We start from the raw sequence: 546060 nt of genomic DNA on the forward strand, positions 1-546060 counted from the left end.
GAAATGCCTGCAGTGGACCATCTGCACGCTACGATTACACAAAGCTTTAAGGAAGCAACTACACATTTAAAACAAGCGAAAGAAAAATACAAGAAAGATGCTGATCGGCATAGAAGTGATACTCCACAATACCAGGTAGGGGACCAAGTATGGTTAGCCACAAAACATATACCTCTAAAGGGAACACGGACCTTTAACCCCAGATATTTGGAACCTTACTCTATTAAGGCCATTATCAACCCGGTGGCTGTCAAGTTGGACTTACCTTCTAATATGCGAATTCACCCTGTATTTCATGTGTCACTTTTGAAGCCAGTGCAACCAGGGACAAGACTAACCAAGCCACCAGACCCTATCCTTGTAGACGGAGAACCTGAATTTGAAGTTAAGAACATCCTGGACTCCATACTGATAAAGTCAAAACTCTTTTATTTAATCGACTGGAAAGGTTACGGACCACAGGAAAGGTCATTCGAACCAAGTCACCATGTTCATGCACCCCGATTGGTGAAAAAATTCCACCAAAATTTCCCAGACAAACCGAAACCACAGGGAAGAACGACTTTAGGGGGGGCCTTTGGGGGGGAGTGCTGTCCTGATGCTTACCCCCAGGGACCCAGACCACGTCCAGCAACCCCGGAAGCAGGCATCAAGTTATCCTAAGCAAGCCCCTGCTAGGGGCTATTTGGGTCCAGTCCTGGCGCCAATGGTGCCAGGCTCATATGGAGAGTCAGTCCTGGTGCCATAGGGGCCAGGCACATAGATTAAAACTTACCTGATGCAGACCATGCTGCAAATTTACCTGATGCAGACCATGCTGCAAGAGCTCCAAGACAAAAGAGGCTTGGAAGGGACTACTTTACTTAGGGACTATTTTTTACTCGGGCAGGGCTGGGGAGGAATACTTACCTGGGACTACTTTGGAGGCTATTTAAACCACGCCCGAAGAGCAGCACACGCTTCGCGTTATTCTGCATCCAGCAGTAACGCTCACCGTGCCTGCAAGTCTGCATCCAGAAAAGGTTAGAACAAGAGCAATACCTTTAATCCTTACCTGAATTCCCGTTCCATCGCGCCTTCGAGCTGGAAGAAAGAAGTTATTTTATGCGCGTCGCCTCGCCTGCTGCAGCGCCGCGCTGAACTCACCGGCCTTTGCAGCATCTTCACATTCCACCGCATCCTCCTGCATGTTCCCGCCGCACTCCGGCACATAAGGAGAAGACAAGAACAGCAAGGTGATCCAAGGGAATACACAGAGGAATATTAGTTACCCCCCCATAGACTTAGCTGATTTTACCGCCGGGGGTACTATTCCTCTTCACGAGTCGGCGCAGCTTGCACTGCATCTTCGCCGAACCCCGGCCCCTAAGGGGAAACAAAAGGACATCATGGTGAAACAAAGGGACTAACAAGGGGAACCCTCCTCACCACAATAGACTTACCTGATTTTACCGCCGGAGGTATTATTCCCCAAGACTTCATACTTTCTCTCAGCGCCTGAATAAGGGAAAAAGCAAAAGGTTACATATTGACATTATTTTATTGAACTGTGTTGGAAAATACAAATCCTTACCAGAATACTACCGGTTACCACGAGGAACTCTTCATTAGGGTCAAGCTGCAACCTGCAAGGAATCGGACAAGAGTGAAAGTCAGGCATTTGAACTCTTACGAACTTTATACTTACGGCGTCTTGCCGGGAATCTCGGAGTCAATATTGTTCTGGAACTCACCAATTCCTTTGAGCCAGTGAAGCAACTGGTTATCAACGCGCCCCTGCGCTCAATGCAGGATGGAGAGCTCATCTTTTCAAACCATCAGGTGAGACTATAAGAAGGGACATCAAAGGTGATCTGTGGAGTGAACAGCGGGGGTGGGGCGATTTACGCTCAACTCCATGGGTGGTTAATTCCCTTTCTCCATTTGCAGAAGAATATTCCTACGGGCCAAGCAAACGAAGCTAGGTGGGCCAGTCCAGTCCGTCATCTCGGCCCTACGCGTCACATTGGTGGAGACCGCAGCTGTCCAGTTCTGATCGACGCCTCTGTGGGAGCCAGGTGAGCGTAACAGTAACGAGTGCAAAAGGCCGTTTTCCACTCTTCACCCTTTCGCACACGTACTAGATTATACGCACTCCTGAGGTCCAACTTCGTGTACACTGAAGCATGCGTGAGGCGATCTAATAGGGGCATGATGAGAGGTATAGGATACCTATCCTTTTTGGTGATGACATTCAGGCGTCGATAGCCAACACATGGGCGGAGGTCTCCCTCCTTCTTCGGGACGAAGAAGATGGGACTGGCCGCTGGGGATGATGACGGGCGTATGTGACCTTTGCGTAGGGATTCTTGAATGTAAGCCTTCAAAGTCTGTTCTGCAGTGGGGGATAGTGAGTAGATACAACCCTTTGGGACAACAGAACCTAGTAGTAACTCAATAGGACAATCGTACATCCTATGAGGTGGAAGGATTTCCGATGAGCCCTTATCAAAGACGTCCAGGTAGTCCCGATAGGGCTCCGGAATTGTCTCTGTTACAAGACCAACAATATGTGTGTCCGCCAAGGGAACGGATGAGGGTTCCAAAGAGAGTTGTGAAACAGTACTGAGGAGTTGGGCTGGGGTGCTCCCAGTAGAGGGTATAGTGAGGCAAAACTCTTGGCAAACTTCTGACTCAAAAAGCACAGTACCTGTCTTCCAATTGATCAATGGGTTGTACAGGTGCAACCAAGGAATGCCCAGAATGAGGCCGTATTGTGGCATGGATATCAGGTCAAAACTAATGGTTTCTTTGTGGGTAGTTTGTATGACCAGAGTGAGAGGTGCTGTCTGCTGTTTAACTGGGCCAGAAACTAACGAACTCCCGTCTATAGTCTGCACGGGTTCTGGTCAGGTCTTAGTGATGAGAGGGAGATTGAGTGTGTGGGCCATAGTGATATCTATATAATTACCAGTGGCGCCAGAATCAATGATGACGGTGACTGGATGTGAGACCTCAGTACTGGGTTGTAATACAATACATGTACCATAACGGGTCTGATGGTGCCAAACGCAGGTACCTGGTCCGGGGAATGACATATAGCGCTCAAACCCGCCCCCGGGTCTATGGTCCAACCAAAGTGACCAACCAACCCACAATAATAGCAAGCATTGTCCACCCTCCTGCGTTCCCTTTCTGTGGAAGTCAAGGGGCTAAGTAGGCCTCCAACCTGCATAGGTTCCGAAGCAGACTCAGAATGGGTGGATACTGTAGAAGGGAAAGAACCAGAAAACCCAGCTTCAGCTCTCCGTTCTGAGCGTCTGGCGTCCACCTGGAGAGCCAGATCCACTAAATCGGGGAACGATGTGGGCAAGGAGGGAACTACTGATAGTGCATCTTTCATAGTGTTGTTCAGACCCTTGTAGAACACAACGGCCCTCTTGCTCTCGGGCCATGAAGTCTCAGCTGACAGTTGATTGAATTTTGTGATATATTCAATGAGTGTTCCCCTGCCTTGATGTAATTCTAGCAGTTCGAGATCCCTGGATTGTGCTTTGTGGCGGGTGTCAAAGACACGTGACATTTCGGTCACCAGGAGGTCAAAGTCGTATAATGCCGGGCTATCGTTCTCAAGAAGCGGGTTGGCCCAGGCAGCGGCTGTACCAGATAAATGAGACAACAGAAAGGCAGCCTTAGCAGTAGGATCGGGGAAGGAGGTAGGTCGACACAAAAAGTGTAACTTGCACTGATTGATAAATGTGCGGTACTTGTTGGGATCCCCCTGGAATCTTTCAGGTGCAGCCAATGGGAAAGGAGTGGGTAGAACCACGGGAGTAGGAGTGGCTGGGCTTGGAGCCTAGGGCACTGGAGCTGCTGGTGCCACGTCCCTGAACTCTGCTTCTGCAGGTAAAGGGTTGCGGGTACTCTGAATAGCATCCAAGCGCTGGTGAAGGGCTGTGGTGGCTGCAGCCATGCCTGCTCTTAGTACTGTGATCGCTTGAACCATAGCTGCCATAGGATCATCCGTGGTACCCTGCATACTCTGCATGACAAAGAATGGCTTCACAGTCGGTCAGGTTGCTTGATTGTCGTGAAGAGTATGATACCTCCGTCCCCAAGTACCACAGAGAGAGAATACACGATTACTCCCTATGCGATCATTGAGGCCACAGGTGGGTAGTTCTTGAAGCCCGGAACCACGGAATGTCGAACCCCAAGGCAGCTGCAAAGGAAAACCTTTATTAGCAATCAAATGAGTACAGTACAAGAAAACAAGCAGGATAAAGAGCAGTGCTTACCTAAGCTGATGGGTGATGGGGCCCTGAATCCTATACTGGGTGATAATTCCTTGGAGGGGCACGTGAGCTGGTTTCCCCGATGGCAATAGGGAGAGGAACAGAAGACTGGGTATAGACCCAACTCCAAAGTACTTGGTAACGTAATGCAGTAAAGAGGAAAAATGCCAAGTCCATTCACGGTAATCCGAGGCAGTCCAAAAAGCGTTCCGAGTTCGATTGATCCAGCAAAACAGAGCCAAAGGACGTGATCAAAACAAATCCGTGAAGCAGTCCAAGAGTCGAGAGCCGTGAAACACAAAGTATTCGAACGCCATACAGAGTCCTCCGAAGAACAGCTGTGAAGCGCGGAATTGCGGAAGTTCAGCGCTTAAGTAGTGGGTGCTTCCGCGTCACATGATCCGCGAGTGAGACGGATGATCGCGTCACGTGATCCGCAAGCGCGACACGTGAGCGCTGTTTAGATCTCAATGATCTCAATGATCGCAGAAATGACTTTCTGCGCGCACTGTCCTGCAGCCGGCGTCTGCGAGCTCCTTCCTGCAGACGCCATGGCAGACGCCAGTGAAGGAACGGGGAACCCCTGAGTCGGCGTATGTGGCCCTTGGGGTAAACCCGCTCACGTGACACCCGTCCACTGTGAGTGACAGGAAATGGGAAAATGTCTGGGGTAACTGAGGCATTGTGAGTGTTACCTGTCCTAGATGCAGTGTGAGTGTTGCCTGTACTAGATGCTTGTGAAATAGTGACGGAATGAGAGGATAGCGTGACACTTTTGATCCCGAAATCAAAATACGCAAAAGCCAATATCGTAAAGAAAGAAGGATAATTTTGGCTACGAATCCGACCAACTCTTTCCAAGCACTAAGAACAGCTAAATGCAAATATTTAAACTAAATACGTAGCTGTCGTTCTTTGTTCTATCAACATGATAGTGAAGAAATGCTAAAAACTTTGGGTTCCAAAAACTCTGCTGAAATCTGGAGACTCCTCAACCATCGTACAGACAAGAACCAAGCATATGCACAAACGAGTGCTGTACTGGAAGAGGCCTGGGTTGATCACTATACAACCTTGTACAAGGATCCTGATTTCAGACCAAAGGAGTATAAAAGACAATCAACATCGAAATGGGACTTCCAATGCTCGCCTGTACTTCTGGAAGAACTAATAAAAAAACTGAGCTCTTCTAAGGCCGCAGGTACTTGGCTCAATATGCTCTATTCAAAGAAGACCCGAGCTACTGGGCCAACATTCTTTATGCAATCTTTAATGAAGTTATGGCAAGATGCATGTTACCAGTGTTTTGGACAACATCAATTATCGTCCCCATATATAAAAAAGGCAATCATACCAACCCGAAAAATTATCGCCCAATTGCGTTATTGGACGCCCCTGGCAAACTTTTTGCTAAACTCATTCTAGGGGAATTCAACGCTTGGACTGATTCAATTGGTTTAAGGGATCCACAACAAACTGGATTTGTGGCAGGACTAGGGACAAATGTTAATATTCTGTCATTAAATGCCATAAAAGCGCACTGCCATGCCTCTAAACAATCTGTATTCTTCACCTTTGTGGTTCTACATGCAGCATTCAAATCGGTTTCCCGTGTGCTCCTCATGGCCAAGTTGAAAAGAGATGGTTGCCCCCCAGTCCTACAGGATATTATCCATGCTTTTCATGCAAAAACATCCATCCATATAAGACTCAATTTAGAAGGATTATTATCGGACCCCATTCTGACTGCTCGTGGTCTTAAACAAGGCTGTCTATTAGCATCGGCAATTTTTAACTACTTTATACAAGATCTTCGTTACTCCTTTTTGCATATAATTTCTGACTCTCCGATTCTTAATGGTGTGAAAATCACATAGTCATCATTTCCAAAACCCCCAGTAGGATTACAGAATTTACTTTGTGCATTTAGCTCATATTTGGAATCGAATCAACTAGTCATTAATACTAACAAAACACAAATAGTGACATATGTGGCTAATAGTAACAAAAAAAGTACATATAGGTGGACCATAAATCAATCTATTCTGGAGGTTGTTAATAAATATACCTACTTGGGTATGGTTTTTGAAGGCATGGTAAAGCCAGAAGGCCAAATGGAAAGCATGGAGGCGAAGTTGAACACAGCCATATCGCAGGTGAAAATTGTACTGCACCGATATGGCAAATTTACAATCAAACCAGCCATTACCTTTTGGAATATGAAAGCCATCCCGACCATCTTATATGGTTTGGAAACCTTACCAAGTTGGCAAATAACAAAATTGGAAAAAATGGAAGCCAAATTTTGGAGGTCGGTGCTTCGCTTACCCCAATGAGTACCAGGAGCGTGCCTGCACTATGAACTGGGCCTGATTTCTTTAAATGCTTTCCATCTGTGGCGACTTTGTTCTTTGTTTCGAAAATGCTTGATTGTACATAATACTTCAAACATGCTTCAGGTATTTGCCAAATACATGTTCTCCTCAAACAGCAAATTTGCGAAAAGTTTGGTTGAAAAATCACTTTCTTGTTTAGCTGACACAAATGTTTCTATTGACATGCTGGTGACAAATCCGGACAAAGCAAAAACCTTAATCTATCATTTTGACTGGATTACCACGAGAAGTCTGTGTCTAAAGTACCGCCAGATCTGTAAGCACAGATTCTGGCCAAAAAAAATCAAAACTACAGAATTTTATCTATTGAAATCTCCATCTGTGGTGTTTAGAACAGCATTCTTGAGAGTGCATTTTGATTTATGGGCCACCCGACAAGTACAAATTAGAAGACAGCAGAGACCCGATAATACAGAGTTTTGTAGATTTTGTCGTGTACTGGACACAGTGGAATCATTGGAACATTTAGTATGTCAGTGTCGTGCATTGAATGAGGCAAGAATAACACACTTTGTAAATGCAACTCCAATTTTAAATTTGGTGGAAGAGGATTTACACTGGTCTTTTTTGCTTTGTTCTGATAAAAGCACAGTACAGATAGCGTTGATACATTTTTTGGAATCGTTGAATTTACAAAATCCCACCATCACTGGCCAGAAAATAAACCAAACATAAAACAAAAGATAAGTGTGGCATAAAAGCCATCTGCAAAAGCAAACTTTAGTCTTCTGCATGTGCAGTTAACATTGCACAAGTTAAGTATGCATATGTCCTAATCTAAAAGGTGTATAGGCTGTCAACAATGATTTGTCCTTATATATGGATAACAATTTCATGGAATGGAATGTTAATATACTAAAATGCATAAATGTGCTCTTGAAGTAATGAATGTCAAATGCATATGAATGCTCCTTTCATTTCTTGGCAATTCTATTAATTGTATTTTTTAGTTCATTAATTGGTTTTATCAAATGTGTTTTAAATTATTGTTTGTTTGTTTTTAGGATCCCTGTTCTCACTTTGTTGATGAATTTTGTATACTTTGAATTTTGTATATTGAAAAGCTAATTAATTTTAGCTAAATACAATAAAAAAGAAAATAAAAAAATAAAAAAAGAAGAACTCATAGGCCATGGGGACTCAGAAGTGTGAGTATCCAAAGGTGCAGTGTAGTGATTAGCAATTAGAGCACCTGAGCAGGATATTTAAAGCACAGGATAAGAACCAGCTGCAGAGGTCGTGGTCGTGTTGTGATGAAGTTGTAGCAGAAGAAGAAGCAGTTTGGATCCATGTGGGAGGCATAGCAGAGGAATCTCAGGCCATCCACGGTGCTGGTGCAGCCAAGGAGAGAAGCCCACTGTAAAGTAGTGAGCCAGAGACAAGAAGGTAAGTTAACCAATAGTATTTTATTCTTACAGCTCACCAAGGGTTAAATGGTTGGGTGCAACCGGTCTTCTCCTTAGCCAATTAACTTCACTTAAAGTTCATATCGGAAAAAACAAAATAAAGGGTCTTCCAGGTTGCTCAAAAAGACAAATTCAAGGATTGCAATATTGCTTGTCCACAAATGAATGCAGTTCAAAACATGGAACACAGGAATGGCAGCCTTTCTTTGTTCGAAACAGCAACATTCAGACTTGAACGTTTTTACTCGGCACTCCTGAATGGTTCAGAGCCTTCTTGTTCAAGCTCTGCTGCAGGTTCTCGGAGCCAGCCGTCCCACACTGGCCTCTGTCTGGAATTCAGTAAATAAACAAACTTTCCTTTTTACGCCATTGGGACTCAGGCGTCTTCATCTGCTGTGAAGTCGGATTTGACTACAGGTCCGGTAAGGTACACTCCTGTGAGATTTCCTTTTCCCTCTAATACGCCCACCGATATGGGGCACTGTCCTCGTACCATTCCGAGTCCACTCTGTCAGCCTCCTTCCACTCCTGCAAAACGAGAGACAAGTTGAGCTGTTTTCTGATGCTTTTAACCCCGGTGAGTCTCCTCCCCAGCAATTAGCGTTGGGCGTTCCCAGCCCTGGGCTATATACACCTGAGGCTAATTCACCTCCTCCCAGCTTCAACTTCACGGAGTTAGCCTTGCATTTAACCCCCACCTGCCCCGAACCCCCATTATATGGAAACGTGGTTTTTGGTCTTCCTTGTCTGATTTCTATTCCCATTTTCTGGCTTTTATTTTGATTATTTATCCGTTGGAGCATTCTGGGATATGTAGTTTGTGTCTTTTCTCTTGTGTCTCTTAAATTTGTATTGTTCGGTGTGATAGTTGATTGGTGGGGCATTCTGGGACATGTAGTCTGGGTTTTTACTTGTTCCCGCGTGTCTCTTAAACTTGTCATTATATGGTCCGGTGTGATAATAGACTCATTCCCCTCCCTTCTGTTTTGTTCCGTATTGGCCGCTATTGGTTCCCCATCACATACTCCCCCCAAAGACTCATGCCGTTCGAGCATGTCAATGGCTCTGGATAGGTAGTCCGCCACCAATTGATACCTTCCAGGTTTGTGAACTGTTATGAAGTGGTATTGTTGTTAAGTCAAAAACCACCGTAGGACTCTATGGTTGGAGTATTTCTGTGTTGCCAACCACTTCAGTGGAGCATGATCAGTAAAGAGGGTGAACCTCCTTCCCAGTAGGTAATACATTAGTGTCTCTACTGCCCACTTAATTGCTAGGCATTCCTTTTCCAGAGTAGAGTACGGGATCTCATGTGGAAGTAGTTTCCAGCTGATGAAAGCTATAGGACATAGGTCTTGTTCGGTACCCTGTGAGAGTACTGCTCCCAATCCACATCCTGAGGCATCTGTTTGGAAATAGAACTCTTTGGCGAAGTTAGGACAATGTAGAACGGGTTTGGAGGAAATCATTTGTATTAACGTTTGAAAAGCCTGTTTTGCCTCAGTGGAGATTTGTAGGGGACGGTTTGTTTTCAGAGCGTCCATAAGGGGGGCTGCTATGGTTGAGAAATGAGGCAGGAACCTCCTGTGGTACCCCACGAACCCTAGAAAGGCTTGAATTTCTTTTCCTGTTTCCGGCATTCTCAACTTTTGGATAGCTTGAATTTTGTCTATCAATGGGGTTACGATACCACCTCCAACCTCATACCCCAGATAGTTGGTGGTTTGGGTAGCCAGTTTTGATTTTTTTGGGTTAATATGTAAACCGGCCTCTTTTAACGCCTGTATTACTTGGGTTAAATGTAACAAATGTTTGTTCCACGTTTTACTGAAAATTATAATGTTGTCTAAATATGCAGCTGCATATCGTTCATGTGGTATCAGTATTCTATCCATTAGTGCCTGGAAAGTAGCTGGAGCCCCATGTAGCCCAAAGGGCAAAACCGTGAATTGGAATAGGCCCTGGGGTGTGGCAAACGCTGTTTTCTCCTGGTCAGCAGGTTCGAGGGGAATCTGCCAATAACCTTTCGTCAAGTTTAGGGTACTCAGGTTTGTGGCCGAACCAAGTCTTTCTATGAGCTCATCAATTCTGGGCATATGCTTCATACCTCGAAATGGCATTCAGCTGCCTAAAGTCCATACAGAACCTGGTGGAGCCGTCTGGTTTTGGTACTAAGACAACTGGAGAACACCAGGCGCTTTTTGAGGATACAATGGTTCCTAGAGTCAGCATCTCTTCTATTTCTTTGGCAATCTCCCCTCGTTTTGCCTCCGGAATTCGGTACGGTCTAAGGCGTACCGTTTTCCCTTCCTCCGTGGGTATGGCATGTGTTGCCGAATGTGTTCGCCCTGGTATACCAGAAAAGGTTTCGGCAACTGGGTTCAATGTAGCAAACAATTCTGTTCTTTGGTTCTCATTCAATTGTTCCCCCAATTGCACATCCGGGTTTGCCACTAGTTTGGTTGGGGAACAATTGTTCTCGGACGGACATATCTGATAAGATTGAACAGAGCACACTTGGGATTCCTTATTTCCACAGCTTGAGTAGGTTGATGTGGTAATTTTGATATTTGTTTTTCCGTTTGGGTTGTTCCACCTCATAGTTTACTGGTCCCAGGATTTTGGTTACCTGATAAGGCCCGTGCCATTGGGCCAGCATTTTGTTAGTGTGGGTAGGCAGTAGTACCAGTACCTTGTCACCTATCTTCAAGGATCTGGGTCTGCTTCCTTAGTCATAATACTTTTCTTGCCTTTCTTGGGCTCTACCCAGGTTTTCTTGAGCGTAGTCCCTCAGTTTCCCGAATTGCTCCCTCAAGTCGTGAACATAGTCCGTGAGGGATGTTTCTTCTTGTTCTTCCCAATTGTCCTTTAGTACTCCCAGCACCGACTTGGGTTGTCTTCCAAATAACAGCTCAAAAGGGGAATACCCTGTGGACAATTGGGGTGTATCCCTTAGAACCATTAGCACCCATGGTAAAACCCGTTCCCACCCAGTCTGTTAGGACTGGTGGCTCTCTTTATCATCTGTTTAATGGTCTTATTATATCTTTCCACCAAACCATCTGTCTGTGGGTGGTACACTGAGGTTTTTAGGTGATGTATACCTAGGGTTTTGCACACTTCCTTCATTACAACTGACATGAAATTGCTCCCTTGGTCTGTCACGATCTCAAGGGGTATTCCCACCCTAGCAAAGAAGGGTAATAGTACATCGCACACCTGTTTAGCTGAGGTTCCTCTTAAGGGGAATGCCTCAGGGTATCTGGTGGCGTAATCCACTATTACTAGGAGGAACCTAAATCCTCGACTAGAGGGTTCTAATGGCCCTACTATGTCCATTCCTATCCTCTGGAATGGCTCCTCGATCAGGGGCATTCATTGCATGGCTACTCGGGCTGGTGTGTGGTTGCTCATTTTCTGACATATGACACACTCCTGGCAATATTTAGCTATATCTGCGTATATCCCAGGCCAGTAGAAGTTCAGTAACACCCGTTTCCCCGTCATGTTTTCTGCTAAGTGACCTCCTGTGGAATGATCATGTGCTAGCTGAATCAGCGTCTTCCTATATGACTGGGGAACCAACAGTTGTTCCTTTTCTTCGTTATTTGTTCCTCGGGTCACCCTATAATATAGCCCTTGTTTCTCCTTGAAGTATGGAGTTGTAGCTGGGTTTTCCCCTTTGTTTAGGGCTTGTTCCCGGGCTCGTTTTAGGGTTTCGTCTAGACCTGATTCAGTCCGGAAGGATGGCAGATGATCCCCCACTCTCCAGTCTATGAGGGCAATATCCTCTTCTTTTCCCCCATTCTGTTTATTCTTCTTTTTCTGGTTCTTGGTGAGTTTTCCCCTTATGTCCCTTCCTCTTATCTCGGTTTGTGAAAAAGGGGCTTCCTTTAACCATTGATCAAACTCAGGAATGTCTGTTCCTATTAGGTCGGGAGCGGGTAGGGTAGGGATAATGGCCACTTTAACCGGTAGTTCCTTCCCCTTTAACCCTAACACCACTTCTTTTGTTGGGTACCCTTTAATATACCCATGTACACATTTAATGTCAATAGATCTCACCTGTCCTGGATCAGGTTCGCTCAAATGTGGTTGTATGGCTGTTTGTCGACTTCCGCTATCCATCATAGCTTGTTGTGGATGTCCATCCACTGTTACCTCTATCACATAGGGCAGCTTCTTCCTATTTCTATGCTGTTGTAAGGTTCTATTTCCATGGATTCGGTCTTGTTTCTCTTGGCACAAAACCGGGCAATGTGCCCCCATTCCCCACATTCAAAGCATTGGGGCGTCTGTCCTTTCATTAGGTTGGAGCCGTTATTAGTTTTCAGTTCAGGTCTTGTTCTCGGCTCCGGGGCGCCTCCTTGGTTGTTACCGCGCAAGGAAGGAAGATCCTGGTGGTGCCTTGCTGGTATCGTTGTAACACTGCGAGGGATTCCAGCTTTTTGGTAGGGCGTGGCTACATCAATAGCTTCCGACAGGGTCAAGTGGTGATGTTGCTTAACCCACCTCTGGATGAGCCCTGGTAAGGCTTCAATGAACTGCTCAAGCATTATCTTCTTTTTTATTTGCCCCATTGTGGCTGTATTGGTCTGTAACTATTTCTCCGTTAGGTCTTGTACTCGGTAAAACAGCTGCCTTGGGCTTTCGCCGTTTTTTAGTCGGGTTTCACGGAATTGAAGCCTATATGATTCATCGTCCATTCCTAGCCTCTCCAGTACGGACTTCTTGATGTCGGCATATTGGGTGTCCCCATTAGGATTGGCCGCCTGATAGGCTCCTTGCATCACTCCCGTCAGAAGGAGCGCCAGAAAGAAAGACCATCGGTCCTGGGGCCATTTTGCTGCTCGAGCTATTCTTTCCAAATTTACAAAGAAGAAACTGGGATCATCTCCAGCCTGGTATTTTTGAAGCACAGTAGGCGGTATGGCTGGATGTGACCTCTGTGCCGCTACAGATTCCCCCAGAATCCTCAGGGCTTCCCTGCCCTGCTCTTGGGCTGCAGTTTCTACCTGTAGAGCCTGTTGCAGGGCTTGCCGGTCTGCTTGGGCCTGATGACCTTGCACCTGCACTAGTTGTAACTGTTGTTGCCCCTCAGCCAATGCCTTTATGACTGCCTCCATGGTAGACGTGTCTCTGTGAATCCCACCGCTGCCACCACTGTAAAGTAGTGAGCCAGAGACAAGAAGGTAAGTTAACCAATAGTATTTTATTCTTACAGCTCACCAGGGATTAAATGGTTGGGTGCAACTGGGCTTCTCCTTAGCCAATTAACTTCACTTAAAGTTCATTTCGGAAAAACCAAAATAAAGGGTCTTCCAGGTTGCTCAAAAAGACAAACTCAAGGATTGCAATATTGCTTGTCCACAAATGAATGCAGTTCAAAACATGGAACACAGGAATGGCAGCCTTTCTTTGTTCGAAACCGCAATATTCAGACTCGATCGTTTTTACTCAGCACTCCTGAATGGTTCAGAGCCTTCTTGTTCAAGCTCTGCTGCAGTTTCTCGGAGCCAGCCGTTCCACACTGGCCTCTGTCTGGAATTCAGTAAATAAACAAACTTTCCTTTTTACGCCGTTGGGACTCAGGGGTCTTCATCTGCTGTGAAGTCGGATATGACTACAGGTCCGGTAAGGTACACTCCTGTGAGATTTCCTTTTCCCTCTAATACGCCCACCGATATGGGGTACTGTCCTCGTACCATTCCGAGTCCACTCTGTCAGCCTCCTTCCACTCCTGCAAAACGAGAGACAAGTTGAGCTGTTTTCTGATGCTTTTAACCCCGGTGAGTCTCCTCCCCAGCAATTAGCGTTGGGCATTCCCAGTCCTGGGCTACATAAACCTGAGGCTAATTCACCTCCTCCAAGCTTCACCTTCACGGAGTTAGCCTTGCATTTAACCCCCACCTGCCCCGAAACCTCCATTATATGGAAATGTTGTTTTTCGTCTTCCTTGTCTGATTTCTATTCCCATTTTCTGGCTTTTGTTTTGATTATGTATCCGTTGGGGCATTCTGGGATTTGTAGTTTGTGTCTTTTCTCTTGTGTCTCTTAAATTTGTATTGTTCGGTGTGATAGTTGATTGGAGGGGCATTCTGGGACATGTAGTCTGGGTTTTTACTTGTTCCCGCGTGTCTCTTAAACTTGTCATTATATGGTCCGGTGTGATAATAGACTCATCCCCCTCCCTCCTGTTTTGTTCCGTATTGGCCGCTATTGGTTCCCCATCACACCCACCAGCAGAATTCACTGCAACGTGTGAACATCTGAGAAACTGCAGAGTATGCCCAGCGAAAGACGGCGTACTAAAGAGCAGTCCAGCTGCATGGAAGTTGCATTACTGAAGCAACGTGAAGCAAACTGGGGAAGTCAGTAAGATCAACAGAGCTTGTATTGCTCCCGGAGACCGCTGCACCACTTACATGAAGCTCACAAAGGCGGGAGACGGGACAGAGTGATGTCTGGAGCATCCCTGCGATACCTGACAACTGAAGGGAGCTGCTGAAAAGAACTGGTGAGTATACAGCGAGTGAGTACTGACACAGGGTACTCCATGAAAGAAAGTTGCCACAATTCAATGATTTTGAATACCGAACATTTAATGAATCCAAGCAGAACCTATTAAATGAAAATCAATTTATGAAATTAATCATAGATAAGTGGCAAAGAAGACAATCTTTGGAAATACCAGAGAGAAAAGATTGGAACCAGTGTTGCTAACAGCCAGAAGGCTATTACAAGACTTTGTGCAGACCCCAAGAAGGGAAAAGTTGGAACCAGTATTGCCAACAGCCAGAAGGCTGTAATGAGACTTTGGGCAAAGTACCAGAGAGGGAAGTTTCTAACCACCATTGCCTAACACCAAGAAACTACAGATCTAACAAATGAAGACTACCGCTGAGAAATGTTCATTCCCAGCACTACCAACAGCCAAGAGGTTCTGAGAGATGCTTAATAAAACAACAAGGCATAAGTTCCCTTCTAAGAGATATAGGGCCTCATCACGGGTTGGGTGGAGCGGCAGAAATGCAGCATTAATGCTATTACCGCTGCATTACCGATCTGCTCAACCCTGAGTTTGGGAGGAAAGTGGGAGGTTTATCTCCAGTTTTTTGCTGCAGGTAAAATTCTCTCCTTTCTGCCCATTTGTGGTGCTATTACCACAGCGCTAATACCACCCGCGGTAACAGCACTGTTAGTTCCCCATAGAGTCCTATGGACTCTACAGAAAATGGGGAGCAACAGCCTTACCACAACTCAAGATCTGGAGCTAATAACACTGGACCGAGTTGTGGTAACGCTATTTACGTTGGTGGTATCCTGGCGCATTTACCGCCGGGATACCGCCAAGGGCAAGGCCCATATTTCTGGAAAAGCTTGTATCTGACATTGCCAGCAGTCAAGAAATTGTGAAACCTCATCAGAGGACTGGTGTGGGGAATACTGGATTCAAACCATCAAGTTGGAAGTTAGTAGTGGCAGTTTTCTTCATAGCAGGGGAGTATACCAGGAAAGGGCTTATAGTAGTTAGTCCTGGCAAGTGAGTGGACCAGGAAAGAAGTTGGTAACTTGATAACTTTGTGGCAGAAAGAGTTGCAGAAAGAACTTTTGTTGAATGAAAATAACTCATGTGCTTTATTCAATATTGACAAATCAATTAATCAAGTTGTAGTTTTGTATCCTGACAAAGGAATGTTATTTTGACAAGAAGAAGTTTTCTATGATAACAGAAGAATTGCCTTTAAGTTTTGAAAGTTGTGTGTTGGAAGAAAATCAAGCCTCTTTGAACTTGTATGTTGGAAGAAAGTCAATCATCCTTGAAAGGGGATATTGTGGAAGTCATTGTGTTGTTTGAACTATTAGCTAGTTGTGAAAAAGGATATTTGTTATTTCTTCAAGAAAGACACTCTGGTTGGAAAATACTTTTCTATTTCTCTGAACAGAACTTTATTGAAACAGAATTTGAGTATTCCTGAATTGATCCAGGGGAAGGGAATACAACCATGGTAACAAGGCTGGCCTCCAAGCCATATTTGAGTTGAATTTTTTGTTGAACCAAAAGTCTGCCATATTTTCCTTGTATCATTTGATTGTATGTGTAAGGGTGAGGAGAAGAATTTTGGACACTAGGTCGGGTTTCACTACTTTTAGTTTGTTAGGCAGGGACCTTTCTGTTAGGTTAGGGAAAGTGAGGTGTTTATCAGAACCATTTTTACTTTGATTAAATGGCAAACTTTGAGAAAACATTACGCATTTCTGACCCCTCACACCTGCCAAAGGTAGAACGTTCATTAATCAACAGTAATTTTTTTAATGTTTTTTTTTCTGATATATATATTTTCTTTAAATCATTGAGAAACCTAGGGGGTTGTGGGGACGGGTATATAAGGGGTGGGGGCTTATGGAATAGTGTTAAATTAATAGGGGTGGGGGCAACACCCCAAAAAGAAAAAACGAATTTCAATGAGTTTTCTGAAAAAAGACAAGCTGCAAATACCCATCTAAAAAATGACTGTCAAACCCTCCCACATGGAGTATTACAGCCCTACTGGGAGGGAGAAGAGCTGGGATGTTTCTTCCTTAACTTTGAAAGGTCGGCCCATCAGTTTAAGTGGAGTGAGGACCTTAAGATATGTTACCTACCTCCCCTGTTAAAGGGAGAACTACAGGCCTCCTATCAAATCCTCAATCCCCTAGGGAGGACAACTGTTGAAAATATTAAGAAGGGGTTATTACACCAGGTTGGTCAAATGTAAACCTTTACCGTAAAACATTTTGGGACATAAAATTAAACCTGAATGAGTCTCCAGTAGAGTTGGGAGCACGCATCCAAAATACGCTAGCACTTTGGCTAGGGAAGAAAGTCCTTCCAGAACAGATGGAAGCCCTCTCTCTCTCTAGAACAATTAGTTAATAGTATCTCCCCTCCTTACATATGGCAGTTCCACAACTAAATAAGCCTTCCTTTTCTGATGCTGCGGATGCCGCTCAAGTCCATGCGGAAGTACCAAAACACCCAAGAAACCTCCACCGAGGAGAGGAGGGAAAGAAGACAGCAAAGACCACTACCCAACTGCCCTCTAAAGACCATAAGGTAGTGGCCCTCATTACAACACCGGCGCTAAACCATGGCGCTATTAGCACCATGGTTGGTGCCGGTGTTGTAACGGGTCCGCCATGGTTCAATGGGGAATTACCACCCCATTCCAAGGTTGGCGGGGTGGTAATTCCCCATTGAACCATGGCCCTTCCCCGTTCCCATTTTCGCCCCATAGGGCTCTATGGGAATGGGGAAGGCGCTAAGTACGGTATCGCAAATTGCGGTACTGTACTTAGCACCAAGGTCCCTTTGCGGGTCCCTACTTTAACGGCTGGTGTAGACCAGCCGTTAAGGTCGGGTCCCGCAAAGGGACCTCGTAGTAAGGCGCAAAGTGTTTAACGGCGCCGCAGCCTTTTACAGCGCCGTTAAACACTTAGCGCCAGGGTCATAATGAGGCCCAGTGTGTAGAGAAGCCCTCGGGGGAAGATATAAAACTGTGGAAAAGGGAAACCTGAAAGTGAGTGGATTGAAAGAAGAACAAAGAAACACCTCAGTTGGGGAGAAAGTTAGACTCATACCTATTGAAAGAAAAGAACTGACTGTTCCCATAGTATCTTATTTCTCCTGTGGAGAAAGGGGTCGAATGGCTAGGACCTGCCACAAGAACCAGAGAGAAGAACCCATGGAGGCGGGCTGGATGTTAGGGGAAGAGTATGACATTCTCCCTAATGATGAAGAAGAAATATAGACCATAGGTAATTCCTTCTGTGTATCAAGCCCTTTTCAAACACATGAGATGGTTAGAATAAATGGTAGCCTGGCAACTGCTCTGGTTGATTCAGGCAGTAAACAAACAGCCATAGGAGCTGACTTTATAGTGACAGAAGACATGGGAAAGGGCAAACCGGTTAGAGTGACATGCGTGCATGGAGACCAAGAAATATATATCAAGAAACAAATATGAACATTGTACTTCAAAGCTGGAATAGCCGACCAGGCTATTAATGTGATGGTTTAGGTGCCTGATTTCCCTTTTCTCCCCCTTCTGTCCAGCTCTCCTCACCTGAACTGCCGGAATTACTGCTGGGATCCTGTAGCCGCCGTCGAGTAAGATAGTCCTTCTCCTTTTTTCGATGTGCCTGCTTGTCACGGAGGGAGGCCACCTTGACTGCTGCTGGGAACAGCTGGCCGGGGACCTCCCTTCCGGGACTAAGCCGAAAATAGGGGAAAAAACCCCTGATGGGGAAAAAACCCTGGGACTCCTCAGGTTGTCAGCAAGGTAGTATTGTACGTGGCCGTGCAGGTGAGCAGGAGAAAGTAATAAGCAGGATCCGTGTTGGTTGCAGGAACAGCAAAGCAGCAGGGGGGGTCCTACTGAGTGGAAGAATCCCCGAAATCCCTGCCAGCCAAGCAACTAGCGGGGCGAGGACCAGGAATGGGAGGAGGTCAGGAAAAAAGCACCGGCAAGGCACCGGCAAGGCAGTCCAGAGAGAAAGCAGAGGAACGAAGGAAAAAAGGGGCGGAGCCTATCCGCGAGGACGGAACCGCAGAGAACTGAAACAAAAGTCGCCGAGGCACGGTGACTACAGGGAAAACTGGAGGAGAGAGAGGTAAGAGAAAAAACGTACGCCGTGAAGGGGCGCGAGAGCAGAGCAGAGCAGAGCAGAGTAGACGGAAGCTGAACGGGGTAGGAGCGAAGAACCAGGAAGCAACGAGGGCTTCCACTGGACAGTTGCAACGCAGGGACCGCTGGGCCGGGAAGGTAATTATACTCCCAGCGGCCCCGCGTCGTGAGGAAGAAGCGTGATGGACACAAAGGAGGGACTAGTGCCCTGCATACCTGTGTCCTAATTTCCAACGCGGGAGAAGCCGCCAAGCGGAACGCCTGCGGGTGACAGTATGCCCCCTTCCAGACCGTATCACCCCCGGCTTCCCTGGGTGCAGGCGGTGAAATCTAGCGAGCAAGCGAGGCGCATGCACCTGAGAAGCAGGTTCCCAAGAGTCCTCCGACTCCGGATAACCCTTCCAGGACAAAAGGTATTCCAACCTGCCTCGATAGTACCTAGAGTCCCTAATGTTGGAGACTTCATATTCTGCTTGAGTGGGGGTCTGTGATGGAGCAAGTCTGGGCACTGGTCTGTGATGGGAATCGAAATAGAAGTCTTTAAGGAGAGAGGAATGAAAGACTGGGTGAATGCGACTTGGAGAAGGCGGCAGCCGAAGACGGTAAGCCACAGGATTGACTTTGAGAAGAATGGGAAAAGGACCCAGATAACGAGGGGACAGTTTAGAGGGTCTTGTCCATTTGGGTAGAAACCGGGTGGACAGCCACACCTTGTCGCCTGGCTTCCAGTCCGGACATTCTTTGCGATGTTTATCCACTCCCATCTTAGATCGTCTCCTGCTGTTCTCCAAACTCTGTAATGCTGTGTCATGGGCATCCTTGATCTGATCTAACACCTCTTCGGCCGTCGGGGAATTGGTGAAACTGGGAATTTCAGGGAGAAAGGACTTAGGGTGAACCCCATAGGTACAAAAGAAAGGTGAAAGACCTATGGCAGAGTGTTTGGCATTGTTATACGAGAATTCTGCAGTAGGGAGTAGGGAAACCCAATTCTCCTGGTGTTGAGTGACGTAACATCTCAGATATAGTTCGAGAGTGGCATTAAGTCGTTCCGTCATCCCGTTGGACTGGGGATGAAAACCCGAAGAGAGTGCTCTCTCAATTCCTAAAACGGGTACACAGGGCTGTCCAGAATCTCGAAGTGTACTGGCTTCCCCGGTCCGAGATGATCTTGTCGGGTAGACCGTGTAGCCTGAAAATGTCTCGTGCAAACACTTCAGCCATCTTGGTGGCTGTGGGAACCCCAGAAAGAGGGGAGAAGTGTGCCATCTTGGAGAATGCATCTACCGTGACCATGATGCAGGTACATGATCCAGATTCCGGGAGGTCTACAATGAAATCCGTAGAAACCAACCCCCAAGGGCGAGTAGGCATTTCAACTTGGGTAAGTAATCCCAACGGTTTCCCCGTCGGATATTTTGATCGGGCACAAATAGGACAGGTCTTCACAAAGTCTAGGGTGTCTCTCCTCACGGTGGGCCAGGAAAAGGTTCTCGAGATGAGCTCCAGAGTGTTGATTCCCCCGCGATGACCCGCAAGGCGGGATGTGTGACACCAATCCAGAATCTTCTTCCGCAGCGGGCCTTCCGGAATGTATAGACGTTTCTTGAAGAACAGCCAGCCGTCTTTTTCTTGATAAGGAGAAGCGGGGTGCAACGCAATTCGAGGAAGCTCTTGACTCACGGCGGTCTTAACCCCTTGTAGGAAAGTACTGACCTGGGCCAATATCCGATTGTGATGAAACATGGGTTCAGTGTCTAGTGAAGCCCTTTCCTTGCTGGAGTCCTTGCGAGATAGAGCGTCTGCCAGACGGTTAAGCGAACCGGGAATGTAAGAGATCTGAAAATCATATTGTGAGAAAAGATAGGCCCAACGAGCTTGCCTGGAATTTGAGCACTCCATTTCTTGGAGGGCTTTCAGGTTTTTGTGGTCAGTCCTGATGAGGAATGGATGCCTGGCCCCCATGAGTAAATGGCGCCATTCGTCACAAGCCAATTTCATAGCCAACAACTCCTTTTCTAGGACCGAATAATTCAATTGGCTAGGTGAGAGAGTCTTGGATAAGTAGGCTACTGGATGCTCCACACCGTTGACAGTCTGAAGTAGAACCGCTCCAATCGCGATTGCAGAAGCGTCAGTCTCCAGGATGAAGGGCAAAGTCTGATCTGGGTGGTGGAGGATCGGAGCCGAGCAGAAAAGATGTTTGAGTAGTCTGAAACTGTTTTCGGTATCGGGCGACCAGTAGAACGGAGAGGCCTCTTTCTTGAGTAGGCGAGTGATGGGATATACTACTTCAGAGAAGTTGGGGATGAATCTTCTGTAATAATTGGAAAGTCCCAGAAACCTTTGCACCTCCCGGACAGATGTGGGTGCGGGCCATTCGAGGATGGCCTGAACCTTCCTCTGATCCATATCTATACCCTCTTCGGACAGCTGATAGCCCAGATACTGCACGGAAGGGACCGCGAATTTACACTTCTCAGCCTTCACTAACAGCTCGTTCTTTTGTAGACGTTCCAGGACTTGAGTGACATGCCCGATATGTTCTTGTAGGTTGGGGGAGTAGATAAGGATATCATCCAAATAGATGATGACGGAAGTAGAGAGCATGTCAGAAAACATTCTGTCCATAAATCTTTGGAACACAGCCGGGGCGTTAACTAGCCCGAATGGCATCACCTTATACTCATATAGGCCGAATGGAGTGCGGAATGCCGTCTTCCATTCGTCACCCTGGGAGATTCTGAGCAGATGATAAGCGTTTCTGAGGTCAAGTTTTGTAAATATTCTGGCCCCTTGTACCGCCTCGATGATGTCGGAGATAAGTGGCATAGGATAACAATCACGGATCGTCACCTTGTTGAGACCTCTGTAATCGATACAGGGTCTCAGATCAGTAGAGTCTCTTTTTTTTATGAAAAACAGAGGAGCCCCTGCTGGGGATTTTGAAGGCTGAATCAACCCGTTCTTCATATTAGTGTCCAGATAGTGTCGTAACACAAGTTTCTCGGCCAGAGTAAGGGAGAACATTCTGCCAAAGGGAACTAGGGCATTGGGTACCAGATCTATGGTACAGTCTTCGGGCCGGTGAGGTGGCAGTATGGAGTGAAGGTTCTCCCGGAACACCTCAGAGTATTCTGAACAATAGTTGGGCAATGCAAACACTCTCACACAGTCCGAGGTATAGGCCGTAACGGATTCAGGGCCCTTCTGGCTCTTCGGAGGAAGACAATGTTCGGTGCAGTATGAAGAACCAAAGCTCAGCTGGTTCTTAGTCCAATCGATCTGGGGATTGTGTTTGCGAAGCCATGTGATTCCCAGTATGATTGGGAAATGTGCAGCCCGGATAATGTCGAATCTTACCACTTCTGAATGATGAAAAACTGTTAAGGACAAATCTTCAGTGGTATGGGTGATGAGTCCGGATGATAAGGGAGAGCCGTCGACTCCTTCTATCTTCTGTCCTTCCTTCCGGGGTATCCTGCGTAGACCGACCTGGTCTGCCCACAGGGTATCAACAAAGTTGCCGGCTGCTCCGCAGTCCAGTAACGCGAGAGTCTCCACCTTCTCGCCTTTTACCGTAAGAGCGGCAGTAACTACCATGAGTCTGGTATCTTCCTTGGGTTCAGAAGAAGAAACTGTAAGCGAAACATAGGGACGAGTAGAGAGAACTGGAAACCATTTGTCTAAGGAGGGCGTTCTCCGCCTTGACTCCCTGGAGTTCTTGAGACATAGCTTGGATCGCCTTCCAAAGCTCTTGCACTTGTCCCTCAGCGGACATCGTGTCTTTACTAGGCGTTGCAATCTGTGATGGTTTAGGTGCCTGATTTCCCTTTTCTCCCCCTTCTGTCCAGCTCTCCTCACCTGAACTGCCGGAATTACTGCTGGGATCCTGTAGCCGCCGTCGAGTAAGATAGTCCTTCTCCTTTTTTTGATGTGCCTGCTTGTCACGGAGGGAGGCCACCTTGACTGCTGCTGGGAACAGCTGGCCGGGGACCTCCCTTCCGGGACTAAGCCGAAAATAGGGGAAAAAACCCCTGATGGGGAAAAAACCCTGGGACTCCTCAGGTTGTCAGCAAGGTAGTATTGTACGTGGCCGTGCAGGTGAGCAGGAGAAAGTAATAAGCAGGATCCGTGTTGGTTGCAGGAACAGCAAAGCAGCAGGGGGGGTCCTACTGAGTGGAAGAATCCCCGAAATCCCTGCCAGCCAAGCAACTAGCGGGGCGAGGACCAGGAATGGGAGGAGGTCAGGAAAAAAGCACCGGCAAGGCACCGGCAAGGCAGTCCAGAGAGAAAGCAGAGGAACGAAGGAAAAAAGGGGCGGAGCCTATCCGCGAGGACGGAACCGCAGAGAACTGAAACAAAAGTCGCCGAGGCACGGTGACTACAGGGAAAACTGGAGGAGAGAGAGGTAAGAGAAAAAACGTACGCCGTGAAGGGGCGCGAGAGCAGAGCAGAGCAGAGCAGAGTAGACGGAAGCTGAACGGGGTAGGAGCGAAGAACCAGGAAGCAACGAGGGCTTCCACTGGACAGTTGCAACGCAGGGACCGCTGGGCCGGGAAGGTAATTATACTCCCAGCGGCCCCGCGTCGTGAGGAAGAAGCGTGATGGACACAAAGGAGGGACTAGTGCCCTGCATACCTGTGTCCTAATTTCCAACGCGGGAGAAGCCGCCAAGCGGAACGCCTGCGGGTGACAATTAAAGACAGACAGATATACGTCCTACGGGGAAGAATGTGAAAATAGGATCAATGCTCTGCAACGAGACTAGCCAAGTGTATGAGGCTTCGGGAATCGGTAAAATACCTGAGCAAGCAGACCCCCTCCCAGAGAATCACTGGACTGTGGTGAAGTCTCAGTGTCACTAAGGTGAGAGACAGAGTCTTGTCAAGTAATCCTGAAGGGAGTTGGACACTTGAAATAGAACCTGAGAAAAGGACGAGAAGAAACAGTTTTCTTAATAAACAGGGGAGAGTGAAATCCATAAAAAGGATAATTATAATTTCTACCAAGAGACTCTATCTGAAGATTGTGGAACCTATAACATTTAATAAAGGAACTTTGAGACTGTGAGCAAGTCTACTCCAATTTGGGTTAGGCCGACACCGAGGCTATTGTACAAGCCTCCACTTTTCCCTTTTTGTTAGGTGTTTTTTTAAGTGATAGGGCCAGTTATTGATTAGGATTAGGACTGAAGATTTGTTTTATTTGGGCTTAATGTGCACATAGTTTTGGTTTCGCTGGGCAGGGAACTTTGCTGATAGAATTAGGGCTAGTTAGGCGTTTTTGCTTTTGATTTAAATAAATCTCTTAGCGATGACCCAACGTAGTATGAGTCCTTCTTCTGATTCACCACAGATAGTTTCAAGGGTTTTATTGGAATAATCAATCAGAGGAAAGCAGGATAAGAAAAGGCTGGAAGAAGACAGAGCTCCACTCTGTCTCCGAGGCCCTGAGAACTCCCATATCTGTTCCCAAGCAGAGTTCTGATGCACAAAAAGTCAGTGCTTCAGAAGACCTGACACAGGTACTTGAATGCAGAAACAGCCGAACCCTCACATACTGTACAAATTGGTACATATGTCATAAAATTTGCAGACATATTTTGTTTTGGTGAGTATTGTGTCCAATAAAAATAAAAGAGCAGAGTTCAATTTGAATTAAATGCTGAAAAGTGTTTCTTACTGAATCACTATCATAGAAGCCATTTCACATTTAAAAATGTGGGCATTTTTATGCTCCCTTTGCTTTTATTCAAATTCCCGAGGCTTCAGTTCCATGAAGAGATGTGCCCTGGTCTGCGGCCACTCCCTTTGGTCCCGCACCCTCCTCCATTCCCCCCACACTTCAAGGAGGAGCAGGATCCCAGAGTACATTTTGCCATTTCAAGCACTCGTTAAAAGAGTATACTTTGTTTTAGAAATGCAGACTTCCTTTACCCGTTGTTTTCACAGATCTCCACAAACGGGAAGATTCCAGCCTCTTGGCGGAAGAGTAATTTGGTACCAATTTACAATAACAGTGTGGAACCAACCTGGCAAATTAAAGGCCAATTGCGTTAATGGATTCTACCAGCAAAATCTTTGTGCTCTTGTTGTTGAATGACTTAGCCAATTGTGTTACCGCTATTAATAAATTATCCTTGTACAAGACGGGCTTCCCCAAAGGAGTAGGGACTACTGTGAATGGGCTAGTGTCAGGAACAATCACTCACCAGACTCTCAGGAAACATGCAGCTTACACATGCAAGGGGATCTACAGAAAACAAGACTCTGATATTGAAGACACACTAGAATCCCTTTTCCCAAGATCCTGTCTGCCTGTAAATGAAACTTCTTGGACACCTCGCAAGATAAGGTCAGGTCTTCTTATGTCAGGGTGAAGAAGCGAGGGAAAGGTACTAATAATGGGAGCAAGCTTCTTCTTTTTCAATACAGCACCCCCAAGAAATAAACATACCTGGTTTGGATTGTTAATCCAATCAAACAGAACACTCCAATGTTTGTTGTATTCACAATCCCTGGGAATAAGGAACATGTGCTGAGGATTTGTTGTGTTTAGTGGCATAGATTGGATATTAAATTGGCGTTCTAGTTATCTGGACTAAGCCCTGCAGCAGGTAAGAGCAGAGAAACGAAGCAGACATCTATGTTCTGTCTGCTTGGGGATCTTGAATAAGGCAGTCAATGTGAGCCCATAAACAATGAGTTAATGTTATAGAATGCGAAGGGTGGCATTGACAAAGCTTCCGTCGGATTCGTAAAGCTGAACCAGAGTTCACTGGAAATTAGGGAAACAGAACTTGTGTTCTTGGAAGTGCGGCTGTGGCGGTTCTGGGTCTCTTCTTTAGGCAAGATGGTCTCCGTAGATGAATCGTAGTTGTTGGTTTGCAAGACGCGTGGTGATGGCCGACGCATAATTAAATAGTCCTTTTGGTTTTACGTACCACAGTCACATGGTCTGCTAGAAAAGGGGAAATGAACACAACTGCTACACTGGCCATCTTGGAATGTTTCTGTTACACCCAGGACTGGATGCATTGCATTTAATAGGGACCATATCTCCTGGTCCATCGTGGTTGCCAGATACGTCCTGGCAGTAGTCTAGTGTTTTGGAATGTCCGCTTGGTATCAGGAACCCTATTCCTGACAGCTAGTGTTAAAACTTCTTAAGGATCAACATACTATCAAAGGTGAATTGCCTTTATTTGCTGCTTTTATTGGTCTAAGCAACACCTTTAATTTAATAGACAGAAATATGCTATGGAATAAGCTCTATGAATGGGCTATCCCACTTGGGATACTTAAAATGCTCATTCTAACACATACATAATCATAATTATACAGAGACAGAAATAGCCGTTCGTCTCAATCCCAGTCGGGCTCATACAGGGTTAATCACTACCAAAATAGGCCTAAAAGAAGGAGGCACCCTGGCCCGGCACTTGTTTAATCTTTACATTTCGGACCTGCCTGAAATTATTGCCCCCAATTGTGCCTTTCTTCCTGCCTGAAATTATTGCCCCCAATTGTGCCTTTCTTCCGAGGGAAGGCAACCTCCACATTAAAGGACTGATCTTTGCTGATTATATCGTTAAATTCGATCAGATGCAGGTGTAACTACAATGTGCATGTGATCATTTAACCCTGTATGTGAAGGAAAATAGCCTAGTTATCAACGCAAGCAGAACTGAAGTGCTACACTTCTTGCATGGGCACAGCACATAGAGGTACAATTGGTACATTGAGCAGAGCAAGCTGATCATTACACGTCATCTTGTATATATCGGTTTTCCTATATACTCTAATATTCAGGCAATGTCAAATCTAGTAAGATTAAAGATACACGCTACAACTATGATAGTACAACTGAAGAAATTAAAGTCTAAATATTGTACCTTCTCTTTGGTCCCTCTCCTCAACTACTACAACCTGAAGATAGTACCTTGTGATGGGTTGGAGGTCTTGGATGAATTAATTGAATAGGACTTGGCTTGTCTAGAAAGACATATTTGGAAAAAAGTGCTTAATCTCCCCACTTACCTCCCTATCACCCTCCATAGGCTGGAACATTGCCTCCAATCATTGTCCTCTATTTCAAATGATAAAAAATGTGTCTTGTATAAGATTTTAAATCCTGCAAGAAACACATTGTTGTTGCCTTACATTTGATTTTGATTAATGGAAATTCTTCAGTCCTTAATAAATTTGTCACAAACAATATACATTTTTCTGGAAAAGATGGCAATGAGCATTTACAGAGAGTTTCTGCAGTTTATGTAAATCTCTTGTAACATTATAAACCCTTAAACATCTGGTTAGTGTATGTGAAACTACTTTACCAAATCGGGAAATTATTTTTTACAAATGTGCATACGAGACAAAGGATTTTAACTCTCCCACCTTTTGACATAGGACATTAAATTCATATTTTTAACACATTTGTTCCAGAAAGTCATAATTCTATTAAAGACACACAGGCTTCTCTTTGCATTTTACTACTTCAGAAGCAAAGTACAACCAATAATATATACAATAACAAAGCTTGAAAAAACTACAATAACCATTGAAATATAGTCTTTGGTATTTCTGATATCATTGGTCCTCAAACGACCATGTGACAAACTTAATGAATCAGTATAGTCCTTGTCTATGACCACACTGTCCCTTCTCATCCACTTCCTCTTTCTTTGCTTGGTCGAAATTGCATCCAGTGATCTTCACAATCCCGTCGAGTATGCGAAACAACCTTCATTAATTCCCTGTCTGTTTGCTATCCACCACCAAACCTATTAGAAAAACAAATATATCCGGTGCCTGCAATCTGAAAGAGGGTGGCACAATCGTAAAATCTACAACAGTTTCCATTTGCTATAACTTTATGCATATAAAAAGACACGTAAAACTTTAATATATTCATCATCAAATCCACTTGAACAATGATAAGCTCTAAAATCAGTTCACTACATATTCATTAAAAAGTTGATTCATTCGACCAATCTGCTGACCTCATATTGTCTTCCACTCCGGCTCCTATGTTAAAAGCCTTGGTAGCTATCGCTCCCCTCGCTGAGTGAGCCCCATACTTTACTATGTCAATGCCTACCTGCTCCATTGCCCATCTAAGCCATCTGGCTAAGGTCGCCGGTGTAACAACCTTGAAAGGTTTACAGATCGCTATTAATAGTTGTGATACTCCTGGTGGTCTCACTTCCCTTGTCATCTCCTCATATGCTGATAAACATCTGACCGGGCATAATTTCGGTTGACCCTGAAAAGATTCATATGATATGGATGACAAACCTGTCTTAGTCGTCCTTGTTAAGGAAGGACCCTTCATTTGGTGAAACTGTCTTCCTATTGATCTCCAGCGCTCTAATGTCTGATGACCTTTTACAAGACAGTTGACATAGGAGCATGGATAGTTTGCATGAAATGGCCTTGCTGGATAAATTCTGGTTATCCGGCCATGCCAGAAAAAGTTTCAATACTGTGTCCACATCCCATAATTGAGTATATTTCTCTCTAGGAGGTCCAGACATCTTTACTTCCCTTATTAGTATACAAATCAGGGGGTGTTCTCCTATCGCGACTCCTATCCTGGGGTGCCCTGCTGATATCGCGGACCTGGCCATGTTGATAGTTCTGTATGCTCTCTCTTGGGCTGCCATCTGTGCTAAGAACCACAAGAACTACATCTGTTCTATCGGGATACATGTCCCTCTCCAAACACCGGCTACTCCAGCTAGCCCATGCAGACTTGTAAGCTCTGTGCGATCCTGGGGCCGAGGATTCATTAATGATGATTTCAGCCTCATTCGATAATCCTGGCCTAACCCAAGATCTCCTGAAATTGCCCATGCGATTAGATTGAGTTTGCCTAACCTCACTAAAGGATGGCTGAGGCATCTGGGGTCTCGTAAATTGTACTTGTATCTGGGTAGAGCTACTGGGCTGTGGTGTGATAATTCTAGCAGACTGGGGAACCACACCTGTCCCCTCCAGTCCGGCGTAACTATAACTAGAGATGCTTTCTGCCACCTCACCTGGGCTAGCGTCCTCGCTATCATGGAGAATGGAGGGAATGCGTAATTTGTTTGTTGACCCCATGATCAAAGGAAGGCATCTTTCGCTTCCGCCTCTGGGTCCGGTCTCCAGCTGAAGAACCAAGGTAGTTTCTTGTTCAATCTCGATGCAAATAGGTCGACCTGGCATGGCCCCCATCGAGTTATCAGTTCTTGGAATACCTCCTTGTCTAGCTTTTAATCGCTGGCGTCCCTAAGGTATCTGGAGTTCCAGTCGGTCACCTCGTTCTGATGGCCCGGTAAGTACTCTGCCGTCACTCATACTTTCCTCTGAAGACAGAGTTCCCAGAAATCTTTCACCAGTTCTGCCAATAATTTGGATCTCATCCCTCCCAGTCTGTTTATGTAGCTGACTGCTGAGACGTTGTCCATCTTGAGTAAGACACAACATTGTGCCTTCTCTTGAGTCCAGCATTTCACTGCGAAAGACCCTGCTAGTAATTCTAGACAGTTGATGTGGAGAGTTGTCTCCTGGTCCGACCAACTGCCCTCTGTCGACAGGGTCCTGCATCAGGCTCCCTAGCCTGATCTGCTGGCATCGGATTCGATGATCCGGTTCGGGGATGAGCCAAATATGGCTGCTTTGTCCTGCAGCCTGCCTTAGAGTCGCATACATTACCTGCCACTGTAAAAAGCAGTAGGATCTGCCACCCAAATCTGTAGGCGGTAGGACTGCTTAAAAAGCAGTAGCATACTGCTCAAATATGTAAGATTGGCAAGTATGGGGTAATAAGGTGACAGAGTCAACTGTAAGCCGAAACTATTGCTTTTGAGTACAGATAGGGAAAATGGCATATGAGGAGGGACACAAAGCTTGAAGGTGTTTGGTCATTTGCCCACACGTTGACTGCCCATGGCCGTGCTAATCCCTATGGCCATTCCCACACATTTCCTGCCCTTGTCCGCCCAACACATCTCCTGATGGGAACTCTTTCAGCTTGCTTTAAGCAGGCCTTCCCATCAGGCTTTGCATTGGATGTGCCGACAAGTCTCATGAGAGTTAATGACTAAATTGGAGCAGTAAACACGCTACTTATGTAATACAACTGTCTAAAACATTATGCATCACTGAAGTCCTATTAAAACAGACATTTGCAAAGTTTTTGCTTGTGTATAAGAAGGCCTACAGAAAAACCCAAACTGTTGGTATTGCTTATGCTTGTTTAGATTATCGGCCACGGGCCACCTCATTGGCACAGTATAGTAACATAGTTATTCAGGTTTACTCATGGATCTTTGACTTAAAATTAACTGTGTAGATCTACTGCAGACTGTGATTTGATTTTCTATATTTTGTTGCCGACTGCACTTCACACCGTAATGTTTATATCTGTTTTTTTTTCTTTCAAATTATGATACTTTTCCGCCTTTTATTTCATTGAACCTGCTCCATGGTCAGAAGTCGAAACCTGCGTGGAAGCGCAGGTTCAATTTGACAGCTTCTTTGAGTGGCCAAAGTAAAGCGCCTGCGCTCTTTGCTTGTCCTCCTTGAGAGTGACGTCAGTGTTGGAGTGCGCTTGCGTACGGAGAGTTTTCGAGGCATGATGGCGGCTACCGGTGCCCGCTGGTTGCGCTCTGTGAGCCGCCAGGCTGCTGCTTTGGGACTCAGAACACACTCTGGGTCCGAACTGTTGAAGATAAGCGGCGTGCGCGCTGGTGAGTGATAGACGGAAAAATAGAAATTCTCGGACTCTTGAGAAGCTTCTGGCATTGGAAGGGTCACCTTCAGCGATGGCAGAAGGGGAGTTAGTACGTGCTATGCAGTCTCCAATACTTTGAAGTTAGGTTCATTCGAGTTGAAGCACAAATACCCCCGCTCGAAATGTGTGCATTTTAACGTCCTCCTTCCGGTTCAACTTTACAAGTTCACTTGGGTAGCTATGCTTGTGAAAACGAATGCATGGGTCTGCACTCTCATTATGATGCTTAACATTGCGTTTTGATAGATTCGAATTTAAATAAAACGGCCAACCAATTAATATCGCAGCCTGACATGTATGTCTTTTTAATGTAACATTCGAAATCGCCTTTTCTGAAATTCCAGAGACAACTGAGATTGAACCCCATTGCAAACCGATAGCAACGCTCATTTGCCCTCACGCCCAACCCCCCCCCCCCCCCGCTCCTTCACGTCAGCTTTGCATCCTGGGGTAGCCAACTGAGCAGGTCGCATGAAAGATGCTCTGTTGCAATAACTTTCTATTTTAACGTGTGCAAGATTTGACAATATGACTTCATGACACCTTAATTTTTTTGTTTTTGAGATATAACTTTTGGGTTGGGAAATTAGCAGAGCTACGTTCATCACAAGAGTTCCATGCCCTGTTAAAGACTGAAGAGAAGCCGACCTCAGTAATGCTACTATCAGTAGAAGAAGGGTGTAGTGGCTTGCAAAGATCACAGGAGCCTGCGTGATAGAAAGGGGTATTTGAGGCCAGGAGTGAGGATGGGGCAGTACTCAAAGTTAAGTTCTGGTGCCCAGAAACCAATTGCAAACGGTTACCGAATTTTTGCACATTTTAAGCCATTATTTAAAAACAAATTCTCTTGCTGGGAAGCACCGGCCCCACCCCACAACCCATCTTAATTTGTTTCTGGCTCCCTCGCTATGCCCCGTCCAACTGACATATTTGGAGTCATATTTATGACCCTCCAATTAAAATATTCACCGGCCGCCACTGCGGAGTACAACCAGAATCTGAAAACGGAACAATTTTCCTGCAACCGTTGTTAAAGAACCAAAGTAGCGGTAGCCTCCTTTGCCCCTGTACTTGGCGCCTTCATGTGATATTTCATCTGTTAAACAGACTGTCCTTGACTATCATTTGAAACTGAGATATGATGGAATCACTAAAGTTAAATCAACTGTTTTTGACCGGCTATTATTTAAAGCTAACCGGAAAGTGATATCTCTTCTGCTAAACACACCTCAAACTACTCATTACTTGAAGCTGTGCTGGGAGTGATGTGTCCTTGAAGTAAAAGAATGCAGTCTCTTGCTGACTGCAAGGGCATTTTTGCAACTGCTGAACATGATTTAACTTTTTAAGATGTATATTAACTTGATGCAAAACTTTTATTGCATTAAACTTACTCTGAACATGCTAATGACACTTTTTTTTTAACCAGATTGGTAAAATATAGGTATATCTAAAACAGTTTGGCCTGTTGACACTTATTTGGTGTGCCACCACCCCGCCCCATCATGTTCTATTTTTGCCCCCTCTATTTACCCCCTCCTAATACTGATTTCTAGTGCCTCCACTGCATAACCCTCGTAGGGCGTTAGACCCTGCGCATCAAGAAACCAGAACAAGAGAACTTATAACATCGGAATGCCAGAAGTAACCAAACTAGATTGCTCCGCCCTGGTGGCATGCTAAGTCAGAAGCAACAGCCCTCAGCATTATGCACCACCTCCACCCTAGCGGAGGGAGAGGAAGGATAGCTGCCAACTGACGTGTAAATTGACAGTTTGATCTGCAATAAAACACCAAACCACTGTGGCCGCAAAGGTGTCGGGGAAACCCACTGGCAGGGCAGGCTGAGAAGCAAGGCCATCACGTACATAAAGTGATGATCCTTTTAGATGCAGAGAAGCCCTGTGTGAGGACTCGTCACGCAAGATCTTGTTTACAGCGAGATCACGCGCGCCGAGCGCGCATGACAGGTTCATGCCAGAAGTGGTAAGGGGAAGATAGTTGTGCCTCGGCGCTCCTCTGCAATTTGGAAATCCAGCTCTCCTGTTGAGCTTGATATAGCTACAGACCCCTGAAAATTGGAGCGTAATACCAGGGCCAAGGACAGCCTCCTGGGAGCTCCAGGTACGTTAAAGGCACAGCACAAGTACCATGCAGTGAAGCCAACTGCTCTGGGCACTACCCAATCCTCACCCCTGGATTCAAATACCCCTTTGTTACTCTTTATGTACCAGGTGTCAAATAAACACCCCTTTCTTTCACGCAAGTGTCCTGTGATGTTTGAAAGCCACTACATAATTGGCGACGAGGACCAGAATTCACCCGCGCAGGAACCATGCAGGGTGCCACAGCCCCCCGTCGTCCTCCAATCCCCTGGCACGTTGGCAATTCCATAGCAGCAATGGGAACCACTGTTCTCCACGTATCTGCAAGTACTGGGAGGTACAGTTTATTCCCTGGCCAGAAAGGCAGCCATGCTACTTAATGCCATGGGAGGGGGTGGAAGGGCAACACATTTTTGCAGGATTGAAGGCCGTGCCCACCACGAACGAAGGCGATGACGTCTACAAAGACTCACTTCGATGAATAATCAAAAGGTTCTCCAAAAAAGAAAACGTGGTCCTCCACAGGCTCAAATTTTATATGAGGAAACCGGAGGGTAACAGACCTGTTGATGACTACATCACCAGGATAAGAGAATTGGCGGCTTTGTGTGGATTCGGGGACAATGTGGAACAAGTCATCTGCAACATGCTAGTGGTCCACACTAATTCCAGGATAAGTTCATAGAAGAGAAAGAACTGGACCTAGATAAAGCCATACAAATTGTGAGGGCTGAAGAAGAGACCTCAAGTAGGTGCAGAAAAGTGGGGCGTCGCCCACACCCGGAATGGCTGTGATGCAATGGGCAATGGAAGGGCCGCAGAGAGAGACAACCGCGAGACGCCGCCAGAGAGAAAGGACCAAAGTGGAGAGCAGCACCCAAGTGCTACATATGCGCTAGCACTAAGCACCTGGCGAACGATCGAGATTGTCCTGCAAGGAACAAAGAGTGCTCCAAATGCAGACGATTTGGCCACGCTGACGTAGCCTGCACGTGGCGGGAGAAGAATGTCACCCACATTGACGGAGACAGAGGAACGAGCAATGAAGAAGATTCGTATGACAAGCCAATGGTAATCATGGTTAACACACCTTGAGCTGGGAGGGAGAAACCCCATTGCATCGTGAGAGTGGATGGAAAGGAAACGCGAGTCATGGCTGATTCGGGGTCTGAACTGACCATCCTTCCCATTCAGACATACAAAGACATGATGGGATGTGATCAGGTCGAGATCAGAAGCACCAAACAAAGGTAGAAGCACCAAGCAAAGGCCCACAGTCTTCGGGGGAGCCACCGTTTACCTATTGGGCTACATCAAAGCCAAGCTCGAATTCAAGGATGGGTGCACCACAACAAAAAGTTTACTTTTTGTCCGAGGTTCCAGCTACACTGCGATGGGACGACCAGCATAGAGTGAGCATCCGGTTAGACCCCAGCACTACTGAGCAAGTGCTGCTGGTCTCCTCGGGAGGAGGGCCGATTCTCAAAAGTGCATTCCCCATGCTGTTCTCCGAAGCATGCGGGAAAATACAAAATTACGCATACAAAATATGCATAAAACCCAACACAGTACCGGTCAAGCACAAGGTTGGGCCCATTCCAGCGACCGCAAGAGCGGTACTTGAATCTCCGCTTCAGAAGATGGTCAATAAAGGGACGTTTGAGACGGTTGAGTCCTCCGAATGGCTCGGCCCAGTGGTCCTCATTAAGAAGTCCTCCAACGAGTTCAGTGTGCATGGATCTACGCAGCCTCAACCTGGAAGTGGTTACAGACAGTTTTCCCCCTGCCCAACATCAACAAAATCCTATTGATGATGGAGGCAACAATATTTTCAAAACCTGATATGCGTGATGCCTACCATCAGATTGATCTACACAGGGCCTCGCGCCCACTGACAGCATTCATCACGCCATTCGGCACATTCCAATATACACAAATGCCTTTTGGTTTGTCATCCGCAGCCTCAGCTTTTCAAAGAATGATCTCGCTGCTGCAGGGCATCAACGTGTCGTATTTCCAAGACATCCTGGTATACGCCAAGAACACTGAAACCCATGACCAAGTGCTAGAAGTACTTGGCAAACTACAAAGCGCAGGAGTCCACCTGCATCACGAGAAGTGCATTTTTGGAGCGGGCAAAGTAGAATACCTGGGTTACCGCATCTCTAACGATGGAGTAAGCCCCAAGAAAAACCTCTGCAAGCGATAGTTGATGCCCCAGCCCTGACTTCTAAAGATGAACTTCGGTCGTTCCTGGGTCTTTTGCAGAGTATTACGCAAAGTTCGTTCCCAGGTTCTCTGAAACCACATTGCCTTTGAAAGAGTGCCTGAAGAAAGGCGCGGAGTACACGTGGGAATCGCCACAAGACTTTCGCCGAAATCCAGAAAAGAATCCTGCACACACCATGTCTGAAGCCGTTCAATCCCAAATGGGAAACCTACATTACGACAGACGCTAGCGCTTACGGATTGGGCGCCACCCTCACCCAAAAGAAGGGAGACACCGAAAATATTGTCACCTTTGCATCGAAAGCACTGTCCACCTCCAGAAAAAAACTACTCGACTGTCGAAAAAGAGATGCTGGTGTGCACCTGGGTGTGCAGTATTTCAGGACGTACGTTTTGGGGAACCAGATTCCGCCCAGTCACCGACCACATGTGCTGGTGCACATTTTGAACCCTGATGGCACCAAAACGCAAAACCACGACTAGCAAGAATCGCAGCCAAGCTATGAGATCACCCACATTGCAGGCTGGAGGAAACGCCCAACTGGACTGCATGTCCAGATTAATGGATCAAAGTGCCCCGGGCACCACATTCCTCAAAGACTAATGCATTGTGTCATCCATAGGAGATCTAAGGAACAAAGACTTTATGGAGATGAGCGAGGAAGAAATGAAAAGGGATGACGCCCTGGGCCGAGTAGTAGAATGGACCCAGAAAGGGTGGTCCAACGAGAGAGCAGTCACAGTAATGCGACGCAATCGCAGAAATGGATGGTCTAATAATGGGAGGCAACCAAGTGATCCCTCCAAGTGGCATCCGAAAGGTGATATTGTGCACAGCACATGCAAGTAATCTAGGTAGCGATATGGAACTATGCAGTGTGCACGATGTATATTGGTGGCCTGGCATGGACCAAGATGTCAGGGCAATGATCGAAAGATGCCACAAGTGCACAAACGGCAACAAAAGATTAAAAGTGAGGCAAGCACCCATGGTACCCACAGAAATCCCACAGGGCGTCTGGCACAAAATAGGACTGGATTTCATTGGCCAGTTGGACAGCATGTTGAGCAACAACAGGTGCGGGGTGGTCATAGTGGACAATCTCTCCAAGTGGGTCGAAGTTGAATTTGTGCCGGACTTCCCCACGAGCACAGTCATAGAAGTACTCGGCTCGGTCTTTCAAAGACTAGGGCTTACCAAAGAGATCGTAACGGACAATGGCATGCAACTAGTTTCCAAGGAGATGGAAACGTTTTCTGAAGCACAGGCTTGCTCTCAACTGGCGGATATTGTATCACCCACAAGCCAACGGGCTAGTAGAAAGAGCAAACCGTTACATCAAAGGAGCATTACAACTGGCATGCACATCAGGCATGAATCAATGCCAAATAGTCAAGCCGTAGCAGCACATAGCTTGACGCCGTATGCCATCCCAGGAGTATCTCCATTTCAACTGTTGAGATGGAGAAGGGGTGCATCCAAGCTGGTAACACCGTGGCTACACAAAGTCAGAGAGGACAAGGGCATTGACATGAGAGACTGTCTTCAGATTGCAAAAGAACAGAGATCATGAAATCTCAGAGCGACAAACGCAGAGCAGCATATCGGACATAAGTCAATGAAGGAGACTTGGTGAAAATACACCTCCCACAAAAAAAGACACCGCAACATTCTCAAAATATAGCAAGGCCATAGAAGTCCCACGGAAAGGAACCAACTCTGTCCACACCAGTGATGGTAGAAAGTGGAACCTGGAAAGGGTGGCCGTGTACAAGAAAAGGGTGTCCATCACCTGCCCCTCCTTGGGAGTAGGAGACGACCTTGAGCCATGGACGTTTGGGGAAAAAGAAACTCAAAATGAACCTGTACACATGAGCTCTACACCGTGGTCGCAGGAACCATACCGGGAAGCAACCCTAGCGGAACAAGCCCCCTGTGACACTTCTCGCATAACCACCCAATCCCCCCCAAAGCAACCACTGACTGGAACCGGCCCAACAGGAAACGGGGAAGCCAACCAGATTTACAGACTTTGACATGAACTAGGAACCAGCTTTTCCCACGAAAGGCGGTGTGTGGGGACTCGTCACGCAAGATCTCATTTACAGCGACATCTGGCAAGAGTTTTCGCGCTGAGTGCAAAATGACACAGATTCTCACCAGAAGTGGTGAGAAGCTGAGGAAGATAGTTGTGCCTCAGCGCTCCTCTGCAATGAAGGAATCCAGCCCTCCTGTGGATCCTGATAAAGCTACAGACCCGAGAACTGGGGCATAATACCAGGGCTGAGGACAGCCACCTGGGAGCTCCAGTTAGCATGGTACATTAAAGGCCCAGCACGCTTACCATGCAGTGAAGCCCCTATTTAGTTCTATATGCCCTTTGGGTCTTCCCAGATTGCAGGGCTCCCCCTTGGGTTAACTATCCTTCCAGTGCTCCAGCTTCCACATAGCATGAACAGGAAGCAGAAAGCAAAGGGCGCTTCCTGGCTCGTGCGCGCAAGAACTGGAGCACTGGGCTGATTTCCTTGGCTCCTCCCCGCCCATTATTGAGAAGCCGCCACTGGTACACCCTCAATCTATGCGCAGGGTCAGTCTAGCTGGAGATTAAATACTTTTGACTTAAGTCATGTACATGAACTGCACTGTTAATGCAGCGGTTTTTAACACATTAAGGGATCCACAGACACTGCAGTAGAAGGCTAGCAGGGTAGCTTAGCAGGTTGAGTTTTCTGTTGCTAAGATGTTATCGATTTTAAAACTGGCTGTAAATCTTTTTGCAATTCCTTTTTAAAAAAATGGCGCTATAAAATGTTATCCACCAGTAGATGGATTGGGGTGGTAGTTTGCTTATATTCAGGGTGAGGGAATTTCTGCCACCATAGTGAAGATCAAAAGCTGGCACTCATGAACCCACAGTTTAATTTTCTAATTGCTGTAAGCACAATAGAAGCATTTATTTGTGATTAAGCAGTTTGACGAGCATATAACGGCTTTAGAAATATATCCTGTGATAAAACACAAAGCAAGGGGCACACAAATCACAGGTTATTTGTGTGGTAGTCCGACAAAAAAAAATAAACTAATTTGAAAGAAAACTAGTGAATATAGGTTTAAGAGCATGTTTCAGTTTGGAAAAGTCTATTTTTTTTTTCTAGACAGTGTTAGATGCACATTTGGGAAACAATATTGTGCCCAGCAGGGTCAGACTGTGCATTAATATTGTCTCGGGCACCAATAAAAAATATGGCCCACAGTTGCAAATGGCAATTCATTCCTTTTGTGAGACTTTGAATAGTACCGAAGGGGTAGTTTTTTTTGTTGATAAAATGTGATGCAAATTGAGCATTTTGAAGAATATTCATTCAGCAACAATGGTCAAAACTATTAGCCGCATAGTGAAGTAACTCATCAAACTGGCCTACAAAGTGGCCCACGTTGGCCAAAAAAAAAAACTGCTCAGCATGTAGGTAGCCTGCTTTTAACAGTGATGCCCACACCCCAGTGATATTCATGGCCCATTGATTCTCGTGGTGTTCAGTTCAGGCAAGAAGAAAAATTCAGGCGAAGCAAATAACGCCTTCAAACGCGCGAATGACGGCTGAGCGAAGGAGCACCTTTTAAAGTGCCTGGAAAAAGTAATTTGCTGGAGGGCGGTTGAAGGCCACCAATTGGGAGGGTAAAGCAGCCAATGAGTTGGGTCAATTGCCCCTCTATGCCCGCCTCTAGGGACGCCTATGGGGTTATTGTGTTGCCCTGAGCTATCAAGGTGGTGCACTTTTTCGTCTGCACTTTGTCTGTTTTTGGTGCTCGCTTTCTGGTATACATCAACTCTAAGCATGTTAAAAACCATTCCTCCTACTATGGCAGTGGTGGTGTTGAACATGTAGAGGACTTCAGTGGCACTGCTGTACTTTGAAGATGTGTTGGTCCTTGTCCTTCTGTGACAAGTCCTATTTTGACTTGTTGTCAAATACAAATGATTTTTCTCACTGTTTGTCCATGTAAGGCGCCTCTGTTGGGCAGTTTGGATTGCTGGATTATGTCTTGCTGCACTGCATTCTTTTATTTCTCTGTAGAGAATGCCCGACCACTTCCAGCATAGAGATGTAATTCGTGCATTTGTGCTTGGGCAATGTCTTCGGGCCACATTATTTCATTCTGACTTATTATTGTGGCATAAAATGGGCAGAGTGACCAGATACATAAAAAATAGGACAGGCCATAGACATAGAAGTAAGGCTACAGTAAAATACAAACAGGACTCAGATAAAACTGCAGTCGCACTTCTATGTCACTGGCCTGTTGCGACTGTGGTGTTTCTGGGGTCTTACCAATGATTGGCAAAGGACTAAGTGCAGATCCTGGTGTATTATAGGATTGTTAAATCTGAGTCAAAACTGTGAAAATGCTGATTGATTCAGGCGCTCATTTGATACCATGATTGACAACCTGTGGAAGCTGTGCTGTGGCATCCCTCCCAAGATCATATGAAGGTGAAGCTCAGCTCGGGCAGCATGTCCAAGATCACGTAACAGTGAATATCTGATCATTGCAACCATCTCAAACTGATCAGACGTCACTGTAAGCGCTGATCTCACTCCTTGACCTTGCATGGAAAGCTGGGCTGAAAGCCTCTAATACCGCTGTGCTCCCAGAAGAGTCCTTGCTGCTTACCCTGCACAGCCTTGTATACTGACGCTGGAGCACTGGATGACAGAAGGCAAATGACAGATAAACCCAGAGGACTACTGTTCCCACCTTGAAACTACAACCTCAAAGAACTATGGGATTGTAAGGAGCCGCAGGATGTCTGATCTATGATGTTCGGTCACAATTTATATTGTCTTTGTAATAGACATCGGGTGTCGGATACCGAAGAGTGGCATCTTGCTGCAGCATCAGATCATCTTTGTCTTAAACCTATTTACTTTTAAAAATCCCTGCCTGTGGGGGATTGTTGCTTTTCTTCAGTGGAATCGGTAATTGCTTAACTGCAGAGAGCTTTTGACAGCAGGGACCTTTGACTTTCTTTTGACTGATCTCGGCTGCTTTCCTACAACTGTGAGCCGGTGCGTATTGCCATTACACTACTGCTCTGTGTTCCATGTGAGAGGCAAAAACCGGGACTACAGCCGCCCGCCCATCCAATCCCGGTACTGGGTTAATTACATTTAAAAAGTCTTGCTACTCTGGGACGGAGGGAGATTTCCTCGGACTGTCCAGGGAAAACCGGGACGTCTGGTCACCCTAATAATGGGGGTGCTAAAGTTTCCAGGTTGACATTCACCCACTTAACAGCACGTCTAGCTTGGCCATGTACCACCACGTCAACTGCCTTAGCAGACACTTCAACCGATTGAAAAATTACATTCCTTGATTGAAGCATAATGGGTCTATGATCGTTTTCCATACGCTCAAGCACCTCAAATCCTTCCACTTGATGCCAGTCCGAGCCAGACACCAGAGCATAATCTATCTTTGAAGAGACGTTCTGCCCATAGTAAGTTCTGCGGCTGGCCATTAGTAAACCGACCATTACAACACCTTAGACCTTTGTTCTGCAGCCTTCTTAATCCCAAGGGCCTCAGGGTGAACTCTCCCTGGAGCGTTAACCAATACATCAGCGATAGTCAAGACCTCATCCTGGTCACCCCAAAGGTCTTCCAGCACTCTAGGTAATTCTAGTTGACTTTTGAAGTCTCCCAGGGCAATAACAGTTTTTCCCCTTTTTGGTCATCTCCCTTTGGTCGACATCGCAAAGAGCTGTCACAGCATTATTGATTGACTTATCGTTGAGCCTGTTATAGACATTGAACAGCAAAACCTCTCCCATATTTGGGATAGTTCTCTCTACTGAAAGCAAGTCCATTGACCAGGTGTTTATCTGCTGTACTTCCCAGTTGAGTGCTGTCTTCATCCCCGCAACCAGTCTGCCAGATGGTCTCCCTCTTGGTAGCTGTTTTGGCTTAGTTTCAATGACCTCATATCCCTGGATCACCACATCGTCCATGGCCCAAGTCTCTTGGAAGATGACAACATATGGCTGCAATGAACCAACTCACTCGCTGTCGTTAAGATCTTTAGTAATCCCTGCTATGTCCCAAAGCCGTAGTTTTAATGGGTGCCGCTTTGTGACACAATGACCTATGTTAATCAACACTTTCTACATTGAAATCCCTTTACAAGGCACAACCCAGGTATCTCCAAACAATGGGCCCTGATGGTGCCTTAGTCCCCTTGCTCCCCAGGATGCATCTCTTCTAAAACCACTGGCCCTGGTCTATCATAATGGGTTCCAGGAACTGGGTTCTGGGAATTGTAGCTTTCATTAATATATTGCACCCCACTGGTGGATGGGTTCTAATTTCAATGCCAAGTAATCCCATTCCTCCCTTAGGAAAACCTAAATGCAGTGTTTGCCTGTTCTGGATAATCTGATTATTTTGCAATATGTGATGTCATCACGTATCACTGTGGTTCACCCCCTAGTGGAGCACTCCCCGTTGAATAATATTTATTAACAAGCGCTTCTTGGGTCTCAATACTCCCCTCTACTTACTTCGGAACATTAACCAGGACCACAAAATGCATATTTTGGGCAGAGTTGGCGATATTCTTATAAGCAGTGCCTGGAGGTGCCCACTTCATATTTTTTTCCATAGGAGCCATAGTGTGTTTTGGAGCCAGAGAGATCGCCTGAGATTTTCTTGGCCCAGACACAGGGAGGGGGTGGGGGTTAGGGCCCCAAGATTACCACTGGTTCGGAGAACTCCCCCCAATCCCCCCCCACCCGTTGTCCACTTGATTTTGTATGACCTCCTAATAGTGGTTTCACACAGCTGCCCTCTAACATGTCCGTGTGCAGGACCATGTAATCTGTCATGGGTGGGAAAGGGAGATATTCTTAGGTTGAGCATCCATCACATTAATGGGGATGCAACACAATCTCTGAACCTCAAGGGCCCGATCCTTGATTCTGTGGCCCAGTGCAATAAATGCACCCCTGGTCAAGGAGGTAGTACAGTCTACCCAATTCAGTCCCTGTTCTGGCCATCACCTCTTTCATTGTTACCACTGCCTGCTTGTGTTTCAACAGTCTTTTATCCCATCAGGGGCGAATCCTATATTCCCCCTCTGTTTACTCTGCGCCCCTTTAGTCCCCGTTGTCCCCGTCTTGTTAGTTGGTTTATGTAAAAATTCCCTCACAGCGCGAAACTCCCATGGTAGCCCTGGAAGGGAATTTAGACCTTTTTGGTCCTAATCTCTACATAGTTTTTATGGGATTGGGGGGGGGGGGTCCACTTACTTTATGAACGGGCAGCCATGCCTCCTTCCGTCTATCGAGGCCCCCTACCCACTTCACACCCATTCTCTACTTTGCTAACATAGCCATTTAGTGTGATCTTATCCTCGACGGCCAAAGGAGAAAACATGTTAGTTATGGTTAGACGGCACAGCTCCACCTCCTCCTCGTAACACTAACCCCTTCTCCTAAATGGCTCTCTGGAATTTTCTCCTGCGTGGGTTGTTCTTCCAGAGGGCAAACTATTGTTACTTCACCATTTGCTTCTAGCATCCCATGTTGTAATGATGTGGATAGTAGCCTGATTACACAGAGTGTGACTCTCCTTTCGGAGTCTGGCTTCCCTGTCGTGAATCTATGTTTTGCCCTCCTGCTGCCCAGCTTTTTTTCTACAATAAACTCATCAAGAGTTTCTCCCTGCTCCCATTCTTGCTCCTTGTCAATTACTTAATGGAATGGGAGAGTCGGCACCAATCTCTAAGATGTCATTCTCCCGCTCACCAATCACGCAATTTTGATTTAACCTTCATATGAGCGGGTCCGCCCTCAATGTCATACAAGTCCTCCATTTCCGTGATTAAAACTCACATCCTGTATTGGCTTAAAAATCTTACAATTCTACCCCCCTCCTTGAGATATTTCAGGGGTGGCCTTTATTTTTGACATAATAAAACAATCAGCCCATAATGCTTTACAAAGTGCTCAGGTTGCTTAAAATGACTTGAGCCACCAGAGGTCCGTGCGATGTGATTAACACAACAACTTGTTGCACAATTAAAAACAGTTTTAGCTGCAGTAAGGAACACTGCAGAGCGAGGCACACCCAACAACTAAAGGGGCCGCCTTAGTCAGTCTCCCCCGCCTTGCTCCCTGAGCCCACTGAGGTGCCGATCTGTGCTCAGCATTGAGCCTGTATCTCGGGCCTCGGTGGTCAAATCGTGATTACTATTAGGTAGGAAGTCAGCAGGTTGCCTGCACGTTCACATGTCAAATCAGCTGTGCATGACCTACCAGAGCCTTGTACGCCGAAGCACCTTTTCCTCGTTATCTAAACACTCTGTTCTTCCTTCGAGGGACCCAAGGATGTCCTGCAGCTTTTACGATGAAAATAACATACCAGAAGACAGCAGGGTGAGAATGCAAGCTTCCACACGGAGAGTCAGTAAACAAGTTACTTGAACAGCCACGGCAGCTAACAGCCTCCCTTACGCCAGCCGGGCTTTCGCTGCTCCAGGGCTCTGTCCCAGCTTTTATGATGGTGGGTGGGACTCCAGCATGTAAGCAGGCAATCAAGGGAGGCTCACAGGTCAGCCACGGCAGTGAACAGCCGCACTTATGCCAGTCAGGCTTTCCACTCATGTCTCCCTCACAATTGCCAGCACATGGGAGACTGAATCTCATGCTGCAGCAGCATCCATTATAAACAAGGGAATGGATACCAGCACTACATCAAACAAATGCACGTTTTTTCCCAAACGACCCCCCCCAATGGAATCACTCTTAATATCTAATATCTAACATTAACTGTTTGACACAGGAGGTTGCCCAATTGGGTGAAGGGGAAACTCCCCAACCTGAGACGGGGGAACGAACCAGAAACTCCTTCTCAGCGAGCAACGCACACAGGCTGAAGTGGGATCCAGGATGGTGGCTTTCACATTTAGACTTCCCCTGTGAAATCTGGGCTACAAAGCTTTCATTCCATGGAGCATGGCCACAGTGGACATGTGACCCATCTGCCTGAGAGGCTGGAAGCTAGTCAGTCCAAGCACCTTTAAAGGGCCTGCTCCCCTGTCCAGAGTGGAGGGGAGTTTTTTTGATACAGAGAAGGTGAGTTGTGGTGTTAAAGAGGAAGACGATTGCTGGAGCTGAGAGGAAGGTTGCTTGTCTGGCTGTGAAAGACCAGCCTGTAACACCCAGTTGGGAGGGGAAGACTACTGGGTTGGCTGTGATCTGGAGTGGAAGAGCGGATTGCAAGACCCAAGGAGGAGGGGGAAGATTCCTAGTATTATTTGGAGTGGTGCATTTTAACTCCTGAGAAGAGGCTGATTGTAAAACCTGAAGACTAGAGTAAACGGAGCTGGAGAACAGAAATGAAGAAAATTAAGCAGATTTGAGTAGATAGTAAAAGGCAGGTGAATGGAAACCTGACCACAGACTGAGTCGGGAAAAGGGCAGGGGAGACAACGTTGGAATCCTTTGAGGGCTAGACGAGGAAGTTGAAGGCTCTGACCATTTGGAAGGCAGAGTAGGAAGTCTGAGAAAGTGACGACGGAGGTTTAGACCAACGGCAAGGCAGAGCAGGAAAGGACACAGCTTGACTGTTCAGCAGTTGACAATTACGCAATTCTGTTTTTGCACTTGTAAATGTGATGTTTTGCTTGGAGAGTTCTTGCACCACCTCAGTTTTTTCAAATAACTGCACATGATCTGAAGCGTCAGTCATGCTAAAATGCTGTGGCAGAATAGTTGTCACAATGGTTGTTTAATTTTTGTGCCAACCCCATCCTTTTAGCTGCAAGACCAGCGTACCACTTTCTTAGTTTACCAATACAGATCAAACCTGCCAACTTGACTTTAAAGCTCCATGCATCTTTTATTCACTCCTCTCACACCCACCAAAGTAGTGAAGCAATAATGAAACCACCTAATATCCTCTAACCGCCCAAAAAATTATATATATCCACTACCAAAAAAAACTTGTGACGTTATGGTTAAGTTGCACCACTACAAAAACTATGAAATTCAATGGAAAAACGTTGATACAGGGACGTTATGGTTACAGATACAACCTAAAACCCCAGAAATTCGCAAGTTATGATATGCTACGCAACCATGACTCGCGCTACCACTGTGCACTGCAAGGACTAACACCCATGTGATGGCATCACAAGTCTGGCACCTTTTTTTTTTTAGTTTAGTGAGATATGTACACTTGGTGATTTTCTTGACTAGCAGTGAGGAATTGCAAAGTGAGAAGGTACTACATTTCTACACCTTACCGTTCTCATATGTTCTTGCACTGCTTTCTTTAGGGTTCAGTGACATCATATGAGATATATACACATACGAAGAAGGAAGGCTCAAATACAGCACTTATTACTGTGCATTAAAATAACCGGGTCATGAACACTTTGTGGTAGTACTGCTACGTTTTTGCTTACTTTACTTTCTTTGTATATGTCGCTATTGGTATGTATTGTGCTGTCTTTCAGTTTTGTGTGCAGTAGTGTATTTATATAGTAACTGAGGGATTGGTAGCTACTTATCATATGTTTAACAGTCCACAAACGTCTAACGGCTAAGCATGCATTATTTCACTACGAAACATGGGAAAAATGTGGATATTGCACCTGTATTATGTATGCTGCACACACTGCTTATGTTTGTACATGAGTTCGGTCTTGTAATGGAAAGAAATGGGTACTACAATACTGTTTATAGCAATGCCTTGTGTAATTACCTATTTCTGTAATGGTAGTTCTCCCCATGATCTCTGATAGTTTTATGGCAACATAACAAAGACAATCCCTTCTGGAGGCTTTTCATGACATCTACATATACATGTGGTGTCATCAATGACATTTGTGACGTCATATTTGATGTCATGGGTGTTAGTCCTTGCAGTGCACAGTGGTAGCGCGAGTTATGGTTGCGTAGCGTACCATAACTTGCGAATTTCTGGGGTTTTTAGGTTTTACCTGTAACCATAACGTCCCAAGTTTTTCCATTGAATTTCATAGCTTTTGTAGTGGTGCAATTTAACCATAACGTCCCTTTTTAACAAGGTTTTTTGTTAGTGATTTCATAGGTTTTTAGTAGGGCACTTTAAGCATAACGTTGTTTAAGGATAGTTTTTTCAGTAAAAGGGAACTTTTTTACGAACATATCTAGACTTCACCTGTTTGGCGTATGTGCAATTACACAGCAAGTATCCATAGCACTCCATTAGTGGCCGCATTTCCGCATCTTCAAATGCACTTTTAAGTAGTTGTGGAAGCGCACATGTTTACGTTCCACACCTAGACCCATGCATAGGTCATGCACAGTATGCTGATAATGCTGCCCCTGTCGCCAGCCCTATGTATTCATGCAGTAAGCTACCGCATTTAAAGTATTGCTGTCCACTTAGTGGGTGGCTCTGCAAACTTAGCAATGCGTGGTTTAAATACTCCTAACTGTCTAACGGCCACTGGTAAACAAAGAATAGCAACCTGCACTGTGATGTGGGTATGTTAAATGTGGCATTACTTTGATTTATCTGCTGCTTCCTGTTCCATGACCTGTTAAACAGATACTTTGTGAGTGCACTCAGCAGTGTGATGGTAAGTATGAACGGGTCGCATGCCGGTTATACAGTGAAGAAAACATGTAACTGCAAGTGGTATAGTAAGGCTGCAAATTTGCAAAGCTGGTGCATCTTCATCACACAAATACCAGTGCATGTTAAGGCAAGTAAGGAAACTGCAGAAAATGCAGAGCGCAAACAATCTTACTGGTGGTTAGAAAAGCGCTGTATGTGCATGGGTTGCACAGAATAAATGGCTTTGTGGTATATGTAAATTGGCTGTGGTTGGCGTAGATCTAAACATTCTTGTATTCCACAGTGTATGTATATCCATGAATGGTACCAGCCACAGTAGTGGTGTAGCATAAAATGTTTGTACTGCATGTCACGACAACTCAAATTAAAGGACAAAGGAGCTGTGGGCTGGCTACTGCCTTTTCGAAGAATGGCATTGGGTACTTTCATGTACAGAATTTGCCACATCTGCTGCGGGCAGCAAGAGGGGCACTGCTGTAGGGCAGCAGAGCTGTAAAACAACTTTCCCGAAGCATATGCTGCGCTACAGACCCTTGACCGGCAAAGGGCATTGTATTGTTCATGTAGTGCAATGCGCTAGCGTACACAGGGAAGGTACTTGAAAGTGCATTGCAACGGTTGTTACAGGAGCTTTACAATGAGTGCCGCGTATATAGATGAGGGCCACCCAATAATTCTGTCTGCTGGTACGTCCCCTATAGTATGAAGGCAGGTGTTGCCCCTTCTGTACCAGACCTTTCCTGGCTTGCCTTCTGTGGTATGTGTGAGAACACGATAATAAATAAAAATGCACTGGGGAATGAAAAAAGGTTAAAAAAAGAAAGCACTTTTCACAGATGAACAATGGAATTTCCAATGCACGCATGGAGGGCGGGAGGCGTGGCATTGTGGAGAACACTGTAGTTCGGTCAGTTAGAAAGGAGCGCGCTGTTTCTTTATGTGTTGTAGGGCGTTTTGAAGAGAGTCACACCGAAGTACTTACTACAAGAAAATATCACTACTTGCAATAAAGGCACCAAGCCAATTTAGATGGGGTGTGCAGAAATCGAGATAGCTGTCACAGTAAGAGTAAGATGAAGGTTATAGTTGGGGGGAAAAGTATTTGCGCTGTGAAACGTCATAATGCCATGGGCGAAGTATGCCATTGGCACATGACAAAGAAATGCACAAATGCACTTCTTTGCAATGTACCGCGCTGTCTCCGTTGACGGACCAAATAGAAAATGACACTGCCACATCGGTAGCTGCATACTGTGATAGAAAGTTATGCAAGAGATCGGAAAGAAATGCATGAACTGGGCAAGCGCCTCCTTCATCGCACGGCACTGAAGCTTGTGTAACATGCTGTGCAATGTTTCCTGCACAATGAACAATATCATCATGATTGCCTATCCCCCACACAAACCAAAATCGAGCACTTCATTGTACCTACTTCATAGCACTACACCTGCACATCATAGATTAGTAAATGAGTAGCGAGTGCACAGTGTTTTCCATTCACTTGCACTGAATGTACGTGGGCATACCCTAAAATCCGCACGCTGTGCCTCGTAAAACACAAAGCCATAACAGCACCATCGCATTTCTGTGAACAAATGCACAGTGTAGCACCGTCTGTCTGTACACACCACACCCACAAACTTTATTGCCCTATCCCGTAACCTCTGCGACCCATTTCCATGGGCATCCTCTGCAAAAGGGGCATATCTACCACATGCCACCCTGCAACTATCTTGATATTTGCAGACTTTTACTGCTGGGCGCGCGCGGGAGTGGGGGAGTAACTTTCTACCAGGGTAGGGCAAGTTGTTGGTTGTGGTGGCTCTTAAAAGAACCTTATTTTTATTTGTTTTTTTAAAGGTGCTTCCCTAGAAACTCTTGGGGTTTTCATATGTGAATGTGTTTTCAACTTCAGCTCATATTCTTACAGTAGGGTCTTCAGTGCGGTCTGTAGATTGTGAATGAACATTTCATTGCCACTTGGCGACAAAGACCTGCCATTTCCAAGGTTTATCTATCGCAAACCAATGTTCATTCTCACAGGAGAACATCCCAGCAGCACTCAAGGAGTCCCACATGCTTCTGTTGATGAGACCCCTTCTGACCTCTGGCTGGCGACATGAAGCATTGGAATGATGCCACAGGATTCTCTGCAGTATACATGAGAAAAGCACCTTGGCAGTAGAAAAAATATGCTGCACTGCTTTCATCAAAATCTTCAGTTGACTGAATACACAGGAACAAGGCATGTAACCCAAAAAAAAGCCTCCAAGTGCACGATCACAACATGTACAGTTGCTGAAGAGGCCATGCGTCGACATTCTAGAAGCAGTCCGCCGAAACAGCACAATTCCATACCACTCCACAAGACGTCCACTCCCTCCAAACCGAAATTGCTAGCCAAGTCTTTTTGGAGGGCATACACGCACAGATCCTCCACAAAGTAATCACCCACGATGAAAACTGTGTCTTGCCATGTTTGCCAGCTGCAGTACAGAGTTATGGAAAAGTGACTGCCTCCCTTTCCTGTGACGCACACCCAGAGCGCCTGATTGGCAAACGCCCATAGTCCCATTTCCATTGGCCAACATGGTGAGAAGGGCAAAATGTGGCACGTACCTTTCCCAAATCACCGCGAGGGACAGCAGGACCCCTCCTTCTCCCTACTGGTGCTCTTTTCTGTAACATACTCCCTGACCACCTGATTGGCCAACGGCCAAAGTCCCATTTCCATTGGCCAACATGGTGAGAAGGGCAAAATGTGGCACGTGCCTTTATCCAAGTACCGCCAGGGCCGTGCCCCAGTGAAGCAGGAGTCCTTCCTTTTGGCGCACACCCTGAGCAGCACATGATAGGACAATCGCTACAGTCCCATTTTCATAGGCCAGCATGGTGAGGAGCGTTGAATGTGGCACGTGCAGGTCCCCAAGTACGTCGAGGGCCGGTCCCTAGTGCAGCAGGAGTCCCTCTTCCTCTTGCCGCACATCCTGAGAAACTCATTGGATAATCCCCACAGTTCCTTTTTCGTTGCCGCCACCAGCAAAATCCCTGCACGTGACTTTTGTGCTGCGTGCAGGCGTGCAGGAATAACTTGCAACCGGGGCAGGGGGAGTTCGTAGAAAGGGGCGACTCTTAGTCTGTCTTTTTTTAATTCTTTTATTTTTGTTTTTTGGTGTAGACCCTTCTACAAAAACACCTTTTCGGTTTGTTTTTAGTAGCATTTTGTGTTTTCTTCTGTGCACATTATTTCAGTAAACTCTTCATCGCATCCTGTAGACAAGCAAACAAAACTGCATTGCCAATGAATGACAACAAAATGGTAAGGTCATTGTTGCCGAAGAACATTCCACGAGTGGACAAAAGTGTACATGCTTCTGTTGATGAGACACCTTCCTTTGTCTGGCTAAGTACAACATCCATGAGCAGTAGGCCATACGCTTTCGGTATTATGGATGAGAAAAGCACCTTGGCAGTGGGAAAAAGCGTCCTCACGACATCCAGCAACCTCCTCAGTCAACGGAACGAATGTAAGCAAGGCAGGTAACCCATATGTATGCCGCCGTATGAATTACGATAACCTCTACTAAGGAAAACGTGGTGAGGTCTATGCAAAGTGCATGCATATTGAAGAAATGGCACTCATACACAGCGGTCCATAATGCGTTCACTCCCTCCAAACCAAAATTGCTGTCAGTTTCTTTGCAGCGCATAGTTGTGCAGATCTATTACAAAGGCATCACGTACAGTCAGCACAATACGTTTTGCCATGTCAGCCACCCTCAGTACGCAGAGTATAATGAGCAACCGTTTCACCTCCCCTTCCTGTTAACCACACCCACACTATCTGATTGGCTAATTGTAAAACTGGAACAGTCCTTCTTCCCTTTGCACTATCTTCTCTGCAGCTCTACTTCATTGGGTTACTTGTAAATGGGCACACCTGCATCCACTAATCGCATTAAAGCCGCCATCATCGAACACTGGCACTGCTGTAGGACACTTGAAATGTACCGTTACACAGTACAAATGTTGTGCCATTCCAAAGCACGTCCACTACAAAGTTCAATGAAAGTATGCACAATTTCTCCATCCGCATACATCCACATAGCCAGCCAGGATGTGGCACATGCAATCATGAAATTACAGCATAATCTACTACCTTTTCATGATAGTGAAGGTTGCGGGTGGGTGGTGGTGGGCGATAAACAATATGAAACTGGGCAGTGGATTCAGTCTTCCAGCGTATATGTATAAAGTGTAATTTCATTTGTATTTTCTCTTTATATGCGTTTCTGGTTGCCTGTCCTCTCATTTTTACAACGTTCTGGTCCATGCTTCTTGCACAATGTAAAAGAAAACGGCATTGCCAATGGCGCTCAAATAAATGCCATTTCTATGGAACCACTGCATATTTTGAGACCTCATGAGATCATAGTGGGTGGAGAACATGCCAGCAGTCTGCATAAACGGACGCATACATTTGTTTATAACACACCTTCCGACCGCTGGCGGGGGCAAATTATGTCATGGACCCACACTGCTCTTGGTGTTATGCATGAGTAAACCACCTTGGCAGTAGGAAAAATATGCATCACTGCTTCAGGAGACGGATTAATCGGACACACGACATGTAACCCAAATGTACACTTCCATAGTCCACGTTCGTGACAGACGCCACATGTCTGCTAAGGCGACCAACCCGCAGAAACTGCCGTCACCCTGACAGGCCCCGAAAGGGTCCACTCCTTCCAACCCGAAATTACCAGCAACACCAGCAGATGGCGCACAAAGTTATCACCGACGAAGAGCACTGTGCGTCTCTCCATGTCAACCACCCTTACGACACAGTATTGACATAATGGTACCGCCCCTTCCTATGAACCACGCCCTAAACTCCCATTTGCCTATTTCCCACAATTCCATTTCCACCATGCTCATAATGGGAGGATGTGCACATGCGCTTTCCAATCTACAGTGAGCGCCACTGCGCAGTAAAACTCTGACAATACTTCTTCCTTTTGCACGTTTACTTTTTGCAGCACTTCACCAATTGGGTGCTGTCACATTTCAAAACACGCATGCACCAATCACATCCAAAACCTCTGCATTGCACACTGTAGTTTCTATACACCACTCCTTACTTACCGTTAAACACTCTCAGTACACGTTAAGTTTGATTGCAAAGCCCCTCCACCAGAAACGTCTGCTAAAGAATGCACTATTGCAGCATCCACAAACATTCTAACACGCCCCCGGCACACCTTTGGCTATGCACACAACATTGCAACCCTTTCCACACCCACCACAACACTGTACATCCAAGCAAGCGACCATGTGGGCACTCAACATTATGCACCAACTTTACATACGTAGCGGCAGTTCTACCTATCACCCCAAACCCATCTCCCCAAACCATAAAACGCCCATTCACGAACACGTGTCACACTTGGCAGAAGCCACAAACATAGCGCAGCCTGCACCACCCCTACGCTCTACCATGTAAATTCAATTTTGTCACTGCCAACCTATGCACACCACCTGCAACATTGGGCCTACTTCAATAAACCTACACACAGCAGAGTAACCAACCACATATAAGCTGCCCTTCAACCATACCCACTTTCATACTCGCATTACGTACGCATTGCACCCTGTGGCCACACTACCCAACTTCTCACTGCACCATCTCCTGCCGCACACCAAATACTGTAGCATGTTCAACCACAATCATAGAATGAACAGTACACGCTTTGTAACTCACTTGTGCTGCTGTAGCACGTCGACAATGTGCTTCACACGCATTCTCCAAAGATCACCACCCTGTGCCTCATACGCTGCCAAACGTGCATTGCTTCAGTGGGTCTGCTCCTTGCACACATTTCCCCCACCGTAATTCAACAATACATTTCAGCATATCACTAACTACCACTATGCACATATGCAGCACTGCCACCAGCACTCCTAAACAACCTCGACACGGCAGTGGACATGCACATCATTACATACAACTGTTACCACAATATATAAACATCACACTGTCTCTAGCACCCCTACGCTCTTTCATTCACATACTATTGTCTTAACACATTTCGACTCATGAAGGATTGTTTCACTGGCAACGTAAACACAACATGTTTACAACATTGCCCATACTGCAAGCATTGTGCACACAGCACACTATCCAAGCACATATAAGCTGCCCTTCAACCATACCCTGCAACATACTGACCGTATACAAGCATTGTACCCAGTGCCCACACAGCATGACTTTTCATTGCAGCATCTCTAACCATAGGGCACCGCCATGGAGCTATGCAGTAACAAATTTCAACAGTTACCATAATGTAACAACAAGACACTCTCTCCGGCATCCCTGTGCACTTTCAACTTACTATGGCCGTACCCAATACCATGCACAAAATATTGTTCCTCTGCCAACCTACCCACAATCTGTTTGCAACAATGGACTATAACGGCTTAAATGTGCTCCACACCCATGCCTTACATGGCACCACCCTCTAACTCATGCACATTGAAAAATGCATTACTGCTGTGTGTGTCCTCAAAGCCTAGGCTCTTGAATGCATGGCCTATGGCCATGCATCCAATAGTCTAGGCCTTGAACGCACTCACAGCAAGGTAATGCCACCATGCATGTGTCCATATCAGCAACTGCGACAATCCACAGACACACCACTGCCACCAACACTCCTACCCAACCTGTACACCGCCATGGTGTTACGCTGCAACAAATGGCAACAGTTAACATATTGGCCATGTGGGCAGCTACCATTGTGCACAAACGCGCCACATGTAGGTAGCAGCACTTCACGCCAACTCCCCCACACCATAAAACTCACAAACACAGGTCACACTTATCAAAATGCACAAACGTACCACATCCTCCACCACCTCCACTCACAGCAATTCCAGTATTGTCACTAACAACAACATTTTTGCAACATTCAGCCTACTTCAACAATTCTGCACACAGCATAGGCCTTGAACACACCTACAGCAACGTAATGCCACCATGCATTTCACCAACTAAAACAATCGACATGTGCACCACTGCCACCAGCAGTCCTACCCAACCTGCGCACCACCATGTAGCTATGCAGCAACAAATTGCAACAGTTCACACAATGTGGAAAGAAAACACTATCCAAGCACATATAAGCTGCCCTTCAACCATACCCTGCAACATACTGACCGTATACAAGCATTGTACCCAGTGCCCACACAGCATGACTTTTCATTGCAGCATCTCTAACCATAGGGCACCGCCATGGAGCTATGCAGTAACAAATTTCAACAGTTACCATAATGTAACAACAAGACACTCTCTCCGGCATCCCTGTGCACTTTCAACTTACTATGGCCGTACCCAATACCATGCACAAAATATTGTTCCTCTGCCAACCTACCCACAATCTGTTTGCAACAATGGACTATAACGGCTTAAATGTGCTCCACACCCATGCCTTACATGGCACCACCCTCTAACTCATGCACATTGAAAAATGCATTACTGCTGTGTGTGTCCTCAAAGCCTAGGCTCTTGAATGCATGGCCTATGGCCATGCATCCAATAGTCTAGGCCTTGAACGCACTCACAGCAAGGTAATGCCACCATGCATGTGTCCATATCAGCAACTGCGACAATCCACAGACACACCACTGCCACCAACACTCCTACCCAACCTGTACACCGCCATGGTGTTACGCTGCAACAAATGGCAACAGTTAACATATTGGCCATGTGGGCAGCTACCATTGTGCACAAACGCGCCACATGTAGGTAGCAGCACTTCACGCCAACTCCCCCACACCATAAAACTCACAAACACAGGTCACACTTATCAAAATGCACAAACGTACCACATCCTCCACCACCTCCACTCACAGCAATTCCAGTATTGTCACTAACAACAACATTTTTGCAACATTCAGCCTACTTCAACAATTCTGCACACAGCATAGGCCTTGAACACACCTACAGCAACGTAATGCCACCATGCATTTCACCAACTAAAACAATCGACATGTGCACCACTGCCACCAGCAGTCCTACCCAACCTGCGCACCACCATGTAGCTATGCAGCAACAAATTGCAACAGTTCACACAATGTGGAAAGAAAACACTATCTCTTGCACTCCTATACACCTTCATTCACATACTGTAGGCGTACCCACTCCCATTCACAAAGTACTATGTTACTGCCAACCTACCCACATTCAGTTTGCAGCACTAACGCTACTGCAACCAATCGGCACACACTGAACTATACAAGCACCACCCTCTACCAGATCCAGAATCAAACATGCATTGCTGCGGTGTCTGTTACAGCCCTATGCTCCTCAGTGCATGCCCTACAGCCCACAGGCTAGGGCTTTTGGCCATGCACCCAATAGTGTAATCCTTCCACAGACCCACCCCACCTTCATTCATGCCTCTATGTGCCCAACTACCGCATTCCATCTACATCGCCACCCGCGCTGCCACCCAACCTATGTCTTATGCAATACTCCGCATCTGCAAATGAACTGCCACCACTCACCACGAAAACAGTTAGCCGCAAACAGGTTGCAACAGAAGCTAAGGGACCGTTATGACAGCTGCTTCCAATCGCCACAGAAAATACTAGCCTACGTATGTCACATGAACCACTTCACTTCTTCCAACCATTCCCTCCCTTATTGCCGCCAGCGCAATGCGAACAGTACATTTTCCAGACTCTTCCGCTGCCGCAGTGTCCTCCGATACACCATGGTGGATTTCCCAAAAAATGTTGACGCACAGCATGCTTCCCTCCAGCCAACTACCGGGCGGTCCAAACTTCTCCGTCACCATGCCGTACCGCGATCCAAAGACACGTCTGTCCGTGGTGCGAACAGGGAAATGGGTCCGTGGAGCGGACCCATATATCACACATTTTTTTGCGATGTACATTGAGATCGCCACACAACAGGGCCCGACTGTCGAAAGACGGCAAAGGTGTTGATTGTAAAACTCCCTCCTAAGGTCGATTTTCCATGGACGAAGCCTCGCCAGACCCGCATCTGAAAATCAAGGGGTAGGCCCCAAGAAGCCGGTCGAACACACCTCTGGGCCCTGGGGTGGGGTACATCACTAGAAATCCTCTAAAACACCTCATTGGGACACAAACCCTCTTAGGGATAAAACCCATCAAAAGGAAACACCTAGAGAATCCAGGCCCATAGAGAAACCCAGAGAATCTAGACCTATATCTTACAAGGAAAAATCTAAGGTAGTACCTCCCACAGATGAGGATTTAGGACTTTCCCCTCAACCTGTGGTTATCCCAAGTTCCAACAAATGGTCTTCTCAAGACAGAGTGATGAGAAGAATTACCTTTATGGGCAATTTTTCACGAGAAAAACCTTGATTACTTTAAGTTTCCACTCCACTCGTCCCACCTCGGCTCCCTCTGGTTCAAAAGCCTCTGCTCTACCTACTCAACCCCCTTCTAAGAGGTCCCGTACTAATGTTCCATTACAGAGTACAGTCATAGATCTTTATGACCCAGAATCCGACCACAAAGATCTCTTTTGTAGAGACAACTGACCCTCCGTTTGGTGATGAGGTTACAGCAGACCCTTATTATGGGGATGACGAGGACCCAAGAAGCCAATATGTACTCTATAGACTCCCCTCGTAACCAAGACACTCCAGTTGTCGCTTCTCCTATTGATGATCAACCTCTCCTCAATGAGGTACTAGCCAAGGCGGCTGAGCACTTAGATTGACACCCAGGAGGTACAGGAGGATAAGGACTTTGCAGAACAAATCCTTGGGGACAAAAAGACAGTGGTCCAGTTTATCACGCTACTGAAGTCAGTGCAGCACAGAATACAACCATCTTTAGAAGCCCCTAATCTCACACGGGCTGTAAACCCATGCGTAGAGAAATTTAGACCCGCACCTTCAGACCCGTTACATATTAGAGGGCAACTGAAGCCAGACTCATTAGTTGTGACTACAACTAGAAAAAGAGCAGGCACACCCCTTGCTTCCTGTCAGAAAGGTTGCATCCTCTGCGGCTTATCAAACAAGAATGGGGAACAATGCAACACTTTTGGCCAGTTAGAACTGCCACAAGTGGGAAGAAATGTCGGTTTACCTTTGTCTGCCCCAGAGCTAATGAATTACCAGCTAGCACAGGTGGCTGCAGATGGGAGGGCAGTGTCTAGCTGTTTTCTTAAGCGCAACTTTGACGTGGCGGCCAATGCCGGAAGAGTCATTGCGCAGGGGACTGTTAATAATAAAAGGCATGCTGCGCCAGTCAGGTTTTAGACCAGAAACGCAGTGCACCCTAATAAACATGCCTGTTGAACCTAACATGCTCTTCCGTAAGGCCGTCGAAGACGCCCTTAAAACAGCAATGGACGAGTATGACGCACTTAAATCTTTGGGTCAACTCGCCAACAAGCCTTCCGGACAGAGGGGTAGTGTCAATTTTTGCCATTTTCAAGGCCAAAACTGTTAACGAGGATCCAGCTACAGTCCAGGTCAGGGTTCCTCCTGGAGAAATAAGCAAGGCCAGTCCTCCCAGGGCTATGCTAGAGGACAACGCAGAGGTCGTGGTCAGGGCAGATGCCCTCCTCGAGGTGGCACACCACCTCAGAAGCAGTGACATTCTGCTTTAGGTGCCCTCCCATGCTTCTCCAGTAGGACGCATTTCCAGCTTCACCCACGCATGGCACGGGGGCGGGGGGGATCACCTCAGACATATGGGTGCTGTCCACAGTAGCAGGTGGATACTGTATAGAACTTATCCAATGTCCCCACGACCAACCCCCACGACTGAAAATGCACTCAGAAGAACATCAGCGTATCCTTCTCGAAGAGATGGCATCCTTTAATAGAAGTGTGGCTATCAAAGTCCTTCCGGCCAACCAGGTAAACTGGGGTATTTATTCAACTTACTTCCTTGTGCCAAAGAAAGATATAACAATGCGCCCAGTATTAGATTTGCGCCCTGCAAAAAAGTATATCAAGCCACAAAAGTTCTGCATGACTGCGCTACAAGAGGTATGAAAGATGCCTATTTTCATATTTCAATGTTCCCAGCGCACAGAAGATTCTTGCGTTTCAATATAGCGAACCAACACTACCAATTCAAGGTGCTGCCCTTCAGAATAGCCTAGGCTCCAAGAGTATTCACAAAGGTACTGGCGGTGGTGGCAGCGCACCTGCACAGGGAGGCAATGTCATGATGCCTACCTCTAAGGAGCCAGGCCGGGCCCAGCAACCCCAGAGGCAGACATCATTTTCCCCAGGGAAGTCTCAGCGGGCCCAAGTCGGGGCCCTTTGGACTCAGTCCTGGCGCCTTAGGCGCCAGGCTCATAGCGGACCCCAGTCCTGGCGCCTTAGGCGCCAGGCTCATAAAAGAGGATATGTGTTTAAGTGCTTGGGTGCACACTTACCTGATGCAGACCTTGCTGCTTCATCCAGGCCCTCTTGAGGCCTGAATGGGACTACTTAACCTGTAGGACTACTTCACCACCCGGGTGTGGTCGGGGAAGGATACATACCAGGAACTTCTTCCAAGGCTATTTAAACCCCACCCGAACAGCCACACATGCTTCGCGTTGTTCTGCACCTAGCAGCTGGACGCTCACCGTGTCAGCTCCTGCATCCTGACTTCAGCCACGCCTGCCAGCACCCTGGAACACCTGCAAGGGGAGAAGGGAAGAGAATAGGAGAAGAAAAGCCCTTACCTGCTAAATCTGCATCCCGGAGTCATTTCTCCAACGGCCCTGAAAAGGTTGACATCATTTTAAAGGCATTTCGTTTCAATCGCTGCAGCGCTGCATTTTACTCACCTTTGCAAGGCGCTTCCATCTTCAGCAGCGATCTTCCGGATTCAGCTACGCCCCGGCGCCTAGAGGAAAAAAAGACAAGAACAAAGGTGAGAAGGAGAAAAGGAATAAGGAAAGCTCAGTTTCCTTTTAAGTCTTACCTGTTGGATTATTCCCACTGCATTTTGGGTCCTGCCGCTTCCTGGCATCTCCGGACCCCGGCCCCTATGGGGAAAAAAGACAAAGACATTGAATGAGCGAATGCAAAGACATTACCTGAGCGCTCATCCAGAACTGTTTCACTTCGGGTCGGCGCCATATCTCCGGCACTCCGAACCCCGGCCCCTAAGGGGAAAAAGACATAAGCATTAGCGCTTTCTGCAATTAGACAACGAACATTATTATTAAGCTTGAACTTTTGAACAGAACTTTTACAGCGCCTTACCTGAACAGTCAAGCTTACCTGAACTCCCATCAATCCTCAATCCAGTGAAGTAACTGGGTTTCAACGCGCCCCTGCATCAGAAGCAGGATGGAGAGCTCATCCTTCCAAACCCTAAGGTGAGGCTTCACGGGGAATCGTGGAGGGTTGGAAGGGAGTGGGAGGCTTGAGCATTGTTCCACAGTTGGTAATACTCCCTTTTCACGCACAGGAGGGTATCCAACGAGCCAGGGAAGCCAGAAAAGAGGGGCCCTTCCTGTCCATCTTCAGAGTTCTGCGCCTTCGACGCCGCGCCTCCGTGGGAACCAGGTGAGCGTTACAGGCAACCCCAGAGTACCCTTACCTGGATGACTGGCTCATTACAGGGGAATCCCCCCTGATTTATAGACAAAACATTCAGAGAACAAACAACCTCCTCTTTCAGTTGGGCTTCTCCATCAACGAGAAAAAGTAAAGTCTAGTGCCAAGCACTTCAAAACAGCAATCAAAGTGAATCAAACAACCACTTACTCAAGGTTTCTTGGTAAACGAATATACATTTATTTACACAACATTCCACTAGTAAGAGCAGCTCAATATCACAATCTAATATACTACAATACAGAACCAGTCAGTTTCTGAAAAAGTTCAGCTCCCCTGAAGTAGGAGCAAAGTGGCACTTCATTTACTTTAAAAAGGAGTGAAAAGACAAGGTTAAAAAGAATCAAAGCACACATACTTTTAGAGGTAGGGCAAATAGTTTCAGTTCACTACAACCAACAATTCAATTCAATAGGCCTAGGCCAAAGTCAATGGTTCAGAGTCTTGTATATCTTAAATGAAGAAGAGCTGTAGCTGAGGCAGTTGTTCCTGGCAGATCTCGCTGTTCCTGAGCTTCAGTCGTGGGGACAAGGAGGACGTCTTGATGTTCCTGCACTGCCCAGGGAAGAGGCCACAAGCTTGGCAAAACATCAGTTTAAGGTGTGAGTGCCTTAAAGACCACAAACTGGTATCCTTCCCACTGGCCATCTGGTTTTCAACAGCACTCTGAAGAAAATTCGACCAGTATAGGGACGGTGTCCAGGTGACTAGTGAGTTGGTTGTTCCCACCAAACTCAAGGCAAGAAGTTAACCTTGAAGGGCTTCTCTGTCGATGGGGTTTCAGGCAATTTGGACCTGCAGCAGGGCTTCAGCGGTGGACCAGGAGTTGCAGCAGTCGTCTTTCTTCAGCTCGTCTTCGGTTCTTTCGTTCCAGTGGTCGACTCTGCTTTCCAAGTCCCTGAGACCTGTTTGTCACTCGCACAGCAGGGTGGCTGTCTTGCTGGACAGCCAGCCGGCCAATCCCGCCAGAGTGCATTAGGAGACTAAGCACAGGGAGTTTCGGGCACCTCCCTCACGTCCCTGTCCACTCCAGACACTCAGATGCCAGAGGAGGGCTTCAGCACTGAAGCCCACCAAAGGCCAACAAACAAAGGGACCCGACCTGGTTTGGCGCGGAGAGTTAAACACAAGAAGGACCTTTCCTAAAAGAAATGGGGGGGGGAAAAAGTCGACCAGAGTCTGTTTTTACAGATAGGTCTTGGGCGCCATATTGGAAAACATGGCTGACCCGATTTTTAGCTTCTGGTGTTCATGGTAGTTTGTTAAAAACCACTGCCACCAGCCATTTCAACTAGAAAAGGGTAACATTTGACTGTTACATGAGTGTTTAGACTCTGGGGATGCCAGGCAACCCCTCCAGCACTCTATAGGAAGATAGTGTGTGCTGGGTCTGTAAATTTAAAGAGACTAGTAAAGTCAATTTTAACTTTACTGTCTCCCTGAGCATGTAGTCAGTCCCAGAGAAGGTATTTAAACCTTGGGAAGTCTGAAAGACGCACCTGTGAGACGCACCTGTGCCACTGCACTGAAGCTGCTGTGTGACGCACAAGAAAAAGATGATGCCTATGGAGTTGTTTTAAAACACCATATCCATAGAACACAAAAGTAAAGCTCACATCAAAATACATGAGTGGGGAAAAAAATTAAAATCCTAGATATCTAGCAAAGTTGCTGGGGGTCTCAAAAGGTAAGGGAAATTGCACCAGGAACAAGTTACACTAATCCTGATGGCACTAATGTGGGCTCGTCAACCATGGTTCTCACATCTCATGAGAATGCCACTTTGCCCTCCTGGAACTGTCTTGCCCCTACAACATGCTGTTCCAGGATCGGATCAGGGAACTAAACTGCGCCCATGCACTCACTCTCAACTTGGCATCATGGCTGCTGAAGTCCTAGAATTTGGGCATCTCCAACTGCCTCAAAGATGGATGTACATTCTTAAAGAGGCACAGAAACCAAATACTGGACACTGTTATTCCAGTAAATGGAAACGTTTTGTCATTTGGTGTGGTACTTGTAACATCAACCCTATCGACTGTTCACCCGCATATTGTCCTTTATCTAACTCACCCCTTCGCCTCCTGACTAGTTTTAAACTCCCTGACCGTCAACCTTGCTGCCTGTTAGGGAGATCTATCATTTGTATGCTTCATCCTCACTTCTAGGGAGACCCTCGGCACTTTTTTCTGGGCTTCTGGACCTTTTTCTTGCAATCCTGAATGAGTGGAGCCTTTTTCCACTCGATCATCCTTGTGAGCTCTGTCTTTTGCAACTCTATTCTTTGTATTCTACCTATACTGTGGAGTCTGTCTGCTCCATAGCTCTCAAAAGTATCTGTTAACTACTGCAGCACACAACTCCTTATGGGCAGTGTTGTTGGGGACTCTTAGGGCCCTCCTTTAAGATTATTTTTCTACATCCTCAAATAAGTACAGTTCTTATTATCTCTCCCAAAACTCTATAGTTTGAGAGATTGGCACACACCACCTTCAGTGGAGTGGCAAAGGGATACCTAGTATCCCCCTCCTCTCTACACCTGTCACTTTTTATTCACATAGACAATCTAGTAGTTATGGCTGGTGGCAGTGCACGTGTTGTACCAAGTATTGTGTAATTTCTATACCGCAGGTTATGTCCCTAGCCTCTGTAGTGCACAATGGGGGCATCCAAGTACCAACTTGGGGCGTCCCTTCATCTCCAGCATGGGGTCTGGCATGGATTCACATGCTCATGAATATTCCCCGTCGTCAGGCTGGGAATCCTCGGTAAAGAAAAAACTCAGTATCAGTTTCGTTTCTGATCTGTCTTTCCTAGTAGTAACCAATCACTGATCTCTGCATCATACTGACCACAGCCAATGACTGCCCTCTACCTAAGCCCCGCCTCTGGCAGCCATCTTCAGATTTTTACCGCACGTTCAAGTGTTGGGATCCTCGTGCTATTGCTCTCAAGCGTTAGTGCTTTTTTCACGTTTTTTCTCAGGAAAATTTCTCTTTTTTCAGTCAAAAGAGCCTCAAGCTCCACCGTTTCTTCATCCGATTAACGGGGACCCGTGTCGGATTCGTCTACGCCCCTCAAGGGTGAAGATTTCGTCGAGCCACGCTTTTGGAGGACTCCAGAAGTTTCTCAGGCCCATCTCGGACATGGCCCAGGAGAAGGGAAGCTCGACGCCCGGAAAGCTGTTCAGGGTCTGCCCTGGATGCCAGCTTCAGAATGTCTTTAAGGAGGACGAACACTCCCTTTGCCTTTACTGCCTACATGAGGACAAGACGTACGTGGAGAAGGACAGTGCGTTTTGCGGCAATATGTCGGAGCGGACCATGAAGGACCGCCATCAACGTCTCGCCAACTGGCTGGAAGGAAAGAGCCCGTCGGGCGAGAAGAAGAAGTCCGAGCGGTCTTCTAAGACCTTTGAGGGCGCCCCGGCGACGGGGGTCCAACAGAAGACCAAGCACCGCGAGTCAGCTGGCACCGGGAGCGCTGAACGGTCTGGCTCTACGGGCGCCAGGCAGGGCGCATCCTCCCCGGCGCCATCAACCACGAGCCAACGCTCTGGCTCGGGTAAGAGGAAGGCCGAGCACCCGGCGAAGCTCCTGGAGAGACCCCGGTCGAGCTCGAAGGCCCCATCGGAGGGGGAGCGAGGCGGTGACCCTCCCCCCAAGGAGAAGGCGGTGAGCGCACCTAAGGTGGTGAAAGCCTTAATCCACCCGGCCAAGGCCTCTATCGAGACAGTCGCGGCGGCCCTGGCTCAGCCTGTGGAGGCTACACCAGTGGTGGCGACCTCGGGGCCCAGAATCTCCCTGCCACCGCGGAGGGAGTCCTCTTTCATGCCCATCGACAGGACCCCTGTGAAACCTCCGACGGAGAAGAAAAAGGGGGGGCAGGAGGTCGTCGTGGATTCGGCCTCAACCTCTGAGGAGGAGCTGATCGAAGTCTTAAGCCACGGCGTTGGCGTGGAAGAAGACCAGCCCGTCGGGAGGGACCCCGACGTAGGAGACGACAAGAACGTCGAGGGCGCCGACGGGGCTCATGACCGCCCGTCGGACTCCCCTCAACCAGTGCCTCAAGACAACTCGGCGGCCATTTTGTTGGCTATACAGTCCTTATGCTCGGAGATAAGGACGAGACTGCCGTTACCACCAACGGAGGAACCGCTCCCGACGGGGGACCCGGAGCCAGGCCCTTCTGGGTGCCCTCCCCCTAAGAGAAGAAGGATTCATCCTCCACCTCATTTTCAGCCATCGCGCCCTGTTCAGCCCTCCTCCCTGTCCACGACACGTGGGGATGATACGGGGACTGACACGGCCACGACGGGTACAGACGACGAGGTTTACGACGAGGATCTCCCGTCGTCACCTCCCACCCGGGCTTCCCCGCCCGACGAGATTGGATCGTTTCACTCCATGATCGCCAGGGCATCCGAGCTTTTCCAGCTCTGCCCGGAAGAGAAGAAGGAAGGTTTCCTTTATCAACGGTGCGGGACCAAGAGGAAGACGGTCCTCGCTGTACCTCTACTAGACGATATTTGGGATGAGGGCCTCGCCCTCCTCAAGAACCCATCCACGACGCCGGCTAGAAGGGATCGGTACGAGAAGAAGTACCGGGTCCCGGACGCGGCCCCCTTGTGCCTTCGGGCACAGCCGACCCCGGACTCGGTCCTCTCCGCGGCGGCCAGGAAGAAAGCGGGGGGGGGCGCGGCCTCTACGTCGACCTCCCCGCCGGACGGCGAGGGGAAGAAATTAGACACAATGGGATGCAGAGTCATCTCGGCGGCATCGACGACGATTAAGGCGGCCAACGCCTTGGCTATCGTAGCCCGCTACGACAGGGAGTTGTGGTGCAAACTGGCCCCCCTGCTGGACTTCCTTCCAGACGACAAGAGGGCGGAAGCCCTAGAGATCTTGCAGGAAGGAGAGGTGGCGTCGGACCACGCCATTACGATTGCGACGGACATCGCTGACACTGGATTTCGCCAGTTGGGCAACGGCGTGTGCATTAGGCGGCGTGGATGGCTCAAGGCTACTGACTTCCGTCAGGATGTGCAGACCAGAGTCTTGGACATGCCGTTCGACGGAAACGACCTGTTTGGGAAAACAGTGGACGATTCCCTTCAAGCCATCAAGGCGGACACGGAGACGGCCCGGGCTCTTGGGGTTCTCCAGCAACGGCGGCCGCCCTTTCGGAGCGGCGGAGGCAAACAGGGTGCCTCCAAAGCTTCCAGCGGCGGATTTTCCACCTACCGTCAAGCGGCCCGTTCGTCATCACAGGAAGCTTACAGGGGACGAGGCAAGTCAGGCGGACCCCGCCGTCGTCGCCAAGGAGGACAAGGCGGCAAAGCCTCGTCGAAGCAGGACTGAACCGGCCGTGCGGTCGGGCCCCCACCGAAGCACCCCAGTGGGAGGCCGGCTAACGAGCTTCGTCAGCGTGTGGGAGTCCATCTCCACCGACCGTTGGGTGCTGGACGCCCTAGCTCAGGGTCACGCGCTCGAGTTTCTAAAGAGGTGCCTGCGCGTCCCCCCTGTGGCCAGGAAAGAACATCACGTCCCTCAACTTCTCTTGGAGGTAAAGGCGATGCTCAAGAAGGGCGCCATCGAGCTCGTCCCAAAGAGGCTTCGGGGCTCCGGAGTCTACTCAAGATACTTCCTCGTGAAGAAGAAGACGACGGGAGGATGGCGTCCCATCCTGGACCTACGACGACTGAACAAATTCATCAAGGCACAGAAGTTCCAGATGGTCACCCTCCAACACGTCCTGGGTCAACTGGAGGAGGGCGATTTCCTGTCGTCGTTGGATTTGGAGGATGCCTACTTCCATATTCCCATCCTAAAGGGACACCGAAAGTTTCTCAGGTTCGTGGTCCAAGGGCGTCACTACCAGTTCAAAGCCCTTCCCTTCGGATTGAGGTTGGCACCCAGGGTGTTCACCAAGTGCCTCGCACCGGTGCCGGCGCAGCTGCGCCGAGAGGGGATCCACGTCTACCCCTACCTGGACGACTGGCTCATCCGAGCAAAGATGAAGGAGCTTGCCGTGAAGCACACGGCAAGGACCGTCCAACTACTTACGGACCTGGGATTCTCCATAAACTACGCCAAGTCCCACCTGGTGCCCGCGCAAGACGCACTGTTTCTGGGAGCGAAGCTCGACACAGTGTCGCTTCTGGCCTCTCCGTCGGAGGAAAGGACGAGTGCCATCTTGGGCAAGGTGCAGCGGATGCTGGCTGCGGACGCGGCCAGGGTGAGGTCCATCAAGTCCCTCCTCGGAATGATGTCTTCTTGCATCTACCTCATTCCCATGTGCAGGCTCCGGATGCGCCCGTTGCAGGAGTTCCTGGACGCGTGTTGGATCCAGACGACGGGCAGCTTCGAGGAGAGGATCACACTCGACGAGAGTTTCCGACGAGCGATCCGGTGGTGGGGCACCTGCGTGCATCTGACGGCGGGCATGGACTTCCAGACCCCCGGCCACCAGGAGACCGCGACCACGGATGCCTCCCTGGAAGGGTGGGGAGCGCACACCGAAAATCTGCACGCGAGAGGCCTTTGGCTTCCGACGGAGAAGTTCTTCCATATCAACATCCTGGAGCTCCATGTAGTGTTTTGCGCCCTCAGGTCCTTTCTTCCGTCCCTCAAGGGCAAGGTGGTGAGGATCTTCACCGACAACACCACCACCATGTTCTACATCAGGAAGCAGGGCGGTACCAGATCCCCAGCCCTGTCCAAGGAGGCGCAGGATCTGTGGCATTGGGCCGTCGCCCAAGGGATGTTTCTGGTGCCGTTTCATCTAGCAGGGATAAAAAACACCATCGCCGACTCGCTCAGCAGAGAGCTGCGCTCGTGCCACGAGTGGGAACTACGACAGGATCTAGTGGACCGCCTCTTCCGACGGTGGGGCACATCCCAGATCGATCTGTTCGCGACGGCGACGAACTCCAAGTGCCGGAGGTTCGCCAGCAGGTTTCCCCAGCCGAGGAGCATGGGCGATGCTTTCTCGTTCCCCTGGGAGGGCCTGTTTCTATACGCGTTCCCTCCATTGCCATTGCTGATCCAGCTCATCAACCAGCTCAAGAGGTCACGGTGCAGGATGATCCTCGTCGCACCTGCGTGGCCGAGGCAGATATGGTTCCCGGACCTTCTGGACTTGTCAGCGTCCCCGTCAATCAAGCTGCCAGTAGACACGGATCTTCTCTCCAGGGAAGGAGGTGCCATCCTCCATCACGACCCGAAGTCGCTGAACTTGCAGGCCTGGCTCCTGCAGCGTTAGGGTTTGGAGGATACGACATACCGGCCGACTGCAGAGAGGTTCTTGCAAAGGCCAGGGCGTCCTCAACTCTTAAATGCTAGGGACACAAATGGAAGAGGTTCTCTGTCTGGTGCCACGCACAGAAGATTAACCCTCTACGGATTACGGCTCCCCAGGTACTGCCGTACCTTCTGACGCTGGCCAAGGCTGGACTGGCGCACGCGTCCATCAAGATTCATCTTGCTGCGATCTCCCGATACACCAGAACCACGGGACAGACGTCTTTGTGGTCTCATCGTCTGGTGAAAGAAATAATGAAGGGACTGTTCAGATCGTTCCCGCCGGTGAAGGCTCCGGCCCCGGCGTGGGAGCTCAACGTGGTGCTGACCAAGCTCATGGGACCTCCGTTTGAGCCTCTGCACTCTGCTCCGTTGAAGTTCTTGTCGTGGAAAACAGCGTTTCTTGTGGCCATCACCTCCGCACGAAGGGTGGGAGAGATCCAGGCCCTTTCCTGCAAGCCCCCGTACTTGACTTTTCACGACACAAGGGTAGTGCTCAGGACGCACCCCTCCTTCATGCCCAAGGTGCCGTCGGACTTCCACCTCAACGAACCCTTGGTGTTGCCTGTTTTCTTCCCGTCGCCTTCGTCGCCGGCCGAAAGGACTTTGCACTCGCTGGATGTGGCTAGAGCGCTGAAGTTTTACGTGGACCGCACAAAGTGTTTTCGGAAGACGTCACAACTTTTTGTGAACTTTGGACCTGTCAATCAGGGGAAGGCTCTCTCAAAGGCCTCCATTTCCAGATGGCTCTCCGGCTGTATCATGTACTGTCATCGGTTGGCAAACCGACCGCTGCCTGGCCGTCCGAGAGCCCATTCCACCAGAGCGATCGCAGCTATCACGGCGTTCCTATCTGGTGTGCCCTTGCTGGACATCTGCAGGGCTGCTACGTGGAGGTCGACGCACACCTTCACGAAATTCTACTGCGTCGATTGGGATTCCAGGGAGGAGTCCAGGGTCGGCCAAGCAGTGCTGCGCAACCTGTTCGCCTAAGGTGAGCCGGGTGAGGAGGTAAGAATTGCTTAATGTTGAGTTTGATGTAATGCTTAATGTTGAGCCTTTGCCACCTCCCGTGGTTGTGCATGTGTTTACTGCTATGTGTTCTTTATTCATGAGCATGTGAATCCATGCCAGACCCCATGCTGGAGAAGGAACAAGTTACTTACCTGTAACTGTTGTTCTCCAGCATGGGTCTGGCATGGATTCACATGCGAACCCTCCCGCCTACCCCTCTGCGGCTCTTCACTTGGTCATACTGCCACTTCACGTGCTACCAAATCTGAAGATGGCTGCCAGAGGCGGGGCTTAGGTGGAGGGCAGTCATTGGCTGTGGTCAGTATGACGCAGAGATCAGTGATTGGTTACTACTACGAAAGACAGATCAGAAACGAAACTGATACTGATTTTTTCTTTACCGAGGATTCCTAGCCTGACGACGGGGAATATTCATGAGCATGTGAATCCATGCCAGACCCATGCTGGAGAACAACAGTTACAGGTAAGTAACTTGTTCCTTTTTTCGCCATTACTAGCGTGGCTGTCGTTTTGTTAGCTCTACTTGTACCATTCTGGGAGCGAGAGGTGGGTGTGGTGTCTGGGCAGGCAGGAAGTGGGGGAAGAGTCTTCTACCCCCCTTTCCTTTGTCTGCCAGAGTGCCTGAATAGGACTAGCTCTCACGACTGGAAAGCCAAATGCCCCTTTCTGCAAAATGCTGAGAGGGATTGCAGAGGAGTGTGTGCTGGAACTGTATAAAAGGTGAGGCTTCTGGAGTGAAAAGCAAGTGGACAACTGGAATCTGAAGTAACCGAAGAAGACCAGAGATGGCTGCAGACCCTTTGCAACACCGTGAAGTGACCACTGCTGTCCTGTCCCAGTTTTCTGTGCAACAGAGAAGCTCCAAAGAGGACGACTCCTTCCCTTTGGCTGTTGGGAACAACCAGTCATATGACTAACTTTGAATTGAGCCACCTTCCCAGCTCCTAGGAGCTACCAGAGCTAGTCCAATACCAGGAGACCTGCTGCCCATTTTTAGTACACCATTGTGGAAAAGTCAAATTCGTCAACTTTTTTGCTGGATCCGTAAGGACACGCCAGAGATCTGACCCTAGTCGCCCAGACAACCTCATCAGAGTTTGGGACCACATGAAGCGAAGAAGATTGACCAAGCAATCTGTGTCCTTTTTGTTGGTGCTGCAGAAAAGGTGCCAAAACTGCAGAGTGAACTAAGAAGTTGCTGAAAGTCGTGCCCCAGGTCCTCCCGTGAGACTGCTACCGAGAGATCCTGTCCCATGTCCTGCCTTCAGTCATCAGACCAAAGAATACAGAGTTCGGGTCTAGAGCTGCAACATTGCAGAACATCCAGCACAAACATTTTCTTCTAACCTAAGGTACTGTGTGGGAAAAGGTATTGCTTACCTGATTCCAAGAAGTCGCTCCATAGCGTTGGAGTGCACCTACAGGTATCCAGGGTCACCCCCTCATACCTCTGACTCAAGCCGCTGCTTGTATCCCTTCATGGAGTCCTTTTACTGGTCTCCCTTGTTAGTTGTTAACTTGCTGCTTCGATAATACTAGAGACTGGAAAAAGTCCTCTGGAACTCTTCATATTCTGCTGCTTGTCAAGACTGAGCCCTTTCCGAACTGCCTTTAGCTAGGGTTGCGTTTTTGGACTTAAAGACTTGCTGTGCGTAGAAACCCTCTCTAGAACCTTGAACCAAGCTAATGTTACAATAACAATTTTCTTCCCTTAAAGTGTCTGCAGAGTAAATGTGTTTGCAGAGTAAATGTTACCGTATGAACTGTTAGAAACCGCAGGTGCGCGTAATAACCAATAATACAATAACATTCTTATCCTTTTCTAATGTTGCTACAAATGTAACCACCAAACACAAAAGTGAAGTGTCCTTTTGAAGTGTAGTCCCAAGTATTTCTGAAGTGTTCTAGTGTAAATGTTTAAGTATTTAAAGTGATTCCGGTGTGTGTGTATGTGTGTATGTGTGTATGTATGTATGTATGTATGTATGTATGTATATATATATATATATATATATATATAAATAATTTTTTTTTATAAGAGTTTTGTTGGTTTGCATGTCTGTCTACAGCTCACATTTTCCTCTTAAGATAAGCCTGACTGATCTGCCACTCAACCAAGGCCCGGAGTTAGTACAGACTGACACTAAGAGTTGGAGATCTACAAACCACTGGGGTATCTACCTGAAGTCTTATTACCAGTACGACTTTAGGACCCTAACACTGTCCCCTCTGCTTAAACCACCTCTCAAAGCAAGATTTCCTGGTCAAAAGTCCCAGTAATTGAGGCTTTCGTGGAAGGGGTGAAAAGATTTCACCCACCTATTTCTAATTAAACTCCCGGATTGGACTTGAATATTTTCCTTACTAAATTTATGGGGCCTCATTTTGAGCCAATGGCTAGTCCTCAGGCTCTCACCTATGACTGATTTTATGGTGGCTATTACTTCCATTAGGAGAGCTAGTGAATTGCAGGCTCTCTCAGTTCAAGACCCATTTGTTCGTTTTCGAAAAGACGGTGGTTTTGCGCACACACCCACGCTTTGCACCTAAATTCCTTTCCAAGTTCCATGTAAACCAGTCCACTGAACTTTCAGAATACCACTAAGCGAGCTGAAAGAAGCCTCCATACGCTAGATGTTCGGTGAATACTGTACCTTTTTTTTTTTTCTTATTTTTTTTTTTATATATATATATAAAACAAATCCACTTCACAGATCAATTTTGTTTCTGTTGCCGCTGGGCTAGAGAAGGGGACCCTGTCTCTTTATCGACAAATGGATTGTTAAATGTATCCTAAAGTGTCTGTCCAGGAGAGATTTACCCTTTATGCCTGGGGCACATTCTACTCGAGACACAGAATCTAGAGGATCATTTGCAATAAAATCAAAAGTAGCTCCCATTTGCAAAGCAGCTACCTTAAATTCTGTTAACACCTTTACACAACATTACTGCTTAAATACACATTCTAAGAATTATTCTTAAAGGGGGTTCGGGCAGTGTTAAGCTATCTCTTCACTGCAGTTCCTTCTCACCCCCTCTACCCCCATCATCTCCTGGTACTGCTCACTAGTCTATGCACAGCATGTGATTCTAAGCAGATTCACAAGCATCAGAAGACATACATACCATAATCGTATTTCTGGTGCTTGAATCTGCTTGGATTCCCCATGCGCCCTCCCTTCCTCCCCTCTTGGAAGTTGAAGGAACATAGACATCTTACACCTTCCTTTTCTACTCACTCACATTTTCTTCAGGGTGCCTCGTGCGAGAACAAAAACAACCGTGGGGACCTCAACGCGTGAGGGATCATGGGTACACAACAAGTCACACTAGGGATAGTGTTATAAACGCGCCCAGTTTGACGTACCTTTTCGATGTTACAAAAAAAGATGAGACTGCAATTACCACTAGATGTCAGACTACATGCACAGCATGTGAATCTAAGCAGAAACAAGCACCAGAAATACGATTACGGTGAGTAATGTATGTAATACAATCCTTAAATGTATACACATTCTTTCATATTTCACATTTCATAATCTAATCAATTTTAACATTCTTGAAATGTTCACAACGGCTACCGTCCGAGTAATGGTTCTCCCAATTAATTCAGAGTTCAAAGAAATGTATTTGAGGTCAACTAACGACATGACCACCAGGGTTGATATAATTATAGGCTCCCTGAACGCGAGTGGATGAACTCGCCAACCAAGAGTTCCCTGCTGCTGAGGGAGTTCTGGAGGGCACAGTTGGATTTCCCAATGGTACAGGAAACGCAGTGGATGCTGGGAAAAGACATCTGGGGGGTGTGGGTAGTGGGTGGAATATCTAGGGGCTCGGCTAATAAAAAAAAAAAAAAAGAGGGGTGGCAATCCTGCTGTCGAGTCACTTGAATTTTTACAGTGGAGGTGGTGATGGTGGACTGCGAAGGTAGATTTGTGTTTTATGAAAGGGAAAATTGCAGGGAAACCCGCTGAATGGGTCTACTCCCCCAAAGTGGGCCAACTGCCATTCTGGTAAGGGGTGAGGAACAAATTGAAGAGCTTTGTTGAGGGCCCTCTTATAGTTGGAGGGGATTTTAATATGGTTCTGGACCCTGCCGAAGACCACAAGAGAATGGGGAGTACCCAGACTCCCCAGGTCAGAGATGATACCTCCACATGATTCGGATGGTGTACAAGGAGCTTCGGATCTCGGATTCTTTGATCAAACCGGTGGTTGGGTGTGATAAAGCTATTAGGCAAGGGGACCCTAGCAGTAACAGACTATCCAGCAGTGGGACAGGTTGAGCTATTAGAGCAGTACTTGGAGAAATTGATTGACAACCTCTTATACCAATAGGATAGAGTTGAAGGACCAGGGACCTTTATTCTAATCTGATCCATGTGTTCTGTTTGTTGCCAGGAGACAGGAGAGGACGAGAGCAAAGTGTCCGTTACGAGTGGGCATATTGAAACACGACAAGAAAGAAGAGATATTTCTGAGTTAAAATATAACTTTGCGCATGAGGAAGAGTGTAGACTTGTTTGAGTCGTTTGATTTGTTTATCAGGCACAGCCGAAGAGAAGACTGATGCGTCTTTCAGGAGCGGCCTCTTACACAACGGCTCTGAGGGGGTATGTGTTATTCCCTGCGGTGTGGAAAACAACTTCTGTCAGCTGGGAAGCAGCTGATCCATATGTGGTCCAATCGGGACATAGTCGACGCCCAGGAGGGGCAGGGTGAGGATCATAACCGGATTTTGGACGAGTCCTGATAAGCCAATCGTAATCAGGCCAACGCCTACAAAGGGAGGAACTGTGAGTGCAGACACGGCCTCCTCGGAGTCTACGGCACTAAACACAAATGGTGCAATGACTGAAGCTCTTACTGGGGAACCCATACATTAGCAAGGTATGTGTGACACCTTCCTTGCCAATGCGCTGCATCTGGAATAAACAGCTGTGCTGCCCAACCCAGAATCTGAGTTAAGGAGACGGGTGTGTTAGAAAGTTATACTATGGAAATTGATGCAAATCTGCAGACAAAGTAACGTTCCTTAAGAGCAGGTTACACTCTCATTGCTTTTGAAATACCTGAGAATGAAACGTATAGGAGGGAGATGACGAATTAAACAGGAGAGTGTACAGAAAGGTCAAGACTCAGTTAATAGAACATCCTAATAAGAAAGGAAGAGTTTAAGAAGAATGGACTATGCCATAAAAGAGGAGGAAAAGGAGTAAGAAGGGAAAACTGTAAACACAAACTCAGAGTGATACTTACCAAAGCAGAGTAGACACTCCTGGATTCCTGAGACCACTCCAATGACACGTATCCTTTTAAAAAGAAAAGCGAGAAAACCAACTTTAATAAAGGTTATTTGTTGATGACTAACTTCCGTGTCTGTGTCTTACTCTTATCCTACACAACTGAGTCTCTGACAGGGGGGCAGACACTTAACCTACTATGCTCCGATTTATAACTCTTACTCGAGATTCGACATATTGGTCAACGACACATTGAAGGGACAGGTCAGGAGTTCCCAGGTTGACGGTCACATGATCGGACCACAATTTAGCGAGGATAGTGGTAGGGAGCTGGGCGTCCCGGAAACCAGAGTGGGAGATGGATGTGCAATGATCGCCTCCTTAAAGACCGAGATACAGGGCAAGCCCGCAAGCCCAGCTTAGTGAGATTAAAGAATACTTTGAGCATAACGACAATGGTGAAGTGGAGGTCTAATCCTTATGGGAGGGATTCAAAGCCACTATAAGAGGATCCCTCATTAGACTAGGCTCCCAGGAAAAAAAGTGAGGTTGTGACAGGAGGAGTTATTGCGGGATAAGATAATGGGAATCCAGTCGGTGAGCCAGACGGGTTCCTTTCTCTCCCTCAGAAAAGCTAGCAAACTTAGAAGGTATAAAGCGCAGCTTAAGACGCTATTGTCCAGGACACCAAGGAAAAAGTTACTGTTTCTTAAGCAGAAATATTATTAAAAGGGGGATAAAGCCGACAAAAGAGGCTGAGGGGGGGTGGGGGGGAAGAGGTTCCGTGGTGTACGATATAGGATTGGGGAGGAATTTAGGAGCTTCTTTGGACACCTCTACACTGGAGTGTTCGGGAGATGGCTCCCACATTTCGGAGTACTTGGACCGATTGCTAATCCTGAATCTCAGTGGAGGTGGCTGCAAACCTGAAGGACCAATAGAAGTGGAAGAGGGAGAGAGACAATTAAAGGGATGAAGGAGGGGGAGGGCACAACCCCAGGGAGTGATGGCTTCTCAGTGCAGTTCTATAAACAGTACAGATCTATTCTGGCGCTGTACCTGGTTAAGGTGTTTAATACGGTCTTGGTGAAATTATTGGTAAATAGAATGGAAGGTGTCCTACCAACGTTATTTAATGGGAACCAGGTGGGGTTCATAAGGCAGGGCACAGACAACATCAGGGAGACCATAGACCTGATGCACTGTGTCAGAGAAGAAGATATGGAGGCAAGCCTGGTAACAATAGACTCAGAGAAAACCTGGTAGAATAGCTGTACATGATGAAGGTCTTGGAGAAGATGGGATTTGGGGACAACTTTAGGAAGTGGGTTGCATCTTTGTATAGATCCCCACCGGCATGTATGCAGGTGAATGGAATGCTAACTAAACCACTGCATCGCTCAAGGGGGACCCGTCAGGGATGCCCCCTTTCCCCATTGTTGTATGTCCTACAAATGGAATAGTTGGCATTATCAGCTTGAACCCAAGACTAAAAGGGATTGTGTGTGGGCGGATGGACTTTAAGCTCTCGCTATTTGCGAACAGCATTTTGGCATTTTTGACCGATTTACGGACCTACTGCCCGGAACTGGTTCTGTAGATTTCTCAGTTTGGGTCATTCTCGAGTCTTAAAATTAGTGCAGATCAATCCTGGGTGATGCCGATGAGGATGGGACGGTAATTTCTTGACTCTGAAGTAAAGTGTGGTATCAAATACCTTTGGGTTTGCATTACAATGAACTGGTGAATTTAGTGAAGGCAACCTTTGGTCCGATGCTGGAAAGAATTGGATCAGATCTGAGAAGGTGGGAGCCGGCGGTACTGTCTTGGTATGGCTGGATGACCTGCGTAAAAAGGAATATCCTGTCCTGTCGTCTTTACCTTTTCAGTGATCCTCCCAGAGTTTTTTTAGTGAATGGATTGCAATGGTGTCCAGATTCATCGGGTAGAGCAAAAGGCAGAGGCTTAAGAAATCAACCCTAAACCTGCCAATGGAATTTGGAGGATGCGCCCACCCGGATTTCCAGGGCTCTTATCAAACTGCGCAGTTGAGGGTTATGGTGGAGCACATGGGGGAGGATCTCTGCATGTATTGGACTTATTTGGAAGATCTGGAGGCGCGCCCTAGAAAGGTGCGGGACTCCCCTATATGGGCCGCACTGAAAGAAATTCCCCCTATCCTGAAGTCATCCGGGAGTGGGGGTATTGTGGGCAACATGGAGGCAGAAAAAAGAGAATAACAATCTGTCCTCCTAGCCATCGCCCCTGACCTCTGTGTGGGGTCCTTAGATCGATTTTGCTAGGCACAATTTTAGGTATTCACAACAATGGTCAGACATGGGGTTAGAGAGAGCCGGTCAACTGTTCCGTCATTTCTTAATGCTCGGAGTTGAGTGAAGAGATGTAATAGGTCAAAATCCCAGTCTTTGACTAAGGCTAAAATACATATTCTTGGCCTAGAAATGGGAGGAATGCTTTTCAATGGATCTCACGCCGTTTGAGATGATGCTCAACTCGATGGTGAATAGGAAGGGAATGGTATCACAGTTGTATAAGGCTCTCATTATGGCGGATATCACCAAGTGGCAAAAAATGTAAGGGCTTCTGGGAGGATTTAGCCCAGTGGGAAATATCGGAGGCAGAATGGGACAGGATATATAATATAACATTCCATGGGAACTTGTTTACTGCTACTATGGAACATAACTTTAAGGTTCGCCAGGGGTGATACAGGGATCCTCTCAGACTCTTAAAGATGTATCCAGGAGCTTCTCCCATGTACCCAGGGCATGTGGTCAGGTAGGGTCCTTGGCTCACATGTGGTGGCGATGGCCAAAGGTGTGATTGTTTGCGAGGAAATCTTAAGCTGGATCAAAGAAGCTACTGGGGAGCCATTGAAGCTAGACCCTCTTCAGATGATGTTGGGATTTCCGGCAAGAGATGGGACAGTGTACAGGTTACCTAGAATGTTGGAGGCCATGTTGAGAGCAGACAGGATAGCCATTGCCCAGAGATGGAAAGATAAGTCTCCCGACGAAAACAAAATGGGGCGTTGGGGGTGGGGGGGGGACACTCCAGGATACAATGTTAATGGAGAAATCGACTACCTTGGAACGTACCACAATGAATGGGGTTCCTTAATTGCAGAATGAGAGGAGGCATGGAGACGGATATGAGGAGCTGGGGTAGCGGTGCCGATTACCGGAACCTAACCCAAAAAGAAAATGAAGGGGATGGGGGATAAGGGTGGAAGAGCTTTGTTGCTGAGGGATGCAGCAGGGGCGAGTCCTGGGTGTGGGACACTATTGGGGCCTGGAGACTGAGAGGTGTGATGGGACAGCCTGAGTAGCACGGTTGTTTGGGGAAGCCTAAGGTGAACTGGAAAGTTCGGAACTTGGGCAGTTTCGCCCGGTGAGTGGACCACAATGGACTTGCAGTGCAACCCCTATGGACATATGTAAAGGGCAAGTGCATATTTCAGACACTGAAACAAGCCGTTTTGCGGGCAAAGGAGGTAAAGATTACTGTTACGACATATATTTGTGAAGTGGTATGTGCAAATAAAAATGCCAATAAAAACGTAGTTTAAAAAAATGTATTTGCTTTAGAGCAAAAACATTGCAACATTTTATTTGAATAAACTATATTCCCGTTCATAAACATAGCATTATGCAAATAATATTATAAAATATAATATAAAACAATCTCTGATCATTACATATAGGATTAAGTACCCCCTACTACTGATGACAAAGATACTGCCAGTCGTGGAACTTTGTTGCAGCATCCTTTCTACCTGTAGCATGGGATATTTTATTACTTGTAATACATGCTTATACATCTTCAATACTTGGCCTCATGTGCAGAATGTTTCAAAATATCTTCCACATGTTCATATGTACAATAAATGTAAAATCTGTGTCACAGAGCTTCCCCACCGCCATTAAAACAGTTTGGCCTGTGTTGCAAACAGATATTGTAAGAGCGATGTAATAAAATGCTCTTAAAAAATATATGCATGTAGTCCCTGCTTCCCAGTTCTCTTTAAACCACTTTCCCACCTGAGTTTGAAGGTTACAGGGACTGCACATGCTAGAATGAGCTTTTATGAGCAAGAACAGATTGTCTGGTAAGGCTGGTCTTGGCACCTTACCTGCCATTAAACCTTTGAAAGCTGTGCTTGGCGTTGATCTTTATTTCTGGGTTCTCTTTTGATCTCTCACTAATTGGACCACAAGGACTCAAAACCAGTAAGTGGCTCCTTTGTATTGTTCTGCCTTTTTCTTTATCAAAGATAGTATGTTTGAAACATAGACTAGTTTTATTTATGTATAAGGATGTTTTTACTTTTTTTGCAAGTGTGAATCCACTGCCAATGTGTCTGAAGAATGTACCGCATTGTTTTCTTATTGTTTTCCACCTGTTCTTTAGCATCTGGGACTTCTAAAGATATGCTGCCCGGTCCTTATCCGAAGACCCCAGAAGAAAGGGCTGCTGCAGCCAAAAAGTACAACATGAGGGTGGAGGATTATGAGCCTTACCCAGATGATGGGATGGGGTAAGATTTTTCTATATTTCACAAGGTGGTTTGTATTGCAAATGTTTGTTTGCAAAAGCCAAAATAAACATAGTTTGCTTTTATGAGCTTTATGCTCATTGGACGTAACAGATTGGATATAAGAAAACGATAAACGTTTGCTGCATTAACACATGGATAATTAAAACGACACAAATCCGAGAGCAATTTCAAGTGCACTGCATTTTCATTAAGGTAGTCCTGTGTTTCTTCCGTTTCTCATCGGGAATAGTTATACGCATAGTGGCCTCAAATGGTTCATAATTGCACACTAACGAGCTTTTTTTCAACGTCCGTACCCTGGGACTGAATCATCTATTTTTTTGTGTGCATTTAGCACACAAGAAGAAACTTAACTGAAAACCGGAGCAGAATGTTTTTTTTTTCATGACCGATCTTAGAATGCATGGATTTGCATTTGGGGCTCCAGATTGGATTTTTGAAGCGGTAGTATTCGACTCACATTTTTTTTTTTTTTTTAAATGTTGGGAGTAAAATGTTTTCTCAGAAGTAATAAAGTAACTTAAATGTAGATTTTTCTTTGAGTAAAAAATTGATTTTTCTAATTCATATTATTATGCCTCTGGTAATTCATGCAAATGAATAGATGTTTGCCTTTAAAAGACCTCTTAAGGTCATACCCATCCAAACTTATACATCGAGCTGCATGAGTGAAATTAGGGTTGGGACTGTTTACTCTTTTTGTGACTAAACTTTAGGGAGATAAGTGGCTGGTACACTGCTTATCTGTAGGACTGCTTGCAAGTATTGGAGACTTCCTTTCTCTGTTGAAGGTCTCTGTATCGTGTACTGTTTGATCGTGTATGTCAGCACAGAAGCCTTTGTGGCTGTTGGCTTGGTATTTTATTTGCACCCGCATTGTTAGTCATGTGGATATTTCTAATATAGTTTTCCTGACTAAAGTGAAAAAGGGAAAATAGGTTGAGATGAAATCCATGCCAAAAAACACACCTCTAAAACAAGCCAACATACCAATTTCTATCGTCTGCAATGAGTGGTGCTCATTAGGTGTTCCACACGGATGCTTCTGATGGAAAATGTTGCATGAAACGTGGGAAGCAGGAGACTGCTAGAGGGTGCTGGTTCAATATCGCTGCTTGAAGAATTGGCTCCTCAAAGCCCCACAGCCTCCCCCGAAAATGGAATTATGCAGTGATTGTTTATTTCTAGAAGAGGTGCACCCGACCCCCAGGAATCCCATTGGTGCGCCAGTGTAGTTGTAGGATTTTTGCAGCTCTGTTGTGAAGAATGGAGACTGGCAGTGAGATTTTGCGGAATTAGGCTTTTCAAGAGTGATACTATGCGGGCAAGGAGGCCTTCAATGGGTGGAGGATCGGCTGGTGACTTAGCTTGACCACAGAGTGAGTTTGAGCACCCACGGTTTGGTAGTAAAGCTGGAGGAGAGACATATAGAGGAACCATGCAGCGTTCAAGGGTCCAGTGCAGACATGAAGCATAGTTCCAACAGTATAGGCCCTGGTCCAACATACCAAGGAGCCTGCCCGCCTGCTTCCCACACGACCCAGAGGCTAGTCCTGCACATTATTGGAGTGGGGACTACCCAGCAATCGTGATTAGAGACCGGCGGGGAAGGTATGTGAAATAAGCAGCAGTACTTGGGTGCATGCACCCAGAACTGCACTGGAAATGCATAAAGATGATTAAAGTTAATTGGCCCAGTTTACACGTGGCTTTTTGGGGTTGCTGGAAGGCCCTGGTATGCTGTGATTATCCCTGAAAGGTGGCTAGGCAAATATTCCTATGTAGAGAATCGGTTATTGGGACCTATTTAAAGGATACGAGTACTGCAGGCAACCACTTAAGCAGGTAACTGAGGAAATCTTTGATATGGATCCTGCCCAGTAATGGAATCTGGCAGGAGACTCAACTGTAGCCGGTAGACTGGCTGTGGATCATTTCATTCCCCTTCATCCAATAATTCAGGAGAGCCGGGGAGGCACTATGATGGAAACATATCAAACGCCCTAACCTTATAGCGTTGAAAGTACCTGAAATGGCGACTAAGTTACATTATGATTATTCTGCCTGAAATAAAAGCGTTAAGTGAAATTCAGGTGTCCCTGTCAAAGTTGAAAGGTAGGCATCCCATGGACCTAACATATGAGCCCAGATTAAAAGATTTAGAAGTTACGGAAACTAGTTATTGGAGATTGATGACCTGGAAAATTATGACAGATTTAATCTGTGCATAATGGAAGTACTGGAAAAGGAATGTGGATTCAAGGAGCTGTTTAAGGAAGAAGGTGGTAAGGAGATTGCAATGGAAGGAGATCATAGAGCAGATGGCCCACCAAAGGCCCTAGGTCCATAGTAACAAAGTGTCACTAGTCTAAGGTAAAGGCAGTTGCTCAGAATAAGGCTCGCACAATGGGGACTAATGACTGCGTTTGGGTCTGAAGGCCGTAAAGATGGAAGCCCGATGCCCAAATGTTCATGTACAGAAGCGTGACCTGCTGTATGGGGTTCTTCCATCTTCGTGGCCTGCAGATTAACGCGGCAGACCGCTGCCGCCAGCAGCAGGTAAGTGGAGCGGAGCGGAATACTGTGCGGTGGGGGGAGCATCCCCAAAAAGGCCCTATAGAGGGTGTCTATAACAAACGACAGACTTTGCGGGAGCAGCTTTCACAGGCTGGATTCAGGAAAGTCTGCTTTTGTGGCATCTAGTCAATTCATCTAAAACCGTTCCATCGAAATGTTTCCATCTAAAAAATGTCCATCTAATGCATGTTTTTGGGGTAAAGGATTAATTTTAGATCAGATGTATTTTAAAGGGTAAAAAACGGGGATTTGAGGGGGGCCCCGACCCAAAAAAAATAAATAAATAATGCATTAGATGGACATTTTTTAGAGGGAAACATTTCGATGGAATGGCATTAGATGAAATTGCCATAAACTGTTTTTGTACCCGGCATTCAGACTCCGATCCGTTGACAGAGGGTGCAAATGTATGTCTTTACCAGGGCCTTTATTCCATAACTTTACTCAAGAGATGCAAATGTAGGGCTCTAATGTCGTGGTTGATGGAACATAACATCCGAGTTTTAGAATGTAATGTTGTAAGTCCTCACAATATATTTCAAGGTCTAGACCAATGGAGAAGAATGTTTGGCTTGAAATGTTATGAAACTCAATACGCCCTTCCCAGTAATTGCAGGTGGACTATTCAGATGTGATGATAGCTTCCAAACTGCCCATCCCAGAACTATGCCGTAGTCTAATAAACCCTGTGCATTTGTGTGGGGAGGGGGGCATGTTATGCGACAGTAATAGTTATTGATGTGAAATTTGGGCAGGGTCTTGGGCAGTATATATTATTTTGTAGACTGTTATCTAATTTTTAAGGGGGTGAGGCGATTGTTGGCCCTATACGGCCCAATTTATAGTCTGTCATCTTGAGAATATAGTAGGCAGGACTTCCAAATCTTTGCTGTGCAGCCTCCACCAATTTTCCCAAGTAAGGACGTTCTTAGATCTGTCGGACCAGTACAGAACAATGTAATATGTTTCAAGGTTTACTTTACCACCGGTATCTTTCAGAAGCGGCAGTCGGGAATCAACTAGTTTATAGATCTGTCTGATCTTGTTTGTTGGGAAGAGATTTAACCTGAAGTGCAGAAATTGTTTCCTGTACCAGGTGTTGGGAAATTTGATCAGGTATTTTGGCAGGGTGCCCAGGGATTTACTTTCGGACCTCATTGCTGTTGGAATCTTGTAGGAGATCATATTGTGTTGGGTCTTGACCCAGTCCTCGTGCCAGAGCTTCCATTTTACCTTTGGAGGGTTATTAATAAGTTCTTCTAGTACAGCTTTAAAGTGGCTTTGACAAGCGCTCCTCCATTGCACTAGTATCCGGTTGCTATCATTCTTCAGATTTTCTCCCAACACTCGATATGGCTTAGCCGGACAGGGCAGCATGCATTCCCTGTACAATGCCAGTGATTTCCATATCGACCTTGCAAGTAGCAAAATGAAGCCCAGTTGTATCTAATAATGGAGGTAGGTATTAAATTAGGAAGCCTGATTATTTTCCTCCAAAAGCTCCCTTCCAGCGAGGGCCGAATTTCCCAGAGGGTACATTGGAACCCTTCTGCACCATACAATAAAGTTGGTGACTGACTTTATAGAATATCAGAATTGGGTGTATTGAGATTTTTCCGAATTTCTTGTGGAGCAGACGAACCTGACCTACTAAAGATACGTTTTGTCCTCGACGCCCTTTGGCGACAGAGGTCCACCTTACTGTTATTAATCAGAGCTCCTAGATAGTTCACCTCCTTGACCTGAACCACGGGCTGTTTTTCAGCATACCATTTGTACTGAGTTCTTCTTTGCTGAGCCTGAGGACCAAATACCATGGGGTTGGTTTTGGCTTTATTCAAAGCAAGCCCATTATTGGATAAATAATCATACAGGCTATCCAGAGAGCCTTTGTAGGCCAATAGGCATCGTATTAATTAGGACAAGGTTGTCCGCATAAGGAAGTCTTGGAAGATGTTTCCCCCTATCTTTGGGGGGGGGGGGTACTTGTGTCTTACTCATATGAGCCCTTATCTGCCAGAAATAAATTAAACGCGGTTAGGGCCAATTGTCTGCCTTGCTTTAGGCCCCCAGACATATTGATACAGGAGGTTAGGACCCCTTGAGCATTGAGGCGTATCTGCACGTTGGTTGATTGATAAAATGATTTAATCGCCACCAAGAAGTCTGGCGGACAATTCCACGCCTCCATTTTGGACCACAACAATTGTCGGTCGATACTATCAAAGGCATTTCTTGAATCAATAAAGGCCAAGTAGATCTTGGTGCTGTCATTGTGGGCTTTGCCTTTTGAGAAGATTCAGCAGAAACATATTCAAGTTTGTTCCGATGCCTTTCAAAAAGCCTGTTTGGGGCAGATAATCTTGTTACTTTCTGGCAATCCATGTCTACAATTAGTGCTGGTGGAAGGCTGCAAACAGTTTTCCCAATTAATCCAAAAAGTCAATCGGTCGAAAAGTTTGTCGGGTCATCCCTACTTCCTTTTGTAGATGGGTACAATTACAGCTGATCTCCAAGAACTCGGGATCCCTCTCGTCTTGAGAATTTGTTTAAAGTGCTCCAAAATAAACGGCACCCGTGTTTCCAGGGATTCCGTGATCATGGAGTTAGAGATACCATCCGGACCCGGAGCTCTAGAATGATTAGCCTTTTTAATTGAGAACTCTGCGTCCAGAATGTCGAGCGAAAAACACCATGCAGACATTGAGGTCATCGGAGAACGACAGAAAGTTGTTACTTTTGCTTCAAATAACTTCCGCTAGAACGACGTCCAGGTATCTTCGAAAATGACATTTACCAAGGCAGCTGAGCGTAAAGATCAGGATCTGTTGATCTGCCATATTGTTCTCCCATCTTTTTTTATCAAGTGTCGGGAGTATGCATTCTGCTTCGTTTTGCGTGGCCTCTACTTTGTAATGAGCCAACCAGTTCTTGTATTTTTGCTTTTTTTTGTTCAGCAGCAATTGTTGTGTACTACTCGAACGCAATCCATTTATCTGTCTAAGGTATTTCTGTAGCTGTTTCTTTTCTAGCATAAGAATAACTGAGACAGAGACCTAGACAAAGGTTTTTGAGCTTGGGGTTTGAATTCAAGGAGTAGAGGTAGATGGTTCACATCCCCTCCTATAGCCAGCTGCCTTGAGAAATTTTGTGAAAAAGACTGGGTATCTTGTTGTCTTAGCCGTATGTGATTTAGACCTTGAGTTTGGTTTATGTCCGATGCCCATTTGTCTTGCTTAGGATTGGATTCAGCGGACTGGGTGTACTTGAGTAGAGCATGATCACTCGCTGTTTTGTGATGACCTCCAGTAATGTTGTATCCTGTATTAATGAGCTAGAAATCAACACATAGTCCAGGTTACTAGAGGAGGTGCCACTAGACGAGGTGGGTTTAGGGAGACGGTTGCCGTAGGTTTGGCCATTTAAAATATGAAGGTCTCTATCTTGCATCATGTCCATCCATTGCGCGGCTTTTTTTTTTGAATGACACACAGTCGATCCTTTATCAATACACAGGCAATTAAGATCGCCACTGATTATAATAAAATGGGTGTCAAATTTTAAAGGCCATTTGTCCAATTGAGGCATTGGCCGAGTTTATAAAGTCGTTATTACAGAGAGCTGTCGAGTTCCAATATACATTCAGAAAGAGGCGGTGCTGAGGGTCACCACTTTTCGATGCCTTGAAAACTAAACCAATCGCCAGTATGAACAGATTTGGGTTCTCAAGATCCTCCACCATCAAAACCGTTCAGTTTTTGGTCATGGTTAGTAAACAAGAGGCAGGACGACCTTTTATACCTCTGTATGCAGGATTACGTAGCAAGGTGTGTCCGTCCAAAGCTGGAGGATTTACTGAAGGCAGATTATGTCCCAGTCTCCCGACGATACACCAGTATCATTAGGCAAGTGTGAATGTCACCTGGTGTTCCAGAAGGCCATTGTCCATGCAGCTGTTCGTTGTTAATTGTTCTTTTGGACTAGTGGTTTAACGCCTCTGTTGGAACATCAGGTGAAGAGTCTTTATCAAGTTCTCGGCCTACTGTGATGCCCCTAGTTGATATCTTATTCGTGCATGTGATGGTTCCAATAAATCAGTATGGCTTGGGAGGGCCAGCGTCTTGCTATCCAATTTCGGGCACACCTTATGCCCACCCCAGAAAGGCTATCCGATGTTGATTTGTTTTTTGTTATATTTTAAGTCTGCTGTCTTGCTCTGTCTTGGGACAGGCCTGCTGTCGTGAAGCCCAGATTGCGTCTTTCTGGAAAAGTCTGTAAATTCAAATCCCTTTGGTAACGGGAGGTGTGCCATTTCCAGGAGTGAGGACTTGAAGCAGTTGGTTATCAGAAGATGGAAAAGCCACAATCTATTGTTACTAACTTAGGTAGGTCTCTTTTGCAGTGCCCTCCTTGTGCAATTCACCTGCCTTTTGGTCACCTTTTAAACTCAAACCCCCCCTTCTCTCACTACCTGTAGGTGCTCGCCATACTCTTAAGCAACATAGTCTTTTAAAGATTCCAAAGTCCTGATGACAGTTTGGTGCCATAAGCAGCAGGGCTCCACCCACACATCCCCTGCATTCCTCTCAACAATTCACCGAACCAGGAACACCTGAACCTTGTGTGTCGACAATGTTTGCGTATTGCTATATTTTGAGCAATACATGAAATAAGTCACCTACTATTCACTAACCCACTTATATGCATATTTATTTTGGATTTTTTCTTATGCATACCCTTCGTGCCTAATAAGGCACATGATTTCTTTTAAAAAACTGTGTTCTATGTATGAAATTAAATCCTTGTTTTTGTTTGGAAACATTTCTATTTCTTGGTGATCTTTTCAAGAGCTAGTATATATGTTGAACTAGCCTCACTGCTAACAGAAGGCGACCACCTGTGCGTCAATGGCAAGGGTAGTATTTGACTCCTTTTCTCTTTCTATAATCCTGTTTAACCCTCGAGTCGGGCTCCCACACAAAAAAGAGGATCTTTGCCCCTATCTCACACGGTCGAATAGTTTCAACTTTTATCCTCCTTCAAATTCCAAGTTTTTGTTGCCATCATATACAGCCTCCTCTGAGTATTGTGGTTGAACCATTAAAGGCGAAGGCTTCATAGGCCTTAGTGGACCTGGGATAGAACAATTGAATGTGGGGCATGATCGCCGCACAGCGTTGGCAGATTTCTAATAAACGCCCGATCCTGGTTGGATTTTCTATTTTTGGGCCTAGGCTGATCTTCGATTTCGAAGGTTAGTGTTCAAGTCCTCGCGTCGTCCTAGGCAACACTGACCACACTCCCTGCACTCATTACCAAGGATGCACACAAGTTGCAGCGAATAACCGCTAGGGAAGGGCTTCTGTGAAGGGGAAGGGAGGCCGCCTTGCACCGGGGACTAGACTGGGTGCAGTCTGGACTCACTGCTTTGCTCACCTCTAGATCCTCCCCTCCTAACGCTTGGTTTTCTTTTTTGTTTTACAAACTTTATTTTTGTATTTACAGCGAAAGAGCATAGGTTGCATAGGTATTAAAACCAGTATAGTGATTTAAACATTCTCCATACATTCAGTTTTCATGTCATTCTTGAGTAGGCCTCTTGAGTGTAACAGTTAAACCTGCTCAATTCGCAAACTTTAAATCAACAAAGCAGGATGAATAACAATGTCACTGAAAGTGAATGGTTCAATCACTATTCGGAACTAATGAACCTGGAGTCACACGATAGTACGAGCGCGCGAAGTGGATTTTTCCATGATTCTCGATGAATTAGATATCGAAATGGCAATCCAAAAACTTAAGAACTCATGGGCGGCAGGCCCTGGTGGACTGACAAATGTAGAACTGAAAAAAGATCCTAAAGTATGGTCAAAATGTATTCTGGGACTCTTTGAGCAAATAGAAATCTATCTATTACAGAAATCTATCTATTACAGCCCAATAACTTTATTGGATTTAATTGGTAAAATCTATGCCACAGTATTGCAAAAGAAACTGACTGAATGGGCAACTTCAAAAAACATTGACCCAAGACAAACAGGATTTACAAAGGGTACAGGAACAGACCTCAATTTGTTCATTCTATCTCTGATGAAATTGAACACAATAAAGGCCCAAGAAAAACTTTACCTTGCCTTCATAGACCTGAGGCAAGCGTTTGATGGAGTCAACCGCAACAAGCTTTGGGGAAAACTTAAAAAATGGCAGTGCCCAGACTCAATACTACAACCAATAATGGCGCTACACAAGAATACTACAACAAGAGTAAGATTAAACACCCAAGTGTTACACTTCAGGCTTCCCCGCGGGCCTCCTTGCAGAGTACGACTTCTTTACAAGCTCCTCTATGGACCAGATACAGGCCACCATGGCGTCTGTACAAACTTCGACGGACTCCGGGTCAGCTGACACATCTTGTACGTGGAAGACGTACGGCAAGACACGCCCCTCTTACGACTATAAAACCACCGTCTTCCAAGGGGCTCGCTGCTAATTAGCGTTACAAGCTACACACGGTTTCGTCCGTTACTACTTCGTGTCTTCCTACACGATTCCTCATCTGAACTCCTGGTTTTGACCTTTGCCTGACTACTGGATTGCCTCGTCTCCTCCTTTATTCCTGTCGTGCTCGTCTGGTTGTTTGACTCGGAACGTTACTGGATCCGGCTCCCTTCTGTCTCTTGCGGTACTTCATTCCCGGTTGCCGCTTCTGCACTCGGAACCAAATTGCTGTCGACTATCTGGAACTTTTCTACAGCTACTCTGGATACATGTGTGCTCATGTACATACTTAATTGGCTATCCCCATCTCTGCTACTATTTATCTCCACTACTTGTTTGGATATTTGTCTTCTGTTGGATTCTGGGACATTGAGTGACTTTCCTGTGAGATTGTCCTTAAGTGCATATAAATGCTTTCCTGAAAACTGCACCAACCCGGCACTAGTGCGACCCTCGTGCCGTCCGGGGCTACTTCCCTATACTAACATCCCTGTTTGTTATTTTCTCCTGTCGTTGTCTTCGGTTTACTGGATTCCTTTCCTCAATATATCCTTATTAAGGTTAGTTATCAATTAGATATATCGTTGGGACCAATATTGAATTAGACCATTTCCACTCATTTTGTGTTATTCCTTGTAGATCCACCCCGGGGAAGCTCCACTCCAATACATATCTAGGTAGTTGCCCATTTAATTCAACTGTTCTAATCCCTTGCATTAACCTCAACACTGTCTAATATCTTTGTATTCCTTTGCAGCATTGGTATTGGCGGTGTGTGTTCTCCCCGCTCTTTTATTCAATTGACACCTCTGTCTGTCCCAACTGAAACAGCAGACCGGTACATTGTGGAAAAGAGCCCCTCTTTGAGGAAGCCTGAGTCTTGTACTCAGGGGAGCTGGGATGGAAGGCTGAATATCGATTCTTGTACCACCATCATCTCCAAGGTCACTTCTCTGCATCTTCGGCCTATTTCGGAGTGGTGAGTAACACCAAGGAGCCCCGTCGAAAGAAATAAAAACTAATAGGAGTCAAGCAGGGATGCCCATTGGCGACAACGCTCTTCAAACTATACATTGCTGACCTCGCAGAAGAACTGAAACGGATAAATCATAACCCTCCCCGCCCCCCGTCCCCAAGTCTAAATAACACGGAGGTTCCAATAATATGTTATGCTGATGATGTGGTTCTTCTAAACCAAACAGAAATAGGGTTACAACATCTACTAGCCGGTTTACAAACATACATGGTGAACAATGACTTAATAATTAACACTAAAAAATCCAAAATCATAAAAATTGGAGGGAATAGGAGAGTTACAACAAAAGACTTCAAATGGAGAATAGGTTCCCAGACACTGGAAACTGTGAAAGAAATGTTACCTGGATATACTGTTAAACGCATCGATCTCGGAAGAAAACTGGAAAAGAGATCTTAAGACAAAGGTACAAATGCTGTGTTCACAAGCCAGAATCATAAATGCCCGCTTTGGGAAATCCTAGTTGATACCAGCAAGGATGTTTTACATCCAAAAAGTCATGCCAATATTAACCTACAGTGGAGAAGCTGGACTGAACGTAAACTGGAATATATGGGAGTCACTAGAAAGCACATTTTGGAAATCATTACTAAATCTTCCAAGAAGTTTGCCAATTTCAGTAATAAGAGCGGAATTGGGTCTCCAATCACTGCATTCGATCATCTGTTGGAAATCATTCTTATTACTGAGAAAGATCCTGGTAAAAGATGGGGTGATCGGTTACAAACTTCTGACAAGAAATGGTATAGGTAAAAGTAGGGAACTATTGAGCAAATGGAAGGAAACTTGGAGTGCGTATTTAGACAATATTAACTCAAATACAACTGAACTAATAGAAAACTCTGAAAGAGTAAAAAGAAAATTAAAAGATTCCGACTGGATAAAAACAAGAGAAATCAAAATATCATATGAATCAACTAAAAACGTGGAGAATTCCAGTCGGAAAAGAGATACCTTGCCAGAATATCTGATACTTACCAAGTAAATTTCACAGATATAAACTTCGCCACAGTCAAATGGACGTGTTGCCAACGAATGGCTACCTACATAGTAGAGGAAAGCGCGGAGTGAACAATTGAGACTGCTGTTTTTGTAATGAAAGACACGCGTCAGTAAAACATCTTCTCCTAGAATGTGAGGCGGTATCAACAGAAAGAGACAATATTATCCAAACAGACTTTTTAAAGCAAGATCGATAGAGGATTGGTGGAAAGAATTCCTGCATGGAAATAACATAAGTATGTGCAGGAATAAACTTTATCGAGAAAATATTGGGAGATCTTGACCAATACGAAAACACAAAGGACTGGACTCAAGGACTCATTGGATAATAACAAAAGGAGAAATTAACGTGTTTTTATTTTTATCCTTATGAAAAAGGAGAGGAGTGGAAGTATTTTGTGTAAAAAGTTTTAATGATCAAAACTAATTCACAATTAACAATTCCCCCCTTCGTTTCCATTATTCTAAGTAACGTTCGGTTGAAGTAACACTAGAAAGTTTTACATATGCAGTTCGGTGCAGTACAGGGTAGGACTGTCTTTGTCAGTCTTGCTTGGTCACAGAATAGAGACTTTCCGGAGGACTCTGCGTTTAAAGTACATTTGTTCTCTCTCCTTTTTGTAAACTCATGGAGAGGTTTCCATGTGTTCAAGTATTTGGGGTATGAGCCGTAAGCCAATGCTGTCACCTTTTCCATGGCCATGACTCCCCACAGCCTTACCCACCACATGGCCACGAATGGCCCCTGCTTATTTTTTCACATGTGTGCTAAATTGATTCTGGCTGTGCTCAACATGTGGGTTATAAGCGTGGCTCTGTTCCCCGTATTTGTGGAAGTGCCTTCCACCGCCACTCCCAGCAGCACTACTGTTGGGTCCATAGGGAGCTGCACCCCCACTACTTCTTTAATGTGATTTCATTCCAGTATGCCTGTGCCCGCAGATAAGCCCACCACATATGGTTCAGGTCCCCCTTGTCCCCACAGCCTCGCCAGCGTAGTGAGGGGTAGCTCGCATTCATAGTGTATACGTTGTGGCGTCATGTACCACCTTAGGCATAGTTTAAAGTCTGCCTCTTTAATCGAAACACATTTAGAGCTTTTCGCTGGCTGCCTGTCGCCATATTTGCCCCCACGTCTCTAAGGGTGTCGGTTTGCCCACATCCTCCTCCCATTTCCTCATGTATGGAAAAGTTTCTTCCGGGTCTGCCCCACATAGTAATCGGTATAATCGCGATACACCTTTCCCCGCTGCCCCTTCCCTTATTTTGAGTTCCAGCCCTGTTGGATCCCGGGATGCTCTCTTTAACTTTTGTGTTTGTGATCCAATGCCTAATTTGGGTGTAATGATATTGTTCATTCTCCGGGATCTGGAATTTGTCTTTGCACCTTTCAAACGTCAGGGGTACCCCTTCTGAGTAAAATGTCTTTGTCAGGGTTTGCCCTACCTCCCATTGGGACCAAAAGTGGGATTTTGTGCCTGGTGTAAAGTCTGGGTTGGGCCATTGGCGTGAGCAGGCCTCCACCTATCTGTGTTCTTACCCCGTAGTGCTTTATCACAGTACCACAAGGTGGCCTTGGTAGTTTCCAACAATATCCCCTCTCTCCCTCTGTCTCGCATACAAGAACCCCAAACACTCGAATGGGATCCCTGTTACCTCCCTCTCCAAGGTTACCCATCGTTCTGGTTCTCCGGAAGAGCCCATTGTTGCATCGATGTCACCTGTGCTGCCCACAGGTATCTGCGGAATTCTGGTACCCCCAAACTCCCAATTGCATGTATCCGGAATAGAACCTTCCTGGAGACCCTGGGCTTCTTCCCTTTCCAAATAAAGAACATGGCCTTCTTTTGTACGTTCTTAATCGCTGGATTCGGGGTCCATAGCGGGAGAGCACCCATTACGTATAGGAACCTGAGGAGGAGGGACACCTTGACCGCAGCTATCCGAGCTGACCAGGATAGTTCCTGCATGTCCCATCTTTTGAGATCTTCTTTAATAAAACACTATTGTTTAGCTTTGAATCTGTTGTCTGTCACAATTAGTGCAACTAAGCAGAAAATAGGCTGTACTTAAATCTTAGTGTATGGTCAGATATTGGATAGTACCTGGCACGGCTATCCAAAGGACCCAACAAGTGCAAGGGAACACAACCCTGTGCCGAGACATAGACCCTCAGTCTCACACATTAGGCCCCTGCAAAAGATCCTTAATCTACAATTCAAAAGTGTTGGGGAAGACCATGCTCACCTCAACTACTTCAGGGCACCATCCGGACTCAAAACTCTCCCATCAAAAGTTAAGCGGACCTGATTATTGCCAGACGATAAAAACAGGATTGTACAACTATCATTAATGCCTAGGCTAGACCCGTGTTACTAACGCTCCTTTTGAGTCAGGAAAAAGTTTTCGACAGGAGGCAATAGAAATGTCTCTATTTTCTTCCCTTTAATTAATATTGCACTTGATGCCTAAGAAAGTACTCGGCGCCATCGCTCTCAACCAAAAATGAAGCTGTTGCTAGTGCTACCTACGTCATAAGCAAGCACACACCGACATTGCAATTATTCGTGCTATCTCCCCTAATACTGGTACCATCTTGGAAGGGATGACTGCATGTTTATTCTAAACCAACCTTCGTGGTACTGTGATGCTGCATCATTTGGCCAAAACTGATCCTTAGATTAAGGTGCTGAGGTGGCTCCCATATCTAAATACAAAAGTAAACGAGTGAACAGGTAAAAAAGTCAGCACCTCAATACTCAAATGACCTATAATCTCTGGACCCTGCTTCCTATATACACATTTTTAACGCAAATTAGAGGACAAAAACATCTGTGGACACACTATACCCGGACCTAGCCAATAGCGAGCAGATGCCCAATAGGAGATTTAATGACCAATTTAGAACATGAAACTCCAAGGAGATAAGTGTAAAATGCGTCCTTTGCACAAAAATAGTCGTATCCAAGGACAATCGTCCTGAGTCCACTAAACCACTCAGCATCCTACCAGAGCAGCGCTTCAGCAAAAGATTGAATTCTTAACAGTTGCCCAGCATAACTCCTTAATTAACCAGTGTTCATGGGTTATCAACCGAAAAATCCAAGTCTGCTCTAGTTCGAAAAGCTGTGCTGTCACATAGAAATTGAAACTGTTGGGCCTAACCTGATAAATGATGAACCAACTGAAATCGTCTGCTCCATTTTTCATCTATTGAAATTGCTGACCAATTGGGTGGAAAGTGTCCCATCACAGAGGAAAGTTGTGGGGTGAACTAATCTGTTGTGCAGGTTTCTTCCCCTCCACAATGTGAAGAGAGGCTTATGTGAGGGGTCAGAAATGGTGAGACGTACACAAGGTAAATGCTTCTCAAAGTTTGCATTTAAAGCAGAAAGGGGTTTTGAAAAACCTTTAACTTTCCCTAACCTAACAGAGGGCCCTGCCTAGCAAACTAAAACTAACAAAACTGATCTAGTGTCCAAAATATCTCTGGCCCTCACACTAGTACACACTACATTATACAAGGAAAATATGGCTCAATTCTCTAATTCAAATTGAAAGGTCCTTGAAAGCAATCCTTGCGATTAGGGTTGGACTGCCTTCCCCTTGATCAAGTCGGGACCATTTGGATTACAGTTCTGATTCAACAAAGTTCTGTTCAAGGTGATATAAACGCCTTTGTCAACCACTGTCTGTCTTTAGGACACAACAAATGTCTCTTCCAAAATGCTTGGTTCTTAATCCACATTGGCCTTCTTTCACAAACACAAGTTCAAACCAATGTTGTTCAGTTACCATGTGGCACCTTCTGCAAAGGGACTAATTCTTGTCAAGATGGCAATCTTTCTCAATACTTCTTCTTGAAATGCAACACTTCTGTCAGTAGAGCAAAACTCAGCTTGTCTTGGTGATGCCACTGTGTTTCAAACAAATAATAAAGTGTATGGATTCTCTTGGTTCAACAAAGGTTCTTTCAACACCTCTTATGCCACAAAGCTATTATATCAAATCGCCTTTTTGACGCGCCGAAAACCTGAAGGGCATCAGGGCATAAAAAAAGACCACACATGAACAAAGGCACGGGACAACCCAGGATAGGTGATTATACAAATAGGGTAGTTTTTAGTTGTTTGCGGAAAGACGGCTGATCTTCTTGTTGCAATGCTCGAGGAAGTGCGTTCCAAGCTGTGGCTGCAAGGAAGGGGAAAGATCTTCCATTTCCCCAGACACAGTTAGGCTTGGGGTACTCCAATAGCTGACTGTTGCTTCATCTAAGCAGTGTCTGTGGGTGGTCGTTTAGTAGTTTCTTTTTCAGGTAGGAGTAGGCTTTACCTTGGACACACTTGTGTACCAGGGTAAGGATCTTTAAGCATAAGCCAATTAAGTTTTTTCCTATGCTCACAAATGTGTTCACCATGGCTCACATATTATATAATGAGGATCTCGTTCTGGACTTTCTGAGGTTTGATCGTATTACCTTTTTAGTTGAGCCCCCTAAGAGCGCATTATAGTAATCTAGTCCGGAGAGGATCATTGCTCTGGCCATGGTTTCACAATTTTTCTCAGAGATCAACAGTTTTCATTGGCTGACCAGTTTCAGATGGTAGTGTGGTCTTCACTAGGTTGTGAACCATCTTCGTTCCTGGTCCACTGGCCTGCCAGGACTAACAATAAGCCCTTTCCTGGTATACTTGCCTGCCAGGAAGAAAACTCCTACAACTGCTTTCAGACTTGATGGCAATATTGACTCCAGTATTCTCTGCTCCAATCTCTCTTGGAAGGAGGATTGAACAATAACTGCCTTAGTCTCTTGACTTACTTGTGTGCACGTTTTCCCTAACCTGAGAACAAATTATAGAATAATTATTCTCAAAGGGTTTCTCGATCTTCAAGACAGCCTCTTGACTGATAGCAGTTTGGGTTGCAAGCTTCCTCTAGCTGAAATCCCAAGAGTTGTGCCCTTGTCGCCTTGGTATGGTTTCCCAGTCTCTTGGCTGATGGCTATATGAGATGAGCTTTCCCAAAATTGTATCTTTGACAAGGAGGTTTGTGTCTTGGCTGCTTTGAGGTTTTCTCACAACTTCTTGGCTGATGGTAATGCTGGTTATAAGCGCTTCCCAGTGACTGGGGCCAGCATTCACACTTGACAAACTCACTGGTTCTCTGCGCCGGCTCCCACTTGCTGGTTGAACGCTCAACGACCGCTTACTTTCCCGCTTCTGCAAGCCTCGGGTAAGTTGCGTGTCTGTCTTCGGGAGCAATGACGGCTCCTTTTGTTCTTCTGCAACTTCACTGGCCTGCCATGCGCTGTACTGGAAACGCTTCTCCTCAGCTGGGCTTCTTCTTCGTACGCTGCTTTCCGCTGCACATACTCTGCAATTCTGCTTCTGCTCAATTTCACCCTTCGTGGTGACTTCGGCTGGCAGGCTTCTTTCCGTGGCGACTCCCGCGCCCCACATAGCTTCAGCGTCCCAAGCTACACTCCCTCACTGCCTTCCAATGCTCCTTGCACTTCTTCCTCTGCATTCCCTAGCTGTGCCTCATCTTGGGTTTTAAATATCCCTGTTGGGCAATTAAGTGGCAGCAACTAGACCGCACCTTTAAATATTTACGATTCTGAATCCTTATTGCCTCCATGCTCTTCTTCCTCGTCCCAGTACTTTTAGCATTATGGGATGGGAAATTAAGTCCATTGGGGAATATGTGACATTAGGTTGTTCCCCGTTACTTTCAGTTAATCCATGCTGCTCTATGAACTGAGAGTTGTTCTCATTAAGGCAGAATTATGACGATTAAGGTTCTCACCTTAATTCCTGAACCTTTGAGGCACCAACTTTGCTCTGTTTAAATTACTTTTTATGACTGGTTCTTTGGGTATTGATATTGAAGGGACTGGTACACCTTTGGCATGCCATTTGGTATCTGGGAATTATTTCACTTTCATCCTTGGAAGATGATGAATACTGTGACTCTTCTAGCTGAGTCACCACTTCCACCAGATCGCTCCCCCTCATCTCCCCATGTGATCCTTCCCCCTGATGCCACCTCCAGGGTTGGGATCAGGTAGCAGCTACCTTTCCCTGGCCACATGGAAGGAGTCTGGGGTTTGGTGATGACTCTGCAGTCATCTTTGCAGTTGAATTGCTGGACACAAACAATAGTATGGTCTCATTATGATATGTTGGTCTCAAGACTACATGTGGATGGTCTGATAGCAAGAGGTAAGCAATGGAAAGTTAATGACATCTTGTTTAAGGATGCGATCATTAGGGATACGATACAAGAGGAAATTCTTTTTGTTTTTGTTTTGCACAACAATACAGGTGAAAACCTTTTAAAGTGTTTTGATTACTGAGGGGGCATCACACAAAAAGGAGCAGAAAAGCCCTGTTGGAATCTCACCTCGAAAAGGAAATTAGGTTGATGGAAGACAAAATACAGATGGGATCAGCTGATAAGGAAGACCTCTCTGAAATTACAGGTGAAGCATCAGGAATTAAAAGCAATACTAAATGATGAAACATTGCATAAATCAAGATCACCCCGCCATCCATTTTATGAAAATGGATATGAGGTACCCTGTTAAATAGAGGTGTAGGCAAGTTGCAAAGCATAAAAGTGATGCAACACATCCGGAAGAGATGGTTCACTTATCTGGTCAGTATTCTAGAATGCTCTGTGCATCCGACAGACATGCACCAAGGGATCAGAAGAGAATACTTGACGTTGGACCTTCCCAAGCTGACAAGAGTTTTACCTCATCTCACAGAATAGGAATTGCACACCTCTGTTAAATAAATGAAACCTGTAAAGGATCCGGGTCAGAGGGGTTTTACAATAGCTTTTTATCAGCGATTTGCAGGGGTGCATGCCACATCTATCCTCTCTGTAACGGTCCGTTATTTCTCCTGCTGCGCACACAAAAGGAACAGATGTTTGGGGGGGGCGGGATCTCTCAGAATGTGCGTGTTCAGAGGAGCGAGGCACATGGCTATTGCTCCTATGTGGTTTACCTGGTCTGTGGGCCTCTTCATGGGCTCGAACAATCAGCTGTTGCCCAGTGGCAGGCCCACTGTATTACTCAAAGTGGACCTGAAGGTGGGCTAAGCGGATGGGAAGAAGCAATGCCATACATGTATCCCGTTGCTTCAACTTTCCCTCTCCCCTTTTTCTCTTCACTCCCTCTCCACCCTTCCTATAGCTGCAGCAAGGTAGTTCACATGCCCATGGAAGTGCCAGAATCCTCCTCCTCATTTCCCACAACCGGCTCTATTTTGATGGATAATGTGCTGGCATTCAGCGTCTCATACTGCGGAATCAAAGGATCCAGATGTTCCTTGGGTGAATCGTGAGATCTGTCTCCCCCCTCAAAGTCCAAGTATGCCTGTTTATTAATCTGAGGTGGTTTACACTGAGACAGGGTTCTTCCGTTTTGATGGCATATCGTACCTTTTAATACTTCACTACTTCATGCAAAATCCCTACCGAACATATAGTTGCACCGCAATATGGCTGTTCCCTTCCTATGGACAGTTCGTGGCCTCTCATGGGTACTGTTTCCCCAGCTAGGAGGAGCTATGGCCGACTTGTGTGTATGATCAGTATTATTTGTGTCACACACACCCCTCCAGATGCAGATCAGGCAATTTTACGCACAGAAATCTTGTCAATACAGCCCTTTTTAATTCTTCCTTGCATACAGCTTACACAGGCTATTTATAGCAGCACCTCCATAAATCTTGGAGGTCACTGCTGACAGGCTGGCCAGCAGCAGCTTGCAAACCTACTCTTTACTTTAGCAATCCACACAGTTCCCTGAAAGGGGCAACTGGGATGAGTCCTGGTCCATTTTATTTCAACACTTTGTTACTAATTATAACAAGATAATACTTTCTGAGTAATGTAGAAGGGAATTTGTTTTGTTCACTTTGTTCATCTGCCTGCATTTTGTAGGTTAGTGTTTTGAAGCATTTTTGAACCATGGTCATGCTTTTCACATTGCTTTAGGACATGTGTAGTATTGTGTAAAATGAAAATTGTCTTAAACTAGCGCTGCATTTCTACTTCATCGTCGTCTGTTTTTATCAGCTTTAATAGAGGCAGGGCATTTGCAGCATCATGGGCGTTACATACTTTGTTTTCTTTTCATCACAGAAGCACATCATTTGCGTTTGATTTCTTGAAGTTTTAGAAGAGTCTCCCAGCAAGCAGTTGTTTGGCATTTGTGAGGAGGAAAAGCTTATGGTGTTCTATATTTGATGTGTTTTTTGTAGTCTTAAGATTGTGTCCATGTGCATGCATGAAAGGGAACTGTACTTAGTTTGTTGTCTTCGAGAGCAAGGAATAGCTGGGCATGTAGTCTGAACTTTCCTTTAACTACCTTTCTGACCACCCGCCCTTCGCAAGCGGGTATAATGGATGCAGGTAGAAGCAGTGCTGTATATTTCTTCAGTGGCACACATTGAGCAGGTACCTCTGAACAGGACTGCTATATGTTCAGGCAGAGTAGCCTAATTGATCAGCAGAGCTGCTAAACGCATTCAATGGCACAATGCCAATTATTCACAGCAGGGCTGATTGCATCATGCCCACATTTTTTAGCAGGACTGCTGTTTTGGGACAGTACCTGAATTTCTTAAAAAAGCTGCTGTAATGATTAAGCACGGACATGTGTTGCCATTTTCTGCAGCGAGCTAAAGTACTGAGCAAGAACAGTGTCTGAGCTCTTCCCACTGGTTTCACTACAAAATTCCTGAATCCCATTACCACGATGTAGAAAACCTTGCATGGAAAACAAAAATGTCGCCCAAAGAATAGATGGGGATGGCCGTTGGGTAGAGTTATTTAATAAATTGGGTGGATGTGGAGGGGGTGTGCTGTGAGCGGTCTCCCCCTGCATTAAAAATACAGAAAATGTGTTTTACATGCAGGATTTTTGACCTCACAGTAAAAAATGTGTTATTCACGTAGATCCTTCCCGTCACTCTCCTGAGCTGGTGTGATGCACACTGTCGGACAGAGTGAGAAGATGGCAATGTTGTCATACTCCAATATTTCCTACTGTGCCTTGCACTTTTCAAAACTTCTGCTTCTCCCATGTCACATTAGAGTCCCACTACCAAAAATCGACCACATTTCAAAGCCTCATGAGTCTACGGACTCATGTAGGATAGTCCAAACAGGCTGAGAAATATTGATAAGCCAGTTATGCCAGTGCCCTATACCTATGTGCCTTTACAAGTCAACAGCCTGTTGGGGAAGGTAGCTCAGTGGGTCAGTAACCCTGCTGCAGAGATCATTGTGTAACCTGTTAGTTCAAATCCTGTTGGTAGGTGAGTTACTGGGTCTTCATCAGAGGTATGTGCTTAAAATGCAGGTAGCACTCCATTGTAACAGAGCTGACTTAGCCTTCGACTTATCAAAAGGACTACTAAATGTTCAGTGATTCAGAACACACACACCTCCCATCGGGATCATGCAATTACTGCACTTATTTTACAGCGACCACTGAAAATGTTTTATTTCGACCGCATATATATGTGGGGGGGTGTGTACAGTATATAATGAATGTAGGCGGTAGGAGGATCTGGGGGGGTCTCCGCCTGCATATATATGGGGCAAAAAGGGTGTTTATTCTATCAGCATTTTCGGTGGGCGCAGTAAAAACAGCACCCTGATCGTATATATCCCCTCATCAGGCCTGCTATACCTATAATGGCTCGGAACACACACATCCCATCAGGGCTGCTATACCTGTTATGGCTCAGAAGAAGCACATCCTGTGAGGGCTGCTAAACTTGTAATGGCTCAGACCACACACATCTCATCTGGGCTCTTATACTTGTAATGGCATACAGTGCTGGTAAAGCATCTGTATTCAAGCAAGTACTGCATCTGGTGAGACACATCTCTAACTCTATAATACCCAGCCTAATGGCCAAAAGAAGGTTTGCACACATCTAAAAAGGAGCACCCAATGGTAAATCTGCATTGGATTTGTAAATTGAAAAGACATTTTCAGCTTTTTAAATATTTATTGGTGCTATGTCAAAAGATAAAAAGGAGAGAATGACCATCTCTGAACCTAAGCAGTACGGGGGAGAGGCTGCGAGAATAAAGAATGCATTAGACAATCCAAAACAGGAATTAGAGCAACCGGAAAAGGAAGACCAATGAGCTACATAAGAGAGCAACAAAGTGAGAAGGGAAACGGAGGTAAATAATAGCACACACACAATAGGAGTGAGGAATATAGAAACAGAGCAAAAGAGACGTATAGAGACAGTAAAATAAGAAAACACAGATCAACCGATCTGGAAATAGAAAATCCAGATTAGAGGAAGTCTGGCCAATAAGCAAGCGGCAGTGCAAGAAAGATAATCAAACGGAGTAGCAAATATAACAGGAAAAAATGAAAAAAAACAGTTATAGCCAGAGTAATGACATGAGAGAGGAAGAGGAGTTGTATCAACCGATAAAGCACAATGTTGGAGGGAAACAGCAATAATAGAATGCAGAGATGGGAGAGGAAGAGTGACAGAGCAACAGACCTCAAAATGTGGCATAGCAACACTTTAGAGTGAGAGGCAGAACATCAGAAAGTGTGAGACGGGGGAAACAGAGTAGCAAAGGGAAGGAGAGATGGAGCAAAAACATGGAGTGGCTGTCAAGCAGGTAGTGCCACGCAGCAACAGTAGACCTGAGACGCAGAGAAGTGATGCTGGTAGAGTGAGGGACTTGATTTATGATGTAACTAGCTGGCATCTGTAGTAGTTCTTAACAGAGTTTTGGTGTCCAAGTATAATGAAGATGAAGCTGGGTAGTAAGCATCAACAAGTTCTTTGTCACTAATATTTTCTAACAGTTTTAATTTTACACACAAATTGGATAGTTGTCTGACACTCTTGCGAAGGAAGAAACTAATTTTTACTCACTTGAAATTAGATTTACTCTCCAATTCTAAACTGAGTAAAATACTCTCACGTCAAAATCCTATCTGGAGCACTGGTCACACATGAGCAATTTTCCTTTTTATAGCTTAGCAGGTCTCACAATGTTTACGTCTCTGCCGCATACACAGCACTTGTCGTCCGGTGTGGGACGTATATTTGCCCGGTCTTCTGTTATAGTGGGTGGTTCCTATCCCCAGGGAATCGGGTACCAGCAACTCACCGGCTCAAGTCTCCACACGTGGGCGTTCCCTCACGGCACCTCTCCACTCAATGCCTCAGAACCTCGCTGTGGTGATACACCGTGCTGGCCACTCTGGACACTCCGCAGGTCAGCTCCTCCTCGAGGGATCACCTCCCCACAGCAGGACCGTCGAGTGAACGCGGGACACTGGCCCTCTTGGGCTCATGCCGCTCCAACAGTGCAATATTCCTCAAGCGTTCGCTAGCACAAAGTCGTTTGAGGTACGGCTTCCCAGTTGCCAACTCCCTGGCTTTGGTGGGAATCAGCTCCAGCCCCCCTTCCAGAGGCCGCTGGCGGTTTCACAGTTGCAAAGGCTCCTTGCCTATCTTCAGAGATCTATATCTTCGGTGTTGCTGGTCAAAGGATCTCGTTGTTGGACCACGGGTGCTCAGTCACATCTCCTTTCCGAGGTAACTGAGCCGGTGGAGCTACATCAGGTGTCACAGAGGCAACCAGGATTAAGAGGGGCTTCGCCTTGGTGGGTCATGGTAGAAAAGACAGTGCTGGAGGCATCTCTCCGACACTAGAACCTCTGGGAAATGTGTCCATCACCGGAATCTGTGATTGGGAGACCAACGGTGCTGAAGATGGTCTTGATGTTTTGAGAGATCTTTGCCAACGTGGGCTTGATGGTAGGGACGGTAGTTGTTGACGAGGTAATCGTCGACTGGCTAGCCATTGGCGAGGGCGGGGGTAGCTTATTTCCCTGGTTTGTGAGCCGTCAACTATGTTTTTGCCGTTGACTATGACTTTGGCCTGTGGCTGGTAGACTGAGTAGGTGTGGACATGGAATGCTGTTTCTCCGCTGAGTGTGTCAAAGACTGAGGTTTAGCTGCTACCGTCAATGCAGTAGCTTTAGGCGTAGACAATGTCATTGATGGGGTCGCCAATGAGGTTGTCGACAGAGGGACAGCAGTGTGTCAATTGTCTTTTAATTTCATTCCCAGACAAGATGCCCCATGTGACCTCTTGGAAGAGGGAGTACGTGCCACAGGTCTGCCAGTCCTGGCAGAGGTATGACTGCAGGTCGAGTCAAAGGCCCTGACATCCTCCTCCAACGATATCACTAACCTGCGATGACAGTTTTTGTGTGTTTTAGATGAAAAGGATTGGCAGACGGAGCTGTTCTTCATGTTGTGGTCCGGATGCAAGCAGTATAAGCACCTCTCATGGTTGTCCTCCAAGTACACATTCTTTAGGTGACATTATGCACAAGCCTAAAGACTTTTCTTCTTAGTGCCCACCATCACAATGGTAGAGGAAGGCTTCAAACCTGTAGAAGACGACTTACACGGTTTGGTGGATCTGTCGATGTTCACGTATCTTCACTGGCAACTGGTCAGTAGCTGGCAGTCACCGGATTGACCTAACTTGAAGAAATAATGGAAAAAAGTTTCCAAAAAATAGAACAAAACGTTGATTTCGAAGCACAAAAAAACAGACACCCAACACTTGAAAGTACATTAAAAATCTGAATATGGCCACCAGGGGTGGAGCTAGGGAGGACTATTGTCATTGGCTGGGGCTTTATGACCCAAAGTGACAGCAATAGGCTATAAAAGTGCCAAGTTGTTTTTAGCTTAAGCAAAACTGCTTTAATATTATGGAGGATTCTAGCCTAACAACGGGAAATATTCAATCAGCATGTGAATCCATGAAAGATCCAATGTTGGAGAATTGAGCCGTCGCACGTCTCCCCTGGCTAACATCAGATATATTATAAGGACCCAGCTGGTGTCCCAAACCAAAAGCGCAGGGCGCTGTCCATTTGCTACCCTGCTTCGAGAGGAGGGCGTTTGTCACAGATGGGGCTTTCCAGGCGCTCTGATCTTCACGCATGAGGGAAAACTGCAGGAAGTCAAATCGCCTCAGGAGGCTGAAGAACTGCTTTTCCTGTGGTCATCTGGCCCTCAAATGCAGGAGCACTCAACTGCTACGCCTAAACAAAGCGCATCCCCAAATGAAGATATGGTTCAAGACTGGCAAGGCGAGCAAACCCAGAGGACTTTCAGTGTCAAGTGGGGAGTAAGTCTGTCATGTCTCTTCAAACCTTCCGTAGGAGCTGCTGGACCCCACAGTTCCTCAACAGCTGTTCAGTGCCCCACCAACTAATCACAGTGGAGATCAGCCCAGCTAAAGGGGAAAGGGGGAATGGGACAAAATTACAAACGACACTGGAGCTCTTCTTGCTTCTCTGCTTGCTCCCTGTGACTCCTCCGCCAATTGCCTGGAGGGAAAGTTCATTAGGCTGGTTCAACAATTGCTGTTCAAATTACTATGTATATATTTCTATTCACTGTTTTAGCCACACTCTTTCTACTTCCTTCCAACGTGAATGTTTATTGAAAAATTAGGATTTTTACATTCCAAAGTCATTTTCAGATTTCAAAACCTGCCCACATGACCTTACATTGATGTCATCAATTGCACTGTTCACCAAATCCTATTATTGCTTCCAGTTTTCACTTTATCAACAGCATTTCATGCAAACGTATTTATAATGTCTGTTGATTTTTACACGGCCTATAACTTTCTTGCTTAAGCTAAATACCTATAACTCGTAACACTTAACTATTACTACAATTCCCAGAACGCTAAGCACTGTCTCATTCACTTGCACGCATGCGCATGCTCACCTGCCGAGCGAAGAAAACATTTACCTTAAAGCCGATCCCAGCTTGTGGATTTGCAGCGTTTTCCTAACGTGCAGCGTGTTTGGGGTAAGTGTTTGATTTGTCCTCTACCTGTGTTTCATAGTTAATGGTGATGTTCCTTTTGATTCACTGCCGCTTGCTGTCCGGCGGGGGAACTGCGTAATGCAGCTACGCATTCTCTCCCTCGCGCTAAACGAAAGAAACGGAGCGCGACAGGGGAAAGTCTTTCACAAAACCAATCACACACAGAATGATGAACAAGGCTTTAACTCGCTCACAACGCGCTGCCAAGTTTGATTTTCAATGGCTTGACAAATTATTACGTGACCTGCTAACGCTAGCGCTTCCATCCAAGTTCAAAGCGTTAAAGATTAGACAGTTTTGATTTACAATATTTTCCTTTTACTACTGTTACCAATTACCGCTGCGCAGCAAAATCTACACTAATTTAGTTCAAGACTTGACTATTTTTAACTTCTTAGAGCTTATCTAAGTGTTGAGCTCCCAACAGATTGGTTAATTGAAGTTCACTCCCACTCTTTCTGCATCTTCAGACTTGTTAGATTTCAAAATGTTGTAGGCCTTAAGGGAACTAAAGAAAGTTGACTAATCAAAGATCCACCATTTTGTCCTGGGACCAAGCCCAATCCTCCATTTTGAGCACTGAGCTCAGCAGATTTCTGAGAGAATAGATTAAGGAAAATAGACAACCTTTTTCCTCTTCTCTCCAAGTCACCACCCACATGTACAACCAGCACAATGAGCTCTAGTTCTAGGTCTAACCTTAGCCACTTGGCCCCTGATGTCCCCGACAGTCTCGGATTTAACTATTGCGACCTAGAACTTGTATTGCACACTGACGAGAATGTCTTCACTTATCCCCTTGACACCCAGACCCTGCTGCTTGTTGAGATTCTAGGCATGGCGTGCACCTGGAAGCCGCATTACATGGTCAGTTAATACTCTTCACTATACACTCTGGCCTGGTGGCTTCTGTCGTTCGGCCAGAGCTACGGTGGTGATTGCTCTCTTCTGTTATATTCTTTTTGATTAGTTTTTTCTTTACTACTACTGGGGAGTGTAGTTGTTGAAAGTTGTGTTAAAAGTGGACGCAGAGCCAATAGAGCTTTGTTGGCTGGTGGATTCTGGCATCTGTTGATTCTATGACAAGACCGGAGGCGATCATTATGCTTAATCTTCTTTAATACTGCTTAACACAGCTTTTCAAATCATGTTCATTCAAAACCTTTTTTTTTTAAAACGAGAAATGTAAAAATCAACTCAAAATTTATCAACATGTATCCTTCTAACTGGATCACGGCCTGTCTTTACTACAAGTCCCTTGAGGCTCTAGGTAGCCTGTAGTCCCAGCCTCCATGTGAACCACCGATAGGAAACCACTCCCTAGTATAAATCCTCCTCTGCCTAGGTCCTTTCCTCTTCTTTTTGCTGCTCACACAGCTAAGTACTTTTCTTCAGCCTTTCAGTGCTTTATTTTCTGTACTTGTAAATTTATTGTATTAGCAGCGCATATATGATTTGTTAATATAATATGACAAGCAGCGTTGTAATTCGAGCGCGCGCTCGGTAGTAATGAAGGAAAACGAACGCGATATTTCTTCGCGATAATAGCACAGGTCGGAGGAGGGCGGCTCCCCGCGAGCGTCATCGCCCGCACTAGGGGCCCGCCCGCCCGCCTCCTCAGCACATTATCGGCAATCTCCTCAGGCCGCGGGAGCCCGGCTCTCAACGCGGCAGTGGCGCCGGTAATGCGCACAAGGGAGTTTGATTCAGTTAACGGTCGAATCTCCCTGTGCGAGCGTCGGAGGCATTTCCCCAGTGCAGGAGTCTCGTTTTGTCACCGGAACTAGTGCTGCTACATTCCGCGGCCGCTACCCAGAGGCAGCATTATAAAAAAAAAAAAGTGGATATACTTTTCGAATCTTGCGGCTTCATTTACCTGGAGGAAAGCTCCTCCTGTGTGGCTCCCTTGGATATTGAAGGAGACTCTCATAACCCAGTCACAACAAGCTTTGGAAGATCAGCCTTTCAAGCAAGTAATATGGCATGTGATATGGGAGATGAATACTGGGAAGAGGAATATGAGCATGAAGGGGAAATGCATGAGGAGGAGAGAGACCTCTCTCTCAGCTTCAAGAGAGTTCTAGGAGACTCTCTGACTAGAGCAGTAGCTCAAGGTGTTCAACCACTACAAGATAGACTCCAGATACTGGAGTGTTTACTGGGCACTAAAGCTGGCGTTCAAGAAGACCCAGGGGAAGGGACCTCCACAAGACCTCTGGAGAAAGATAATAGGGGGCGTAAAGCGGCCCGGAAGAGAAAGCACTCTTCTAACCCCCCCCCCCGGGCTCTATCAGGGGACAAGATGAACAGCCCCAGGAGGCAGCTGACGCTTTCTTTTAGGCTTAAAAAAGCTTTTTTGGCGAGATCAGCAGTGCCAAGCCTCGTACCCCCATCCCCAGGGGCGGATAATGTGGGGAAGGAGGGTTCCTCGTCGGATAGTGAAGATGAAGTGGAAGACGACGAGAGCAACCCGAGCACAGAGAAAACTCTGATACAACCCAGTGCAGGAAATAGTACATTCTGCAAGTTGGAGGCCACCCCTGATGAGGACATATCAGATATGTTCGAGCCGGATGCTATTAGGCACCCGCGCTCTACGGAATGGACCCCTTCTCCAAGGGTAGCCATTTATATGGCTCAAAAAATACGCAAACCGCTTGAAAAAGAAACGAGATTTCGGCTCAGGTCAGAATGCCCGAGGCCAGATTTGAACGGGAAAGTGGCCGAAACTCCCGAGTTAGACGCAAAAATGCTCACATTCGTGACCAAAGCGAATAAAGACGTAAGGAAGGGCATGGACCGGGCCTGGCGTTCCTGCCAAGATAAGGTACTGGACCTTACAGGGCCCATTGCGAAGATTATGGATCTCGCGGAGAGAGCTAAGGACACTGGAGAGCCAGTAGATCCGTACATACTAGCTAATTGGGCTCAGCGAGCCGTATGCCTTTTAGGCCATGCTAATGCAGCGCTTTCAGCAGAAAGACTATCTACGCTGCTCAAAATAGATAGCAAACTAAGTGACTTAGCTTCATACGAAGCGGGAGAAAGCGCTCAAGGTCTGCTCTTTGGGGATGCCTTCGTAAAAGAAATGAGCAGGTTCGTGGGCACATACACGGCCCTCGAGAAAGCTCAGACAGCTATTAAGAAGGTTTTTCCCGGGCGCGTTTTTGCCGGGGCCGGTCGATTCAGAGGCCGCTCAACCGGCCGGTTAAATTCCAACAGAAGGTCACAGGGACCGAGAGCACAGTATTGGGAATCGCGACAGTAGGACGCCTTTTTCCCCAAATAGAGGCAGAAGTGGTAGAGGAAGACGCGGAAGAGGCTACTCCAGGCATCAGTCTAACAACTCAGGTGAGAGTACGCGAAGCAGTATACCCACCGGTAGGGGGCAGGACAGCGCTTTTTATGCACAACTGTCGAGAGCTTTCAGCAGATGCTTGGGTTCTCCAGACCGCACAAGGCTACAGGCTAGACTTTGTAAATTACCCCTGCCAGAAGAGAATCCCACCGCGCTTGCTTTGCTCAGCAGCAGAGGCGACATTACTAGACAGGGAATTGCGAGAACTAGCTCAGAAACAAGCCATAGAGAAAGCACAGCCTCATTCGACAGGTTTCTTGAGCAACAGGTTTTTAGTCCACAGGAAGGGCAAAGTCCGACCCGTGATAAATCTGAAAGAGCTGAACAGCTGGCTAATCTACAAACATTTAAAGATGGAAGGAGTCCATCTGCTTGCAGATCTGCTCAGGACAGGGGACTGGTTAGCACGGTTAGACCTGAAGGACGCATATCTAACAGTTCCCGTGGCCCCCCAGGACCGCAAGTTTCTCCAGTTTACTTGGAGGAAGCAGAGTTGGCAGTTCAAGACATTGCCGTTCGGCCTAGCATCAGCCCCTCGGGCTTTTACGAAGCTAATGAGACCTCTGGCAGCGGCCCTCAGAGACGAAGGTATTCGGATGATCATCTATCTAGACGACATCCTTTTCATGTCCGAGAACAGAGAAAGGCTAGTCAGCCAGGTTCAATGGGCAAGCAAGCGCATTGCAGAATTAGGTTTCCTCATCAATATAGAAAAGTCGGATTTAATACCCAGCAGAAGGATAGAGCTCCTGGGTTTTGTGATGGGCACAAGGAAGGCTTCCCTGGAACTTCCCGTAGCCAAGATCAGAGCGATAAAGAAAGATCTAAGGACAGCTCTGAAGAAGCCGGTTATATCGCTTCGCAATCTAGCCAGGATAGTGGGTCTCCTAGCAGCATCTATACAAGCGATATTTCCGGGCCCCTTGCATTATCGAGCCCTTCAGAGGCTCAAGATACGATTCCTTCTGAAAGGTTGGAGGTATCACCGCTTAGTCCCGCGAAGTGCAGACAGCAAAGCGGAGATTCAATGGTGGCTCAGCAATATGGAAGTCTGGAACGGCAGAGCAATTTTCGGAGACACTCCAGAGATGGTCATAGAGTCGGATGCCAGTAGATCCGGCTGGGGAGCGAGATGCGGTCTCATCGAGACCGGAGGAAAATGGTCAAAAGGAGAGTTAGACATGCAAATAAACTGCCTAGAGCTGTTGGCAAGCTCATTCGCAGTAAAAGCTTTTACCAAAGATCGAGCGAGAAGCTGCATCCTCCTGCGCATGGACAATATATCTGCAGTGAGGTACATCAACAAACTAGAGGGCACGAAATCCAAGATGCTAGCCGAGTTAGCAAAGGATTTCTGGCATGCTTGCTTGGAAAAGGAGATAGCAGTGAAAGCAGAGTATCTTCCGGGAGCAAAGAATACAGTCACGGACTGGAACTCCCGATATCTAACAGATTCCAGCGATTGGAAACTGCATGAATGTCTTCAAAAAATTGCAACAGAGATGGGGTCCCTTAGGTATAGATCTGTTTGCTTTGAGACTGAATGCCCAACTGCCGAAGTTTTTCAGCTGGAGACTGGATCCAGAGGCATTCGGGACGGATGCGTTCATGCACGACTGGAGGGGACAAGTTCTTTATGCTTTTCCCCCCTTCGTGATGCTGGCGAGGGTCCTAGCGAAGACGCGCAGAGAAGGAGCGGAGCTAGTGACACCAGAATGGAAATCGCAAGCATGGTTTCCAGTTCTGATGGAACTTTCTATGGATTTCCCGCTGAGGATTTCCCACAGGACAGATCTCCTAGTCAATCCGAAGGGCGAATATCATCCGCTGATTCAGAACAAGACGCTGCATCTCCTAGCGTGCAGAATTTCAGGCGCAGGTGGTGCTTGCCCGGCCTTTCAGAGCAAGCTACAGAGCTTATCAAGGTTTCATGGGCCCCTTCCACGATCAGGAGCTATGATTCCGCTTGGCAAACCTTGGCCGGATGGTGCAGGGGGAGGAGTATTTCTCCCATTTCAGCTCCTATAGAACATGTTTTGAACTTCCTAGCAGCTTTTGACAACCAGCGGTAGAGCTTTCAGGACAGTGGGAGTGTACAGGTCAGCCATTTCGGCCGGACACGATCACATAGACTGGAATCCAGTAGGGGAACACCCAGCGATAACTAGACTCCTTAAAGGAGTGAAACTTACTAAACCTCCTTTACCTAAATATGCAGCACTTTGGGACGTTAAGGTCCTACAATTGTTCGAACTGTGGCCCCAGAACGACCTTTTATCGAGCAAACAGCTATCAGGCAAGTTAGCCACTTTACTTTGCTTAGTATGCTGCAGGAGAGTATCAGACGTGAAGGCCCTAGAGGTAGATAGAAAGATCTTTTATCCAGAGGGCATAGCGTTTAACTTGGCGCAGCGTACCAAGACAAATTCTAAAGTAATTAATTACCCATATTTTCCAGGCAATAGCAAGCTTTGCGTAGCGCGATGCATTAAGTGCTATGAAGCAGCGACAGCAGCGCTTAGACCTCATGCCGTCACTCAGCTGCTTATTGCGCGAAGAAAGCCCTTTAAGGCAGTAGCAGCGTCGACTATCGCCAGATGGGTGAGAGAGATTATGGATCTAGCTGGCATAGACATTTCTGTCTTCGGGGCTCATTCGACCAGGGGATCAATGGCTTTGAGAGCTTTTTGCAGCCGAAGTTCCGCTGCAGGAGATCCTCAAGGCGGCGGACTGGTCGAGTGATTCAGTTTTCAGAACTTTCTATTTCAAGCCTCTAGAGAACATGGCATCAGCAGTGATTGAAAGCTTTGAACAAGCATAATGATCGCGTCCGGTCTTGTCATAGAATAAAGATTGCCAAAGCGCTTAGCGCAGGAAGTCTTGATTCTATTAAAGACACGGAGGCGATCATTATCCCTCCCTAAAGGAATGTCGCACTATATAAATTGGACAGTTGTTTCATTAACCTGATGTTTCTCCTTAAAAAATAGGAAGCGAATTCCCCACCCTAACATATCCTTTTGGTTTTTATTTAAGGGGAAGAGATAAAAAAACTCAAGAGTGATGCAATATTATTTTTTAGAGAGAGGAATTCACCGCTCCAAACAGGCAGGAAGGAAGACGCCGTTTCAGGAGAGTAAGACTTTTAAAGACAAGTGCAGGAAGAGCATCAGAAAAGAAGAGGAAAGGACCTAGGCAGAGGAGGACTTATACTAGGGAGTGGTTTCCTATTGGTGGTTCACATGGAGAATGGGACTACAGGCTACCTAGAGCCTCATGGGACATGATTTGAAAAGCTGTGTTAAGCAGTATTAAAGAAGATTAAGCATAATGATCGCCTCTGTGTCTTTAATAGAATCAAGACTTCCTGCGCTAAGCGCTTTGGCAATCTTTATTGTACGCCATAATCCAATGATCACTCCGTCATGAGTGTGGCAGACATTTCCCAGCCCCTCGAGCATCAGAGACTTACCTTCAATGTACATGGACTAAATTCCTCTAATAAATGCAAATGAATTCTTCAAAGGCTTTTGGACAAAAACTGCTTTATTGACCTTTTATTGGAGACTCAACTCTGTCCTCTTGACATATGTAGGCTGTGAAATAGACAGTTCCCATGTCAATAAGTGGTATCGAGTGATGCCAAAAATAGTTACGGTGGTTTTATTTGCTCAGGAGATTGCCTTTGTTGAATTGGAGGTTACATATGATCCTGGGGGTACATTTTGCAGGTGTCGAGGGTTTATTATTTGGGCATCTATTTACACTGATTTCTCTTTCCCCCGAAAGAAAAACCAGGATGCATTCCTGGCCAATTCAGTTGCAGAAATTATTCCATTTGCTGAAGGTCAGTTGATTGTGGGAGGCTATTTATTTAAACCTTGTGCCTGAACCTAAGCTTGACAAATCTCCTCCGCCCTTGCAGCATTGACCATAAATATGCTTTTTCCTTCCTGAAACAGATAGGTCAATTGGTGACTTCTACAAGGCAATGAACTCAACTGTACAAATGTCTCAAACATGCATAGTACCTTTTTGATGGTTGATTTGATGCATGACTCAACATCTTTGGTCCAATATGATCCATGGGTGTAAATCGCAACATGTATCCTAGCAGATCATGCCACTGTGGAACTTGACACATTGGTAAATACTGTCACCTTCCCATGAACCGCAATGAAAACTTTGACCTTACCCTTGAGTTTTTGGCCTTATGACACGCAATTGCTAAGCCTCTAGTCAACTATTTTCACAGAAGTGCTGATAGCACCGCCTCAGACGCCATATTATGGGATGCTATGAAGGCTGTTGTTAGTAGGATAAACATTGCACATACTGTTACATATGCTAAAAGACATAGAACACTTGGGTAAAGCCTACTGTGTCAAGGGTTATAAGACAAATTAAGTTTTTGGTGTGAAAACTAAAATATATGCACAAGAGGAATACTATTACAGGGTTGACAGATGCTGAAGGCACAATTCAGTACACTGAACCGGAGAAGATGGAGATTACCGAGGGATATTTTACTAAAGAAATGGCTGTGGATCTCACTGCTCCCTTATCTAGGCAAGCCTGTAATCCATTCTCAAATCTCCCTAAACTCTCAGCTGAGGTTCGGGATGTTTTGGACTGCCCTATTGCTGAAGACGCAGTTGCTGCCGCAATCACTTTCCTTAAAAAGTGAACCCCCAGGCCTGAATGATTCTACTCCTTTTTACAAAATATTCCAGGCATAATTGATCAAACCCCTTCCCAAATTATTTAGCTTTTTCCAAGCATCTAGGAAAGTTACTCCCTCAATGGAAGTATACCACAGTCTTAATACTAAAGTTCGGAAAGTCTGTGCAGGAATGTGAGGTGTTCAGACATATTAAACATTGATGCCAAGCTGTACTTCAAGATACTGGCCACTAGGTTGGCCACCATACTACCTCTGTTAGTTGACCCGGATCTAGCTGGGGTTCTCCCAGAGCACAGCGCACACTCTAATATCGGGCAAGTGCTGAACTTAACGGAATAGTGCCCTCAGAAATATTATTGTCCCGAGGGTTCGGGCATGTGTTTTTAAGCATACTTTGATCGATCGTGCAAACATTTCCTATGCACCTTAACGTAGGTTTCCTCTTTTGTACACAAGCGAAATCAGGCAGCAGGGCGCGGCCATCTTGTGATAATCTTATCCGTTGCCGCATCGCCCAAGCTGGACTGCCCTGGTGGCACTAAATCCTATCCCCCGCCCCTGAGGCTGACCTCACCAAACCCAGTGATATTCTCTGCCTATCTCCATGACATTACTGGGCAGCGTAGCCACACGTGCCCAGTCATCACCGACATGATGCAGAACCCGGAAATCAACAAACATCTCAACACAGCGCGTCACAATTCGGAATATAAAACTATTCTTTAAAATGAAATGGCAAGAGTGTACAATTTGTAAAGTACTTTTATTTCACAATAAACGCTCCGAGAACATCCGGCGATTGCCATATTAAATCAAATGGGTAATTTTCTTCTTTTGTCTCAATCCGCAAATGTTTATAAGTCACGCGGTGTTCCTTTTGGGTAAAAGAAGTGCTTTGGACGCACCGTGAATCGCAAGGCTTGTGCATCAGCTTGGCGCTAGGCCACAGTAAACCATGCTAAGTTGCTCCTAATTGCTGGAACTGCGTAAGGGCATATAGGCCCGCGGCGATCGGCCCAAAAAAAAGTCATTGATATCCAGCTGTTAATGTGTATCTGCAGCTGCCGGTTGAAAAACCAGTCAGTTGGTATCTGGAATCGATTCGCAGAAAGGCAGGATGTAGCTGTTTTGAAAACATAACAGAAATGTGTCTCAGTAGCCGATCTTTATTACAATTTATCATTTTACCCATTAATTCGGCCCCGTGTTAAAACTAACGATGAACACAGACGTGAAACAATGGAAACGCAGAGAAAACAACGTGGAAAGTAGTCTACAATTTGCTTCAGAAGTTAGTGCTATGGAGTATGTTCAGCTCGAAATTGGATGCGGAAGCTGACGCTACAATTCGAGGAACACATAGACTGCATTTTTATTAAATATTAGCGTTGAACCTGGGGAACCAAGTGGTGGTTTACATGCATCTCGATGCTGGACTGCCCATGTGCCCGGCAGAAAGACCAGTACACACAAAGGTTGTACTTGCGTTTTATTGCAATTTGACACACAGAACAAACGAGTACAATGTATCCCAGCAATAACAGTCGACTAATGATGAGTTGACACGTTGGTCTATAAAATCGTCAAAAGTCAAACTTACATTATATTCGGCATTTCCATTCTCTTGGCGTAACGCAGACTCCGTTCAGATCAACGATTTTTCATAAATTGAAATTACATTTTCCTTTGTCCAATTTTGGAATGGTGAACCTTATCCTATCTGACTTTATTACACTACTCCCCTAATTCACTTCCTCTCGGAATGGTCCCTTTCTCTCAAGGTCGAAAAACAATTGAACCTTATACTGTGTGCGATGCGTGGGCTTACTCGGCTCGCAAGCAAAAATTCAACGCTGGTGACCTTCACTGAAAATGAAGATACATTCTTAGTTTGCAACATCTTGTCTCGGCGCATCCATCAGAAAGGGACTTGTGAGGCACAGGAGGAAAAATGTGGGGGCGGTCAGTGCTGCTCGTTCGTGGCGCTGCTGAGGCTTAGGGGAAACTTTGCAATGGCCTAATGCGGCCTAGTCCAAAGTTGGAGTCGAGGGTACACAAAATGGAGTCCGTGTGTCTAGCAATAGCCCCACCTCTGCTTATGTCATGGCCTTCTTCCCTTGGCAGCAGAAGGGCAAAGGAGGCCCACTCCTTTCTTAAATTAGCAATGACCCTCAACACATGCCCCCATGAATATATGGGTCAGAGTGCAGCTATTTCTCACAAACAGCCCACTTTGATGCACTGTTGTGCTCACAGTCAGTACTTGCGTGCCGAGTATCTTATCTAGCTTAGGTCTCAACCCTTTTGTGGGACGAGTAGTTATTCAGCTATTTGGGCAACTGTTTGACAAGGCAACTGCAGAACCACAAAGTTGCTTTCATACTGTAATCCATCTGGCCCCCCACCATCAGTGAAGGTCCCACAGTAGCTCAACGAAACTGTGAAGTGTGAAAGCGCAGCATTGCATTGTATGGCATTCGTAAAAATGGTACTAGTTGAAAAAAAAAATTGACAAAGAGGATAGATTTCAAAAGACAAATTGGATTCTTTATTTGGACACTTCTTAAAACCATTGTTGATCAAAAAATCAGATGGTAATCATTTGTACCGGGAAGCGAACTGTACCACAAGCTCTGCTTTAGGTGGACAGGGCACTTTGGCAATGTATGTGTCTTTGGAACAAAATTGCACACGATTCCGTGAGTATGTATTTCCAAGACAGTCATAATAAGATCTTTCACAAAATCTAATTCCATTTCCTCATATATTGGCTTGACCACCCATTTTTTGCTTCTCTTTGTAAAGTCCATTGTGTAGCGAAGCGTCCCAAAGTTTCCCACAGTCCTCGATTGTTCACGCTCTCCATTCTCGTTATGCGCCAAAACCGCTAGTAATGTCCTATATTGCATCCCGTCTATGCCGAAATGCAATTTCTTTGGCCTGTACTTTAGGCACATACTGTGGAACACCTCCAAATCTCCCGTGTGACAGAATTCTGTGTGTCCCTTCAGATCTCTTGATAGTTTTATCAAACACAATCTTCTCAATGGCTTTGTGTGGAGGTGAAGATGGAATCAACCACATAGTCTTCTATTCCTGCTCCGGCGACAAAGGGCCGTGTGCACATTGGTGGAAATGTAGGTTTTCTGTCCAAGAGTGAATGTTGGAACAGTGGTGCATTAGTGAATGCCATTTTTCTAGTCGTATTTCCACAGACCCATCACAAGTTTTAGATCTCCACCAAAGATGGTTGATGGACCACTGTAAAATATTTTCAGAACCTTTTTTTTTTCTGCAGCTGAGATTCTTTTATTGATGTATTTGGCAATGTGCCATACATCAAATTGATGGCGAATATTTGGAAATTGCGCTCTCATTGTCTTGGCTATTGAAACGTGTCTGTCCGTGGCTATGAGGTCGATTTGCATTCCCCTCGATTGGAGATCTTCCAGTGATTTTTATAAAACCAGGTTTCTCCATGGCCATTGAGGATTTACATTCAGACACCTGCACGACCACGGACTTCGCAATTTATTTTTTTAGTTTCCATGTCCTGAAAGTGGTATGTGCAGTACTTTGCTGAAGATTTGGGGCTGTCGCACTGTCCATCACCAGCTAGCTTGAACCGTTTTTTTTTTCGGAGAATGTCCTTTGAATAGACATTTGTTCAATTTTCCAAGCTTTACTAATGGCACTGAATAGATATTGACGTTGATATTTGTAGTACTGTGTTTTAGAAATGAAAACCCACAAATTGACAGAAACTGGACAACTTAATAAATTTAGAGCCACTGAAAAGTAAAGCAGCTGCACACAGTAGATTCCCAGCTGGCAGTTTCCCCAGCATCGGTTGAGCGGACCATGAACATTTTTCATGGAGCATTTCACAGGTGGCATGTATTTTGAGGTTACTGCCCTGTGATAGACGAGTCACATTCACCAATGGCTTCCCACATACTTCCCCTCTCACTGAATGCACACATTTCAGCATCATTATAATCTCCATCAAGCTGCTGTCGAATACTATGTATTTGGGCTCCTTTATTAGACTATCATCCTGCATTAATGTTTCTGACTGAACTGTGGTTGACATATCAGCCAAACTAGACATACTGTAGTCGAGATATTTGTCTAGTTCCTCAGTCAATTGTGTTGATGTTTTAGTCTGTCATTTCAGCTTCTGTTACTTGAACATGAATCGGAGAAAACATCAATGTCGATTGGTTTTTGGGTGGCCTTTTTTTGGAGGGTGTCGATTGTGTCAAGTGGTCTGCGACTAATTCCAAAGCATCTTCATTCCATTCAGTTTGATCATCTGGTGGAGCAGTCGCATTGTAGCAATGGTCCAACAGTTTGCTGGCTTCGCCGGTCACAATAAATTCATTTTCTGGCCATTGGGCAAAGCACCTGGAGTCTTATTGATTTGAATATGCTGCGCCTCAAATAGTTGCTCCATGGTGAAATCAGTTTGGCAAGCAGCATCTCTGATTTCTGTAGCTGTCTGTGTCTGCATAGTTCGTACACCGTCGGGCAACTAGAAGACCGGTTGGAAAAACATGTTCAATGTAAATCCAAGTATTGGACAATTTACATTAAAAAAAAAAAGCATGTCATGAAGGCACCAGCACAAAACACTATTTAAAAATGAAATTGTTTTTAAATGACCATACATTTCTTGCTTTTCTGTGAAACCACCTTTACTGTAACGACAGCACCAGCAAGCTGGTCAAACCGACTCTGATCCATGTGCTCCCTCTTCACTATCACAATCTTGTATACATCCCTGGAAAAGAGTATCTATTAAAAATAAGTCATTTGTATTTGAAATCAAATTATTCCATCGCACACATGGCTTACACAGATACTCGTACACGTGTGTGTCATTTAGTCAAAATATACATTTCAAATTTCACCTGATTAATGACTGGTTTACTCGATCAAAGATGACTGTGCGAAACACAATTATTTAAATGTTGCAAACAAGCAATTTTCAAAAACTGCTAGTTTATAATAATGTCACTGTCTAATAGTATGAGATCTAGGACCGACTTTCTTTCATTCGAGGGAAACTGTCAGTACGCATAGCACTGGCTCTGGATCAACTACGAGGGATGATGTAATTGTAGTTGAAGCTTCAGCATCTCCCTGTAACACAGTACTTGTTTTAGTATGGATTAAAAAAAATTGCACACACAATGTGTTGCAGACAGTGGTACATATCAATAAAAAACCATGAATGAAACTGTGTGAACGACACGATACGTAAATATGATCATATTATCTCAAATTCCATGCATGAAACAGTTCCGGAACGGAATAGCTAAATAAGACTACCCAATACGCGCTCGAAGTTGTTGTTGACTTCAAGCAAAACATGGCTGCAGATTCTTGCTCCTTCATATTCAGTGCATAGTCATGGAGTTGTAAAGGGAGAATTTGATTTGATTTTGAAATGCTAATCTTAGAAATTGGCATGTAGAGACAGATTACGAAAAGATTATGCTTATTTCAAAGGGCTCTATAGCATGGTTATCTGTGCCCATAAATCATTTTCTATGATGCTCCTAAAACCAAAGACAGATGTTTAGCAAAATGGGGTTTAGTTATAAAGCAATACAATCTTGTAAATGTGAAAAGTATTATAAGGGACATTTACACCTAAAACATCAGTCCGTCCATGTAGTTACCTGCTCACTACCCCAAGGCCTACAGCTAAATCAGGAACCGTGACTCACCTTAGGCGGCCTGTGCATAATTGGAGTCGGAATTGCATTTGGAAGTAATTTATGAGACGTTCTGAGTCGATTCTTCGTGGTCATATATGTTTGTGGCAAAGTGCATGCTGCAGATGCAGAATCGACCACCCCTAGAGTCCACCAAGACTTCACGGGCTCTACTTTCAAGCTCTTCCAGCGCAAATCCGCAATATCTGACCCATTCTCTTATTAAATCTATATTCCTCGGGAATACATGCATTGTAGTGCCTTTATATTTGTTATGGGTCTTAGAACGGCAACCGAAAACCGTACATGCGGGCATTGTTGAAAATTCTGTTAAAAAATAAATCAACATTATTCAAAAATTACTTTGCATGAAAGCGTGAAAAAGATGGAATTACACCATACATTTCTTCTATGCAAGCTATGTTTTGGTCACCGAAGCAAAACCAGTGTAGCGTAGTTGGCTGTATTATAGAATAATTTTCATAAACAATTAATTGATGAGAAATCGTAAATGTTACTCGTCCCCTGAATGCACTATCGTGCATCAAAAGGAAACATGGTTATAGACCGGGTCCGCGAAGGATGGAATTTGACCCCAATTCACACTGATGACAATTGCTATATACCGATAACATAACAAATTAAAAAAATCAAGTCAATGGCAATGAGATGAATGAACATAACACTACTGGGTACGTTTGTTCGAAATAGATAGACATGTACAGATCAAGGAGATATGATTAGGTGACCTGTCCTTACCTTGACCAACAAACAGATTCAGCAAGCAAGGTAGTTAGTGGCAGGAGAGCAGGGAGATATTGACGGGTAGCACGACGATGAGCTGACTCGCAGTGGTCACAGAAGTTCTCAGGTAGCACGTTCACAAGTTGACTTGCAGTGCTCAAAGATGTTCTAATGATAAATATCAAGTGGTTTTATAAATAATTAGAAATGATGGTGTGTATGTGAATGAATGACATGTATATGGCGTGGTCTAATGTGGATAGCAGGGGCGCAGCCTGCTTTCAGGGGATCCTGTCTGGAGACACAGGGTCTGAATAGGGCATGTGAACATTGACCCCTGCGCGTAAGATACCTTTGAAGTGTACATGGTGTTTGGCACCTTGGCCCTTCCCAGCCCTGCCAGCACTTTTTGGCAGCGCACATCCACTGGTGCCAACTGCCTTTGATAATGAAGGGTGGATGGAGGGGCCTGAGGCATGCAGCCAAGGCCCGGAACAGCGCTGAAGGGAGAGACCCTTTATTCACAGAAAAACTGAAACAACCATTGATAAAAGTTCCATTATGTTTTATTTTGTTGCTGATTGTGATGGCACACATGTACTATTCATTAAAAACTTCTGGTTGCAGCACTGTGTGGGAAAATCCCCTGTACTGACCGCTGTCACTGGGGAAAGTTTCTCTAATGGCACCAACGACAAAGGTGGGTATTACTTGTCGAACGCAGTGTTGAAGCCTCCCATGAAGCATCCATATAAACGAATGATGGTCCACCAGCCTGTACTACCTGTGAAAGAGAAAGATGCAAACTGTTTTTAAATTAACAAGATAAGTGTATTAAAACCTTGGTTGCCAATGACAATTTTTGTATCCGATGGCATTGTTGCCAGTACAAATGTTACCTAGACACTGTACATTATTGAACAACTATGCATTCCATTACATTTTGCACACCAAGAAATATTGCTTCATGGATGTACATGAAATAAACATAAGGAGATCACTATGATTTCCTCAAATTGCGAGTGATGTATAGAATTGCAAGACTACATTCTTTTGGCATTGATAGATCAAAGTTACGACAATATCGGAGACAACACTGAAATGGTAGTGGCCTAAGTGACATCACAACTAGAGTACACTTACTCGTTACTCGGAATGCAAGGGCAAACTGTTGCTCGAAGTTCGTGCTTAAGCACCATCATAATCCTCAACACGGTCCGTGTGAGGCAGGCTGCCCTGAAGTCTGGGAACGCATTGCGGCCGTGTCTCGCCTTCCGATATGTAGGCCATCCATCCAGAGTTTTCTCGGCAGCAGCAGTTGTCCTCGATTGGCATTAGCGCGCACTGATTGTAGGTACACCAGGTGGAAACGCCGTCCATGCGACTAGGCTCAGGCTCTTGATCTGTTGAATCGTCCTCCCAAATGTCCTAAGCCCCATCGCTTGCGCATCCTTCTCTTTCGAGTAATTCCGCCTCGGAATACTCTGGCTCGTACTGGTAGGGCTGTATTCTTGCCATTATGGGGCAGAAAAAATTATAATTATAGTAATGGTACTGGTACCTGTTCGCACGGGCTACAAGCAACTAAGGTAGCTGACCAGATCACAGAAACGAGGCACAGAATACTCAAAAAAAGACAGTGAAAGGAATGGAAAAGCAAATCTGATGTCTGTTTAGAAGCGGTCTGTTTATACTTATTGAGGAAAGAGGCGTCCTGCCATTTCCATGGAGAGACGTCATTTGCTGATGCACAGAGAATGTTGACACAAGACGTGCATTGGAGTTGTGAAATGGGCGGTATGCGTCTAGTGATCTCAGGGGCGGGGGGGGATATGATTGAGTGCGGACGGGGCAGTCCAACTTGGGCGATAAGGCAACGGATAAGATTATCACAAGATGGCCGCAACCTGCTGCCTGATTTCGCTTGTGTACAAAAGAGGAAAACTACGGTAAGGTGCAGAGTAAATGTTTGCACGCTCAATCAATGTATGCTTAAAAATACATGCCCGAAAACTCTGGACAATAATATTTCTAAGCGCACTATTCCTTTAAGTGATCTTGCCTGGAGAGACTGCAGAGATCTAGCATCCTCGCATCAGACACTACAGAGGCCTTTGTTGGAGTACATTGGCCCTACTTATGTGAGGAATACTAATCCATGGGCTTTGGGCTGATGTTCCTGTCGATGGTCCTGGCTAATTGCCCTTGTCCAACTATTAGAATACGGGTTAACCAGGGTTCTACTGCTTCCATTGATATTTCACGATGAATCAGACAGGATGGCCTACTGTCCTCCTTAATATTTGTGCTCATTATTAGGACATTTGCACAAAAAAGGATCAAGGACAACCCAGAGATGCATTAGTTAGTTGTCAGCAGGGACCCATAGAAAATCCATCTACGCTGACTAAGTCATGCTTACGTTGACCAACCTTCTAACCTCGCTTGGCATCGCCATGTCTGAGCTAAGTTTTGTGGCAGTGTGGGGATGCTAGGTAAATTAACAGAAGTCATCAGTACTGAGCGTCCAGGTATCACGCAAACTCTTATCCGAGTCGCAAGACATTTGCCAATTACACTGGGAATCTTTGTCTATTGACTATTTAGGAGTGTGGATACACATTTCCCAACAAGCCCTGCGATTACCAACTCTCACAAACCCCCCCGCACCAAACGAACTACCGCGCTAACTTCTCTGGACTGTTTAGAGACCTGGCAATGACCTTCAACACTAGAATAAGGCGATCACCTCATGAACAGGATGGATTACTGCTGTTAAAATGAACCCTAGTACCATGATTCCTTTATTTCTGCCAAGCCTTCCAGATAGGATTCCCACTCCCGCATTACTGAAGCTGCAAAGCAAAATTCAGCACTTTTATTGGGTGAACTAGAAACCTACAATCCTGAGGGCAGTCGTGTTGAGTGATGTCAGACGGGAAGGCGTGGGAGCACCTGATCTCATTGGGTATAACCTAGGCACACAGGGCTTCTACGCCCTTCCTAGACAAAACTAAGGTAAGTTGGGAGGCAGGGTGGGGCTTGCACCCAAGCTATCATCAATGTCAAAAAGTAAAAGGGGGTAGAGCACTAATCTGGGACAGCGCCCGACTTGAAACAAGTAGCAGTCGCAGGGTGCAAAATCAAAAACTACCCACAATGTGTTAAATCAAATCAGATGCTCCTATGCACCATATAGTCCAATCCAGTCTCTACCTCCTGGACCCAAGCTTTTTAATAACCACTTGAGGCCCATCATTGAGGTATTTGACTCGCATGCGGCCCGGTACTCCCACAAACCTGGCCAACAAAATTGTGAAAAGACCATGGGAGGACCGCAGCCGGGGAGTTAGCCCAAATTCGTAGGGATTCCACAACTGAGTCAGGGCCACACATTTGTGGTTATGCACAATGTTCCGAGATTACCGATGGTCTCCTATGAACGTCGAGCATCTGATAAATGCATACATTGGTTTATGAGTGTAAAAGGGTGTGCTTCTATAATCTGGGAAGACCTAGGCTGGTGTGTACCTAAGCGAGGTCTGGATGGCTCCCTTCATTCTATTCAGATATTTTTTTCAAACTGCCACCTGGCCGAAGGACTACTGTCTATTGACAATAGAATCCTCCCACCAAGGGGCTCCATTTGTTTAGGGCATATTTACCAGGTTGTGGCGAAGTAGGAGATACTCAGGATGGGGATAAACATGGAGGTGGAAGAGGGGTCCCTGCTAAGCCAACTATATCAAAAGGGAATAGTGCCAGACAGAGTGTGGCCTGGCTGTCTTCCCTCTAATTATAATTAGAGGGAAGACAGCCGTCCCACAGATGGCGTTGGTCTTGAGGGCGTTGATTGACATACAATGGGTAATATGAAGAAGGACCAACCGCAACCCATAAATATGCTCTCCCGGAACATAGCAGGCCTCAAAACATTTGTCCTCACCGACCTGGGCCAGTTTAAACAGACAGTTCCAGTTAATATTCCTCCGTGAAACCTAGGCTGTGGATGTAGTGGAACTGCAAGACTTCCAGGTCTTCCACTCTCCTGCCCAAAAAGGCCCTGCAGGACGCCCTACTGGCGAGTTACTCATATGGATTGATATGGTCCTTAATTGGAAGATGGAACCCTGCACTACTAACAACTTGGAGTTATAGCATGTCCTAGTTACAACTACAGATCGACAGTGCATTTAATTGTTTAATGTGTATAATAAACCGAATTCCATCTCAGTAATCTGGGAAATACACAATTTGTGTTAGCTGGGGAAAACCACAAATTGAATAATCCATTGACGATAGTTGCTGGGGGACTTTAATATGCAATTGGAACCCCTCCAGGAGCTTAAGGGTAAAAGGGAAGGTCAAGACGAGGCCTGCAAGGTCTCGTTTCTAGTAGCCTCTCGCCCCAAGAAAATGCATATACTATCAATTCACAAGATCGGGATCTTTTATGTATTCAAGTTAAGAGCGTGCAATGGGTGCTTTGCAAGTGACCAACCGGCGGTTAACACATTTATGGGACATAAGGGCTCATCACTGATTGATTACATTTTTGTATCAACGGGTGTCTGGGAGAAAGTTAAGTTTGAGATTGTTCGAAGGTACGAAAGTGACCAAAGGCCCCTGACACTTGCTTTTGCGATTGGTCCTCCACCCAGATGGACTCGAGCTCATATAGCCCCAAATCGGGCTTTACCCATCACTGGTCACTCCCGCAGTGGTATCAGATGAGCAGAATTGGACCAGAGCGGCTTCAGACCCTGCCTCTGAGGCATATTATGAACATCTGTGCAGAAAGAGCCCAAGCCAGGGAGTTCATCCAAGAATATCTGAGAACATCACCCCTTTACCTCCTACCCGAGCAACCGTGTCAAGCATAGAGTATTGACTAAGGCGAGTGGTACAACAAAGAATGTATTGGTGCAAAACAAGCACTGGTGGATGTATTGGAACAGGATCCTGTAGTCGATGGGGACCTACTTCGTACAAGGAGGACCCAATACAAGAGCATGATAAAACTAAATAAAGTCACCTTAAGCATAAATGGGAGTGCCTTGCAGCAGCACTGGATAGCTGGGATAGTGTGTCCTTTTGGAAGTTGGTGTCCGGCTATGAGGTTAAAGGGGATGTTGGTATGCAATGTAGCATTACAGCCAGGGCTTGACTAGACCATTTCTCTGCCCTATATGGAGGAGGTCAGGACCCAGAACCTGAGGGATTAACACACCTACTACCTCAGGACACAGAGTGGGCCATTGTTCAGCATTGTAGATGTGGAACTGGCTATTAAAGCGTAAAGGGCTAGCTAGGCGGCCGGACCCGATATAGTACCGATTGACTCCTGTAAAGAAGAACCACGGGTCTGGGCATTGGTCCTTTGGAGACTCTTTAAAGCATGTGTCAAAGCCAACACAGTCCCAGATTCATGGTGTCTAACAGAGATGGTACCCATCTATAAAAAGGGTGGAACGGAGCACCCATTAAATTACCGCCCTATATCTATGTTGGACGGCTCAGAACATTTTTTTTGATTCTGGAGCACATACAGACCTGGGTCAGGAAAAACTATCATTAGCACCCTGCAGGTGGGTTTTCAGACCGGCAAACGCACAACTCATCAGAGTTTTTGCCTTTTCATCCTTTATACAGAAGTATGTTGTCCTAAATAACATGAAATTGTATGTTGCGTTTGTGGACTTGAGGACAGCATTTGACTGTGTTCCATGAGATGTTCTCTGGTAGGTATTTATTGGAAGATATATGCCAACAAGCATGGTTGGCATTATCCCGTCCTTATACTGGAACAATAAGGGAGTTGTTAGAGTTGGCCTGGAAGGGGAGGTGACTTCATAGTTTGACGTAGCCAAAGGAGTCCACCAAAGGTGTGTTTTGGCCCCTATCCTGTTCTGTATTTATATAGAGGAGGTTATTAATACTCTACTTGCGGAAGGCAGAGATCCCCCAAAACTGGCCCAAAAAAGATGACCTGCTCTCTTTTTCGTGGATGACGCTGGGATTCTGTCTACTGCACTGATGGGGCTGAGACACTCTCTGGCGTCCTTCGCCAGGAAGTGTGGTGAGATCTTAGCTTGAACATTGAAAAGACTAATGCTCTGGTTCTTAAGCTATTTTTGGGAAGCATCCAAAACTGAAGTCAGGGTAGAGGGAATTGTCCTGGAGCAAGTTGTAATGTATGATTACCTTGGGCTACGCTTCCATGAAAATGGTCATTGGACCAGTCAGGTGGGAAAGTCCTGAGCCATATTGGGGAAATATAGTGGCAGGATCCGGTCCTTTTTTAATAGACCAGGTAGAGGGGCAATAAAACATGCTCTCGATTTATTTATGAAACAGGCCAAAGCAGTTGCCCTTTTTTGGGCTTAACTTTGGGGGTTTGCAAAACTAAACATGTAAGCCATTGTGGAAAATACATTTTTAAGTCACTCCTTTTTGGTTCCAAAGGGCATGCCTAATGCTTTATTACATCTAGAACTAAACCTGTGCCCTATTAACGTAATTCATCAACAGTCATCTTATATTGTGTGCAGGAATGATTTTAATACATTTCTTGAGCCTGTAAGGAAGTATGAATCTGCCATGGATTGCTCATGTTAAAGACCTGAGTGACTTGAATGAGCAGGGGCTGTGGTCATGTCTTGCCCAGATCAAAACTAAGCTTACTAGAATTAAGTTCTGCATGGACAAGTATAGAGAGAACCTTATAAGCTGCAGTACATTGAAATCGGCCCCTAGTTACTTAAACAAAAGCAAATTTGTTTTTTAGAAATATTTTGATGTTTTCAATGTGCCGTATGCTCGTAAACGGTTTATCAACTTTTGGCTGGGCACATTGAAGGTAGCTATTTATTTATTTTTTAACGCCTTCCACTGCCCTTTGTGTGTTGAGCATGTGCGTCTCTTCTGGGGGGGGGTGTAATTCGTATGCCCAAATAACTGATGTTTTGTTCCCATTTCAGGCCCCATTCCGGCAGGTCAACCCCGTTTATTCCATGTAGCCCCGCTAGGGGGAAAAGGCACGACTTCTGCTTATTTAAGGAGATTCCGGATAGTTTGGCAAATCTAGCACATCTAATATTATGGGCAAGTTATGCTGTGGTTGGCACAGATATAATACATCATTCGCGTACAGGGAGATCAAATGTGTGGTGCCCTAGTTTTTTTTTTTCCTGCCGCCGAATACTCTTGTCACAAATATACCACTTATATCTCCAGTGCTAATATATAAAGCATTGGTGAGAACGGGCACCCTTTTCGCGGCCCCCTCTGTTTGGCCCATTGTCCCAATATTTGCCAACCAGTTCTTACCCTAGCTATGGTAGAGGTATACAATATTTTAACCCAGCGTATTAAGTTAGCTCCGAACCCAAATCCATGCAATGCTGCATTAATCCACTCCCAGAGTTGAAAGCCTTGACAGCGTCTAGGGATTCCTCAACATATTGTTCGGTACGGGTGTTTGTTTGATCAATAACGTGTTGAAATCTATGCAAGTTCAAGGTGGTGTTACGACTAGGTACATATCCGCTCTGGTCAGAGTCTTATCAGTGCAGCAATGCACTGGCAAAGCTTTGTGGAAGGCATGGTAGTGAGTAGCTTTACATCATAGTTTAGCAAGGCCAGAGGGCGGTATGAATTGCATATTTCAGCAGGCTTCCTGGGTTTAAGGATAGGGACCACCAATGTTTCTCGCATTGTGCTCGGGAGTGTGCCAGTGTCGAAAGCTTCCTCAAACTTTTAAAAGTATCGGAGCCAGGGTGAATTGGTATGTTTTGTAAAATTCCGCTGGGAGGCCATTGCCTCCTGGCGTCTTGCTTAAAGCGAATGAGGTTGCTTCCACCCAGCTCCTGTAGCGTGATAGTCGGATCCAGGTGGTCCCGCTGGCCAGTAGTGAGCTTCGGGAGTTTAATCATTGTGAAGGCCTCTGCAATTTCTTCAGGAGGTATTTGTGTGTTGTGGCTGTACAGCTTGGCATAGTAACTAGCAAATACCTCATGGATTACTGTCTGTGCTCGCCATGGTGCCCTGCATTCATCATGTCATAGGGTGATTGGTGCTTTAGGGTGTTCTTTTTGACATATCCAAGCTAATTATTTCCCAGACTTGTCCCCCTCAGTGTGTGTTTGTGCCGCCTTAGTAACATAATCAAACTTTGTCAATTTCTCCAATGCAGTTCGGCATTTAGATATGATCTCCCAAAGGCCTTGCAGAGAATGGCACACCGGGATGCAACTTCTCTAGTTCCTTCACTCTAGCTTCAAGGGTCTCGAGTTCCCCTATCAGCGTCTTTTGGATGCCTCCAGCACCAGCAATGATCTCGTCCCTGGTAACGACTTTTAAGGTTTCCCAAATAATTACCCAGCTATTCACACTGCCAAAGTTAGCTTTCAGGAAAGAGATTAGCATAACGAAAACTTGTTCCGTAAAGGCAAGATCTGATAACGCGTCAGTGGGCATGCTCCACATCGGGATGTGGGTTCTAGTTGTTCCTTGGTCCCATAAGACTATCAGTGGGGAGTGATCAGATATGGTACAACCCATGTATTCAGCACCTACGAATTCAGGTAGTTGGCCAGAGCCTCCAAAGACAGTCTATCCTGGTATACAATGTATGTGGAGATGAATTTAAAGGAGTATTACCTTATCCTGGGATGAAGCTCCCTCCAGACGTTTACTAAATCTAGATCAGTGTCCACAGTGCAGTTGTAGCTGGGGACTGGCTGCTCCTAGATAGTGTGGACCTGTTGTGTCTTGTACACAGTTGAAGTCTCCATGGGGTAATATGTGTGCATAGAGTCTGTATATATGCGAATATTGCATGGTTCGGGAAGTAGGAATTCACTATGGATGGTTCTTTATTGCCAAGGTAGCCCCGCAGAATTATGTGCGAAGGTAGCCCCACAGAATTATGTATCGGCCTCCCGCCTCCTTATCAAGGGCCAGTAACCGAAATGGAAGCTAGTCTGCAATCCTTATGAGCACCCCTCTGGGGAACTTGAGTATGGGGACCAGTGCATAGTATCACCCCAGCATTTTGCCACTTCTTCTTGCTCTTCAGCTGTCAGGTGGGTTCCCTTTAGGAGGGTTATTGATATCTTTTCACGCCGGAGATATGATTTTACACAGTTTCTGTGAATGTATGTGCTGAGGCCCCTCACATTCCATGTCAGAATTTTAATCTATGCCATGAACTATTAGTGTTGTCATTTTGTGGCCGTAGTCTATGGCAACCCAAGCACTTTCTGTGTATGGTAGTGTGCATGACCATTTCAATTCTATGGTTAGTACATATAGTGACGCCGAGTTTATTATGCAGTAGGAGATTTCATTTGACCCATGTCTCAGTGTGAGTTGTGAGGTACAAGGCAGGCAACCTATTCTCCCCTTAAATGGTATAATGGGGTACACCTTTACCGGGTCAAACCACTGCATTTTTGCAGCTGTTTTGTTTTGTTTTGTGTTTTTGTTGTTGTAAAGGCGACATTTTTGCCGCAATTTTATTACTGCATACCTATTAAACAGAACATGAACAAGCCCCTGACCATTTGGTGCAAACATGCCCAACAGGTCTATCCCCTTTGGGCAAACCGGTGCCCATTGGCGGTAGCATATGGGCTCGTTATCTATGCATCTCAAGCCGGCTATTCCAGGGAGCACCGCATATCTTTAGGATGACATAAATGGAATCGTTGGATATTCGTAGAAGACCATGTTAGTGGGGCATGCTGACTGTGAGATATTTTGCTTAATGCCAGTTTTCTCTTTGCAATGTAGCTGGTTAACAGTCAATGCCATCTTTTTTTCTCTGTGTACTGTTTAAAAGTCTTTGGCCTTTGATCATACCATTTATATTCTCGTGACGATTTTTGTTAGTTTAAGGCGAGGTAGGTCCTTCCTCTCTTGGTTCTCTCCCACTAGGGCTAATCACCTTGAGCATGCTTGTAGCACGCCACACCAGGATAAGGGATATTGATATCTGGGTATCTGTCCTTTTCACCCCGTCATCTTTTTTGAAACCCAGTATCACACCCAGTTGGTGCCTTGGATCACATTTGGAGAGTCTGTATTCTGAATTTCACCTGTAAAATGCCTGTATAGAAAATGTTGGCATTAAGAACTCCCGAGTCCTGACAGGCTTGTAGGAAAGATAACTCTTGACTATTGATATGTATGCTTACATATACTCTGTAAGTTTGTATTTGGTGTTCCCTTGCTGTTTAATTTGCTCTTGAAGACCCTGAAACGCGTCGAGCTAAAGTGGGATGGTCTGGTCTCCAGAAGACATTTAAGCCAATAAAAATCTTCATCATTTTTATCCTTTGGATATAGAAGGTTTGTCTAAATTTTCTTCATATTTGATTGACTTATGTCCTAAATATTTGGATGTTTTACAGTTTTGAAAGTGTCCAGGGGTACGGGAGGGTCCATAGATTGGACCTCGTTCTTCCATTTTGCCCATTGGCGGCAGTGCCATTCACTGGCATCGGTTCAATAGGTCGTCGGCAAAGCTGTGCCGATGATCCGTATGGATTGGGGTGGTCCAGTTGTCACCCAGTGGACTTAGTCGCCCGCTCCAACCAAATAGCGACAATTCCCACCGTGTGTAGCAAAAACGGTTGCAGGTGCACTCTTTAACTTTGAACTGCTGGTCTATCTTCTAGTTATTTCATTCAGACATCATTGTGAGCAGCATACAACAGAGCAGATCTGCTCTTAATCTCTTTCAGCAGTCATAGAATGGTAGCATGGTTCATTGTTTGTTGACATACATCTTTAGGAGGGCGCAGGCCCTTCCGTCCTGATTCGGGGTGTCCTCTTGTGTATCTAGGTTGTGTTCCATCCACATGGACACTGCCTCTGGGCTCTCATGTAACTTTCCTTCGTGCAGCACCTTCACTCTGGCTATATAAGCATATATTTGATCCCTTTCTGTCGTCGTCTCGCCTTGACTGAAATAAATCTGTTCCTTTGCTGCTGTACTAGAGGGGTATAATACGGGTGGATGTTATGTTTGAATTATTTCTTAGTATCTTTCCCCCTTCTCTGCAGAATTGTAGGAGCACCTCCCGATCCCTGAAGTTCAGGATTTCGTCAATTACTGGTTGAGGATGTGATTGGGCAGAGGTCTCTTTTGTAGGGATCGATGGGCCCGCTCGACAGCGATACCCTGCAGCAGCTTGCCAGTGTCAACCTCTTGTAGAAACAGATTCTGAACATAGGTCGTTGGGTCTCTGCCCTCAATCCCTTCTGGAATTTCTAGGACCCTAACGTTGTTTCTGCAGGAGCGGCCCTCTGCGTCTTTGTCTTTGTTCCAGTATGCGGTTTCTGGACTCTAAGGATTTCATTCGAGTAATCAGGTCGTCAGTTGTAGTGACTGTGTCTTTTAAGAGTTTCCGTGGTCATCACCTGTTCTGCAAGAGATTGCACGTCTTGGCGGAGTAGTTGAACATCTACATTCACCTCCTCTATTCTGTGTTCCAGGGAGGACCATAAGGCAGCTATGGCTGCAAGCACTTTGTCTTCGTTTGGGTCTGGTTTGGGCACATGGGCTTCCGCCTGCGCCACTCCCGCTAATGAGTCCAGCGTCAATGATTTTCCAAGGCCTGCAAAAGAGTCCATGATGGTGCCCTTGTGCTTGTTCTTAGTTGCAGACATAGCTCGCAATGTTGACCAAGGGTCGTCGTGTATTCGGATGGCGTTGATGAAGTGCCCAGTCGAGACTGTTCAGGCAGTGTTCAAATCATGTACCAGGTACAGGTCCTACACCTGCAGTGCTTAACTTGGCTGCCAGTGTCTAGAAGCGTGGTTCAATCTAGGCCCGTCTCTGCCAGTGCATCCAGACCAAGACTAGGGTCTCGGCCCCTTACCAATGATCTGCTATGGATAGTGAGCTAGTTACTCGGTAGACCGCTTATAGAAAAGCCCAGTGTTTCTCACGTTGTTTGCTGCGCAGTCTAGGGCATCTCTGGAGCTTGATTATCAAGTGAAGTGTTTGTTGTTTTAACTTATGGGCAGGCGCTTTAGCAGCAAGAGATGTGGCTCATGCAATCTTATTGTAGTTGTCTCCTGCAGCATTGCGGCATCTGTCCGCACTTGTCACTTCAAATGTCTCACAATGGTGTAGTTGAGGTGGGAGCAAGAGTCTCAGCTCTCAACCAGTTCTCAAGTATAAGTCATAGGTTGGTAGCTTAGTGGTCCGCTAATACAACAGCCGTTGTTGCTCACACCGCGTGGCCTCGCCATCTAGGACCCACCAGGTGTCTGTTCAATGAGCGCTCGTGTTGTTGAAGGCAGTGTTTGGGGGTTGGGAGTTGATATGTGCGCTCTGGCCATGGGGGAACCACTGCATGCAGTTGCCGTATTATGATCTAGCCCAGCTGCTGTGTGGGTAGCAGTTCAGACCCGCTGCTGCGGGTGTCCCTCTGAGGAGTTGTTGGGGCCAGAGGAAGCACAAAGAGAAGCCGGTACGTAGTGATGCCTGTGGGGAGATAACGACGACTTTTGCGTGTCTAGTGTTGCGGAGTTCCATGGGTGAGGGTATCAGTCACCTGCTTTCTCTCCCAATGTGCCCCTCACAGCCCGCTTACCTTGTCGGCCCTGCGTGTCGCAGGGGGACAGGCGCAGGCATGCTTGTGGTGTCTCTGCTGCAGTAAATCTCAGTAAGGGCAGCCTCTTGTTCCCTGCTGCTACCATAGTGCCATCGGCTGCCAGACAACTCCACAAGATGTTGAGCGGTCACCGGTCTGGGTGTTCCGCTGCCCGACAAGTGGCCCCCATCGCGGTTGCACTGTTCGCCGGCATCACCAAGCTCCCTGGTTCCTCCGGGTCTGGTGGAATGTGCTGGCCGCCATTTTGGGTGGCTTCACCCGTGTTGTGATGTTTCTGCGACTTCCTGCGGTTGTTTTCTCCCAGTAAGTCGAGCCAGCTACGCACTAACACTGTGATTTAGGCGAAGTTTTATGGATGCGTGCTGAAATTAACAAACACTGTTCAGGATCTGTGGTAGGATGTTCCGTCGGAGCTCAAACGAAACGCTGTATGAGCACCAGGCCACTCCCCTTTAAGGTAGCTATATTTACAATGTCGTTGGGAGGAGGTAGCTGAGGGCTGTGCCCACACTGTAGTACTTGCGACGAGAATTGCTCACTTCGTTTTTATGTGCAGCAACCAGAGAATTGAGAACATTGTATCTCAAACCACTCTTAAGAAGCGCAGCCATGCCTACTATAACTGAAGCCTTGGACCTGCATAAAAGATCGAATGACATGAACATAGGGCCTGATTCACAGAGCATTTTCCAATGGTATTGCATTATTATAAAGGTCTGTGAATCAGGCCCATAGTTTTTAGGGTCTAAGTACATCCATCGAGCTTAGTTGGTAAGGTCAAAGATAATGTATACAAATAGTCCATTCTAAACTGCAAGGTATCTCCTAGAGAACTCAGCCGCAGGGATTGCGGTTGTCTTCTGTCTCTTAGTTGAAGTAAAAAGGAACATCCATGGCCCAATTATGGATATCAGCCAAGCGCCTTGTCTGTGAATCCGACCTCTGAATGTAAAACTTAGATCCATTGTCGGGGGCGGCAAGCGTATAATCTCCCTCATCCTCTCTCTTCAGGATATAGGTTCTGACATTTTATAAAGTAAAGGTGCCACATTTAAATTGTGATGGGGATGTATTTGTAAAATTTGAAACCCTGTACTTTTATTGTGAATTTAGTATCTCCTATGTGTTATGATCAATTTGTATTTTTATTTTGTTTGTGCTAGACCTTTATGGTCTGCTGAATAAAAGTGATGATAAAAAGTAAGCTCTGTCGCGCTTCCACTCTCGTGTACACCACGCAGGTATCACTCTTACTGGCGTACAGCACTAAGGAAGGTCTGGCTGGCACAAGGCATAGCCCTTTTGCCCCAGTTTACGGTAATCCAGAGTTTTTGCCTGGAAACAGTTTTTCACACTGGATTAATGGGTCTCAAGCATCTATTCCCAGTTATACTAGGATGAACCCCTTTTATTTCTTGATTGTAAATCTAAATGTTCCCTTGGTGAGAACGTACGGTTTAGATGCATCCAAATCCGGCAATGTTCATCCCACTGTACAGTGAAAAATAGAGCAATAAGAAAACCGGTGTGTCTGGCGCTTACCTTGATCGAAGGTATTGATGGTGGTAGCATCTCAGGACTCTACAAATTGCTGGGTGTTGATTTATTAATAGCTAGAACATCCAGTGTTTATAGTTGGCAATTTGGCTTGTCCCTTAGATAATATCTGTGAAAAAATTTGGGCTACAAATAAAACTAATTCTAAATGTGTTAATAATGACGAATGTATGAATACATTGTGCTATATATGGTATTTGCCTCCTCTAACATTACAAACCATGAACCCAACCCTGCATCTTGCCTGCTGGTCTTCGAGGGAGTTAGTTCCACATTTGGTGGTCCTGCCCTGTGGTTCACACTTTCTGGGAGACTCTTGTCCTTAATTAAGGTAATATTTAGAGTGGACCGATCGGCTGATCTATTAGTTGTCCTCTTGGAAAACTCGGTGAAAGACGTTAATACTTGAAAAAAAAATAATGCTTGGTAGCCACCAGTGGGGGCGGACATGAGCTAAGCTCTTGTGTCGTACTCCGCGACTGAGGCTGACAAAAAGGGACATAGCCCCCCCCCTAACAGCGTTTGAACTTCGGATCCGACCCCCTCCCCCCCCGCCATCTCCCACGAATGAGCTAAACTCTTGGGAGGGGGGGGGCCCTGCATGTGCAAGAAAGAAGCCTGAGGACACTGGGGTTCCGGAGTTGCACCATGCGACCCAAACGGCGTATCGCAGGCCAAGTGTACGTGGACGTCCACCTCCACCAGACACCGGCCCCAAGCCGCATGGTGCTGCTCTACAAGCAACGTAGGAGGCCCTAGGAACCTTGGCAGACCTGCGCCCGAAAGGATCCTCCAGCCAGAACTGACTACCCGGACAAAGGCACACAGGAGAAAAATCTGAGGCAACCCCCAAGGATGCACGGCCCCCATCCCAGAGTTGAGAGGCGGCCAGGCCCGCGCTTACAGGGTAACTGCAGCAACAGTGAGCCGCTCCGCCCTGGAGCAACCGACAACCTTCCCCAGACTCTGAGATACAAGCCGGCTCTCCGGTGAGGCGGTGACTGCCTCTAGTTCCCACCCAGGGCGCCCACTACTGCACAAGACTGCGGACCCTCCGGTGAGTGGGAGTGCCTCCCTGAACAGCGCCGTGGCCACGCAAAGGAAAGGAATTCAAGGCAGCACCCGCTGGATGTGTCTCGCCCAATCCCCGCGACTCGGGCGAGGAGCCGAGCACACACCCATACCATGCCAACACTGACGAGACATAGTCTCCCGGGAGGTGCCGGCAGCTCTTCCCCCGGCTCCATAATACCACATGACTACACATAATAGCTGGGAGGTGGTAAGAAAACACTGACACCTTGATACCAGAAGCCCCATAGGCCCCCCATTGAACAAGGGAACCTTACCTCCTGGTGCTGCGGAGTATCTGCTCCTGAACCCGGAATACCCCAGCGGGGAATTACCTCTCCCCCCTCCCTTCCCGAGAGAAGTACAGAAACCTCCCCATGAGCTGCAGGTGCTGGGCATCCCTCGCCATCCGAAAACACCAGGAGAACAGGCCAGAAGCAGCGCCCCCAAGTGGGCACGATGCAAATCTCCATAACAGGCCTGCGCTGGACACAGAGCAAGTGATAGATTGGCCTCGCACTGGGGGTAACTGCCCTGCACCATACCCGCACCAGGGAGCACCCACTGTTGATCAGACCCTAAATTTCTCCGGAGACCCGCAATATCGACGCTACCAAATCGGGTGGTGACCCATCCAGCTCCCACCAACACTAGGGGTCGGGAAGAACCCGGGGACTACCCTCCTGGGATTAACGAACACCCACTACACATCTCACACCCCACACCCAAGAAACAACTTGAACTCTGAGAAGAACAGCTACCCAGGTGGGCCCATGACCTGGACTGACACTCCAGCATTATCGGCATTACCAGCCTCTGCCAGGATCCAACCAACTTTACCAGCCATTTCATCAGCGGAAACAGAGGAGGAGCAAACGATGAACAAGGCCATGGCAGCCCTACTAGAAGAAGTAGGGCTTCAGAGCAGATATTGGGAAGAACCTTGAGGGCCTAGACCAAAATATTGACAGCATGGATGATTGTATCCAGGGCCTTGAGGCTAATCTAACATCAGTGGACCTCGTGGAGACGCAAATTGGCATGAGACTTGCTGAACTCGAAAGGAAGGAAGAGAAGTGCGCCTTCAAGATGGACGACCTGGAAAATCAAGAGCGTTGCAATAATCGGAGGTTTGTCAGCTTTCCGGAATGAGACGAGACCCAGGCAGACACCTTGAAGGCCATTAACGCAGTGATCGCTAAACGCTTCAATGAAGGTAACGCCAGCGAGCCCGCGATTGACAGGGCCCATAGAGCGGGAGCAAGCACTAGATGGCCGAGATCGTTGCTGGTAAGGTTCCACTACTTTACAGAGAAGACAAAGATTCTGGACCTTGCGCGAAAGAGGGGCACAATAGAATGGGGAAGACGCCAAGATAACCATCTTTCAGGATCTCTCAGCATTCACCCTGAACAGGCGAAGACCGTGTGGCCCCCTAACAAAGTAGCTCCAAATCGAAAGGCGCCCGTTGCAGATGGGATTTCCCTTTTCACGCTTTCGAATAAGATGGGTACAAATATGCCCTAGTTACAGAAGATGACATACAAACGTGTAACGCATGAACTCCTAGGGGACTCCGACCAGGACAATAGCAACTCCGAGGCATGGAAGGGAATTAACAGAGTACCAGAAGGCGAATGGCCTCGTTGAGAGAAGCAGGACGACTAAGGCAAACTCCCAAGGATCATTCAGAGTATGTGCACTACAATCCCGCAGGAGTCCTGTCTATTCAATCATTTCACTTCGGGCTTCAAGACGGGACAGGCCCACTGCCATTTCCACTGGCACTATGGCCCAGAACCAGATCCTTGGCCCTGGCAAAGAAACTCTGCTCCTGGGAGCTGTTTGGTGCTCAATAGATGGCGACAATGTGGTATTTTGTTTGAGTTATTGGGTGGGGCATGGCGGAGGGGTTCAAGTTCTCTATCGTTGAAGGGCTTACTGAGGGGGAGCTCAGGGGGGGCCTCGGTGGTGATATTTGGATACATGACGGGTCCAATGTGGTAGAGGCTGGTGGCCTGGCCCAGCAGCAATTTCTTCGTCGCGGATAGTCCAGGTGCTCTGGAGGGGGCCGGGGGATGGGTGGAGGGGCGGGTTGTTGTTACTTCAGTTCCTTACTTTTTAGAAGCTACCAGGCTTTGCTTCAGCTCATAGAGAGGCAGACAAAAGTCCCATGACTGTGTGCCTCCCAAATACTAATGGAGACATACAGCCCAAGACTAACATACTTGCGGAGACCATGGCCCTTTTTCAATGGATGACATACAGCATATACTGGCGTTGGCTTCTCTCAATGTTAGGGGTCTAAACCCCTCCCTCCCTCCCCCACCCACAAAAGATCCTTAGTGGTGAGGGAATTCAATTTGCTAAAACTACACTTCATGTTTTTACAAGAGATCCATTGGGTACGGGGGTAGAGAGCAGTCACTGAGAGCCAGAACAATACAAGAGGTCTTCCATGCGTCCGGCCCTAAAAAAAAAGGGGGGGGTGGCCCTGGTGGTATCCAGCAAAGCACACTTTATGCGTTTGTCTTTTTTGTTTTTGTCGCAGCGCAAAGACCCAGAAGGGCGCTGCCTGATGGTTAAGGGGGGGAAATTAGGGGAGCGGTGGTCACGGTGATCTCGATCTACTGCCTGAATGAGGTTCTGGATCAGTACTGGGAAGGGGTGCGAGCCAAAATAATGCCGTTTGCGGAGGGTACCCTGATCGTGGGATGAGACTTTAATATCCTACACCCAGAGAGCGATAGGAAGAGCAAGGGCACCTACCTAGACGCACCTGTACGACAACTGGCGGCCAGCTTTCGGAACACCGAGGAGCTGGGACTATCCGAAACACGACAAAACAGGGTTGCACCCCCCTACTTATATTTTTTTTTTCCAAAGTCCACTCTACATTCTCAACTATATGCTGGTAGACTCTTCTTTGCGGGTGCGAATACTCGAACGGTAGAGACAATCCAGTGGTAGGATCACAACCTAGTGAGAGTCCCGATAGGTGCCCTCCCAAGGCAAAACAAGATGGTTGTGCAATTACCTATTGCTACAGGACAAGACCCTAGCCCAGTCCATCCTCGCCACGATTAAAGAATACTTTGAAATTAACGACAACTTTGAGGTGAGTGTAGCAGGAGTCTAGGAAGCATTGAAGGCCACGATAAGGGGGACACTTATTGGAATGGGTGCCAGGAGAAAAAAAGAGGGGGAGAAAGAGGAGAGACGCCTTAGAGAGAAGATGGAGGCCATTCAGGCGGGGGGCAAACTGGAATCCCAAATGTTCCCGGGTAGGTGGGCCGAACTCCAGCACTTTATATTAAAATCCCTCATGATTAGCCAGACAAAGCGTAAACTGGCCTTCTTGAAGCAGAGGTACATGTAAAAGGGAGAAAAGTCTGACAAGATCCTGGAATAGAAGTTAAGGGAGCTCAGGAGCAGCCGTAGAGTAGATGCCCCGGCCTCAGCTGAGGGTCAGAAGCTCCTGGAAGATGACCAGATAGCGGAGGAATTATGCCACTTTTATGCTGGGCTGTATACATCAGAATATAGAAGAGACGGTCTGACGCCGACAGTTTCCTTGACCCGCCCCCACCACCCGCCTACCCCAGGAGAAGGCGGATCCTATGGAAGCACCGATCACTCCCCAGGAAATAGACACCATCAGTGGAATGAAAGGAGGCACCACCGCCAGAGACGAATGCTTTACAGTGGCATTTTATAAGACCTTCTGCTCTACGCTGGCACCCTTTATGGCCAAGCTGTTAAAAACATTTTTTGGAGATGGGCTTCCTACCTCAGTCCAGGTCAGCGGCCCTAATCGTAGTCATACCCAAGGAAGGGAAAGAACCGGCCCAATGTTCCTCGTACAGGCCCATCTCACTCCTAAACACTGATATGAAAATCCTCCCTAAACTCCTTGCCAATAGGCTGGCCCAGCACCTCCCCTTGTTGGTCCTTGGTGAACAGGTAGGGTTCATTCTGGGTAGACAGGGGGCAGATAACATAAGAAAGACCATAGCCTTGATGCAGGAGGCGGCACAGAGAACTAGACTCCCACCTCCTATCTATAGACTCGGAAAAAACATTTGACCGTGTTGAATGGCAGTATGAGAAGTCCTGAAGAGAATGGGGCTAGGTGAAAAATGTCGAGTATGGATTGCAGAGCTATATAACGCCCCTGTGGCGGTTAATGGTGGTGTCTCTCGCCCCCACCGCCCCAGCTCACTAGAGGGACTAGGCAGGGTTGTCCCCTTCTCCCCCTTGCTCTACGCTCTGGCCATAGAGCCCCTCGCTATTGCCATCAGAATGGAAAAAGGGATTGCGGGAATCGGAAGTGGAGAACGAGCGTTTAAACTCTTGTTGTTTGTGGATGACGTCCTTTGCTACCTGACTAATCTCCCAAAGTCTCTCCCACGCTTCCTAGATACGCATGTTTGATGGATTCTCAGGCCTGAAAATAAACCTCTCAAAGTCAAGTGTTATGTCCATGGGAGGGCAAGACCGGGACACAGTGGGTAGAGAAACGATTGTGGGACTAAGAGTCGAGAAAAAAATCCTCCCTGTACCTGGGGGTGCTTCTCCTGAGGGACCCGAGATCCTTATTGAACCTTAATTATTCCCCAATCCTGGAGCAAATTAAAGCAGACCTGCTACGCTGGGACCCTTTTACTCTCTCCTGGTTTGGCCGGGTGGTCTCAGTCAAGATGAACATTCTTCCCTGTCTCTTGTATCCTTTTACAGCACTCGCCATCCCCCTACCAGTCTGCTTCTTTTCGGGCTCCAAGGGCGGTTCAACGCTTTATCTGGAAAGGGAAAAAGCCGAGAATTAAATATACGACTTTGACACTCCCTAAAGACCTTTGGGGCTTTGCCTTGCCAGGCATTAAACTATACTAGCTGCATAACTCCTGGTAATGATGGAACACTTGAGGGATGATGCAGAGACTCGATGGACATATATGGAAAAGACCTACACTCACCCCAAGAAAGTGAGAGACCTCCTGTGGTCGGCCCCAGGAGAATCCCCATGCATGTTAAGACTCGCCCCACGTTGGCGGTTTTCTGGGAACTATGGGGGTGCAACAAAGCAAATTTACTAATTTCCTCCTGGCTCTCGCCCTTGACCTCACTGTGGGGCCCCACCATTGACCTGGGTAACATAGGTCTACGCAACACGCAGCTCTGCCTGGACGGGGGTCTTGTATGGGCAACCCATCTATTTAAGGAGAATGCCTTTGAGTACGAGGCCCTGGTTGGACCCTCAGGCTCATCCCGGTTGTCAGTCTTTGAGTACCTCTGCGTAAAGGGCATCCAGACGGGACCCCAAATGGGTCAAGAACCTCTCATGGCCCCTTACCTCCTTTGAGAAGATAATCACTGAATCCCCCAATAGGAAAGAGTGCTCTCCAGAATCTTGAGGGGAGGCAGAATTTTAAAACTTTCTGGGCAGAAAAGGTGGGTGTAGAGTTCGATGATGCAGCCTGGAGTTCTCTGTAAAGCAATGCTAGCGGGGTCGCTCTACATGGTGGCAATGGAATACAACTTTCAAATCCTACATACTTGCCACCCCTTTCCTCCAGACTGTCCAAGATGTTTGTGGGAACCTCGCCACTTTGCCTGAGGGAATGTGGACAACGGGGAACATGGTATCATATGTGGTGGGAGTGCCCGTCCATTCAAATGTACTGGGCTGTGCTCCTGAGCTGGATTAAGGACATGGTGGGGGTCTCCCAGGAATTGCGAAAAACGGTATGGGAATAATTTGGTGTTGAATGATCAACAATGTTAAGTTCCATAAATAAATGCACAATAAAAATAAATGTGGAAAACAAAAAAACCTTTTTATTTTCATAATTGCATAAAACAAACCAAAGAATCCACCAACCGCTTCCCTACCCCATGTGAGCATGGTGCATCCAAACAGAAAACATGTGCAATCAAATCCTAATGTCCACCATGTGATAAATTAACCCATACCCCCGCCTACCAGACCCAAGCTGGGCAGTTTACCAACTAGGGCACAAATAATATAAGGAAATTACACCCCTCTGACCCCACCCCATTCACCCAACTACCTCCCAGTGCTCACGGTACCCTCCCTCTGCCCCTCCATACCCTTCTAGCAGCCCAGTGTGGCCAAGTACGAAAGACGTTAATCCTAAATGGATGGCTCCCATTTGTGGATTATTGTCTGAACTTCCTGTCCCTAACATTTAAACCATCCCTTTTACTGAACTACCCCTTACTGTGAATCGAGCTGGGTTTAAAGATAGTATTTCATATAGAGTTGTCAGTCCAGAAAACACCAAACACCCCTTGAGGGTCCGGAAATGGATGATAATTGGTTGGCCGAAGACCAACCGCCTCATTTACAGTGTAAGAATATATATTCATTAGTCATTAGTTATTACGTAGCTATTAGTTCAACTAGAGTGAAGCCATTTTAAGATAACCAGAATCGCCATTTTGTTTTCTCTCTGCTCTCTCTAATGTTGCCACTTTGCCTCATGTAAAACTGCTTTGCTGTAGATATTATTTCGCTTCAATGGTCCAAGGCTAAGAAACATGTTGAAACATTACACTGGAGAGCCAGACAGACATGCCCGATTCCCTCCCTCACGTATCCTTGAATGCAGGGAGCAAGGCATTTAATCAGTACACGAATGCCAGCGAGTCTCCTGAAAGAATAGCAATGTACGAAACTAGCATTCAAAGAGTTGAATTATGATCTTCTTTACGGCCCCCCTTTCTGAGCCCAGTGAGGCCCCGGAGAGCGGGCTAACTTCTAGAGCGAGAATCGAAACTTAGAGATAGTGAGGCCTGGTATGTGCCAGTCTCCTACGCGCAGCTTGCCCATGAAAAACAGAAACGCTGTGTTCTCGCAAACAAAGAATGGTGTCTGTAAAACTGGAGATAGCAAACTGTTAATAAATATGGTGGTCTAAGGTGTCATATTTGTCACGATGGTCAATCATCGCCTCTAATTCAAAGGGAAATGAATTGAGGGTGCCATCGAATGTGTCATTGCTGATTGTAAGGTGCTCCGTTTGTATATATGTAACTGATATACGTCTCGCACGCTCTTGCGTCCCCCGAGGTCTGTTAGACGCACGTCGCGGGGCGTGGGACCACTTGGCCAACTGGGACTCTTTTGTATTGCAATAAACCTACATTTTGGGAACAGAACCTCCTGTTTGGCATATCTATTCGTGTGTGGTGACTGTGCCTTGTTTCCACATCCGAGGGTCCCTTAGGGGCCTCTTCAGTGTGTCTCCTCCCACGTATTCCTCGTATGTGATATTCGCTATCCGGCTTCAGCTGCTTCAGAATTTCTTTTTCGGCGGAGGCCGCTGTGCGTCAATGGCGTTGACTTGATATCCCTTGAGGGCCTCCATCTCGAGGATGATGTCATTGAATGCATATATAGCACGCACAGCGGCGCTGGGTTCAGTTTTTCCACAATAGCTTTAGCTTTGAGAAATACGGCACGCTGCTTCACTTTTGTGACGACTGTTATTTCAAAAGAAAATCGAAGAAAATGTTCAAATGTCTCGTAATTGTGGGTCGAAAATGTCATTGACCGATCCTCATCGTATGTTGGTGACATGGTGACCTCAGACTGCTCCAAGTGCCAGTCGATGACCGGAAAAGCCTTGAAGGAACGAAAGGAGAAATCGAAGGTAGGTCGAGTCCCTAAATCTCCTACCCTGGCCAAGAAACCTTGAACCGAGTCGAGAGGCGGCTCTCCTCTGAGGAAGGTGGTTAGGCGGTAGAGTAGCTCGCACCATTCCTCATCGTCCTCGGAAGAAGTCTAGGAGAAGGCACCATAGGTCGCTGCCTTCAACTTCATCGGACGTTTCCCAGAGAGAGGGTATCTTGCCCAACTAAAATATCCACTCAGGCCGAGTGGGAGGAATCGGAGCAGAGATGCTCAAAATATTTGAAAAACAGAAGCCTGCAAGCCATGTTCCTACCACGCCTTCAAAAAAAGCCAGGAAGGAAAGTGCACAACCTAAATCCTGCACGACTTCTAGCCCGGGACCTTCATCCGTTGATAGAACATCGAAGGATCACTTGAGCCAAAAGCATAGGTCAAGGTTGTCGACATAATCGACGCCTTCGCCGGTGGCACTTCAACACCAGCCAAGCCCTTGACTTCGCTGAAGGCATCGACTCCAGCTGTGCCATCATTGCCAGCTGCGCACTCGACTCCGAGCGCTCCACTAAACAGACCCTCCAGGCTATTGCGGCATGAAATGGCAAATTTTGCAGCATGAAATCATTTATTGTGGCATTTTTACGGGCCATTTTTTATTGACTGGCGGGTGTAAGATTGGCACATTGCAAGAAAGAGGCAGTGTCAAAGTCTACAAGAGAGCCAGGGTGTCATCCTGTTCACCTTTTGTATCAATTTAAAAGGAAGAGTCCAGATAGCTCTGGCTTGGCAGAAAAGTGTTTGTTTTGGCTATGTTTTTGGCTTAATGTGCATGCCTATTTAATCTTATTGACAGCATTGATAGTTATCAGTTGTAATGCTGAAAATATCCCTGTTCTATGTTCTCCAAACACAATCCCCTGACCTCTCTCTCTCCAACACACCTCACACGTCCCACCAATTCCCCATCACAACTTAGGTTCCCGAACATCTCACTCTGGCATAGACATGCTTTTGTGCTTTGTCACACTGTCAAGTCACAATTTGCTCTCCCCGGCCCCTGCTACATTCCAAATCATAATCGCACCTTGTGCTCCCCAATTCCTCCCACGTGTACAGTGCTTCATTCTTTTATGCTTCTGCATCTTGCATTCTTTCTCACATTCTGTCACTCTTCCCTCATCCTTACTCTCAATCTGCAGCTCACTGTCTCTTTCCGGCCAACTGCTTCCTCTGCTTTTTGGCCCATTGTTCTCCCTGAGCCCAAGCTCACCTCTAGTTTCTGTATCGTTACTCCCTCTCTGATTTCTGGGCCGCTGCTCATTCTCTGATGTCTGGCTCACCGCCCCATTGCTTCTCTGCTCTCTTGCCCACAGCTTCCCCCTCTGACCCAGTGCTCCTCTCTACTTTCTTGCTTACCACTCAACATCACACCCATCACCCCCCACCCCCTGTCTCTCTTGTCCCTCTCATATTTTGACTATTTTTACGTTTTTTTAAATGTAGATTTAGGCCCATATCCTCAAAAAATGGGGCATCCAAAAAAAAGCAGAGGATAAGCTATGTTTAGATGACCCATTTTTTGAGACATTAGCAGGTCACCTGCTCATTTCCACATGGCTGAGCTGTGGCACAAATGATGTACTGGCCGCTGGACACCCACCTTTTGTGTTGGAAGTGCTCTCCCGACAATGTCTTACAGGCTCCCAGCACGTTTCTCTGTGACGGCCCTTTTAAGGTGCCTACCCCTGTAAAATGCGACCCCAAGAAACACATTTCTATCCTATTTGAGGAACAGAAATGCAAATGAGATAACGGCGGGTAATAACTGCTGTCATAAAAAAAAATAAGTGACTGTCAGGAAGACCCTATCATGCAGTGGCACCCACTGTGTGCCTATTCGAACTAGACGCATAGGGATCCCTACAGTTTCTGCACATTTAAAAGCATGTCTTATTTGTAAATTTGGGATGCGCTTTTAAATGTGCAGAAACAGACCCTGATTCGCACAAAGGATGAAATGGGCCATCTGAATGGGTGCATATAAGATGCGCCCATTGGTCTTTTTCATAGTGCCATAGCGCATTGGGCTACCTTTCTTTGGGCGTAAGTGATTAGATATGCTTGCGCATTTCATTTCTTGCGTCAAATTAATTTTGGAGACCCTTACCCTGTGTCTTTTTTTTTTTTTTTTAAATGGTTGTTTTTGCAATAAGAGCCATTTTTAGGAGTTTGCCCTTTTTTAAAGCTAACAGCCTTTATTGCAGCATTTTGCAGGATCGCAAAATCGCTATAAGCTAGAGGGTCTGACTAAAGCCTATGGCGCCAATGAAAACTTTTTTGACGCCTCCTCGTTTTGAAACCAGTGTTTAGAAAACATCATACTTAAAACCTCTCATACCTGATCAGACCTATGTACCTCTACCAACTTTAAGTCTCTTCTATATATGAGGAGAATGAACTCTGATGACTAGGCTCAATTTGGCCTCCAATTTGGTACGTCAAATGTACCAGAGAGTTTTATAGCAGAGGAGTCGAGGTTAAGAGACCTCTGATAACCTACAGACAGCTAGTGGGGTGGACACTTCATTCGAGTTGGTGTTTGGGAGACCAGAGGCTGGTGAGCATGCTGATGCATCATACAGACAACTCATGTTCAAGCTAGTGACTACATGGAGTGGAGTAGGCCTCTTTTGCCATTCGGACAGGAAGATCTAACAGACATCCTAGATAAGGGTCCTCAGTCAGATCCTATATTTCGAGGGGATTGGGTCCTCCGACGTATTCCATATCTATGACATGTAATCACCACAGCTGTGCTGCTTCGGAAACTTTTTTCTGCGTCCTGCGTCGATGACGTCGATGCGCCGTCGTCGAGGGCCTCCTCCGACGTCATCCGATGTGATAAGTAGGACGCACGACGCCCGTAGCCTCAGTTCCGTTTTTTCCGCGAACGTGTTGCTTCGTGATTCTCGGTTCACGCCTCGACTCTTTGGAGTTCTGTTCTTCTCGGTTCTTCGAACCTGTTCGTTTTGTGCAAATCCTTCGTGTGAAGATGTCTTCTACTTCGTCTTCGACCCCGCGTCCGGGTTTCAAGAAGTGCGGGGAGTGTGGGTCCAAGATGTCGGTGACTGACTCGCACGACGCCTGCCTCTGGTGCCTCGGGGAGGCCCACGACACGGATGACTGTATCGACTGCCAGTCGCTCACGTCCAAAGCCTTACGCGAACGTAAGAAGAAGTTGTCGGTAGGTCGGGTGTCCAAGCCCAGGAAGTCGAAGTCTGCGGGGCTTTCGACGGATGATTCGAGGGGTGACTCTCCGCGTCATCGTCGGAAGTCTCGTGGGTCTCCTTCTAGGAGTCGGTCTCGCCACTCCTCAGCCTCTTCGAGGCGTTCTCGGAAGCGCCGACACCGGTCGTCTTCCAGGTCCTCCTCGGAGGACTCTGCCCGGCACGTTGCTTACCCCATCAGCCGTGCGACGCCGGAGGAATGGGCTTCCTTCGGGAAGACAATGCTGGCGATTCTTGAGTCGCAGGGTACTAAGCCGTCCGCACCCCCGAGTGGGGTTGGTCGTGAGAGGTCGAGAGACACCGCTCGCATGAGTTGTCGGCACGAGTCACGGGAGAGGTCCCGTTCGGACAAGGAGACTCGTTCTCGCCGTACCCGTTCCAGGTCCCGGTCCTCGACGCGTTCGAGACCGTGCGCACCTGTGAGGTCTTCGAGGAAGACATCGACGTCTGAGGCGTCGAGGGCGTCGACAGGCTTTCTCGAGGCTCCGGCTTCGAGGAAGTCGTCGAGGCCGTCGACGCTCGGGTCGTCGAGGGACATGCTCGGGGCTCCGGCCTCGAGGGCTGTGTCAACGCCGCCGATGCTGGAGGCGCTGCTTCTGACGTCGACGCCGATTTCCTCGGCGCCGATCCTCTCGACGCCGGTGCCGATTCGCTCGACGCCATCGACGCCTTTCGTGTCGGAGGTACCCCGTGGCACGGGAGAACCCCCTAGGAAGGCTCTGGTTAAGAGCAAGCACTCTCGGGTGCCTTCTTTTCGCCACCTGGACTATATTTCAGAGGCGGATGAGGATTCTGATGGCCTGGTTCCTAGTCAGGTTCCAGATGAAATTGTCTCGGGCCATAGTCAGTTTGACGATTTGAGACAGTCACTGCATGATGCCAGTGGACTGGACACCTCTCTGTAGGCCTGAGCCTGGCTCTCATGCCGATTCCTCGTACCGGCGCCTTATGGCTAGGGTTTCTGAGTACTTGGGATGGTCTGCTCCCCCAGGGGAGTTTGTGCAGGATGATCTGACGGACATCCTTGATGTTGGTCCCCCAACTGACCCGGTACTGCCGTTCCATATGGCTTTACAGAGAAGGGTGGGGGCGGCTTGGACTGCTCCGGAGAGTCTCCCGGCGGTGGGCAGATCCTTGTCGTGAAAATACCGTCCAGCCAGTAGCGACCCCTGCTACTTGACCAGGCACCCCACTCCGGAGAGTTTGGTGGTGCAGGCGGCCCCGGCAAAGCAGGCGTCGTACCCTACCATACCTCCTGATGGGGACGACAAACGTTTTGATGGCTGGGCGAAGAAAGTGTTTTCTTCTGGTGGTATGGCGCTTCAGGCGGCCTACTCCATTTGTGCCTTGTCTCGTTTCACACACACTCTGTGGAACTGTGTTGCGTTGGCGGCTGAACATATTCCCGAAGGGGACGAACGGGATGGTTTCCTTGCTATGGTCCAGGATGGTAAGGATGCCATGTGAGAGTCCGTTCAGTCGGGTTTGGATTTAGCTGAATGCGTCAGTAGGTCCATGGCGGCGAGCACCGTGATACGCAGGTTTGCGTGGTTGCGGAAGTCGGGGTTTGCTCCTGATGTGCAGTCCCGGCTCCTCAACATGCCCTTTGATGGTGAACGCCTTTTTGGCAGCAAGGCTGACGAGAGCCTTGAGAGGTTGCAGACCTCAAAAGCTGCAGCGAAGTCGTTGGGTGCTGCAGTTCGCCAACCTCCGCCTTTTCGTCCTAGGGGACAGCAGTGGAGGGGTGGTTCCTTTCGCTATTACTCATCCTTCAGTAAAGCGAGAGGAGCTGGCAGTCAGAGGCCAACGCAGGGGTACCAGAGGTGGACGACGGTACCCGTGGTGCCAAGGCCGCTCGGGCAGTTGCCTCTTTGCCCTCAGGTAACGCCGCAGCCGCTCCCGCTCAGTCGTGAGGCCATGTCCCATGGTTCGCCGGTTGGGGGAAGGCTGGCGCAGCATCTTGTAGAGTGGCAAGCCGTTACTTCAGATGTGTGGGTTCTGGAGATCATAACCCACTGCTACTGTCTTCCCTTTCGGCACAGGCCTCGCGACAATCCACCGGGGAACCTCTCTTTGCAGAGTCCGGATCCGCTCCTTGCGCAGGAAATTCAAGCCCTGCTGGAGAAAGGCGCCATAGAACTGGTGCCTGTAGCGGAGAGGAACAAGGGATGGTATTCCCCTTATTTTTTTGATTTCGAAGAAAGACGGGGGATTGAGACCCATCATGGACTTGCGCGGTTTGAACAAACTCCTCAGGAAGGACAAGTTCAAGATGGTTACTCTCTCTCAAGTCCTCCAGGCCCTTCAGCTTCAGGACTGGTTGGTGTCACTCGACCTCAAGGATGCTTACTTCCATGTGCCGATCCATCCCAAGCACAAGAAGTACCTGAGGTTCGCGGTTGGCGACTCGCACTTTCAGTTTCGGGTCCTGCCGCTCGGATTGACCTCCGCCCCGAGGGTTTTCACCAAGCTCATGGTGGTGGTGGCAGCGCATCTCAGGCAAGGGGGGATTCACGTCTACCCCTACCTGGACGATTGGTTGATCAGGGGGAGCTCTCCCGAGCAAGTCCTGGATCATCTGTCCGTCACCTGCCGCTCCCTTCACAGGCTGGGCTTCTCCCTCAATTTAAAGAAGTCCCATTTGACGCCAACACAGCGGCTCCAGTACATCGGAGCAGTGCTCGACACTTCCCTGGTGCAGTGTTTTCCTCCCCAGGTGAGGGCTCTTCACATTCAGCAGATGGTGCACAAGTTTCAGCATGCCCAGACGCTCCCTGCGTTCGAGTTCTTGAGGTTGCTCGGCCTCATGGCATCCTGCATTCTTCTGGTGCCAGAGGCTCGCCTGCGGATGAGATCTTTGCAGTGGGCACTCAAGACGCAATGGTCGCAGTCCTCCGGCAGGATGTCGGACCCAGTTCAGGTGCTGCCCTCGGTCGCCCGGGATCTTCTGTGGTGGGCCGTCGAAGGCAACTTGATGAAGGGGGCTCCATTTTGGCTTCCCTGGCCGGAGGTGACGATCGTGATGGATGCATCCCTCACGGGATGGGGAGCTCATGCCAACGGGCTGACAGTCAGCGGTCGTTGGTCTCCGTCGGAGTCCAGACTCCATATCAATCTTTTGGAGCTGAGGGCCATCAGGCTAGCCCTGAAGGCTTTTCTGCCGACTGTGCGAGGAAAGAGTGTCCTGATCCTGACGGACAATACAGTGGCCATGCACTACCTCAACAAAAAGGGGGGGGCAGGGTCACTTCCTCTGTGCAGGGAGGCGATGCAGCTCGAGTTCTGGGCCATCCAGCAGGAAGTTTCGATCTCGGCAGTTCATCTGGCCGGAGACGAGAACGTGACGGCGGACGCTCTGAGCAGGCAGAGAGCAATCTCTCACGAGTGGGAGGTGGCTCAGGAGATTCTCCTGGAGATCTTCGCCCTTTGGGGGACCCCTCAAGTGGATCTCTTCGCCTCCAGTGTCAACCGGAAGTGCGAAAGGTTTTGCTTGCGGGAATTTCCTCCAAAAGGAGCCTTAGGAGACGCGTTTGTGGTGGAGTGGTCATTCCCGCTGCTGTACGCGTTTCCTCCAGTCCCCGTCATCCCGCAAGTGCTGCGGAGGTTACGGAAGTTCGGTTCCCGGATGATCCTCATTGCCCCGGCGTGGGCTCGGAGGACGTGGTACCCGGACCTTCTCGACTTATCCATCTGCCCTCCACGTCGTCTTCCCTACCGAGACGATCTGCTCTCACGGGAGGGAGGTCAGGTTCTCCATCCAGAGGTCAGATACCTCAACCTTCACGCTTGGCTTCTGAAAGGTTGAGGTATAAGGATTGGGACCTCCCTGAGGACGTGATAGAGGTGTTGCTTTCGACCCGAAGGCCAGCAACAAAGTCGCTGTACCGTTGCCGTTGGCGTAAGTTCTGCGACTGGTGCAGAGTTCAGAATGTGGATCCTTTTGCATGTGACATCCCCATGGTTCTGTCCTTTTTACTTTCTTTGGCCCACAGGGGCTTGCAAGTGGGTACCGTTAAAGGTTACCTGGCGGCGCTGTCCATCTTTAAGCGCTCGTCTGAAGAGTGTTCTTACTTTAAAATCCCTTTGATTTCACAGTTTCTGAAAGGGCTCACTAATGTGTTCCCTCCGTCACCTTTCCTGGTGCCCGGTTGGGATTTAAACCTTGTTCTTAAGTTTCTTATGGGTGCTCCGTTTGAGCCTTTGCATTCTTGCCCTTTGAGGCTGTTAACTCTGAAAACTGTGTTTTTAGTTGCGGTTACTTCCGCTCGCAGAGTGAGTGAGTTACAGGCACTTTCAGGTAAGCCTCCCTTCACTGTATTTCACAAGGACAGGGTTGTCCTTCTAGTTCGTCCTTCTTTTCTTCCGAAGGTAGTGACGGAATTTCATTTGGCCCAGAAGGTTGTTCTTCCGGCATTCTATCCTCCTCCGCATCCTGGTAAGGAAGAGGAGAGGCTCCATAGGCTTGATCCTAGGAGAGCTTTAAGCTTTTATGTTTCACGCATGTCCCGGGTCAGAGTGGACGATCAACTCTTTATTGGTTTCGTTGGAAAGCGTTTGGGGGCAAGCTGTGACGAAACAGACTTTGTCTCGCTGGATTATTTTGGCCATCTCGGAGTGCTACCGCTTGGCGGGTAAGGACCCACCGGCTGGCTTGCAGGCCCATTCTACCAGGGGTATGGCTGCGTCTACTGCCCTGCAGAGGGGTGTTCCTATTCGCAACATCTGTGATGCAGCCACCTGGGCTTCAGTACATACATTTGTACGTCACTATTCCCTCGATTCCATCCGAGCACAGGATCTGGCCTTTGGCAAGGCGGTCCTTTGCTCTGCTATTTGATTGGCTATTCTAAATTTTGATTCTAAATTCTTTCCCTCCTCCTTGCTCTGGTACTGCTTTGGGAGTCTGTCATAGATATGGAATACGTCGGAGGACCCAATCCCCTCGAAGAACAAGTTACTTTCTTACCTGGTAACATTCTTTCGATGGGATGGTCCGACGACGTATTCCATATCGCTCCCGCCCTGCCTTCCCCGCTGCAGAATTTCTTTTGCGATTGCAGCTTACGTTCCGCAAGGCTTTGTGTCTGACTGGCAGTTGACTAGTGTCACACGTTCTGGGGGAAAAAACTACAACTGAGGCTACGGGCGTCGTGCGTCCTACTTATCACATCGGATGACGTCGGACGTCGGAGGAGGCCCTCGACGACGGCGCATCGACGTCATCGACGCAGGACGCAGACGCCGAAAAAAGTTTCCGAAGCAGCACAGCTGTGGTGATTACATGTCATAGATATGCAATACGTCGTCGGACCATCCCATCGAAAGAACGTTACCAGGTAAGAAAGTAACTTGTTCTACCGTTTCATCTTGCCTTGCAAAAAGGGTGGCGACGAATTGGGAACACCGGAAACCAATCCGGCTGTGAAGAAAAACTTGACCAAAAAGTACCGCCCTTCTAGTAGTGACCCCGACTACCTGTCAAAACACCCCGTGGTTCAGGCAGCTACTGCAACATTTAAGCAAGCAGCTTAACCTACCATCCCTCCAGATAGGGTCGACAAAAGAGTAGATGGATGGGCAAGAACGTTATTTTCTGCAAGGAGTATGACCCTCAAATCTGCAAACTCCACATGTGTCCTTGCAAAATTTACGTTCACTCTATGGGACTGCAGTTCTATGGCGGTAGAGCACATTTCCGAAGGGAATGAAAGCGACTGGTTCTTAGCCATAGACTGCAAAGAAGCCATGTGTGTCTCTTCAGTCGGGGCTGGATTCTGCTGACTGCATCAGCATACCCTTGGCTACAAGCACCGTTATGCGCAGGTTTGCCTGGTTGCTGAAGTTTGGTTTTGCACCGGATGTGCAATCCAGACTTCTCAACATGCCCTTTGATGGGTCTCACCTTTTTGGGAACAAGGCTGACGAGAGTCTTCAGAAGTTGCAGACCTTGAAGGCGGCAGCCAAATCTTTAGGTGCCGCTATTAGGCAACCTCAGCCTTTTTGACCTAGTGGACAACCTTTGAGGGGTAGATCTTTTTGCTTCTACTCCTCAGTTGGGAAGGCGAGAGGAATGGCTGGTCAAAGGGGCCAAAGAAGATTTCCTCGTAGTGGACGAGGAAGAGGCGCAAAGCTAGCTGGGGCAGGGGAATCCTTATCTGCCACTGCATCAGCCGCCTCAAAACCTCTGAGGTCTTGAGTCACAGTTCACCAGTGGGAGGCAGACTGTCTCTGCATCTAGAAGAATGGCAAGACATTAATTTGGATGCTTGGGCTTTGGTAACTGTAGCCCACGGTTACTGCTTTCCTTTTATACAGAGACTTCGGCGCCTGTAGCGGAGAGGAACAAGGATTGGTATTCCCCTGATTTCCTAAATCCAGAAAGGACAGAGGACTGAGACCCATCTTGGACTTGAGATACTTGAACAAGTTCCTCAGGAAGGACAAGTTCAAGTTGGTCACACTTTCTCAGATCCTTCAGGCCCTCCGCTCAAGGATTGAATGGTGTCATTGGACCTTCGGGATGCTTATTTTCATGTGCCAATCCATCTCCAGCACAGAAAATACCTGAGGTTGGCGGTACTCATTATCAATTTTGAGTTCTGCCATTTGGGCTGACCGCCGCCGCAAGGGTTTTCACCAAACTGATGGCGGTAGTGGTGGCAAGTCTCGGGAGAAGGGATTAAAGTCTACCTCTACTTGGACGATTGGCTGATCAGGGCGTGTTCTCCCAAACAAGTTGTGAATCATCTCAACGTCGCTTGCCACTCTTGTCACAGACTGGGCTTCTCCCTCAATTACAAGAAGTCCCATATGATAACTTCTCAAACTCTAATTCATCTGAGCTGTTCTGGATACATCCTTGGGAAAGAGCTTGCCACCCGAGGTGAGGGCTCAAGACATTCTATAGATGGTCACCAAATTTCAAAGTGCCCAGTGTCTTCCGGCCTTAATCATTTTTTTTTATTATTTTTTTTTTTATTTTTATCGGTTTATTACAAACCTTTAAAATGTTTACAAACAAACACTGGACTTCATCAAGAGAAAAATGTCCGTTAACAATCCCTTAACAATCCCTTAGCAATCGCTTAGCAATACCCCTCCCAAGCTCGCAGACAACTATACAAGCCATTGTCATCCTTGAACGTCAACCGACAGTGAGTTCAGTCGATTTTCAATTAACATCAGAAATCGGGTTAATGGTAATATCAGCTTCCTGTCACATCCTTGAAACATAGAAGCCCACCAATCATCCGCACAACGGGAGGGGTAATTTGCTCCCCAAGGCCCCAGATGAATTGTCCTTTCAGAGCGAAGTTTAGTGCAAAATAGCACCAAGTGCTTTAGGGTTTCCTTGTCTTTAGTGCATATTCTACACTTCAAGGATGCAACTTTATTTGCTCGCCAAGACACCAGCCGTTCACTAGTTTTAAATGCATTCAGCCGCATCAGCATGAACGCTCTTCGTGCCTGTGGGCCTGGAAATAATTCAATGTAACGTTGTAAGATGTTAAAAGGCCTTGTCTCGAGCGGGGCGTCCTTCATCATGGAAGCTGTAGTGCGTTGAGTACAAGTTTGTTCCCAGTCCGCACGCCAGATTTTTAATTTAGCAGCGTTCGGGTCGTTCTGCAGCTGATCCATGCTGATTCCGTGAATACTTAAGATATCTTCGCATCTTTTCGACCATAATGATAACATGCTGTTATTTGCCGATGATGGGTCGTGAAAGATGTCAAATTGTGAAATGTGCTCACGCTGGCGTGATTTTCGAAATAAGCTTATTAGGGCCCAGCAGACCCTTGCGTGTAACGAGATAAGCGAAAGTTCGTACCTCACACAAGCTGTTGCAATACCCCTAGGCAACGCCAGTACCTTCGACCAAAAGCAATGCTCCAGCGAAGACCATGTGTCATAACTGCAACCCAAGGCGTTTTCCGCGCCATATAGTAACACTGGGATTACCTTCTGATGGTAAAAGGCAAGAACAGGTTTTAGTGAAAATTTCCCATATTTGTTCTGTATGATGACTGCTTGACTAGCCAATTGTTTACATTTCCTTTTATTTTCAGTTATCCATGGGCCTTCGTTGACTGATGAATTTAGTAACATTCCAAGATATTTTACATTCAGAGATGTCTGAATGGTGTCACTACCCAAATACCATCTTGGTTGACTTTTCTTGTTTTGTCTTCCGCTGTTAAGATTTTTTAACACCATAATTTCACACTTTTTTGTGTTTATTACCAAGTGGTTTAATGCAACATATTCTGCGTTCAGTTTCCTCTGCAAGCCTACGGGAGTTAGATCCATAAGAACAAGATCGTCGGCATATAACAGCCAACTTAAGCAGGTCTTTCCAATCTTCGGCGGAAAGGATCTTACGGCGTTGATTGCCAATCCAATATCGGAGATAAATAGACTGAATATTGCAGCTGCTAAGGGACAACCTTGCTTTACCCCTTTATAGGTATTAATTGGGGTTGTTACGTTTCCAGATTGATCCAACCGGATTTTTATGGAGGTTTCAGAGTGCAATTCGCGAATTGCTGCCATTAAGTCGACTGGACATCCCCAACTTTGCAGTTTTGACCACAAGCGGGACCTGTCAATGGTGTCGAAGGCACAAGAGAAGTCGATAAAGGCCAAGTAGACCTTAGATTTAGATTTTAATGCTTCCATTTTCATCAAATTTAGGACTAACAAATTTAGAGAGCAGCCCACTTGCTTTACGAAACCTGATTGTCTTTTATCTACGTGATTAGACTCATTTGCCATTTACTCATAACATTTACTCATAACACCAGTTTGTGTTGTAATATTGTGGCATAGATTTTCCCCAAACTGTCAAGTAAAGCCACAGGACGATAATTCTTTGGGCAAGATCTGTCTCCTTTCTTAAATATTGGGACAATAACCGCAGATTTCCAGGATTTCTGAGTTTTTTGGGATTTACAAATCCTATCAAATAGAGTTACGCATATGGACGCCCATGGCTCAGGCTGTTTGATCGTGAAATTGGAGAGCCCATCCGGTCCAGGAGCTCTTGATTTTTTTGCTTTGTTAATAATAGACACTATCTCTTCTCTTGGAAACGTCAAATTCCATGGATTCGCGGTTAATCCCAAGGTGGTAATCTCAGGGATTTTATCTTTATATAAGGTTTCAAAATGATTAATCCAGGTTTCTTCTGAAACCATGCTGGACTGTAGTGCCAATTGAGGAGCCTGAAAGTTGTTAATGAGTCTCCAAAAATCACTCGTGTTTTTGTTTTTTAGAGTATTTAACATCTGTTCTGCGTCGTTTTGCACTTGTGTGTATTTGTGCATTTTCAACCAATTTTTGTATTTTTGCTTTGCCGCCTTTATTTCTAGTTTACGAGAGACCCTGTCGAGAGCCTTAGCTCTCCTTATGGCTGTGCGCATCGTTCGTTTTTTCGTCAATATCTCAATATCAAAGTGGTGGGCACGGACCATGTTGGGGTTTTTGGAACCCACTTTTACCGTTTTGAATTGTGTCAAAAGATGTTCATATTCAAGGTCAGCACTCAGATGACAATACTGGAGCATCACCCCCTTAACTTCGCTCTCCTCTAGTCTTAAGCGAACCCTGTTAGATTCAACCTCGAGCTTATGAGTCCATTTTGTTCTTTGAATGGTGCTGATTGATACAAATTCCATGAGCAGCATGTTGTGGTCGCTATGATCTTTTTCACAAATCCTCAACGATTGAATCCTCGGATGTAAAGCTTCGGATGCGAACATATAGTCGATTGTTGAGGATGAATCCATACGGTGCCATGTTTGCCTAGATGGTAGGTCGCCGCGAGTGTTGCCATTCAGCATCTGAAAGTTACGTAGCTTCATTTGTTATCCAAGCCTGTGCCAGTGAGTTTTGGGCTGACTGTGGATCCTTACATAGATCGATGTTTAAGTCGCCGCACAGAAGAATCTTTGGAGAGTCTGAATGTTCCATCAGATGATCAATAACGCCGGTTATTTGGTCAATGAACTCCATTTTACCGGCACGTAGGTGGTTCCAATATACGTTCAATATTATAATCATGTCCTTCTGCAAGTCCCGTCTCCCTAAATTTTCAATGGTGGTTTCCTGAATATATGGAGAGTGATTAACGGAATTTGTGACGCGCCAGCCAGAATTCCTTCTGACCATCGTTAAAAGCCCTGACATAGGGCGACCCAACTTAGCTTTTATGGCCGGATTTATTACAGACTCGAAGTCCGCTATGAGTGGTAATTCACTTAGCCATGTTTCCTGTAGACACACAATTTGAAGATTTTCTAACCAAGGTTTGTTAAACAGGTGAAAAAACCCTCGAGTGTTCCAGGAGGCAACAGAGCAAACCGTAAGTGCTTTAGAGTCCTGGCGTTATTGGCTCTTTTTGACATTTAACGCCCCAGCAAGCCAATTCCATTCTTGATTTTCAGCTGCAGGTGTTATGAAATGCTGACACTCATTGAGAGTTCCGTTGAACGAATCCTTTCTTTTAATTGTAATTCTTATTTGAGCATTGGAGCCATCGCATTTAGCAGTAACCTCGCTAGATGGCAATTGAGGAGTCCTTGGCCGGCACGGTGATTGGTTGAAGCTTTGAATACGGGTGTTTGTCAAGTGAAATGACCCTTCCAGAGTCCTTATTGGCACATCTTTCGACAGCGTTGGTACTGCAACAGCAATCGAAGGTGCATCCTTTCCATTATTGAGCACTCCACTGGAGTATTGTGGTGGCACATCAGAGTCGTTCAGATTGTAGACATCGAAGCCTAATGAAAACAATGCTACGTTTTCTTCTAATATTGAGTTAATCAGAAGGTTCGATGTAAAGTGAAGCAACACCTTGTCATTCGTGCCTTCAGCTGGAAACTCCACGACTTTTATGTCGTTCGAGGAAATTGCACGTAGACTTGGTACGAGATGAAGTAACTGAAGAACCGTTCTTCGATTCAAGATCAGATTCTCAATTGGTTCCAGGCTCTCGATTGCCAGCTTATATATGCGGACTTTATTCAGCGCTGATTTTAGAACCTTATCGTGTAAAGTTTGAGGACGTCTATCAACCACCAATTCTTTTAATCTTCTTCGATTGGTTCCAAGGTGATCGTCCTCAACACATTCCAGCAGAGTCCTTACGGGCTCCTTATTTTTATCTGTTTTGATCGAAGGGCATGACAATGCCAAGGGTCCCCCTGGTCTGCTGATTTGAGCCTGAGCTATGCAAAAATTCCGCTTATCGGCCATGGTCATAAACACAGGACTGACTGTTGGCAGACGCATAGAGTTCGAATTATCACAAGCTTCAATCAGTTCACAGTGTCTTTCGTAGGACTTGTGTTTGAATGTAGAATTGTTACCAGTAACCTCCTTAGTACAAGGCTGATTTGTTATTACAGTATTAGAAGCAACTTTGTCCAATGATGGTACAGGTTTCTCCAAACATTGAATCGGATCAACTTTAGGTAATGGCACAGTGATTAGGGGCACATCAAAGCTTGTGGGTGAGACAGGTTCTAACTCTACAAATTCTGGGTCATCGTAAGTTGAGAAGTCCAGGATTTCAGTTAGGTCGTCCTCAGACGGCTTAGTATTCTTTAATTAAGATTGTTTGGCCGAAATCGAATGAGCACTTTTTTGTGATATTATGGCGTTACTCGTAGCTGGAGCTTGAGCCGTTAAAGTTTTGACCGAGTCAATAGAAACGGCCTGTACCATTTTTATGTTGCGTAAGAATTTTTGAGATCCATTTGAGACATTTTTCTTTGTCTTTTGGTTCTTCGGTTTCTTACTGGTTACAGCGAGTTTTGAGTTTAAAGAAGAAGTCGCCAGATTCCCTGTACCATTAGAGGATCCTGTAAAAACGGAAAAGACCTTGGGTAAACTTACATTTGCGGGGATAATCGCAACTTCTGCAGTTGCTTCAGTTGCAGAACCAATGCCCGAAGGAGAAGCCGTTTGGGGGTCAACGGAAGCCTTATTGTCAGCGCATCTGGCTTGCTCAAATGCTGTGTTAAATGACAAATTGACACTGTTTGGTACAAACGGAATGACCGATGAGCAAGGCCCAGTGATTGAAGTAGGTGAAACAATCATGAGCCCTGTGTCGTGAGGGACTCCAAGGGCCTTTACAGGTGCCAGAACAAGATCCACTCCCACTAAGGAGTTATGCGTCGATTGTGACGACTGAGAGCGAAGAGGATCTTGGTTTGGAGCAGCATCAATTGATGAATGCTGTTGTTTTGATGCCCTAGTAAGGTCTTGGTCAACCTGAGGTTTATCTTTCATGCTAGTGAACTTGCCACATGGGCACTCTTCAGACAACCGCCTACCTACATTTTTGATGTCATGTTTAAATAGGGCAAGGGTCTCTCGCGCCACTTCGGCGAACAGTCTTTTGTCAGAGGAGTCGGTTCTCTTGCACTCGTTTAACAAGACAAACGCTCCTTCCAGTCTTTTAAGGCACTCATGTTGCTCGACATACGAGCGGTCGCAAGTTTTTTCTATCTGAGTTAATTTGGAACTCATCATTGCGACCACCGTTGTTAAGTCCTTAGTGGCTTCATGTATATTTTCGTACAGTTTCATAAACGGGGCCAATGAAATCGACAAAGAGGCCATGAAAAGGGCTTGTATTTCCGTTGCAGAAGACATCGTCGGCAGAGTTGTACAAGATGAATTGGGTTGAGACTCAGCAGGTCTAGTCACATGTGGCTCCTTGTCACGACGGATTTTCGGAAATGGGCGTTCCATTAATGAAGAATCCATAGAATCGTTATGTGAAGAATATTCGTTGCCATCAGATTCATCGATGGCTCCATAGGACTTCCATTTAGAGGTGGCAAGTCTTTTTTGGGAAGTCAAATGTAATTCAGATGTCTCGTGCCTCGAGTCGGCCTTTAAGGATTGATCGGTTGATTTTAACCGTTTGTAACACGAGTCAGGCCATATGTCAGAGGTTGCCCCCAACAGCTGGCTGTTATTGCGTTTCACTGCAGATTTTGCTTTCGTTTCGGCTGAAAGGTTCGGCTCTTTAGATGCCTTACTGGCGCACATTTTGTTCAAGAGCGATAAGTTCTGAAGAACGTTGTTCACTACCCCAAGGGAGTCTCTTCTTGCGAGCATTGAATTGCGTGCCTCTGGCTCGCCCCTTGTACCGTGCTCCAAGTTAAGAACGCAGTTACGATCACAGTCGTGCAAACTTGAGTTGAAAATGCTATGTTGATTGCTAAGGTCATTCGCATTAATATATACGATTTCTTCATGCGAACCCACTGTGGTCAGTCTCGTGGTTACACTCACTGGAGGACTCGCAGTGATCATTGTACTAGAGTCATTTAGAATGAGCCCCACATCGTCGCAGGGTAAGATAGGAAGAGAATAAGTGGCCGGCCATGGCCCAGTGGTCTGATTTTCGGCAGAATTCGGTTCCTTCACTTGATCATTATCCTGCTCTGCAGCGAGCTCACTGCTAGAGGGAGCTGCTCCATCTTCTCCGAGGCCTCGAGCCGTGACGGAGTGTAGGCTGCCTCGGCCGCGCGAGTTCAAAGACTCACGCGCTCCGAGTCTCGCCCCCACAGCGTTATCGCTCCCGGGAGCGGCGGCCAAGCAAACACACCCCGCGTCAGGTGCCGGGATGAGAGAACCGCCACAGCAGTGTCCAGACGGTTCGCCACTGGCGCTAACGCCGCCTCGAGTCGGCGGGGCTCCAAGAACCCCGCAACCTCCAGGCCCCACGCTCACATGCAGGGGCTCACCGACGTCCGGCGCGCGGCATTCATTTGTCGCCCCGCGCCACCCGTGAGTAATGTCGTGACCTGTAATAACATCATGCGTGAAACATGCAGTGTCGAACACATTGTCACAGAGAGGGGGTAGATTAGATATGTTGATTGCTGCATTTTCGGGGGCCTGTGCCTCATGTGCTTGGATAAGACCTTCGTTGTGCTCAACAGTTTCAGAGGTGCACGAGTGATAGCCACTTACTTTCTGTGGGCGTGAAGGTCGTCGAGTAGCCATTATCTCATCAGAAGCTACCGCACCATCACGCCGCCTCTGTGCCGGGTCCTTAGCACAGGGGACTGGGTAGACGCCATTATTCGCCGCTCGCCAAACAGCTTTGCTTCCGCAGCCATTTCCACCTCAGGGCTTCACTTAAAATGTTTTTAAATTTAATTTTTTAGGTTGCTCAGCTTCATGGCATCCTGCCTTTTTCTGGTGCCAGAGACCCGTCTGAGAATGAGATCCCTTACATGGGCTCTCAGAACTCAATGGTCCCAGTTCTCAGGAAAGATGTCGGACCTACTTCAGGTTCCAAGCAGGGTCTCACTGGATCTTCTGTGGTGGGCCTGCAAGGACAACATTGTGAAGGGAGGACCTTTTTGGCAACCATGACTGGAGTGAACAGTAGTGACGGACGCCTCACTCACGGGGTGGGGAGTCCACACCAACAATTTGATAGTCAGCGGTCGTTGGTCTCCATCGGAGTCCAAACTACATATCAATCTTTTGGAGCTGAGGCCAATCAGACTAGCGCTGAAGGCCTTTCTGCCCTATGTACGGGAAAGATTGTCCTGATAATGATTGCCAACACAGTGGCCATGTACTACCTCAACAAGAGAGGTGTAGGGTCACTACCACTGTGCAGAGAGGCAATGCAGCTCTGGTAAAGGGCATTTCAAGAAGGAATCTCCCTATCGGCACCTAGCTGGAGAGAACACAGCGGCAGATGCTCTGAGCAGGCAGAGCAGTCTCCAATGAGTGGGAACTAGCTCAGGAAGTCCTTCAATAGATCTTCACCCTTTGGGGATCCCCGCAAGTGGATCTGTTTGGGACTGGTGTCAAACGGAAGTGCAAACTGTATTGCTGCAGGGAATTTCCACAAAGAGGACCTCAAGGAGACTTGTTTGTGGTGGACTGGGAATTTCCACTCCTGTATGAGTTTCCTCCAGTCCGTCATTCCTCACGTGATCAGGAGTTTGAGAAACAGATGATCCTAATTGCCCCGGATTGGGTCAGGAGGATGTTTTACCCGGACCCTCTTACATTTCCATCTGTCCTCCAATACGTCTTCCACAAAGAGAGGACCTCTCGCGAGAGGAGGATCGGGTTCTCCATACAGACGTCAAAACACTCAACCATCATGTTTGGTTTCTGAAAGGCTGAGCTACAAGGATTGGGACCTCCCGGATGACGTAATGGAGATTTTGCTTTCGGCTAGAAGGCCAGCAACAATCTTTGTATCGTTGCCGTTGGAATACATTCTGCAACTAGTGCAGAGAAAATAATGTAGATCCTTTTCTATGTAAAACATTGGATGTTTTATCTTTTCTGCTATCTTTAGCCAATCTGGAGCTCCAGATTGGTGCTATTAAAGGCTATTTGGTGGCACTGTCCATATTTAAGCGCTCATCAGGAATATTAATACTTCAAAATCCCACTAGTGATACAATTTCTAAAGTGGGTTACCAATGTGTTCCCTCCATCTCTGTTCCAGTTTGGGACCTTAATTTGGTTCTAAAATGTCCAATGTGTGCACCTTTTGAACCTTTACCCTCATGTCCTTAAGGTTTTTAACCTTTAAAACCATTCTATTGGTAGCTCTAACATTAGCCCGTAGAGTGAGCGAGTTGCAGGTACTTTTGTCCAAGTCACCCTTTACTATCTTTCATAAGGATAGGGTTGTTCTAAGGGTTAAACCTTCATTTTTACCCAAAATCATTTCTGATTTCCACATAGAACAAAACATTTTTTGCCCCCCTCGACCCCTCATCCTGGTAAGGAGGAGGAGAGGTTACATAGGTGGACCCTCATAGAGCTTTAAGCTTTTATAGATCTACACTGTCAAAACTCTGTATTGATGATTAACTTTTCATTGGCTATACGAGCCACAAACTGGGTCCAGCTGTTACATAACAGACCTTATGCAGATGGGTCATTCTGGCAATTTCAGAATGTTACAGGCTGTCAGAGAAGGATCCTCCTAAAGGTTTACGGGCCCATTCCACCAGGGGAATGGCTAACTCTACAGCCCTGCAAAGGGGCGTACCAATAAAAAGTATTTGTGAAGCAGCAATGTGGTCTACTATACACACACGTTCACAAAGCATTACTGCCTGGAATCTTCCCTCGGTCAGGATGATAGTTTTGAAAAGCAGTCCTGCACTCGGTTCATGAAACCATTAAAATCTAATTCTACTCGCTCCACCAAATCAAATACTGCTCTATCAAAGATGAGGAATACGTGGGAGGACACAATCGATTCGAAGAACAAGTCTCCCCTGGTAACATTCTTTCGACTGGATGTTCCTCTCACGTATTCCTCATCGCCCACCCAATCTAATCCACAGTAGAATTTCCCATGCTATTACAGCGTTCGTTCCTTCAAGGCTAGTACAGACATTCCTGTGGTTATGCAGATATTTCTGCTGTAAGGGGAAAAAAACTGAAGCCAATGGGCTCTGCACGTGCTAAATAGGCCTTCGATGAAATCATCCTCGAGGCCCTTGAGGGAAATCAAATTGATGCCATTGATGCACAGCGCCCTCTGCCGAAACGTTTTGCCGAAGCTGGATATCGACTATTAAAGAACAGTAGAAATGACGTTATCAGGGGTAAGCTAAGCACCTTGTTCTTCTGTTCTTGTCTTTTGCTGATGGGGTTGGATAACTTGCTCTGATGAAGTCTGTTGCTACATTGTTACCGTGGCTGTTCTACTGCTGCTGACAACTTGTAGGCATCGCATCCTTATTTAAATTAACGTTTTCAAGAAAAACTGGAAGATGTTTAGGCCAATCTTGGTGGCTGACCAGAAATTGGAGTGCATCTGGGCATTGGATTCAATTATGAGCTGACTTGGGTCCAGTGCAACAGTAAATAATCTTGTATAATCGTCCAAATGAATGTAGTCATCTCTAGATTCTCTAGCGTTACAGTGGAGCATTTGGCAACTGTATTTAAATCCAAAGTTAATCTGAGGGTTTATATGGAGCATGCTTTTGGGGACGGGATAATGCTTAAAGCCTTCCTAGAGTGCAGAAGCATTTTGTTAGAAAGAAGTGGTTCTCAGACCAGCTGCTATGTCGAGATCGGAGGTGAGCATTATGCCTTAACTTCCTTTATTCCACTCTTCAGCAGATTTAAAACGTAATTTTTCAAAATGAAATTTATTTTTTTGAAAACTGAACTACATTTCCCAATAAGAACTGTGCCTTTAGTAGTCCATGAGTCCATATCCTGTCCTTGGGCCCTGCATGTCACTTTCTGTCCCAGATCCTTTCTGCTTCCTTTTCTGCTCTTGGAAAGATCAGTTCCCTGTACAGATGTGTTTTCTTTTATTGCAGTTTGTGTGTTTTTCACGTATGACCGTGTGTTCAGAATACTTTATGTATAGAATATTGCAGTGATTATAAATGGTTTCAGCGCTAGCACATAATGCATGCAGCTTTACATATGTTTGCCTTGGTTCTAGGGCGTTTCCTATTTGCCGTGTTAAGCCACTGGAGCGCAGCTGGACCCTTAAGACTTAAGCTCAAGTTGGGGCCCCCAGCTGTGCTCTGATTAACCTACACGGGCTGGCCAAAAGGAACGAGTATTTCGGACCCACCTTGGCCGCTCCCAGTGTCGCACCAGTCGTCTGCGATGTGGTTCAACGCCCATGCATGCGTGCACGACAAGATCCCTTAGGAACAAACCTCTTACCCACGTGGAGCGGTTTTCAAGCATTTCACAGCAAGAGTTGTAAAATAACGACATGCAGATCTTACAAAGCAAAGCACCAACACCTATAGCAGTAATTGGAAAGCTCCACAACGTGGATCACGCGATTTGCACCCCGGAGCACCGGCACATGATCAGGTGTCTTTGATAAAGGGGCGTGTAACACCAGGCACCAGTCTCCTCACTTACAGGTGCGTTGTTATCCCAGACATCGGTGCCAGCCCGAGCTCTGTCTAGAACACCAGACACTGTCTTCTCTGTCCCTACCACCCACCCCTTCGCAGCTGTAGAGGATGTCCCATTCAGCTTGCCCTGTTCAGGCAATAGACACTTTTATTGGTGTGTTTGAGACTCTCCAGATGGAGTCAGCTAGGGGAGCCCAGACCACATATTGTTGGATGATGACACGGAAGAGGATACTGACTTGACCCTGTTTTAGGAGGGTACTGGGAGTTTCCCTAATCACGGAGTGGCTCAAGGAGTCCGTCCACTCAAGGGAAGACTGGAAGCACTAAAGTGCTTGATTGGAGATGGCCTTAAAGTAGAGGCACAAAAACTGATGATAGCACGTCCTCTATGCAGCCTCTTCAGAAAGAGGTGATGAAGGGGCGAGACCAGACCTATAAGAAAAAAGCCTCTCCGACTCCCCCGGGTCCTGTGAAGAAGGGGAAAACAAAACCTCCTGAGGCTGACGCCTTTGAATAGCTCAGAAGAGCTTTTGTGCAGAGGTCGACTGTGCAGAGCCTCCTTCCCCCTTCCCCAGGGGCACAAAATAATGGGGAGGATGACTCCTCACCAGTGTCTGACTCTGAATCCTCCCTTAAACCGAAAAGCAGAAAGATGAAGTCATAGGTAAAGCACCCGGAGGAGCCCAGAGAAGAGCTGGCAGACCTGTTTGACCCAGGTTAGATTGTACACCCCAAGTCTAATGACTGTCTACCATCCCAGAGGGTAGCCTCTCATGACACAGAGACTGTGCAAGCCAATTGAGAAGGAAGTGAAGCTGAGAATGAGGTTGGAGTGCCTCTAACCATAGATGGCAGGGAAAGTGGCGGAACACCGTAGGTAGATCCCAGGATGATCACATTCATATCGAAAGCCTCAGACCTCAGAAAAGGCATGTACGAGATGCCAGGAGAAGGTGCTGGACCTCACAGGCCCCGTTGTCAAGATAAAGTACCTGGCGTAGAAGGCTACAGATACTGGGGCACCTGTTGACCCTCAGACGCTGGAGAGCTGGGCGCAAAGTGCTGTGTGACTTCTTGGCAATGCAAACTGCACTCTGTCATCCAAAAGGAGGAGACGCCTATTGTTGAAGATAGATTCAAAGCTGGGTTTTGTGGGCATGTATACGGCCCTGGAGAAAGTGCAAACCTCCATCAAAAAGATTATCCCCTGGAGAGATTTTGCGGGGACCAGCCGCAGCAGAGGTTGTGAAGCTGGTTGCTTCCAATCTCAAAGAAGAACTCACAACCCCCAGGTCGCAATACTGGGAGTCGCGTCAACAAGATTCCTTGCTTCCGGCTAGAAATCGCAGTAAGGACGCGGAGGTAGAGGTTACTATCGACAGGTTACTATCGACAGCAAGGAGCCCAAACAGGTGAGTCATTACCCTCCGGTAGGTGGCCGAACATGTTTATATTTGAAACATTGGCAAAAGCTTTCCAGCAATGCATGGCTGCTACAGACCATAGTGGGTTTCAGACTAGAATTAACTGCAGAGCTAGTTCAGACAGCCAGGCCCAGGCAGTTAGAGTTGGTGCTGAGGGGAGGGGGGCGCTCCTAGAGAGAACGTTATCACTACATATTATCTCCACTCAAGATATCACCATATATATGGTCTGGAAAGGCCATAGGTGATATTTATGGGGGGGGGGGATAAGTTGTGAGGTATTTAGGACCGGGGGTATCCCCCCGCTCCTTTAAAAATAATGCAGGGATTGCAGGGGTATCCCCCTACAGGTTGCAAGCCTTAATATCGCCGCAATAATATGGTGATATTTTTGTATGGCGATATTTTTGCGGGGATATTAACACATGGAACAAGAGAACTGAGGGAATTAGCTGAAAAAGGTGCGGAGTACGGCAACAGCACATTTCATCAGCACAATGTTTCTGGTGCACAGAAAGGAAACAAGTGAGGCCAGTTATCAACCTGAATGAACTCAATGGGTGGTTGGTCTACAGGCACTTCAAAATGGAGGGGATCCACCTCCTCAGAGGCATTCTCCAGAGTGAAGACAGGCTAGTGCGGTTGAATTTGAAGGACGCCTATCTGACAATTCCAGTGGCGGGGACCACTGCAAATATCGAGTTTCTTGTGGGATGGGGAAGTGTGACCGTTCAAATGCCTCCCGTTCGGGCACGCCTTAGCGCCCTGGACATTCACGAAAATTAGCAGCGGTCATGAGGCAGAAGCATGTGGATGATGGTGTACCTAGATGATACTTTCATGCTAGCAGACTGCAAGCAGACGCTGCTTAAGCAAGTTCAATGTGCGTCCCAGCGCCTCGCCCTCCTTGATTAACCAAGATGGTCCCCAGGCAACGCATGAAGTTGCTAAGGTTCATAGTAGACCATGTAAGAAGTTGCCAAAGCTCAGAATTTGAGCAATAGAGACCTTGCTACGATTTTAGTGAGAATCGTAGGCCTCGTAGCTTCCATCCGGGTGATCTTTCCAGGCCCTCTGCACTCCAGTGCACTTCCGAGGCTGAAAATCTGACCCCGTCCGATATGTGCTGAGCCATCACCAGATAGTACCTATGAATCAGGAAGCAAGAGCGGAACTGGAGTGGTGGCTCCAGAACATGGAAGCCTGGACTGGGCGAGCTTTCTGCAGGCACGTTCCTGAGTGAGTAATAGACGCCAGTAGAGCTGGCTGATGCGCAAGGTGTGGCCAGATGGAGACTGGCAGGAAGTGGTTTCAGGAGGAGGTGGACCTGCACTTCAACTGCCTGGAATTGCTGGCCGGTTCCCTTGCCGTGAAGGCATTTGCAAGAGACAAAGCAGTGCTGCTGCAACCTCAGGATGGACATCTCTGCTGTACGGTATATCAACCACCTGGGACGGACCAGGATGAAAATGTTAGAGCTGACAAAGGACTTCTGGCCCTATTGTCTCAGCAGGAAGATCTTGGTTATGGCGGTTTACCTCTGGGTCGTTACTCTTGCTACTGAAGGGACTCCAGCGACTGGCTACTACACGGAGACGTTTTTTCCCCATTTAGCAGACCTTTGGGGTCCACTTGACACAGACCTCTTCGTGTCCATGTTGAGTAGACAGTTGGTCCAGTTCTTAAGCAGTTGGCTGCTCCCAGAATCCCTGGGGGGCGGACACGTTTCCACCGTCTTGGGCGGGGGCACTTTGTTGTGCCTTTCTGCCCTTCATGATGTTGGCCAGAGCTCTAGCGGTGGTCTGACTGGAGAGGGCAGAGATGGTCATAGTAGCGCCGAACTTGAAGTCGAAAGCATGGTTTCCAGTTCTGATGGAACATTCTAAGGATTTCCTGCAAGTGATAACACCCGGGCTGGATATCCTTACGGATCTGTCAGGGAATCTGCATCCTCTGACGGAGGTGGTGCAGCTGCCTCTCTTGGCATGCATGGTTTTGGGGGCAGGTGGAGCCTGCCGGGCATTTTGGGATCGGCTGCTGAATTCATCAAGCAGTCGTGGGCCCCCCTCTACCCTCAAGAGCTATGGACACAGCTTGGAGGAGATGGAGCATATAGAGCAACCGGTGCAGTATTAATCCCATTTCTTCCTCTGTAGTTCAGGTGTTCAATTGTCTAGCTTCGCTCGCGAGGCAGGGCAGAGCCTTTCGAACCGTGGGAGTTTACAGGTCAGCCATTTCAGCAGGCCACGAGTTAGTGGAGGGGGCCCCGGTGAGAGAACACCTAGCAGTGGTGCGCCTGCTGCGGGGCAACGGAGGAGCACAGAATCTCATGCCCAAGTACACCCACCTGTGGGACGTCCATGCGGTTTAACAACTTTTAAAGAATTGGCCAGGGAATATAGACCTGTCAAATTAGCACTTGTCAGGGAAGCTGCTATGCCTCATGTCATGTAGAAGGGTGACTGACGTGAGAGCACTTGAAGTGGACCGGAAAATGTTTTGCCCCGCGCGTTGGGGGGGTTGTCTTTTTCTATAGCAAAGCGTACTAAGTGCCATTCTTAAAATATCTTCTACCTTCAGCCCTACAGATAAGGGGTATATCAGCCACTTTTACTCTCTAAAAATAGACAAATACTCAAAGAAAAGAAATAATAAATGGGCAGTAAAAATACTCTCAACAAAAGACACGTAGGATTGGGGGGTCTCCTGCTTTCACCCACACAGCTCCATGGAAATGTTTGGACTAGTAGTGCACATAGTACCACAGTAAGAAATTACTATGATTACTGCCTGATTGGAAGAATTAAACCTGTACATGAATAACTAGGTGCAAATCAATAATTATTAAAAAAAAACATTTGTTTTCCAGTAAAAACATTTTAGTCGCTTATAAAATACTCCCATTGGGGAATTTTACTCCATTAAAAAATGGTTTTACTCCCAACTATAAAACAGAGTAAAATACTCCTGCTTCAAAATCTTATTTGAGGCACTGCCTACCCTTATTTCCCAGAGCAGCCTCAGCTATGAATTGCTACTTGTATTAAGGTGTATGAAGTTAGGACGAGCACAGTGAGACCACACAGTCTCGCAGTTGCTTGTGTGCAGGAAGCCGTTTAAAGAAGTTGCGTCGGCCCCCATCGCCAGATGTGTGAGAGAGATCATGACCCTGGCTGGCATTGATGTATCTCTTTTTGGGGCCCACTAGGCAAGGGGGTGCCATGGCATCCAAATCTTTGTGTCCGGGTAAGCCTACAGGATATCTTGAAAGCATCTGACTGGTGTGGCGATTATTTTAAGGCCATTTCGAATGTAGCAGTGCAGCTAGTGCAGAGCTTTGAACCAGCATAATGCCCGCCTCCGGTCTTGACGTAGAATGAAGATTACCTATGCTTACAGCACAGGGAGTCTTGATTTTATTGAAGACAGAGGCGAGCATTCTCCAACCCAAGTGCGCAAATAGTAAGCCTGTGATGCTATGGGATGGAGGAACAGCTGTTTGACTTTGTGCTCTGTTCTCCACCCTAATTGGTTTGCCTTTGCTTGTTTGGCAGCGGATGACCAGAAGGATGGCTGAGCAGCAGGCGCTGGCGGAACACTAGTCTCTTGTAAGAGTTCTGGTTTTATTGCAGCAGTTTGGCGGCGGAGTGCGTTCCTTGCGCAGTTTATCGGATGTCTGTTTAAGAGCATCAAAGGAAGAGGAAAGGACATGGGCAGGAAGTGACATGCAGGGCCCAGGGACAGGATATGGACTAGTAGAAGGACTGTTCTTGCTGGCATATGTAGCTCAGTTCTGTTTTGTTGTGATTTAAAAAAATATATATCGTTTTGAAAGTAAGATTTAAATCTGGCATAATGTTTGCCTCCCTGTCTTTAATAGAATCAGGACTGCCTGCGCTGTAAACATAGGGAATCTTAGTTTATTTCTAATTTAGAATAGAATGCTGCATAACCCATATAGACTTTGCAGCTAGCTCTTGCGCCGTATCCGTTCTGAGGTTAATTTGGGGCATCCATTGTGCAGAGTTGGCATAAGTTTTGTTGAGGGATTTAATGATCAAGTTTTAGATTGACCTCATCCCTTGGCAGGAGTTTAAATACATTATCAGCCTTGGGAATGTTCCATTTGTTTGAATACTCTAATTAGCTACCTGTTGGCGCCAAGTCTTGCATCGGAACTATTCTTGCAGACTAGATTGGTGGATAGGGAATCCTGAATGTGCTGGAAAAAATCAGTTATTCTCTGCCGATCGCAGCACCTATAGGGCCTGAAAGTTATTTAGACTGTGTTCCAGAAAGAAGTTGCAGAGGGTGCACCTCACTTTAGATTGGGTCTGTTGCCACTGAAAACCTTGCAACCAGGTTGGAGAAATGTTAACATGGTTCTCAGATGCCCAGGTGTTAGTGGTTATTGGTAAACTCAGATAATAGTCTACTGCTTAGGTTGTGTTTTAACAAAGTTATTTTGAATTCAAAATCTTGAAGTTTCGTACACACTACTTTGAGATCCATTGATGTGTGATGCATTAACCCCTTATTTTAATAACTGCACTTAGTATTGTGGGAGTTTTTTTTAAGCAGTATAAACTTTTACAATAGTATTGGGATTTGTGAACTTTTTTAATTCATTGGTTTTGTGTCTGGTTCATGGTCTTAATGATTTTAAAAAGTTGTAATTTTGTCACTGACCGATGGATTTTATTATTGTATTTATGTTTCTCTTTTGTAGAATGTTTGTTTATTCTGAAATGAACCATATTTCTTCTTCTTGCAGGTATGGGGACTATCCTAAACTACCAGATAAATCTCAGCAGGAGTGTGACCCTTGGTATAGTTGGGATCATCCAGACCTTCGGAGGAACTGGGGCGAGCCGGTACGGGGCCACATACTTTACTGCTAAATGATTATGAACACAAAGTATGCTCTTTTACCACTAATGTATTGTTGTATTACGAAGTCTTGAATGGTAGAATTGAAGCAGTTGTTCCACCTCCCAATCGCCATCCTTTGTGTTGGTAATTGTTCATAATGTCTTGTTAGCTTGTATTTAATGAAGTGGTGATTTACATGATTAGATGGCCTATTTCAATATTTTTATTAATCTGAAGAAGGAATATGTAACAAGCAAACATGGATACATTACATCAACAAGGCATGTAACAGAACCTGCCCCCAAACCATAAACTGCAGTCCAATCCTTAATACTGATAAAAGTGCAGCAAATAATAGTCCCTGTCATGAAACATCCCCTAAAACTTGGCATCAAATTAGTGAAAAGACAACATTCACACAGACCAGCATATATATATTTATTTCAGAGGCTTGTGAATCTGTTTAGATCACATGCTATGTATAGGCCAACATCAAAGTGATAGTCGCGTATTGCATGACATGTGGTCAAAATTTGGAAAGGGGGCGTCTAACTGGGCGTGGTTGTAATACTATCCCTTGTCTGTCTACTGTGCCCATGGTCCTTCACGTGTCGAGGTCCTTCTGATTGTTTTTTTCCGCTACCATATTTGGTTGCGTGTTGCAGAGATTCCCCGCTATACGCCATTATTACTAAGTTTGTTAAAATAACCGTTGCATCACTATTCAACCAACATTCTGTGACTTTCAACGTACAGCTGCAGTAACCATCATCGACGGCAGATCGGCTCTCGGCGAACGCTGACCTCGGCCTGCATGGGCTCTGGCCCATCACAGTAGGGAGAGTGGGGGAAAGGACATTTACACTAATTCTCAGAGAATGTCTATTACTTTCACACCACTTCCATTTGTTCGCTTTGCTGCCTTTCATATTAAATATGTAAAATACTCCATTTAAATTGTGCCCTTCCTGCAACCGCAAATAACCCTGGAAGGACTTGCACCGGGTCAGCAATCACGGTCTTCCTCACGGCCACGCAGAAAAACACTGCAAGTCTTGCAAACTCTTCAAACGTAAAACCTTAAAAGATCGCTGCACGAAGCGTTGGGCCGCTCACGCCATGCATGCCGAAACGTCCATCGACGTAGCAGGCGCCTAATAGTCTGACGAAGGCTGCTATGGCGCACACAGTGAATCTGAAGACAATCCAGTTTTCATGGGTCCCTATGTGCTAGCCCCGGGAAGCAGGCCGGTGGTGCTGTAATGGGGCATACACCCAGCGGAAAAAGGGCCCTTAGCCATCACCACACCAAGCACACAACCCCAAGCCATATGCAGACCACATTGTCTGAGGAACACAGCCATGCGGTTTTGAATGAGAGATATAAGACCACGCATCTAATATTCTCTTGGACCTCGCGATCACCACAAGACAAACTCCCAAACAGGTGCTGAGTAGGCCTGTTACTGACATTACTCTTAAAAAGACCCTTTTTCGCATACCCAAGATCAAACGTCGAAACCTAAACCTTCAAAGCACAGTTCAGGCGCATTGAAAATGCAGCTATCGAGATTAAAATGCCTCCCAAAAAACACGTCTAAACGGCAAAACGTCTAAATCTTTAGGTATTTCAAGATCCGAAGAGGACAGGTCACAGGAGAAACATTACACACCCTCCGAAAACACATTAACAGAGGTATTACAGCATGGTAAACATGCCTCTCACCCAGAACCCTCTCCCTTAGGGTCACACCCATTTCCAAAATCCACTGAGTGGACCACAGAAAGGTGAGGAATTCCTACACCCACAGGGTAGTGGAGAAACTAGTGAGGAACCACTCACTAAAGTACAGAGGCTAGACAGCTTGCAACCAGGTACTTCCATAAGTCAACATTTTGTTAGTCACAGTCAAGACACTTCAGATGACCTTATCTTCCCCACAAAACAGGGTGACCAGTTCTCACAAGATGATATATATATACGCAACAGCACGTGCATGCAATTCTTCACAGCGATGCAAATTATCCAATGGCGAAACACTTCTCTGATTGTCACCAAAACAACATAGACAGTTTTAGATTCTTTGAGATACATAAAATAGAAATGGGCTCGAGGAGAGGAAACGAGGAGAAAATGTTAAGACAAAAAGAAACCTGTTGAATTCTTGACTTTGAAAGCAAACAAGCAAATGGACATAATATCGACGAACAGTTATATAATTTTTTTGGGGAGTTAAAAAACTCCTATGGTCCCCTTAAGATGGTTAATTGTGAGGAAAAATCGGCTAAGAACAATTAGGGTCCCTATTCAAGCATTGGAAGAGAAGTCTCCCCATTGTATGTCGTATGCTTTCCAGTACCCCGATAAAACGGTTGCACATAAAATATGTGACTATGGTCAATCGTAACAGCACGAATGCCATCAATGTTTTAAGATTTTAAGTGGTTTTTTAGATGATTGTTTCTATTGCACTTGTGTCTATGAAGATAATTGAACTAAATATTGATGAAGGAGAAGGTGAATAAGGTTTTACAAAAGGTGTTTGCAATTCCCATGCATCTTTGATTGGGGATTATGTTGACTAGTGCTGAGATCATGCGAGTACGAAATTGATCAATTGGGTTGCACATAAGAGATGTGTTGCCTGAGTAACAACCATGATCTGCACTATGCACTTTATTGGTATCCTGAAATCTAATATGCTGCTATAAAAGTTGGCACTTTGTACCAATTGTAATATGCTGCTAGAGCATGAAGCATTTTTAGGACAAACTTAATGAAACTACTTGTGATGGTATAAAGATGACCAAATTAATCATGTTTTCGCACTATGCACTTTATGTCCCATCTAAAATGCCGGAAATTTTATCAGGCACCTGATGGGACGTATCCAAGTATGTTATTTAACTCTAGCATTGAAGATAGGCTGAGATGACAAATGTCAATGTTTTGTTGCACTATATTCCTCTGCGAATACGTTGCTACTGCACCTGGCACTTTAGATTTAACTAAGCATGTAGCCATAACACACAGCACCCTTACTTAGGACCTCCATGTGTAATGCGTTTAAATTACTAAGACATTCAAAGCATCTCATGGGCACATGCCCCAATGCCACTTTCCAACAAGGCGCTCTGACATTTGCATAGAATATGCCAGATCATTAGTTAAATGGTTAGATAATGCTAGGGCCATGTGGTATTCAAATGCAATTTTAATCATGAAATTATGCATTTCTTGAAAGCACACCACTTGCTGGGCAGTATAATTTGCCTCGCAGTCAGACATCTGATACATAGATGGGTAATATATTACATGTTACCTTGATGTCTTGAACCAAATCACCGACACTTCAAACAATAAAACACACTAGGCTAAGATGGCCGAAATGCAATTCTGGTTTTGCAGCAATTTAGGAAAACTAGTGCTTTTACTGTGTTTGCACCGAAACTTTCTCCCCCTGCCTTTCCTTCATGTTTTTAAATGGGTGTTTGACAATGAGGCAGATCGTTGTGAACAAGCGGCGAGTTAGCCGTGGAACGCGTGAACGTCTCGGCAAGTTAATTGAAACACTTGGGAGGACCCATGTATTTTGTTCTTTTTGAATTTTGAATGGATTTCCATGTTTTGTAAATTTTACCATTTTCCCTGGTTTGAAAAATAAAGGAAGATATATTTTGACAAGTGGTGTGGACCTGGCAGCATTTTTTTCCAAATTGGATTGGTTTGCCTAATTCCTGTGGAGTGCAGCTCGAATCCCCTGCACGCAAGGCAGAATTGTGAACATATATATATATATATATATATATATCAATCATCTCCAAAAATGAGAACTCCCATCAAAGTAGATAAGAGTAAGATTTATTGGTATATAAAAAACAGCTAAGGATAGCAACAAAGAAAACAGAGGCAGGATGCCATGGGGCACATCCTACGAAATATAGTTAAAGATCCCTGCCAAAATGAATAGGAGGGGAGGTACTATGGAGGCCTGCTAGTAATGGTCAGGACTTCCCTACCCTGCAGGGTGGAGGTGGTCGAGACCAAATTAGACTATTTACAATTCCTGAAGTTCAAACCCCCAGGTACCGAGAGGTTTGATGTTTTAAACTTGTACAATATCCCCAACCAGGTAGGGGGGGATACATGGCCAGAAATAAAGTTTTGGACAAACGTGGGGCTGGTGTAGGGTCCACCCAGCACAGACTAATTTAGGAGGTGGGGGGAAGGAGTTCAATGTCGGAAATGGATATGGCCTGCCAATAGATCTGTATGAACCATTGGAGGACAAAATCTTCAAGGTATTGGATCCCCAAATGGAGGACACCAGGGTCTGTTCAAGGGGCCTCCAATTAAGTGCTTGGCTCATTGAATGGGGCATGCGAACAGTGAATGGGCGTATTAACCCCGACATCCCTGGGAAATGTACGTTTAACAACCATTTGGATACTTCGACCATTCACTATTTTTGCTTATCCTTGGACATATGGAATCTCATTGAGTTTTGAAGTACCCAGAGCAGGGATTAGTGATCATTACCCCTTGGTTCGAACACTAAGAGACCTGGTTAAGGGGGTTGGGCAAATGTTCAGCATACCGTGCCAACTGGATAGTGACGCAGTGTCTCGCAGAAGAACCACATGGGGGTGGGGGGAGAATTCATGGCTCTGGCCTGCACTTGAAAATATTGGCATGCAGAAAAGGAAGCTAGTGGGAATTCTGGAGTACTCCACTGGTCCCAGGGAAGTGGTATGGGGGTATGCTTCTTTACGGCTATCCTGGCAGCACCTACAGGGAGCAGGGGTCTTTCATGACCGTCCCCAAACGACAGGGAAGTGATGGGAAGAAGAGTTGGTTCGACCAAGCTAGCAGGACTGCCAAATTAGCACTTTTAGATGTCTTAAAACGTCCAGCGATGGACAGACTGAGCAGTGTTAAATCCCGTTCTGAATATCGCACGGCGATCGAGGAAAGGAAATTGGAGTTGGAAGTTATGGCCTGGGAAGAATTCTTGGAGGCGATTAGGTTGAATGGTGCCAAGGTGCCAAGGGTTTTTGGGAGTTTAAGGGTGGGCCCTTCGATAAGGGAAAACGGGATCTGCAGGGTACACATGTGGGGGCGGCGGACTGGGTCTCTCACTTTGGGACACTGTTTGATGATGGTTTCTCTCGAAAAGAGAAGGTGTCTGGGGGTACCAGTTTAAGTTTCACCTTGGAGGAGGTGGTGAAATCAATTGGGGCCCAGTCATGAAACAGAGCTCCTCGCCCAGATGATTTATGGGCTCCCGTGTTGACCCTGGCTTTTAATGCCTGCATGAGTTTGGGGCACTATCCACCTTCTTGGAAGACAGCGACTAGCTTTCCCATTTTTAAAAAGGGAGACGTAACTTTGCCCTCATCCTATCACCCGATTTGTCTCCTGGATACCTCTTCATTTTTGGTCATGCATAGAGTTGGCTTACAGAGGCCACGATCCTTACGGACATCCAATTTGGTTTTCGCCCCGGTTTGGGTACAATCGAGCAAGTGCTGAATTAGTACCTATTGGTGTCCCAATTTTGTGTTTTCCAGGGTCAAAGTGGTCTCTCACCTTTATGGACTTAAGCACAGCCTTCAAAAAGGTTGACGGATCAAAGTTGTAGGCTGTGCTTGAGTCCATTGGTTGCACTGAGGAAATCCTTGGAGTATTACAGGAGATTCATGCGGACAACAGTGCCAATGTTCAATTTGGACCTGGGGGGGGCGGTGGCAGGAGTGTACAGTATGTTTTCGTATAGGGTTGGGGGTTCGGCAGGGGTGCGTGTTCGCCCCCATACTCTTCACTTTGTACATTAATGGACTATTGCAGGCCCTGCTGAGTACCGGGATGAACCTTCTGAAATTGGGGGGGGGGGTAGGTCCTTTACAGTCTTAGCGTATGCAGACGATACGGTGCTTATGGCCAGATGCTTATTGGTTGATGGTTATGCCTTGTTTATGACCAGCCTGGGAATGAAGATCAACACTGTCAAATTGGCAGTGATGGTCTGTAGTGGAGGTAGGACGCTTATAAAGATGTGTTGCATACTGTGCAATGGGGAAGTTATTCCCAGGGTGGTAGAATATGATGACTGGGCGTCAGATTTTCCGAGACTTTGACGGGTAGTGCTCATGTTAAAAAACAGTCATTGAAGATGTGGCAATGCTTGGGGGGGGGGGGGGGGCCTTATCTCATTTCTCATCAAAATGTGAGGGTCAGCATCTGCAGTCAACCCCTACGGTCTATTCAATGCAAGTTAAGGCAGCTAAGCAATACAGAGCGGCCCTGTGGGGCTATTGTAAGTCTGGCGACTTGCAGGACAAGGAAAACCGGTACTTTAAAAACTTATTGGGGTGCCCTGGTTTTTCTTCTTGCGGCTCGGCTCATAGGGAATTGGGGCGCACCTATTGGGAGGATGACCGGTTAGCTGCCCCGAGTACTTTCTAGCTGAGAATATGGGGAACCAAAAATGCTTCTGTCACTTCATCATAAGATCTACGCTGAACAGGCACTTGTGGGCCAAAATATCCTGGCTGAGGTCGGTAAAGGAGATTTTCTGTCAGTCCAATGTTCCCCATGTGCCCCCTTCAGCAGTAAAATTTTTGCCGCAGGAAGTAAGAGCATATAAGGAGGCAGAGACCCAGGCGATTGTGGTCAAACGTGCTCTTGCAGCACGGATGACACAATCGGACGGTGTTCACAAGCTTATAAGCAGGACTTCAACTCTACAGCCGTATCTTGTCTGGGCCAGGACAAACCTCATAGCTGGCTCATTACCAGGGCAAGATTTGATTGTTTATGGCTGAGGGGTTTATGCAGTGGAATGGAATGGTTATTCAGACGACCCCAGCTGCCCTGTGTGTGGCGCCCTGAAAGAACCTTTGAGTCACTTCATACTGTTTTGTCCAGGTTATGGGAAGATCAGAAAACGGACAATTCTTCTGTCCTAAGACGCACGGATCTGCGTCAGTACAGGCTGGCCATGATCTTTTCACTGACTGCAGAGACTCAATTGATGGCATGGGCTCTGCTTTCTTATCTGAAGACTATGTACAGAAGAAAGGGGGTTTTATGAGGTTAGGATGCTGCACATTAAGAATTTGAAAATGCATGGTTTTAATGTCTGTTTGATATGTTTGTTCTTGATATGTCTTGTTTGATTGTTTGGATGTTTTTATCCGAAGAAACATACCTACAACAATATATATATTTCTGAGGCTTGTGGAATCTGCTTAGATCACATGCTGTGCATAGGCCGACATCTAGTGGAAGCTGCGGAGTATTAGTTTGTTTTTCGAAACTCGAAAATGGGCGTCGACACAGGGCGTGCCAGTAATACTATCCCTAGTGTGACGTCCACTGTACCCAAGATCCCTCACGCGTCTAGGATCCTCAGATTGTTTTTTTCCGCCATACTGGTCGGAAGCATTTTGCGGAGTCCCCTGGCCTTAGCCATACTTTTGCTAAAAATTTAAAAGATTAATCTATTCACATCCTTCCCCACCCCAACGTCTAACTTCGACACTCGACGCCGGCTGGAGAAGAAATCGACCGTCGCCTGCTGCACGACGGATCTGGGCCTCGGAAGGCCGCTGGCCTCGGCCCGGGCCTTGGAAGGCCTCTGCCCTGCAAGTAGGGAGAGTGGGGGGGGGGGTACATACTCTACACTCTTGGTATATAGGTACACCTTATACATTTCCCACACTTAACTGCCCGCTGCCTCAAGGTGCGTATGGAGGGTACCCCTTTTCAATTCTGCCCCAAGTGCAATCGCAAATACCCTTGGGTCGACAGGCACGTCACGTGCAATCTCTGCTTGCCGAGGGACCACCCCGAAGCGAACTGCAGAGCGTGTAGTAGGTTTAAACCTAAGACACTTAAGGACCGTTCGACGAAGCGTTGGGCCCACCACGCCAGGCAGGCGGCCATGGCAGCAGAGGGCGCCTTCAGCGATGGCAGCGATGCCGTACTTTCGGACGGCGAGGGCATTACGGCGTCGAAAGACAGCCGAGCGCAGGTCCCAGACCTCGGAAGGTCATCCGGCAGGGCGGCTATGGGGAAGACCCCCGGCGACACAAGCGCTTCACATACTACACACACTAAGTTCAACCGAGACTCGATGATGTCGAGTTCTCGGAAAGAGGCACAAACAGAACGGTCCGATTCGGTGTCCTCTGGGCGCTCTCGATCAAGATCGCCGCATGACTCCAGGCAATCATCCACTCTTGCCAAGAGTGCCTCGCTCCCTAGGCTAACCGAAGTTCGATCGTCGGAAGACGAAGACGACTTCCATCCCCAGGCCGCGCTCCAGGAGTCGGAGCCCGCAGTTAAAGCCAGCGAGGCCCCACGCTCGAAGTACAGGGACACCTCTCCCGATCCTCGACGCCAGGCGTCGAAAAACTCCGGAGCCACTAAGGGACAGGGAAAACATTTTTCAACGCACGGAGAGGGGGGAAAACAGCAGAAGAAACTACCTGTGCATTCTTCCACACCTGTGAAACACTCCATTCCCCCTAAAAAGACAGACAAAACCAGGTCTGCTGATAGGTCTACAACCAGCAAGGCTACTCAAGATAAAGCCCATAGACTTGCCGAGAGAGTCATTCCCAGTTCCAAAAAATGGTCCAGTGAAGACATAGATAGAGTCATCTCAAGAATGTCTTCTTCGGCTGATTTTTATGATAAAAATCCAGAACATTTCCTCTCGTATGATCCACAAGGGGCCACACCCTCAGGCTGTATTGATCCTATCCCCCTGAGTAAAAAGGCCCGGTTTGAAACTCCGATGAGGTCACAACCCTTCGAGGTACAACCTTACGCAAGACCATACTCACGGTATCAAGGAGAGGCTTCCTTTTGTGAGGACCAAGAATTTGGTATGATAGAAGAGCAAACCGGGACGGGCTACTATGGGGATGATGAGGACCAGGAAGAAGAGGATGACCCGGAAACATACAGAGTAGATTCCCCGGTAGAGAACAAAGCCCCGGTTACCGACTCCCTGGTTGATAACCAACCCCTCCTAAACGAGGTTCTCGCTCGCGCAGCAGAACATATCCACATTGACGCCCACGGTGTCCAGGAGGAAAGGGACTTCGCAGAAGAGTTAGTGGGAGAAAGGAGGCCTGTTGCCCAGACCATCCCTATCCTTAAATCCATTCAGCGGAGAATAGATCCGTCCCTGGTGAACCCGAACCTCACCAGAGCAGTCAATCCTAGGGTTGAAAAACTTTTCAGGGCGGCCCAGTCTGACCCTCTCTATATAAGAGGACATCTGAAGCCAGACTCCCTTGTTGTCACCAACACTCGTAAGAGGGCTGGGACACCCTTGTCATCGTCAGAAGCTCCTCCCGACAAGGAGAGCAAAAAACTATACGGTTTCGGCAGGAAGGTAGCCTCAACGTCCGCCTATCAAGCAAGGATTGCTAACTCCACCACCCTGTTGGCCAGCTACAACTGCCATCAGTGGGAAGAAGTCGCTGCACTCATAGCCTCTGCTCCTGAACCTTTAAAGGGCCAGTTAGCTCGAATTTCCGCAGAGGGTAGAGCCGTGTCTGGTTGCATTTTGAAAGCAACCTTCGCCGCTGCGGACAACGCAGGCAAATTGATAGCGGAGGGCACTGTTATCAAAAGACATGCGTGGTTACGACAGTCTGGTTTTAAAGCAGTGTTCCCAGCGCACTGAAGATTCTTGTTTCAAAATAAACAACCAGCACTACCAGTTAAAGGTGCTGCCCTTCGGTATAGCCTCGGCTCCAAAGGTATTCACCAAGGTACTGGCGGCGCACCTACGCAGGGAGGCAATCCCAGTGTACCCTTACCTGGACGACTGGCTCATCACAAGGGAAACCCCCTTAATTTGCAGACTAAATATTCGAAGAACAATCAACCTCTTCCAATTGGGCTTCTCAATCAACGAGAACAAATCAAGCCCATTGCTAAGCACCTCAAAACAGTTCCTAGGAGCTGTCCTAAACACTCAAGAGGGGTTGGCCTTTCCATTCCGAGGGTAGAATTCGGAACCTTTTGCTGCAAATTCCTCCATCACTCCGCTCGCCAAATAAGGGTGCGCAAAGCAATGCGTTGCTAGGAATGATCGTATCTTGCATTTACCTGGTTCCCCACGCGCGCCTGCGCATGCGACTCATGCAGGAATGGTTTGGCGAAACAGTGGTCTCAAGCAAGTGGTCAGTGGTACGATCTAGTGTAGTTTCGCCAACACTAGTACAGAGTCTTCGCTGGTGGACAAGAGAGAATCTTACGAAGGGGAAACCCTTCTACGATCCAGAGATACAGGCCGTTGTCGCAACAAACGCCTCTCTAGCAGGGTGGGGAGCCCACTACCTGCACCATACAGCGCAGGGTCTCTGGTCTTACACAGTGGCTCGCTATACACCTATTTGCCATAAGCGAAACAGACAATGCCCAGACTTTGCATCCACGTTCCCCCAGCCAGGCTCCAAGGGGAACACCCTGTGGATGAATTGGTCAAGGATGTTTGCCTACGCTTTTCACCAACATCTCTAATGAGGAAGGTGGTGAACAAGATCCACGGGTAACTGATGACGCTCATCCTAGTTGCTCCTATGTGGGGAGAGACAACCGGGGTACCCACACCTACGCAAATTGGCGGTGTGCGACCCTCTCAAACTCCTGTGCCGGTACAACCTACTATCCTAGCACGAGGGCCTAACAGTGCATCCTCAGCCCAACTCAATGAACTTGGCAGCATGGCTCCTGAAGTCGTAAAGTTCAGACATCTCAATTTACCCCAGAGATGTATGGATATCTTGAAAGAATCAAGAAAACCTAACACAAGGCACAGTTACTATGACAAAAAGAAACAATTAGTTATTTGGTGCCAGAATAAACAAATCAACCCAGTTGATTGTACTCCTTCAAATGTCGTCACCTATATACTCCACCTATTGGATGCAGGGTTAGTGTTTAACTCAGTTAAAGTGCACCTGGCAGCTTTGTCAGCCTACACCACTTCCTATAACAAGGTGTCATGGTGGAAAGTGCCAGTTGTCAAAGCATTTATGGAAGGGTTGAAGAGACTCCACCCTCCATTGTCTAACCCACCACCAGGTTGGGACCTTAATGTGGTACTTGCTAAGCTCATGGGCCCCCCTTTGAGCCCAGGCACAAATCTAGTCTTAAACACTTGACTTCTAAAACTGCCTTCTTAGTAGCCATCTCATCCATAAGAAGGGTCAGTGAAATTCAAGCTGTCAGTGCAGGATCCTTTCTTTACTGTTCATAAGGATAAACTGGTTTTACGCACTCGCCCTAGGTTCTCACCTACATTCATTTCCAAATTCCATGTTAACCAGTCTATTGAGCTACCGGCCTTCTTCCAGGTACCCAAAAGCTCTGCTGAGGTGAAACTACACACACTAGATGTGAGGGGGCAGCCCTATGTAGACAAAACCAGGCCGCTAAGGAGGACAAATCAACTGTTCGTCTCCATAGCTCCAGGCAGAGAGGGAGATCACGTCTCTAAGAATGCCATCTCTAGGTGGATAGTCAGATGTATCCAACTGTGCTATTCCCTTTCAGATAAAACTCTGCCTTTTACGCTGAGGGCCCACTCTACAAGAGGTACTGGAGCCACTCTGGCTTTCATTGCAAATGTACCCCTTGACACCATTTGCAAAGCAGCTACATGGAGCTCTATTCACACCTTTACTCAGCACTACTGCATTGGCGCTCATTCCAAGACAGATAGTCAAGTGGGACAAGCGGTTCTAAGACATTTGTTCGCTCATGACCCTTCTCACATCCCACCTCCTTCTAACACTGCTCACTAATCTATGCACAACATGTGATCTAAGCAGATTCCACAACCCTCAGAAGGGATACATTACTCATGGTAATCGTATGTCTGATGCTTGTATCTGCTTAGATTCACATGGGCCCGCCCTTCTTCCCCTCTGAGAGAAGGCGCATGGATGCTTGTAGTCTTATCTATCTTATCTGCTTGGATACTTTGTACTCACGCTACTCCTCATGCTACTTCATATCAGAAAAAATACAATCTGAGGGTCCTACACGTGTGAGGGACCATGGGTATCGTGGACGTCACACTAGGGATAGCATTACTGGCACGCCCTAGTTCGATGTCCCTTTTCGAGTTTCGAAAAACAAACTGTAATACTCTGCAGCTTCCACTAGATGTCGGCCTATGCACAGCATGTGAATTTAAGCAGATACAAGCATCAGAAATACGATTACCATGAGTAATGTATCCCATATTTTATTTGAGGCTTGTGGAATCTGCTTAGATCACATACTGTGCATAGGCCGACATCTAGTGGAAGCTGCAGAGTATTAGAGTTGTTATTTTCGCAACTCGAAAAGGGACGTCGACAGCGCGTGCCAGTAATACTATCCCTAGTGACGTCCACTGTACCCATGATCCCTCCCGCGTGGAGGTCCCTGAGATTGTTTTTTTCACCATGCTAGACGGACACGTAAAGCGGAGTTCCTTTCGGCGATAAGCCATTGACTTTATATATTTACGATAGTTTTTCTTTCTATCCTTTCATCGACTGCCTTAACACCACGCCGAGGAAAGAGAAAGAAAACTGCCTTCGGAGACCATCGCAACGGACCATATGGCCTTGGAAGGCTGCCCCGGGCTTCAGCTCAGACACTAGGGAGAGGGGGGAGGCCATTTTTAGAGGCCATTTTATTGCCTATTGCATATTCTCCCCTTCCTACACTTTGTTCGCCCAGCTGCCATTTCCATAACCCATAATTGAGGCAAATGCACCATTTAAGTTTTGCCCGAAGTGTAATCACAAATACCTGTGGGTCGACAAACATTTCGTTTGCAATTTGTGTCTCCAGAGAGACCACGTCGAAGAGCGTTCAAGCTCTTCAAGCCTAAGACGTTGAAGGACCATTCCACTAAGCGCTGGGTCCACTACGCCAGGCAACTCTAGGCCATGGAAGTAGAGGGAGCCTTCAACGATGGCAGCTACGCCGTACTTTCGGACGACGAGGGCATAGGAGTAACTTCAGCTACTCAAGCGCAGGCCCCCGACCCCGTAGGAAAGGCCGGCGGCCATGTTGTGGGGACTACACCTGGCAGCAGAAGCGCTACAAAAGCACACACCACCAAACACATAAGCCCCAGTCGCCATTCGACAGACAAGTCGAATACTCGACAACGTTCAACACCCTGTGAATGGTCCACAGAGTCCCGGTCCTCTAGGCAATCTCGTTCAAGATCGCCACACGACAGGGTTCAGACGTCGAAAGACGGCAAGGGTGTCGCACGAATAACATCTTCCTAAGGCTGTTCGTCCGCGGACGAAGCCTCGGCCCCCACACTCGAAGTTCTTCATCTGATAAGACGTCAGGCCCCAAAAAGTCTGTTACACTACCCTCTGGGCCCCAGGGTGGGGGGGAAAAACACCATCAAAAATCCTCTAAGACCCCCCAATGGGGCATTAGTCCTGCTAGGGACAGGTCTTCACAAAAGGGAATGTTGTCCAAACCATAGAGAAACCTAAGGATTCTAGGCCAAAGGTTATACCTCCTACTAATGAAGATATGGGTATTCCCACCATTGTAATCCCAAGTTCAAAGGAATGCTCTTCGCAAGATATCGATGGGGTTATGCGAAGAATGACCTTTATGGTGAATTTCTTTGAAAAAAATCCAGATTACCTTCAAAGTTTTCAATCCACTCCTCCCACCTCAGCCCCTTCCGGCTCTCAAGCCTCTGCCTCTCTACCCCCTGCTAAGAGGTCTCGCTCTATCCCCGTACAAGGCAGAGTTATAGTTCTCTTTGACCCTGAGATATATCCAGAAGAACAAGATCTTTAATTTGTGGAAACATCTGACCCTCAGCTTGTTGGGGAGGATACAGATGAACTTTATTATGGGAATGATGAGGGCCCAGACACAGAACAGGAGGCGAACATGTACTCCTTAGATTCGCCTATTAATCAGGAACCTCCAGTGGTAGATTCCCTCGTCGACAATCAACCCCTCCTTAATGAAGTCTTGGCCGAAGCGGTGGTACACTTCTGTATTGACACGCAGGAGGTACAGGAAGAAAAACTTCGCTGAACAGCTATTGGGGAACAAAAGGACAGTAGGCCAGTTTATCCCACTGCTAAAATCGGTGCAACGCAGAATTCAACCTTCCTTAGAAGCACCCGGTGTCCAGTCATAATGTCGAACCAATAATGTCGAATTACAAAAATGTCGAATCCAAAGTCGAAAACAAAAATGTCGAATTTTTATTTTTTTATTTATATATTTTTTTTGGGCTCCGGGGGTAAAAAAAAAGGGGTAAAACAAAAAAAAATTTAAAAAAGGGGGGTTGGGGGGGGAGCCCCCATTTCGAAAAAAAGCAACCAAAAAAAAAATTCGACCTTTTTGTTTTCGACTTTTTGACTTTCGACTTTTTGACTTTCGACTTTTTGACTTTCGACTTTTTGACTTTCGACTTTTTGACTTTCGACTTTTTGACTTTCGACATTATTGGATTCGACTTTTTGACTTTCGACCGAAGCACCCATTCTCACACAGGCCATTAACCCGCATGTGGAAAAACTGTTCAGGCCTGGACCTTCAGACCCCTTATAAATAAGAGGCCAATTAAAACCAGATTCATTGGTTACCACCACAAGGAAAAGAGCAGGCACACCCCTTGCTTCCTCCGAGGCACCACCGGATAAGGAAAGCAAGGAGATATATGCAATGGGTAGAAAGGTCACCTCTTCAGCAGCCTGTCAGATGAAAATAGCCGCCAACGCTAACCTTTTGGCAAGTTACAACTGCCATAAGTGGGAGGAGGTTTCTGCGTTACTTTCATCCGCCCCATAGCCACTTAAATCACAACTAGCTCAAGTGGCTGCAGACGGAAGGGCTGTGTCTACTTGTCTCCTCAAATCAAATTTCTATGCAGCTGACAATGCCGGGAGGATCATTGCCGAGGGGAATATCATAAAAAGACATGCATGGCTTTGCCAGTCAGACTTTAGGCCAGAAACACAAGACAATCTGATTAATAGGCCAGTGGAACCTAATGTGCTTTTCGGCAAGGCTGTAGAAGAGGCACTCAAGACAGCAAAGGAGGAGTATGACACTCTAAAATCTTTAGTTCAGCTCACAAACAAACCTACTGGTCAAAGGGGTAACTGTGAATTTTGCCAATTTTGGGGCCAAAATTCCGAGGATCCGGCTACAGTCAAGGCCAAGGTTCCTATGGCAACAATCAAGGGCAAGCCTTCCAATGCTATCCACGAGGACAACGCAGAGGTCGTGGTAATCTGGGCAGACGCCCAGCTCGAGGTGGCACCCCACGTAAGAGCAAGTGACATTCCGCTTCAGGTACCCTCCCATGCATCTTCATTAGGAGGACGCATTTCCAACTTCACCCACGCATGGGAGGGTATCACCTCGGACAGATGGGTGCTGTCCACGGTTGCAGGGGGCTACTGTTTAGAACTACTTCAACGTCCTCACGACCACCGCCCACGACAGAAGGTCCACTCGGAGGAACATCAGCGGATCCATCTGGAATAAATAACAGCGCTTCTATTAAAGGGCGCCATAGAAGTGGTCCCAATCAACCAGGTAAACGGCTATTTATTCAATTTATTTCCTTGTGCCAAAAAAAAAATCTAACAATACACCTGGTATCCGATTTGCACCCTGCAAACAAGTATGTCAAGCCACAAAGGATCTGCATGACTACGCTACAAGAGGTAATCCCCCTACTGAAAAAGGGAGATTACATGGAAACACTGGATATGAAAGATGCCTATTTTCATATTCCAATGTTCCCAGTGCACAGAAGATTCTTGCGTTTCAAGATAGCAAACGAGCACTACCAATTCAAGGTGCTGCCCTTTGGAATAGCCTCGGCTCCAAGGGTATTCACAAAGGTACTGGCGGTAGTGGCAGTGCACCTTTGCAGGGGAGCAATCCCAGTATACCCTTACTTGGACGACTGGCTCATAACAGGGGAATCACCTCTGATTTGCAGACAAAACATCCAAACAATCAACGTCCTCTTTCAATTGGGCTTCTCAATCAACAAGAAAAAATCAAGCCTAGTCCAAGCACTTCCAAACAGTTCCATGGGGCTATCCTAAACACAGAGCAAAGATTGGTCTTTCCCTCAGAGGAAAGAGGAAAAAGTTTGTTGCTGCAAATACCTCATTATCAGGCCGTCCGCCAGAAAAGGGTGTGCAAAGCAATGCATTTAATTGGCATGATGGCATCTTGCATATACCTGGTTCTTCACACACGCCTACGTCCCATACAGGAGTGGTTGGCAGAACAATGGTCTCGGGCAAGCGGTCAGTGGGACGATCTAGTGGTTGTTTCGCCAACACTGGTACAAAATCTTTGCTGGTGGACGAGAGAAAATCTGACTAAGGGGAAACCCTTCTACGACCCACAGATACAGGCAATGGTCACAACGGACGCCTCACTGGCAGGGTGGGGGGCTCACTACCTTCACCACACAGCTCGGGGTCTGTGGTCTCACACTGCAGCTCAGAACCACATCAATGTGCTGGAACTTCTGGCAGTATTGAAAGCACTCCAGGCATTCGAAACCCATTTAACGAACCTGACGGACAGCACCACAGCGATGTTTTATATCAACAAACGAGGGGACACGCTTTCCAAATCTATCCAGACTTGCACAGAAAATCTGTAAATAGGCACTCGGATGGAAAATGTTCCTGTCATCACATGTTCCAGGGTAACTCCACGCTCTAGCAGACTCATTGAGCAGAGATCCCCTACCAGAGGAACACGAGTGGAGTCTACACAAAGTCGTCGTAGAACACCTCTCCTCTCAATGGGGTTTCCCAACTATAGATTTATTTGTCACAAGCGAAAATAGTCAATGCCCAGACTGGTTCCCCCAGCCAGACTCCAAGGGGAACGCCCTATGGATGAACTGGTCAGGGAAGTTTGATTACGCTAACCCACCCCTCCCCCCCCCACCCTTCCGGACTCCTCTCATGAGGAAGGTGGTGAACAAGTTACAGAAGGAACCGATGATGCTGATCCTTGATGCTCCTATGTGGGCAAGACAACTGTGGTATCCACATGTGCATAGACTGGCGATGTGCGATCCCATCAAACTCCTGTGCCAGTAGAACCTATTCACCCAGCACGGAGGACTAACAGTGCACCCACAGCTACACTCTATGAACTTGGCAGCATGGGTCGTGAAGTCAGAGTTTGGACATCTCAGTCTACCACAGAGATGTATGGATATCTTGAAGGAATCAAGAAAACCGAACACTAGGCACTGTTACTATGATAAATGGAAACAATGCATAATTTGGTGCCAGAATAAGCAGATCAACCCCATTGTACTCCTAACATTCTAGCCTATATCCTCCACTTATTAGATGCAGGGTTAGTGTTTAACTCCCTAAAAGTACACCTGGCGGCTTTGTCAGGCTGCACCACTTCCCCATAACAAGGTGTCATGGTGGAAGGTACCAGTCATCAAAGCATTTATGGAAGGGGTAAAGAGACTCCACCCTCCAATCTCTAACCCACCGCCAGGTTGGGACCTTAATGTGGTACTCGCTAAGCTCATGGGACACCCTTTTGAGCCTATGCGCAAGTCTAGTCTCAAACACCTGACTTGGAAAACTGCCTTCTTATTAGCCATCACTTCCATAAGAAGGATCAGTGAAATCCAAGCTCTGTCAGTGCAGGATCCTTTCTTTACTATACATAAGGACAAACTGGTTTTACGCACTCACCCTAGGTTCTCACCTAAATTAATCTCCAAAAACCAGTCTATTGAGCTACCGGCTTTCTTCCAGGAACCCAAAAGCTCTGCTGAGGTAATACTCCACCCACTAGATGGGAGTAGAGCGGTCCTCTACTACATGGAAAAAGACCAGACCGCTAAGAAAGACAGATCAACTGTTTGTCTCCATAGCGCCAGGCAGAGAAGGCGACTGCATCTCTAAAAATGCCATCTCTAGGTGGATAGTCGGATGTATCCAACTTTGCTATTCCCTATCTAATTAATAAAACACTGCCTTTTACGCCAAGGGCCCACTCCAAGAGAGGTACTGCAGCCACTCTGGCTTTCATTCCAAATGTATCCTTAGACAGCATTTGCAAAGCAGCTACATGGAGCTCAATACATAGTTTCACTCAGCACTACTACATTGATACTCGTTCCAAGACAGATACACAAGTGGGACAAGCGGTTCTAAGACATTTATTCGCTCATGAACATTCTCACATCCCATCTCCTCCTCCTTCCTCCACTGCTTGCTTATCCATGCACAGCATGTGATCTAAGCAGATTCCACAAGCCTCAGAAGGGATACATTACTCACTGTAATCGTATTTAGATTCACATGTGACCCACCCTTCTTCCCCTCAGAGAGAAGGCGCATGGATGCTTATGAGCTTGTCTGATATGTATCTGCTTGGATACAACTGTCCTCGCGCTACACCTCATGCTACCTCATGTCAGAAAAATAACAATCTGAGGGACCTCGACGCGTGAGGGATCATGGGTACAGTGGATGTCACTCTAGGGATAGTATTACTGGCACGCCCTGTCGTCCCTTTTCGAGTTTCTAAAACAACTGTAATACTCTGCAGCTTCCACTAGATGTCGGACTATGCACAGCATGTGAATCTAAGCAGATGCAAGCATCAGAAATACGATTACAATGAGTAGTGTGTGTGTATATATGTATATATATATATATATATATATATATGTATATATATATATATATATATATCTCACAGAAAAGTGATGTAGTTTAATAGTTTTTATTGAACAACCTGAGGGTTAAAAGAACGCCTATCTTGCCTTGTATCTAAAGATGGGTGCAAGCTCGACCACCAAATAATAAATAACGCAGTCCTAGTAGTGTCTGGCAAATAAAAATGGCCTAAACTAACAAAACCTATTACCTACCCCTCCCCCTGTTTTCAACATGGGACAAGGTGGCACACTCGGGCTTTGGAACACACTCCGGCTTCTGCAGCATGGGGATGCAGTGCGGAACACAAGCCAGGGCCTTCTGCGATAGTCTCTTTTCCATTCAAAAAGACTCACTCGTAGAATGCCTTGGGTTCACACAAAACAAAGTTCCTTCTCTTTAGGAGTTTGACGTTCCTACGTTTTCGGGTTCACTGTTTACCATGGGTCGCCCTCTGTCGTGCTCAGAGTTCTCAGTAAATCACAATTCAACAAAAAGTTCACGTAGGTCTCCCTCTGTCGGGCTCGGACCTCATTCAACTAAAGTACCTAATAACGTAAGTCTCCCTCAGCAGAGCTCGGATGCCACAATCGCAGCACTTGTAGGGGTTCCCTTCACCAAGCTTCAAATCTCATTAATTCACAGGTCTCCCTCTGTCGAGCTTGGATCTTTCAAACTTCCCCACTGCCTTGCAGCTTCACAACCTTTCTCAGACTTTCCATTGGGCATAAGTCTTCTGCTGGACAATTCTAATACTTAGCATTCGTGATTTAGAGTTCACAACAATGGGCTCTTTCTTGCACGTCTTATCTTGCATGTAACCTTCACTTCTTGGTAGCTGTTGCAAGAACTCCAACACACAGACCAGACATTCATTGTGCTCTCTTGACTCACTGGCGTGTCAGGAGGCTCCTTGCCGTTGTGTCTTTTGATGTGGAAATCAAGGTTATCAGTCTCGTTGCATCCGCGCCTACCCACCTCTGCTGTTTACCCGGGAGGTTGGCTTGCAGCTTTGTAGCACTTCACACACTCTTTCTCTCCAGCTTAGTTCGCCTGTGTGGTCCTTGCGGCTTCTGAGATGCAACGGTTTCTCGCAAAAAGGGATCTCTGGCCTGTAGACCCTTGGCCCTAGCCCTCTGGCCTGTTGCTCTTCTCTGCCTGGCTTGCCACTGCTCTAGAAGAGCTGCTCCTTCTCATGCACCACCTTATTTTCTTATCAAAAATAATTGTCTCTGGACTTCAGGTGCCAGAATGCAAGCCTTTTTTGCTCCCACTTCGCTAGCTCCCCTTTTTGGCACTCTGGCGATTTTGGGAGTTGCTGTGGGCCTTAATGAGATGTCCATTGGGTCTGGGTCTTGCCACCTGCTCCTCAAAGGCCTAGGCTGTAGTTCAGTGCCCAGGGGAGGAGCTCTGGCTCGGGTGCTGCCAGGGAGTCTCCAGCTGCCCCAGGTTTGGCTTCCTGGAGTCACAGCTTCCTCACCATACTGCAGCCTTCCCTGTACTCGCAGGCCAAGCAAGTAGGCAATCCTCCTTCCTCCAGGCGTTCCAGGATCTCTCCAACTTTAATTCTCTCCTCTTGGCCTCTGTGCACCATTCAGCATCCCCAGCTCACTGAGTGTGCCTGTGTGCTTTGCCCTTTATATTGACTGGTCAGTTTAACAGATTACAGGTGGGAATGATTGTAAAGGGAGGCCTGAACTTGCCTGGCCTTATTAACGGGACAAAATGGAGACAGCCCATAGAAACTCATGGTACATTGGTTCCTATGGGTAATCTTTGTGGCTATGGTTTGCCTCTTCCTGGTCCCAGTGGTTTTAGGAAAAACCAGTGTTGAGGGATTATGGGAGTTGCAGTTTTTTTTGATGGATTGTGGAAAAATCTTGTGGGTTTTTATCAGGGTGAAGGGGGCAAGTGTATGATGGTGGGTAAATGTAGTGTTGTGGAGTAATGAGTTTTTGGCAATAATATCCCATAATGACAGAGGGGATGTCTGGTAAGGATTTACTGGAACAGGGGCAATACCGTGTTTCGCCTGGGGGCTTTCCTCCCACAGTCTCCAAGTCTCCTCTTCCCAGGTGATCCTCCCTCGCTTGTCCGCCCCCAGGAATGGGATCCAAGAGTGATGTCCCTTCCCTGGCCACCTGAGTCGTGGATCCCCAGAATAGCATGGGAGAAACGCCTGCGCTTTCAGTCATATATATATTTGCTATCTTCCTCTCCATCTGTGGTGTTCCCTGGGGTCTAACATCTCGCCCTGGCTTTTCAACCAATACCTGGCAACTCTCGCCCACTGCATCGCCATTTTCTGCTCAAACTTCAAGTACTACGTGGACGACACTCAACTAATTTTCAGGCTGCCCTTGGCCACCTCCTCTACCTCTACCTCTCTCATCTCCGATTGCCTAACTGCCATTCAAGATTGGTGTGCCGCCAACAATCTTTGTCTGAATAGCTGCAAGACGGAGATCCTCCTCATCGGCTCACCATCCTTTCTCCTCACTCTCTGGCCGGCCTCCCTTGGCCGCCCTCCTATCCCCACCTGCGAGGCTAAGAACTTCAGGGTCACCTTTTGATTTCACACTTTCCTTCTACGCCCACATGGCTGATGTCTCTAAAAAGTCAAACTTCCTACTGCACCTCCTTGGAGGAACTCTGCCCTTCCTCTCCTTCCCCCAGAAGCTCACCATCTCCCAAACTCTGGTTCTCTCTTGGTAGGACTATTGCAACAGCCTCTTTCTAAATCTTCCTGCCTCTATTCTCCACCCTTTGCAACTTATCCCGAACAGTACTGCAAGACTTTTCCTTGGCCTCAAGCCCTGCGATCGTATCTCTCAAGCTCTGAAACCTCTCCATTGGCTCCCAGTGGATGCAGGAATACATTTAAAACCCTCTGCATTGTCCACACGGCTTTCTGGGGCCTGGGTCCAACGTATCTTCAGCTATCCCTCTGCAAATACCTCCCCTCTCGAGCTCTCCGCTCCTCTACCTCGAACTCCCTCAGGGTCAGTCGTTTTTCAAAGAAACAAGCTGGGGGTAGATCTGTGTTCGGCTGGAGTCTCCCTCTGGAACAGCCTCCCCGCCACTCTAAAACTTGAGGAGAACCATCTCCGGTTCCGGAAGCACCTCAAGACCTTCCTCTTTGCATCTGCCTTGGCACCCCCTCTCCCTGGCTGATGCTGTTTTCTCTCGGCACCGTGCACCAGACCATCGCCCTCTGGGTCCAGGTACCTTCTCACCCTGCCACCCTCCCGCACTGCCTCCGGGCCACCACTTGTACCTGGGTCTGTATCTGTACCCATACAGTCCCCACCCTCTTTTTTTTCTTCCTGCACTTAACAGACCTACCCAGTCTACTGCCTTAAACCCAGCACTTGCCACTTGCTGGCTGCACTACCATGGTTTGTTGCCTTTATTATTTATCATTATTTATCTGTTTCTCCTTGCTCCACACTCTCATTTTCTCCCCCCCCTTCCATGCACTTCCCCCCTCCCCCTCGGCCTTGCTCCTGCGCATTCTCAGTGTCACTGGGCCTAGTAAGATGGTTGTTTTGTTCTCCCCTGTTCCCCTTCCCTTGTTGCGCTCTGAAACACTTGTGTATGAGCGCGATAGAAATAAAATAGCTATATCAATGTCGTCTGCTTGTTAATCTGCTTAGAATCACATGCTGTGCATATGGTCCGACATCCAGTGGTAATCGCAGAGTATTGCATCTTGTCTTTCGGGGACCGAAAGGGGACGCCGGCATAGGGGCGTCTGTAACACTATCCCCATCGTGACATGTAGTGTACCCAAAATCCTTCACACGCCGAGGTTCCTCAGATTGTTTTTTTCCGCCCAGATAACTGGTCGCCCTATAGCAGAGACATTGTTTATCTTTAGACCGACTTTGTCAGTTATTTCCCCCTAAAGTCACTTTGACGGCAAGAAAGAACTTCGACGAAAACTCCAGGGTGTCTCTATGGCGGTGGATTTTGGCGCCTAAGATCGGGCAGCTGAGGCATCCACGTGGCTGGGCCTTCTGGCCAGCCTACAAAGTAGGGAGAGTGGGGTCGGTGTGGCCATATCTTTCTTTCCTCGTTCCCCCTCTTTGCCCTCTTGGTCTGGTCATCTTCTTTTACACCTTTCACTATGAAAAGGACTCCATTTAGGTTCTGCAATAAGTGTAGGGTCAGATACCCATGGAAAGACTAGCACAGAACGTGTAATTCTTGTCTCCCCTTAGATCACGACAAGAAGCGGCGTGCGGCTTGTAAGTTCCTTCGGCCAAAGACTCTTAAGGAGCGTTGTGTAAAGTGCTGGGCCGCATACGGTATGTCGCGCGCGGAGCCCTCTTGTTCCACCGCCACACCCGCCGAAAGTGACAGGGGCACATCCGATGACCAAACATCCATAGAAAATGTTATAGACCTTGAGGCGGACACTTCTAGGTCTGCCACGCTCGTCCCCGTCCCTTCAAGGCCTGATGCAAGTCTCACTTCAGGGACAACACCCGGCGACAGGGGTGTACAAAGACCATATCACACTAAGCACACAACCCCACCACCGATTTCGACGGGTAGGTCGAAAAAGGTGAAGGCGCCAACAGGGCTGTTGAAAATTTCGGCGGATTCCTCTGATCATGCAGATCAACAGGCTTCCCCACATCCGCAGCAGCGTCTTGCGACTGGGCATTCCAAAAAGAAGGGTGCTACACCTAAATTGGGTTTACACATCGAAGCGCCGGCATTTGATGCTCCTACGGTCCATGAAGGCCCGGTAGGCCCAAAACCTACTACTAGGCCCTCCAGGTGAAACATCTATAGCTAGGACCTCTAACACCGCGGTAGGCAGTAAATCTACCGGTAGACCTTTGGACCCGTTAACTCACGCCGATTTCGCACAGATTGAAGACAGTATCGCAACAATTACTTTGGCAGTTGGGCTGGTACCTACCCAGTCAAACGCATGGGGCAGGCCGCGGACAAGTGTAAAGATGCGCCATGGTGCCTCGATTCTCACGAAACCTACGAGGACAGTCGAGAGCCTCTTTCCAACACCCTTGGAGAGAAAGGGTGGAAGACAGTGGTTTTCCACCCGTAGGCCCTTCTGGTTCCTCTAAGTGGACGAGGGAGAAATTTGAAGGGTGCATGGATCGTCTTGAAAAAATTCTTTCTGAACATCCTTCCCCTAAGAGATCTCGTGGAGAACATATTTTTAAATCAGCTTCCCGTATCCAAGAAAATTTTGACTCTCAGCCCTCGGTACCAGTCTATCATGAAGACGTCGTCCAGATGGATACTTTCAGGACATCTACAGCGAAGAAGACCTTTCCTTCCTGCAGGACTACAATGAGGACCATGCGGATGCCATGGACAACTGGGAGGAAACCCAGCAAGTGGAAACGGAGCCATGGACGCTCCCCACGCAAGATCAGGACACTGATGCTCTATGCCTGGGTTCTCCCCCATCCACCCCGGCTCGCCAGGCCTCGCCTGTAGACGACCAAATGGCCTTCACTGCCATTTTAAGGAAGGCAGCAGATCACTTTGAGATCACTACTCAAGAGGCGGTACCGGAGCAAGACTGTGGAGGACTTGCTCCAGGAGAAAACTCCCTCAAGCCAAGCCATTCCCTTCCTAAATTCTGTTAAGACGGTTGGCCTTCTCCCTGGTGTCGCCAGCTCAAACCAGGGCAGTGAACCCAAGAGTGGAAAAGCTATTTCAGCCAGCCCCTTTGGACCCTCAATATATTAAAGGGCACGCCACCCCTGACTCCTTAGTAGTGACTACGACCCAGAACCTGGCAGGAGTACCCCTTGCTACAACGGAGGTACCTCCGGATAAGGAATCCAAGAGGTTGCATGCCCTAGATAAGCGTGTTACCCCGGCATCTGCATACACTACATGCATGGCGAATAACACCACGCTGCTGGCGAGTTATGCAGACGCTCAATAGAACCTGGTACAGGAAGGTCTCCAGGAGGTTCCTAAACCCGTTGGGTCCAGGCTTCTCACCATTGTGGCCGAAGGTAGGCAGGTAAACCAGAATATCAAGAACACTCTGCACACTGCTGAAACTGCAGGTAGGTCTCTGACCCAGAGCACTTTACTCAAGCGGTACGCTTGGCTGCGTAACTCGGGGTTCAAGCCTGAAACCCAGGCCGCGCTTAACAAACCCATCGAAGAGACCAATCTCTTCGGGAAAGCGGTCGACGATGCGCTGGAGACGGCCAAGAAAGAGCATGAGACTCTTAAGTCATTGCAACAGATAACTCAAAAACCTCCCCCCCCCCCCCCAAAGGAGAGATGGTTCTCGTCGGTCCTTTCGAGGGTGGTCCTGTGCAAATCAGAACTACAGCACGGGAAACTATAACTCTGAACAAACTTCAGGAAGCCTTGCCTACCACCCACCAAGGGGTCAGCGACATGGCAGAGGTAGAGGCCCCAATCACAGAGGAGCTGCAGCCTCTGGTCAGAAATGACCATCAGATCCAGGTCCCCTCCCATGTCAGCCCGGTCGGGGGGCGTTTAACATCTTTCCTCATGGCATGGGATGGGATAACTTCAGACCAGTGGGTTATAAAGCCGGTCGCCCACGGGTACTGCATGGAATTCACCCACCCACCACAGTCCAGACCACCACGCTCACGGCGCTCTCACCGGACCATCTGCAGATCCTGAATCAAGAGGTGGAAGCGCTTCTGGGAAAGGACTCCATAGAGGTATTTATTCATTGTACTTCCTTTTACCCCCAAATGAACCTCACCCTGCGTCCTGTTCTAGACCTCCGCCCAGCAAACAAATTTATAAAACCTCAAAGGTTTCGTATGGTAACGCTACAGGAGGTGATCCCACTGTTGAAACAGGGGGACCACATGGCACATTGGACATGAAAGATGCATACTTTCATATTTCAATGTTGCCAGCGCACAGGAAATATCTAATGTTCATGATAGAGGACAGGCATTACCAGTTCAAAGTGCTCCCCTTCGGCATCGCCTCGGCGCCAAGGGTGTTTACAAAGGTCCTGGCAGTAGCGACAGCACACCTGCGCAGACTGTCCTTCCCGGTTTACCCTTACATCGACGACTGGCTCTTAACAGGGGACTCTTAAGACACATGCTTTTTGAACACCCAGAATACTGTAGACCTTCTGTTCAGTCTGGGATTCTCCACCAAGGAAAAAATCCAGTCTAGTCCCCAGTCAAGTAAAACAATTTCTGTGGGCTCTAATCTGGATGAAGGACGGCCTTGTCTTCCCCTCCAATGCGAGGGTTCAGAACATGCTTTTTGAAGGGATTGGTTCCTCCAACGGATTCCACATCTATGACAGGTAATCACCACAGCTGTGCTGCTTGGCAAAATTTTCGGTGTCTGCGTCGATAACGTCGATGCGCTGTCCTCGAGGGCCCCCGTCAAGCCGAGGTCACCGGATGTTATAAGTAGGACGCCCGTAGCCTCAGTTCTGTTTTTTCCGCGACCTTGTTAGCTTTGGAGATCTCGGCATGCCTTGGTGCTTCTCATTATATCGATTCTTCGAACTTGGTTTGTGAAATTATCGTGTCGTCTTCTTCTTTTACCCCGTGGTCGGGATTCAAGAATTGTCGGCACTGCGGTTCCAAGATGTCACTTACGGACCCACACGTCGTCTACCTCTGGTGCCTCGGAAAGGACCACGCCACAGATGACTGTGACGAATGCCAGTCTTTGATGTCAAAGGCCCTGCAGGACGAAAGAAGCTGCTGTCGGTTGGTAGGGTTTCCAAGCCCCGAAAGTCGAAATCCGCTGGGCTGTCGACCGATGATTCGAGGGGTGACTCTCCGCATCGTCAGCTTAAGTCCAGGGGGTCTCGGGCCCGGAGTGGTTCCCGCCATTCCTCTGCCTCTTCGAGGCACTCGTGGAAGCGCCGTCACCAGTCGCCTTCCTCGTCCGAGGACTCCGCCAGACGGCGGGTAGCTTGTCCTACTAAGCATTCCTCTCCTGCGGAATGGGATGCATTTCGTGAGGAAATGTTGGCGATTTTGGAGTCGCGGGGCTCCGTTCCGTCTGCGCCTTCGAGAGAAGCCGGCAAGGAAAGCACTAGGGCCACCGTTTGCACGCCTTTGGGCTCGGGTGGTCGTCGCGATCACCGGGAACCTTCGAGGTCCCGGTCGGACAAGGTGGATCGCTCTAGCCATGCCCGCTCCAGGTCCTTGCCCTCGAGACCGGTAGAGCCTTTGAGGTCTGCAAAGAAGACGTTGACGCCATCAGCGCCATGTCCGTCAAGGGACTCTCTCTCGAGGCTCTGCCTCTGAGGAAGTCCTCGACGCGGCTCGGGGGACCGCCCTCGAGGTCTGTGTCGAAGCCATCGGTGCCACGGTCGACGACAATGCCGATTTTGTCGGCGCCCTCAGCCTTTTTTGGAGGCTTTACCGGAAGTACCCCGTGCATCGGTGGAAACTCCGAGGAAGGCCCTGAAGAAGTCGGTAAGGCCTGTATTTGAGCCTTTTTCTGTGCCCTCAACCAGGGGTTTATTACAGCCTCTGGATTACATCTCTGAGGTGGATGAAGGGTCTGAAGAAGGTTTGGTTCCTGATGAGGTTCCTGATGACCTGTTATCTGGTCAAAGCCAATTGGAAGACCTGCGTCAGTCTTTGCACGACGCCAGTGGTCTTGATACCTCCCCCGAGGTTGAGTTTGGCAGGCCTGAGCCTGGTACGCATGCTGACTCTTCGTACAGGCGACTCATGTCGAGGATGACTGAGTACTTGGGGTGGTCTGCGCCACCAGTGGATTTTCTGCAGGATGACCTGACAGATATCCTTGACCAAGGTCCACCCATTGACCCGGTGCTGCCATTTCATATGGCTTTACAGAGAAGAGTGGCGGTGGCTTGGACTGCTCCGGAGAGTCTCACAGCTGTAAGCAAGTCGTTGCCGAAAAAATACCGTCCAGCCCATAGCGACCCCTGCTACTTGACTACGCACCCCACTCCGGAGAGTTTCCTGGTGCAGGTGGCTACGGCCTCAGCAAAACGGTCATCATACCAAACCATCTCTCCTGATAGGGACGAAAAATGTTTTGATGGCTTGGAGAAGAAAGTGTTTTCTTCAGGGGATATGGCTTTACAGGCAGCCAACTGTGTGGCATAGCACGTTTCACTCACACTCTGTGAATTGTGTGTCTTTGGAGGCTCAACATATTCCCAAAGGGGAGGAACGGGATGGTTTTCTTGCCCTCGTTCAGGATGGCAAGAATGCCATGTGTGAATCCGTTCAGTCGGGTCTGGACATGGCACTGTGTCAGCCGGTCCATGGCAGCGAGCACCGTGATGCGCAGATTTGCGTGGTTGCGGAAGTCGGGGTTTGCTCCTGACGTACAAGCCCAGCTTCTCAACATGCCCTCTGATGGTGAACATCTTTTTGGCAGCAAGGCTGACGAGAGCCTTGAGAGGTTGCAGACCTCCAAAGCTGCAGCAAAGTCGTGGAACGCTACTGTTCGCCAACCTCTGCCTTTTCGTCCTAGGACAGCATTGGAGGGGAGGTTCCTTTCGATAATATTCTTCCTTTGGTAAATCGAGGGGAGCTGCAAGTCAAAGGGTACACGGTAGGAGTACCAGAGGTGGAAAACAAGGTACTCGAGGTGCCAAGGCCGCTCGTGGCAGTTGCCTCTTTGCCCTCAGGCACTGCCGCAGCCGCTTCAGCTCAGTCATGAGGCCATGTCCCATGGCTCGCCAGTTGGGGGAAGGCTGGCTCAGCATCTTGTAGAATGGCGTGCCATTACTTCAGATGTGTGGGTTTTGGAGATCATAGCTCATGCCTACTGTCTTCCTTTCCGGCAGAGGCCTCGCGACAATCCACCAGGGAATCTCTCTTTGAAGAGTCTGGACCCACTCCTTGCACAGGAAACCAAATCCTTGCTGGAGAAAGGCGCCATAGAAATGGTGCCTGTAGTGGAGAGGAACAAGGGATGGTATTCACCATATTTTTTGATCCCGAAAAAAGACTGCGGATTGAGACCCATCATGGACTTGCGTGGTTTGAACAAGCTCCTCAGGAAGGACAAGTTCAAGATGGATGGTTACTCTCTCTCAAGTCCTCCAGGCCCTTAAAATTCAGGACTGGTTGGTGTCTCTAGACCTCAAGGACGCTTACTTTCATGTGCTGATTCATCCCAAGCACAAGAAGTACCTGAGGTTCGCGGTTGGCGACTCGCATTTTCAGTTTCGGGTCCTGCCGTTCGGATTGACCTCCGCCCCGAGGGTCTTCACCAAGCTCGTGGTGGTGGCTGCGTATCTCAGGAAAGGGGGATTCAAGTCTACCCCTACCTGGACAATTGGTTGATCAGGGCGTGCGCTCTCCCAAGCAAGTCCTGGATCATCTGTCAGTTACCTGCCACTCCCTTGACAGGCTGGGCTTCTCCCTCAACTTAAGGAAGTCCCACTTGACACCTACCCAGCGGCTCCAGTACATCGGAGCAGTGCTCGACACATCCCTGGGGCTGTTTTTTCCTCCCCAGGTGAGGGCTCATCACATTCAGCAGATGGTGAAAAAGTTTCAACATGCCCAGAGTCTCCCGGCGTTAGAGTTCTTGAGGTCGCTCAGCCTCGTGGCATCCTGCATTCTCCTGGTGCCATAGGCCAGGCTGCGGATGAGATCTCTGCAGCGGGCTCTCAAGATGCAGTGGTCACAGTCCTCCAGCAGGATGTTGGATCCCATTCAGGTGCCGCCCTCGGTCGCCCAGGATCTTCTGTGGTGGGCTGTCGAAGGCAATCTGATGAAGGGGGCTCCATTTTGGCTACCCTGGCCGGAGGTGTCGATCATAACGGACGCATCCCTCACGGGATGGGGAGCTCATGCCAACGAGTTGAGTCAACGGTCGTTGGTCTCCGTCGGAGTCCAGACTCCATATCAATCTGTTGGAGCTTAGGGCAGTCGGGCTAGCCCTGAAGGCTTTTCTGCTGTCTGTGCGGGGGAAGAATGTCCTGATTCTGACGGACAATAAAGTGGCCATGCACTACCTCAACAAAAAGGAAGGGGCAGGGTCTCTCCCTCTGTGCAGAGAGGCGATGCAGCTCTGGTTATGGGCCATCCAGCAGGAAATTTCGATCTCAGCAGTTCATCTGGCCGGAAACTAAAACGTGGCGGCGGACGCACTGAGCAGGCAGAGCACGGTCTCTCACGAGTGTGAGCTGGCTCAGGAGATTCTCCTTGAGGTCTTCGCCCTTTGGGGGACTCCACAAGTGGATCTCTTCACCAACACTGTCAACCGGAAGTGCGAAAGATTCTGCTCGCAGGATTTTCCTCCAAAAGGAGCCTAAGGGGACGCGTTTGTGGTGAAGTGGTCCTACCCACTGCTGTACGCATTTCCTCCAGTCCCCGTCAGTCCGCAAGTACTACGGAGGTTCGTTTCCTGAATGATCCTCATTGCTCCGGCATGGGCCAGGAGGACGTGGTACCCGGACCTTCTCGACATGTCCATCTGCCCTCCACGCTGTCTTCCCTACCGAGATGATATGCTCTCATGGGAGGGGGGGGTTAGGTTCTCCATCCAGAGGTCAAGTCCCTCAACCTTCATTCTTGGCTTCTGAAAGGTTGAGGTATAAGGATGGTCCTCCCTGAAGACGTGATGGAAGTGTTGCTTTCGGCCAGAAGGCCTGCAACGAAGTCCCTGTGCCGTTGGAGAAAGTTCTGCGACTGGTGCAGGGTTAAGAATGTGGATCCTTTTTTCATGTGATATTCCTGTGGTTCTGTCTTTTTTGCTTTTGTTAGCCCACAAGGGCCTGCAAGTGGGTACCATTAAAGGTTACTTGGCGGCGATCGTCTGAGTGGTCTTATTTTAAAATACTGTTTGATTTCTCAGTTTCTGAAAGGGCTCACTAATGTTTTCCCACCGTCTCCTTTCCAGGTGCCCGGTTGGGATTTGAACCTGGTTCTAAAATTCCTCATGGGAGCTCCGTTTGAGCCTTTACGTTCTTGCCCTTTGAGCCTGTTGACCTTAAACTGTATTTTTAGTTGCGGTTACTTCCGCTTGCAGAGTGAGTTGCAGGCACTTTCCGTTAAGCCACCCTTCAGTGTTCCATAAGGACAGGGTTGTCCTTAGGGTTTGGCCTTTTCTTCCGAAAGTTGTCGTAATTTCATTTAAGCCAGAAGGTCATTCCTCCAGCGTTCTATCCTCCTCCGCATCCTGGCAAGGAAGAGGAGAGGCTCCATAGGTTGGATCCTAGGAGCGCTTTGTTTCTACATCTTACGCATGTCCTGGGTCAGAGTGGACGATCTGCTCTTTGTAGGATACGCTGGAAGGCGTTTGGGCCAAGCTGTTACTAAACAGACTTTGTCTAGATGGATTATCTTCACAATTTCTGAATGTTACTGCTTGGCAGGTAAAGACCCTCCGGTAGGATTACAGGCCCATTCTACCAGGGCTGTGGCTGCCTCTACTGCCTTGCAGAGGGGTGTTCCCATTCGTAACATTTGTGAAGCAGCCACATGGGCCTCTGTCCATACTTTTGTAAAACACTACTTCCTGGATTCTATCCATGGGCAAGATTTGGCCTTTGGCAAGGCGGTCCTTTATTCTGCAATTTAATTGGGCATTCTAAAATTCTAAATTCTTTTCCCACCTCCTTACGTTGGTACTGTTACGCTCACCTGGTATCCACAGGGACGCCACCCAGCTGGGTTACACGCTGGTATGCTTCTCAGCTTTACCCTGATGTGGTCTGCGGGGAAGGTTCTGCCTTGTGGTAGAATTAGGTGTGCTCTCCGTCCTGCCTTCTTTGCAGGGGTGCGTTGTCTTTCATGGGCGAGTGCGGTCCAGTTACTTCACGGACACCGGCCCGTTTGCTATTGTTCAGGTAGGTCTTATTGCTGTTCTTTAGTTTTGTTGCTAACCTGCATGCTTTTCTTTATTTTTCCTCCCTTAGGTATGCAGAGCTTCAGCGCAGCGAACTGGCTTGTTCAGCCCCACTGGTAAATGATGGCGCATTAAGAGCGCTATGATGCGGTAAGTAAGCGCTATGCGCAGCGCTGCGAAGTCTTGCCTTTGCTAACCTGTGTTTTCCTTCCTTGTAGGTCGCAGTGTTTTTCAGCGTGAGTGGAATGTTCGGAGTGGTGCCAGCCGAGAGGCGACCAGCCAGGTAAGCCTTTTGAGCAGTTCGTAATTTGTAAATGTCTCTTGCCTCTATCTTCCTCTTTCAGGTCGTTCTGTCCGGGAGGCGTGCATATTCGAGGAAGCTGTTCTCAGTAGCTGCGAGTGTTTAAAGATGAAGACTGCAGGTAAGATGCTGCTGCTGCTGCTGCTAATGATGTTCCTTTTGTCGCCTTGCAGGTTCTGCTTCTCCGAGGTTTGAGGGAATAGCTGGACACGCTGAGCATCACGTTGCAAGCTGCAAAGTAACACGAAGCATGTTCTGCAGTCAGGGTGTGGTTTATATAGCCCAGGGAAAGTAGTTCCAGGCCTGCCACACCCAAAACACTAGACCGCATAGCTTGGTTCTTAGGAACCAAGCTATGTGGATGCCTCCATGTTGGCTGACAATACAATAAAGTAGTTCCCAAGCACATTGTTGTTCATGGTGTACGAGCCTGGCGCCATAGGCGCCAGGACTGGCCCCATGAGGGCTTTTGAAGAGGATGCCAGGCTCTAGAGGCCCGAGTCCTGACTCCACCTGGCCAATGGGTTTGCCAGAGGGGGTTTTGGGCGAGGGTTGTGACAGGTACTGCTTTGGGAGTCTGTCATAGATGTGGAATACGTCAGAGGAACCAATCCCTTCGAAGAACAAGTTACTTTCTTACCTGGTAACATTCTTTCGATGGGATGTTCCGGCGACGTATTCCACATCGCTCCCTCCCTACCTGCCCCTCTACAGAATTTCTTATGCGATTGTAGCTTTGGTTTCCGCAAGGCTTTCTGTAGTCATTCTGGCAGAAGATTGGTGCCACACGTTCTGGGGGGAAAAAAACTACAACTGAGGCTACGGGTGTCGTGCGTCCTACTTATAACATCCGGTGACGTCAGGTCGATGGGGGCCCTCGAGGACAGCGCATCGTTGACGCAGACGCCAAATATTTTCCGAAGCAGCACAGCTGTGGTGATTACCTGTCATAGATGTGGAATATGTCATCGGAACATCTCATCGAAAGAACGTTACCAGGTAAGAAAGTAACTTGTTCTTTCAGATCCCTCAATATGTAGCCATTCGGGAGGTGACGGTACGCATAGCCATGCGTTTGCTAGGGATGATGGCGTCATGCATATACTTGGTTCCCAATGCGCGGCTGCGCATGCGTCCCATGCAAGAGTGGCTCAACAGCCAGTGGTGTCAGGCCAGCGGACAATGGGAAGATCTGATAGTTGTCTCGCCAGCCCTTGTTCTCTCTCTGCAGTGGTGGTCGAGGGAAAGCCTCTTGAAGGGGGAAAACCTTCACCACCCCTGCATTGGAAACCACTCTAACGACATATCTCTCACGTGGTGGGGGACTCGCCTGATTCAGCAGCCAGCGCATGCAGTGTGGTCCCCACAAGTAGCATTCAACCATATAAATCTCCTGGAGCTATTAGCTGTGTTCAAGGCATTGAAAGCCTTTCAAACGCAACTACAAGGGAAGACCGTGCTGGTTCTAACAGACAGCACCACAGCCATGTATTACCTGAACAAACAAGGGGGCACACACTCACCAGGGCTATCCAAGCTGTCCCAGAACATTTGGATGTGGGCTCTCAAACACAAGATGTTCCTAGTGTGTCAACACGTTCCAGGAGAACTCTAGCGGACGTGCTCAGCAGAGATTTCCCACTGCCCGTAGAATAAGAATGGCGTCTTCATGAAGACATCGTGTACAACATCTTCGCAGAATGGGGCTTCCCAGAGACCTGTTCGCTACTCGGAGAACGCCCATTGCCAAGACTACGCCTCCAGGTACCCCCAGACCCGCTCCAAGGGGAATGGTCTCTGGATAACATGGTCAGGGAAATGTTTACGCTTCCCCCCCACCTGTGACTCCCCTACTCAACAAGATAGTGCACAAGATGCACCAGGAACCAGTCACCATGATATTGGTTGCCCCCATGTGGGTCCACCAACCCTGGTTTGCTCATCTAATGGAAATGTCCCTCTCCCCACCAGTGAACTACCCTGCCCGTATAACATGTCTCAGGACAGGGGGGAGATCCTACACCCATGCCCACAAACTCTGAATTTAGCGTCCTGGCTCCTGAGGTCATAGAGTTTGGAAACCTTCAGCTCCTTCATAGATGCATGGATATTCTCAGGGAAACAAGAAAACCGAACACCCATTTGTTAGACACAGGGTTGGTCTTCAATTCCCTAAAAGTTCATCTGGCTGCTCTTTCACCATACACCACGTCACAACAAAAGGTGTTGTGGTGGAAAATACCGGCGATTAAAGCTTTTATGGAAGGAGTTAAGAGGATTTATCCTCCCATTTCTCACCCTGCTCCTGGATGGGATCTAAATGTGGTTTTAACCAGACTCCTGGGATCTCCCTTTGAGCCAATGCATAAAGCAACTCTAAAAGATCTTACTTACAAGACGGCCTTCCTAGTGGCTATCACTTCTATTAGAAGGGTTAGTGAACTACTGGCCCTTTTGGTTCTAGACCCCTTTGTGACAGTCCACAGGGATAAGATATTTCTTCGCACTCACCCCAGATGTGCACCTAAATTCATCTCGAAGTTCCATGTGAACCACTCGATAGAACTACCAAACTTTTTCCAGAACCCCACTAGCATAGCCGAAAGAAGCCTACACACACTAGATGTGCGCTGGGCAGACATGTTCTACCTGGAAAGAACTAATCCACTGAGGAAAACAACCCCAATTTTCATTTCAGTGGCAGCTGGTAGAGAAGGGGATACTGTCTCTAAATCGGCTATCTCAAGGTAGATTTTCAAATGCATCACACTGTTAAGCTCTTGCTAAGAGAGAACTGCCCTTCAAGCCTAGAGCACACTCTACTCGGGGCACTGGGGCTTCCATAGCATTCATTGCAAATGTTCCCTTAGAGTCCATTTGCTAAGCAGCAACCTGGAGTTCTGTACACACCTTTACAAAACACTATTGCCTAGACACTAATTCTAGGTCTGATTCTCAGGTGGGACGAGCAGTACTAAGACATCTTTTCTCTACTGTTCCTTCTCACAACCCACCTCCAACTCGGGGTACTGCTCGCTAGTCTATGCACAGCATGTGATTCTAAGCAGATTAACAAGCATCAGAAGACATGCATTACTCACCGTAATAGCATTTCTGATGATTGTATCTGCTTAGATTCACATGCGCCCTCCCAACTCCCCGCTCGGGGTTGAAGGAATATTGACGTCTTACTACTTTCTCTTAATGTACTCCCTCACAATAGCCTTGGGCTCCCTGATGGCACAAAAATACAATCGGAGGGTCCTCGGCGCGTTAGGGATTTTGGGTACACTACACGTCACGATAGGGATAGTGTTACAGACACGCCTATGCTGATGTCTCCTTTCGGTCCCTGAAAAACCAGATGCAATACTCTGCGGTTACCACTGGATGTCGGACCATATGCACAGCATGTGAATCTAAGCAGATACAATCATCAGAAATGCTATTACGGTGAGTAATGCATGTCATATCAACTGAATGACAATAATCACCCGTAGACAAAGGTCAGTCCTGCAAAAAATGGTCCCATAATATAATTCAACCAATCACACATACGTTTATTGAAGGAACCAAAGGCCACTCTGAGATACTCGATAAGCATAGCACCGAACTGTTTATACATATGTAGTGGAACTGTATTCATGTGCAAAGGTTTTGGGAGAAAGGTTAGATGTGGGGGCACGCATTTCAGGTACCTAATTCAAGGGGTGTGGGGTATAGAGACAAACCACAGAGTGGGCCAAGAAAGGCGGAGCCGCACAGCAGGGAGAATGAGACAAGTCCCATGGTGGGGAGTAAGAAGAAACAGTCCTAGAGTGAGCAAAGGAGGAAAAAAAACTCATAGTGGGGATTGAGAACTGGAGCCCCACAGTGGGGAGGGAGGGAGGAAGAGCAAAAAAGATGCTGGACCAAGAACTTCATTTATATAAGATATCCAGCATCCAGCACCCTTTTACTTGTTGCTTTGTTTAGAGTAGGGGTTAGTGTTCGGGTAAGGTTAGGCCTTTTTAAGTTGAAGAAAGAATACAGAGAACATGTCTCCCTGTCCGTCGCCTAATTCTGATCTAAAACACAGAGCACAATGATATATCCAAGTGGTCCCCAACCTCTTCAAACTTGCTAATGAGGTACATAAGGGACTCTGTCATGCGAGTGAAGATAAGTGGGGACAGTGGGCACTCCTGACTGGGGCCTCGACCCGCTGCCCAACTGGAAGAAATAACCCTATTGGTTTTGGCACTAGCCACTGGATTTCTATAGAGCAGGTCTATCCACTGCAAACAAATTTCACCAAACCCAAACATCTTCAACATTCCTGAAAAATGAAATCGATTAACACTGTTAAAGTCCTGTGAGCATATAAACTAGTGATCGTCCACCGCACACCAGTTCGGCCCATTCTCTCCATCGCTGAGAAAATTCTCTGAATGCTTGATGTATTGTTTCATTGAAGCATATTCTGATTGGTCATTTGAAACAGTTTTGCCAATAACACCGGAACGGCAGCTTCATCCAGTAACTCATTTAAGGGGCAACCCTAATTTGTTGGGAATAAATCTGCACATAATATGAAGTGTACATCTGGTTGATCCTATCGTGATCCTGTATCAGTATTCCTTTTATAATTTTGTTATCTGAAGAATTGGATTCCTCTATCCCTGTTGACAAGCCAAAGAAGGGTGTTTAACCATCCTGTTAACATCTGTGTGTTGGCTAGTCAAGTAGGCCCTACAAGCATGTTTAACCATTGTCTCATAAGTGTTATATAGCTCTGCCTTCCTTGGCATCAACTGCTACCCCATTTCAGCTCTTTCCAATAATTCCATCTTATTTTCCAAATCCATTTTTTATGTAGGTTCTGCTAGATTGCGTAGGTAGGAGTTTGGAATGCAAATCCCACGTTTAGTCTTTTTAATGATTCCCATAGATTGAATTGCTCATCCACTGTAACCTCATTGTTTGCAAGATATGGAATCCTATCTCCTGATCATCTCTGCATAAACAGTGTCCGATAAAGCACCATGGAAAGTTTCCAAGTGGGTAGAGGATGGACATGGCGGAGTGTGATCAGACGGCGATTGATCCAAACATATGACTTCAGAAAATCAAGTCACTCATCCATGTGAAGATAAATTCATCATTCTTATAGTAGAATTGATTATCAATGAAGCGAAAAGCCTCTACCCCCCCACCCTCCCTCCCCGGTGCTGAAACTGGCATACTTTACCCAACCATACATCCATGTTTTGCAATAAGGACTGAGAGGCTCCTCCAAAATCCATGCCCCACCCATATCTAAATGACCATCTAAAATGCAATTGAAATTCCGTCCCCAAAGCAGCATATGAACTGGGTACCGTCTGATTTTATCCACCAGTGACTCAAATAAGACAATCATGTATGGTTGGGTGCAAAAGAACAAAGCAATACTATTAATTTAGCATTTATCTGGCGCACCACATTCGCATAGTGACTCTCCAGGTCAGTGAGAATCTTTCATGGCATTAACCCGTCCCCCACCAAAGATGTGAATGAAGAACTAAATAATTGGCCACCCCATTTTTAAAACCTAATTGCTGATGCTCTCTCAGAAATGTTTCATGCAACATGACTATTGAAGAGCTTCTGCACTCGGCATTAGATAAAATTCACACACTTTGCCACACCATTGATTTCCCTGTAACATTTCATGAAATTATGAAGCTCATGGGCCCTAATGATAAAACACATACTAACCTGGACAATTAAGTCTGACATCCTAAAAAAACACAACAAAGGTATCTAATGTTGCAGTTTTATTGTATCCATAAAAACACCCAAAGGAAAAACCCCTCATTATCCACCCATGTAAACCCATAACCCAAGCATTGGGTGCAACAAATTCAGTAACTGCTCCCAATGTACCCAACCCCTTCTGCCGAACTAAAGCGGGGAACCACAACTTTATCTCGCCTCCAAAGAGGAGACCAGTAAAAAGTTGGTGATCCACTTCACCAACTTCTCTATCCTCGCCCGGGCCCTTTGGGATGGGCTGTTCGGGGCCCCCATGGCCGGTGCAAGCGTTCACCCCTCCTGTTTCGCAACCCTGCTGTGCTTTCTTGCATCTTCTCGCGAGCTGCTAATGTACAGTCTTCTACGTTACCCCCAGTTCCTCCTACTTTTACCTTGCGCTAGCCCACGGTTGCCTACGACTAAACACATTGTCCCTTACTCATTGCTCCTATCTCTGCTCCTGTGAGTTTCACCTGTTCTATAAAACACTTGTTGCTTTCCGGAGCAAGGTTTGCGCTCAATAAATACCCTAAAATGATAATGAAGGCCTTGTCAATTTTTTTCTTCCAAATGTTTCGGAGGTTTTAGAATGGCAGCTGTGTGTGGGTTACACTTTTTTTGGTGTTTTTCTTTTTGTTCATTTTCTTCTATACCTTCTCTGAAAGGGATCACATAGGTGTCCTCTATTTGTCTCTTTGTCTATGCTAACTATCACTATTTAGGACACTTTCACAGTCTCTACATATGTGATCGGTTTAAATGGCTCATCAAAGGACTTGCTTAATATGATTTCTCACACAATAAACTGTTAGCAGGAGATCTTTCATGAAAAGGGATTAGGCTAGGATGTTTTAGAGATTTTTCCCCTTGCAATATTTTGTGACCTCAAAAGGAGTTAAAAAGCTGAATGGTTATATTTTTTAGGGATTTCCCGTCACAATAAAAGATCAATTTCCAGATATAATGGAGAGGTTCGTGGTTCTAAATGGTTCTTTGCAACATGCTTTAAGCTTTCTTACCCCCTCTGCAAGTCTAAGGGCCCATTATGCTTACAGGCGATTTTAACATGGTCTTCAGGCCAGGCATTGATGACGATTCTACTTCCTTTCAAACAGATGGCTTTTGGTGATACTTGTAGTGAGTCTAACCCTTGGCAGTGGGAGTATTTGTTTTTTGGGGTGGGGTAAAGGGGGTTTCCAAGCTTTCTGTAATTTTTCACATTAAATCACAGCATATGTCTCGTTCAACTATTACTCAACGAGTTAACTGTTTCAATCATGAACAATTACAAGAAAAGTATTTTTTTTAAAAAAATGCCACCGGTATCTCTGCGGACAGTACCTTGCTATATCACAGCAGTTTTAGTGCTGAAGAACCTGCGGTTTGTGGGTACAATGTTCCTTTGAGCCCAGATATTGTATATTGGGAAGTCAAGCCACGTGAAAGTTCTGGTATGAGTCTGTGAGGATCGCAGTGATCTTTTCCAAAGCGACTAATATCCGGAGTATTTGTGTTTTTGTTTCTCGTTCTCAGGAGCTCGTCTCTCATTGACTATGCTGGGTAATAGAATATGTACCATAGGAAAGGGGACAAACAACTATCACATACTGCTTCTGAATATTGCGAGCTGAGCGGGCGATGGGCAGAAAAACCAAAACCTATGATCTCTGGAAACTCTTGCTTGCTATATTTGGTTTATGGGGAGGAGCTGGTCAATGTCATTCCCGAGGTTGTTCTCAGTCAACAGTCGATTGGTGGAAGAATGCACTCTTTGGGATGCACACAAAGCCGTTCTGAGATCAGCTCACTGAGAAGGCAAGTAGGCTTAAAAAGCCAACGGTTCGAGAGGAAGCACATTTATGTGATGAGATTGAGAAATTGGAGCAACTTCATAGAGATGGGTAGCAGAAAGTGTTCAGAATTGCAATTGGCTCGAAAGCAACTACGCACAATCCAAATGAATTAACTGCATTTCTAGTAACGTGAAGGAGCCAAAAGTGTTGATGCTTAACAATCCAATAGACTGTGCAGGACTTCAAAGTTAAAGCCAGCTACTGGCTTAATAGGAAGGGACAAGTGCAAACGTGGTTCCTGGTTTTCAAAGTGAAAGCCAAACTTGAGATGCTCAGGAGGTTGTATTGATCGGTCTACTGCTAGCCGGCTGCTGTGACAATTAAGGTGGGGTGATAGGAGGGCCCTTTAAGGAAGTGATTATGGCCATTTAAGCAGAACTTACTTCTCTAATGCAGGCAAATGGAAATATGTTTTTATGGTTTTTTCCTTTCTAGGAGTACCCACCAGGGATGCCCCATTGCCTCAATTTGTGCATTTGACGGAACCCCTGGCCCAAGCAATCCACAAACCATGATGTAGGTGGCATAAAGTAAGGATGTAAGATGATGGTCTGTGCTTTTTGCAGATGATAACCTGCTCTCATTTTCAGCCTTTGAAACCTTTATTCCGCCATTAATGACAATATTACAAGATTTTAGGAAGGTGTACATTTAAAATGTAATTTCAATCTTCAGAAATTACTGGGCCTTATGTTGCGATCAACCCAAATGGCCTCCCTTTGATTGGTGTGCATTTCAGATTTTTTCTTAATCACCACTATCTCAGGGTAAACATCACACATAGGACTGCAAGTTTATATGCCAGTTTTTGGTGGGCAGAATCAAGAGGCTTGGCTGAAGACAAAACCTACTGTTAAAAACAAGAAAGAGGATCTGTCTCTTTAAAAGGAGACCTTCATTTAACTGAGATGAGGCTACAAAGAGGCAGCAGTGTTGGCGATTCGTAAAGAGGGTGGCTCGACAGCAGAGCGCCAGAGAACATGAGAACAAAAATAACTGGAGAAACCAAAGAGATCCCGAGCAAACAGAGGCCCTGTATACATGTACTTGCAGATTCCAAGGTAACTGGGTAAACGAGAGTCCCAGGAGGCCACCTGAGAATCATTATGCAACAAGACAAACTCGTCCCACTAAATAGATGAGAGTAAATTTGGTGAAGTGAACTGTCATTTTCTAAGAAAGAAAGTCCTGATAAAATTTGGAAAAGAGCCTATTGAGTGGGACATATCTCCCGTGAAGAGGAGAAACAAACACAAATGTTAAAACCGGAAGAGTGGGTAAAAACCGAGAGAGAACTCTATGAAGTGACAAGTGTGAAGCAAAGTATAAGAGAGGGAGTTCAAAATGAATCCTGGAAGAACATTTCTAAAGAGGCGGGAAAACCCAAATAGCTGGTGAAAAAGCCAGAAGAACTGATGCACATTTTGACAAGAGACTATTTAAAGGTAGCCTATTAATACTTTTGAAGAAAAGGAGAAACCTTGCAAGAAAGACAAAACCGGGAAAAAGGAGGCATTCTCTTGTCCTTATATTTGTGGAATAGTGTTAGGGTCCGTCAGAATTCGTTTCTGGGCAGCTCTTTTTTTTTTTTGACTTCCTAATGACGCACAAGCACATTAGTTATTTAGATAGGCAGGGAACACCCAAATAACAATGGGGAACTTTGGGCCTTTTTTCCGATTATTTAATACATGAGTGATAAGGTCAAACAAGTGGCTGTGTCCTTCTGACCCGTCACATAGCCCAACAAAAATGGGAAACTAAGCACATACAGGAGCCTAGCCCCTGTTTTGTTTTTCCCCCCAAGCTCCATTGATCTTTTTGAATAAATGACCAGAAGAGTAGTATCATAGGAAGGAGCTCTTATGATACTGTTTGATCACAAGATTAATTTTAAAGGGATTGAACATCTTTTAACAAGCATAAAGTATTCCTATTGACAAAGATGATTACTTTTTTTTTACCCCCTGTAAAATTATTTGATTCAAAGTAAGGTGTAAAATCCTATCGTAGCCCTGCGTCTAACCCTGATTTAGGAAGTGAAATGGCAGGGCACATAATACAGCCTATAGTTCATGGGTCTCCAACCTACGTCCCTCCAGATTTATGGACTACAACTCCCATGCTCCCTCACCAATAGCAATGCTGGTTTGGGGGTGATGAGAGTTCTAGTTCAAAACATCTAGAAAGCCAAACGTTGCAGATCCTGCTTTAGTTTTATCCACCCTTCCTCGCCACAGCGTAGACAAAATTCAATGAGTGCTTTAGCAAGCTTTCTTATGGAGCTCTGGTGAATAAAGTCGCATACCTTTGCATTTTAATAGTAGCAATGCTCTGAGGTACAACAGATTGAGTTCCCTCTTCTGTAGTTCTGTAACTAGAGACCCGTCTTCTGCAATTCCCTGTTACCAGTTAAATAAGATGCATGGGTACTTTTAGGGCCACCAAACAAATTAAATGTGATTATTACAAAGCCCTCCGCTACTGAACATCAAACGAAACGGAAGGTGCAATTTCCTAGACTCGCTATCCTTAGACAGTGACGTATCGCAGGAGTATCACTTCTTCCGAGGGCGGATTCTTTCCTTGTGAGACTAGGGGGGGTAAACCCCGCTATGCAGTACTCTCTCAGGGCTAGAGGTAAGCGTGACTTCACCGGGGGAAGACTCTTCTCTTGGGGTCAAGGACTCCCATTCTAGAGAGGAACGCCCTAAGTTACTTACTGTCGGACAACCAATACCATCAAGGCTTCAGAAGGGCCAAAGTGATAAAGCCACTGTTACTGTGAAATAAGACCCAAGATGCAACCTGAAGAAATGCATTGAAATAATACTGTGAAGAAGAGTGAAGATCACTCAACTGTCAGAATGGCAATACTGTGAAGAAGAATGAGCAAGTGATGGAGAGCGCTCACCTGAAAGAGAGGACTATAATTCTCCGCTGGGGAGGATCGGGCCAGGTTTGCTAAAAATATAAGAGGCAACGTTCTCAGAGTAGAAATCTGGAAGTCCTGAGGGCTGATGAGGCAGCCATCCGCCATGTGATGGAAGCACCAAGAGAGCTGGAACCAAGAGGGAACAGGGCGAGGAAACCCTGGAGAAGAGAGCCAGTCGTGGGTGCTGGCGTGACCAAGGTGTAGTGGACTGTGCAATCTGGTAACTACGCTATGACAGCTACGACGTTGGCACTTAGCAGCAGATGGTGAGAATCTGAGAGAAGGCAGGAGCCTTCCTGACCAGAGGAGAAATCCCTGTCATGCAATCGGGCCTGGTGACATCAAGGCCCAGCAGAGATGGTAACTGGAACAGTGGGAGACCTGGGAGGGAGCACAACTATAATGAATGCCAGAAGCTTAATCGGCCAAGTAATATTATTGTAAGAAAGTAAAGTGCAGATAATTACTAGCACACTCAAAATTGTCCCAGTAATAATGAGAACTAAGTGAATCACTACTGCACAGTTATACTCGTCCCAGTAATGATATCAGAATGTCAAGCGGGGATGGTCGCTGGCATAATCCTGTTTGTATCAGTAAGAGAAGCAACTTTGATGAATATTGTGACTAAACTCACGAGAGTGCTAGAAACCAATATAACTATTTGTCTGCACATCCTACTCGTCCCAGTAAGAGAGTGAAAAGTCAAGAGACTGAATCATTAGTGGGGCATCCTACCCGTCCCAGTAAGGGACCAGGAGAGTGAAAATTACTGTTGGGTTGGGGGGATCAAGTAAACAAGAGACGTGGGTCTGATTTACAAAAATGTTTAACATGGGGAAAGTTCCTTTGAAAACACTTTTTTAAACCATGCCCTGAGAGTTATTACCTAGATCATCCTATTACTACCTGTAAGTGGCCAAATAACCAGAGGAAGACAGAGCGGGAGCAATAAAAAGATTGAATCTATTTCTCAGAAGATGAGGTTGATGCTAGAAATTTCAAAGATTTTGAAGAAAGGTAAAGTGGCAGAAACTCAAAGGCAACAAACGCCAGAAAAGAGAACACCAGGCAAAAGGGCAGCCAGGAAGTAGGAAAAGACCCCCAAGTGATGACTTAATGCAACAGCCAACAACTATCTGAAGATTCCATATTAAGGCTGAGGAAGCCGTTCCAGGAGAAGGTTGTCATTCTCCAGCATGGGGTCTGGCATGGATTCACATGCTCATGAATATTCCCCGTCGTCAGGCTGGGAATCCTCGGTAAAGAAAAAACCAGTATCAGTTTCGTTTCTGATCTGTCTTTCGTAGTAATAACCAATCACTGGTCTCTGCGTCATACTGACCACAGCCAATGACTGCCCTCTACCTAAGCACCGCCTCTGGCAGCCATCTTCAGATTTTTACCGCACGTTCATGTGTTGGGATCCTCGTGCTATTGCTCTCGAGCGTTAGTGTTATTTTTTCACGTTTTTTCTCAAAAACTTCGTTTTTTCGGTCAAAAGAGTCTCAAGCTCCACCGACTCTCCATCCGATCAACGGGGACCCGTGTCGGATTCATCTGCGCCCCTCAAGGGTGAAGATTTCGTCGAGCTACGCTTTTGGAGGACTCCAGAAGCTTCTCAGGCCCGGACATGGCCCAGGAGAAGGGAAGCTCGACGCCCGGAAAGCTGTTCAGGATCTGCCATGGATGCCAGCTGCAGAACGTCTTTAAGGAGGACGAACACTCCTTTTGTCTCTACTGCTTACATGAGGACAAGACTCACGTGGAGAAGGACTGTGCGTTTTGCGGCAATATGTCGGAGCGGACCATGAAGGACCGCCATCAACGTCTCGCCAACTGGCTGGAAGGGAAGAGCCCGTCAGGCGAGAAGAAGAGGAAGAAATCCGAGCGGTCTTCTAAGACCTTTGAGGACGCCCCGGCGACGGGGGTCCAACACAAGGCCAAGCACCGCGAGTCCGCTGGCACCGGGAGCGCCGAACGGTCGGGCTCTACGGGCGCCAGGCAGGGCGCACCCTCCCCAGCACCTTCAGCCACGAGCCAACGCTCTGGGTCGGGTAAAAGGAAGGGCGAGCACCCGGCGAAGCTCCTGGAGAGGCCCCGGTCGAGCTCGAAGGCCCCATCGGAGGGGGAGCAAGGCAGTGTCCCCCCCAAGGATAAGGCGGTGAGCGCACCTAAGGTGGTGAAGGCCTTAATCCATCCGGCCAAGTCCTCTATCGATACTGTCGCGGCGGCCCTGGCTCAGCCTGTGGAGGCTACACCAGTGGTGGCGACCTTGGGGCTCAGAGTCTCCCTGCCACCTCGGAGGGAGTCCTCTTTTGTGCCCATCGATAGGACCCCCGTGAAATCCCCGGCGGGGAAGAAAAAGGGGGGGCAGGGCGTCGTCGTAGATTCGGCCTCAACCTCGGAGGAGGAGCTGATCGAGGTCTTAAGCCACGGCCTTGGCGTGGAAGAAGACCGGCCCGTCGGGATGGATCCCGACGCAGGTGACGACGACATCGTCGAGGGTGCCGACGGGGCCCCTTATCGCCCGTCGGATTCCCCTCTGCCAGCGCCGCAAGACATCTCGGCGGCCATTTTGTTGGCTATACAGTCCTTATGCTCAGAGATAAGGACGAGACTACCGTTGCCGACGGAGGAACCTCTCCCGTCGGGGGATCCTGAAACGGGACCTTCTGGTGTTCCCCCGCCCAAGAAGAGAAGGATTCACCCTCCACCTCCTTTTCAGCCGTCGCGCCCCGTCCAGCCCTCCTCCCCGTCCACCCGAGGGGATGATACGGGGACTGACACGGCAGCGACGGGTACGGACGACGAGGTATACGACGAGGATCTACCGTCGTCACCTCCCACCAGGGCTTCTCCGCCCGACGAGATTGGATCGTTCCACTCCATGATCGCCAGGGCATCCGAGCTTTTCCAACTCTGCCCTGAGGAGAAGAAAAAGGAAGGATTCCTTTATCAACGGTGCGAGGCCAAGAGGAAGACGGTCCTCGCGGTGCCTCTACTGGACGACATTTGGGATGAGGGCCTCGCCCTCCTCAAGAACCCTTCCACGACGCCAGCTAGAAGAGACCGGTATGAGAAGAAGTACCGGGTCCCGGACACGGCCCCCCTGTGCCTCCGGGCGCAGCCTACCCCGGACTCCGTCGTCTCCGCGGCGGCCAGGAAGAAAGCGGGGGGGGGGTGCGGCCTCCACATCGACTTCCCCACCGGACGGCGAGGGAAAGAAGTTGGACGCTATGGGACGCAGGGTCATCTCATCTGCAGCGACGACGATTAAAGCAGCCAACGCCTTGGCTATCGTGGCCCGCTACGACAGGGAGCTATGGTACAAACTGGCTCCCCTGCTGGACTTCCTACCGGACGACAAGAGGGCGGATGCCCTGGAGATCCTACAGGAAGGTGAGGTGGCGTCGGACCACGCCATCACTATTGCGACGGACATCGCCGACACTGGGTTTCGCCAGTTGGGCAACGGCGTGTGCCTTAGGCGGCGTGGATGGCTCAAGGCTACGGACTTCCGTCAAGACGTACAGACCAGAGTCCTGGACATGCCGTTCGATGGGAACAACCTGTTTGGGAAAACAGTGGACGATTCCCTTCAGGCCATTAAAGCGGACACCGAGACGGCCCGGGCCCTTGGGGTTCTGCAGCAACGACGGACGCCCTTTCGGAGCAGCGGAGGCAAGGGCGCCTCCAAAGGTTCCGGCGGCGGTTTCTCCACCTACCGTCAAGCGGCCCGCTCGTCGTCTCAGGAGGCCTACAGAGGACGAGGCAAGTCTGGCGGACCCCGCCGTTGTCGCCAAGGAGGTCAAGGCGGCAAAGCCTCGTCGAAACAGGATTGAACCGGCCGTGGGGTCGGGCCCCCACCGAAGCACCCCGGTGGGAGGCCGGCTGGCGAGCTTCGTCAGCGTGTGGGAGTCCATCTCCACCGACCGTTGGGTGCTGGACGCCTTAGCCCGGGGCCACGCGCTCGAGTTTCAAAGAAGGTGCCCGCGCGTCCCCCCCATGGCCAGGAAAGAGCTTCACGTCCCTCAGCTTCTCCTGGAGGTAAAGGCGATGCTCAGGAAGGGCGCCATCGAACTCGTCCCAAAGAGGCTTCGGGGCTCCGGAGTTTACTCGAGATACTTCCTCGTGAAGAAGAAGACGGGAGGATGGCGCCCCATCCTAGACCTGCGACGTCTGAACAAGTTCATCAAGGCGCAGAAGTTCCGGATGGTCACCCTCCAGCACGTCCTGGGTCAGCTGGAGGAAGGAGACTTCCTGTCGTCGTTGTATTTGGAGGATGCCTACTTCCATATTCCCATCCTAAAGGGGCACCGAAAATTCCTCAGGTTTGTGGTCCAAGGGCGTCACTACCAGTTCAAAGCCCTCCCCTTCGGACTACGGTCGGCACCCAGGGTGTTCACCAAGTGCCTTGCACCGGTGGCGGCGCAGCTGCGCCGCGAGGGGATCCACGTCTACCCCTACCTGGACGACTGGCTCATCCGAGCCAAGACGAGGGAGCTCGCCGTGGAGCACACGGCAAGGACCGTCCAACTTCTCACGGACCTGGGATTCTCCGTGAACTACGCCAAGTCCCACCTGGTACCCGCGCAAAACGCACTGTTTCTGGGAGCGAAGCTCGACAGTGTCCCTTCTGGCCTCCCCGTCGGAGGAAAGGACCAGGTCCATCCTGGGCAAGGTACAGCGGATGTTGGGTTCCGACGCGGCCAAGGTGAGGTCCATCAAGTCCCTCCTCGGAATGATGTCTTCTTGCATCTACCTCATTCCCATGTGCAGGCTCCGGATGCGCCCGTTGCAGGAGTTCCTGGACGCGCGCTGGATCCAAACGACGGGCGGCTTCGAGGAGAGGATCACACTCGACGAGAGTTTCCGCCGAGCGGTCCGGTGGTGGGGCAACCACGCGCATCTGACGGCGGGCATGGACTTCCAGACCCCAGACCACCAGGAGACAGTGACCACGGATGCCTCCCTGGAAGGGTGGGGAGCGCACACCGAAAATCTGCACGCGAGAGGCCTTTGGCTCCCGACGGAGAAGACCCTCCATATCAACGTCCTGGAGCTCCGTGCAGTGTTCTGGGCCCTCAGGTCCTTCCTTCCGTCCCTCAAGGGCAAGGTGGTGAGGATCTTCACCGACAACACCACCACCATGTTTTACATCAGGAAACGGGGCGGAACCAGGTCCCCAGCGCTGTCCAAGGAGGCGCAGGACTTGTGGCATTGGGCCGTCGCCCAAAGGATGTGTCTGGTGCCGTTTCATCTGGCAGGGATAAAGAACACCATCGCCGACTCACTCAGCAGGGAGCTGCGCTCGTGCCACGAGTGCGAACTACGGCAGGATCTTGTGGATCGCCTCTTCCGACGGTGGGGCACACCCCAGATCGACCTGTTCGCGACGGCGACGAACTCCAAGTGCCGGAGGTTCGCCAGCAGGTTTCCCCAGGCGAGGAGCATGGGCGATGCTTTCTCGTTCCCCTGGGAGGGCATGTTCCTCTACGCGTTCCCTCCTTTGCCACTGCTAATCCGGCTCGTCAACCAGCTCAAGAGGTCACGGTGCAGGATGATCCTCGTCGCACCTGCGTGGCCGAGGCAGATATGGTTCCCGGACCTTCTGGACTTGTCAGCGTCCCCGCCAATCAAGCTGCCGGTGGACGCGGATCTACTCTCCAGGGAAGGAGGCGCCATCCTCCACCACGACCCGAAATCGCTGAACTTGCAGGCCTGGCTCCTGCAGCGCTAGAGCTTGGAGGATACGACATACCGGCCGACTGCAGAGAGGTTCTTGCAAAGGCCAGGGCGTCCTCGACTCTTAAATGCTACGGACACAAATGGAAGAGGTTCTCTGTCTGGTGCCACGCACAGAAGATTAACCCTCTACGGATTACGGCTCCCCAGGTACTGCCGTACCTGCTGACGCTGGCCAAAGCTGGACTGGCACACGCGTCCATCAAGATTCATCTTGCCGCGATCTCCCGATACACCAGAACCACGGGCCGGACGTCCTTGTGGTCTCATCGTCTGGTGAAAGAGTTCATGAAGGGACTGTTCAGATCGTTCCCGCCGGTGAAGGCTCCGGCCCCGGCGTGGGAGCTCAACGTGGTGCTGACCAAGCTCATGGGACCTCCGTTCGAGCCTCTGCACTCGGCCCCGTTGAAGTTTGTCGTGGAAAACAGCGTTTCTTGTGGCCATCACCTCCGCACGACGGGTGGGAGAGATCCAGGCCCTTTCCTGCAAGGCCCCGTACTTGACTTTTCACGACACGAGGGTAGTGCTCAGGACGCACCCCTCCTTCATGCCCAAGGTACCGTCGGACTTCCATCTCAACGAACCCTTGGTGTTGCCTGTGTTCTTCCCGTCGCCTTCGTCGCCGGCTGAGAGGACTTTGCACTCGCTGGATGTGGCTAGAGCGCTGAAGTTCTATGTGGACCGCACGAAGTGTTTTCGGAAGACGTCACAACTCTTTGTGAACTTTGGACCTGTCAATCAGGGGAAGGCTCTCTCGAAGGCTTCCATTTCCAGATGGCTCTCCGGCTGTATCATGTACTGTCATTGGTTGGCAAACCGACCGCTGCCTGGCCGTCCGAGAGCCCATTCCACCAGAGCGATCGCAGCTACCACGGCGTTCCTTTCTGGTGTGCCCCTGCTGGACATATGCAGGGCTGCTACGTGGAGGTCGACGCACACCTTCACGAAATTCTACTGCGTCGATCGGGATTCCAGGGAGGAGTCCAGGGTCGGCCAAGCAGTGCTGCGCAACCTGTTCGCCTGAGGTGAGCCTGGTGAGGAGGTAAGATGCTTAATGTTGAGCCTTTGCCACCTCCCGTGGTTGTGCATGTGTGTACTGCTATGTATTCTTTATTCATGAGCATGTGAATCCATGCCAGACCCCATGCTGGAGAAGGAACAAGTTACTTACCTGTAACTGTTGTTCTCCAGCATGGGTCTGGCATGGATTCACATGCGAACCCTCCCGCCTACCCCTCTGCGGCTCTTCACTTGGTCATACTGCCACTTCACGTGCTTCCAAATCTGAAGATGGCTGCCAGAGGCGGTGCTTAGGTAGAGGGCAGTCATTGGCTGTGGTCATTATGACGCAGAGACCAGTGATTGGTTATTACTACGAAAGACAGATCAGAAACAAAACTGATACTGGTTTTTTCTTTACCGAGGATTCCCAGCCTGACGACGGGGAATATTCATGAGCATGTGAATCCATGCCAGACCCATGCTGGAGAACAACAGTTACAGGTAAGTAACTTGTTCCTTCTCCTGGGCTTTAGTTTTGTCTTAGTGGTAGGGTCAGCATAGTTTAGTTTTGGACTGAGGACACTTTACTTTTGGACATCACACATTGACGACTGTTGGGGAGAATTCTCATAAATGTGCTAATTCCGTTTCACCTTAGAGACCCCCAGCAACTTTGCTGGATTTTGAGGTCTTGATTTTTTTTTTTTTTACCTGGAAAGAGTGTGAACGTTTTTTCCCAATCTTTCATGTATTTTGATGTTTTATATTTGTGTTCTTTGATTATGGAGTTTTAGATAACTCCATAGGTGTCATCTTTTCATGTGTGTTACACACCACCTTCAGTACAGTGACACAAGGGTGTCTTTTAGACTTCTCACAGGTTTAAATACCTTCTCTGGGATAAACTACCGTTTCTCCAGGACTGGAAGGTAGTCGACCACTGGAACGAAAGAACCGAAGACAAGCTGGAAGAGGTTGGCTGCTGAACTCCTGGACCGTTGGTTTGCCCAGTGAAGCCCTGCTGCAGGTCGGAATTGCCAAACTCCATTCGACAGAGAAGCTCCTTCAAGGACGGCTTCTTCCTTTGAGTTGGTTGGACCAATCAACTCATAAGACACCTGCATACCATTCTCAAGGCTGGTTAGGATTAACCAGGGAGAGGAACACCAGTTTGTGTTCTGGAATTTACAGCTACTGGAACTGAAGTGACTCCATCCTGTTTGCTTTCTTCAACGATCCTGTGCAGTGCAGGAGTCCCCCGACGTCCTTCCTCTTGTCCCCACGACTGAGGCTCAGGAACAGAGATCTGCAGGACCTGCCATGAAACACAGCTTCAGCAGCATTTGTTTCTTCATTCAAAACAGTGCCAACTCGATTGAGAGAACGCCACTCTTGTGGTGAAAGTTTGTGAAACTTTCCCAACTTGCAGGACTAATCAGCTTGTGACCCGACATATGATTCTTTTTCGCCTAAACTACTTCTAAGAACTTTCGCAAAGACTTTACCGTTTGATACAGAAATGCTCTTTCCTATCCAGAACACTAGCAAATTGACTTTGGCCTGGCCTATTGATTTGAATTGAACTCCTTTGGTGAACTGAAACTATTTGCACTACCTAGAAAGTATGTCATCGATTCTACCTACTTTTGTCATTTTTGCTCACTGCTAAGTAACTGAACTGCCATTTGGCTCTTATTTCAGGCGAGCTCAAACTGTCTCAAAAGCTTAGTTTTGTATTGAAGTGTATGGGTATATAATAAGTTGCCTTCTGCTAGTGAAATGTTTTCTAAATGATTGAGTAATATATCACTAAGTGTTTTTACCAAGAAACCTTGAGTATAAGAGTTTACTTGAATTACTGTGATTGGAAGTCCTTTGAGTCACTACTTGTACTGCCCACATTTACTCTTGAAATAAGCCTGGCTGCTCAGCTTGCTACCAAAAACTGTTGTACACACTTATACCAAAGTTTGGTTTGGCTAACACCTGTAGTCCTAATTGTGTGTAGTGGTCCCAGAAGTTACTGCATGCAATTCTGCCTAAAGACGACGAGCACCGTAGTTAGTTTTGTTAGGCAGGGAAATCCACAGATTAGGGATGGTGAGGCCTTTTACTTACTATTTAAATAAAGTATCAGTAAAAATGCAAGATCAGGCATAGTCGATACACATTATCCCTTACAGGACAAGTAAATGATGCAAGTGTGTGGGACCCCTTTCTACTGTGAACGAACATGCGTCAAATACCCTGTTCGATGGAATTTCATCCACTTAGGAGGGTCTAAAACCACGTCTTTGCTCACTACATCCTTGACGGAGGAGAAATGACCATTGGCATAGTAGTGTGGTACCACCCACCACGGCAATGCGGCACCGTAATGCTAGGCAACTCTCCTCTGAACAGTAGTACCATCAGCAACCCCAGACATGTGGTTCAGCCTTGTTGGGCCTCCTCAGTGAGTTGAAGCGGAGCCTCTAAGGCACAGTGAGTAAGGGTCCATGTCTGGATTATGCAGTGTTACAAATCTGGTCAATTTTTCCCTTTTCCCCACAGGGGAGCCACCCCCTGTGAGGCTAGGAAGGTGAGCCTGCTTCGCAAAATCCTCCTTAGGGGTTTTAGCAAGTGGGACATCACTAGGAGCGACTCCCCTTTGTGGGACAAGGACTCCCAGTCTGAGAAGGACTTCCAGACCAAAGCACCTTGTCTGCTTATATGGATGCATAGAAGACTAGCTTTACTAATGTCTTCATGTCATGCCACCGAACCATGACACTTCGTTAATTTCTCTATCTTGTGATGCTGAATTAAACGAGGAACACCCATCCTTTTGCTGTGAGGAAGTACTTCAACACAGGGAAGACTGCGTACGGGAAAGAATCGCCTACGCCACGAGTCTGCCGCAGAGATGCTCCTCTGAAGAAGGGATGTCCTGGAGGAACAGAGCCAAGTCTAAATGAGCAGCTGACGGTGAGGTGGGAAGCAAGCCATAGTCTAGCCGGACGCTAGAACACTGGCATCCCATCCGACAGAACAGTCTGAGGTAGAGGTGGCAACAGGGAAGCCCTCGTTTCGTCTCTGGAGGCGTGACAGGAACAAAGTAGCAGTAGCCCGTGGGCCTAACAGATTGCGAGACCTGACCGGTGGGGAAGGAACGAATTCCCAAACTCCATGGACATTAGCTGTTGAGGAACGCTGTGTCAGGGAAGCGAACACTTCCACAGAGAAAGCACTATTGAGGGGAACTGATATTGGATATTACTTTTTGGAGATCCTACGAGGCCACGGGAGCCTGCCTGCCTGTCTGACCGAACAAGCACTCTGTAAAGCTGGGGAAAAAAGCCATAAACGCTTTGAAGAAAGAGAGCATGTGAAGTACGAGGTCCCGAACAAGCAAAACCTTGATATGAAGCTGGAGAAATAAAGTTGGAACACTTTGATATAACAAAGTATGATGTCACGGGTGTCTGAGATTCCCGGACAATCAAAGTCCAGGCATGAGTCTGGGGAAGCAAAGAAAGAATACTGCAAGCTGAAAAAAACAAGGTTAAGGAAGCCTGAAAGGTAAACGTAGCAAGCGCTCCATCCCAATCAGAAGAGAAGGAATAAAAGTTTGTTGGTTTTACCTTGGAAGAACCTCCAAGGTTAAGGGGCCTGACGAAAGAGTCACAAGTGCCTTGATAAATCTGAAAGACTACCGCATATCTCCTCTATACCATTTGAGGGAAATCCACGAGTATGAGAGTTGCAGACACTTGGCGTGGATTCATGCACCCGTTACATCTTCTCCAGCCTATCCAGTTTAGCTGGAGCTGTGCAAGGGTTCTTCAAGAGGGCCAGACCCTCCTCCCACACGTCGTCCAGAAGGGGCACCGCCATAATGGTCTTCCTCGTGCCTCTGGTACAGGAAACCCTCCTTCTTGGTTTCCTCTGGCACAAGCTGGAAGAGCTCGGAGGCTTTGGTGACCATGGCATGGAACGACCCCACCTCATCCAGTGATCTGGTGAGGACACCATCGGCTGTGGAGATCTGCGGCCCGTGGTGACGAGATTGTCTTCATCAGTCGTCGCCATGTCCGGATCTGTCCCTGTGTCCCCTGGGGGTGGGCAGTTGTGGGCGGGTGCCCATCTTGGATATGGAGGCTGAAACTGGGGCGCCAGAGGGTGCTTCCTCTTCTTTGAGGCTGATCATGGGCCGGTGGGGGCCATAGGAACCGGGCGCTGTGGCATCCTCTCCTGCATCTTGACACCAAGTGTGTAGGGTCGACGGGATGTCTGGAGATGCATCCCTCGGCTGAGCTGGTGTGATCGGAACTCTAGGCCCTGCACCGTAATCCTCCTCCACGTCCTTGTGGACCGTGAGTAAGGAATAGAGGTCCTCGTCTGTGAAAAAACTTCCATGGCTTGGGACACGGCCTGGGGCTAGTCTGGGACTTCTCTGCCCCCTTTTTTCCGCCCTGAGGGGTCGGAGCAGGCCCAGAGATGGCATCCGCTTTTCTGGCGTGCAAGCAGACTTTGATAAACTTACTGCGGTGGCTTCTCGCCTCAGATGCAGGGACACATTTGGTGCTGTAGGGGTTACCCTTTACGGGGTCGGCCCCTTTCGCCTTTGTGGGAACAGCCGCCACCAGCTCTATCGTCGACTAAGACTTCTCCTGAGCTGCCTCAGGTTGGCTGTCTTCTCCTTCTCAGGCTTCTCCCGCTGCTTAGCCGGGTTCTTTTTAGAGACGGAGCTCAATCGCTTGCTGGCGATGGGAGCGGATGGTGATGTTGTGCACTGCCTATCATGGGACCCGCTTGCACGGTGACCACGATGGAGCCGGACTTGCGGTGCATGGCCTTGTCTTGGGCCCCCACGGATGAGGCATCTAAAGGACTTAGAAGCTGCTCCTCGGACCGGCCAGTCCTGGGTGAGACATGACCCTGCTCGGAGCATGGGACAGAGGTCTTGCCGTTCAGCCACGCCGCCAGTCTACTGGGCCGATCCTTCATAGTCTTGTTAGAGAAGCCGAGGCAGAATGCGCACTGTACTTCCTTGCGCTCGGGATGAAGATAGTGGAGGTGTTGGTCCTCTACAAAGAAGTTCCGTCGCCCACACATGATGCAGGCACTGAAGAGGGATCGATCGTCCTTCTTCTCTGTCCTGGCTGGAAGGTGTGAAATAGGCCCAATGGCTTTTTGGAAACTTTGATGCTCTTCGACCCTTGTGGGGCTCTGAAATTCTGCGACAAAGAATCCCCACTGGCGGCAGTTGGAGATAAGAGCACACAGGCTCTTTTTAGAAGAAAAATAGCTCAAGGACTCCCAATACTGAAGCGTGCAGTAAAAATCTGAAGATGGCTGCCAGAGAAGGAGTTTGGGGCGAGGACTGTCATTTGATGTGGCAGCATGACCCAAAGGACAATGATCAAGGAAACATGCAGCTTGTAAGTGAAAGTGAAACTGTTTTTTCTTTTACTGAGGATTCCCAGCCTGATAGGGAATTCTCGTTATTCACGAGCATGTGAATCAATGCCAGACCCACGCTGGAGAAGAACAGTTACAGGTAAGTAATTTGTTCATAAGTGGCTGAGGGAGCTGATTTACCTCAGCTCTCGTTGGATGACAGTATGGCGCTCAAGCAGCCCATATCTAATGCAGAAATTGGCTGCGCAATAAAGAATCTAGGTCTGGGTTAAACATTGTAGGGGAGGTGGTGGGCTGCAGGTGCAATGTTTTATAGGTACTCTAAAGATGTACTGGCTTTTAAGTCAAACTCCAAAATGTGCACACTATTGGCCAGTAATAATTCACTCTTGGTGAGTAAGAAATTGAGTGCGCTGTGGGTGTTTACGATGAATGCCATTCGTGCTTGTGGACAAGTGGGTTCTTTTTTGCCTGACTAGTCGCTTGCACCTTGACATTTTTCAACCTGTTATATATTAGTGGCATATAACTGTGCACTAGGGAGGGGTTCTGGGAGAAGTGGTGCTAGTGCTCCTGTGAAACTGACAGGAAGAATGTGCGTATGGTTAATATTACAAATTCGAGGTGTGAGCGGGAACTGCTATACGTAGTTTCATTTTTCTCAGCTTATTGGTTATTTTTCATTAATGTCCAAAGTGAGAGGTGCATACACTTTGGAAAATGCTTCTGCACGGGGCATTCAAGATAATGGCGGAACTGTGGACTTTGGCTAATGAAAACTAGCAGTGTGGGTGGCATACGCTTACTCTAGCTAAAGAACCTGAGGAATATAGGATAATGATGTTGGTGATCTTGTATTTGTAGGTTGAAAAAAGTACATAGCTACAGATTTTTGTTGAGACAAAACAATGTTGTATTCAATGTGTTGACCACTATACTGTTTCCAATGCCAAAAAGCCGCAAATCTTATGCATTCCGAACCAGTGGTCCATTGTTTATGCATATAGCTGCCCATGTCTAAGTGTCATTAGGAAAGCCACTGGGACCCCAAACAATTAGTGGAGCGTGGGCCCAATGGCTTTCTTAATGACATGCACAGCTAATACGCCCTGACAATGGACCACTGGTCCGAAATGCATAGGCTTTGTAGCGTTTTAGGATTGGCCGCAATATACTGGTCAACACATTGAATACAACATTGTTTTGTCTCAACAAAAATCTGTAGTTATGTACTTTTTTTAACTTACGAATACAAGAGCACTGACACCGTTAACGTACATTGCTCTGGCTCTTTAGCTGGACTAAAGGTGTGTAACCCACACCACTGGCTTTCACTAGCCAATGTCCTCAGTTCTGCCAGTATGGGTAAGATTGTCACAGGCCCTTCGTGAAAGTGGCCATGGGATCTTAAGCGAGATATGGGCATTACAAACTCCAACATATCCACCAATAATTACCAGGTGTGGGTCATTACCCAATTTTTAGAATGACAGCATTTAACCTAAGGCTGCACTTTCTGCTACTTATCAGGGAACCAATGCAAATTGCTCAAGTAGATGGCCTTAAAGCCTTCATATTGACTGACCCTACGTGCAGATATTATTGGCAAATTTCAAATGAAGGGTTAGGCACCTGGGATGGGTGGACTTGCTGCATGAGAATCCTTATTGCTATGGTTGACTTAACATCCAGTCCAGCAGGGTTCTGAACAAGTGGCCCCCATCTTGCCACTGATATTTATGTTGACAATGGAGTCACTGGGAGGGGAGATGTGTTCCTCAAGTGGTATGAAGAAGGCAAACTTCAGAATGAATAAGGTAGATTAATGCAGACTGTGCATTGCTAGAAGTTAACAATCTTTCCGTTTTTTTCAAGCATGGTTGAGACCATCAAAGAATTTTATTTGAAACCTAGTGTGGAAATTAACTGGGTTGAATCAGTCCTCTGACCTCTAATGTGGTTTGACGTGGTGAACCTGGATGTAGTCGCCAGGAGTAATCTGAGAAGACTTTAAGCACCTTGGCATGTGCCAACTGGGCTAAGGTGTACCAATTAGCGTTCCGCAAAGCTCAATAATGGTTTGGTGTAGGTTCCCCCTATTACTAATGGGTAAAGGGTCAGCCGCCTAGACATAAATGGTCCCATGGCTCTTTTAGTAAGTACATTCCAGTGATTCCTACGATTAGCCCGAAGACCCTTCTCCTTAATAAAAAAAATAAAAAAATTTAGAAACAATTTGCTTCTTTTTATGTTTTTTTTACTATGGGGTTGTGGAATTCCTAACGTATTACTAGTTACCATGAAAATGCTAGATTCATTGAGTGGGTTTGGAGTTTTGGAAATAACAGAACATGGCACTCCCAACAACTGTTCTGGAGGTAGTGCTGCTGGTTGGAGGTTTGAATACGGATCTCCTGCTGGCCATGGTGATGAACCATTTGGTCTGGAATCGGATGCTGAACACTGAGGGATACATCGATTTTTCTTTTCCAGGGATCCCGGTAATTAAGGCAAGAATGGGAAGCAGCATTAGTCGGAAGCAGCACACCGGTGAGAGATGATTAGGAGCACATTCCAACTCTATAGCCGGGACAGATTCTTGACAAGAATTTAGCAATCTCAGGAAATATAGTGACTTGCTTGTAGAATACCAGGATTGTAGCAGAGTTTCTTTGGGTATGCCAAAGTGCAGTCGAGTCCTGCAAAGGTCCATGCAGCTTCAAGTAAATGTCATCCTTTGAGTTGGAAGCACAGTGTGATGAATCCTGCGGAGACATCGCTGAACCGCAGCCTAAAATATCCTGTCTTGTGGCAGGGGAAGGCAGCCGCTACCTGATTCTGACCTTGGGGCATGGAATAATGAGGGAGGATCACATGGGAGGAGATGGCTGTTTCAGGGAGTGGTGACTCATTTGGGAGAGACACAGTATTCATCTTGTGAGGATGGGAACTCTATATCAGATCTAATGGCATGCAGTCACTGCATGTCAGGAATCGTTAGGAATCGAGGAGCTATGTGAATCGTAAAGCTCAACATCCCGTATCTACTCCTCTGCCTTCTCCTGTCTATCAATCTCCAGGTTTATTACGAAAATGGGTGCCTAACAGACATACATGCAGTCATCCCATACATTACTATTCTTTCAGGCAGTGCTGGGGATTTCCCTGGAAACGCAGTCACTCTGCGTACCAGGGGTCACGTGTTTTTGCACGTTGATCCTTGTTGCTATCACGTGACCGGCCACGTACTCTTATTCATGCCCTGCCTACCTGTTTCACCTTGCTTCTGAAATTGTTTTCCTCAGCTGTATGAACTTTGCATTTCCTTGGAAGTTTTGACCCGGCACTTGTTCCTGATGGTCACCCTTTGACACATGCTGGGACAACTGGAAGAAGGGGATTTCCTATTGTCGCTGGATCTAGAGGATGCCTGTTTCCACAACCCCGTTCACAAATGACACCAAGTTTCTGCGCTTTGTGGTCCAAGGGCAGCATTACCAATTCAAGGCCAGTCACTTCGGATTGAAGTCGGCACCAAGGGTTTTCACCAAGTGTCTGGCGCCAGTGGTGGCGCGGTTGCGCCTGCAGGGATCCACGTCTACCCCTACCTAGGCGATTGGCTCATCCGAGCAAAGTCGATGGAGATCGCTGTCGAACACACAGCGGGGACTGTCCAGCTACTCACGGAACTGGGGTTCTCGATAAACTTTGCAAACTCCTGCTTGGTGCCATCGCAAGATGCGCTGTTTCTGGGGTCCCGGCTCAACAGTGTCGTGTCTGGCATCCCCGTCGGAGGAGAGAATAACGGCCATCCTGGGCAAGGTACAATGGCTGTTGACCCTGAAGATCGCAAGGGTGAGGTCCATCCAGTCCCTCCTTGGCATGTCGTTGTGCATTTACCTCGTGCACCTGTGCAGGCTGCGGATGCAACCTCTGCAGGAGTTCCTAGACACCCGTTGGATCCAGGTATCGGGAAGCTTCGAGGACAAGATCACCTTGGACGAGAGTTTCTGTCAAGCGATTCATTGGTGGGGTGTCCGAATCTGTCGGCGGGTGCGGATTTCTAGACCCCCCCCCCCAACCAGGAGACAGTCACGACAGGCGCATCCCTGGAGGGATGGGATGCACACACCGTTCGTCTCCACACAAGAGGCCTGTGGCTACCGGAGAAGTTGTTGCATATCGATGTTCTGGAGCTACGGGCAGTGTTTTGGGCCCTCAAGTCTTTCCTTCCATCCCTCAAGGGCAAGGTGGTGCGGATTTTCACAAACACCACCACAATGTTTAAATCCAGAAGCAGGAGGGCACCTGATTCCCGGCGCTCTCCAAAGAAGCGCAGGACTTTGGTCGATGGGCCGTCGCTCAGGGGATGTTCCTCGTCCCATTTCATCTGGCAGGAGTGAAGAACACCGTGGCCGACTCTCTCAACAGGGAACTGCTCTCGTGCCACGAGTGTGAGCTTCGGCGGGACCAAGTGGATCTTCTATTCCGACGATAGGTCAATCCCCAGATCGATCTGTTTGCGACTGCTCCGAACACCAAGTGCCGGAGGTTCGCCAGCAAGTTTCCCTAGCCGGGGAGCATGGGGGGATGCATTCCCCTTCCCCTGAGACGACCTGTTCCTCTCTGCGTTCCCCCGTTGCCTTTGCTGCTGCGACTTATCAACTCAGATGGTCCCGTGCTGGATGATCCTCGTTGCACCCGCGTGGCCGACGCAGATATGGTACCCAAACCTTCTGGACATGACAGCGTCCACTCCAGTCAAGCTTCCGGCGGACGCAGATCTTCTCGCCAGGGAAGGAGGTGCGACTCTGCACCACGACCCATGGTTGCTGAACTTGCAGGACTGGCTCCTGCAGGGCTGGAGTTTGGTGGATACGATCTCCCGGCGGACCGCAAGGAAGCGCTTGCCAAGGCCAGGGCTTCATCTACACTGAAATGCTATGGCCATACGTGGAAGAGGTTCACGGTCTGGTGCCGTGCACAGAAACTCGACCCTCTACGCAGGTGCTGCCGTGTTTACTGTCGCTGACCAAGGCAGGGTTGGCCCATGCTTCCATCAAAGCTCACCTAGCGGCTATCTCCCGCTACACCAGAACTCTGGTGCGGTCCTTGTTATGGTCACACCGCTTGGTCAAGGAATTCATAAAAGGACTTTTTTCGAAGGGATTGTGGCCTCCGACGTATTCCTTATCTTAGATAATTCGTCTCCAGCTTGCTGGCCTCGGAAATTTTTTCTCTGTAGAGGGTGCTGCGCATCGACGTCCGCCGAGTTGGTGTCCCTCGACAGCCACCGTATCGGCGCCGACGTCACCATGCCCATAAATAGCCACGCGCGGCGTCCGTTGCTCAGTTCTGTTTTTCCGCGCTTCGTGGGGCCTCGGAATATCGTTGCTCAGTTCAGTCAGATGAACCTCTTATATTTCCTCGATAAAACCAACTCGTACTCGATGGCTTCTTCATACGAACCGACGACTCTGCGGTCCGGCTTCAAAAAATGTCAAGACTGCGGAAGGAAAATGTCGATAACGGATCCTCACAGGATCTGTTTGTGGTGCTTGGGAGTCGAGCACCATTGTTCGGAGTGTGAGGACTGCATGTCCATGACGGCGAAAGCCTTGGAGCGCAAGGGGAAGCTCGAGAGAGGTAAGTCAGTCAAAACCTCCTCGAAAGTTTCTTCGGTCGAAGCATTCGTCTCCTCGCCGTCAAAAGCATTCCCATTCTATGTCTCGAAGTAGGTCCCAACACTCGTCGAGATCTAGACACTCAAAAAAGACATTGAAAATCCCCTTCCTCGTCATCTTCTGTTTCCCCAGAAAGGGTCTCCTGCCCCACAAAACACAGCTCTAAGGCTGAGTGGGAGGAATTCAGGAAAAAAATGCTAAGCATCTTTGAGAAAGGGGCCTCGACCCCCTCGAAGACAGCCGAGGGTGATACCCTGGGTGAAAAACCCAAAAAATCGAAACGCAGAGAGTCGTTGCACCCGGCAAAAGAGTCCACCCGAGAGCACCATGGGCCATCGGGTAGGAAGGCACTATCTTCGCCGTCGTCGAAGATCCCTTCGACTCATGGATCGGCACCATCAACGCCTTTGTCTAAGGGTTCTTCGACGCGTCGATCGAATCGACGCCGACATTGACGCCGATGAAAGAAAAAACCACGGCTACTTCACAGCCAACGGTTATACCCAGAGCCTCCAGCACGACGCTGAGAACGTCGTTGACATCCTCGAGTAGGATCCAGATCCTCTCGAGTTCCTCGAGGCCTCTTCCAGTTTTCTCGATGCCTTTCTCGGCGCCTTCAAAGCCTTTTACTTCAGCGTTGACGACATCAACGTTTTCTAGGCCAATAATGACAAGTTTGGCTCCTTCTGCTTTAGAAATGGGTTTTACACCATTTCCGAGGTCAGAGTACCCCATATTATCTTCAATCTATGAAGAAGGGGAGGATTCTGACCAAGAAAGACCCTTTGGGCTGCAGAGAACCACACCACCTGTTTCAGAGGATTTTACCTCTGAGGAAAGAAGCTTGAAAGACCTACAGGAATCCCTACATGAGGCAAGTGGATTGGACACTTCCCCAGAAGTGGAATGTGTCAAACCAGACCCTGGGGAACATGCCAAAACCCCCTATAGAACCCTGATGGCAAGAATTATTGAATTCATGGGTTGGTCTGCGCCTTCACCTGTTTTTCCAACAGGATGACCTTACAGACATACTAGATAAAGGTCCACAGGAGGATCCTCTGGTCCCTTTCCATACAGCTTTACAAAGGAAAATGTCATCAAATTGGAAACTCCTGAGGTTATCCCTGCAGTCAATATAAAATTATCAGCCAAGTATAGGGTGGCTGCGGCTGACCCTGAATATTTATCAAAACACCCGACTCCAGAGAGCCTGGTGGTTCAAGCGGCAACTTCATCAAGCAGCAGATGCGCTTATCCTACTGTTCCACAGGACAGGGATGACAAAAGGTACGATTCTATGGCAAAAAGTATTTTCTGCTTGTAGTATGGCGTTGAAATCCATCAACGCCACTTGTACGCTCGCCAGGTTCAGTCACACACTGTGGGAGTGTGCTTCATCAGCGGCTGACTGCCTGCCGGAAGGAGATGAAAGGGAAGCCTTCCTTGCCATCATTAAAGATGGCAAAGATGCCATGTGCGAATCTCTTGAAACTGGCATTGATTCTGCTGACAGTATCAGCGGGGCCATGGCGGCAAGTACTACAATCAGCAGGCATGCGTGGTTACGAAAGTCTGGCTTTGCTCCAGATGTACAGGCCAGACTTTTGAATATGCCCTTTGACAGCTCTTCTTTATTCGGTAAAAAGGCTGATGACAGTCTGGAAAAGTTGCAAACATCTAAAGCAGCAGCAAAATCTTTAGGAGCTGCAATCCGCCAAACTCCTTTTCGCCCTTCAGGAACCTCTGGGAGAGGAAAGTCATTTCGCTATTCCGCATTCGGGAAAGGCAGAGGACAGCCGGCTCAAAAAGGCCAAAGTAGATCCACCCGAGGTGGACGGGTCAAAAGTACTAAGGCCACAGCAGCAGCAGGTGCCTCGTTACCCTCGGCATCTGCATCAGCCGCCCCCAAACCACTCTGAGGTCTTTCCACACAAAACACCTGTAGGGGGCAGGTTAACTCACCATCTGACGGAATGGCAGGCTATTACGTCAGATGCTTGGGCATTGGAGACAGTTGCCCAAGGTTACTGCCTACCCTTTCTAAGCATCCCTCAGAGTCATCCACCGGGGCACAACTCTCTAAAAGTTCCAGAGCCGCTCCTCTTGCAGGAAATTGTAGACCTGCTAGAGAAAGGTGCCATAGAATCGGTACCTGTAGCGGAGAGGAACAAGGGCTGGCACTCCCCCTACTTTCTCATACCGAAGGACTGAGACCTATCTTGGACTTACGAGAATTGAACAAGTTCCTCAGGAAGGACACATTCAAGATGGTAACTCTCTCTCAGACATCCAGAACGGGCTGGTATCTCTGGACCTCCAGGATGCTTATTTCTATGTGCCAATCCATCTCAAACGCAGGAAATACCTGAGGTTCGCAATTGGCGGCTCTCATTATCAATTTCGAGTTCTGCCATTTGGGCTGACCTCCGCCCTGAGGGTCTTCACCAAGCTAATGTCGGTAGTGGCTGCAAGTCTAAGGAGGGAAGGGATCCACGTCTACCCCTACCTGGACGATTGGCTGATCAGAGCTGTATCTTCGAAACAGGCCCAGGTCCAGCTAGATTATGTCTGCCACTTCCTTCACAAACGGGGCTTCTCCCTCAATTTAAAGAAGTCACAGATGATACCATCACAGAGACTCCAGTTCATCGGAGCGGTCCTGGACACTTCCCTGGGAAAAGCCTCGCCACCAGAGGTGAGGGCTCAAGATATTCTGCAGATGGTCACCAAGTTTCAAAATGCACAACATCTCCCAGCCTTCGACTTTTTGAGATTGCTAGGCCCCATGGCATCCTGCATCTTCCTTGTGCCAGAGGCTCGCCTGAGAATGAGATCTCTCCAGTGGGCACAATACTCAGGAAGAATGACAGATCTCCTCCGGATTCCGGACAAGGTAGCCCATGACCTTCAATGGTGGGCTTATCCAGAGAACATCTTGAAAGGAGAACTGTTTTGGCAACCATGGCCGGAGATAACCGTAGTCGCAGACGTCTCTTAAGGGGTGGGGGGAGCCCATGCCAACGACTTGACCATCAGCGGTCGTTGGTCTCCATCGGAGTCCAGACTACACATCAACTTATTGGAGCGGAGAGCGATCAGACTAGCGCTGAAAGCTTTCCTGCCATCAGTACAGGGGAGAAATGTCCTGATAATGACTGACAACACGGTGGCCATGCACTACCTCAACAAAAGAGGAGGCTTGGGTCACTGCCACTGTGCAGAGGGGCAATACAGCTCTGGTTTTTGGCAATTCAGGAAGGAATCTCTCTATCGGCAGTTCACCTAGCCGTAGAGAAGAACTTGACAGCGGACGCTCTTTGCAGGCAGAGCAGTCTCCCACGAGTGGGAGCTAGCTCAGGAAGTCCTTCAAGAGATCTTCGACGTTTGGGGAACCCCTCAGTTGGATCTGTTCGCCACCAGTACCAACAGGAAGTGCAATCTGTTCTGTTCAAGGGAATTTCCCCCGAGAGGAGCTCTAGGGGACGCGTTCGTGGTGGACTGGGAGTTTCCACTCCTTTACGCGTTTCCACCAGTCCCTGTTATTCCTCAAATGATCAGGAGGTTGAGAAGATTCCAGAAAACCATGATCCTAATTGCCCCGGACTGGGCCAGAAGAACGTGGTACCCGGACCTTCTGGATATGTCCATCTGATCTCCAATCCGTCTTCCACTCAAAGAGAATCTTCTCTCGCAGAAGGGAGGTCCGGTTCTCCATCCAGACATAAGAACCCTCAACCTTCACGCTTGGCTTCTGAAAGGTTGAGGTACAAGGATTGGGACCTACCTGATGACGTCATGGAGGTGTTGCTTTCGGCCAGAAGGCCAGCAACAAAGTCTTTATACCGCTGTCGTTGGAACAAATTTTGCAGCTGGTGTAGAGAGAACAATATCTACCCTTTTTCATGCGGTACACCAACGGTGTTATCGTTTCTACTCTACTTGGCAAACTCGGGCCTTCAAGTCGGCACTGTAAAAGGCTGTCTCGCGGCGCTATCCATCTTCAAGCGCACTGCGGAGGAACCATCGTATTTCAAACTACCCTTAGTAATACAATTTCTCAAGGGATTAACTAATGTCTATCCCCCAAGACCATTCCAAGTTCCCTTATGGGACTTAAATTTAGTCTTAAATTTCCTAATGGGTACTCCCTTCGAAGCACTCCACTCTTGTTCGCTGTGATTTCTCACTCTTAAAACTGTCCTATTAGTAGCACTAACATCTGCTAGGAGGGTGAGCGAATTACAAGCTCTATCTTGTAAACCCCCCCATACTATTTTCCATAAGGACAAATTTGTCCTACAGGTGAAGCCTAATTTCCTCCCAAAGGTGGTTTCTGAATTTCACATCACTCGGAAAATTACCTTACCTTCGTTCTACCCTCCTCCCCATCCGGGGAAAGAGGAAGAAAGGCTACATAGGCTGGACCAAGGTGAGCTCTAAGCTTTTACATCAGCAGACTGGCTAGGATTAGGCAAGCAGACCAACTGTTTGTAGACTACTCAGGTTACAAGTTGGGACTACCCATAACAAAACAGACCATTTCCAGGTGGATTATTTTGGCCATTCTGGAATGTTACAAACTGGCAGGGAAAGAGCCCCCTCAGAATCTTAGGGCTCATTCAACCAGGGCTATCGCAGCCTCTTCGGCCCTCCAAAGAGGGGTACCGGTCCGAGACATATGTGCGGCTGCCAGATGGTCGTCCGCAAATACATTCACAAGATTTTACAACCTGGATTCCTCCGCTAGTCAAGAGACCAGATTCGGCAAAGCCGTATTACATTCGGTCAATTCCTAAAAGGGATACATGACATTCTTATTCCCACCTCCAATTACATGCCACTGCTATGGGAGTCTATCTAAGATAAGGAATACGTCGGAGGACACAATCCCTTCGAAGAACAAGTTACTTCTTACCTGTTAACGTTCTTTCGATGGGATGTTCCTCTGACATATTCCTCATCGCCCCTCCCATCCATCCCCGCAGTAATACTTCCCTTGTGGTTGCAGCTCACGCTCCTTCAAGGTCAATAGCCAATTCATGCAAGACTTATCTTATGCTACAAAACGGAACTGAGCAATGGACGCCGCGCGTGGCTATTTATGCGCATGGTGACGTCGGCGCCGATAGGGTGGCTGTCAAGGGACACCAACTCGGCGGACGTCGACGCGCAGCGCCCTCTACAGAGAACATTTCTGAGGCCAGCAAGCTGGAGACGAATCATCTAAGATAAGGAATACGTCGGAGGAACATCCCATCGAAAGAACGTTACCAGGTAAGAAGTAACTTGTTCTTCCGTTCGTTCCCGCTGTTGGAGGCTCCGGCGTGGGAGCTCAATGTGGTGCCGACTACTCTCATAGGTTCCCCATTCGAGCCTATGCATTCAGCGCGGCTGAAGTTTTTGTCGTTGAAGACAGCGTTTCTTATGGCCATCACCTCTGCACAACGAGTGAGAGAGATCCAGGCCCTCTCTTGTAAACCACCTTAATTGACATTCCACGAGCCGAGGATAGTGCTACGGATGCACCCCTCTTTCATGCCCAAGGTGCCGTTGGACCTCCATCTCAACGAGCCCTTGGTGTTACCGGTTTTCTTCCTGTCGCCGGCTGAGAGGACTTTGCACTTGCTGGATGTGGCTAGAGCACTGAAGTTCTACGTGGACCCAACAGAGTGTTTTTGGAAGACATCACAGCTGTTTGTGAACTTTGGCCCTGTGAACCAAGGGAAGGCCCTCTCAAGGGCTTCCATTTCCAGGTGACTCGCCGGCTGCATCACCCATTGTCACCGGTTGGCAAACCGACCATTGCCTGGCTGTCCGAGAGCCCATGTGACCAGAGCGATCGCTGCAACTACTGCGTTCCTGTCTGGTGTGCCCCTGCTGGACATCTGCAGGGCTGCTACTTGGAGGTCGACGCACACCTTCACGAATTTCTACTGCGTCGACCGGGATTTCAGGGAGGAGTGCAGAGTCGGCCAAGCAGTCCTGCGAAACCAGTTCGTTTGAAGGTGAGCCTGGTGAGGAGGTAAGAGATGCTTAATGTTGAGATTTTGAAATGCTTAATGTTGAACCTTGCCACTTCCCGTGGTTGTGCATGTGTACTGCTATGTATTATTTATTCATGAGCATGTGAATCCATGCCAGACCCCATGCTGGAGAAGGAACAAGTTACTTACCTGTAACTGTTGTTCTCCAGCATGGGTCTGGCATGGATTCACATGCAAACCCTCCAGCCTACCCCTCTGCTTCTCTTCTTGGTCCTACTGCCACTTTACGTGATACCAAATCTGAAGATGGCTGCCAGAGGAGGGGCTTAAGTGGGGACAGTCATTGGCTGGGGGCAGCCTGACCCAGAGACCAGTGATTGGTTGTTAGGAGAAAGACAGTTTGGAAATGAAACTGATTTTTTTCTTTACTGAGGATTCCCAGCCTGACGACTGGGAATATTCACGAGCATGTGAATCCATGCCAGACACATGCTAGAGAACAACAGTTACAGGTAAGTAGCTTGTTCCTCCTTAACTTTTAGTTAGCTAGATAGGGACATCCTCGTTAGGATAGAGACGGATGGCATTTATCTCTCCCCTCTTTACTTTTAATAAAATTTCAAACATTGAGAACACCACAAATGTGTCCAGCTCGCCTTTCTGACCCCTCAGAACGGGGGCTGGAAAGTTTCCCCATTAAACAATGCACTACTACAGAGACCTGCAGTGCCACAGGCTAAAGTACTAACAAATGGGAAAGGGATTTGAGTTTATTAATAGGTTCAAAATGTGGAAGAACATACAAACCTAAAATGAAGGCCTTTAGCAGAAGTGGATTTCAATTATTAGTTTATAGCACCCCAGTTGTTTTGCCTAAAATGTGAAGGATGTTAGCTCCTGACTTGCTGTAAGTGGGGAGGGAGGGCGGAGGGGAGGTGCCAGTTGATTTCTCAGTTATATGATCCAACATGGCAGAGACTTGTCCCAAGTACACCATTTGGCATAGGGTGGTGGATGAAATAGATGAACGCCATGGTGACTTGTATAGCAAATGCTATCAGGTGGTGCGTAGATACTGCATAAACCAGCAATATTAACTTGCATATATATATATATATATATATGTATATATGTATATATGTACAGGTAACAATAGATGCAATGCCACGTGGGATAAAACAAGACTGGATTTGTTGGTAAGTCTACTACATGCACTTTAAAGTTGTCTATACCCAATGCTTTCAATTTTTCTTTATTGTAATGGCAAATGCAGTTGTTGGAATTCATGAATTAAAGGTACACGTTTCCTGTTTTCATGAAGAATATTCAATTACCTGTTTATAAAGTGCTAAGCGGTTGCATTATGGTATTGAGTGTCGGTCAAGTGGCATTATCGCTTTTAAACTGCCCTCCTATGTTACTTATTTTGCTCATCCTGCTTACTCTGTAGTCCGCATAGTGATCTTTGCAAGGCGCAGTTTGCTTGGTACTTGACGTGTGATATTCGTGGACTGTGAAAATGTGCAACTCTTTGCAATTGATTAATCTACTTCAGTATGTGTGTTTTCTGTGTTTCAGATGCATTTTCAGTTTGACATGTACATCAGGAACCGCGTGGACACCTCTCCCACCGTTGTACCTTGGAATACCATGTGCAAGCAGCTCTTTGGGTTTATTGGTTTTATGCTTTTTATGTTTTGGGTTGGAGAACAGTTTCCTTCGTACATGGCAGCGGTGAGTATTGTATGCATGCTAGTAGGTGCTTTTTTAAACATCCCATCCAAAGCAGGTAGTAGGATATCCATCGCCACTTAGGTTTCACACAGTCTTACACCACATGTTTTAAAGATTTCTAAGTGGATTTGGGGAATGTAAGTGGTTTGTTGGTGAAACTTGTTGGGCTTCAGAAGACGCTGTAAAGGTGTGTGCACTCTGTACAGCCTAAAAAGGGTTTTGTTCTAGTTATCTTGAAATGTTGAAAAAGAATGACCCTCATGAGCCAAGGTATGGTGATGTGAAATATCTTCCCTAATGCCTTAAAATTCCCTAAAGCCCATAGGTTTATGATATTGACAGTTTGTGACACTTGATTTGAGAACTTAAATTGACTTTGATTTCTTGATCATGCCTTGGATGTGATGGTTTTCTTCTGTAGCAACATTGTTGCCCAGTTTTCTTTGGAGCCCGAGTGCCAGCAGTTCTTGGAACAGGTCAGCCCTGCTTTAATTTTCAGAACAAAAAATGTCCACAAGTTCTCACAGATTTGCACTTTCAGTTGCCTTCAGTATTAATCACTCATGGGTCAGAAGCATTCACCAATTTTGTATAAACTATTTCCTGCTGTCAACGCTTAGCAAATTTTACAAAACGATCTAATTTTAGCACTGATGAATCATCTTATGCATAAAGAAATATGTGGCTAAATAATCTGAGACAAAAGAACATCTTTTTTTTCATCATAATGGAATTAATGACATGACCTGAAATTGGGCTCAATTTGCACCTGCCATTTACTAGTGATCATATTCTCTTGGCAAATAAGCAATGGTGTACTGTTTATATGTGTAGAATTGATTTTGCAAGTTACTTTTTATGGTTGGTTAGTAGCTTGGATCCTGAAATGTTTACCCCTGCTTCAATGTACCATAGAAATAGATGTGCTTGTTCATCTTGCATAGCTAAACTGGAGGCTTTATTGCAAGCATATCTGGCAATTAGGAACACATCTTATTTGTGAAGTTCAGAAACTTAAAAATAAGCTTGCCGCTTTCCAAATCAAGATGCATTTAAGGATTATGTTGTTCTTTAGTCTTTGAATTGTCTAAAACTGAATAAATGTATGAAACATGCAACTTGAAAATCTTACAGTGGGAGGTACCAGTAAGTGCTGGAGTGAGCAAGTTGCCTGCCTGGTGGTTTTTGACAAAGAGTAAAGTCTGGCACTTGTCAGTTACTCTTGGGTAGATTTGAATGTGCAAGGACGGTTTCAAAGTACTATCTTGTGCATTACAAAACATACTCTGGATGCCTTATCAGAAGTCTGTAGTCTGTGTGGCTGCTTAGTTAGTAACTTCCACAGAGGGCACAGAAGCCTGTGAGCTTGTGCTGCACTTTGTGCCAGATACTTGAGGGGTAGAAGTTAGGCTAGCGCCTCTTCCTTTCTGCAGTTTTCACTGTAATTTTGTAAGGTGAAAGGCCACAATTGATGAGTGGGAAGCCTGCCTTCATGCTCTTATCTCACTTGTGGTGGGACCTGTCTTCGTAAAATAGTGGTGATGGTTGAAAAGGAGCTTTTAGTAAGTAGAACTGGTTATGGATGGAGCTGGGGCCAAACCCTGTAAAAATGAGACTAGACTTAAACTGGCACCAGTGGAGAAAAGTTATTTTGTTGCTTTGTGTAATAGCATCTCCCTCTATAGAATCGGCAAGAATGAGCTGGTTTACAAAAGCAATTCTGGCCAAGATAAGCAGGTTCGGATAAGCAGTTTGACATGGCACCAAAGCTTATGCCTCTGGGAGTGCCTTCCTTTGTAGAGCAATATTGCCAAAGTATTGCTAGCTGTTGAAGTAATTGCTAGAAAAGTTAATTCCCAGCATTGTTCTGAAACTGAGACTCGTAACGGCTCCTCTTTAACAGACATGGGCTCCAAACCTGATATTACAGTTGACCTAGGTGTTGAGTTGAATGAACTGCCCATCTGCAGGTATTTTTGGGACAAGCCTCTATGGACTTAGTTGTCGGTCTACTACTCAATGTGGCTCCCAGAAGAAGGGGTGGGACGCTGCAGGCTTGCCACCGCCACCAAGACACTTTATTACACCAAGTTTATTGCAGACCCCCATTTTAAAAACACTCAGGAAAATGTCATCAAGGATTTCGAATTCAGCCCTGGTATAAAATTCAAGTATTCTTGTGCGACAACTCTCTAATAACTGGCGAATCCCCGGAACACATAGCATTATCCGTTCCCCGATGTTAAACTACTTCCAGGCAATGAGCGAACCGGGGCCGACCAACACAGCCTTTGGAAACCGAAGGTCGAAATATGAGCAGAATCTGAACATAAATGTTTGAGGCGTAAAGGGTTTGAACAAACGTAGTCCCCGCAGTTAGGTAGAGAAGCTGGGGAAACGCCACAGGTCATTACTGTGTAGACTCAAAGACCTGCACACACCAGACTGATTCCATGATGGAGACAATTCTACGAGACTCTTCCTAAGAATTGGAACAAATGGTTGAGGGAAATAGCCCAATTAGTCTATGCCAAGAGAGGGCAAGCAATAGGACATGAATATCCATTAGGGGCAACCAACTAGGAGCAAATCTAAAGCTCTGACTCAAACTTGTAATTTCTTAAGCCAAGCAGACCGGCCAAGACAATTTCCAACAACCCGGAAGGACTATGAAAGGAACAAAGAAAGGTTATCTGGCGGAGGACTTGGGAGATGGTTGGAAGGAAGCTGATGCACCTCCATCATTTCACTGTCTACACGTGGAAACTTCTATCTGCGAAGGAGGCTTTTAGCATGCCTAGAGCAGCCTCTCTGAAGAGGCCATCATTAAAGAACCAACCCACAGGACGGTAGGGGTTCTTGAAGGAAAGCGGTCCTAGCGAGAGGTCCCTGAGCCAAGTGGAAGGAATTAAGAAAGCAACGTACTCCCTGAAGAACAGACTCCTGGAAGAATGGTGACAATGTTTCTGCCTGAAAAGGACCTTGAATGAGGAGGCAAGGGAATACACATAGTTGTGAATTCTGAAGAGACCGAAGGTCTGGACTAGACCAAGTCAATTTGGATCAACCCAACCCTGCAAGGAGTGTTGACTAACCAAATGCAAGTTGGAGATTAATCCTGAGAAAGTAAAGGGTCTAGTCTAATGTCCGAGAGATCCTGAAACACTATGAAAGGAAGACTGAAGAGGGTCCAACCTGCGATTAATCCCTGAAACAGCCTTCCTTGGATCTATTTAGCTAGATTAGGTTTTGAAGTTTGAGAGTAGAATTTGTTTATGGAGACCACATCTTGGCTAGGCTATGGTTTGGAATTTTCTGTTGACATCATTTGGAAATTTCAGGAGGACAAGAACGCTAAAGGATAGTTTATTTGGACACTAGTCCCTCTAGGTGTTGGGACACCTAGAGAAAGCCCCACTTTGTGTTGACCCATCCCTGGCATGGTTTACTTTAGGAGCATCATTGTTGTTTGTAGACACTTCTTATAGGCATTGGATCAAAACCTTTCCCTGACGGAAGAATAAATAAAGCCATCCTTTTTAACCGCATTTCTTTAGTGTCACATGTCTTTGCTCAGCCACACCACACCTTGATCCATTGTTTTCAAGGCTAGTGATTTTAAGTACTCTTTATTTTTGGCTATAAGGTGCCAAAGACAGATTGGTGTAAGGATACAGAGAAATTTGCCCACCCTTGTTGAATGATGCTGTCATTCCATTCCTACACTGGCCATAGAAGAACAGTTAAGATATTAGATAACCAGGCCCGATGGCAGATCGAACCTTGGTAAACAGTTGTTGCCGAGATGTACGGTTGATAAGTGACAATCATGAAGATGAGCTACACACTAAGCGTCCAGTCCAAGTGTTGTGTCTAGTCCAAGTTTTTTTACTAGGCGGTAAGGATTGAATGACCCTGTCTCTTCCCCCCCCCCCCCTTAATGTCACCTACTTCTTAGTCGTTTCTGGTTTACACTACTGCCAATTTCTGTGTCTCATCTGTCTGTCCTCCCCTCTTTCTTCCTTTCTTGGTTTTTTTGGGCCAATGTTTCATGACTTTTTGAATAATATATATTTAGGTTTGTTTAACTATTTCTTAATCAATTCATGATTTCTGCATCAATACACATTATTGGTCTGTATGTTTTTTGTAGGTTTGATTTCACTTTTGGTTTACTGCTATTTTTGTACACTTAAGCATATGTTGCTTACTAGATTGAATACAGAATGATTTAGAATTTTCGTTTCTGTGTAGATTCCTTTTTTCTTAATAGGTTTGAATGCGAATTGTTTCAATAAAACAGAAATTTAATTAAACTTTGGGTAGGTAGAAGTCTGACATAGAGTGGTTATCAAAATAAATTAACCCAGTCTAAATCCTATGGCACAGCAACAACTTTCTCCTTGGTTCAGAACCAGGCCTGATTCACCTGGCTGGTTGAAGTACAATTTCTTTTGCATGGACCATTCTAATAGTTTTGAATCCCTGTGAGATTAATATTAACATGGTCTCTGCTGAAACGGCATTAAAGTATAAAAGACAACATACCGTATTTAGAAACTTTGAAGTAATGGATTTCCCGGGCTCACACACCATGCTGGAGTCAGGAGGTAAGTTTACTGGCAAGTTTATTCCCTGACTGTGATCACTGGGTAAGATCAATGGACAGAGTACTGGAGCATCCATCCCAGCCAGCACAGCAACTCTGTCACTGTAAGAACCCATAGAACCCAGTCACTCACCAAAATTCCAGACTCCATCTGATATCCCACCATTCCGCACCCATACACAGATGCCCATTACAACACTTTGTACATGTAATGTTCCTTTGTGCTGTTTGGACATGGTTTCTTCCAATTGGCACTAAAGTATGTCTGTGCTCTAGTTTCCCTATGTGTATTCAGATCTGTACTTTAGTAATCATAGTTGGACAACACATTTAAGCACTCGTATAGTATTTGCACAATGTCGAATTGCCCTTTGAAAGGTCGTCCCTAGTAGTGGAATGACCAGGGACAGATGTTACTTTTCCTTCCTTCATTTTATTCATGCTTATACTGTTAAGTGAAGACACTTATTTGGCTAGAGCCACCAGGGGGTTATGACTCCATGCTTCACATCCCTGGTCCCTCCTCCCAACTAGCTTGTATTTTCCAGCATTATTTTTTTTTAGAAGACGCCAAAGAATTGCAGATCTTTGATACACTAAATGAGTCCATATGCTCGAATTTTAAGAGCAAAATTTCCCATTTACAAAAAGGAAAAAGGCAACTGTTCTGCTGTCAGAGATGGCCTCAAGAACACAACTCCCGAAGACCTTTCAGAGTTTTTATAGAAATGATTGAGAAGGGACTCACGAAGGGGTGTTTCTCATCTCTTGACCGCTTACCTCCTTAGCCCAGGCGTCCCAAAACCCCAAGATGGTCACTAGAGATCGCAACCTCAACTGGCTGGTTGGTTGTAATGATGGCTTAAGGGCAGTCTCCATCTCTCGCTTCCTTTTTCTTTGTGTCTGTGTCTGTTTCACTGTGTCTCTCTCCTTCTCTCTCTCCCTCTGTCTCTCTCTCTCTCTCTCTCCCTCTGTCTCTCTCTCTCTCTCCCTCTCTCCCTCTGTCTCTCTGTCTCTGGGTCTGTCTCTGGGTCTGTCTCTGGGTCTGTCTCTGGGTCCCTCTGTCTCACTCAGCTAGCATGTGAAGTCTTCTGTCCCTCCACGAATTCCCTAGTGGCCTGTGGTAACCTATTGCTTTTGAGCATGGTGGACTACGCGGATTCTCAGTTCAATAGGTTTGATACTAAAACCTAACTGACAGGAACTCGCTAGATGGAAGTTTGTCATCTCACTAAGACTTTGTAAGGGTCAGCCGTCACGAAGCGCTTACCTCATCCTATGCATCGCTTGAAACTTGTAATCAATGGCATGCTCGGAGAAGGAGGCAATGTTGTAAACAAAAAAGTAGGCAATCAAATAATAAAATCTATCCATAGAGGAAATAAGACAGGAAAAAATGACCACCCAAAAAAGGGAGGCACACAGTGAAGTTCTATCCAAACCAACCAATGGGCAAAAAACAGCAACTGGGAAGTGGCATTTGGTGACGCACAAGTGGGGCCTGGCCAGATGCACTGAGGGATGCTCATGCCTACCAGCTCAATTCTAAAACTCTTCAAGTCACAGCATCGTCTTTTGGAGCAGTTTTCATTTTTCTCTTGGCCAGCCTGAGGAGCAGCATTGCCCAACCAGTTGGGAAGCGGAGGGAGAGCAGGACACTGGAGTAAAACTTGTCCTTGCTGCTGGAAAATGATTAGTCATATGCTGAGTTTGTGGTGTTAAACTTGTCTCACAGGTTTGTAATGTGTGCTCGCCTGTGTTTTTGAAGGATTAGCCAGTTTCTGGAGTAAATTGTGTTTCAAGCTAATGTCACATAACGCACAATTGTCCATCACAATGACAAATTTGGCATTACTCAATTTATCTCCTCCAGTTTGTTGCGCACAATGCAACAATGTACACTGCACTGTGTTTGAACCACCACAGCGTTGATAAAGACCCCTGTTGGGTCGAAGCATGTGTCAACATTTTGTATGTTAATAAACCAGCACTTAAACCCAACCGAAGTGACAAGACTTCTCATTTCCTTGCTCTATATAATCCACTCAATTGGACAAACCTTAAGTATTAACTAGCCAGTGCCCAGGTGCACGCAGTGCTTGCAAACAGTTTCCTACTATTAATTGGGAAAGAAAACTGTCTCCTGAGAACCCACCAACCGGCAGCAGGATTCACTCCTTAAAACTACCATGATCAGCGCAGTGATCTAGCTTTTCTAGTGCTCTACCTCTTACATTGACACTTTTTGAGTTGGGTTGGGATTCCCAGAATTTTAATTGCGAAATGTACCTAGTCATCAATAAAACACCTCTGATCTTTTGCTAGAATTTGATTCCTGTCCTGATTTCTGGCAGTAAGTTAAAGTTTTTTGATTTACTTCCCTTGCTTAGCTTACTTGCTTTGAGGGCACTGGTCAGTCCCATAGGCTACCCGTGCATTGGGTGTGGAGGGGGTGTCTCCTTTTACGAGATTCCTTGCTTTTAAGCCGCACAAATCACTTTACAGTGATGTGTGCAGGAGGGTTACTATGGATCACTTTCTCTTTTTTAGTAACATTTGTTACTTTTATGATGTATCCAAGATGGGTTGATGGTAGCAGATATTTTTCTGCAGCAAAACGAGAGGTGATGGCTGGAAGGTTTTTAATTAATCTGAAACTCTGGCATTGCTTTGGGCAATCCTCCAGACCATCGTTGTTTGCCTGCCAAGCCATTACAAAAGGGGAAAGACCATATGCAAATCAGGCTTGGCAGATATTTTTCTGCCATGTTTTTCGTTTTTATCACATGCACTTTAACTTTTTACAGTAAAATGCCATTTTGAGTGCCATATATTCAAAATGGCTGTGCCACAGGTTTTATCGCCCTTTCCTTTGGCCTTCATCCTGCCCTTCAGTTCAGGAAATGCCATATAGGGTAAGCCCTTTCCCAGGCAAAGCAGTCTTTTGTGAGAAAACCACACTCGGGCCAGTGGTATCTATATTGCTGGTTGGGTGTGGGGCAAGAGGCTTTCCGTGATTGCTCCTACGAACAGGTACATCCTGCTGAAGACCAGAGGCCGACTGTTGAACACATCCAGCATTGCCTCCAGCCAAGTACTGGTGAAGCTCTTCCTTTCTGGATCGATCTCCTGAAGACTCTTGTTGGTGCATCAACTCTTAGGCTGATTCTATCAATCAGTCCAGACCCCTGCAAGAACGTTCTGCCCCTTGGAGACCTAAGAAATGTCCCAGAACATCCTGTACTCTGATCAGCTCCAGATAGGGCAGAATCCGTGCCTCTGCCTCTTGTGGCCTAATAATTCTTTCTGCAGCTGCTGCTCTCCATCTCAGAGATCTTTTTGAAGCTGTTTTTTGTCTTTGCCTGCTGCCGCCTGAGTGTGGTGTTCTCTGCAGCTGCCCACATCCATTTTGTGCCTGGTGTCTGCATTTCTTGTCATCCACTTGCACAGCACAAGGAACCCTATCATCTGAGCTTGGAACTGCCACCTAACCTGACCCAACCTGAAAACTACCACTGCACCCGCAGCCCCTGGACTCCCTACAACTGATCCAACGGTCGAGTTAAGGGTGCCTAGTGCATCCTAGAACCCTAGGGGTGGTTTCTAGTGGAATCGTATTAAAGGGGGTTGGGGGCGAGGGAAGGAGACAAGATTGCATACCGGTTCCCCAACCACAAATTTGGTTGCCCTCTACTGCTTTGGCGTACCTAGACTGTATACACAGACACAAAGACCAATCGAAAACCTAAAATGTGTTATGTAGGCCACTAAAGGGATTTGGGCCTGATATTAAAAATAATTGGTTGACTGTTTTGTATTGAATTTGCAAAATCACACATTCAGGACCAGATGTTGGCTCCTTGTGAAGATATCCAATCTATCCAGCTTATTTGACTGCAGCCGAGAGCTAACCTTTGCCTATGGGAAATAAACCTATTTTTTGAGACCCCCATAACTCAGCAGCTCATGACTTTTCAAAGAGATTCATTCACGTGTACTTTCTGGGGAAAGTATTCTTGAAGACTTGTCCGTCACTTGCACTCGTTCACTACTGGTGCCAAGGTCTTTTGACTGGAGTTGAGATGTAAACTCTGTTATCATGGACTAACAAATTTAGAATCCAGTCTGCACCTGAATCGATTTGGAATCTCTGGAAATGAGATAATAGCCAAAAGAAATTACCATCTTTTGAAATGTTTTTTTTCTGATGGATAGTAAGTGGTGCTGTTAGCTCTGTCAATGAGGCAAACATATTGCCATTGGATGCGAGTAGGGACATACAGCCTATTGGTGTTCTGGCATTTTACCAACCCATTGAACACGCATGGCCATGCAAGTCCCTATGGCCATTACCGCCCATAACATTATATTGTATTTATTTCTTGTAAAAGTGCAAAATGCCCATAGGCCTCTGCGCGCTGACAAAAAAAGAGAACAAACACAACATAACATAATAAACGGCATCAGGCAAAAATTATAATCTGAGCAGTGATCAACAATTCATACAGATGAAACGAGCATCAATCCAGTATAATTCTGTTATATATTTATATATTGATGTTTCTATGGTGCATAGTGAGGTAATATGGTTCTAGAGTTCCTGGATTCTAGAACCATATGTAAGTGGAGAGACATCAGTTGTGAGAGATGCACCTCGGGACCTTTGATTCGTTACTACGAATAAACAAGTAAATGGCACAGATACTTGTGCCTGTGATTAATGTACAACAATTGGTGACGAGGAACGTCCAGTGAATAACAAAGGTCCCCGGCAGGGAAAGGCAAGCCTGGACGTACGAACCAACGGATCGCCGCATCAAAACAACAAAACTAAATGAAGGATTACGGCGCAAACAAGTTGGTTGTGCTGGACAATAAGTGAGCCCAGCAAGGCGGAAGAAAAAGAAAACAGCGAGTCGCATCAAGATAATTATATATTTCAGATGAAAGAAATGCATACAACCGACGGTGGCGGCATCTACATCATATAAACGGTGCGCGAGCATACAAATCACGTCACATTAGAGTAAAGGACCCCAAAAATGTAAGAAAACGTGTGGCGGCCATTTTATGGTCAGGGGAGTTGCCATGACAATATAAATAAGTCGTGCACCGGCTATCGCAGGATCGCAACGAGGCAAGAACAGAGGTTCAAGTGTACTAAAAAAAAAACACAAAAGAGGAAGTTATCACGTTACCAGGGGAAGAAATAATATTGTACAGTGTGAAACAAGTTATAATTAGCTCGATCCATAAATTAACATATACTGCATGCGAACAAGTGCAATGACAATGAATTATACAAGTGTCATGGCAAATGATACACATGAAAACCGAAGGAAGTAAATAACTGTTGCAAATATAAGACACAACTAAAGAGACTGTCAGTGTGCCAAATTAAGGTAGTGTGATTTCTAGAAGGAACAACGCATAAAAACAAAAGATAACCTGCAGAACATTGCTACTCCAATCCAGGAAATCCGATATGTGCATGGAAACAATGGCTAGACAGTGTTCAGGTATACCTCGGAGCAATAGTAGGAGCTAAATTTAATGACTACCTTAAAGAAGCCACATTATTGAACTGTGTAGGCGCTGAAGCCCTTACAATATTCAGGACTTTGCCAGATCCGGTTAATGTGGATGATGGGTCTGAAGTAGCAGCTTCAGGCTCTGGGAACAACCAGAAGTAGAAGTTAGCTGTAATTAAGTTGACAAAACATTTTGGAAACAAAACAAATATTGTGCTAGAAAGATTTCATTTTTTGTCACGATGGCAAAACAAAGGAGAAACTGTAGACACATACATGGCTGCTCTAAGGGACCTAATATCTGCGTGCAAATTTACAGGAGTAGCGGAGGAATATTTTTACGAGATCAATTGGTGTTAAGGGTAGCAGATTCTCGGATACAACAACGGCTGTGGCAAGCAAAGGACCCAACTCTGGAACAAGCTATGGAAATAGCTAAGTCAATGGAGTTGGGAGACAAATGTATGAAGGAAATGCAAAGCAAGATAGAAAATGGGGAAGTAAGACGCATTCAAGACATCAATGAGGAACATTTGGATAGAGGGGAAGCAAGTCTAGTTATAGTGGTTAGGAAAATGTCAAGGAACAACATTAGAAAAGAGAGAACCGAACAATAAGATGCAAAGTAAATGCTACAAATACGGCAGATACAGACATAATAACATTGATAGAGAATACCCGGCATATTCAGCAGAATGTTATAAATGTGGTTATGTGGGTCATTTTGGGAAAGTGTCGGAATGTCAGAGGAAGAGCTGGAACATATCCTGTGAACAAAATGCAAAGAGAAGGAAATTAAATTGTAAGAAACAGTATGCCGAGTATAAGACCAGTAGAAGGAAAAAATGGGCCAAATGGCATGATGCCCATTATTGATGAGATGGAAGAACAAGTACAAATCCTGACCTCATCAACCAATGAAGGAGGTATAGGATCATGGGTATCCATGTTAGTAAATGGTGTGTCATTGAGAGTAATGGTTGACCCAGGCTCACCGTATACCGTGCTGGATATAGAAACATTTGAAAAAGAATTACAAGGAAGAAAAGAAGATTTAAGAGACACTGGAGTAAGAGATACTGGTAGACACCCATCAACATAATTGGATACACCTGGGTGCTCTTAAGTTTCAAAGAAAGGAAGACCAATTGTAAACTATATGTGGCTGTAAATGGATTCTCAATTGTAGGATGGTTGGAACAAGCCTCATTACAAATAAAAATACATCCGGGAGAAAATGTTCCCATTTTAGGTATAACTGATGGAAGTTGTTTAGACAATGAAAACTTAGCAAAAAAAATTCCGAAAGTGTTTAATGAAACCATTGGTACACTAAAAGGTTTTAAACATTGTATAGTGTTAAAAAGGGGTGCCAAACCAGTAGTTCACAAAGGAACATTACAATTGGAACAAGAGAAGCTTTGCAGAAGGAATTAGCGAGAATTTGTGAACAAGACATTATAGACCCTATTGAAAGTTCAGAATGGCTTTCACCCATTGTCGTCATGAGTAAACCACATGGGTCAATAAGGATGTGTGTTGACCGAAGAGATTTGAACGCAAACATTTGGGTGGAAAGACATCCACTACCGAATATAGGTGAGATGCTAATGACAATGAAACCAGCAAAAATGTTTACGACACTGGATCTATCATCATCAGCCTATCAGGTGGTGCTTGATGACGAGTCAAGGCACCGAACATCTTTTATCACTCCATTAGGAGCATTTAGGTACAAGAGGATGCCTTTTGGTTTGGCGTCGGCAGCGGCCGTATTTCAGAGGTTAATGCACCAGTTTTTTGATGGACTACAAGAAGTTCATTATTTCCAAGATGATATACTTATATCAGCAATAATTGAAGAGGAGCACAATGCAAAATTACTATGCGTTTTACAAGTCATCTAAGAAAGGGGTCTCGCACTCAAAATAGATAAATGCAAAATAAAGAGGAATGAAGTGACTTATTTGGGTCATTCCATAAATGCAGAAGGCATAAAACCAAAGAAAGCCCTAGTAAATGCAATCATAGGTATTCCTGAACCTGCAAACTTTGAAGTTTTCTGGGATTGATCGAATACTATTCAAAATGTGTACATCACTTTTCAGACAAAACAAGACATATGAGAGAATTGATGAGTAAAGGTACAAGATTCATGTGGTCCGATGAATGTAAAGGAGAATTTGCACAGTTGAAAGATATAATCACTAAAGCTCCAACTCTCAAAATGTTCGACTATGGTGCCAAGAGCATAATTTCCGTGGATGCCAGTATCATAGGTTTGGGTGGTGTACTCAAACAGATACAAGATGAAACTGCGGTGCCGATTGCTTTCGCCTCTAGAATGTTGAGCAGAAAAAAAATGATTCCACCATTGAGAGGGAGGCGTTTGGAGTTAGGTGAATTTTTGGAACATTTTAAAAGTTTGATTTGGGGTATACCTATTAAATTGAGAACTAATTTTTGTAACTCACTGTAACTACTGCTTTTTGTAACGTGTTTAAGAGTATGCGCCCGGTTGCCCCTGGGCCTGGTTTTTTGCGCTTTATAAATAAAATCAAAATCAAATCACAAACCATTGATTCATGTGTCGGGTTCTAAAAGCACACAATTAACATCGCTGCAGATTAAGAGATGGATTTTGGACATTATGCAATATGTCCTAGTGAAATATACCCTAGGAAAATCCAATGTAGTGGCGGACTGTTTTTCAAGATTACCTTGGGAATATTGAGAATATGTGCAGAGATATGGATATTGAAGAACAGTGTGTGATAGCGCAAGTGAACCCTGGATTTTCAAGAGAAGAATGGACCAGAGCTATGGATGAAGATATTGAACAGATATGTTTAATCAAATCTATCCAAAGCAATTGGAAAGACGTTGATCAAAATATTAAGGGTTGGGAAAAGATGAGAGATTAAATCTCATGTGGTGATACATGCATGTACAGAGGTGATCGTATCATTCCACCGATATCACTGAGAAAGAAAATAATGGACTTTGCCCACGAAGGTCATGTGGGAAGAAGTCTGACAAAAAGGTGAGGGAAGGAGGTGTATTGGTGGCCCAATATGTGGAATGAAATGGAACAGTTAGTAAAGGAATGTACAGCGTGTGCCATAATTGATAAAGGAAAGAAAACACGGCCAACACCTTTACAACCAGTGGCAGTTCCTAAGACTACATGGACAAAGTTAGCCATTGACATAACAGGACCATTTGAAATGTTGGGACCCCAGAAGGTGTATATTATAGTATAGATGGATTATACATCTAAATGGGTAGAGTGGGGTGTGACGGAAGATACAATTAGTGCTGTCAAAGTAGTGAAATTCCTGGAAGATATTTTCAATAGAGAAGGTGATCCTCAAGAATTAATTTCAGACATGGTGTCCAGTTTGTGTAGTAAGAAGTACAAAAGTCTTTGAGAGAAAGGGCAATTGACTATAGAGCTACTGCTTTGTATCATCCAATGGCAAATGGATTAGTCGAGAGAATGAATGGATTTATAAAGAGTATAATCCAACTAGCAATTGCAAATGATTTGCCATGGAAAGAAACATTAACGGCAAAACACTGAACACTTACAGGGTTACCCCACACTCGGTAACGGAAGAAGAGCCTTTCACACTAATGAGAGGAAGAGCTGCTTCAAATAGATTGAGACCTGCTTGGCTCATGTAAAAAAAAAAAAAAAAAAAAAGGAAAGAAATTAACATGTAAGACATTATGAGGAAAGTAAGAGTCAAGCTGAATATAAGATATTCTGATGACATTAGACATGTGAAAGGAAGTGTTGTCAAAGGAGGAGACTGGATTTGTGTCAAGGAACCAAAGAAAGTGTTAAAAGGAGAGTCTAAGTACAGGGTTCCACAAAGAGTGGTGAAATATTCTGGCAAGTCTGTAGTTCTTGATGATGGCAAGAGGTGGTCCTGTGACGACGCAATACCATCAGACCCGAGAATTCCTATGGAGGAAGGGGACATAGTAGAAGAATTCAAGGATAATGCTGGAAGAAGTGGCATGCCATTGAAAAATAGAAAGATTATACATAACTTGAAGAAAGATTTTGTATACTACTGAACTGCATGTGGAACAATTTATTTCACATCAGAATGCAAGGAGTGGACACCGACATATCTTTTAAATATGGAGTAGTTTGTTTTTTTTTGGTTAATTTGTTGTTTCTTTAGTTAAACATTTCATACATATGAAAATGTTTGGTGGAGGGGGAGATGTTATATATTGATGTTTATATGGCGCATAGTGAGTTAATATTCACATATTACATATGGTTCTAGAGTTCCTGAATTCTAGAACCATATGTAAGTGTAGGCATCGGTTGTGAGATGCACCTGAGGACCTTTAATTTGTTACTACAAATCAACAAGTAAATATCACAGGTACTTGTGCCTGTGATTAATGTACAACACATTCTCAACTTAGTGTAGGATGACATATTGCACATATTCTTGCATCTGCTCAGGAACAGTGGTAGGTTACTATGACCATAACCTATAAGAATGCAATCTGTATTGCTAATAGTGCACCAGTTATTAATTAGCACCCTACGGGGAACTCAGGTCCTGCATTCCAATACAGCTTTTGCCCACTCTTTGGTGCAGCCATACAAGGACTTTATTCCAGAGTGCCTCCTTTGGATCAGGCCCACCAGGCTTCCCCACATTAGTTATTATGATGTTCTGAGGATGCATAGAAAAAACCCTGTCGCATTGGTAATCTTCGGCATATTATGAAGTGGAACATGAGGTATAGCATGTGAGGTAACCACAGTTCCAACAGACTTTGAAGATAATGAGTTGACACCAGAAGAAAGATCTACCACTGGTCTAAGACGGGACATAGTGGCTCAGCCTGATCAACAGTTTAATTACTAGACATTCTCATGCCTCTTCCCGCCCAAAACGCTTCCCTCTAGGATTACATTGAGCTAGCTATGTGCTTTTTGAACAGCTTTCTACAAGGTATTTGGTTAATTGCAGCTATACACTAGTTTCTAGAGTAATGAAAGCAGTATGTGTGCCCTTTCATCTGTTCTGTGCATTGAAATCCTGTTTAAAACCGTTTTGGCACCTTTTTTTATTTTTAATATAAGCATGTATTCAGTGCTGCTATAATATGCCCATGTACTAAGACCATTTGCCGGCTGTTGCCATCTTATGACCTAGTAGTACCTCTGAGTACCTGAAAAAGGCGGCTGATTGTGTGCCTACACAAGTTGAACTTTGCCAATGTTCTATTTTCTGATGGCCCACTCGGTATAGCCCTTTCTGGAGATACTGTTTAGTTTGGGACTTGAAAATACTTTTGGTGTTTGCTTAAACTGGGGCAGCTAAACAGCGCTGCAGTGCTTCGGGGGGGGGGGGTCTTTGGGGGGTGCCTAGAGGCGAGTGCCACCACAGAATGATATTGGATCCGTGGCACTAGATGGAGCATCCCCTGGTCACCTTCCTTTTGTCCCTGTCACATGGCGGGGGACCATCACAGTGCTCTAGGCCAGGTAAAACTTTGCAGCCTCGACACTCCCCATCTGCCCAATGAGAACAAGCAGAGTAGCATTGACCCTTCCAAATAATCTAATAAGGTCATGTGGGATAGTCCTACTCAGGCCCATCACCACAGAGCCCAAAGCTGTCTAGGCAGGCCCGAACCCTGAAAGGAAAAACAAACACTCCTATTTATGCCGATCCTGTTTTACTTTATCACTGGTGATTTAAAAAAAAAAAGTCATCTACGTTTCACCTAAACATGATCAGAAAACCGATTTCCGATCCCTGACAAAATGCGCCGGGAGCTCCTGAGGCTTGCACTTGATACAAGGTTGCATGTTCTCAGGGCAGTCCCATGCTGGATGCAACCACCGGCTGACAGAAACGACTGCGGTGTTACTCAATCGTATATATGCGCATCTACAGTGCCGCTTCTCGGTTTGTTGGTATTTGACGGTCTGTGGTCTGAGAGGCGGCTGAGCTTCAGCTGGTAACTGGGCACTCTGCAGATTTTGCCCTCTGCTTTTTTGGTCATAGTTCCCGATGCGGCATGGTGTGTCTTTGAACTCTTGCACAGCTTGTGCCGTGGTGCTCTTTTTTGGTGCTGCAGCAGGTAACCTTACTGCCTTCCTGGGGTCCTTATTATAGTTAGTGAAATTGTGCTGCCTGTCTGTGAGTTTGTATCTGGGACTTGCTCAGCCTAATATTGATTTAAGGCACTTTTGGGGTTGTGCTTGCGGCATGTTGAAAAGGACATGCCTTAGCCCTGTGCTAGATCTGCTGACTCATGCCTTGTTCTCTTTCTGATAATCTCTGATGCTCTGTCCTATAGGGGACAGTGGAGCTAAAGTTGTTGAGCCCTAACGTCTACTGTGTGGGTTTTTGAAGGCCACTGCAGGGGGTACCATGCTGGATCTGAGTTTGTTCTAGATCTTGAGTACTGTATCTGAGAGGATATGTGATTATTAAAGATGCCTGTTACCAGAGCTCACAGCATTAAAATGATGGTGCAGTGTGCACCCGAGATACTGCCCAGCCTAGTTCCCCCAGATTAGGGGTACAAAATCTGCTTCTTGGGATAGTTCGAGAAGTTCATGCTTCTGTGGAGCCTGACATGCTTTTTGAGTTTCCAGGTGGAATAGAAGCTGTCTGACTGATGTGCTGGCACAGAGTGCCCAGAGGAGACGGCTACTTCGAGACACAAGGCCTCAACCCTGCAGCCTCAACCTTTTCATGACTAGATGCTGATTCTGGTTTAATTTTGGGTACTGCTACTGTCAGTATGGAGTTGGTGAAGAGGGCAATGGTTAATCAGGCTGACTTTTCGTGTTTTTGTGGAAATTCCACTGGGGAATAGAGTTAGCAATACTGATAGTTTAGTGTCCTTTGATCCTGGCAATGCAGTCTCCAACAAAAAGGATCGAGAATGTTATATCGGAAGCTTTGGTGCAATCATCTTTGGATAAGATGAATGTATCGATGCAGGGAGATGGCAGCATCTTAAGGAGCTTATTGTACGTGATCTTAACTCCTATACAAATGATGTAGAATTGTCTTATTGGGTTTACTCATTGGGCATGAGGGTACTTCGGATACATACTCAAGGGGATGATGCGTTCTGTCATGGTTTAGAATTATGCTAGTTTTCACAAACATTGACAAACGACTCTAAATTAAAACTTTGGTATGCGAACCTCTAGTAGGACAACTGTTGAAATTGTTCAACGTCTGGTTGACCGTCTGTTCCGTCTTCGGAGCAGTGGTAAATCCTTCTTATGGTGTCACCTCATTATTTTCAAAGCCTGTTGGAACTGTAGATATCTTGCATACTACATCTCATGTTCCACTTAGGACATTCATATTACAAAAGCTTAAATGACAAAGATTACTGATGCAACTCTGAGGGGGTTTACTTTCGATCCTCCGAATATCATAACTAATGTGGAGAAGCCTAGTGGGCGAGAGGCAAAGGAGGAACTAAGGAATAAAGTCCTGGCTTGGCTGCACCAAAGAGTGGGCCACACTGTATTAGAAGACAGGACCTGAGAGTTCTCTGCAGGGTTCTAATTAATAACTTGTGTAATTTTTACAATACAGAGTGCATTGTTAAAGGAAGTGATCATAACAATCTACCACTGTTCCTTCGCCGATGTAAGTATTTGTGCAATGTTATCCTATACTGAGTTGAGACTTATACTGGATTGATGTTTTGTTTTATCTGTAGTTATTGTTGACCATTGCTCTGATTATAATTTTTGCCTGATGCGGTTTTTGTTTTGTTGCATATTTATTATCTTATGTGTTGAATGTCACACTGAGGCCTATGGGTGTGTTGCACTTATACAAGAAATAAATACAATGCAACTTGCACATTGTTTCATGACTTCAGGCTTTCCTACACATGAGAACAAGTTACAGGTGCACTGTTACGTGGAAAAATGATTCCTTTCCAATCGTGCAACGTTGCAAATACACACAAGCCACAGTTCTGTTAATTCCTGAGTTGTTGTTTTTTATTGGATTTATAAAGTCAGGTTGCATGTAGGAGGTGAGCGAGAGTGAGGTAAAGCAGTGACTTCCTTTTCTTTCTAAAAGGAAGTTAATTGAGGTGGTGGATTTCATCTGGTTTAGCCTTCCTTTGCTTTGTGTTGAGACCTGCAAATGACCTATTGAGACCTCTAGTAACCACCAGGGTGCCAAGCATTCTAGCTCACTGGGAGAGAGTGGATGTGTGCTAGTTGCGCTTTCGAGATAAACTGGTTATACCCAGAACTGGCCTAATGTGTTCAAGTTAGCAGCTTTAAGTACATTCTGGCTTTTTTAGGTAGCCAATTGAGAGTTCGGGCCACTAGGGATAAATGTATTCTGTCCGAAGATTTGAGTAGCAATTCTCTCCATTTTAAGTGTCTGCACATTGGAATGTCACTTTGTTGAAACCTGCATGAAGAGCATTGAAGTAGTATAATTGTGATCCAGTAATTTCTAAATGTTTGTGGGAGCAAAGGCCCAAGATCTCTCTGCATCATCAGTTAATAACTTACTGACCTGATGTTAACCTACAAGACCATTGATAAAGGAATGTAAGGTCACACCTATGTTTTAACCTTCTGCTGGACTGATAGAGAAGCCAGATAGAGCAATGAGATATTGAGCAGTGGCTTTCGGTGGAGTGGACTGCAGAGATTAATCATCCCAGTCTTTCCTTGGTTCAATCCCTACCAGTTGGATGTCATCCACCTATCAATTTCACCAGAAATAGTTTTAGTTGCACAGGATATTTTGCTTCATAATCCCCTTCCGAGCAAAATGTCTGGGTATTGTACACATCATCTTGTAAACACTCGTTTTTGGCCAGGAGATCATGTAGTTTTAAATGTTAGAGGGGAAACACAGGAACCCTGCAGGACACCACTGTCCATGCTTTCATTGTGAGAATCATTGGATGCCATCTTGATTCCTAGAATTTCTGTTGCATTAGGGAATCCATTTTGTAGCCCCCTGTGACACACCAGTCACATCCTCATGGGTGTCTAAGATTTCAGAAAGGTCTGGGGGCATGAGCAGTCCTATGTTTCTATTGTATATGAAAAGGTTTTCCATGACATCTTGAATGGTCAGGTCTCGAGTAGGCTGGAAACAAGACTACCAGTTCCCGAACAGGTGGTGTCCCTCCATATGCTTTTGAAGGTAAGTAGCCAACTCACAAGGAACATTTGCCCAGAGAGCACATTTTTAGTGTAACGGTAGTACATATAAACCTCCTGGGTCTGAAGATATTTTTCATTTTTATTGAACTAGGGGACGTTTTGTTAGGAGCAAACTGGAACAACTGCGTCATTGAAGGGGGCTTTTTCTAAAAATCAGACATAACCGGCTCAAAATGCTGTGCAGTTCTGAATGATGTAGAGAAGCAGCAGGGGTCTCCTGGGTAATTGGTTGGGTTCCGACTTCAGAGGATGGCACCCGTTTCTGATGCTGAGATTGCTATAAAATAAAACAACGCAAGCAATTGTTAGAAAAAACTGAGGATCATCTGGCCAGTTGATGCTACGGGTACAGTATGACTGCCAAATATTTGTTCGAATTTTCTTAATCTTTTTCTATAAAAACGACTGGATATGGTTGAACCAATCTGTAGAGGAGCAAAGTTTGGCAGCGGGTACATGTTTCTACTAATTTATTCAAAATGTTGAATGGTTCTCTGAGAATTAGAGGCCTCCTAAATTTTGTGCTTCAATAATAGATGTGTTTTAAGAGGAACACGCTTGTCTGAGGAGAGATCAATTGGTGCCACTGGGATCATGCCTCCATTACCTTTCATATTTTCTCAAATTAACCAGTTGCTTTGAGATCAGTGTATACCGTTTGTCGCCTATAATTTTGTGTTTAAGTAGTTTAGACCTTAGAGGAGCGACTATTTCACTGATGGTGAAAAACATTTAATTATAAGCATAACGCATATTTCAAAAAAGGTAGCAGGCGCTCCTTTCCAGAAAGAACATGGCATGATAACCTGTTCAGAGATGAGTTTGCAGCACACGCCATAACGCATGTCATCCACAGTAGCGGTCTTGCCGAGTGATAAGACAAAACATATTTGTGTTAAGCAAACAGGTGAAGGGTTTTTGTTGGTCTCTATAAAGTAAATATAAATTTTATTATGAAATTTAGATAAGGCTCTGTAATGTATTAGCCTCAAATAGGACTGCTGCTTTATATGACAAGGTAGGTACTGTCCGTTTCATGCGTTTCCTATTACTTGTGATAATCAAATATATAGTGTGACCTGTGTGCTGAACTCAGACTCCATAGATACCTGAGCCTGTTTGTGAGTCAGTGGGATCGTTGAAATCGAAATTCAGGGGGCTAGATAAAACATTCTTTGTAAAGGAAGAATCACAATTCGGCGGTCGATAAATAACAAGCAGTTTTATTGCATAGGAGTTTGGGTCGATAAACGTACCTGTTAGTATTTTGTAAGATGGACTATGGTGCTTGGTGACAGATTTACTATAAATGTGCGTTTAAATCATAATGCAACTTCCTTTCTCCCTGCCTTTTGAATTTTTTGACATTTAAGCAAGTGTATCCATCTTGTAGAGTCAGTGAGATGGAAGTACAAGAATGCTCCCATAGCCAGGTTTCAGAGACCGCGAGAAAATCACGTTTATGCTGTATGAGAAAATCTGTTATCTTTGTAATGGTAAGGAATAGAGCAGATTTATCAGGGCCCAAGGTAATCTCCTGTTCTGCTCAACAAAAGACTGAACTAATTATGGTTCTCGGGAGGTTTAGATTGCTCTCTGAATACTAGGAGGGCTGAGGCATTTTCTGACATGTCCATAGTGGCTGGACCCATGAGTTTTTAGGTTCTGGTAACCGCTTGAACAATTCCAGTATACGGCTGCTAAATTGTGGTCTTGGGACTTGTGTTTGTACCTTTGCTCTGCGGTTTGTGGTTAAGGGTAATGGACTTTTTTGAGACTCATCCGATTGGGGTATTGTAAAGAGTTTGAGCAGTGACACAAGAGATGGACTGGTTCCAACAAGATTTTTTATTGATGTATGTTTCAAGGCAAAGGTTGGCCCAAATGCTATTACCTGTGGGGAATTCCTACAAATATGGGGTGTCTAGATAGTGTTGTTGTGATTGGATTAACCCAACATAATACATTTTTCAAGTGTCTGCCACTTCCAGTGACTGCATTTTAACCTTATCTTCTATATCTTTGTCCCTCTAGGGACAAATAATTAATCTATGAAACAAACTTGGCCAACAGAACATCCAAAACTTATACCTTAAGCTAAAACACAAATGTTCCAAGTCTAGGCCAACAAAGGAGTTCACAAATTTCATTCTGCCGTGTTCATCACAAGAGGTTTCTCCTGAGAACACTCTTTTAGGGTGTATTCAATCGGTGCACTTCCAGCTTTTACTCCCGTCCTTCAGACCTTTTTTTCCAGGTCCATGGCTTCTCAGACTTTTCATCCAGCTCTGCCTTTGCCACCTTCGCTTCAGCTTTGATTCTCAGCCTCTTTCACACAGCCATTACATTCATCCTCAAATTATTGTATTCAACCAGATCATTGCATTTGATATACCTCTTCCTTTTAGACATCAGGGTTCGTGTGCAGGTTTCTAGTATTCACTTGGTCAGGTATTCCCCACATGTCCTGCTCTTTAAACTCCCACCTGGAACAGTTCCTATCCGACCTGCTTGCTCCAATTCACTGGCAGGTCTCACCACAACTTGGATAATCAGTATTACATTGGGCAGGTCTCAATGACCTGGAGTATGCATGTTCACTCGGTTGGTGCACCACCACCACCTGGACGTTTTCATTAATTTATTAAGATCTCTTCCTTGACCTGTGGCATGCTTCCCCTCCTAGTATCAAAGTCTGAGGGGTTAGCAGTTCTGTCAGCAGTGTCCCCACCTTGTGAAAGTGCCTTTCTCTGTGCTCTCTCGGGAAGTGTTGACAGATCCCGTCCTCTTGTTCGCAGAATGCTCTGGACTCTACTCGAGCTGTTGCTGTACTAGCACTTTTCCAGCACTTTTTATAGAGCTTACATGTTTGCCTTCTTTGTAATGTCCTAACAGATTGGTAAGGCTAGTCGGTGTTCTCTCTTGGCGGGGATGGGACGGGGCCTATCCTAACAGTTGTCTGAATTTCTCCAATTAAGAATCTTTGTGGTTGTTAATTAAGGGATTTCACTCACTTTTCCGTACTACATCTTTATAGGTGGTATGCAACGTTGCCACCATCTTGTAATCTTTGTTAGTCAGCTTGTGGCATTACATATCTTTGGGGAATCGATGCAAATCTTTACGGATGCAAATCTTTACAGATGATCCCGCTCTGGCTGTATGGGTCCTGGTCTCTCTATTCCCTGGTTCTAAGCTTTTACATTTCGGAACTTCTTTAACTAGCTTTCTCTGAGGAGTGCTTGTTGGTACACAGCATGCCAGAATCTTTCTTTGAAAGATTGTTTGAAGTTCTAGCTTTACCTCCACATGCTATTTATAGACTATTGATAACCATTGAGAGGCTTATGAAGAGTCTTTTAGCAGACTCTGGTGATGGGATGTTGGAGAGTTTTTAACCTAACCGTTGCTATGGTTCTGGATGCCACTGACAGGGTAATTGACCATACCTTGATGGGGTAGTTGGCCTGCAGGATTCCACTTTCCGTCCTCTGTGAGGTTTATCTGGTAGTGGCAAGATGAACCGAGACCCTAGTGGCTTGCCACTTAATAACACAGGAATTTAATCTAACTCTATATTCATGTAATCGAGAGGGGTGCCAGTGAATGTTGCAACAGGTGAAGTCGGAGGGAGGGTCTATTTCGGGGAACAATGACTTGGTCCCTGTTCTTAGTGGCAATAACGCCACTAAGAACTCGCTCGAAATTGCAAAGGACTAAAAAATACCAGACTAAGAACTGCAGAACTAATGACTAATTGAACAACAACTTATGAGAATAACCACAGAGTCATGCGACTTGAGGAACTCTGAGATCACTAGGGCTTTGCCTTAAAACAATCTATTTGTAGAATATCCAGAAGTCTGCCTCGACAAGGACCACCAAGCCTTTCCACTCAGCACTAGACATTATTTTTTGTAACCTATAATGGAGTAGGCCTCACATGATGTAATAAATGGATCTGTGATAATGTACTGTTAATGGAAAATGGACAATAGTTAAGAGAACACAAGTACATGACATGGAAATACATGGAACAGTATAAGGATTACAAACTGTTTAAACTGTTGTAATTATGCATTGAGAAAGCTCATGGTAGGGCGACACGTATGCGTATGCCTCCTAGCGGAGATTGTTGGCACCGAGAAGCAATTGTAGTAATTACTGACATTCTATGTCACTACTGTTAGGCAAGATTGTGTGCAGTACCCTTTGGGTGCACTACAACAACCCTGACCACCTAGCAATAGGAACCCAACCTTTGGTAAAAGTCTGTACTACACAGGTTGGTAGCATGTTGAGCAGCCAGGCTGATCTCACGAGGGGTCAATGTGAGCTGTACACAGTTACACAGAGATTCACAGTGACGAGTATTCAAATAAACTTTTACACACAAGGTTTCCTGAGTAAACAATTATTAATTTATTTAACAGTCAGCGTAAGCCTTCTTCAGAAGGGGGCAATATAATAGTAACGCACAAATACACTCCAAAATCCACACTCTTAATATTTCTAAACCAGCAAGTACCCCTTTGGGATGGCGCACACACCTCCTACACTCTCAGGTGACTTTAGTAACTAGGACACTGTGGACATTAATATACCACTGTTTGCATTTAGAATCAGACTTAAGAGTTTGGCAAAGAAAAAGGTTATTAGAACAGAACAAGAGATCACCGAAATATTTGGAAGCAGATAAGTACTTTTGGTAACCCCCAATGCAAAGTTAGTTAACCCCTTCCTGGAAGGAGGATAAAACACAATGGGAGTCATTACAAGGTTGGCAGTAAGGGGGTAACGACACCAGTAAAGGTGCCGGTGCCGCTAACCCATTACCGCCGCATTACGAGGTCCTTTAGCGGTCCCGCTAAGAGCCACTGGTTTTACCAGGCGCCCTTAGTGGGAGCCGCTAAAGGACCAGCATGCTAACAACGGGCTCGTTATTAGCATGATCCACATTTCCATTGAGCCCTATGGGGGCTCTAATGAGAATGGGGATGGGTTCCCTGAATGGGGAAATACTGGGTCCTCTAAGGTTGGAATGGCCCGGTAATTCCCTATTCAGGGAACCCGGACCCGGTATGCGGTGAGGGGGTAGCCATAGCGCTAATCGCGCCATGGCTACCTCCAACCTTGTAATGACCCCCAATGTCAGAGGGCAGAAGAGTCATTCAGGGAGCCAAGCTAGGCCAAAGGCAATTGGGCAAAAGTCTAGGTGAGCTGAAGCACTTCATGCAGTTAAGTAAAAGTCATGTATAATGTTTTAGAAGTCTTTTGTAGAAAAGAAGAATTCAAAGCAGGGCCACAAGATGTTTAGACTTGTGAAGTAAAGAAGCAATCAGCAACTCTACAGAGCAACTACAACAGGTCTCACCAACAGAGAATAAGTGCAGTTACACAACAAGAGGTAAGTTTTCTCTTAGACTGTACAGTATCTTTAGGTTGAAGAAAAAGGGTAGCAGATGACTTCAGTTCCTGTGCAGCTCTGCAGATCCTGGTCTTCCTGGGCCACAGTCATGGGGATAAGAGGGAGGACGTCTCGGGACTCCTGCACTGCAATGGGACAGTCACCGTCTGCAACCGGCAGTCTTCAAACAAGTGGCACTTCGGTGTTTCAGCTCCTCGTGTCTACCGCAAATGGCACCACTCCGGTTCCTAGCTGTCGAAATGGGCTTTCCTTGTATCTGGGGTCCAGCACTCTGTTGAGGTGGCCCAGGCTCAGTCTGTCCTGCTTCCTGGGAGTCCGGAGGATCTTCCTGGAGCTCTTGGCCAGCTTAAAAGCAGCACACATGATCTGGTGTTCCTCTCCTGGCTATTCGGTTCCAGCAGCAACTGCAGTGGAATTTCAACAAGCTCCGGGAGGATATCCAGGTGGCTTAGTTTGGAGTTGATTGGTCCCACCAACTCAAGGAAGACGTTGTCCTTGCAGGGTCTTCTCTGTTGATAGAAATTTGGCGTTTCAGCACAGCAGCAGGGCTTCAATGGGCAAAAGCAGCAGGGCGTCAACAGGCAAACCTACGGTCCAGGAGTTGCAGCAGGCGTCTTCAAGTTATTCTTCAGATTCCTTTGTCCAGTGGTCGTCGTCTGCCTTCCAAGCCAAAAAGCCTTGCCTTTTATGCAGGTTTCTCACATTCATTACAGCTTAGCTGTTAGTCACCCAGCAGGGTGGCTGTCCTTGCCGGGCAACCAGCCGGCCAATCACTTAAGAATGCATTGCTGTTTCCTAGGAGACTAAGCAAAGGGAGTTTCAGGCACCTCCCTTACCTTCTGCCCCCGCCAGACACTCTCCAGCCAGAGGCGGGCTTCACTCGTGAATCCCGCCAAAGACAAAACGAACAAAGGGACCAAACCTGGTTTGCCGCGCAGAGTACATATCAACAAGGACCTTTCCACAAAAAAATGGTGAATAAAGAAAACGGGCCATTTTGACAAACTAACGCAGCCCACGGTAAATGCACACTACTGTAGTTAAAAGTAAACCATTGCCACCAGCCATTCATCAAGGAAAGGGTAACATAAAAATGTTACATGAGAAGCTATACAAAGGGGATACTAAGTAACCCCTCCAGCACCCTATTGTAAGAGTGTGTGCTGGGTCTAGAAACTACAAGTGTAAGCAAAGTCATCTTCACTTCACTTCTCTTGGAAACAGTTTTTCCAAGAGAAGGTAATTTAACCTTTGGGAAATCTGAAAGTCTTCCCTGTGTCAATGCACTGAAGGTGCTCTGTGACACAATGTAAATGATAATGCTCATGGAGTTTGTCAGACTCCACAACCAAAAGAAACAGAGTTCAAAATCGCATTAAAATACATGAGTGGGGGGGGGGGGGGAAGGGTCTCACTATCTCCAGGCAAAAGTCCTAGAGTCTAGCAAAATAGCTAGGGGAGGAATTGGCACATTTCTGAGAATACTACTACTAAAAATAAATCGTTTTTGGACTACGAGAACAACAAATTTGACTTGTATTTAAATTAATAAGCAATTATAAAATTCAGAAATATTTAGAAATCCTAGTGCAAATGCCTCTACAAAACCCACACTTTTACCAATTAACACAAACAGCTCTTCCTCTTCTTTCCTGCTACTATCTTCTTCATTCCAGCACTTCTACTACCACTTCCACTACCACAACAACATTGTTGGGAATGTGACTAAACATAAACTGGGGACTACAGTGTTGATAGTTTTGCACCTCTTTGTGCCCTCCTCGTCTCAGTACTAGAGATTCCTATTACTGGTGTTGGTCTACAGGATGGTCTTATTGGCTTTGTTTATAAGGGAGGTAAAGGACAAAATCTGTTGGTCACATGGTGCATTAACCACCAGAATAATGCTTATTGATGGGGAAGATGGTGACAGGATCCGTGGATTTGTCAGTGCAGGTACAGTCGGCAACAGCAGTCCGTCCCAGCCTTGTCTCAATTACCAAACAAAGGTGCATCCACTCACTAAGAGCTGTGCCTACCGAGAGCACTGTAAAAACCAAGGAGCCTAGTCAGCCATTTTGGGTTAAAGAAGCTGGAAGGTAGAGTTTGTTGGTGGCTGCAGACTGGCGAGAGTTGGGAGAAACAGAGGCTCGAGAGACAGTGGAGAACAGGAGGTGGTGGTGACTGGAAACAGAGTGGATCATATGGTAAAACCATGGTGCAGGAGGTGGAGGTAAGATCATAAGACTGTGGAAGGGGTGGTCAGGGGGAGGTTGTATAAAGGGATACAGCAGGAGGCAACAACATGAGAGGGCAGTCAGTCGGAAGTGGCAAGTCAAAATTTACAGGAGGAGGTTATAACATCAGGGGCCAGAAGTGGAAAGGAGGTAACCGCATCAGGTGGTGAAAGTAGTTACTGCAAGAGGGTGAGATGGTGTCCTAGATGAGGTAGCACCATGTGAAAGTGGTTTGGAGGTGGCTACATCAGCTGGTGAAGGCAGAGAGGACAGAAAATATTAAGCGAATGACTGAGTAGCATCAGGAGGTGAAGTGGGTACAGAAGAGGGGAAGGCGAAGAACCCTCAATTAGGCAAAGAGGACAGACGATGTCCAGCAGGCTAGTTCGGTCTTAGGCAGAACAAGATGGTTGGATGCGGAGTGAGAGTGGGCCAGGATGGTGAAGACCAGAAAGGCGAGAGGAAAAGAAATTGGAGTAAACCTCGGGTAGAGCAGACCTCAAGCAACGTCTGCAGCTAAGCCTGCTGACACATCTGCTGGCAAGACTACATGCCCAAGAGACCTGAACACTAAAGGAGTTGGGGTGCCCTTTTGGGAAGCAGCTCAGCACTACAAATACTAAATAACACAAAAACGACAAACGCTGTATAGGAACTGGTATTCTTCACCTTCAATATTTGCTAACTTAGTGAGATAACTTTTGAGTCGGGGAAAATGTATCTACTCCTTCCCCGAGCCGCATCATATTTGTGCATGAATCAAGAAAATAAATGCCACAACAGCCGTAACTTTTTGGTAAATGATTATTAATGTGATATTGGCACACTGCAATTTGCATTTAAAAAAAATTATATATACACATGGAAGTTTTGATATACAAGACATGAAATGTAAGTACACTAAATGAGGTAAAGAACCTCGTTGCACATTCCTGTTTAGGAGGAATAGTAAAGAGCCAGACTTAGAAAGGGCAATAATGCCGGTGAACAGAAACCCAGTACTGGAGGGAAAAAGGAGTAGGAGTGAAAGAGTATCAAAAGGCAAGCCTCCCTGAGTTAAGTCAGGTCAAAAGGAAAAGATGAATGCAAAAATGTTCTTGATTAAAATTGGAAGACTTGGTATCAAATAAAATCTAGGCCAACTTTTCTTCCACCAAAGAATTGAGTGAGAAACTTAAATAAAATAATTATTTATCAGATGGAAATTTTAGCAATAACTGTAACAACTCTGGCTATTAGCTTCATACGCCAGAGGTTTCTCTGTGTATACTACAACTCTAAAGTGTATACATCTAGGCCCTGTCTTATGAAATACAGGGTGGTTCAATTTTCACAAGTATAAATACCAAATTTAAGTTAATGAATAGTTGAGGAAATCCATTGTTCTTGCAACTGTTATTGGTTTGATATGTTCTGCTCATGCGTGAATGTCCATAATTTTAAAGAGATTGACTCCATGAATTCTATCAGGAAACCCCCATTGGGTCTGCCAAAGCGTGTTAGGGGATTGGTCTCGAAGGAGAAGAGAAACACAGCTTCCAGATAGTCTGTTAGTTCCACAAAAAGAATCTTTTTGTGGTATTCTTCACCTTCAAATATTGAAGGTGAAGAATACCAGTTCCTATGCAGTGTTTGTTTGTTTTTGTGTTATTTACATGCCCAAGAGAGTCTTTGTATACAAAGAATGGTTCAGGAAACTTTAAAGCCTGCAACCCCCAGGAGACTAAATCTTTGTTACTGTAAGGAATGGGACTGTAAAGGACCAATAGCTGGGAAATCAGAAGGAGCATTGTGGGGCAAACTAACCCTAAAATAGCTTTTTGTTTGTAAAGATTGCATTTTTCTTTATTGGCCCCTTGTAATTATCTCCCTAATATGACTAAGTCCTCCGCATAACCTTAGCAACCGACAGTGCATTGGTCAAAGTGGCCAGGTGCCACCCCCCGCTAGTGGAAGCTGTATATGGAGGCGTACTGGGGGTCCCTGGAACACCTGCAAGCTGATCTCTGCACAATGGTAGGGGGAAGTCACTGGGGAAGTAATGTTGTGTGCATGGGGGGGCGTGGCTAACCACCATGTAGGAAAGCTGTGTCTTTTACAGCTCCGCTTCATATGCCCAATGATTTGCCGCCAACTTGAGCCATAATACACTGAAATGACTGGAAACTATCATAATTGTCAATAAAGAATTGGGGCACCTGAGGCTGAGGTTTAGAGCGGCTCTGACACTCCGTTTGGCGGCTTCGGCTTGGAGAAGAAAGGAAGAGGCGTCCGTAAAATGGCGGCTGCCCCATGACCAGCCTTCGCGTTGAAGCCTGCGCTTCCAGTATAATCAACGCGAGCCGGCCGGGTTTGGGTGCATCCCACGACTGCTGAGGAGGTTGGGTGCTGCGAGAACTGGACACTGACACCTACCTGCGTGAGCGAGGGCTCGGCCCGCACTCCAGTGCCCCGGACCAGCGGAGGACGGGAGAGCCCTAGCAGCATTGGAATGTGATTGAGGGGCGTGGTGCAGGGCCCCGCGCCAGCCGCACAGAGGAAGAGAAGAGAGAAGCTGTTTCGCCTTGCCAGCGGAAAAGGCCCCCTCGTATACGACAGCGGCCCCGAGCCGATGCACCGGTGGACCCCGCACAGCGAACGTAGAGTGGGAATCGAGCGGAGCCTCTAGGATCCAGCGGCCTCTGCCCCACTGCGGGCTAAACGAACTGTGCCGCCCCCGCGGACCCAGCGGAGGGCGGGCGCACAAGCCTCGTGCCGGTCTGCTACAACGCTCAGGCCTGGACACTGGGCGAGGTGCGGCTGCTCCCCGGGCCCTGCAGAGGTCCGTTGTGGCTGGCCCTGGAGCGACCCCAGCACCAGAACGCCCCGATCCTGACGTAGCGCACAGGAGGTGCCCGTAAAGTGACCAGAAGATAAACGGTAAGGAGCGGAAGGGAGGGGGATCCGGGGGCACCACTACTGCTTCATCATAAGGTAACCCGGGTCCCGACCCACTGGACCCTCACCCCCCCCCCCCCCGCCCTGATTGGCTCGCGCCCAACACCTGCACCACTCCTGGCTAACTCAGTAACCGCTGACCCCCAGGGCCCGGACTGGACATTGGAAAAACCAGCAGCGCTAGGAAGTAACTAAAGTCAATAAACCTAGCAAGCGCTCAAGCTCAGCGCACAGGAGACTGCACCCCCCCTGTGAGCCCCTGCCCATAGACTCTCCTGAGCTGAAGCACCACACAGCCCCCCACGAATAACGGGCACTGCGGCCCCCCGTGGAACGGAGGCAACCAACACCACATTAAGGCGGCTGCACGTCCTGAATCTGTGAACAGGGCACTACCCCCTCACCACAAGCGCGCAAGGAGGATTGACACAGTAGCCCCCTCCTCACCAATATAATGGGGCCTGTCTGGCTGACCCAACACATCTCAAGGGCTTGCCCGCCCCGAGCACCCCTGGGCCCGCGCCGACCCACCCAGGCCGACAAGAGTCGAGGGCACGACGCAGACAGGCTGAACGGATCCAAGGCAAGCCCAAAGCAGCACCTCCGCTGGGCGAGCCACCCTGGCCACCTCCTAAATCGCTAGCAGAACCAGGTGGGCCTGCCTGCCCCCGAGGCTATGTCTGGTAGAGGCGCACGAAGCAAGCACAGGCAGACCACCATGGAGACCTCCACTGCCCCTGGGACCCCCAGGCCTGACGCGGGTCCAGCCATTCGAAATAACATCAGGATTATCGGCCTGCCCGAAGGAATCGAGGGCAGCGACCCCACGAACTTTGTTGAAAATCTCCTCATACAGGAAATCAGTGCGGGGAAGCTTTCCCAGGACTTCACCATAGAGAGCCCACCGGTCCGTTGCCAGGCGGTCGCCCCCCAGGGAACCCGCCCAGACCATTAATAACCAAAGTGCTTAACTACAAGGACAGAGAAACAATTTTGGCCTTCTCAAGACTGGGCAGTGTCATACAAAGAGACTCTGCAAAGGATGCTATTTATCCTGACTACACTCTGCAGGTCCAGAGGAGTAGATCACAATTCTCCCACATCAAAGCCAGAGTAAAGAACGCTGGCCTGCGGTACAAACTACTGTACCCGGCCAGACTCAAAGTCCTACATAATAACAGGGCCCACCTATTCGACACCCCTGCTGAGGTCGGCGAGTGGATGGACAGGGAGCAAGTTCCCGACCTAGAACAGAAACGGCGCAAACCACAGCCATCGGCAGAGGGGAAGCTCACCCGCACTATCCCCAGGCTGCACTAACCAGTCGCTCAGCCCCACACTATGAGAATGCGGCAACCCCATCCATACCGGAGCCATATTAGACGCAAAATACTTCAAAGTTGTATCACCTGAAGTAAAGCTACTCCTGCCCCAGGAACAGTTTGGGTAGTTAACGCGCCCGTAGGGCACCAAGAGACGTAGGTCTATGGAGCGGAAACGGGAAAGCCAGAAGGGGGGAAACCCTGCTACACGCGTTTTGTTTAGAAGAAAGTTGAAGGTTATTGTTCACCGGAAAGGGAACCCCAGGAGGGGAACCCAGTTAAAGTTACTTAAGAATCTGACCAAGCCCACCTGCTGCAGGATCACCTCGGGGCCAGCCAGGCCCACCCGCAACCTCGACCAGGAACAACCCACAAGCTCACAACAATATGTAGACCATGGCTGACAAAATCAGAATAATGTCCTGGAATGTTAGGGGCCAAAACAGCTATGTCAAACACTGCATCCTCTCCCTTATGAAACGCCACAAAGTTGGAATCGCCCTCCTGCAAGAGACGCACCTTAACGCACCCAAACTCGCTGCGCTGGCTAAAGTCTGGAGGGGAACCTTAATAGGCTCCACGTATTCCACATACGCAAGAGGAGTTCTGATATGGATCGCACCTTCCGTCACATTAGCCTGTCTCTCACCAAAACAAGACAACAAAGGCAGAATGGCCCTGATACAAGACACCATGGAGGGGGAGAGACCTTTGCCTGATTTCCACCTACGCTCCCAACCACGACGCCACCGTCTTCTTTCGCTCATTGTATACTCTCCTGAGCCCATGCAGGGAGGTCATTATAATATGGGGAGGTGACCACAATTGCACCCTAGACCTGTGCATAGACAGATCGGACAGCAAACATATCCACCTCTCCCCTCCAGCCAAAGTGCTCAACGCCCTCACGCAACAATTAGTCTTGAAAGACCTGTGGAGTGAACAACAACCTGGAATCGGCGCCTACTCCTTTTACTCCCCTCAGCACAATGTGCATACTAGAATTGATGGTCTCTTTACCAGCGAGGAACACATAGCCCTCTTTGAAAACGCACAGTACCTAGCCAGAGTGCTCTCTGATCACTCACCTTTGATCACCACGTGGACCTTAACGGCCCCTAGACCCCCAGTCCTGACATGGAAGCTCAGAAGCGAGGCATTGCTAGACAAGGCCTTCAACGAACAAATCAAACAAGGCACAAAGGACTACTGGCTAACCAACATTGACAGTGTCCAACACATAAGCATAGCGTGGGAGGCGTACAAGGTAGTGATAAGGGGAGAAATGATAGCCGCCACGGGAGGAGCCCAAAGGTACACCACGTCCCTGCTTGAGTGCACTGAAGCTGAGCTGAAGGACCTAGAAGCAACGCCATCCCCAGACCCCGCTCACACGCATAAAACAATCGAACTCAAACAAGCTTGCCTAAAACACTGGGAGACACTGGGGAAACTAAGTTATGCGAAATACAACGAAAGGAACCACGCCCTAGGCGATAAACCCGGTAAACTGCTCGCTTGGCTATACAAACATGAGACCCTTAGAACACCCATTTGCCTTCTCCGGGGCAACGACTGCCTGAACATTCTCACACAGGGTGGGATAAACCAAGCGTTTAAGGAGTACTACCAGACTCTATACTCCAACCCCACACCTCCCACAGACACAGAAATCGAGGACGTCCTTGACATTATCAGGCTGCCGCACCTAGATGAACACATAGTCGAGTCCCTGGATGGCCCCATTACGCCAGATGAGGTCATGGCTACCATTAGAACATTATCCTCAGGGAAAACACCGGGGCCCGATGGGTTTCCCGGGGAGTTTTATAAGAACTACGAGGACGTACTAGCCCCCTTACTATCCCAGGTGTATAACGAGGCGTACGAGGAGGGCCGCCTCCCCGACACCATGAACGAAGCTGTCCTCATCCCCCTGCTGAAACCCAACAAAGACAGTCTAGACTCTGGCTCGTACGGGCCCTTGTCCATGCTCAATGTGGACTAAAAGGTGCTAACGGCATTGCTAGCAAGGAGAATGCAAGTAGCCATCCTGCACCTAATACACCATGATCAAACGGGTTATGTGCAGGGCCGCTCCATCACCGAGATCTTATGCAAGCTGCACCATGTCATATACAGCACAGACCTTGAACCCGGAAGAAGTGCCGTGGCATCCCTCGATGCCTCCAAAGCTTTTGATTCGGTTAGGTGGAAATGGCTTTATGCCACCATGACCAAGATGGGGATAGGGCCTACCTTTCTAAACTGGGTCAAACTCGCATGCTCTTACCCCTTTGCTGCAGGAGTCCGAACCAACAATACCTTCTCTGACAAATGGAATCTCTCCAGAGGAACTCGACAGGGATGCCCCCTATCCCTCTTACTCTACATCCTGGCTTTTGAACCAGTTGCGGCATATCTTAGACAGGAGTACAGTGATGAGGGCATAACAATATATGGAGTGACCCACCTAGTCTCTATGTACGCAGACGACATGCTCCTCTACCTGAAAGACCCTGAACACACATTACCCTACATACTGGAGACACTGGAGGGGTTTTATAGATGCACGGGGATCCAAATTAATCAAGATAAGTTCTGCCTATACCCCTTAGCCGCCCTAAGCCATACCAAGAAGGAACACCTCCCCCCACTAGCACTCAAATGGGAACCCACCACATTCAAATACCTGGGCATTAGATTCCACTGTGACCCCAGAACCGAACACACACTAAACACGGTAAGGGCTAAAGAAGGCCTAGTCAAATCATTCGACTTCTGGAGCAGGTTGCCTCTTTCGGTGGCCGGCAGAGCAGGACTGCTCAAAATGGTGACGTTACCACGACTCCTGTATTTCTTCACCAACGTCCTGTACAACATCCCGCAGCAATTTTTCAAGGAGCTAAATAAACTCTGCCGAAAATTCTTATGGCACGAGGGAAGACAGAGTCTCCCTGGAAGCAACACAAAGTCCGTACGACAAAGGAGGCCTCAAAATCCCTAACTTCGAACTCTATTATCTGGCAGGCCAACTGAAGCATGTGATACAGTGGATGGCTGACGACGCCTCCACGGACACTCACCTGCTACGGCCCACAAACTCCCCGATGTTGCTCAGAGACTTACTTTGGATCGAGCCGGAAGAGAGTCACCAAGACTCATACTTAATCCGCCTGGGCACCCGGACCTGGAGGCAGGTCTGCAAAATCTCCAAACTGGCTGACCCCTACTCCCCACAGATCTGAATATCCGGAATAATGTCGACCAGACCAAAAGGCCAGAAAGTAATCCGGAACATATGGGAACCCTTCGGTATCGCCACCCTGGGAGACCTTGTGGATGACCAGGGCATTCTTAAGTTCACCGAACTGCATGAAACCACTGGGATACCATCAGGGCAATTCCTCCTACACGGGGCAGTAGTGAGCAGACTCTCGAAACGATGGCCAGAGGTGGAAACCCTCAACACCGGACATGAAGCCATCGAAAACCTGCTGAGTGTGGCAGAGGGAGGCCACGAAACTCCGAGGCTCTACGAGACCCTGCTAAACTGCGCCACGCAACAAGAACTCAAGAGTAGGGAAAAATGGGAACTTGAACTTGGCATGATGTTCGATGACAGCGAGTCGGAAGTCGTGACACAATACCACAAAAAAGTATCCCGAAACGGCCGCTTCCAGCTCATACAATTCTACATAATCCATAGGGTTTACCTAACTCCAGACATTATCTCCAGATTTAGCAGCACAGGCGCTGCAACATGCCCCAAATGCCAAGAAGCTTCCATAGGAATGTCCCACAGGTTCTGGGGATGCTCGGCAATTCAAGCCTTCTGGACACAGATCCAAGCCAAGGTGGCCGAAGTGGACATAACACTGGACGTGCAATCCCCAAAGGCTTGCATTCTGGGCCGATACCCTGAGAGAATAGGCCACTGAACAGACTTAAGGACCTAATGTATATCCTGGCAAAAATAAGAATTGCCATGGCCTGGAAATGCCCCAGAGCCCCCAGCGTTGCAACATGGTGGGAGGATCTCCGCAGATGGACTACAGCCGAGACAGGGGCATGGGAGCTGGCACAGACAGCAAAAAATAGACACCTCCGATGATCTATTACAGTGGGTGGCCCTCATGGTGACCCTGTTCCGCACGAAGGAAGACAGCTCAATCGGTGGAGACCCAGACAGCCCACGTTAACCATTGGTGTACATGGACTGCAGCACACTGTTATATACTTGGTCTATTGAGGAGGGAGGGAGGGACGGAGGGAGGGGGGGGGGGAGTTATCACCAATACGCAACTGTCTTGAAAATTATATTATGTTTGTATTGTTGTTGAAAATAAAAAATACATTTAAAAAAAAAATGTTGTTTGCATCCGAACAGATTACCATGGTCCCCTGGGGAATAGTCCTAATAGCACTGGTCCCGCCTCAACCCACGCTTATATGCAGGACTTACCAAAAAGGGTTTGTGTCTGTAGCCATCATTCACTACTGCTTCTAATCCTATGTAGCATCATAAAAAGGGATAGTCCCTGAGGCCCATACATGTACTTCCCTTAACCCTACCTTTAGACAGCACTGAGAAAAGGGGAGGCGCATAACCCTTGGACTCCTTTCCATAAAGCCTGAGTCTGCAACCTGTGGCTCTCAAGATGTTTTGGACTGCAAGTCCCATGATTCATTACCATAGACAGTTTTGGGTAAGGCTGGTGGGAGTTGTAGTACCAATACACGTCTTTAGGGAAACCCAATAGAACTAGCTAAGTAGTCGTTCTACCTTATATTGGGGGTGGGTCAATATTTCAAAACATCAGGAGGTAGTTGACACATCAACAGTTTACAGTTGTGTTCATTAAATCAAAGCTGTAAATGGTATATTTAAAGTCATATTTTAATTCAATAATTTGTAGAAAAAATACATTTTGAGTTAAGAAATGATGGGACAACCCCATTCATTTGGTACAATAAAACATACACACAATGTCTAAAAAGAGAGAGACTGTTTAGTCGTGACACATTAGTTTGTATATTTTGATATCAAATATCTAGAAGCTTAAAATGGATATGTTGATCTATGCAGAAAAAAGATTTTACACTTGCAAAAATCCTCAAGCCCTATTATGGGGCAATTATTTCGTCAAGCTAGTAATTGTTACACTAGATGGTTAGATAGAACTCGACATGTTTCAGTTCTCTGGTGATTCTGGGAACTTTCTTCAGGAGTAGTGTCACTGTATCTAAATCATTCCTTACAGTAAAAACAAACAAACATCAGTAGGAGGTGTATTTAATACATTTATCATCGGATATCAATTCCTATTACTGGTATTGCATGGCGGGGTTGGATCTGCCTTCTGCAACTAGTCCTGTCTGGAGCAAGTGGCTCTTGAGGAGGTAAGGATCCTGAGTTAAGCAGGTTTTCGATCTCCTAGGTCTATTAATAACTCCAAGTTGAATTATTATACAACCTCATAAGATGAGAGTTTTGAACTTCAAAAGTCGTTCTTTATAGATAGGGGCTTCGAAAGTTCAAGCCACGTCTAATCGTTTGTTAAGCGGGTGGGAACGGAATGTTCTCATTAGTCGAAGCGGTAGTAGGGGCCAGAGCCTGTATTGGTTATCAGGTGGTCTTTGGCTCATGTATGGCTTTAGGCAGGTGTGTCTGTATTCTTTTTTTGTTTTCTGAATGCGGGCAGTTCAATTTAAGGTCTGTGTAGACGAGATCCTTTATTGAATCTGTTTTGGTTAGTCTCTGCACTAGCGTCCTTCCTATTCCTGGATCCTCTGCCTGCCGCTGTCTCGATTGGAGTTGTAGTACTACACATCAGGAGAGCCAAAGATTGCAGACCTCTGGCATTGTAAGGAAGGCATATTATCAAACAGTGAAGACCGACACAAGTGATCACAGTTCAAGGGTGTTTATTGAACTTCAATGGGTTGATTGACAGCCTGTCTACGACCATCAAATATTAACGTAGTCCTAGTGGAGTCTCTGTCAAAATAAAAGGGCCTATACTAATAAACCTATTGCCAATAGTGTCGGAGAACGATGTATGCAAAAGAAAAGTGTTAAAAAAACAATGTCAGAATAGTTGAGCAGTTGGCTTCTCTGCCCCACATTTTCAGCATGGGACAAGGTGGCACACTCTAGCTTCGCACACACTCTGGATTGTCTGCCATGAGGATGCAGTTCAAAGCATAGGGCCTTCTGCGTCAGTCTTTCCCAACAAAAGTCTTATTGCAGAATGCCTGGTGTAACAAACAAGTACTAGTTCCTTTCTCATCAGGATTTTCACATTCACAAGTTCTCTGGTTTACTGTTCAACAAGGATTTCCCTCACTCTGACTTTTACCCCTTAAACACAAGTTCACAATTAGTCTCCCTCAATGGGGCTCGGACCACGGGTCTCGACTGGGTCAATGGATATTTCTTAAACCTTTGCAGTACCACTTCAATACACTTCATCCACAAGTTTCACATAATTGCTTTTGTTTCTGCCACCTTTTGGTTGGGTATATCACACAGAGACCTTTGATTGAGCACACCCGCAGTGCAGGACCACTCTGTTGCTTTGTCTCGTACCTTCATTGATTGATATTAAAGTTCATACATTCATCGGCAATTGAGCTTTACTCGCGTCTTTCATCACAAATGTTAATATTCTTCGATCTTGTGCTCTTCATACAGTGCTGTGACCTGAACCTTGACTTCAACACACACCAGTCTTGCGTTAATCTCAGCAACTCAATGGCTGTTTATCTCTCTGGCGCTGCTTTAATTCTGGAGCAAAAGCCTGTACCACAGCGGCTGCTGCTCCTCCCCGACCTGACCAGTCATGCAGGAGGGCACCGCGTATCTCCGATACACAAGGCAGGATTCTTCAGTCTGGTTTCCTGGCCTTACACCTTTTAATCTGAAGGTTTCTGGAAAGTAACGGTTTCTCGCTGGAAAGGACAAGGGTATCTCCTTTCTTGTTCTCCCTTCTCAGTTTGATGTCTTTTTTCCCCTCGTTCAACTGCCGTCTGGAAAACAATGTTCCTTCGTGTGCTTTGCCTCGCTCAGAGTGTGCTTTTGTGCAACCGCCTTTTATCCGTGTGGGGAAGCTTAATGGAAGTTAGTTGTGAGTTAACAGTAATTGCTTGACTTTGTGGGACATGTCTGGTATGAGTCTGTGGGTCTAGCGGGTGAGACACCTAGTTTTTCGTACACCTAGAATTAACATAGGAATAAAAACTTCTTAGTTTAGGGGAATAACGTTGCAACATTTCAGATTCCCCAACAAGCGAGGATTCTCCTTCAACACTGATGGCTGAGTGAATATTTCACTATGAATCGTGCGCAATGCCCACGGAGGCTCCTTTCTTTGAAAGTAAACTCAACAAAGAAACTGATCGTGAAAGCAAGCTCATGTTTTTTTATCAGCGTCCTGTAGATACAAACTTTGGTGTCCTTCTACAAAGGAAGTGTAAACCTTGGGGGCTTCCTCTTCTTACAAAGACATTTTCAAGCTTCAGACAATCGGGCTATGTTAGCAGAGACCCAGACAAGCGCAGGCAATAACAACCTGGTTGTCAGATGTAGAGTGAGATCCTGCACCTGTCCATGGCTCTTGTGGAATTAAAGATGGTGGTATGCTTTCATGTAACCGCATACCAGCACTCTTTGAAGACTCATGTCAACCCATACGTGGGCCAATCACCTAGCACCCCAGATCTCTGTGCACAGGAGTTCTCAGTATTATTAAGCACCACCCCAGTGGAGGGGAGAACCTGCTATAGAAAAGTTATAGATCAGATCAGTTTGACTGTGTGGGTAGCTCAAGGAAGAGTGTTGGAGGAAGGAGTGTGGCAGAGAGTGGTCAGAAAAGAGTACTAGTAAGAGTACATGGAGAGTGCAGGAGGGTTAGTTTGAAGGCGGCTGGAGTAAGAGAAAGTCACCATTTGAAGGGCACAAGATGTTGGGTAGCAGCACTGTATGCCATCAGATAACGCTGGGAGGATGTTGGAGGAAGGAGATGGGCGGCAAAAGCCTATATCCAGGAGGGAGAGAATGTTATTAGGGCGAAAAGCTGTGCGGATGCTGGAGGATGATTGGTTTCACCTCGGAAGAAAGAGTGATAAGGATGGAGAAAAAGAACCACCAGAGAAATAGGTTAAGAGGGAGGAGGTGAAGGCCCTCCCCAACACCAGTGTCAATGAGAGGAGAATTAGTGGGGGAGACTGAACTATAATGCCCAAGGTACTGGGAGGAGACATTTGGAAGAGGGAAAACAAGGAGGTTCTGTCACAATAGGTTGTGTCAGGGTAAAATCTAGAACTTGTACAAGATGGTGCAAACTCACTGCCAGGGAGCATATCATTAGATGGGACTGAGGTTTCTACCTGTCCCAATTCCTAGAATGGAGAGCTGGCCAAGGATCACCTTCAGCCAGATGCCGAGACCAAAGACCACAAGCCCTCTGTTGAAAGTATAAAGCCAGCAGCTAGACAATCTGGAGGAGTCCCTCTTCTTTGCCTAAGCCCAAAATGGGGTTGCTAGAGAGGCCCTGAGCACCATACTCAATTGACCAGGGTTTTGGAAACCCACAACATGTAGAGAAAGACCTTGGTAGTGGTTTGGACATGCAACTAGGATTAGTCCAGGGGTGACCATTGGAACGTTGTAACGGATTCTGTATTCTATTTTGACTTTCCCTGAGAGATTCATAAACCATAACTCTCAGAAGGGGGTTCCCATTGAAGCAACCTGAATTCGTTTCTTTATTGCTATGCTTTTCACATTTTTTGTCTCTACGTTTGCCTTGCCTTACTCGCGTTATTCCCAGGAATATTGTAATAAATCACAATAGTTTTTACTGGCAGTGTCTGGTGATCTCCAATCAAAGCTCTCTGTGACACTAAATGTTAAACTTGGTGTATATATAGTCTTGATAGACTTCCTGGTCCCAGGCCATCCTGTGACAGTGTAAAAGGCTTTTTCTGCTGGGTTTTGTTATACATTGTTTAATAAACAGTAAGGCAATATGTACAGCAACTTTAGCAGACAGGTGTCTTGTAAACTTGGGCATTATCAGAGCGTAGACAAAAACAAAGGGGGAAATGAGAGAGCATGGAAAAGATTACTCAATTTCCAAATCTCTTCAATTTTTCTCTGGATTCAGATCGCTTTATGGCCCGGTTATAATTAAAACATACCTGGCAAAAGGAATTTTCAACAGTTCTTATCTCACGATACCATAGAGTGGTACATAGAAACGTCCTACTAATTTGGAATGCCAAAAACAAGAAACTATGATCAGAAATTGAATTAAAATGACTTCAAAGGTCAGTTAGCCCTTCTATATAGCACACAGAAAGTTGAGTTGTACATTCAGGTAAGCTGCCTGCATAATCCTTGTAGGAAAATCGTTGAAGTTAACAAGGTGTTTCATGCTAGTAGTGGACGCCACGCTCAACAAGTAGCAACAAACCCTATGGGGAATTTGTGAGAGCAAAGCACAATTGCTTAGAGAATTCTGAATATAAAAAAGAATCCACATTAAACGGCACTTCCTGATAAGGGTTCATGAATAAAACATTTTACAGAAAGCAATTAAGGAGGCCAAAGAAATACCACATGAAATATTCTGTATGCCTAATAGAATTAAGAAGCTCACTGTATTTAGTAATAATGTTACTTCAGTTCAACTAGCTTTGAAATATTGTATCATCTCTTCAAATGTCCTAAATTTGCATATATGAGGAAGGACGGTTACTGATGTGTTTATTCCTTTAAGGTTTCTTTTAACTCAAACCACAAGTGTAATGTACATTTTACTTAATGTTACTGGAACACATTTGCACAATTTGCGGAAGTGAAAACTCAAATGTCAATTTTTTTGTCCTTCCTTCAGGCACCAAAGCAGTATCCCTACAATAACCTGTACTTGGAGAGAGGTGGTGATCCTAATAAACAACCAGAAGAAGTGAAGAATTACGAAATCTGAGCCAATGTTGCAGAAAGTGTTATGAAATGTTTTCTGCCATTTGTGCTTACCCTAAAATACAAAATTAAAAATTGGTTTAATAAAATTATTTATTACAAAGTGTTGGTGGTGTTGCATTGGATAGAACGCTGCTCTCAGTCCACCAATGGAGCAGCATCTTGCATGTGCGTATTCTGACGTATTTGGTGTCTTGGTGACCACAAATTAACTATTTGTTGTTGACCACTGTTACCTTGCTGCACTGATTCCACCCCCCACCTTCAATGAGGTAGTACCCACTGCTATCCTGCTGAACCTCGACTTGGTGCCCTCCGCTTTCTGCTCCTTGATATTCTTTGTCCACTGTAATTTAGGAACAGCTGTCAATTGACAAGGCTACCAGCGCATTCTAGGCATGCTAAGCTACATAGGCGCCCCAATGCAGAAGGGTTCTCCCCTGACTGCTCCCCAAACGAACATGCTCAAATTGTGCTTTTCAGCAAAATTTGCATACTAAGCCACACAGCAATTTTAACACCCGTTCCTAATGACCGTCAAATACCAAACACTTTAATCCGCCAACAAACTTGAGTCTCGATCAACCCATACTTGCATACAAGGCTCCCCTTTGGACACAAATACCTCAATTGCGCCCAACATGATCTAGAAACAGACCTACTTGTAAACAAATTATTTTGACCACTGCATAAATAGAACAGCAACGCTATCTTTCATTTTCCTTCTGTCTCCATTAACCACAAGCCTCCATTTTTCTTTGGGCCCTAGCACCAAGAGACAAGGCATATGCCAAGGGAGCATGCTATAAAACCTATTAACACAACCGATTATTAAATTGCATCCATATGTACTTATGCAAGCACTGCATAAATAGTTCTGTTGAGTTACTGTTCTTAAAAATATTTTTCTTTTTAGTTGCTTTACCTTGCTTTATTTATTTATTTTATTTATTTATTTAAATTTATATAGCGCGCAAGTAGCCCAGACGCATTGAGGCGCTGTTACTTGCAATTACTTAGTTACATGGTACATATGATAGCGATTGTTGACATATTATGAGTAGTACAGGAAATCATACTGTTGTTACAAATATAGCATTTGGGCTATAATTACAAACCTAAATGATAAGTATTTGTGCTGATGTGTCGGTCCTTATGTGAAGAGGGTAGTTTTCAGTGTTTTGCGGAAGGTGGTGAGGGAGTCCTCGCCACGGATGGTGGGAGGTAGGGCATTCCAGAGGGTGGGCGCGAGGTAGGGGAAGCTGGACCCACCCGCTTTTACTCTTTTCACTAGTGGCACAGAGAGCATGTTGGTGTACGGGGATCTAGTTGGCCTGGTGGTGGAGACAGGGTGGATCCTTTGAGAAAGGTAGGCAGGAGCAGTGAAGTGAATGCACTTGTGGGTCAGTGTCAGGGCTTTGAATACGATCCTTTCCTTTATTGGGAGCCAGTGGGCTAGTTTCCTGGCTTCAGAGATGTGTTCTCTTTTAGCAATGCCTTGCCCGGAGAGCATTGTTCTGTATTACTTGTAGTCTCGCTAAGTTTTTGTTGGAGGTTCCAAGAAAGAGTACATTGCAGTAGTCTAGCCTGGAGCCGGTGATGGCTCTGGCTATGTTGGTGCAGTTCTCTTTGGATAGAAAGGGCCTGATTGCGTTGATAAGTTTAGCATGATATGCAGCTGCGGATGCTATTGCGTTGACTTGTCTATCCATGGATAGGCTGGAGTCCAGGTAGACTCCCAGAGTTTTGACAGAATCGGAGACCGGGATTTTAATGGAGTCAATGGTGAAGTGGCTAAATTGGACATCTAGGTTTTTTAGCGTGTCGGGGGAACCTACCAGGAGGAGTTCCGTCTTGTCAGAGTTGAGGCATAGTCCGTTGTCGGCCATCCAGGCTTGGATGGTGTTGTAGAGGTTGTTGAGGGTCAGGGAGTCGGTGTCATAGATACCTGTGAGAGTGAGGAGGATCTGGGTGTCGGCGTAGTTGGTGTATGAGATGCCCATAGCGTCGAGGATGAGGAAGAGGGGTCGTGTGAAGATGTTGTATAGGGTGGGGGAGAGACAGGAGCCTTGGGGTACACCACAAAGTATAGTAGTTGGGGATGCGGCGGCTAGGTCAGAGAATACTTGCATAGTTCTGTCTTGTAAGAAGGAGGTGATCCAAGATGTGGCCTCTGGGGAGAATTTGGCGGTGGAGGAAAGGTGGTGGCAAAGGACGCCATGATCCACGAGGTCAAATGCCGCGGATAGGTCAAGGAGTAGGAGAAGTGCTGGTTTACCCATGTCTCTAGCATCGTCCATTTGGTTCTTCAAGTCAAGTAGGGCGGTTTCGGTCCCGTGTCTAGGGCGGAAGCCAGATTGGCGGAGTCCAAGGCGTTTGTTCTCTTCAATGAAATGCTGGACCTGCAAGTAGGCTGCTTTGTCCAATATTTTGAGGAGGAATGGGACAGTGGTGATAGGTCTGTAGTTGTTGGGGGAGGTGGGATCGAGAGTTGGTTTTTTCAAGAGAGGTCGGACCCAAGCTTCCTTGAGGGAGGCGGGGACTTTCCCTGTGGTAAAGGAGGCATTAACGAAGGCTGTTAGGAAGGGCGCTAGCGCTTCCGTGCAGTCTTTGATAATGGAGGCTGGGCATGCATCACCTTTGCAGTTAGAGGGCTTGATGTTCCTCATAATGTTGATGATGTCTTTTTCTTGGATGGGTTTGAAGGAGAAGGGTAGGGGGGGATCCGTGGCGTGTGACGGCATAGGGATATGGCTACTGGGTAGGGCTTGTTTAGTGGCTAGTATTTTGCTTTTGAGGAGGCTTAATTTGGTTTGCATGGCCGTTTGTATTTTGTCACACCAGTCTTTGTCTTTGGTGAGATTCTGGGGGGCGGGAGTGGGTGTCTCGAGCTCTCTGAAAATGGCGAAGATTTCTTTGGTGCTAGATTGGGCTTCCGAGATTCTGGATTCAAAGGATTTGGCCTTTGCTTGGGTGATTGCCTTTTTGTATTTGGTGGATAGGGCTTTAAAGAACATCTTGTCTTTTTCAGAGTGGGACGTTTGCCACTGTGTGAGTGCAGCTTTTTTCTCGTTGCGGAGTGTGAGGAGCTCAGGTGTGAACCAAGAGTTGGAATGGGTAGTGGGTTTGGATTTGCGTGGTTTGAGAGGGGCAATGGAGTTGATAGCTGCTTTAATGGCAGTATCATAGGTTGTTGCGAGTGTTTCTGGGTCTGATGAAAAAGGTGGTCTGAAGGCTGGGCCTTGGAGGAAGGGCAGTAGCCTTTCCTTGGTGAGCTGGCGGGAGCTTCTGGTGAGGCAAGGAGGGAGCGGTTGGGGCAAGGGGGCAGCAGGGGAGCTAGTGGTGAGGATGCTAAAGGTGATGATGTGGTGGTCGGACCACGGGGTGGGATTGTTACCTGTAATGATGAGTGGGCAGTTATGCTGTGCTATCCAGTCAAGCGTTCTGCCTTGAGTGTGAGTAGGGCTAAGGATGGTGTTCTTGTAGCCTAGAGCATTGAGGGCAGAGTCAAGGGATTTGGCTGCTACGTCCTTACTATCCCGGAGCCCTAGATTGACGTCCCCGAGGAAAATGGCTTTAGACTGTTTTTTGAGGTTGTCAGAGAGGAGGTGGATGAGAGAGGCTTGGAAGTCTCCTGTTGGGCCTGGGGGGCGGTAAATGGTGTGCACAGTAATGGTGCAATGGGGAGAGAGGGTTATTTTAACTTGGAGGTAGTCGCAGTTGTTGTTGGTCAGGGATTTCTCTATCTTTCTGATAGAGAGCGAGTCTCTGGCAATAATTGCTACACCTCCACCTTTGGGGAGGCGGTCTTGTCTAGTTATGGAATAGCCAGGGGGTAGGGCGAGGGATAGTGCCGGGCCGGAGGCATCATGTAGCCATGTTTCTGAGATCATGAGTAGATCTAAGTTGTGGGAGGTTAGGAGGTCATGTATGTCTAGGGCGTGGGCATTGATGGACCTGGCGTTAATCAGGGCGCATTTCATGTGGGGTTCAGTAGTGTCTGAGAGGGGGTTCATGATGAAAGAGGGTTTGGTGGAGGGGGGGGGTTGAGCTCTGGGTGTTAGGGGAGATGCAAATCACAGATTTTACACTGGGGGTCACATTTTCAGTGGTGGTGGACACATGTGGTATAGCATTTGGCACACTAGCATTCAAAATGGTGGTAGAAGAATTGTTAATCACAGATTTTACACTGGGGGTCACATTTTCAGTGGTGGTGGACACATGTGGTATAGCATTTGGCACACTAGCATTCAAAATGGTGGTAGAAGAATTGCTAATCACAGATTTTACACTGGGGGTCACATTTTCAGTGGTGGTGGACACATGTGGTATAGCATTTGGCACACTAGCATTCAAAATGGTGGTAGAAGAATTGCTAATCACAGATTTTACACTGGGGGGGGGTCACATTTTCAGTGGTGGTGGACACATGTGGTATAGCATTTGGCACACTAGCATTCAAAATGGTGGTAGAAGAATTGCTAATCACAGATTTTACACTGGGGGGGGTCACATTTTCAGTGGTGGTGGACACGTGGTATAGCATTTGGCACACTAGCATTCAAAATGGTGGTAAAAGAATTGCTAATCACATTTTCAGCGGTGGTGGACACATTTGTAATCACATTGGTTATGGAGGCGGTATAATTGTACGGAAAGTGTTGGTGGCTGTGTAGGTAGTACTTGACGTGGATGCAGGCTTTGAGGTTTCGCGGGGGTGCCTGGCCTTATCAGCGAGTGCGGAGGGTTGTACAGTGCGTGAGCATAGCCGCGTATTACGGCTGTTCGTGGGAATGGGCTGTGAACTGAGGGCAGCTTTCAAAGTACGGGCGCGAAGCCTGAGGTGGTGCAGGGGTTGGAGAAAAGCTTGCAGGGGTAGAGCTTCTTACCTTCCGGGTGCGGCATATGTTTAGGGCAAACGGCAGATGAGCAGCGAAGAGCTGCAAAGAGCACAGGGGGCCTTTTCTCCTGGCCTTCTCTCGTCGGCTTCGCCTCTCGGCCCTCTCCCCCTCCATTTAAAGCAGGAGGGGAGGGGCAGGCAAGCCGACTTGGCGAATGGCCAGCAGACTTCGTGGAGGTTTCTGATACTTCAATGGAAACTGCTCTGGCATCCATTTTAGCAGGTTTCAGGACGGCACACGCGGCGGGCGGGATCACAATGGAACACACGGTTGTTCCAAACGAGAGAACAGCTGATCCAGCTGGAGTGGGAGGAAACGTGCTCGCAGCGGAGCTGCAAAGAGCACAGGGGGCCTTTTCTCCTGGCCTTCTCTCGTCGGCTTCTTTGACACCAAAGCCACAACCGGCAGAACACCACACATCCTTTCCTGCAAAGCCACCACTATTTAGACAACTTTCAAGACACTCGCCCTGGAATGCAAGACTGCCAAGATAGCATTCCTGAAGGCCACATTGTATGCAGAGAACATCCTCCCTGCCTCTGTACTGAAGACTCTTCAACCCGAGACACTCCTCCCTTCCCTGGTAAAGCTCGGAATCTCCTTCAAGGTACCTTCCCCTCGACCATCAAGAACAGACATCCTTCCACTTAGATTGGGACGTGGCTACCTCAGCAAGTATTGTCCCACCACACATCTTCTCTTCCTAGTTAAGGTTCTTCACAAAGCAATAGCCACTCAAGTGCACTTACACCTAAACACCAACAACCTCCTTCAGTCCTACCAATCTAGCTTCAGAAAGAGATGAAGCAAAGAAACCGCTACCTTTTAATGTGATCCACAATGTCCTTATCTACTCAACAATGGCCATCCTTGACTTCTTGTGCTCGTCGACCTCAACAGCATTCAACATAGTAGACCATCAGACAGACATTCTACGTTGCTGCATGGGCACCAGCAAGACCATCCTCTGCTGGTTCAAATCATTTCTTGCTTAATACCACCTATTAGTCAAAATAGACTCCTTCAGCTCACTAACTCTACCCATCCCTTGTGGAGACCCACTCGCCCCCAAAGGATTAATCATTCCCCACTCACCCCCTTGATATTCATCCTTTACATGGATCTGCTCTGTACCCTCCTGACTCCACACAACATCCACCAATACACTGATGCGACAAAGCTCTACCTGAAGATATCCTCCATTGAAGACATCCACAGGCTCCAGGCATCTAGTACCGCATTGATCCGGTCTTAGATGACAAGTTTTTGTTTACCTGAAGCTCAAACCCTCAAAAACTAAATTCCTACTATGAACCTTGAGGGTGTCACACCCCAGCTAACCACCTGCACCAAGTTCCTTTTGGTTTTACATTTTTCCAGATGCCTCTTCTTCAAGGAGCACATAGTAAGGAAAAAAAAATAGCTTGCTGCGAACGTTCCCTTCTGTAGAAAATAAAGCCCCTCATTCCAGCAAACTACTTTGGATCTGCTGTTCAAGTCTTGGTCTTCACCGACCTGGATGAAGGCAATTCGGCCAACCACCCTGGCACTCCTTATTTGTGTCCTCATTCTGCAGCATGACGCCTCAAAGCACTCTGCAAATTCGACCACATCAACATGACCCTAATTGAGCTGCATCAACTCCCACTGCAAGCACTTAACCACCTTTTGAATTCTGCTGCATCATCTACAAGACCGTCGCCCTCCAGTACCAAAGCTACCTTGCTGAAAAGCTCAGCATCTCTTGAGGCCTGCAATCCACCGGAAGCAGGGACATATGCAGACTTGACAACTGCCAGTACAGGAAGGAAAGAAGCAGAGATTAGGGCTTCTCTGGCTATGCCCCAAGACTCTCGAACCTCCTCCCAGTAAACGACACTTTCCCCCACACTGCTACATTTCAGGAAGGAGCTCAAGAACGTCCTTAAAAGATTTTGCTCCTCGTCAACACTTGGGTCCACACACCCTCCACACCTAACCTGACACTGGGTGATTTGCTCCCCGAGCCTCCCTGGTTGTTTGCAGATACCTTGCTGCCAAATTGCCTGCACACTCCCTTCGCTGTGGTTAGGTCCCTTGAATTGATCCTTTGAGATCTGCTTCCCTCTCCCTGTATGTCTCTATGCCTCCCTTGCTTCCCAAAACTAGGTCTGTGCTCACTCAATAAATCTACCAATAATAAAATAGCTAGGCTACAATCGAGGAAAATATTGCCATGCTTTAGTTTCCTTATTGAAAAGCAGCAACATTGCATGTGTTTTTCGGCTTGACGTTTGCTTGAGAAAATTCACTCGTGGCCCATTTGTTTGCAATGTTATATTTCCTTGCAAATAAAATGTGGGGGTAGACCCACCGCAACCCTCGGCATATCTCCACTCTTGTATACCTAAACCTAACCCCCCATTTATATTTGCAAGGAAATCTTTTTTTTTTCTCAACTAGATATTTTATTAGGCTTTGAACAAAGTATACAACAGACATCAGCATTTGTATATCATAATATGACAACACATTCTTTACATGGGTCCTCGATCCGTTCAATGGCTAGGGATAGGGGTCTCACATTCTGAAGGGAGGTGTAGCCCCTGCGTAGGGGTAGGTCTCAGCCTCGTGGGTCAGTCCAGCCTTTGGTATGGAGAGGCCCTCTGGGTGCTTCCCAAGTCTTGTGAGCGCTATCTTGGCCGTTGTTAGGAGGTGAGTACATAGGCGAGCCATATGGCCTGATAGTGGTAGATCTCGGTCCACTGTGTCCCCCAGCAGAACAATCTCAGGGTCCCAGGGGATAGAGAGTCTGGTAATCGAATGGATATGGTTCAATTGCTTTCGGGCATTCCCAGAGTAGGTGGAAAAGTGATCCCACCGAGGTGCATCCTCCAGCAGTTTGGGGAGGGGGAGGAGCCAGATATGTACAGTTGCTCCAGGGTGATTTAATACCTGTAGCACACCTTATACCTTCCCTCCCTATTGGTGATGCGCTGGGTGTTTTTGTGTAGTCTTGACCATATTCTGTTCCACCTTGATGGGTCCAGCTCACGCCCTAGGTCCTTTTCCCAGTTGGCCATGTATTTCTCCTTATGCTCAGGGTTTGACTTTTCCAGGAGCCGGTACAGCTTAGAGACTTTCCCTTTAGGGGGAGGGCTGCTGTCGGCATGTTAGACTTCTGAAGCCCCGTTCTTTGTTGATTCGCTGGGAGATCCAGTGGCAGATCTGTGAGTAGTGAAATCTTTCCCCCTCAGAGAGCTTGAACTTTGCCTTGCAGTTCTCAAATGTGAGGGGATGCTCTCCATCGAGGAAATCGGAGATCTGAAGGCCACCGGCCTTACAGGCAGAGAAACTGCGATTGCAGAGTCCCAGAGACAACCCTGGGTTGTTTCACACCAGTGTCAGCGGCCCCAGCGATCCTGCGACTCCCCATTTACTGGCAGCTGCCTTCCCAATCTTGACCGTATTGCGTGTTGCTGGGAGCGGGTTTAAGTTGGGCGGGGCTTTCCTGGTTTGTATGTGCGGACGGTCGGATAGAGGTGACTTTCTCCACGCCTCTATCTGTAGCCAGTGCTGCCGATCTGTGGTTCGGGACCAAGCGAAAGCGTGTGACAGTTGGGCCGCACAACTGTATCTAGATACAACTGGGACTCCCAGGCCCCCCGTGCGTCGGCTGCGGGGTCATAATTTTCTTTGCCATACGAGGTCTTTTTCCCCTCCAGATAAACTTCATTATTTCCCGCTGCAGGGAGTTGAGGTTGCTCTCCGGGAGTTGGGAGCACTAGGCAATGATGGATCAGTCTGGGGACCAGGTTCATCTTTATCGCCACAACCCGCCCCAGCCAGGAGATTTCTTGGTTATTCCAGCAACTCTGGTCCAGGCAGAGGTCATTGAGGAGCTGTGGAAAATTGCGTTGGTAGATCTGGGTGCTGCATTTGGGAATGCGGACTCCTAGGTATTCAATTGTGGAGTCAGCCCATGGGATGGGAAGCCCTGGGGTGAGAAGATCCTTTTCTTGCTCTGTTAAGTTGATCGGTAGACTTGTCATAGTTCACCTTAAAGCCAGAGACTGCTCCAAAGGCTTTAAGCTCCTCCAGCAGGGGTAGTAGGGAGGTGTTCGAGTTAGTGATGGTTAATAGCAAGTCGTCCGCATAGAGTGCAGCCTTATATTCTGTCCCTCCCCCACAGTGAGCCCTCTGCTGAAAGGGTCCGCTAAACGAGAACATCAAACGGCTCCATAGACAAAGCAAACACCAAAGGAGATAGCGGGCAGCCCTGGCGCATGCCCCTGGATATGGGGATGACAGCTGATCTAATGCGGTTAACTCAGAGCTGGCAGGATGGGGTCTTATAATTTGCCATGGTCCATTTTATAAAGTTGTGGCCTAGTCCCATGTGTGTGAGCCTGCTTTGGATGTAGTCGCATTTCACCAGATCGAACGCTTTATGTGCGTCAAGGGAGATGACCAGTAATTCTTTCCCCATTCTATTGGCAGATTCGATGATATTTAGCGTTCTCCTGATACTGTCGCGAGTGCTTCTGCCCGGAATGAAGCCGATCTGGTATCTGGATATCGATTCGGGGATAGCCCCCACCACCCCTAGTCTGGATGCAAGCACCTTAGAATAGATTTTCCTATCCGTGTTTGTAAGTGTTATGGGTCTGTATGAGGGAATTTGGTTATTAAAAAAGAGGGAGAACAAATGGGCCTCAAGCAAATGGGCTAGATTGTGTTTTTCGAAACTGCATACACATGGAATTTTGAAAAAGATTAATGAATATTTAGGCTGTGATGGACAGTAACATTGGTCTGTGTTGCTCAGATCACCTTATTCCAATGTGACTTGGATATGGTGAAAGGGCTGGGCAGGCACTACTGTACTGCACAGCTGAACCGTAACAATACATAATGATTGTATTCTGTGGATGCTTGGCGGTTGTATCGGGCTGGTACAAACACTAGGTCAGTTAGACACCGGCCTGGGATGGCTTAATGGGGGGTGTAAGACCTCATGGTGGCAACAGTTAAGACCGACACAAGTGATCACAGTTCAAGGGTGTTTATTAAACTGTAAATGCAGGGTTGAAAAATGCCTAAACTAAACCTAAATCTAACATGGTGTCAAGCTTCGACCAAATAAAATACTAAGGCAGTCCTTGTGGTGTTGTGGCAAAGTAAAAAGGACTATACTACAAAAAAACTATTGCCACATCCTTACAACAAATTATAGAAGAGTGTTGGGTAGGGTTTTCAATAAAGAAGTGTTCGCTGGCAATCGCATCCAGACTTATTATTTGTGGTCTCCCTTCTCCATGTTTTGAACGCTGGACAAAGTGGTTCTCTTGAGCACAGCACACGCTCGAGCTTTCCCAGCACGAGCTGAATGTTTTGTACCAGCTATCGGGTTCTTCGATGGCCAAGTCTCTTTTCAATAAAAAGTCTCTTGCATTCGAGGCCTGATGTATCCAACAAACACAAAGTTCTGATCCACGTATGCTTTGGGTGATGGCTTCACCCCTGGGTCTCCCTCCTTTGGGCTCAGACTCCTTTCAAACGTCTGCCTCCCACCTTCGGCTTCACTATGGCTTTTCTTGCACTCATCAAAATGGCTTTTCAAACAATTCTTCAGACTTCACCCCTTTCTGTCGGCTTCCCTCTGCCAGGTTCACTCTTGCCAACTTTACAACACTGTTCATTGTGAGCACTTCTGAGTCGGGTTCACTTCGGTCAACGCACCATTAATAGGGACTTCAGCCCTCGCCACTTTTGTTAGCATCCCTCTTCCGGGGTCACTCTTGCCAACCTTTGTAACACACTGTTCATGCTCTCATTTCACCAAACTGGATTCATTTCCCTTAGCTTCACAATCATCTGTTGGTCAAAGATTTTCGACGGTACTGAGGATTTTACAAGACCCCTGTATCACCACTTTGACCTATTTTCACCTCTTCCCAAGGGCTTCTGGTTACAGTAGTTTCTAACATTGGGTAATCGCCCAGAGTTTCAGCATGAGCTCCCACGTGGTGCTGGTCTCCTGTGTTGCTGTTTTTCCCCCTCTTCATCAGTAGTCCTTTTAAAACTGTCAAAGTAGCTGTTAGCTACTTTTTGTTCAACACAGTTCGGTTTCGGATCTGCTCCTCTCTCGACTCAACAGCTGTGATGAACCGCTTGGCTTTCTTCTCCCTCTAGTCAAGGTTGGTACCACAGAGACCCGCGTGTCTCCCCGGCTTGGTTATCATCAGAGGAGGGTCTTGTGTACTGTAGACATCTGCTGCAACACACTTTGGCTATTGTTTGCGGTCTTATAATTCCTTCTGCTGAGGTTTCACAGGCCTTGGTCGGAAAGGGCAAGTTTGCTTTTCTCTTTGTCACCCTCTCTGTATGCGCCATCTTTCTCCTCCTCTTGAACTGCTGTGCTGACTTGGCTTTCACGTCGTGCGGTCTGCCCTTCTCGTCTTGTGCTCCATCTTTTATCCATGTGGGGAAGGGAAAGGGCTGTCGGGTGTGTGATTCTGGTTAAATTCCTGACTCTGCCTGACCCTTGTGTCTGGACATATCGGGCAAACCGTTTAAACGCTAGCCCATTGTCATCGTGCAAGCAAGTGTTCATGTTGGAAAAAGAGGGTGGTAGGATATCTGAGTATACAACAGGGTAGAATGGAGAATAGGTGTCCAATGGGATTATAGTTCTCGTGCTAGGGGCTTGTGTAACTTTGGAAGGGTGAGATTGGTAGGGGTTGTGGAATGAACGAAGATGACCAGAATTTCGATCGTGACCTGAACAGGGGGAATTGTGGGAATGATGGTGTGATGTAAATGCGTTATACTGACGTTTCGGGAGAGAACAATCAGCGGGACATGAAAAAGAATGACCGGGATGTAACAGAAAAACAAGCTTTCTGAGAGTTGTGGTTTTTGAATGTAACAAGGTGGTTGGATTTTTATTAAGGGAGCTACTTTTGGTTGAAAGGGAGGTGGGTGCAGAATAACCCAGAAAAGCTGGTACAATACTGTGTTTCTCCTGGGGTATTCCTCCAAGCATAACCTACCCAGGTGATCCCCCCCTTGTTTGCCCCCATGGTTGGGATCTGAGGGCACCAGCCCTTCCCTGGCCACATGAATAAAGGATTCTTGAGGTCTACCTGGAAGAATACCCTCGGGTTTCTTACAGGGGGTGGTTTGGGGCATTGCAGCAAGGAAACACTTTCACATTGATTTCATTACTACTGCGTTTGATGGGTACAATATATGATATGTTGTCTGCGGCCATGACACAGTCCAGGGTGGGGGGGGGGTGTTTAAAATGTTGCTCTATAATGTTTTACTATGTATAGCCATATAAAAAATGCTAAAGCACAGCCTATTTACTAATTATTTTACACTATAAGTAATGCAATTAAGATGCCCCATGGATTGAATCCTTACTAACTTGTGGCATATTTGATCAGAAAATACTGACCTCTGGTGGCGTCTGAGGGGAACTGCCCTAGGCTTCAATGACGAGAGCTCTTGTACATAGTTAAAGGGCTAGTTGGTCAGATATGTTATTGGCCCAATTGATCGGGCTTGTATTTCCGAGTTTACATCGATCGTTCTTAAAATGTGCAATGCCTCTTACCAGTTTTTCTCACTTTAACACATGCGAAAATGACAGGTTGCGTACCACCATCTTGTGCTAATCTTATCCGTTGATCCATGGCCCCAAGTTCAAGAGCCCTTGCAGCACTAATTCAGATCACCTGCCCCCAACATCACTAGATGCTCGCAATGAGTTCCACCTATTTTAATGATTGTGGCAGCGTAGCCAAATGTACCCTGTCATCACCAACGTCGTCATGTTAGCTAACGCAGAACCAGGAACATAATCGCACATCCACAACAGACGCAAAACATTTGTTTCTTTTCATAAAAATGATAAAAACAGTTTATTTTGAAGAAAACTGCAATATTCAGGAACGTAACACGTTCTTTTAATTTTGACGTAATGCTGAAAACAGGTAATTAAGTCCACCAAAACATGGGTCATTTTTTTCCAATAGTGGTTATAGCTAGCGAACATTGCATGGTTCTAATTTTTTGTTTAACTGTGAAGGTGATCTTATAATGCTGATTCCGTTCATCAATTGATTAATCCCAGTCTTTGCATTCCTCACAGAAAGTTATCTTCCATCACTGATTTGTGATTGCACATGGCGTTCCATTACAGAGAAGAAATTAGCAGTTTAAATTTCAAATGCAACACTTTAAACATCTGCACGTTTGCAGGACCTACAGGCTACCATGTTGCTCTGTATTACTACATCCAGGAAAGGACAGATTGGTGTCTGGCGACTGCCCCAGATAATGGTTATCACAGATGCGTTGTTGATTATTGTCCAATTACGATTGAAGAAGCAATCGACCGGTAGACTGTACCCATGACAGGTGCACATTGGTATAATACAACTATGTAAAATCGAGAATGCAAAAATATATTTCAGTACCCACTTTATAATTGAATATACACAGTACATATTTGTTAACTATCAATTTTAGATACAATTAACACGTACAATGTGCATTCTTTGCGGCAAATTGAACATTCAACCGTCGCAACAATAATCACGTAGCATACAGCACGCTTGCCATCCTAATATTATTTCAAATATTTCTTACATTGTGTATTGTTTCCATTCTTCCTATGTGACGGACGACCAGTCGCAGATCTCAGTAATATAAACTTAACTTTCCTACGTGAACTTTCAATATAGAGAATCTCATCAATTCTTTGCCGATATTTGACATATTTTGTCCTTCAAATTATTAGTGCAGTGGATTCAAAGACAACTAACAATGCAACCCTTTTTCCAGCGTGTCAATGAGTTTCGTTTTTGGGAACACTTGCCACAAAAATGAGCAATATTAATGGCAGGTTGTGCAGTGAAAACCAACAAAATATTTAAAGTATCACACATATGAAAATATTCATGCCCATTGTAACGGTAACAATGCGCCTGGTCCCACATTTACGTATTCTTTCAAAGATGACCCTAGGCAAAGTGCAGACCGGCTTGGATGTCCATATACTTCAACGGGGCAATGCCCGAAAAATGCCAAATTAATAGTGTGGGGCAGTTTTTTGGGCCAAAGTGGGCCACAAATTTGAATACACATCAAGAAAGCAATGATGAATTTGCACTGCAAAACAACACTTTGCAAAGTTCTATGAATCAGGGTTTGTGTCAGCAGTGAAAAGACACTTTGCACCGTGCAATTAATTCCATGTATCTGGCCCTTGATTTGGGTCCCATACTTGAAATAATCAGACTGACATTTATTGTTGTAATATAAATCAATTATATTGATGGCAATAAATACAAAAAGCAAAGAAAAATATAAATGGTAAGGCCGATCTAGTGAGATCACTTCACAAACAGTAATTAATCAAAAACATTATTTAACAATTACATCGCAAGTCACATGCTATTCCATTTATTGTACAATGAAAACAGTTTCCAAACACTGCAAAAGCTTGAAACTGGCTTTGTTAAACATTGTGAAGAGAGCCGCAGATCATTTGAATCTTGAATTCAACCTTTCAACAAGTTCAGGTTTGGGAGGACAAACCTTTTGCGATGTTCCGTGGCATAGACTGAGCCCTGGAAACAAAATCTGGATCAATTCCATGCGTTTGCATGGCCAACACGTATAATGTATAATCTTTCACAAATTCAAAATCCATCTGCTGGTAGATTGGCTTTGCCACCTACGGTTTGCTTATTTTGGTAAACTCCTTGTTGTAATGAGGCATCCCGACAATTCCTGCAGTTTTTGCTTGTTCCCTTCCAATGTTCTCATTGTGTGCAAGTAAAGCTGGTCTTGTCCTGGCCTCCATACAGTCTATGGCAAAATGCAACCTGTACTTTAGGCACATATTATGGAACCCCTCCAAATCTCCAATGTGGCAGAACTCTGAGAGTCTCCTCATGACTCTTAACAGTGTTGTCATACACAATCTCTTAAGTGCTCTGTGAGGAGGGGAACATGGAACCAACCAACTTTTCTTACGCTCCTGCTCGTTAGTCCATGTGCACATTCGTGGAAATGTTTGTTTTCTTTCCCAGAGTGTATGTTAGAACAATGGTGCATCAATGAATGCCAGATTTCAAGCAGAATATCTACATATCACCACAAGTTTTTGAGCTCCACCAAAGATGGTTGCTGATAGACTGTGACCAATTTAAAATGTTTTCTGTAGCCCTTTTCCCCCAGCACATGTAATTTTTTTGGGGAATTAATTTTGCAACGTGCTATATATTATATTGATGCTTTGTCTGGTAACTGCTCTCGCATGGCCTTGGCTATTGAAACGTGCCCGTCAGTGGCTATCGGCTCTATTTGCATTCCTCTGGATTGCCAAAGTTGAATGGATTTTATGAAATCATATTTTCCCATGGCAACAGAGGATGTAAATTCAGATACATGTGTGATGACTGAACTCACTATTTTTTGGTTTCCAAGTCTTGGAAGTGGGAAGTGCAGTATTTAGCAGAAAGACCTGGACCTTTTGCCAGCGAATATCTCTTGTAGTGTACGTGCCTGGCTAATGGCGAGGAAGAAGACCTCCTTCTGATATTTGTAGTATTGGATTTTTGAAAGGAACTAGTGCCACAAAGTTACAAAAACTTGAAATTGTACTGTACATTGTTCATCCGTTCTGTTTAGCGGATCAAAGTACTTTTCCAGAAGGCACTTTCAAGTATAGGTTGAGCAGACCATGCAAACGAGTTATGGTGGTGTACACAGTTACCATTGATCTTCAGGTTGGTGCCTTTAACTACACTAGATAATTCATAATCACATTTAATCATTTTCATAATATCTATCAGGCAGTCGAATACAATGTATGTTGGTTCCTTTAATAGCAAATTGGCCAGAAGTATAATGGTTTCCGATTTCGTGGTGGTGGATAAGTCCTCAACACTAGGAATGGTGAAGTCCACATCACAAGCACAATCGTCAATCAGCAGCAAAGATGCTTCAGTTCTTTCTGTGTGTGATATTTCCGATTTGTCCACCTGTATTGGGGAAACAGGGAACATAGTCTGTTTCTTATATTTTTTTTTTGAGGGTGTGGTTTGTGTGGGTGTTTCTTCAAGCAATTCTGAAACATCTTCTGTGTTGTTTGTTTCTTCTGGGTGATGTGTGCGGTAGGAATGATCCAGAGTTACTTTCCATGCGTCACTGCTGACATTCAATTCAAATTCCAGTCGCTGGACGTTTGCCTCATGACACAGAATTTTGGGAGTACTATGCTGAACCTCAAAATTTTGCTGCTCCCAAGTGACAATGGTTTAGCAATTAACATCATTAGTTTGTGTAGTTGTCTGCATGCTCCTCCTTTCTAGGCCTCTAATGAAAGAGAAAAAAACATGCTTATTTATAGCACACATACATAATATATGAATTACATCATGACAATGAAATAACTCTTAATTATTTTTTTAAAAAAAACTTTTTATGTAACTTTGGTTTCCAAATTTTCCTTGAAACAGTAAAATTGTATTTGATGCCCCTTCAGACTAAGGTGAAAAAACAGCATTTTGAAAATGTATAAACAATTGATATTTGCTCTAAACTTCTTAACTGCCAATGGTGCCCCCTCCCACCCCTACTGCGCCGAGCCCTTTTTTTGGTGATTTCAGTATGTCACCATTCAATCCTTTGTAACCTCTTTGTTACATGTGATATCTCAGCCACAATTGGCCCCTTTTCTTTCCACATGTAGGCAGTCATAATGCCACCAAGGAATCCTAGTTTGCTGTATGGGGGTGAGAGACAATAACCAAAATGGAGCACATATTTTGTTTTTTCAGAAAATGGCAATAAAATGATGTAAGAAGAAGCCTGTAGTTTTTTCCTGGTAAGAGCTAGAAACAAATGGTGTGCTGTGCTGAATTCGCCGTTTTCCACGCTTTCCAGTACAGGTTGAGTGGAAACCAAAATAACATATCTTTATAAGGTTACCATCAGTTTTGTGAGAGGTAGGTAATTTTACCCTTGTTTTTCTCCTCCCCAATAGGACATGCGTGGATAGAATGGAAGAGGAGGGTAGAAAATTTGAATGAGAAGACAGAAAGGCGTACGTTTCTGAAAAGTAGACACAATTCCAAGTTTAGGAAGGGGTCAGGCAAAAACTATATAGGTAAAATGTCCATAGTTCAGGGGAAAATTTGAAAAATGACCGGAAAAAAAGGGTATGTGCTGCACATGGTTGGACCTGTATGTTAATGGCTTCTATGAATATTGCGTAAAGCAATGCACCACTACATTCCTCCGACTCTTCTAGTTGGGAAATCACACATTTTTTTGTAATGTTTCACAAAACAAGAAATACCAGAAGCCAAAAACATTGCCATGGTGCACAAGGTTGTTATGCTGACGGCCTAAACAGATGTACTTAGCATGTGTAAATAAGGAAAACAAATGTGTTGTGGAATGGCAAGCATACCTTTTTTTTTTTTAAAAGAGCACATGCAAACCTTTTGAAGGGTAGGTGACTTGTGCAGGTTACAGAAGTGTAGAGTGCCTAAAAGGAGGCATCCGTGGCAATCCTCAGAGGTCTGACTTGCGTGAATCGCCCTAGCATTTATTACCCACAAGCCCTGGCAAAGTTGGATATTTGGGGGGAAAACACAATTTTCAGACATTTCCCACCTGGAAACCACTGAAACATGCCAACACATGCCCTACCTTCCCGCGTTCACACAGGTGCCCTGACGAAAACAGTACCTCACATGTAGGTGCATCTACCTGGACACACAGGAAAAAGGTTAAACCACTGCTATCCCCCAAAGGGTTTGGGCAGACAACCTACAGATTTGGGCCTGGTGTGTTGCATCCACCAAGGTAAACCGGGAATGACATGCATTTCTGAAAAGAAGACACCCGTGGGATTCCAGTGGTCTGACTTGCTTGAAACGCCCTAGAATGTATTACCCACAAGCCCCAGCAAATTCCAAAATGTAGGAGATTAAACACAATTTTCAGTAATTTACCACTGGGAAACCACCAAAACACACCGCCAACACTAGTCCTAACTTAACAGGTTTCCACATGTCCCAATGAAGGCCAGACCACTTATGCGTGGGTGTCCTCACCTGGGGGAAAATGGGTAAATCGTCCGTACGCCAAGTGCTCTGGGAATACAAGAATCACCATGTAGTACCCACTGCTTTTACTCTTCAAGCACATTCACAGGCACCTTTGCTCACACTCCTCATGCATACATTGCAACAGGGCAGGCAGGGTTGGTTTAGCACATAAAACAAAGTTCATGTGAGCAGTAAAGTCATGTCAAGGCACCAACCGTTTTACTGTCCATTCATACACCTTTCGTGTCTGCAGTCAGTAGGCATCCACTTAAGCAGTCGCACCACTACCAAATCACTAGCTCCACAGCAACCGTATCTGCACACTTACAGCAAGTGGACATCTACTCACATTGCACCCTCGTCTCCAGGCGATGTCTTTCACACCAACTTAAAGTACGCGCATAGCAAGTATGCCAGCATTCACCAGTCATATTGAACCATCCATATCTGCAAACATACACACACTAAATACACATCCAAAGTGGCGTTTATACATTTTTAAAGACATGCCTTGAGTGGAGGGAACCGGAGTGGTGCTCCTGTCTTGTCTAACAGACCCCTTGAATAGAGGGAGAGGGACTGGCGTTTGCTTCTAAAGCAAACCAAGTGGAGTGAGCTGGACTACCATTGCTTGCCAAGTTCCGCCTCAAGTATAAGGAACCTGAATCTCAATCCTTTCCAAGGTACGCCTCGAGTGGAGGGAGCTGGAGTGGCATTCCTTTCTAAGATACGCCTCAAGTAGAGGGAACCGGAATGGTGTTGCCTTCTTGTCTAGGCATGCCTCGAGCGGAGGAAGCTGGACTGAAGTTTATTTCGAAGGCATGCCTCAAGTGCAAGGAGCCTGGATCATGTTCCTTTGCAAGTCACACTTCAAGCAGAGGGAGCTAGAATTATGTTTCTTGCTAAGGCAGGTCGCAAGTGAAAGGTGCCCGAGTGGCATGCCTTTCCAAGGCACCCCTGAACTGGAGGGAGTAGGACTAGCAATGCTTGTCAAGGCACGCTAAAGTGACGCGAGATGGAATGGTGTTGCATTTTTATTGAAGGCACACCTCCAGTGCAGGGAGCAGGAGTGGTGTTCTTTTGGAAGGCATGCACAAATTGAGAGCCTATGGGTCTTTTTCTAGGAATGATGGGCATTCCAGGAAATCACTTGATCTCCCAATACTTTTCCTTTGTATGATATAGAACAAAACAAGGCTGTAGGCAGAGAGCTGGCATGGAAGGGCATTGGGAACAGTACACACGAGTATCCTTCCTCCTTCCTTGTTTTGTACACACCTGAAATTTTCTGTATGGTTCAGTCTTCATGGGTGTGGCAGGAACATAATCGCAAAAGTGATGTCCTTTCAATCTGGCCACCACATCTACTTCTGGAAAGGAGGGAGTTTGTACATGAACAATGGTATGCGATTTTACAACTTCTTTTTCAAAGTTCAAAAATGACAAATTGTTTTGTGAAGCAGCTACAGGGTATACAACATAAGCATTGTATGTAGTAGCTACATGCATAATGTGTACGGCCAACTTCTTGTACCACATGCGAAACTTGCATGCTGCCTGGTATGGCTCAAGCAATTGGTCTGCTTTATCTACTCCACCCATGTACTTGTAGTCCAGAATACACTTGTGCTTCTGCACTTGCCGAGCGTGCCGATGCACAGTGACAAGTGAAGTACTTTCATCATGAATTGCACTTAGCATGTGCACATCCCTTCTGTCGCAGACTTTTATTGCCAACAGTTCATCCTCCCGCAATGCCATACATGCTCCCTGGTCCAGCTTCTTACACACAAGTTGTCAGGGGAAGCCTTTGCGGTTACTGCGGATTGTACCGCATGCCAGTCTGCCCACATTGTAGTACAATTCCTTGAAGAGCGGTATTCCTGTGTAGAAATTCTCCATGTACAAATGGTGACCCTTGTGGAACAATGGTGTGGCAAGATTCCAAACAATCTTCTCACTTATCCCTAAACGGGCTGGGCAGCCTGGAGGGTTTATGCTTGTCTTTTCCAGTGTAGATTCTCCTGTTGTAGGCATACCCAGTGGTACTTTCACACAGCATGTACACCTTGGTCCTATATTGTGGTCTCTTTCTCGGAATATACTGCTTGAACAGTAGCTGACCAATGATTTATCAATGGATATGTTCTGGCGAGGAACATACACCTCTGAAAATCGCTGAGTAAAGTGCTTCAGAAATGGCTGAATTATGAATCGCCCATCACAGTTTGGGTCAGTTCTCCAACATAAGTTGCAGTGCTTGGAAACAATTTCTACTTGTTGCTGGAAAAAAGGGGTTGTAAATACTGCTTCAGTAGACCATAAAATTGAGATAGATAGCTTCAACGATATTCCCATGAACGAAATGAGACCCCAAAATGTTCTCATCTCAACATTGGTAGTGGGAAACCAAGATTGTGTTCTGGAATAGGGTTTGTGAGTGGGACCCTGTGACCTCAAGAACTGTTCACAGTACAAATTGCTTTGCTCAGCCACATCTGAAATTAACCCATCAGCCACAAAAAGGTTGAAAAAGTGAACAGGCTAAAAATCATTTGTATTTTCTGTGCACCCCGATATTCCAGTGAAAGATGGCACAAGAGGCTGAGCCATTGCTGGAGGCAACCAGTCCGAATCATCAGCCATGTCACGATCTGGCACATTCCTTGAACGTCCTGCATGTTCCTTCAACCTTGCAGGTACCCTGTGGGTGGGAAGTGTCAGAAGAGGTGCATGTACACTTTCATTCTCTTCCTCATCAGATGAGGGGGTCGAACCAGCTTCAACCAAAAACCTGCTTCCCAAATCAACTGCCTGCTCACCCTCGGAAGCAGATTCTGTTTTAGATTCCACATCCGGTTCTGTGCCGTACTCTGAGTCGGACTGCATCATTAAGGCCAAAGCCTCCTCACTAGACGTCTGACAAGAAGCCATGATTACTGTGGCGATGCAACCCTTCACTGCCCAAAGAACATATGATGACTGAAACATTAAATATTGTTGCTTCTCAAACTATGGAAACTAGTTGAGTTAGTGGTATTGAATGCCAAATGCCACAGACCAAGACCACACAATTACTCCAAAATGTCCAGACTCTGCTCACAAACTGTAGTAGCCCTCTGCAATGTGATGTACTCTCAGCACGCTAAACAAAAAGGAGTACTAATTTGCTAACACATGAAATGCAAAGGACCAGCTCACTACTTACTTAAAGGTGGCTAGACTGCTACAACACAACTGTACCTACAACAAAGAGAAAAAAATGTAAGCAAGATGTCATCTTCAGCTATACGTTACACAAATAGAAGTGTGGGGAAGAGGCTGCAACACACACTACCAATTCAAAGCCTACCACTGTGCATTTAACCCTCCACTACTCCATGGGGTGCAGGTGGATGGGAAATACAGGTGAGAAGCAACATTGTAAATATTTGTGATTGGGTGAGGTGAAAAGGCAGAGGCGCTCTGGACACAGACTGTGAAAATGAGGAAAGTACATTGCAGGCCCTTCAGAACATTTGCTGACACACTTTTCACAAAACCCCCTGCTCATTCACATAGGGTCTTATGTGAAGGGGGAAGGTCACAAGGACCAAACAACTGCAAGGGCCAGCAAGTGGAATTAAGCTGTTAAATGTGGTGATGCTTTGCAAAGAAATAGGCAGCACTGACATACTGAATATGTATGAGGAATGGGTGCTGATGTCATATACATGTATGGTGCACATGCGTGTGTGTGTGTGCCAGAGAAGTGTGTTTCACTTTGATACGCCATGGATGCATGTGACTCAAAAGCTAATATTGTACATAACAATAATCAATGTTTTAAGTTCAACTTGAACAAATACATATTTTGTATAGTTGCATCAGAAGGAATATTCTAAAATAATTACTACAAGGGTGAGTGAGGTTGCTGTTGACGCCGGAATAGTTGTCGCTGTAGCATCATGGTCCTTTAATCGATGTATATATTCATACCATTGTTCAATAGGAAATGGACATTAGTTTTATAATTTAGACCACTTCAAAACCGGTCAACGGTTTGTGTGCAAGTTGCTTGGCCTCACAATTGGAATGTTGGACGTATCTGAGGTTCTCTCCGTGGTAACGGTCTGTACATCCATCAGTGCGGTCTACGTGAAGGCAGACATGGTAATTTTTAAAAAATTACCTTTTTTCTTTAAAGGACGCAATGTGAGTGTGTGTGTTTGAAAAGGCTCCCATTGTACTGAACTATTAGAGTATCCCTAAAGTAGGGCTACACAAAATAATCAAAGGTTACACATTTTTAAACCACAGTACATCGTGTCACGAAGGAAACTTGTGAAGTAAAATATCAATGAAAATATTCCCCAAAAAACGGAACCATTCATTATGTTACCTGTTCACAGACTATTTCAATATATTGAGTGGCCATTTATAAGACATATTATACAGGCAAATTTTGAAAATGGGAAAAAGCGAGTTTAAAAATGCAGCATCCACTACTCACCTGGGTCAGCGTGTGCATTGGATCTGCATTAGGAAGTAATTTGCAAAGGAGTCGGGTGACACTTTTTAGTGTACTGTGATTGTTTGTACATATCCTCTGAGAAGTGCATGCTGCAGACACAGGATCAATTGCCCCTCACATCATCCAAGTCATCCTTGGCTCCGATTTCAATTTCAGACACTGGAAATGGGCTGCTCAAGAGCCATTTTCTTATTAAATTTAAATCCATTGGAAATACATGCAGGACTGTATCTGACTTTTAGCATGGCTGTTATTATTGCAACCCAAAACCATACAAGAAGGCATTGGATTGTCCATAAGATTAGTTAAATAAATATAAATCAATATTACTATTAAAGTATCACACCGAGTAAATCAAACATCCATTCCTTTTTGATAATAAAAAAATGTACTTTATAAAAAATGGCACCTAATACATGAGTGCTTTGAAAACATGCACTACGAAAGATTACATTTGGAAACTACTCTGTAATGTATGTGTTAATTACAGAGATATAAATATGTAGGACAGTTGATAATGGTGTAGACTTTTTAAAATAAAATGAGAATAGGGGGTGCAGTGAGTATAAAGCAATAGAAAGTGGCCTAGCAGAGAACATTGACACTACAGAAAACAATAGTAAAAGTTAAGTTGGCTAGCCGTTACTTATAAGAACAGATGAGCCGATTCAGCGAGCAAGGTAAAAAGTGGAGAGTTGATTATATCTGTTGTCGATTTCACAGATGTTTTCTTGGTAACTCCCACAGTGTTTATAAAGGATTACAGAAGTGGGTGTGTATGTGATTGTCTGACGAGCTTGTTCTCACCCACCAGACTTCTATGACAATGTTTGACCTCCTCAATCCCGGTAGTGCACCCCCCCTTGCAAGCGCACGCCCACAGGTGTGAACTGTCATTGATAGCAGAGGGGGATGGACGTGGATGAGGCGAGTGCAATAAGCATGAAAGACAGTCAAAGGACACAGACATGTTGATTGCAGGGACGAGGTCTTCAAAGGGGAGTCTGGCAGCAATGTGTCTAAGGTGGCCATGTGGATAAGGGTCCCCATGCAAAAGAACCCTTTGAGGTGTACATAGTATTCAGCACCTTGAGCGTTCCCAGCCCCTTTGTAAGCGCACGCCCACAGGTGCGAACTGTCATTGTTAGCAGAGAGGGATGGATGTGGATGAGGGGAGCACCCAATATTTTACAATACATTTAAATGTTTGGACGTGTTGTGGACTTACAAAGCATTCCTAACAACTTTTCGGATACATTTTCTTTAGTTTGCTAAAGGGGATGGCAATGACACTACAAATTATACTGCTGCGGTCGAGAAACTGTCTGTATAAATACATGGTATTGTCTGTGGTCACTGATGAATTCATCACGATTGGCCTGAACCACACAGGGAGGTATTACTCGCTGTTGAACGTGAAATCCCTGTCGTCCATTAATCCACCATGTAAACGCACGATATGCTACAAGAATGTACCACCTGTGCAAGAGATACAGAAATAGTTTACTAGAATGAACCCAATAATTGCATTTTTTGTGCACTACCTTGTAAAATGTAAGGCATTGTTATACCTTTTCGTGCAAAGTACTGACAGTACTTGTGATTTCAAGTAGGGATCAATTAGAAATGTGAACACATATTACAGCAAAAACTGTTTGGGAGATATTTCCAAGTGAAAGAAACGTAATTGTTCTGATGATAAATCTAAAGATGAACACTTTGGTCTCACCGTATAACGAGTAGTTTATTCAATTTACATAAATATTTTGTCAGTGATCCATCGAAGTCATATTGATGTAGGGGAACAACCATATTATGTTAGCCGTGTTCGTTGTCAAACACACAAAGTATATAGAGTAAACATACTCGTTACTTGGATTACAAGGGCAAACTGTAGCTTGAAGTTTGTGCATAAGGACCATCATCATTCGCAACACGGATCTTGTAGGGCAGGCATCCGTGAAGTAATCCAGCTGGGCACCACAGAGCGATGGTGTCTTCTTCTGCAGCCATGGTTTTCTCTGCAACAGCAGTTCTCCACCAGAGTGGGCATAAGCTCACAAGAATGGCTGGTACACCGGGTCCAACATGTCCATGCGACTGGTTTCAGGCTCTGGTGATTGATCCTCGTGGCTTTCATCTGATTCCACATGTTTTCGACTTATAACTCTTCTGAATTTTTGGTCTTGACAGATGGGGCTGAATTGTTGCTATATGTCTTGAATAGTGAAGAAGCACAGAATCAACAGTGAGGTAAATAAAACAAGTTTTTGTTTGTATACTCTAAAGAAAAGAGGTTTCCCAATAACATTGAATGTGGAAGAAAGACAAGCGAAGAAACAGCCATGTTACAAAACACATTGTGAAAAGACCAGATTAATAGGTTCAAACTTTAAACGTTCGCAAGGACACATGTTTAAATATGGATTGGTAAAGACATGTGTCCATAATATAAGAAATGAAAAGTGACTACTGAGTTAATACGTTTTATGGAGTATAAGTACTGATTCTCAGTGTGTCATACTTGTCAGATCGCTGATCAGAGCAGAAACATGAAAGCTCAAAATAAAATACACTGACACAAAGGAGAAACAAACTCCATCGTTGTGTGATCAGAAAGGGTTTGTTTACACTTGTCGAGGAACGAGGTGTCTTGGCATTTCCATAGAGACACGTCAATAGATTGCTCACAGAGGGCGTTAACATGAGGCGTGTGTTGGTGTGGGGAATGGGGTGTGAGCATCTAGTTATGTCAGTGTTAGGGGCGGATGATCTAAATTAGCGCTGCAAGGGGACTTGAAGTTAGGGCGATGGGTCAACAGATGAGATTAGCACAAGATGGCAGTACCCGACATTTTCGCATGTGTTAAAGGAAGAGAAACTCTGGTAAGTTGCATTCGAATTTTATTTAAGATCGATCAATGCTCAGAAATACATGCCTGATCAATTAGGCCAATAACATTTCTGACCGAACTACCCCTTTTGTGAGTTTCAAAGAATCTACCCCTGTTACTGCCTTATATCTCAGCAAATATGTATATCAGGATCTCAGGGTGATGTGCGCTGTGTTACTACAAAATATGGGACATGCACGACAAACCAAACACTAAGAAATGACACTTCAATGAAATAACAATAACATGAGGCAAAGAAAACAGGAATCTATTAAACAACAAAAACACTTTTATTCATGCACAGCAGTGTGCATGAATAAACAGCACTAGCAAAGCATGGGTGCAATCTACTGGCTTCTATGCAAGCAATCTAATAACAATTATGCAGTCCTGCTGGATCTACAATGCTACAACAATGCATTCCTAATAACAAATGCGGCCTAGTAACAATTCACAAGCGTCAGCATTTCTCTCTCTCATCACCACACACATTGCACATCAGCTCTCTCTCTCATATGACAATCTATTCTAATGAATCTCCCCTTTCTTTCAGTGTGTCAAACCCCTGCAAGTGTGTGTTTGTGTGTGTCTGTGTCTCCATTCGATCAGTTAGGCCTAGATCCATACTCCCCTTTGCATGAGCAAGCTTCCCAAGCTCCCATCTCGAATGTGTCACATCTCTAACCAAACAGCTAGGTCTGCTCCCAGCACGACTCAAGCCTCTCTCTCCTCTCCATTTCCCTCGAACAGCCACTCAAACTGCCTCAAGCCTCTGCAAAGCTCATCTGATCTCCTGCCAACTGCTCTCCCAGAACGCTCTAGAACTCTGCTCTCATCTGCATCCCAAAATGCTTAAGATCTCCCAAAACCATCCAATTCTGCTGCATTCAAAACGCTTCTAACTACTAATAAAATCTTGCTTCACAAATATAGTGTCAAATGACGTACATACATCTCTATAGCAACATCCTGTTCTGCAAGTATGCATTTCTAATTCTAGCAAGCGTCACACTGTCTGTGCATACGTGTGTAATGTCCACTATGTTCTCTTGTCACCGTAACATCTCAAAGCTTATCTTGTACATGTCCTATGGCCTTCTCCTCTGTCTGTGTTACGAAACCATGCTACCATCCTCCCATTCAGCTCTGAGCTTCAGCTAAAAATCCCTTTCTCTACCGAAAACTGTGCAAAGGCCTCAATCCATTCTAATGCCTCCCACCTTTCTGTCTCTCTGCAAACACAAGGCCCAAGGATGCTGATAAAGCCAGGCTGTCTCATTCGCTTCTACTAGGCCAAGAGCTCTGTTTACATTCTTCTGCTCACAGCCTACTCATAACAATTCTCCGCGCACAAAGTGGCGCTGCTAACTGTGTCAGAATGGTTTCAGAATGGCACAGGCCTCATGCATTCATTCTAGCGTTTAGCGCATTCTCTCAAACCCAAGCGCTATATAATGTGCTCAATGTGTAATTCTAAAAGCATCTCGTTCAGCATATGTGATAATAACATAACTAAGCAAGCCCTTCATATAACCAGGCCTATTTCTCACTTCAAATGCATACAAATGTGGCTTTCATATGTGGTATAACAATGTGGATATAATGGATGACTAATGTCACTAATAGGAATGAATGATTGGATAAATGAATTACTAAATGAAATACTAATGATAACATAACAGGCAAGCATAATATCTGGTTTTACACTTTAAGACTGCTCTGGCTAAATTCACACTGTATTCATGGCCTCTACTTAGTTATATCTTTCCTCCACATCATTGCTACGATTCCAATATAATCCTCGCATATTATATTAATCCTGTTAAATCTCTAGTGCAGAGGATAGGAGGCCGAGTTGTTGGGTTTAGTTTGTGTATTACCCAATGCACACTCAACACACTCATATTTATTTGGTATTTATAGTGTGCCTATACAGCAAATTGTGTTTCTAGGTGCAGCAAGACAGAGGGGGGAGGGAGAGGGAACAGGGAAGAACAAAAAAAATGGTCTTACTATGCCTTGTCATTCGGATTGTGCAAGTGCAGTAACAAGAAATGTCGGGGAGTGAGGGGGTGTGAGGTGTGTGCCGGTTGGAACGGAATGCGCTGATGCTGAAGGGCTAGGCAAGTGCAGGTAGGCCAGGTGGACAAGTGCAAGGAATGAGATCCACATGCTAAATTTGTGAATGAGCTCACAGGAACCGGGAGCCAGTGGAGAGATATTTGGGCCGGAGACATGCAGTCCCTCGGCTTGAGGCTAAGTATAAATCTTGCAGTCCTATTCTGGATTAGTTGAAAGGGGTGAAAGGAGGATTACGGCAGATTAAGGAAGGGGCTGTTGCAGGAATACAGCCTAGAGAGGATTAAGAGATTGTCAGGGTAATTCATGGAAATTCGCACAAAAGTGGCGCAAAATCCATTTCAGCGCACAGCGTATTCATGGATTTTAGCCTCCAAAACCAGCCGTGGCGCAGAGTGGCGGAGCGACCCTGCATCAGCGCCAGTTAAGCCCTCGCGCAAGGAAAAGGCATCAAAATCCCCAATCCAGCGCAAAGGTCTGCGCCAACCCAAAACGAGTTTACCGGACTGGCAAACGCCAAGCAGGGAACGTGTATTGCGGATTTCGTGGTAACTTCCACTGCGAAAGGGCCTGTGCGAGCGGCGTACGTGTATAACTGGGGTTTGCGGGAAGTTTCACACGCGATTGGCCTGGGTTCGTGTATTCCAGGGGTGCGCAGGAAGTTTCACACGCGAATGGGCTGGGTACGTGTATTTCAGGGGTGCGCGGGAAGTTTCACACGCCAATGGGCTGGGTACGTGTATTACAGGGGTGTGCGGGAATCTTGCACGCAAATGGGCTGGGTACGTGTATTTCAGGGGTGTGCGCGAAGTTTCACACGCGATTGGCCTGGGTACGTTTATTTCAGGGGTGTGCGGGAAGTTTCACACGCGATTGGCCTGGGTATGTGTATTACGAGGGTGCCGGGGAGTCCTACACGTGAATTGGCAGTGTGGGTCCTCCCAGGTGTTCCCTCTACACCCTCCACGGTCCCTGCAGGCAGCCCACACCACAGGGGACTACCCTGCACCCCTGGTCATGTCCCGCAGGCAGCCCATCCACCATGGGCATGCGCCCCAGCAAAGCCACATGTCACCTTGCACTACTGGTCACCAACTCATGTCCCCCTGCACCCCCACCCCCCAGCAGTGCGGGGCACCTGCCAGCAGGCCCCCACTCATGTCCCCCTGCACCCCCACCCCCCAGCAGTGTGGGGCACCTGCCAGCATGCCCCCCACTCATGTCCCCCTGCACTCCCACCCCCCAGCAGTGCGGGGCACCTGCCAGCAGGCCCCCACCCATGTCCCACTCATGTCTCCCTGCACCCCCACCCCCCAGCAGTGCGAGGCACCTGCCAGCAGGCCCCCACTCATGTCCCCCTGCACCCCCACCCCCCAGCAGTGTGGGGCACCTGCCAGCATGCCCCCACTCATGTCCCACTCGTGTCCCCCTGCACCCCCACCAGTCAGGGACACCCATGCCCCCCCCCCCATAGTTGAGGGAAACGTGGCTGACACCATCTCTGATCAGCCCTTGTTGGACCGGCCCATTGTGGCACCTGACCTGGCAGAGGGTGACTCCCAGGCTGACTTCCAGGTCGCCATGTCTAGGCCACGTGTGGCGGTGCAAGTTTGTGTCACCAGGCCACGTGGATCAGGGGCAGCTATGTCATTTGCTTCCCCGAGTAGGCAGGGTGGGGAGCCTGCAGGGGCAGCTGCAGCTCCATCCACCCCAGCTCTGACTCTCCCAGCCAGGGCAGTGTTGGTCCCAGTCCATCTTGCTAATGTTCCCCCTGACTACGTAACACTTCAGCCAATGCCTGCACCAAGTCCCATGCTCAGTGTGCATTCCCACACTCCAACTACCCAGTCCACCGGTGCTCCTGCCCCTAGTGGCCGGAGCGGCGTAGGCCACTCAGGATCCCCACCACCTTCCCAAAAAAAGAGGAAGAGTGCTCGTCCACTACAGGCTGATACCCCAGACACGGCTACGCAGTCCGGCACGCAAAGGAAGCCTAGCTTCAATGATGCCGAACGTGATGCACTTGTGCAGTATGTGTCCGCACACGACAGCGAAATGTTGATCACTTCAGGGTGCAAGACCACACCTGCCTGACGTCAGGCACACTGGCAGACCGTCACAGACATCATAAGTGCCCTTGGATCAGTAAGGCGCACAGCTGGTGAGTGCTACAAGCGCTGGAATGACCTTAAGCGCAGGGCAAAGAAAAAGCTGGCCTCAAGTCATGCCGCTACTCTGGTGACTGCAGGTGGGTCTCCACAAGAGGACATTGAACTCACTGTACATGAGTCTGTTGCTGGGACCTACGTCACAGAGGAACAGATCCAAGGTGTGGGAGATCTGCCAGATTACGAGGCATTGTCCGGTGAGTGCACATGCATGTGTGTGTGATCCATGTGTATGTTGTGTGTGTGTGAGGGGTTCTGATTGAGTGCCAGGTGAGGGTGTGTGTGCCTGAGTGGTTTGGGTCACCCATGTGCTTCATCCAAAACATTCTGCGCCCCTGGATTTGGGTATTACAGTATCCCTCCTGCCCACAGTAGGCTTTTTGTGCAACATCACGCCAGTTGCCCTTGAAGTGGCATCTTGCAACATCATTGTTTCGTATTTCTCATTTTTCATTCAGGCTGATTGTTTCGATCCCCCCGCTTTCACTGCGCATATCTGAGCCCTATTGTCAAACGATATGTGACATGCCTATGGTACATGCCATCTGTGTGATGGCATGGGCATGTATATGGATTGGACATGCCACTCACAGGCCAATGTGTGATGGCTCTGCTAGCCAGCATGCAGCTAATGTGTTGCTCTTCCATCTTGGTGTCATCAGTGTCTGACATTTTCCTCCCCTTCAAACTCTGACAGTGCATGCATGGGAGGGTTATAGTCATGTGGGACATGTGTCAATCAAGTACTGGTTCTGTACCTCGTGAGGCCTAATTGTGTGCCATGGTGCTAATGCATGTTTCCATTTTTTGTCTTTCATGTTTCTGCAGGGGATGACGCACTTGATGCTGTTGAGGTTGAGGAGATGGTGCAGACCCAAGAGGGATCTCAGGCACGACCAGGCACCAGTGGGGGACGGGGTATGGTGGTGGGTGAGAACCCACTCTTTCTGCAGACCGTTCTCTCCAGGGGTGTCTCTAGGTGCACCTCGCCAGTCCTCTTTTCGGGTGTTGATTCGGATGATGAGACCTATGTGGCTTCGCAGGTAGGTGTTTCTGGGAGGGATTCTGTTCTGTCCGACCCACCTGCACCAGGGGTACAGCCCACTATGGGGATGTCAGTGTTGGTAGGTCCGCCTTTGGTGGTCACGGATGCAGGGCCACACTCCGCAACATCTGATCCTGTTCCTGGGCCAGCAGATCAGAGGGGGAATGCAGTCCTGCAGCCTCAGGCAGTGCCGACACAGCAAGGCACAGTTCGCCTTGCCCCAGACAGGTGTGGTGCCCGCCAACGCGGTGGCCGTACGCCAACAGGCAATACCGCATGGGAGAGATCCATATACGGTATGGCAAACCAACAGGCAGCAGCATCTGAGATGATGGCTCAAGCTATGGAGAGTGTGGCCACTTCCATTGTCCCCCCAGAGAGGCAGATGGAGCAACTACAGCAGGCAACAGACTCTATTTGCCAATCACTCAGGGACGACATGTTGGCGTCCAACAGGGACAGACGGGCGGCCCGGGACACTCTGCGGGAAGCCATTTCTTTGGAGTCCCAGGGCCAGAGGGAAGCCCTGAGGGTAGAAGTCCGTCACCTCAGGCAGACTCTTGTGGAGCTTGAGGCTTCCACTGTCACAAGGACAGAACAGCTGCTGGAGCGTGTCATACGTACGCTCTCAGCAGAGATGCAGGCAACTCGGGAGGAGGTCCGGGCATCACGTCAGGTGGTGCATGGGGATCTCCGCACCATAATCCTCCAGAACGAGACCTTCCACACCCGCATGCTTGCTGCCGTGGAGGACCAGACTAGGGCTTTACGTGGGCTGCCTCCCATAGCACCACCACCTCCTGTGGCGGCAGCAGCACAGGGTGATGAGAGCGAGCACAGCGATTCAGAATCTCTCACATTAGCGTAGCTGTGCAGGCCATGAGCCCATGGATGTGGTTTTTTTTTCGCAACATCCACAGGGGTGGCTGTTGGTGTGCACCTTGTCCTCGGACCTCCTGGGTGGCCTCCCCCAAACCCACATGGCCATTTTTGATTTTTGGTTTTTGATTTTTGATTTTTTGTTAGTGTGTTGCCTTGTGTGGCTCCTGTGGGCATCCACTGTATTGCGGCTGGGCACATGCAGCCTTGTCCTGAGTTTGGGTAAGATGCTTGGGTTCGTGAGACACACACCCCTCCTGCTTCCCGTTACCATGGGCTTGCAAAGGGTGTGCCCAAGTGACAGTAACTTACACAGTGGCGTTGGACTCCCATGACATGTGTGGGCAGTCTGTAGTCAATACTGTGTATACATTCCTAGTGCATATTGTTGTAGTATTGTACACTGCATGGTGTATTAATGTGTGCTTGTGCATCCATGTCGCCCTCCTAATTTGCAGGTTCAATCCACATGTCTTCACAAGGCCGTCTACTTTGGAGATGGAGTTCATGTTGTAAGCAGTGCACTTCCAGATTTGCGTGCCACCAACACTGTACAGTTGGGGGTGGTCGATGTGCTAGCATCACCAGGTTGTAAGTCTACGTATCCTTTAACTTAGTACTGTCATGTGAATGCTATGTTTGGGGTGGCTAGCTGCATTGTATTGTGGTAAGTCTTTGGTCATGTGTGTTGTCAGTTCTACATTAATGGGAGCACATTGTGTGTGGCCATTTTCCCATCGGGACCCTGTACTTTGTGACACTTGTGTCATGTTTTGGGGATTCCTTTGTTTGCTCTCACATAGCATGACATGCCATGGTGTGTTGGGGGGCGGTGCTGGGGAGGTGTTGGGTGACATGGCACTGTTGTCATCTTGTATCTTGCAAGGGGGTAATGATTTTAGCAGCATAGAAGTGTGTCTTCTGATGACACAGCATTGGTGGTGTTTGTGTCGGTAGGGATGCACACAATGTAACACTACCAGGTGAACAACCTCAGGCTGGTATGGTTGTGACAGTTGACTGTCAGTTGAATCATCATCATCATTGATAGTCAGCTGGTATGTGCCAGGGTTGTGTGCACTCCACAGGGGTGTGATCTTAGGTAAAATAATTAGCCACCAGCTGCGTACGGGCTGCCTCACCCCGTGCCCTTTCCCCTCCCATGCGCGGCGGGCATGCATGTGGTTGGGGATGTGGGGGCACCACCATGTCCACCGGCAGGCCCCTGTGTGTTTCAACGTTGTGCAGGACACATGCTGCTTCTATGATCCTGCACACTACTGGGGGAGCGTATAGCAGCTGCCCACCAGAGCGGTCAAGGGAGCGAAAGCGTGACTTGAGCACTCCGAATGTGCGCTCCACTATGCCCCGGGTTGCAATATGGGCTGTGTTGTATCTTACCTGGGGTGGCGTGGTGGGGTTCCGAATTGGCGTCATCATGTGGGTGCTCAGAGGGTAGGCACTGTCCCCTGGGGAGGTGGTGATGGGTATCATTAGTGGGGTTGTGACATTACTCCGTATCTGACATGCATGCATGCATGTGCTGTGGCATTTATACTCCCCAACCAGCCATGTATCGCCATGCCGACCAGCTTCTAGGTCCCGGTTTAGGGTTGACATTCTGTAAATGAAACTGTCGTGGGTGGACCCTGGATAGTTGGCATATACTGGGGTGATGATTCCCTTGGCATCACATACTACCTGGACGTTGATGGAATGCCAGTGCTTGCGGTTTCTATAGATGTGCTCAGTTGCCCTGGGGGGGACGTAGTGCCACAAGGGTGCAGTCAATGGCACCTAGCACTTTGGGGAAGTGTGCCAACCCGTAAAAATCCTGGACGACAGCCTGCCTTTCTGCAGGTGTTCTGGGCAGGTATATGTGCCTGCGTACTGATGGGCGTGCAGTCATGATGGCCAACACCTGGTGTAGGCAGTGGGACTGCGTGGCCTGTGACACCCCCCCCCACTATAGCACTTGTCCGCTGAAATGATCCAGTGGCCAAGAAGTGCAGTACATTAAGGACCTTCACCAGGGGGCTCAGTGCTTGGGAGCAGAGGGTGGGTGATGTGCGGTCATCCTCCCACTCACTGACCAGGTCGAGTATTATGTGAGGTGGAAACCTATACCTCCCATACACGTGGTCATCAGGCATCCCAAAAAGGCTGGTTCTGGGTGTAAAAAATCTGGCCCTGGCTATCCTCCTCCTCCTCCTGCGGTATCCCACAGCCACTGCTGCTAGGAACGGTATATGCATCCTGGCGTCTGAGCTTGTTTGTTGTTTGAGCGCACTTTTATGCTGCGCGGGTCGACGTACGCCTGCTTCCTGCTTGCGTACGTGTTTCCGGATTAGCGCGACTTTTTTTGCATGTGGGCGTTCCGCGCATTTGCCTCCTGTACTTCCACGCCCACCACAGTGATACACGTACCCCGCTCGGCCAGGCCCAATCGCGTGTGAAACTTCCCGCAGCCCCTGAAGTACACGTACCCCGCTCGCCCAGGCCCAATCGCGTGTGAAACTTCCCGCAAGCCCCTGAAGTACACGTACCCCGCTCGGCCAGCCCCAATCGCGTGTGAAACTTCCCGCGAGCCCCTGAAGTGCACGTACCCCGCTCGCCCAGGACCAATCGCGTGGGAGACTTCCAGCGAGCACCCCAAATACATGCTATTTTTGACACAGCGGGTGTCTGTGTTTGTTGTGTACCCCTTTGCACGTCATTTGTCCTAGAGGGCCACAGTATGGGACATTCATCGAGCTGTATATACGTCTTTTCATTAGCGCACATTCTTTTGATGCGCAGGGACGCTACCGCCTGCCTTCATGTGGCGGACATGTGTTGATGTACATAGTTGACTTTTGGTTTGTGTCGTGGGATCGCCATTTCACTGCTGGGGGGGGTGGGTGTGCAAGGGGACATGAGTGGGACATGAGTGGGGGCCTGCTGGCAGGTGCCCCGCACTGGTGGGGGTGCAAGGGGACATGAGTGGGGGCCTGCTGGCAGGTGCCACGCAATGGTGGGGGTAGGGGTGCAGGGGGACATGAGTGGGGGCCTGCTGGCAGATGCCCCGCACTGCTGGGGGCTGAGGGTGCAGGGGGTCATGCGTTGGTCATCAGTAGTAGTAGTGGTGCAAGCTGACATGTGGCTTGCCTGGGGGGGGCATGCCCATGGTGGATGGGCTGCCTGCGGAACATGAAGGCCCCTGTGGTGTGGGCTGCCTGCAGGGGCCGTGGAGGGTGTAGAGGGAACACCTGGGAGGACCCACACTGCCAATTCACGTGTAGGACTCCCCTGCACCCCAGATATACACATACCCCACTCGCACAGGGCCTGTCGCGTGTGATAATTCCCGCGCACCCCCGAAATACACGTTCCCTGCTCGACCAAGGCCAATTGCGTGTGAAACTTCCCGCGCACCCCAGATTTACACGTACCCAGCCCAATCGCGTGTGAAACTTCACACGAACCCCAGGAATACACGCACCCCACTCGCACAGGGCCTATCGCGTTTGAAACTTCTTGCGAACCCCTGGAATACATGTATCCCGCTCCCCCAGGCACGATCGCGTGTGGAACTTCATGCGCACCCCTGAAATACACGTACCCCGCTCCCCCATGCCCGATCGCGTGTGAAACTTCACACGCACACACGAAATACACGCACAAGCTGATTTTTCACACAGCGGGTGTCGCTGTTTGTCGCGTACACCTTTGCACGTCATTTGTCCTAGGGGGCCACAATATGGGACATTCATCAGAGCTGTTTATTTGTGCTTTTTGTTAGCACACATTTTGGTGCACATTTTTATCCTGCACAGGGACGCTACCGCCTGCCTTCCTGTGGCGGACGGGTTGGGGTCAATGCGCGTCTTTGCCCGTGCGCTGGTTTGCCCTATTCGATTCCATGAATACGTGTTGTAGGCGAGCGTGTGGGCGTTCCGCACACTTGCCTCCTGTACTTCCCCCGTGACGCCCACATTTTCACGAGTTGTTCCCCATTCCGAGTGTTCCACCCCCTTTTGTTATGTGCGCCGCGCTATGTGCGCTTTTGCTGTGGCCTTGGCGCATGCCGTTAGATGGCCTGTGCACCGGCGTGCGCCGCGTACTTTTTCAGCGCACATCCCTGATTTTACTCGCGCACGGACTTCCATGAATAGATGTGCGATGGTTTCCCTGCGATATTCGCACTTGCACTGCGATTTTTGCTCTTTCACTGCGAATCGCACGTTTTCGCATGCTTGCGCCGGAATTTTCGGCGCACATTGATTCCATGAATCGGCCTGTCAGTCTTATTGGGGTAAATTTGGGATTTGGCGGTATTTTCTTACCGTAAAAATATTGGCGGTAATTTAGCAATAAACTGGCCTTACATTTAGAGTGGGTTTGGTATCACTCTATTTTAGTGACCATATATTGTTAGCTTGTATTGGAGGTCATTTTAGTGGTATCTTACTTTGTGGTATTTTCAGAATTATCTTATTCCTGTGGTATAGTGGTGAGTATGTTTTTTTTATACTACAACCCCATCATAAACCTTTTCTTTCTATTAGAATGTCTTTTAGTCGCATGTAGAGATCCCACAGACTTATGACACTTGAGAGAACCCAATGAGTTTATTCATAGCGCCACCTATTGTTTGTGGCTGGTATTACTGGCTTATGTACATCCAGTAATGTATGTTCCTAATTTGGCAACCCTTCCCTTCAGCATGCAAGGAAGGAATCACTCATTACATTGCACACACACACACACACACACACACACACTCCTTCTTTGTAGAGATTTACTACTGACTTTCTCTTGTTTGCTATTTTAACTACAGTGGTAAATTGGTAAATGCACTACTGCACTGACATAAACATCACCTCTGTACTTCACATATTTAAATGATTCACAGATACATAAATGACACCAAAATCTCATTTTGTTTAATCTGTACTTTGTATTACATGACAATTACCGCAAAACATCTTACCACATATTTACAACATCACCTGCAAGATATAAAAGAATAGAACAGAAACAAGCAGATATTTTGCAAACATGAATGTATGTTCTCACACTTTAAACATAAAGAAAAAAAAAATACAATTTTTCTAACCTCCCTGCACTTCCAATGGATTCTAGCAACACACGTACATCCTACTTGTTTTCTTTTCCTCAATTGACACCAATCTTACCAAGGCCAGTGCAATCTGAAGTTCCTGCACGACCTTGCTGTCTTCGCAGACCCAGGCTCAGTGCAGAACTTCTCCATATATGTGTGGGTTGCAGCCAGCTGATAATGCTTGTAGCCAGCGCTCGACCCACTTGAAGTTCCACAGATATGGCACCGTCCGTCTCTTGGTCCTAGAACGAACTGCCACCTCCCTTCACTTCATTTCTTAGGAAAACTCTCATTCAGCCCCCTGTTGACGTGGCTTGTCTGCCTACAATCCCTACCAATCAGAGTAAAAAGAATGTGCCATGTGCCATCCTTTGTTTTCCAATGCAATGAAGTCTTCATTTTCCTTAATGTATTTTACATATTTCTGTTCTCCACAAGCTGAAGAAAACGCTAGTGTGCACTTCCTCATGGAAAAATTAATTTCAAACAGTGCACCCAAAACATGGATTGTATTTCATTGTACATAGAAGACTGCATTATAATGTTAGAGAATTTGAAATTAGTATTTTAGTACTAGGTCAATCAGTTATGTATTCTAATGCAGTTTTCACACATGAAACATGCACCTCTTTATTTTAACTGGCATTACACTGTTTCTTTTTTTTCTGAATGCCTGCAGTTTCAAACTGGGCCTGGCTGTGTTTCTCTACTGTATATTGTATGCTGGCAAAAATGCTATATATTATATGCTGGCAAAATTCTGTATATTATATTCTGGCAATAATCCCATACATGTCCTAACAAGGACCAGATCTCTGGAGACATTGAGTTTCTGGGGGAAGTAAGGAAAGGGAGAATGCCTCTGAGGAGGTGCAGCTGAAAGTGGTCCTTCTTGGCAAGGTCCGTGATGTAAGGCGAGAAGGAGAAGGAGGAGTTGAAGATTACACCAAGGTTTTTTTTGCCTCACAAGAGGGTGAGGGGACGGGGCCAAAGGAGGGCGGCCAGAGAGTCTGAGGGAAGGAGTGAGCTGAGGTCCCAATGAGAAAGATCTCAGTCTTACTGGCATTAAGGCAAAGTTTGTTAGCAACACACCATACCTGAATGGCAGTTAGACAGGAATGAGAGAGGAAGAAGGGGAGGTATTGGAGGGAAACTTGAAGGAGAGCTGCATGTCTGCATAACACGAAGTGAGGAGAGAAGGCAGAGATCAAATGGGCTAGATGACCAACGTAGATGTTGAAGAGCCGCAGCGAGAGGATAGAGCCCTGAGGGACGTTGCAGGTGGAGAGTGATGGAGGAGAGAAAAGGCCAAGTTGAACCTGGGATAGTCGGTCAGAGAGGAAGGTCAACCAGTCCAGTGCCAGGTCTGTGATGCCAAGGATATCACAGAGCCGATTTATAAGGGTGGCATGATTGACCGTATCAAAAGCAGAGGAAAGGTCAAGACGGATGAGAACAGAAGGAGAGTTGGAATCGAGATTTGAGAGCAAGTCTTCACGGGTGTTCAGGAGTGCAGTTTCCATGCTTCTGGCTGCTCTGAAGCCAGACTGGTGGTCGTGGAGACAACGGACAGATTCAGTATGGTGGATCAGCTGGGAGATGACCACCTTCTCCAAGAGTTTGCCAGGGAAGGGGGTAATAGAGATAGGGCTGTAGTTGGCTTGGCAGGAGTCATCGGCAGAAGGCTTTTTGAGGCAAGGGTGCACAAAGGAGTGCTTGAGGAGTAGCAGGAAGGAGCCAGTGGCAAGGGAGTGATTGCAAAAATAAGCCAAGGCTGGAGCAAGGGAGGCAATATTGTCCTTGATAGTTCTGGAAGAGCAGGGGAGCACCTGCTTGGAAGAGACTTCAATAGAGGGGACTAGTTTAGAGATCACATAGGGAGATTTGGGGGAGAAAGGGGAAAGTAGAAGGGGAGAGGGGGGGCTTAGGGAGGCCTGAGAGTGGGTGAGGGAGAAGGGATAGGTGTAGATGAGAGTGAGGACCGGATGTTCAGAGTTTTGGTCATGAAGTGAGAGGCCAGTGCAGTGCAGAGGTTCAGGGATGACAGAGGAGAGGTGGAGACTGCAGTAGGATTGGAGAGTACCTTGCAGATTTTGAACAGTTCAGCCATGTTAGTGGCCCCAGAAATGCAGGCTTGGATATAACCTGCCTTCTTCGAACGGATGAGGAGTCTATATTGCCTTTGGAGCAGACAGCAGGCCAGTCTTGACTAAGGGTAACAAATCATACAGCTACTTAAGTGCATCATGCTGGGAGCTTTGCAGCACTGTGTACCATGAACTGTTCCCCACATCTTCTATCACCTTCATTCTGATATCGAACTTAATACTATCTCGCGGTATCGGAATACTTCAGCTCTTTTTTGTATAGGACAGCGCCTTAAAACCTAGGATGAATGATACCTAGCTCACACTTTAACCCCTTAAGTGCCAAAGGCGTCTGTCCTGAATTCCCATAAGCAATCATTTTGACTATGCCCACCCCAGCACTTGTGTTTAAGGAACTTCTACTATTCGAACTTTAGTTTAGTATGTCTCCAGCCCTTCCCCTACCTCTTACCTCATGTTTTCTCCATGCATTCATCTTTACCCGGCCAACTCTTGACGCTGACATCTCAATCAGCTGGCTTGGCAAAACCAATTGTCACCCACTACGAATGGAGAGGTTTGTTTTCCCAAACAAATCTGGTGCAAGCCTCTACATTACTAGGGGTGCTTGAGCACCTTGAGTCCATTACGCAACCACACACCAACATATTTTGCCATACATAGCCTGGTATAAATTTTGCCATCGCAATAAAGCATTTGCTTTACAACAAGCGCCACAACCTTGCAATCTTCTCAAGCTTACCCGGCACTAATGTCATTTAAAATATGCACCCATACTTATACAGCTACATTTCCTCTCCTCGTCCCAGATGTTTTTTTTTTTTACTTTATGTTATGTTATTTTGCATTTATATAGCGCCTTATATACCATTGGTATGGTCTGAAGGCGCTGGTATGTTGAACGCCCTTGGGAACCAAAGTTCATATCAGTAGAGAGAGTAGAGAGAGTCAAAAGGTGCGTGTGAGCACCGGGTATGTGTACAGCTCGTGCGGTATCAGTCTAATAGCTGCTTTCTAGCGGTAGGTGTGGTGGTTGAGAGGTCAGGAGTATGTGTTCGTTCTGGCAGGATTTATCCAGATCGGATGTGGCTGCGTTAGGCCTGAGGAGAACGCCTCGCTGGGGGGTGTGTAACCAGCAGTGATTACTTAGAATGATGTGGAGTGAGCGGCGAAGGTTGATATGAGAACAGTTATACCGAATGGTGTCATAGTATCTCTGTGTTCTAGTTAAGTGGTGATGTAAGGAGAGAGTAAGCGTGTTGGTGAGATATGATGGGTTACATGCCCTTTCAGAGACTTCTAAATTCACAGAGAGGTTATTGGGCACACTTCTAAATTCACAGAGTGGCTACTGGGCACACTTTTAAATTCAGCGGGGCTGTTGGGCACATTTCTAGAATCACAGAGAGGCTATTGTACACATTTCTAAATTCAGCTTCTAAATGCACACTTCTAGAATCACAGAGAGGCTATTGGGCGCGCTTCGAAATTCAACTTTCTAAATGTACTTCTAATTTCAACTTTCCACAGAGAGGTTATTGGGCACACTTCTAATGCAACTTCTAAATGCACTTCTAAGTTCAAACTTTTTAAATGTACTTCAAAATTCAACTTTTCTACAGAGTGGGTACACTTCTAAATTCAACTTTTCACAGAGAGGCTATTGGGTACACTTGTAAATTCAACTTTTCACAGAGAGGCTATTGGGTACACTTCTAAATTCAACTTTTCACAGAGAGGCTATTGGGTACACTTCTAAATTCAACTTTTCACAGAGAGGCTATTGGGCGCATTTCTAAATGCAACTTCTAAATGCACTTCTAAGTTCAACTTTCATTGGGAGGCTATTGAGTACTTTACTGAAGTGGTTTGTCTGCCAGCATATCCCTTATTATCCGCCCCTCCCCAGCCATCACCTTCTTCGTCATTGTCCACAGACTAAGGTCTTGCATCAGAGGGGTGAGGTTAAGGTGCCATTAGGCCACTGAGGTGGTGGTGATGGGCACAGTATAAATGGTGCATAACATAACGTGTTTCTCTCTGTTGTGTTACGAGTTTACATGAACTGTATTCTGGGGATTTATGCATTTGTATTGCCACCACATTAGTGGTTGCTGCCCAATTGTTTGATTTTACTTGATTTTTCATTTGACCATAAATTAATAAATATATTGTTACACACTGGCCTGGTTCCTGGTCCATTGCGACAGTATTTGTTAAGGTGGGTGCGAGACGGGTTGGTGGCCTACTCGAATAAAGAACCCTTGGTTGATTAAAGATAAAAAGTGTTCAAAACCAAGCTAAAAGCCTGCCTCAGAGTTATCCTCTTAACTTACCGCCCATCTGCCTTCTGGTTAACATTTGTCCTTTGCCTCTAACTTAACCTCCCTCTGTCCCTCACTTTCTCTGCCCCCGCTCTAGCACTACACCCATCATGGCCACATCATCCAACACAGCTGGCCATTGTGCCCATCTGCACTTAAAATGTCCTTCACCTAGCTATGTCCATCCATATATTGTCCCAGTTGACTGTTCCATTTACTCCCCGCCACAACCTAGTCAGAATGTCACTTGAACTCACCCCATTGTAAGACTTTCAATGCTTACCATCACATCTGGTGGTCTTATCTATTGTACATTCTTTTGTGATGGAAAGAGCATGGTTCTTCCCTGTATATAAATACTTTGAGAAAGAATCAACAACCTGATGATTTGAGATGGAGAAAGATGAAGCGGATGAGCGGCCAGCAGTTGGCAAGACTTCTAAAGAGCTGAACAGTCAATCCTGATCTGTAATATTCACCGGAGTGGACTTAATTCAATAACCGATTGACAGAGATTACTTGAATACATGGTATTGGGTAATAATGTCCCCATACATAATGTAGCTGGGAAAAGCCATTGGCAACACTATATATGGTGACATTATGTATGGAGACCGGTTGCTGGGATGTCCCCGGCTCCCCTTGTAAAAAAAAAAAGAAATTCAGGGGTTGCCCCACATTTTCAATGTAATAATGTCTCAGCAAATAACAGCAACTTTTTTGTCAGACATTATTACATGGAACTGAATACATTAGATATGTTTTGGCTTAAAAATAATGGCAAACTGAGTGTGGATCTGCATTCAATTCCTGTTAACCATGGAGTTTAGTAAACCTTTAAATAGAAAACGGCACTATTACTTAGCATACAGTAAGGGAATGGAATAAAGAAAATAGTCTTGAAAGTTTACATTTTTAGCTCAATTTGATGGATGGAGAATTACACCACATAAATATAAAGTCGTAAAGATCTCAAAGGTACAAACAATAGGGAGTTTATATTTGCCCTCCTTGGGAAATTTGAAGTTCTGGTCTCATTGTGAAAACTTGACGAATGCCTTATGGATGAGAGACAGATGGATGATGTCAGATGTAGAGGAACATGTGGAGGAACATGGGCAAATGATCGTGTAAATGTTCGTTTTTTCAAAATCTTATATCTCCGAAAGTTCTTCACCAATTGCTTTGAAATTTTGACACGTTGCATTCGAATATGCGTGGTTTGTATATACCTGATATACATAGATGTCACAGCTGTGACAGGTAAAAACATGCTTTTTCTGAGAAACGGCACCATTTGTTGGATGTAAAAGCAACACATGCTATTTTACGATTCCATTTTAATGCTCAGATACGTGCCTAGGAAGCAGCAGAGTGATGTGCAGCCAGACTTTAGGATGCCCGGTTGTGAGCACGGCGATTGCGTTCTGCCGCTTCAGATCGGCTTCGTTCTCAACAGAATGCATGTGACAGGCTGAGAGTGGCTGAAAGACATCAACGAGAAACAGCAGATCAGCATCAAACACGACTCAGTTCTCAGCAATCGCGCAATTACAATTGCCTTGCATTCCGGTACAACCCAGCTGATGATTATAGTTTGAGCCGGCATGTTCTCATCTGCACCATGACTGAAGTGTGTCCTTATTGCAAGGCTCTGAAATTTAATGGAGAAACTAAAGGAATGTGTTGCACCACCGGGAAAATTAAACTGGTTCAACTTGGATGATCGCCAGAGCCATTAAAAACTACCCACAAGCGCATTGTCAAATTAAACATATTTTTCTCTTTTCTATTTTCTTTCTTTTCTTTCTTTTCCATTTAACCAGACTGAGCCACAGCAATGCGTGGCCGGGGACAGCTAGTGTTGGATAAGCTGCACTGCCATTTATGCTGCTTCTTGGTCACACTATGCCATGTGTGGTAAACACCAATGTAGTACCAACAGTGCGATTCCCCTGGATTTTTCAAGGCTGGAGCTGGCAAGCCTTGTTCTATTTTCTGATCATTCAAGTGAATGGCGATTTACAGTTAAGTTAAGTTTTTGCAACCTACATGGATTAACTTGAAGGAGACGGACGTTTAGGGATTTTACATGAACGACATATGAAGTAGGGCATGACTTGCATGATCAGTGAAGTGAGTACCCTATTCAAGCATTTAATAATGCCTTGGTTGTACCTACATGATTCGTCATCCCAGCTATAGAATTTAAGAGATATGAGACATAGTTCCATCCCCTGTCTTGCCTTTGCCCTCCTTATAAACTCAGACAGTAGATTATCATGTGAAACCTAGTTGGCAAGGAACAGCATGCCAGATGGATCATGGCACATTAAGTGATCTCCCTTCCCTAGTATGAAAAGAAATCTGTGGGGCCGAGGACTGAAAATGATTTGGGATTACCTTTAGGATTAAGATAGAATTCTCCCAAATTAACAGCATACTTCTTTCGGATGATGAATAAAACTAGAGGTTACATTACCCATGATTAGAAATTGTAGGTTGGTGGACATGATTGTCATCTGAATTAATTTACAGACGCACCAATGCACCCTAGCAGGATATATTTGTGTTTATTTTTGAGGAAAGGATCTGATCCTGTATGGCCTGCATCAGTCAAAGATTAAGCAAATTCTGGGACTGCTTAATAGCCCCCTGAACACTGTCCTTGTAAAACCCACTTATCAAAACGGGTGCCTAATTGGGCAATAAAGGGATGGTTAAATGAAGTAGTCAAATTAATGTTGAGGCAAGGAATGATTAATGGAAAACGTAGGTTGTTTTAAAATTCCTTTAAAGTTCGATCCTCTGGATGGAAATAACAAAATCATGGTGTCCCATATTCAGTATGAAAGCTTGAATGCAAGCAAATTAATTGGTTTATGTGAAATGCAAATATGGAGATGGTGTGTGGAGAGGAACGTACATCAGGAAATGGGGTTCCACCATGGTAATAGCGAATGTTGCTTAGTCCACTGCCCCAGTGATTTTATGTACCACAGTCACAGTAATTTTGTGAGAAAGGTCACCCTGCTACAGGAGGCATGTTGACTTTTCTCTGTCACTAGATCAGATAGGGTCATACATGCATGCCTCATAAGAATCTCACTTGTAACTCCACATGCTAAGAAAGATCACCCTCCTTCCTCTAGATGATCTACAGCACCTACCTGACTAGAGCCCTAGATTTTTCTAACCTGAGTTATAACCTGATGTTCAATATATTGTCTATTCAACAATTACAGCTCACCTAATGTCATACAAGTGGACTGATCCTGCACTCCAACCCCTGGTACTCCATATCTTCAGTGCTCAAAGACCTCAAATGCTTCCCAGTAGAGTAAAAAATCCCCCACCGTTCAACGTGCTTAGTTTATAAACACTTGCGTATGTTTCATCCTTCTGTCATCCGCCAGGCCGGCCGTAGCCGAGATTGGCGGTTGCTACCGCGTTGGAGCTGGAGACGCCGAGGTAGAGTTTAGTCCCCTCTTTGTTTCCGCGTCTCCAGCGATGCAGCGCAGAGCGGCCAGTCGTATTTAAGGCTCCGCCTTCCGGCACGATGCTGCGTTGCAACCCTCCCCTGGATGTTTTCCTGCTTCCGGGTTAACACGCTTTGTTGTTTCTGTCCTCTGGCTTCGGCTTTCTTACAGAAACTTTCATACTTTTGCTGTTCGGTGCCTCTGCTTCCCTTCTGTACTCTCTGGAACCTCGAAGTCAGCACCTTTCTTCGCCCCCGCTATGCGGAGCCGTGCTCTGCCGGTCTCTCTCTCCTCTGCGGCTCCTGCCGCTTGTTTCCTTTCTCTCCTTCCCTGGCCGCTCTGCTTCCCTGAGGCTCTTCCTCATCCAGCGGTCCCATTTCCAGGCCCAGCCTTCCTCCCTGCCTCACACTGGTCGCAGCTACCCGTACTCCTACACTCCTGGCATCTGGACTATCCCTTCGCTACAGACACTATACTCTGCCTCAGATTCGAACATTGCCAACGGTCCACACTGACATCTGGATTGAAGAGTGTCACTGCTCCACTGCAGGGTTTTTTTCCCCTTGGGGGTTTTTCCCTGATTTCTGGCTTGGTTCCGCAAGGGAGTCGCGGGACAGCTGTTTTTACAGCGGTCACTGTGGCTTCCCTCCTTGACAAGCACCATCTTGCCAAAAAACAGAAGGACTACCTCGTGAGACGTCACCTGCAAGACCTTGACACTTCCAGCAGCTCAGGTGAGGAGAGTGTGTGTACTGGGGAGGCCGAGGTCGGGGTGCTTACTAAATCACACCTTCTCAGAAGCAAAACCTGCCACCCAGAAAGAGTTCTCTGATCCACTAATGGCAATAAGCTCATCCCACCCAGGTGCAAGAAACAATACATTTTAGGTTTGATGTATATGATCACTGCACTCGCAATCTGGTATAACATCTCAAAAGCCCTCAGAAAGCAACCCAATTTACAGAAATTCATAACAATCTTGATGTGGTGTGGCTAGGCAGCACGCCATGCAGACGTGTCTGCTGTAAGATCTGTGGAAGGGCGCCTGATTGAGTCATCCTAAATGCCCCAATGGTTGCTATTTGCTGCTGAGAGGCTGGCGGAGGGGCCCCTGAGCTGGCAGAGCTATGTTGGGTGCAAATTTATGATGTTTTGAGTGACCCCCATCATCTGAAGCTTGGCTTGGAGAGAGGTGATGGAGGAGGTAAGGGGCGGGGGCGGGTGAGCTCCCCGGCTCTGAGTACTCAGGCTCGTCCTGCGGGTGCCGGACGCCCCCCACCCCTTGGGAATGCCCAGACAGATGGGCCGGCGGGAAGATGTACGTGGGCTCATGTCGGCTAGCCTCCTAAGCACCACCCGCTTGTTGAATCCGGAGCGAGCCCTGTAGGGTCCTGAGGTGGAGACACAGTGAGGCGGCGGCGCTTCCCGGGAGAAGAACCAGCGAGGGCGAAGTGCGGGAGACAGGGATCCTCCGGGCAGCAATCACACTGCAGGAGTTGTCCCCACCACTGGGAAGATGTGAGTGGGGCTCACAGCCCCTAAGTGGAAAAGCTTGCTTGCCTGCATCACCTGCTTGCGGAGTCTGGAGAGAGGAGAAGCAGCACCTTCTGGCTGCATGCCTGGGCTGTTGGTGGCTGGTTGGAAGGCCTGGCAGGGGGACACTGTCTGACGTTCGCAGACTCTGCTGGGGGCTGTCTCGGGTCCGGAAAATGGCGGTCCCATTCCTGGAAGCACGGTGACTGTGACAATATCAGTGACCAAGTGTGACTCTATCTCTCCAACATATCGGTGCATTGCTGGATACCCCATGTTTGTTTGTTTGTTTATTGATTTGTAGGGCGCACCTAACCCTTAGGTAGCTGGGCGCAACATGGTACAAGGATACTTAAAAGCCTAGTTGTACAGTGAAGAAGTTACAGTGAGGCAGAAGTACAAAAAAAAATACAAGCAAGTACAGAGAGGTAGAACAATAGGTTACATAGGCTGATACATGGGTCAGTATAGCAGGGTTTCGTACGGGGGGATCATACATCATTGGAACATGGCCAGTTAAGAGTGTTGCACCTAAATCTGCAGTAGGACTGGTTAGTTCTGAGATCTAGTGGTAGTGCGTTCTGGGACTGAGCAGCTTTTACCGGGAAGCTGCTACCACCATATTTTTTAAGCTTAAATCTGGGTATCTATAGGCAGTGGGAGTTGGCTGCCCTGGAGGGGCGAGTCGAGGTCCTCCTAACCATTCTCTCTGTTAGATAGGGGGGGAGCTCTGTTGTTGAGGCACTTGAATGTCAGTGAGACTGTTTTGAGTAGGATCCCGTTGCTTATCTTTAGCCAGTGGTGTTCTCTTCTCATTTTAGATATGTGTTCTCTGTGGGTATGTTCAGGGCGGTTCTGAGGGCATTGTTCTGTAGCGTTTGAATTTTGTCAATCATATATTTGTTGGCTCCTAGGTATAGGGCATTGCAGTAATCCAATTTTGACAATATTAAGGCATTGGCCAGGATGATGCAGCTTGCTTTTGTTAGAAATGGTCTGCAGGCCCTGATGAGCTTGCAGGTGTAAGCGGTGGATGATGCCATGGAATTTACCAGTTTCCTTACTGTTAAGGTGGAATCAAGGTAGCAACCTAGCATTTTCACCTCTTTAAATACTTTTAATTATGTTGCCATCTATGTTGAATGCAGAATAGTTGGAGTTAAGTTTTTTTAGGTTGGCATCTGATCCAAGAATCAGGATCTCTATTTTGTCGTCGTTCAGGCAGATGCCATGGGATGCCATCCATGCCTGAATGAGGAGGTATATCTCATTTACCAAGGATGTATCAATACCAAAATTGCACGAAAGGGGAATGAGTATCTAGGTGTCATCCGCATAATTTGTGTAGGTGACTCCCGGTCTGTGCAATTTGTCAAATAGGGGGTTGGTAAATATGTTATACATAGTTGGCGAGACGCATGAAACTTGCGGAACGCCGCATGTGGTCTGGATCGGGTCCGCTGATGCCGATATGGAGAAAACTCTCATTGTTCTATTATCTAAGAAGGACTGGACCCAGGTTATTGCATCTCTCGAAGTGGGCTGCCAACGCTAGATGTTTGCATAGAACTGCATGGTCCACCAGGTCGAAGGCCGCCAGCAGGTCAAGGAGGAGCAGCATGGCAGTTTTTTCTTTGTCCTTGAGCTTGTCAATTTGAGTTTTTAGGTCGATTAATGCCGTTTCCATGCCACGTTGTAGCCTAATTCTTGATTGGCGAGAGCCAAGAAGGTCGTTTGCTTCAAGATAGTTCTGAATGTGTAGGTAGGCTACTCTATCTAATATTTTAAGGAGAAAGGGCACCATGGTAATGAGCCTGTAGTTTGTGGGGATCGAAGGGTCTAGGGTCTGTTTCTTGAGCAGAGGTAGAACCCATGACTCTTTTAAGTTGCTTGGGACAGTGTTGGTCATGAAAGAGGCATTAATTAGCTTTGAGATGAAAGGCACTAGGTCTCTCGCAGCATCTTTGATTAGTTGGGCAGGGCAGTTATCGCCCTGGCAGTTGGATGGCTTCAGGGATGCAATCATTTTCTCTGTTTCCTGAGTGGAAACTTTGGTGAATCTGAAAGGGGCTGGAGTCCTAGTGGCTTTAATGGGACTGTTGGGTTGCATCTCGGTGGGGGGCAGGGAGGCCTTTTTTTGGGCAATTTTATTTTGAAGTGGTGTTATTTTGTTAGATAGGGCATTCTGAATGCTGATGCACCATTGTTTGTCTTTAGGTACATTGTCAAGTGCGTGTATGGGGATTCTAGTTCCGGAATGATCATAAAAAGTTCCTTGGTGTTCGAGCTGGCATTGGAGATTCTTTCGTTGTAGAGATCTTTTTTGGTACCAATGATTTCTTTTTTGTAGCTGTTTGCAAAGTGGGTTAGTTGTAGTTTGTTTTCGTCCGACGGGGTGTGTCGCCGCAGGGATTCTAATTTTCTTTTTTGAAGTCCTAGTTCTTTGAGCTGGGGGGAAAACCAAGCATTGAGGTGTGCCTGCTGTTTACTTTTGCATAGTTTGATTGGCGCAATGATGTCAAGGGCCTTAGTCATAGTGATGTTATATGCCTCAACGAGGAGGTTGGGGTCAGAGTTCCTTGGGAGAGAGTTAAGGGATGGTAGAAGTTTGGCGTAATGGTTTTTTTTGGATCTGGTGGGGAGAGGTGGTGCCATGACTTTGACTTTAGATACTTGTTTGTCTATAGCCATGGAGAAGTCAATTAGGTGGTGGTCAGTCCACAGTTGCAGGGTTTAGTTTAGTGATAGATGTTGTGCAATTCAGGTCAGCTACCCAGTCCAGGGTCCTTCCTTTTGACGTGTGTTGGGATAAGGACTTTTTGGGTTAGTCCATGTGTCTCTAGTGTTGTTGGCCAAGAGACTTGATAAGTCCTCCTCAAAGGTGCCGGTCGGTCTATATAGCAGGTAGATTGTTAAGGTGCGGCAGGTAGAGCTAGGCAATTTGGCAATGAGTAATTCACAAGATTTAAGTGGGGGTGAAGTCAGAATTATTATGGCGAGGTTGGCTTTCGCTATGATGGCTGAGCCGCCCCCTCTAGCATTGAGTCTGTCCACTCTAATTATTTGATAGTTGTCGGGTATTGCTAGCGTAAGGGCTGGGCCAGCTGCGTCAATTAGCCAAGATTCTGTGACAGATAGGATGTCAAGATCATCAGAGGATAGGAGGTCTGCTATTTCCGTGGCATGTGCCACTAGTGATCTGGCGTTAATAAGAGCTCCAGATATAGTGGTCATGTTTATTGATTTCTGAGGTCCAATGTCAACCGGTTTGGGTTCGTTAGTTTTAGCGTTAGATGTCGGTGGGAGGTGGGGGGCAAACTTCTTGGTGTTAGGCCGGGTCTCATGGTGTGATCTAGGTGCCGACTCATGGCATGGGTCAGTAGTGTTGTAGCTGGGATGGGGATTTAGATTCCTGTTACTGTTAGTTCTGGGCTAGTAGAGACAGGGTAATCTGTCTCGGAGTCTATTTCTGTCAAGGAGTGGACAAGATGAGTACCTGATTTGGGGCATAGTTGTCTGGATTAAAGGTATGATGAACAGTAGAGGGGTCAGCAGAGTCTTTCTGGAGTACATAGTTCTGTGCAAAAGCAATTAGAATAGGCTAGTCCAACATAGGCGTAGCAGATGCAATTAGAATAGGCTAGTCCAACAGAGGCATGGGCACATGCAATTAGAATAGACTAGTCCAACACAGGCATGGGCAAATGCAATTAGAATAGGCTAGTCCAACATAGGCGTGGGCAAATGCAATTAGAATAGGCTAGTCCAACATAGGCATGGACAAATGCAATTAGAATAGGCTAGTCCAACATAGGCATAGGCAAATTGAATCAGGGTAGACTAGTAGAACATAGGTGTGGGCAAATTCAACAGGCGGGGTTCACAGTGCAATCATTAAGCAAATAAAGTCAAGTAGGATGCAATGTCTCGGCAGGGGCAGGAGCACGGTATTGCCACACCGGCTAGGTGATCGCTACAAGCAATCAATCAGCAGTATTATGTGACACACGTTCACAGTACAGTTAGCAATAAGTTGCAGGCATAACTAGCAAGGAGCAGAGCAGGCCGTGCTCTGGCAGGCAGGCAGGGTCGAGCTAAGAAGTTAAGCAGACATTGGGGATGGGGTATATACCATTTTCAGGCTATGGGTACAAGAGGGACTAGGTATGGATACAATGGCCGTGGTGAATAATAGGCAAGGAGCTGCCTCAGTATTTAACAGATCATCATCAAGGACATGGATGCCGTCGCGATAAATGTGCGAGATAGCAACCGTGGATAGGATGCCGTTGCTGTGATGGTGACAATGCCGAGTGGCGTTGAGGGACGCCTAATACTAATTGGCCGGAATGGACATAGAAATAATGCAATAACGGCTGAAAGGCCAAGTCAACGAGTACTGGCAAGTTTATTAGTCGCATTAATATAGCAAAATGACAACAGGAATAAACATGAGGTGTAGGATGCGGAATTGCGAACAACAATAGAGCAACTTTAAATAGTCTCAAACAAATCGTGTTGTTATTGTAAAAGCCCTGCGCGCCGTAGATCGAGCGGGCATAATGCGTGATTATACATGTGTCGGGCAACAGCGGAGTCTGAGTTCTAGTGACTCTTTTTCCTCATAGAAGCGTTGGAAGTAGTCAATGTACTGAACGGTGTTGGCTGTTCAAACCAAGTGTGTAGGGATCAGAGAATGGTAGTCTTTTATGGGTGATTTGTTCAAGTATTGCTTACTAGGTTAAGCTAGGGGGCAGTTTCGGAGGTGAGGCAGCAGGATTGGGCGACGCGACGCTGCAACACACCAAGACAGGCAGGTGCATGCCTTGTAATATGTGCCGACGCACGCCTTCCGGCTCTGTGCACGACAGGAAGTGGTGGTCCCAGTCACTGGGAAGCGATGTGCGTTGAGTCGGGCTGCTAGGCAACTGCTAAACACATAGCCCGGCAGCCGTTTAAGGCAGCTCTTCGTGGAGGGGCTGGTAATCAGATCACCAAACGGGACTAATTAAATGCAATGGTGGCAATTATGGTGGCAGATTTCTTCAGGACTTGATGTCATGATGCAGTGAGGGTCTGCTTAGTCCAGAAGCTGCAGATCAGAGGATTTGTTGTGCCTTTCGTGGCAATCGCGCTGCATCGGTAGGTCGAGGGCTGGGCTCCCTCTGAACATCTACAAGCCGGCGCACGTTATCCCTCGTCTGCCCTTTCTGACAATGCCCAAGTCTGCACATAAACATAAAGGGAGTGAAATTACAGCGTTCCTGGCTCCCTCCACTTCTGCGGCCCAGAAGATGCAACCTACCAAAGCTGGTGTCCACCCCCTGCAAGGGGCGGAATTATCTTCCGAACCCGCTCTGTCCAAACAATGCTTTGAAGAGATTTTAAGAACCCTCAAGCAGGACATTAGCCAAGAGATAAAAATAGAAATACAATCTTCCAAGGACTCTTTAGCTCGTTCCATTGCTAAACTAAATTCCCACTTGACTGGCCTGGAGGCCAGAGTTAATGACTTAGAGAATATGGCGTGTGAACAAGAGCATGGGAATGAGGAGCTTGCTAAGAGAGTCAGGAGCATGGAGGACCGGCTTGAGGAGGTATGGGCTAAACTAACAGACTTGGAAAACCGCTCAAGGAGAAATAATATTCGGCTAGCTGGGATTCCAAGACAAATTCTAGATCAAGACCTCCCTGAACATGTGCAGACTCTTTTTTAAATCTCTGTTAGCCCTCGGGGACTCGGGTGAACTGATTTTAGACAGGACGCATTGAGTCTACACGTCAGTCCAGCAGAGTCCATTTCTTTCATCGTAAGGAGGAAATAATGGCAGCGGCTAGACAGGCGGAACCAGTGAATTTCCGCGGCTCCACAATAACTCTGTTACAGGATCTGTCACCATATACACTGGCGAACCCCAAACGTCTTCAGAAAGTCACAGCCTGGATCCAAGCGAAATAGGTCCGTTATCGCTGGGGGTATCCATGCAACCTACTCTTTCAACTTCACAACCGGTCCTATTCTATTGGTTCTGAAGATGAAGCAAAGGAACTGATGTTGGAATCCAACGGTGATGACGCTTCCATGGGGAGTGGTGAATCGAGGGAGTCAGCTGTGAGCCCCACGCCGCAAGATTTGAGAAGGAAACCCAAAGGCCGGGCTGCTGGAAAAGGGTCTTCGGACCTGAAGACTGAGGGCGTAGGCCCTACCTGACTTGGGTGATGTTGTTTTGATTCGGCGACCCCTGGAGCTTGTATAGGCTGATGACCTTTGTCGCTGCAGATGCGGGTAGCTGACCTGCGTACCTTGTCTAGTCGGGATCTAATGAATTACTTGGCAGGGCAAACATTTACCTACTATGTGCCCTTTGATTGTTGGTCAAGTTATGCTATTATGGTTAAATATATGGGCATTCTCAGATAAATTCAAGTCGAGACTGAAGGTGACCTGGTCGGGGACCCGGAAATGGATGGCGCCTACTGTTGTTGCCCTTGGGTGATGATGTACTATTGTGAAAAGGCTGTAATGGCCTGTTATTCTTTTATACATATCTTTATGCATTCTGTTATATATGTTATTTTTGTGAATTTTTGGCCTGGATTTTCTAATACTATATACTGGTTTCTTTACTGTTGGCGCTTTTTTCACAATCACATCAGGACATGCCCATGATGCCACATGCCCCATACATTCAATGCACACACTAGACAGCTGCTACACAATGATTAGCATACTCTGCGCCACCCCATTGCTACTTATCAGGTTTGACTCCAGACTACTTAACCCTGCCAAGATGGAGCCTCTAATGGTCTCCATCCTTAGTTCTATTACAACTTCCAACCCCACGATAAAGGCCACCCTCTTCCTACCTGCATTGAGCACTCTTAGTCGGGACTCAAGAATTAGGCCCACACCATTCCTACCCACTCTACACCTTGACCTATCTTGGAACAATAATGGTACACCCACTATCCCTTCCACTGCCAACAAGATGCCTAACCCCTTAGCAGGTATACCTACCACCCACCCTAACACCTCGGTTCGAAACAACAGACTAGGAGCCAGGCTCCCTACTCACCTTAGCCATCTAGCCAAACATAACCCTAAGTCTACTAGCAAACTGCTCAATGAATGCACCGATCAAAAACTAAACCACAAAAGATCTCACGTCAACCTGAAAGAGATCCCAGTCAACAATAACCCCGCCGCACTCGGAAGCAGCCCATAAAAGGGGCCCTACTAAATGCCAGGTCACTTGTAGCACACGCGACTGAGATTGTAGACATCATCTTCTCAAATAATCCCGACTTTCTTGCTGTAACAGAAACCTGGCTGCATGATGCAGCGGGCCCGTCTCTCACCTTAGCTGTCCCCGACAAATACTCCATTCTTAGATCTGACAGACCCAATTCTAGAGGAGGAGGCACTGCCATCATCTTTAGATCAACTATAGACATGAGAATAGCCACCTCTTCTCCTCTTGCATCATGTGAATTCCTATCAGTCAAATTCCAAACCTCGCCCAAAAGTACTATTACCATCCACCTAATATATATGCCTCGAGGTCCACCAGGATCATTCGAAGAAGACATCACGTCTCTAGTGGCTGACAACACTAAACATATGGCTCAAAATATTATCCTAGGTGATTTTAACCTCGGCTATAACAACCCCAATGACCTACCCGCCACATCCCTAGCCAACGCCCTGTCAGAACATGGCTTCCTACAAAAAAGTACCCAACCTACACATGAGAAATGTAGGATACTCGTTTGGGTTGCGGACCTAAACTCCAACATCACAATAAAGGAATCATCACCCCTTGTCAGGATTGCCTTGCATAGTTTGTCCACGTAGTGTAGATGATGAATTCTACCCCACAATGTAACCCTGTGTATGGAGTAAACACCGATACCAAGAGATCAATTGTTTGGAAGAATGGACCCAAACACGTGCAGCAGACCTCCTATAAACGGAAAGGAAAAGGCAAATTAGCCACAAACCTTTCGTTAGACAAGAACAATAACTGAACAGAAATATAACTAACCTCACTGTTGATGGTTAGTATTATATAACATACACTGGCACTGGGTAACATCAACATTCATCAATGGAAGGCATGGAATATCTGTAGCAATAGAAAGAGGAGTATAGAGGATTTAGTACAGCAATGCTTTAAGTAGAACAAATAGTATAGAAAGGAATAGGTAGATAATCCTTACCATGAACAGAGATGGTCAGCTATGCAGAAATGATAGCAAATGCTACATGCAAGACCTAAAGGCACTATGAATGGACAGGGCTATTCCCGACAGCACGCAAACGCCTAGGGATCAGAAAGTCCAAGCATTTGCCCGACGGAACAAGGGCGCTCCCTACTCACCCCCGTATGGTATGCAGGCAGTCTGTAGTCCGTACCAGGGTGAAGTAGGAAGGAGAGTGCCTTCGGTCTTACTAGGAAGAAAGTGTAGCAGGTAGGTTTCATAAAACGAGGCAATCCTTGGGGAGGTCTGGGTCGATCACAGGAGATTCAGTCCGAATGAAGATTATCAGGAGGCAGAGGCTATCCTTAGCGGGGTCCGGGTCGCCAACTGGGAATTCAGTTAATGGCAGCAAAGCACGAGGCGGAGGCAATCCTTAGCGATGTCCGGGTCGACAACAGGGAATTCAATTAATGGTAGCAAAGCCCGAGGCGGAGGCAATCCTTTTGAGAGGTCCGGGTCGGCAACAGGAGTTTGTCTTCTTGCATGAGGTAGTAAACAGAGGTATGATTGGAGCGTAAATGAAAAAACAAACCAACAGATTCTGTAAAAGAGGCAAGTTCCTATAAGCAGTGTAGGATGCAGGAACCAAGAAAAAACAGAGTTCATAAATGATCCAGTAGTCAGAAAACAGAAAAACTTGGAGCTTGAGCATAAACAATGTAGCACACTTCATTCAATCAGAAGCACCGGTCTCTCACCAGAAAAGGGTTAAAGAAGCTAAAATCACATGACCATAACGTGCGTATGACGTGGAAAGGAGTTCAATGTCTATGCCCCAATCTCAATGGCAACTGCCACCGCATAACAAAGGAGGGATATCTTATAACGGGCGTAGTTTTCTTGTAAACAATGCGAGAGGATAACAAAACTCCTTTGATTGTTTACCACGAGATAGTGTGATTGTATGCACGAATCTTGTGGTCTGGGAAGCATACTCTGTGAGAAACGAGACAGAAGCGCGGAAACCCCATCTCGATTCCTGACCACCCTTATTGTGGACTGATCATTACCTCCTTTCCTTTGAACTCAACATCAATACCTTGCCTTACTAGAAACAAACGTAATATCACAGCTGAGGCCATCATACCTCTAGTAATCCCCACACTCAATGCATTACCTTTCACGAATGACTTGAATTTGAAGGTAGACACATACAACGATTCCATGTCCAAAGCCATAGTCACAATCGCCTCACTAAAGCTGTGCAGTGGCAAACCAAGAGCACATCTGAATTCCTGGTTTACCCCCGAACTTAAATTAATACGCACAGAAAAGAGGAAACTTGAAACGCTCTGGAAAAATACCCCTTCCTTAGAGATCAAAATCAACCTAGCAAACATTATAGCCAATTACAAAAGTGAGATTATTCGCACCGAAAAAGAAACCTTCAATGACAGAATAAACCAAGCAGGCTCCAGCACCAAAGAATTGTTCAATATCCTAAGAGAGTTGGAAAACCCCAACCCACCCGCTGACACTTGCACTAAGGATAAACCCTGGTGCACTAGTATCCAAAATGCTATCGGCAACAAAATCACGGGGCTCCAGACTAAAATAGCTGACAAATGGCACCAACTAACCACTTGCATACTTGCAAATCCAAGATTATCTTGAGACAGACAAGCTACTAGGTACACAACAATCTGGCTTGCGAGTGTTCATGTTGATTTTGCGGGGGTACATGATGGTTGGAATTGTGTGGGGCTGGTTTTCAGATGGGGGAAAAGGTACAAACACCACTAGATATTGCGCTTCCTCTGGAGTAAAGAAGTGAGGAGTGGCCATTTTAATATGCAGGGATATCCCCTTGAACGTGCAGAAAGTGCTGTGGGATAAAGATGGCAGATATATTCCGTTGGTTGCAACACTACGAGGGTGAAAAGTGACTCTGGTCTGGTTATACGTGCCTAATTCTCACTAGGACTTGTTCTTCACCTCCTTGTCTAAATTGTTGTTTGAACAGGCGGAATGGAAACTCCTTATGGGGGTGGTTTTAATGCTGTGGTCAATCCATTAGTAGACAAGTCCTTACCCCCTACTGTTTCTGACAAAAGGAACTTTCTTTCGCTCACTTCCCTGCTCCGCGAGCATTCGCTTATCGAGGCCTGGCGGTTGCCTCATAAGGAGGAGCGGCATTATACCTTTCACTCTGCAGTACATGGGGGTTTCTCTAGATTGGACATGTTTCTCATCTCAGATACATTGGCTCCCCAGTTAATAGGCATAGAGATCCTCCCTAGAGCCTTGTCCGATCACGCTCTAGTGATACTTACATTGGCCCCTTTTAGTGACATCCCACGGTCTGTGGGTACCTCGCGCATGACTGATCTTCTATTGGGAGTTTCAAAATAGCGTCTCTACAGCTATAACCCAAATTTCACTGAGAACGAAACAGGAGAGGTGAACTATATCACGGTGTGGATTGCAGGGAAGCTGTGATTAGAAGTCACATTATAGCCCAAACGGTAGCCAGGTGGGAAAATAGGAAACAGTTACAATCCCAGTTAAAGTCGGAATTACACAGAAGAGAAGGACTGCATTAAGAAAGGCCGTCCTGACGGGTACTTTGAGATGTACGAATAGTCTGCAAAGCCCTGGAAGCTCACCATATGAGTCAAGCGGCATATGGTATTATGAGAACCAGACAATATTATTATTCGAAAGGGAACAATGCTAATAGACTCTTAGCGGCCAAACTAAAGAAACAAGCCGGACGCAATCGTATAGATTCCCTGAGAGACTCAAACGGGAGGCATACCAAAACTGAAAAGGGTAAGCTCCAAATAATAGAGAATTTCTTTAGAGAACACTCAGCCCCTTTTTATACTGATTCGATCATGGCCCGCAAATTCATATGTGAGGCATCCCTGCCTCAAGTTACCCAGGAGCAGCGGAGACGTTTGGAGGAGCCCATCACGCTAAAGGAAACGGAACTGGCGATTCGCTCCCTCCCTCTTAGAAAGGATCTGGGTCTAGACGGCTTTATGAATAAATTCTATAGAGCTTTTAGCGCTGTACTTTCCCCTACTTGACAAAATTGTTTAATACCATCTGGGACACTGGTTCGGTATCTAAATCTAAGGCTGAATCCGCAACCACTTTGATTCTAAAGCCAGGGAAGTATCCCACTGAATGTGCCTCGCATCGGCTTATTGCCTTATTGAACACAGACGCGAAACTCTTAAGCAAAATAATAACTGGGCGCCTGGGAGGAATTCTCCCAACATTAATAGAGAGAGACCAAACAGGCTTTATTTGTAACCGCTCAACGCATGATAATATCCGCCAGGTGATCAACCTAATTGTCCTTGTCCCCAAGATCCCAGGGAGGTTGTCCCTTTTGTCTCTAGACGCCCATAGGGCATTTGAAAGCATGTCCAGGGATTATTTGGGGCGGCTTTGGATCTCGATTTTCGAAATTGATCCTCTCAAACGTTCAGATTCCATCAACTAAGGTTAAGATGAACGCACATTGGACTCCTCTGATCACCTTAAGCCTTGGCGATTTAGCCCAACAAATTTGTCTCCATCCTGATATACTTGGCTTTGAGTTTGCTGGACAATGTCATAAAATAGCCTTATACACAGACGATTTGCTCTGCTTCTTAAATGACGCAGGTAGGTCTATTCTGCCGCTGCTGAACCTTTTCGTCTCGCTATGCAAAGATATCGGAATTTGAGGTGAACCCATCCAAGTCTTTTGTGTTGGCTTTGACAGAGACCCCCAGGGATGTGGAGTCTATTCGGGCATGGTGTCCTATCCCATGGTCCACCGCGGAGATCCCCTACTTAGGAATAAAATGTACCCCGTTTTACTTAGATCTCTTTACAGCCAACATACCTGCCCTACTGAAGGAAGCCAAAGATTGGCTCTCACACTGTGAGTCCCAAGAGATCTCATGGTTAGGCTGGATTTACTCAGTCAAGATGACCTTACACCTGAAGTTTCTATATGCTTTTCAGGCTCTTCCAGTGCTGATCCGGGAACGGGACCACATTGACTTGCAAAAGGCGTTGGCCCGTTTTATTTGGAAAAGGAGAAAGCCTAGAATTTGTCGCAAACTTATTACTGGGGGAAAGGAATCAGGCGGCTTGGGGCTCCCTTCGATTCAATGTTATTATAGAGCCGCGCAGCTCGCCGCTATGATGACTTGGGCGAACTCTCCAGATCCCCAAAATTGCAGGAAATCAAACAGGCAGCGGCCCCATTCCCACTGGCACATCTTCCGTTTCTCCCTATAGAAACCCGAAGACACCGGAGCGCGCTATTGCCTACCACGTCAACAACGCTTCAGAATTGGGATAAGGCACGCATGCAAAAAGGGATCAGTTCCTGTCTGGGCCCGCTTTCCCCTCTCACTCAAAACCCTGCATTCACGCCGGGCCTTGTGGCTGGTTCTTTCCAGAGCTGGGAATCAGCTGAACCTTTGAGGCTAAAAGATCTGTATTCAAACCGAGATCCATTGATGTTTGTTGAATGTAAAGAGAAGTTTAACTTGCCGGAATCTGAACGTTTTCGGTACATTCAGCTTCGTCACTGGATAACCAATGGGGACACTCATCGAGCTGTAGCCAGGGACCCAATTGGGATAGAACTTAAAATCCTAGAAGGCCAGCAGGCTCACAGAATCTCAACCTGTTACAGACTTTTAGAGAACGTCCCCCCCTGGGGAAAAGCTTCCATACATGACAGAGTGGGAAAGGAAATTGGGACTGGAGATTTCTGAGGCATCCTGGCATAGAATCTGGGACAGAGCCCAGAAGAGTTCATGATGCACGGTTGTGAAGGAGAACGCTATTAAGCTGTGTTACTGGTGGTATTTACCCCCACGCAGATTACATGCAACGAACCCTGGCTATCCTGACACTTGTTGGCATGGCTGTGGAGAGAAAGGTGATGTAGCACACATGTGGTGGCATTGTTCAGTCAAGCAGATGTTTTGGCTAGAGGCATGATCCAAAATCAAGGAGAGCACTGGAGTCTTCCCCCCCTACGGATCAACAGGTTTTAGTCCTGGGGAATGCCCCGGAGGGCGCGTCCTTCCCAATGTCGGGTCGTACAGCAACCCTACTTTACCAGCTACTCACAGCAGCTTCAATCACGAGGGCCCGTTTCTGGAAGTTAGTGGAGGTAAATACACCGGGATACTATCAACGCAAATAGCATTACCGCAACTCGGAATAGCGCCGGATCCCAAGTTGTGGTAACGCTGCAAATCCTGATTTTTGGGACTCTAGGGGGCATGCTGGGCGCAATTACTTAGTCGAAGTGAACGGAGGATAGCACTGGGGCAACGCGCTGGTGTTGGACGCAAGGTTAGAATCCCGGATCTGCGCTTAGAAACCGAAATCGGGTATGGTAGTAGGCACGTTATAAAAAAGATTAAATAAATAAATACCAAGGCTCTGATTAGGCTCACAGTCTCCAGAAAGATTTAAGGGTTTTATTTAAAAAATAAAACAGCGTAAGATGTATTGACTGTTCCTGTCATCAATGGGTTGAACCTTCAGTATAAAGACAATCGGGTGGTTCTATGGTATGCACCATGCTGGAAAGGGGGGAATGCACTATTGTGCATCCCTATCTCATCTCCCATGGGCTTTGAACGCTAGCCCTGGTGTTCCTAAATCCCAGGTTCCATAACTAGCCATTGGTAGCACCTACTATCTGCTGCTAGCTTGTAATAAGGCCCAAAACACCACCTTATCCGTCTGGCTTCCTCCAGCGATTTATTTGAGAGATGCCCCATCCTAAATGATGCCCATCCTAAATTCCCCAGGATTGCTAATGTGGCTTGATGGGAAACTAACCAATCTCATATGCTCCCATTCAGTTTCGCCATAAATCGCTCCTTTTTGCTCCTTTGCTCCTTTCCTTGATCTTGCTGGAGTCCGATTGCTTCGTGCTTCGTGCTGTCTCCACTGAATGCTGCCGTGTGCCCTTTAAGAAGAGCTCCGCCTCTGTTTGTCCGTGGATTGGACAACTCATACATTTGAAACATACGCGCACCCGGGGCAAGTACTGGTTAATTACTGCTTGGCTGCGAGTCCCCCTGCGCGTTGTACTTGCTGGAGTCGGATTGCTTTGTGCTTTCTGCTGTCTCCACTGAATGCTGCCATGTGCCCTTTAAGAAGGTGACTGGTGCACACTTCCTGGCTACAGTGTTTGGACTCTGTTGGACTTTGGGCTTTGTTTGGACTTTGTTGTGTCCATTTTTCAGATTTTTTTTTTCCTTCCTAGAGCTCTGCCTCTGTTTGTCCGTGGATTGGACAACTCATAAATTTGAAACAAACGCGCACCCGGGGCAAGTACTGGTTAAGTACTTCTTGGGTGCTTAGCTGCGCAGCCTGCAGTCCAGGTGACTGTCCCCTTTTTCTTCAATTATTTTTATATTTTCATCTCTTCCTTTTTATTTTGTTTGGTAAGCAAACTCCAAAGATTGCCATTACCACTATAATTTTTGTTTGGTTATTTGGGTTGCTCTGTAGACAGTTTTAAAAAAAAAACATTTTTACTTTTTATTTTTCACGTTGGACATATTGTTTTGTTTGCATACTAAGAGTTGCTTCCCTCCCTAGGCGCTGTTGCACGCGCTTTCATGGCATACTCTTTAAAAACGGGCATGCCCATAACTTTCCAGCCAAATAGTGTAACCATGTCGCTTGCACGTGCCTCCTGTTCCTCCTATAAATCATGTTCCTCTTACAAATCTATTACCTTGTCCCCTGTTCCAACGAGTCCCATCATGAAGAGAGTGACTTTACCAACTTTGTCGCCTCCAAATGATGGCCCTTCTCATACACCTAGAGTGTTCCTCCCAGACACTGCAGCAGACAATATCGCACCTGGGCTTCATTCCAAATTTTCAGCCTTGCCCGTTTCGGATAACACCATACTTCACACTCCCTTGCCGCGTCCCCCTCGTTTGAGGGAAGGGTCCCCCAATGCTGCGGCGCCCCAAACCTCCTCCCCGTGCTCCGACCCTGACCTTTTGCTATACGCGAGCCAGTGCGAGTCTCCCACTTCCATGTTTTTTGGCTTACACAGCATTGCCGAAATCACGTCAGGTTCAGCGTCCTCCCCAGGTTCTCCAACAGTCTGCTTTGTATATCCCACACCTAGGAGGGCGCGTGCTCCAGTCTCACATGTACCTCCTCCACCAGTTCCTCACTCCCCTCCTGCCCTTCCCAGGCTTGATGTTACTCTGGCAACATTGCAATTGAATATGGTGACCCTGTACAAGATATATGATGGGCTAGACGCTAAAACAATCCACCCAAACCCAACAAGTGCTATCTTTCCTTGAATTGTTGCTACAGCACTTCAAGTTAAACCCTCAAATACCCTTAAATTCGGATGTTGCACCAATAGATGGCGTTTTGATCATCACGATTGGTTCAGTCGGGTCCCCAGTTTCTCCACCTGCTTCCACTTTCCCAACCTTTGTGAATATCATCATTCCAGAAGTAGAGCGTGGCGTTGCCGCTGGCACTCTACCATCACATGAGTCATGGCTAAGCCGCCCCTCAACGCCCGTGGCTGATGTTCCCTCCTCATCTACTGTCCCTATGACAGCCGTGGTACCCATTGTGGAGGAGGCCCTGCCCACTACACCACAAGGAAAAAACGACTCCCAAGGTGCTTTGTACGTCTTTCAAAGCAAAACCAAAACTGTCGCAGTTTGAGACTTCCAAAACACACCATGAAATCTTTTTTTCAAAACATTAAATGCCAATACAGACAAAATTATACCAGCCAAAGCAATATCCTGCACACCGCCAGCACCTGTTACTTAACCTTTGGCTATTTTGCCATCCGAACCTGTCTCGCAAGAGCCCACGGTTTTACCACAAGTTCTGGCAGCGCCCTGATACTTCTCCGGGTGCTCCTCCCCCCAAGGAGATTGCGGTCACTATGCCTCCCAGTCATGCTCTTTGTGATCCCGCACTTGTGCCTCAAAATCTGGCAGCGCCTCCAGTGACCACAGCCCTCCCACCTACATCTTACCCCCCCACTGGATGCTCTTATCCGGGAATTGGATCGCGCCAATGTGGAGAGAGTACCGGAGCCTGCTAATGATATATTTTCGCTGATACCTAAACAGAACACCGTGGTTCACTCTTCCACAATGAATTCAAATGAGATCCGTGACCCTACCATTGTCCACATACATAAGGCCGTGGATTCTTATTTAGCGTCACGCTCTAAGGGTCCAGCACTGAAATCTGTCTCAAATTCCCAAGGACAGAACGCTAATTTGCTCCAATGGCTCCTTCCGTGTGCTGCTGTTCCCAATGTAATTGACTTTTGTCTCCCCCTCTGCTTCATAGCACTGACCATCCTCTGTCCTCTCAGCACATGGCAACCTCCTCCCTTCCAAGCAATTTCATTGAGCCAATTGTTAATTCTAATCGACTGACTCTGCTCTGAAATCTAGACACAAAGACTTTGACACCCGAAAATACCATTCTCTTATTTTAAAATGTTGAGGAGGCAATTTTCGGCACTTATGATCTGAACAGATGCAGTGTGTTAAACATTTTTTCAGAATTAGTGGAGCTTGAAGATATCTGCTCGAGTGACCTGAACAGATCGAGTTCATGTCTGAATACTTGTTCAATTGTACGTTTGTGGATTCCGTCTGGAATTGTGTTGAATACTGTTTGGAAAGCAAAAATGCAGTTGTTTAACATGGGATTTCTGTTATCGCAAGACCCAGCGCGTATACATGTAGGAAATTATGCAAACCAATCAATGCAAATTATACAGAATAATGAAATGACAGTGAGAAATTCTCAGCCTGACCATCGCTATATGTCATAACCACCAGTAATTTCCACAGAATGTTCCTGTACTATCACAAGCTGGAACACACGAGGCCATTCCCATTTGCAAACCTCTATTTCCAGCTTTCCAATAGCTTATGACAAAATAGCTCTGCAGGAAACATGGCTTTTAAATTCACCAGCATGGAATAATTATGAGGTTGTACTGTTACCAGCAATTGCAGGCTCCAAAGGTCGCCCCTCCTCGGGCCTCTTGGTGGGGCTTAATATGTCGAAGGGCTTTTCGTTCAATCTTGGGATTCGGTGTAGCCATATATCCAACTTGTGAAAATCTCATGCCCATCTCACACATTAGCTCTGATTAACATTTATTGCAACCCTCTTGGACTAACAGACACAGCCTTTTATGGTGGTATGTCCAGATTGCTTGACCTCATATCTATCACTCAGGGCATCACAGATACCATCATTGTTGGAGACCTTAACCATGACTGTTTACATCGTAAAGGCAAAAATACCATTGCGAAAGTTAAGTGTTGGTCCACATTCATGCTGGAACGAAATTTCCATATGACCAATGGTGCTATACAGGGTGACATTCCAGCTCACCTGACGTGGCAGAGAGAAACCATGTCTAGCACCATTGACTATATGTACACTCATACCAACTTGAATGGCCACATACAATCTTTTGAAGTCATTCCCCAAATACATAGTGACCATCATTTGCTAGTACTAACCATAAAATGGGTTTCTGCACCTTCAATTCATACATTTTTTCTGCAAAATGGAATTGTTAACAATGCAAAATCCTGTTTTCGTTGGTCTGAGACCAATCTTCTAGCTTTTTCTAAATTGGTCACCTGTAACAATAATTCCTGTAATCCAACGCAGTATACAAACCTCTTGTTCACCTTCAAAAGTCCAGTAAATACCGCCAATCGCAGAGGAGCCCTACACAAACGCTCATTTAATCCCCTGGGTAAAACCAGGAAGACCGGATATTAGCGTGAAAAGAGACTAATTTGCAAATCAAATTCGCCCTCTCGTAACCAGCAACTAAAATCTGCCAAATGCAAATATCGCAACTGGATGCAGCAACATCAAGCCCATATCCTGCAGCATGATAGCGAACACACGCTTAGATTAATAGCAAACAAGAACACCACAGAAACATGGGCCGTCTTTAATCAGTGTGCCCACCAGACACAACCTTATATGCAAATTCTTAGTGTTTCTGAGGCAGAGTGGATCCAGCACTACTCCCAATTGTATGCAGATCCTAAATTTTCTAACGCCACCTACAGACAAGAAGGACAAGGCAAATGGTTTCTAGAATGCTCTCCGACCATTCTTGAGGGATACATTAAGCACATGAGTCCCTCAAGAGCCATGGGTCCGGATGTCCTTAATAACTTTGTTTAAATCAAATCCCGTCATGTGGGCCAAAATCTTGCACGTTCTATTCCAGCAGATCATTACATCACGCTGTATTCCCACCTCGTGGAAAAGCTCCATAATAGTTCCAATCCATAAAAAAGTTGATCAGACTCTTCCATGTAACTATAGGCCCATTGCACTGCTAGATGCGCCTGGGAAGCTCTTTGCTAAACTTATCCTCTGTGATTTCAACAGCTGGACAAAAACCACCCTTAAAAGAGATCCCTTCCAGACGGGCTTTCTAGCAGGCATGGGCACGAACATTAACTTGTTTTGCCTCAATGCAGTCAAATCCCAAGCGCAGTCGTCAAAGCAGGCAATCTACTTTGCCTTTGTAGATCTTCACACAGCCTTTGATGCCATTTCTCGCCCCCTGTTATTTTCTAAACTGACAAGAGATAAGTGTCCTTACATACTACAAAAATTGACGTTAGGTCTGCCTGGGCATGCATGCTCGGGTGTTTCCCTAGACCACGTAATTCAAAACACATCAGTAAGATGAAGGATCTGGCTTATATCCTAGCCAAGCGTAGAATAGCTATGTGTTGGAAGGCGACCCGGAGGCCCAGGGTGGAGATATGGTGGACAGACCTCTTGAAATGGGCAGAGGCGGAGACCGCGGTGTGGTATGAAGCCATCACTAGAGGGGGAGAGGAGGAGGTGGGCCCTTTGATAGCCTGGAGACTCATATGAGCTGACAAATACTGAGAAACCCGAAAAAGGCCAGGCAGATGGCACGGAGGAAACGGCTCAAGTTTGTGGGGAAGGAGGGGGGGACATAGAGGATCATCATGTATAAAGTGATGTTGTGATGCGGACTATGAACGTCCGAAAGAACTGTAATGTTTGGTGTGTTGTTTGTTAATAACAATAAAAATAGTTTACATACTACAACAAATCATCCAAGCTTTACATTGTGATACTTCAGTTCATATCAGACTAACTCTAGAAGGGTTGTTGTCTTTGGCAATTCCAACTGCCCGTGGCCTCAAACAAGGCTGTTTACTCGCTTCGGCCATTTTTAACTACTTCATCCATGACATACGCGAGGTTTTTGAGGCAATACCATCTGACTCTCCCAAATTAAATAACATCCAATTCCAGACTCTTATGTACGCGGATGATCTGGTGCTGCTTTCAAAAACCCAGAGTGGTCCTCAAAACCTCCTTAATGCATTTAATAGTTATATAGAAAAAAATGAATTGCGAATCAACACCTCTAAAACTCAAATTGTCATCTATAAACCAAATAATTTCTCAAGACATAAATTATTATGGACAATTAACCAAACTCCTCTGGTAACAGTCCCAAATTATGTCTACTTGGGAATGATATTCGATGATAATGCCTCAGTTTCTGGCCATCTAGATGTTGTAAAGCAAAAACTAAACACAACTATCTCTCAGGGCAAAGTCATCATACATCGCTATGGTGCCTTCACCATGAAGCCAGCTGTGTTGTATTGGAAACAAAAAGCTACTCCATGCATTCTATGTGGCCTCGAATCCCAACTACCATGGTCGCCAAAAATCTTAGATAACTTGGAAGGCAAGTTTTGGAAAGCAATTCTCCTGCTCCCCCAATGCATCCCAGTAGTCTATTTGCGTTATGAATTAGGTTTAACCTCCTTACATGCACAATACTCATGGAAGGTTTGCGCGTTACTCTGCAAATGTTTGTTGTCAACGAGCGAAAATAACATCTTACAATTTCTCTCTGACTACATATTTAAAACCAACCATACCTTTATCAAATGCTGGTTGCGATCCGCTTATACCATCTTAGCCCAAGCTGAAGTAACCCATGAGATGTTGCTTACCAATCCTGACAAAGTTAAGAATCTAATTTATCATTACGATTGGATTAACACAAGAGACAAATGCTTAAAGTACAAATCGGCCATGCCTGACAATTTCAAACATAAATGTCTAGGTTCTATAGAACCGTACCTCCTTAAGTTTCCATGTAAAAAAATACACTGTGAAATTCTAAGGATGCATCTAAATCTGTGGCACACTCATGAATTAATTGTTCAACGCAATCGCATCTCATCGGATCTAGCCTATTGTCGATTCTGCCACGATACAAATGTTATGGAAACCCTAGAACACATATTATCTCTGTGTCCAGCTTTAATCAGTGAGCGTCAAAGGTTTTTCTCAGACCATTGTAATCATCTTGGGATACTAGATCCAGTACAAAGATGGTCTTCCTTATTATGTACCACGAATACTTCCGTTCAAATAGCAATTGTCCATTTTTTACATGCAATGAATTTATCTTTCTGAATATTTTAATTTTCAAGTTGTGTTCTAACAATCCATGTTTTATGAATTTTTCTGTTCTTTCCTTTTTATTATATAACATCTGTATTTTAATATATTTTATTGCATTACATTGTACTATTGTTTTTCTTCTTAAAAAATTGTAAAGTTTTGTATTGAAAAGTTGATTTAATTCAACTATATCAATAATAAAAAAAAATGATCTTACTACCTCGTTTTTTTCTCCCACCGTCTCCTCTGCCTTTCAATCTCTCTGGTCTTCACACAAACTCTCTAATTTTATATATTTATATATATATATATATATATATACTAACAAGAAACCTTGTTAACGGGACGTTATGGTTAACCATAACGTCCCGTTAACAAGGTTTTTGTTAGTGAATTTCATAGGTCTTTAGTAGGGCACTTTGACCATAACGTTGTTTTAGGCTATTCTTTTGCAATAAAGGGGAAATGTTTTTAGTAGCGCAACTTAACCATAACGTCCCTTTGACAATGTTTTTTGTCAGTGAATTTCATTTGTTTTTAGCAGGATACCCTTAGTTTGTAAGGAAGAACTGTGCAACATAGGGAAACTGCTGCTCTTACATAGTGGTACCTATCACCAAACGCAAAGAACATATACAAACCGCACCATGTGCAAGAATTGCAAGTGAAAAAAGAGTAGTTTGCAGATTGTGTACTATTAAGCAAACAGGACAAAGGCATAGGCAGTACACCATAAAGGAATGCATGAACAACAGAAGTGACGTCCGCCTTAAACAATGTACCGCACTGCTACTGTAAATGGGAACAAAGAACAAAGTGCCACAGTAAGGACTGGAAAGTGCTAAGACCTCGACGTCACTACAATGTAGTATGGACACTAAAGTTTATGTGATAATTACTCATCTGCTGCAGTATGCAATAGAACATAACCATAACGTGTTTTTGTTTAACGCAGCAATAGCAAGCACCTTAGAGTGGCAGGACGAAAATGTCCCTCATGACGCAAACAGTTCCTATAGTAACCACATTGGAATGCACTGTACAGTGAACCGTAAATGATGTAATATATGTTGCTGCATGTACACCAAACACATTCTCCTTTCGGTAAGAGGACATATTGGAAAGGAAAGAAAGGCAGTACAAGCAGCAATCCTTGCACAACAGCATACGGGCATAAGAAAGGAGAGAAACTCTCTGCATAGGGAAATGGACAGCCTGGAGATGAAAGTGGAAAAAGTGGTGAACAAATGTACCGCCGTAAAGTTTGCGCACAAGGATATATTTTGAACAAAATAAAACAGCAGTGCCACACCTCCACGTGTACTCCTTACCATGTCATAGGCCACCATCCCCTCAAAAACCATGTCCTGGGAGATGTTTCAGTAATACATGAAGCTCTTCCTCCCCTAACAACCAAGTTCTGGAAATCCCCATTTCGCCACAATAAGTAGCCACTTCTGCTACCCCTTCCCTTTCGCAATAATGCGTATGATTGTATACAAGTAAACGGTATCATTGTAAAAGTTGCTGAGGGTTTGTGTGGTGTTTTCTTTCTTCCTGAAATGGGGTTCTGACTCGGCGGCACACAGTCCTCGTTGCAAAGACCGCAATTACTAAAAAGGTATGGGTCCTACGACCATCGCAGCTGTCCGGCCTATCCACAATCACAAAGGAGGCATCCATACGCCGCCAGCAGGGTCTGCATGTCTGCATGTTGTCCACCACCTAACAATGCGCGTGGGAGTGGACGTTTGTGCGTAGTGCAAGTAGAAGCATGTGTATGTGTTGCTGTGTGTCCTAGTAACAGGGCCACTCTGCTGCATATGCAAATTAACTTTAATGTGCTCCAGGTGCCCACCCACTTCCTACAAGTAGCTATACACATGAACATTCCACCTGCTATGCTCTATAAACATCCAAATTCCCCCAAAATGGTCAGGGCACGTGTATTGCACTATTATTCCTTAGACAAGTGGCAGCAGTGTGCATAGGACACTTCTCCTCATGAGCACAACGTATTCCGGCCAAAATGCATCCTGCAGACACCCGTCCCAAAGGAGAACAGTGGCAACGGCAGCATGTGACTGAACCAACGCTGCGCGTAGGCCCTTATTTCGGGAACACCATCTGGACCCTCGGACAGCGGAAAAGTGTAGTGTTTTGCAATGTTAAGATTGTTTCCTGAAAGTACACACTTACAAACACACCACAATGTGTTGTTGCACATATATGCATCTTTTTCAAAAATGCAGGCCTGTTTGTCGAGTCCAAGTTCTCCACAGCAGTCCTACGAAAGTTCACACCGCAAAGTTCCACCACAACTTCTTTGTAGCTTCTCAAAACAGAGTAGGAAGCCACAGTACTGTGCCCTGTAAGTGAGGTTGGACCGTGTCTGCTGTGCTGCATTTTCTTTGCAATTAATGCCTACCCAACTCAGTACGTACTGTAATTATGAAAAGTATTAACTGCCCTTCCTATAACCCACACCCTAAGTTTCAATAGCCCCCTGCAGTGGACTATCAATCATCACACCAGACGTGAAGGTTAATTTCCTGTGCTTTTATTAAATCTTCACAAATAGCACTGCCGTTAAATTTTAGTCACCTTGCATCGTACATTTCAGCATATTTCCTGATGATGGTCCCTGTATTTAGGTGAGTCAAGGTCTGTGGCAGAAGGTTGTAGGGGAGACTGTATGACAGCCTACTGCTGCCTGGCTTGCCAGGCTGACAATGTGCTCAGCGGAAGCTGGCACACATCATCTCACAGGTTCTCCCACGTAACATCCGCCGGTACCTGCCTAATGTCCTTTACTGTGCAACCCCATCATGCCATTCCATAGGTAGCATGCTGCAAGCGGTTTTATGTGCCACGTGTGTTTCTTCAACTACGGCGAAGGCCGTACCCCAGTAAAGCACAAACATTCCTTCCTCCCTTTCCTCTTCCTTCTCTGCAACATGCCAGAAGCGATTGCTGTTAGAATGTTCCACACACATCTACCGATCACATTGACAAGGCCTCCATTGAACTATATTAGTTTTGTACACCAGCCCTCTGCGTACATACCACACCCGGAAGCGGTATTGGGCAATTCCTCAGCCTGCACAGTCCTGTTTCCATGGCCATCCTCAAAATCCCAGGTTGGGGATTTCGTGCTGCATGCAGCTGTAACTTAATTAAGTCCAACCAAAGTGGGGGAGGTCGTTTGTGCGGACAGCTCTGAAAATAGCACATTTTGTTTTAAGTTGTATTGTAGATGATTCTACTAAACACCCTTTCTTTCAGGTTTCAATTGCTTTTGTGTTTGCTTGTGCTCACATTGTCACACTGAAGTCTTCAACGCATCCCGTAGGCGGGCAAACAAAACAGCATTACCAATCGTGTACAACAAAATACCTTCTGCTTGCAAAGACTCCGTATTTCCACAACGACTGGGTTCATTGTTGCTGAGAAATATCCCACCAGCGGACTAGGCACCAGAAAAACACCTTGGTAGTGCGACAAAGCATCTGCACGACATTTAGCAAACTCTTCAGTGGACGGAGGATACGTAAACAAGGTAGGTAACCGATATACATGTCGCTGTAATTCATGATAATAACATCGCCAGTATTAAAAGGGGCCATGTCTCTCCAAAGGGCATGCATATCAGCAATACATCCGACATACACAGCGCATCACAATGTGTGCACTCCTTCCAATTCTCAGTGGCCATCAAAGTGTCTTTCCTGGGCATACTTGTGCATATGTAGCACAAATGCATCACCCAAAGGCAACTTAAGGTGTTTTGCCATGTCAAACAGCCTCCCTACGCATAGCAATATACAATAGTATGACTGGGCTTTTGTGTGAACGACACCCACAGTACCTGATGTCATATTCCCCACAGTTCCATTTCCATTGGCCCTCATGGTGAGACGCGCATATTGTACCACATGCGCATCTGAAAGTACGGCGAAGGCCGCACCCCAGTGAAACAGGAGGAGTCCCTCTCCCTATGGCCGCCCTTGCCTGTGACGTACCCCCTGCGCACCTCATTGGACCATGCCCACAGTCCCATTTCCATTGCACACCATGGTGAGAAGAGTTGAATATGGCACATGCGCTTTCCCAAGTATCACTACTGGCACGGCCCACTGAAGCATCAACAATTCTTCTTCCCTCTCCACTTCTTTCCCACTTGCACACCGTCGTCATGTTCTCTTACAATGTTGCACACGCATCCACCAATTACATTAAAGAGCTCTCCATGTAACATCAGTCCTCTGCGTACACACCACCAATGTTCCCTCTAATTATTTTTCTCTATGTGCGGATCTGGTTTGCTGTAGTGCGCACATTATTTTCCTTGTGCGCAACTGACTAATGAGGTAATCCACTTTGTGAGCATGCGTGTTTCGAAAGGAATTTCCTCTTCATAGCCACTGCAATGCTTGACAAATTTTACAACCCTTTTTCCAAACACATAGGCTAAAATAGAATATGTCATATGTGATTAAACAGAAAACCCCCCTCAACCAGTCCAAGACTGTAACATCTGCCACAGTACCTTGCAAACGTTTTATGCCACTGGAAAGTCACTCATGTGTACTACAAAAAACACATATCTCTTGTCATAAACTGATGTTGCTGTCAAATTCAGGCAGAATACACATTTGTCGATGGATTAATGGCAATTAAAAGCAATGTGTCAAAAAACATGCTGATAGGAATTCAAGTGCCACTTTATTGAAGTAATTCAAGGGTACAGAGAACATGCTTCTAATGATTTGTGTAATCAGCAGTTGAGCATAAAAAGAAAAAGAAGGTGCTGTTGTCTAGACGGGTAATGGAATGTCCTATCCTTTAGCAAACAAGCAACACATTTCTTTCAGTCTACTGCTGAAACGTCTGACTTGGTTTTTGAAATTTGCTGTTTTGTTCGTCACCCGCAAGGAGTGATGACCTGTGCTCTTCCACCCATACCCTTCCCCTGACCCTGTGCTAGCCTCTAATACTAGTTGATAGAGCATTGTAAAATGTGAGGGATTGTAGCAGTAAACACTCACTGGGATATTTGCAGACCCACAATACTTTGTAAGCAAGGCATATTTAATGCCTCAACATATTATGTGCATTTTAAGAATGTCATGACTCTGCATGTACACAATTCTTCTGCAGTTCAGTTCATACAAGATTGTTTGCAATATACCCCAATCTTATAACATTGTGTAGGATTAAACAAAACTCAGTGAAACCGTTTTTGCATAGAAGCGAGTTACCAAATAATGTGTAAAGGCCTATGCCCAAAGGAACTCTGAACACGTGGAAACGAGGTAGATTGTGTGAAAAACATTCTCCTGTCTGAATATCCCAATATCCGGTGCCCTGATACTATGGACGAGTAATCCCAGCCATAGTCTATACCCATTATCCCGTGTAGGCAAAGTAAAATGATACATTTTAATGTTGCTGTCCACTTATGGTGTAATGTTAGTAATGCTAAAGTAGGAGATACTGAGCATCACATTTGTCTTCTCAAAACCCTTACAGGGCAAAATAATATTTGAGTTTAATAATGTGTTAACTTGTAAAGGGGCCGCTTCAAAGCATTGCGTGACATTTGTACAAAGAAGAGGAAGCATGGGATAAGGTTACACACCCAGGTAGCCTGCTTACTTATAGTCAGGATCCGATATTTTAGCTGGTAGTTCGATTGTATCGTGTGGGTGACGCTTTTGGTAAGGCACAATGAGTAACAGACATTCTGGCACGTGAACAGTATTCATATTATTCATATTACAACACACATAAAACAAGTGGATGTAGGTACACGTCTGCTAACCTTTTGCAAGAGCAAAGAGAGGAAGAGTCAAGGTTGTCCGGTACTATCTTAATGTGTTCTGGAGCAGAAGTTAGAGTCATAAGGTAAAGGTGTGGTAGAAACAAGCTTAGGAGTCATGGGTCGGGAACATTGGGCCTCATTATAAGTTTGCCGGTCTGGGAACAAGGGTGCCTGTAAGCTCACCTACAAGCCTGCCTGCCGGGGCCAGCGGTCATGGTAGGCAGACTTTTCACAGGGTGTACCGGCACCGTTAGCAACAGTGCTGGTGCTCCCGTGTCCCCACTTCCATAGAGTCCCATAGCACTCAATGGGAATGGGGTTTTACAAATATACCTGCACCTGACTTCCCGGCTGCCAGACTCGGAATGAGCCTGTGGCACTGGGAGGTTAGTTGTCAGTAAATTAATCTGAGTCTGGCGGCAACCCGCCGGTAGCACCGGCAGGTTTACCGCCGGACTCAGAATGAGGCCCATTATTTGGTTAAGGTGTGCAGGCATATCTTGGTTACATTTTTCTGTTCATGGAACCAGTTTTTCATATTAGTTTTTAACCTCTTATGTGTGTATTTTGCTTTTAGGGATTTTAGGTGTTACGGTCACCCTTGCATAGTAGTGTAATGCAAATTAGCAGAATATTAAGACTATTTGCTTATTTTAAGAGAAAGCTAATTTCAATTACTGTGGCTTGTGCCTTATTAAATATTTTTGAATAGGTGAGAGTTGTCTGTGTGCGCTGCTAAAATTCTTCTGAGCGGCACCCAGAAGGAAGCTGGGCAAGCGCACATGCGCACAGCTTAGAGGGAACACTGCACACCACACCCAGAAACGGCATTGCGCAATACTTCAGCCTGCACAGTCCCATTTCCATGGCCATCGTGAAAAGCCCCGGATGAGGTTTTCGTGCTGAGTGCCACCGTGGATGGATACATTTCAATTTAGTTTTTAAGGGAGGCTGTCCAAAGGCTTTTTTTTTGCCAATTTCTCGTTTTAGATGCATGTTGCGAGACACCTTTTTTCCGTTTTTCATTAGTTTTCTGTGTTCTTGCAGTCACAATATTACAGTAAACTCTTCACCACATACTGTAGATTGGCAAACAAAACAGCATGGCCAATGGGCAACAAGGAAAGGCTATTCCCATTAAAAAAAAACTCGTGCATGTCCACAACTAATGAGGTAATTGTTGCAGAAGAACATCCAACGCCAGTGGACACAATCTGACTGGCTTCTGTTGATGAAACACCTTCCAGCGTCTGGCTCGGAACAACATTCATCACCAGTCACCCGTACTCTACTTGGTAGTATAGATGAAACGAGCACCTGGGCAGTTGGAAAAAGGTGCCTCACTGTATTCAGCAACTTTCTGATTCGACGGAACAAACCTAAACAAGGCACGTAACCAATATGCATAGCGCCGTAGTGAAGGACAATGATATCTACAATCCCAAAGGTGGCCAAGTCTCTGCAAAATGTATGCTTATCGGCGAAACTGCGCTCCTAGACACTGTTCCTCAAGACGTGCACTACTTCCAAACCAAAATTGCCATCAAAGTGTCTTTCCGAAGCATAGATCGAGCACAAATGCATCACCCAAAATCAACACAATGCGTTTCGCCATCTCAGCCACCCTCACTACGCACATTAATTGAACACTTTATGACAGCCCCTTTCACAGAACCAGACCCTCAATACCTGATTGGATAATCTCCACAATCATATTTCTATTGGGCCGCATGGTGAGAAGCACACAATGTGGCATGTGCTGTTCCCAAATTGCGCGCAAGGCCGCGCTCCAGTACAGTAGCAGTCTTACCACTATTCTAGTACCTGATTGGCTACCTGTAAACAGTCATACGTGCCTCCACCAATGGCATCCAAGACCTTAGCATTTAACACTGTGGGATCTACGCAGCACTTCAAAAGTACCTTTACTAAATAAGCCTGCAAGTATCCAGTCACTGGAAAACATGTGTAGTAGAAAGTTATGTGAAAGAGTGCAACATTTTTGCATCCACATTCACCCACATGAACACCCAGCACGACAAAATGGAGGTATGCTAACTTCTCCCACAGTATATGTACAACTCTGTTAAGGAACACCACTGTGCACGGTATCTGCCACTGAGCGGACATAACGTTCTTTACAAGCAAGCTGGATGCTTTCCCATCACCTACCATTAAGTAGCACTTCAGCGATATGTGCTTGCAACGTTCTTATTTGCCCACATCATACATTGTAATATTGAAACAGGAACTCTTTGCATTCCTTCCGACAATTCTACGAAATGTAATTACCCACTAACCCACCTCCTACATAAATCATAAAAAAATAGCACAATAGCAGCATCGGATGTATCGCATTGGGCGAAAGGAGCTTTCCCAAACATCACTATGTGCACAGGTGCACTTATGTCTAGACACCACTATTGCCACAGTCTTATTTTAAATCTGCCCCCTTCTACTGTCGGCCCTCTGGAACGCATCCAGAAGACAAGTATGCGATATAGGATGCTATATGGCCTGCACTGAAATATCACCAATAACTCCCAGTGGCTGCTAAAAAAAAAGTGAGAAGACTCTGCATTATGCAAAAGGCCTTCTGGGCCCTGGGACTTCAATACCTCCAACTGTGACTTCCTATATGTCTGCTTCCCTCATCCCCTTTCAACTCACTCAGGGCCACGCACATCTACAAATAACCAGTTTGTGGTAGGTATGCTTCTTTGCCTGTATCCTACCTATGTAACAGCCTCCCTGGCTCCCTGACACTTGAGGGGTATCATTGGCAGTTCAAAAAGCACCTCAAACCCTTTCTCTTAGCTTCTGCTATTTATTCCCCTCTCCCCGGCTAACTGCCTGATGTACACTCATTCTGCACTAGTTACTGCGCAACTCTGGTATGTCGGCCCCATATCACCTACTCCCACCACGCAAACCGCTGCATTGGCTTTCAATTACACCCCGCACTTAAGGACTTTTTTCCGTATGGCTCACAGTTCATCCACCACCTGTTCTGTATGCCCCACTTACTGTACATTTGTGAAAAAATAACGCACACATGCGGCACAGCTTCCATGTTATTAACTTCAAACAAATGCACACATTGCATGCATACACCCAAATTGTCTGCCCCTTACCTTGCACACTTCCACCATACCTTTTGCATTTCTTTCTCCAAAGAGACCTTCGGGCACAGTGTTTCCAAACACACCTGACCCCCCCCAAGTTATAGAGCAGTCTCTTTTGCTCCACAGTTTCATTTTCATACCTCCCATCGAAAAAAGTCTGCATGTGGCACATGCATGCAAGCGTGCAAGTACACCTTAATCTGCTGAGTTATCGTGCTAGGGAAGGAGGAGGGTGGGTACGAGGGGAACTGTAAAACAGGGTAGGGGTTTGGGTGTGTACAGCTGTCTCAAAAAACTAAAGGTTTTTTTTATGTCCTAGTTCTGTTATGTAAGTGCTTTCATACAATTTTATTTTTCTCTTTCAATAACTTTGTTTCCTTATCCTCCTCACATTTGTACGTACTAAACGTCGACGCCTCTCTTACAGTTCTACAAGATTGTCTGCAAATCTTAGTGCAGAATTGCAAACCAATCAGCATTGCCAATGGAGGTCCAAAAAATAACATTTCCTTGTGATCACTGACCATCTTGCTCGTTAATGCTGTCATAGTCGGTGCAGAAGATCCCAGCACTGCACATAAACTGACACAAGCCTCTGTTTATTAAACAGCTCCCAAACTCTGGCTGTGGGCAACTTACACCAGAATGGTTCCAAGCACCTTTTGGTCGTATGGAGAAGAAAATCACCTTGGCAGTGGAAAAAATGTGCATCACTGCTGACAGCCATTTCTTGAGGTGACGTAGCAAGCGTGTGCATGACATATAGGCCAAATGTAGTGCTGCATAATGCACTACCACGACATCCACTGTGCCAACAGATGCCACACATGTAGAAAAGAGAACCATAGCACCAAAACCCCACTCATAGACTGTGCCCCAAAAAGCCACCACTCCGCCGAACTAAAAGTTAGTATTAAAGCCTCTTCTCACAGTATAACTGTGCACATCTTGCACAAAGGTATCACCGACGTTAATAACTCTGTGTCTCTCCGACTCAAGTCAACTACACTACAGCAACATTTGGAGACATCTACCACCGTCCCTTCCTGTCACCCACACCCTCCACACCTCATTTGATAATTCCCACAGTTCCATTTGCAAAGGCATCATGGTCAGAAGGGCACATTGTACCATGTGCGCGTTCCCACCTACAGCAAGGGGCACACCTGATTAAAGCTAAGGCACTCCTTCTTCCATTTCCACTATTATATATATATACACAGCACTCCCACATTACGTACTATTTAATAGGCACAGGCGCATTTAGCATTCACATCCTCCATATCGAAGACTTTAATTTCTGCACTACACTGCAGACATACCTTTACACACTCACAGTGCAGGGGGGCGTGGCCAGCGCGCATGGAGTGAGGACGTGTTCTCCTCGTGCTCCTGCCCGAGATCCTACAATGGACCGAATCGTTCGGCCTGCTTAAGCTGAACAAGCACGCCTTAAGTAGCTACGGGAAGAAGAACCGTTTCCCTACCCTCGACGAAGTTTCCGCAAGAAAATCGGACCGAGATAACGGTTATCCGAAACAAACAGAGGAGGCCCCGGCCCAACAAAATGGCGGCGCCCGCCGGTTCCATCTGAGACGCACCGATGGAGGGCGGATAGCCTCCGGAGGCCAGAGAGGAGGGCCCACAGCGTCCAACCCAGTGATCCGGCGACACACCGGGGGGGACAGACCCCTGCGGCCGGCTGTGACCCGGGTCTCTATCTCTGAGACCGAGTGCCGGGAGGAGGAGACAAAGGAGGGGGACCCTCAGCGCGAGACCGCGTGCAGGAGAGGCGCTGGCTGGCGGGAGGCTGCGAGAGACACGGAGAGACACGAAGAAGAGAGAAGGCGACGGGCGGTTCCCTCCGGAACATCCGCGGGCCGACGACTCCCCATCTGCAAGGACCGCCCTCACAATCGACCCTACATACACGTCCCCGCTGAACGGGAAAAGGCCGCGGAGCACGCCCAAAGACAGGCGATGTCGCCCCCCAAAAGCAAATTAAAAACCACGACCATGGACTCCTTCACCACGGTCAGAGCGAAACAACAACATGGGACAGAGGCAGCAGACAACCCGACAGCTAAGGAGGACGATCCGACAAATACGCAAGTGCTGCAAGGCATAGCGGCGCTACGAACGTCCATCGAAACCAGGATCGATTAAATCAAGTCGGACATGCAACTGATGAGACAGGACGCCCGTAACCTTACAGAAAGGGTGATCACAACGGAGGCAACGCTCCAAGACTATGTTAACGACACCACAGAACTTAAATCTAAGGTCCAAGACCTTGAGTTGCAAGTAGCGCAGCTAGAGGCACGATCAGAGGACGCTGAAGGAAGTGCCCGCCGCGGCAACATCCGAATCCTGGGGGTACCAGAAGACACGGAGGGCCCAGACCCGACCGAATTCGTGGAAATGATGGTATTGCAAGAAATCGGGGCCGGCAAACTGACCCAGGGCTTCTCAATAGAACGGGCCCACAGATCACTTCAGAAGAGGCCCCCTCCTGGCTCCCGACCGCTCCCTATTATTGCAAAAGTCTTGAACTTTCGCGACAGAGAGACTATACTGAGATTCTCAAGAGAAGGATGGGAGATCGTGAAACATGGCGCCAAAATAGTCATTTACCCAGACTATACCCCCGCGGTGCAGCGAGCACGGAACTCATTTGTACCGGTGAAAGTTAGGTTGCGCAAGCTAAACCTCAAATACATGCTACTGTACCTGTCCCGCCTTAAGGTACTATACAAAGGGAAAGCTATCTTTCTTGAGACTCCGGCAGCGGCAAATATGTGGCTTGAGGACAACAAACTTGCTGATGATAAGGAAAGCACTGTGCATTAAGTCACAGGCCATTGAAATCACCAAACGACAGGAAAACGAAGGTTTGCACAACTGCCGAATGAATACTGGACCGCTTGAGATCTACAACTCTACGTACGCCATGACGGGCAGGAGCGCACCGACCCATGCGAATAACAACGAAGCCGACGCACCCCCCTGCAACACATGGAGGCCGACTGCCGACACACCACCCACACCGGGAGGCCCGGAAAGGCCTGGAAGGATCGGGTGCCCCTGAGCACTGCAAGTTTGAGGCAACTGCTGGGGGCAGTTTTGAGTTGAAAGGTTTGTTGCCCTTATTTACTAGAATGAGGATTGTTAATGTTAATAAGTCTCCAATTGACACTGAGAGGGAGGGAGGGGGGAAGGGAGGGAGGAAACGATGAGGCTCGCGCCCCAACCCTAACACAGACCGACCCCTGGTTAACAGGTCCAGGTCCGGGGGTGGCAGAGGCGGGGAAAGGGGGGGGACAACAGATCCATTACTAAACCCCTATTACTGCGACCACCATAAAAATAATGACATGGAATGTAAGGGGCCTAAGGTCTTATCTCTGAAGGAACAGGATTAAAACCTACCTGCACAGAAAAGGGGTAATGATAGCATTACTACAGGAGACCCACTGTACGGGGGACTCGGTGGCCAAGCTACAAACACATTGGGGTGGCCAGGGGTTTGGTACCACTTATTCTAAATACGCAAGAGGGGTCTACACCTGGATTCACCCACAGCTCCCATTCCGGGTGGACAAAACTGAGATAGACCCGGAAGACTAGATTATATATTCATAGACAGGGAACACTTACCCCGGGTGGAGGGAGCACAATACTTGGGGAGGACTATCTTTGATCACTCCCCGCTTCTGATAACATGGAACTACAGAGGGCCCAGACCCCCATTCCCATGTGGAAAATGCCCACAGACGCCCTGAGGGATCCAGCCTTCCGAGAAGAATTACGCGATTCTATTGATGCATACCTAGAGGTTAACACCGGTAGTGTAGCTTACAATAGCACAGTGTGGGAGGCTCTAAAGGTGGTAACCAGGGGAGAAGTAATTGCAAAGGCGGGAGGTATCAAGAAGCTGCTCAGGAAAGAACTAGACCTAGTGGAACGGCAGATTGAGCGACTTGAGGCTACCCCCGTAGACACCCAACAGAGGGAAGAGGAGCTTGTGAAACTTAGAGAGCGGAACATAACTGCGTGGAACAGGCTGGAAAAGTTTGACTATACTGCCAGAACAAATAGAGCACATGTTGAGGCCGACAGACCGGGCAGACTACTCGCCTGGCTCTGCCGTAAAGAGCACCCCAAACACCCCACCACCTCACTACAAGATGAGGATGGAAACACACACTGTACGCAGCAGGGCATAAATGACACTTTCACTCGCTTTTACACCCACCTGTATTCACATGAGGAGCAGGTCCCCCATGAACAGTTGATAGAAACATTAGAAGAGATAGGGCTCCCCAGGCTGTCCCCTGAGCAAGACGACTCCCTAGAAGCAGAAATCACACCCGAAGACATTACCGATTGCAATCAGATCCCTGGCCACAGGCAAAGCACTGGGAACAGACGGGTTGCCCACAGAGTTTTTTAAAACGTATGAGTCCTCCCTGACCCCCCTATTACACGCAGTATACCAGGAGGCATACGAAGAAGGGATACTACCCGAAAGTATGAGGGAGACGCTTGTGATCCCGATCCTCAAGCCCAATAAACCGGCAGACCAATGTGACTCATATCGCCCGATTGCAATGTTGAATTATGACGTTAAAATCCTGACTACGATCTTAGCGAAGCGGCTGTCTAGAATAATAGGAGACATAGTTCACCCAGATCAGTGTGGCTTCGTGCTGGGCCGAAATACGTCCATGAACCTACGCAGGCTGCAGCACATTATAGCGCAAACCGATAAAGACAAGGACTCATAAGCGCTGCTTTCCCTAGACGCAGTCAAAGCGTTTGACTCCATTTACTGGGAATGGCTTGTGGCAGTGCTTAGGGAGTTTGGCTTTGGTCCCGGGTTTATCAGGTGGATTAACATCTTGTATGCTAAACCTAAGGCAAGGGTGAAATCTGGGAAGTATGTGTCGGAGGCCTGGGATATATGCAGGGGGACTAGACAGGGTTGTCCACTATCCCCAATGCTTTACATACTGGGACTAGAACCCATAGCTGTCTACTTTAGAAAGCAATTCTTCGATGCAGGCATTAGACTGGGAGACGTGGATCACATCATCTCGCCTTACGCGGATGACGTTCTAATATACCTCAGGGACCCAGACCTCAACGTACCAACCATGTTAGAAGTACTGGGCAATTATTCCAAGGTCTCTGGGATAAGTTTTAGCAGGTCAAAGTCTTGTATGTTCCCCCTAGCGGCCCTGAAAACAGAGAGTTTAGAAGAACTCCCTGAAGTTGGGATCCAGTGGCAGAATACGTCATTCCACTACCTTGGAGTGCACATTATGCATACCCCCGAGCTAATGCACGAACAAAACACAAAGGCAGCACTCCCCGCCCTGCGCAAATCAATGGCGTTCTGGGCGAAACTCCCCCTCTCGATGATGGGCAGGGCTTCTATAACTAAAATGATCGTTCTCCCACGTTTCCTTTATGGGTTTCAAAATGTACACTACTATATACACAAGCCCTCCTTCCGACTGACTACTTGAGACCATAATGCGAGAGTTCCTATGGGGGAAAGGCAGGCATAGAATAGCGTTGCAATTGCTAACCCTACCATATAGGCAAGGCGGTATTCAACTTCCAAACCTAGAAAGATATTACATAGCAGCACAGCTTAGTTTTGTGACCAAATGGCTAGATGATGAACCCACATCTGAAACACCATTGCTACAGGCCATGCTGCCCCAATTCCATCTGAAAGAACTGGTCTGGGCACCGTCCAAACTGCTGGGAACTCTACCCTTTTTGGCTGACATGGGAAGGAAAATTTGGCACAGGGCGAAAATGCTCACTAACTCACGGAACTCCTATACCCCAGAAGTCCCCCTGATCGCAGACCTATGCCCAACACTTTCGGATTTGAAACATATCAGGCTCTGGGAGAGGGAAGGGGTCTACACCTGGGGAGATCTGTATGATGAAGGCACTTTCAGGGAGTTCACCTCGCTGCAGGAGACGGAAGGCATACATACCGGCCAGTTTCTGTGGTACCAAAGAACTCGTGCTGTGGCCCGACGCAAATGGGACTCGTGGCTGATGGAACCAGATACAGACCCACTCCTCACCTTGATGTACAACTTGGGAGAGGGCGGTAAACCCGTTTCGCAAATATATGGCCACCTGATCGACATGCCAAATCCTCGGAGCATGGAAATGAAAAGCAAATGGGAGGAGGATATAGGCCGGGAAATGACTGAAGGGGAGTGGAACAGAGCTCTCACATTCCCCAAAACGGTGTCCAGAAACCATAGATTTAGGCAGATTCAGTTCAACATACTACACAGAACTTACCTGACCCCGTGCCGCATAGTCACCTTCAATCCCCAGGCACAACCGACCTGCAACTGGTGCAAGGGGGAAAAAGCGGATCTGATCCACATGTTATGGCAATGCCCCAGGACAAGGGCTCTGTGGGACAGGGTCCAACAAACTTGCGAAAAAGCAGGCCTGAGTAAATATAATTGGACACCCGGCGAGTGCCTCTTAGGAACCTACCCCAGACCAGCCAAACTCAAGCATGCAACAAGGCTCATGGACATATCGTGCATACTGGCCAAAAGAACTATAGCAATGGCCTGGAAGAAACCCATGGGCCCTCAGTTCAAACTATGGCACAAAGAGACTGAACGGTGGGTGCTGGCCGAGACCGTGGCATGGGAGGACTGTGTGGCCAGATCCACGGATGACTCTAGTATGTCACTAGAGGCATGGAAGGAACTCACCAGACACATGTTCCACCCCTCGGATGATAAACCCCCCTGAATCGGAACTTAATCCAGGCCCATGTGGGACCTGTCATAAAGCCAGCAGCAGAGGAAGTACTGCAGAGGATAGAGACTTTGCGGAAGCCTTTCCCCTATTGTAGTTGCCGGATGGTTCCCCTTCGCTCCCACCCTCCCACCGAAACAGTTAACGATATATGAAACGGACAGAATATGGAGACAGTTATGGTTGTTTTGTTTTTGTATTTGTAATTTTTTGACGTTATGTTAAACATATGTTTATAACTATTTGAGATTGGCTCCATTGTACACAACCTGTTTGATATTATTGAAAAATACCAATAAACAAATTTGAACATAAATACACACTCACAGTGCAGGTCTGGTGTCATGTGAAACCACCTCCACATAATGGCTCTCCTAATTGATCCACAATTTCATCATCCACATTCACCCACACCAGTACCCAACACCACCAACTGCACGCATCAGTATTTTATTTTCCTCCCAACACCCCACCAACTGCAAAGATACAGTACTTCCAAGTGCAGTACGGTATTTACTAATCTGCGCAATGCACACTACTCAAGCACACGCACTATACAATTCAACCCTATGCACTACAACACACACACTTTCTCATCACAGCACTCAGTGGACACACTGCATAACTGTACACTCCATAAGATCCTGCCATGCACTGCTAAATGTACCATGTGTGAACGATGAACACACCCATGGAATCAACAATGCATGCGCAACTCACAAACCGCACGCAAAAGGCAACATTTTAAGAAGTACTTACAGGCAACCTACACACGTCTTTGTGCAAGGCTTCCAGCCATGCATCCAAGTTGCTAAGGCGTCACCACACACAGAACACCCTAGTACACCTCACAGTGTACTCCTCATGTCATGTGTCATGGATTTCCCATCTTCAAATGCACCTGCCAGGGTCGGACTGGGACAAGAAATCAGCCCGGACACCCAAAGAAAAGTGGCCCACCCCTCGCATCAAAAAGGTGGCCCACCTCTCGCCTCCAAAAAAATGGCCCTCAAACCATCATCTGTGAATTGCGTCAATTCATGATGGGGGCACTGGTCTTGTGCTGTGTGCCATGCTGCTGCAGCACTTCTGGTTGCATGTCGGTAGTAGTCTGCGCGTGTGATGTGCTGGCGAGTGATATTTTGGGATAAGATGGTGGGTGGTCGACTGCATGTATGGGTGGCTGGGGGATTGGCGGAGGCGGGTCCAGTGGCATTTGGAATGCGGGCAAGTCCGATGGTGCCAGTATGTGCTACAAGCACATTTTGAGTCGTTTGGGCGGTGGATGGGGCAGCAGAGGCCAGCAGCCTCGCCGCATGCTCCGATGCTGGCGTTGCAGTAGCAGTCGGAGTGCGGGCAACTGCCCATTGCCATGCTAATCCCCAACCCTGTTCTTGCCCCTCCCTCCCCAAAACACCTTTTCATGGGAACTCTTTGAGCTCTCTTTAATCAGGCCTTAAAATCAAACTTTGCACTCGACGTGTATGCCTTTGTTTTTTCAAAGCAGTCTTCTGAGAGTTAATGACTTAATTTTAGCTGTAAATGGTACTGGTGTAATACAAATGTCTTAACCTGGTCTGCCTTCAGCCAATCAAGTTATAAGCACTGTGTGTGTCCTTCAGTGAAGTCCTGTTAACAGTTTTTGGCTTGTGTAAATGTATCAGGCATTTGCCAGGCACTGCTGTTAGATGCCCAGGTACTTGCACCATTTTGCAGCTGCTACGGTTCATACCACTACAGACAGCAGGGCATTTCCCATGCCTACACAAAAGCCCAAACTATTAGCATTATCAATGCTTGTTTCCATCATCATGACTAAACTAAGTGTTGCCGTAAATACCCTATAAGTGTTTACCTCTTTGCTAGGTAATGCGTCTTCAAAGGGTCTCTCATATTGAAAGAGCCCATCAATGCAGAATGTCTCCACACAACCTACAATGGGAGCGCTGGTAATAAAAGGAAGTAGTACTTGCAGGTCGTTAAGGGGCAAAGATGCATTTGCTGACAACCATCGCAGGCAATATGAAGCGATGCAAATGGACGTTTCAAAAACACAAGAAGGTGCAGCTCACGTAAAAAATAAAAGAACATGTATGAAATGTGGAAAGAGAATAGGAGTTGAGCAAAATAAATCCGCTGTTCAGTCAGGCTTTGAATTTGCAGGAGTAGGAAAGACCTCTTCTGCCCAGCAGAGCGTCGTATGCAATACGTACTGGGTGATGTTCAAGTGCTTGTCTGCAGGAGATTGTATGCAGATGGTCAAGCACAATGTCTAAAGTGTGCCTGTCCGGCACCTTGATGAACATTACCACAACTAGAGAGCTGCTGTGTGCATTTTACACCAGGCCGAGCTACATGGGTTAGATTACAAAAAGTGCTTTGTGTAGTCCGACTTTCGTAAGTCCCGTCAGACATACACCACACCCTAGATGTCAGCATGAGAGTTAGGAGCCTCACTTACTGATTATGGTGTCTGATTCACCTGGTCATCTACCCGACAGCACGTACCCACGGGCCGAACGAGAAGAGGTCCCGTAACCCATGTCTGTTGATAAATAGTCCTTCATTCATTGATGTAAACTACCTAGTCAAATGGTTAAACCCTGTCGTCCATATCGTGTGCCTCACTAGCCCGGCTGGGAGTCTCCACCCTCTGCTGGGTCTGCCCTCTCGATGGGGAGCATTCCCTTGCAATTCCATAAGCATATCGATCGACCATGGGCACCGTCCCATCCTGTAAGCATTGCAACATACGTCAAGTCAGCTCAATTCAGCAATATCTAGGCACACTTCACGCGGAAACCTTAACTGATAGTCATGTTTGCAAACTGTGTCAGTGTTTTAAGATTTCCAAAGCGGCACAAGCTGTTATCTGCACCCAACAGCACTGCAGGCAGCTTCACACATGCTGCGTGGCTTTTCTTTCCAAAGCTTCCCTATCTTTCAACTGTCGTTTATCTGCACACCGAAGTTTCAGACACTGCCAGCTCACATAAGAGATATCCAGTGCTACGTTTAGTTCAGGAAGCAATGCACGACATCTGGACCGCAATTAACCTAAAGTCTATTGCAGTGCCAGTGGCTGTTTTAAGTGTGTTCATTTTGTATGAGGCACGGCCTAGCCGTCATTTAGCAAAAAAAGTGCTGTTTCGTTTGCCTTAAAGCTGCAAGCAGACCATAGCGTGACGACGTCACAATCACACAATCACACTTTTTGGAAAGGTAAACATCCCTGGACTCCCCCTCACTCCCCCAGCAGTCCGTCTGAGCTCCACCTTCTCACGTTTAACGGTTCAGTCAGTGTATCGCCAATCTAAATTGCTGGTTTTTCCTCCAGTTAATGTCATGTTGTGATGTCTGTCAGGTAAAGTGCCTCTTTGCCATCAAAAATGTGGTTCACTCCAACCAACTAAAGCCTTCTTCGTTAATAATAACACAGTGCACCTAATGTTGCTGAGCTCAATTCTTTAAGTATGATATGATATGGCATTTATAATGCCCCTATACACAAGTGTTTCAAGTACCTGACATAATTTGACCAATCATCACATGGTAACAATAATAGTAATTATAATAATAACTTCTATTTATATCATGCTTTCTTTTATCCAAATCGAAGAACAGTCTAGAAGTCATATTTCCAACTACGACTGTCAGTTCTAGTCACTCTTAAGCTTAAGGTGCCGCCGTGCCAACCGTGCAGAACGCGCTCGCTGATGTTAATGTGATTTTGCGAAACATTTTGTGGCCCTGCCCTGGGCCCTGTGTGTGGAATGGATGGATCAATCTTTCTTACCTGATTTTTGTCACACGTCGTGTAGTCTCTCAGGTGTAGGTAGTCGTGGCGCCACTGCAGCCTGTCTGCCTCTACTTGTTGTCGTTTTGCTGCTGCTGCTGCTGGGCTCAGGGCTTGCGGCTCACTCACTTCGGATGGTCGGTCACTGTCTTCGGGATGGGCCCGGGCCGGGTCTGCTCCTGCTGCTGCCTGCTGGCTGTGGCTTTGCTGCGGTGCGTGTCCGTCCTCCTCTCCTCGTCGTCGTCGTCAGACTCGTCACTCACGTCAGAAGTCAAGTTGGCAGTTGGCACTGGCTGCTGCCCCCGTGGACTCGTGGGGTTGGGTTGGTGGCCTGGCCTCCTGCCTCAGTCAGTGCTGCAACTGCCTGCCTGGCTGTGTTGTGCCCACAAAATAATGCCCAGGGTGAGGAGAAGAGGCCCACTATATCCTATTAGTGACTCAGAGTAGAGAGTCACATGTCCTACTCCTGCACCGCCACTGACTTAATTGTGGCGGCACAGAGTCTGTGTCGGCCCCCCAGCCCCAGGCACAAGTTGCTTTCAACTTTGCAGGGCAACAACAAATTCGATGTTGTTAGTTCCTGCAAAGTTGAAAGGAACTTGTTGTGAACTTACTCAGCCCCGCCCCCCGGGCCCCAGCCCAGCCCGGCAGGCGACTGTCTGTCTGCAGCCCCAGGAGCTCTCACAGTAGCAGCACTAGGGGTCCGCCGAGTTCTGTGTTTGTATAATTAACACTTGATGTCTTACTTTAGCACACATGGCCACCACGGGCCAGGCCACCACTGTGGCCCGCTGCGCCGTCGTTGGCCTCCTGGCGACGGCCGGCCCTTGATCATGCATCATGCATGCATGCATCTGCAATTTGCAATTGCAATGCAAATCATCAAAGCAAGGTAACAACGTGTGTGTTGTTGTTACCTTGCTTTAATGAATAATTTGCTCCCTCCTCCTGCAGGTCATTCAGCAGCACCACCAGGCAGCTCCCAGGCTCCGTCCAGCCCGTCCCTGCCCCTGGGCCATGGCTGGAAGAAACCCCCGCCTCACCCTGCCCCCTACCCCCCCCGAGAGAGTGTCAGTTTCCTTTCCGTGCCAGCGCCCAGCCCCGTGCCTCAGGCGAGCAGCTGCTAGGGCCACGCGGCCCAGCCCCATAGGCCGCCACGGGCACCCACTGTCATCATCTTCAAAATGTAATTTATAAAAATTGCCCAGCTTGTGCAGCGTGGCCCGCAGCAGACACTGCGGGCCGCGCTGCACAAGCTGGGCAATTTTTATAAATTACATTTTGAAGATGATGACAGCAGAGTCGCGCTGCATATCTATAACTTAAACATTTCACCGGCAAAATATCTATAACTTAATCATTTCACCAGCAAAAAAAACGGCCCTGGGTGGCCTCATGAAAAACTGGCCCCCCAGGTCCTCAAAGGTCATCGGCCAGTGGCCGATGGGCCGATGGGGCCAGTCCAACCCTGGCGCCTGCCACCTTTCACAGAGGGCACATCTTTGCATGCTGGCCACCATGATGTTGCATTGGCTCTGCTAATTGGTGTGTCAGTAGCTCTGTACATTGTCCATTATGCACTTTGCGATGCTAAGCATTCCTTTCATAGTGGAATATAATAACACACTTCCTCAGTCAATGGTCATGTAAAGGGAATCCCATATTAAAAGCACATGCTGACATATGCCTCCCTAAAAAGCAACACATGCAATTGCCTACACCATGTGCTTGTGAACACATAGCACCTCACTTCAGGTGCTCCACCAAGTGTGAAATGCTCTCTGAACACATTATTTAAAGGTCACCATCCTCCGAGAGATACCAAGGCAACTCGGCAGGGCTGCATTGTGGTATGCTGGGTGCCGTCAAGGGATACGCTCTTGGGTGCATAGCTTATGGCCTTTGGCCATGTACCCAGTAGTCTAGTCCTTACCCACATCCACCACAACAAAGCTCTCTCATTAAGGGGAACATTTGCCACATACCACAATCCACAAACGTAACATACAATGGGTGCTTAAAAAGGCAACTGATGACAAACTGTTATAGCGCCATGTGGCTCCCTAATGTCAACGGTGGTGCAATAATTTACACCATATGGAATTGCACGCATTTGAGGTCACTGGTGCTGTTCTACCACATCTACAAGCTCCTGCACAGCCATTTATTGAAAGTCACCACCATTTAACACATACATACTTAAAACTAGATGTCTGCGTTATGGTGGCGTACTACAGTGCATGACTAGGCTCTTTGAGTCCTCGCCTACACCCTGTGGCCTTTTACCATACACCCAACAGTATACACCTGGGCCACACCAACACTACATAATACAGTCATGCAAGTGAACAAGTGGCTAGGTACATGCAGGTCACCCCTAGCCACTTCTAATCATCCAGTACTTAACCACTGCACACACAGGACACACTACACAAGTTGTCACTCCATGAGGCCAGGCATCCAGTATGCAGTGTAAAAATTACAACCAATTCCCATAGCAAGGAATCCATCATGTTATGCAATAATCACAAATACCACATCAAAAGCAACAATGTTAAACCTAATTCACCCCAGGGCACATATTTTGCGGTGCATTGTACCCACCAATTCATCAAAGGAGCTATGTGTGTAGCACACGCAACACACTGTACTACAGTGTAAGTTTCAATTTTCATGTCATCTTCATTGTACTCCCCTTCTACCAATGCTGTACTGGCACTGAATGTTTGGCCCTCACCATACACAACACACTCTACTACAACCCATCTTCTACTCCTCATGTCATGTGTAATGCACTCCCCATCTCCAATAGCGCCTGCCAACTTCCACCCTGTCCACATCTTCGCATTCATGCATCCATGACATTGTGTTGCCTGCGCTAAAGGGTATGTAATTAGCTGTATACATTATCCATATTGCACATTTGTAATCCAGAAGCCTTCCTTCCACAGCGCAATGTGTTACAACACTTCCTCAAGCAAAGGTCGTACTAGGGCCCAACCAAGGGAAACCCAAAAGGTGACGTGTGCCTCCTTGTTGTGCAACAGGGCCACTAATAAGCACCATATGCTAATGTATGCATAGCACCTCACTTCTGCTGTTCTATCAAGTGTACAATATCTTCCACAACCATTGTGTGCTACTCACCAACTTCAAACGCATGCAGAGTAACAACTGCATTTATGTTCTGGTGGCTGTCATGCAGGCCTAGCTTGTTAGGTGCATGGCCTACGGCCTGCGGCCTTCGGCCATGTATCCAACATTCTAGGCATAGGCCACACCCACCACAACGTAACAGAGCCATGCAGTCGAACATATTGTCATATACCAGACATCAGAAATGCAACATACGCACCACCATTTCCACCCATCCACCACACCATAAAGCAGGGAGGCAGGCACACGTGTTCCACTTACCGTAATGCAGTCACAGATCGCTGTGTTTGGCACTGCTAACCACTTCCTATCACTAAGCACTATAAGCATCCCCAAACAAAGAATACAAGTGTCACATTTCACCTGCTCCCAACACTGTACTACGTACTTACAACCAATGATTAGTTGTGCACTGCAACACTTACTAATCTCGGCACTACCCACTAGGCAAGCACATATAAGAACCAGATGCACCGTGACCTCTTTCATATGTACACCATACCGTTACTCCAGCCATGCAACACACTACACGACTCGTTACTGCTGCATGTGCACCCATACACAGACAAGTGTAGACTGCTCTACCAATCACGGCACCCATGCTGCCAACATTATGTGCACTGCAGCCAAAGCACACAGACAAACTCACAATGTAACACCTACTTCCAACCAGTGGACACACTTTTCAGTGCTAGGGCTGCATCCGTGCATCGAAAGGGCTACAGACTTACCTCACACAGCACACCATACTTCGCAAGTGTCCTGCAATGCATTGGCCTTCTGCAAATGTGCCTGCCCCCACTCATCACAGAAACCCATTTACTCTGCAGCTGCCATGTCATTACGAACGCTGCCTGCAAACACCATGCAACAGTGTTGTCTGTTTACGTAACCGCACATTGGTGGAGTATGAACTACCAACCCTGGCAAGGTAGCGTATTCTTCAAATTAGGCACATGACATGAACCATTTCTTACTCCCGCACCTTTTCTATCCCTTCTTCCCACCACCAAATAACGTCCATTAGGTTTCTCCGTCCCTTTCGCCACCGGATTGTCCTCCCATACAACATGCTGCCGTCATTGAACACTTTTAACAGACATCCCGCGACCGCACACTGCAGTGCACTCAAACTTTTTTCTGCTCAGCGAACAGGTAAATGGATCGCCAAAGCAGAGCCTCATCAGACCACTTTGAGTGTGCACACCAATACTTACAACACTGCCAGCCATGCTCACAATGCCTTAGATCCTTGCCACACACACCAAAACACTATCCTCTGATACATCATGGTGGCGTTTCCCAAAAACGTTGACAAACAGCACACTTCCCTCCAGCCAAACACACGGCTGTTTCCAATTTTCGCTGATATCGGTGTGCTGCATGCCAATCAGACTGCGGTCCGCAGAGCGAACAGGGAAATGGGTCCGTGGAGCGGACCCAGATATCACAAATGTTTTGCGATGTACATTTCTGTGATTTGCAACAGAATTACTGGCCGTATTCCCACCAAACACACAAAAGCACACTTTCTAGCCAAAGCCCCCGCTCATGCTGCAAATTTGGTAAAAATCCGTCCAGCTGTTCGGGCTGTAGCCGTGCGCAAAGTTTTTCCCCATACAGTTTATGGGGGGAAAAAAGTTTTGGGACCACCCTATAACTAGTACATGACACCACACCCAACTTGGTGGAAAAATTCAGAGCCGGCCATATATCTTTTTTGCAAAGTTTGGTGAGAATTGGTCCAGGGGGAACAGAGTTATAGGCCGCCGAAAAAGTGCTCTTCACAGAGGGCAGTGCCACTATTCACATGCATGGCACATGAGGGGTTCTCAGAGACTGGGTTCGCAGTCTTCCCCTTCCATCTGACAGATTCATGACTCTGATGCTCGTTCTGCCAGTTAAATAACTTTTCTCAGATGTGGAATGGCACTTGGATGTTATCTTTCAGAAGATCACCCAAGGCAAATATCTCTCAATCTCTGTAATTGTTTTCTCCTATGAACCCTACCTCCTTGAAGTGCTTTGAAAGATATTGTATATAGGCCCTATACAAATAAACAATCAATTCAATTCAATTCAATGGTGGCAGCACCCTTTGACATTTCTCTTGCCCCTCCCTTGTGATATTGTGGTACGGGAGCAATGTCTGACTCCTGGTACCTGGAGGGTGAGCATAAATCTTCAATGGGCCCTGTGACGGACCATGGGGACCTTCAGCCACCCACACCGGTGAGGGGAACACAGTGGCAGAGAGGAACCCGGCAGCCGTGGTGGCCGGGGAGGAGCAAAGCACGGCTTCTTTCACAACTAATAACTCCTCCTCGATACATCCTTCTATAAATTATACATTTTAGCCTATCATACCATTGGTTGGCACTCTACTACACTATGATATGATATTTTATTTATATATTACGCCTATACACAAGTGTTTCAAAGAGTTTCAAGACGGGGGGGAGCAAGGGAAAATACAATACATTATTACAAGGCCTTGAGACATAAAGAATGGGCAAATAAACTATCCTACTAGGCCTGGCGACATTTCTGATAGCGTAAGAGCATTGACAATAAATGAGGGAAGGAGGGGGGAGTGGGGTGAGGAACAAACAATGACTATTGTACTAGGCCTGACAACATTTCTGATAGTTTCAGAGCATTGGCTATGGTGAGGGGAAAGGGGAGAGGAAGAGAAGGTACAGGAGGGGACAGAAAAGAAAGGGATTAGACTTGGAATCAAAGTACTATGTTGAGCAGAGGTAACGCTAACGAAATTCAAGTGAACAGGAACAAAACATACAAATGGAAGATGGTGCAGCAAAGACTGAGCACACCATGAAGCAAAAGTCTATGAATGCATTTAGCATCTCACGGATGATGGTACATCCATAATGTAGCTGTCTGTTACTGTAATTCAGAGGCATAGCAGTTAGTGGAAGAAGCGGGGGCATTGCTTCTAGAACAGCCAGAGGAAGGCAGTCCAGCTGACAAGGGCAGGAGGTTGAGGCTGCAGATGGAGCAGGCAGAATCGAATTTGCAATATGGAAAACAATGCCAGTGCTGGGAATGGGCAGAAAGGTGGGAGTACAGGCGAGATGGAGTGGGAGGAGAGACAGTCATCAGTGTGAGGGAAAGCTGGTCAACAAAGGATATTGTAAGGATTGACCTTAATGAAATGTAGGATGCTCCAAGAGTCTGAGTGGCCGGCGTGTGCAGATGTTACCTCTGCCTCCATCTGCACAGGGGACTAAGAGGGGGCCCAACAGACCCAGCCAGGCAACGGACAGGAGCAGACAGGGCCTTTTGGTGTGGGCCTTCAGGTAGGGGCTGACTTCTCACCTGCCGGCTTTGCATTGGCTGCATTGAATGAGAAAGGGCCCAATCACAGGCCTTGTGGACACAGCTCCATGGCAACCATCAAAGGCATTCTGGTACTGAGGGCAGCCATCTCGGAGCAGTCAGCTGGAGCGGGTGTAATGGCCCCAAAGCACAGTGCCGGATGAAAGAGGCACCGTAATCACGGCAGTGGGGATCACTCACCATAAGGGCAGGTCTGTCTGCCTGCAGAGATGAAAAACGTGCCGGGGGCTGGATGCAGCAAGGTCTGAGACTGTTCTTAGTTGATGGATGCAGCAAGGTTTGCACATATCCCTTCGTTGTCAATAGTCAATAAAGGAACATGTTTTAATTGGTCAGTTATTTGTTCATCCAGCCTCTGGTACCTTTATGCAGTGCCAAGGCACGTGGTGGCGAAGGAGAGATGGCCGAACCACTATGACCCAGGTTAAAGAAGCTACTCCCTACTTGTTCCCAGGCTTGAGACCTTATCTGCCAGTCTATTCATGGCCTTGGCATGTCGTCCCTATGTCTGGGTGTTTTTAGGAAGTGGCAGGTACATGATCGAATTTGGTCTGGAGTAACTTACCATTGTTTCTATCACGTGGAAGGACCACTGTTCAGAGCTCATTTTCATCTACTTATTGGAGTTTCTGCTGTCCTAACGTGTGTGTGCTTTTCTTCGGCAGTCATTCGGGGTGCTATGTATTAATTTGTTATGAGATCAATTGGCATCGTAGCTACTTGCACCTGGCATTCAAGGATATATCTGCTTCTCACAGCTACCAACTGGAACTAATTCACTTTGACAATTGTATGATATGTGCCATAAGAAATGTTATCTGGATCCGGTTTCAGCTTCTAAGCAGAACTCCCCTCGGCACACTGACCTTTTGTGCTTGGGCTACTGTCTAAGCATCATGAGGCCCGGAACTTTGTGTTAAGCAATTTTATGTCAGGATGCAGTATTTTCAGAATTGAGGCCTTCCAGGTTTTGGTCTAAATCATGCCAGTACTTCTCTTTCTCCACCATGTTAGTTTTCTTTGTTTCGTGCATGTCGCCACTTAATTATTCCCTGCCCATGTTTGCCACAACCTTTCCCTACCTACCCATCTCTATACTACTTGTATAACTCTAGCTGGGTATTCTACAACATTTCCCAGCTTCTATAAATACCAACTACTTCTCGCCCTACTTGTGTTGCGCAACCTATTCTACCCTCCATGGTGGCTGCTTGACCATTGGTGGTTTACTGAACAGACGACCTGATGCAACTCTCATCTCCACCATCACACTCCCCCCTCTGGTCAATGTATTGACCACACCTACATTGTCCTTCTTCCGGTCATACCATTATTTAGGTATCCATAATTTACACACACTCCTCAAACTACCTCTTTGTTGTACATACTCCTCTGGCCCAACTGTCATGAAGCAACAATCCCCATCCCCATCTCCTTAAAAATCAACCCAGATATGGGTATAATTTTCTGAATCAAAAGGGGGCTCGAACCTGGTGCCTGGGGGTGCAATGAATCTATAGATGACATGCATCTGATGTGGTTCATTTGTTTGAGTGTGGACGTGTACCACATTATCATTACCCAATATCACTGTCTTCATGTGCTGCTCTACAACCCTTTTCCCAGTTTTCCTACACTGTGCTATTACTCGTAAGTCACAGAAACCTGTTAGTAACAGTACCAGGACTGCTAATGTTATTTTAAACAGGTTATTTTAAACATGTTAGGCAGGCACCCATAAGAACAGGGACATAAACCAGTCTTCATCTATAGCGTTACTAGTTTCCGGGACCATTTTTGTGTGCACATTCTGCAAGGAAGTTATTGTTTCCGTCAAGCTCCCATTCTGCTCCTTGTATGCTGGTCTGAATATGCAACAGCTTGAACCAATTTGTGCATAAACACCACTGTCCATGGCAGTGAGTTGGAAATTCATATTTTGCCAAGTCATCAATCTGATAGCTCTCAGCTCCTCCCTAATCGCATTTAGACCTTTCTCAGTGGCATTTATGGCCTGCAGTAACTCCCATCTGGTTTTCTGCAACCATTTGCCATTTACTGCCCATTGCATCCCTGAGGCGAGAAGAGACAAAACGAACATTGACGCCTTGATGAACAGCCTTTGTTCAGATGGGATATCGTCCATTGTGCCGTTAGATTTGTCTGAGAAAGAATTCTCTCTTTTTTCTTTTGTTATGTGCACTGGCCCTTATTCATCCTCCACCCATGTTAACAGTCTAGCATATCTCTTCCATTCTTCTAGTTATATCTTAATAGCACTTCCTACAGGTCCCCACAAGTACCCTATAAGTGCTTCTGCTCCACATCCCATTATCCCTTCCACTCAATCTTGAAAAGTAAACACTTCTCCTATTATGTGTAACTGGCCTTTGTCCCAACAGACAGGCATCTCATTTCCTTGATGGTTCGTACATTTCAACAATGCATGTTCACTTATTGTTACGTCACCTCTTTGTGGTCCTCACATGTAATGAGGCACCGTGTCTTTTGCTCTTGAAAAATAAAATTTTTTATGCGGCGTCATCAAGTGTCAAGTTGCTGGTCAGCTCTCACTCTCACTCTCGTCTAGGGTCTAGTCACTTCTTCTTGCTCATCTTCGTCCCCATGCTTATAAATTGTTAAATATCACCTAAATGTAGCCACACTTTCTTTCTGTGCATTTTTACCACTGTAGGGATTGCATACTGGACAGAATATGGGCCCTTGAATCGTGGTTTATACAACAGTTACAAGGGGAGTATTACTGGATTTACATCTACAATGCCCTCTTTGTTGCCATTGGTTGCTTCTTGGCCCTCCTGCCGCAACTTTATCTGTTGAGAAATGCATTTTAAACATTTAGTCATGGCAGTTAAATAATCATGCATTTCATCATCTAGCACAGTCGCAAAACTCTCTGCATCCACTTGAGCATGCGTGAGAGGAGCAATGGGGACGTGCATTCTTCTACCCATCACTATTTCATGGGTCATGAGGTGGTAGTCGGAGCCTGGCTGATTGCGTAGGGCAAAAAGAGCCAGCGGAAGGCAGTGCAACCAATTCATTTTTTAACGTATATCTCAATTTTGCAATGTGTTCCTTCAAAAGGCTGTCTAAATGTTCCACAACTACATTTGCCTGGGGATGCTAAGTGGAACAAAGCTTGTGCTTAATGCCAAGCAGAGATGTTATTTCTGAAAATAACAAATTTACAAAGTGTGGTCCTTTATCTGACACACACTCCCCATTGGGGAAACATCTCACGCAAGAGGAACTTAACAGCCTACTTGGCGTCTGCATGGGTACATGGTCCTGCTTCTATCTGACATGAAAAGAGACACACCATGACGATCATGTATTGGTATCCATTGCAACTTTGGAGCATATTGACATGGTCTATATGCAAATGCCAAAATGGGCCTGTAGGTCGGGGTATTACTTTCTCACTGTTCTCAAGGTGTGTCCAGCAGTATATTGCTGGCACGCAGCACATAAAGTTCACAACATACTCATTGTAGGTTGTAGGTTGGGTACATACCATTCTTCTGAAATATCTGCTACCACATATTCCCTTGTGGTGTGTGCTGAGTAGTTCAGTTGTTCCAATGCTACTGTAAGTAACTCAAGGGGCCTTACAGGCTTCCCTGTGCTATTCTGTCGTCACACCAGGGCGGTGGGGGATAATGAACATTCCTGCTTTGTCATGTCATGATATAATATGATATGATAGGTTATTTATAACGCGCTTAATACCCAGAGGTTTCTAAGCGCAGACCCGGGGATCGAACCCGGGAAGATTTGTTCCGTCTGTGGTGTTCCTCCCTGTAGTTCTACTATTTGTGTCAATGATAATGCATTATAGCTCTCTTCCATCTTCATGTTGAGCATCATTTTATGTGGATCAATTGTTCTCTGTTATTTGTGGGAACTATGCTGCCCTTTTTGCTTCTGCAACTGCTGTTTCGTTACCACGGGAAATTAAGTTGGTACCCCTGTTGTGAGCTGCGCACTTCACCAAGGCAGCTGTCATGTGATATGCCAGTGCATCTAGTAATGTTCCTAATAATTATCCATGCTGTAATGGTGTGCCGTCTGCATTCTGAAAGCCCCTTCTGCTCCACCGTGACAGTCCTGAGGGTACTGTAGACATCACATTGGCAGAATCAGAATATTTCATCACTGCCTGGTCCTCATGTTCTCCGAATGCTAATATCATTACTACTAACTTCTGCTTCTGCAACTGCTGTTTCGTTACCACGGGAAATTAAGTTGGTGCCCCTGTTGTGAGCTGCGCACTTCACCATGGCAGCTGTCATGTGATATGCCAGTGCATCTAGTAATGTTCCTAATAATTATCCATGCTGTAATGGTGTGCCATCTGCATTCTGAAAGCCTCTTCTGCTCCACCGTGACAGTCCTGAGGGTACTGTAGACATCACATTGGCATAATCAGAATATTTCATCACTGCCTGGTCCTCATGCTCTCCGAATGCTAATATCATTACTACTAACTTATCTGCATGTGCAGAAAAATGTACTGGTAATCTGATACTTGTCACAATCTCAAAATCATCACCCCCTACTCCTTACCACTGCTGCTCCCGAATGCCTCAATCCAATGCTCTGATCTATCCTCGATAAACTGTCAACAAAGACCATCTCCCCCCTCCCCCTCTAACTTTTATTTTTTGTTGCTTGGGGTACATCGTCATGTATGTCGGTATGCGTTGAACAGTCTTGAACACATTCTCCTCTCTCTACTGGTTCAGCAAGCAATCTCGCCGGATTCACCCTGCGACATCAACAATGTTTATTGATTGATTTCATATTATAACTTCATATCCAGAGGCTTGCTGTGTAGTGAGCATGGCCTTTGGTTTTTCAAAAATGGCAAACCGGGCATGCTCCACATACGTTACTGTACAGCCCATCGTTATTGTGGATGATTCCTCTATTGCAAAGGCTGCTGCCAATACTGTTAATAATGTTAGTGAGTCTGTCCTGCACTCTTCATCTGTGGTGCTGCACACTTGCAAATCATTAACATACTGTATAATCGTACTGGGTATCTGAACATTTCCCAAGTCCATCTGTAGATCTCTTTTGAATACACTGGAAGACTCACAGTACTGATTTGCGTCTTTGAGCCTTATATCTGTGATATGTAAATGCTGTGAGATATTGAGAGTCTATGTGCAATTGAATAGAATGGAAAACAAAGCGTTTTTTAGATCAATCACTGTAATATGTGTAACATTAGGCAGTATGTTACACATAATTGTAGTCGGGTTGGCACAACTATAAATTCCACCTCTACAATACTGTTTATGGGGTAGTGTAAATCTTGTATGAATCTTCACGATCCTCCTGTTGCTTTTTTCACTGGGTACCCTGTCATGTTGCATGGGGATTCAGGTGGCACAATGATACCCTGTCACGTCAAGGCGGCAATCGTTTCATAAATGCCTCTGTCCGCCTCCCTTGGGGTACTGGGATACTCTGGTAAGATTGCTGCCTCCTTCAATTGTATTCATACTGCTCCAATCCCTTTCAGCAGACTTACATTGTAAGGGCTGCTAGTCCATAGTACACTTGGTACTTTAACGAACAGTATTATTTTAGGTGTTTCCCTGTACTGTATTTGCAATTGGACTAGAATTGAAATTTCAAAAAGTACTTCATCATCTGTGTCGTCTTCAAATAGCTCCTCTGTCATGTCTCTCAGCCACTGTGATGAGTCCATTGCTATTGCTGTACGCCAAATAACGCCTTTCTCATCTATCCCATGTAACACTTCTCTATCCTCTCGCACCACTGCTGCTTCTAAATATATTATTATCTCCCCTTCTGCCACATCCATGGGTGCTTCTGCTCTGAACAAAAATTCTGTGCTTAATGGTAACTATTTCTTCTGTATTTGCAGAAGCCACCCTAGCAACATCTGTACTCTATAAAGGAATAATTCTAAATTTAAAGGCATCCCTTGTAAGGCTTTCCATCTGTAGAATGCTCATAGGAACTCCCTTGCATTTGCATAATGAATGCCTGGTGTTGAGCATATCATCCCTTCCTCAGTAAATTACATTTTCATGTTTAATTTACTCATCAAATCTCTTCCCAATATGTAAGCAAGTGTCTTTCTAGAATACAACACAGCCAGCCATTGTATCTTCTCACACTGTTATAGGTAGCTCTTCTGTTAATTGAACCTTTGTCATAGCACCAGAGAACCCTTTTATGTCCATCGTTATTTGCAACAGTGGAAATCCTCCTTCCCTGAAACAAGAGCTGATTGCCCCGTGCCAACCAAAAAAGAAAACCTCTAATCCCCTATTCTCAACCCCATCCAAGGTTCCTCCTCCAGGTTGGGAGTTACTGAAAGCACTGGACACATCAAGCTTCTCTGTGGGATGTCCTATTGCGGGAGATGATAATCAATATTCCTGTAAAGGAATTCCCTTGTACCACTGTTGCACCCCTTGTCTTGGGCATTGAAGTTTGTGGCAATATATTCCTGTCCCACTGTCTAGACTGTTGTGTTCGTATTTGTAATGGATTCAATGATTGTTGTTGTACTTGTGGTTGCTGTAGCTCCTGTATCCGGTGTGTCTGCTGTTGTGTCTGATGCATCTGCGTCTCTGTCTAATGTTGTGGAAATGGTTGCTGTTGCATGTATTGAAATGTGTCAAGCTCTTGCTGCGTCTATGTATAATATGGCTGGGGAAATGGAGGCCCACCTCTTGGGCCTAGTTGTTGCCATCCTTCATTCATTGGCCCTCTGCTCCCACACGCTGGTGCAGAATACCCCGTTTTCCTACACGTCCAACATTGTCCCCCGTAACCTCCAAATGGCTGTCTCATCACATTGAACCCTGCTCCATATCCACTTCCAAACCCATGCACTCTTCTGCTCAATACATACCCCTTCCCCTGTGGTAATAGGCACTTTCTCCTCTCCCTCCCAAATATCCGCCTGCCCCTGCTGTTGATATTGTTGCTCCAAATATTCTCTCCAACATTTGTTATCATTGCTCCCTAAACCATTATTTTTGACAATTTCTTTTGCACCAATTTAGCTTTCTCTCTTTGCCTCTCTTCTACCTTGTTCCTCTCCTTCTCTTGCCTCATTCAACAATAATGAACAATATTCAACTGTATCTCGGCCCATTGTTTCATCTCAATCCCTACAATTTTCTTTAGTTGTTTCTGCACTTCTTTGGGAAGACCCAGGCTAAACTCTGATAAAACATGGGTATATTTTTGTCCCAACACTCCCTTGTTTCTAAATGCCACTTTTCTTGTATATATGTCACTGGATCCTCCTCTATCCTCATTTTGCATGTCAGAGGAAGTCCCAGATGCCTTCTTGGAATATCTTCATTCCCATGACCCAAATCCAGGTAGCAAGATCCTTAGATCTTATTCTATCCATCATGACCCCACAGTGAGAAGGGCCCTTCTTCGTCCTTGAAGAGCTCCTCCTGCTGGTTCCTTTCTGCAGGTACTTCATTGGATGGGTCCTCCTGCGTGTTCTCCAACCCTATCAAATAGACCATCGGTACCTAAATTCCAGGATTCCGCAGGTGCGGTATGGGTTTTTCCTTCCTTCTGGGTCCTGGCCTTGGTGCTCCCATTACTGGCAAAGCCAGGTTGTCTGTTCCACGCCCATGCTTCACCGATGGGTCAGGGTAAATGAGGGGCAAGCCCTCTGCTCCATTCTTTGGCTCATTCCTGTGTTCTCCAAATGGATATAGTCTCGCAATCATTGCCACTTCGACTCCTGGTTGGCATGCACTGGATGGGGGTGAGAGAGGGTTTTATCAACAAGGTCCAGACGTGACTGTAGTAGGGTGCTGGATTGCCCACAGTAAACAACTGGTAAAATGACATCTTCTGGTTTCTTTGGGGTGTAGTGAAATGGCTAAAACTGTTCATCTGCAGGTCTACCCTTATGCCTGGCTCAACCATGATCTTGTCATTCGTTGGGACCCCGCAGTTGTAGGCGCTATGAACCTCATAAGTATTCCCCCATGGGGATCTTCGAATGTGTGGCCATGTCTATTTGGTTAGTGCATGAAGATTGGCCCTGGGACTCTGTTCTTCTCTAAGAGTACCCAGCTGGGGTGAGCATCCAGAATTGGCTTCTGTTCTTGTGCCCCCCATCCTCTCAGTTCTCTCTCCAAGTAGGCGGTCTCTCTCCTGTGCATGACCTCTTTATCGGAGCAATATGCAGTGATTATATCGAATAAAAAACAAAGAGGTATTTAATAACAAAAATGTTACAATGAAAAAATACCTAATTTGTATTAAATATATTTGTTACAATAACAAAGCACCTATCGGAGCCTGAATGATTCCACTTCTGATATCACGTATGACAGATGGCCTTAATAACTCCCAGGATCTTCAGGAAGATTCAATGGTTTGATTTTTTTAAAAAAAAGAAAAATTAGCATTAGGTGTAACAACTGTTCTTGTCATACATGGTATGAGGGGTCAGAAATGAGAGGCGGACACAAAGTTGTAATGTTTTCAATATTAGCCATCTTTATTAAAATAAAAAGGTTGCATAAAGGCCTCTATGTCCTATCCTAAAGAGAGTTTCCCTGTCTAGGAAACTAAAACTAAAGATCATTCTGTGTCTCATCATCAAAAAAATGCAAACTGTCCTTGTGTCCATCGGATCCTCACACTAAAATGAACAATCAAAACGTGTAAGGTGAATGTCAATGATTTGATTTAGCAAAAAATGTGTAAAAATCAAATATTAAATAATTCAACAAACAATCCTTGAATGCAGGATGTGGTTCCCTTCACCTGTATTGTATCGGGTAGGGTGGCAAAGGGGTCCTTTTCAAATAGAGATTCGCCAAGAGTGGTAGAAATGTCTTTTTCCCATAACACTTTCTTAAGGATGACCAAAAAGTGTTTTTTGAAGAATAACAAAAAGTGTCTCTTTTATACAACAAGGTTTTAAGGATAGCAAGAGTAGTGGAAATGTCTCTTTCACACAACACTTTCTTGAGGATAACAAAAGGGTATCTTTTCCAAACAACACTTTCTTATAGTTGGTTTCTTGGTATACTCCCCTGCCAGGTATCTCTCTGGGTTTTGCATATCCTCTGGTATATTCTCCTGCCAGGGATCATTTCCGCCCAAAGATTCACTGCCTGATGCCCTTCTTTCACCAGGACTTCTCACAATGTTCTCTTTCTCATATTTTAACATCGATTACCTGGTTTACTCCCCTGTCAGGAATCCCCTTCTGGGTTCTGTAAATCCCCTGGTATACTCCATTGTGATGTATCTTCTCCCAAAGGCTCACTGCCTGTTGTATTCCTTCACTGTTTATACTTCATTTACTTTATGCAATACGTGTTCCAGCTTTCCCCATATTGACATCTCATATATGGAGACTTGCACAGGTTTTGCCATTCAATTTCTTCATTGTTCATTTGCTTGCGCCAATTTCCCCCAAATTGACATCTCAAATTTGGAGACTTATACAGATCTTGCCATTCAACTTCTTCATTAATGTTCATCTGCTGGTGATAATATTTACTCCAACTTTACCCATATTGACTTCCTAATATGAGGACATGTGTAAATTCTGTCTTTGTAATTTACTTGGTCGGTATTCAAAATAGGTTTTCAATTGTTCATCTGCCTTTCGGAACGCCCCGGGCCTCCCAATACCTATGGCAGACTCACCAGTGTGTGTTGGCATTTCCGAATCGTGGCACCTTGATGAAGCAAAACTTTGACTCTGGGAAGCCTTCCACTGCAGACGCTCAGCCAGTCATCACCCTCTTTTGCTTGCAGAACTGCTGCTGCTCACCAGGACCGCGTCTCCAACAGCTTTGCTGCTGCTGCCGTTCCCCCAGCGGCTCCTCCAAAGCGTCGGCTGTGCTTCTCCCGGTCTTGCATTCCTCCGGTAAGCTCTGCTCACACACGCTTGGAAGTGCCTGCCTCTCCTCGCCTTTGTGTGTCTGCTTCTGCCTTCAGTTTTGCTTCATACTTTGCCCACTCTGCATCTCTCTTCTCTACCTGAACTCCTACATTGAAGGTGTTCAACTTGTTCAGCTGTCCTGCGCAGCTGATTTTTATTGTAACAATCAGGTCGACACATTCTATTTGGTGTTTCCTTCAATCCACCTTAACTCCTTCTTCCTCTTCTTCGTCTCAGTACTCGAGGCTTCATGGGATTTGGAGTCCATAGGAGTTTTGGACTTTTTAAAGTTATATTGTTTTGAATTCTTGTTTATAACAAAACCATCAGAGACATAAGATGTTAAATGAGTATTATGTGTATATGAAGTATGAATAATTCTGCTCAGATTGTCCTGAAAGAAGGGGCGTTGAGGTATTACAATGGGAGGACATATTAGGCTGGCAACAAGCCATCAGGACCCATAGGTTCTTTTTCATTTGGGAGAGAAAAATAATACGTCCCTCCTGATCGGGGCACCACTTCTCTCAGACATTCGTCTCCTCCCGTGTGATCCTCTCTCATAATACCACCCTCAAGGTCAGGATCAGTTAGCGGCTGCCGTTCCCTGGTCACATGCGAGGAGATTTTAGGCAGTGATCAGTGATGACTCCACAGGGTTCATCACAATGGGTAGATTATTCAGTATAAAGACAGGCAGGTGGTTCAATGAGATGCACTGAGCTGGAACCGGGGGCATACACTATTGGGTGTCACTCTCTCATCTTCCATGGGCTTTAACCTTCCTAGCCCAAATGTCCCTAAATGTCAGATTATCCAACTGTCGATCAGGAACACCTACTGTTTAACCCCTTAACTGCCAAGGATTCCCTCCCCACATCCCCTCCCCAGTGCCAAGGGCTTTTTTGGTGATTTTGGAATGTTGCCATTCATTCCTTGTAACTTTTATGTTACATGAGATATCTCTGCCAAATTTGGCCCCTTTTCTTCCCACATGTAGGCGGTTAAAACGCCACCCAGGAGTCATAGTTTGCTGTATGGGGGTACAAAATAGCCTGTGGTTTTTTCGTTGTAAGAGCTAGGAACAAATGGTTTGCTTTGCTGAATTTGCCATTTTCCAGGCTTTCAAGAACAGGTTGAATGGGAACCAAAAAAATGTAGTTTTTTATGCTTACCATCGTTTTGTGAGAGGTAGGAGATTTTACCCTTTTTTCCAATAGGACATGCGTGGACGGAATGGAAGAGGATGGTAGGAAAGTTGAATGGGAAGACAGAAAGGCATACATTTCTGAAAAGTAGAAAGTTTAGGAAGGGGTGATTTGCGCAGGTCAGACAACAACTATGTAGGAAAAATGTCCATAGTTTGGTGAAACAATTGAAAAATTACAGATAAAAATCGTATGTGGTGGAATGGTTTGCCCGGTAAGGCAATGGCTTCTGTGAATTTTGAGAAAAGCAATGCCCTGCTACATTCCCCTGATTCTTCCAGATAGGAAATCACTAATCTTTCGTAATGTTTCACAAAACAAGCAATACCACAAGCCAACAACTGAGCCATGGTACACAGGTTTTTTTATGCTTACGGCCTAAACAGATGTACTTAGCATGTGTAAATAAGGGAAACAAATGTGGTGAGGAATGCCAAGCATACATTTTTTGAAAGAGCATAGGCTGAAGTTTTGAACGGTAGGTGACTTGTGCAGGTTACAAAAGTGTGTAGTGCCTAACGCAGCGACTAAATGTAGGTAACATTTGGGAAATGGAAGGGTTGTGTGACAAAGTACAGCAGCAAATGTATGAAAAGGTTATGAAAACCAAGCAAACACAACTAATGTATTACCTTCCTGCGCTCCGACAGATGCCACAACGAAAATGGTACCTCACAGGTGTGGGTGCAATTACCTGGGCGCAAAGGGAAAAGGCTAAGCCACTGGTAACCCCAAGTGTTTCGCAGAGCAGATTTTGCAGGAATTTGCTCTTGTGGACAACCTACAGATTTGGGTCTGGGGTGTCGCAGCCACCAAGGAAAACACGGAACCCCATGCATTTCTGAAAAGAAGACACCCGTGGGAATCCACAGAGGTCTGAATTGTGTGAATCGCCCCAGAATTTATTACCCACAATCCCCAGCAAAGTCTGAAATTCGGGGAAAAAAACACAAATTTCAGACATTTCCATCAACCAACCTGCCGAAACACGACGCCATCAACACATGTCCTACCTTCCTACTTTCCCACAGGTGTCCCAATGAAAACAGTACCTCACATGTGTGGGTGCACGTACCTGGGCGCAAAGAGAAAAGGCTAAACCACTGGTAACCCCAACTCTTTCGGCAGAGCAGATTTTGCTCTTGTGGTCATCCTACAGATTTGTGCCTAGGGTGTCGAAGCCACCAAGGAAAACAGGGAACCCCATGCATATCCAAAAAGAAGACACCTGTGGGAATCTACAGAGATCTGACTTGCGGAAATCGCCTCAGAAGTTATTACCCACAATCCTCGGCAAAGTCTGAAATTTGGCTAAAATAACTCAATTTCCCCCTGCCAACCCACCAAAACACGCCGCCAACAACACATGTCCTACCTACCCACATTCCCACAGGTGTCCTGATGAAAACGGTATCTCAGATGTGTGGGTGCACTTACCTGGGCACAAAGGGAAAAGGCTTAACCACTGGTAACCCCAAGTCTTTCGGTAGAGCAGATTTTGCTGGATTTTCCATTTGTGGACAACCTACAGATTTGGGCCTAGGGTGTCAAAGCCAACAAGGAAAAAAGGGAACCCCATCCATTTCCGAAAAAGAAGACACCCATGGAAATCCACAGAGGTCTGACTTGCGGGAATTTCTCCAGAATGTATTACCCACAAGCCCCTGCAAAGTCCGAAATTTAGGAAAATAAACTCAATTTTGAGACATTTCCCACGTGGAAACTACTGAAACATACCGCCAGCAACACATGTCCTACCTTCCCACATTCCCATAGGTGTCCAGATGAAAACAGTACCTCACATGTGTGGGTGCACCTACCTGGGTTGAAAAGAGAAAGTGCCGACGTCCACAAGCCCAACGGCAGTTTGAGGGAGCCCCAGCAGGGTCCCCGTCCGTTCCCCTAGGGAAATTCGGTAATGCTGCTTAGCCAGAGCTGCAGGCTGGTCGGGGGTGATGTCCCTGGCCTTGGGTGGCTGTTCCTCATGTGAGTTGACCATCCACAAGTCCAGCAGCGGTTTCAGGGAGTCTTAGCAGGCTCCCCATCCTTTGCCAGAGGGAGAATGATGTAGCACAACCCAGCCAGAGCTCAAGGATGGTCGGGGGTGATGTTCCAGGCCTTGGGCCCCCGTAACCCATGTGGGTCGACCATCCCCAAGCCCAGCCCGTAGCTCTAGCTGGGCTGCGTTACAGCATGGGAGACAGCCGCCCAAGGCCAGGACATTACCCCTGACTTTCCTGTAGCTCTGGCTGGCCTGCGTTCCAGCTTCTCCATTTGCCGGGGCTCCCTGGAACTGCTGCTGGGCTTGGGTATCACCGGCGGGTTACCGCCGACCTCGTAATGAGGCCCAGTGTTTCTTAGTTCTTTCAATTCTCAGGGTTCCCTTCCCCACGATTTCACTGCAGCACTTATACTGCTTTCCTCCCCTCAATGTTCGGTATAAGAAAACAACAGGTCTAAGTGGCCCACCTTCTGGCTTGTTTTACCAATTGTTTCACAGTTCTTCAGAAATCATTTCCAATGTCCTTTAATTGTTGTCATTTAGGGCTGTCTGGTTTAGGCACAGTTGTCAGACCAAACGGTTCACCCACTACAGGTCACGCAACTAGGAACCCTAAGCTTCTCCTTGACTTAATTTGCGATGTCTGTGGTTTTTACAGTGGGGAACTCCCTGTCTAGGTGCAGTTGGTAGACCACACGGTCCACCCATCACAGGTCGCACAACCATGAGTTCCCTTACCCTTGTTTGGCGCCTTCGCAGGCTCTTCTGTCTCAGGCTTCTGACTTCTCACACTTGTATGCGCTTTGGTTATGGTAACACTCTTCTGTTAATGTAACATTCTACTGCATCAGTCTTTTGATTTACCATAGAGTTATGGGCCTTTCTCACACCATTTGTTAGAATACTTAAATGATTGTTCAATATTTCATGTGCTTTTTGTTTTGCCCACACTGCTGCTTAAATACAGTTTGACATTCAGTAAGTCTATTTAACTTCAAATGTTTTGTCAATGTTTAATATGATGTGATCTTATTCAAATAGCACTTGTTAACATCAATTGTTTGGTCGGTGTTCAATATGCAGTGATGTTAATTAAATAGCACTTTCCATTCAGTTTGGTGTACAATATACTAAATTAGTAGCTTCAACTCAGTTTGGTATTCAATATAGTTCACATTCACTTGGACCATCACTTGCCTGCTGGACAAAGAGCGTGCCAGTCTCTCTGTGTCCTCTGACACTCACCGGCGCTTCGCATTTCCCCAGTGGCTGCTCCTGTTGCTCTTGCTCACCTTCTCCATAGTGGTAAAGCAGACCGCCATGTTTGTCGGGCATGGCCCGGATGCACCGCTTGGCCTCTTACTTCACAATAGACGCAGACCACTTCCCCCATGGTCCCGGTTGCTTTTTTACAGCTCCAGCTGCCTCTGGGTATCTCTCTCTCTCTCTCTCTCTCTTCAGTTTGGCAATCCCAGCTGCCCTCCTTCCAGTTCGAAGGTTCCCGGTCCTGCACCCACCAGCTGCAGGTCCTCCGGTATAGATGCCGACTTGCAGACATTGGGCCTCATTACGAGTAGGGCGGTAAGGGATACCGGGCACCGTTAAGGAGACCGGTGCCGGTAATCCCTTACCGCCCTACTACGAGTTCCCTTAGCGGGTCCCTCCTTCAACGCCTGGTTTTACCAGGCATTATGGATGGGACCCGCTAAGGGACTTCAGAGCTAATAACGGTACCGCAAATTGCAAAAATGTCATCTTTGATGTCCTGGGTGTTAGTTTTAGCAGTGTACAGAGGTGGCGCGAGTTATGGTTGCTTAGCGTACCTTAACTGCTGAATTTCAAGGGTTTTTCGGTTTTACTTGAAACCATAATGTCCCTTTAACAATGGTTTTTCACTGAATTTCATGGGATTTTGTTAGTCCAATTTAGCCATAATGTCCCTTTAACAAAGATTTTCAGTGAATTTCATGGATTTTTACTAGTGCCTCTTTAATCTGCTACAAGTTCCCTATATTATACGCCCCCCCCTCAATATGTCAAATATGGAGTCCGCGAACAGTGCGGTAGTCCGCGGACATTGGGTGGCATTTACAAGGCTCAGAATCATAGGGGAGAACCAACAAAGAAGTACCCAACAACCAACAAACAGATGTACCTAAAATCACAACTAATGTTTACAACATGCAAATATACCTTTTTGTACAAACACTCAAGTTAAAAAATATGAATTATTTTTATTTAATACACATTACAATGGAATCCACAAATAACAAACCATAACCGTACACTTCATATAATCTCCTCACTACAACTCTGTATACAGATTAAGAAACATTAGGTGCTTATTGGATAACACATTCTCACTAAACAGTAAGTGTGTTGTATTTATTTCTCTTTCATTAGCTTTCATTACATAAACATGTGTTATAAGACAGAAGCCCTTTATTTTCTCACAGAAATGGCAAGCACACTTGAATGGGTAGAGGAGAACTTCCCAAAAGGAGAAATGAGCGACGACAACATCTCCAATGGTATACAATAGATATTTTAATGTAAACAAATAATGTATTTTATACACACCTTACTAAAATCATAATTTCTATTTCTCTTATGGTACATAGTTTTCATGAAGAAACAGCGCCCCAGTTGAATTATACTCAAACCCCATAATCACAAACAGAAGCCATATCCCCAACTGTAAATAATCAAATCATGAACTTGTCCAACAAATTAGATGAACTTAGTGATTATTTGAAAGAACTTGTCCAGTATGTGAAAAATCATGTAATTAAAAATGTTACGTATCGCTGTCCTTCTTGCACCTGTCCCACTGGTCCCCAGCAATCATCCTTTGCAAATTCTGATCATTTTAATGAAAGACACTTTGATGAGACCTCACTCCCTTACTACTAGCAATATGCAGTGATTATATCGAATAAAAAACAAAGAGGTATTTAATAACAAAAATGTTACAATGAAAAAATACCTAATTTGTATTAAATATATTTGTTACAATAACAAAGCACCTATTGGAGCCTGAATGATTCCACTTCTGACATCACGTATGCCAGATGGCCTTAATAACTCCCAGGATCTTCAGGAAGATTCAATGGTTTGATTTAAAAAAAAAAAGAAAAATTAGCATTAGGGTAACAACTGTTCTTGTCATACATGGTATGAGGGGTCAGAAATGAGAGGCGGACACAAAGTTGTAATGTTTTCAATATTAGCCATCTTTATTAAAATAAAAAGGTTGCATAAAGGCCTCTATGTCCTATCCTAAAGAGAGTTTCCCTGTCTAGGAAACTAAAACTAAAGATCATTCTGGTCTCATCAAAAAAATGCAAACTGTCCTTGTGTCCATCGGACCCTCACACTAAAATGAACAATCAAAACGTGTAAGGTGAATGTCTCTGATTTGATTTAGCAAAAAATGTGTACAAATCAAATATTAAATAATTCAACAAACAATCCTTGAATGCAGGATGTGGTTCCCTTCACCTGTATTGTATCGGGTAGGGTGGCAAAGGGGTCCTTTTCAAATAGTGATTCGCCAAGAGTGGTAGAAATGTCTTTTTCCCATAACACTTTCTTAAGGATGGCCAAAAAGTGTTTTTTTGAAGAATAACAAAAAGTGTCTCTTTTATACAACAAGGTTTTAAGGATAGCAAGAGTAGTGGAAATGTCTCTTTCACACAACACTTTCTTGAGGATAACAAAAGGGTATCTTTTCCAAACAACACTTTCTTATAGTTGGTTTCTTGGTATACTCCCCTGCCAGGTATCTCTCTGGGTTTTGCATATCCTCTGGTATATTCTCCTGCCAGGGATCATTTCCGCCCAAAGATTCACTGCCTGATGCCCTTCTTTCACCAGGACTTCTCACAATGTTCTCTTTGTCATATTTTAACATCGATTACCTGGTTTACTCCCCTGTCAGGAATCCCCTTCTGGGTTCTGTAAATCCCCTGGTATACTCCATTGTGATGTATCTTCTCCCAAAGGCTCACTGCCTGTTGTATTCCTTCACTGTTTATACTTCATTTACTTTATGCAATACGTGTTCCAGCTTTCCCCATATTGACATCTCATATAAGGAGACTTGCACAGGTTTTGCCATTCAATTTCTTCATTGTTCATTTGCTTGCGCCAATTTCCCCCAAATTGACATCTCAAATTTGGAGACTTATACAGATCTTGCCCTTCAACTTCTTCATTAATGTTCATCTGCTGGTGAAAATATTTACTCCAACTTTACCCATATTGACTTCTCTAATATGAGGACTTGTGTAAATTCTGTCTTTGTAATTTACTTCGTCGGTATTCAAAATAGGTTTTCCATTGTTCATCTGCCTTTCGGAACGCCCCGGGCCTCCCAATACCTATGGCAGACTCACCAGTGTGTGTTGGCATTTCCGAATCGTGGCACCTTGATGAAGCAAAACTTTGACTCTGGGAAGCCTTCCACTGCAGACGCTCAGCCAGTCATCACCCTCTTTTGCTTGCAGAACTGCTGCTGCTCACCAGGACCGCGTCTCCAACAGCTTTGCTGCTGCTGCCGTTCCCCCAGCGGCTCCTCCAAAGCGTCGGCTGTGCTTCTCCCGGTCTTGCATTCCTCCGATAAGCTCTGATCACACACGCTTGGAAGTGCCTGCCTCTCCTCGCCTTTGTGTGTCTGCTTCTGCCTTCAGTTTTGCTTCATACTTTGCCCGCTCTGCATCTCTCTTCTCTACCTGAACTCCTACATTGAAGGTGTTCAACTTGTTCAGCTGTCCTGCGCAGCTGATTTTTATTGTAACAATCAGGTCCACACATTCTATTTGGTGTTTCCTTCAATCCACCTTAACTCCTTCTTCCTCTTCTTCGTCTCAGTACTTGAGGCTTTATGGGATTTGGAGTCCATAGGAGTTTTGGACTTTTTAACGTTATATTGTTTTGAATTCTTGTTTAAACCAAAACCATCAGAGACATACGATGTTAAATGAGTATTATGTGTACATGAAGTATGAATAATTCTGCTCAGATTGTCCTGAAAGAAGGGGCGTTGAGGTATTACAATGGGAGGACATATTAGGGTGGCAACAAGCCATCAGGACCCATAGGTTCTTCTTCATTTGGGAGAGAAATATAATACGTCCCTCCTGATCGGGGCACCACTTCTCTCAGACATCCGTCTCCTCCCGTGTGATCCTCTCTCATAATACCACCCGCAAGGTCAGGATCAGTTAGCGGCTGCCGTTCCCTGGTCACATGCGAGGAGATTTTAGGCAGGGATCAGTGATGACTCCACAGGGTTCATCACAATGGGTAGATTATTCAGTATAAAGACAGGCAGGTGGTTCAATGAGATGCACTGAGCTGGAATCGGGGGCATACACTATTGGGTGTCACTCTCTCATCTTCCATGGGCTTTAACCTTCCTAGCCCAAATGTCCCTAAATGTCAGATTATCCAACTGTCGATCAGGAACACCTACTGTTTAACCCCTTAACTGCCAAGGATTCCCTCCCCACATCCCCTCCCCAGTGCCAAGGGCTTTTTTGGTGATTTTGGAATGTTGCCATTCATTCCTTGTAACTTTTATGTTACATGAGATATGTCTGCCAAATTTGGCCCCTTTTCTTCCCACATGTAGGCGGTTAAAACGCCACCCAGGAATCATAGTTTGCTGTATGGGGGTACAAAATAGCCTGTGGTTTTTTCGTTGTAAGAGCTAGGAACAAATGGTTTGCTTCGCTGAATTTGCCATTTTCCAGGCTTTCAAGAACAGGTTGAATGGGAACCAAATAAATGTAGTTTTTTATGCTTACCATCGTTTTGTGAGAGGTAGGAGATTTTACCCTTTTTTCCAATAGGACATGCGTGGACGGAATGGAAGAGGACGGTAGGAAAGTTGAATGGGAAGACAGAAAGGCATACATTTCTGAAAAGTAGAAAGTTTAGGAAGGGGTGATTTGCGCAGGTCAGACAACAACTATGTAGGGAAAATGTCCATAGTTTGGTGAAAAAATTGAAAAATTACAGATAAAAATCGTATGTGGTGGACATGGTTTGCCCGGTAAGGCAATGGCTTCTGTCAATTTTGAGAAAAGGAATGCCCTGCTACATTCCCCCGATTCTTCCAGATAGGAAATCACTAATCTTTCGTAATGTTTCACAAAACAAGCAATACCACAAGCCAACAACTGAGCCATGGTACACAGGTTTTGTTATGCTTACGGCCTAAACAGATGTACTTAGCATGTGTAAATAAGGGAAACAAATGTGGTGAGGAATGCCAAGCATACATTTTCTGAAAGGGCATAGGCTGAAGTTTTGAACGGTAGGTGACTTTTGCAGGTTACAAAAGTGTATAGTGCCTAACGCAGCGACTAAATGTAGATAACATTTGGGAAATGGAAGGGTTGTGTGACAAAGTACAGCAGCAAATGTATGAAAAGGTTATGAAAACCAAGCAAACACAACTAATGTATTACCTTCCTGCGTTCCGACAGATGCCACAACGAAAATGGTACCTCACAGGTGTGGGTCCAATTACCTGGGCGCAAAGGGAAAAGGCTAAGCCACTGGTAACCCCAAGTGTTTCGCAGAGCAGATTTTGCAGGAATTTGCTCTTGTGGACAACCTACAGATTTGGGTCTGGAGTGTCGCAGCCACCAAGGAAAACACGGAACCCCATGCATTTCTGAAAAGAAGACACCCGTGGGAATCCACAGAGGTCTGAATTGTGTGAATCGCCCCAGAATTTATTACCCACAATCCCCAGCAAAGTCTGAAATTCGGGGAAAAAAACACAAATTTCAGACATTTCCATCAACCAACCTGCCGAAACACGACGCCATCAACACATGTCCTACCTTCCTACTTTCCCACAGGTGTCCCAATGAAAACAGTACCTCACATGTGTGGGTGCACGTACCTGGGCGCAAAGAGAAAAGGCTAAACCACTGGTAACCCCAACTCTTTCGGCAGAGCAGATTTTGCTCTTGTGGTCATCCTACAGATTTGTGCCTAGGGTGTCGAAGCCACCAAGGAAAACAGGGAACCCCAGGCATATCCGAAAAGAAGACACCTGTGGGAATCCACAGAGATCTGACTTGCGGAAATCGCCTCAGAAGTTATTACCCACAATCCTCGGCAAAGTCTGAAATTTGGCTAAAATAACTCAATTTCCCACTGCCAACCCACCAAAACACGCCGCCAACAACACATGTCCTACCTACCCACATTCCCACAGGTGTCCTGATGAAAACGGTATCTCAGATGTGTGGGTGCACTTACCTGGGCGCAAAGGGAAAAGGCTTAACCACTGGTAACCCCAAGTCTTTCGGTAGAGCAGATTTTGCTGGATTTTCCATTTATGGACAACCTACAGATTTGGGTCTGGGGTGTCGCAGCCACCAAGGAAAACACGGAACCCCATGCATTTCTGAAAAGAAGACACCCGTGGGAATCCACAGAGGTCTGAATTGTGTGAATCGCCCCAGAATTTATTACCCACAATCCCCAGCAAAGTCTGAAATTCGGGGAAAAAACCACAAATTTCAGACATTTCCATCAACCAACCTGCCGAAACACGACGCCATCAACACATGTCCTACCTTCCTACTTTCCCACAGGTGTCCCAATGAAAACAGTATCTCAGATGTGTGGGTGCACTTACCTGGGCGCAAAGGGAAAAGGCTTAACCACTGGTAACCCCAAGTCTTTCGGTAGAGCAGATTTTGCTGGATTTTCCATTTGTGGACAACCTACAGATTTGGGCCTAGGGTGTCAAAGCCAACAAGGAAAAAAGGGAACCCCATCCATTTCCGAAAAAGAAGACACCCATGGAAATCCACAGAGGTCTGACTTGCGGGAATTTCCCCAGAATGTATTACCCACAAGCCCCTGCAAAGTCCGAAATTTAGGAAAATAAACTCAATTTTGAGACATTTCCCACCTGGAAACTACTGAAACATACCGCCAGCAAAACATGTCCTACCTTCCCACATTCCCACAGGTGTCCAGATGAAAACAGTACCTCACATGTGTGGGTGCACCTACCTGGGTGGAAAAGAAAAAGTGCCGACGTCCACAAGTCCAACGGCAGTTTGAGGGAGCCCCAGCAGGGTCCCCGTCCATTCCCCTAGGGAAATTCGGTAATGCTGCTTAGCCAGAGCTCCAGGCTGGTCGGGGGTGATGTCCCTGGCCTTGGGTGGCTGTCCCTCATGTGAGTTGACCATCCACAAGTCCAGCAGCGGTTTAAGGGAGTCTCAGCAGGCTCCCCATCCTTTGCCAGAGGGAGAATGATGTAGCACAACCCAGCCAGAGCTCAAGGATGGTCGGGGGTGATGTTCCAGGCCTTGGGCCCCCGTAACCCATGTGGGTCGACCATCCCCAAGCCCAGCCCGTAGCTCTAGCTGGGTTACAGCATGGGAGACAGCCGCCCAAGGCCAGGACATTACCCCTGACTTTCCTGTAGCTCTGGCTGGCCTGCGTTCCAGCTTCTCCATTTGCCGGGGCTCCCTGGAACTGCTGCTGGGCTTGGGTAGCACCGGCGGGTTACCGCCAACCTCGTAATGACGCCCAGTGTTTCTTAGTTCTTTCAATTCTCAGGGTTCCCTGCCCCACGATTTCACTGCAGCACTTATACTGCTTTCCTCCCCTCAATGTTCGGTATAAGAAAACAACAGGTCTAAGTGGCCCACCTTCTGGCTTGTTTTACCAATTGTTTCACAGTTCTTCAGGAATCATTTCCAATGTCCTTTAATTGTTGTCATTGAGGGCTGTCTGGTTTAGGCGCAGTTGTCAGACCAAACGGTTCACCCACAACAGGTCACGCAACTAGGAACCCTAAGCTTCTCCTTGACTTAATTTGCGAAGTCTGTGGTTTTTACAGTGGGGAACTCCCTGTCTAGCTGCAGTTGGTAGACCACACGGTCCACCCATCACAGGTCGCACAACCATGAGTTCCCCTACCCTTGTTTGGCGCCTTCGCAGGCTCTTCTGTCTCAGGCTTCTGACTTCTCACACTTGTATGCGCTTTGGTTATGGTAACACTCTTCTGTTAATGTAACATTCTACTGCATCAGTCTTTTGATTTACCATAGAGTTATGGGCCTTTCTCACACCATTTGTTACAATACTTAAATGATTGTTCAATATTTCATGTGCTTTTTGTTTTGCCCACACTGCTGCTTACATACAGTTTGACATTCAGTAAGTCTATTTAACTTCAAATGTTTTGTCAATGTTTAATATGATGTGATCTTATTCAAATAGCACTTGTTAACATCAAATGTTCGGTCGGTGTTCAATATGCAGTGATGTTAATTAAATAGCACTTTCCATTCAGTTTGGTGTACAATATACTAAATTAGTAGCTTCAACTCAGTTTGGTATTCAATACATTCACTTGGACCATCACTTGCCTGCTGGACAAGGAGCGTGCCAGTCTCTCTGTGTCCTCTGACACTCACCGGCGCTTTGCATTTCCCCAGTGGCTGCTCCTGCTGCTCTTGCTCACCTTCTCCATAGTGGGAAAGCAGACCGCCATGTTTGTCGGGCATGTCCCGGATGCACCGCTTGGCCTCTTACTTCACAATAGACGCAGACCACTTCCCCCATGGTCCCGGTTGCTTTTTTACAGCTCCAGCTGCCTCTGGGTATCTCTCTCTCTCTCTCTCTCTCTCTCTCTCTCTCTCTCTCTTCAGTTTGGCAATCCCAGCTGCCCGCCTTCCAGTTCGAAGGGTCCCGGTCCTGCACCCACCAGCTGCAGGTCCTCTGGTATAGATGCCGACTTGCAGACATTGGGCCTCATTACGAGTAGGGCGGTAAGGGATACCGGGCACCGTTAAGGAGACCGGTGCCGGTAATCCCTTACCGCCCTACTACGAGTTCCCTTAGCGGGTCCCTCCTTCAACGCCTGGTTTTACCAGGCATTATGGATGGGACCCGCTAAGGGACTTCAGAGCTAATAACGGTACCGCAAATTGCAAAAATGTCATCTTTGATGCCCTGGGTGTAAGTTTTAGCAGTGTACAGAGGTGGCGCGAGTTATGGTTGCTTAGCGTACCTTAACTGCCGAATTTCAAGGGTTTTTCAGTTTTACTTGAAACCATAATGTCCCTTTAACAATGGTTTTTCACTGAATTTCATGGGATTTTGTTAGTCTAACTTAGCCATAATGTCCCTTTAACAAAGATTTTCAGTGAATTTCATGGATTTTTACTAGTGCCTCTTTAATCTGCTACAAGTTCCCTATATTATACGCCCCCCCTCAATATGTCAAATATGGAGTCCGCGAACAGTGCGGTAGTCCGCGGACATTGGGTGGCATTTACAAGGCTCAGAATCATAGGGGAGAACCAACAAAGATGTACCCAACAACCAACAAACAGATGTACCTAAAATCACAACTAATGTTTACAACATGCAAATATACCTTTTTGTACAAACACTCAAGTTAAAAAATATGAATTATTTTTATTTAATACACATTACAATGGAATCCACAAATAACAAACCATAACCGTACACTTCATATAATCTCCTCACTACAACTCTGTATACAGATTAAGAAACATTAGGTGCTTATTGGATAACACATTCTCACTAAACAGTAAGTGTGTTGTATTTATTTCTCTTTCATTAGCTTTAATTACATAAACATGTGTTATAAGACAGAAGCCCTTTATTTTCTCACAGAAATGGCAAGCACACTTGAATGGGTAGAGGAGAACTTCCCAAAAGGAGAAATGAGCGACGACAACATCTCCAATGGTATACAATAGATATTTTAATGTAAACAAATAATGTATTTTATACACACCTTACTAAAATCATAATTTCTATTTCTCTTACGGTACATAGTTTTCATGAAGAAACAACGCCCCAGTTGAATTATACTCAAACCCCATAATCACAAACAGAAGCCATATCCCCAACTGTAAATAATCAAATCATGAACTTGTCCAACAAATTAGATGAACTTAGTGATTATTTGAAAGAACTTGTCCAGTATGTGAAAAATCATGTAATTAAAAATGTTACGTATCGCTGTCCTTCTTGCACCTGTCCCACTGGTCCCCAGCAATCATCCCTTGCAAATTCTGATCATTTTATTGAAAGACACTTTGATGAGACCTCACTCCCTTACTACTCCCCTCATAATTATTCTCCAAAAGTTCCTTATTCTCCCATTTATGTTTCCCATTCCGATACCCCATCCCTTTCTTGAATAAATATATTTTCTGTACTATAAATGTTTTGTTTATTGTTGTGTGATATTTCCAATTTTTTAAAAACTCCTGTTATGAGTCAGCGGACTAGGCCACTGTCCGGGGTGTGTGCACACAAAATGGAGGTGTCCCCGGACAGGCGCGATGTCCGGACATGTCCATTTTCATGTGATGCACTTTTAATTAGTCCGCGGACAACATGCCTGCTCTACAGACATCCAGCACATGCCTCCTGTGATTCCCTCCTGGAGGGTGTCCGCGGACCGCATCATGTGACTTCACCCGTGCGGGGTGGCGGCGGTAACCGCGAATGGTGTCCATGGTCACAGACAGTTTAAAAGTGCTTTTCCAGCAAATCTAGGGTGTTTCAAGCAGAAACATTACCCTTGCTCAGCTCCCATACCCATTCCTGATTGATCTAGCAACTTTTTACAACTTGTCAAGTCCTTTTTGGTGACTCATTTGTCTGCAGACAGTACGACTGTCCACCGACGATTCCTCAGAAGGGACCCACCCATTACTTGACCTCATTTTCAATCTGGCTATCCAGGAGAGAGCACCTGCTTGCAGTTCACAAGTTCCTGCTTTGCTGCTTTGCAGATTTGTTTAGTGGACAGCACCTGCGTCTTCACTGCTGTGCATATTGGAGACAATGGGATCTCTTATGGCCATTGCTTCTGCCCACCACCACTATCATCATCTGGAGGGCCTGGAGAGGGAAACAGGCGTGTTGATACAGAAGAGGAGGATCAAGAGGAAGAAGATGATGAAATGCAAGAAGTCCCTGTCACCAGTACTCAGAGGGAGTCCTTGGTATGGCCATTTTTTACGACCATTCGAAATGTCCCAAAGGCTTGTGCAAGCAAGGATCGATGCACTGAGGGCAAACTTGTACTCGAGAGAAACCTGGCTTGTATTACTACAGGGCTACTTCCATGAGGCGCCACACCAAATCGACCCACCCGACTGCTCTGAGAAAGGCGATACCTTTTTCCGGTAAGAGCAGGTTGACTTCCTCCACCCCATTCCTTAATCTGTGCCTGTCACCACAAAGGACACTCCTTTGGGGAAGAGGATCTCAGCGGTGGATTCCCAGGCCATTCAGAACGCTGTTGACCCTTACCTTTTGAGGGCCACAGTGCTATGCATCTACTGTGAAGCACCAATCTTTAGGGTGGAGCAGTTTCGGAGTGCTTTTGAGGCTGTGGTTAAGGAGCATGAGAAGCACTGCCACCTACCTGATTAAGGCCCGCCCAAAATCTTTCTCTCTGCTCCTTCCCATTTGTCCCTGTGGTTGGTGCCCCTTCCCTCTCTTCCCTTGCCTCTCCGGATAAAAAATGCCCCAAAAAATTCTAGATTTAAAAAATACAAATAAAAGGTTCCTTTAGGAGCCACCTTTCACAGTTAAAAAATAGAAGTGAGAAAAAACGTCACAATCCCCTGTGCAACCTGCATAGTCTGTGTACAGCGAGGTAGTCCGCGGACATGTAAATAATTCCAGGCGTGGGACAGTTGACATTCTTTTTATTATTTTGCGTTTAAAAAGGGTTGCTCTTTAAAGAACCTTTTTTTGTGTTTTTGGCTCTTATATTTTTGGTTTTTCAAATTGAACTAAGAAAACATTTAACTGAATTTCATTATTTCTTCTCACTTTCACAAAAACTGCTTCAAAGCATTTTGAATGTTTTCCACAAAAATCTGATTACCCACATAAATTAGATGAACTCCATCTCACTGAAAAAGGTTGGCCCTATCAAATTTAATGTTCTCATTATGAAACAATGTCATACCAACATCGCAATCAAAAGCACAGACAGCTTTATTGACGTTGCACCTCACTTTTTCCATTGATGGACCAAATGAACTGGAACGCATCCACATCTGTCTCTGCGCAATGCGTGAAAAAATACTTTTTTAATTAGGGAACATTTCCTTCAACTTTCCCAATGTGTCCTTCATTGCAAACTGCAATGAAACTCCAGTCACGTTCCCCAAACTGTTCCCACTACAATGAATGATAATAATGTCCGGATGTTTAAATTGAACCATATTTGCACAAAATGGGAGTATGTCCACTCACTTCATGTCTCACACTCCATACCAGAACACTTCCAATTCAGGGACTCCAAGATTCCTGGCTGTTCCACAATGCTAAGCATACACTTTTAACCAGTGGACCCAAGAGTCCCCCAAAATCCAAACACTCTGCCTGCAGAAAGACATTGGGCCTCATTACCCGGTAGGCGGTGAGCCATGGCGCTATTAGCGCCATGGCTCATGCCGGTAAAATACCGGCACCGCCTTGGCGGAAAGGGGATTTACCGCCCCATTCCAAGGTTGGAGGGGCGGTAAATCCCCCTTCCGCCATTGCCCTTCCCCATTCCCATTTCTGCCCCATAGGGCTCTATGGGAATGGGGAAGGCGCTAATTACGGCACCGCAATTTTGCGGTGCCGTAATTAGCTCCAAGGTCCCTTAGCGGGTTGGATATTAACGCCTGCAAAAAGCAGGCGTTAAATCCCCCAACCCGCAAAGGGACCTCGTAGTAAGGCGGTAGGGATTTACCGGTACTGGTATTTTACCGGTACCGTACCGCCATCCGTGCAATGAGGCCCATTGCCATGGCCATTTTCAATCCTCTCACAACTCCTATTAGCAAAAATCCTGTTACCCTCTCTTCCTCTACACCACACCCATGAAACCTGATTGGCTGATCCTATGATGTCCGCAGACACCCACGACTGTCCGCGGTCCCTGCAGTCCCCTTTCCATGCCAGGCAACCTTAAAAGACCCGGATGTTGCACGTGCTGTCTGCGGATCATCGCGATGTCCGCGGACAGATTGTCTGATTGAATGGGGTTGGGAGGTTCACACTTAATTTAAATAAGTTAATATACATTGGTGGCTCTTACAAGAGCTTTTTTGGGGTTTTTTTCAGTTGTGATTGAATTTTGTTTTTCTGATTTTTATTTCCTAAAACTGCTTACAAATGTCTTCATATGCACTGTACATCTTTCTCACATAAACCTTCCCAGTGCATTTTGAATATTTACAAGAAACATCTGATTCCCATAATCGAGAAAATACTCTCCATCACTCCGAAAATTGTTTGCAACATCCACCTTGATGTTTTCATTTTCAAAAGATGCCATGCCCACACCATTCAAAAAAGCACATACACCTTTGTTTACAAGGTGCCTACCTTGTTCTAGTTGTGCAGAAAACACATGTGGGCATTTCCAGACTTCCCTTGGATATATTTCTGAAAAAATAACCTCTGCACATGGAAATAGTTCCATTAATCCTCGGAATATATCTTTTAATGCAACCTGCAAATATAGTGTAGAGTAACGTAGCCCAGACTATTTCAAGAAATTGAAGCTCAACTAGACAAAGACACTCCTGAGGGCAGTCAGCCTTCCCTCAACATTTCCTATGGAACTCAGTATTCAGCTTAACTATAGTGTGGCGACTATAACACTATAATATCTATGTGCGTGTATATATATATACATATATATATATATTACACGGGCCGCGGTAGCGGCCGTGTAGTTATGTTTAAGTTGCTAAACCCATAGGAAGACCACTTTTTAGGTGGCTTATAACTTTGCTCCCCCTGGAGGAATCCTCACCAAACTTTGCAGAAAAAGTATATGTCCCACTCTGAATTTTTACGGCAAGTTTGGTGAGGTTTTGCGCAGGGGGGGGGCAAAGTTATAGGGGGCCCCAAATATTTGTTTTCCATAGACTGAATGGGCAAAAACTTTGTGCACGGCTACAGCCCAAATGGCTGGATGGATTTTAACCAAATTTTCGGCTGGAGTGGGGGCTTGGTTCGAAAGCATGCTTTTGTGTGTTTGGTGGAAATCCGACCAGTACTTTTGTTGCAAAGAACTGAAATGTACGTCTCAAAAAATTAGTGATATCTGGCTCCCCGCTGCAGACCCATTTTCCTGTTCGCTCCGCGGACAAAAGTCTCATTGGCTTGGAGTACGCCGTGATGTCGGCGAACATTGGACGCGGCCGGTGGTTGGCTGGAGGTAAGTGCGCTGTGCGTCAAAGTTTTTGGGAAACGCCACCATGGTGTATCGGAGGACAGTGTGGCACCGAAAGGGACTGACAAACATAATGTATGGCATGCAGTGGTGGGAAGAAGGGATGGAAAGGGTGGGGGAGAGAGAAGTGGTTCATCTGAGATGTGTTATTATTAGGTGGATGAAGACGGTGGTGTGCCTGCAGTATCCCTGCGTACTGTGCCAATTCCCCGGTCCCTTCACAGGCGACTACCATGTGTGGTGAAGGCAGCCTTCGTTACGGCACGAAAGCTTGTGCTGCAACCTGTTACCGTGGTGACTGGTGGCAGCTGAATTGCAGAAGGGGAGTGCATTGCAAAACAAATATTACACCATATGGTGGTGGGAAGAAGGGATGGAAATGGTGGGGGAGTGAGAAATGATTCATCTGAGATATGTCAATAGGTGGATTAAGACGGTGGTGTGCCTGCAGTATCCTTGCGTACTACGCCAATTCCCCGGTCCCTTCACAGGCGACTACCATGTGTGGTGAAGGCAGCCTTCGTTATGGCATGAGAGCTCACGCTGCAACTTGTTACCGTGGTGACTGGTGGCAGCTGAATTGCAGAAGGGGAGTGCATTGCAAAACATATATTAAACCATGTGGTGGTGGGAAGAAGGGATGGAAAGGGTGGGGAGTGAGAAATGATTCATCTGAGATATGTCAATAGGTGGATGAAGATGTTGATGTCAGGGCCGGTCTTTACGTCAGGCAGCCCAGGCGGCTGCCTGATGTCAGTCAGCCTCTAGGGGGCGCTGCACCAGCAGTCCACAGTGCTAGATAGAAGACACGTGTAACACGTTAGTTTCCTAACATTATAAAAATGAATGTGCCTGATCATTTTTATAATGTTAGGAAACGAACGTGTTACACGTGTATTCTACCACTGGCACTGCTGCAGACTGCAGCCTTGGCCCTCAGGCAGCTCAAAACTCCATATAAACATTGTAGAATGTCTTCAACAATACCCTTGCAGGTATTTAACCAAAAGAACCTTTAAAATAGGTTTGCCTTAGTGTTATCTGCTGTTATTATTGTTTGTTTCTCCTCCCACGTTGTGGAGGGGTTGGCATCGGATACCCTAACACTGGCACCCTGCCTTTACTAAGTATGTCTTTTTCAAAAATGAATGAACTCACTGACAAATCAGCTACCACATTGGCGTTTTCTGATGAAGAGGCCATACGGATCCTTGGACTTATTAAAGACACCAGCAAAGAACCGTTGGGGACAGATAACCCCCAAAATCTAATTAAAAAATTGGAGAGATTAATCCGTAGAGAAATCTCGCAAAAACTTCATGCCACCACTTTGGCACAGTATTTTAAATCCAAAAGAATTCCCAGAGGATTAAGGATTTATCTACGCCCTACACTCTGCAAAGACAACTTGGAATTTGTTAAACGGTGGGAACAAATTTTGAAAAAATGCTCGCTGGATCTTATTCTATTAACAATTGAGGAATTATCAAAATCATTATCACAAATCAACCAGGAGATCGAAGTGATTTCTTCACAACTGTCCAAATTTAAAACAACGGCAGAACTGGGATCTATCTTAGAAGATATCAATACCAAACTAGACAACTACAAAAAGGAAATAGAACAGCGGAAAATAAGGAAATTCAGGCGAGATACTCTTGATTACGCCTGGGATATTGTCTACTCTTGGCAGGAGTTCTATAACAGCAAACAAGCCAACTTTACACCAAGGCAATCAAAACCACGACCCACTAACAATAATACGGATAGTAGCGAAGTCACCAGCGGTGAGCTTGAAGAACGTCCTTCGACTAGCGGGACGACATTACCAACAGTGGGAATTACTCCAAGTGATATTTCTACTCCCACAATTGGGACCGTACCAGCACCAATACCACCACCTGAGATTTTTTTAGGAGGAGGAGAAAAACCAGACGAGGGAAAAAGAAAACCCCGTCAGAAGAACAAACATTGAAGGAACCAATAATAGTCAATATCTCTTCCAAACCTCTTTCTCAGTCACAAATAGATACTCTCAATTTAGGTATCTCATTTATACCAACTACCAATACAAGTCTGTTTGAAGAGGAGGTCAATCTGTTCAAATTAATTCGAAAAATGGAACTGAAAGTCTTTTTTGATAATATCACTACAGTTACAAGCACAAAAGATAAATGTCCTTATCTGGAAATAAAAGACAAAAGTCATTTTCATCCACAAATTGATCATCCCCTGATAAATTTGTTTAAATTAAAAACCACGAGAGCACTTAGAAGCTTGAAATACACGACCTCTAGCAAACAAAATATCAAAAAACACCAGTTGAGAATAATCAAAGATCTAGCTGAGGATAATAGTATAACTATTAAGAAAGCAGACAAAGGAGGGGCTCTCGTTATTATGGACACCTCATTTTATAATGAAGGCTGTTTGAAACTGTTATCTGATCAAAATACCTACCTTAAATTGGATAGTGACCCTGTTAGCAAGATTAAGGCTACGATCAAAACAACCATAGAAAAAGCCGAAAATGCAGAATGGATATCAGAGAACACAAGTAAATTTCTGATTAACAACAATCGGGTAACACCGGTGTTCTATGGACTCCCGAAAATTCATAAGAACAGAACGGACCCACCTTTTAGGCCAATTGTCGCGGGTACAGAGAGCATCTTTCATCCCTTGGCAGTATACCTGGATACGGCACTGCAACCGCTAATTCAAAAACAGAAACTTATCTAAAGGACACAACTCATTTTCTACAGAATATCAGAGATTTGAACTTGGAGGAACCTAACCTTATACTATTTACAATGGATGTTACTAGTCTCTACACCTCTATTCCACATAACCAGGGCATTAATGCCCTCGAATGGTTCTTACTAAAACATGAAGAAGTTACTATTCACAAAGTATTTGCAATTGAACTCATTAACATCATTCTCTTCAACAATTACTTCAGGTTTAATGGACTATTCTTTCTGCAAACATCAGGTACATCGATGGGATCATCGGTGGCACCCTCGTATGCCAATATTTTTATGTATTTCTTCGAACATACACATGTTCTAGATAATGTTGCTTGGAAAGACAAAATCAAGAGCTGGTTTAGATACATTGATGATATCTTCGGCATATGGAAAGGAACCGAAGAAGAACTTTTGAAATTCTGGGAATACCTCAACAAATGTAACGACAGGATTAGGTTGACAATGGACATAGGTAAACCATCTGTACATTTTCTGGATGTCACCATTGAAATTACGAATGAGGGTCTTAAAACACAGATCTACAGGAAACCGACAGATGTGAATAGTAGTCTACATTTCCAAAGTTTTCATCCAAAACATCTTAAAGAAAATGTAACTTACAGTCAACTTCTCAGAGTGAAAAGAATTACTTCGGAAGCAGATAAACTAGAGGAAGAATACATCAACATGAAAACAAGATTCAGAGACAGATGTTTCCCTGGAGACCTGATCGATAAAGCCATACTCAGAACTGAACTGCATAGCCGAGAGGACCTCCTGGACCCAAAAGCCAAAATGAAGAAAACTAACTTAATTCACTCTTTGAAATATTCCAGTCAGAGTTTTCAAATCAAGAGAATTATTCACAAAAACTGGGAGATCATAAAAACAGATCCACAACTGAACAACCTTTTTCCGGAACCACCAATGCTGGCATACAAGAGGGGCAGAAACTTTCGCGACAAATTGATTAAGGCTAAACAACAGAAACCTGGTAATCAAACTGTGCTGTGTAAAACCAAAAATGGGACTTTTCCATGCCTTAATTGCCAACACTGTTCAAATGTGATTAAAGGCGATCACATCCGCCATGGCAATACTGGCAAAAAGATACCTCTGAAACAATATGCTACATGTGACTCTAAAAATGTTATTTATGCCTTACGCTGTCCATGCGGGAAATATTATGTTGGCAAATCCACCAGGAAAGCAAAGGAGAGATGGACAGAACACAAGTCTAATATTCGCACAAAAAACATTATATCACCAGTATACAGACACTTCAGAGACCATCAGCATACCGTAGCACAAATGCGCTTTGTAATACTAGAAACTATACATCCACTTCCTCGAGGAGGTAACTTACAGAAGTTACTAGCCCAGAGAGAACTTTTTTGGATTCATTGCCTCGACTCCCTCTCCCCTTTGGGGATGAATGAAGACTATTATCTGGGCCCTTTTTTATAAATTTGTTTATAAATTTTATAAATCATGTATCCAAATTTACTGCCTTTCATCATAAAAAATGTAACTTTATTTTATTTCCATTCTTTTGTAGTAGGTCTATTTTTCATGTGACTGTGTAAGATTGTACGCCCCTAGGTGGGCAGGCAGTACATGTATTTTCTAAAGACTCCTCAGTTTTGGACATTTATGACATAGTCCCTGTAGGAAGACTGACAATTTCACTGATCTTCACTTACTTTATCATCTCCATTGCTTATTCTTTTACGTAATGAGTATTTTACTGTCTTACGCTACTTCCTTTTCCGTAGTTTTTTACAGCCACCATCACGTTCTGACGCAGTTCGTGTCACTATGGTGACAGCGCTATGAGTATTCCACACTTTGCTTACTTCCTAACGCTACTCTCCTTCCTTACGTGAATACTTTTACTTTTTAAGCGTTCGCGCATGATAAATGACATCATTCTCATGACGCCCTACATCTTTCCATCAAACGCACACGCATACGCCTTCTTGATACGTCACGGCGCTGTGTTTACTTTCCTTCCTTAGGGTATTGCACATGTTCGCATAAAATGCAAGCCTTATGACGCTCTTGACCTTTTCCTTAGGCGCACGCGCAATCTTCTGCGCATGCACTCCTTTACACTCCTTTGAGTATAAATAAAAGGCACCCATTGGAACAACGCATCCTACTTTGGTGAGATGTGTCGCTCCTCGGCTCCCACGTTCGTTGATCTTTGGCGAATTCTGTAAGTAGCTTAGGTACTTTTCCCTGTACCATGGACTGACTCGTTATTCGAAACTAGCACTTATCCTTTTCTTCTTACTTTCAGCTTTTTGCGGTTAGGATTTCTTCTGGGTACCGTTGAGCAGGACATTATTATTGATGTAAGTGTTTATCTATTTTCTTTTACTACATTCCACTGAGGCTCTACTTCTTTTCCTAATTAGAGCTATTACTTGTATTGCAGACTTAATATTGATCTATTGTTGGACGCGGGGTCCTATCAATCATTTACTTCATGAATACATACACCTCTAGGATTGTTTCCCTATCTAGACACCCACTTGCTGGGGTAAGTGCTGTCCGCTTTTCTTCCGACCATACTGAGTTAAGACCTTTTGACAGCAATCTCTCTCTCTTGACTGCACGTGCGGATTGATTCGATAGAATTCTGGTTATTTTGAGCCGAGCCAAGCTCTTTTTCTCCACATTTCTAATAATAGCTACACTAGCTGATTTACCTCTAGGATATAGAGGACCCTGATTGATCTAAGTATGTATTAATACGTGATTTGTTAAAAATTGCTAAAAAGTAGTTACTGTGTTAAAGAATACTTTATTGTTGAATTACAGTGTGAAATTTTACACTAAGATGTTTCTTTTCTACTTTTTAGAAATCTGATGAATTGTGATATTGCCCCTGAAGAAGAGTTTGTGACTCGAAACGCGTTGGGACTCTTTATTTGTATAATAAAATATTGTGTTTTACTGAAATATTGAAAAAGAGAGTTTCTTATATCAAATTGTCAATTATGCCAAATGGTTAATATGAACTATTGATTACCTACTTGAATGTTTGGTCTGATCTTCAGACATTAGAAAGTGTGCAGGGGACAGGAGTTCCTAAAGGACTCTTTAGGAACAACCACTTTTTTGTTCTTACATATCCAACCTAGATGCCAAGGTTGAGCCTTTGCCCCCCGCACCTCAAAACTCCATATAAACATTGTAGAATGTCTTCAACAATACCCTTGCAGGTATTTAACCAAAAGAACCTTTAAAATAGGTGTGCCTTAGTGTTATCTGCTGTTCACACCAACCAAGAGACCATGAAAATGGCACAGAATGCAGTATAAACAACCAACAAAGAACACAAGATGCTGAAGGGGGTTTGGAGGCAACCTAAGCCAAAAGGGCAATGGCAAGGGGACACCTGAACCCAATAAACAATGGGCCTCATTCCGAGTACGGCGCTAACCAATGGTGCTATTAACGCCTTGGTTGACGCCGTACCCGGACCGGCAGCGCCTTGGTGGATGGCGGAATTACCGCCCCATTCCAAGGTTGGCGGGGCGGTAATTCCCCAATCCCCATTTACCCTTCCCCATTCCCATTCTTGCCCCATAGGGCATAATGGGAGTGGGGAAGGCGTTAATTACGCCACCGTAAATTACGGTGGCGTAATTAACATCAAGGTCCCTTAGCGCCATGGATTTTAACACCTGCTAAAAGCAGGTGTTAAAACCTCCATGGCGCAAAGGGAACTCGGAGTATGGCGGTAAGGGATTACCGCCACCGCTCTCGTTAGCGGTGGCCGCTATCCCTTACCGCCATACTCGGAATGAGGCCCAATCACTTTAACATTCTTTGAATGGGAATCAAGGGTTATGCTTTGATACAGTAAAGTCTTGACTGTTGTAAGGATACATGGACCAGGGTTATTTATTGATTCATGCAATGTTTGTCGGGTACCTGCATATTTATTTATTTACGCAATGTGTGTCGGATACAGGTATCCGACACACATTGCGTAAATAAATAAATTATCCGTCTCCATGTACCCGACAAACATTGCATAAATAAATAAATGAATAAACCTGTTCGTAGCTTAAAGAATATTTACTCAGCAACACTGGTCAAAACTATTGTCAGCATAGTGAAGTAACTCATCACCAGTGCCATGGAAGTGGTTTAAAGTGTAATTGATATATAGTTTGGAAAAGAAGCGGCATGAAAGAAATAGCGCTGCTTTAAATTATTATTTTGGCCATTTTCTGGGCTAGCAGGCACACACCATGGGCCCAAACGGGTCTCCGATTGTATCGTTTTGGGGCCCACGGTGCGTCCCTGCAAGGCATGCACACTCCCCACAGCCCACTGCACCTCCCCTCCCATCCCAATGCCAGCACAAAACCATTTAGTGACTAATGGCCACCATTAGCAGTTTCCTGCCAGCATTGTGATGGAAGGGGCTGGTATTAGCTGCAGGGGGACCTAAAGTGTTTTTATTGGTGTGCTTATGCCCCCACCCCAAGTGGCGCAAAAGTGGTCAGAGGGAGCCTCTGACTTCTGTAATGTCACGTAGTACTTTTGTACTACGTGACATTACAGTAGGAAGGGGCAGCGCCAGCACCTGACCTGCGGAACTTTCCCCACGTCAATGTGCCGCCCCACAAACTAGGGAATTCCATCCCCTCCAGAGGCTCCAGGGACCGGGGCAATTGCGTCCCCCGGGGCTATTGCGCCCCGGGCAGTTGCCTGCCTCGTACGGGCCAAGAAACAGGCCTGGCCTCGGCCCTCAGGCAGGGAAGGGCAATTGGTAAATAAATTAGCAACATTTGTTGCTTTATTACCTTCCCCCGGCCCCGGGTGGTGCCGGCGCTGCTAGCGCCGCCAGGCCCATGGGCGCACGTGCGGTGTGCCCTCCTCCAGGCTATGGGAGCGCACTGACACTGAAGTGTGGATCGATTAGGGCTGGCTGGTGTTGTCGGCCCCGGCCATTACAGAAAAGAGGAGCGAGTGGGTCACTAAATCCTGAAGTTGTTCCCATCACAAGCACACACTGCCAAGCAGCAGCAGAATCAGCAAATACAAACAGTTGCTGCATCCTGCCCTCGCTGATTGGCCTTGTTTCAGGAAACCCGGCAGTAACTACAGCCTGCCGAGGCAAGCACACTTCTTTCCTCCTGCTCCCGTCCTCGCAGGTGAGGCCTATTGCTGCATAGGCGTTTTATTAATTTTAAATGGTATTGCGGAGATGACTGGGCCATCCAAGAACAGCCTCTGGAGGCCACAAAGCTAGACACTGTTGTCAAGGCTCAAGTAGTCATGAAAAAGGAAGGGAGCACTGGTGGTGGGCTCTCCTCAGGAGATCAAAAGGCTGGTTCTCGGAAGACCTGGGCAGAATGTCACCGTCAGCAGATCTTAGACAGTTGCACGTTCCAGCGGGGTTCGATTGGTCGGTCCGTTGGCTGGGCCAAAATCACTTTGAGGGTGAGGCCCTGGGGGCCGGTACCACGCTTGGGCCGGTTTGGGGGTTACTACGCCCCCCAAGTTCCCGCTCCCAAGCATATTGTTCGTCGTTCCCTGTTTCCTGGGCATGCACTGCTGACTTTATTTTAGCGCAAGAGTTTCATACATTTCACTGTTCGCTCAGACTGGTCTTATACTCTTCTTTGTCGTTGTGCTTCTTTTGTTTGGAATAGCAATCACGCTAGTCTAACGAGATAAATAAACACCTACATGAACGCGCCTTGTGAATGATGGTGTGAAGGATGGATGCAGGCGCTGGACCAAAAGCTGAGCGAAGTCTGCACAGCAGCTGGCTTGGGAAAGCGACTCAGCAACTACAGTAGAAACCGTCTCCGTGGACGGTTGGCCCGTCTTCCGTATAATACAAATACCCAGACTTGTAGGATGCATGCTTCACTTTCTTTGTTCCATTGGGGGCGACATGCTGTAGCATCAATTCAAGTCCGGTCAAGTGGCACAGCGAGTAGAGCGCTCGCTTTGACATCCGTACAGAGCTTGCTTTGAGGTTCGAATCCCGGCAGGGCCAAACTCAGCCTTTCATCCTTCCGAGGTCGATAAATGAGCACCACACACCGTGGGTAATAATAAGCAGCGCTCAGATACCTGAGGGTTCGTAGCGCTATATAAATGCTAAATTATTATTATTATTATTTAAAATACCCAGAACGGTGCAGCTTCCGATCTCCTTTAACACAAATGCTGGGAAATGGCCATGACTAGCTAATGCCACATTAATCAAAGCCAGGTCTCTAAAGAATGGTTCAAGTGTTGGGGAATCACCTGCTCACACTTTCTGTCGTGTGACCAACCAGCGCGCACAAGATGTTTCAGAGCGTGGGGCTCTTGATGCCACCCATTTCTGCATTTGATACACCAGCAGCTAAACACACCCTGGGGAGGCAGTTCCTTCTGCATAGTCCATTTCTCTCCCAAGCTCGGGACAATGTTCTTTACTATAATGGAGAATGTGAAAAAGCGCAGGGCTGCAAGGCTGGGCGGTCAGGGTGGAGGGCAAAGCGCAATACGCTTGGGGTACACTGGAGATGCTTCCCCTGATACCCGCAGTAATCCAAGTCCCTTGAAATGAAATTTGTCTATACACTGCACAATGTGCAAGGGCCGCTGTTATTCAAGCAGCACGCGACTAGTAATTTGCAAAAAGTAAACTTAACGAGTCCCAAGAAAAGGTCATCTTGCACCCTTTAAGAATGTTATTGTTTTTGTTTTTATGTTGGGATGGTAGACATCATTTTTCTTTGCGATCTTACCGTTTCATGGTGCTGTCGGGAGCTAAAATGAGTGATCACGAAGGAAACATTTAAGAATTTTGAGAGTTCACAAGCATGAGAAAAACAAACCTCAATACTCGAACTGCCATTTCTCTGCCGCGGTAGTGCACTGCAGTGTGTTTCAATGTAAAGTCCACATTGTAATGTCATAATTTTAGAACACCACCTCTCCAACATTAACATTGGGAGCTATGTTGAATTGTACATTCATGTTAACTCTCTGCATATGTTTAAAGTAGACTTTACCACTCACATGGAGTAGTGATATTGTTTACGTGTGTCCCTCCTAAATATATTTAACTTCCCATGAAATATTTGATGCAATACATATTGCATAAATGCATGTATTTTAATGCTGAGATAGACGGGCTTGTACAGCTATCGGTGGGTATTTTGCTGGTGCTTGTTCTTGGAGGTTTGAGTAACACTGTTCAAGACCAGTTCATCACCTTTTAAGAGTGGCTAAATGTTTGAGGTCATACGAATGACATTAGTGTAGATCTGAAATGGTCAATTCTCTGACCTGAGTCACAGCAGCAAACTGGTCATTGTTACTAAAAGTTAAGAGCAAAAGCAGACTAACATAACCAGGCCTGTTCCGGTTTGACCCTCTTATTGCCGTTTTCTGAGGTTCATGAAATTCAGCAGATGCCAGCATTGACAATTTTGTTAACTCATAGTTCCCACTCCCGCTGCTCAGCCCATGACACATGCATGAGATCACAGGTCAGGGGAGGGGGGGCACCAACGATGCTTCCCGCATGGGGTGCAATCTGTTGTAAGCCCGGCCCTGGTTGATGTGCCTGCAGTATACATGCGTACAGCGCCAATTCGCGGGTCACTGCAGAGGCGACTACCAAGTGTGCTGAATGCAGGCAGGCTTTGTTACGGCACCAAAGCTGGTGCAGATACCTCTTTCCGTGGTGACTGGTGAGAGCTCAATTGCAGAAGAAGGGGAGCGCATTGCACATGACATGCACATTGTAAGATAGCGTCTACTCTGGTGTGTTGCATGTGGTAAGGCCGTAGACCATTCGATGCACAGATGGAGGCCTTGCACTGACAACTATGTTCCGTGGTTGCAATTAGGTTTGCCATTGTTGTCTTCTGTGTATGGTTTGTCAGCATTGCATACATTGTTCATTCCATGGGTGTGGTGCTTGTTTGCACATCCTACAGTGTTTACTCTATGGCTGCAGCTCATGGAGTGAACAGTTCTGCAGTGTGTGCACTGAGTGCAGTGTTGGAATACTGTCAGTATACAAGAGGGTAGAGTTGAAGTGCATCTTATATGTGCATGGATACTGCAGTGTGTGAAGTGGGTGCAATATTTAAATAGTATGTGCATAGAAGTGGATAGGGATGAACTGCATATTTCATAGGATTACGTAGTGTCCACTGTGCAGAGTGCTGACTACTGTACTGCACTATGAGGTATTGCTTTTGTGTACTGAATAGAGTACGACATGTGGTGGTGGGAAGAAGGGATGGAAAGGCTGTGGGAGTGAGAAGTGGTTCATCTGAGATATGTCAATAGGTGGAAGAAGACGTTGCTGTGCCTGCAGTATCCATGCGCACAGCGCCAATTCGTGGGCCTCTGCACGGGCGACTACCATGTGTGCTGAATGCAGGCAGGCTTCGTTACGGCATGATAGCTGGTGCAGAGACCTCTTTCCATGGTGACTGGTGGCAGCTCAATTGCAGAAGAGGAGTGCATTGCACATGACATGCACATTGTAAGATAGCGTGTACTCCGGTGTGTTGCATGTTGTAAGCCCGTAGCCCATTCGATGCACGGATGGAGGCCTTGCACCGACAACTATGTGCTGTGGTTGCAATTAGGGTTGACATTTTGCCTTCTGTGTGTGGTTCATCAGCATTGCATACATTGTTGATTCCATGGGTGTGGTGCTTGTTAGCACATCCTACAGTGTTTACTCCGTGGCCGCAGCTAATGGAGTGAACTGAACAGTTCTGTAGTGTTGCAATACTGTCAGTATAGAAGCGGGTAGGGTTGAAGTGCATCTTCTATGTCCATGGATACTGCAGTGTGTGAAGTGGGTGCAATACTTAAATAGTGTGTGCATAGAAGTGGATAGGGGTGAATTGCATATTTCATAGGATTGTGTAGTGTCCATTGTGCAGAGTGCTGACTACTGTACTGCACTATGAGGTATTGCTTTTGTGTACTGAATAGAATGCTGGGAGCAGGGCCACTGTTGCGAGAATTTTTTTGGTTTGGTTGGCAGAAACACCATACTATGTGAATGAAAGTGGGTGTGGGTGCCGGAGGCTGTGTTATGTTTGTAGATTCTGCTAACTGTTGCATGTTTCCATGCATTGCTGTATTACGGTGTGGAGGTTGGGTAGCAGTGGCAGTGGCTGTGGTACGTGTGTGAAGTGTATTACTTGGTCACATGTTGCCATGCATGACTGCATTACATTGCGTTGGGTGTAGGCAAGGCCTAGACTATTGGGTGCATGGCCAAAGGCCGTAGGCAATGCACCCAATAGTCTAGGCCTTGCCCACACCCATCGCAGCAATGCAGTTTAGACTGCATCTGTCAGGGGGTGCTTACCTTTACAAAATGGTTGTGGAGAACATTTTAGACTTGATAAAGCACCAGAAGTCAGCTGACATGCATATATTGTTGGTTGGTTTGGTTGGCAGTAACACCATTGTATGTGAATGAAAGTGGGTAGGGGTGCTGAGGGCTGTGTTCATTTTGTAGATTCTGATAAAAGGTGCATGTTTATATGCATAGTTGTATAATGGTGCATAGGTTGGGTAGGAGTGCCGGTGGCTATGGTACGTGTGTGGATTGTGGTACTTGGTGACATGTTGCCATTCATGGCTGGATTACCTTGAGATGGGTGTGGCCAAGGTCTAGACTATTGGGTGCATGGTCAAAGGCCGTAGGCCATGCACCCAAAGGCCAAGGCCTTCACCACACCCATCGCAGCAATGCAGTTTTGACAGTATCTCTCAGAGGGTGATCACCTTTACAGAATGGTTGTGGAGAACATTTTACTCTTCATAGAGCACTAGAAGGGCGCTGACATGCATATTTTGTTGGTTCCATTGGTGCGGTCAGTGTTAGAACATCCTACGATTTTCGGTATATGGCTGGAGATTGTGCAGTGAAAAGTCCTGTAGTGTGCCCACGGGGTGTAGTGTTGGAACACTGTCAGTATAGAAGAGGGTAGGGTTGATGTGAATATTCTATGTGCTTAGATATTCTGGTTTGTGTAGCTTCCTGGGAGTAGGCCCAATGTTGTGAAGATTGTGTGATTTGGTTGGCAGTGACACAATACTTTGTGAATGGAAGTGAGTAGGTGTGGTGGAGGCAGTGCTATGTTTGTGGAATCTGCTAACTGTTACATGTTTCCATGCATCGCTGTGTTATGGTGCTGAGGTTGGGTCAAAGTGCTGCTGGCTATGTTACGTTTGTGGATTGTGGTTTCTGGCCACATGTTCGCATGCATGGCTCCGTTATGTTGTGCTGGGTGTGGGCAAGCAGTAGACTCTTGTGTGCATGGTCAACAGTGTGATGGGTGCCGCTCTGGATAATTTTGGATGCTGAAATCATGGATTCTTTTCCAGAACTTTGTACTGAAGGTGCTTTGGAAGCACACGCGACCTGTACTCGGAGTGTTCAACAGTAAATATGGAGGGCTGTACAGAAATTATAGTGTTGGATGCAAGGTTCTTGGCTGTGATTGCTGCATGCATGCATGAATATTTCACAATACTCAATGAGGGTGGGCTGGAAGAAGAACAGTGGAGAGGGGAGAAGGATTGTACCTGCTTTACTGGGGTGTAGCCCTCGCTGTAGCTGGGAAAGCGCACGTGCCACATCCTGCCATTCTCAGCATGGTGGGCATGCAAATGGAACTGTGGGGTTTATGGAATCCGGTATCAAGGGTGTGGTTCACAGGAAGGGGCGGTACTACTTTTTCCCAATACTCTCTGTGTAATGAGGTTGGTAGAGATGGAGAGACGCACAGTGCTGATCGTGGGTGATACATTTGTACAAGATCTGCACAGGTATGCCATGCAAAGAGTCATTGCTGCTAATTTCGGGTTGGAAGGAGTGGATGCTTTGTGGGCCAGTCTCTATGCGTGCAGTTTCGGCTGGATGGTTCGCCTTCACAGATATGTGGCCTCTATCGTTACTGTTCAAGTTGTTGTGGTGCATTGTCGAGGTCTACATTTGGGTTATATGTCATGTGGACGTTTGCTCCGTCACCTGAAGAAATTGATGAATGCAGTGATGCAGATTCTTCCCACTGTCAAGGTCCTTTTCTCAACCATTACACCAAGAGGAGTATGGGACCATGCCAGTGCAATTTGTCCCCAGCCAGAGCTCAGAAGGTGTCATAAACAGAAGCATGTATACATTTATGTGCACTGATGGGATGTTCTCCACCCACTATGAGAGCATGAAGTTACAAAATATACACTACTTCAATGCAAATGGCATTTCTTTGAACGCCATTGGCAATACCATTTTCTTTTACACTGTGCAAGAAGCGTTGACCATGATTCTGTAAAAATTGAAGGAGGAGAAGCAAACAGAAACTCATACAAAGAGAAAAAACAAAAAAGGCTGTTTGCAAGCACATAAAAAAACACGTAAAAAAAACAAAACAAAAAGTTTTTTTTCAGAGGGACCACTAAAGCCCCAATCCCCTACCTTGTTCCCTGTTTCATCCCCCCACCCCCCTTCCTAGCACGGAAACTCAGCGGATTACGCTGTAGTTTCAGGATTACACATGCCACATCCAGCCATTTTCAGGATGGAGGCTAAGGCATTGCTCAATAAGGTTTGTGATTGTGGTGTGTATGCAAAAACTGTGGCAGGAGGTCTCTTTGTACAAAGAAGTGCAGAAGACTATGGTGGAAGTGTGCAAGGCAAGGAGCAGGCTTCCTGTTTGTATGCATGCACTGTATGTACTTGTTTGAAGTTGTTAACATGCATTCAATGCTGCTTTTGTGCTATAATTTTTGAAAAGTTTGTAGTAAGTGGGCTACTGCGGAAAAAGAAACCTGTGAAGTGTCCAAGGTAAGTGGCAGAAATCCTGTTGTGATGAATGCAATGTGTGTATGATATCATATGATGTGAAATTGTATGATATGGCATTTATAAAGCCCCTATAGACAAGTTTTGCAAGGTGCAACGAGGCAAGGGAGGGGAACAGAGGGGAGACAGAGACAACTAACCTACTAGGCCAGGTGTCACTCAGATCGCCCAAGTGCATGGGTAGGGGGAGGAGAATGTGCAGTACATGGGAAGAAGAACAAATGACAATAAGTAAAAATACGGCCTGATTGTGCCAAGTGCAAGGATAAGTGCAGACATCAGGTGGTGATGGAACTGCTAGGGATACAGAAAACAGTCCGCAAGTGAGGGGTTTGCCAGAAAGGCAGTGCAAGGGTGTGACTGGCGGGGGAGGTGGCCTGGACCCGACATCAGAGAGTGGCCGGGTAACCAGTGGAGAATCAGTTGCAGCCAGGAGGTCAGCCGGGGAGGGGATGAGAAAAAGCAGACGCAAAGAGAAAGGCTTTGAGGTGCTTCCAGAACCGTCAATAGTTCTCCTCAAGTTTCAGGGAGGCAGGGAGGCTGTTGCAGAGGTTGCTTGCAGAAGCGACTGACCCTGAGGGAGTTGGAGGCGGATGAGGGAAGAGCATGAGCAGGGAGATATTTAGGAAGTGAGAGTTGAATGTATTTAGGTCCTAGGGCCCAGAAGGCCTTCTGCATAATGCAGAGGGCTTTTACCTTATTCCTCCCAGCCACTGAGAGCTATTGCAGATATTTCAGTCCAGGAGAGATACGATCCCTGGGCTTGAGGCCAAGGACAAGTCGTGCAGTCCTCTTCTGGATGAGTTGCAGAGGGCAGAGAGTAGAAGCGGGCAGATTTAAAAAAAGGCTGTTGCAATAGTCCAGCCTAGAGAGAACCACAGCTGTGCAGACAGTGACCTTTTGGGAACTTGCTTTAGGTTGGTAAGAAACATTGGGCCTCATTACGGCTCCGGGTCCCGCGAAAGGGGAATTACCGGGCTATTCCAACCTTGGAGGGTCCGGTAATTTCCCTTTCGCGGGACCCGGAGCTGGTATATTCATAACAGTACCGTTGATACCATCCTGCTCTGCTCGCGGGTGCTGCCCTGCACGCGTGGTCTGGCCAGGCGTGCAGAGCAGCACCCGCGTCAGAACTCGTAATATGGCGGCCCGGTATGAACGGTGCCGGTGCCTTATCAGCAACGTTCATTCTGTGACCGCCACAGTTGTAATGAGGCCCAGTTAGTGCTGGTTTTGGTGCCTTATTTTTACGATATATGTAGGAGATGGGTTAGTGGGGAAAACAATTCGTAGCATTGTGAGAAGGAAAGAAGAGGGTTCCTGTTTCGATATTATAATGTATGATATGGGTAAATTAAAGCACATACCATTGAAGTTCCACTTGATGGTAGGGGATGGAAGAAAACACAGTATGCTTTTGAAGAACGTAATGGACGCTCAGTGGCAGATACTGTGCGCAGAGGCACTTATAACAGAGTTGTAAACATACTGCAGAAAAAGTATTCATACCTCTATTTTGTGGTGATGGGTGCTCATGTGGATGAATGTGGATGCACAAATCTTGCAATCTTTTACTGAACTTTCTACTGGACGTGCCTTCGAATGACAGAACACTTGCAGGCTGGATTTGTAAGGGTACATATGAAGTGTTGTGCAGAACTGACAGTGTTAGATGCTAACATCTTGGATTGCATTGGCGGATGCATGTGTGACTAGTTACCCATACCCAATGAGGTAGTGGTGGACAAAAAATAGTGGAGAGGGAAGAAGGACTGCTCCTGCTTTACTGGGGTGCAGCCCTAGCGGTACTTTGGGAAGCACTTGTGCCACATTCCGCGCTTCTCACCATGCTGACCAATGGAAATGGGACTGTGGGGATTATCCACTCAGGTACTGAGGGTGTGGTTCACAGGAAGGGGTGGCCATACTGTTTTACATTGCTCTGCGTAGTGAGGCTGGCTGACATGGAAAACGCATGGTTTTGACTTTGGGTGATGCTTTTGTGATAGATCTGCACAAGTATGCCCTGGAGAGACCCTTTGATGGCAATTTCAGTTTGGAAGCAGTGGACGCAATGTGTTGCGCTGTCTATGACCGCAGTTTTGCCAATATGCATGCACTTTGCAGAGACCTGGCCACTTCTGCTACTGTTGATGTTGTCGTCGTGCACTACGACGGCATGCATTTGGGTTACGTGGCTTGTTTAGGTTTGTTCCGTTGACTGAAGAGGTTGCGGAATGCAGTGAAGAGGCTTTTGCCCACTGCCCAGGTGCCTTTCTCATCCATAACACCAAGAAGAGTATGGGACAATGCTAATGTATGTTCTTCTGAGCCGGAGGTTGGAAGGAGTCTCATCAACAGAAGCATGTGTGACTTTTTTGTCTGCTCGTGGGATGTTCTTCTGCAACAATGAACTCATTAGTTGTGGAACTGTAGAGTTTTTCCATGCAAATGGCATTTTGTTGTCGCCCATTGGTAATGCTGTTTTGTTTGCCCATCTGCAGGATGCGTTGAAGAGATTACTGTAACAATGTGAGAACAAGAACACACAAAAACAAATAAAAACAAAAAAAAGGTGTTTCTCTAGAAGCACCAAAAAAAAACTTTAAAAAAAGCTCTTTTCGGGGGCGTGGCCTGGAGCGCCACTGATGAGGCTACTCCGTTGATGGCCTCCGTAGGGACCCGCGGCTTCGATTAAAATTCAGTCGGTTCCAGCAATGCTGCTGCTTTCTTCTGGCGGGAGATTCCGGCGGAGCAACTCCTGCACCCAATGCTTCAATCCCGGTGCCTTACGCTGCAGGGTCGCCGAAAACGCGGCACGGGAACTTTGCGCTGGTGTTCCCCGTCGCGAGTCAAGATGGCGGCTGCGACCCTGGCCCTTCACTACCTCCGGCACTCCGAGTCCAGATGCTCGTAGTGCCTCCTGCTCCCCCCTCCCTCCTGTCCGCCACACCGGGTGCGGGAGCGGGAGCACACCATCCACCCCCCCTCGCCTGCATCTGTTGGCAAGGGGATTTGAGACGGCTGCATCTGCCCTCGCCCGGGTTGCTCCGCCCACAGCCTGGGCCCCAGTGGAGCCGCCACCTGTCTCCCGACGCTCCTGCCCGGTGGACCCGATGCGCCCACAGCTCTGGGGGGCCCTCCTGGAGGAGAGCTTCCAGAGCTTCCCAGCGATCAACTGCTCCGTGGCCCGGCTCCCTGGAGGGACGCTCTGGTCCCCGGAGTCCTCCTGCCTTGAGGCCGGGTGCGGGAGCGGGAGCACACCATCCACCCCCCCCCTCGCCTGCATCTGTTGGCGCGGGGATTCGGAACGGCTGCGTCTCCCTTCGCCCGGGTGGCTCCACCCGCAGCCTGGGCCCCAATGGAGCCGCCATCTGCCTTCCGACGCTCCTGCCCGGTGGACCCGGCGCGCTCACCGCTGCGGGGGGCCCTCCTGGAGGAAAGCTTCCAGAGCTTCCCAGCCATCTGCTCTGCGGCCCGGCTCCCTGGAGACGGAGGACACGCTAGGTGAGCGCCCCCCTGTCTCCATTGAATGAGGCGGGCTCCATTCCCCTTGGCCCAGATCCTGCTCTGCCTCCCGCCGTTCCTGAAGTGGGGCCTCCCCTGCTCTCCGTGGCACTGTCCGCCGTCTGCCTCTCCCTACGAAGCTTACTGCTCTGTACCTGCCGCCCTCACTGGGGCTCACCGGTGTGTTCCCCCCCTTACGGACACCCCAGCAGTGGATCTAGTACCCCCCTGTGGATTCCTGGGGCGCCCCTGCCCACCATACCCCTCACCAGCTGAAGAGTCGCCTCCATTATCCTGAATGCGGTGGGCGGGCTACGTATCTCTGCCCTCTTACCCTTTCTGGCTTCTCACTACGACACCACGACCACCTTATGAAGGCACACCCGCGCCACCTGCCTGCATAACCTCCTGGGGCGCCTCTGCCCACTCCACCCGCTGCTATTACCATCCCTGATTTCTGCAGCCCCCTGGCAGTGATTGCAACCATCTTATGCTGGACCAACGCCCCATAATACACAAGAGCGGCAGTACCTTAACATATGCACATCAACATTAAAATAAAAACGGCTTAACACATCAACCTCTCCCCCGAAAGATATCGCTTGGATAGGCTTCATCACCAGGAGACCCTGTCTATAGCAGACCCTGCCGGCGATTATCCTTTTCCTCCAAGTGCTCCCAAACAAAGAGATCATCGCATCACGACTGCCCTCCGCAACCCAGCCAGAAGAGGATCCCCAGGGTCACGGTGCTAGCAAGATGTCGAAACTTAACAAACCAACCAAAACCTCAGACATTTCTACCATGCTCCTAGCAGCGGATAAGGCAAGGAAACCGGACCTCCCTCCTAAACTCACCCCACAGAAGGCCCCTGAAGAACAAGGTAATCTGGCCACCAAAGATGACATTGTGGCCTTCATGCGGGACATCAAAGCTGAGTTTAGGTCCTGCATGACCGAGCTCACTACACGTCTAGAACAGACGGACCAACGACTCACAGAAGCCGAACAGAGGATAGGAGAGGTCGAGGACTTGACCCAGAGCCATGACGCAACGATAATAGAAATGTGACGCGAGATCCAAGCGCTCCAGGCTAGAAGCGAAATCCTCGAATTTAAGCAAGAGGACTTGGAAAATAGGGCACGACGGAATAACCTGCGCATTCGAGGGATCCCGTTGTCTATTCAAGACAAAGAACTACCGGAATACATAAGCAACTTCTTTCAGGCTCTCCTCCCGCTTATGGACAAAGCCCAACTCATCCTGGACCGGACTCACAGATTGCGCCCGAGACGAGGAGTAGACTCAGACAGCCCCCCGGATGTGATCACTAAGGTCCACTTCTATGCCACCAAAGAGGCCATCTCGGCGATAAGCCGCACCAAGGACGAACTCTCATTCATAGGTACCCCGCTGCAGATATTCCAGGATCTCTCCCTGATGATCCTACAGAAAAGAAGAGCTCTCAAGCCCTTGACCCTGTTCCTCCAAAGCCAGCAGATCCGCTACCGATGGCTCTTCCCCTACACTTTGCAATTCTCGTACCAGGGATCCGCAAAATCAGCCATCTTGAAGACGCAAAATCCATCTTGCACCCAAACTCTCCGGAAGCCTCACTCACCTCCAGTCCACACCTCCCGCCAGAGGAACCGGACTAATCACCCCAAAGACAGCAGCAACAATCCTGGTCTAAAGCACAGAGACGCCGGAAGATGAGATGATCCAGTCATCTTCTTCTATCGTGCAAATACCGATCCTGTAAGCGAAGCGGAACACAGCAATGCTGCGGGCCCCAAACGGCCCATACCCCATTCAGAGGAGTATGTCACCAACTCACCCTTGGAGGCGAACCAAGTTCGATGGTTCTACCCCTGCCCCGTTGGCGGGGAAATCTGTCTTGGCCCAGTTGGCCGTGGAGGAGGCCGCAAAGAAAACCCCGGCTCCCCACACATGCTCGAGTTCACCCTCCCGTTCAAGTTTACCCTCCCGTTGGAGAGGTCATAAAACTCGACCATTGGAGTAACGCATTACTATCAAACTCTTAGATGATGCCTGAAACCCACGGCTCCCCCCCCAGAACCCGCCCCAGCCATCGAGGAGAGTCCATGAAGCCCCTCACCCACACCGGAAAGTGAAGTTCCTGACCCTCAATGTCAGAGGCTTAAACGGGCTGCAGAAGAGGAAATCCATGCTCCGACGCCTACAGAATGAAGAGGCCTCGGTTGTATTCCTCCAGGAAACCCACCTGATCCCAGCAGATTTCTGTAGGCTCCGCGACAGACAGTTCCCGCTACAATTTTTGGCATCGAATGGCACCAAGAAAGGTGGAGCAGCGTTACTCATCGCTAAGACACTCAGACCACAAATCTTAGACACTTTACTTTGCCCAGACGGCCGCTTCGTAGCTATTAAATGCCAGATCTACGGCCAGCTGTACTCCCTCATCTCGATTTACGCCCCGAATGATAAACAGGAAGAGTTCTACTTGGCCTTGGAAGGAGCCCTCCGGCCATTCATCGAGGGACAGACAATAATAGGGGGAGACTTCAATGGAGTCCCGGACCCAGTCAAAGATAAGTCCCATCCCCCGGCCCGTAAAGACTATAGCGTGGCGACAGCCCTACTCAAACTATTCCGAACCCTAGATGTGGTTGACACCTGGAGAGTCTTACATCCTGAAGTCCGCGACTACTCATTCTACTCTGGCGTACACAGAACTTACTCTCGCATTGACTTGCTGTTGGCTTCCCCCCAAGCAATGGCTTTCACCAACGATGTAATCATGGGTCCCAGAATCCTATCGGACCATGCCCCGGTCATTCTAACACTGAGAGCCCATTTTTTAAAATGTATTTATTTATTTATTTATTTATATTTATATAGCGCGCAAGCAGCCCAGGGGCATTGAGGCGCTGTAACTTGCAATAACTTAGTTACATGGTACAGACAAGATAGCGATTGTTGACACATTATGAATACTACAAGACATCATACTGTTGTTACAAATATTGCATTTGGTCGTATATTACAACATATATGATAAGTATTCGTGCTGATGTGTCGGGCCTTATGTGAAGAGGGTAGTTTTCAGAGTTTTGCGGAAGGTGGTGAGGGAGTCCTCACCACGGATAGTGGGAGGTAGGGCAATCCAGTGAGTGGGCACGAGAGGGGAAGCTGGATCCGCCCGCTTTGACTCTTTTTACTAGTGGCACAGAGAGCATGTTGGTGTACGGTGATCTGGTTGGCCTGGTAGTGGAGACAGGGTGGATCCTTTGAGAGAGGTATGCTGGAGCAGTGAAGTGAATGCACTTGTGGGTCAGTGTTAGGGCTTTGAATATGATCCTTTCCTTTATAGGGAGCCAGTGGGCTAATTTTCTGGCTTCAGAGATGTGTTCTCTTTTAGCAATGCCTTGGGCTGCCCGGAGAGCATTGTTCTGTATTACTTGTAGTCTCTCTAAGTTTTTGTTGGAGGTTCCTAGAAAGTGTGCGTTGCAGTAGTCTAGCCTAGAGCCGGTGATGGCTCTGGCTATGTTGGTGCAGTTCTCTTTGGAGAGACCCGGATCCGCTCCCAAAACGCAAGTGGTCCCTATACGATCCGATCTTGAATGACATGTCATTAAGGGACGTGGTAGCGAAAGCTATCAAAGACTACTTCAGTGAAAATAAGAGCGAAGACACCTCACCAGCCAATACATGGGACGCAATGAAAGCAGTAGTGAGAGGGGTCCTAATCTCACAAGGTGCGGCCTACCACAAAAAGAAGCGACAGTCCCGCCAGATCTTACAGGACGAAGTAGAGAAAGCGGAGGCTATATGTAAAGCAAAAAACTGGACGCCCAGAACCCATCGGGCCCTGCGGATAGCCCGGAAGAAGCTGGAAGCACATTATGCAGAAGACACAGCCCAGATCCTAGCCAGAACTAAGCAGAGCTACTACGCCAAAGGGAATAAGGCTAACAAATTCCTAGTAGAAAGCTGGCGAAGACCAGAAAGAGAAACGCCATCTTGAGCCTCCGTGACCCCCAAGGCAGAGTCCAATTCGCAGAGGGCGACAAGCAGCGAATTGCAGTAACTCACCTTACAGACACGATGACAGCCCCCCCCGAGATCGCCCGAAGAGCAGCTCTCCTACCTACAAGATGCAGCGCTGCCTCAGATAGCCCCTACGGTACGAGACGAGGCGAGCTAGAGACTCCAATCACATACGAAGAGGTCGACAAAGTCATCAAGAGTCTCAAACCAAGGGCCCCAGGTCCAGATGGATTCTCGACCCGCTTTACAAAGTCTTCCGCTCCCAGCTGGCGTCCCCCCTGGCATCGCTCTTTAAATCTTTCGCCACTTCGGGGACAACTACCCCATCAATGCAAGAATCGATCACCGTCCTTGCCCTGAAGCCGGGAAAAGACCCCGGGGACACTACGGCGTACAGACCCATCTCCCTACTAAACCTGAATGCTAATATTTACTCCAAAGTCTTGGCTAACCGATTGGCGAGGGTGCTCCCGGATATTATCGACCCAGACCAGACAGGATTCGTACTGAACAGATCCGCTGCAGACAACGTCCGCAGGGTCCTAAACCAGGTCGAAGACACGCAGCGGGACAAGCGAAAATTGGCTGTGATAGCCTTAGATGCGACTAAGGCCTTTGACAAGGTGGACTGGTCGTTCCTCCACCTCACCCTAGAGTCCTTTCACTTTGGATCTGCATTTCAGAAACTCGTCTTGGCGAACTACCAATCACCGAAAGCCTTGCTCCGAGTTAACGGCACACTATCTAACCCGATCCCTTTACCATGTGGCACCAGACAAGAATGTCCCTTGTCTCCCCTCCTCTTCGCCCTGGTCATGGAGCCACTGGCCCGGCGGATCCGACTGAACCCCAGAATCAAAGGCCTCCAAGTAGGCCCAACTCAACATAAAATAGCACTATATGCAGATGATGTGTTAACCATATCGGACACCACCCAATCGATGAGGTCCTCCCTGGCAGAAATTCATCGCTTTGGTAACGTTTCAGGATTCGCGATAAACTTTGCGAAATCATCAGCACTAGGGGTGAGACTGGAGCAGGAAGATAAGGCATCCTTCCGAGCCCTCTGCCCGATCCAACTTAGTGAAAATTCTATCCCCTACTTAGGAGTACAAATCACAGCCGGACCGGAAGATACCTACCAAGCGAACTTTCAGCCGCTACTCAAGACCTTGGAGGAAGATCTCAATCGCTGGCTCCCACAGGAGATCTCGCTAGTAGGCCGTATAGCGGCATGTAAAATGAACCTCCTCCCACGGCTGCTTTATATGTGCTCGGCCGTTCCAACTTTGATCCCCCGGCCCCCACTCTTGCGCCTCCAGAGGAAGATCCTACGATTCATCTGGAAAGGTAAAAAGGCAAGGATCCCGCTCAGGACGATGCTGGCCAGTCCGAACTCAGGAGGCCTAGGGGTCCCAGACCTCCAGAAATACCAGATTGCGGCCCAGTTAGCTCATACTGAAAGCTGGACGATAAGTTCAAACAGGCCAAGATGGGTCGAGATTGAACAATCCCGCTTACCCCTCCCCCTCCGCTTCCTCCTGCATCTCCCCCCGTCCTACAGAGAACGTGGCCGGCCATCCTTTCCTCCACCAAGCAGACTCTAAAAGCCTGGGAATGGACACGTAAACAAAGAGGAATCCCCAGAGACCTAGACCCTGCTTCTCCGATATTTCATAACCCGGCGTTCTCCCCAGGGACCCATCTGGCGAACTTTAAGAACTGGATCGCTGGCGGCCTTAGCTCCCTGAGCCAGCTTTTTGAGAGGAATCCGCCACTCACTTTTGAACAATGCAAAAACACATTTGACCTGGCGGAAACAGACATATTCACATATGCGCAACTACGGCATTGGTGTTCCCACCCAGAAACATGCGAGGCAGCGACACGAGACCTGGACCCGACAGAGCTGACAATCGCAGATCACCCACATCGAGGGCGGATCTCAGCGATGTACAAGCTGTTGCAGACAAATTTTCTTGTCGCTAGAGCAACCTACATGAACCAATGGGAAACGGATCTAGGACACTCGATAGAAGACCAGGTCTGGTCGGACATATGGTCTCGCACGCGTGCCTCTTCCTTCTGCATTACTAACCGTGAGTGTGCCTATAAACTACTTCTAAAATGGTACTACCCGCCGCTCAGACTGAGTCCCTTCAACCCAGCCTTGGACCCGCGCTGCTGGCGTCGATGTGGCCTCCAGGGATCGTTCACCCATATGTGGTGGTCTTGCCCAGTGATAGTAAATTTTTTGACCCAATGCATTGCCACCATAGCAGACATAACCGGGATAAGGCTGCCCCTGGAGCCGGAACCGATCCTATTAGGAGCCCCGATCCCAGGTGTAAAACCCAATATCGGGCAGAAAAGCCACCCTTCTTACTCACCTACTGCTGGCCGCTAAAATCACGGTGGCACGAACCTGGAAATCGCCGGAAGGACCCTTAATGATCCTATGGTGGCTGAAACTCTGGGACGTTTTTGTCGTGGAAAAGATTACGACGGCAAACAGAGGCCTTCTTCACCGCTTCACGAACATTTGGTCCCCAGTGATAGCCTATGACCAGAGGTATCCGGCTCTAACTTTTAAGCCACGGGCGGTAGCAAACGCTCTGAGGGCTGGGTGCTCGGAGATGACGCAACACATAGAAGAGCAAGATTTGGACGTTCACTGAGGGGGTGCGGCTATGGGGCTGGTGTGGGAGGAGAGGGTCCATGAGCTGTATTAATTGTCAAGAAATAATATGTTGTAATTTACTTTGGTGGGTCGATCAAAAATAAACATGTTTAAAAAAAAAAGGCTCTTTTCAGAGCCGCCACTAAAAATGTACTTCCCTACCGTGGTTGCAATTTATTCCCCCACGCCCACACGCAGCACGAAATCCACATCTGGGGATTTTGAGGATGGCCATGGAAATGGTAATGTGGAGACTGAGGTATTGCCCAATAATGTTTCTTGGTGTGATGTGTACGCAGAGGACTGTTGTACAGAACTGATACTGTTACATGGAGAGCTCTTCAATGTGATTGGTGGATGCGTGTGGAACATTTTAACAGTACCCAATGACGGCATGCTGGAAAGAAGAAAGTGGAAAGGGAAGAAGGAATGTTTTTGCTTTATTGGGGCACGGCCCTCGCCGTACTTGGGGAAACGCACATGCCACATACTACTGTTTTCAGCAGGTTACCCATGGGAATGGGACAGTGGGGACTATCGCAACTCAGGGTGTGGGTCACAGGAAGGGCCATTAATACTTTTCTCCATTACTGGGTGTACTGAGCTAGACTGACATGGTTGCCATTACTTGCAAAGGCAATGTAGCACAGCAGATTCGGTCCAACATCACTTACAGGGTGTTATGGACTTGATCTTGATGGTCGTGTAGATTAGTAATGCCTCCGTCCCCAAGTACCACACAGACAACGAGATATGCAATGTCTGTGCAGTCTTTGAGGCCACAGGTTGTTTTGTGAGCCGTCAGGTCTGGAACCGGGAACAGCCAGAAGGACCCCTGGAGCACTGCAAGGCAATAAGTGATTATCAAAACAATGTGCGTGTTGTACAATAAATACCCAGCAGGGAAAAAGAGAACCGCTTACCTAGAGTATAGGAAGTGTCACCCGGATGGATAGTGGGGCCCTGGACGGGGCTTGGTGTGCGAGACTCTGTGGATGGGCGCACACCCAGGTTTGAGGCAATCCAGGTTATGCAGCCAGGCGAACGCCTTGCAGAGGGCGGTGGCCAAAGTACCAAAACACAACGAAATCCGTGAGGCAATCCAAATCCAAGTCCGAGGTCGTAGAAAACGCAAAAGCCAAGGTTCAAAGGTGCCAGGGGTGTAGATAAATCAATCCAGTAGACAAATCCAAGGTCAAGACAGAGTTCAAGCCAAAGTTCACAAAATGCCAAGGGTTAGACAAAAGCAATCCAGTAGACAAAATCCGAGGTCATGCAAAGATCGTAGGAGCAAGGTTCAAAACAAGGAACAAGAGCCGTACAGTACTGAAAGAGTTCAGCTGTGAAGCAACGCTTCCGTGTTCCCGGCCGCTTTTGAATCCTTGAGAGAAAATCACGTGATGCGTGTCACGTGATGCGGAAGCGTTGTCGCCACGTGACTCCTGGCGATGCTAGCCCCCTCACGTGATGCGTGATCATCGCAAACGATGTGGATTGTTACGGGCTGCCAGTGGGAGTCTCCATTGTAATTTCCAGCGCTGGGATGGCCGGTAAACCCCTCCAAACAGTGTCTTGGTATGGCGGGTAGGATGATGCAGTCTCCGACTGCCAGAGTGCATAAACGGGATCCCCTGATGGTTTTTGGCAGAGACCGGGCGTGCGGAGGGAGCAGGGAGAGGGTGTGCGGGAGAAAGCGTGACAGAGCCCCCCCCCAAAGGCCCACGACCCCGTGGGCTAGATGGGTAGTCCCTATGAAAACGGGCAACCAGGGTCGGGGCGTGCACATCTCGGGAAGGGACCCAGGAGCGGTCTTCAGGGCCATAACCCACCCAATCCACAAGATACTGAAGACGACCCCTGAGGAAACGAGAACCCAAAATGGCACTGACTTCGTACTCGTCAGGAGAGGACACAGAAACAGGAGCAGGAGGGGCACTAAGTCGGGTAGGAGCAAGACAGGGTTTGAGGAGGGAGGTGTGGAAAACAGGGTGAATCCGCCAGGTAGGTGGAACTGAAAGGCGCAAGGCCACAGGATTCAGGACCTTAGCAATTTTGTAGGGACCAACAAAGCGGGGCAGCAGCTTGCGACAGCCAGGTATATGCAAATGGCGGGTCGAGAGCCAAACCCGGTCACCCACACAATATGTAGGAGCCGCTAGCCGCCTTCTGTCTGCCTTGGTTTTCATCACCCCCTGGGCCTCGCGCAAGTGGGTAAGTGTTTGGGCATGGATCGTGACCAAGTCACGAGCGCAGGCGTCAGCAGCAGGAGTGGCGGAGGGAAAATCAGGAAGAGGAAGGGCACGAGGATGCTGGCCGTACAAGGAATAGAAAGGGGAGAAACCAGTAGACGAGTGCCAGGAATTGTTATAGGCAAACTCAGCTAGGTGGAGCAGGTTAAACCAAGAATCCTGGTACTGGAGGGTAAGACAGCACAAATACTGCTCCAGGGCCTGGTTCACTCTCTCTGTCTGCCCGTCACTTTCTGGATGATAGGCAGAGGAGAAACGGGAATCGATACCTAAAAGGCCAGTGAGGGCACGCCAGAAACAAGACGTGAACTGGGACCCTCGGTCCGAAACAATGACCTGCGGGAGACCAAACAGACAGAAAACGGACTGAAAGAACAAACGCCACGCCAATGTGGGTGCTGAGGGTATTCCCGTACAAGGTATAAAGCGGGCCATTGTTGTGTAGGAGTCAACGATAACCCAGATCGTGTCGTAGCCTCGTCTGCGGGGTAGGTCAGTGATAAGGTCCATAGAGACCGTGTGCCAGGGCCTGGGCGGGACTGGTAGTGGTTGGAGCAGCCCCAGAGGTCGTCCCCTAGACGACTTGCACTGAGCGCATATTGAACAAGTGTTGACGTAGTTCTCTATGTCTCTCCTCATTGAAGGCCACCAGCACCACCGCTGTAGGAGTTCTAGAGTGCGTTTTTGCCCCGGGTGCCCGTTGACTGCAGCATCATGAGACCAAGCGAGAGCCTGATTGCGTACATCGCTGGTTGGGAGAAATAGTTTTCCTTGAATAAAAGGCAACCCCTCCTGTAGTTGAACGTCCCACTCTGTTAAGGCATGTGGGTGTTGGGAAACCCAGTGTCTGATGATGGCAAGCATAGGAGGGGATGGTGTACACATACAGATGACGTGGCCCTTTTCTAACAATGTGTCGGGAAATAGAGGTAACGATTCCCCCCCAGGAGACCGGGAAAGTGCATCCGCCTTGCCGTGGGAGAGACCAGGCCTATGTTTCACCACAAAATCAAATGCTGCAAGAAAGAGATGCCAGCGGACATGCCTGCTGTTTATACACTTCAGCGTTGCTAGATCTTGCAGGTTCTTATGATCAGTATATATCACCGTCTGGTGTTTTGCCCCAATGAGGTGGTGTCGCCATGTCTGGAGGGCGTCCTTGATGGCTAACAGTTCCTTTTCGGTAACTGTATAGTGGGATTCGGCTGGTGTGAATTTCCGGGAATGATAGGCTACCGGATGGAGACGGCCTGTAGTTGGACAAGACTGGGAAAGGACTGCCCCTAATGCGAAAGAGGAGGCGTCTGCTTCTAGGATGAACGGGAGTTCTGGGTCTGGGTGTTGTAAGACCGGAGCCGAGACAAACCTAGATTTAAGTGCCTCAAATGCCTTTTGGTGATCAGGAGTCCAAATAAACGGAACAAGAGGGCTGGTCAAGGCTGTGAGGGGAGAAACAATGGCAGAGAAACCGGCGATAAAGCGTCGGTAAAAATTGGCGAAGCCAAGGAAAGACTGGAGCTGTTTAACATTGACCGGGGCAGGCCATTCCATGATGGCTCGAACTTTCGACAAATTCATGGAGAGACCCCCAGGAGTGATGTGAAAGCCCAGGAAATCCACCTCCTTCGAGTGAAACAAGCACTTCTCTGGTTTAGCAAATAAAGCATTGTTCTTGAGACGGGATAGGACTTCTCTGACATGCATGACATGTTCTTCCAAGGAGGACGAAAATATCAGTATGTCATCCAGATAGACAACAACATAGACATCAAGAATGTCAGAGAAGACTTCTTTGATGAAATGCTGGAAGGTGGCAGGGGCGTTACACAGCCCGAAAGGCATTACTGTATACTCATATAACCCTTGTCGGGAGCAGAACGCCGTCTTCCATTCGTCTCCATGGCGCATTCGGATCAAGTTGTATGCCCGCCTTAGATCCAGCTTAGTGAAGATGGACGCACGTGTCAGTCTATCAAGCAAGGTGGAGATGAGCGGAATGGGATACCTGTTTTTTATAGTGATGGCATTCAACCATCTGTAGTCTATGCATGGTCGTAGGTCACCCTCCTTTTTTGGCACAAAAAAGATAGGGCTGGCGGCTGGGGAACAAGAGGGACGAATGTGGCCTAACCGTAGAGCTTGTTGTATATAGTCCTTCAAAGCGGCTTCTTCGGAATGGGATAATGAGTAAATCCTACCCTTTGGTATTGGTGCATCGGGAATCAAGTCAATGGGGCAGTCATAAGGCCTATGCGGAGGGAGACCCTCTGCCGTGGCTTTATCAAAAACCTGCAGATAATCGTGGTAATCAGCAGGAATACCAGCTGTAACAGCCCCCACGGTATGTGTAGGTGTGGGTGGATCAACATCCTCGATTCGAGAAGAGGCCATGGCGCCAAGAATAGCGGCGGGAGAGGTGAGTCTCTCGGATTCTGTTAAGCAGAAATGCTGACATACATCTGATTCGAATGTTACCTGCCCAGTGCCCCAATTGATCAAGGGGTTGTGTTGTCTTAACCAGGGAATACCGAGTATGATACCAAACTGGGGCGCGGTGATAAGGTCGAAAGACATAGTTTCTTTATGGGTGTCCTGAATCACCACTTCTAGAGGGCAGTCTGCTGTTTAATTGGACCAGACGAAAGGGAGGTGCCGTCAACCGCTTGTACAGGCTCAGGATGTTCTTTCTGAACTAGGGGCAGATTGAGATGCTGGGCTAAAGTGATGTCAAGAAAACAGCCAGTGGCCCCTGAGTCAATCACAATGAGTACGGCATGCATGACCTCCTTAGAGGGTTTCAGCAGTGCATGTACTACTATGGGTCTGATAGGGCCAAACACGGGTCCAGTGGGGGTCAATGAAGGGCTCGCCGGTACCCCCGATCTCAAGGGCGAGCCTTCGGAAAACCCAAAGTTTTGTTTTTTGGCCGACGGGGACATTCTCTTACATAATGCCCACTAGTCCCACAGTAAAAACAGGCATTACTGGTTCTCCTGCGTTCCCGCTCAACTGGGGTTATAGGACTACGGATGCCACCGATTTGCATAGGTTCACCACCAGTGGCAGTTGAAGCGGGAGAGAGCTGGCCAGAAATAAACGTCTCTGCTTTACGCTCGGTTCTACGAGCGTCCACCTGGAGAGTGAGATCAACAAGGTCAGAGAAAACAGAAGGAAGGGATGGAACCACCGCGAGGGCGTCTTTCATGGGGTTGCATAACCCTCGGTAATAGACAATCGCCTTTTTCTGCTCTGGCCAGGACGTTTCTGCTGCAAGCTGGTTGAAACGAGTGATGTACTCAATCAGAGAATGCTTGCCCTGTGATAGTTCAAGGAGTTCCAGGTCTCGTGATTGGGCCTTATAACGGGTATCGAACACTTTCGCCATCTCAGACACTAGTAGTTCGAAATCATACAAAGCTGGATGGTCGTTCTCTAGTAATGGATTCGCCCAAGTAGCGGCTACACCAGATAAGTGGGACAGAAGGAAAGCGGCCTTGGTAACGGAGTCGGGGAAGGCCTGGGGTCTGCACAAAAAATGTAGTTTGCATTGGTTAATGAATGTGCGATATTTCCGGGGATCACCTTGGTAGCGTTCTGGAGCCGCCAGGGGAAGAGGAGTTGTGAGTAGAACAGGAGTGGGAGTAGGAGGCAGAGTAGGGGCAGGCTGGAGTGGAGGGATGGGATCCCCAAACTCAGCGTCAACAGGCAAAGGTTGGCGTGCGCTTTGTAAGGCGTCGAGACGATGGTGAATGGTAGTGGTTGCGGCGGCCATGTCGGTCCTAGGGGCCGCGACAGCCTGCATTAGAGCGGTCACAGGGTCCCCGGCGGAGGCATCCATAATCAGCACGACCAAGAAGGCTTCACAGTCTGTTATGGACTTGATCTTGATGGTCGTGTAGATTAGTAATGCCTCCGTCCCCAAGTACCACACAGACAACGAGATATGCAATGTCTGTGCAGTCTTTGAGGCCACAGGTTGTTTTGTGAGCCGTCAGGTCTGGAACCGGGAACAGCCAGAAGGACCCCTGGAGCACTGCAAGGCAATAAGTGATTATCAAAACAATGTGCGTGTTGTACAATGAATACCCAGCAGGGAAAAAGAGAACCGCTTACCTAGAGTATAGGAAGTGTCACCCGGATGGATAGTGGGGCCCTGGACGGGGCTTGGTGTGCGAGACTCTGTGGATGGGCGCACACCCAGGTTTGAGGCAATCCAGGTTATGCAGCCAGGTGAACGCCTTGCAGATGCCGGTGGCCAAAGTACCAAAACACAACGAAATCCGTGAGGCAATCCAAATCCAAGTCCGAGGTCGTAGAAAACGCAAAAGCCAAGGTTCAAAGGTGCCAGGGGTGTAGATAAATCAATCCAGTAGACAAATCCGAGGTCAAGACAGAGTTCAAGCCAAAGTTCACAAAATGCCAAGGGTTAGACAAAAGCAATCCAGTAGACAAAATCCGAGGTCATGCAAAGATCGTAGGAGCAAGGTTCAAAACAAGGAACAAGAGCCGTACAGTACTGAAAGAGTTCAGCTGTGAAGCAACGCTTCTGTGTTCCCGGCCGCTTTTGAATCCTTGAGAGAAAATCACGTGATGCGTGTCACGTGATGCGGAAGCGTTGTCACCACGTGACTCCTGGCGATGCTAGCCCCCTCACGTGATGCGTGATTGTCGCAAACGATGTGGATTGTTACGGGCTGCCAGTGGGAGTCTCCATTGTAATTTCCAGCGCTGGGATGGCCAGTAAACCCCTCCAAACAGTGTCTTGGTATGGCGGGTAGGATGATGCAGTCTCCGACTGCCAGAGTGCATAAACGGGATCCCCTGATGGTTTTTGGCAGAGACCGGGCGTGCGGAGGGAGCAGGGAGAGGGTGTGCGGGAGAAAGCGTGACACAGGGCAAACCTATGTGGCCTGCTACTCTGTTCTGAAAAGGTACAAACAGATTGCGGAGCAGCTCTGGGGTGTGGCCTTTTGTAGGGCTGCTGTGGAGAACTTGCACCCAGAAAACAGGCCTACATTGGTCAAAAACATATATACATGTGCAATGGCACATTGCGGTGTGTTTGTAAGCGTGTACGTTCCGAAAAACACTCTGTACATTGCACAACACTGTACTTTTCCACTGTCCGAGGGTCTGGATCGTGTCCCCAAAATAAGGGCCCACGCACCGCGTTGGTGCGGTCGCATGGTGACGCTGCCACTGTTCACCTTTGGGACGGCTGTCCGCAGGACACGTTTTGGGCGGAATACATTGTGCGCATGTGTATAGGTGTCCTATGTACACCGTTACCATGTCTCTACTGATTAATTGTGCCACACACGTGCGCCAACCTTTTTGGGAGACACTGGGTGTTTATAGGGTATAGCAGGTGGGATGTTTATCTGCATAGCTACCTGTAGGACGTGGGTGGGCGGCTGGACCTAATTAAAGTTTGTTCACATATGTTGCACAGTGGCAGTGTTAACAGGACACAGAGGAACGGATACACATGCGTGTACTTTCACAATGAACAAACGTCCGCTCCCACACGTAATTATAGATGGTGCACAACATGCGGACATGCGGGTCATGCAGGCATCGTACAGATGCCTCCATTGTCATTGCGGATAGGCTGGGCAGGTGCGCTGTCCATAGGACACTTACCTTGAGCTTAATTGCAGTCATACCTACGAGGACTGTGCGCCGCATAGTCATAACAGCATTTTTTTTAAAAACAATATCACATATACACTCAGCAACAATTTAAATATCAACGTTTACTTGCACACATTCATGCACACCATTAGGAAAGGGAAGGGGTAGCAGAAGTGGATACTTATTGTGGGGAATTGGGGATTTGCACAAGTTGGTTGTGAGGGGAGGAAGGGATTGAGGTATCACCATAACGTCTCCCATCACACAGATTTTAAGGGGATGGCGGGCTGTGACATGGGGAAGGGGTACCCGTGCAGGTCTGGCAGTGCTGTTTTATTTTGTCCATAATATACCCTTGTACGCAATCCTTTAAGGCGGCACAATTGTTCACCAATTCTTGCATTTTGGCTTCCAGGCTGTCCATTTTGCTATTTACAGAGTTTCTTTCCTTTCCTATGCCCATATGATGTAGTGGAAGGGGTGCTGCTTGTGCTGCCTTGCTTTCCTTTCCAATATGTTCTCTTACGGAAAAGAAAATGTGTTTGGTGAACATGAAGCAATATATATTACATAATTTACGTTTCACACGAATGTGAGTACCAATGGGGTTAGTATTGTAAGCCATTGCGTCATGAGGGAAATTTTCTTCCAGCCAATGCAAGGTGCTTGCCATTGCTACGTACCAGAAAAAAAAAACGTTATGCTTCTGTACTATTGTATACTGCACCACCTGCGCAATTATCAGACAAAATGTAGTGCGCTTGCAACGTTGCAGGGATGTTCTGGTCTTAGTACTTTCCCGTCCTTACTCTGGCCATTCATTCTTTGTTCCCATGCACAGTAGCAGTGAGGTAAGATTGTTGAATGGAGACTTCACTTCTGTTGTTGGTACATTCCTTTATGGTGTAGTCCCTATGCCTTTGTGCTGTTTGCTTCATAAGTGCACAGTTTGCAGAACTACTCTATCTTACCTTGCAATTCATGCACTCATGCATTCATGCACATATGTTCCTTGTGTTTGCTGAATGGTACCACTATGTAAGAGAGCCCCTTCCATTCTGAGCAGGTTGGATGCCACCCGATGTCCGCGACAAGACGCATACTCCGTGACTGCTGTGCGCATTAACATGGTGCCGACAGGTTCAGTATGTTGTACAGTACATCTTCAAAAAGTGAGGGTATCCTGCTAAAAACCTATGCAATTCACTGAAAAAACGTTGCTGAAGGAACATTATGCTTAAGTTGCACTAGTAAAAACCTATGAAATTCACTGACAAAAAAACCCAAGGGATTGTCACTATAAAGTTGCCAGAAAACTATCAGCGGTCATTGGGAGAACTATCATGACATACATAATTCATTAAGTAATGCATTACTATAAACTCCATTGCATTACAGAGTTCTTTTGAAAGGGGCCCCTGTTGGACCCTGACGTCTATGGAAACAAGGCGAGTCACCACACACGATAGAGACGTCAGACACGAGGTTGTATTCCCAAAGCTAGGGTTTTATTGCAAAGCAAAAGTCTCAGTTGGCCAACTCGGTCTCACGCCCCGCGACATGTATCTCTAGACCTCGAGGGACGCAAGAGAGTGAATTACGTACATCAGTTACATATATACAAAATGCATATCAAACAAATCAGCTATGACATGTTTAACACCCCCCTTTTTTGGGTTTCTTTGAACTTGGTGTGATGATGGACATCTCCGACCACTATGACACCTTCAAACATCTATTCTAGTAACAATTTGCAATTTGTGAGTGCGAAGGCATCTTTCGGTTATTGAATAGAACACAGCGCTTCTGTTCTTGGAAGCAAACTACATACGGGGGGGAGCTGCATTTCGGACCTTGCTATCTATCAGGTGCTATTCGCGTCCTGGGAGCCGACCTGCTCTAGCGGGCTCAGCAAAGGGGGGCCGTAAGAAAAGCATAATTCAAGCCTTTAGCTGTATTATTCTAACATATTCTACCATATAACGAGACTGACTGGCAGCTGTGAAATGATTAAATGCCCTGCAGCTCTGCTTCAAGGCTCCATTCGGGAGGGAGCCGGGCATTCTTCCTGGCCCTGCCTACGTTTGTGTTTCAGCGAACTCTTGTTATCCTCATGGCCCTGCGGCCTTGTCCTTTTCACATACAGACAACAATGTTCCACAGTCGAGCAGTGTAAGCGGAAAATATACTGCGAAGCAATAGGAACAGAAAGCAATGAGCAATGGTTAGAAAACAAAATGGCGATTCTTGTTACATCAAAATGGCCGTTCATTGGCAAACTCGAAAACCTATATTCTATCATATCGTGCATGAGACGGTTGGCCCACGGCCACCAAAATGCGTTTGCGGTCTGAAAGTAGAGGTATCCGTATTTCTATACTGACAAACTCTCCTTTGGCCGTATGCCAAACGTCTCATCTATTTATTGAAACCCCCTCTAGTGATGATGAATCTGAAGTACTTATGTCTGAGTCTTGCATGCTATCGTGGACTTCATTGTCTTCATCAATATCTATTGCCATCAACTCTTTTACTCCTCTCATCTCATTTGGGTCTGGGCTAGTTCGATCATGAAGTTGTTTTTTCTTTGTTATCATATGCATGATCCTTCCGTACCTCCCTCAGTTACCTCTGTGCAAACTATGGGTAAAAAATGTATACAACAACAGCACGTTAGGAATATTCCGAACACCACTACTAATATTGAGATCAACTTCCATCCCCAAAATCGTAATATTCCCCAAAACCAAGATCCTATTCCCCAGCTCCCTTCTCCAGTGGGGAGTTCAGAACTTAGAACGTGCATTTTCTTTATTGCTACAAAGATCGTGGGGGAATAGTCATCGACATAAACGCAACATGCTGATCCCACTATTTTGCAAATTCCCCCACGATCAACCAGGATCACATCGAGAGCCATTCTATTTTGCAGCGTCATTAACCTGATTCCTTTTTCTTCCAACGTCTTGTTAAATAATATATCTGTTGTTGTGTTTATTGTATTCTTTAGGATTCTGGACAGTTGCCTTATATTATAGGAGTTCACTATCTGTCCTAAGAATGGAATGAATGATTTCGCTACATCAGTTGCTATTAAAACACCTTCGTCAGTCCTTTTGACTCTAGTTTTGGATAATTTGGCCATGGCTGCTGTTTCTAAGAGGAATATTCCTGGGAACAGTAGCCCCAGGTAACATGCACCTCCCCAGTTTCTGGGCAACCAAGGGTATGCTTTCTCTCCACATATAAGGTAAACTGGATTACCTACGTATACTGGTTCTATTTCCCATTTTAGTACCACTGTATTCATACAACCAGTATATGTTCCGACTGAAAAAGAGCCTTTCTTTTTTAGACAAAAAGGGACATTCTTGGGCTATAAGTCACCGTGTAAGATGGGGGAATTGCATCTTTGACCCCTTCTGTTCTTACACGAAACATCATTACAGATGTTTTTTCTGGCGGGGACAATCTATCTCGTCTATTTTGTCGTGTTATCTTCCGTGTACTTTTCCTCGTGGGCTCTGGTGCTATTACTTGTGCTTTATGGAAAATGGAACAACCCACAGGCTTCATTATTATCTCCTCAAACTCATTCATGTTGGTTCTGTCTAATTGACCCGTATTACTCTTATTCCATTTCCCATAGAACATTGCACCTAAAGATGCACTACATGCAGAACTTAATGGTAATGGCTGCACATACCACCCTATTCCTTTCCCGGCATGCTGTGGTAAATGGGCACATATCCTGCAGTTTGTTTTCTTCAGGATTGCATGTGTCATGTTCATTATCAGCAGTAAGGTGTTATTTCCAAAACCTTCCCTATGTTTTTCTTCCATTGGGGGTAGGGTATAAGTGATCACCTGAACAGGGCTTTCAGTAGTGGATATATTAATTATTGGTAAAAACATTTCTAGTGGGTGTATTGTTTCTACCCACCATAATATTAGGGCTGTCGATATCGGTGCTACCACGCTCATAAAGCACATTATTATCGTTAGTACCAGCATACAATTTGTTTTACCATGCGTTTTTCTTAAATTATAGTCTTTATAACTGACTCATTCTCAGCGGAGGTGGTGCAGGAGGAGGCTGGAACCGGTCCCGGCATGTTTCTCGTCATCATTCTTCTTCCTTATCACAGTTCGTTGTGGATATCTCTCTTCGTCGCGCTTGCTCTGATGTTTATAAGTTCAATGAAATTATTTGTCACAGTTCAGTTCTGCCTGTCCTTTTTAGCCTGGATTCGATTATTCATTTTTAGGCGAGATCACTTGTCCCTTCTTATGCTGCTCAGAGGACCTTTGATCAGTTATCTTATCGCGTTAGTATCATGTGCGCCCAGCTTGTCCGCTCTGGTTCTGGACACATGTGCTGTTAATCAGTTATCTCACTTGCCATAGTACCATGTGCGCCCAGCTTGTCCGCTCTGGTTCCGGACACATGTACTTTTTATGATCGCACCGAGGAGCCGCAAGTCTTGAATTGTCCGACTTGCACAATTCTCACGCTTCTCTCCTCCACACCTCTGGTTCCTTCTCCGTCCATGAGCTGAACCAGAGGTTGACATAAACACCAAAAAGAACTGCGGATCACTTTGTCTTCCGAGGCCGCAGGTTGTATCGCCTTGCTCCTGGTATCGTATGATCCGTGAACAGTGCCGGTGCACTTCCAGATTCAGGCTCGAAGTCTGCCTTTGGCGCTACTGCAGGTGCTGGTGTGCGCCGTGCCAATGATGCAGATCTGTTTTTTGGCGTGCTGGCAAGTGCTGGTGGGCGCCAAAGGGGTGCACGATTTGGTTTTGCTGATATCTGCAAGGCAGATTTTGCGTTGGTCAGCAGTGATGTCGATTCTGCTAGCCAACGTTGGGGCACTCTTTGCCCTTCCCCCTCTTTGTCAATCGTCTCAGGCTTTGTTTCGAGTTTCACTTCTCGTTTTGGCAGATTAGGTGGCTGCTTACTGGCAACAGTTTCTTTCGTTTCTGGGACCGCTGTCTCTTTCTGGTCATCAGTGTCAGGCAAGTCTTTCAGTGCAGTTGGAATCTTCTTGGCATGGGTGGCATGGATCCACGACTTCCTTCCATGCACCCGTATTGCCGTCTACGTCGCCAAAAGTACTTGATAGGGCCCGCGCCACCTGGGTGCTAATGATGACTTTCTTTCAAAGTTTTTTAGCAGCACCCAGTCTCCTGGCTCAAGCGCGTGCCCCAGAATGGTGTATCTCACTGGTAATGCCTCCTGCACCTGCTGATGAATCAAACGCAATTTCTGCATTAAAAGGCCACAATAAGTACTAAGCACAGGATGTTCTATTTCACTAAATCGTTTTGGCTGAGGTGCGCACCAAACATTTGCCCGCCTCCCCATTACGATTTTGTACGGGGATGTTTACACAACACATATAATGTAAAGTGAGCATAACAGTGAATACACAATTATTTCTGGTGTTTACAAAAATCCTTGGTGACATCTGTCTCATGGAATGGTCAAATTCCATCCAGGGAAGCCCTTTGTGAATTTTACAAATAACCAACGCGCTTCGGATCAAAGATCCATCTTCAGGGTAGGGGCTTCACTGTTCATATACACGGTGAGCTAATATAGTGGATAGTTTCCTTAATTCTGGTCCTGTGGGGAATTGAAATGGACATTTTTCTTAGTAAGAGCTTTTAATATAGTGAGGCTGAAAGAAAGGCATAGGGAGGCAAATGCCACTAACCTCTCCCAGGGGGCTAGTGAGGTCCAAATTTTGACCTATCAAAGATAAAGGAGAAAGTAAACCAGGTAAGTACCTTCTAATCTATGTACAAGCCGCTCAAATTAAGTATTGTGATATAAATGTCACCCGTACACTCACCCAGTCTTCTGGTAACAGTCACTGGAGACTGAGAGGTGGCAAAGCACGGTCGCCAGAAACCCTAGAAAGAGTAAGTACACTAAGCATATTGTTCATAGTAAACCCTCATGGGGATAGCCCTAACTAGGTCCATTCACTCACTTCTCCATTGTGTGATATTTATTGACTACAAGGCAAACGGCTGAAGTCCAGTTTGTGCCCGGTCATCAGTAGGTGATCAAAGGAGTGGGGTCTAACCGTTATTCAGCGTGTGCCTCCCCAAAGTGTGCAGCGAACATTCATTAACTTTATAAAACTCGTTGTGTGACTTGCTACTAGTAACTATCGGGACACTCACCTAATCGCAGAGCTTCTCATTTCGCACCGACCGCTGCAGTGAACGCGGCGTGACTAAGGGTAGCATTATATGTTGTCCCGGCAACCCCGCACATGCGCACGAGGCGGTCAGGCGGTGGCCATCTTAGTGTGGGTGCTCGGCCAAAGCGTTGTTGTAACACAGCGGGTTTTATAAAGTTAATGAATGTGCGCTCCGCACTTTGGGGAGGCACACACTGAATAATGGTTAGATACCACTCCTTTGATCACCTACTGATGACCTGGCACAAACTGGACTTCAGCCATTTGCCTTGTAGTCAATAAATATCACACAATGGAGAAGTGAGTGAATGGACCTAGTTAGGGCTATCCCCATGAGGGTTCACTATGAACAATATGCTTAGTGTACTTACTCTTTCTAGGGTTTCTGCCGACCGTGCTTTGCCACCTCTCAGTCTCCAGTGACTGTTACCAGAAGACTGGGTGAGTGTACGGGTGGGTGTCATTTATATCACGCTTTTTAATTTGAGCGGCTTGTACATAGATTATAAGGTACTTACCTGGTTTACTTTTTCCTTTATTTTTGATAGGTCAAAATTTGGACCTCACCAGCCCCCTGGGAGAGGTTAGTGGCTTTTTCCTCCCTATGCCTTTCTTTCAGCCTCACTATATTAAAAGCTATTACTAAGAAAAATGTCCATTTCAATTCCGCACAGGAACAGAATTAAGGAAACTATCCACTACATTAGCTCACCGTGTATATGAACAGTGAAGCCCCTACCCTGAAGATGGATCTTTGATCCGAAACGCGTTGGTTATTTGTAAAATTCACAAAGGGCTTACCTGGAGGGAATTTGACCATTCCATGAGACAGATGTCTCCAAGGATGTTTGTAAACACCAGAAATAATTGTGTATTCACTGTTATGCTCACTTTACATTAGATGTGTTGTGTAAATAGACAATCTTGTTGGAAATTTGATATTGTTTAAGGTTGGAGAATTAAAATGAACCGGTTCTCTAAATATTGACTTGTACACTGGTTCTGTTGAAATACACACTGTTCACTTAAAGTTTTGCTGAACATTGTACGAAATAACCACTCCAACGTAAGAGAAGAATTTAGGAATTCACCTGTACAAATCTGAGCCCCCTGGGGGCCAAACTTTACTTATGTGTTAACGAATCAACTTTGGATCTTAGGTTCCATTAGGAGTGCATTTGGGCTTACTGGGTAGCAATACACAGTTCTGGTTTTGTTCTTTTTTGTGTCCCAAGTGGCCTTGAGACGTCAGCCCGCCTGCACCTGAAATAGTAATTACATACTCATGAAATTCTGTAAGATAGATATACTAAAGACTGATTATTCCAGAATTACACATATTACCCTAGTAATAAATAGCTGGGCACCCCTACACCCCAAATTCGGTTTTATTTGAGAAATCAGCCAGGACAAGAACATCACTTGAGCCCCCATGAGATTGTGACAGAGCATAGACTACACACACCTCTCTCACATGCACGCACTGCATCAGACGCACACAAGACTGCAGAGGTCCTAGGAGAGGAGGATAGGGAGTACCTTAGGGCTCTAACCAAAAGTGTCAAGATTATATCTTCACAGGTTGTGCCTTCTCACCAACAGACTACAGGAGAAAACGGCAAGGAAACCAATGATCGACGCAAGCCCCATCTACTCCCGGCAGACTGGATTTTCGTACACTGTTGGAATGAGCAGCGATTCCATGGGCTGCACTGTGTTATTTATGCAACTACTACTTCTGTGAAGGTGGAGGGCAACAAGAATTGGATCCACATTAGTGATACCTGAAAGAATACTCGCACCCCTCCACCGGCACAGGAGCAGGCTCAAAGTTAAGTGTGCCCTAAGGATCCTCCGTTCCTTCCAATGCAAAAGGGGGATGTGAAGGAAAATTTGGTGCTTGAATTTCTCTGTTCAGAAAAAGAATAAATATTCAAATGTATAGCATTAAAATTAATGTTTATATGGTTTTTGTGGTTCTCTTGTCATCATGTTTGAAGGTGACAACAAGTGTAAATGTAAAAGGTTCAAATTTATTTGGTTTTATAGAAACTGAGGATGTATTGTCAAGAGTAAGTATTGATGTGTATTTTTGAACAATAAGGATGATGAACTAGATTCCGCAACAAATGCACATGGTTTAGCAGTAGATAATGTATGGTACAGCCATATGAGGAAGGTTCAGAGAGAGAAATCAGTAGAACATTGCTGCATCTGCTCTCTCATCTCCCACACTTCTGGTGTCACTAGGGTATTTATTCCAAATCAAGTAGAGATAGCAGATGCACTGTGTCTAGTGCACCGAGCATTGTATGAGGTCCGACAGCAGTTTAAAGGGCAATCAGTTAGAGCATCCATTAAACCCATCGATGAAGAATGTTTGGCCACAGATCGTAAGGAGCAGAACAATGTTCAGTGTATGCAAAGAGCTCAATTGAATTCAGAAAGAGCTATTTTTCCTAAAAACCACTGGCAAAAAAGGGGTGAAGAGTTGCAGAGCTGGAGAAATGAGGGGATTCTCAGAAGAAGGGGTGGCACGTATAAACAAATAATGTGGGAATGTGTGGCAAAGTTATTTGCAGCATCTGACCTGGTACCTGGCTCAAAGAGCCAGAAGATCCTGTTAAGATATAGACACTTACCCATTTTTCTCTGTGTTTTAAGGGCAATGTCATGATGCCCGTTGGCACAAATGGGAACTGCAGTCATACGCTTCACATAGCTCATCTGGCTGGAGGAACAGCTGCTCTTTTGAAGATCTTCTGTACATGTGGAGTATACCCTTATACGCAGTTGCCTTCAGCCTGGTGAAGTGTGTGCAGTTTCTCTACACTCCATGTGCCAATCCTCCTAATCCCTGAGGAACATTTAGTTCTAGCCTGCCCAATGCCCAAAGTCACATCTATGCCCCCTTGTCACTGGTGCTCATTGCTCCCGCTTCATCATCACAAATGGACAAATCAATTACTTTATTTGACGACGGGAAGCAGGAACTATTGTAATGGACTAAGCACTCTACTTTTTGGTGGCATCATCAAAAGCCTTAATGAACATTCCTGAGCAATACCGACTGCTTAGTCATACAGAATCCTTTTTCTCCTCTCTCCTGGCACCTGATGTCCAAACTGTGGCAAATGCTAAGTGGCCCCAGGTGACCAGATATAAACTTTTACTGCTTATCAATTTATCTGAGTCAGCGTTCAGTGCAATCAAAGAAGAGCTATGGGCCCGAGCCTCATGACTGTAAAGAACCGTTACATCCTCGATCTCACGACAGCTATGGAGGGGGGTGTCAAAAATTGGGAGTATGTGCTGCATATTTGAGCCTCCCAATTGCTCAGATAATGGAACTCTGTCGCAAACTATCGCTGCCCTGCATAGGCTCAGAGAGATCATGGAAAATGAGGCAGGAATTATAAATGATTTGTGGTTACATACGCTTTTGTCTTGGGTGCCGTCTTGGATGAGCCACGTTGTGAAGATTCTTCTACCTAGTTTGTTTTCTTTCTTACTATCTTCTGTTCCTGCCAAATGCTCTTATGATGTTGCTCTGCCCGGGTACCGAAAGCAGCTGCTATCATGACTATGAACCCGTCCAACGCTAGTATCACTACCATTTCATCTCACATGTGTACTCTGTTGAATTCCTATTCACGAAAACCCTACTTAAAGTCTCCTCTCCTCTCAGGTGGCCAGGGAAAGGAAAATGGTTCCTGATCCTGACTCTGGGGGTGGTGATAGATGAGAGGATCACCTGGGAGGAGGAGGGCCCAGGATGGCACTTGGACCTCATGGGATGAGACGCAGTATTTCTCATCCTTAAAGGAATAAATAATATTAATGCTGACAAAGGCAATGGCGTATTGCCAAAGAGAAATTTTATTCCCTAAAGGCAACTCTCAGAGTATTCGTGAAGACAATCATAAACGGTCTTGTATGCGGAGTAAGAAAAGCTCTGGAAAAATAACTAACACTATCAGAAACAGGAACTGCATGAGTCCTCGGAAAATCATGCATATAAGTCTTTTAAGGATACCAATTTAAGTTTTCAAAAATCTCATTCCTCTGTAAAGGCAAATATATCCTCTTATCCTTATGGTACCCCTTTAAGGAGTATACATAAGGAGAGAAATGAATTGGGGGAGAAAAACACCATTGAGAAAACTAACTTTGATATTATGGACTTCGAGAATTCCTAAAGTACTGGAACGAAGAAGAGGGCTGCAGAGGCAAAGAGTTGTAACTTGCTACCCAAAAAGTTCAATGACCCACACCTGAGGATGACTGAGATGCTTAAAAGGCCCCCTCAGGTACAGGGCATTAGACAGGAGTGGATGGAAAAGAAGGCGAAGCAGCAGCCACAGGAGGGCAGTAGTAGTAGTGGGTGGAGTTTTGAACTCTCCATTTATTTATTTCTTTAATTTATTTCTTGTGCATTTGTAAGCATACATCAAGAAATTGTGTTTCAAAGCTCCCACAGGGCAAAGGGGAGGGAACATGGGAAAGGCAAATAGAATAAACTGATGAACAGGAAAGGCGTGGTCCTACTATGGCTTGCGAGCATTCCGAACGTGCAGGTGCACAGAGAGAGAGAAGGGACAGTGAAGGGGGTAAGTGCTAGGAGTTTCACAGAGGGAAGCACCACGGTGTCAGTTGTGTGCAACAGTATGTGCCTGGTAGAGATTGCTTGGTACAGAGTTTTTACCTGTCAGTAATAAATGCAGGCCAGTGAGAACACAAGCCAGTGGATGTCCAAAGGCATGTGAAGGGATGGGTGGAGGCTGAGGGCGATTGGGCGGAAGGCAGGGACCCAGAAGGACACATAAGGTCCCAGGACACCAATCTCAGCGACTGTGGGGTATTAGCACAGGAGTGAGAGGGGGAAGGAGGAGGTGAAGAGGAAAGTCTTTAGGAGCTTCCGGAATTTGAGGAGATCCGGTTCAAGATGGAGAGAAAGTGGTATGCTGTTCCAGAGGAGGGAGCCACCTGAGTAGAGAGGTCTGCCCCCAGCTTGCTGCTTGGAAAAGCACTTGACACACAGAGAGTTGGAGCCGGAGGAGCGTAAAAATCTGGAAGGAAAGTATTTGGGGAGAGCAAGTTGTAGATAGATTGGTCCTTTGCCCCAGACAGCCTTATGGATGATGCAGAGGGATTTGAATTTGATCCTTGCAGCAACCGAGAGCCAGTGGAGGGATTTTAGGGCTCGAGAGAAATGGCCCCTGGGCATGAGGCCAAGGATAAGTCTCACAGCCCTATTCTGGACAATTGAGCTTTCTTGGCAAGGTCCAAGATGTGGGGGGGGGGAGAGGAGTCGAAGATGACTCCAGGGTTTCTGGCTTCAGATGCAGGAGAAGGGGATAGCATGAAGCAGCAGAGGAATAAATCACGGAAGAGCCATGAGACCGGGGCCATAGTGGCGAGTGAAGTTGACACTGGTCCTCAGAGGTTCACATGGGCTCGAGATTTTGGCTGCAGAGGTCACGCGGAAAGCGCACCATCTGGTAATTTTCCACAATGCAAAGCATTCAGTAGTGACAGGCAAGCACCAGAACGCTGGGGAAATCATGAAGGAGTGGCTGCTGGGCTGCATTTAGAATCCAAAGCAGATGAACTGGAGGCAGCGAGGCACATGGACGCGCATGCCAGACCCGGTGAGCTCACTGTTGCATTGTGACCATGGAGCACTCCAATTATTGCCTGATGGCCGCATCCAGATCTTTTTTTAATACCAAACTAATACAAAACAAGTTACTGATTGTGACGCATACCAAGCTGATTTAACCCAAAGAAGTTGGCATAATAAGAACGTAGAGACTCAACCAGAAGGCTGTGACTATTATATATTAGGTTGCAACAAAATCTAAAAACATAAAGGGGCAATACATCGAAAAGGGAACACAAACCACTATTGCCAAAGCCAAAAGGGAACCAAATGAAGGCAATTGATAAACAACCAGTGTTGCCTAAGCCAAAAGAAGATAGTTGACCATAACAGTGTGTGTAAAGAACATTGCGTGCCCCGATGTACAGTTTCATACTAAGAGATGGCTTAAACCCACATTGCCAAAGCCAACAAAGTGTGAAGGAGAGAAAGAGTTTTTATCAGGCCTTTGTTTATAATACAGAGGTGGAACAAGACTGCCAGCATGGCTGCCCTGCTGATCAAAGAGACTCAGGGGGAGTGAAGCTTTGCCTGCGTTGCGTGTGGTAAACACATAGGTGTAAGAAATAGCACCAGTGGGGTTCTTGTGACCCTTGAAGAAAATCTTAAACCTGATTGTGTAAAGCAGAAGACATTGGGCCTCATTACAGGTCCGGCGATAACCCTGCTGATGCTACCAGCGGGTCGTCGCCAGACCCTTAAAAAATTACTGACGCCTGACTTCCCAGTGCCACTGGCTATTCCAAGTCCAGCGGCCGGGAAGTCAGGCACTGGTAATTTCGTTAGCCCCCATTCCCGTAGAGTCCCATAGGACTCTAAGGGAGTGGGGACACGGAAGCACTGGCACCATTGTTAACGGTGCCAGTGCTTCGATGATGGCTTTGCCTGCTGTGACCACTGTGCCCAGCAGGGTTAGACCTGTCGGGTACAGCGGCTCTGGCAGGCAAAGCTGTAGTTTGCCGGTCCTGAAACAACGGTGCCGGTAAGCTTACTGGCACCCTGGTTTCCAGACCGGCAGGGTCAGAATGATGCCCATTGTTAAAGCCTTTGAAGTTGACCCTTACCACAGATGTGCTTAGAGTTACTAGTTTGGCAGGAGAGTACACCGGAACAGAGTTGTAGGGATCTATGTGATCACTGCGCCCCCGTAACTGCAACGGCCAAAAATGCCGACACCAGTTACGGCGCGGCGCAGTGATCACATGGATCACTGTGCCTGCTTCCCCTGGCCTACATTACCCCTCCAAACCCCCCCCACTCCACTTACCTTTAGGGCGGCACACGCAGAAGTGTGCCGCCCGCCGCCTGCGATCCCTGCAATGTCAGCTCTTCCCACTAACGTGGGCTAGAGCTGACGCTGCAGGGTGCTTTTATTTTTCTTTCTTTTTGTTACGTGTCCCCCACTTTCCGAAATTGTAAGCGGGGGACACCCCCACAACCCCCTACCCCCGTTACTGTGCCCAGGTAGAGCGAGGGACACCCCCGCAACCCCCGCTCTGCTAGGGCGCAGTAAATGTCACCCTCATTTTGTGTGCCTCCAAAGTCGCAGTGACTGCGGCAGTGCACAAATGAGGGCGACATTTTTGTACAATACCAGTTGTAGAAGTAGTAGGCCTGGCAGAAGAATATACCAGGTGGAAGTTGTTGAGGTACTGTGGTGGAGAAAAGCTTATGAAGAATCATTGAAGTGTTCTTGTGTGAAGTGCTACTGAAACTAAAAGTCTTGCCAAAATATCCTGACACAGATATTTGTGTTGAAACTCATGAAGTATCACAAATATTCTTTGTTGATGACAAATAGTGAAACTAAGAGTGGCGCCAAAACATATATCCGGAAAAAGACTTTTGTGTTGAAACTCATGAAGTATTGAAATACTCTTTGCTGATGACAAGTGTGAAAAACCAGAAGGTGTTTCACAAACTAGTCCCTGAGGATACTGTACTCAGTTGACATGGGAAAGGCCATCACTTCTTTGGGGCTAATTGGATACTATCGCAGGCATGTCCCTAATTTCTCAGAAAAAATATCCCGACTGATTGACAAGCTAAAAAACACATAACCACAAAAGATTTGCTGGACTGATGAGGATGAAGTCTGTCATAATAGATTGAATCTAACTTTATTTCAAAATCCCATATTGAAAGTGGAAGACTTCTCAAAAGAGTTTATATTCCAGACTGACACTTCTCTGACTGGACTGGGGACTGTATTGTCCCAAATACATGGCGGCTTAGCACACCCTATATTATTTGCCAGTCGCAAATAATTTCCCAGAGAGAAGAACTATTCAGTGTTAGAATTAGAAGCATTAGCCATCAAATGGGCCTATCTCAAATATTGCCTCTTGGGAAGTAAATGCATCCTAGTTACTGCCAATTCTCCCCTTGTCTGAATAAGTCATCGAAAGGAATCCAACCCACGCGTTATACAATTGTTCCTGGACTTACAACCATACTGTTTCACAGTAGAACATCGGAAAGGTAAATATCAGAGCAATGTGGATTTCCTTTCACGGTTCCACTGTGAATGGCAGAAAATAGTAGCGTCCATAACTCTAGGGCACTCCCCTCCCATGCACACCTGTCAAACTGTGGATAACCTCAGTAACAATTTCAGATTAGATAATGTGACTTACAGATCGTAATTGATTAGATTAGTTCAGGAATTATTTCTTAGTTGTACTGTGCTTAGTGGTTTATTTTATAACAATGTGTCAATACTAACATAATTCATTAGTATACAGATACAATCAAATAAACAAGGAATCAAATCCAAAAGTGAGCTCTACGCATTTCAGGATATCCATCCCTTCATTAGGAGCTGAGTTTGTTCCTCTGACTGATTGAAGAAATGTATATTCTGCGTTTTCTCAGTTCGACAAGTATATGACATGAGTCAAAAACCATTGTCTCTCAACATGTTGTTCAATTTGTCAAATGTGTGTAACCTTTACATGCTGTAACGCTCACCTGATTCCCGCAGAGGCGCCGGTCTTGACTGGGTGAATGCCGTATCTTCAAAGGTGATGTGTAACACACGGTTGGCTCTTTGGGCTGGACCTCTGTGCACTGTATGTCTGACTTGAAGAGTAAGATGTCTGCAGATAGAAAATATGGGATTAATGAACTGGGGTTATTGGGTGCCTCTCTCCTCTTCCCTTTCTCTTCTCCTGTAGAACCCCAAAGGTTAACGCCCTCACCTTAGGTAAGTGAACGCCGAGCTCTCCATCTGCCTCGGGGCAGGGTGCCGTAACCAGTTTCTTCACTGGATAAGGGTGCAGGCCTCTTGACCTCGGAGGACTGCTGTCCGTCGTTAACTGCACGAACGGTAAGTTCTGGGCACTTCAAATGTCTTAAAAGTCTTTTGTAATGATATCTCTTGTTTTGCAGGGTTCCGGCGATGGCGGATGGCGGGCTGATGAGAGTTGAGGATCGAACCCGCGTGAGGAATAGAAGCGCCTGGAAGCACGTAAGTAAGCGCTTGTAGCCTGCTTCACGATGCGCACTAACTGTCCCTTTTATCTTGCAGGTAAAAGTTCGGAGCTTTAGAGAAGCTGAAGGGTGCTGGAATACCCACTGGATTCGGCGTGGGAAGGAGTAATGGCACATGAGTAATAAAGTTGCCCAATGTCTTTAAACGCACCTTCTTTTGTCTTTCAGATGCGGGATGCAGCGCCGAAGGCCTCCGGAGCGTGCGAAGAGTAGGTAAGCCTTTGTCTTTCAGATGCCGGAATGCAGCGCGAGGCGTTGGTGACAGCCGATGGACCAGGTAAGAGATGCGCTGCCACTGAAGACCGTAGTGCTAACCTGTTCTTTCTTTGTCTTTACAGGTGCTGCTGAAGACTGGATTCCAGGATGGTAAGCCTTTGTTCCCTTAGGCCCAGGATCAGAAGCAGAAGACACGATGAGCGTTCTGCTGCAGAGAATGCAGAATAACACAAAGCAAGATTCATCCATCGGATGTGGTTTAAATAGCCTCCTGTAGTGCTTAGGTGTCTCCTTCCACAGCCACGCCTAGGTAAGAAAAGAGTTCCTGCTTTCCAGAAGAGTTCCAGTGTTCTGAACCTAGGGAGTGGCTCCTGCCCCACCCAACAGGAAAAGTAGTCCCAAACAGAAGAGGATCAGGGGTTCAACTGGCAGGTAAGTAAGCAGCATGGTCTGCTGCAGGTAAGTCCACCCAAGCATTATGAGCCCGGCGCTTCCAGCGCTGGGACTGGGCATCTTTATGAGCCTGGTGCCACTGGCGCCAGGACAGGGTCCAAAAGGTCCCAATTGGGACTGGCTGGCTGAACCGGGGTTATGGGTCTGCTTCCAAGGGAGTTGGGCAAGTCCTGATCTTTTGGAAGCAGAGATCATGACAGCACCCCCCCTCAAGGCCCCTCCCAAACCGGGCTTCTCCGGGGGTTTGGGCTTGTTAGGAAATGTTCGATGAAATCTTTTGATTAGACGAGGCGCGTGGACATATTCTGCAGGTTCCCAGGATCTTTCTTGGGGACCGTAGCCTTTCCAGTCAATCAGGTAAAATAGTTTAGATTTGGAGATCTTGGAATCCAGGATGCTTTTGACTTCAAACTCGAGTTCTCCATCAACTAGAATAGGTTTTGGAGATCTAGTTAGTCGGGTTTGAGGTTGCACGGGTTTTAATAGAGAGACGTGGAAGACCGGATGCATCTTCATGTGACGGGGCAAGTCCAACTTGACCGCTACTGGATTTACTATGGTAGTGATGGAATAGGGACCAAGGTATCTTGGGTTGAATGTGCGTGGTCCTTTTAGAGGTAGATATTTGGTGGATAACCAGACTTGATCTCCTACTTGATATTGGGGGGCTTCCTTCCGATGTTGGTCTGCTCCTTTCTTGTATTGTTCTTTAGCCCTTTGAAGGTGAGAAACGGCTTCCTTAAAGGCTTGGGTGATTGTAGAATGCAGGTGGTCTACTGCTGGTGTTCCAAGATCTTGGAGTGGATCCAACTCCGAGGTTCGAGGGTGACTACCGTATAAAAGAAAAAACGGGGTCTTCCCAGTTCCCGAGTGGACAGAGTTATTGTAGGCATATTCGGCTATCCAAAGGATATCTTTCCAAGTTTTTTCAGTTTGTTGTAGCATGCAGCGCAAATACTGTTCCAGAGTTTGATTGGTCCTCTCGGTTTGTCCGTCGGTTTGAGGGTGGTGGCTGGTCGAAAGTCTCACATCAATTTGAGCCGACCGACAGCAACTTCGCCAAAAATGAGAAATAAATTGACTACCTCGATCCGAAATTAGAACTGAAGGAAAACCGTGCAGTCGGACGATGTTTTCGAGAAATTCTCGGGCCAGAGTTGCTGCTGTTGGTATGCCTTTGAGTGGAATGAAATGCGCCATCTTCGAGAATAGGTCCACGATTACTAGGATCGTATTGTATCCGGAGCATGGAGGTAGATCGGTGATGAAGTCCATAGAAAGCGTATGCCAAGGGCGAGGCGGGATGTCAATAGGGCGTAAGAGGCCGGCTGGTTTTTCCTTTTGACTCTTGTTTTGGGCGCATACTCCACAGGACATTATAAAGTCTCTGATATCTTTTTTCCAAGACGGCCACCAGAAGTAGCGCTTGATCTTTTCCGAGGTCTTGGTCATACCGGGATGTCCTTCCATTAAAGAATCGTGATAACAAGAGATTACCTTTTTCTGTAAATCTGTGCTGGGCAGGTATAACCGTTCTTGGAAATATAATAGGTTGTCCTTTACCGTAAAGTCCTCTCCCTGCAGATGCCAATTCTGTATGTCTGCTGGAGTTACCAGTAGCCTGGCTTTATCCTTAACTTCCTCTATGGATTGTGTGGCGATTACACCTAGAATTCTTTGTTCGGGAATGATAGGTACAGGTTTAGGATTGATCAAATGTTCTTCCACTCCCATCCGAGAAAGGGCATCAGCTTTACCGTTTTTTGTACCAGGTCGATAGGTAATTATGAAGTCAAACTCGGCAAAGAATAGTGCCCAACGGAGTTGCCTAGAGGATTGAGCTTTTGCGGTTTTCAAATATTGCAGGTTTCGGTGATCTGTAATCACAGTAACGGTGTGTCGGGCCCCCAGAAGATAATGCCGCCAAGCCTTAAAGGCGCACTTGATAGCTAGAAGTTCCTTATCAGTGATAGTGTAATTGATTTCAGGAGGCGAGAATTTGCGGGACCAAAATGCCACGGGATGCAACTGATTGGTTACTGGGTCCTTTTGTGATAGAACTGCCCCCATGGCAAGGCTCGAAGCATCAGTTTCAACGATGTAGGGGAGTTCTGGGCGAGGATGTTTTAAGATCGGTGCAGAGATAAATCTAGTCTTCAAATTCTGGAAAGCTTGTTCCGCCTCGGTAGACCATTCAAAACGTTTGTTTTTCTTTAACAAGGCGGTGATGGGCTGGACTATTCGAGAGAATTCGGGGATATACCTGCGGTAAAAGTTAGCGAAGCCTAACATGCTTTGAACACCTTTTACGGAGGATGGCGATGGCCATTTGAGAATTGCATCGACCTTCTTTGAATCCATACGCGTTCCGCTAGGTGATAATATGAATCCCAAGAATTCAACTTCAGTCACGTTGAAAACACATTTTTCCAACTTAGCGAAAAGTTTGTGTTGACGCAATCTCTCGAGGACCATTTTCACGTGTTTCCGATGTTCAGTTTCCGATGAAGAATAAACGAGGATGTTGTCAATGTAAACAACAACACACACATCTATGAGCTCTCTGAGGACATCGTTCATAAAATATTGAAAGGCGGCCGGGGCATTGCAAAGTCCGAAGGGCATGACCTGATATTCAAATAGCCCATACTTGGTGCGGAAGGCCGTCTTCCATTCATCACCCTCTTTTACTCGTACCAAGTGGTAGGCTCCTCTAAGATCCAGCTTTGTATATATGCATGCTTTTCTGACTTGGTCCAGGAGTTCAGGGATCAAAGGTAACGGATATCTATTCTTAACGGTGATCTGGTTCAGGGCGCGATAATCTATACAAGTTCTAAGGTCCCCTTCTTTTTTTGGAACGAAGAACAAAGCTGAGGAAGCAGGGGACTTGGAAGGACGAATAAACCCATTCGCTAGATATTGATCCAGGTATTGTCGGAGGTGAAGATTCTCAGGCTCGGTGAGGGCATAAATTCTACTACAAGGAGGAGTAGATCCAGGTATCAGGTCTATCTGGCAGTCATAAGACCTATGAGGAGGTAGAGAGTTAGCCTGATCCTTCCGGAAAACATCTTGGAAATCTAGGTATTCAGGAGGTAACTGGGGAGCCTCCGAGGAAATTGCTGCCAGTGCAACACCAGGTCGAGGGTGACAAGTAGAGACACATTCTGGAAACTGAACCGTTCTTGCTTGCCAATCGATCTGAGGATTGTGCTTCTCTAACCAAGGAATTCCTAGAATAATCTGGAACTGAGGGGCCTTGATCACATCGAACACGATCTTCTCATGGTGTCCATCTTGACTTACTAGTGTCACTTCTTGGGTGGTATGCGTTACTGGTCCGGAGGCTATCTCCGTACCATCCACCGTAGTAATGACGTCCTTTACAGCCTTTGGACAAAGAGTCAGATTCATCCTCAAAACCATTTCATGATCCACATAATTGCCGATGGCACCGCTGTCGACGTAAGCTTCAATCGCATGTAATCGATCCGGATGTTCAGGGCTAATGAGGACCATAGGTATCACGAAATGCGAGGTCACTGAACTGGTTTTAACGCTCGGCAAGAGGACCTCTATTCTTGTGGGGCGAGGTCGTTTCCCTGCTCAGAGTTTGTGACCCTGGTAACTGCAGCTCCTACTGCCTTCTTGGCTGGTTTCACCGGACAGTCTCGAAGAAAGTGCCCCGAGTTTCCGCAATAGAGGCATAATTGCAGCTGTTTTCTCCTTTCCCGCTCCTTTTGTGTTAGTGGTCCTTTCAGGCCCCCTATTTGCATGGGTTCCCCGGAGTCTACTCCTTTGGTAGGAGTTGGTGGTTTGGAAAATACTCGAGCATCAAACTTGGAACGATCGGCCTTCCTGTTCTGCAGTCTGTGGTCAATTTGAACGACTAAGTCAATATAGTCCGAACAGTCTTGCGGGGGATTCACTACTTGGGCTAACACATCTTTGAGCTCTCCACGTAGACCTCTATAAAACAGCGTAATCCTTTTGTCCTCAGGCCATCGAGTTTCCACTATGTTGAAAGACGCAATATAAGCCAAAAGGTCTTGATTACCCTGTCGCAATGAAAGGTGCTCATTGTCCAAGGCCTGCCCCTGTGAATGTCTTGCAAACAGTTTTTCCATACTGAGCTGAAAAGCTTGAAAATCATGGAGAACCGGATCATCTTGATTAACTAGAGGGATCGACCAGTCTGCCGCATTGCCACTAAGGTACGAAAGCACGAAAGCTACCTTAGCTTGATCAGTTGGAAAGGCTGCTGGCCGGCATAAGAAGTGCAACCGGCACTGATTAATAAATACTGCAAACCTCTTTGGGTCACCAGAAAATCGTTCGGGCGGAGCCAGAGGTACATTCCCAGGTAGGTTGATCTGCACTGGGTTCGTAGAGGATGTTGAAGGAAGATTTGCCCCTGATGCGGGTAACGGAGTTTGTCCGGCTTGTGACTGTAGCAATTGTCTAGCGAGATCGTCTGTTCGCTCCTTGGAAATAATCAGTTCCCTTCTTAGAGCATTCGTTTCCTGACGGGCTGCATGCACTTCTGCTCTTAGTTCCCCAAGTAACTGGGCTAGCTGGTCGGTATCCGAGGTTTCCATAGCGCCTGGGTGGGAGTTTTGCGGTAGGCTTTGTGTTCTGTAACGCTCACCTGATTCCCGCAGAGGCGCCGGTCTTGACTGGGTGAATGCCGTATCTTCAAAGGTGATGTGTAACACACGGTTGGCTCTTTGGGCTGGACCTCTGTGCACTGTATGTCTGACTTGAAGAGTAAGATGTCTGCAGATAGAAAATATGGGATTAATGAACTGGGGTTATTGGGTGCCTCTCTCCTCTTCCCTTTCTCTTCTCCTGTAGAACCCCAAAGGTTAACGCCCTCACCTTAGGTAAGTGAACGCCGAGCTCTCCATCTGCCTCGGGGCAGGGTGCCGTAACCAGTTTCTTCACTGGATAAGGGTGCAGGCCTCTTGACCTCAGAGGACTGTTGTCCGTCGTTAACTGCACGAACGGTAAGTTCTGGGCACTTCAAATGTCTTAAAAGTCTTTTGTAATGATATCTCTTGTTTTGCAGGGTTCCGGCGATGGCGGATGGCGGGCTGATGAGAGTTGAGGATCGAACCCGCGTGAGGAATAGAAGCGCCTGGAAGCACGTAAGTAAGCGCTTGTAGCCTGCTTCACGATGCGCACTAACTGTCCCTTTTATCTTGCAGGTACAAGTTCGGAGCTTTAGAGAAGCTGAAGGGTGCTGGAATACCCACTGGATTCGGCGTGGGAAGGAGTAATGGCACGTGAGTAATAAAGTTGCCCAATGTCTTTAAACGCACCTTCTTTTGTCTTTCAGATGCGGGATGCAGCGCCGAAGGCCTCCGGAGCGTGCGAAGAGTAGGTAAGCCTTTGTCTTTCAGATGCCGGAATGCAGCGCGAGGCGTTGGTGACAGCCGATGGACCAGGTAAGAGATGCGCTGCCACTGAAGACCGTAGTGCTAACCTGTTCTTTCTTTGTCTTTACAGGTGCTGCTGAAGACTGGATTCCAGGATGGTAAGCCTTTGTTCCCATTTGGCCCAGGATCAGAAGCAGAAGACACGATGAGCGTTCTGCTGCAGAGAATGCAGAATAACACAAAGCAAGATTCATCCATCGGGTGTGGTTTAAATAGCCTCCTGTAGTGCTTAGGTGTCTCCTTCCACAGCCACGCCTAGGTAAGAAAAGAGTTCCTGCTTTCCAGAAGAGTTCCAGTGTTCTGAACCTAGGGAGTGGCTCCTGCCCCACCCAACAGGAAAAGTAGTCCCAAACAGAAGAGGATCAGGGGTTCAACTGGCAGGTAAGTAAGCAGCATGGTCTGCTGCAGGTAAGTCCACCCAAGCATTATGAGCCCGGCGCTTCCAGCGCTGGGACTGGGCATCTTTATGAGCCTGGTGCCACTGGCGCCAGGACAGGGTCCAAAAGGTCCCAATTGGGACTGGCTGGCACTCGGAACCGGGGTTATGGGTCTGCTTCCAAGGGAGTTGGGCAAGTCCTGATCTTTTGGAAGCAGAGATCATGACACATGCATTCACAATACCTCACCTATTTAAATCCAATGCTAATAGGTAATATTCTTCATTCATGAATATCCAGTTAATGTCTCCCATTTGTAGCGGTCAAGCAGACCACCCGGTGAGAAGTGTGGTCTGAGTGTTACAATGCGAATTCTGAAATGCTCATTCTAAAGAAGAAAGGAGAGGCTATGTGTGGAGCCTACCTTAATGTGGGCGTTCACTACTCAATAGATGATAGACTTAGAGCATATCTTTGGCTGTGGACATATTCAAACACTACGATTCAAACAAATCTGGAAGATACAGAGAAGATAGGGTAATTGGGTAGACCAGATTTGAAATTGTGAGAATCTAGCCAAGTACATATAACAGTGTACTCACCTTCTGTTAACTCATCTAATCATGTCGGTTAAAATATGAAAATGTCCGTCAAGGTGCAACAAGGAGCCATGTGGTAACGTGTCCTGCTGTGGAATACAATATGAGGAAATATTGTGTACACACAGATACATGGTCAAAATCAGTAGGCAGGAATATGGTGCCAGCCCCATATCGCTGGGCGGCAGCTACATACAACTGCAGAGTCAAATCTATTGGGGGCACACACTAGAACACAGGCAACCAACGGAGGGGGGAGGCATTCACACAAGAACACAGGGAACCAACAGAGCAGGGACAAACACACTAGAACACAGGCAACCAACAGAGGGAGGGGGCATTCACACAAGAACACTGGCAACCAACAGAGCAGGGACAAACACACTAGAACACAGGCAACCAACAGAGGGAGGGGGCATTCACATTAGAATACAGGCGACCAACAGAGGCTTAACCACGTTAAGCACCAGTTGAGGCAAAAGATGAAAGTGCACACAGAATGATTAAATCATTATATGAGATTGGGCTATTGCAGTTAAGACAGTGGTATAATGAAGGTGATGGCTGCATATGAGAAACGCCAGGATCACATAAAGGAAGACAGATGTCATGACTTATGGAAGAGAAAGGCATGGTTGAATGCAAATGGCCTGTATTCCTACAAGAAAGACAACAACAAAGTTGTTAAATATCCACCCGTGGATCAGGTGTGCAGGCCCCGCCAAATGGTACGCGGGAGCCAGGGGAAATGCACAACTCTCTTTATTGACATACAGGCGGCAACTGCCGCAACAATTGTTTCCCCGTCCCTCCCTAGCCCTTACGTCATGTCCTGTCCCGCCTGCCAGGACCGCAACGGCGGTCCACCCGCACAACGATGTGGGAAGGTGATGACAGAAGTGTGACAGTATTATTGGCAGACGATGTTGGCTGAAGTGAAAAGGGTAGAAAAGAGGTTGTGGTGCTCACCAGTAAACCCAATGTGGTACGGTTACCTGGAGGGGTAAGATCCGCAGCGGCAAAGTGAGAGCATTAAATGTTGCATGGCCAGACACAACATAACGAGACTACAGCCAGGCATAGTGTGAAGGTAGCAGTAACAAATTAAACAGTGTAGACTTAAAGGCGGCGCCACTTGTAGCGCATGTGAGCATAGTTCAGTTCTGTAGTGTTGAGAAGAAATGTTCCGGACAGGGTCAGGAAGGGGAACCACTTGGAGGACGTAAGTCTAGACGTGGGTGGTTTCACTTCGAAGCATGTGAGGGACAGAGTGAAGGTTCAAACAGAAGCTAAAGAGGAGTGCAAGCAGCAAAAAGCAGTGAGGGTAGAACAGAGATATGACATCGACCACAAGTGCACACGTCTTACCTGGTGTAACATTAGATAAGGCTCCGATTCCATGCCAGCAGAAGGATCAAACATCAGGCAGGCAACTTTGGCAAGGACAGGGAAAAGACAGGGTTGGCCTTTGAATGCGGGCTCGGCTTCGCCTCACGGCTATGCCGGGCCTCGGCATTTGCTGGGGGCAACAGCCAATCAGGCTGGACGAACATCAATAGTACCTCCCCAGGCAAAGGTAGGCAGATCCAGAGAATATTACCTATTATCATTTAAATAGGTGAGGTATTATGAATGCATGTAAAGGTTACAGAAATTGTACATATTGAACAAAATGTTGAGAGACATTGGTTTTTGACTCGCTGTCATATACTTTCTTGTAGAACTGAGAAACGCAGAATTCAAATTTCTTCAATCGGTCAAAGCAAAAAACTCAGCTCCTGATGAAGGGATGGGTATCCCAAAACGGGATGGGTATCCCAAAACGCATAGAGCTCACTTTTAGATTTGTTTCCTTGGTTATTTGATGTTATCTCTATACTAATGAATTATGTTAGAATTGACACATTCATAAAATAAAAAACTGACTAAACTCAGCACAACCAAGAAATATTTTCTGTTCTAATCTAATCAATTACGATCTGTAAGTCACATTATTTTATCTGAAATTTTGACTAAAGTTATCCACAGTTTGACAGTTGTGCATCGGACAGGAGTGTCCTAGAGTTTTGGGCACTACTATTTTCTGCCATTGACTAGTTGTGACTTCTTGTGCCAGAATCACGTTTCAACCACAAGAGTCGATTATAGGAGCCACAGGAGCCTATCCCCATGACCCCCATGACTCTGGTAAAGAGCAAGCCCCTTTGGGATCTAATGAGTCTCTCAACGGGACTGCGCCGGCTCATGCAGAGGACAGAGATCTTGAGCGATGGACTCACCAGGGGTGACTCGATTAACTAAGAATCTTTGGCCAAGGACTTTGGCTTTAACCAGGTTAGTGGGCCATCGTTAAGGCAGGTGGAGCAAGACGAACCTTCTTGCCATAGGAGCCCAGAAAAACCGATGTGTCCCTTGTCGACACCGCCTCATTTTCTTCCATCGGATGTAGGCTCCCGTTCAGGTCCACAACACAGCCAGTGGAAGTCAGCCGTTTCTAACCGATAACCAGCACACACCGTCATAGCAATGCACGCTTTCAGCCTCACCTGACTTAATAAATACCCGCTTGTCACAACTCCGGAATCAACGGGAAAGGCTGCCATCTCTAAAGCCCCCCTCGAAGCATGTCTGTTGCAAAAGAGCAAGGAGGCAGTCCAGCCGGTGGAAAATCAAAACACCCAAACCACTCTGGGCTCCTTAACCAAAAAACCACCAATGAGTTCTGGAGAAACCCAGTTAATAGGGGAAGGAGTCATTGACAAAATTAACCCCCGACCATCCAGATCACAGAGGCTTGCTTAAAATCAGCAAAGCCAGCACACATGAAGGAGGTGAGCTCCTCCACACCAGTCCAGACATATAGGAAAGAAGCTGTAAAGGGAGTCCTTCCTGATTCAAAATTAACCAAATGTTTCCAATTTAAGGTAAAAACCACTAGAAGCAACCCCTTTGACATCCCAGGGGGAATTATCTGATGTGGAAATCCTGGAAGGAGCAGGAGAGGGTGAGCCCTGAGACTCGATTTTAAAACCTTTTACTCCATCAAAAAAGGTCGGGGGAACAATGCAACAGTGAGTTAATAATGATTGGTTCGAATCGTCCAGGGCAAAAGGAGAACAAGTCGAATCATGTGAATTGAACTCATCATCCCCCAATAGTAACAAACCAGTTGATGGCACAACACATGGAAACGTACGAGACGGAAGAAGGAAGACCCACGACAACTACATATGAGGGGAAGCTTCCCTTAAAGACTGCAACAACTATAGAAGCCCAAAACGAGCAGGTTTTTGACATAACGGTCAACGGTGTGGTCGTGGGAGTCTAATCTTGAGAAACCCCTTGCCATCTTAAAAGAGCGAGGGGGCAAGTTTGCCCCAGAAAGACGGATTAATAGGGAGGACCAGTGACAGGCTGACTTAGGTTGCAGCAGTAAGCAAGGCCCCTACTGCAACCTTGGTGGTTGCAGTCGGGGCCTCACCATTCCTGGAACCTCTCATCATCCTCGGAATCCTCAATAGAGAGCTCAACTTGTGGGATGCATAATGAGGGACAGAGAAAGTTGCACACCCGTCCTGCCCCGTGGTCAACCAAACCAGACTTGCTAATTATTATGTCCTCTCTAACCATCACATTAGCCCTGTTTACGAAATTATACAAGTCATTAAACGACATGCTAAAGGACCACACCACCTTGATGGCAATGGTCCATTCAAAACTATTATTCATGGAGGGCTTTATCACAGCAACAGAGAAGAGAAATACAAACTCACTAAACACCCAAGCCTCACTGGGTAACCCTTCAGCTGAGGGACACAATTCCAGACTAATGAAACAGGACCAACACGCTCAAACAACATCAACAGGCCCCATTTCCGAGGTCATATTTGGGGAAGACCGTCCAACTACGGCTGCAACCTTCACCACCCTGGCCAAAGGGAGGCAATTGAAAAACAGCAAGCTGTGGTGGCCAGAAAGGGCCCTCTGGATAAATATCCAGAGGATCGGACCACAGTCCTGGAATCAAAATCTTCTGCCAACTTGAACCAGGAGTAGTCCATCTTTACTCAAAAGAGGAAACAGAAAACCAACGACTGCCAGTTGAAACACAAATTAGGGCAAATTCAGCATCACCCTCCACCTTCAGAAAATGAACTGAACCAATTGAGTAAAGCTCCAACTTTACCAACTAACGCTGTGACTAAGAAAGGTACAAAGAGAACATCACATGTGTCAAAACCCTCCTGCCTCTTACTGCGGGTGTGTGACACAGAAGAACGGGTAAATTTGGATGACTTTCGGCAAGACAACTCAATTACAGTGGACCTAATGAACCTGTCAACTTACTCAATAGAGTCCAGGACACTAGATCAAGAGGTTAAACAGGCACTGTGCGAAATGAGTACAAGGCAGAATTACACCCGGCCCACAGTTGCAATACAAACTGTGGCAGAACTCAAATCTCCTGAATCTTTTACATTGGTAGAGAAAAGGCAAAAAACCCAGGATATATTCGAGCAAGAAGAGCAAAATCAAGAGAAAGTCAAATATCATGGAACTAAATTAAGTTTGAATGTCCCAGGCTCTGAGTTTGAAGGAAGCGGGTGCCCCGGTCCCGATCAGATGGAAGGGCATTCATGGTGCCGGGCCCCCGTCGCCCCGGAGTCAACTATTTGTCAGGCACACCAGTTCCAAGGTGTCCTTACAGGAGAAAATTTTACGACTCAAAAAGATGCGGGAAACTGCAACATGAAACCTGCTCCAGACCACCAAAAACTCATAGGAGGGGTTTGGGGCCCGGCAGCCCCTCCAGCAAGTCCAGCCACAAAAAGGGAAAAGTATGCGATCAATAAAATTAGAGCGAATATTGGATAAGGATGACGCCCTGATACAGAACTAAAAAAGTGTCATGGACCTGTTCCATTGCATTTCGAACTTCAGGCAATTATGGTCCGGAGATTGAAACATCTTCGGATTTGTGGACGAACTATGAACGAACAACATCTTCTTTCATATAAATTTCCCGGTGGTAGAGGGAATGCTGATGGACGCAGCTGAAAGTTTGCTGATGTTAGGCTTCGATCTCACGAAGGTGAAAGAGCCTGAGGGGGTGCAACAACCTCTACTCACTCTGCAGGGCACACACTCGATGTCGTGATCTCCTCTGACCTCTGACCACTCCTCCCTTCTGGAGTGATCACTCCCTCCTCTCCTCTCATTTCTCCCTCTCTTCCTCCCAAGCCAAGCCTACCCCAACACTGCCACCTACCTTCTCGGACATCCGGCCCATGAAGCGTGTGTCAGTTGAGGCTTTTGCCGCCACTTTCTCTCCCCCCTCCACTCTTGGCTGTCTCACATCCTGACACAGCCCTGTCTCTGCTCTACTCTTCAATTTCTGATATTCTTGATGCTCTTACCCATGTCATGAGGATCCGTTTGAAGTTCAAAGCCAAGTGCAATTCCTAGTATGTCTTCGACCTAGCTACACTTAAACGTAAGTGTAGGGCGGTTGAGAGGAAATGGAGGGCTTCTTGTTCATCCTCTGACAAACTGGCCTGTCGCCTGCTACAAAGGCAATACCGACTCTCTGTCCTCACCAAGAAGAGAATCCACCTTCAAGCGTGTGTCTCTGCGGCATCTAACAACTCGGCCAAACTCTTTAAAATCTGCAAGGAGCTGGCCAACCCTGCTGCAGTCTCTACCCCTCCTGTTGCCTCCCAGGCTCTTTGCAATGCCCTTGCCTCTCACTTTATCTCAAAACCCCAGGACATCCTGTCCAGCCTCTCCACCTCCACCCCCCTCTCCCCTCTCCATCTGTGCTTGCTGACCCTGCTTTAGCCACCCCCCCATCATCCTTCTCGTCCTTTCCTCTTTTATCCCCTGGGGAGGCCGCTAGACAAGTCCGATCTATGAAAGCCTTGTCAAAACAGGTTCATCCCTGTTCTTCTAAAACCATTTAGGACCACATTGACACGCTTGCTCCGGCCCTTTCTGATTTTTGCAACCACTCCTTTGCCTCAGAATCCTTTCCCTCCCCTCTGAAGCACTCCCTTGTGCATCCTCTTCTCAAGAAACCCACAGCTGATCCTTCTGGTCCAGCTAACTATCGCCCAATTTCCATTACTCCCTTTCTGGGCAAACTCCTGGAAAAGTTGGCCATCTCTCAGCTTTCGACACAGTCAACCATACCATCCTGCTCATCTGTTTCCGTGATAACCTGGGTATCATTGATCAGGCTCTGGCCTGGCTGATCTCTTTCCCCTCTGATCGACCCTCCCAGGTCCAACGTGGGTCCTTCCTATCATCCATCTTCCTCTCGACCTGTGGTGTTCCCCAGGGGTCTAACCTCTCGCCCTGGCTTTTCAACCAATACCTGGCAACTCTCGCCCGCTGCATTGCCATTTTCTGCTCAAATTTCCAGTACTACACTGATGACACTCAACTCATTTTCAGGCTGCCCTTGGCCACCTCCTCTCCCTCTCTCATCTCTGATTGCCTAACTGCCATTCAAGATTGGTGTGCCGCCAATGATCTTTGTCTGAATGCCAGCAAGTTGAGATACTCCTCATCGGCACACCTTCACCATCCTTTCCCCTCAATCTCTGGCCGGCCTCCCTTGGCCCTCCTCCTATCCCCACTTGCGAGGCTAAGCACCCCACGGTCATCGCTGACACCACGCTTCCCTTCTCTGCCCACATCTCTGATGTCTCTAAAAATTCAAATTTCCTACTGCACCTCCTCAGAGGTACTCTGCCTTTCCTCTCCTTCCCCCAGAAGCTTATGGTCTCCCAAGCTCTGGTTCTCTCTAGGTTAGGCTATTGTAACAGCCTCTTTCTAAATCTACCTGCCTCTACTCTCCGCCCTCTGCAACTAATCCAGAACAGGACTGCGATACTTGTCCTTAGCCTCAAGTCCTGGGATCGTATCTCTCCAACACTGAAATCCCTCCATTCGCTGCCAGTGGATGCAAGGATTAAATTCAAAACCCTCTGCATTGTCCACAAGGCTTTCTGGGGCCTGGGTCCAAAATCCCTTCAGCTATACCTCTGCAAATACCTCCCCTCTCGAACTCTTTGCTCCTCTACCTCTAACTCTCTCATGCTCAGTCGTTTTTCAAAGAAATGAGCTGGGGGTAGATCTCTGTCTTCGGCTGGGGCCTCCCTCTGGAACAGCCTCCCTGACACTCTAAAACTTGAGGAGAACCATCTCCGGTTCCGGAAGCACCTCAAGACCTTCCTCTTTTCTTCTGCCTTCGCTCCCCCTCTCCCCTGCTGATATATTCTCTCTTGGCACTGTGCACCTGGCCACCCTATGTCCTCCGGGTCCAGGTACCTGCTCACCCTGCCACCCTCCGGCACTGCTTCCGGGCCACCCCTTGCACTGGCGTCTGTATCTGTACACATACTCCCATCGCCCCTTTTTCTTCCTGCACTTATCACCCTGTCTGCTGCCTTAAACCTAGCACTTGCCGATTGCTGGCTGTACTACCACTGTTTGTTGCCTTTATTATTTATTTATTATTATTTTTCTGTTTCTCCTTTGCTTCACACTGTCCCCTTCTCCCCGTTCCATGCACTTTTCCCCTCACCCTCTCCCGTGCACTTGCGCATTCTCAATGTCATTGGGCCTAGTAAGATCATTGTTTTGTTCTTCCCTGTTGTCCTCACTTGCCTTGTCGCACTCTGAAACACTTGTGTACGAGCGCGATAGAAATAAAATATCAATATCAATATCTACCTGACCAGAGGATTCAGGGATCCTCTGAAAACCAGCAGGATCTTTACATAGGGAAGACACATCTACAAAAGGAAACCGATCCACATAGCCAATCCGCAGAGAAGTTTTCTCAGGACCCATTAGGGATAAAACATCTTCCTCAAGGCTCCATGTCCAATTTCAACATCACAATTCGGTCTAACGACCAATCGGGCATTAAAAGAGAGGTCAGGGTGCCCCCCCCTCTTAAACATTTCAACCAGTAATGACATTATTTCCTGGGCTTGCTTGCCAGGAGCTCACGCCGGTAAGGGGAGCTCATAGCTACCAAAGGCTGCCACCCTGTACCATCTATGGATGGCCTCTTGGAACATGAGGGGATTTAGACATCTCACAGTACCTAGTGATGTGAGTCTGGGCTACTGCGACATTATATGCCTTCAAGAGACTTGGCTTAGACAGAAACCATGTTTGGATGGATATGACATAGCCATTAGTCCGACTACTAAAGAATCAAACGGAAGACCTACTTCTGTACTATTAACGGAAATCAAAGCAGGCAGTGGTCTGAACTTGATCAAGGTCGCATTTACCAAACTGTTTGCCCAGTAACTTATATTGGGACGGCTACCACCCACGAACAGGCAAAGCCAGGCAAAAGTATCACGCCTAGTAATCATAAACCTATACTGGCACCCCAAGGCACTTACCAATGAACGTTTTCAGGAACTAGCTGCCTCTTCAATAGATGATGCATTCATCAATCATAATGTAGCTAACATCATTCTGGGGACTTAAACGCCAGAAGCCTGGGGCAGGAGTTGGTCAAAAACAGTTTCGAGCTGGGTCACAGGTGGCCAGAGGAGCCGAGTGGCAATCTCTTATGGGATCAAGAGACATGTACATGCAGAACGGACAAACACTGGGGGATGTGCCTCCTCATACTACCTGGTCATGAGAGGGCGTAAAGGCGGTTCTAGACTACGTGTTTGTCTACGGGAATCTGATATCTCTTGTTGCATCTTTCAAGGTAGTGGGCACAACTCATAGTGATCATAACCTACTGTCCACTTAATGGGTAGCAGCCCCCGGATGTGAAAGAAAGAGAATGGAGGTGTCGGTATTTGAGTGCCATGGAGGAAGCAGATTGAAGATGTCAGAAAATTCAGTAGAATCACTCACGGTCAGATTTACGAATAATTCCCTCTCCGGAGAGTTAAGAGAAAGCAACGAGACTGTGAATTACATGCACCCATTGGAATGTTATTGGTTGAATAACAGGAGAACACAAGGTGGGATAACATCTACATTACCCGTCTATGATGCCTTCCTGGTCCAAAAAAAGAAAGGAACTAAGGAAGATCAAATGCAGAGCTGCCGTCTCCATACACCCGAATGATTTTTGTAAGGCCAGATTGGCAGCTAGGAACTACAAGAACTGGCTCTGTTCCCACAGGCTGGAAATGTATCAACATGACTCAGAAGTCATGCTGAAAGTAATTTGTGGAAGAAAAGCGAGAGAATTATGGTAAACGCCTGGTAAACGCCTGTAAGGGGAATGACATCTCACCCCAGTTGAACAGTGTTTGTGAAGAAGCATGGTGTGAGCAACCTGAAGGTGTCTCCCTAGCTAGTCCCCGGGTATCTGTCATCCAGGTGGCCAGGACACGTCCATCGCTAGTCGATCCAGTTCCTGGGGGTGGACCAGTGAGGCAGGATCACCTGGATGGGGGGTCCTCGGGGAGTGGGATACCGATGGATGAGATGCGGTATCCCTCTTCTTTCAACACTTTTTCCACATCCTACCATGTAGGACATTGAAGACCACTGCCCCCCGCACCCGTCCATCTTTTCCGACAGGAACACTTTCGCACGACATACCAGAGAATGGACTAACACCAGAGCCGTTTACGTGACATGTCCCAATACAAGGGTCAGGCAAAGTCAGGCAATGGATCAGAATCGCACACACACCTGACGGCACTTTCCCTTTCCCACAGGGATAAAAGGTGGTGCAAGAGAGCACAGTAGGGGCAAGGCAGACCGCACAACGAGACAGCTATCCAGGTCCAGCAGTTAAAGGTGGCGAATATTGAGAGGCTGACAAGGAGAGACACAACCTTGCCCTTTCCAACGCAGACCCGCAAAAACTCCACAGAGGGAATCGTAAGACCGAGGACAATAGCCCAAGTGTGCTGCAACAGATGCCAGTGGTACACGAAGCGTGTCGACGCTGATAAGCGAAGCGAGGGAAACTCCTGCTACCATGGTACTGGGCTTGACTCCAGTTACAAAGAAAGCCAAGCGATTCATCACAGCCGGTGAGTCGAGGGGAGAGCCGATAAGAGCTGGGCTGTGGTGGATGAAAGACACAAAGTGGTAAAATGAACTAAGTTGAAAAGAACTGTAAAGTGTTGAGGGGAGACCAGCTGCAGAGGGAACCCGCACCACATGGGTGCTAACTTGAGAGACTCTGGTTGATCCCTGTGTGAATGAAAACTACAGAAACCAGAAGGCTGTAGGAGAGCCGCCAAGTTAGGGCGAAGTGGTCATACAGGAGGTCAAGTAAAATTCCAGTACAGTCGAAAGCCTTAGACCTACGAACTGTGAGAAAGCAAGGGTAGTGAATCCTGCAAAAAATTGTGAATGTGAAGTTGGCAAGAGTGAACCCGACCGAGGGATGCTGACGAGAAGGGGGCAAGTCTAAATTCCCAATAAACAGTGTGTTGACAAACGTGAACCCGGCCGAGGGATGTCCACTATGAACTGTTTGAAAAGACATTAAGAAGACAAGGAGAAGTGCACTGTCCTGCTTGTCATTTGGAGTCCAAGCCTGAACGTTGGAGAAACCAAGAGACACTATAAGACAGGAGAAGTATACTATCCCGATTGTCATTTGGGATCCGAGCCTGGCCGAGGGAGATCCAGGGATGAAAAGTTATCACCCAAAGTTCACCGAAACGGAACTGTTTGAGTAAGCAAGTAAAAGTGTCTGAGGGGTCAGCGCCCAGAATGAGGGGAACCTGGTGTGAAGCCATCACCCAAAGCATTTATATAACAGAAATGTGTGTTCATTTTGTTGAACCTATCACATTGGGAAAGGAACTGTTCATTTCATTTGTAGAGGATGACTGTGAAGGGTCTGTGCCCGGAAGAGGGGGACCCATGGGTGAAGGCATCACCCAAAAGCATTAGTGAAACAGAAATGTTGTGTTTGTTATTTGAACACATCAGGCCCTCGAAGGCAAGTGACTTTCAAGGAAACAAGACTTGGCCATTGACGGTCCTGATAGCTGCGAGTGGAACTGTCGGCTCGTGCTGGAGAAGCTTGAGTGTGAGGTGTGCTCTAAGATCCCACCTTGCCCATGCTCAAAATGTGGGGAAGGAAGACCTAGGCTAACACATCCTGACATATTATTTATGAACACTTCTTTCTTTTCCTAAGATCTATCCCACACTCTTTTGTACTAGTTGTAAGGTTTGGCAGTAGGTTTCTTAGTATAGGACCTTTTTATTTGACACAAGACTGCAAGGACTGCCTTATTTTTATTTGATGATTGACGCTTGCTCCCATCTTAGATTTAGGTTTAGATTAGGCGTTTTTCCAACCTGAATACAGTTTAATAAACACCCTTGAGCTGTGATGGCTTCTGTCTGTCTTTACTGTTGCCACCATGAGTTCCTCACAATGGGTAACCCACTTTAGTGAGCTCTACAGTGAGAAGAAAGACGTCTTCATATTCGATCTGAGTGAAGAATTAACATCATGCGATATCCCACATGGCATAGAAGTCATAAGCGAGAAACTGAAGAAGTTGAACAGCCTCCTGACGATCTAACAAATGCAATGCTAAAACAGAATCTGGAGGCCGGGGCACCTTTATCCATCAGCTGTTCAAAAAAATAATTCATACCCACACTCTTCCCGATTGATGGAGAACAGCGACAATGGTACCAATATTCAAGAAGGGGCGAAACGGAAGACTCGAAGAACTATCGCCCAATTGCCCTTCTTGATGTAATTGGCAAGATGTTCGATTGGATGCTCAATATTTGTCACAGGAGTTGGCACAGAGCCAACATTCTGCTTCTCAGTATGTTAAAAGGAAGGGTATGGGAGGGGAAACCCAGGATTTACCTGACCTTTGTAGATCTTGTCCAGGCATTCGACCAGGTGGGCCGTACGTGTCTGTGGAAGAAATTATCAAGTTGGAACTGTCCAGAGTCAATCTCGGACCACCTCATCTCATTGCATTCGAAAAACAGCATGAGAGTAAGGCTGCACAGGTCAGGGCTTTTGTCATCAGACATAAAAACTTTCAGAGGCTTAAAACAAAGTTGTCCTTTGGCCACAGCCCTCTTCAACCTATTCCTGGCAGACATCAAGTTAACATTGGAATGAGCAAAGAGTCTTCCACGACGTATTGGAGGGTTTCAGCTAAATCGCCTGCTTTATGCCGACAACTTGGTTCTAATAGACCAAACACCAATTGGTTTGCAGCGCCAGCTGGACAAGCTAAGGACCTATGTGGAGGAGAACAACTTGCAGATAAACACAGCCAAAACAAAGATCTTGGTTTCGAAAAATGCAAGCACGAGTGGTTCCTGGGCCACGTGTGAATTGACCAGGTTGCATCATTCAAGAAGTTAGGGGTTTGGATAAACAACAATAACATTGAATGCCAGTGGATGGACGCCCTACGCAAGAAAGCGAACACACTGGCAAGCCAAATGATGGCCGTAAATAAGAAATTTGGACGATATTCATTGGTCCCGGTCTCGGACTTTTACAGATCCAACGCTGTTCCTACACTAACCTATGGCGCAGAGGCGATCCTAAAAATTCCTGAAAACATCTGGCCCTTGTTAGAATACTTCTTCTGGAATAAGGTGTTGAGAGTTCCAACATCCACCCCTATCCAGATCCTTCGGAGATAACTTGGACTATTATTTCTAAAGGCAACAGTGGAATGGAACAGACTCGCCCTATTCAGAAAATGTCTCATGAGCTTGCACACAACAATCTTTGAGATTATCTATAAGGAAATCATGGAAGGGACTAACCAAGCATTGGAGGTGTGGGTTGACTCCAACAGAGAAACGTTAAGGGAGATTGAATGCACTGAAGAAGACTTGAAATTGAACCCTGATACGGTAAAGACCAAGTTCCAGAAGTTCGACTGGATTGGTACCCTTCCTAAAGCCTCCACTTACAAACTATTCCAACATTTGGCACCGGAAGGGAAGGAAACTGAGTGTACCACCTAAGTACTTGTCGAAGTTCCTGTAGACATCACATTGACCAATTCTTTCCAATTAGACTGAACCTGGTATATACGAGCAAAGTCATAGCATCAAGACGACCCTTTAACAGCCAGAAAGTTAAACAAAGCTGACCACGGAGAGAACGCAACATTTTGGACAATTTCTGAAGCACTTTCCATCATTGAATGTGGAGGGTTGGTGGGCTTTCCTTCTGAGTGGGGACAGGGTTCCGTTGGTAATAGCTACAGTGGTTTTCATATCCAGGATCCTCCCACAGACAAACGGGGAGAGGAACGGGCATTTTACAGGGTGATGTCTGAATGCCTTAAGCTGCCTTAACTAATTAAAGAACTGGGATTCTCTCTTGAGTGAGTAAGAAACTAGGCATAGAGTCTAACTGACTGTCTGATTAGATGTTAAGTTATTTTTATTTGGATAAGTTATTTTTTTTATTCTTAAATTGTATTGCAAAAGTTGTAAGCAATTAAAGCAAATAAATAAAAAAAAGAAAAGAAAAGAAAACAAAGTGTTTCACAACCTAGTCCCTAGGGATCCCGTGCTGAGGTGGCCAGGGAAAGGCCATCGCTTTTGGATCCTGACCCTAGGGGTGGGTAAGTGAGGGAGGATCACCTGGGTAGGGGATCCTCAGGGAGTGGGCGAGAAGCACCTGATGGTGAGTCATGGTATCCCGCTTTTTCAACAATCCATCTAATCCCTATCCCTACCTATTTTATGAGAAACTACAGTTCCCACAATACCTCCCCACTTCACACTGACAACACTACTGAGCAGAGGTAGATGAGGAATGAGGCCAGGAAGATTACCTTCCACCAGGGGGGACGGTACAAGGGGAACTTTCCCCTTGCACAAGGTACAAGGGGGAAGGTACAAGTGGGATTACCTTACCACCACCACAGGGCGCAAAAGCACGGAAGTCTGATCCAGCGTCTCCTCCACTCAAGCTGACTCAAACAGCTAGAGATAAATATTTACTACAATTTCCCGATCTATCTCTGCACGTTCCTGCCCATAATCACACTGAGCACTCCTGGACCAAGTTTCCCTAAAAATCGCAGACCGTTTCCACATGAACACAGCTCTCGGATTCCAGCCGCGTGTGTTCCAACATGGCACCCCGAGCGAGCCTCTCCTAGGTCACTCTTCCTGCTCCAGCCACCTATGACAAGCATTGCTGCCCCCGCCTGCAAAAGATTTAACGAGGCAGAACGAGATTGACTATCTCCGCTCAGGAGGTACACTGATAAGACCGCACAAGATCTAATGGGGCGGCATGAGCATGGGGAAACTCCGCGCTGTTGGCACTCTGCAAAGCTTCAGTAACCCCGAGCCTGAACTGGGTTCTGGCCTGCGGTTCCTGAATGAGTGTGCCCCCTGTCCTGAAGTGGAGGTCGGCACGCACAACAGCTCGGCTGATTATTGGCAGAGGATGTTTCAGCCAAAAACAACTTTGGTGGATCCTTCTCTCTGCGCCCCCCGGACGAAGTACAGTATTCCGGGTCCTCACTGTGGGATGCACTAACCCCCCACAGTGCCTCACCACCGCAGTAAATTGCAACGCTTCAGGTAGGAACCTGCGGAGGGAGAACACACCAACCTCCTGCAGCGTGGTACACAAACGTACACCTGATTGCATATCCTGGGAAAGCTGTGTCCAAATAACGCCACCACTGTGGTTTTACCCCAGTGCCTACACAGAGCCAGTATCTGCATTTAAGTAAGCAATTGGAAATTTGCGTGTCATTATCTGTCTGCAATCATCACTTGCACACTCACGGTCACCCCTCACCCACCTGACCCCACCGGTGGGCTCCACTATTCCACCACTACCTTCACCACCTTGGGCACAGAAGCATTGGAAATCTGCTCCGTGATCTCCTCCTGATCTCCTCCTCTCAGGCTGCGCACATTGGATTGTCTATCTGTGACCTTTGCACCTACCTCTGCTGAGTCCTCCAGCTAACTGCTCCTTCAGCAGCTGCCAGTCGGGTCCAACAGTGATGTCTCCTTCCTGATGCATGACATTTTCACCCTTAAATTATCTGTTTGAATTCCTGTGCTGCGTCCTTCACACCTACTACTGCAGCGATCTCCTACCAGCACCTCTACAACTGTCACCTATCTGGTCTGCGACCTTTGCACCTACTGCTGCAGCGATCTCCTGCTTGCACCTCTTCAACCGTCACCTATCTGGTCCTATTGGGAACCAACCACCACACCTTATCCAGACTTCCCCGTGTGCTACCTCCCGTACAGCCTACACCCTTCCACTCACCGACAACACTGTACCGCCCACTAAGAACTAGTGGCCCACTGCCATCCTGCTCCCATCGCACCATCAGGCATGCGCAATTCCAACTACCACTTCCCTACACTTTCTCTGCCCACACCCCACCCTATTTCCTGGCCTTCCTTCAAAACCCTCTGCTTCATCATTATGACCATCTCCACACTAAACCATCCCTCACCAACCCTCCCCCATTTGACGCCAACGCCCATCTATCCTAATTCACCACCAGAACCTCATCTACCCCCCTATTGTTGAAACCTCCATCATCCACATTGCCTTATGGAATGCAAGCTCTCTCTGCAACAAGACTGACGCTGTTCTGGACCTGTGTCTACGTTTAAACCTTCACTTCCTATGCATTACCGAAACTTGGGGTCCCCCTTCATTTCAACTGTTCCGGCTTCACTCACTTCCTCCTCCTCTTCCTTCACTCACGTTTCCATTCCTCTGGTTGCAGAGGCGGCATTGGTCTTCTCTTTCACCCCAAATGCCTATTGACCCTCTGTCCTACGCCTCTTCCAGTCTTCCCCTCTTTTGAATACTTGTATAAAATCTTTGCCTCCCCCACGCCAAATCCTTTGTCATCATTTACCCTCCACCTGGCCCACTCGTATCCTTCTACAATGATATCGACCACCTCCTCAGCCCCATCTCCCCCACCCCATACCCCTAATTGTATTTGGCGACTTTAACCTCCATTTGTCCAACACCCACCAAACCTCCCCCTCTTATCCATACTTGACTTTTACCTTCTTACCCCCCTCCCTACTTCTCATACTCACTCCTCTGGCTCCAATCTTGACCCTATCTTTGTCTCTTCCTTCTCTGCCTCCTTGGTTTCTAACCTCCCCAACTATCTATCCAACCACTTCTTACTCTCCTTCTCCCTCACTCCCCCTGTCCCTCGTCCCCCTCCCCCTCTTCCTCCATCTCATTCTCCCGAAGCGACCTCCGCAATTTTAACCCCTCTCATTTCTACAGTACCTGCGCCTCCTCCCTCCCCCCTCTCACTCACTTTTCTTCTCTCTCTGCATACGATGCTTTATCCACCCTATCCTCTTCCCTCTCCTCCAGTCATGACTATACCCTTTCACTGCCTTCAGCCCCTCCTGCAAACCCGCTCTACCCTGGCTCTCCTCACACCTTTTATCCATGCACCGCCTTCTCCGACGCCTTGAAAGACGCTGGCTTAAACACCATTCACCAGCCAACCAAGCCTCCTACTTCTCTTACCAAACCCTCTATGACTCTTGCATCAACTCGGCTAAACGTTCCTACTTCTCTAACCTCCTCCATGCTCAATCTTCCCACCCTCGCCGAATCTTCCAAACTCTGACTCGCCTTCTCTCTCCTCCAACCCCTGGCGATTCCATTGCCTCTCCTCTATCTCCCTCTGACTTCGCTAACTTCTTCTCCTCTAAGATACTCACCTTATGCCAAAACATCCTACGTTCCCCTCTTACTCTCCCCCTCCTCCTTCTCCCACTACCCCACCCTCCTACATGTCTAACTTCACACCTATCTCTCACTCTGATGTTTCCCTTGACCTGTCCAATACTCACCCTACTGTTGCCCCTCTAACCCTCTCCCCACCTCTCTGATTCCCAAAATCTACATTCTTCTGACACCTTACCTCACCTCCTTTTTCAACATCTGTCTCACTACTGCAACCTTTCCCTCAGCCTTCAAGCATGCAACTATCATCCCTATCCCGAAAAAACCCTCTGCTAACCCCCTTTTGGCTTCCAACTTTCATCCCATCTCTCTTCTACCCTTCCTCTCTAAGCTCCTTGAACACCTTGTCTACTCCCAACTCTCAGCATTCGTCTACAACCTCTCTCTCCTCCCCCCTAGTCAATCTGGGTATCGCCCCAAACACTCTACTGAAACTGCTCTCACCTCTGTTCTTTTTAAAAAAAAAACTCTTTAATTAGTCAAATAAAACAATTACAATTCAGAAAAGACAACCATAAGTTAAACAATCAGAGCATAACTGAGTACAAAATATAGTAATTATATTAAGTCAAATACAGAGAAAAAAGAACAAAAAGCAAAAGAACATATAGAGCCTCATTATAACCTGTCAGGTCTGGACCGCAGTGATTCCGTGATGGTGGTAACAAAGTTTCCGCAAGATTGCTGAAAGACCGTCCGATTACGTGCTGTCGGTCGCGCGCACCACACGGATGCGGAAACGTTGTTACCGCCATCATGGAAAAAGCCACGGAAATGGACATAGCGCTGCCACAAGTAGCGCAAAACCCGTGTCCGCCACCGTCGCCACGGACACGGAACCGGAAATACCGTGATCGCCAAAACAGGAAACATAGAGGCGGCCATCATATAAAGCACAATCCATTGCCATCCAGAGTCAGCACAAGCAGAATCCACACTGTGAGAAGGCAAAAGGGACCACCAGCATGTCCGCCAGGATTCCAGCCCAGAGGCAGCGCAAACAGCGCTTTAGTGAGGCGGAGCTAACTGTTCTGGTGGAGCACATAGTGGAGCATGCAGAGATGCTGTTCAGTGCCGATCAATGGCATGCCACACAGCAACGGAGGAAGGAAGTGTGGGCGGAAGCAGCATGCAAGTGCACCACTGTGGGCGTGACTGTGAGGAGTGTAAAGGACTGCCACAAGCGGTGGGACGACCTCAGGCTGAGGGTTCGGAACCTGATCTCCACACACCGCCAATGCAGCAGTGGGACAGGTGGAGGACCCATTAACAACCCCCCATACCCCAGGCAGTGCATGACTGGGCCAAAGGACCCATTAACAACCCCCCCCCCAGGCAGTGCATGACTGGGCCAAAGGACCCATTAACAACCCCCCCCCCCCAGGCAGTGCATGACTGGGCCAAAGGACCCATTAACAACCCCCCCCCCAGGCAGTGCATGACTGGGCCAAAGGACCCATTAACAACCGCCCCCCCCAGGCAGTGCATGACTGGGCCAAAGGACCCATTAACAACCCCCCCCAGGCAGTGCATAACTGGGCCAAAGGACCCATTAACAACCCCCCCCAGGCAGTGCATGACTGGGCCAAAGGACCCATTAACAACCCCCCCCCAGGCAGTGCATGACTGGGCCAAAGGACCCATTGACAACCCCCCCCCAGGCAGTGCATGACTGGGCCAAAGGACCCATTAACAACACCCCCCCCCCGGCAGTGCATGACTGGGCCAAAGGACCCATTAACAACCCCCCCCCCAGGCAGTGCATGACTGGGCCAAATGACCCATTAACAACCCCCCCCCCCAGGCAGTGCATTAACAACCCCCCCCGGCAGTGCATGACTGGGCCACAAAGGACCCATTAACAAACCCCCCCAGGCAGTGCATGACTGGGCCAAAGGACCCATTAACAACGCCCCCCCAGGCAGTGCATGACTGGGCCAAAGGACCCATTAACAACCCCCCCCCTGGCAGTGCATGACTGAGCCAAAGGACACATTAACAACCCCCCACCCCACCCCAGGCAGTGCATGACTGGGCCAAAGGACCCATTAACAACCCCCCCCCCCAGGCAGTGCATGACTGGGCCAAAGGACCCATTAACACCCCCCCCCCCCCAGGCAGTGCATGACTGGGCCAAAGGACCCATTAACACCCCCCCCCCCCAGGCAGTGCATGACTGGGCCAAAGGACCCATTAACAACCCCCCCCCCCCAGGGCAGCGCATGAGTGGGCCAAAGGACCCATTAACAACACCCCCCCCCCCCAGGCAGTGCATGACTGGGCCAAAGGACCCATTAACAACCCCCCCCCCAGGCAGTGCATGACTGGGCCAAAGGACCCATTAACAACCCCCCCCCAGGCAGTGCATGACTGGGCCAAAGGACTTATTAACAACCTCCCCCCCAGGCAGTGCATGGCTGGGCCAAAGGACCCATTAACAACCCCCCCCACCCCCAGGCAGTGCATGACTGGGCCAAAGGACCCATTAACAATCTCCCCCACAGGCAGTGCATGACTGGGCCAAAGGACCCATTAACACCCCCCGCCCCCAGGCAGTGCATGACTGGGCCAAAAGATCCATTAACAACCCCCCGCCCCAGACAGTGCATGACTGGGCCAAAGGACCCATTAACAACCCCCCCCCCCAACCCCCAAGGCAGTGAATGACTGGGCCAAAGGACTCATCATGATCCATATGGTAACCAATATCACTACAATGCATTCCCCCAACAAGCAGATGCATGTAACTGCCACTATTAAATGATCAACCTGTATGATGCATGTGATGCACCCACCAGGCACCACCACATAACTAATTACATGTCCTCTGTGTCCCCACAGCCGTATCAAGTGACAGTGATACTGCACAACAGCCCAGGCAATCAGCACCGACACGTGTCCAAGCCACCGCCCCTGCACAGGAGGATGCTGCCAGCAGTTCGGCATCCCTTCCCCCAGTAGCAACTGCAACACATGTGCCGGCCACCATCACCGACATCCCCACCATCTCCACGTTGCCTGACGCAACACAGGTGCCACGGGCACCCATCGTGCCCACCCAAACCACCACAGAAGGCAGCTGCACTGCAGAGGAGGTGGCCTGTAGTGACAACAGTGCCCCGGCAGAGCAGTCTGATACTGGCCCACAAGGGGAGATGCCCACATTGGATGACCTGGAATCCTTCCATCAGCTTGAGTTCAGCCCCACATCACTCCGAAGTCCCATGAGGTCACCCACCCCATCAATTGCAGAGCTAAATTCCCACATGCAGCGGATGGAGGAGCAGCAGGCTACCCTCACCCAGCTGGTGGAGAGGCTGCTCGAGGAATCTAGGCTGCAGAGGGAGTGCTACAGCACATCAGTACGTCGCCTCTCAAGGTCCATTGGACGCTTTGCCAGCACTATAGTTACCCTGGCACGCCATGTGCGGGAGGGCAACGACAACACCTCCAGGCTCATAGAGTCCATGTTGATTGGCCAACAGGCAAATATTGCACATATGCCATTTATTCCTGATTCTGTGCCATCTAATACCACCACCCCATCCAGGTCCACTACTGCCAGTCCAAGGAGGCGTTCGAATCGGCTAACAGGGCTCTCGGGCAAGGATGCACAGGCACAGAAGCGCACACGGAAGTGATGGCATGTGTGTGGGGCACTGCAGGACACATATGGACTTGAAGGGTGTGAGGGGTGGGTACGTTTGGGTGGTGGGGGAGGTTGTTTGGGGGGTTAGAACATTGGGGCCTGGTTGGGGGTGGGTACGTTTGGGTGGTTAGAACATTGGGGCTTGGTTGGGGGTGGGTATGTTTGGGTGGTGGGTGGGCACGGGTGTACAGCTTCCCTAACCATTGCACCTCCTTCCCTGTTGTTAATTCATCAATATATCATCATTTAAAAACAAAACATACATGAGTGGACATCTATCATTTCATTTGCAGTACAACAATTCATTTATTGGCATCACCATATCCATGGATTGCTGTGCATGTGCTGTGTCTCAAAAGTAAATGCGAATCAGTTCATCCCGTGCTCTTTGACCATCTAGTGGACCCCCAGGAGGAGGTGGTGCCATCCCATCCCCATCTCCATCCCCATCTTCTTCATCTGCGTTTGGGGGCATTGGGAGGTTCCTACGCAGGCAGAGATTGTGCAGCCTGGCACATACAAGCGTGATTTTACCCGTCTTCACTGGGCTGTACATCAGTGATCCGCCAGATCTGCTCAAACAGCGTAACCGGGCCTTCAGCAGTCCGTGTGCGGACATGTTCCCTGTTGTACGCCTCTTCATGCCTGTTCCTTGGCCTCCGTACAGGTGTCATCATCCATGGCGTGAGTGCATATCCAGCATCACCTACATGGGATGTAGATGGGGGGACATGTCAGTGTTAGTGGTATCATGTCTTCATCTGATGCTGTGCTATCTTGTGTCATTGTTCATTCATGCATATGTGCCATGCAGTGGTTGGTAGTGTTTTTTGGCCATCACAGAGGACGTTGCCAACTGGACATTGACCTACGCATTGACGTGCATGTGTACTCTGCCCTGCGGGTGAAATTTGATTGTGAGTATGGCATTGTGCAGTGATGTGCACACATGGCAGAGTCACTCCACTGTGATGAAGTAGTCGATGCAGGACGTCTCATGGGCAGTGTTCCATTTGTGGGTGGGTGATTGCAGTGGCACAAGGTGTATGGGACAGTGATAGTATCGGCTGTGTGTTTCATGTGGCAGGGTGTGTACGGGCACACTGTGGTGACCTGCCATGTGTTGCTTTGTGATGTTTAGGATCCGCTGTCTATTCAGTTGATGGCAAGGGGGGTGATGCATGTGCAGTCACAGCAGCACACTCACATTGCTCATTGGCCTGGACACACACACACCACTTCAACATGGTCGGTGCATTGGCAGCTGTACTCACCCAATAGCCATGTGCTTTGTCCAGCATAGCGTTCCATGTACCGTGGCAACGTGGAATTCCGCAGTACCATTGAGTCACATACCATCTGTACATTCGGCGAGTGATACGGTTTCCTATTGCGGAACACCATCTCAATTGCACGTGGTACTGTCAGCTCAATGTGGGTGCAGTCAACTGCACCTATGCAATTTGGCATGTCTGCTATGGCATGGAAGGCCAACTTGGTGGCAATGACCTCGGGGAGGGTACGGGTAGGGCTATCTGTTCCGACATATGGCGCAACAGGGCATCCAGTACCTGTACCAGGACTTTTGAGAAACAGGGTTGTGATATGCCGTGCAGCTCACCAACCGTGTGTTGATAGGTGTCAGTGCCAAGGAAATGCAGTACAGACACAACCTTCAGGAGGGGGGGGTGGCGGTGGGTGTCTATGTGGCTGCTGATGTTGTCCTCAATCATGGTGATGATGTACAGGATTGTTGGACGGTCCAGCCGGTATAGTGTGTGGATCTGTCTTGGAGTAAGGTTCCAGGGTGAGGCCCTGATGCGTGGTATTGCAGGCTGCCTGCGGGGTTGTGCCGGCTGGACAATGGGGTTTGCCATAGGTCCAGGGTTGGCTGGTTGCCGCCTGCACCTCCTCTGCCTCCGCCTCCTCCTCTGCACCATTACTGCCATCATGTGCAGTGCTGCCTGTTGGTTGAGTAGGCCCAGTCCCAGTGCTACTAGAGCTGCTGCCTGCATGGTTCTGTGCTGTGTTGGGCTGGGTGTGGCCCTTTTGTAGGCTCCCAGTGGGCTGCTGGGTCCAGCTGGGCTGATTTGGTGCACCTGTGCCCTGATTCAGTTCAGCAGGCACTGCTTAACGTCATGTTCGCGGTGGCAGCGGTACCGCCACCGTGATCACGGTTTTAACGCCATTTTTCAGGCGTTGTGTTTCCATGTCCGCGCTAGTTGTGATGCTCACAGTGTTTTGTATAGCCGGGAACAGAGGGGTTTCCGTGCAGGTGGACTTTAAGGGACCCTTAACTCTGCGGTGGCGATTGGGGGTGGTGCTATTTCCGGGACTGCAGGTCATGATTGGGCGGACACGGTAACGGTGCCGGTATGGTTTTACCGGCGGCGTTAACTCCGGACCGATGTACTTGTAATGAGGCCCATAGTCTCTGCCAGTTCACTACTAATCAATTATCATAAACACCACTTTTTCATTTTACCAACAAAAATACATCAAAGACACCACAAACATCAACCCTCCCTTCCACCACCCACCACTAAAAAAAAAATAAACAAAGGAAAAAGAAAAAACATTCTAACAGAGCTTCATGCATAAAACTCATTGAATTGACTCCATTGTTCATTATAGAACTCTTCTTTGTGTAATCTACCCAATTTCAATTTCTCAAAACGTGAAAGAATTTGCACCTGAACTAGCCAATCTTCTACACATGGCTTTTTCCTAGTCTTCCAGACACGCAATATTAGTCTGACAGCCACCAAGAGGACTTTATTAATCCAGCACAACATCAGATATTCAAGATGCCGCACACCACTCAAAGATTTCATTATCACTGCTAATGGATTTCTAGGAAAAGCAATCTCACATACCATATCAACCCTATCCAAAACTTCATTCCAAAAATCCACTACTTTATCGCAATCCCATAACATGTATAACATAGTACCCTTTTCCTTCAAACAACCCCAGCATCTATCAGTATCACCAATTCCCAATTTACACATCCTATCCGGAGTCCAAAAAAGATGGCCTAAATTCCTCTGATGAATAAAGCGCAAATTCAAATCAGCCTTTGCCCTAATCGGAACCTTCCACATACTTTCCCACTCCTTCGGAGGTATAACCTCTCCAAGTTCTTCAGACCATGCACATCTCAATTTATTAAATAGTACTAAGGAACGATTTTCAGTCGGAAAGTGTTTTAAAAAAACTAGATACCCTATGTGGAACAATAGAGAGAAAATTACACCTCTCAGGTCTCTGCAACAGAGGCAAATCAATCATCTGACTCCTCTCCAATATTAAAGCATTCAACAAATTATACCTTTGCAATTCCCTTTGATGTAAACCAAATATAACTTTCAAATCCTCAAATGACTTCATACCCCCATCATACCAGATATCTCGTAACAATGATATGCCCCTATTAATCCAGCTTCTCCAAGACAACATCCTAGTATTAATCAGCAAACCCAAATTCTGCCAGATGGAAGCTTCCTCATATAAATATAACCCTTGCCCACCACCAGCAACCAAAGAGATGATAGCATCTTTAGTGACCATCACAGATTGCAATTTAGCCACTTGCCTAGGCAACCTACCAAAGGAGTATAAACTTTTAACACAAAAGGGTCTCAACATATGTTCCTCAATTCGAGCCCAAAGCGGAACCACTGGACCATACATAGAGAAGTAAATAGACGATTTCTTTAACAGAAAGCCATTGAAATAATTTTCAAGAATGGGATTTCCAAAACCACCTTCGGATGTCCCCCGGATCATAAGATACCTCGGTATCTTGGGCCTTTTCCCAGCACCCCATAAAAATTCTTGAAATACCTTAACTACCCGACCAAGAGCCTTTTTTGAAAATCTTAATGGAAGAGACTGAATAATGTATAAAACCTTAGGTAAGAGTACCATCTTAATGGCATTAACTTTTGCCCAAACCGACAATGGTAGTCTTTCCCATTTACGAATGTCCTTCAAAAGAGTTTCAGTGACTTTATCAACATTAAACCCAACTATCGTTTTCATATCTCTAGTGAGGTAAACGCCCAAATACTTCACAGATCTATTTTCCCATTTACAATTCCAGTTTAACAATTGATCACGTACAGGAGTGTCACAGACCGGGAATATTATAGTTTTTTCCCAATTGATTCTATACCAGGAGAGCTTACCCACCTCTTCAACCATACCTCGAAGTATATTTCCACCCGTTTCAGGATTATCAAGGATGATCGTAACATCGTCAGCATAAGCCAACACCTTAACTTCAATTTCTCCGATGTTAAATCCTAAAAGACTCTGTGATTGTCGAATATAAAGCAAAACGGTTCCAGAGCTAAGTTAAAAAGGTAGGCCGATAAAGGACTCCCTTGACGAGTACCTTTGAATAATTTGAAGGAAGCTGGCAGTACCCCATTTACCCAAACCCTAGCACTAATATAATTGTAACGCCCCCACAGCATTCATGAACAATGTACCAAAACCCATCTTCATCAGTGTAAAATTTAAGAAGGTCCAGTTTACACTGTCAAAAGCCTTCTCGGCATCAAAAAAAATAAAAAGCACATTTTCAGCTTCTGAACTAGAAAGATTCAGAACATCTAATAGCTTTCTAATGTTATCATAACCGAAGCGCTTTTTCATAAAACCTACCTGGGAACTATGTATCAGAGCTCCTATATGTTTATCAAGTCTATAAGTCAGGATTTTAGTGAAAATCTTCATGTCCACATTAAGAAGGGAAATAGGACGATCATTACCACACTTTGATGTATCTTTCCTCAATTTTCAGAACTACAGTAACAATAGCTTCCCTCATCGAGGGACATAATGTACCTTCCATTAAAAATGTATTATAAAGATCACATAGTTCTGGAGCAAGCAGCTAACTGAAACACTGATAAAATTCAGTCGACAGACCATCCGGCCCTGGTGACTTTCCAATCTTTAAATCATGGATAGCCCGTAGGACCTCATCAATCATTACTGGAGAATCAATAGAGTCCTTAGCATTACTAGACAGACCAGGAACTTCAATTTTATCAAAAAAACTCTTCAAGTTCATTTACTGACGTACTATAGTCCTCTAGATTACAGTAAAAAGAACGAAAACACTCACCAATATCTTCTCTCTTAAACACCATGCTACCTGAACAATTATCCACCTTACGGATAAAAGAGCGTTCAGTAAAACCTTTCAACCTTCTCGCCAGCAACCTACCACTACAATCTCCACTCTCCCAGAAACACTGTTTTGAATAGAAGATACCACGATCAGCTTGAGCCTCAACTTCACATTTCAACAATTCTCTCACCTTATCCATACTAATACGATCTTCCCTAGCCTTAGTACGGGCAAATGTAGACTGAAGTATACCTAATTCCAATTCCAGATCTTTCAACTTATTATCCCCTTTCTGCCTGGCCCTAGCAGTCCAGTTCATCAGTTCTCCTCTTATCAAGGCCTTGAAAGAGTCCCATAATATTAGACTATCAGCTGAACCAGTATTCTCAGTAAAGAAAATTCACAATAGACAGTGCTTAAAGTGGGCCGGGGCCTGCCGGGGCTGGGCCCCGGCAGTCTCCAAAAAGTGGGACTGAGCCGGAGCCCTGCCGGGGCCCCCATCCTACCGCAACATTGGCGGGAATCGCGGGATGCATTATCCTGTTGCGGCCGCAGCCGCGACGGGAGATGCGCCTGCAATGAAGTCAGGCAAGCTGACAGAAGTGGCTGCCAGCCACAGCGACACTGTGACTGGCTGCCACTTCCGTCAGTCAGAGTAACTGCATCTGGTGACCCCTCGCGCGAGAGGTCACCAGAGGCAGTTACTGTCCCTTTGTTTCCCCAGGTCGCCTTTAACGGCGAACCTGGGGATTCCTCGACATTTTCCACATTTACCCCCAAACCTCTCTGAATCAATAGCCCAACTCCTCTTGACTTAGAAAAAAAAAGCAATTCAGCCAAACTTTCGTGTATCGCAAATTAGTAAGAAGCTTCTCTGTACCCTCCACAAGATGTGTTTCTTGAAGAAAAATCACATCAATCCTCTCCCTCCAAAGTCTAGATAACACTTTTTTCCTTTTTATTGGGCAATTCAACACTTTCACATTCCAAGTTCCTACCGTTAGTAATCCCATAGTACTTAACCTATTTGATCATCCAAAATCTCCAAAAAGTACCACAGAACCTTAAAAGAATAAGCTAAACAATTAGAAGAAATATATACGTTTAGAGCCAAAACATATAATGCAGAAGATAACCTCAACCCAGACGAATAACACAACAAAACATTACACAAAAACAACTTAAAATACCAATTGAAAAGAGTCTGACCAAAGTCAACTCCATTAAAAGTAATAATATTTACATACATAGACCATATCCCAACTATACCACCCCGAAACCTGTATCCACATTGTAAAAGTGTTATTGAAACCCTCGTAGGTCCAAATTGGAACAGAAAAAAGTGAAAGAAAAACAAACTTCAAAGCATGCTAAAGAACATCAGGTAATTGTTTCTATCAAACATAAATCATCAGGTTGCAACACCATTATCATAGTGTCAATATATATATAATATATAAACAAAGTCAGAGTCCAGATAGCACAAGGTAAGAATATGATCCACCATCGAAGACAATAATCAACCCAACATCAACCCAATTCAAAACATTGCTCTCCGCATTATCAAGGTAAAACAGAGTATTGACTCTTCAACTTGAGTCTTCAACAACCTCATCAAACAGAAACTAAAATCTATACATAAATACACTTGTTAAACCAATAAATAAAGAAAACAACAAACCAAAAATAACAACTAATAATATGGATGGCATAACTGAACATCAGTATCAGCAAAGTGTCTAACTGTCCACCCATATGTTCCATATGAGCGCTACTTAGTCAGGTTTATCTTTCTCCCAACCCAAAACCACTTTATGCTTTTAAGTTCTAATATCCTAATTACTCTAAAGTTCATACCCATTAACATTGACCAATCTACTAATTGAACGAAAGAACCTATGACAAAAAGAGGCCTCCCTTCAGAAATAGTAGGCAGATGGTCACCATTGTCAGTAGACACTCTCGTTGCCCAGCTATTAGGGAGACGACCCTCATGTACCCCATGCCCAACAACTTTAAACTAAAGTAACCATTGTAATTAGAGCATCTAACAGTCTTGCTTATTGAAGAATGGTTACAGAGTACCAGCATCCCAGGATTGCTGCCCACTGATGCACACCATACAAATCACTGGCATACACAAGATGTTATATACTGTAATGTAAAGATGCACTACAATACATTGATCAGTGCCAGCTAATATAGTGGACATTCTGGTCAGAAACTATGAAAAATTTAAAAAAAAACATGAATGTCCTCATCCAAAACTGTTTTACATGACAAATGTGTTTTCAACTGCTGGATGCAATGCTGGACAAAATGAAAAACATAATAAGGTTATGACAGTAAGGTAAAAAATATCTTTTACAAAATTCGGTTTCTCAAAGATATCCCTGCTAAACACCTTCAGTGATTTTTAAAAAATCATCACTGTTGAAATAGAGTGTTGAACAGGATAGGCACTACAACAAATGGCCCTCACCTAAATATGTACTTGAAATAAGCTGGCACAAAGCAAACAGTCACACCCGACTTAAAAAAGTAGACAAATATATAGGGCAATGAACGAATAATCCGACAAGAAAATATCCAGCCCAATAACTTTACATAGCTGTTCTTAATTCCCTCCTCACCACACGCTATTCTAAACACTCTTCTGTTCTCATTCTCCTTGAACTCTCAGCCGCCTTTGACACTGTTGATCACCCCTTACCTCTTGACACTCTTTCCTCCTTCGGTCTCAAAGGCTCTGTCCTCAACTGGTTCTCCTCCTACCTATCCAATTGCTCCTTTGCAGTCTCCTGGGGCGGCTCAATCTCCCCTACCCACTCCCTCGACTTCGGCGTTCCCCAAGGTTCTGTACTTAGCCCTTTTCTCTTCTTGCTATACACCTCCTTCCTAGCTCCAATCATCTCTTCCTCTGGTGTCTCTCACCACTTTTAAGCAGATGACACCCAACTCTTCCTCTCCTTCTCCTCCTTCACTCCCGATATCCACCTTAAACTCTCTTCCTGTCTCACTGCTATCAAATCCCGGATGTCCTCCCAATTTCTCACTTTAAACACTGATAAAACTGAAGTTTTATTCCTTGCAGCCAACACCCTCCCTCTCCCTTACCCCCGCCCTTCCACTCTCTTTCCCCCTTAACAACTCCCCATCTTCACCTCTGCCCACAACCATGGCCTCCACTTTGACTCTAACCTCTCCTTTACACACCATACCTCTCTTATCTCCCGTGCTTGTCGTTTCCATCTCTATAATATTCGCAAAATCTGATCTTTCCTTACCTTTCACGCCACTACACTCTTAATATCTTCCCTAATCTTTTCTCGACTCTTATACTGTTCAGCTCTCCTTTCTGGCCTCCCCGCCTCACATATAGCACCCCTCAAATCCCTCTACCATTCTGCCATCCATTCTCTCTGTCTCCTCTCTCCTCACAACTCCATCTCCTCTTCAGTCTCCTCACTAGGCTGGCTCTCTTTTCACTCTCAACTCAAATTCAACGTTCTCTACGTTGTCTTCAAATCTCTTTATGATCTCGCCCCTCCCTACCTCTCCTCCCTCCTCTCATTCTACTCTCCATCTCGCCCACTCTGTTCTGCTGATCACTTCCTTCTCATTGTCCCACCTGCACCATGCGCACAATTCGGCTTCCGCTCCTTCCAGATCCAGGCCCCACTCTACTGGAATTCTCTCCCTCTCCCTATCCACTCCATCACCTCACATTCATCTTTCCGCACCTCCTTAAAATCCCACTACCTCCAATCTCCCTTCCGACAGTTCTCTACTATTCCCCTTAAGTGCTCTATCCCACTAATGCTTTATTCTATTGATCTTGACAAATTGTTCTACTTATTGTTCTCGGCTATTTGACTCATAACTTGTTTTAAAATGCTTCTTATGTATTCCTGTTGTTCCATGCAAAGCCCTTTGGCTTAAAGCACTATATAAAATTCAATTAATACAAATACAAATAACTCTACTGACTTGCAATGGCTCTGTCCCTTTAATGAGACCAGGCACAGTCACCTGCCACTTGTTAACACTCCCTGTCAGGATAAAAGGTGGCGCACACAGGCACACTGTGAGCGAGGCTGGGTACGAGAAGGAGCAACTCTTCCGGGGCTGATGCGAACCAGGCTATCAAAGTTGCAACGCCAAGAGGCTGATCAGCAGTTGTGGAGAACGAGAGAGAGCCTGGTGAGATTTCCACACTTTCGGAATGCCGTAAGCGTTCAAAGCCAGAAACCGAGTGAGCATAAAGGAGATACCTTAAAAGTACTTTGAGGCAGCCACTACCATCCCGGGTGAACGACGGAGTTGGGGAGGAGCAGAGGAGGTGGTGGTAATAGCCTTGGCAAAAAAAGCCTGGTTTGTGTTAAAAGCAAAGGTGACTGTAACAAGAGTTGAAGGTTGCGTGTGTGCCAATAAAAGGCGTAATGCAAAGGACAATTGCTGAATTGTGATAACGGTATACAAAACAATAGAGTGGTCCTGCAAGGTGGAATCGCACATTCAAAAGTCTCTGTGAAATGTATGAAGTTGTGATAAAGCAAGAAACGAAGGTAAGAAAGTAACCGCTATTCTGATCAAGAGTTGATTGAGTGTAAAGCAAAGTATATGAACTCAGAAGATGCTGAGAGAGCAAATTATATGAACGTTGAAAGATGCCAAGAGGCAACGTAAAGAGAATTAGAAACTACAAGTACCAAAAAGCATTGGTGTTGCGAGGTGATGAAGATTACTGATTGATAAATTGTTTAAAGAGAGGTCGAAGTGGTCATCCAGAGGTCTACGTAAAATCCTTGCGGTTTTGAAAGTCTTTGGGCCTCATTACGACCCAGGCGGAAAACCATGGTGCTAATAGCACCATGGTCCATGCCGGTAACTTACCGACCCCACCATGGAGAAAGGGGGAATTCCCACCCCATTACAAGGTTGGCGGGGCAGTAATTCGCCCTTCCTCCATGGCCCTTCCCTATTCCCATTTTTGCTCCATAGGGCTCAATGGAAATGGGGAAGGCGCTAAGTACGGTACCGCAAATTGCGGTTCCGTACTTAGCACCAAGGTCCCTTTGCGGGTCCCTACTTTAACGGCTGGTGTAGACCAGCCATTAAGGTTGGGTACCGCAAAGGGACCTCGTAATCAGGCACTAATGGATTAACGGCGCCGCAGCCTTTTACGGCGCCGTTAACCCATTAGCGCCAGGGTCGTAATGAGGCCCTTTGACAGTAAAAACTTGGATAAAACAAAACGTGAGGAAGGGAACACACACAAAGTGAAAGTAGAGGGTTTGAGCCGGCAGAGGGAGACCCATGTGAGAAATTAAATTTCAAACATATGTGAAATCAAAGACAGGCTCGAGCCCGGCGGAGGGCAGCCTGTGCTGAACTGGGGTAAAGTGAAAGTTAAGTGTGAAGAGAAAGACAGGCTCAAGCGTGGCAGAGGGAACCCTGTGCTGAACTGTGACAAAGTGAAAGTTAGTGGTAAGGTGAAAGTTAAGTCTGAAAAGAAAGACAGACTCAAGCCCCGGCATAGGGAAGCCTGTGCTGAACTGTGCTAAAGTGAAACTTAAGCTTGAAAAGAAAGACAGGCTCGAGCCTGGCGGAGGCAAGCCTGTGCTGTACTGGGACATAGTGAAAGTTTAATGTGAAAAGAGGGGGCGCTGTTGCGTGGCTGAGAAATGGCCGCTGCCTGAGAGTGCTCCGACAGAGGCTGTAACATCCTGCAGTATTTATCCTGCTTTCGTTGATTCCATCAATGCCAGAGCCTGTCTGTCGTGTCCTCGAGCACCGGAGCAACACCACGAGATATAGTTAGGCCGGCGGGTCCTCTCCTTGAAGCATATCAGCTGCGTGCCAGCGAGGCTCCCGGTGCCACACTCCTTAAGGATCAGCGTGGTGCCCCATCATGCCGTGTGGTACGGATCGCGGACCGGCCACCTTCACTCCCCACACCCTTGGGGAGTGCAGACCATCTGCCTGCTCTCGTCACCCCATGGGTGCTGTCCTGGCCGCAGGCCCAGCCGGCCGCTGGGGGAGGCGGGACACACCCCTGCAGGGCTGTTGAGATCAGGGCCGTCTCTCGGAATCTGAGGACTCTTCCTTTTCAATGTCCTCACCTTGATCTTCGGAGGATTCCTCTGAGGATTCAATCTTCTTCTTCCGTCTTCTGGTCTCAGTGTTCCTTTCTTTGTTTTCTTTCTTCTTAAAGAGATAAGGGCGAGCTCCTCCGGAGGCCACTTTGCCTGAATGTGCAACACGCTAGGCAGTGGGGACTCCGAGGAGCCAACCCCTGACCAGGGAAAAAGACTTGCGGCAGAAAAATCCCTGGAGATCCTTGTGAATCTGGCTGATTCCTTAGATGAATAGACTCTGTATGGTTGATGCTTCCCAAATGTCAGTAAGAGGACAACGGTTACCAGGGCCAGGAGGGAGTACAGAGGTCCAGTAAATATAGACAGTGAGAAATATCCACAGATGAGAACCTCGGGAAACCAACCACAGGATAAGAAGATTCCTTTCATGAACGAGAGTGGTTAATGAAAGGAGACACCCCAGAAACCAGCAAGCAATGGGATGCCAACAATAATGAGGGAGATGCCTGGAGTAGAAAGGAGAGAATGCCAGTAGATGCGGGGGGAAGCCGCAGCACAGTGAGAGTCCAAACACGCAATGAGAACAGCTGATTGCCACAGAGAAGGAGAGCCCGGGAGAAGTGCTTCAGCAGCGTACCGCAAGGTTAAGCAAGGAGGGAGAGGAGCCGCTGCACATGGCACAGAGAAACAGCAAGAGCGAGGCCCCACAGATACAGATGGAGAGCGGTGTGCCAGGGTAGCAAGGAATGAGCAGGAAAGCAAAGGAGGGAGTGGACAAAGCAAAAGTAGCGAACTACGAGTGTCTCACCCAGAAGTGGAAAGGGTTTTGAGCTGGTATATTCCCGCGGTGGGAATCCTGGAGAAATACTAGACTGCTGACAGGCACGGGCGAAAAGGAACGTAGTGGAAAAATAATGGTGCCGCCAACGCTAACATAACTCTCCAAGTCTGGTGCGTGACACCGTCCCTCACATCGGTCCACTGCTTAGGCCCCGATCCTTCCTTATTGGCTAGTGCGCAGGCGGTGGTGGGTGAGAGCACCGACGTGGACTGGCCCCGGTTTTACAGTGCAACCTCTATTCCCAGACCGCCCCCTCCATGTGGACAATGTTTGATTCGGAAGGTTGTAATCACCATCTGGTATCGTAAGTGGAGTTGAAAAACTAGCCGTCCACCCAGGCAGTTCTGTTGGTGATTTAGAGCCCACGTTCTGGAAGATGCAGTCTTTCGGGATGAAATTCAGCAAGATATTTCAACGTTCTTTCAAATTAATGCGGGCTCAGTCCCCAACCCCAGGGTGGTGTGGGAGACCTTTAAGGTTTACATTCGGCGCTGCTACATGGCCAAGGAAGGAGGGGTTCTGAAATGTATTTGGTAGCCCATCTCCACACTAGAACATGATATTTAAAGACTGGAGACCCAACAAGGCCTCCAAGATTCCCTGTATATACAGTCTCTACTAATGGAGAAACGGGAGGAAATGGGTATTTTAATAGCCAGGGAGGAACGCTTTCTGTGAGATCCTATGGCGACAGCTGCGTACGGCAAGGGAGACCGCCCGAGCAGGATGCTGACTTCAGCCATTAAACAGGAACGCCAATTGGACACTGTAGTGGAGGTTAAAGAAGTCAATGGGGAACTCACCAGAGATAGCGGAAGGATCAATGCGACCTTCCGAGAATTCTATGCCTGTCTATATACCACACAGACAACTGCTGGTCAGGACTCAATGCCCTCGGGTGGTTGTACCCAGCTCAAGGTGCGCTGCTGAATGACCCTCCCACCGACGAGGAGTTCCTCAAAGTTATCCGTTCGCACCCCAATCGTTAGGCCCCAGGCACGGATAAGATCACGGCTGAATTGTATAAGACGTACCCTGATCTCCTAATTCCCCTTATACGATCATGTACAAGGTGGACAGGTCCTCAGGGACACTTCCGGAGTCTACTAGAACTGTCTTGGTGACAGTACTGTTGAAACCCAAAAAAGACCCTCGCAAATGCTTCTCCTATAGGCCCTCTTTTTAATTAATAGCAACAATAAGATCCTGGCTAAGCTCCGGGCCGACAGGCTTCTCCCTTATATGCCCATCCTGGTTCTCCCTGACCAGGCCAGATTAATTCCTGGGCGCTCCACCCAAAATAATCTACGTAGACTGTTCATGTTAATGCATAATGTGAACACAGAGATCCCAATTGTAGTGGCCGCGTTGGATGCCGAAAAGGCTTTTTCCTCAGGTAAGTGGTTATTTCTGTTTGAGGTCCTCCGCCAAACAGGCAGTACCTCCTACCTACAGTGGATACATCTCCTATAGACAGCCCCCAAGGCCACTGTGTACACCAACCGTGTGCAATCTGAGGTGATCTATCCGACACGAGGAACCGGACAGGGCTGCCCCTTCTCCCCCATACTGTTTGCCCTGGCAATCGTACCCCTGGCCTGCATATTGTGCGAGTACCACACAGAGGGGTGTAAGGATTCACTCCCACAACTCCATTGCTCCCTGTATGCGGATGACATGTTGTTTTATGTTAAAAACCCCAAAAAGAATCTATAACCCATGGTGGAGTAGATCTCTGATTTCGGAGCACTCTCAGGCTTGCGGATCAACTGGACTAAATCAGAGGTCCTTCCCCTGACCCCCTGCGTCCACCAGGACAACTATATGGCAGTGCTGGAGAAGTTGGAACATAAGATGGGCGCGTGGATCCACTTGCCCATCTCTCAGGCAGCCAGGATTTTGCTGGCTAAGATGGTGATCCTACCAAAATGTTTACATATGTTTAATAATGTCGTGATTTGCCACCCCCAGGCTTTTGGTTACGACTCAAGGGCCTGATGAATAGGTTAATATGGGCCGGCGGACAGGCCTGGATATCACTTGACACAATGTCTCGCCCTTGTACACAAGGAGAACTTGACTTATATATGTATTTCTTGGTAGCGCAAATTCAATACTCGTCTGGTGGTTGTCCCCCTCGGTGGACCTTCCGCATACCCTCCTCGAGAAGGAGACCTTGCAACCCAACGATGTGAGAGGGTTGCTGTGGGGCACCCTGGAGAAGCACTTGAGATCCGAGGTGCAGCGTTTGGCTGTCACACACAAAGACTGGGACCAGTTAGCCCGCTGTGCGGGATTGATGCAATGGTATTCCCCTCTTATGGATATATACCACGTCAGGGGCATTCCACTCACTCATGAGGAGATTTTCCGACAGCACTTTGTAAAACTTAAACTTCACACCCTTGGAGATGTGGCACCTAATGGCAAGTTTATCTCATGGGCAGAACTGAAAGAGAGGATAGGTGGAACCCTATTATTATGCTCCTGTAATTCCGGCTTTGTGAAGTACTCCGATCCATATGACTGGATTTACACACTTTACATTTTTACACAAGATGTATTATTCGCCAGCTCGCCTGCATAGTTTTTACCCTGATAAGTCCCCGAGCTGTAAGAGATGTGGTGGGAGCCCAGCTGAGTTCTACCATATGGCGTGGTCCTGCCCCCAGGTGCAAGTTCTCTGGAATAAAGTTGAGGAGGCGGTCTTTAAGATGCTATGCACTCAGGTGCAGCACTCCCCCAAATTGTGGCTGCTTGCTTTGGTGGAGAAGGGCCTTCGGACCGAGAAAAGCTTGGTGGGAATGGCATCCATAGTGGCGAGATAACTAGTAGCCAAAACATGGGGGAGGGGCCCTAACTTTCACAAGTGGCTTAACTCCATGTCAATGTGCGAGAGGAGGGAAAAACAATGTGCCCTGATGCTCACATCCAACAGCAGACCATTGGATATCTGGTCCCTTTCAGATCATATATGCTTACAAGGGCAGAGGACTCCTCAGCCCCATCCGTTCCACAGAGTGTGACACAAAGTGTGACCTAGATGTGACCTAATGCCATATTGGAAGGGTCGACCAAGGTTTAAGTGGCACCCCTGATGCCTGGTACTTAAAGAAGTGTGCCCTTTTGACATGTTAAGAAACAACTAAGTTACAAGATGTTGCTGTCTATCCGCTTTAATGCTGAATTGTAAGAATAAGTTTGCTCAGAGACTTGCTTCAAGGACACGAATTACCTCCTGAGCGATATGAGTATCCTCTTGTCCTTGCCTCTACCTATTATCCTGACGGGGGTGGGTTGAGTGGGTGGGGTGTGGGCATGTTGCCCCTTTTTTGGTTGTAAATTGTTTGCGTTTGTTTAAAATGCTAATAAAAACAGTATTTAAAAACAAAAATGTGAAAAGAAAGACAGTCTCAAGCCCGTCGGAAGGAAGCCTGTGTTGAATCGTCGTAAAGTAAAAGTCAAGAGTAGAACTGTATATTTGTGGCAAGGCGGACAAAGCCGAAATAACTTATTGAGCTGTCAAAAGCTTGAAGTCCAAGCCTGAACTGTTGAATTGTACCAGTAAATCAAAGTGTACAAGACTGATAGAACTGTGCCATACACCTATCCTTTTAACTAACACTCGAGACCCTGTGCTTCTGAAAGTGGGGAAGGGAGTTGTTACCTAAGTCATTCTGACATTTCTTTTCAGACACTATTTTTCCTTTTTATATGCCCTTTGCACATTTGTCATTTGAGAAGGAGGGCAAGGTTAGGTTTTTGTTAGTATAGGGCATTTTATTTTGACTAGACTCGCTTGGACTACTCCCATTTTAGAGTTTAGGCCAGTTAGGTATCTTCCCAAGCGTACCAAAATATAAAATAAAGGTTTCGAAACTTGCATCTACTGTGTATGTGTCTACTGTTGATACCATGCCTTCCAAGATCTTTATTGAAGTATTCTTTTTTGATGAAAAGAAAGTGTTTCCAGATCTTGACTGAACTTTTCTTTATTGATGACAAAAAGCTACCTCAATAACTTGGCTACAAGTGGAAAGTGGAAAGCTTTTGTTAAGCAAATTGTGAATAACCCTTGGAATCCAAGTTGGAACTTTTGTGTTATCAAGTTGCATCAGAAAGAGAACTGAAGTGGATTTTTTTGTTCTAACACAGGATTTCCTTATCTTTTTTGAACAGTTAAACAAAATCCTGCTTCAATCCGGGCAAGAGGAATTTGCACTGGTTATCAGAAGAAGCAGCTATTGTGGTGTGAATTCTACTGCTATTTGTGTTATCATTGAACTGCCATATATGTCCTTATTGTCTTGGTGAATATACACGTGTGAGGGACAGAAACCTTTTGTTAGTGTCTTTCCTTTACTTTATTTTAGGTAGGGAAATCCCTGTCAGAGTAGGGGTAGTGAGGCGGTTATCTAATCCAATCCTTTAAGTTAATAAAATGGCATCTTTTGAAAAACCTTCACAAAGTTGTCCGCCTCACATTTCTGACCCCTTATATATGGTGTCAGAGTGGTATTCAGTCAGTCGATACACATTGGGGATCACATGTATATATGGCAGATTCTGATCAGACAGAGAATGCGCCAGAAGAAGATTGGTATGGTCAAACTCCATCTCTTTTCAGATCATGTACCTCCCCCATTGTCCCTGTTATTTCTACCTCCCTCTCCGGAGAAGGTATGAAGTCTGGTCCTCTCCCTATCAGAGGTGCTGGGAGGATAAAGCAAAATCTGAGTAATCAATGGCCACTTCAGATGAATATGGGACTAAACATGTTTAGGCTCTCTGGAAAAGCAAATCTTCCAGTAAGAAGACCAGGAGAGGTGAATATGTACAATCTTTTTCCCCCCAGAACTATACTAGTTCCAGTAAGGCTAAACTGCTGGTCTCCTGTTAATAGAGGTAGCATTTCCAGTGTATATATATCTGCTTATATCATGCACGACCAAAGACCTAGATTTAAAGTGTATCCTTTAGTTTCTAGTGGTACAGAATTGAAAGTCATGATTTTAAACTTGTTAACAAATCTCCATGAAATCTGTAAAGGGAATAGAGTGGGAAGGCTAATATATGATGTTGCTTGGGAGTCTTGGAATCTAGAGAAAGTTAAAACTCTAAACCATCAACATGAGTCTAGAAAATGTTTTCCTGATTGTCAACCTAGTGTAACTAACTGTAGGTTGTTTAAGAACGAGGGAGAGAGGAAAGAAAATATGTTGTACTGTTTTGAAAAGAACCTGTTAGAACCGGAGGAAAAGTGTTGGCCCAAACTTGAGCCCCAAGAACAACTAGATCACACATGGAGTTCAGAGGCTGACAATGGTCTTAAACCAAACTCCAGAATTAAACAGCCTCATTGCATCAAGAAGAACGATATCAAACACTCCATCCTTTCATAAAAAGAGAAATCTGCCTACTGATTATTTTAGAGTATTATCCCCAGGTTCAAATACGTCTCAGAAGTCTGTGTCGGAAACTCCCCATAATGATACCTCATGTTTTAGAGATTTAGATTTTTGCTGTGAATTATGTTCCCCCTCAATTAGGTTGTTTCACATGTGGGTGTTTTGAACGTCAAATTTATCAATGTAATTCACATCTTCCATATAGATTGAGGAATGAGTGGGAAGAGGAGAGACATTAACTTTCTGAAGAACGTACTGTATCTACATATACTCCTAGAACTATATATGAAAGGAGACTGTACGTAATGTTTTGTACTGGAGAAAAGAATAGTTATCGTGTCCCTACGGTGTTACAAGTAAAATTAATTTGGGCCCAATTGAACACAAAGTTGGAGCAAAGATTCTGCGGTCCAGACTAACATCCTTCCATTGAATTGGGAACCCATACGACAAAAGAATGTAGGCTGTGCTCATGGTCAAGCAGAAGGACAATCCTTGACTAAACTTGACATTGCTATTCTGGGAAAATCTACGATGGTATTATTGGCAGTAATACCTAATCTTCCTACATCGACAATCCTAAATGGAGAAGTTCCCCATTTTGATGAATGGATTTTTCAAGTAGCACAGATAAAGTTGAACTCTATGAAATCTCTTGTTAACCAAACAGGGAAAACACCTTCTTTGTATTCCCCTAACAATACTTGGGCTCAAGAAAAAACATTTTGAGAGGATCCTATCTGGGATTGGGAAACAGGGGAACCTGCTAAAAATGTGGCAGAGGTTTAGAATAGGAACAGAAACCTTGACTGAGAGGTCAGGTCTTTAGGGGTCTGTATGTTGTCAATCCTATTGAGTCCTCATGAAAACCATACCTAACGTCTCCTCTCAGGTGGCCAGGGAAAGGCAGACGCTTCCTGATCCTGACTCTGTGGTCAGCGATAGCTGGGAAGATCACCTGGGAGGAGAAGGGCCCCATGGGTGGCAGAAGGACTTCATGGGATGAGGAGCAGTATTTGTCTTCCTTAAAGAAAAGAATAATATTAATGCTGACACGGGTAATGGCATATTGCCAAAGAGAGAAGTTATTCCTTAAAGGCAACTGTCAGAGTATGAGTGAAGACAATTATAGCTGGTCCTGTATGTGGAGTAAACAAAGCTCTGGAAAAATAACTAACACTATCAGAAATAGGAACTCCCACGAGTCCCCGTAAAATCGTACAGAGAAGTCTTTTAAGGTTACCAATTTAAGTTTCGAAAACCCTTCACGGATCCGGGGCCACTGGTTTCCGGAAACCTCTGTAACCATTGTGGCGTTGTTCCGTGGTAGGCCATACCTTCTAAAAAAGAGATCCTCCGTTAAAGAAAGAAGGAAGAAGCTTCCTAAGGATATTTCATCAGGTGAGGAGGAGGGGGAGGAGACAGAAGTGGGAAGTGACTTGGACATTACAGATAAAGCTGAAATCTGTGACAGTTTGCAACGCCCAACATATTCCGAAATGGCTACCCCCCGAACAAGTCCAGGAATTGGTTACAGCAGTACAATCTCTTAATTTAGAGGTTCGTAATTTAAACCAAGAAGTACAGAATCTCAAGGTGGAGAACAATGTACTCCATCAATTGGTGGCCAATCGGGAAACACGTAGTTCAGATCTCCCTCCAATGCCTTTGTCAGTTGGTAAATTTGATGGCACACCAAAGCTGCTCAAAGAATTCATTGAAGCTTGCAATGTGTATTTTGCTTTCCGGCCTACTACATACTCCACAGATCTGAGCAAGGTGGGCTTTGTGGTTTCCAATATGACCGGAAACGCATTGGCCTGGCCAACCCTTTAGTCACTGCAAATGATCCGGTTTTACGAGACTGGGAAGCTTTCCTCGCTAAACTAAGACAGACCTTTGAAAGGCCAGAGATTACGTTCATGGCTTCAACTGCTGGAAGTGCACCAAGGTCAGATGGACCTTTTGTCTTATATCACAAAGTTTAAGCGACTAGCCACTGAATCTACCTGGTTGGAGCAAGCACAATTCACTATTTTTCGTAGCGGCCTCAGAGAGGAACTTAAAGATGAATTGGCCAGAGTTCCCCGTCCATTCTCTTTCTCGGAGTTGTTGTCAGTCGTCCTACAGATTGAACACCGGATCAACGAACGTAGGCAAGAGAAGAAGAGAGGAAGAGGAACTACTGGTTTCCCTAACCCCTCACAGCCTCCCTCTCCTTCGTCAGCAATCCTAAACAAGGAAGAACTAATGCAGATTGGATCCATGAGGTCTCCTCTCACTCCTGAAGAACGGAAGAGACGCAGAGAGTCGGGTCTCTGCATGTACTGTGGATCTTCTTTGCATTTGCTTCGGAACTGCCCAGAGGTCCCACCAAGGCGGTCGGGAAACGGATCGCCTCAAACCTAGGAGGGACCATGGTTCGAGGAGTTACTGAAAGTCCCTATGTTTCTTTGTCTGTCACACCTTCAACTCAGTCGGAAGACACCCGCTTGATGGTTGTTACCCTACACTTGTCCTGGAGGGACCAATCAGTGGAGACTCTAGCCCTAATCGATTGTGGAGTGCTGGCAACTTCATGGCCACCTTATGGGCGTAGAAGATGGGTATCCATCGAGTCCAGAACCAGAAAAACATGAAGGTGTGTGAGGAATCACCCACGTGGACCTGGTGGCGAGACCGGGGTTCAGTTGAGCGCGTAGTGTAGCCGTAGAAATCTTCCTGACAATGCAACTCCCAATAGTACCAAAGGACTGTTTGGAAGGGGAATTGCCCGGAAGATTATGGTGAGTTGGAACATAGCTGCCTAGACAGAGAACACAGTGTCAGGAGTTTGGTTCACGAAGCAAACAAGAGAAAAACAATAACTGAGCAAACCAAATTACTCACCTAGAGGGATACCTCTGGGCAATGATAGCAAGTCAGACTGAGCGGAAGGCCAGAGATATCCAGGAAACCAGTCTTGGTGCTTGTCCGTGAAAATGTTCCAGCAGTGGAAGTGGAAACCCAGAAGAAATAGGAAGTCCGTCCGAGGAGCGTGGTTCCAAAATAAGGACAATCCAACCTAAACCTGTACCCGCCGGCACGCGGATGCCTGTAGAGAAATGGAAGTCCGTGACAAGTTCCCAAAGTAAATGTGTTCCTTGTGACAAGTTCCCAAAGTGATGCGTTCCGTGTGACAAGACTCCAAAAGTGAAAAGAGTTCCTTTCTGGATGAAGAGGAGAGTTCGTGCTTCGCAAAAGGACCGTGGACAAAACAGATGATTGATTCTGTGTATCAGGATGTGCAGGAAGTGAGTTCCGAGGCGACAGGACAGAAAAACGTAAGGCAAGAGGAATGGTCGTTCGTTCCGAAGTCAAAGAATACCAGGTATCAAGTACGAGGCCAGGGGTGTCCAATATCAATCCGTAGGCCAAAAACCGGGTTTTGGTTCAAGGCAAGAGGTAACAACAAGAAGAGAGCTCTAAAATGACAAAATTCAGAAGCAGCGTTCTACGGTCAGGGCGGAGATTTATACAGAGTCACGTGACCGCGAGGGGAACGTTGCACATGCCGTAGTCGTGCACGTATGTGCTCAGGCAACCAGCGTTTCCAAGGCAACCCCCAGCGTTGTCGGAGGGTTTGGAAACGTGAGGAGAAACGCTTCGGCTCCAAAGATCTCGGGGATTCGGGACTTGCATGTTTGGCATAACATTTGGCGGTACGGGGAGCTGGTTTCCTGACAGTATCCTCCCCTATCAATGCACTCCCCCCGAGAGGCCAGAAACCGAGCCAAAAGAACTGGAGCATGCAAATTAGATTCAGGCTCCCAGGTACGATCCTCGGGACCATAACCCTTCCAGTCAATAAGGAAATACCGAACACCTTGGGAAATCTTGGAAGCAAGAATAGCCTTCACCTCATACTCTTCCTCACCCTGTACCCTGACCGGAGGTGGACGAACGGGGAGTCTGGTCCCCTCAGAACAGGGTTTCAAAAGAGATACATGAAAAACCGGATGGATCTTCCATTTGTCCGGTAGTTCCAGTCTAACTGCAGACTGGTTGATGATATCCTTGATCCGATAAGGACCTACGTATCTAGGTTTCAAACAACTTCTCATGGGAATACGGAGGTGCTTGGTAGAAAGCCAAACCAACATACCCGGGTGATAATCAGGCGCAGGAGACCTATGCCGGTCGGCGTTGTACTTAGAACGTTCCTGGGCTTCTTTTAAACGAGAATGTACCTGTTGATGCAGAATAGTAATGTCCCTAAGACTGTCCTGGACCGCGGGATTGTCTGACAAGATCGGAAGATCCAATGGCAAGGAACGTGGGTGGTAACCATACAAGGCAAAGAAAGGAGAAGTACCTGTGGAAGTGTGAACTGAGTTGTTATAAGCAAACTCGGCTGCCATTAACACCGACAACCATGACTCTTGATGCTGCATAGTTATGCAACGTAAGTACTGCTCAAGAGTAGCATTCAATCTTTCCGTCTGACCGTCCGTTTCCGGATGATAAGCAGTAGAGTACCTCGCATCAACCCCCAGGGACATGGTAAGGTGTTTCCAGAAATGTGAGGTGAATTGCGAGCCTCTATCGGATATTATGATGTCAGGTAGACCAAAACAGCGGAAAACGTGGCGAAGAAACAGATCCGCTAATAATGGTGCCGTAGGTAGACCTTGGCATGGGACAAACACGGCCAGTTTAGAGAAAGAATCGATCACCACCCATATGGTATCAAATCCCTGGACAGAAGGGAGTTCTGTGATAAAATCCATAGATATCATAGTCCATGGTTTGCGCGGAACCAGAAGGGGACATAACAATCCCAATGGGTTTCATGGTTGCGGATTTACACTGGGCACAGGCGGCACAGGTAGAGATGTAATCTGAGATGTCTTTCTGCATTGAAGGCCACCAACACCATCTCTTAAGTTGCTCCAAGGTCTTATGCAAACCGGAATGGGCTGAAATCAAAGAGTCATGACCCCAATGTAACGCTGTTCGTCTGGAATCAACATCTGGAAGAAACAGACGACCGTTGACATAAGGCAATGTGTTAACAATTGTCATGTTAAAGCGCTCTATCTCCGGAGTATTCCCCGAAACCCATTTTCTAATGGAATCCTTTAATGAAGGCTTCAAGGTACAAGAGCATATGACCTGATTGGGTAACACCAAGCCACCAAAGTCCTTGGGAGAGGAGTTATCCCCATACCTCCTAGAGAGTGCGTCCGCTTTGGAATGTAGAGCTCCGGGATGATACGTAATCTGAAAATTGAACTGTGAAAAGAACTCGTGCCACCTGGCATGCCTGGCTGTGGTGCATTTCACTGACTGCATAGCAAGAAGGTTACGATGATCAGTGTAGACCTGAACCGGAGTATCAGTACCCAGGAGGTGATGTCGCCAAACTTTGAAAGCATCGCGCACAGACAACAGTTCACGCTCGGTGACAGTGTAGTTCGTTTCATATTTGGTAAGTTTCCTGGAATGAAACGCCACAGGATGAAGGAAACCCGTGTCCTTACAATACTGAGACAACACCGCACCAACTGCTTGATCCGAAGCATCAGCCTCCACGTAGACGTGTTGCATAGGCTTGGGATGCTGGAGGACTGGTGCGGAGGTAAAGGCTGTTTTGAGGTGGTCAAAGGCTGTCTGTGCTTCCTTCGTCCATTTGAACCCATTCTTAGGGCTGGTAAGGGTAGTCAAGGGGGCAACAATGGCAGAAAATGAGCATATAAAACGTCTATAAAAATTTGCAAATCCTAAAAAGAACTGCAAGGACTTGATAGACGTAGGAGCAAGCCAATCCAGTACAGTCCTTACTTTGGAATCACTCATACCAACTCCTTGGTTCGTGATTTCATATCCCAGAAACTCCACATATTTGGGATGGAAGATGCACTCCTCTGGCTTCGCATAGAGACGATGGTCTCGTAACCTTTGAAGTACTGTGGAGACATGCTGAACATGAGTATCATAATCAGGGGAGTAGATCAGGATATCATCAAGGTATACAATGACATATTGATCGAGTAAATCACTGAAAACATCATTGATAAAATATTGAAACGTAGCTGGGGCATTACTTAAGCCAAACGGCATAACCAAGTATTCATAGAGGCCATACTTTGTTTTAAAAGCCATCTTCCATTCGTCACCCTTCCGCATTCTGACCAGGTTGTAAGCGCCCCCTAAATCCAACTTAGTGAAGATGGTAGAAGAACCCAATTGGTCTAAAAGAACTGAGATAAGCGGAATTGGGTACTGGTTACGAACGGTGATAGCGGTCAATGCGCGGTAGTCGATGCAAGGGCGCAAATCGCCTTCTTTTTTCGGGACAAAGAAAAGAGGCGATGCACCCGGAGAACGTGATGGTCTGATAAAGCCAGAAGCCAAGCATCTGTCCAGATACTCCTTTACCACTGCGTCCTCCTTCTGGGTTAGGGAATAGACACGACCAGAGGGTACAGTGGCATTAGGAACCAAATCGATGGGACAGTCATACTGTCGATGTGGTGGTAGGATCTCAGCGCCTTTCTTGTCAAAGACGTCCTTGTAGTCTCTGTACTCCCGAGGCAATACCGAAGTCATGACTGCTCCAATGTCATGATCTCTGCTTCCAAAAGGTCAGGACTTACCCAACTCCCTTGGAAGCAGACCCATAACCCAGGTTCCGAGTGCCAACCAGTCCCAATTGGGACCTTTTGGACCCTGTCCTGGCGCCAGTGGCACCAGGCTCATAAATATGCCCAGTCCCAGCGCTGGAAGCGCCGGGCTCATAATGCTTGGGTGGACTTACCTGCAGCAGACCATGCTGCTTACTTACCTGCCAGTTGAGCCTCTAATCCTCTTCTGTTTGGACTACTTTTCCTGTTGGGTGGGGCAGGAGCCACTCCCTAGGTTCAGAACACTGGAACTCTTCTGGAAAGCAGGAACTCTTTTCTTACCTAGGCGTGGCTGTGGAAGGAGACACCTAAGCACCACAGGAGGCTATTTAAACCACACCCGATGGATGAATCTTGCTTTGTGTTATTCTGCATCCTCTGCAGCAGAACGCTCATCGTGTCTTCTGCATCTGATCCTGGGCCTAAGGGAAAAAGGCTTACCATCCTGAATCCAGTCTTCAGCAACACCTATAAAGACAAGAAAGAACAGGTTAGCATTACGGTCTTCAGTGACAGCGCTTCTCTTACCTTGTCCATCGGCTGTCACCAACGCCTCGCGATGCATTCCGGCATCTGAAAGACAAAGGCTTACCTACTCTTCGCGTGCTCCGGAGGTCTTCGCACTGCATTCCGGCATCTGAAAGACAAAAGCTTACCAACTCTTCGCACGCTCCGGAGGCCTTCGGCGCTGCATCCCGCATCTGAAGACAAAAGAAGGTGCGTTTAAAGACATTGGGTAACTTTATTACTCACGTGCCATTACTCCTTCCCACACCGAACCCAGTGGGTATTCCGGCACCCTTCAGCAGCTCCGAACTTGTACCTGCAAGATAAAAGGACAGTTAGTGCGCATCGTGAAGCAGGCAACAAGCGCTTACTTACGTGCTTCCAGGCGCTTCTATTCCTCACACGGGTTCCATCCTCAACTCACTTCAGCCCGTCATCCGCCATCGCCGGAACCCTGCAAAACAAGAGACATCATTACAAAAGACTTTTAAAGACATTTGAAATACTCGGAACTTACCGTTCGTGCAGTAAACGACGGACAGCAGTCCTCTGAGGTCAAGAGGCCTGCACCCTTATCCAGTGAAGAAACTGGTTACGGCACCCTGCCCCGAGGCAGATGGAGAGCTCGGCGTTCACTTACCTAAGGTGAGAGCGTTAACCTTTGGGGTTCTACAGGAGAAGAGAAGGGGAAGAAGAGAGAGACACCCAATAACCCCAGTTCATTAATCCCATATTTTCTATCTGCAGACATCTTACTCTTCGAGTCAGACATACAGTGCACAGAGGTCCAGCCCAAAGAGCCAATCGTGTGTTACACATCACCTTTGAAGATACGGTATTCGCCCAGTCAAGACCGGCGCCTCTGCGGGAATCAGGTGAGCGTTACATCCAATGACCAAACCGGAATCCAATAGATGAGTACTGGGTCCCGAAGATGAGGATCCTAATGTCCCACAAGACGTAGCACAGAATTCTGAATGAAAGGATACCGTCCCTTTAGCCCAATCCACTAACGGATTATGTTTCTTTAACCAAGGCAACCCAAGGATGAGCTTGAATTGGGTTGCAGTAATGACATCAAAGGCTATGGTTTCGGTATGACCAGAGGACGTAGTCATAAGGAGATCTACTGTTTGTTCGGTAACCAACCCTGATGACAGAGTCGTGCCGTCAACGGCATTGACCAATTCGGGGGAAGCTTGGGAATCAGAGGAATACCATGGTCCTGAACAAACTGACTATCAACATAATTCCCAGTAGCCCCTGAATCCAATACTGCATCAACAGAACAAGAAACCATTGAAGGAGCGAAAATGTCAACAGTAATGGGAAACAAAACCATGGTATCAGAGCCCGCACTGGTGGGACTCGACAAAGGGGCTCTCTCTATTGCCGAGCTTTGGAGTTTCCCTGTTTACGTGGTTTCTTGGGGCACTGTCTCAAGAAATGTTCCGAGGAACCACAGTAATAACATAAATTGTTCTTCCTGCGGGTCTCTCTTTCTTCAGATGACAGAGGAGACCTGAGGGTACCTATCTGCATAGGCTCAGGCGTAACATGGCTTTGATCACTAGATACTGGTGTTGGATAAGGAACCAGACTCTTTTCCCCTTTGCGTTCTGCCCTTCGTGCATCGACTTGTAGAACCAGGTACACCAATTCAGAAAAAGCGGCAGGAACCACGGGGACAGTGGACAAAACATCCTTGAGTGAGTCTGAAAGACCTTTATAAAACAGAGCCCCTTTCATCACCTCAGGCCAATCCGCCTCTGCTACCAGTTGGTTGAACGTGGCCAAGTAGGACAATAAGGGCATATCCTTCTGTTGTAAGGAGAGCACCTCCAGATCAGAGGCTCGGGACTTGCACCGAGTGTCAAAGACACGGGACATAGCAGAGATGAGGGCATCGCAATCGTACAAAAGATGGCTACCCTGTTCCAATAAAGGATTAGCCCAGACCGCTGCTGTTCCCCCAAGGTAGGATAATACAAAAGCCGCCTTGGTAGTGGCATCAGGGAAAGACGTAGGACGACATAAGAAATGTAGTCTACATTGGTTGATGAAGGTGCGGAACGTCTTAGGATCCCACATGAACCGTTCCGGAGGGGCCCAGGGAAACTGTGCCGTCATGTAAACGGGCGCGTTCTCTTGTCGAGGAACGCCTGCCCCAAGGGCAGAACCAGAAGGAGGGGCACTTGCACCAGCACCTGCCTGTAAATTAACTTGCAGGGCGTCAATCCGACGCTGGGTGGCATCATGAGCCGCAGTCATATCTGCGCGTAAACCAGCGACCAACTGAACCAAAGCTGCCAACGGGTCGTCGGCAGCTTCCATCATGGTTAATTATACGGCTTCTGAATATGTGAGGAATCACCCACGTGGACCTGGTGGCGAGACCGGGGTTCAGTTGAGCACGTAGTGTAGCCGTAGAAATCTTCCTGACAATGCAACTCCCAATAGTACCAAAGGACTGTTTGGAAGGGGAATTGCCCGGAAGATTATGGTGAGTCGGAACACAGCTGCCTAGACAGAGAACACAGTGTCAGGAGTTTGGTTCACGAAGCAAACAAGAGAAAAACAATAACTGAGCAAACCAAATTACTCACGTAGAGGGATACCTCTGGGCAATGATAGCAAGTCAGACTGAGCGGAAGGCCAGAGATATCCAGGAAACCAGTCTTGGTGCTTGTCCGTGAAAATGTTCCAGCAGTGGAAGTGGAAGCCCAGAAGAAATAGGAAGTCCGTCCGAGGAGCGTGGTTCCAAAATAAGGACAATCCAACCTAAACCTGTACCCGCCGGCACGCGGACGCCTGTAGAGAAATGGAAGTCCGTGACAAGTTCCCAAAGTAAATGTGTTCCTTGTGACAAGTTCCCAAAGTGATGCGTTCCGTGTGACAAGACCCCAAAAGTGAAAAGAGCTCCTTTCTGGATGAAGAGGAGAGTTCGTGCTTCGCAAAAGGACCGTGGACAAAACAGATGATTGATTCTGTGTATCGACGTGCAGGAAGTGAGTTCCGAAGTGACAAGACAGAAAAACGTAAGGCAAGACGAATGGTCGTTCGTTCCGAAGTCAAAGAATACCAGGTATCAAGCACGAGGCCAGGGGTGTCCAATATCAATCCGTAGGGCAAAAACAGGGTCGTGGTTCAAGGCAAGAGGTAACAACAAGAAGAGAGCTCCAAAATTACAAAATTCAGAAGCAGCGTTCTACGGTCAGGGCGGAGATTTATACAGAGTCACGTGACCGCGAGGGGAACGTTGCACACGCCGTAGTCGTGCACGTACGTGCTCAGGCAACCAGTGTTTCCAAGGCAACCCCCAGCGTTGTCGGAGGGTTTGGAAACATGAGGAGAAACGCTTCGGCTCCAAAGATCTTGGGGATTCGGGACTTGCATGTTTGGCATAACATTTGGCGGTACGGGGAGCTGGTTTTCTAACAAGGTGGAAGGAGTCGACGGAACTCCCCTTTGTTCAGGTCCTAATACTCATTCCACGGAGCAAATCCGGGTTACCATCCAACATCACAAGGAGGACATATCTTTCAAGATCATCCGAGCAGCTCATTTCCACATCATCTTGGGGATAGCCTGGCATCGCCAACACAATCCTACCATAGATTGGTCTAAGAATACACTCAGCTTCCTCTCTTCCTATTATCAACACTTCTGCTTGCAGTCATTGGGTATCAGCCGGCAATCTTACAGGCTGTGGAAGCACAACCACAGACAATCCATTTGATTCCTCCCCAATTTCAGATATACCATCAGGTCTTCTTGGAGAAGGCAGAATATGATTTTCCCCCGCACCGCCCCGAAGACTGTGCTATAGATCTAGTACCAGACGCCCTGGTCCCTTTTGCCAGAATGTTCTCCCTATCTGTAAGAGAGAAGGAGGTAATGAGGATACTTGGACGCCAACTTAAAGAACGGTCTGATTCAACCATCGAAATCCCCAGCGGGTGCTCCTCTGTTTTTCATCGCCAAGAGTGACTCCGCAGAACTTCGACAATGCATCGACTACTGAGGGCTCAACCAGGTTACCATTCGGGACCGATACCCCATGCCACTGATTTCCGACATCCTTGAAGCAGTGAGAGGCGCTACAGTTTTCTTTAAGTTAGACTTAAGAAATGCGTATCATCTCCTGCGCATCAGGGCGGGAGATGAATGGAAAACAGCGTTCAGAACACCTTATGGTCTGAATGAGTATAGAGTGATGCAGTTTGGTCTAGTAAATGCCCCAGCGATATTCCAACGATTGATTGACCACACCTTTTCTGATTTGCTGTTCCGCTCAGTGATCATCTATCTAGATGACATTCTGGTATTTTCTAAGACCCCACAAGAACACTTCTCTCATCTCCATGAAGTTTTCATCGCCTGCAAGAAAACCATCTCCTAGTGAAACCCAGCAAGTGCGAATTTCTGGTCTCTTCTGTTCAGTATCTAGGGTTCATTCTCTCCCAAGAGGGAATAAAGATGGACCCTAAGAAGGTCTCTGCCATTTCGGAATGGCCATCCCCAAAGACCATAAAGGAGGTGCAGAGATTCCTAGGTTTCACCAACTTCTACCGGAAGTTCATTCAACATTTTTCTGCTACGGTAGCTCCCATTACCTCTCTTTTAAAGAAAGACAATCAACCCTTTGTTTGGTCTCCAGAAGCCGAGACAGCGTTCCTGTCCCTGAAACGAAGATTCATCTCTGCTCCCATTCTGGTCCAGCCTAACCAAGCTAAAAGATTTATTGTGGAAGCTGACGCCTCTGCCAATGCAGTGGGAGCTGTCCTCCTGCAAGAAGAGGAAGGAGTGGAAAATCCCATCGCATACCTCTCAAAGACTCTCACGATCAGTCAAAGGAATTATTCTGTAATTGAGCGAGAGCTATTGGCTATCAAGCTTGCCTGTGAGGAGTGGAGGCATCTTTTACAAGGAGGAGGAAATCCCTTTCTCATCAGAACGGATCACAAGAATCTCAAAACCTTGCAGAACATGGAATGTGCCAACTCTCGTCAGGCCAGATGGGCACTCTTCTTTGCCCAGTATGACTTTGAGATCTCTTACGTACCGGGCAGTCAGAATGATCACAAATGCACTCTCTTGTCGTTATGTCTCAGAAGTTCCTTCTCAGTGTCTTAAGGAGAGAGTTTTTCCTAACAAAGCGTTCATTGCCTCCGCCTCGTCCTTTCTCTCTCAAGTTAGGACAGCTACCGCAAGAGTACCATTCCCGGCTCCTCCTTCACCCCGCATCTGAGTTGAGATGAGAGAAGGTTTGTGCTTTATGGACAAGAGATTGTTTGTGCCTCAGTCTGACTTACAGCAGAAGGTTATGTCTTGGTGTCACGATCACCGCATTGCAGGACATCGGGGAAGGAAGAACACAGAAGAACTAGTTTGGAGATCTTTCTTCTGGGCTGGAATGTCCTCCGACATTAAGAAATATGTCCAAGCATGTGCTCAATGTGCCCGAAGTAAAAATTGTTTAAAAAAACCCATTGGATTACTGGAACAGATTCCCTTGCCCGGAGCCCCGTGGGAACAGATTTCCACTGACTTTGTGGTGGATCTTCCTATTTCTCGTGGCCACACGTGTGTCATGGTCAACGTAGATTCACTTACGAAGCTGGCTAATTTTTCCCCCTTCCCGGGTTTGGCATCAGCCTCACAGATGGCAGAGGTATTTGTACAGGACATATTTCGCTTGCACGGATTACTAAGATCATTTCTGACCGGGGAAGCCAATTTACCTAAAAATGTTGGACTGCTCTTTGTCAGAAGCTGGGCATAGAACGAGCTTTGTCCTCTGGGTTCAACCCACAAACTAACGGGCACACTGAAAGATTGAACGTGACATTGGAACAATACCTTCGGTGTTACACCAATCACACGCAAGACAATTGGTATGATCTGTTGCCCACCGCAGAGTTTGCATATAATAACTGCACACATTCAGCCACAGGACTCAGCCCGTTTTACAGTACATTTGGTAACCATCCGAGGAGTATCTTACCGGTTTCGGCCTCCGCATCGGTATGTCCCACGATTGATGAACGATTGCAGCAGATTACAGAGGCACACAGAACTGCCAAGGTAGCCTTAGCCCGAGCCCGCGACCGGATCAGACCGGATCAGAAACGCGCTGATACACCTATCATTGAGACGGGCTCACGGTTATGGTTGTCTACCAGATATCCTCCCAGATGGATCCACCCGTCTAAATTGTCACCCAGGTTCGTGGGTCCTTATACTGTGATTTCCCGAATAAATCCTGTTGCTTTTCGACTTCGGCTGTCAAATTGCATGAAGAAGATCCATCCTGTGCTCCATGCATCCCAGTTACGTCCGGCCTTGACTGGCATTCCTGCCGCACCTCTGGGTCACCAGGCGGAGGAGCAGGGGCCCAAGGAAGAAGAATATGAGGTGGCGGGTATTAAGGATTCCCGTTATCACTGAGGACGATTGGAATTTTTGCTTTCCTGGAAGGGCTACCCATCGTCAGAAGATTCATGGGAGCCCAGTTCTAATGTACATGCCCCCCGACTGGTGAGGAAGTTCTATCGGGCTCACCCTGGCAAGCCAGGCTTCTCCCGCTCTGGAGGGGGGCATACTGTCATGCGCCCCTTTTTTGTCAAACATTGGAACCAATGGAAACTCAGCCGCCATTGATAGTTCCACCACGTTGGGAAAGTCATTTCAGGCTGCAGTCCAGTCTTTCTCAAGATGGCCGCCTCCAGCATTATTAGCGTTCAGTTGCAGCCGGCTCTCCGCGTTGCAACTGTGTTTTTCGCTACCCTGTTGTTGTTGCGCTCCTTATTATTTCTCTTGGCTCTGCTGAGCCACCCCTTTCCTGTTCTGGGCTCCCTTCGCCCCCCGCTAACATTTCTCCTCTTTTTCTCTTCTCTTGTACAGGTTTCCGGGTGCCCGCTCGGTGCATCTCCCCATCTTGTGCTCTCTCTCTCTTCCTCTCCTTGCTTCACTTTCCTTCCTTTTTGCCGTGGTTTCCCCGGCTCTCGTCCGTGTTTACTTTCACCTCTCGAGGGTGCTAGTTTTGCATCATCCTCCGGATTCACCGTGCTCTGCTCTGCAGCGCTCTCCTTCAGTCCATATCCTTCGTTTGACACTGGTACTTACCTGTTTACTGGAGCTCCGTGCTTACTCTCCGAGACCTCTGGATTTCCTCTCATCGGCTGGCGTTCCAGGTTTTTTTGCCTGCTTAGCTTTTTTCCCGTTGGCTATCACGGATCCGGGGCCACTGGTTTCCGGAAACTTCCGTAACCATTGTGGCATTGTTCCGTGGTAGGCCGTATCTTCTAAAAAAGAGATCCTCTGTTAAAGAAAGAAGGAAGAAGCTTCCTAAGGATATTTCATCAGGTGAGGAGGAGGGGGAGGAGACAGAAGTGGGAAGTGACTTGGACATTACAGATAAAGCTGAAATCTGTGACATGAACTGTCAAAGATGGTAAAGGGGAGATCAGTTGCAGAGGGAAAGCAGCACCATCTGGTGAGCCCCATACTGAGAAACTACAGAAGCCAAAAGTCCACAGGAAAGCCGTCCAAGGAAGCAAAGTGGTCATACATGAGGGTCGAGCAAAAGCCTTGTACAATCGAAAGACTTGGCGAAAGGGCAAGGGAAGGGAATCCCGAAGTTTATGAACTGTATAAAGTACTGTGTAAAAGTATGGAAAGTGAACATTAAAAGTAAAGGGGGTGAGCCACTTTCACCTTGCTCGAGAGCTATAGTAAATCCTCTGAGGGAAGGCTAACAATCGAGGAAGGTCAGAACGGGACGGAGGGGGATTCAAGGATGAAAAGCTGCCAACCCAAAGTGGAAAACTGGGAAAGACAAAGGTGCACCCAAGAGAAAGGGGGATTAAGAAACAGAGAAGGATCCGAGCCTGCACCAGGGTGATCCAGGGTGAAGCTAAACTCAACAATGACTGTCGAACCAGGTCCGAGCCTACGCGACGGAGAACCAGAGGTGAAGCCATCAGTCGAAAGAGGTCTGAGTCTGAATGAGGAGATCCGAGGAGTTAAGCTATCATCCAAAGAATTGATTGAGCAAGGGTCAGCCCCAGAAGAGGGGGACCCAAGGGTGAAGTCAGCATCCCATACAAACTGATGTGAACCATGATTGCAATTTGAGAAGGGTCAGCCCAGAAGAGGGGGACCAGGGGTGAATTTGACACCCTAGTGAATGGGTCAACCCAGAAAAGGGGCACCCAGGGGTGAAGTCGACACCCTAGCGGATTTGTGAAATACAGTATGGTAGGATCAGCTCAGAAGAGGGGGATCCAGAGGTGAAACCATCACCTTTGAAGAGTTTTTGGACACAAACTTTAATTTTATTGTTTTGAACACTCCAGGCCCGAAGGCAAGAGACTTTCTAAGGAAACGAGACTTAGCCAACAACGTCTTGTTAACTACCATTGGAACTGTCGTCTCGTGCTGGTGAAGCCAGAGACAATCTAGCATTGGAACTATCGTCTCGTGCTAGTGAAGCCTGAGGTTATACTGTGCTCCAAGCTCCAACATCACCCCGTGCTTAAAACATGGGGAAGGGAGACCCAAGCCACTGCATCCTTAGTTATTATTTAAGAACACTTCTCTCTTTCTTTCTTAAAATCAAACCCTTTGTATTTAGTGTAAGGAATTGGCAATAGGTTTTCTTAGTATAGGCCTTTTTATTTGACTTGACATTACTAGGACTTCCTTATTTTCATTTGATGGTCGACGCCTATCCCTGTCTTAGATTTAGGTTTAGATTAGGCATTTTCCCCAACCCACATACCATTTTCATTGTTCAATAAACACCCTTGAACCGTGATCACTTGTGTCTGTCTTACCTTTGGTCACCATGAGTTTATCACAGCATCTACCGATGTCTGCCTTGAAGGACATTTTCGAGCCAGTCGAGTTCCTCGAGCTGCAACCGACTGCAATTCTGAGCGTTGTTATGCTGCAGTCGCTTAAAGACATCTGAGGCATCTCGACCAGTGCTTCAGAACCACCAACCAGCACTGAGACAACGATTCCTGACCCCGAGCTGCTATGCAGGTCAGCCTGCAGCCGTTTGGTCACCAAAGCTGATAGCCGGTCCGATAGACCGCGAGTAGAGAGCTTGCTTTGACATCTGTGTAGAACCTGCTGATGCAGGTTTGAATCCCGGCAGGGCCAAACTCAGCCTTTCATCCTTCCGAGGTCGATAAATGAGCACCACACACTGTGAGTAATAATAAGCAGCGCTAAGATACCTGAGGGTTTGTGGCGCTATATAAATGCTAAATTATTATTATTATTGTTTGTTCAGCTTCGCTCGTTGAACTCTCTTGCCCCCTCATATCTGTAGCTGACTCCCGTCTTGAACTCTGTCACAGAAGCTGCAAAGTTCCCTGAAAGCGACTCGACCCTGTCGAGCACCAAGAACATTTCCAGGAAAATGTACATTGTGGTTCTGTCCCACTGGTCCTTCTCTGAAGGCCCCTAGTGACATGTTACGACCCATTGCTCCATTTGTGCTGAAACCAAGTATCCTCGAACTGTTGCGATTATTTAAAATACAGACTACCCTACTGTCAATATCCATAGTGCATCACTTTTCCTTCTTTGAAACTGTCGATCCTCTGCATTCCTTTAGAGGGTGGATTGTATTTCGTAGTGCGCTATAACTGTCTGTCGTGATAATAATAAAGTAGATATTTTTATACAACCCTGACTGGACAGTCTCTTTTAACATTGAGTAATAATTGTATTTTTGCTGTTTTGCATCTAACCAATGATCCACAACCTTTCACAGATAAGCCTGCAGTTCCTACCACATTACCAAAATTGGACAAGGAGGTTTATAATTCGCTTGTTATTCCAATCTGTTTGGATCCCTTCTGGTGTACTAGAGGTGTGGGGCTGATTGATGGTTTAGAAACCGATATTCACCCCTGGACCACTAATACCCCGGAAGTTGATTCTTCACGTTGGTGGCAGGCAGTCGGATCGAGTTGGAGCCTTGCGCATAGCTTAGTCATCCAACAATAAAAGTACTGTTGCAGTCAACGTTTAGACACTGCTAGGTATTTGTAATAATCATGGACCTTGACATAGAAACTGTGAAAGGCATGAGCAAGGATGTCCTGCGTGTCCAATGTCAAGAGAGGGGACTTCCCCACAGCACTAAGGTTAATAAACCTGAGTTGCTGACCAGCCTCCAGGCTTGGATAGAAGCGAGGGCAGTTGAGGAGAAGACCCCAGGGGATGGGGTAGACCCTGTGTACCCAAATGAAGAAGACCTTCTGGGAGGGGTAGTGAAAGGTGACGAGGAAGACAGCATGAGAGTGTTTCTTGCCACCCATATCTCTGGGGGGCAAGCATGGTTTCTCAACACTCGAGAGCGTCTGTGAGGTCAGGGGCTAGTGCGTCATCCTGCAGGTCCCAGGCCTTGGCATGGTCTCTAAGTGGCACCGTGATTGTTCCGGCTGTTAACGAGGTAGCGGCTAGGGAACTCCTGCTAGAGGAGAGGAGACTAGTGGCAGAGGAACAGAAACAGCAGGACAAGGTCAGCATAAAGCTGCTGAAGGTGGCAATCAAAGAGAAAAAGGAGGTCAAGAGGTCCACCTCTAGTGAAAGCAGCGGTAGTGGCTCAAACCAGGGTGCCCAGAAATAAGCCCCGGCATCAGATCCCCAAAGATTTAGCACAGGCATATGAAGTAGGGAAAAATATTTTTGGCTAGTTTGAGGCACTCAAGCTTGCTTTTCAGCTACAGGAGGTAGACGAGGTACTGTGGGGTGCAGCCATGATGAGTTGCTTACCGACACCAGGGACCGATGCAATTCTTCAATTAACTCCCAAGGATAGGCCCTTTTATGAAAGCGTGAAGACTGCCATCCACAGGAAGTTCTGTAAAACCCCAGAACAGTATCTCAAGAGCTTCAGAGAACTTGGAAAAAAAAGCGAGCAGACATTTGAAGCATTCACACATTTGTCATTGAAATATCTGAGCGGGTGGGTGGCTGGTAACAAAGTTGACACATTTAAAGGTATGTACAATTTGATTGCGTTTGAGCATGTATTGAAGAATTGTGAGGTTGACCTACACTAGCATCTTGTGGACAAGACTATCACAGACAGGTTTGTGAATACTCAAGCTCAGGAAAAGGCTCAGGTGAGCACACCCAAACCGTAAGAGAACTCTTCAGACAGAAATGTTAACAAGGATGGGAAGGACAAAGGTCCAACCCAATCCTCTTGGAAGTTATGTCCCCAAAAGAATTACGGGAAATCCCAAAACTTTAGTTCAGCCATACACTGAGAAGAAGATTGCAGGCACTCCTAACACTGGCACACCTACGTTCTCACCACCCAAAGGTTGTTTCATGTGTAAGGAGCTGGGCCATAAGAAAGGGGATCCTGCTGGCAAGAGCTTACCCAAGCAAGCCATAGTGAATGTTGGACTCATAGAGGATGCCATCATTAGTGTGGGCCTTCTGAGGGATCAGTAATGCGATGCAGACAACTGTTTGATGAATTGTTAACGTATGCCATTTTATTCTTAAAGAAACCGTTTTGGAATACCTCACTATCCCTACACTGCTGAGGATTTCCCAGTCTAACCAAATCTAAGGGGAAACACTCTAACACAGGATAACTGGCACTCACACTAAACAACAAACACATAAAAGAAATATATGGCAATACAACATAACATGAACAGCATTCAGAGTCTCTAAATAACGTTCTAATATCCAGGGCGATTTCCCTACCCCAGGATTCAAGGTCAGTTCTGTTAGTGTTCAACCAAAGAATAGAATGTCTTAAATCCGTCTTGATATTTCAATGTCAGTAGGAAAGTTTGTTAATCAAAGTTCCAATGTTAGAAAATATCTTCTCCTTGGTGAAATATCCATTCCCCACTTCCACCAAACAGCACCAATGGTAATCCCATTCACAATGCTTTCTCACTCCTTCACTTTACCACAGTTCAAAAAGAAATGCAATATCCACAATTGCCAGTCATATACAGCTTTTGGTTAACAGTTTGTTTTCTCTTAGTTACAGTTTTAGAATTCACAATGGTATATTGGTTGGGATGACTCCTCAGTGCTGCTGCTTCCACTTCAACAACTTCACTTCTACTTGACTCACTATGAGATCACTCACTTTTGTCTCATAGTTTCCACTTTGTTTAGACTGCTACAGGAATGCATCCACTGACTCTCAGATATACCACCACAGCTTCAGTACTTTGAACTACTACCACAGCTTCAGTACTTTGGAATTGTAGACAGGCTTCAACAAGACACACTTCAAAGTACTTCAACAACTTCGAAGTAGGCAAGGCACTTTTCCTCTGAATAACTCTCTTCAAAAGGGGCACCCTCACTGCCTCTCTTGTCTGTCTGCCACAGTAACAACTTGAATGCGCCTTTCAGACTCACTTATCTTCCTCATCCACAGTATCTGGCAATAAAGATTCTAACAATTTCAATATAGTCTTGACAAGCAGCCAGGTTCCCTTCCCGAACCTTACTTACACCTTTTTGACAGTTATCAACCCAAGTAATTACCCAGAAGTCTTGGTGCTACTCTCTTAGCTTCCGATAATGTTTGCACACTTGTATTTTAGGACAATTAACTGTTGTTAGCTTTATAGCACAGTTAGATTGCTTCTTACTTTAAACAACGGCTGATTTCACTAGTAATATCGGGAGACTCTTGGCTTGGGCAATGTTTGTTCTCTTCTTCAACAGTTTATATACTTCAACTTCTTAGAACTGAAAGGTATGCTGTGTCAAAGTAAAGGATCAGATTCAGTCTTTCCTTAGAAGTCACAATTAGGCACACGCGACCACCTTTTGATGTAGTTCTCAAAGTTTGAAGATTGGTATATAATTGTATTCCTGTGTAAAGGTAAAGGAATCACAATTAGGCACACATAACCACTTCTTAATGTAGCTTTCAAGGTTTAAATACTTCAACAATAGTATTGTCAAAATTAGGTATTCAGTAATGGTCCTCTCAGCGTTCACTCTCCTTAATTGGTGATAGGCGACCACTCCTTTAAGAAGTAACAGTCTTTTAATGAGCCAACCATGGTTTAAGCAACTTTATCTTCTCTAGTGAGTAAAAAGACCTTTCACGTTATACGTGAGTGTTACATTTCCATTGTTCATAGTATTTTGGTTTCAATGAACAACTTCATCTCGGTTTAACTCTTACGCAAGTTAACAGGGAGCAGGATACAGTTGCTGGTAATGCTTGCGCAAGTTATTAGAACGCGGTGCTTCACTCACTGGCTTATTAGACACTTGCTCTGTGGGTTGCACTGCTTTCCCCACTTCTGCCACAACTTCTACGACTTCTGGCTGTTTAAGGACCCACACCCTTCCTCTGCAAAGCTGTCACCGTTCCGGCCACACTTCTCTGGAGCCCCTCTCACTCCTGAGACCCACGGCTTGGCAAGTGCTCATCGCCTCAGTCTCCAGCACGTCCTCTGAGTGGCAACCATGGTAATCAGGCGTGCATGGGGAAAACCAGCTCTTTTGAACGCCTTCCGCTGTGCAGGTTCTGCACTTCAGAGCTTGGGGGGACAGGACCTTCTCAGAACAAGCAGGTGAAATCTGCTGCATCCACATTCCTGCGTCCCTTTTGTTCTCCAAATTCTGCCTAGTTTGCCAGCCTTGTGCCTTCATCTGTCTGCTGCTACTGCTACCCCTCGCATTCAAGCCACAGTTCCCGCTCCTTCACTTCTTTCTCATTGCCTGCACCTGAGGGGGTCTTTTATTACTCACCCATTACCTTTAAGATTATGGGACTTGAAGTCCCCTTCAATCAATTTGTTTCTTCTCACATTTGAATTCATTTTAAAGGCATCTCTACTTTCCTTAAGCTCATTAAAAGATGGACTGTCAGATTCAGTTTTACAGAGGAAGACATTTTATTTAAGGCAGTGTCTCTGGATGCATTTCCATTATGCCTTAGGGAGTAAGGGAGTAAAGAGGGTCTTTATTCCTAAAGGATGTTTCTATTGACAAGGTTTGTTCATATTTAACAGAGCTTGTACCCCAGGTCACAGCTTGTATATGTGGGTCAAAGACACTGTAATGGCAATAGGCTATCACCTGTTTGGCAACCCAGAATGGCACTTTCTCACCACTCTGGGCCCTGTCTCCTCCCTCGTTATCCTCCAGCAGTACACCGCCCCCAAGGTCAGGATCAGGAAGTGTCTGCCTTTCCCTGGCCACCTGGGAGGAGACTTTAGGCAGGGTTTCAGTGAGGGATCGGTAGGATTCTTTACAGCCACCTAGAGGAGGACTTCCCACTAGGCAAAGGAGTTGGAGAATGTGGATTGTTTACACTGAATGGGAATGGTACAGGGTCTCCAGAAGACAACCCAGTTCCCAAAAATACTAAACTCTATTTAGAACATGTGTAAATCAATGGCCACAGAAGTCCTGCGGTCCGAGACACTGCGGCTATTCTCACTGCTGTCACCCGGCAGTGGGTACAGCCACGCGAGTATGTAGATTGGCCTGATTGTAGCGTCAGTGCGTTTGACGGAAAGAGTAAGTGCCTGTTTGGCGATAGTGGTGTTCAGCTGGTGAGGTAAACGACCCAGCGCTGTGAAGCGTTGAAAGACTCCATCCCTGTCCCATGTTTGTTGGGTAATGATTTTCCTGATCCCGAGATAGTCATGGCACCTATCAGATTGAGGGCCCAAGGGGCTGCCAGATTGAAGACTGTCAGAGCCTTCAGGCCTGGAGTGCCTCCAGAGGGCATGTTGGAGGGACCGGCATGGCCGGTAGGCCCTAGTCCAGTTCCACAGACTGCTGAGTCACCTACTCCTGCGGGAGAGGGGCCAGTAGACACTGAGGTCCCTACTTTGGTAGCAGGTAGTAGAGACTTCAGAGTTGCCTGGCACAGCACAGGTACCGGAGGTGGAGGACCAGGTGAGCTTGGATCTGAAGGGCCTGCCCAAGTTGGATGAGTCCGCATCAGTTGGGGGTCCAGATCAGACTGACTTCTTCAAAGCCCAGAAAGAATGTCCACTCTGGTGGGCCTGTGGAAGCAGGCAGAGGAGCAGGCTAAAGGGGAGGCCCCTGGAATGTTCAAAGTGTACAGGGAGGATAAACTTCAGTGCAGTGAACCAAAAGACTCTGTGGTTAAGGGGACCAGAAGGGTGGTGATTCCCCAATGTGACAGTGGCCCTCATTAGGACTCCGGCAGAAAACCATGGTGCTATTAGCACCATGGTCGATGCCGGAGTCCGCCATGGCGGAATGGGGAATTACCACCCCATTCCAAGGTTGGCGGGGCGGTAATTCCCCATGCCACCATGGCCCTTCCCCATTCCCATTTTTGCCCCATAGGGCATAATGGGAATGGGGAAGGCGGTAAGTACGGTACCGCAAATTGCGCTACCGTACTTACCTCGCAAGTCCCTTTGCAGGCCCCTACTTTAACGGCTGGTCTAGACCAGCCGTTAAGGTCGGGTCCCGCAAAGGGACCTCGTAGTAAGGCGTTAAGTGTTTAACGGCGCCGCAGCCTTTTACGGCGCCATTAACCCCTTAACGCCTGGGCCCTAATGAGGCCCAGTAAGTTCCTTTTGGATTAGGCTCACCATGTTAATTTAGCGGGTCACTTGGGAGTGACTTAGACATTGGACCGGTTGTCTGCGCACTTTTACTGCCTGCAGTTTGGCGTAAAGGTTAAGGAAATCATCTGGTCCTGCCCGACTTGCCAAGCTTCTGGCAATTCAGAAAATGCCACAAAGGCCCCCTTAATTCCACTACCAATGGTTGGGCAGCCTTTCGAGAGAATAGGCATGGATATTGTGGGTCCTTTGGATTCTCAAGCCAGCTTAGGGGACAGATACATCTTGGTGGTGGTAGATCACGCCACAAGGTACCCTGGGGCTGTCCCTCTGAGGAGCATCAAAGCCCCTGTGGTTTTGAAGGCTCTGATTGGAATATTCTCCAGTATTGGTTTCCCCAAAGAAGTCATTTCTGACAGGGGATCAAACTTCATATCAGCATATGTGAAGGATATGTGGGAAGAGTGTGGAGTCACCTACTGGTTCTCTACATCCTTCCATACACAAACAAATGTGCTTGTTAAGCGATTCAACAAGACCTTGAAAGGAATGATAGGTTGCTTGGTTGCGCACCGGGTGAGAAAATGGGATATTCTCCAATCATGAATTCTTTTCGCCTATAGGGAGGTGCCACAGAACTGAGTAGGGTTTAGCCCATTTAAGCTTTTGTTTGGACACCCTGTACAAGGTCCCCTCAGTCTAGTGAAAGAGGGATGGGAGGGAAACCCCTAACCCCTTATGTGAGATTATGTGGACTATGTACTTGGCCTTCGGTCGAGAATGGCAAAGTACATAGAACAGTCGACGAAAAACCTAAAGTCCATTCAGAAGCTGATGAAGCACTGGCACGACCGGAAGGCCACAGTAACAGTCTAAACTCCAGGCCAGTGGGTGTAGATTATGGAGCCTGTCAAACCCAGTGCCCTTCAGGACAAGTTAACTGGGCCTTACTGTGTGCTGGAAAAAGTCAGTGAGGTGAATTATCTCCTTGACATGAAAGTATCTAAAAAGATGTGCAGGGTCTTTCAAATTAACCAGCTACAACCCCATTATAGCCGGGATTACTTGGTCATGGCATTAGTGACTGATGGAGAGACTGAGGAGGAGACTGAAACCCCTCCCCAACCTCCTGCACACTGAAGCCACAGATGGGTTCCTTCGCCTGCCACTGCCGTCAGCTTCCTGCTACTTTTCCATCGGCTGGCTATTGAGGTTTCTTTGGGGCTCCGCTCCCATCTGCTTCCTGCCTCTCTCCCATCAACTGACCGACCCCTCCTCCGGCGAGGCCTCTTCAGGGTTCCGGCCATTCTGTCTTCCTTCAGCCCGCCGTGACAGCTCCCGCCCGGATCCTGGATCCCAGCCCTTCGGTCGGGGACTCCCGCGCCTCCTCCACATCATTGGGGTTGCTGCGGCTACTCCTGCCTCGAATTCCGCTACTGGAGCTAATGTCCTGGCCCTTCTGTCTTCCTTCAGACCGCCCTGACAGCTCCCGCCCAGACCCCTGATACCAGCCCTTCAGTGGGGGACTCTCGCGCCTCCTCCACGGCATCGGGGGTGCTGCGGCTACTCCTGCCTCGAATTCTGCTACCGGAGCCTTGAGGACCCGCCGCCTTTGGACGTGATCTTCTCTCCACTGGTCGATTCGTTCCCCGCTGATTGTGCTGCCGGAGCTTTGTTGACCCGTCGCTTTTGGACGTGTTCTTCTCTGGGCTGGTCGGTTAGTCCCCGCTGAGTGTGCGCTCTGTTCCTCCACCAAGCGCTCTCTGCCGCTGGCCCGGTCTCTCTCCCTTCTGCAGGCCGCCCACCTCCACTGGACGGCTTTGTCTTGCTGGCCCTTTCTCTGGCTGTTCTGGCTCTGTGCCCACCGTTGATCCGGCTCCTAGTGGCTCCGCAGGGGATCTCAGGCATCCACTGCACCTTCGCTGCTTCTCTCCTCCTGTCAGACTGCCTTACCTCAATTGGATTTTCCGGACTCACTGACCCTCTCTGCTTCTGGTTGCTGTAGCAGTGATTTCTCCGACTCCTGGTGACTTAGGAGAGTGACTCCAGCGTCCTCCGCACCTTCATCGCCTCTCTCTTCTTGATGGACTGCCTCGTCTCTAGTGGGATCTTGTCTCCTCACCCTTCCTTTCTGTATAGTCACAGTGACTGCATTGCTCTGGTTCCTGACATCTATGCCTCCAGAGAGTGCTTAACCTAATGGATGCCCTGCAGCCATCTCCTCCCACTTCATTTTCCTAATCGAGCAGCTACTGTCCACGACCCATCAGCCTCCATTGTGGCCCTCCTCCTTGCAGCCGCCTTCTACCACCATGGCCCCTGCCCTGCATTCCCCCTGCTTCTACCAGGTCCCTATCTCCTAGCCCATAACCAGCCTGGTCTATTCTACCACTGACCACCCGCCACCACCTGCCCCTTAATAGGTAACCCATCGGCAACTACCTGCTACCTACTCTTAATTCCACCTTGCTCTCCCTGTCTGCTGGCTCCCCTTCCACCCCGTCCACACTCCTACTGGTTGCCTGCCACCTCCAGATTCCTTTAAACTGTGGTCTGCTGGTCATCCCCTCGGCCCTCTTACTGCCTACCTGTCTGCACTCTCCTCCTCCCTCTCCACTCTCTCAACTACTGCAATCTCTCCCCCTCCCTGTCATGCGCATTGCCAGATTCGTCTCTTCTCACCCACATTGCTCCCTGTCCCCTCTTCCCCGTCCCCCCTTTGCCCCCTTCCTCTCCTCCTCTTCCTTCCCCTATTCCTCATGTCCATCCCTTGCTCAACCCCCTTCCCCGTACACCCCCTTACTTTTCTTCCCTTCCTTATCGTCTTAACCTCATCTACCCACCAATCCAGCCCTCCAGCCTAATCAACATTGCTCTTTGGAATGACAGATCTCTTTGCAATAAGACTGCAGCTGTTTTAGATATGTTCTTCTGTTTCAACATTCATTTCCTCTGTCTAACTGAACCCTGGATTGCACCTCACAACTCCACATTCCTGCCTCTCACCCCACCCCTTCCTCTTCCTTTTCTCATGTTTCTCGATCCACTGGTCGTGTGGAGACTGACAAGACTGAAGTCTTATTCTTTCCTTCTAATACACTTCTTCCTCCCTCTCCTTCTATTAATTTTCCCCCTTCTAATCTTCCTATTTCCACCCATGCTCGTAATCTAGGCATTTACTTTGACTCTTCCCTCTCCTTTACCCATCATATCTCCCTTACTTCTCGTGCATGTCACTACCACCTCTTCAATATCCGTAAACTCTGTTCTTCTCTCACCTTACATGCTACTAAACTTATAATCTCCTCCCTCATCTTTTCTCACCTTTTCTATTGTTCTTCCCACTTCTTCGGTCTCCCCGCTTCCCATCTCGCCCCCCTCAAATCCCTCTACCACTCTGCCCTCCGTACCCTCTGTCTTCTCTCTCCCCATGACTCCATCTCCAACTCACTCTCTTACCTAGGCTGGCTTCCCTTCCACTCCCAACATAAATTTCACTTCCTTTGTCTTGTCTTTGAATCTCATCACGACCTTGCCCCTCCATACCTCTCCTCTCTTCTCTCATTCTACACCCCCTCTTGTTCCCTTCGTTCTGCTGATCTCTTCTTACTTTCTTTTCCCCCACCCCCTTGTGCCTTTTCTCGTTCCCGCTCCTTTCAGCTCCTTGCCCCCCTACATTGGAACTCCCTACCTCTTTCTATCTGCTTCATCCCCACCTATTCCTCCATCCGCTTCTCCTTGAAATCACTCCTTCTTCATTCCCCACTCTGACACCTTTTCCCCGCTTTCACCTTTTTCTCTCTCCCTCTAGTACCCCCGTCATACTTCTCTTTATCTTCCCCCATCTCTCCTAAGATTTCCACTCTTCCTACTGCTCACTTTACTCTCTACTCTCTCTCCCTTTCCTGCCGGTCTGTTTTCACTGACTCCAGTTTGCGCAGACTGGTGCACCCATGATGTGGACACTGGAGACAGTAAGCCGGTGAAGAGAAAGATCCACTATATATCTGATAAGGTCAGGGACTCCATCGAGGAGGAAGTTTCCAAGTTGCTGTCCCTAGGAGTGATAGAGCCATCCCACATCCCCTGGACTAGCCCAGTGGTGGGAATACTGAAGTCTGTTTTTGTGTTCACTACATGGGCCCAATTCTGTCATGAAGACAGATGCTCACCCCATTTACCAGGCAGAGGAGCTCATTGACAAGTTTGGCGCTGCCAAGTACATGAGTACCTTTGACCTCTCGGCAGGATACTGGCAGGTCAGCTTGACAGATGGTCAGCATTCTTAACCCCAGAAGCACATTATCAGTTCACTGTGATTGCCTTCAGAGTGAAGAATGCCCCAGCCATTTTTCAGTGGATGGTTAACCAGGTTTTGTCTGGTCCGGAAAACTTCAGTGTCGCCTATTTAGATGACATTGCTGTGTTCAGCCACACCTGGGAGGATCACGTATGCCACCTGAAACAAGTGCTTCAGGCGCTGCAGAATGCAGGTCTGACTATCAAGTCCACAAAGCGCCAGAGAGTGCAGGGCACCGTGACTTACCTAGGCCACCTGGTCGGTGGAGGTAAGAAACAACCTCTTGAAGCAAAGGTAGAGGCTGTGAGGGATTGGGACATCTCCACCACACACACGCAGGTGAGAGCCTTTCTAGGTCTCACCAGGTACTATTGGTCAATGATCAAGGGGTATGGGACCATTGCCTGCCATGGCTCTGAGTGATGTAACTTCCAAGAAAATGACGAAGAAGGTAACTTGGATCCCTGCCTGTCAAATCTCCTTTCAGGATTTGAAGGCTGGATTGTGCAGTTCTGAAAGTGCCAGACTATGGTCAGAAGTTGTGTCTCGAGACAGACGCCTGTGATTAAGTGCAGCTGAACTCTCAAGGGGTAGAGCAACCCGTCCCCTACATTAGCAGGTGGTTTACAAAAAGGCAAAGGAACTGGGCCGTCATGAAAAAAGAGGCTTTCGTGGTTGTGTGGGCAGTACAGAAGTTGAAACCCTACATCTTTGGGTCGCACTTTACTATCCAGACAGACCAGCGGCCTCTTCGATGGTTAATTGCCATGTATGGGGTGACCGCTAAGCTTTTGTGTTGGCCCATATCCCCACAGAGATTAGATATGGTCATCTAGCACAAGCCAGGCTCCCAGCATGGAAATGCAGATGACTGTTGCTGGTACTTTTGCCTTGATAACGAATCAGACCCTGAGTAGGGTGTTGGTTCACACGTTGAGGCTGGAGGCATGTCAGTAACTCGACCATCTGCACTGTTTGTGTGCTCACCTGAGCTTTTTTGAAATTTTAAATGAAATTGAATTCTGGTACATCAACCTCCCGAAAATGTGTGGGGCTAATCCATACATGTTCCTATGCTCACTGCACAACATATGCATATAACTGTATATTCTGGGTGGATACAGCCTAAAGGCGCAGTGCCCCTGTCATATTTAGTTGGGATGTGACAGGAGGAGTACACATTGCATCTCCAGAGCAGAGAGGGCCACACCTTTCCCCTGCCATGGCTAGCCTAATTAACTTACAGTGACTCCATGGACATACCATGTCTGTTTGTTGGGTCCTGCAGCTGGTGGCAGCTTTGCATACCATTCACAGGGTAATTCAAACAGGCCCGGCTGCATATACTAACAAAGGAGACAGGAAACTCCAACACCTTTTCATATGCATGTGTCAACCGGAAGCCAGCTCCCGCCCGCAGTATCGATTGACAGTGAAATGTGATGTCTGGGACTGCGTGTTTACAGTAGTCATCGCAGCAGTGGGACCCCATTGAGAAGGTATGAGTATGTGGTTTTAAGGAGCCAGAAAGTCTGGTCTCGCCACAGCTTCACGGGAGACCTAGTGCTTTAATCAGGAACCACAGAGAGCTCCATTAACCCGAGGGACCCTTTGATCCACAACAGACAGGAAGATGGATGGGACTTAGTACATGTTTGCACCCCTTTACCTTTTCTGTTGCAAAGCACTTTGGTTTTGACCTCATGCATACAGGAGATTGTTGGTGGGGACCAAGGATTGGTTCATTAAGGTTGACTTAGCCTAGCTTACTCCAATCCCTGTGGTCTATTTGGCTTTAAAAGAGGGCCGAGACCCTATTTTGGCAGATCATCAGAAGACCTTGCAAGGCGTAACAAGAAGAACTCAGCATTGGAGCCGGTCTGAAGGTACAGTTACATCTTCTACAAGTAAAGGAAGGCCAGGACCTCCAGGAGGGAAGCAAGATCCCTCCCTTAAATATCTCAGAGGGAACAGAGGGAGATACCGAATCCAGAGGACCCTCCAGCAGCTCCAGAACCTGTACCCAGCCAACACACAGCATGCCCTGCAAGGTTCTGCAGTAAGCTTCCGAAGTGGGAAGTGCCAGAGAGTCTCTGAACCAAACCAAGGACACCGCTGCTGCCTGCAACCCTCTCCTCAGCTTTAGACCGTCCCCCTTAAATGTCATGTTATATATATGGCATTTATATAGCGCTCTATATATCATTGATATGACCTCAAAGCGTTGGTAGGTTGAACACCCTCGGGGACCGCAGTCCAGGTGAGTAGAGCGAGTTGATAGAGTGAGTGTCGTAGGGGGTGTGGGTGCACCAGTTATGTGTGCAGCTGGTGCAATTGCCTGATGGTAGCTGAATCCTAGCATTAGGTGTGGTGGTGGAGATATCAGTTAAATGTGTGCAGTCTGGTTGATGGACACCCAGACCGGGTTCTGGCTGCGTTAGGCCTGCAGGGCGCTTATGTGAGCAGCTAAGCCAGTTTGTCATGGGATATAGCTGCATTTTATTAGAGTGATGAGGTGTTTGTGCGGTAGTGTTCTTATGTGAGCAGCTAGGCCAAATTTATTGAGGGGTACAGCTGTACTCTAATTGAGTGATGGTGTTGAGTATAGAGTAAGCATGGTGATATGATATGATGGTTCATGCATAAAGCGCCTAAGCATAATGTGCTTTGAAGCAAACGGTGAAGTATGGACAGTGGGGACATGCCAGAAATGGTACATGAGGACCGGGAGGGCTGGGTACACATCGCAGGGAGCCGTGGTAGGGACAAACAGCGAGCATGCTGTGGCCCAGGGTACAGGGAGACATTTTGGGACTAGAGGGGCTGGGTATACAGAGACATAAGGGGACTGGAGAGGCTGGGCAGGCAGTCACTGCATGGGAAATGAGAGGGGCATGGGTGTACAGAGATATCACAGGGGACCTGGAGGATTGGTGTATTGTATTGCATCACCGCGGGGAGGCAAGGGCTGTGCACATAGTTGTGTCATATTGTACAGTTGGAGTGGCACAGCGACGGGATGGTTTGGGCAGTAGTGAGTGGAACGTGGGGACCTAGGGGTAGTGGGTACACAGGGACATCGAGAGGAGGTGAGGGGCTGGGTAGACAATGACATTACGGGACCGGGGGGGGTATGCATTGATGGCACAGGGGCTGGAGTGGTAGGGCTCAATAGGGACATTGCAGGGACTAGCGGGCTGGGCATACAGTCACAGTGGCCAGAGGATTATGGGGCGGGACCTGAGGGGCAGGCGTAAACAGCAACAACACGGGAGCTGGAGGGGTAGGGATACTCAGGGACTTGAGGGCTGGGTTTACAGTGACAGGACATGGGGCCAGAGGGATACATAGTGACTGGAAGGATGGGCTTACAGCAACAAGATGGGGGGGCCAAGACGGCAGGGTACAAGCGACACACGGGCCATGTGAGGTATACAGCGACAACACAGGAACTCGAGGCGGTGGGATACTACGGAGGGAAATATATCATGGGAGCAGGAGGGCAGGGGAATACAGCGACAAACGGGGCACACAGTGGCAGAGGGCTGGGTTTACAGCGACAGGACGGGGGGTCAGAGGGATACATAGCGACATCATGGGGAACAGGAAGGAAGGGTGCACAGCGACACATGGGCACAGTGGGGCACACAGCGGGATCATGGGGACTAGAAGGGCGGTCGACGCAGAGGGAAAGAAAGCAGTATTACGGGAACAGGAGGGCAGGCGTACACAGCGACAAACGGCACACAGAGACAGAGGGCTTGGCTGACAGTGACAGGACAGAGGGGCTAGAGGGATACATAATGGTGTGGCAAAAGGAGACAGGGAACACAGCGACACACAGGTGCAGTGAGGACTAGAGGGGAGGGCAATACAGAGGGATACATAGCAACATCACTGGAGCAGGCGGTAGGGGTATACAGCGACACACAGGGCACAAAGCGCCATCACAGGGACCAGATGTGTTGTCGAAGGGACTAGAGGGGCATCAATGGATTGGGTATACAATGATATCACCAGAGCCAAAGTGGGGTTCGCAGTGACAACACAGGGCAAAAGGGTTGGGGGGACAGTGTGACACGGGGACCAAGGGGTATGGGGGCATGTAGTGATACACGCTGGGCTAGAGTGGATGGGTCATGTAGCGGCAGTACTGTGCCAGAGGGTTCACAGCAATCTCACGGGGATCCTGAGCGATATCACGAGGATCGTGGGCAGGGGCACAGAGCGACGCCATGGGCCAAATGGGCTGGGGGACACAACTTGGGACGAGTGATGATCCAAAGAGATCCATTATTCTGTATTCAGGGGTAGGGTTGTCTATGGCTAAATCAATGTTTGCGTTCATTGATGACATGGTTGGGTCACATTTTATTTAGTCTTTCAGGAAGATTCAATTGCTTTTTAAGGTTGAGGTTGGTGTTATGGAAAGAGCCACGTTTTTAGTACTTTCCGGAATGTCATATAGTCTTGGGTGTGTCGAATATGTGGGGGAAGCGAGTTCCAGAGTAGGGCCAAAACTGAGAAAGTGGACCCTCCGATCGTGACAGAGTTTGTGGTTGGTATCACTAAAAGGAGGGCAGTGCTTGATCTTAGGGTGCGCGGTGGGAGGTAAGGTTTTAGCTTTTCTTGAATGTATAATGGGTCGGTCTTGTGCACTGCATGGTGAGTGATGCACAGGGTCTTGAAAGTGGCTCTTCGTCCAACTGGGAGCCAGTGCAGAGTTGGGAGAGCAGGAGAGGTGTGATCTTTTGGACCCAGGGCGAGGAGCAGCGTTTTGCTATCTTTGGAGTTTGTTATGGTGGTATGCTTTAGTCCAATCTAATGCCCCGCCAATATCACCTGAAACCCCCTTGGCATTTTACAGACCAAATATTAATCTGCCCATCTCACCTCCTCCACTCTCTCTCCCCCAGAATTCTGCCAGCACTCAACAAGCTCCATATCTAAGATCTACCAGACTTTCTAATTCACTGAATCTATATCCTACCAAATAAGTCCCAGAGACTCTAGAACAGTCGACCTCCAAACGTTCCTCTATTCCTTCCTTTGCCAAACCCACCCCACGTCCATCATTTGGATTTCCGAATCAAACTGACACTTGATACTACATTGATAGCGCTCAACTTGAGCATTATGTCACTTGCAAAGTTATACGAAACAATGGACTCCAAGATCCAAAACAACAATCTTATTGTACATACATTGTCAAAAACTGACTGGATTGATGGAGAACTAATGTGCTTGTCAAAAATAATGCTGTCAGTAAAATCTGCCATGCAAGGACTTTCGCTGTCTCCTTATCAAGTTTTCATGCCCTGTCCTACTACCCATCCGGAGAGCATCCCACCCCAGAAACTGCATTGGCTGTTGTAATTCCTTCTCTGACCCCTTCTCTTATTCAAGTAGAGAACATTTCCTTTTTGGAAAATTCTGATATGGATATTACAAATGAAAACGCAGGCCACACACCGATCATTGAATTGTCACATCAGCATACGCGCAAAAAAAAAGCAATCAACCACCGCACCCCAACCCCAAAAAACCATAAGAATCAACCGAATGCGAATCAGAAAACTTCAAGCAAAAAGTGAGAAAGTTCCTGGATGGAATAAGCCTTCCGCAAAAAAACAATCCACCAGCTGAAGTTATTATTGATCCCATCTCGCAGCCCTCGCTTGAAGTGCCAGGATCTGAAGGGACTACTCTCCGGTCGGTGGAACCTGCACATGGCCCCTTGCAGACCGTACAAGGTACTGTACCTACTCCTGATGTGCCTAATGCAAATTCTAGCCTTGCAAATCATGTTAATGACCATGTGGAACTGATTGATGAAGTTCTTATGAACCTGTCTGTATACCCAAACTCCTCTCCTCCACAGCTTGATATCATCCATCAGAGTTTACACTATCCACAATTACAACCAACCAACAATCAGCAAATTATCTGCATCAACCCGGACGTGGAGTATCCAAACTTTCAAACCTTAGAACAGAAAAGAATCCAAATAGCCCCCACACAGTCAATAGTTGCAAAGACTATCATACATCAACCTCCATTTAAATCATTGCTCCCAAATCCTACACACCTACAACCTCCCCAAATGCCTTTAGTAAGTGCTCGGCTTGTTGGAAATACCCTGCTGGCTCCACAAATACCACCAGAAACTGGTCAGCCTGTTGCTAGTAACATCACTCTTACGGAATCAGACGAATTAATTTTGACTATGCTTGATAGGCTCCAAGCTGATCCGTACCCAAATCGAACAACCCTACTGACCCTGTTTCAATCAATTCTGGAGTTGGAAGCTATCTGTTCCAATGACATTAGATCCATTAACTTTATTGACTCTCCTAAAATGGACATTGTAGCCATGGATGTATCATCAAATATTGTCAAAAACCTAATATGGCAAATGAGGGCACAAGTACAATCGTGTGGATTTTTAATGCAGGTACAATCCAGCTCCCCAATCTGAAAAGCCTGCCACACCACAGGCCTCATCAGTCTCTCTTCCATCTACTTGTTGCAAATGCACTTGCAATCATAATCCCAATGCAAATCAAGACCCTGTTAAATCAAAACCACTGGCCCCTGACAACTCTAAGTGGACTTGGCTTTCTAAAGTCGTCCAAAACAATTCTAGATTCCAGAAATGCTAGATTCATTCCAAGCAGAATTTCCAATCATGTCAACTTGCAACATGGAATACTAGAGGCTTCACGCACCTCCTCACCTCTAAAGTCAAGGCCCTAACTGTGCATGACATTCTCGTTCTCCAGGAAACCTGGATCACTGAGCAACCAGTGTGGCCCAACTTTCTAATTGCTGATCACCAGGCTAAAAAATCTCTAAAAGGTCTCCCATCAACTGGTCAGTTAGTTGTACAATTACTTGTCAAGCTCTCTAGGCCGAACCAATCCCATCCTTTATATCCATCTAGGGCACTGCTAAATTTATATTGGTATCCCACAACCATCAGTGATGATTCATTTTCATCCCACGTAGAAGCAATGCTGGATCTAATCTTACTCACTCCATCAGCTCAAACCACTAACATAACAGGCGATCTAAACACCAACTGCTTTAAAATAAACACAAAAAGTGCTCCAACGCAGGCTGATAGGTGGATGTCTTTGATGTCTATGCGTAAGTTTATAATGCTTAACGGAACTATGACAGGAGATGTGCCAGCCGCATCAACCTGGTCAAGAGGGCCGGCATCTTCAATAATAGACTATACATTTATCTTCTCAAATGCCGTTAAGCGAATTCACTCCTTCGAGATCATACCAAATACAGCTAGTGATCACAACGTTTTACAACTACAACGGGTGTCATATATATCACTCTCAAAAGCAATTTTGGACATTCCTCTTACGCTCAATACAGGCAGGAATCGCCTGATAAAAGGACAACACAAGCCCATTGAAGAAGCTGGGAGAAGTGCCTTGACGATCTACCAATGTCCGCCTTAAAGGATATTTTTGTGCCAGTTGAGCCCCTCAAGTTGTAACTGACTGCACCGCTGACTGTTGTTACACCGCAGTTGCTAAAGTCATCCTAGACGCCTTGACCAGTGTTTCAGAACCGCCGACCAGCACTGAAACAACTATTCTGGACCCTGAACCGCCATGTAGGCCAGCCTACAGCATCCATCCAGCCTCGCTGGCCGCACTGGTTGCCGCCTGATACCCACAGCTGTGTGCCATCTTGAACTCTATTGCAGAAGCTGCAAAGTGCCCTGAAACCGACTCAACCCTGTCGAGCACCAATTAAATCTCCAGCACAAGGTACATTGTGGTTCTGTCCCCGTGGTCTTTCTCCGAAGGCCCCTAGTGACATTTTATGACCCATTGCTCTCTTTGTGCTGAAACCAAGTATCCTTGAACTGTTGCGATTATTTACTATACTGACTATCCTCCTGTCAGTATCCAAAGTGCAACCCTTTTCCTTCTTTGAAACTGTCTGTCCTCTGCATTCCTTTACAGGGTGGGTTGTATTTCGTAGTGCGCTAGAACTGTCCATTGTGATAATAATAAAGTAGATATTTTTTATAAAACCTTGTCTGGACAGTCCCTTTTATCATTGGGTAATAACTGTATCAAAATTGGACAAGGACGTTTATAATTTGCCTGTTATTCCAATCTGTTCGGATCCCTTCTGGGGTACTAGAGGTGTGGTGCTGATTGTTGGTTTAGAAACTGATATTCACGCCTGGACCACTGGTGCCCCAGAAGTTGATTTGTCACAGCGAGTGAAGTTGATGCTGGTCCTGAGAGAGTCACAAGTGCTTGAGAATTCGGCTGCAGAGGTTGCAGAGCGGAAAGCGCCCCATCTGGTAATTTTCTCCACTGCAAAGTGATCAGCAGTGACAGGTGAGCAACGGACCGCTGGGGAAACCAGAAGAGTTTTGAAGAAAGCAGACGTGGGCGGCGGGACACCGTGAAGGAGAGGCTGCCAGGCACACGTAAGAAATCTGAGGCAGAAGAACTTGAGACAGCAAAGCAGACAGACGCACACGCCAGACCCGGTGAGTTCACTGTTGCGTTGTGACCCTAGAGCACTCCGTTACTGCCAGCTGGCTGCGTCCAGATCTTCTTTTTGACTACTGAACTAATACAAACCAAGTTACTGATTGTGACGCAAACCAAACTGATTTGACCCAAAGCAGTTGGCATAAGAACGTAAAGACTCAACCTGAAGGCTGTGACTACTGTATATTGGGTTAATCCAAAAGCCAAACACACGAAGGGCCAATACCTTGAAAAGAGAACACAAATCACTATTGCCAAAGCCAAAAGGGAACGATACTAAGGCAATGGATAAACAACCAGTGTTGCCTGAGCCAAAAGAAGATAGTTGAGCATAATAGTGTGTGTATCAAACATTGCCCCGGTGTAGAGCATTTCATACTAAGAGATGGCTTAAACCCACATTGCCAAAGCAAATGAAGTGTGAAGGAGAGAAATAGCTTTTATTAGCTCTTGGTTTATAATGCAGAGGTGGAACAGAACTGGCGGGGGGGGGGGGGGGTTACCCTGCTGATCAAAGAGGTTCAGGGGGAGTGAAGCATTGCCTGTCTTGTGTATGGCAAACATATAGGTGTAATAATAGCACCAGTGGGGTTCTTGTTTCTCTTGAAGACATTATTAAACCCGATTGTGTAAAGGAGAAGACACTGTTAAAGCCTTTGAAGTTGACCCTACCACAGAAGTGCTTGGAGTTTGGCATGGCAGGGGAGTATACCAGATCAAAGGACTTTGTACCAATTGATTCTGTTTGGGCAGGAGAGTACACCACAACAGATAACTGCAGTAGTGTGTCTTGCTGGCAGGAGAGTTCACAAGGTTCAAGAACTCTTGTAACAATTGGTTTTGTTCTGGCAGGAGAGTGCAGCGGAACAGAGAGTTGTAGTAATAGTAGGACTGGCGGAAGAATAAACCAGGTGGAAGTTGCTGAAGTACTGTGGTGAGGTAAAGAGTATGAAGAATCATTGAAGTGTTCTTGTGAAGTTCTACTGAAACTAAAAGAGGTGTTAAAATATCCTGACAAAGATATTTGTGTTGAAATTTAGGAAGTATTAAACTGTCACACTCACCTCGGTCTCTGCGGGAGAAATGAAGCCTTCCGAACACTTTCCCAGGAGTAGTGGAGTGGTACTACAGGTATCTGTTGAGAGAGATGTGGGCTGCTTAGTTTGCCTGAATATGGTCCCCAATCCCCCTTTCTCCATGCTCCCCGTGTGTGTACTGTGATGGAAGTGTAGGAGTATGGCTCACCTTTAAGATAGATTGAGCGAGCTCTCCATCCTGAACTAGGCAGGGGCGCTGTATCTCTGAGACCCTTGGAACTTCATTATGTCCTGGTTAAGTCTCTGTTTTGCCACTCACTGTGTTTCTTCACCCAGTGATGAGTTTTAGTTCCAGTTGCTTCACTGGTTCGAATTAACTTGCAGGTATGTTCAAGTTCCAGATTGCAGTTAAGTTCTAGTTCCAGTTGCTTCACTGGTTGGGATTACTTGCAGGTGAGTTCTAGCTCCAGTTTGCAGGTAGGTTCTAGTTCCAGTTACTTCACCAGATCGGATATGTTTGCAGGTGTTATGACTTGATGGTCGTGAAGATTATGGGACCTCTGTCCACAAGTTCCACTCAGAAAGATACAAATAACTTCCTGAGCGATCCTTGAGGCCACAGGTTTTTTGAGTGCCGAAGAACGCGGGAACCAGGAACACCGGTGACCCCTCGACCACTGTAAAGCAAGCAATGGGTCAGTACAATGGCAAACAATACACTGAATAGCGAGGTAACAAATATCAAGGGGCTTACCAAGGGTCTGGGGACGGGAAGAGCAAGATGAGAATGGAGGTGTTCCGTGTGGCTGCAGAGTGTAGCAAGCGGCAGCGGGTAGGCGTAGATTGTTGTAGAAATAGGCACTGCAAGACCTGTATGGAAAGGGTACTCCAAAAGGTAACAGAAGAGGAAATCAGAAAACAGTCCGTTAAGAGTTCCTAGGTCAAAAGCCAGCTAAGTTCGTCGAAACCATGGGTAATCCAAAGTCGATGCACATGCATAGATCACCCTCTTTCTTGGGAACGAAGAAAGGTGGCGAGGCTGTGGGGGACTTAGAAGGCCTGATGAAACCGTTTGCCAGGTATTGGTCTAAATAGGTCTTTAGATGAGCGTTTTCCTTTTCGGTCAAGGCGTAAATCCGGCTACAGGGTATCTGTGCCGCAGGTATCAGATCAATTGGGCAATAATAAACCCTGTGAGGAGGTAGGGTGTTGGCTTGCTCCTTGGCGAAAACATCCTGGAATTCTTGATACTCGGTAGGTAAGATTCCAATCATACCTAAGTCTGATATTTCCTTAAAGAATGCTGGCAGTGGGCATCTCACTTCCTGGTCCTGGTGATAACAGTGGTTACATTCCCTGGAGAAGGTTAAAGTTCTAGCGCGCCAATCTATGAGTGGATTGTGCAGTTCCAACCAGGGTATGCCGAGTATCAACTGGAACTGGGGAGCAGCGAAAAGATCAAATGAAATGCTTTCCCTATGCATTGCATTGAGTTACTGGGCCTGAAAGCAATTGAGTTCCGTCCACTGCTCACATTCTCAGCGTGTCATGATTCCTGCCCCTCATGTCCCCAGCCCTCCAAGATGTCAGGCTGGAGCCAGGCCACGATCACCTACATGGCCCTCAAGGGCCTCTCCATCCCTCCAAAGACCCACTTGGAGTCAGACTTGGCGCTTGTGGCACCAGACTCACTCACTCCTATAGGATAACATTGGGGATTGGACTTGCAGTGCATTGATGGGGACAAGATGGATGGCCCCACATATTTAAGTTCCCAGAACTGCATGTGCAGTCTAGTCTTTTGGGTGTGGTTCAGCCCAGAGACACCTGGGATACCCAGAGACTATTTAAGCCACGCCCAGGCTGAGACACATGCTTTGCGTTTTCTGCACCTGCAGCGTGACACTCATCGTGTTCGGATCGGTCTCCAGTAGGCCTGCATCTTTCTTCTGCGCTAAGCTCCTGCAAGAACACCGTTAGGAACAGCCTTACCTTGCAGCACTTCTGCCCATCATTCATCACTCCTTCTGTTCTGCGGGCATCTTCGGCTTTGTCATTCCCATCCCGGCACGCCGCTTCCTAAGGAAAAGGGAAAAGAACAGAAAAAAGGTATTAGTAAGCATTCTGCAAATCTTTGCTGATTTTTAAATACTGTTTGAGCTTCAAACGCTTACCTGAATCCCAGCCGCTCTGGGGGAACTCTGTCTCCGGAACTTCTCATCCATCTGCAAGAGAGAAAAGACCCTCCAGGTTAGCGTGGAAACATCTAGAGGCGCCGCATACCACGCTTACTCACCGCATTTGTTCTTCATAACCGGCATCCACGCTGAAAACATTGCAGCACCTAAAAGACACAGAAAAAGAACTCAATTCAATACAAATATGAAAGGGGTGCATCGCCCATCGCGCTCTCACTCACCTTCAGCGCTACTCATCTCAGCAGCACGCCGCCATCCCCGGATGCCGATCATCATCTAAGGAAGGAAAGAAACGAAGTTAGAGAACTGTTCAAAAGACTCATTATACTTACCTGTCGGACTCTTGCCAGTGAAGTAACTAGGCAGCAACGAGCCTGCATCAATCAAGGCACCCCTGCCCTGAAAGCAGGACGGAGAGCACACTATCCAAGAAAACAAGGTGAGCTGTGGATCAAAGGGAAGGGTTGGATCCCAGGGAAGAAGGGGTTCAAGCACACAGAGACAATAGGGAGTTAAACTCTACCAATCCTGTGTTTCAGGCCCAGTCTCCAGTCGAATAGCCTCCAGGGAAGGGTTCGAGGTCGTAAGAGGTCAGAACAGGCTGACTGACTGTTGCCTTCTGGTCACGTACATTCACACCCCCTGAACTCAATTACGCTATCACAGACAAAGAACTCCTGGCCATTAAGTCAGCCTTTAAGGCATGGCAGCACTACCTCTTGGGCGCCAGACACACAATCACCGTAATAACTGACCACCGGAACCTCCAGTACCTAAAAACGGCAAAGGCCCAATCCTCACGACAACTACGTTGGGCTCTTTTTTTTTGCTGAATATGACTACGTGATTACATTTCGACCAGGGGTGAAAAACGGGAAGGCCGATGCCCTTTCCAGTATGGGGGTAGAAGAGCAAGGGTATCAGACCCCTGACCCAATAGCAAGCATCCCGAGTGACAAGCTCCTAGGAATCACAGCAACCATAATTACATGAAGAAATCCAAAACCTGATGAGTCCGGAGCAATTACAAGCGTGCAGTGCGCAAGGAGAACATTACATGATAAAAGATCAGTTGCCCTACTTCAGGAATCGCTTATTCTTACTCAACCAAGAACTACAAGAACAAGTCATGTCCGGTTATCATGATTCCTTGATCGAGGGCCACCCCGGAATCGCTAAAACCCTAGCCAAGGTAAAACGAAATTATTAGTGGCCCACGTGGCGTAAAGACATTATACAATTCATCCTATCTTGTGGAGTGTGTGCTCAAAACAAGTAATCCAAGCAGAAACCGGCTGGGCGATTACAACCATTGGAAATCCCACCAGCACTCTGGCACACGTTGTCCCTCGATATTATTACTGACTTACCACCCAGTCAAGGGTTTAACACTATTCTTGTGGTCGTGGACCTATTTTCATAAATGGCACATTTCATTCCTCTTAAGGGGCTCCCAAATGCTTCCACTCTGGCAAAGGTATTTCTTGAAGGCATTGTACGGCTCCATGGGTTTCCTTCAGTTTTGGTCTCAGACCGAGGTACTCAGTTCGTATCTAACTTCTGGAGAAAATGCTGCTCTATGGCCCAGATCGACATCCCGCTGTCCACCAGTCACAATCCCCAAACGGATGGTCAAACTGAGAGGACAAATCAGACGCTCGAGCAGTATCTGCGTTGCATGTTACACCAAGCTGAAGGAAGCTGGTTCGACCTATTATGGATAGCTGAATATGCTTATAATAATTTCCTACACACCAGCACTGGGCAGACACCCTTTTATACCATGTATGGCACGCACCCACGTACTTCTGAGTTGGACGTTCCTACAACCCTGGAAATGCCAGCAGTCAAAACCTTGCACACGACCATTTCTCAAACCTTTAAAAGGGCAGCTGAACACCTACTTCAAGCTAAGAATCGCCAAAAGAAGTTTGCTGATCAGCACCGAGCAAAGGCCCCCAACTACCAAGTGGGAGACAAAGTCTGGCTGGCGTCTAAACATGTCTCCATTAAAGGAACACGAACTTTCTGTCCAAGATACCTGGGTACATTCACCGTCACCTCCGTGATAAATCCTGTGGCGGCTTTGCCGTCAAACATGCAGATTCATCCTGTGTTCCACATGTCTCTCCTTAAACCTGTTCAACCTGGGACCCGGCTAGCAACGCCACCGCAGCCAGTAGTAGTCGCCGGGGAGCCAGAATTCGAAGTCAAGGACATCCTAGATTCAAAGTACGTCAGATCCAAATGATACTACTTAGTAGACTGGAAGGGGTATGGTCCACAAAACAGGACATGGGAGCCTTGTGAGTACATCCATGCACCTCGCTTGCTTAGACGATTTCATCAAAACCATCCAACCAAACCAGGCCCAGACAGAAGAGCCACCTTGAGAGGGGCCTTGGGGGGAGTGCTGTCATGATTCCTGCCCCTCATGTCCTCAGCCCTCCAGGATGTCAGGCTGGAACCAGGCCACAATTACCTACATGGCCCTCAAGGGCCTCTCCATCCCTCCAAAGACCCACTTGGAGTCAGACTTGGCGCTTGTGGCACCAGACTCACTCACCCCCATAGGATAACATTGGGGATTGGACTTGCAGTGCATTGATGGGGACAAGATGGATTCCCCCACATATTTCGGTTCCCAGAACTGCATGTGCAGTCTAGTCTTTTCGGTGTGGTTCAGCCCAGAGACACCTGGGATACCTAGAGACTATTTAAGCCACGCCCAGGCTGAGAAACATGCTTCGTGTTTTCTGCACCTGCAGCGTGACACTCACCATGTTCGGATTGGTCTCCAGTAGGCCTGCATCTTTCTTCTGCGCTCAGCTCCTGCAAGAACAAGAACACTGTTAGGAACAGCCTTACCTTGCAGCACTTCTGCCCATCATTCATCACTCCTTCTGTTCTGCGGGCATCTTCGTCAGTGTCATTCCCATCCCGGCACGCCGCTTCCTAAGGAAAAGGGAAAAGAACAGAAAAAAGGCATTAGTAAGTACTCTGCAAATCTTCGCTTATTTTTAAATACTGTTCGAGCTTCAAACGCTTACCTGTATCCCAGCCGCTCTGGGGGAACTCTGTCTCCAGAACTTCTCATCCATCTGCAAGAGGGAAAAGCCACTCCAGGTTAGCGTGGAAACATCTAGAGGCGCTGCATACCGCGCTTACTCACCGCATTTGTTCTTCATAACCGGTATCCACGCTGAAAACATTGCAGCACCTAAAAGGCACAGAAAAAGAACTCAATTCAATACAAATATGAAAGGGGTGTATCGCGCATTACGCTCTCACTCACCTTCAGCACTACTCATCTCAGCAGCACGCCGCCATCCCCGGATGCTGGTCATAATCTAAGGAAGGAAAGGAGCGAAGTTAGAGAACTGTTCAAAAGTCTCATTATACTTACCTGTCGGACTCTTGCCAGTGACGTAACTAGGCAGCAACGGGCCTGCATCAATCAACGCGCCCCTGCGCAGAAAGCAGGACGGAGAGCACACTATCCAAGAAAACAAGGTGAGCTGTGGATCAAAGGGAAGGGTTGGATCCCAGGGAAGAAGGGGTTCAAGCACACAGAGACAATAGGGAGTTAAACTCTACCAATCCTGTGTTTCAGGCCCAGTCTGAAGTCGAATAGCCTCCAGGGAAGGGTTCAAGGTCGTAAGAGGTCAGAACAGGCTGAGTGACATCCCCGTGGATACCAAGTGAGCGTTACACAGCGTTCCTCCTCGTGCAAATGGGCAACTCTATCTTGCCTGCAGTCTCTAGGTCCATGCAATTCCCAATAGCGCCACTGTCAATAAACGCTTTGAGTGCATGCATCTTGTTTGGTTGTTGCTGGGATGCCAAAACCACTGGAATTGCAAAATGGGAGGTCAGATGGATCTTTCTTGTGCTCGACAAACCGACCTCTAAGTCTGCCGGGCATCGGCGTTTCCCACCTCATCATCTTTCCCTTTGGTACTGTCCATAGCACCTACTTTCTTTCGTGGAGGCTTTGTGGGATGGTTTCGAAGAAAGTGACCTGATTGGCCACAATACTAACATAGTTGTTCCTGGCTTCTTCGTTCGCGTTCGGCTTTAGTAAGAGGTCCGCGAAGAACCCCCAGTTGCATGGGTTCGGAATGTGATTCCGTGTGTTGCCAGGAAGGGTTTTCTTTAGGCGCATGTAAATTGTCCGACTTTCCGTACGGGCCGATCTGCCTTATGGTTCTGTAGGCGGTGGTCTAGTTGCATAGCCAAATCTATATACTCAGCACAGTCATCCAGAGGACTAACTACTTGGGCAAGGACGTCTTTGATTTCTCCTCGTAAACCCTGGTAAAACAACGTGATATGCTTTTCATCAGGCCAGTTCTATTCAGCAATCAGGCGATTGAAAGTGGCAACATAAGCATAAGTTCCTGGCTACCCTGCCGGAGGGATAATAATTCCTCATAAAGTGCTTGACCCTGTGTGCGGCGGGCAAAGAGTTTCTCCAACTCTTGCTGGAAACCAGCATAATCTCGTAGTAAAGGGTCGTCTCTACTGACTAACGGAACCGACCAATCCGCTGCATGACCCCCTAAATACAAGAGCACAAAGGCTACCTTTGACTGATTCGTAGGAAAAAGTCCAGGCTTGCACAAAAAGTGTAGACGACACTGATTCATAAAAGCTCCAAACCGCCTGGGATCTCCTGTGAACCTCTCTGGGTGGGCAAAGGGTACATTCCCCGGGATGACTACTTGTACCGGTGTTGCCGATGATGGTATTGGGCTCCGCCCTTGAGGAACCCCACCCGGAATAGGGGACAAACCTGCCTGAGTCTGCAATAACTGCCTAGCCAAATCCTCAGTCTTATCTCTATTCACCACCAACTTTCGTCGCAATGAGGTGGTCTCCGAACGAGCCGCATGCCCTTCGGCCCGCAATTTCCCTAACAATTGCGCCAACTGGTCAACCTCAGAAGTCTCCATCACTCAGGCAGAGTGTTTCAAAAAGGCTTTGTGTTCTGTCACACTCACCTGGGTCTCTGCGAGAGTGATGAAGCCTTCCGGACCCTTTCCCAGGAGTAGTGGAGTGGTACTACAGGTATCTGTTGAGAGAGATGTGAGCTGCTTAGTTTGCCTGAATATGGGCCCCAACCCCCCTTTCTCCCTCTTCCCCGTGTGTGTACTGTGATGGAAGTGTAGGAGAATGGCTCACCTTTAAGATAGATTGGGTGAGCTCTCCTTCCTGAACTAGGCAGGGGCAGTGTATCTCTGAGACCCTTGGAACTTCCTTAGGTCCTGGTTAAGTCTCGGTTCTGCCACTCAATGTGTTTCTTCACCCAGTGATGAGTTCTAGTTTTAGTTGCTTCACTGGTTCAGATTACTTGCAGGTGAGGTCTAGCTCCAGTTTGCAGGTAGGTTCTAGTTCCAGTTACTTCACTGGATCGGATATGTTTGCAGGTAAGTTTCTAGTTCCCGTTTGCGGGGTGGTTCTGGTTGTTCTGCGCATCACTAAGGGACCTTGCTATCCGGCGAGTTCTGCGCGCGGTAGACAACAGTGATTACCAGTTCTAATCCTGTTCTTTCTTTCTTCACAGGTGATTCTAGAAGGGATCCGCCGAAGAAGACGTGCGCAAGAACTCTGACCACTACTTTAAGATCTCCAAGAAGATTCGGGTAAGTGATGTTGCTAACAGCGCGCGCGCGCTTGCCAAAGAAGTTGGATTGCAGCATAGGCGCTTACAGGTACTGCTTTTCTTACGCCTTCTTTCTCCTCCAGATGCTGAGATCCAGAACGTGCGCGCAGATGAAGCCGAGGAAGGAACAAGTCGAGGATCACGGTAAGCGTGTTGCTCAGAGCCACAGTTGCAACACGAAGCACGGGTCTGCCTTTGGGCGTGGCTTTTATAGCCAACCACGCCCAAAGGCTAGAATGGGCCCTGCATTCACAGGATTCAAAGTCTGCCAGGAGCCATCTTGAGTGTATAGGAAGTGTGCCTGAGCCAATCACATTTCCCAAAGGGGGCCGGGGCTAACTGTAAAATGCACCTGATTGCAAGAGTGTGGTAAATGGATGTTGGATGTCTGCAAGGCGTGTTTAGTCTGCCAGGCTTTAACCTATCTTGCCCCTGCCTGTTCTCCAGAATATATGTCATAAACATATTCTTTGTTGATGACAACTACTGAAACTAAGAGTGGTGCCAAAATATCCTGACAAAGACCTTTGCGTTGAAACTCATGAGGTATTGAAATACTATTTGGTGATGTAAAAAAACAGTTTCAAGATCTTTATTGAAGTATTTTTTGTTGATGACAAGAAAGTGTTTCAAGATCTTGACTGAACTATTCTTTATTGATGACAAGAAGCTGTCTCCAGACCTTGGCTACAAGTAGAAAGTGGAAAGCTGTTGTTAAGCAAATTGTAAATAAACCTTGGAATCCAAGTTGGAGCATTTGTGTTATGAAGTTGGATCAGAAAGAGAACTAAAGTGACACAGGATTTCATTATCCTTTTTGAATGGTTAAACAAAATCCTGCTTCAATCCGGGGAAAGGGGAATTCGCCCAGGTTATCAGAAGAAGCAGCTATTGTTATAGGAATTCTACTCTTATATGTGTTATCATTGAACTGCCATATAGTTCATTATTGTTTTGGTATATATACAAGTGTGAGGGACAGAAATATTTTGTTAGAGTGTTTCCTTTAGTTTATTTTAGGCAGTGAAATTCTCTTCAGGGTAGGGATAGTGAGGGGTTTATCCAAGCTTTTATTAATAAAATGGCATCTTTTGAATAACCTTCTCAAAGTTGTCTGTCTCACATTTCTGACCCCTCACAGTACTCAGACTGAAGCTGTTTTGTGTCCTTCACTAAATTGTGACAATTTTGTTGAGCAGTGGGTAGATTCCGGAAATGGCGGGGGGACGAGTTGGGTTTGTCCAGCAGAGGAGAATGCCCATATTGGGACCGGTATGAAAGATGATTGTAGGGTTGTTCCCCAAGAACAGGAATTTGATTTGTTAATTAAAGTACTAACTAAGGGTTGAGATGTTGGGGCGGTCAGGAAAGCTCCCAACAATAAAGAGGGGTTCATGTTGTGCGCACCATATTTGTGATGGAGGTGCGTGAACTGGGCGCAATGTTGCAATTTCATATGCATCCAGTGTACTTAGCTGTGAATGGGATGTGTTACTTTAGTGTTACTTTTTGTTTAAGTTAATACATATTAGAATGCACGTGCGTAGAAAGAAAAAATGCTAAAACCACAAAATGGAATATAAATATGATTCAGACATATGTGCTATGGAGTGCCCAGAAGCAGGCAATGAGGAGTTTTTAATGAGCATACAACAAAGGAGCCTGGCTGTCATGATGCCTACCCCCGGGCATCAGGACCAAGCCCATCAGCTCCGGGAGCAGGCATCCAGATACTTATTAAAACCCCAACAGCCCCGGCTGGGGGCTGTTTGGGTTCAGTCCTGGCGCCTTAGGCGCCAGGCTCATCATGGAATTCATTCCTGGCGCCATAGGCGCCAGGCTCATGGACTTTACTTATCTGATGCAGACCATGCTGCTAGTGAGTCCAAGCCAACGTGAGGCCTGGATGGGACTATTTTTCTACAGGGACTATTTTTTACTCGGGTGTGGTTCTAGGGAACTTCTTACCTGAAACTACTTTGGAGGCTATTTAAACCACACCCGAACAACAGCACACGCTTTGCGTTATTCTACATCCAGTAGCGTAACGCTCACCGTGCCTGCAGTCTGCATCCAGTCTTCTGCCACGCCCGCCTCGAATCTGGAGCTCCTAAAACTAAGAGGAAAGAAAAGGACAAGATTAGAAAACAAAATATTTCGAATTCCTCACCTGATTTCGGGTCCATCTCGCCCCCGGACCTGGAAAGAACATCATTTCTGTACGCGTCGCATCTCCAGCTGCAGCGCCGCGCCATACTCACCAGACCTCGCAGCATCTTTCGATTCGGCGCTGCCTCCATCATTCCTTCGCCGAACTCCGGCACCTGAGGGACAAAAGAAAACAACAAGGTGAGCCGAGAAAACCAACAAATAAAACACTTATCATCATAGACTTACCTGATTACCACTGGAGGCATTATTGTATAACTCTCCACATCTTCATGTGCTGCACCTGCAAAGGGAGAGAAAACAATATGTTAAACACCAGCAACATTTACCGGACGGCGTGGGGTAATACAGACTCTTACCTGAGCGCCACCAACTGCCACGAGGGGTATCTTCTCACGATCTTAGCTGCAAGACAAGGAAGCAAGGGGGGACAAGAGTGAATCATCGGACATATTGAACTCTATGAACTTGATACTTACCGAACCTTGCCAGGAACCTCAGAGTCAATACTCTCCGGAATGATCCCACGCCTTCAAACCAGTGAAGTAACTGGCATCAACGCGCCCCTGCAATCCACGCAGGATGGAGGCTCATCATTTAAATACATAAGGTGAGGTTCCTAAAAGGGGATATCGGAGGTGACAAGAAGGGAGAACGAGAACAGTGGGAGGGAGCTATCACTCATATCCACGGGTGGCTAAATCCCTTTCTCCACTTGCAGGAGAATACTTCTACGGATCAAGCAGACGAGATTAGGCGGGCCAGTCCAGACAGTCATCTCGGCACTATGCATCACGTTGGTGGAGACTGCAGCTGTCCGGGTCCGATCGATGCCTCTGTGGGAACCAGGTGAGCGTAACACTGTCCAAAAGAACCCACGGTAAAAGAGAAATACAAAGGAGTTTTATAAATCTACATGTAGTGAGCCTTTTTTACAAATGGATTAAAACACGGCAGTCAGTGTTTGACTTTGAGAAACTCGTTTTGCTGAGCTTCAGAGGCCAGAGGATGGGTAAATAAGTAACTACAACCTTAGCCGATGGTCAGCTCTGCTAAAGAAAACAGCCTTGGTTTTTATGGCCTGGTAGTGTCGCAGAAAGCAGATGTAATCTTAAGAACATGGGAGCGTGCAGAAGGGTTTCGGATATTTGTTTTGACAAGCAATAAAACATGGGGTGAAGTGGCGCTCCAGGCCAAAATAATCGATACCCAGGGGGTTTCAATTGTATTTTCTGATGTGATATGCATGTGGAAATGGTACCCATTTAGATTAGAATGTTTCAATGTAGCCAGTAAGCCGGGGGATGAGATGGCTATATTCAGTTCAAGGAGAACCTATTTTTTCAGCCTCCTTCATATCGCTTGAAGTATCTCTGCAAACCATTTGCAATTATGTTTAAGGTTGAAGGGCTCAGGACAGTTATTAATAGTAATGAATTATGTTTGCACAAAAATGTTTAACTGTTTGATGATGTCATGACTTACGACAGACGAATCCCAAGAAGGGGTGTACCTTGAATACAATCTGAAGATGGAAGTTAAGATAACAAGTGGCCAATAAGAATGGAAGAATTGGAGAAAGATGGGATTTCTTTGTAGTAGGTGTGTCCAATCATGTCTGGGGATGGATTGTAATAGAATATTTGTCAGTGTTTTAACTGTTGCAAAAATGTACATAATGTGTCAACTTAAGTGGTTCGTTGAGACTTGGGTTAGTTTGGCTCCAAAGAGTCATCTAGCTGCTCCCTGGACGATTGTACAATAAGGTTGCTTTACGTACAAAATGTGCACTTGTTCCTTCGGTGGTGGGCCCGCTTTGGATTAAGGTGATTTACCCACCGCCCCACACTGCCAGGGCAAGATCCGGCGACCCCCTAACAACAGGGGCAGGGAAGGTGGGAAGAGGGATTAACTTGGCCTCAGGGAAATATCTTATTTGGCTGCTGCAGCCTGTCCCTGCTTTCTATGACTAGCTCGCTCACTCAAACACAGAGATAGCTAATCATAGAAAGCAGATTAGACTTCAGCTTTGAGTAAGTATTCAAGGAAGTATTTGTCCTAAGCTGAAAAATGTGCTGAATACTAATTCAAAGCCAAAATTTGGAACGCCCTGTAGAGACGTAATCTTGCACAATCTCTGCCCACGTGAGATCTCGCAAGACCATTGTAATTCAGAGTGCTACTTGGCTCGCAAAGGAGAGATGAGCGGACCGAGGAACTGAGGAGATGCTCTCCGGCACGCCTCCTATTTCTGACTGGAACCTCATTATAATATGAGAAGCCTGGCTCACTACAGACCCTCATTTAAGCACATGGCCTATGGGCAGTGAAGTAACTGCAGGACATCAAACAGGACTTGTAGGGCAATATACTGACTGCCATCTCAACTGTGCAAATAAACCCCCATGTTTGATCATCAATCTGTGCAGAGTTTTTTGTGACGCCACTACATATTTGGCAACAAGGATCCAGAGCAAACCCATCAGCGCAATCATGCAAGGTACGATGCCTTCACCAACGTTTCTTCAAGCCCCAGGTAGGCCTGTGATTCCAAGCCCTTGTTTAACACGTATCTGGAAGCTGTGGGAGGTGTGGATTACACTGCTGAGAGGAAAAAAGCGATGCTGCTCAATGCCATAGGGGTTGAAGGGCAAAGGATTTTCGCAGGCTTGGAGGTTGAACCTGCAGCGGGAGAAAATGATGATGTCTTCAAGGAAGAAGTGCGCAAGATAATGAAAAGATTTTCTAGTAAAGAGAACACTCTACTGCATCGTCTAAAGTTTTACATTAGGAAGCAACAAAGTGGAGAGCCGGTTTACGACTATTTCACTTGCACGAGGGAGCTGGCTGCATTGCAGTTTTGGCAAAAATGCTGAGCGGATGATTTGTGACATGCTGGTGATTCACACCAACTGTAGAAAGGTGCAGGACAAGTTCATCCTCAAAAACGAACTGACTCTGAATAAAGCTGTTCAGTTTACAAGCACGGAGGAAAAGACCTCGAGCAGGTGCAAAGAAATGGTGGGAATGTTGCCGGCCGGAGATGTGAACACAGTGCAATGGAGAGGGCAATATGACAGGCCCAGGTGGGATTTTGTCAAAGAAAAAGGGAGAAAGAGGAGAAAACCTGTGAAGTGTCACAGATGTACCAGCACACGGCACTTAGCAAATGACACAAATGACAAGGAATACCCTGCGAGGAGCAGAGTGCACAAATTGCAGAAGATTCAGTCACATCGCCATAGCCTGCAAATGGAAGGGGAATAAAATCACCTACATTGAAGGCGGCTAGTGCATGAGTGGTGATGACGAAGGGGATGATGATAGATCAACTGCAATAATGCTGAACAGCTTGAAGGTGAGAAGGGGGAAACCACACTGTGTCATAAAAGTAGATGGCAAGAAGACATGTGTGATGGCAGACTCACGCTCAGACCTCACCATACTGCCCATCCAGATGTACAAAGACATGGTGGGAAGTCGGGAAGTGGAAGTCAGAAGAAACAAGCATAGATCTACGGTATTTGGGGGAGCATCAGTGGACTTGTTGCGGGTACATCAATGCAAGCATTGAATTCAAAGGCAGACACACAATGACCGGGTATAGTCTCTGAGGAAGGCCTGGCACTTTTGGGGTGGGATGACCAGCACAAACTGAACATAAGACTGGATCCCAGCACCGACAATCAAGTACTATCGATCAAGACAGGAGGAGCGTCAGCGTATAATGACGAATTCCCCATACCGTTTTCTGAAGCCCCAGGAAAAACAAAAAATGATGTCCATAAAATCAGGCTGAAGCCTAACGCTGTCCTGGTCAAGCATAAGGTGAGGCCCGTGCCTGCAACCGCAAGAGGCGCCTTGCAAACCCAACTGAAGAAGAGGGTTAAAGAAGGTACCATTGAGACTGTAGAATCCTCTGAATTGCTGAACCCAGTGGTACTCATAAAAACACAACACTCCAATGACATCAGAGTGTGTACTGATCTGTGCAGCTTAAACATGGAGGTCATTACAGACAGTTACCCACTACCCAGTATCAACAAATTGATCCGTATGATGAAGGAAGACAAATATTGTTCTAAATTGGACATGCGCAATGCGTACCACCAAATAAGCCTCCATAAATATTCCCAACCACTAACAGCATTCATCACACCGTTAGGCACCTATCAGTACATACGCATGCCATTAGAATTGTTGTCTGCTGCATCGGCTTTCCAGAAGATGGTGGATTCCCTGTTAAGAAGCGTGGGAAACATGTCCTACTTCCAGGATGGCATTCTAATATATGCCAGTGATGCAGAGATATGTGATAGAACCCTGAGGAAGGTATTGGAGAGACTTCAAGGAGCTGCAGTATGACTCAGATATGAAAAGTGTGTGATCGGGGCAAAAGAGGTGGAATACCTTTGGTATAAAATCCCAAGAGACAGCGTGAGCCCGAAGAAGAACCTTCTACAAGTAATAGTCAAGGCCCCTGCACCAGAGTCAAAAGATGAACTACGTTCTTTCCTCGGCCTTGCAGAGTACTATGCAAAGTTCATGCCACGGTGTTCGGAAACTACAGCTACCGCTGCGAGGATTGCTGAGAAATGGCGCTAGCTACGAGTGGAGTCTAGAGGAAAAGACAGCGTGTGAAGAAGTCAAGCAGAGAATAGTGAACGCCCCGTGTCTGAGACCATTAAACTCCAAGTAGGACACTTAGATAACTACCGATGCCAGTGCATATGGGCTGGGAGCCAATAAGGGCGCAAAAGAAAGGGGATGTGAAACATGTGGTTGCTTTTGCATCCAAGGCCCTCTCTGATGCTGGAAGGAACTACTCCACGGTAGAGAAAGAGATCTTGCCTGTGCCTGGGCGGTGGAGTCTTTTAGGTCGTACGTGTGGGGCACAAAGTTCCGTTTGGTCACAGACCATAAATCTTTGATCCACATGCTGAGCAAGGAGGCACGAAGACCTCCACTCTAACACTAGTGCGGATAGCAGCCAAGATACAAGAATACACATATGAAATAATGGACATTGCAGGGAGGAAGAACGCGCAAGCAGAATGCATGTTTCGTTTGCTGGACCACAAATAGCCAGCAACCGCATTTCATCAGGATGAATGCGTGGTCGCATCTCTGAATGACCTGAGAATCTGCAAGTTCCTAGAGATGAAAAGAGAGCCACTGGAGGGAAGAATGTGTCCAAGATGCCACATTGAGAAGGGTTGCTGACTGGGTTTGAGATGGGTGGCCTAGCGAAAGGACCATACCAGAAGGATTGAGGCTGTACTGGAAGATAAGCAAAGACACTTATGAAGCCAATGGGTGTCTAATGAGAGGGTGTCAAGTTATACCACCAATGGGAATGCAGAAAGTAATACTGTGCTGAGCACACGTGGGCCACCTAGGCTGCAACATGACCAGGCGCAGGGTGCGATAATCGTACTGGTGGCCATGCATGGATCAAGATATCAGGGCAATGATTGAGCGGTGCCATGAGTGCATGAACAGTGATAAGAGACTCAGAACTAGACAAGCCCTGTTAATCCCCACTGAGACGCCCGAAGGAGTAAGGAACAAGTTGGGCCTGGACTTCATAGGACCCGACCACAGCTATGGTATAGTGATAGTGGACTACCTATCAAAATGGGTTGAGGCGGAATTTGTACCCAATATAACGACAGCCACCATCACAGAAGTGCTCAACACCATCTTTTAAAGGTAAGGCTTGCCCAAAGAGCTGGTAACAGACAATGGCATTCAGTTGGTCTCCAGAGAAAGGTAAGTGTTCTTACGCACTCACAATATCAAAAAGATCAAGGCAAGCCTTTATCGCCCACAAGCCAATGGGCTTGTTGAAAGAGCAAACAGATTCATAAAGGGAGCTTTGCAACTGGCAGCAGCATCTGGAATAGACCTCTACAGAACCACTAGAGAAGCAATAGCGCCTCATTGGTTGACCCTGAACGCAGTCACCAATGTGTCACCTTTTCAACTGTTGAGGGGGAGGAGGGTTGCATCCACCCTGTTGCCCATCCAAGGTGAGGCAGGATGACAGGGTTGACATGAAAGAATGTATCTGGAGGATACAATAGAATAAGGATCAGATGAAAGCATTTAGTGACTCTCACAGGGCAACCCTGAAAACAGAGGTCATTGAAGGAGACCTAGCGAAAATAAAGTTGCCACATAAGGATCAAGTGAAGGGGTCCAAGTACAGCCAACCGGTGGAAGTTGTGCGGAAAGGCACCAACCACATATGCACCAGAGATGGAAATTACACCCCTGAACAAGTGACTATGTTCAGAAGGTAGACTCTAGAATCGAGGGATTCGTCCTTGGAGAACCCCAGTCCAGAAGTTCCAGAAGCACACCAGGAACAAATGACCAAGAGACGAGAATCCCAAGAATTGAACAGTAACAGAGAAAGCACGCATGGGAAAGAGAAATTCAAGGTGAAGAAGCTGACCCACCACACGCCGGGAGCAGAGCAGTAGGAACAGAGACCGTGGTCTCCAGACCATCTCCTGCTGAGAATTGCCCCCAACGTGAAAGGAGACAACCCTCAAGGTACCAGGACTTTGTGATGTGGTAGTAGCAGGTTGCTCAAAAAGGGAGGTATATAGAGGTAATTTTGCAAGATCTCGGCCCACGCGAGATATCGCAAGACCTATGCAGAATGCCGGTTGGCGCGCAAAGGAGAGATGAGTGGGCCGAGCAGGTGATCCCCGGCGCTCGTATTTCTGACTGGAGCCTCATTATAATATGAGAACCCGGGCTTGCTGCAGACTCTCATTTGATCACAGGGCCTATGAGCAGTGAAGTAACTGCAGGACATCAAACAGGACTTAATAGGCAATATACTGCTTTGTCATCGCCACTGTGATTTATGTCTGTGCGAATAAACCCCCACCTTTGATCATCAATCTGTGCAGTTTTATATGAAGCCACTACACACCTCTACTCCTAAAATAATACCAAGCCAAAAGCAACCCAATAGGAAAAATTAATTCACCCGCTTTCCATGAGAAACTCTCCCCTCATGCATGCCATGGAGGCTACTTTGCACTAGGGCCTAATCATACAATGTAATAATCACAGGACAAAGTCGCCATTCTACACAGAACCACTAGAAATTCGCCCTCTGCATGGGACAAACCTGTCACTGACCCAACAGGCAGAGATGTTTTAATGGGAGGGCAAAAGGGGCACTTGCCCAGAGCCTCCATCTTGGAAGGGGACCCACAAGGCTAGTTAGACTGGAGAAGTAAGATTCCACTGTTCAACAGTCGTAAATAGCACACTTCGGGATATTTTATGGAGTGCTGCTGAGGCTCTAACCCCATTGCCTTTCTGTTTTGGCAAGGGCATTCTACCTTGATCACATCACGTATTGTTTTCTGTGTTCACTGTGGTATACATAGTTTGTGTGATCCTTATGGCACAACTCTGTAGCATTCTTTCCTTCCTGTGGGAATTATGTTGATCATGTGCAGTAGGCAATGGTGAAATGCATATTGATAAAATGAGTGCCACAATGGTTCAGAAGTTAGCTCACTGTGTGGAGCACCCATTGCAGAGGTATGTGTTCATATGCAAAACTAAAATATCACATTCCAGCAAGGCTGGCTGAGCCTTTTCTATGTCTGAATTTTATAAACCTGCCTGCATATGTACTTAGTTTTGCAGAACAACATCTGCTATTATCAGCAATGTAACTGTACCAGATAGGGGTTGCAATAAAAACTAAGATATCATCCGTATTGTGAAGGTCTAGAAATTGGTTCATTCAGATGGGGTGTTGTAAAACCTATGAAATCGCCTCCAACGATGGCTTAAACTGTTAGTCTGAGAGGTGAATACGTATCCAAATTCAAGACTATGGTACGACAGCGTTCATGTTTGTATCCTGCATTTGCCAGCAGACGATACAGTGATTCTGGTCAAATCATCTAATATATCTTACATTACTGTGCTGTGTTCTGTGAGGTTTGCCTTCTTGCATGCTGCTAGTATCATTTAGCCCATTACTTCATCTTTCTTCTTATGTATGCCATTTGGGTGGAAGTGTTGGTAGACAGAAGAGAGCGGACCAGATGTTGCAGGCCTTAGGCAAGCATATTTTAAGGTCTGCTTGTTTGACACAAAAAAACAGTTTGTTTGTTGGTAAAAGTCAATGATTTTTATGCACATTTATAAATGAAAATGTCACAAGCCATTGTTTTGGAAGTATTTAAAGTTTTAAAATACAAAAGACAACCCCAGATTAAATGTGTTAAATCACATCAATTGGAGTGCTGGTTCTTATATACTTCCCTTGATGATGGAGAGAATGAAGTAGGAACCATTGCCCTTTTGCATAACACCCTTCTATATTATTTTTGAAAAAAATGTCATGTTTGGTAATGT

At 46.8% G+C, this 546060-nt stretch overlaps 1 protein-coding gene across 1 annotated transcript; it reads left to right on the top strand.

The window, feature by feature from the left end:
- Nucleotides 1-30291: 30291 nt before the first annotated feature.
- On the top strand, nt 30292-276607 carry NDUFB8 (NADH:ubiquinone oxidoreductase subunit B8). The gene is made up of 5 exons (XM_069610489.1): nt 30292-30483; nt 77132-77258; nt 167144-167243; nt 235074-235229; nt 276416-276607. The coding sequence occupies exons 1-5, from the start codon at nt 30369-30371 to the stop codon at nt 276506-276508; spliced, it is 591 nt and encodes a 196-aa protein (XP_069466590.1). The 5' UTR covers nt 30292-30368; the 3' UTR covers nt 276509-276607.
- The last annotated feature ends 269453 nt before the right edge of the window (nt 276608-546060 follow it).

Source organism: Ambystoma mexicanum, chromosome 8 (genome assembly GCF_040938575.1).
Source record: "Ambystoma mexicanum isolate Mex_15411 chromosome 8, UKY_AmexF1_1, whole genome shotgun sequence".
Lineage (NCBI taxonomy): Eukaryota > Metazoa > Chordata > Amphibia > Caudata > Ambystomatidae > Ambystoma > Ambystoma mexicanum.

What these genes read in the sequence shown, in the direction of transcription:
- NDUFB8 (XM_069610489.1), top strand. Translation starts at nt 30,369, where the DNA reads ATGATGGCGGCTACCGGTGCCCGCTGGTTGCGCTCTGTGAGCCGCCAG. An exon ending in TACCCAGATGATGGGATGGG is followed by an intron (nt 77,259 to 167,143) that starts GTAAGATTTTTC and finishes TTCTTCTTGCAG; the next exon opens with GTATGGGGACTATCCTAAAC. An exon ending in TTCCTTCGTACATGGCAGCG is followed by an intron (nt 235,230 to 276,415) that starts GTGAGTATTGTA and finishes TCCTTCCTTCAG; the next exon opens with GCACCAAAGCAGTATCCCTA.